Source organism: Schistocerca serialis, chromosome 2 (assembly GCF_023864345.2).
Source record: "Schistocerca serialis cubense isolate TAMUIC-IGC-003099 chromosome 2, iqSchSeri2.2, whole genome shotgun sequence".
Lineage (NCBI taxonomy): Eukaryota > Metazoa > Arthropoda > Insecta > Orthoptera > Acrididae > Schistocerca > Schistocerca serialis.
In genome coordinates, this window is record NC_064639.1 from 243,961,152 (window position 1) to 244,537,867 (window position 576,716).

The following is a 576,716-nucleotide window of genomic DNA, read 5'->3' on the forward strand; positions in this document are numbered from 1 at the left end:
GAGGCACATCTAAAATTTTTTTGCATACACTACTGGCCATTAAAATTGCTACACCACGAAGATGACGTGCTACAGACGTGAAATTTAACCGACAGGAAGAAGATGCTGTGACATGCAAATGATTAGCTTTTCAGAGCATTCACACAAGGTTGGCGCCGGTGGCGCCACCTAAAACGTGCTGACATGAAGAAAGTTTCGAACTGATTTCTCATACACAAACAGCAGTTGACCGGCGTTGCCTGCTGAAACGTTGTTGTGATGCCTCGTGTAAGGAGGAGAAACGCGTACCATCAAGTTTCCGACTTTGATAAAGGTCGGATTGTAGCCTATCGCGATTGCAGTTTATCGTATAGCGAAATTGCTGCTCGCGTTGGTTGATATCCAATGACTGTTAGCAGAATATGGAATCGGTGGATTCAGGAGGGTAATACGGAACGCCGTGCTGGATCCCAACGGCCTCGTATCAATAACAGTCGAGATGACAGGCATCTTATCCGCATGGCTGAAACGGATCGTGCAGTCACGTCTCGATCCCTGAGTCTACAGGTGAGGACGTTTGGAAGACAACAACTATCTGCACGAACAGTTCGACGGCGTTTGCAGCAGCATGGACTATCAGCTCGGAGACAATGGCTGCGGTTACACTTGTCGCTGCATCACGTACAGAAGCGCCAGCGATGGTGTACTCAACGACAAACCCTGGTGCACGAATGGCAAAACGTCATTTTTTCGGATGAATGCAGGTTCTGTTTACAGCATCATGATGGTCACATCCATGTTTGGTGACATCGCGGTGAACGCACGTTGGAATCGTGTATTCGTCATCGCCATACTGGCCTATCACCCGGCGTGATGGTATGGGGTGTCATTGGTTACACGTCTCGGTCACTTCTTGTTCGCATTGACGGCCTTTTGAATAGTGGACGTTACATTTCAGATGTGATACGACCCGTGTCTCTACCCTTCATTCAATCCCTGTGAAACCCTACATTTCAGCAGGATAGTGTGCGACCGCATGTTGCAGGTCCTGTACGGGCCTATCTGGATACAGCAAATGTTCGACTGCTGCCCTGGCCATGACATTCTCCAGATCTCCCACCAACTGAAAACGTCTGGTCAATGTTGGCCGAGCAACTGGCTCTTCACAATACGCCAGTCACTACTTTGATGAACTGTGGTATCGTGCTGAAGCTGCATGGGCAGCTGTACCTGTACACGCCATCCAAGCTCTGTTTGACTCAATGCCCAGGCGTATCAAGGCCGTTATTACTGCCAGAGGTGGTACTGATTTCTCAGTATCTATGCACCCAAATTGCGTGAAAATGTAATCACATGTCAGTTCTAGTATAATATATTTGGCCAATGAATACCCGTTTATCATCTGCATTTCTTCTTGGTGTAGCAATTTTAATGGCCAGTAGTGTATAAAATTCAGTCTGGACCTCAAAATTATAAAGTTTTACGGTATTTCAATTTCACGTAAGTGAACTATCACAATTTTACTGACCCATAAAGTTCTCTTCATATGAGTGACATACTATGCTGCAGCAGGGAAAAGGACACCAGAGGAAAAATACTCCTTCCGGAGCCACAGAATGGCATAAATGCTTCTGTTTATTAAAAGACTCTGACTGGAAATCTGTCACATTCTGCCTTATTGATCATCTTTTAAAATTTTCCTAAGATTTCTAGCTTGTCAACAGATTGGCGCTTTTTTGTGCTTTCACAGAAGGAGATAGTTGTGGTGGGAAAGCAACGGAAAAGTAATAAACACTGGGAAGTAGTAAACAGTGGTGATATAGAAAGAGCGAAGAGACACTGGCAGTGTGTGTGAGAGAGGGGACACAGTGGCAGTGTAACATAGTTGACAATGACAGAACAGTGCTAGAAAAAAGAAACAGCGCCAGTGGGAGAGAAATAAAGAGAAGGAGAAAATAGAAGTGGATAAGTGAGCGTGACAATAAGAGGCAGAATCTATGACATTGACAACGAGAAAGAGACAGATAGCGAGAAGAGACAGCAGCATTGTCTAGTAATGAATGAGATAATAACACTAAGAGGGAGACAGTGGCAGAGAAGGCGGATAATAGTAATAGAAGGGAACGAAAGAGACTGTGGCTGAGAAACAGATGACAATGACAGACAGACGCAGATTTGGGCAAGTAAGTGGTAGAGAATGAACAAATCGGAGTGGATAGATATGAGCAACTTATAGCAGCAGACTAGTAGGTGTGAGCGAGTTACAGTTTGGGAGCTTATGGGACTGAGATCTGAACTGCATGTTAAATACACCGCTAATATGTTCACATGCCAAAACTTTTGGGAAAATTTTTAAAGGTGCTGAGGAAAGTAGAACGAGGCAAGTGGTACCCCGCTTTTTAGTCATAATCTTTTAAAACATGAGCATATTAGCCTTTGTTATTCTGCAATACGAGCATTTTCCCGCTGGTATACAAATGATAAGCATTTCTGCGCAATCACAAATAGAAGTAACGCCATCTACACCGGTCAGGCAGAACATTACGACCATCGACCTCGTATCGGTGTAAGCCCATCCAGGCGATAGCAGCATCACCTGGCGAGGAATAACTCTACTCAGTAGAGTGGTTCATGTAATATGGGTGAGCGTGCTGTCCGTGAGTAGAACGGGAAAAGCACGTGATCTATCTGAGTTTGGCTGAGGGCAGATTGCGATGGCCCGGAAACTCGGCACGAGCATTTCGGAAACTTCGCGACTTGTCGAGAGCTCGAGGAGAGCTGTGGTGAGTGTCTTCAAAACGTGGCGAAACCAAGGTGAAACCACTTTCAGACGTCGTGGGATTGGGCGGACACACCTCATTACAGATGTCGGACGTAGTAGGCTGGGCAGACTAGTAAAACAGCACAGGCGGCGAACTGCGGCGGAACTAACGTCAGACTTTAATGATGGGCAGAGTACAAGTGTTTCTGAACACACAGTGCACCGAACACTACTCACAATGGGCCTCCACAGCCGACGATGCAAGGATGTGCCAATGTTAACACCACGAAATTGGCAAGTACGACTGAAGTGGGCACATGACCCTCGCCACTGTACGTTGGCGCAGTGGCAGAGCGTGGCATGGTCTGATGAGTTCCGATATCTTCATCATGCCGATGGGAGGGCGCTTATTCGTCGAGGGAAACAGTTCCTTGACAGCTGTACTGAGGGATGGAGAAAAGCTGACGGCAGCTCCATCATGCTTTGGGGATCATACACGTGGGCATCCATAGGTCCAGTGGAACTCGAGCAAGGCACCATGATGGCCAAGGAGTATCGTACACTGGTTGCAGACCACGTGCGCCCCTTCGTGACCATCATGTTTCCCGACGGCAGTGGCATTTTTCCACAAGATGATGCGCCATGTTACAAGGCCAGGAGTGAGTCGAGGAATACAGTGCTTAGTTTCCGTTGGTGTGCTGGCTCCTCAGCCCTCAGATATGAACCCAATCGAACACATCTTAGATGTGGCGTCGGATCTCATCGCCACCCTCCCAGGAATTTATGGGAGCTAGGTGACTTGTGTGTGCGAATGTGGTGTCAGCTCCCTCCAGAGAACTACCAAGGCTTCATTGCTATCCTGCCATGACGTGTCGCCACTGTTATCCGTGCCAAAGGTGAACATACCAGCTATTAGGTAGGTAGTGATGGTGTTCTGGCTGATCGGTGTATATTCTGTATAACGAAAGATTACACAGCGTGTTTCCCATTCAGATATCACATTTGAATCTTGAATATTTGTGAGAAGATCGTGTTAAGTCTCACGAAAGAAGCAGAATCGGCTACCAGCATGTGTCTGAATTCGTCAGCGGTAGCATAGTGGTCTATCGAGACTGCTCTTTACCGTTCCGCAATATTGCTGCCCGCGCTGGTTGGGACCCTACAACAATCGCACTCAGCCTCAAGCTTGATCTCAACGATCCCACACAATTACCTCCTTAGAGGACAGACTTACTATTTGCTCAACCGCACCGGACTGTACAGACACGTAACGTATCTTGAGTCAGGAAAGAGACTTGTTTGCAGCAAGGTAAGTATCCACACGGTCAGTGGGACGACTTCTTGAGCACCACGGCGGCTGCTCGAAGCTTTTTCTAGTGCGGCAGCCTAGGGAAATGCGTCGACAGTGGTGCACCCAACAGAGACACTGTTTCATCTTTTCACACGATTGCTGGTCCCGCATACGGCACCATCCTGGACGTATCCGTACTTGAAAGTCTTGTGGGGCATGAACGCTGCCAGACTGCAATTGTTACTTGGGCACAGCACCTTGGATGTTGGTATGGGGTGATTTCGATGCACGATGCGATATCGCATAGCCAGTAATTTCGTAGCCAGTAATTCTACATCTACATTTATACTCCGCAAGCCACCGAACGTTGTGTGGCGGAGGGCACTTTACGTCCCACTGTCATTACCTACGTTTCCTGTACGGGTCGCGTATGGTTCGCGGGAAGAACGCTGCCGGAAAGTCTTCGTCCGCGCTCGAATCTCTCTAATTTTACATTCGTGATCTCCTCGGGAGGTATAAGTAGGGGGAAGCAATATATTCGATACCTCATCCAGAAACGCACCCTCTAGAAACCTGGACAGCAAGCTACACCGCGATGCAGAGCGCCTCTCTTGCAGAGTCTGCCACTTGAGTTTGCTAAACATCTCCGTAACGCTTACCAAATAACCCTGTGACGAAACGCGCCGCTCTTCTTGGGATCTTCTCTATCTCCTCTGTCAACCCGACCTGGTACGGATCGCACACTAATGAGCAATACTCAAGTATAGGTCGAACGAGTGTTTTGTAAGCCACCTCCTTTGTTGATGGACTACATTTTCTAAGGACTCTCCCAATGAATCTCAACCTGGCACTCGCCTTACCAACAATTAATTTTATATGATCATTCCACTTCAAATCGTTCCGTACGCATACTCCCAGATATTTTACAGAAGTAACTGCTACCAGTGTTTGTTCCGCTATCATATAATCACACAATAAAGGATCCTTCTTTCTATGTATTCGCAATACATTACATTTTTCTATGTTAAGGGTCAGTTGCCACTCCCTGCACCAAGTGCCTATCCGCTGCAGATCTTCCTGCATTTCGCTGCAATTTTCTAATGCTGCGACTCTGTATACTACAGTATCATCCGCGAAAAGCCGCGTGGAACTTCCGACACTGTCTACTAGGTCATTTGTATATATTGTGAGAAGCAATGGTCCCATAACACTCCCCTGTGGCACGCCAGAGGTTACTTTAACGTCTGTAGACGTCTCTCCATTGAGAATAACATGCTGTGTTCTGTTTGCTAAAAACTCTTCAATCCAGCGACACAGCTGGTTTGATATTCCGCAGGCTCTTACTTTGTTTATCAGGCGACAGTGCGGAACTGTATCGAATGCCTTCCTGAAGTCAAGGAAAATGGCATCTACCTTGGAGCCTGTGTCTAATATTTTCTGGGTCTCATGAACAAATAAAGCGAGTTGGGTCTCACACGATCGCTGTTTCCGGAATCCATGCAGATCCCTACAGAGTAGATTCTGGGTTTCCAGAAATGACATGATAGTTTTCCGCATCTACTCGACGACCCTTCTTGAAGACTGGGACTACCTGTGCTCTTTTCCAATCATTTGGTACCTTCCGTTCCTCTAGAGACTTGCGGTACACGGCTGTTAGAAGGGGGGCAAGTTCTTTCGCGTACTCTGTGTAGAATCGAATTGGTATCCCGTCAGCATCCATCCATTGGGTTTCTTACGTGTCGAAGCTGGCGGCTGTACCATATCACCAACATTTCCTGTTGTTATCTTTCAACAACATAACGCAAGACTATACCCTGGCTGTGCTGTTCTAACCAATTCCGATACACTAGGCAACGTTGGAGGATTATGAGGAAATTCTTGACCCAGAAAAACTGGATGACGAAAGGAGACTGAAATCCCGTAAAGTATCAGAGATGTTATCAAACAAGTGTATACTCATATACCCTTTAGCTTTTACTAGACGGCAAAGATTATACAGAAACGGAAGTATCCCCATTTTCACGATTGAGAGTCGCTGTTTGAAGTTATGAAGGTGACGGGGATAAAACACAGGAATAAAGAAAGATATTTACAACTTGCACAGATGCCAAGCTGGAGTTGTAAAAGTCGAACTGAAGGCAGTAATTGAGAAAGGAGTGACACTGGCTTGAAGCCTATCCCCATTCTTATACAGCGTGTACACTGAGCTAGTGGTAAAGGCGTTCACTAAGAATTTTGGAACGGTGAATAAAGATCAGGGAGAAAAAAATTAAATCTTTACAGTGTTTAGATGAGATTCTAACTTTGTTAGTTGAACGGGAATGTAGAGCAAGAATAATGGAGGTTAGCTGGCTTAAATCATGATGTGCTCTGGGTATCAGATTAGGAAATTACACAGTAAGAGATTTTTATTTGGACTGTAAAAAAACTACCGACGGAAGAAGTAAAGAGAATTAGAAAATACAAGCTGATGATAGTAAGACTTCTCATAATGAGAAGTATTACAATACTGAATTTAAATCTAAATCTAAGAAGTCATTTCTTTCTAAAACTGTTTGGAGTGTAGCCTTACATAGAAGCGTAATGTGGACAATACACAGTACAAACAAGGATGAAGTAAAGGTTTGGAAATGTGGTATTACAGAGGAACGATGCAGATGGGTACACCGTATAACGAGGAGGAACTAAATCTAAAGGGGGAGAAAAGATGTATATGGCGGATCTTGACAAAAAGAACATACAGTTTCAAATGGAAGTAGGTTGCAGTAGTAACGCAGAGGTGAATACACTTGCACAGTACATTTTAACAAGGAGCGTTGCATCCAACTAGTCCTCGAGTGAAGACAACAACAAAAGTGAAATGCATAAGCCAAGTTAGGAGTCAATTGGCGAGCGTGGGTGTCGGATGAACTCACCAGCCACGTTAAGTCTCTGCAGGCTCCGAGGCGCTGCTTCGCGCTGGCGCGTCGCCTCCGGCGGTGCCCCTCAAATATCTCGGGCAGGCAACCTGCCGCGCGTAATCGTTGGGCGAACACTCGATCTTGTAGGCTGCGTGCTCCCGAGTTAAGGGCATTGCAAGTAGATGCGTTTCTAAAAGAAACTCTGCATTGCTTTTAGTTTACTCTTGGCGACGGTCTAAAAACATAAATATTTTCACACCGGAGATGCTAGCCACTTTAGCAAACGTTTTTCCACGGCGAAGCGTCTACGTGTTACATTATGTAAACACCTAAGCAGGAGTGAACATGCAGCTACAAATAAGTAAGCCCTGTAGACGGCCTGCTAAAATATAATAAGTCCAAGCGTTTGGACATTACAAACAAACTTGTACCAATATTCATACACTCACTTGTTGGCTGTTCTTCTTCTTCCCCTTCTTTGCCCTTTCTTCCCTTATCTCGGTGGTGTCGGCATTGTTGCATGAGTTTTGGCAATGTTTGTGACAGTTGGTGGCCCGATGCCCTCCCTGGCCTCACCACTCGCCCATGGATGGTATCTGTATATCTAGTCTGTCTATATGTAGAGTAAACCTCATGTTCAAGTGTGAGAACGTTCAAATTTTGCGTACCGTGTATCTGGGCCGGGACGTGTGTACCAATCAGGTAATTATCTATTTGGGTGTGGGAAACCTCCTAAAAGCCACATCTAAGCTGCCTGGCTCACCAGCCATCTTCGTTGATCTGTCAGGTGGATTCATTCCGGGGATGACTCGCCTCCCAGAATCCCGAAAATAGCACGTTAACGCGCTCTGATACGCAGATGGGTCAAATGTCATTTGTTGATTACAGCAAAATTATCCTGCAAGGTCTTTCTGAGAAAAGTTCACGTCTCAGGCAGCGTCTGTGTGCGACATACCTATGTCGTTCGTCCTGCTCGCCGTACCTCAACCCCTACACAGAAGTTTTGTAACCCCCTCTATACGTTTTGTGACACTGTAGTGAATTCAGGAACGAAGAACAGATGCGGCTCGAGAATTCAGATATTAATTTATTCTACGTCCAGTATCAAATAGTGAAAGTAATACATGAGTCTGCTTGCTTTAGTTGCAGCGTCAGTTGCTAACAGTAGATTTGAATGTTGAAATATATGCAGATCCAAAGGTTTTCAATTCAGTCAGCCATCAATACAATTATTCCGTAGATGACGAGCTCAGACCGCTATAGATGTCTGTAAATGTTATGAAAAAACAGAAAATGGGCTCTGTGCACCGATGTTTGAAGTTTAGTAGACTCGCCGCTGGAGCTCCAGAGAGGGGATGTTTAATATCATTGACAGCGACGTAAGCATTCGTGGCAGCGCCCTCATGCCACGGTGGTGGCTGTAAGAAAAGCGGCCGTGTGACCGGCGGAGCGCGTATTTTAACCGAATGGCGGCCAATACCGCAAGAAGCGGACTAGAACGTGCATAGAGGAGATTCTTCACTAGACATGGTTCTTAATCTGACAATATACCTCTGAAGTACAGCTCTGCATTGAAGAGAGCGGCCAGATGTGGGGTTACGGAAGGAGGTCTACACTTAAGTGAACTGATAAGACAAGAAATAAGGATGTTCCCCCAGAGAAACGGTGAGGAAAGGAGTATGTGGAAAACACTGAGTACAAGAAGCTACAGGGTAACAGAAGATCAGAGACAAATTTACATGCTACTAGAGGGATCTGTCGAGGGTAAGAACTGTAAGCCAAGGCAGAGACCGCAGTATATCAAACAAATAATCGTATTAAGCGCTACTCTGAAATGAAGAGGTTGGCACGGGAGAGGATGTCGTGGCGGGCCTCAATAAACCAGTCAAGAGGCTGATGGCAATATACAGGGTCTCTGTAATTAAAGTCCAGCTTCAAAACGCTGTAAAAGGAGAACCACTGCTCAGAATGACGTCAAATCTTAACAGCATATTGTAGATCCAAGAGGAAACGTCATGGGACAAAAACAAATTTTTGTGAAAATTTGGCCAGTAGATGGCGCTGTAAGCGGCAGAACATGCACACCAACAGAGGCCCTGCACAAAACTTTTCCTCAGTTTACGTCGGAGAGGCCTGTGCGCCAGTAGCCCTCGAGAAGTTCCGGCTTCGCAATCGTATGAAAAACGGCACTGGTCCGATGTCTGCTAAGGGTGTAGGGAAAATAATTACAAAATTCGAAGAGACGGGTTGTTTTGAAGTGCATTGTGGCAGAGGGAGGGAGGCAGTTGATCCGACGTCTGTCGAAGATGTTGCCAGTTGGAAGAGGGTCGAGTGGTGATATGCAAACATGTAGTGCACGAGGAGTTGCCCGAACGTTGGACATGCCTCCGAGCACGGTGCAAAAATCCCACGAAACACCATGCATTGCTATCCATACAAACTCACTCAGTGCGGATGCACACGAATTGCCTGAACTCTAATGGGACTCGGTGGATTGTCTGCCGCGAGTAATGGGTATAATGGGAGGGGCACTACGAATGTAGTGTGTGGACTATAAGTTGAGAATGTGGGTCTCACGGGGAGCGTACCGGCGTTAATCCCTGCAGTTGCACTATCCTTTGTGACCTCGGTGGCTCAGATGGATAGAGCGTCTGCCATATAAGCAGGAGACCCCGGGTTCGAGTCCCAGTCGGGGCACACATTTTCAACTGTCCCCGTTGTTGTATATCAACGCCCGTCAGCAGCTAATGGTATTGATTTGATTATAATTTCAAACTCACTCATGTTCTGGCACCATGACAAACGTTCGTTCTGGCATTACTTGCTCGCACTTAAATGGACAGTGAGTGGCCATAGATCATCTTCCGGACAGGTGAGGCCCATTTCCAAGGATATGTCAGTTCGCAGATTTGCGGAATATGGGCAACAGGTACCACTTCATTCTGTAAAGGTGTCTTTGCGGTGCGGGTACACGGCAACGTTTGTCTTACGGCAGTATTTTTTGGAGGAGATGAGTCCTGCGGGTCGTCTTACCTGTACTGGTAAACACTGTGAGACTCTTGTATGTACCAACTTCATTTCAACCCTTCAACTTCGTGGACGTGTTGGTAGGATCATTTTTACGCAAGATGCCGTTCCTCCGCACATTTCACAGTCAGTGAAGTGGCTGGTGCCGAGCCATTTCGGAAATGCTCGAATTATCAACCGACATTTCCCTACTGCCTGGTCGTCCATACCACCTGATCTTATTTCGTGAGATTTTTGGCTTTGGGGTTACCTGAAGGATGTTGTCTTCAGTGCTCAAATTACGAACGTAGCTGAATTTAAGGCACGCAATGCTCATCGTTAATGAACGTGACCCCCAAGACACTCCGATCTGTTGTAGAACATGCTGTTTCTCTATTTCAACTAATGACAGAAAACGGTGGACAGCATGTTGAACATGTCTTGGGCCAGTCTCCCAGCAGTTAGAAACCGATCTCATTCTGCTTTTTACGCTGTTTTTGGCCTCAGAACAACTGAGAACCGATGTCATTTTGCTTTTTATGCGTTGTTTTGGCTCGAGGAAAATTAAAAACCTATATAATTTTGATTTTTATGCGGTTTTTGGCCTTAGGACAATGAAAAATTGAGTCTCCCATCCGATTACGGCCTTGCCTGGACTTACCTAAATAACAGTGCGACAGCTATGGACTGTCGAACTTGCGCAACTCAAAATCACAGCCGGCGTATTGCGATTCATCTGTCATTCCAACCCCATTTACGTTAAGACGCTTCAATGCCACTGTTGGTAAAATTTTCGTTGAGTTTTGTTGTTTCATGATGTCCCCCCCCCCCCCCCCCCCCTCCTATCCTCCCGTCAATGATATCCTGTTCAAATTTGACGTCATTCTGAGCAGTGCTTCTCTTTCTACTGCGTTTTGAACGTGGAACTATAATTATGGACACAATGTTTATAGCTGTACTGATAAAGATGTTGATGAATTTGAAGTGCATGATAGCAGGGTTCTTCTCTGAAACGAGTGTGGAGGAAGTGTGGGAGAAAAGTAAAATATCAAACACAATTGAAACATAAAATTACAATGTTTATAGATTATTTTTAAATGACTACATGCTTGGTTTTTATTCGAAATTTGAATTTTAGTTGACAAGTCTATTTGCATTTAACCCCTATCTAAGGGTCAGTGACTGCCTCACTAAACAGCACTAGTCATGGTACAAGTCTACCGCTTAATTGGCAAGATACACTGTATCGAGGTCGTAAATGTGGTGTGTCTTCCTTTTGTTCTGTACACTATATTAATGCATTTCTGGTAGAAATATAATTCCGCATTTGTTCTGATAATCTGACCGATTCTGATGATGCCGGTAGCCGAAACGCTTTAGGTGTTTATTTTTAAAAAAATAAAAATACCGATCAAGACGGACAAATATATTGAAATACAAATGTGCTGTGCAGACAACAGCAGAGATTTGCATAAATTCTGTTTATTTTACCATGTAATCAATCTGTACAGTTTCGCCTACCGTTGACGCTATCCCCATCAGAGAAAAATGTGTCGTCATTACGTACCCGCGCGTTGTTAATTGTTTTCGGCACTAAGAACCCGACTTCGGAAAGATCTTCCTGGCGATGTTACACAAATAGATCACAACTCTAACTTCGAAAGAGAGCTAATGTACCATTCTCGTAGAACAACAGTAACGTCTGACTTTCCTCCGATACATGCCCTTTACCCCATTACCCATAAATGGTTTCGTTTCCCACCACAGATCACCCGTTTCCCAAACTCCGTATGTGTCCAGGTCTTAAAATACGCTACTTTATGTTAAGGTGACAGAAGTCATAGGTATCAACACACACGTATGCAAAGGGCAGTAGTAATGCGTACACAAGGTATAAAAGGGCAGTGCATTGGCGAAGCTGTCGTTTGTACTCAGGTGATTCATGTAAAAACATTTCCGACGTAATTATGGCCGCATGGCGGAATTAACAGACTTTGAACGCAGAATAGTAGTTGGAGCTAGACCCACGGGACGTTTCGTTTCGGAAATCGTTAGGGAATTCAATATTCTGAGATTCATAATGTCAAGAGTGTGCTGAGATTGCCAAACTTCAGGCATTGCCACTCGCCACAGACAGCGCAGTGGTCGACGGCCTTCACTTAACGACCGAGAGCAGCGGCGTTTACGTAGATTGTCAGCGCTAAAAGACAAGCAGAACTGCGTGAAATAACCGCAGAAATCAATATGGGGCGTACGACGAACGTATCCGTTAGAACAGTGTTGCGAAATTTGGCGTTAACTGGCTAAGGTACCAGACGACCGACTCAAGTACGTTTGCTAACAGCACGACATCGCCTGCAGCGCCACTCCTAGGCTAGTGATCATATTGGTTGGATCCTAAACCAATAGAAAACCGTGGTATGGTCACATAAGACCAAATTTCGACTGATAAGAGCTGGCAGTAGAGTTCGACTCTGGCGGAGACCACAGGAAGCAATGAACCCAAATTGTCAACAAGGCTCTGCTTAATCTGTTGGTTGTTACATAATGATATGAGCTGGGTTTACATAGAATGCCGAGCGGTCTAAGGCGCTGCAGTCATGGACTGTGCGGCTGGTCCCGGCGGAGGTTCGAGTCCTCCCTCGGGCATGGGTGTGTGTGTGTTTGACGTTAGGATAGTTTAGGTTAAGTAGTATGTAAGCTTAGGGACTGATGACCTTAGCAGTTAAGTCCCATAAGATTTCACACACATTTCAACATTTTTTTTGTAAAAAAAAAAAAAAGCCACCTTTCCTTGCTGCAACTCAATTTATTTCTCCCGGACACCTTTCACCTTTTTCTTACTCTATGGTATCATCAGTGGGATCTAGAACGATACAGTTTTGTTATTTTTAGATTATCAAACAATCACGTCGCGTTTTTTATATAAACAAGTAATAACTCACAGTTTGTTGGCCTCGGCGTTTTATTTACAAAACAAGTATTTCTGTGCTTGCTGCAGAGGATGGCCACGAAAACACACTTGTTACCTGGAGACCATTTCCACGCATTCATAGACTTCATGTTCCAGAACAGCGATGGAATGTTTATAGATGACAATGTGCCATGTCATCGGACCACAATTGTTCGCAATTGGTTTGAGCAACAATATGGACAGTTAGAGGGAATCATTTTGCCACCCACTTCGCCCGACATGAATCCCATCGAACATTTATAGGACAAATCGGGGGCCAGTTCGTGCTCAAAATCCAGCAATGGAAACAACGTGGCTGAATATTTCCGCAGAGGACTTCCAACGACTTCTTGTGTCCATCGCGTCGAGATGCTGTACTACACAGCGAAACGATATTAGGAGGTATTCCATGACTTTTGTTACATCACTGTATAAACTCTCACTTTGTCCTCTTAGTGATGATCAAATTTCCATATTTTACAATCTGTTGCTGTTATTATTTTTGTAAATCTCGTCGTCAATTTTGAAAAGGCCTCATCGCAACTGCTGTGGAGGCCGAGTTGCCACTGTAATTACGGTAGATCGAGCATCTGGATTCGTACAACGGTTTCTGGTGTAAAACACCGCTAAGACAATTTCTCACTTCCACAATTACACAACTATGCCCCAGGGTCAGGTAACAGGATAGGAGAACGAAGGTTCTACAACACTACAACAAACTAGTAAAAAAGTCACGCAAATGAGTTAAAATGTTTACTTATCAAAAATGGTTCAAATGGCTATGAGCACTATGGGACTTAACTTCTGAGGTCATCGCTCCTCTAGAACTTAGAACTACTTAAACCTAACTAACCTAAGGACACCACACACACCCATGCCCGAGGCAGGATTCGAACCTGCTATCTCGGTAGTGGTCGCGCGGTTGCAGACTGCAGCGCCTAGAACCGCTCGGCCATCCCGGCCGGCTTTTACTTATCTTTGAGTCTTGACAAATAAGAAGTCTGCTTGTAATATAACATAAAAGAAGGCTCTCAGTGGGTAAGTGGCGGACTGTAGTCGGCAGCCAAATGGTCGAGCCGAAGTCGATATCTTCATCCTCAGCGCCGCCTGTGGCGCTGGTGGAACTCGCGCAAGTGACGAGTCTCTATGGCACTGGCACCAGCTTTCATCTTTGCGCCTGTGGTGCTTTTGCTCTGGCTGTGTCTTGTTTGGACGACACAGCAGTTATCACTATTATTATTAGTGTAGTAGTTTAGTAGCAGTTGTAGCAGCGGTACTGCTTATTATATGCTTGCCAATGTTGCCATTGAGAATGGCATTTCATATATGGTTATCATCCGGCCACCTCTATTGTTAACGTCATTGTTATTATTTACAACACTAATTAATGTAGTTCTTGAATAAAACTGAGAAACCTGATGAGATTAAAGAAATTTATTTTCTTAAGAAAACAAGTGCCATCATAAATAAAAATTAAGCTTAAAATCACTCATTTTGTCCGGTCATACGGGATCTACTGTTTTCACGATCTGGCAAATTTATTTCAATTTACCTCTGTGCTCTCCTTGCCGTTTCAGTCTCCAGTTAAACTAAGGGAAGGTGTGCGCGAAGGTGTGCGCCACCTGTTTGTGGATCGTATAGACTTCGTTACGTGAGTGATCGTATTTTAGCAGTCTGTGTACAAGTATCGTTTTATCTGAAGTGGAGACTGGACACGAGCCCAATATTTCTATTGAAAACCGTCAATAACCGCCTAAAACCCAGTCTCAGACTGGCCGTGGTACCAGACGAAAGTCGTGAATCCGCCCCTCGAGTTCGCTGCGCTGCTTCCTTTTGTTTTGAATTTTTCTCCTTTGGTATTTCTGAACTGCACATAACACACCTCGTCATAATTGAATATTTGATGAAGTTGTTAGAGTATGGAAATTTTTTACCTTCGATACCGCTGTAATATTTTCCAGTTTCATCAAGCCTTCAGCTAGTCACCGTAAGAAGCTAATACAGAATTTTGCTATCTCGGTAGTAAAATAGATAAAAAAGGACGACTGGAGCAAGACGTTCTCGCAAGAACTGTACAAGGGAAAAATGGCTTTCTATAACAGGAACAGGCAGAAATATACAGGTTTATTCAAAACTTCAAGTGATTGTAAAGAAAATGTGTGAATTGAGGTCCAACTGTAGACCGATACGGCCCACACTCGCCCGAGAGAGTCCACATCGATATCAGTCACAGCTGCCCTGATACGTCCTTTGAAGTCAGCGATGTTGTGGGGAAGTGTTGTGAAAACAGTGTCTCTGATGTAACCCCAGAGGTAAAAATCATACACTGTCAGGACCGGAGGACGTGCAGGCTGCGGTGTGCGTACTGTAAGACCTTCGGTACACACACCGTCAGATTATTTGACTTGTCGCTCTAGCGAAGTAGGCGAGTGTCAGCAATATGTCTCGTGGTCTTATCGTGGCGTGTTTATCTTCTGCCGTTAGGTCAGACGATAGAAATGCCACTTGCACGCTTAGAGTAGCAGATTTATGGTGACCAACTTTAAACAGAACTTGATTAATTTTCACACACGTTTATTAAAATAATAAAAAACATAAATCTTAAGTAACTGGATTCTGGATGCTGTTTACAATTGACAATCTGAAGTTCCTTTGGTCTTGGTACGTTAATCATATTCTCACATATCTCTGATACTTGACAAAGTGTCTATTCATTTATCTTCATGGCTATGTACAGGAATATGATAATCTTATTAGGCGCAGACTGCAACTTGACTACAGACTAATGCAGACTGACGCAGACTGACTAATCGGTGATCTGTACACTCGTTATAATACCTCGCGCGTTCAGGTATCACTGCGAGAGTGTGATCCGCGAGGAGAAAAGGTTCTACGTTAGCAGCAGTCTCATTGGCTGCATTACATTTTAATACGCGGATGGGCGGAAGCAGAATTTGGTCCGTCTTTATGGCAGCGCCATCTCGTAGTGCGGAGACGGACGAGCGCTGCGCCTGCGCTGTTGTGCTTAGTGGGGCGCGCTCTAGTGGGAAAGTTGTGTACGCGCTAACTAAGCGGAACTATGTACAGAACACGGTCCATCCAGCATCTGGAGACTTCCTACCCATTCACAACTGATCCGCCGTCATAGCAGCTCGGCATCCCCGAACTCACAACCATCTTTGCGCAAGTGCAGTGCAGCACCATCCTGTTGACAAATGAAACTATCACTCTTGCATTTGTAATATGAGTTATACAAAGTTACTTCTCTGTGGGTATGGTAGCCATTTTGCTGGTGATGACTGTTACAATACAAAATTCTTGAGTTACTATTTCCATACATGAAATCATATTATACGTTAGATCACTGCAAACATTTTTATAATCACTTGAAAGTGTTCAGATCATTGTGAATACCCCGCATCTTATGTACTCATTTACTACTCTCAGCTTTGCCTGCGTGTGCATACGTCACACTTATTACACACATATTAGTCTGATTCTCTGCTGTTTTACACCATTCGAGACGCTGTCAAACACATGCGTAATATCCAGCAGTGTGGCATGATCTTAGGTTCCCAAATACATAGACAAGCTTACTGCCTCACCTGTCTCACACACTGATCAGCACAAACAAGAGAGACACTGCAGTTCACACCCTTGAAGTATTCCATGTCAAATAAATAAAGGAAATAAATACCAACAGGTCGTTTTTTCCCATTCCCATCCCCGTCCTTAGTGGCAGTAGGGGTATCTTACTCGCATTATGCTTTTATACAAAAAATGCGTCATGTATATACCCCTTTTGGTTGGAATTGCTCCAGGTGTCCCTGAGCTATGCTTTAATACCACCTCTTTTCAGTCCTGCACTCAGTCGTAGGCTTACTAGAGGAGCCTTACTATCACAGTAATTTTTTCCAGGTTGCAAATGGTACGTGTGCCCAGTTTGGCAAAAAATTCTTCACGCGTTACAGAAACGGGATGGTACAGCATTATCTATGCACCCTCCTCCCTGGTCCTGCCCGCTCCTCACACACACACACGCACACACACACACACACACACACACACACACACACACACACTCACACCGACACCTAGGGAGGGTTGTCATCAGTGAGGCAAGCTACCCAAAGATACTAATATCGGCTGTTTCTATTTTGGTACATGTCTCGCCTTCTCATCCTCACACTCACCCCTAGTTGTGGTAGGTAGGGGAGGGGAATATTATCTACACCGTATTTTTCTGCAAATAATAAAAAAATGAGTCATGCATATACAAAATTTGGTTGAAATTCCTCGAGACATTCCGTTTTCACCCCAGCCCCCACTCCTATGAAAGGCAGCTAGTTCTTACTCATAAAATGATAAAATGCTTTTTTCTAGATACTAAATTATATAAGTACCAAGTTTCGTTCAGATGGATCCAGTCGTTTAGGTGGAAATACACACAAGCACATACGCATATATAGTAGTAGTTCAGTACCTGGCGTTACCCGGGTGTGCATTTGGTACAGTCTTCAGTCACCACCTCCCCCCTCCGCCCTCTCTCTGCCTATCTCCTCCAATATCTCTCTTGCAAGGAATTACCCGATGTGTGCCATGACAGTGAGGATGAAGGGGACAGTAGGTTAACGCCATGTAGAAGTAGTTAGCATCCAAAACGCGATGGCAGGAAATAATGAGAAGTTTGCTTCGTTAACAGAGCGAGGTAGTGCAGCAGGTTCGCGTACATCGTTGACAGAATCAGCAACAAAAGAAAAGGCACGCAAATTAGATTTTTAAAACAAGCGAAGATTAAAAACAAAGTAATGTGGAGAAAATCAATAATTATTCAAACAGGCGAAAGATAAATGGTGGAAAGAGAGTGAAGAAAAAAAAGAATTTTTAAAACAGGTGGCTAATAAAATGGGGAAGGATAGTAAAGAAAATAAAGCATTTTAAAACAACCAGAAGAGGAAAGACGAAAGAGAGATATAGACGATATCAAGGGCGAAATAACGAAAATTCGGCAGATAACAACAGAATCAAAACATACGGCAACTGACGAGAAGAAAGACGCAATGATAGCTCGTACCCAAGCACAAGGAATAAGGAAGGAGGCACTAGTCGCGAAAAAGCACGTGAGACAATCACAACAAGGAGTCTGCCGAATGAAGAAGATTCTAGCTACTCTACAGGAGCATGGGAAGAAACGCAGGAACAAGTATCGCAAAATTCGGAGAGGTAAGTCAAATGGGGCAGCAGCATGAAGAAGTACTAGAATTATGGGAGAATCATTTACGAATTAATACACAGCAGAGCGACATTGTTAAAGAGATGCAAGATCGCATGGAAGTCGTTCCACGAAGAAATGGATGGAGGACAGTGATAGCAGAGAAGTAACGAGGCAAGAAGAGGATACGATAAGAACACATTCAGTTATAACGCACCTGTGCATATCACGGAATCAGCAGTGTGTCGTGCAGCCGTTGCGTACACATAGCGAGTCACGAGCCACGAGTCAGGGTCCGAACCGGTGTATTATTGTGTACAATTGCAGAAATGTGTATAATAGTTTAGAGAGGAAAATAGTGCAGGAATCTGTAGTAACCACTCCCATAATAATGCCACACACCACAGAGAAGAAATTCGTTTTCAAAAGCAAGAGAAGGAACGATCGAGAAAGACATCGGCTGCAGTCACAAACGTTTCCTGTCTGTTTAAAACTTTCAAAACTGTCGGGATAACAGCAATACTTTACGCCCAATGCCTTACACTGTGTAAATTGATAGGTCGATGCGCCATACTTAGCCATTAAGATAAAAGCTAGAATTCATCTGTGGTCATATGGAATGTTTAGTTGCAGAAAAGATGCATGCCATTGCAGATACCTGCAACGTAAAAAGAATTTAGAGCAGCTTCCCTCAACCATTATTGCTCACGAGACATCCAGAGTAGGATAAAAGAGAAGATCATGATGTGCCAAGACTTGGCGTCATCGTGATTCAGGAGCCCTGTGGAACTGTTCGAATCACTTGTCGGGAAGACCCAGCTTCTGAATGGGCTATGTAGTAACAGCGAAATTATTCCTTTCTGCTATATGAAACTGCCGTTCGGTTACCAGCAGCTACTGGCAGGACGGTGCGTAGACAATACTGAAGCGTTTAAAAGCTCTCTCTGTGAACTAGACTACGCTTACGAAACGAAAAACACACGAGAAAAAAGGAGGAACTGGGGAGGAAACTTCCGTGAACCACAAAATAGGAATAACGAGAGAAGGAATAATAGTAACTATTGGAACAAACCATCAGGAGGACGCAATTATGGGCAAACAGCAAGCAGAGGCACCACCCCCACACAGACGGAATAGCTGAAACAAGTTTGAAGGAGGAAACGGGAATGGTAGAGAGAAAATGGAGAGAATCAAGCAGGAGACGACAAGAAGTCGAAATATTGGAGGTAGGCCTTCAAAATCCAGCAGCTGAAGACGGTGATGGACGGCGAGTCAACGATTAATCAGGCGAGAGGATATGTGTTCAGATTACTTTAGGAGTACGTTGTTTAGATATAGGTTATTTTGGGCATTACACTGAAGCGCCAAAGAAACTGGTATAGGCATGCGTGTTCAAATACAGATATATGAAAACAGGCAGAATACGGTGCTACGGTCAGCAACATCTGTATATGACAACAAGTGCCTGGCACAGTTGTTACATTGGTTACTGCTGCTACAATGGCAGGTTATCAAGATTTAGGTGAGCTTCAACGTGGTGTTATTGTCGGCGCACGAGTGATAGGACGCAGCATTACACGATTGTACCATTAATAGTAGGAATCCGGTAAAACATCAAATCTCCTACATCGCTGCGGCCAGAAAAGAAACCTGCGAAAACGGGGCCAACGACGACTGAAGAGAATCGTTCAACGTGACCGACGTGCAGCCCTTCCGCAAATTGCTGCAGATTTCAATGATGGGTCATCAGCAAGTGTCAGCGTGCGAACCATTCAACGAAACATCATGGATATGGACTTTCGGAGCCGAAGGCCCTCCCGTGTACCGTTGGTGACTGCACGACACAAAGCATTAAGCCCCTCCTGGGCACGTTAACACCGTCATTCGACTGTTGATGACTGGAAACATGTTGCCTGGTAGGACGAGTCTCGTTTCAAATTGTTGGGTTGGGTTGTTTTTGAGGGAGGAGACCAGACAGTGAGGTCATCGGTCTCATCGGATGAGGGAAGGAAGAGGAAGGAAGTTGGCCGCGCCCTTTCAAAGGAACCATCCCGGCATTTGCCTGGAGCGATTTAGGGAAATCACGGAAAACCTAAATCAGGATGGCCGGACGCGGGACTGAACCGTCATCCTCTTTCAAATTGTATCTAGCGGATGGACGTGTATAGGTATGGAGACAACCTCATGAATCCATGGACCCTGCATGTCAGCAGGGCACTGTTCAAGCTGGTGGAGGCTCTGTAATGGTGTGGGGCGTGTGCAGGTGGAGTGATACGTCTAGATTCGAGTCTGACAAGTGACGCGTACGAAAGCAACCTGTCTGATCATCTGTATCCATTGATGTCCACTGTGCATTCCGACGGACTTGGGCAATTCCAGCTGGACAATGCGACACCACATCCGTCCAGAATTGCTACAGAGTGGCTCCAGGGACACTCTTCTAAGTTCAAACACTTCGCTGGCCACCAAATTCCCCAGCCATTAACATTATTGAGCATATCTGGGATGCCTTGAAACGTGCTGTTCAGAAGAGATCTCTACCCGCTCGTACTCTTACGGATTTATGGACAGCCCTGCAAGATTCATGGTGTGAATTCCCTCCAGCACATTTCAGGCAACAGTGGAGTCCATGCCACGTCGTAAATATTGCGAGTAGTAGATAAGCTAGCGTAAGATTCATTCATTATTTGATGCTCTGGAAGTCAAACTTTGAATTGTTCCCTCGAAAGTGCCTTTCTTGTATTTATAAATTGTGGCTGTAAATAGATTTTCAATAATCGATTAGTTTTGGCAAGTATGAGGTTTTAACAGAGTTGGACCTGGCACTTGACAACGCATACGCGCGGCACACAGCTGTGGAGGCGACTCGGCACTGGAGAATGAGCGGCGGACAGCTGATGCATTCCGCGTGCACACCAGCAACACTTGATGCAGCAGGGCTACGAAGCTTGTGGCCCTGCATACCTGGCCAGAGGCAGCGATGGAAAGCATGGAGAGCGAGAGTGACGGCGTGTGTCCACGCAGGATGGGACTGGTGTTGAACTTGGGAGGTAGCAGACAGCATGGCACAGGCGGGTAGCACTGCCACAATGCTTTTTCCCTGGGACCCACCACGCTGGAGGTTTTCCTGAAGGCTAAAAACTTCCTTAACAGACCGTCTATCATGACTCACGGCAGCAATGTCTCTCTGTAATTAGACCCAAAAACTTGCAGAGATTCCTTCTTGGTCACTGAGTTTCTGTGACTCATTCATTAGCTTTGGCCAGGTTGTTACCAAAGGCAGCTTTCTGCCATGATGTTACCTGCAACTGCATATACACATCTTTTGCTCCTAGCGAGAGTAGCCAACTCGTATTAGCTATAAAAACAGAACCGATCAGGACCATTGGTACATAATGTCAACTGACATCTCGGACAGCGACAACACGCCAGTTGTGTTACTCCTTACTTTCTTTCTTTTTAAACGTATTATGTTTACCATAGAACCACATCTAATTCAGTGTCAATCTTGTGTGCCACTCGGAGACAAGGAAGGCGACTACGGAAAGTACGCAATACCAAGTCGTATCAGGACAATTTAATAGGGCCGTTATGACTGTTTACACGAACTATCTTGGCTGCCAAACCATGAGGTCACTAAGACTGTCTACACAAACTATCTTGGCTGCCAAACCATCACCGTGTGCTGTCCACACGTCCATGAGAGTCTACCATTTCATCCCATGCTGCCTTCAACAGTCTGTGTCTAGCGTGGGTCGCAGTTTTCCCACACCCAGAAACAAACTGCAGAGAGGACCCCACCACTCACTGCTCACTGAGTTTTGAACAGCACGCTTATCCAGCTCATCTTAAAAGTTTCAGTGTTGTTTGCAGTGCAACAAAGAGTCATTGTGAAGCCATGCAACACTTTCAGTGTCAAGGTTACGAGTTTATAGCGTTGCCATTTTTCACCGTGCTCAAATGTTATCAAAAAGTTTTGGAACAAGCTTGTTGAAGGCTCATATGTACTGCAGGGTGTATCAAAAAGAATCAACGGGTTAAAAGAAAAATGATAAGTCTTCTATCATTTGAGATATGTGCATGAACCATATACTGTTCGTGCAAGCTGTTCGTGAAGGTGACAAACAACAACGTGTGGAGTTCTGTAATTTCGTCTTGGAAAGATGGAGGATGATAGTTTTCTTCCACACAGTGTTTACTGACCTGACAACACTCCATTTAAATGGAAAGGTGAACCGTCTTAATGTGAGAATGTGGTACGTAACAACCACATGAAGTTGTACAACGTGAGAGGACTCACCAAAATTTAGTGTGTTTTGTGCAGTTTCACAGAAAAAGGTGTATGGTCCATTTTTCTTTACCAAGAACACTGTTCCAGGAATCACATATCTCTATATGCTCGAGAACTTTCTTTTCCCACAGCTGGAGCCTGATTCAACAGGATGGGGCACCGCGACACTGGCATCTGGAAGTGTGGCAATTTTTAAATCAAAGGATTGCTGCACGATGGATCGGTTGCACTGAACCAAATGGTTCAGCCTTACAGTACTGGCTTCCAAGGCAGCGGACCTGACAATATATGATTATTTCTTGTGGATGTTTATAAAAGACTCTGTCTGTGGTACCAACAATAATGAAAGAATTGAGACATCGCATAAAAGCAGCTGTGGAAGCTGTAACTCAAGATATGCTTGCTGCAGTGTGGAAACAGTTTGAATACCACACTTAATATGCTGTGCATCTCAAGGGGGGAATACTGGACACCTATGAAAAGGTATGAAAGAAAACTATTTGAGTTTCCCGTTTAACAAAAAACAAAATTCATTATATTAGTTTCAGAAATATATACCCGTGCCAAATCGGATGATTCTTTTTGATGCACCGTGTATATTATTCTTATTGTATGTTGTAATATCTTACTCTGTTCTTAGGTTGGCACTCGACATACAGTCGTTGTCTGTTGCTTTCATATGTATCCAGCTTGAGCAGTTATCATTCATGCCACTGATTCTCATTATTATTATGAAGTTAATACGTTTCGCTTCATGTAATCTCGCATATGGTGACACATTTCTAACAAATATTTTGTTCAGGTGCGTCTTCAAATTTCATGTTTAACTTTCTGTTTAGACACCGTAATGTTCATTAATTAGTTATCAGCTTGAAGTATTATGCAGACATGTCATGCTTCACTTGTACCACCAGCTTTGCATTTTTCGTAAGTTAATGAATGTTGACGTAAGGAGATAACCCAATGTTGGACCTTAAGTCAAGTATAAGACCCGTTTCTCGGAACTGGAATAGGGGAGTTCACAGTTTTGTGGAGGTACAGAATTTCTTCAATATTTTAAAAACCGTGTTGCATATATCTCCTCTGGTCTCAGTAAATGAGTTATGTTTTATAGCTGAAAACGTTCCATTTGAATTCTAGTTATTTTAATTGTCTGTGTGACTGTGGCCTATCAACATCCAGCATGGCCTTCAGTCCCATATTCAGCGTATTTTAGATATGTATCAGTATCTGCGTATATTAGAGATGCATCAGTATGTATCGGGATCACTGAGAATGTTCCCATTTTGATTTTTGGTTCGTCTTGCCCCACGTTTGGCAAAGTTGTTACTGAGTTCAGACTGACTGACAAGCAATCAATCGCTTACACTTCAAATTTTTGCTTGATCCTTTAGACCTACCTTTCTTTAACTTCACATATTCAGTCGAATTCATAATCACACTCTTTTGTCAATGAGATTATTAGGGTTGACAGTGACTGTAATGCTGAACCCAATAACAGCTAGACGCATGCAGTTACTTGTTTTTCGTCGGACAGCCACAGCTGTGGGTTAATGGTGCCAGGCAAGCTGGCACTTTTGCATGGCAGAACCTGCTGCAGAGAACGCAGCCCGAGCCACAGGGTGTCACTGGACACAGGGCACAAAGAGGCAGAAATAGGATGCCTCGGCATATTGCCCCTGTAGCCAGTGGAAGAAAAAAATTTCTTACAACTTCTTTCGCAGAGTTGCGTAGGAATGTGAGAACGACAATCGTTCCCAGTTGAGCAAAGCACAGTCCTTTGTTTTGGTATGGGGCTTCATACAGTTTCCTCCTTCCACTAAGAGTGGGTGGTAACAGCTTGACTCTCTGAATAATTTTGCTATATGCTCCACGAGGTTTCCGGAGCGTGTAGAATAACTGTGTGTTGACTTGACCGGGATTCGTTACATCAGAAATTGCCACAGTGGATGACTTGCAGATGTACTGGTATCGGAGGAAAACCGTTTTCCTGTCTTTTAGAGGAAGGTTGTGTGGTAAGCGAAGTGATGCACAGTTGGTGCAGGAGGGTTTACAGAGTTTTCAGGTGGCGGTTTTAGTTTTCTTCGGGAAAACTCAACGCGAAGTTTTTTGTAGCCTGGCAGAGTATGTGAGAAGCAGGGGATTCAGTGGCGAACTACGGAGGCGAATGGATGAGATACAGTCGTTCTCTCCAGAAGAGATTAGGATTTTTGGACTAGTAATCTGGGCACGAAGGTGTATTCGACAGAGAGAATGTCATGGTGGTCCACAATCCGACTTGACACTGAGGCTCACTGGGCATTGCATATCGAGTTTTCTACACGCATATGGTTAATCATTAGAGAGAATACTCTTACTCTGCTGCAATCCCACAGCAACGGAGGTTTTTGTCCGACTAAAGTGCACTATAGAAGTTTGTGGCACTGGGGTGGGTTGTGATTTTAATACACTACTGGTCATTAAAATTACTACACTACGAAGATGACGTGCTACAGACGCGAATTTGAACCGACAGGAAGAAGATGCTGTGATATGCAAATGATTAGCTATTCAGAGCATTCACACAAGGTTGGCACCAGTGGCGACACCTACAACGTGCTGACATGAGGAAAGTTTCCAACCGATGTCTCGTACACAAACAGCAGTTGACCGGCGTTGCCTGGTGAAACGTTGTTGTGATGCCTCGTGTAAGGAGGAGAAATGCGTACCATCACGTTTCCTACTTTCATAAAGGTCGGATTGTAGCATATCGCGATTGCGGTTTATCATATCGCGCCATTGCTGCTCGCGTTGGTCGAGATCCAATGACTGTTAGCAGAATATGGAATCAGTGGGTTCAGGAGGATAATACGGAACGCCGTGCTGGATCCCAACGGTGTCGTATTACTAGCAGTCGAGATGACAGGCATCTTATCCACATGACTGAAACGGATCGTGCAGCCACGTCTCGATCCCTGAGTCAACAGATGAGGACGTTTGGAAGACAACAACCATCTGCACGAACAGTTCGACGACGTTTGCAGCAGCATGGACTATCACCTCGGAGACCATGGCTGCGGTTACCCTTGACGCTTCATCACAGACAGGAGCGTCTGCGATGGTGAACCTGGGTGCACGAATGGAAAACGTCATTTTTGCGGATGAATCCCGGTTCTGTTTACAGCATCATGATGGTCGCATCCGTGTTTGGCGACACCGCGGTGAACGCACATTGGAAGCGTGTATTCGTCATTGCCATACTGGCGTATCACCTGGCGTGATGGTATGGGGTGCCATTGGTTACACGTCTCGGTCACTTCTTGTTCGCATTGGCGGCACTTTGAACAGTAGACGCTACATTTCAGATGTGTTACGACCCGTGGCTCTACGCTTCATTCGATCCCGGGGAAACCCTACATTTCAGCAGGATAATGCACGACCGAACGTTGCAGGTCCTTTACGAGCATTTCTGGATGCAGCAAATGTTCGACTGCTGCCCTGGCCAGCACATTCTCCAGATCTCTCACCAATTGAAAACGTCTGGTCAATGGTGGCCGAGCAACTAGTTCGTCACAATACGCCAGTCACTACTCTTGATGAACTGTGGTATCGTGTTGAAGCTGCATGAGCCGCTATACCTGTACATGCCATCCAAGCTCTGTTTGACTCAATGCCCAGGCGTATCAAGGCCGTTATTACGGCCAGAGGTGGTTGTTCTGGGTTCTGATTTCTCAGCATCTATGCACCCAAATTGCGTGAAAATGTAATCACATGTCAGTTCTAGTATGATATATTTGTCCAATGAATACTCGTTTATCATCTGCATTTCTTCTTGGTGTAGCATTTTTAATGGCCAGTAGTGTATATTGTGAACTGACAGTCCCTGGTATCGTTGACCGCCCTCGGACATTAGACAAAAATTATTTAATTGATTCTAACTGACTGATGTTGTTATATAACCTATGGAAGATCAGTAGGGTAAAGACTAATCCTAGTTAAATAAGCATAATAGTATGATATCAAAATATTTATTACAAAAAATCAAGGTAGTTGGAAAACAGAATCTGTACAATTACAACATTGGTTTAATTCTATTAGTCAGACTACGTTTAAGATTGGCACAGCACTTATCTTCTAGGCAAAAATCGCAGTCCCCCTTTTCACGACAGGAATACTTAAATGGTTGATACTGCCTAGCCTCTCAGTTAGCAAAAACCTCGACCCTGACTGGCACTGACAATAGAGAGGTCAGAGAACAATTTAGCGCAATCGGTTCCCTATGTCTCAAGCCATGGTGCGTGTTTCACCATAAACAGTTGAGCGGAGATAACGTCTGGCGTATTTATATGTGGAAGACTGCAGTCGTTGTGGGCACGAAGTCTCATAAGCAGATATGAATTTAACTTCACAGGGGCCGTGTGGTTGCGCCTGAAAACTGCTACGTTTGAAGTTATTCAAGTACAAAGTTCGTTATGAGTCAAGACAATCTGCTTGCACGCTTCCCAGGAGCAGACATTTGACACGAGTGCGCGGTCGCATGTGAGCACTTTTGGAATGCCTTAAGCTCCATGGAGAAACACCGATTTGTTCCTCTGCTCGCAGAAAAACAATATGATTCTGCATCAAGTGGCATAATCGGCACTTTCTGAGACTAAGTTTACGAGCGATCACTCGACGCTTTGCCAGCAATCTCTCAAACAAATTAATGCTCTCCAGCAATGTGTGTCAGCTAATTACCTGCCAGAGAGCCCCACGACTCATTCTTCCTCGATGTTAACAAATCTCGGTTCACTAACGTAGATTCTAAACTCAGCCAATGACAGCCTTCGTTACAAACTGATCTCCTTCCACTCTTTCTAGACATGGAACTGCTGGCGAGTTAATACAAAATATTCTACAGACTTCTCGAACAATCTAAAGTAATGTCCGTCCTAAGAGCTTAGCAAATCACAAGGCCTCCTGCATACAGCGACAAGACAGTGCTTCACGTTCTGCGTGGTGAGACTTCTTAACCGTTGACTCCTGGGCATCCGTGTGGCGACAGGGGAGACATTCCATTGGGGCTGAAAAACTGCAGGCGAGTCTTCTTAGATGACTATCTTTAGTGCCCCCTTTCAACTTTCGCTTTCCCCCTAGACAACGGAAGGCGACGGTCGCTGGGCTTCAAATGGTTCAAATGGTTCAAATGGCTCTGATCACTATGGGACTCAACTGCTGAGTTCATTAGCCCCCTAGAACTTAGAACTAGCTAAACCTAACTAACCTAAGGACATCACAAACATCCATGCCCGAGGCAGGAATCGAACCTGCGACCGTAGCGGTCTTGCGGTTCCAGACTGCAGCGCCTTTAACCGCACGGCCACTTCGGCCGGCCACGTTCGCTGGGCTGTCCAACATGATGCCTTTGTGGCAGGCTCTAAAACTCTGCCCTTCAACCGCTGAGAGAAAACTCCCTCCTTGTCCCCGACCCACCCGTAATCCGTCGCTTCCTCGGCCCCTCTCGCTACCTAGCGAGCGCAAAAATTGATTCTGTAAAATATACAATATTATAGTTGTTAGTGTGAAGCTGTCCCAACCAGTACGATTAATACATTGATAACTCAACCTCAACCTAACCCAAATGATATAAACATGTTAATATAATCGACGAATTTATAATCACGTTAACTGATCATGTAAGGAGGCAAAATACCGCCATCTTACAAGTTTATTTCTGGGTTAATCACTGTCAGATCGTATTATCCATTTAAAGTCACAATTACAGTCGAACTGTCATCCCTTGGTCCAACTTTGTCTACTGCCAGTCATGCAACTTTACTATAGATAAGAGACAGAGTACAATAAAAGCAACGATTTAACTAATGTTTTTATGAATGAATCTGTCATGCTATTTAGTTATATTTATCATCCAAGTTCACAAAACCCCGTCATCACCTTTGGTTATTATGTTCGAGATAGTAATCTGTCATCATCAGTCTCACTACACAGGGTCATATTTTATAGTCATTTGCGTTAACATCGGTTGTGTTTAGTTTCAATAGTAGTGTCACTGAACTGGTGGATCTGTGTCTGAGTATTATTGAGATATTAACACGTCTGCCCACCAGACAGACATCTTGTAATCTGTTCTGGACCTGTTCCTGGCTTCCAGTGTTTTCACTAAAGACATCTTGTTTGTCAGCAGCAACACTTCTGTTACTCGGGTTCTTCTAACAAATTACACTGACTCTGTTATCGCAGTGCATTCGACTGTAAATACATTTCGAGAAATTTGGAAAATTTCTCGTTCAAGAATCAATGAACACCAAAAGTAACGTCCTACGTTTGCTCTCTACTTCAAAGGCAAAAGGAAAGCATTTGCTAAGCTTTCTTTTTTTTTTTTTTGTTTATTACAACTGTGTGCTTCGTGAATATTAAATATAAACTTTTGTGCTTAACAGTACACCAGTGGTAATCCACAATCACATATTAACGATTTTCTTCTCTCGTAAGTCATCACAGAAAGATATTCTTCTTGATGCGGCAGTTATATGAGGCTACGAATTTCTACTTTTGCGGTTGATATCCATTCAATTTGACAGCTGGTTACGTAGATGTCTTAAGATAAAATAATACCATTGCTTTCGTTTTCCCTACCGCCCTGTTTTCATGTTAGATCCTTAATGCACAGTTCGATTGTTCGATTAGTGACAGGATCCCGCCGACTTTGTGGCTACATTTACAGCAAATTTCATGTTATGGCAAAAAGTTCGTTGCACTTATTCAAGTTTGGCCTTCTTTACACAATCTTCTTCTTTTTTTTCCGGCCTCCATCCAGCTTTACTGTATGATTACATGATGATGGCGTCCTCTTGGGTAAAATATTCCGGAGGTAAAATAGTCCCCCATTCGGATCTCCGGGCGGGGACTACTCAGGAGGATGCCGTTATCAGGAGAAAGAAAACTGGCATTCTACGGATCGGAGCGTGGAACGTCAGATCCCTTAATCGGGCAGGTAGGTTAGAAAATTTAAAAAGGGAAATGGATAGGTTGAAGTTAGATATAGTGGGAATTAGTGAAGTTCGGTGTCAGGAGGAACAAGACTTCTGGTCAGGTGACTACAGGGTTATAAACACAAAATCAAATAGGGGTAATGCAGGAGTAGGTTTAATAATGAATAGGAAAATAGGAATGCGGGTAAGCTACTACAAACAGCATAGTGAACGCATTATTGTGGCCAAGATAGATACGAAGCCCACACCTACTACAGTAGTACAAGTTTATGTGCCAACTAGCTCTCCAGATGACGAAGAAATTGAAGAAATGTATGATCAAATAAAAGAAATTATTCAGATTGTGAAGGGAGACGAAAATTTAATAGTCATGGGTGACTGGAATTCGAGTGTAGGAAAAGGGAGAGAAGGAAACATAGTAGGTGAATATGGATTGGGGGACAGAAATGAAAGAGGAAGCCGCCTGGTAGAATTTTGCACAGAGCACAACATAATCATAACTAACACTTGGTTTAAGAATCATGAAAGAAGGTTGTATACATGGAAGAACCCTGGAGATACTAAAAGGTATCAGATAGATTATATAATGGTAAGACAGAGATTTAGGAACCAGGTTTTAAATTGTAAGACATTTCCAGGGGCAGATGTGGACTCTGACCACAATCTATTGGTTATGACCTGTAGAATAAAACTGAAGAAACTGCAAAAAGGTGGGAATTTAAGGAGATGGGACCTGGATAAACTAAAAGAACCAGAGGTTGTACAGAGATTCAGAGAGAGCATAAGGGAGCAATTGACAGGAATGGGGGAAATAAATACAGTAGAAGAAGAATGGGTAGCTTTGAGGGATGAAGTAGTGAAGGCAGCAGAGGATCAAGTAGGTATAAAGACGAGAGCTAGTAGAAATCCTTGGGTAACAGAAGAAATATTGAATTTAACTGATGAAAGGAGAAAATATAAAAATGCAGTAAGTGAAACAGGCAAAAAGGAATACAAACGTCTCAAAAATGAGATTGACAGGAAGTGCAAAATGGCTAAGCAGGAATGGCTAGAGGACAAATGTAAGGATGTAGAGGCCTATCTCACTAGGGGTAAGATAGATACCGCCTACAGGAAAATTAAAGAGACCTTTGGAGATAAGAGAACGACTTGTATGAATATCAAGAGTTCAGATGGAAACCCAGTTCTAAGCAAAGAAGGGAAAGCAGAAAGGTGGAAGGAGTATATAGAGGGTCTATACAAGGGCGATGTACTTGAGGACAATATTATGGAAATGGAAAAGGATGTAGATGAAGATGAAATTGGAGATACGATACTGCGTGAAGAGTTTGACAGAGCACTGAAAGACCTGAGTCGAAACAAGGCCCCCGGAGTAGACAATATTCCATTGGAACTACTGACGGCCGTGGGAGAGCCAGTCCTGACAAAACTCTACCATCTGGTGAGCAAGATGTATGAAACAGGCGAAATACCCTCAGACTTCAAGAAGAATATAATAATTCCAATCCCAAAGAAAGCAGGTGTTGACAGATGTGAAAATTACCGAACTATCAGCTTAATAAGTCACAGCTGCAAAATACTAACACGAATTCTTTACAGACGAATGGAAAAACTAGTAGAAGCCAACCTCGGGGAAGATCAGTTTGGATTCCGTAGAAACACTGGAACACGTGAGGCAATACTGACCTTACGACTTATCTTAGAAGAAAGATTAAGGAAAGGCAAACCTACGTTTCTAGCATTTGTAGACTTAGAGAAAGCTTTTGACAATGTTGACTGGAATACTCTCTTTCAAATTCTAAAGGTGACAGGGGTAAAATACAGGGAGCGAAAGGCTATTTACAATTTGTACAGAAACCAGATGGCAGTTATAAGAGTCGAAGGACATGAAAGGGAAGCAGTGGTTGGGAAGGGAGTAAGACAGGGTTGTAGCCTGTCCCCGATGTTGTTCAATCTGTATATTGAGCAAGCAGTAAAGGAAACAAAAGAAAAATTCGGAGTAGGTATCAAAATTCATGGAGAAGAAATAAAAACTTTGAGGTTCGCCGATGACATTGTAATTCTGTCAGAGACAGCAAAGGACTTGGAAGAGCAGTTGAATGGAATGGACAGTGTCTTGAAAGGAGGATATAAGATGAACATCAACAAAAGCAAAACAAGGATAATGGAATGTAGTCTAATTAAGTCGGGTGATGCTGAGGGAATTAGATTAGGAAATGAGGCACTTAAAGTAGTAAAGGGGTTTTGCTATTTGGGGAGTAAAATAACTGATGATGGTCGAAGTAGAGAGGATACAAAATGTAGGCTGGCAATGGCAAGGAAAGCGTTTCTGAAGAAGAGAAATTTGTTAACATCCAGTATTGATGTAAGTGTCAGGAAGTCATTTCTGAAAGTATTCGTATGGAGTGTAGCCATGTATGGAAGTGAAACATGGACGATAAATAGTTTGGACAAGAAGAGAATAGAAGCTTTCGAAATGTGGTGCTACAGAAGAATGCTGAAGATTAGATGGGTAGATCACATAACTTATGAGGAAGTATTGAATAGGATTGGGGAGAAGAGAAGTTTGTGGCACAACTTGACCAGAAGAAGGGATCGGTTGGTAGGACATGTTCTGAGGCATCAAGGGATCACCAATTTAGTATTGGAGGGCAGCGTGGAGGGTAAAAATCGTAGGGGGAGACCAAGAGATGAATACACTAAGCAGATTCAGAAGGATGTAGGTTGCAGTAGGTATTGGGAGATGAAAAAGCTTGCACAGGATAGAGTAGCATGGAGAGCTGCATCAAACCAGTCTCAGGACTGAAGACCACAACAACAACAACATCCTGTATCTTCACAGGGTCCACATGTTAATTTATGGAATTGCTTGACAATGTTAGTTGTCAACAGCGGCCGGATGCTCTTTCCTATCGCAGTATTATACAGACCTTTATAATTAAACTACATTAACCGCTAATCCACTAACTACAGCAGATTGTGATTCATGACGTGTATGGGGGTTAGAAAATTCATTGGGTTTGTGTGTGTGCTACCAAGATTTCTCCATGCCTTACTCCTTGTAAGTGTTCTTGTATCCAGTTTTGTGTACTGTATTCGCTTTTAATCTATCTCTTTCTTACTATTAATTGCTGATTCGTCCTAGTGCGTTGTATTTTTCTTTCACGTTCTTGTCTGAGATCCAGTGAACTACTGAGCCAATTTTTCGAGCTTTGGTGCCTAGAACTTAGGATATTTTTCTCGTCGTATGTCCCAAGCAGAGGGTTATCTTCGATGTTTTCGATTTGAAGAACTCTGTGACTGTTCGTTTCTTTAACAATTTTCAACAGATGAACAACTTTTTACTTGGTCTGATCAAGGTCTTCTTTTTCATGTGAATGGCAATTCCATTAGGACATATTCGTTGGCATTTATTAACTATTAAAAAAAAGTTAAGCGCGCGCTCGCGCGAGCAGACTGGCAGTTCATGTAGTTGAGCAGTCATGTCCATGCACAAAACAACCGGCAGTAAATTATGTGTTTGTTGGAAGGCTGTTCAATGTAGAGAAAAAACAACCAGCTCATTGATGTGTGTACACGTTAAGATACAACATACCCACCCATAACACTGTGTAGGTGCAGTACCTTAATATGTACACACATCAGTGTGCTGGTTACGTTTTCTCTGCATCGAACAGTCTTCTCACAAGCACGTCTGGTGATTTGCTACCTGGTGTTTGCTGCAAGGTTGTAGCTGCACCACTAAATGGACTACTCCTGTCAGTGCAGGCAAACCGTTTTGCATCCATACATCCCCGCTTCAACACCTGACCTGCTGCCCTGCAGCGCGGGATTAGCCGAGTGGTCTCAGGCGCTGCAGTCATGGACTGTGCAGCTGAGCCCGGCGGAGGTTCGAGTCCTCCCTCGGGCAGGTGTGTGTGTGTGTGTGTGTGTGTGTGTGTGTGTGTGTGTGTGTGTGTGTGTGTGTGTGTGTGTGTGTGTGTGTTTTTATCCTTAGGATAATTTAGCTTCAGTAGTGTGTAAGCTTAGGGACTGATGACCTTAGCAGTTAAGTCCCGTAAGATTTCACACACATTTGAAAAAAATGGCTCTGAGCACTATGGGACTCAACATCTTAGGTCATAAGTCCCCTAGAACTTAGAACTACTTAAACGTAACTAACCTAAGGACATCACACACACCCATGCCCGAGGCAGGATTCGAACCTGCGACCGTAGCAGACCCGCGGTTCCGGACTGCAGCGCCAGAACCGCTAGACCACCGCGGCCGGCCACACATTTGAAAATTTTGAACCTGTTGCCCAAGGAAAAATAAGCATTAATGGCTTGCTCTTACCCAATGTACTTGGATGTAGTAACCAACCTATATACTTATTTCTAATAGCTATAATTTCTAATAGCTATAATTATTATTCTGCAAATGACGCAAATACTAATATAACGTTATTCAGTACGCTGCCCTCAGTCAACATAAATATATTTACGTACGCCTGTTACACCCTGTATATTATGAACAACCTGCAGAACGCAGTAGTCCATAATATGCCACCGCCTCTCAGAACACAGAATACTTTTTAATACTGTGTGTGTGTGTGTGTGTGTGTGTGTGTGTGTGTGTTTTCTAAAAAGTGTATTCCATGTTCCTTGAGGTTGTAGTATGGTATAGATTACTGCATTCTGTAGACCATTCGTAACATCGAAGCGTTTGCAATAGAAGAGATTTGTTTCACAAGTGAAGATAAAAAAAGTGATCGTAGTTGTTAGGGTACGCATTTTGGGGCCCATGTTTACTAGACATAATTTTCTTGTTTTGGTTCATGCTTCCACATCGGAAACTTCTTTCTCGACACACTTTTTCGATCACAGCAAATCGCTCAGTAGAGCCGCCATGGTAACGAAGGTAAAATTAAAGCCTGCATTCTTAGTGCAGTTCGGTAGAGCGGTGTGTGTCTCGAACGGTGAACGGGAAAAGGCGACATACGACCGCTGTTCAGTCCTGCAATATCCCACGACGCGTCATTTCAAACTTGCACTGAGCGCGCATTGTCACTTTATGGCAAGGAAGAAAAGATATCAGCGTGTGAAGTTGCCCGTCGAATTGACGTACACCACAGTGTCCAACCGCTATCATGAGGCACAAAATATTGACGATCTTTCTTGTAGTGATTTCCCACAGCTAACACCCGCTGACGACCGCTGCTGGAAACTACACCTTGTAGGAAACACGTGGGGAATACAACTGTGCGGTACTGTTTTAGAATTAAGGGGAATCCAACTTGGGTCAGTGGCATAGCTTTCTCTTCAGCGACGCGTCTAATGCTTTATGATCATTGTAGAAGAGTGTGGTGCTTTCCCCCTTCTCCTTTCTTCAATTAATGTCCATATTGTCCGAATTACGCAAATCTGTGTGTTCACTATGTTGGTGCATAAGTTCGTAGCGTTTTTGATTTCTTACGGTTGCTATGGGTTTATTTATCGTTTGCCAATTTCATTGGTAGTTCACTGTTGCTGTTTGAGTTTACATATTGTCTTTTTGTCATGTGGAGATAGTGAGTGGAGCTGTATACGCTAGAAAATGGAATTCCGAGTGGAGAAATCGAACATTTATGACATATTCTTCTGTTTGAGTTCAATAGAGGGGTGACAGCGGGGAAGGCAGCCAGAAACATTAGTGTCGTGAATGGAGATAACTCCATTAATCCACAATGATCCTCGTCAGTGTACTCGAAAACTGGCAGATGTGATGAACTGTGATCATTCTACCATCGTGTGATATTTGCATGCAATTGTAACGTATTCCTTTCTAATGGTGGCTTCCTAAATAGGAAGTTGAAGAGAGATGAAGCAATAACTGAGTTTCAGGAATAGATCTAAGGAATGCCGGAGAGGAAGGGTGAGGTAGAAATAAGGGAATAAGGGAGTTGTCAAGTCATTTGGATGGAGTGATTGAGACAGACCATTGGACACCTGCATCGGTAAGGTCACAGCAAGTTTTCAGCTAACATCGCCTCAAAAAATCTGTGAGTTTCAGGTGCCGCAGCCTTACACAGTGTCTATCGAGCGAGGTAATTAATATGGTTTTGTTATTGATGTGTACTTGGTTTCCGAAGTTGTTCCTACCATTTTGGAACACCGTGTAGAAAAGAGAAGCTTTGTATTCTTACAATGTTGACTATACCTGTATATTTCCATATGCTAGTATCACGGGTATGTCCTCTCAAGCAAATTAGTGTGCTTTCTTAGTGGAACTCTGTAGCAATAATCACTTCCTAAGAAAACAGACTTTCAGTTTCCGAGTTCGTTGCCCTTAAATATTTTTTCGTTGGCAATAAGGATTTGCGCTTAATGAAAACAGCAGATTTTCTGCTCTATGTGAGTTTATTAAGTTTCAATACGTGAGTGATGAAGAGATATAGCGTAAAGGTTGTGGGATGCAAAATTTCATATAAGTTAAAACCAACCTCATAGGAAGTTCATCAGATTATTTATTTAATAACAAAGCTAGGGGAAAAAACATTTTGTTGAGGAAAGGCATAATATTATCAAAACAAAATGTTGCGTCAGCATAGGAAACAAAATAACATAAAATAAAATATATTTTTTTTACATTTCTTACACGACTTACAGTGACTTTGCTGACAGTCTAGAATAGTTAAAATAAAAATAAAAAGTTCATTTGGAATTTCAGAACTCAAAAGACACACAAATGTGAACAAAAAATTATCTTCTTGTAAATTAGATGATATTGTCACAAATAATTACGCTTCTTGCGTTTGGTAATTAAGAACTTCAGAATCGGAAAAGAAACAGTCTCTACTCCGTTAATATGTACACAAAAATTCAAATTAAATACTTCTCAACATAAATACTAAGATATGTACAGACACAGTACAAACATGTAAGTAGTCTCTCTCTTAGCGTCTAAATTCATAAGAAATCCACTATATTTACAAATTTTGGCAATCATGATTTTTTAAGGACGCAAATGTTTTTGACAGACAGTCATTCAATAAATAATATATCTAGGCAGTATCATTTAAATGTATAACTAAACATAATGTAAAGTGTAACTCAACACGCTTCTAGTGTTATAATCATCTTAAGCGCTAAATTATCTAGATTACAAAAAATATATATATTTATAGCATTATGTCTTGCATATGTACAGCGTTTCTACGAGAACGCTTTCATTCAGTTTTGACTAGTGTCAAGTAATACGCTTTGGGATGACTACACAAACCCTGTACAATTAAACTCAGTCATCTGTAAGGAAAATTACAATAGCTTATGGCATCGGAAGGTACACTCTTTCTTTTAAATACGAGCGTCGCAGTCGTGTTTCGTTTAATTACAGTAGATTTACAACAGCGGACGTCAGTCTTCAGGGCAGCAGCCGCCGCGGCCGGCGCGCCGCAGGTAGGAAGACGAGGGCAGGCGAGGCCCTCCCCGGCGCAACTCTTTGAAAACTATATTGTCTTTAGCGTCTCTCAAGTATTTACACAGACGTATGTACAGAACGCTTTCACTGTTTGCCCAACTGTCTCCGAGATAACTCCCCGGTGTTTGTCGGCGCGTGTTTGCCGTCCTCACAGATAACGCCGGTCCGCTACCCCTCCCAGCGAACACACACGCACGCCACACACACATACACACACACACACGGGTGAAACTCCTTCCCAGGACGATTTATGATCCCTTCGCTCGACCACCCCTGCGCCCAGAGGGGTGTGCGCGCTCTGACCAGCAGGAACAAGGAGCGGGAGGAAGCGGAAACACCTGCTACAGTGTATCGTGTAAGACAACTGTTCCTACTGTAGCTCTTCTGGGGATAAGACGCACAGGATGAGACGTAGGCGGAAACTTAAAAGAGTGGAAGGATAGAGGGATTAATGTAAGAAATGGAGACATTGAAAGATTGGTTGTGTCTGAATACTGACGATTTCTATCAAACGGCTGACTTACGCAGTTCTGGTTTACATTTGCATGAAAATGCAGCCGTGGGAAACGAAGGAGATTCTTCATTTGTTGCCTCTCTATATATTAACGGTCCCGAGTAAAAGGTATCGATCTGAGAGAAGAATTTTGGTGTTTGTAAACATATTAGTATGATTGGTAATGCCTTTATCAGCAAGTGTGTGAGCCTTTGTGTATGAAAAACTATTGAGTAGCATGGTTTGAGAGAGGAGAGAAAATGGAAACCGTAGTAACTGGGTAAATTGGGAGAAATGCTGTGAATGATGTGCCAGCATATATGAAGTACCTGAAGAGCCTCTCACCAGCGGTGTGAATTCTGAAAAAGGCTGGGCTGCGAGTTGCCCGTCCACTTGATAGTGGCTCGTCCCCTATTTCGAGTATATAGGGAAGAACTTAGTCACCAATATATTCGGCTCTAGACTATTACCTCAGATGCATGGTAAAATCATTTGAAGGCATATTCTTATAGCTCAAGGGTAAAAACTTGTGGAGCAACGCACGTAATCGAACTCCTAGACTAGATTCGAGTGCGGTGTAAGGCATTAAGAACGTTTCATTGCTTGCACAGCAGAATCTTGAAGAGTTGTGACTAGCCCGTTCGTGGTAAACGGAGCTCTTTGTGAGCACGCACTTCTTCAATGCCTACTCATTTCTCCAGGATCTAAGTCTGAACAATAGTTCAGAAGTGCCTAGAAATTGTTTTGCTACAAGCGACCAAATTGGGATGGACCGGCGCCGTTGCAGTTTCTTGTTACACAGCACTGCTATGCTCAAGAAGATACTTCGATTCTGGATTCCTGAAGAAGGGGGTAAGCAAATGGAATTCTGATATAGACTCAAAGTCTTAGAGGATTGTCATATGGAGGGAAGCTGGGCATGACGATATGTGAAATTGACACTGCAATAGGGAAAACAGTGAATGGGAAGACTCGTTTGGAGGAAGCGGTAGAGGGGCTGGTGAAGTCAGAGGGCTACCAGCGCTGAGAAGAGGGGTGGTTGACGTGTAAGAGGTGAGAGTTTTTGGTAAGCGTACACTAGTTCTTTTGTCCAGGCTCTAAAGTCGGAACAGCAGATCACAAGTGCCTAGTTGCTACAAGCAACTACGTCTGGGCCAGCGTCGTTCAGTTTCTCGTTGCACAGAAATGGCATTGTTGGGACTGTTGAGGATGCTGAAGAAGGCCTGTCGGTTCCAAATTCCTGGAAAACGGGCAATGAAAGTAAATTCTGATACAGACACATTCTTAAAGGATGATCATGTGGAGTGGAACTGGGCATGACGAAATGTGAAACTGACACTGCAGTAGGGAAAACAGTGAACGGGAAGAGACTCCTGGAGGAAACGGGAGAGGAGTTTGCGGAGTCGGAGGGCCAGCAGCACTGAGAAGAGGAATGGTTGACGTGTTGGTGGTGGTGGGGGGGGGGGGGGTGGAGGTGTCCGAAGGGGAGCCGCCTAGAGACACGTGTGGATGGTCTTGACGGTGCGGCAGAGCTTGCACTTGACCTCGCAGCACCAGTGGAAAGTGCACGCGCAGCGCTCGACGACGGTGATTTCCTGCGTGCGGTAGCCGCGCCCGCAGCACATGAGGTCACAGCCGTCGACGCCGATGGAGGTGTCGTTGCACTGGCGGCCGTGCGTGCCCTGGATGCCGAGGCGCGGGTTGCGCTCGCAGAAGCCCGGCGACGGCTCCAGGTACACCAGGTCCTTGACGCCGGGCGGCTTGTGGTCTGGGTTGTAGGGCCGCAGCTGCAGGTTGTAGCGGCTGCGCTTGCCGCCGCCCGGCGCAGCCGCGTTGCTCAGCATGACGCGCGACGCGCCGTCGAAGCGGTCCTTCAGGTTGTCGCCCACGACGCGGAAGCTGGGCAGCCGCATCCAGCACGTGCGGATCGTGCACGAGCCCGACATGCCGTGGCACTTGCACTCGCGCCGCATCTCCGACACCACGTGCTGCAGGCAAACACAAGCGACACGTTCAGAATCAGCTCTCAGCACAGTGTAATGCAAGAGATGTCATTCAGCGTGAAGCTCAGCTGTTGTCTGGTATTTGGTCAGTCAGTGGATGTCGCCTGTATTGTTTGAGAGGACAAAAAGACTACACACCATGAACTACACTACTGGCCATTAAAATTGCTACACCAAGAAGAAATGCAGATGATATACGGGTATTCATTGGACAAATAGATCATACTAGAACGCAGTTTGAGTGCATAGATACTGAGAAATCAGTACCCAGAACAACCACCTCTGGCCGTAATAACGGCCCCGATACGCCTGGGCATTGAGTCAAACAGAGCTTGGATGGCGTGTACAGGTACAGCTGCCATGCAGCTTCAACACAACACCACAGTTCATCAAGAGTAGTGACTGGCGTATTGTGACAAGCCAGTTGCTCGACCACCATCGACCAGACGTTTTCAGTTGGTGAGGGATCCGGAGAATGTGCTGACCAGGGCAGCAGTCGAACATTTTCTGTATCCAGAAAGGCCCGTACAGGACCTGCAACATGCGATCGTGCATTATCCTGCGAAATGTAGGGTTTCGCAGGGATCTAATGAAGGGTAGAACCATGGGTCGTAACACATCTGAAATGTAACGTCCACTGTACAAAGTGCCGTCACTGCAAACAAGAGGTGACCGAGACATGTAACCCATGGCACCCCATACCATCACGCCGGGTGATACGCCAGTATGGCGATGACGAATACACGCTTCCAATGTGCTTTCACCGCGATGTTGCCAAACACGGATGCGACAATCATGATGCTGTAAACAGAACCTGGATTCATCCGATAAAATGACGTTTTACCATTCGTGCACCCAGGTTCGTAGTTGAGTACACCACGGCAGGCGTTCCTGTCTGTGATGCAGCGTCAAGGGTAACAGCAGCCATGGTCTCCGAGCTGATAGTCCATGCTACTGCAAACGTCGTCGAACTGTTCGTGCAGATGGTTGTGCAGGGGGGGGGGGGGGGGGTGACCACCGGGGCCGAACTGCACAATAACCCTGGAACAGTGGTTCGGTATGTGGCGGCGGAGGGGTGAAGTGGACTGCGGTAGTCGTCGTGGGATCGTGAACCACTACGGCTGCGGCGGGGGCGGAGCCTCTCCGTCGTTTCTAGGCCCCCGACTAGCATACAGTACAATTATTAACTCGACAATGGTATAAATTCAAGGTTTCCACATGGTTTTACGTAAAGCTTGGCAAGAAATGAGAGTGACATTAACAACAGGTAGGAACTGTTAGATAAAACCGGAGTTTTGGCCTTCGCCTTTGTAATCTTATTCTGGAATTTTGCTTCAGTTGGATTAGGGAAACCACAGGAAATCTCAATCAGGATGGCGAGATGACACGTGTTCCAAATACAAGTCTAGTGGGTTAACAATTCACACTCCTAGTCACAGTGTGAGGGGCAGATCTAAGAACCAAGTTAACATTCATTCATTCTAAAAGGTGATTAGAGGTGCACGATGTTAGTTTGACAGGCACTAGCAGACAAGGGGATGTCTCACTGAACACCGGAACACACATAAACAGGAGGTGTTCAGGACGCATTGGACAACACAACTCCTATATTACGAACTAGCTACGCGGTTGCCGCTTGGGTGGCGCGCGGGTGGAGGTCATATGTGAAAGAGCGTGTGAGGCCGGTGTATGTTGTGTCCATTAGTCAGGACAGCTGCCATCAGTCAGTGGGGATGACTAATTGTGGCTGCGACACCTGACACCAGCCGTGACAAATAGGCCTACTGTAACCGTCCGTCCAGTGCCTTCTGCCCTTGTCAGCCGACAACACTGCTCCGAGGCTGCTCATTCGTTCCCTGTTAAAACCGATATGCCATGTTCTACCTTCTGAGCAACCGGTGATTGCAGCCTGCTTACAAGAGTGTCGGTTCCCAAGCGACACCGGGAACAGCGCTCTAGTCGTACGTGAAACAACATACAGTCGACTATTGCCAGGACGAACCTAGATAAATCGAATTTGGCGATGAACCAAACGTGTGAAGCCTCTCTAAGAACGCCTCGAAAATCGAGGAAATCCTTTTTTGTTTGGTACACTCGATAAATTGAAACGATTGTCGTGACATACCGCGCCAAAAACACATTCTCACAGGAGAGGACGCAACATACCTGTCGGTGATTATGTGTTTCAGGTCATTCGCCAGGTCATTTGATGCTAGTCTGGTGACTGAACGTTTCGGGTTCGACGAAAATGAGGGTAGACCCACTAACTCAAAAGAAAAAAACTAACTTTGTTTTTATGATGTTTTATGGAGAAAATACGAGCGTTGATGACACAGTTTGTCCAGCATGGAGAAATAAACGAACTGAAATTTTCTTACGAGTTCTTAGAAATGTGCAGACACTTTCCACAAGTGCGGCTGTGGTGAAGAACGACAGACAGTTGTTCGTGTCGTATCAACATGTCCCCACGTGCCTAAACGAGTCCTTTCGAAGATTTCCTAGCAGCTACGAGTGGTGTGATACGATACATAAAAAGCCTTAATATCCATTTATAGCTGTTGTCATTTGTGTTATTCTATGTTGGAGAACTGTGTTTAAATGGCGACGTGTTAGTTTTGTAACCTTCGTATACGTATGGCCATGAGATTAATAATAATAATAATAATAAATGTGTGCGTGCCTTTAATTTGAAATCCATATTTATTATCAAAATGGATATATACACTGAAGATCCAAAGAAACTTGTACACCTGCATAATGTCGTGTAGGGCCCACGCGAGCACGCACAAGTACTGCGACATGACGTCGCATGGACTCGACTAAAGTGGTGCTGGAGGAAACTGATACCAGGAAGCCTGCAGGGCTGTCCATAAATCCGTAAGAGTAAGAGGGGTTGGAGAACAGCACGTCCCAGATATGCCCAATAACGTTCACGTCTGGGGAGTTTGGTGGCCAGCGGAAGTGTTTAAACTCCAAAGAGCGTTCCTGGAGTCACTCTGTAACAATTTTGCATTTGTGAGGTGTCGCATTGTCTGGCTGGAATTGCCCAAGTCCGTCGGAATGCACAATGGACGTCAATGGATGCAGGTGATCAAACAGGACGCTTACGTACATGTCACCTGTCGGGTTCGGTGTGGGGAGGCGATAAGGTGGGTGGAGTGCTGTGGCCAGTTGTGGGGTTGTGAACCACTGAGGGCTACGGCGGGACGAAGCATCTCCGTCGTTTCTAGGTCCCCAGTTCAATACACAATACAATACACCCCCACAAAATGTTGAATGGAAACACGTTTACCGCTTATATTTCCACTGTTCTTGCAGTAAAACAGTCGCATCAAGTATGAGTTTTAATTTACTACTGTGTACGTGGCACATTTTGCAGACGGTATTCACATATACCATTGAATGTTCCAACAAAATTATATCATTGTAAGACTCATGGGGCAGGAGATACGACTTTCGGGGCAAAATTAGCTAGAGATATGTACAGATACGTGTAGAATATGTTTAATATATTTGTCATGTGCGTTCGTGGTTATATACACGGAAAGAAAGCTTATCCTTGACATCTGAAACGATTTCAACCAAATTTGGTACAGACATTGGTACGATCTGTGGCGGTAAGACCAGTCAGTCTCCTATTGGGGTGGAGGTCATAATGTGCAGAGAGAAGCGGAGGCGGCAGGAGAAGACAAAGAAGGGGAAGAAGGAGACAGACACCAATAGGGGAGGGAGGAGAAGGACAGAGAAATGGGAGAGGAGGAGATGGACTTAATAGAAGATGGGCACAAATACATATCCAGGTTAACACCGGGTTCTCAGTATTAAAATGATAAATAATGAAACTGGTCAAAAGTAAATCTTATTTTGGGTTCTGATTGTTCCTTTCAGCTTCCGTTTCTAAGTTACTGAAACCTCAGTATCAATCTTTTAACGTATGCTCGTATTTCGGCTTTTCACTGTTTCCACTTTTATCAGTAGTACTCGCGTTATCGAATTCTCAGTTATTCGAATGTTTTGCTACTTCCGTTGAACTCTGAGGTGTCTAGAGTCGACTGCACATTACGACAAATTGGCACAAAGCACGCTTCCTCGAGATAAATTGTTCCTCTGGTCTCTCAGTCGGCTGCGCTCCTTTTCAGAGTCAACAGAGAAACTGCAGCGGTGGTAGCCAATACTCGGTTCGAGTGTTGTGCTCCCATATGTGGCGCCTTCGAAGCAGCGACGAAGTATGACTGTGACTTGAGCTGGACTTGGCGGAAGGAACAGGCGTCGCGTGCGGAGCGGAGCGGCGCGGCGCGGGTGGCGGGAGAAACGCGGGAGCATCCTAGGCAGGCCGCCGTTACTATGGAAATGCCCAGCAGTTCTCAGGCCGGCCAGCGGCGTCCCGTGGGGTGGACGTGACGGCGTGGGAAGACGGGCGCTGCTTGCGGGGGCGGCGTGGGGGCGTGTCCCCAGAGAAATCCGCCGCCGCCACCCGCCGCTCGCCGCAGTGCCGCTGCGCGCACAATGCCTCCTTATGAGGGGCTGGGGCGCTCTTTCTCAGGCTTTTCTCTTACGGACAGCGAGCCGCTCCTGCTCGCTTACCAACTCGGCGCTCCTACTGTGCAACAATCTCAGTTTCTCCCAGCACTTGGTCCCTACTAATGTGAGAACTAGGACACACCCAGCTTTCTCTGGAAAAAATCTGTTAACTCACGATCAGGAGGAAATCTGCATTTCCTAATCCAGTTTCCTCGGCAACGTTTGAGATAATTCACTTACACTGCATTCTCCATATTTTACTTTCGTTGATGTTCATCTTATATATTTTTTTAAGACAATGGCTGTTCCACTCGGATATTATTCGAAGTCCTTTACTGTTCAGAGAATTGTCTCAGAATTACTACGTAATCAGCAAACTTCAAAATTTTTACTTTTTCTCCTTGAACTTTAACCACCTTTCCAAATTTTTCCTGTGTGTCCTTTAATGCGTGTTCAGTCAGCCAACTGAATGACATCGGGGATAGGCTGCAAGTTTGTCTGAATCACTGCTTCCATTCCATGTCTGTCGACTCATATAACTGCATTCTGTTACAGGCATTCAAATCAAAAACGGAGGCTTGTCAAAACGGTACCACGGAATGGCTTCACTCAAAAGTAATCACCACACGTATTAAGTCACCATGCAACAGGATGATTCCGAATGACAGTCTTCCGACAGCCCGATGAAAAACAGCAGAGCATACGGTGGAAACATCCCGCATATACCCCGCCTAAGAAATCCAAAGCTGTGCACACAAGTTCCGGTAATGTCGCGATGAGCTTCTTAGACTGCAGCGGCTCTCTGTCCGCCGATTTATTCGACCATGGAACCACAGCCAGTTAGCGACGCTATGAAGACACTTCGTAAAGTCAAAACGAATGTTTTCGGACGGAATCATCCAGTTGCACGATGACAGTCGCCCCAAAACTGTCAATCGGGGAAGGCTACGCTTCATCAGTTTGGTTGGGAAACACAGCAATGTCCTCCATACAGCCCTGAACTTTCACCTTGTGATTTTCATGACGTTGGTGACCTAAAGAAAGACATGAGAGGATGTCGGTTTCAGTCGGACGAGGAAGTAGCAGAGAGGCTGCGCCTGTGGATCCGTCAGTGGCCGACAGCGTTCTACCAAGCAGAAATTGGTTTTCTCGTTTCCCAGTGGGATAAAAGTCTTAAAGCGTATGGAGATTATTTTTAAATAGAAACGTTCCATCATCCCGTTGTGGCGAGTGCTCGAGTTTCGTTTGATGGTCCCCAATAGTTTGTATGCAAGTTACAAATAACTTGTGGTCATTGTATTTTATCCATGTTACCTTACAATGTCGAATGGCATGAAAGGGAAGCAGTGGTTTGGAAGGGAGTGAGACAGGCTTGTAGCCTCTCCCCGATGTTATTCAATCTGTATATTGAGCAAGCAGTAAAGGAAACAAAAGAAAAATTCGGAGTAGGAATTAAAACCCATGGAGAAGAAATACAAACTTTGAGGTTCGCCGATGACATTGTAATTCTGTCAGAGACAGCAAAGGACTTGGAAGAGCAGTTGAATGGAATGGACAGTGTCTTGAAAGGAGGATATAAGATGAACATCAACAAAAGCAAAACAAGGATAATGGAATGTAGTCTAATTAAGTCGGGTGATGCTGAGGGAATTAGATTAGGAAATGAGGCACTTAAAGTAGTAAAGGAGTTTTGCTATTTGGGGAGCAAAATAACTGATGATGGTCGAAGTAGAGAGGATATAAAATGTAGGCTGGCAATGGCAAGGAAAGCGTTTCTGAAGAAGAGAAATTTGTTAACATCGAGTATAGATTTAAGTGTCAGGAAGTCATTTCTGAAAGTATTCGTATGGAGTGTAGCCATGTATGGAAGTGAAACATGGACGATAAATAGTTTGGACAAGAAGAGAATAGAAGCTTTTGAAATGTGGTGCTACAGAAGAATGCTGAAGATTAGATGGGTAGATCACATAACTAATGAGGAAGTATTGAATAGAATTGGGGAGAAGAGAAGTTTGTGGCACAACTTGACCAGAAGAAGGGATCGGTTGGTAGGACATGTTCTGAGGCATCAAGGGATCACCAATTTAGTATTGGAGGGCAGCGTGGAGGGTAAAAATCGTAGAGGGAGACCAAGAGATGAATACACTAAGCAGATTCAGAAGGATGTAGTGTGCAGTAGGTACTGGGAGATGAAGAAGCTTGCACAGGATAGAGTGGCATGGTGAGCTGCATCAAACCAGTCTCTGGACTGAAGACCACAACAACAACAAAAAAATGGTTCAAATGGCTCCTAGCACTATGAGACTTAACATCTGAGGTCATCACTTCCCTAGAACTTAGAACTACTGAAACCCAACTAACCTAAGGACATCACACACATCCATGCCCGAGGCAGGATTCGAACCTGCGACCGTAGCGGTCTCGCGGTCCCAGACTGTAGCGCCTAGAACCACACGGCCACTGTGGCCGGCAACAACAACAACAGCAACCTTACAAAGAAGAAGGTGTAGGGCTTTGGTTGAAGCGAATAGGAGAAATCGAATCCAGCAGTAACTAATGGCCGACCGGAGTGGCCGTGCGGTTCTAGGCGCTACAGTCTGGAACCGCGTGACCGCTACGGTCGCAGGTTCGAATCCTTCCTCGGGCATGGATATGTGTGATGTCCTTAGGTTAGTTAGGTTTAAGTAGTTCTAAGTTCTAGGGGACTGATGACCACAGCAGTTAAGTCCCATAGTGCTCAGAACCATTTGAACCATTTAGTAACTAATGGACCTTGATGCGAGAGCGTACGTTCAGTTTATGTGATTTTGAGGTGGTTGGAGTGAAGTGGGATGCTTCAGGTTCCGCGTGGGTGGTTGCCGCAGTGCAGAGGAGCAAGCTTTCATTGACAGATGTGAACTGCGCCCAAGTCTGAAGAGGCATTACGGTCCGCTACTGGGCAGCGGATGCGAGGCCGACAACAACGGCTTAGGAGCTCGCTGCCGAAAGGGAGAATGTCGCTAGCAGATGTGTAGAGGGGACATAAAAAGAAAGAACGAAGGAAGGAAAGGAATTTCACGCGACGCGACGCGGCCGGCGGCCGGTGGGTGGGGAGAGCAGAGCCACCTGGCGGCGCCCCGCTGCGCGGACAACGCCGCCAACAATGGCCACCCAGGGGCGCATTGTTCAATTTGCCACGCGGCGCGTGACGTACGGCCGGGCCGGCGGGCCGCGGACGTCTTCATTGTGCGCGCGCCGGCCTCTTTATCCACTGTAAATAATAAAACGCGCCTCGTCGTCCGCGGGGTCACGACCTCGGCCGCACCGCTCGTCCATAACGCCGGGCGCGACGCGCTGACTCGACGGAATACGTCACCGCCGTGCTGGTGCGTGTAACACATTAATGAGTGAGCGAGCCGGCATTGTTCCGGAGCTGTCGCCCGCCCGTCCGTGCGTTCGCTCTGCACTGAAGGCCGCCGCTGTCAGCAAACGAAAGGGAAGGCGCCTCGCAGGTTATTGTTTATATCTGCCTGCGCCACAACTGACTTGTCTAGCGCGTCTTTGTTCCTCGCTGAGCCAGATTCCTATCTGCAGCGGATAGGCACTCGGTGCAGGGAGTGGCAACTGACCCTTAACATAGACAAATGTAATGTATCGCGAACATATAGAAAGGAGGATCCTTTATTGTATGATTATATGATAGTCACAGCTGCAAAATACTAACGCGAATTCTTTATAGACGAATGGAAAAACTGGTAGAAGCCGACCTCGGGGAAGATCAGTTTGGATTTCGTAGAAATGTTGGAACCCGCGAGGCAATACTGACCCTACGACTTATCTTAGAAAATAGATTAAGAAAAGGCAAACCTACGTTTGTAGCATTTGTGGACTTAGAGAAATGCTCTGAAGGTGGCAGGAGTAAAATACAGGGAGCGAAAGGCTATTTACAATTTGTACAGAAACCAGATGGCAGTTGTAAGAGTGGTATGAAAGGGAAGCAGTTGTTTGGAAGGGAGTGAGACAGGCTTGTAGCCTCTCCCCGATGTTATTCAATCTGTATATTGAACAAGCAGTAAAGGAAACAAAAGAAAAATTCGAGTAGGTATTAAAATCCATGGAGAAGAATTTAAAACTTTGAGGTTCGCCGATGTCATTGTAATTCTGTCAGAGACAGCAAAGGACTTGGAAGAGCAGGTTGAATGGAATGGACAGTGTCTTCAAAGGAGGATATAAGATGAACATCAACAAAAGCAAAACGAGGATAATGGAATGTAGTCGAATTAGAATGTAGGGAATTAGATTAGGAAATGAGACACTTAAAGTAGTAAAGGAGTTTTGCTATTTGGGGAGCAAAATAACTGATGATGGTCGAAGTAGAGAGGATATAAAATGTAGACTGGCAATGGCAAGGAAAGCGTTCCTGAAGAAGAGAAATTTGCTAACATCGAGTATAGATTTAAGTGTCAGGAAGTCATCGGCGAACCCCAAATAGTCATTTGAATGGAGTGTAGCCACGTATGGAAGTGAAACAATGACGATAAATACTTTGGACAAGAAGAGAATAGAAGCTTTCGAAATTTGGTGCTACAGAAGAATGCTGAAGATTAGATGGGTAGATCACATAACTAATGAGGAGGTATTGAATAGGATTCGGGAGAAGACGTGTTTGTGGCACAACTTGACTAGAAGAAGGGATCGATTGGTAGGACAGGTTCTGAGGCATCAATGGATCACCAATTTAGTATTGGAGGGCAGCGTGGAGGGTAAAAATCGTAGAGGGAGACCAAGAGATGAATACACTAAGCAGATTCAGAAGGATGTAGTGTGCAGTAGGTACTGGGAGATGAAGAAGCTTGCACAGGATAGAGTAGCATGGAGAGCTGCATCAAACCAGTCTCATGACTGAAGACCACAACAACAACAATATGATAGCGGAACAAACACTGGTAGCAATTACTTCTGTAAAATATCTGGGAGTATGGTTAGGAACGATTTGAAGTAGAATGATCATATAAAATTAATTGTTGGTAAGGCGGGTGCCAGGTTGAAATTCATTGAGAAAGTCCTTAGAAAATTTAGGGCATCAGCAAAGGAGGTGGCTTACAAAACACTCGTTCGACCTATACTTGAGTATTGCCCATCAGTATAGGATCCGTACCAAGTCGGGTTGACAGAGGAGATAGAGAAGATCCAAAGAAGAGCGGCGCGTTTCGTCACAGGGTTATTTGGTAAGCGTGATAGCGTTACGGAGATGTTAAGCAAACTCAAGTGGCAGACGCTGCAAGAGAGGCGCTCTGCATCTTGGTGTAGCTTGCTGTCCAGGTTTTCTAGAGGGTGCGTTTCTGGATGAGGTATCGAATATATTGCTTCCCCCTACTTATACCTCCCGAGGAGATCACGAACGTAAAATTAGAGAGATTCGAGCACGCACGGAGTCTTTCCGGCAGTCGTTCTCCCCGCGAACCATACGCGTCTGGAACAGGAAAGGGAGGTAATGACAGTGGCACGTAAAGTGCCCTCCGCCACTCACCGTTGGGTGGGTTGTGGAGTATAAATACAAATGTAGATGTAGATTCCCTCGCCGCCTCCACTCCGCCCCCCCACTCCCGCCCCTAATTTTTATCTGTGTCACTGATCTGCATGCCGATCTTTGCGTCTTTCAAAAGAGAGAGATTTGAGACTGCTCTTCGTGCATTTCTTTCTCACTCGCTATTTTGTTTCCAGTGTCCTAAAACTTCCTTTCCCCACCTTTTGTCTCTACTGACTACTACAGGAAAGTGAGTCTGCTGCAACGCCCCTGGCGTTTTATTGCTGTGCCGTGTCTCGTCTGTTTGGTGTAGTCTTTTTCGTTTAGACGTCGCCGCCAAAATTGCGTATGTTCTCAGAGCTGTCGGCTTTGCAGTTTGTCGTCTTTACGACAGGGACGGCTCTGAAGGAGAGGGGGAGGGGGAGGGGGATGAGCCGCGCCACAGCCCAGGGTGACAGGTTTTTTGGCGTAGCAAGTCTTCCATTTTAATATTGTTCCAAAAGGACGAGACAATGAAAATTATATAGAGACGAAAAAGTGTGAGAATTGGCTGTAAATACAAGTCATTCGTAAAATCTAGTGTCTTATTAGAAATTGTCTGCTGTATTGTGAAACAGATGACCAAGGAAACGCTGAGTTCCTCGCCTTGGTTGCGTATTTCAAAATAGCAAAGATAGCAACTGGCAGTGTTGGCAACTTTGTTTCTACCATGCTCCTTCACAACACTTGAAATGTACGTACGTCACCTGGGTAGACACCACAGAAGCGGGAAACTTCGAAAGAAATAAATGTAGATAAATGCCAGCATATGATGGCCAAATGTTTCCTTAAATACCTATAGGGCTACAACTGAGAAAAATACTTTGTAATAAATAGAGAAAGAGTAAGTCAGCCATGCACTGCCCATCAATGCCATAGTCATTTGAATCCAGACGTTGGGATTAAGGGGGTTTGTCACGTGGAAAGACCTATGCTATCCTCCCCTACCTCATTCTCATTTGGATTTGTCATTTCCCTTCTCCTGCTCCTCATCCTCCTCCTGACGGTCGTCTAATTTATTTATTTTTGTTTGCTTTGTAACTTTTTTTTAAGTTTCCTCTCATTCCCTTTTCTTCCTCGGTGTTGAAGCCGTAGTGAATGCATATTAATGTTTAAGATAATACGGAAACAGTAAAACCTTACTTTGGAGCTGAAGCAACTAAGATGCACGAACTGTTTATCCAGTTTCGCAGCATCACACACTTTTTGCTCTCCAACAACTTCATCTATCATATACCAGTTACTTTTCTCTGCAATAAATGAAGATGCTTTCAAAACCGCTTGTTTGGAGCCATAAATCATAGTCGTGGCATGGTGGAAATGCCTTATCAATATTCGAGCACAGACATTGTTTCTTAAGCACTACGGACGTAGGCATTACGATAATGCACTTTTTTCAACAAATACAGCATTTGTCTGTCCCTCGCTGTACTGTAACCATCCACTTCGTACAGCAGAAGCGAAGACGATAACGTCGACAATGCAGTACCCAGGTCAGCTGTGTTGGCTGCTACAGGTATCGTGCTGCACACTCCCCTTTTCTCAGGGAACGTGAAAAAGTGAACAGATTTACTTATATATTCTGTAAGTGACATAACTTAATTTTGGAGTTATTACTCATAATGTATTACACTGCAAACGTTACAATACTGCTTCACTGGCTAGTCCCTCATACCTAGCCTAACTCTGTTCTAGAAGACGTATTCACGACTTATGGAGCCATTCCTGCTTTAAAGATGAAAGAGACACTTTGAGGGACTATCCATTTTAAGCAAATACCAAAATATAGTGGAAAAATATAGGAACAAGCAATGATAACAGAGTTTATCAACACCCACAGCAGAACTGGTAGTGGAAGTTCTCGTCAAATATGGTGTAGTACATCATTTGCACTGAGAACAAAGTGCTACCCAAACATTTCAGAACATATACAATAATTTGCTCAAGAAAATATAAACTTGCAAAGTGCGAACACATCAGACAGTATCTAGGACGCAATAAATAGCATACTTTTGTAATTTATCCTTTCGGGATTGTTTTCTTGCGAAGTGCCAAATAACACCAAACTTACTTTTCTCGTCAAATAATTCTGACATTTTCATTATTGAAATAATTTTCACTAAAACACGTTTATCTATTTACGTTCTTATTTATGGACAGTGTAGGCTTTTTGTCTGTAAAACGTACACACATTTTTGGTTTCAAACATCTCGTTGATCGTGTAAGAGAAAACTAGTGTGTCACGAAAACAAACCGAACAACACTATAATGACTACGGAGACAAGAAAGCATAAAATCCATTTCTTGTGTAAAACGGATTTAAGACCGTGGTTTGTCAAATCTGTTCCGTCTACAACGTGTCTCTTCCAGTCGTAAACTGTGCAAGTCATAATACTTTGCTAGACGTTACGGTCCCATCCGCGGAAGTGCAGGTTCATTTACGGAACACAAAAAAAAAAGTGTTTAAATCGCGCCCGACCTCCCGAATTGTCGTTTTCCGCGTTTTTCCTGAAATCGGTTGATGTGAATGTCGGAATGGTTCGTTTTAAAAGGACACGAGCGATTTCGTTTCCCATCCCGCTATCACGGCTTTTCCGTCGCCAACGGCCGCGACGCCGATAGTAAAGTAAACGACAGTCCTGCACATTTGTGAAAATTGTGGGACATCATAGAAGAAAGAGACTCCCACATTTCAGAAGTTGTCAGTGGTGCCATATATTTAGTACGTTTGTTTTGCCCTCTGTGACAAGCTGTTACTGCGAATCTGCCATGTATCATTTGTTGAGTGCAACAATACAACCAGACTGCCGTGAGTGGAATTATTAACCTGCGCCAATAGCTGCAGCTGCAGTAATAGATCTGAACAGGTCGAACGCCCCGGAGAGAAAACGCGCAACTGCAGGCAATAAGTGGACCACTCTTTGCTCGCTATAGTCGAGAACGAGCAGGGAGTGAGTGCGATACGCCGATTTGTAATGCCTGTGCGTACGGCCGTTTAGTCCCCGCGTCGCCGCTGCCGTTCAGTTCTCACGAAAGCGATCTGCGGCTTATGGCCTGGTAACATCCACGTGGGACAGCGATTAAGTTTTTACGCGCAGCTGCCACCGCCCTGTGTCTACACAGCTCGCTATTAAACGTCGGCCTTGCCCTGCACCCCTCCTCCCCACGTCCCCTCCACTGGCACCCAGATCTTCTCCGTGGTAGGGGAAGATAGCACAGGGAGAGGGGAGACGGGGCGGGGGGGAGGGAGGGAGCAACAAATCACAACCCGCGCTCTTTTAAGTGTTTCCATCCACAGCCAGCCACAAGAAAGGCGCAGCGCTCAATTTGTACCGGTATTAATTTCCAAAGACGTTTTGCCCGAAACGCCAAAAGAGGAGGGCGCCACTCGGTCCTCTCTTTCGTTTTCCGTTCTTTTTTCTGCCCCCTTCCTCCGCCGCTCCCCGCCTTCCCCTTGCGCGGTCGCCATCCATTTGCCTTGACTTATGGTTGCGCCCGGCCGGACTGGCCTCGTCTGCAGGGCGGCCAATTTTGCCCACAAACATTTCACTCGGAACAAACGTAGGCAGTACAGAGGAAATCAACAGGGGTGACCACGAGAGGGGGGCGCGGTAGGGGAAGGTGGGAGAGGAAGACAGAATTCTACGAGCACAAAAACCGGCACTAAGGCCGGTGGGGCTCCCTTTTACAAGCAATTATTCAGTTCCATTTTATTGCGTCATTAAGCGAGGCTTGCGTGTACGCGGGTATGTGCGCGGCATACGTGCGGGGTTTTTGCGGCGCACAGGTTGCCCGCCCTGGCCGTTGCATCCCCCCTGAATGAGTTTTTCAGCGCCTCCGCGGGACTGCCCACCACCTTGAACTGCTATTTGCTCGCCATTGTCTGCCGCACGCTCTCGGCTAATTAAAATTCTACCTCCGGCTCGGCGGCAGCTGGGAGCAGGGAGCACGATTCCGCTCAAAAATAAAAGTTACGCCGATTAATTACTACGAAAGCCCTTCCTTTTTTTCTTTCCTTACTGTACCTTCACAAGAGAACTTTTTTTCCCTCTCTGGCGTCCCCGGCTCGTTTTCTTTGCTACCAGAGCTCAGCTTTAAGTGAAATACGACGTCGAGCTTTAATAATATCGTAATGCAGGTGTAATAACACATTTAATGAAAACGTCTACTGCCGTGGAGCATGCTGGGCCATCCTGGCAGACGTTTGCCTTCAGTAATTACGCGTTTTTGCCATCTGCGACGACAGAAACTTTCCCGCACTTAGATCGCGGGTGGCATCGCCGTCACTTCCCTCCGCATGTAATTAATTGCTAACAGCGAAAGACGTCTACTGTGCGGAACCCGCAGAGTGGGCTGGCTGTCGAAGTTTATTTGGCGGATGCAGCTATTAGTGTTCGAAGGCGCTCAGAAGCAAACGACGAAAAAATACAGTTACGGTTCTCGCCTAATTAAACCTACACGGTGAAGCTGTTTCGGTTTAGTCTCGTCGGAGTGTCTGTACAGGGAGTACTAGGTCTGTGAGATGATGCATGGAGAGGGTATTTAGCTCCTGAACTGACGAGTTACTTTCTAGCAAACGGCGTGTATATGGGACATCGACTGGATTAGTTTAAAAAGGTTACAAAACGAACCCATCTATTGAAAATGTTGTCACAGCCGACGTTCCCCAGCGAAATGTGACAGATCCTTTGCTTTTCTTGAATCTACATAAATAATTTGGATTGCAGTTTACCAGCTCTCTCAGATTGTCGTAGTTTACCTTCTAGTGAAGTCAACAAAACCAAAGCGAGCTACAAAATTACTTTGACGAGATATCTGAATGGTGCAAAAAATAGCGATTGACCCTGAACCGTAGAAGCTGTGTAGTCGTCCATGCACGTAGCTAGAAAATTCCTCTTACATGATAAATGACACAAATTTGCGTAGTGTCGATCCATTTAAACATCTAGTGATACTACCTAATAACAACTTAAGCTGAAGAAGTCACGTATAAAATGTTGTGGACAACTAAGGACAGAGATTTGATAGCAGAACGCTTAAGATCTGCATCAAATCTTCTAAATAAGCTGTTCTTCTAGAGTATTTCTGCTTATTAGGAGATACTTGCCAGAGAAGAAATGAAAGCGAAAGAAGGGCTGTACGTTTCGTGTTATCACGGTAAAAGGGAGAGAGTGTCATGGACGTGATAAACAAACTAGGGTGACGTTTATTAAAAGAAAGCAATCTCTTATTGCAGTAATTTCTTTCTTTTCTTTTTTTTTTACAAAATTTTAGTTAGCAAATTTCTCCTGCAATGGTCAAAGGTCAAAATATATGTCTCACTTGAAGGACGAATGACTATCGCGATGAAATGAAGAGGGATCAGAGCACGCAAGGAAAAGTCTTGCGTCTTCATTTTTCCCACCCGGTGCTCGATAGTGGGAAGTTAGAGATCTTGGAAGTGTTGTCTTACACCACGTGTAAAACACATACTAACGACATAGATGTCGAGTAGTTGAAATTTTTGTAAATCTGAAATCGATCTTATGTCACAAACCTTCGCAGAACGGTCGCGAATCTCTTTAACGTACAACGCCATTTTTTTTTCTTTATCTATAAGAATCCAGATCTTACTTCTCGTATGGCTCTAAACGGTACTGCAGAAAAGCAGGGTCTGAACCCCCGCTTCAAGCTTTCTGAATGAGTCTGTTTTGTTAAGGCATTTCTGGCGAACTTGGTGATAGCTACTTCAACTAGAGCCCCACCTTTGCGCGTCATTATCCTGTGTTATGCAACCACGAACCCGGGCCTGGAAAATCCGATGATGGTTCTGTATGTTCCGAGAGTCCTCTGGGAGCAGAATCAAGTGTTTCCTTAAGAAGTGGGACAGGATCACAGTCTACCAGTAAGCCGCTGGAGCTGGTCTGAAAGTGTCTTTAAATGCCCGGGAAAAGGCTTGTTCTTCTTGTTTGAGAGCAGGTAAGGGCCACACACATGAGCGTTTCTCTTGTGTAATTCCAGGTGTTCCCCCTTGAGGGGAGGGGAGGGGACACTCCTCTCTCTCTCTCTCTCTCTCTCTCTCTCTCTCTCTCTCTCTCTCTCTCTCTCTCTCTCTCACACACACACACACACACACACACAAAGCATGAGGGAGAGGGAGGGAGGGAGGGAGGGAGGGAGGGAGGGAGGGAGAGAGAGGGGGAGAGAGAGGGGAGAGAGAGGGGAGAGAGAGGGGAGAGAGAGAGACTACTCCACCGCTCCGTTTCGACGTGAAAGGCAAGACAGCGTTTCGAGTATAGTGCGACCGTCGCCGTCAGCTGTGGCGCTTTGCTGCGGGCAGGTGCCGGTGCACCTGTCTTATTATACTAGTTTTTCTTTTTTTACACTGAAAAGTGAAATAACTTGTAAAATATATATTGATAAGTTCCATTTCTAAACTGAAAGGAAATAGAAAATTTCATATTTTCGTCCTTTCAACTCAACTGAAGGATGAAGGGGAGGTGAAGGAGGAGTTGAAGGTGTGCTGTGGTTTAATTTCCTGACGGACAATCTGCTCACGTTTATCCTCATGGATAACGGAATTCAGGCAGAGCAAATATAAAAATCTTGTTACATTTAGGTTTAAAAAACTAAGAACGTGAATCAGTTAATTAGCAGTTAATTCGTAGATGTTCTTGGGGATTTGAATTGTAATTGAATTTGATGTTTGATGGAATATGTTTACGGTGCGGTTATGAATTTACTCGGAAAAGACAGGAAGAGGTTGACAGCAGAAATGATCAACTAAATGAAGAGGAAAGAAATGTGTCTAGAAAGGATGGGAGAGGCAGAGGGGGATGGGGAGGGGGAGATAGGGGGAAAGAGGGGGAGATAGGGGGAAAGTGGGGGAGAGAGGGGGCGGGGGAGAGAGGGGGCGGGGGAGAGAGGGGGCGGGGGAGAGGCAGAGGGGGATGGGGAGGGGGTGATAGGGGGAAAGTGGGGGAGAGAGGGGGAAAGTGGGGGAGAGAGGGGGCGGGGGAGAGAGGGGGCGGGGGAGAGAGGGGGCGGGAGAGAGAGAGAGAGTGAGTGTTGGTTAACTCACCGCTCGGCCCGCCTCATTGTTGTGAAGATTCATCTTCTCCCGGAGGGAGCGTCCGCGCTCGCCCGTGTCGACGAACTCGCGGGAGAACTTGAAGCCGTAGTCGATGTTGTCGGAGCAGCCGCCCCACTCCCAGTCGGCCGCCGCCTGCGCCGCGGTGCGGCCCCCGGTCGCCGCCACGCCCGCCCCCGCAGGCGCTGCCGACAGCAGCCCACCCGCTCCTGCAACAACCACAACATCGCTCACCTGACATCTCTGGACATCCGAAAACTCCTCATATCGTACTGGAATATCGTCTCCTGTGCGAGAAGTGTGTTACTGCTCTTTCATGTCACTGGCACTAGTGCGGTTTTAAGTAAAAATCACTGGAGCTATGTCATGCGTTAAAATCAGGACAGGATAGATGTAAGTCAGAATTGATGGGGGAAAAGTTCATAGTAGCATACGTATCAGACGGAAGATTTGCGTTGCAATTAGAAGAAGGCTGAAGCTTCTTATGTTGGAATATGTTGCCCGAGTACTTTGTAGCTGTCACTCAAATACAGGTGCACAGTTACACACTTAATGCCACTGCATCGGCAACCAACGTCGGCAAATATTTTTGTATATCTGTTGGGATATAGTACACCAACAAAATTTTTGTACAAATAGTGAATCATATGGATACAAAATTTGATTGAAATTGATCCAAGCGTTCCTGAATTAACTTGCTATGTCACTATCTTTTCATTTCCAGCCCTATAGGTGGTAGTTGGTTCTGACCCAACAGAAACCTTCACAGATGTGTGCAACAAGTCACCACTGTTTCATCGCCATCGCATGAGTGGTATAGGAACACATAGAAGACGAACACACAAATATTCGTTTTTTAATCGAATATAAAATATACATTGTAGAGGTTAGTGTCCAAAACCTGACTACCCCCCTAAAGTTGGCCCCATGGTTCTTAGTTGTGCATTCTCTTAAGCTACATGTAGTAGCTCAGGCTTGCACCACTCCGGCGCGGACTGCTGCTTCACTCGTTATTTATGTTTGACAGTAGGCTACATGTTTTGACAATGGAAAATTTTTTTCTGCCTTGTACTACATTTTCCGTTATGGCAGATAAGCCATTCAACATGTGTCTGTTCTTGATTAATAAGTTTCAAATGTTAGTGTTTATGACTAAACGGTTTCATTCAGATACATGGTTAACAAAATATACGCTATAGTTGCTTAAACCAGATCCCTTACTTAATGTTTCAAATCTCTCGTATTAGTACACACTTTTATTCTTTTGGAATCCTAGTGCAGTTTCGAAGAGGATAATGGCGAAGGTTGATTAAAGAAAGTGGAGTGCTTCTAAAGTGACTAAAGCTATTGAAGCAGTTCATAAAAATCAAGTGAGTTGGAAGGAGGTCAGTAAGCAGTTTAATGATCCAGAAATAACCCTTACGAGGCTGTCCAGCATGAAGTGCGGTACACCAGAGGAAGCAGCAAAAAACAAAACAGGCGGACCTACAGTTCGAGTAAAGATTTCGAGGAAGATCTTGTATAGTACTGTCTTGCTATGGAAGTTTCTGTCTTTGGGCTTACTCGTAAGGAACTGTGAATAATGGCATTACGGTTGTCAGAGGGGAATAACAGTAAATACCATTTCAAAGGCGAAATTGCTGGTGAAAATTGGGTTAACGTTCTCGTTAAATGTCACAAAACCAAACTGTCAGAATGAAAACCTACAGGAACATCGTATGGCAGAGCTATTGAATTAAGCAAAGGAATCATAGAGACATTCTTTAACTTTCTGAAAGATGCAATATTAAACCTACTTTGAAACTACAAGATGTTTCCTCTTATTTAATACCTTTGTCCAATTTTGTTTAGTGCTTTTTGCTTATTTTTAAAAGGGGTCCGATTTAATTAAGGCTTCTAAGAGTAAAACGTAAGTGGTGCATAACATTATATTAAAATTATGATACGGTTTTGAAACATGTAAGAGGTCCATGATTAAGGAATTTGTTGCTAGCGCACTCGAGCAGATGTAATTTCGATGGATTGCTCTCGCGCTGCCTGCGATATGTAAGCTATAAGTGTCTCAGAGCAGAGAGTACTGTTGGCTGCAGTAAGAGCAGTGTCAGTAGCAGCAGTATTAGTAGTAGCCATCAGTCGTGTGTGGAGTTGGCTGGGCCGGTCTTGGGGAGCGATGGCGGATCCTGAGCATTGTAGTATAAGGTAAAAGCAGCCTCGCGCGTATGTACTATTGTTGTATCAGGTCCCATGTGAAATGCTTTAAAAAGTCTCTTAATCTTTCTCATAAAAAAATTAACTTTTAACAATTATTGATCTCAATTTTAAGAATTTACTAATTTCTCCAGTCCATGGTCATTCTGATTATTGTAAAGAAAAATCAGTTGTTTCTGTTATACATGACAAATCTATCGGCCAGCATTGCACAGGGCTGTGCCAGAAAATTTTAGTTTCATATAGGAGCAGATATATACGCGTTATCCGGCGACTTTATTGAGGTAAGAATTTTCAATTTATTCAGTATGATCTTTCAGGGCCATGACGCAGCACTGCTGACGTCTAAAATTTACCAATTTAAATTCACAGTCAATTATTGAAAGGTTATAAGTGAGCCACAATTTTATTGAGAGATTACTCACATTTTATTATTGATAGGTTACGCAATTTTTTTATTGGGAGGTTACGCTGAATGTGAATGCAATATATGACTATTTTTATCTGTTGGAAGGTTACATTGAATGTGAATGAAATAAATATATTGTTTTTACTGTTGGGAGGTTACGGAATTTTTATCTGTTGGGAGGTTACAAACAATTTTCTACTGTTTTCTGTTTTTAAAAAATCAAAAGCAAAGTGGGGTGGGGGGGTGTCCGGCTTTGGGCACTTTCCTCTGTTAGCTTTTTTCCTTCGGAGACGTATTGGCGGCTCGGCTCCTTACCTGCAGCGGCGGCGGCGGCGGTGCCGGGCAGAGGGTGCTTGGCGTGGGCGTGCGCGCGGTGCGCGTAGCTGTGGTCGCACGAGCAGGCCGACACGCTGCCCTCGGAGCAGGCGCGCGCTATCGCGTGCGTCACGCCGGCGCTCGTGATGGCGTAGATGAACGCCGTCTCCCGGCAGCCTGCAACACGGCCCACACCGCGTAACGGCCTCCTCATTGTGTGCTCACAGCAAAACGTCGTTTAGCTCTAACAACTCAGCACTACTACTATGAAGCAGTGTCTATATCACGAAGGGAAAACTTCATATTCACTGTTTCGTATAATTAAGCCTGCCGTAAGCTACTCTCTACAATGTATAAACTTACGTTCAATGTCTAACACAGCACCAGTTACCAAGACTATATTCATGTAGCTTTTAAGAATGAAACCACTTTATGTTAGCGACTTCCAACAAACTTTAATACAATTTCAAACTTTTTCTAAATTTTTTTTCTGGCACGTAATGGCTTTACATGCTCTGTTCTAAATACACTACTGGCCATTAAAATTGCTACACCAAGAAGAAATGTAAATGATAAACGGCTATTCCTTGGACAAATATATTATAATAGAACTGACATGTGATTACATTTTCACGTAATTTGGGTGCATAGATCCTGAGAAATCAGTAGCCAGGACAACCACCTCTGGCCGTAATAACGGCCTTGATACGCCTGGGCATTGAGTCAAACAGAGCTTGGATGCCGTGTACAGGTACAGCTGCCCATGCAGCTTCAACACGATACCACAGTTCATCAAGAGTAGTGACTGGCGTATTGTGACGAGCCAGTTGCTCGGCCCCCATTGACCAGACGTTTTCAGTTGGTGAGAGATCTGGAGAATGTGCTGGCCAGCGCAGCAGTCGAAGATTTTCTGTATCCAGAAAGGCCCGTACCTTAAATAAAACAGCAAATTGGGAAGGTGTATTTGGTATACACGCACGTATGCGCGCGCGCACACACTATTTATATACATGTGCAGAGTGGATGTTTGTGTGTATGAGCACGATCACCTACCAGACTCCGTGATTGATGTCATCCAAATCTGGCACAGAAACAACAGACCTTTTGAGTATCAGCACTGTGGGGTTTATAAGCACCTACCTCCAGTAGGACCAAAGATATGGGCAAAAACGATATACAGAGAAGCCTTACTTGAAACGCCAGAACGGATTCAGCAATTGGTAAATAGTAACTAACATGGAGACGCGTTTAGTATACTCCCAAGCTTTTTCGTCTTTACATTGTCGAAGCCTTTCTCTAGGTCCACAAATGCTAGGAATGTATCCTCAGTTTTCTTGTATGTTCCTTACATTAGTAATCGGAATGTCAGAACTCCTTTTCCACTACTATTTCCCGTTCTGTAACCAAACTTACCTCCACCCAGTGAGCATTCACCCTTCATTTCTGTCCCTCTGTTTATTATTACTGGCAGCACGTGAAAAGCGTGATTTGGCAAACTGATGTCCCGATAGCATTCAAATTCATCAATACATACTTTTTTTGCAAATGGTGATACTAACGAAAAACGAAGAATCTTGACTACCTTTATATAAGCATTCTGTATATACGCGGAAGAATCTGAAGGTGACGATCATTTTGGTTTTCGGAAAGGTAAGGGCACGACAGAGGCCGTTCCGACGTTGCGATTGTTGATGGAAGCAAGACTTAAGAAAAATCAAAACACGTTCATAGAATTTGTCAACCTCGAGGAAGTTTTCGGCAATTTAATACGGTACAAGATGCGAAATTCTCAGAAAAATAGAGTGAGGTATAGGACAAGACAGATAATACACAATATATACAAGAACCAAGAAGGGACAATAAGTATGGAAGACCTATAACGAAGTGCTCAGAGTAAAAATGGTGTAAGGCAGGTATATATAGTTGTTCGACCGTACTGTTCAACGCTTCTACTCAGGAGCAGTGACAGAAATAAAAGAAAGCTTAAAGAGCGGGATTAAAATTCAGGGCAAAAGTATTTGCTGACATTGCCATCTTCAATGAAAGTTAGGAAGGATTGCAAGACATGTGAAATGGAATGGACAGTCTTACAGGCACACACTACAGACTAAGAGTAAACTGGAAAGGAAAACGAAAGGGTTGAGGAGTGGCAGAAAGGAGACGGCCAATAAACTTCAAAATAAGGGACCACGAAGTAGACAAAGTGGAGGAATTCTGCTACCATGGAAGCAAAATAAAACGTGTCCAATGGAGCAAGAAGAAAGGAGGACATCACAAGCAGATCAGCACTGGCAGAGAGGCCATTACTGGTTAAAACATGTCTGTTAGTATCGAACATCAGCCTTAATCTAAGAAAGAAATCTTTGGAGCACAGCAGTGTATTGGAGTGTATCGTGGACTGTGGGAAAACTGGAAAATAAGAGAATCGAAGCGACTGAATGTGGAGCTATTGAAGAACGCTGAAAATTAGGTTGACTCTTGGAGTAAAGAATGAGGTAGTTCTTGGCAGAATCTGTGAAGAAAGGAACATACGGAAAACACTGATAAGGAGACAACTTGATTCAAATGGCTCTGAGCACTATGGGACTCAACTTCTTAGGTCATAAGTCCCCTAGAACTTAGAACTACTTAAACCTAACTAACCTAAGGACATCACACACACCCATGCCCGAGGCAGGATTCGCACCTGCGACCGTAGCAGTCCCGCGGTTTCGGACTGCAGCGGCAGAACCGCACGGCCACCGCGGCCGGCAAGGAGACAACTGTTTAGGGATCAAGTGATAGTGAAAGGGTACAGTACCGCCCGACATTGAAAATAGGTACAACATTCTTCGTTATTCTTGTCATAACAACATATGTTTTGTAATAATAACTCAATTTCACTTAATACACCGAAGCCGGATACCAGTGTAGGAAAGAATGACAATTTATTTATTTAATTGATCACATGTGCACTCCCACAAAATAAATCCCTACACCAATTTGGTGAGATCTGCGAAATGAATGAATGTATGGTCGTCTGCTAACCACAGATAGTGAATGTGTAATATGTGATCATCTTTGAGGCGGGCCTTTGGTCACCTTTGGTGGAACCAAAGAGAAGAAATTTACCTGAGCTTTGAGCGCCTGAAATGTGGCTGACCAATACGGTAACATGGTGCGCCCCCACCTCGATGGAGGTGCGAGCTGACCTGAAAAACTACCATGTTTCAGCACTCTGCCGCTGGATCTAGTGCTGGTAAGACCTGTCTCAGGTGTGCTCCGTAAAGACAAAAAAATGGAGACATGGTATGCATGTGAAATACGTAAGAGTAGTTTGGAATAATAATTTCTCTATTTCAGGAACTTTTGTGGGGAGATTAAATGTCAGGCAGGTAATATTAAGGGGATCGTAGTAATCTTCGGAACTGACCAACGGTCACAATGAAACCACGTGTAGCAATAAGCTGAAATACTTCCGAGTGCTTAAGTTAAGCTGAATTACTAGCGTGTGTACTATAAGTTGGAAATATTTAAGAAATGGCGAGTGCAGGACTTGAAATTAGAGACGAGTACTTCCACGTGGTGAGTACTGTGTGAGTCTCAATCTGTGTATGAGACAAAGGATAAAGAGAAGTACTCGTCCATGGTATCAGTTGAGGACTCGCCTGTGTGATGAATATGTTCTTAATATTACTTTGCGTGTGACGCTTGATTCAAACTGTAATACTCTGAGAGAGAAGCAAGGTGAGTCAGCCGTCTATCCAGCAACGCCACTTGGCTTGCATTGCACAGGAAGACGTGCATATATCCTCCAGAGTTCATAGTAGGAAAGAAAAGTTACGAAGTGGGGCAGTGTCGTGTGAAACTGGGATGAATACTAATTGAAGTGGGAAAGCTGAAAGTGATGTGATTATAATGTTGTGACTATTCCTTGTCTTGTATTCCATGTTGCAGTGTGGTGTATGTCATGTAATTTAAGTATGTGTGGTTTGCATGGGAGAGTAGTAAGGTAGTTTCAGAGGTAGTGGGTTATGCATGTTCCTTTTGTACCGCTCGGTCTGGAGGAAAGTTTCGTGATGATGGTTGTGAGAGTCGAAGTGTGATGTATAGCAAAAGATCCACCGTCCTATCCAGAAAGTGCACTGTAGCATTAAATAATTACGAGACCATAAGATAATCACCAATGTAAAGCCATGCCCACTGGGCGGAATTTCTCATGTGTTATTGTTGTAGGTTATAGAATTTGTGTGTTTAGGTTACAGAATTTATCGCAATAAATAAGATAGTGAAAAGAGAAAGATTGGTGGCCTTTTCCTTCGAATTGTATGTTGTCATGATATCCAGAATTTATAATGTGTGCGCCATTCATAGTCAGTGCGATGGCCAAGTGTTGATAAAAGCCGTTAAATAAGAAAGAAAATGTGGTATTGCCAGTGCGTAGTGAACAGTCAGTGTTGTGTAAATTACTAGTAGTCAGATGTTCGTTTCCGTTGCGTAATATTCAAACAGGAGAATAACTTGTAACTTAATTGTGAGTACTAGAGTTCATGTTACTCGATAAATAAGAATGAGCCCACTCGCATGGCAGACCATTCATCTTGTAGGCCTGACTGCTTGATGCCACAGTATGAGCAAGGCATGTGGGTGCCTCTCAATAGCTTCCGTAATACTAGACACGTGGGTACTCAAAAACAGGACAGGACGAGTAGTACGATTGTCAAGGGTACTAACAGGAAGCACGGAGAAACGGGAGGCTTCTGCTTGGATTCTTAGACGGCAGAGTTAGTGGTGGCCTGCGGCCGCCGTCCTGAATAAAGACTTTTCGTCACTGAGACCTCTCCCCCCTCCCCCCTTTGCCTGCGCAGCTTAATGACTGCCTTTGATCATGGGCTGCATGACCAGTGGCCGGCTTACAATGGGTGCCCCTGGCCCGCGCGTAATCACCAGTCCCCAGTAGAGGCGATGAGAGTGGAGCGCAGCAGTGGCAAGTACCCAACCAGCCGTCTTGACACACAACTCGCCGCTAAACAGCAGCGCGCGCCCTCGCCCAGTGCAGAGACAATGGCCCTTTGGAGGGCCGGTCAAAGGGAAGGGGTAAGTGCAGGGTGCACTCGCGAGATTAGGCGCGCACCACTCGCCCTTCAAAGGGCCGGCGAGCGCCCACCTGAGGAGGGACAGCCGATACGGCGGAAGCGGCCCCGGCCTACAATGTGCCAGGAAACCGCAAACAAACAGACAGGGGGCGTGCCGAAACGTAATCCCGACGCAGCGGGCGCGTCCTGAAATTATAGCCACGCAATACCGCAGCGCCTCCCACTGCTAGTTGCCACGGCACCACCCCTCTCTTCTCACGAGCCTTTTCTCGATACTCGGCGATATTTGATATCGCCAATGCTTATACGGTTCCTCACGAGTGACCCGGCTCCTATGGTACGTCGGGAAACGTTCGTGCAAACGCCGCCGCTGAAGTGTTCCATTTTTCAAATAAACTTATGTGGTTCCAGTGACCTTTTCAAGTCTCAAATATCTATTATGTATATTTTCAGACTGAAGCACGGCGGAAAATTTGTACAAAGTCCAGGATTCGAACCCAGGTCCCCTGCTCATTAGGCAGATGCGTCAACAACTACGCGACCCTGGCAAGTGGCTTTGCACAAATGCACAGACTACCCCAGCACACCACCTTCTTCAATCCAGATTCCCCTCAGAGCGCAGACCATCCGGTATTCCTCCTAAATTCGAACAGCATTGCAAAGGCTTTCCAGATGTGTTGGAATAGCCCTCAGCATCGAACGAAACGGGGATTCTGCCTGAATGGCAGGCATATATGCTTTACTCGAATTGAGGCCTTTACAAATTGGTTGGTTGGTTGATTTCATTGAGGTCATCCGTCCCATCGGAATAGGGAAGGAAGTCGGCCGTTCACTTTCAAAGAGACCATCCAGGCATTTGTCTGAAATTATTTAGGGAAATCAGGATGTAGGGACGCGGGTTTGAACCATCGTCCTCCAGAATCCGAGTCCAGGGTGCTAACCACTGCGCCACCTCGGTAGGTCCTTTACAAGTCTCCTATGATTGACGAGAAAGGCATGCTGGGATAGTCTGTGCAGTTGTGCAAAGTCGTTATGCCAGAGTGGCGTTGTGGTCAGTCCATCTGCCTAGTGACCAGGAGACCCAGTTTGGAACCCTGACCTTGGTATAAATTTTCATGCATCCCTTTAGTCTGCATATATACATCACAGAAGATTGAGAACTGAAAAAGTCTCTGGAAACATATAGTGTCATTTGAATAAAGAACCAATGTCTGAGTTTGAGGTAGGATCAGTTTCTCGTTCGACGCTGAAATGTTATTCCAGTATAGTCGCAGAGGCTCTGCAATGCTCTTCGCATTTGGGGAGGAATACCAAGTGGGCTGAAGGAGTGAGTGGGAATTTGGACTGAGAGGGAGGCGTGCTAGAGTCGTTCGTATCGTTGTGCAAAGCCACCGTGCCAGTGTGCTCAGTGCATCTGCCTGGTGAGCAGGAGACCCGTGTTCGAATCTTGGCCTTGGTACAAATTTTCCTTCATCGGTCCAGTCTACATATACACATCACAGATTTTTTTATTTTTGTGTGCCCTCCAGCCCACGTTTCCTTTATTAAATATACTACTCAGCAGATCGGAAAGTAAGCTCTGAGAGCGATAATCTTCGGCTCGCCGGTTCAGTAAGGAAGTACCACGATACAAATCCAAATGCACTAGGTTCGATTCTCAGGTGGCCTCACAAAATTTGTCATTTTCTTTCTCTTTCCTATCTGTGAGTGAGGTATGAAGTCTAAAATGCCATGTCGAGAGTTTTCGGAGGGAACCGAAAAATGTAGGTTGTCCTAGTTACAACTGGATGGATAAATCAGTTTAAAGGTACGATGAAGGCCAGTGCAATGCCTAGTAAAGTACTGCTCTGTTGAAACTATGCTTCCCGCTGAAGAAGAGTTCAATTTTACATAACTGATCTTATAACATGGTGAGCTTTATTTTGCTAGCCTCCTGAGGAGCACTCATTTAGCAATTGGAGGTCAAGGAAGACTGTCTGACTTATCATGATGCACATTGTTCTGATCTTCCCCATGTACATTATAGTAAAGATGCAGGTTAGAGCCGGCCGGGGTGACCGAGCGGTTCTATGCGCTACTGTCTGGAACCGCACGACCGCTAGGGTCGCAGGTTCGAATCCTGCTTTGGACATGTGCGTGTGAGTGTGATGTCATTAGGTTAGTTAGGTTTAAGTAGTTCTAAGTTCTAGGCGACTGATGACCTCAGAAGTTAAGTCGCTCAGAGCCATTTGAACCTTTTTTTTTTTTTTTTTTTTGCAAGATAGAGGAACAGCGTCTGATCAAAAGCATCAGGACACTTATTACTGGACATTGTATTGGGAGTTTTCGCCCTTCAGCTTTATATGACTTGAATTCTACTGGAGACACTTTCAGTGAGGTATCTGAATGTCTGAAGGATTGGCAGCTCATTATTCCTCAACAGGTGAAACCAGAGAAGTAAATGATGTTGCACACTCCAGTATGGGGCGAAGTCGATGTTCTAACTCACCTAACTGGATTCATGTCTGGAGCCTGGGCAGGCCAGTCCTTTACAGAAATGTTATTGTCCACAAACCACTGCCTCGCAGATGGTGTTTATGAGAGGGTTCTTTGTCATCCAAACCAAAGTCTTCGTTTCTAAGCTGTTCTAATGTGCAAAGTCCACAATGCCCTAAAATGTGTTCATACCCTTCCGCACTTAGCGTTTTCTGGAGCATAATGTGGGAACCATACCCCAACAACGGTAAACACCCTCTACCGTAACACCTCCTACTTCGCATTCAGTATCTGCATTTTACATGGCGGCTGGTAACGTTATCAAAGCATTTGCCAAATCCAAATCCTGTCATCGGACTGCCACAGAGTATAACGTGATTCATCTTTTCAAATGAAGATATACGGAGGATGATTCAAGAAAATCCTTAAGTACAACCCTAAACGCAGGTGAGCCGTCGTGATGGAACGATGAACATAACCCGAGGTGACAAAAGCCATGGAATCCCTCGTAATACCGTATCGGAACTCTTTTTGGCCGGCGTAGTGCAGTAGCTCGATGTAGCATGGACTCGACAATTCTTTGGAAGGCCCCTGCAGAACTGCTAAGCCCTGTTGCCTCTATAGATATCCGTAACTAAATGCGAAAGTGTCCTCAGTGAAGAATTTTGTACACTAATTTTGTACAATAACTAACTTCATGACTAGGTCCCATTATTTTTCAGTTAAGACTAATGTCGGGCGTTCTGGGTGGCCAAACCCTTTCCTCGACTTATCCGGAAAGCTCTTCAAACCAATCACGAACAACTGCAACCCAGTGACATGGCGCATTCTCATGCATAAAAATTCACGCGTTGTTTAGGGAACATGAAGTCCATCAGTGGCTACAGATGGCCTCCGAACATAACCATTTCCAGTCAACGATCTGTTCAATTACACCAGAGCACCCAGCCCATTTCATGTAAACACAGACCACGCCGCTATGGAGCCACTACCTTGAACGGTGCCTTGTTGACAACTTCCGTCTACGGCTTCGTGTGGCCATTGTCACATTCTAACCCTATTAACAGCTCTTAACTGAAATCGGGACACATCTGATCAGGATGCGGTTTGCAAGTCGTCTAGCGTCCAACCGATATGGTCAGGAACCCAGCAGAGGCTCTGCAGACGATGTCGTGCTGTTAGCAAAGGCACTCGCGACGCTCTGCTGCTGCCATAGCGCCGGCCGCAGGTTCGAATCCTGCCTTGGGCATGGATGTGTGTGAGATCCTTAGGTTAGTTAGGCTTAAGTAATTCGAAGTATAGGGGCTGATGACCTCAGATGTTAGGTCCCATAGTGGTTAGAGCCATTTGAACCTTTTTTGCCATAGCTTGTAATGGTTCTTTATTTACGTGACCATTACGGCACCCCAACCCCAGTTCTCGATACCAGTAACATCGTACTACTTTTCCGCGAAGTAACAGACATATTTTTGTGACAATATTCGCATTTAGTTTTATTTATAGTGATATGGTTCTTGTGTGTATTCATTCCTGTGAGACTGTAATAATCTTTGACTTACTTGTATCCGTTTTGGCGCGAATGCAGAAGTTGTTATTTCGATTTGTAAAAGCACACTCAAGTCTTCTGTTTGGTCAAAGTGGAAATTAAATATATGAAGATTGATACAAAACTGTTTTCTTGATGATGTGACAGTTAAGAAGAGGTATATGTGAATTACAAGAAGTTTAATTAAAATGTGGATCGTGAACACCAATTCAAAAATTATTTCTACCATAGCATTGTTCTGATCTGGGATTGTTTGATCATTACGAATTTGCTGAAAAACGCATTTGTTAGGTCTCCAAATGTTGCTATAAAATACAAATCTGGATCTTCTAGCAATCAAAGTGGAATCACCCTAGAATCAACAAGATGAACCATGACAACGTCGACGAAATCTACGTGGAAATCCATTCAAGATAATTGCCAAAATTAATGACTTTTTTACAGTGACTTCTTTATTTCCATTCTGATGATACCATCCACAGTCAATAACTTTGTTGTTGCCCGATAAACTGAACATAAGCTGTGTGAGCAACATTATTAATCTGATTTCTAACCTACTTTTCTAGTGGTGGTATTGTTAGAAGCTCATTAACGCCAAATTTCATCGTTCCGTCCTAACGAATTCGGTCGTCGTGCGTCCCAGATTGATTTTTGCGGTTACTTAAAGCAGTGCTACATGTCTGTCTGCACTGACAGCTCTACGCAAACGCCGCTGCTCTCAATCAAAGTGAAAGCCGTCGGCCACTGTATTGTCCGTGGTGATAGGTAATGCCTGAAATGAGATATGCTCGTCACTTTCTTGGCACTGTGTATCTCGGAATATTTTATTCCCGACGATTTCCTATGTAGAATGATGATGTCTGGTTTGTGGGGCGCTCAACTGCGCCGCTATCAGCGCCCGTACAAATTCCCAACCTTTGCTCAGCCCAATTTCGCCACTTTCATGATGGTGATGAAATGATGAGGACAAAACGAACACCCAGTCATTTCGAGGCAGGTGAAGATCCCTGACCCGGCCGGGAATCGAACCCGGCCGATGTAGAATGTCTCATGCGTCTAGCTCCAAGCACCATTCCGCGTTCAGAGTCTGTTAACTCCCGTCGTGGGGCCGTAGTCACGTCGGAATTTTTCCACATGAATCACCAGAGTACAAAAGATAGCTCCACCAACACACTGTCCTTTTCTACCTTGTAAACGCGATAATACCTCATGTATATGTCCATATCGCTATCACATGACTTCTGTGCCCTCAGTGTATTCGTGAAGACAAAACAAGTAGATACTCAATCCCATGATTTAAGACGGCGGCGACGACATTCGAAAGGCGTTTGACAGAAAGGAACTGTCGCTGTGGTGGTTGTGTTCCCGAGTGCTTCATGCTGATACAGTGCTGAGCTCAGAGCGGACCGGCTGCAGCCGACACACGGAACACGCCACTAGCGGTTAGCAGTGGGCTCGCAGACGGTCGCAGCGGCGGAGAGATCAGCCCGTAAAGTGGCGGCGGAGTTGTGGGAGGTGCGCGCCCGCGCGTGCGCGCGCCGAGCCGTGTAACCCGAGCCGGGCCGGGCCGGCTATTAAGACGGCGAGTGTCCCTGGCGATCGGCCGGCCGCAGGTCATCGTGATGACGTAATTACCCGGGCGGGCAGGCGCAGGGGCCGCCACCATTAGCACGATATCCATAACTCAGGCCGGGCCGCGAGGGTACAGTCGCCGCCGCAGCCGATGCGCAGACGGCTTCCCAGCCGCTCAAGCGCTCGCTGGGGCCGACCTCTTTGTTAGTGCGGCGTGCTGGACACACTGGTCTTCAACGATCCACAGCAGCACCATCGTCCTTGCTTAACTTGGAGAGCACCGCATCGGTACATAGCAAGGGTGTACCGTGAGGATCAATTTTGCGGCAGTCGATATTTACTGTGTGTATAATTAATCCACGAAGATTGCGCCATTTCCACGATGTTAAATTTGTCCATGTCGTATGACTTATTTGACAGCTGCAACTGTATCGTAAGATTTTTCTGAAATAATATACAGGGTGTTACATAAAGGTACGGCCAAACTTTCAGGAAACATTCCTCACACACAAATAAAGAAAAGATGTTATGTGGACATATGTCCGGAAAAGCTTAATTTCCATGTTAGAGCTCATTTTAGTTTCGTCAGTATGTACTGTACGTCCTCGATTCACCGCCAAGTGGCTCAATTGAAGGAAGGTAATGTTGACTTCGCTGCTTGTGTTGACATGCGACTCATTGCTGTACAGCATCAAGCACATCAGTACGTAGCATCAACAGGTTAGTGTTCATCACGAATGGTTTTGCAGTCAGTGCAATGTTTACAAATGCGGAGTTGGCAGATACCCATTTGATGTATGGATTAGCACGGGGCAATAGCCGTGGCGCGGCACGTTTGTATCGAGACAGATTTCCAGAACGAAGGTGTCCCGACAGGAAGACGTTCGAAGCAATTGATCGGCGTCTTAGGGAGCACGGAACATTCCAGCCTATGACTCGCGACTGGGGAAGACCTAGAACGACGAGGATACCTGCAATGGACGAGGCAATTCTTCGTGCAGTTGACGATAACCCTAATGTCAGCGTCAGGGAAGTTGCTGCTGTACAAGGCAACGTTGAACACGTCACTGTATGGAGAGTGCTACGGGAGAACCAGTTGTTTCCGTACCATGTGCAGCGTGTGCAGGCACTATCAGCAGCTGATTGGCCTCCACGGGTACACTTCTGCGAATGGTTCATCCAACAATGTGTCAATCCTCATTTCAGTGCAAATGTTTTCTTTACGGATGAGGCTTCATTCCAACGTGGTCAAATTGTAAATTTTCACAATCAACATGTGTGGGCGTACGAGAATCCGCACGCAATTGTGCAATCACGTCATCAACACGGATTTTCTGTGAACGTTTGGGCAGGCATTGTTGGTGATGTCTTGATTGGGCCCCATGTTCTTCCACCTACGCTCAATGGAGCACGTTATCATGATTTCATACGGAATACTCTACTTGTGCTGCTAGAACATGTGCCTTTACAAGTACGACACAACATGTGGTTCATGCACGATGGAGCTCCTGCACATTTCAATCGAAGTGTTCGTACGCTTCCTAACAACAGATTCGGTGACCGATGGATTGGTAGAGGCGGACTAATTCCATGGCCTCCACGCTCTCCTGATCTGAACCCTCTTGACCTTCATTTATGGGGGCATTTGAAAGCTCTCGTCTACGCAACCCCGGTACCAAATGTAGAGACTCTTCATGCTCGTATTGTGGACGGCTGTGATACAATACGCCATTCTTGAGGGCTGCATCAGCGCATCAGGGATTCCATGCGACGGAGGGTGGATGCATGTATCCTCACTAACGGAGGACACTTTGAACATTTCCTGTAACAAAGTGTTTGAAGTCACACTGGTACGTTCTGTTGCTGTGTGTTTCCATTCCATGATTAATGTGATTTGAAGAGAAGTAATAAAATGAGCTCTGACATGGAAAGTAAGCATTTCCGGACACATGTCCACATAACATATTTTCTTTCTTCGTGTGTGAGGAATGTTTCCTGAAAGTTTGGCCGTACCTTTTTGTAACACTCTGTATACCGGGTGATCAAAAAGTCAGTATGAATTTGAAAGCTGAATAAATCACGGAATAATGTAGATAGAGAGGTACAAATTGACAAACATGCTTGGAATGATATGGGGTATTATTAGAACCAAAAAAATACAAACGTTCAAAAAATGTCCGACAGATGGCGCCTCATCTCATCAGAATAGCAATAATTAGCATAACAAAGTAAGACAAAGCTAAGATGATGTTCTTTACAGGAAACGCTCAATATGTCCACCATCATTCCTCAACAATAGCTGTAGTCGAGGAATAATGTTGTGAACAGCACTGTAAAGCATGTCCGGAGTTATGGTGAGACATTGGCGTCGGATGTTGTCTTTCAGCATTCCTAGAGATGTCGGTCGATCACGATACACTTGCGACTTCAGGTAACCCCAAAGCCAATAATCGCACAGACTGAGGTCTGGGGACCTGGGAGGCCAAGCATGACGAAAGTGGCGGCTGAGCACACGATCATCACCAAACGACGCGCGCAATAGATCTTTCACGTGTCTAGCAATACTTTTTTTTTGTTCTAATAAAATCCCATGTCATTCCCATGCATTTGTGTCAATTTTTCCCTCTCTATGTACATTATTCCGTTTTCAAATTTATACTGACTTTTTGATCACCTGGTATATTGCAATAGTTAGTTGTCATTAATTTGTTATTCGATAGATACGGGAAGATTTCAGTTAGATTACATCATGGTCAGACAGAGGTTCCGAAATCAGGTATTGGATTGTAAGGCGCACCCAGAAGCAGATATAAACTCAGATTACAATGTAGTAGTGATGAAGAGTAGGCTGAAGTTTGAGAGATTAGTTAAGATGAATCAATACCCAAACAAGTGAGATACGGAAGTACTAAGGAATCACGAGATACGCTTTTAGTTCTCTGAGGCTATAGGTACTGTGATAAAGAAAAGCTCAGAAGGTAGTTCATCTGAAGAAGAATGGACGTCCCTAAAAAGGGCAAGGACAGATGTTGGAAAGAAAAACACAGATACTCTGGTAACTGCAAAGAAACCATGGGTAACAGAAGAAGTATCTCAGTTGAGTGATGAAAGAAGGAAATAAACGTTGTGGAAAATTCAGGAATACAGAGAGTCACTTAGGAATGAAATAAATAGGAAGCCCAGAGAAGCTAGGCGGAGTGGATGCGTGAAAAATGTGAAGAAATGAAAAATGAAATGATTGTCTGAAGGACTGACTCAGCGTACAGAGAAGTAAAAATAACCTACGGTGCAAATAAAGGCAAGAGCGATAAAACTGAGAGCACAAAGGGAATTCCATAGTTAAATACAGACGCGAGAGCGGATTGGTGGAAAGTATACATTCAAGGGGAAGACTCGCGTGAAGTGAAAGAAGAAGGAACAGGTGTTGGTATAAAAGTGATAAGCGATCCAGTGTTAGAATGAAAATTTCAAGGAGCTTTGGAAGACTGAAGATAAATAAGGCAGAAAGATAGATAACATCCCACCAGAATTTCTAAAATCATTAGGGGTAGTGGCAACAAAACGGCTATTCACGTAGGTGTGTGGAACGTATGAGTCTGTCGAAATAACATTTTAGTTCCGGAAAACATCTCCCACACAATTCCGAAGACTGAAAGCGCTAACAAGTGCGAGAATTATCACCCAGTCAGTTTAACAGCTCATGCATCAAAGTTGTTTACAAAAACAATGTACAGAAGAATGGAATAGAAAATTGAGGATATGCTGGGTAACAATCATTTTGGCCTTAGGAAAGGTAACTGCACCAGAGAGGCAACTCCGACGTTGCGATTGATAATGGAAGGAAGACTAAAGAAAAATCCAGATACGTTCGTAGTATTTGTCGACCTAGAAAAACCGTTCTACAATGTCAAATGGTCCAACAAGTTCGAAATTCTGAGAAAAATAGGGGTAAGCAGTAGGAAGAGATGGGTAGTATACAACATGTACCAGACCCATGAGGGGAAAGTAAGAGTGAAAGACCAAGAACGAAGTACTCTGATTAAAAAGGGTGTAACACAGGGATGTAGTCTTTCGCAAATAAAAGGAAGGTGCAAGTATGGGATTAAAATGTGAAGTGAAAGGATATCAACGACAAGATTCGCTGATGACATTGCTACCATAAGTGAAAGTGAAGTAGAAGAACAACATCTGCTGAATGGACTCAACAGCATAATAAGTACATAATTTGGACTGACAATAAGTCGAAGGAAGACGAAAGTAATGAGAAGTAGCAGAAGTGAGAGCAGCGAGAAACTTATCAGGATTGATGGTCACGAAGTTAGGGAATTCTTCTACCTAGACAGCAAAATAACGAACGACGGATGGAGCAAGGAAGACGACAAAAGCAGACTGGCGCTGGCCGAAAGTGCGTTCTTGACCAAGAGAAGTCTACTAGTTTCAAACTTAGGCCATTAGACGAAGGAATTTCTGAAAATGTACATATGGGTCACAGTGTTGTATGGTATCGAAAAGAGGACTGTGGGAAAACCCGAACAGAAGAGAATCGAAGCGTTTTGATGTAGTGCTGCAGACGAAAGTTGAAAACTAGGTGGATTGATAAAGTAAGGAACGGGGAGGTGCTGCGCAGAATCTTAGAGGGAGACGTCAGGGAACATCTTCCATGGTGCTGGAGGGAGCTCCAAAGGGTAAAAACTGTAGAGGAAGACAGAGTTTGGAATGCATCCGGCAAATAGTTGAGGACGTAGGTTGCAAGTTTGCAAGTGGTACTTTGAGATGAAGAGGTGGCACAGGAGAGGAATGTGTGGTGCGCCGCATCAAAAGTCAGAAGACTGATGACTCAAAAAAAGTGCAGCAACTCTAGGTAGCATGGACTCAACAAGTCGTTGCAAGTCTTCTGCAGAAAAATTGAGCCATGCTGCCTCTACAAGTGCCCACAATAGCAAAGTGTTGCCAATGCAGGATTTTTACGCACTAATGACCTATTCATTACGTCTCACAACTGTTCGATGGGATTCATATCGAGCAATCAGGGTGACTCAATCATTCGCTCCTATTTTCCAGAACGTTCTTCAACCCAATTGCAAACAACTGTGGCCCAATGACACGGCGAATTGTCATCCATAAAAATTCTATCTTTGTTTGGGAACATGAAGTCCATGAATGGCAGCAAATCGTCTCCAAGTAACAGAGCATAACCATTTCCAGTCAATGATAGATTCAGCTGGACCAGAGGAGGAAGTCCACTCGATGTGAACACAGCCCTCACCATTACAGAGCCACGACCAGCTTGCATAGTGCTTAATGACAACAATGGTCCATGGATTGGTGGAGTCTGCACCACACTCGAACCTACCCTCAGTTCTTGCCATCTGAAATCGGGACTCATCTCACCAGGCCATAGTTTTCCAGTCTAGGATCAAACTGATATGGTCAAGAGAGTCGCTGCAGGCGATGTCGTGCTCTTAGAAGGGGCCTCAGTCGTCTGCTACATTGTCAGATTTCACCGCATTGTCCAAACGGAGACGTTCTACAACGATTTCTGCGATTATTTCACCTTGTGTTGCTTATCTGTTAGCACTGACAACTCTATGCAAACACCGCGGTTCTCAGTTGTAAAGTGAAGGCCGTCGGTGGGCAGTGTCTCAAATTTGATACTCTCGTCACACTCTGGAATGGAATGTTCCATGCGTCTAGCCTCAACTACAATTCCGCATCCAAAGTCGGTTACTTCCCGTCTTGCGCCGATAAGTACATCGGACACTTTTTTCACAAAGCGTTTGATACAGTTCCCCACAGTCGTTTAATGAAAAAAGTAAGCGTAATGTGCTGCGAATACATAGAAAGAAAGATCCTTTATCATTTAGCTACAATACACCAGGTCAGCAACTGGAAGAAATTAATTCCATAAATTATCTGGAAGTAGGCATTAAGAGTGATTTAAGATGGAATGACCATATAAAATTAATCGTCGGTATATCAGATGCCAGACTGAGATTCATTGGAAGAATCCTAAGGGAATGCAATCCGAAAACAAATGAAGTAGGTTACAGTACACTTGTTCGCCCACTGCTTGAATGCTGCTCACCAGTTTGAGATCCGCACCAGACAGGGTTGATAGAAGAGATAGAGAAGATCCAACGGAGAGCAGCGCGCTTCATTACAAGATCATTTAGAAATCGCGAAAGCGTTACTGAGATGATAGATGAACTCCAGTGGAAGATTGCAAGAGAGACGCTCAGTAGCTCGGTTTGGGCATTTGTTGAAGTTTCGAGAACATACCTTCACCGAGGAGTCAAGTAGTATATTGCTCCCTCCTACGTATATCTCGCGAAGAGACCATGAGGATAAAATCAGAGAGATTAGAACCCACACAGAGGCATACCGACAATCTTTCTTTCCACGAACAATACGAGACTGGAATAGAAGGGAGAACCGATAGAGCTACTCAAAGTACCCTACGCCACACACCGTCAGGCGGCTTGCGGAGTATGGATGTGGATCTGGATGTAGTTGTAGAATCACCTGAGTACAAATGAGAGCTCCGGCAATCATTGCCCTTTTTTACCTTGTGTACGCGATGCTATCGCCATCTGTAGAATGTGGCTGCTATCGCCATCTGTAGAATGTGCGTATCACTATCCCACCACTTTTGTCACCTCATTGTACATAACTGCGGTTATTTAAAGGCCTTATGCGCCTAGGAATCCGAGATACAGTACTGTAAAGTAATATAAAGGACTCAGCAGTCGACTGGTCTGTAATGACTTACTTTGAGCATGTAGTGAACTCACTTTGAAAGGCATTAAGTGGCCCTATACGACTAGACCTCGATTTACGTATCAGTGCGCGAGATTTACGGCTCGAGAATTTGTTTGGCTTACTCGAATAGCGTGTCTCGAAAATTTTATGGCGGAGCTGAGAGGCATACGCCGGTAGTATCCGTCCGAGTATTAAATGGGCCGTTACAAGCTGGATATTGTGTTCCATTGTGAAGTGCAGTGGAGAACATAAGAGGCGGCGAATTTACGCTCGCAGTAAAGAAACCGAGAGCGCCGGGCAGCACGCATTCTGCTCGCTGGCCGCAGCCGTGTCGCCGACGCCACGCATACAACTCACGCGCCGCTCTGTGGGAATGGCTTGTTCGACCGCTGACTTATGTTTGTGTATTTCCAGCCGCGAGGGGGGCAGAAAAAGTTTAGACTCTTATTATATTTGACACGTACAGCGATATTTATCGATGGGAGATCGATACGCGAAGCGGCGGAACCGGTCTGTGCGGTGCTGCGCGCCATTTCAGCCGGGCATAAAGCATCGGTCGCAGGCTATTAGCGTCCCGAGTCATAACGACGAGGCGCAGCGCGCGTCTATTGTGCTTCGTAAGACAATGCAGTTAACGGGCGGGGGAACCTGTACCCGTACCTGCTCTCCGCTGTGGGAACCTCGTTTCGACTTGTGTATGTATATTTCCGAGGGGCAGCGGCGACCGTGTGCGCTGCCGGGGCGGCAGATTTGTGGCACGAACAACCGTCTCGCATTGGTGAGTGGATCTTAATGGCAGGAGACGCGAGAAGCTGTTTTACTAAGCCCCGGCAACTCATTCTCTCGTAATTTTGACACCGTGCGAGATGGTGGGCCCCTGTAAAAACTGGCCTTCATATCCCCGTCAGCATGTCCGATTTACTTACCGAAGAAACACACGTACATTTTTATAAATATCTACATTAACCTTAACATCCGTTTGAGACTTTCATTCTTCTTCAACTACAGTAATACATCTGCCATCGTTGTTTTCATATCGATATACCGGGTGATCAAAAAGTCAGTATAAATAAAAACTTAATAAACCACGGAATAATGTAGACAGAGAGGTAAAAATTGACACACATGCTTGGAATGACATGGGGTTTTATTAGAACCAAAAAAAGAGCAAAGTATTGCTAGACGCGTGAAAGATCTCTTGCGCACGTCGTTTGGTGATGATCGTGTGCTCAGCCGCCACTTTCGTCATGCTTGGCCTCCCAGGTCCCCAGACCTCAGACCGTGCGGCTATTGACTTTGGGTTTACCTGAAGTCGCAAGTGTATCGTGATCGACCGACATCTCTAGGGATGCTGAAAGACAACATCCGACGCCAATGCCTCACCATAACTCCGGACATGCTTTACAGTGCTTTTCACAACATTATTCCTCGACTACAGCTATTGTTGAGGAATGATGGTGGACATATTGAGCATTTCCTGTAAAGAACATCATCTCTGCTTTGTCTTACTTTGTTATGCCAATTATTGCTATTCTGAACAGATGAAGTGCCATCTATCGGACATTTTTGAACTTTTGTATTTTTTTGTTCTAATAAAATCCCATGTCATTACAAGCATGTGTGTCAATTTGTACCTCTCTATCTACATTATTCCTTGATTTATTCAGTTTTCAAATTTATACTGACTTTTTGATCACCCGGTATTTTGCTCAGGTGATATCACACAACCCGTCAATATACTGATGATAACGATGCAGATCAGGTTTGCTTTAAATAAGGGTTGTAACGGTTGTGAACGTTAGTTATCTTTGAAACTGGACGTGGTGAGTAGATGTCAGTCCAGAATGCGTTCAAGGAGACAAAGTCGCCATTATCAGCATCTCCCTGAACTTGAACGAGGTCGTGTAATAAGACTACGAGAAGCTGAATGTTCCTTCTGCGATACTGCAGAAAGACTTGGCAGAATGTGGCCACTCTACATGACTGCTGGCAGCGGTGGTCTCGAGAATGTACGGTCGCAAGATGACCGCGCTGCTGAAGGTCACGTGGCACTACCGAGAGGGAAGACCATAGTGTTCGGCGTATTTCTCTGGCGCATCGTACTGCACATGCAACAGCAATTGGAGTAGAAGTTGGCAACTCAGTGACTCAACCAATTATTACAAATCGGTTACTTCAAAGGCAACTCCGAGTCAATCGCCTTGTATGCATTCCACTCATCCCAAACCACTACCATTTTGGACCTCAGTGGTGCCAAGCGATAGCTCACTGGAGGGCAGGACGGAGGTCTGTTGTTTTATCTGATAAAAGCTGGTTCTGACTCAGTGCCAGTGATGGCCGATTGTTGGCTAGGAGAAGGCCAGTTGATGACCTGCACCTAACCTGCCTCGGTTCTAGACACTCTGGACCTAGACCTTCGATTTTGTATGACAGCAGGAGCACGCTTGTGGTCACCCCACGCACCAAAAAATGGTTCAAATGGCTCTAAACACTATGGGATTTAACATCTGAGGTCATCAGTCCTCTAGACGTAGAACTACCTAAACCTAACTAACCTAAGGACATCACACACATCCATGACCGAGGCAGGATTCGAACCTGCGACCGTAGCAGCAGCGCGGTTCCGGACTGAAGCACTTATAACCGCTAGGGCACAGCGGCCGGTTTTCCACGCACACCGACTGCAAAATTGGACAACAATCTGGTGATTCGACCTGTCGCCCTATCATTCATGAACAGCATTCCAGGGAGTGTTTTCCAACCGGATAACGCTCGCCCACACACCGCTGTTGTAACTCAACATGCTGTACAGAGTGTCAACATGGTACCTTGGCCCGCTCGATCACCAGATCTGTCTCCAATCGAACATCTATGGGATATCATCGGACGACGACTCCAGCGTCACCCACAAACAGCATTAACCGTCCCTGTATTGACCGACCAAGCGCAACGGGCATGGAATTCCGTCACAAAAACTTAAATCCTGCGCCTGTACAACACAATGCATGCTTGTATTCCACGTTCTGGCGGCTAAACAGAAATTAATGTACGAGCACTTCACGTATCTCGCGCTTATATTAACGCCTCGTCTTGCAATACTAATCACTTAAATATGTTACCTAGACAAACGTATTCACGAAATTCCATTACTCTACATTAGTTATGTTTTGGTGTTGCGATTTCCTCTCCACCAGTGTTTTTATGGAATGCTGCTTAACGCAACAATTGTGTGCTAGTGAACGAATCTTCAGTTCGTTAATTTCTGCTGCTCTCGTGCTATCTTCTATTATTAACGAGCCTAGGTATGTAAACATTTTAGTACTCTCTCCCATTTATTTTTATTGAAGTCCCTATTCTCTCGGCAGCACGATCTCCCATCGTCATATACTTTGTTTTGTATATATTAACTTCCAGTCCTAAATTACGAGCTGCTCCTTCCAATGAAGCACAGTTATTCTTCAAGGCTTCGATCGTCGTCGTTGTGGTCTTCAGTCCAGGGACTGGTTTGATGCAGCTCTCCATGCTACTCTATCCTGTGCAAGCTTCATCATCTCCCAGTACCTACTGCAACCTACATCCTTCTGAATCTGTTTAGTGTGTTTATCTCTTGGTCTCCCTCTACGATTTTTACCCTACACGCTGCCTTCCAATACTAAATTGGTGATCTCTTGATGCCTCAAAATATGCCCCACCAACCGATCCCTTCTTCTAAGTCAAGTTGTGCCACAAATTTCTCTTCTCTCCAATTCTGTTCAATTCCTCCTCATTAGTTATATGATCTACCCATCTAATCTTCAGCATTATTTTGTAGGAACACATTTCGAAAGTTTCTATTCTCTTCTTGTCCAAACTATTTATCATGCACGTTTCACTTCCATACAATGCTACACTCCATACAAATACTTTCAGAAACGACGTCCTGACACTTAAATCTGTACTCGATGTTAACAAATTTCTCTTCTTCCGAAACGCTTTCCTTGCCATTGCCAGTCTACATTTTATATGCTCTCTACTTCGACCATCATCAGTTATTTTGCTCCCCAAATAGCAAAACTCCTTTACTACTTTAAGTGTCTCATTTCCTAATCTAATTCCCTCAGCATCACCCGAGTTAACTCGACTACATTCCATTACCCTCGCTTTGCTTTTGTTGATGTTCTTCTTATATCCTCCTTTCAAGACACTGTCCATTCCGTTCAACTACTCTACCAAGTCCTGTGCTGCCTCTGACAATTACAATGTCATGGGCGAGCCTCAAAGTTTCTATTTCTTCCCCATGGATTTTAATTCCTACTCCGAATTTTTGTTTTGTTTCCTTTACTGCTGGCTCAATATACAGATTGAATAACATCGGGGATAGGCTACAACCCTGTCTCACTCCCTTCCCAACCACTGCTTCCCCTTCATGCCCCTCGACTCCTGTAACTGCCATCTGTTTTCTGTACAAATTGTAAATAGTCTTTCGCTCCCCGCATTTGACCCCTGCTACCTTTAGAATTTGAAAGAGTGGATTTCAGTCAACATTGTCAAAAGCTTTCTCTAAGTCTACAAATGCTAGAAACGTAGGTTTGCCTTTCCTTAATCTATTTTCTAAGATAAGTCGTAGGGTCAGTATTGCCTCACGTGTTTCAACATTTCTACAGAGTCCGAACTGATCTTCCCCGAGGTCGGCTTCTACCGGTTTTTCCATTCGTCTGTGAAGATATTCCTTGCAGTTGTGCTGGGGCATCAGAGTATGCTACCACCTTGCCTTGGTTTTTAAATTATGTTCGTCATGACTTTGTTAGCTATGTTAAGGAAATAGCACAAAAGTCGCATCTCCCAGCCGCAGCCCTTGCGCACTTGGAACTCTCCTGACAACTCTTGTTCTATACTAACCTTGCAAACTGTTGCTTTCATGTGAGTGATAGTGCTCTGTAACTCAGCGGACTACTACTGTTTACTCACGACGACGACCAGCCGTGAATACGGTTACAGATGTTCCGGTCCGTTCACAGTTGCTACGAAGTGCCACTCGACATAGGTGCCGAGTTATTTGCGAAGGAGACGGACAAGCAATCTAGTTCGGTCGCCACTTCGGCATTTTGGAGCTTGTCGACCCGGAGGCGATGAGGGCTGTCTCGCGAAGTTGTCGCCCTCTTTCAGAGGACAGAGAGAGGCAGAGGAGCGTCCCTTGCCCCGTCCTCCTGCCGCGCTTGACACGTGCCCATTCAGCCCCTCAAGAATGTCGCCGGCCGCACAAGGAAACGTACGCGCAGCCGTGTCAGACGCGGCGATGACGCGCGGGTCAGATGGAATTATTCAGAGCCCGGCCACCGGGGCACAAAGTGAGCGAGCCGCGCCGAGTTCCGCTTTGTGCGCGTCGGTCGCCGCGGGGCGCCCAGTCGCACCCCCCTAATTTGTTGTAAGCGGCTACCGTGCGGCGCGAGGCCGCCATAAATCTGCGAGTCCCATTGTGGCAGGCGGCCAGGAATGGGATGTTCCGCGACGGGGACCCCCTGCCGGCGACAGCTATCTCCCACGGGAATCGCCCCTCGACCGCCCCCCTCCCCTCCAAACACACACACACACACACACACACACACACACACACACAACGGCGGGCAGAGGAGCGAAGGAGGTCTACTGGAAGAAAAAGGATCCCGGGAGCTGCCGCTCGTTTTCTGGTGAGGAGGCGGGGGCTTCCAGCCTCCCACGCAGCGGCGGCGGCGCCCATTGTAGCGCGCTGCGACGGTAATGCTTGCAAATCGCGCGACAACCGGAGCGGCGCCCGAGAATGGTGGTGCCGGGTGCGGGTGTGAGGCGTCGTTTGCTCGGGATGAGAGCGCCCAGCTGCCGCCGCGAACAGCGCAGCTCCCTACCTGTCATCGCCTCGCCCACGATCACATTGTGGTCTCATTCAAACATGCTGGCAGCTGGATGCAGCAGACTGCGGCAGTAATCACTCGCCTCGGGATGGCAAAAATCGACCAATTAAAACCGAGACCAGTATTTTACTTTTGAATGACCTGCATTTTTCGGTATTTGTTTGGTCTCAGGTTTCTTATTTCTTACTAATAACCGAGCATACGAATACCGAAAAATGCAGGTTATCCAAAACTAACCGGTATTTGTTTGGTCTCAGGTTTTTTTTTTAATTTAATTTTTTTATTTCTTACTAATAACCGAGCCAGGAAATGAGACACTTAAAGTAGTAAAGGAGTTTTGCTATTTGGGGAGCAAAATAACTGATGATGGTCGAAGTAGAGAGGATATAAAATGTAGACTGGCAATGGCAAGGAAAGCGTTTCTGAAGAAGAGAAGTTTGTTTACATCGAGTATAGATTGAAGTGTCAGGAAGTCGTTTCTGAAAGTGTTTGTATGGAGTGTAACCATGTATGAAAGTGAAACGTGGACGATAAATAGTTTGGACAAGAAGAGAATAGAAGCTTTCGTAATGTGCTGCTACAGAAGAATGCTGAAGATTAGATGGGTAGATCACGTAACTAATGAGGAGGTATTGAATAGAATTGGGGAGAAGAGAAGTTTGTGGCACAACTTGACAAGAAGAAGGGACCGGTTAGTAAGACATGTTCTGAGGCATCAAGGGATCACCAATTTAGCATTGGAGGACAGCGTGGAGGCTAAAAATCGTAGAGGGAGATCAGGAGATGAATACACTTAGCAGATTCAGAAGGATGTACGCTGCATTAGGTACTGGGAGATGAAGAAGCTTGCGCAGGATAGAGTAGCATGGAGAGCTGCATCAAACCAGTCTCAGGACTGAAGACCTCAACAACAACAACAACAAAAAATAATCGAGCAAAAAACCGAAATATCAGTCAACCATATCAGCAGTACAAAAATTTTTCGTTTTTTAATAAACTTTCTCAAAAAAATAAAGAGTTATTTTTATTCGTAAAACTTGCATTGGTTTGAAATACTGCGTTATTAGAGATAATTGGAATAGCAATGAGCGCTATTTCAATCAAAATGTCTATATAATGGGCAACAAACACATGGCTTAGGAATTGGTACAGCACTGCTGAGGCAATAAGGTCCTCATTGCCTTCTGTCGCAGCTGAATGTACACGTGTATGTACATTGTGCAGGACTTGTCCCCACCTGGTCTATTACGCTAGTTTCTCGCTGTCATCGCCGAACATCCGGTGTATTGCAGAACTGTGCCAACCTCAAATGGTTCAAATGGCTCTGAGCACTATGGGACTTAACATCTCAGGTCATCAGTCCCCTAGACTTAGAACTACTTAAACCTAACCAACCTAAGGACATCACATACATACATCTCAGTATGAAAATAATTTTACTAAGTGAAGTAACAATGAAGTACAGTGCTTCATTTATATTAAAAGAGGCGGCGTTAATTTCACGAAAAAATTTCTGAGAATGTACGTCTGGAGCAAAGTACTGTATGAGAGCCAATCGTGGTCTGGGGAGGGGTGGAATCGTAAAACAAGAAAACTATAGCGTTTGACATAATGTGTAGCGGAAGTAAGGTGAGAAGTTAACTGGACTAATACGAAACGAAATGAGGTGATTCTCCACAGAATAGGTTAGGAAACGAATATAGATAAAAAATGAACTGCACGTGTTGAGACGAAAGCAAATAACTTCCATCGCACTAGAAATAAACAAACCAGGCTAAAGGCTGAAGTCAAAAACTTAAAAAAAAAATTAAGAGTGCTGCACGATCTGGCACATTCTTTTATCCCAGTTCGGACAGTAGTAGTAGTAGTAGTAGTAGTAGTAGAAGCAGTAGTAGTATGGTCAAAAGAAATGGGAAAGGATTGTCTGCGACATTCCTACGTTACCGATTCAACGCTAGCTTGCAACACAATTTTACCAGACTCTGCTTTGGAGGATCGTATACAGTAGTTCAAGTGAAACAATGTTTTCTTGATTTACAACATAGTGGGGTGGCATGAGTGGATTTATTTATTTATAGTATGACGTACACATGTAAACAAAATATTGTAGGCTATAGAAGATGGGTCAGCTGTCCCTGTCAATGTCGTTATCGGTGTCGTCTCGTGCAACCTGCTATGTTACAGCTAGCCTTCAAAAAGTACGTGCAAGATTTTCATATCCTCTCGCTTGCTAATTGCAAACTGTTAGTCCTGCAGGAAAAATTTGTAGAGAGATACGTTTTCGCTAGAGGCCGTAGTTTTGAGTTATTCAAGAAAACCGTATAAAAGTGACCTTGAAACGCAACGCTATTCCCATACTCATCCCCGACCGATCAGGATTATTAGTATAGGCTACTGTTAATAGCACTCCCTTCTACCATTGGACAAAAATTTGCGACTGCATGAATTATTTTCTACATTCGACCTTTTATGGTCTTCATTCACTGCCCTTATTACGCCACCAGTTTAATCGAGCACTTCCACATTGTAAAATTGACGTTTATGTAAATTTTACCTGAAACTTTTATGAATTTTACAGCACAAAACAAACAATTACATCCCTGTATTCGTCAGGCCTTCTGACTATGGAACTACTGTGCTTTTAAGGGTTAAGTTCGGATCATTTGCCAACGTACTTAGTTTTAGCGTAACGTTTACCAAAGTCGTTTTCCTTTCGTTACCCTTACGGCCACGTTTAAATTAATAATGTTAAAGAAACAGCCGATTCTGCTGGTGGCGTAACAACGCAATCAGTAGAGACAAAAAAGGTCTAATAACGGAAACAGTTCGCGTAGTCTGAAATCTTTGTACAATGGTAGGGGGGAGTACCACGAACAACGTACCAGAAATTCTGACTGGTGGAGGGTGAGCGTGGAGAGTGGAAGTTTGAAGCTCAGTTTTGTACGTTTTCCTTGAATAATTAGGAAACCGTATCCAGAAGCGAAAACGTAACCCATTACAAAGTCTAACTACATTGGATTTCCTACAGAAAGATCCATTTCATTTTTTCAGTAGGTCTAACAGTCTGCGCGTTGCGAGCCAGAGAATATGAAAATCTCGCGCATGGTTTATGGAAGTCAGAATAACACCGAGGGTTGCATGAAAGGACATCAATAGGGGCAGCAGAACCAACTTGTACGCTGAATCTATTTCTGTGATGAAAGGCAAATAAGCGTAAAGTCAAAAATAAAATATTAAAAAAATGGTTCAAATGGCTCTGAGCACTATGGGACTTAACTGCTGTGGTCATCAGTCCCATAGAACTTAGAACTACTTAAACCTAACCAACCTAAGGACATCACACTCGTCCATGCCCGAGGCAGGATTCGAACCTGCGACCGTAGCGGTCTCGCGGTTCCAGACTGTAGCGCCTAGAACCGCTCGGCCACGCCAGCCAGCAATAAAATACAGGCGTAAGCTCTAAATTAATATCTGACTACTCAATCCACTTTGTCGCCGATGGGGATAATTTGGAGCAGGTCTATCATGTCACCTCGATATGGTCGTTTATACCATCTTTTAGCGATAAGGAAAGTTGTACTGGGATGTAGGCACCCCCTGTCAACTGTAAATCCGCACTTCAGCCACAGAGTGTTCGTTTTCTGTTGGCAATTTTACAGACATCCCGCGATAAGTCAACGCTAGGTTTATTAGCCATGTTCACATGGCTGTTAACAGTTGCTGGCACTGAATTGCTCCAGACATCTGCGCACTCACGTTGGACTCGAGTCTCATTGAGACTGCACTAGCAACGTCTTCGTAGATGGGCAGTAGAAGGTCGCTACCGATCTTCTTGCTCTCACGTACCTGCCGGCGTCATATTTCGATAAGACGGTTGTAAAGGCAGAGATTTACAGTCAGTGATCGTTCGTGTACTGGAACAGCCGTCGGCAGCCGCGTGCTACGGTGCACAGGTCACGAGCTTGCACGCTGTACGGTACTTTTAATGCCCGCAGCAGGAAGGGATTGCTGGACGCACTCCGTTTACAGATGAACTCCACTCTCCCACAAGGGTGACTAAAAATTCCTAGCGCGTGCTCTTTGATCCGTGCAGCGGAGAGTAGTTCCGCTTCAAGGAAAGTTGCAGGCAGCAACATGAGCCTCCTGGAAGCGGGACAAGGGCGAAGCTAATGGAACAAGTCCTGCGGCCATCGGTATACCATGTTTCTTTTCAGGAATACGTGATTACATCTTCCGTTATGTAATTAATAAGATTTTTTTTTCAGCTCGAGCCGGGCGTAACTCCCGTAACTCGTAGTTTAAGTACGTGATTTACTACTTCTTTTGTTATTCGAAGAAAATATTCGGTTGTTTTCAAAAAAAGCTACCAGCGATGCCCTGAGATAATGTACTGTTTAACATTCCGCGCGCACTTCTTCAAAGCAGACGACTTCACATTCAGTATCAGAGACGATGCTGTCATAGGAAAAGGAACAAGCTGTAGTTTCATTGTAGAAAGTAACCATTCGACCGCCCATTGTGGTTTTCGGGAAACTGAAGATTCTATAAATATTTTTTCCCATTAAAAACCAGTTCGCGAACCCAGAACTTCTCCTGTCGCAGGCAATGCTCTTACCACCTGAACATGTATGCAAGACTCGCGAATTGCAATCAACTGTAAGACGGGCCATGAGTCGTGCTTGGATAGTTCCCGACAGTCCGTCTATATCTCTTTCACTTGAAGAATGACCCATGACACCCGTTGCTTGTCAAATACCCGGAAGTAAACTGGAGCCGAATTTGTAACATTATTCATTCCATTATCTTGCCCACTACTGTGAGGGCGATCTGGTTAAATTTAGTCACGGAGACTTGTCCGTCTTCAGAGAAGAAGCACTAAACCTAAAGCTGATTCGTGACAAATGAAGTTTGGTTGGAACCATGGTACATACATTTATCTGCAAGCAGGTAATCATTGAGAACTGGACCAGAAGGAAGTAGCGTCTTATCACGCGGACCGCACCCCGCACGATCAGCATACCCTCCGCGAAGCATAATGCGAATGTTTCGCTTGCGGTAAATATTAGATTTTTGTAAATTTGCTTTCAGGAGAATATCCGTATAAGAATACAGAGAACATTTGTGGCTTCAGTACTGGAACCAATGGAAACTAACCGGAGGCAACTCCAATTTCTTAATCATAAATGCTTCAATGTACTTTTAGTTCTTGACGACGACATCGTGCTAGAACAAGGAGCCGGGACTTAGGCAGTCCTTTGTGTCACAATAACTTAAGGACAACAAAAATTTTAAAAAAATAAATACCGGTAAATTACTGAAACTAAGCAGATTCAATCGTAGAAGGCGCTCAAGGCAATCGAGATGCGATGTTAACCAAATTGACAAAGAAAAGCATGATCATAAATTACCTTGCTTATTTAGCTATGTGTGAACCAGAAGGTCCGTTTTTTTGAAGTCTGTCGTTTATGTTACCTTTTACTTTATTTTCACCACTACTGAGGAATTTCATGTCTATATAGTCACCGCAATGTCTGTCAAAATGGTTTTGTTTCGTTTCCAAAAATACGATTACTTGAAGGTATTTCTGTCCCAGAAGATGAGTTTAGTTCTTCAAATATTTGGCAAAGAAATTTCATCAGTTTTATCGCTCCGTGAACAAAAAAGAATTACTTCTGCAGAAGAATCTTAATTTTATTTCAGACTTTCGCCGAAGAAGGCGACTGTGGAGAGCGTAAATCGAGGATGAAGAGGTGGAACCATTACATTTCTTTAATAGACAGTAAACCAAAAAATAATACCTAGAAGTTATAGTAGTGCATACAAGTGTTTCACGCGTAATCTAAATACGTGCCGTGATATTCGCATATTTTTGCCATGAAACCAACATGAGAGTGGCACTAAACATTTAACTGTTCTTGTGCGGTGCTGGAGCTGCCAAGATGCAGTTGTTGAAGTCATTCATTTAACTGGAAACGTTAGCCATCTGAAAATGGAAATGAATGCCTGAAATCGGTTATGGCTCTGAAATAAAAATAGTTTAAAAGTAATTGTGTCTGGCTGCGTTATTCACCAACACTCATTAATAACCACGTAGTTCAGAAGATCCAGAATGAATAAAAAACATTAGAAAATAAAGTTAGTGCAGTGGGTAGAGTTCTGCGTTAAATACTAGAGTCTACGTGTAACTGCTTAGTTTCTAATTTCACACTGTGTGATATGGTTAAAAAAATAGAAAAACAGATAGCTTCGACGGCAAGGTACTTGTCTGTGAAAGACAAGGATCCGACGTTCGAGTCCTAGTCTGGCACACAGTTTTAATCTGCTCGGAATTTTCCGAACCGCCCACACTCCCACGACTTTTCATCTTTCGAGTGGAAACTGCATGGTAGTACGTTTTGAATGATCGATGTTTCTCCTATTCTGTTGCATGTGATTCACCGTGTCTAATCTACAGATCTTTAGAAACAATAAAATGGGCTAAGGTTGCGTATTTCTGAGTGAAACTCTTCCTCTTGCTCCTCCTCCTCCGGTTGCAACATCTACTCCTCCACTTCGTGATTAGGCTTCAATCTTGATTCATCTTCATAAATTATCTACCAACCCTTCCCACATCCCATCTACGTGCTGGTTATCAAGCTAATGCTAAATCATGTTTTTTCGAACCTTTATTGTGATTACCGAGCGAGGGGCGTAGCAGTCAGACGCTGGACTCGTATTGGGGATAACGGCGGTTCAGATCACGTCCGGCCATCCAGATTCGGTTTTTGCGTGGTTTCCTTAAAACGCTCAAGACAAATACTGGGTCGGTTCCTTTAGAAAGGCAAAGACAATTTCCCAACAATCCTTGCCCCATCCGAGCTTGTGATAACCTCATCGTCTAACGGAGGTAAAATGCTAATCTTGCTTCCTTGCTTCGTTGGTTCCTTCCTACCTTCTTCCTTCCTTCCTTCCTTCCTTCCTTCCTTCCTTCCTTCCTTCCTGTCTAACTGTACGCGATTGTACTAGGTGTTGCCGTATGTATTCAATCTACGATTAACTTTTTGTTGTTACAGCTTCGTCGGACAGTGTCAATTATTAACAGGTTACACAACTGGTGCATTCAGAGTGAAGCAAAAACGCAAAAAAAGAAGCCGTAAGAGTCGCGATAAAATAAGGTCTGGTAAAAATTCCTATTAAAACGTCTCTAGAATAACTGAGCGAGAACCATCTTTGTGGCAATAGATCAACAGTGTTGCTCAATGGCGCATTTGTAAGACCACGAATCGTCTTTTATAACTTTAATATTTATCTCTTTTTTCCTTTTTTCTAGGAGCGGAATGGAAAGTATCAGGTGCAGTGTCACAGTGATGAAAAATGATTTTGAAAACTCATTTCCTTCTTTCGCCGCCCATGGGATACAGGTTTTTAAACAAGGTCGTGGAGGTGACGGTGGAAGCGGTTGCGTTCCTCGACCACGATTCGCGGTCTGCGCCTACCTACGGAGATAAATTGTTGTTTATGTAACGTTTAATTTCTTAGCATCCAGATCTTAAAGTTCCCTCTCCTTCGCTAAAATACTTTTAAGCCATAAATTCCTCGGGGATTTTCTTGTTGTGTCTCCTGAGGTCATCGTAATTCCAATTTCGTGTGATACTATCGCTTTGAGTTCTTGAAATGTTGCTGTTTGCTCACGGCACAGCCGCCTGCGCTTATTTTCCCAACGGTATTAAACTAACATTCGAATGTGATTTCTCCGTGTCGTTCTTCATCCGAGCGACGCGTTCTGGCGTTTACTGCCTTGGAAGAGCTATAATGCAAAGGGCACTTAGAAGAAGGGATTATTAAAATCAGCTGTTTTCGCTGCAGAACCACTTCGTTGGAGCAGTATACTGCACTTTCACAGACAAATGGAAGTTTTACTTTCCTCTCTCACGTATTTCGGGAGAGAAAATGGGGCGAGATGACAGAGTCTGTTTTTCAGACTTAGGGTTACGATTTAACAAAGCATTTTTTAAAATTACAATGATCTGTGCACTGTGATTTCATTAATTAATCTAGTGTTCTTCTGGTCGTGTATATGAAAACTGTTAACGAGGTTTGCACGCGTGGAAAAGCCAACGGGTGTCTCTTCCGGAAGCACGCTGCATATTTATAAGAGTCTACTGTATTGACGGTTACGGTTAACTGTACGTACACAATCTTTTGAATGCGCACTTAAGTGTTTTCCTCAGATACTGTACTTTTCTTGTGTGTTTTCATGGGGTATTGGTGACTATTCAGTGCATAGGTGGTCATAGATTTCTGTTGTAAAATAATTCACTCCATTGTGTGGGATACTATGATTAAGTTGTAGATAATACGCGTTTGTTTTGTTGTGTTGTTGTACTTATATCTTCTTACTCTTCACTGCTGGATGCCATGGAATAATAACTATCAACGAAGGCAATAAATTCCACATAAAAATGCACGATCACTTTTGTAGTCTTTATTATAGCTTCATTTTAGTTCGCACGTTTAACTTAATTAATCCGTTGTTTGAAAGTAGTGGTAACTTGTTAGTTGGACAATACATAAAACTGGGATTGAATCTCAGAGAGTTTAAACAGCTACTTGGAGAACAACGAACATCTTGAGCGTGAGCACGTGAATGTCTTAGTTCTACTCAAAAATTGTAGGAGGAGGTATGCGTTGGCTTCTTCAGATATTTGAAACTGATGGACGCAGTCAGTAATGTGGACGCCAGCTGTTACGCGTGCATTATGATCCACGCTGCAACTTACATTTTTGACAGATGCAAGTCGTGGCCAGAGACAAGAGAAGCGATTAGTAGCAGATAATAATCCATTGCTTGACTGAGAACTGAACCCCGATCTGGCATTCACCTACTTAGTCACCGAGCCACTGGATAGAAAGTCAGCGAAATACTGAAAAAGATATAATCTCTTACTTTCATTCCATTCACTGGAAGAGCTTTCGACCGTGAACGGTTAAATGATACACTCAACAGTTTCAGTGATGACAACTGAAAAGGGGATAAAAAGGTGGAATGAAAACTTTTGTGGCGGATATTGCTGTCTTCGTTAGCTAATACTTTAATTACTGTGACCGTCAACCTCGGGCCCATTGCTTCTATTTCTGGTAATCTTTTGGAGACTTGCTTTTCTTTACATCTTTCCCACGGAAAAATGAAAATCTAAAAAAATAAGGGAACAAAAGAGGGTAATATAGAAGTTTTAGAACGACAAATATAAATGTTATTTCTGGATAACATGGTTGCGAATGGAAGGGAGGGACAGTTCGACTTTGCGCACTGAAAGTTACTCTTCAATTTTTCTGTGTGAGACCCGTGAAATGGAGGGCCAGTGCGGTATCCTTAGTGTGTAACGTGTTCAAAAGATCCCAGGCGTAACAGCCAGAGTTGTTGAACTAGGAAATAAAGACGGATTCACACACTTTAGCGACATGTTGATTAAAAGTTTTCACTGCTAACATTCGAAGTTATCGGTATTAAGACAATTGGCTGTGCCCGACAACATTCCTTCTTGAACGCAATCACTTCGACATGTGTTCTCTTTTTATACATAGGAACAACGGCGTCTTTCGTTTAAACGTGGTTGGAAAGCCAGGGTAATAAACGATTACGGTGCGAAAGGTAGCCACTGACAGATATAACCCACATGTCAGAACAGCGCCTTTCAGTTTGGTATAGTGACATACATCTGTGTTACCTATTAGCCGTACACCAGGGAAATGCTAATCCCGTTGCACTGAAAAAGCCGAAAGACTAAGCACATTTAGGATATAAAATACTGGACACATGAGATGTTATGATCTACTGCTACTACTGCTGTTATTATTCGCTGGGATCGATTCTGAGCACGCTAATCATTGATTCACTTAACAGTAAGCCTCGCTTCTCGTCTGCCCAAAATTCCGTCACTGTTTATAAATGAAGTGTTTAGCACTCCTCTGTTCAGGGAGCGCAGCTTCTTGTTTTTGCATGTTCGGCTAGATTTATCCCATATGTCACGATCTTTTACAGGAAAGTTCTCACTCAAAAACATCTTCGGGCTCCACCTGTAATGTACGGAGGTCGGATTTAGTGCTAGCAAACAAGAGCATTGCGGTTTTGTTTTTTCTATGTGTCACGGTCTGACCCAAAGAACGGTAGTTTTCGAATAGAGACTGATGGATGAGCACACCTACTTTATACAAATATAGTACAGAGTATGCCATTATGGAATGTCACGCATTTTATTTCTTGAAGATCACATCAGATTGATTAGCTCCACATCGGCGCACACGTTTCTGCAGCCTGATAGGAACTTTATGCATGGCTCGACCTAACATTCAGAAGAAATCCTGGAAACTATTCCCCTTCATTTCTTCGGTGGTAGCAGATCGAGTACGGTATACAGTTCTTTTCAGGTGGCCCCACAAGAGAGAGAGAGAGAGAGAGAGAGAGAGAGAGAGAAGAAAAGGACATGCTGTCGAGACAGGCGATCTTGGGGGCCGCGCAATGTCATCGCGCTTTGAAATAATACGGTTACCAAACAATCGTCGCACAGCTTCCATCGATATCAGTGCTGTTACTCCATCATGTTGAAACCAACTGTGGGTAGGAAAATGGGGCACGCGATGCGCAACAAAACTTTTCACCAAGGCAACCTCCCGAACAGACGTTGCAATGGTTGGGCACCCGTCACCATCTTCAAAAACTTAGGTGCCTGTAACGTCACTCTATGACATGCCGCACCATACAGTAACCTTGCTGTTGTACGATGGACGCTCGTGTAGCTGACGTAGATTTTTCTGAGACCGATAGCGAAAATTCCGTCTATTGACAAAGCCACTTAGGTGGAAATGAGCTCCACCAGACATCCGCAGGTTGTTAATGAAATTGTCGTGCACTTTGCTGACATGCGTTCAAAAAGGTTCAAATGGCTCTGAGCACTATGCGGCTTAACTTCTTAGGTCATCAGTCCCCTAGAACTTAGAACTACTTAAACCTAACTAACCTAAGGACATCACACACATCCATGCCCAAAGCAGGATTCGAACCTGCGACCGTAGCGGTCGCGCGGTTCCAGACTGTAGCGCCTAGAACCGCTCGGCCACCCCGGCCGGCAACATGCGTTCAGCATACTGTCTACGCATTAGCAGATCGTTACATTGGAGCTGCTGAGCGCTCTGCAATCCGCACGGACGGTATTTTAAATCAAATTTCAGTATTCGTTGAACACTGCAACTGTACAGCCGGCCATTGTGGCCGAGCGGTTCTAGGCGCTTCTTTCTGGAACCGCGCGACAGCTACGGTCGCAGGTTCGAATCCTGCCTCGGGCATATATGTATATAATGTCCTTAGGTTGGTTAGGTTTAAGTAGTTCTAAGTTCTAGGGAACTGATAACCTCAGTCCCATAGTGCTCAGAGCCATTTGAGCAACTGTACAGGCTCTGTGTGACGTCGAACAGTGCGAAGTGAGCTTCTTACTAAAGCAATTTGCACAGTCCTGATATCCTCTCCTGTACGAGCGGTTCTGGCTCTCCTCGCAATTTACTTCTTCATTGCAGAACACGTTGCTACAAAATTGCGAACCCAGATATCGGCTGTAAGCGCTGAGGAAAAACGACCATGTCGTCCGATGTTTAAATGACTCCGAAATTCGCGACGTGCGGCCTTCACACTTTCATTGTTGTAATAGGCTTTTTACTGTAAAGACATGCTGCACACCGTACCATTCCTCCATGTTTACTGTCGATTAAATGGAAAGACAGTGGCGAGTAGTATTCTGCGTATATGTCATTCGCCGCCACGTACCTCGCAGCATTGCCACAACACTTCCCAAAACTTCCCATTCTTTTGAATCACCCCGTATTACTGATAATCATTATCATCTTTAAGTTGAAACTGTAATAAGGAAGTGATCGTATACCTGCGACGGAGCGCTAGCAGTGTTGGCAGAGGACGCGTAGGGAGTGACAGCCGGCTCAGGCTGGCGTGTTGTTCAGACGCCCAGGTGCGCTTCTAACCTGCTTTCCCGCGGCCTTGTTAATATCAAACATCTGCTGCGGAATTAATCAGCCTACGTCAAATTGGCTGCTGGTAATTCCTTGAGCGTACAAGGAGAGCGCTGCTGGCGCGCCCTTGCTGTTGCCATATACTCGGAAGCGGTGTCCGGCTTGACCTCCTTCCCTCCAGAAGAAACCCACAACCCATCGGACTCCGTCCAGGATGAAACGTATATGAATTGATACACGTTAGTACTCGTTTCTCACATGGATGCTGCTACTTTCACTTTAAACTCTGTAATGACAGTCTTTAAATTGTGTATGACGAAAGCTGTGTTTCGGAAAATCTTACGTAACTGGTATTAAGTAAGTTAAAGATGTGACCTACGAAGGAACTGCAGTAAAAAGAGCACATATGGTACCATCAACCCATATTGATCGAGTAACTTATGTCAACGAATCAGCATCGTTTTAGAAAACATCGCTCGTGCGAAATTGAGCCTGCCTTTCTCTCTGTGAACTACAGGTAAAGGGCAACAGGTAGATTGGTTCAAATGGCTCTGAGCACTATGGGACTTAACTTCTGAGGTCATCAGTCACCTAGAACTTAGAACTACTTAAACCTAACTAACCTAAGGACATCACATACATCCATGCCCGAGGCAGGATTCGAACCTGCGACCGTAGCGGTCGTGCGGTTCCAGACTGTAGCGCTAGAACCGCTCGGCCACCCCGGACGGCCCGCAACAGGTAGAGTCCATACTTCTAGATTCCCGGAAAGCATTTGACCCGGTGCTCCACTGCAGGCTACTGACGAAGATAGGGTCATATGGAATAGGTTCACAGCTATGTGAGTAGCTCGAAGACTTCGTAAGTTATACAACGCATTTTGTTGTCCCCGATGGCGAGTGTTCATCAGAGACAAGGTTACCGTCGTGGGTGCCCCAGAGAAGTGTGATAGAACCGCTGCTATTCTCTATATAGATAAGCGATTTGGCGGACAGGGTGGCAGCGATCTGCGGTTGTTTGCTGATGATACCGTGGTGTGCGGTAAGGTGTGGAAGTTGACTGACTGTAGGAGGTAGGTGACTTAGTCATAATTATTATTTGGTGTGATGAATAGCAGTAACGCTACATGTAGACAAATGTAAGTTAATGCAGATCAGTAGGAAAAACAAACCCGTAATGTTAGGGTGCAGCTTTAGCAGTGTCCTGCTTTACACATTTAAGTCTTTTAATATCTGCCATAACGTTTCAAAACTATAGAAAACGGAACGGGCATGCGAGGTCTGTGGTACGGAAGGCGAATGATCGACTTTGGTTTATTAGGGGAATTTTAGGAAAGTATGGTTGATCTGTAAAGGACACCGGATATAGGATGCTGGTCCAATCTATTCTTGAATACTGCTGGAGTGTTTGGGATCCGTATCTGGTCGGATTAAAGGAAGGCATCGAAGCGATTCAGCGGCGGGCTGCTGGATTTGTTACCATTACATTCGGACGATACGGAAGTGTTACGGAGATGCTTCAGGATCTCAAACGGGAATCCCTGAAGGTGACGTTCTTTTCGAGGGGCTCTGTTGAGAAGATTTAGAGTACACGCATTTGAAGTTGACTGCCGAACGCTTCTGCTGCCGCCATCATATATTGCGCGTAAGGACCAAGAAGATATGAGAAATTAGGGCTCATAGGGAGGCATACATACAGTGGTTTTTTTACGTCGCTCTAGTTGCTAGTGTAACTGTAAAGCAAGTGACTGATAGTCTTACAGGGTACCCTCCGCCACGCACCGTACGGTATCTATGCAGATGTACGTATGTGGAATTTATTCCCTTCGTCGAATGACAATCTTACATCAGAGTGAAAACAGACCTGGGAACAACAAACATGAAAAAATTTTAACACGTTATCAGTGTTCATTCCAAGGGAAACGTTCCAGCATTTGCCATAAGTGCTTTAGAGAAACGACAGAAAAATTAGAGATGGCTGCCCAGACTGTGGTATCGTACAGAGACGGTGGCACCACACCAAAGTCGACAACGTGAATCTATATCACAGACATTAGCGAGGACGCTCTTCAGTCCGCAGCGACGTATAGGAGGGGCTCCTGCAGTCTACATCTCCCCTCTCAGCACAGAAGCGCCCTCACGCTGAGGTCAATATAGTGTCGTGTTTAAGAGGTCTGCTCAGTTCGAGACCTCAGCTACAGCAGTCGTAATCATAATCATCATCATTATCATCATATCATCATCATATAGGACCAACGTGATAGAGAATGTTTCTGATGGACTTGTTCATTTAAATGTGGAACAGTTTGTTAATCTATGCATGAAGTGATGCTTTCATGGGCAATAACAGTTGTAACTTATCAAGCAATCCTGTGGCAAAGTATTCTGTAAAGTTGAGTAAATGTTTTATTCATTTATGTAATTAAGTGAACCAATACTTCACGTGTTCTAGTCTCACCGAGCAGTCTAGGAACCCACAGTTGTGGACAGGCGGGGGTACTTTCGCCTTGTCACAACACAGACGGCGATCTGAACCGCAGTCCTCCTCCATCGAGTGTCTCATCATTTCGTCGCCTCTCCCGCTTTATAGTCCTCAGTCGCCTGTTCTAGTTACAAGCGTTAGTGAAGAGGATAGTATCCGATTACTAGATCAGTGGTGAACATCGTAAGTGCGTCACGTAGCACCTGCAAGTACTGAAAGAAGATGAAAATCAATAGAATGTTTATATAGAGTGCCGCAACAACCATCATCATATTTGCATTGACTTCCTTCAACGATAAAGCATTATTACGAGTGTAGAATATATACAACGTCGGACATCTTTCATGTTTTTACCGTGACACATGACTTTTTTTTTTTTTTTTTAGGTTAGCTGCCGTGAAATGAGGTCCTGGAACACCTGTTTATCGCCGTATTTCCCCAACAAACATTCATGGTGATGTCATTATTTTCAGCGGTCAACTCATCGCAACTGACCTACAAACAAGCGTATCACATATAGCGGTGTTTTGTCAATAAATTAAAGGCAGAGAGGCTGAAGAGAAACGGAAATTGGAGTTTTAGGATGGATGTCACGGACAGGTCACAAAACAGGTTGCGGCTGAGCTCTCAAGTCGCAGAGTTGCTACGTCTCCATTCTCCTCACAGTACCAATATTGAAGATCGTGGTACGCATCGCTTACAGCTCCGTCGTATTAGGGTCAGTGAGAGTTCAGTTGCAAGACACCTATCAGTGGCTCATTTGCATCAGTGGGTCCACAGATCTTTAGGTTTCTTGGGTTTGGCTCCAGAGAAACAGTTTCTGTGATAGTCATAGACAGGTTAATGTATCTACTTAACGGGTTTAGATCAGAGATTTTTTGCGACTCTTTCAGTAACTTAGTCAACCCCGAGGTTAAGTTGCAGTTTTCATAATAAGATAAATCTTCGTAAAGTTCTTCACGTAATTTTGTTTCGTTGTGTAACTAGTCACCTGACTCTTACAACAGAACATAGTGTTACTTAAACCTTGAGTTTGTTAGCAGACCTATTTCTTTTAAAACATAAATATGTCAGTTCCCTGTCTTCAGATTCACTGCTACTGGCAACAAATTAAAAATTTAGTAATACCTTTGCGTGCATTAAATTCTGCACTGGATTGCAAGGTTGTGTCTTATTCTTGATTAACGTCAGATACAGTTAGATTTCATATTCTCACACTCGCGGGTTTTGAAAGTATGGTAACAGAATATGCCTCTCCTAGCGTTCTTGAGAATAAGATTAGAGCGATTAGTATGCATTTTTTCTGGCCCAAAACACGAATGAAATAGAGAAGAAGATCTATAAAACTGGAATAAAGCATTCTCCACAATGCACTGTACAATAGCTTTCGAAGAACGTGCATTGTTGAGCCGAAACATTAGCATTTTGGTCCACCTCTAGAACACGATACAGCAACAACTCTGCATTGCACTGATTCGACGAGTCCTTGCCAGGTTCCCAGAGGTATGTCGCACCCGATGTCTAAACACAGTTCGTCCAAGAGTAGTGGCCAGTATGCGGCCAATAGAGCCCCATGTGTGTTCCATAACCTTCAGACCAGGCGAATCTGTTGACCAAGGTATCAGCGTGAATGCACCTCAAACCACTGTAGCACCAGTTTGGCTTGTAACATGGGCAGTTATCCCGTTGGAAGGCTCCATCGCCGTCGGGGAAGACATCAAGCATGATGGTCTCCACGTAGTCAAGTGCTCACTACATCCCTAACGATGTCACTGGGACCACTTGGGAACATGTAGAGGTCGTCTGATTTGCAGCCGAGTGGTCAAAAACAGCAGCTGAATGGTGTGTTCCGAAACATTCGTGCCTTTTCCAACATTGTGCTCTGTCGTCACATCTGTCACTGGTCGTCGCCATCCTGCTTTACAGCGCAGACAAACCTTCGGCCCCCGCGTTCTGCGAGGAGGCGTGGATTTGTAACATACTGTCGGCTGTTCAGAGCTTCACCATACTTCAGTCATTTTCTATAGACGCTCATGATAGTAGCATGTGTAACAGTTTCCCCGCTTCCGAGTTGCTCGTGCCCATGCACTGGGCCATAGTAATCTGCTTTTTGTGGAAGTCGATTATGTCTGTCAGTTACTCCCGTTGCCGCTCATACTGTCACTAGAGTATTTCCTGAGTCCTCTCCACTCCGCTAAAAAAAAAAAAAAAAAAAAAAAAAAAAAAAAAAAAAAAAGTGGCTCTGAGCACTGGTGTACTCCGCTAATACATGCGGCGCAGTCACATTAATATGACAGCCGCCTATCTTTGTTTGGACGTCAACGTGGAGTAACCACTTGCAGATGGTAGAACTAGCACATTGGAGGATATAAAGCGTATACCAGGGAGGGGGGAGGGGGGAGGGGGAGGGGGGAGGGGGGGAGGGCGGGTGAACTCTGCACTCGTTGCCGTAATGTGGAAACTCACTGATTTATCCGTTTATCTGACCTCAAAAAGGGCATCATCACTCGCTTTCGGGACACAGGTGGAATCATTTGCAAAATTGTTAAGTTCATAAATCGGTCGCATGCTGCCCCAACTGTCCGTGGCAAAATGGCGCTGTCCAAAACCGGCGCCGAGGCAACTGTGATGCACCATGGGCCATAGAAGTAGGGGGTAGGAGGCAACAAGGTTTGCCCCTGAGTGCATACCTACCCCTCATGTAGGCAACCTGCACTGATGAATTGCACTGATGTCCTTGTTGCCCCCCTACTCATAGATGAACGATGGCTGCAGGGATCTGTATGGGTGACTGCCCTGATGAATCAAGGGGGTACCAAAAGAGTCCCCTCAACGACTGTTCAGCGAGAATGGCTGGTTGTGGGCTTCTGGAGCAGGCTCCTAGTTCCTGCACCCATGGTGATTGCTGTTCACTGGTGACAGAGGCTTAAAGTTGCAGACCAATACGGCAACTGCACGTCCACTGAGTGGCATCAGGTGGCGTCCTCAAATGATGGATGGCAATTGGTGTGTACGGAGTGAAGCATATGAAAGCAAATACCCTGCAACAATCGTCAGAGGAGTCCAGACAGGACGGCATTCCCTGGGTGACTGTCATTCTCGAGGGCACAACGGTTTTTCAAGAGTATGCATATACCCGTCGGAACCACGTCTATTCCTTTATGTAGTTTCGTTTTTCTTGGCGCGATGGCATCTACAAGCAGGACAATGCAACGCGTTACACAGGTCCTAGTGTACACCAGGATGAGTTCAACGTACTCCTCTGGCCACCAAACTGCCCGCATTTAAACCCAATCGATGATGTGGGGGACCACCTTGATCGGGCAGTTTGTGCCATGGAAACCGAGAAATCAAGCGCAGATGGCCATGGCACTGAAGTCGGGATGGTTCCACATCCCTGATGGTATCTTCCAGAACCTCACTGACTGCCTTCCTGCACGTCTTGCAGCAGTCTGCACTGCAAATGAAGGTTATTCAGGCTTCTGACAAGTTAATATGACTGGTCAGTTCACTTTCCTTACAATGTCAATCACAAGCAACATAAGCAGGCGATATTCAGTGTCGCTTTGGGCAGTGGTCACATGATTTTGACACATCAGCGTACGTAGATGTAAACTGCCTGTTTTGGTTTCCATCCTACGCAACAGTACTGGTATCTACATTGTGTGATGGCTTGAGTTTACACGTTCGGAGTTGAACGACTTTATACGGAAAAGGTATAGCCGAGGAAAGCAAACTGTTGATTGTTTTGTTATTTCTACACCTGCCCGAATGAGTGCACGAGCTAACACAATGAGAGCTGTTTACCGTGGCGCGCCCAGGCCTAACAGGCAGGGGAAGTGCGTGGGCAGGCGCCTACGACCCTCGTTCGGAAATGGTGCCCCCTCGAGAGTCAATAGGCGCCGTGTCGGAGCGCGCCCGCACTCTCCGTTAAACCAACTGCTGCGGTGGTGTTGTCCGAGCGGTTAGAGGCCCTCGGCGCCAGGCATCGTTAGCACGCGGCGCCGGGGCGCCCTGCACCCAGCCACGGGTCCGCTAAGCGCCGCCCCCACCACCCACCGAGGGACAGCAGCCACTGAACCAGCCTGTTTACGACCTGCGTCCCATGTTTATTCTCCATAGTGCCCTCTCTGTTCAGACTCACACCGGCGCACCGTTACCAATCACTGCTATTAGTTCACACTCGAAATTGTCCTAAATGTACAATGAAATGACAAAAGTCATGAGATATCTCGTAATATCGTGTCGGACCTCCTTTTGCCCGGAGTAGCGCAGCAATTCTACGCGGCATGGGCTCAACAAGTCGTTAGAAGTCCCTTGCAGAAATACCGAGCTACACTACTGGCCATTAAAATTGCTACACCAAACGCGAAATTTATCGGACAGGAAGAAGATGTTGTGATGTGCAAATGATCAGCTTTTCAGAGCATTCACACAAGATTGGCGCCGGAGGCGACACCTACAACGTGCTGACATGAGGAAAGTTTCCAACCGATTTCTCTTCACAAACAGCAGTTGACCGGCGTTGCCTGGTGAAACGTTGTTGTGATGCCTCGTGTAAGGAGGAGAAATGCGTACCATCACGTTTCCGGCTTTGATAAAGGTCGGATTGTAGCCTACCACGATTGTGGTTTATCGTATCGTGGCATTGCTGCTCGCGTTGGTCGAGATCCAATGACTGTTAGCAGAATATGGAATCGGTGGGCTCAGGAGGGTAATACGGAACACCGTGCTGGATCCCAATGGCCTCGTATCACTAGCAGTCGAGATGACAGGCATCTTATCTGCATGGCTGTAACGGATCGTGCAGCCACGTCTCGATCCCTCAGTCAACAGATGGGGACGTTTGCAAGACAATAACTATCTGCACGAACAGTTCGACGACGTTTGCAGCAGCATGGACTATCAGCTCAGAGATCATGGCTGCGGTTACACTTTGCGCTACATCATAGACAGGAGCGCCTGCGATGGTGTACTCAACGACGAACCAGTGTGCACGAATGGCAAAACGTCATTTTTTCGGATGAATCCAGGTTCTGTTTACAGCATCATGATTGTCGCATCCGTGTTTGGCGACATCGCGGTGAACGCACATTGGAAGCATGTAATCGTCATCGCCATACTGGCGTATCACCCGGCGTGATGGTATGGGGTGCCATTGGTTACACGTCTCGGTCACCTCTTGTTCGCATTGACGGCACTTTGAACAATGGACGTTACATTTCAGATGTGTTCCGACCCGTGGCTCCACCCTTCATTCGATCCCCACGAAACCCTACATTTCAGCAGGATAATGCACGATCGCATTTTGGAGGTCCTGTACGGGCCTTTCTGGATACAGAAAATGTTCGACTGTTGCCCTGGAGAGCACATTCTCCAGATCTCTCATCAACCGGCTCGTCACAATACGCCAGTCACTACTCTTGATGAACTGTGGTATCGTGTTGAAGGTACATGGGCAGCTGTACCTGTACACGCCATCCAAGCTCTGTTTGACTCAATGCCCAGGCGTATCAAGGCCGTTATTACGGCCAGAGGTGGTTGTTCTGGGTACTGATTTCTCAGGATATATGCATCCAAATTGCATGAAAACGTAATCATATGTCAGTTCTAGTATAATATATTTGTCGAATGAATACCAGTTTATCATCTGCATTTCTTCTTGGTGTAGCAATTTTAATGGCAAGTAGTGTATACTGCCTCTGTAGCCGACCATAACTACAAAACTGTTGCCGGTGCAGGATTTTATGTACGAACTGACCCCCGGATTGTATCCCTCTGATGTCCGATGGGATTCATGTCGGGCGATCTGGGAGGCCAAACCATTCATTCGAATTGTCGAGAGTGTTCTTCCAACCAGTCACGAGCAATTATTGCCCGATGACATGACAAGGTTGTTTGGGAACATGAAGTCCATCAGTGGGGTGCAAATGGGCTCCAAGTAGCGGAAATTAATCATTTCCAGTCAATAATCGGTTCAGTTCGACCAGAGGACGTAGTCCATTCCATGTAAAGACAGCCCATAGTATGATGGAGCCACCAGCTGCATCCACAGTGCCTTGTTCGGTACTTGGGTCTGTGGCTTCGTGAAGACTTCACCACACACGAACCCTGCCATTAGCTCTTACCAAATGAAATCGGGATTCATCTGACCAGGTACGGCTTCCCGGTAGTTTAGGGTCCAACCAATATGGTTACGAACCCAGGAGAGGCGTTGCAGGCGATATAGCGCTGTTAGCAAAGGCACTCGGATCGCTCCTCTGCTGCCATAGCACATTAACGTCATATTTCGCCACCCTGTTCTAATGGATACGTCCGTCGTATGTGTCACATTGACTTCTGCAGTTATTTCACGCAGTGCTGCTTGTCTTTTAGCACTCACAACTCAACACAAACGTCCCTCCTCTCGGTCATTAAGTGAAGGCCGTCGGCCACTGCGTTGTCCGTGCTGAGAGGTAATAGCTGAAACTTGATATTCTCGGCACACTCTTGACATTATGGATCTCGGAATATTGAATTCCCTAACGATTTCCGAAATGGAATGTCCCATGCGTCTAGCTCCAACCGCGTTCAAAGTCCGTTAGTTCCGGTGGTGCGGCCATAATCACGCTTGAAACCTTTCCACATGGCTCATCTGGGTCAAGTAACGATTCCGCCAATGCACTCCCTTTTATACCCTGTGTACGCGATACTACCGCCATTTTTGTATATATGTGCATATCACTATTCCATGACTTACAGCGCGAGGTGCGTAAGACGTAAAAATGTCTCATTTTCTGATACCTTCGAGATAAAGAAACTTGCTTTTCGCCCCGTAATAATATAGAGAGAGCCATGCAGTGTTGCTGCCTCATTAACATCCGTACACTCATATTATTCGGGAAATCGTGAGTGATACGTAAGTTCAGTGAAAGACTTAGGTTTGTTGAATGGATTTTGCGGAACAGGAAAGAAAAAACCGTAGTAGGTGTTAGTGCAAACTTTTGGAGTTATTATCAGGTGGATGAAACAGCAGACGTCGAACGAATTCTGAGACTCTCTGCTAGGGGATCAGAATCCATACATGTTATAAAAATGGATGTACGTACGTATGTATGTATGTTTGGATGGATGAATTTATGTATGTTCCACATTTCCTCCTAAACCACTGTACCGAATCCAAACAAACATGACATACGTATCTTATTGTCGGGAAATATTCGCTGAATGGGTAACAGCCACCTACCCATCAAAGGGATAAGGTGAAAAAGTAGTGCAGCCCAGGATGAACGAATAGGCAGATTTTACTCATCCAGTATTTAAAAATGACACACAATTCTAAATCTTTGCGAAACTTTTTCTCGCATACAACCCTCACAAAATGGTGAAAGAAAAGAAGTTTAGCGGTCTCTACAGTTTCGCTGTTCTTTGAATAAATCTACTCCGTCGGGCATGACGTTTTAATTAATTTCTTCTTTACTACTAACTGTATTCGCGAAACATTTTTTCGAACACTATTCAATATGCCATCGAATGTAGCGAGAAAATTACATCGTTGTACCACACATAGTTCAGGACATAATGATGTCGTACACATTGAGCTACGTGAGAATGTTACTGCAGGGCGAAAACCGCTAAGCATATCAAGTGTGAAATAAGATAAATAAATGTGACATGTGCGCATGCAGGCAAAGGCACGTATAAAAAGCTCCTCCTAAACCCCAGCACCCATTTCAACCAGACTTTGTACGCATAATACTTACTACCTGGAAATAAATGCTATGGCGTTGTCAAGCAGCAACCTCATATTGAGGTGGGTGTGATAGCGTGGAGAGAGAAGTGGGTGGTACGAGATGGACAGTGAGAGGTAGGGAGGAGATGTGCAGATAGGGGAGGAGTGTATGGACAGATAAGGGGGAAAGGGGAAATGGATAGAAGGAGGAGAAAGAGATGAACAGAGAGGAGGAGGAGGAGGAGGAGGAGGAGGAGGAGGAGATGGACAGAGAGATTTTTTTTTGGGGGGGGGGAGGAGATTGCCAAAGAAAGGAGAGGAGATGGCTTTTGAGAGGATGGTGGATATGGACAGGAAGAGGGGAGAGAAGGAGACAGACACAGAGGAGGAGGAGGAGAAACAAGAAGAGGAACAAGAAGAGGAAGAGGAAGAAGAGGAAGAAGAGGAAGAGGAAGAGGAAGAAGAGGAAGAGGAAGAAGAGGAAGAGGAAGAAGAGGAAGAGGAAGAAGAGGAAGAGGAAGAAGAGGAAGAGGAAGAAGAGGAAGAGGAAGAAGAGGAAGAGGAAGAGGAAGAAGAGGAAGAGGAAGAAGAGGAAGAGGAGGAGTACGAGGAGGAGAAGAGCCAGACAAGGAGGACGAGGACGAGCAGGAGGAGAAAGGAAAGAAGATGGACTTATAGAAGATTGTAATAAATACATACACGGGCAACGCCGGGGGCTCAGATAGTACGATGATATACCGCATAAGAATGTGTAACATACATGCTGACAGAAGGTAAGTGGGAATTCATTGAAGGAAGATGGCGTAGTTCTCGCTAAACCCTGTTGGTTAAATTTTGAGACACTATTTGAAGATGACTCTGCGACCCTTGATGCCAGTGTCTTCTCCCACTTGTTAGTGCCACGAGAGTAAGCCAATAGGCTACATTTTAAGACGCATACCGAGGTATATAAGCTTTCGTACTTCCCTCGCTTATTGTGTGACTTTAGCAGGATAGAAAATAGCTGATTTTGGTACGTACCCTCCGCCACGCACTTTACAGTGGTTTACAGAGATTTATGTACACGTAGACCTTGAGGTAAAAATGATTTGTTCTTAAATGGAGTAGAAAACTTTTTAGTGGCAATCAAAAATTATTTAGCCGATGAGTATAGTGACCTAATGCTTGTTGATTTTGACGTTGATTCTTTTCGCAAAAAATATGAGAAAAGTTCTGAAATTAAGAAGAAAGGTGAAGAGAATGTGCTATCGTGGTGCAAACATAGCAAAGCGAGGAACGTCCATGAATTACATGAGTTCAAAAATGCGCAGGGGGGGGAGGCGGGGCGGCCGATGTGGCCGAGCGGTTCAAGGCGCTGCAGTCTGGAACTGCGCGACCGCTACGGTCGCAGGTTCGAATCCTGCCTCGGGCATGGATGTGTGTAATGTCCCTAGGTTAGTTAGGTTTAAGTAGTTCTAAGTTCTAGGGGACTGATGACCTCAGATGTTAAGTCCCATAGTACTCAAAGCCATTTTTTGGTGTTGTGAGGGGGGGGGGGGGGAGGAGGGGGAAGAGTCCGCCAAAATCTCAGCAAATATTTAAAAGGAGAGGAGAGTATTGAAAACATTACGTCAACTTTTTAATTCAGAGAATGTACGTTATTATAACGGGCAAAGGCTCAATGTAGATATAGTAGGGGTCAGTGAAGTGAAGTGGAAGGAAGACAAGGATTTCTGGTCAGATGAGTATCGGGTAATATCAACAGCAGCAGAAAATGGTATAACAGGTGTAGGATTCGTTATGAATAGGAGGGTAGGGCAGAGGGTGTGTTACTGTGAACAGTTCAGTGACCGGGTTGTTCTAATCAGAATCGACAGCAGACCAACACTGGTTCAGGTATACATGCCGACGTCGCAAGCTGAAGATGAACAGATAGAGAAAGTGTATGAGGATATTGAAAGGGTAATGCAGTATGTAAAGGGAGACGAAAATCTAATAGTCATGGGCGACTGGAATGCAGTTGTAGGGGAAGGAGTAGAAGGAAAGGTTACAGGAGAATATGGGCTTGGGACAAGGAATGAAAGAGGAGAAAGACTAATTGAGTTCTGTAACAAGTTTCGGCTAGTAATAGCGAATACCCTGTTCAAGAATCACAAGAGGAGGAGGTACACTTGGAAAAGGCCGGGAGATACGGGAAGATTTCAATTAGATTACATCATGGTCAGACAGAGATTCCGAAATCAGATATTGGATTGTAAGGCGTACCACAATATAATAGTGATGAAGAGTAGGCTGAAGTTCAAGACATTAGTCAGGAAGAATCAATACGCAAAGAAGTGGGATACGGAAGTGCTAAGGAATGACGAGATACGTTTGAAGTTCTCTAACGCTATCGATACAGCAATAAGGAATAGCGCAGTAGGCAGTACAGTTGAAGAGGAATGGATATCTCTAAAAAGGGCCATCACAGAAGTAGGGGAAAGAAAACATAGGTACAAAGAAGGTAGCTGCGAAGAAACCATGGGTAACAGAAGAAGTACTTCAATTGATTGATGAAAGGAGGAAGTACAAACATGTTCCGGGAAAATCAGGAATACAGAAATACAAGTCGCTGAGGAATGAAATAAATAGGAAGTGCAGGGAAGCTAAGACGAAATGGCTGCAGGAAAAATGTGAAGACATCGAAAAAGATATGATTGTCGGAAGGACAGACTCAGCATACAGGAAAGTCAAAACAACCTTTGGTGACATTAAAAGCAACGGTGGTAACATTAAGAGTGAAACGGGAATTCCACTGTTAAATGCAGAGGAGAGAGCAGATAGGTGGAAAGACTACATTGAAAGCCTCTATGAGGGTGAAGATTTGTCTGATGTGATAGAAGAAGAAACAGGAGTCGATTTAGAAGAGATAGGGGCTTCAGTATTAGAATCGGAATGTAAAAGAGCTTTGGACAACTTACGGTCATATAAGGCAGAAGGGATGGATAACATTCCATCAGAATTTCTAAAATCATTGGGGGAAGTGGCAACAGAACGACTATTCACTTTGGTGTGTAGAATATATGAGTCTGGCGATATACCATCTGACTTTCGGAAAAGCATCATCCACACAATTCCGAAGACGGCAAGAGCTGACAAGTGCGAGAATTATCGCACAAGCAGCTTAACAGCTCATGCATCGAAGCTACTTACAAGAATAATATACAGAAGAATGGAAAAGAAAATTGAGAATGCGCTAGGTGAAGATCAGTTTGGCTTTAGGAAAAGTAAAGGGACGAGAGAGGCAATTCTGACGTTACGGCTAATAATGCAAGCAGGGCTAAAGAAAAATCAGGACACTTTCATAGGATTTGTCGACCTGGAAAAAGCGTTCGGAAATGTAAAATGGTGCAAACTGTTCGAGATTCTGAAAAAAGTAGGGGTGAGCTATAGGGAGAGACGGGTCATATCCAATATGTACAACAACCAAGAGGCAATAATAAGAGTGGACGATCAAGAACGAAGTGCTCGTATTAAGAAGGGTTTAAGACAAGGCTGTAGCCTTTCACCCCTACTCTTCAATCTGTACATCGAGGAAGCAATGATGGAAATAAAAGAAAGGTTCAGGAGTGGAATTATACAAGGTGAAAGGGTATCAATGATACGATTCGCTGATGACATTGCTATCCTGAGAGAATGAAGAAGAATTAAATGATCTGCTGAACGGAATGAACAGTGTAATGAGTACACAGTATGGTTTGAGAGTAAACCGGAGAAAGACGAAAGTAATGAGAAGTATCCAGAATGAGATTTTCACTCTGCAGCGGAGTGTGCGCTGATATGAAACTTCCTGGCAGATTAAAACTGTGTGCCCGACCGAGACTCGAACTCGGCCCCTTTGCCTTTCGCGGGCAAGTGCTCTAACACTTGCCCGCGAAAGGCAAAGGTCCCGAGTTCGAGTCTCGGTCGGGCACACAGTTTTAATCTGCCAGGAAGTTTCATAATGAGAAGTAGTAGAAATGAGAACAGCGAGAAACTTAAATCAGGATTGATGGTCACGAAGTCAATGAAGTGAATGAATTCTGCTATCTTGGCAGTAAAATAACCAATGACGGACGGAGCAAGGAGGCCATCAAAAGCAGAATCGCTATGGCAAAAAAGGCATTTCTGGCCAAGAGAAGTCTACTAATATCAAATACCGGCCTTAATTTGAGGAAGAAATTTCTGAGGGTGTACGTCTGGAGTACAGCATTGTAAGGTAGTGAAACATGGACTGTGGGTAAACCGGAACAGAAGAGAATCGAAGCATTTGAGATGTGGTGCTATAGACGAATATTGAAAATTAGGTGGACTGATAAGGTAAGGAATGAGGAGGTTCTACGCAGAATCGGAGAGGAAAGGAATATGTGGAAAACACTGATAAGGAGAAGGGACAGGATGATAGGATATCTGCTAACACATGAGGGAATGACTTCCATGGTACTAGAGGGAGCTGTAGAGGGCAAAAACTGTAGAGGAAGACAGAGATTGGAATACGTCAAGCAAATAATTGAGGACGTAGGTTGCAAGTGCTACTCTGAGATGAAGAGGTTAGCACAGGAAAGGAATTCGTGGCGGGCCGCATCAAACCAGTCAGTAGACTGACGACCAAAAAAATAACGGGCAGCATTTCTTTTTAAATTAATCCCACGTTTATTTTACTGTGTCCATCAAACTTTGTAGCCTCTCTGAAATGAATGCTTTACACCTATGCATACGCCGAGATTCCTCGACCTGAAACATGTGACTTGCAAATGTCTGCTGCGCCGATCGAAATCACAGCGTATCACTCAGTGAGTCAGTCGTGATATTCTGAAAGCATATAAGCCGAAGTTATTCTGTTCAAAATGAATTTGTATCAATAATTTTACACTACGTACGCTAAGCATCATGGCAACGAGTCAAAAGACAAGAGCGAGCAAGAAGCTAATAATTTGTGGAATGAAGCTGAGCTTCTCCTAGTGAGCATATAAATCAAGAGATTGAAAATCTACATAATTATACGGCCTAAAGGAAGCCACAAACAATTTTGTTCTTCATCTGCAAAGGAGGTAGACGTTCAAAGGCACTTAGTGCATCTAATGCATCAGTCGACGGTTCGTTTTTCAGAGGTCCCTCAAAACGGTCAATACTATTTTCGTGTAGCCTCTTTGTCTGTCTGTCTGTCAGTGTCCATCCGACCGTCCGAATATTACTCAAGATTAGCATGCTTTAAGGTAAAGTGTTTTTAATCACTTGCCAAAAACACGGTTTAATTGGCTCTGAGCACTATGGGACTCAACTGCTTAGGTCATTAGTCCCCTAGAACTTAGAACTAGTTAAACCTAACTAACCTAAGGACATCACAAACATCCATGCCCGAGGCAGGATTCGAACCTGCGACCGTAGCGGCCTTGCGGTTCCAGACTGCAGCGCCTTTAACCGCACGGCCAATTCGGCCGGCACGGTTTAATTCTCTTTATAAATAAAACATGGTTTTATTAAAGAGTGTTAATCAATATTCGCAACAAATTTTCATTTTTATTTATTAATATCCACCAAATCACAAACGGGGGAGGGGAGTCCAATTTAAAGAACGAAACCTTCATGTAGCTGATGTATGGCCCTTGCCAGGCTCCGACGTTACATGCAGCAAGAAATTTACAGTCAAAGGCGCAACCACCTTCTCTGCACCGGAATCTTCTAAAATAGTCTAATGTCGCTGTTCATTTGATATATAACACAAAAGTATAATTGTATACCTCCATGAGATATGTAGCTGTTAAATTCTTACCGGTTTCGATAATTATCACTGATTATTCCTTAATAAACGTTATTTCACCACAAAATAAAAATGCCCTCCCTCCCCCCCCCCCCCCGTCTCTCGTGTTTTGTGTGTGTGTGTGTGTGTGTGTGTGTGTGTGTGTGTGTGTGTGTGTGTGGTTTTTCTGGGACATTGAGGCACAATGATCCTTAAGTCGTAATTTATCGTAGGCTACTATGTGTATTCTGAATCACCTTGGCACAGTTTGCATAAGATGTCATTGATCTTAGATCTTACAGAGGACATAACATTGCTAAGCGTGATGTCAGAGACTATCTCTACGACTGCTTAAGCAAAGAAACAAAGATCCTTTCAGGCTGCGGAAAACATACAGATGGTATCTCACAAAATGGTGAACACTATTGCCTCGTCTTTGAGGCATAAGTTTGGTAGATCTTATTGAAACTGTGGCAAGGTGATTTAGAATAACACGCCGTGATCTACTGCGAAGTATGACTGACAGGATCGATGTTCGTTTCCACACTCCCCCTCCCCCCCCCCCACCACACACACACACACACACACACACACACACACACACACACACACACACACACAGACAGACAGGTAGGATGGGTGGGTGGGTGGGTGGATGGGGAAGGGAGAGAAAGAGAGGGGGGTGAGATTTTCTATTCGGTGTTGTCAGCAAATTCAGAGTGATACTTCGAAACTCCTTAATGTCCCAACGTAATGCTACCTGATGCTTTCTGCACTGTGGTAACTGCACCGTTAAGAGGACAGCATCTCTCAGTATAGACTAACCGTTTTACTTCTATGCATCCACTCTTTAACAGCTGACCTGCTGCCCAGGGAATTGCTTGCTCTAGACATATGCACTTGGAGGTACTAACCGACCTAAAAACATTCTACTTTAAGTTCGCTGAATAGATGCGTTCCAGACTTACTGTCCAGTGTGCCGGGTACTGCAACTAATGGACTGTTGTGACTGCACGCATCTCTTAAGAGAAGCAGCAGCGCTAGCCCGCGACCTCGTGCATCTCGGGACGGAGCTGGTCGACCAATCGCTAAGTGTGGCGCAAGGTGGTCTAAGGCGTCACTGGCAGATATAGGGGGTAATCCCCGACACAGACGGGGGGAATCCCGGCGTGGCGCATCTGGTGCTAAGTGGCGGCACGCGCTGCCGGGTGCAGGATGAAGGGGACTAGTAGGGTAGCGATAGCAGCCCCTTCATCTCGCCGCCGCTCTCAGCGCTCCTACTATTCTCGGAGCGCCGTCTGCGGGCGGCCTCTCTTTAGCTGTGGGCCGCTTCCCAGTTACCACTAATATACCATCGCTGCTCTTCCTTCCTCGTCTCTCATGTCACAGATTAACCTTTTCCCAAGAACACTACGGACTGCCCCCTTCGTACAGGTGAGATAGAAGATACTAGTGTCACCCCCCACCCCTCCTCTCAACCACTATTTCTTTGAAGAATCTAACTCGCAAGTTTAAAACAGCTCCAAACATCTGATTACCATACAAATGAGTTAATTTGTTAAGTATTAGATATTAATCATGTAAGAGAAAATACACTACTGGCCATTAAAATTGATACTCCACGAAGATGACGTGCTAAAGACGCGAAATTTAACAGACAGGAAGAAGCGGCTGTGATTTGCAAATGATTAACTTTTCAGAGCATTCACACAAGGTTGGCGCCGGTGGCGACACCTACAACGTGCTGACATGAGGAAGGTATCCAACCGATTTCTCATACACAAACAGCAGTTGACCGGCGTTGTCTGGTGAAACGCTGTTGTGATGCCTCGTGTAAGGAGGAGAAATGCGTACCATCACGTTTCCGACTTTGATAAAGGTCGGATTGTAGCCTAAGACGATTGCGGTTTATTGCATCGCAACATTGCTGCCCGCGTTGGTCGAGATCCGATGACTGTTAGCAGAATATGGAATCGGTGGGTTCAAGAGGGTAGTATCGTACGTCGTGCTGGATCCCAACGGCCTCGTATCACTAGCAGTCGGGATAACAGGCATCTTATCCGCATGGCTGTAACGGATCGTGCAGCCACGTCTCGATCCGTCAGTCGACAGATGGGGACGTTTGCAAGACACCAACCATCTCCACGAACAGTTCGACGACGTTTGCAGCAACATGGACTATTAGCTCGGAGACCATGGCTGCGGTTACCCTTGACGCTATAAGACAGGAGCGCCTGCCATGGTGTACTCAACTACGAACCTGGGTGCACGAATGGCAAAACGTCATTTTTTCGGATGAATTCAGGTTCTGTTTACAGCATCATGATGTTCGCATCCGTGTTTGGCGACATCGCGGTGAACGCACATTTGAAGCGTGTATTCGTCATCGCCATACTGGCGTATCACCCGGCGTGATGGTATGGGGCGCCATTGGTTACACGTCTGTCAGCTCTTGTTCGCATTGACGGCACTTTCAACAGTGGACGTTACATTTCAGATGTGTTACGACCCGTGGCTCTACCCTTCATTCGATCCCTGCAAAACCCTACAGGATAACATACGACCGTATGTTGTAGGTCCTGTACGGGCCTTTGTGGATATAGAAAATGTTCGACTGCTGCCCCGGCCAGCATATTTTCTAGATCTCTCACCAATTGAAAACGTCTGGTCAATGGTGGCCGAGCAACTAGCTCGTCACAATACGCCAGTCACTACTCTTGATGACTGTGGTATCGTGTTGAAGCTGCATGGGCAGCTGTACCTGTACACGCCATCCAAGGTCTGTTTGATTCAATGCCCAGGCGTATCAAGGCCGTTATTACGGCCAGAGGTGGTTGTTTGTTCTGGGTACTGATTTCTCAGGATCTATGCACCCAAATTGCGTGAAAATGTAATCACATGTCAGTTCTAGTATAATATATTTGTCCAATGAATACCCGTTTATCATCTGCATTTCTTTTTGGTGTAGCAACTTTAATGGCCAGTGGTGTAAGTTTAGAAATGGCTTGAAGCTATGTGTGATGTTTGGTGAATTTCGCTACGAGCTCTCACTCTCATAAACTGGATGAATACGATATGGGTAATTCACTTACCATGAGGTACATTGCCTCAAGACATGCAGGGTGCTAGTGCTGTAACAGTAGATACCGTATTTACCCTCTTCAGTGTGCTGTATTTTTTTTCTCTTCTCTGTGTCCAACAGTGTTCCTGCCAACTCAATACATATTTTACAACCTGATGTTTTTTTTTTTCACAGTCGTAACTAAACCTCTAAGTCTGTCAGTACAGACTAACCGTTTGACATCCAAGCATCCACACTTCAACACCTGACCAGCTGCCTTGGGGAAAATAAGAACTAATGGCTTGCTGGTTCCACTTGTACATGTACTAACCAATCTAAAAACATTTTACTATAATTATTAATCAGTAAATGAAGTAAATACTGATGCAATGTTGTTCTGTACACTGTCCTCAGTCACTGGTAAAAATATCTGAACTTATATCCCTAACACCCAATAATCACAGTTTCTAATTATATTAGTTGTGTTACTGCGCTACAACTTTAAGATATGGTTATACCTCTTAAGAAGTAGACTATTCCAGCATTTTTAAATTCTGTCAATAATTACATACAATTTTTTGTTACCCTGATAACAATTACATAGGCAACTTGCTACTGGCAATGGACGACCATGCACTGGATTAGCCACTTAGTACAATAGATAAATTATTTTCTGTCATCCGCGCAAGTCATAGCTATCAGCACCTATCATGCTTTTTTTTTCATGGCGTGTCCATGTCCTACATACCAAGAGTTCTGACTTAAACGAGTAGTACGGCGAGTTATGTAACATCTTCCATATTGCAATAACAAGTTTAGAAGGGGCACTTGCTGATTTCAGAGGCTTTTCCAGTATAAGTAACAGCATATGCACTTATGATGTCCAACCGAGTAGACTTTTTTCCTGCCAAGGTCTGGTTAGACTAGAGGTTGCAACATCCAAGGCGGAAGACTGGGTCTATGCGGAAATGTAGCGAAAAAAGGAGACATTGTCAACGTAACTGTCTGTGTGTGTGTGTGTGTGTGTGTGTGTGTGTGTGTGTGTGTGTGTGTGTGTGTGTGTAGATAGCTGCCTAGCTCGTTGATATTCCGTTCCTCCGGTGCTTTATTTGCGACCTCTAAGTTGGTCACATAAATTCTGCACAAGTGCGAGTAAAATCGATAGGATCGTTGCGTTCGGTATCTTAATCACGCCCCATATCCGTCCCACATCAGCCACAATGGAGACGCGCCAACTCAATCACCAACAGTATTTGCTCTCCAGCCATCATCATTCCATAAAGATTTTTCCCTACTGCTAATGCCAGTCGGCGAGCCTCTCTGGAAGAAATGCCTCTTGGCATGCATGCCTCGTTCGCCGCTTCTGACACGCCACTGAGTTGGGTACACACACGGACGCCGTGGCGAGGTCATTCCCTGGAACGTGTGTACCTGTCCCTGCGGTATGCCAGTTGACGAGCGGAATGCTGGCCGCGGCGCGTCATGTCGAAAGACTCAGACATGCCGATTGCAGCCTGCACGGTGTCCAGCAATCCGGGCTGCGAAAGAACGCAGCTGACTCACAAGCGTACAGAGAGATTTGTTAGATGCTGCTGTATATGGTCAGTCGTTAAGAGACTTCATATTGTGTATATTTTTGTCCTCGAACGTTGTCCAGTGAGGTAAGGTATCCGTGTAACTGCCACCGTCGATGTGCACCTTTCTTACAATAAGCCATTCTTCATCAGAAAAATTACAGAATCACGTACGGAACACAATAAGGTCGCCATCAGTTAGGAGTAACTAGACGAGAGCTCTATATGGCCTCATGGGAGAGTCGTCGACAGATAAAGCACTGTAATACAGTAACACGTAATGTATATCTGAAACTGGCTTAACCTTTCCCGCTGAATAGCATGCAGACACATGATCTCGGGCAGTATAGTGATGGGATTGCTTGCGTTAGCGAGGGCTTAGGAGATACTGAGAAAGTTTCAAGATTAGTAAAATTATTAAAAGTAAAGGAAGGCAGAGTGATGACAAAAGTAGTTACACTCCTCAGTTAAAGGTAGATGTACTTCGTAGAAACTGACGAACAGAAAGAGTGAAAAGATTTGCGTATATGGAAGGAGATACAGAGAGATTTTAGGATACGTCTGAAGGAGTACACTGATGAATGGATTAATAGATTAAGAGAGGGAGGGGAGGGGGAAGGAAATCTTGAGGTAGATAAGAAAGGGCAGGGGAAAAAAGAGAGAGATAGTGACGTATAGTAATAGGGACGTATATAATACGAACAGCAGCAGAAAAGATGTACACCTTAACGTAGACAGAAGACGAACGAATTGTGGGAGGGGGAAATCAGCTGAGGGATGGTTACACAGACTGAGATATGGAGGACTGGCCAGAGAATAGAGAGCTTGAATGTGCAAATATGGCATGGAAGGGAAAAAAAATAAAAAAAGAAACGAGACAGAAACATATTGCGGACGACAGAAATTCGGGACAGTCTCTAACACTGACTGGACGTATTATATTTCTGATCTTCTCGAGTTACGAAACACATGCAAGCTACTTCTCTATTTGCAGTGGTCCTAGGGATACCTTCTTTCACACTATTTTTCCTCCTAGACACATATGGACTAAGCCCGAAAGAACTTTCTGTACGCATTCTACTGTTAAGTTTTTTTAACGTATCACTGACTCCTTATAGCCACCCCCTGTTCTAGGTATATCTTATCTCTGCCGTGATTTTGTTTCTTATACGGTAACCTTAGGTGTGTAAATCGTGTGTTCGAACTCCTATCCCCACAGATGGTAATGGTGTGTCACTTTTATATACTTTTAACATTGAGAGACGGTAAGTCAGTTGTATACCAGGCTTAAGCAAACCCTCTCAAGGGGACCGCGGCTACTCACTATCACCAATTTCGCGTAAATTTATGGTATGTGCAGTGCTTGGCCGCGAAAGAAGTGACAAAAGTAGGAGAATTTTTGACGCGGGTCGTATGAGGCATGTGAAATTTGTTCTAGGGTAGTTGCCAGCCAGCGGTTGGCGTAGCATAGTACAGGATGGTAACCCGAGCGCTGCGGGGTCGATTCCGCATGTGGAAACTATTTCTTCATTTTCGATTTCAATTTTTACGTTACTTAAACTGCAAATAAACCAAAATAATTCTGTGTGATCTATTTATTAATATATTTATAAAAGGCACGAAAGGAAAGTCAAAGGCAAAGTATAGGAATGTCGTCATTACTTCATCAAAAACCGGGAAGCTTATAACCACCTTATACAAAAAGTTTTTGACGGATGTGATGGAGCCCCACGTCCAGCGGGACGAATTCCTTCTTGGGGAGAAATAACAAACTCAAAATTATACTACGATATTATTCAAGCAGAAGCATCTCTGCCATCGTACAGTATTAAACTGATTCCCGTCAAATGCTCTCCGCTATTGCACCGCTGCGATGTCTTTTCATTTCGTCGGGTAAATAATTTCATTAGATAGCTACAAAACTGCTCTTATCTCATCGACATCCCGAATTTTCCTTTACCTTCCCGTTCCATACCTTTTGTGAAAATATTATATATACAATACACTGAACCTAGGTAAACTTCTCGCTTTTTTGGACCAGTCATCTGATAGTGTTTGAATGATACCTCCCCCCTTTGTCTGTAAAAACTTCTTTACTTTGCATTACTAACATGATTTAGGCCTTAAGCCATTATCAAGTATAAGAATATTGGATATGATTAGACTTTGCTGTACCCAACATCGTTGTTCCTGATAATGGCTCAAGGCCAAAATCATGATATTAATATAAAATAAAGATATTTGTACAGTCAAATGGCAGAAATATCATTCCAATACTAAACGTTATTTAGGTTTCTTTTGCAGTGTAATTAACACATAACTTAAAGATAAAATTTTCCGAATAGGGGCTCGACCCCAAGGCAATTGGATTACAGTTCTGTGCTGTTTTCACTGCTCTAACCGCTGTATGGACAGTACGCTAACAGAAATTTCACATGCCTCGGCTGATCCGTGCCAAAAATGCAACTTTTTTTTGTAATCGCTTGGCCATCTGGAGCCACCACTTCTGGTTCAAATGGTTCAAATGGCTCTGAGCACTGTGGGACTTAACATCTGTGGTCATCAGTCCCCTAGAACTTAGAACTACATAAACCTAACTAACCTAAAGACATCACACACATCCATGCCCGAGGCAGGATTCGAACCTGCGACTTTAGCAGTCGCGCGGTTCCAGACTGAAGCGCCTAGAACCGCTCGGCCACACCAGTCGGCTGTCACAACCCAGAAAAGGTCCACTACAGTAACTATTCCCCTAAGATACGCTATCCTTCTCTCTTGAATGAATTATGTCTTGAGGTTATAATTCATGTCTGAAATTTCCGATAAAAATTTCGCCTACTTGTGGTTTCCAATAAACCTGCGATTTTAGTCCACATATGCCGAATTAGATCGCGATTATGATACTTTTCATCCTCAGGATGCCACAAACACCCTTTCTAGGAATAAACTTACCAGCTTCTCGAAGTCCATACCTCGAGTGTAAGAACGTCGGTCGATTTGACCGAAGAAAACAAACGGATTTGAATTTCACCGATTTTCGTCCAAAGCCTCTACATCCGTAAATTTTTAGACAATATAGTTGTATGGAGGTAAAGGGCGATTAATTTACTTATAATCAATTATTCAAAGTGACAGTCATAATCGCATTATTTATTTTGCCGTCAACCGGTTTCAACCCGCGATGGGGTGATCTTCAGGGCAATTTACACCATTTGGTCGCTCGCTGGAGTTATCACCCTGCCTGTGCACGGTTGGTAACAAGGTAGTTACCAACCGTGCACAGGCAGGGTGATAACTCCAGCGAGCGACTAAATGGTGTAAATTGCCCTGAAGATCACCCCATCGCGAGTTGAAACCGGTTGACGGCAAAATAAATAATGCGATTGTGACTGTCATTTTGAATAATTGGTCTCTGAATCCGGGCGATGAGATCGGCTACAGTGTGGCCATAAGAGTAGAGGTGTACTAATTTGAAAAGATCGGTCGATTTCAGTTGTCGGCGGAATCCACCAATACCAGTGCCACTGTGACCGGAACATAAGAAGTAGCGAGCAAGGGCAGGCATTGGCCCCCTGGGTCAGAAGAGGCGACGGGCACCCGCCCAGTATGTGGAAGGGAGGGGGGGGGGGGAGGGAGATGGGAGGAGTACAAAGAGCAGGTAGGTAGCGCAGTAGAGAGGTCACGGTTTCACTCGTGCCAGAAGCCTAGTGAAAACTTCCCTGTGTGGCCCTCTCGACTCTGCAGCCGCGGTGTCATCGCTGTCGCAAAGCCGGGAGCAGGTGGACGTGGCGGCTCGGCGTGGCGCGACGCGGCTCTGTTGTGAAACCTGCGGCCAGGGAATGCGGCGGCGGCAAGCTGCCTTTAAAGGAGCCCCGTGGCGCTTAACCTGATTCCTCAGCACGCAGCAACGCCGCGATAAACGATGCAGCGCGCCACCGGCGGGCGGCCGTGCTGTGCTGTGCTGTGCCGGGCTGGCCGCGGCCGCGCTCTGACAGCTGACAGCTCGCCCAAACTGAATAACGTCGTCAGTGGCAACAGGTGCCGCGCAACAACCACCGCCAGCAGCGACTCCACTCCGTGTTGTTATGACGTTCTCACTGTCGTGTACTGAACCTTGTCTGCTGACAACATCATCCGTCCTCGGTGCCGTTAACAGGCCATTACCGGCACGCTCAGCGCCATGTCTAGTTCGTCGGCATCACTTACATCTGGATCTTAATTTACATACGTCCTGTAACGTTCGATATCTATCCGAAAGTACAATCTCTCGACGTGGCGAGTCAGTGCATTCTCAATTCGGAGGCCAAGACAGTTAAAATCCTCCGTCTAGCTATCCAGACGTAAGTTTCCCATCCCCTATGAATGGTACACTGTCTGGTCACATTCATGGGACTACCTGCCAGAAGCCTAAATAAAATCTTTTGCAGCGCAGACGGCTGCGAGACGGGCAGCAAGATCGGTTGAATGGTGTAACTGGCAAATGGGTAGCCGAGTATACAGACATGTCCATGTTTTAACGTTATGAAATATGTTACTGAGTGGTGGGATACTTGTGGGAAAAGCTCTCAACCACGACCGAGGGATTAAGTACCTAGCTGCTGGCTGCTTTAATCGACGTCCCGTCGAAGATGTTCGTTCTACGATGTTACTAACGCCAACTTTGGTATCAACACTGCCAGAGTCGGCAGTTGATAATAATTGGAGTGCTGACACCAAGTGCTGACACCAATGTTTTCAGATAGTCGGCATAACAAGTTATGTTGGCCACTGATGCGGCATATATATCGGGATCGTGTCAACCCCTTCAGCATCAACTACAGCCTGAAGATGGCGCATTGAAGCGTCGAAACTGGTAGCTACAAAATAAATAAAATCGTAAGGACGGCTGTATGCGTTTCATTTTCTCATCATAGAAAACCGCTGTCATCCGCTGTCGTCCAAAAGCATGGACGTACAAAAACTTACGTAGTGGTAGATTCGCGCCATTTGCCAGCGGATTTTCAAGGACGATTCTCTTGGGAGATAACTCCGTACGGAAGGCTGACGTCCCTGTCCATTCTCTCTACAGGAACCCTTCAGTCGAGTGAATACATCTTTTGGTATAAACGATTTCGCTTCTCGAACAGAACAGTTCGGCTGAAGATGTCAGCTCCATCTAGTTTTGTTTCGACAGCAGCTACTGGGCTTTCTCATATAATGTCGGCTGCTGCTGGGAACCTGTGAAAGAAACTAGAGAAAAATAAAGTTTTTTTCCCTCGTTTCCTATGCGTCTGAATAGTAATGGTGGTGGTGGTGGTGGTGGTGGTAAGTTCCTATGGGACCAAACTGCTGAGGTCATCGGTCACTAGGCTTACACACTACTCAATGTAGCTTAAAATAATTTACACTAAGGACAACACTCGAACCTCCGACGGGCGGAGCCGCGCGAACCGTGTCAAGGCGGCTGAGACCGCGTGGATATCCCGCGCTGCTCTCAATAATACAGTTGCGTTCGCTTGCCGCAAGATGACGATTTCGCAACATTGGGTAGGACGGGAGCTGGACGTTGCCTCGGCAGGTTAGTCACGAGAGCGCTCAGGTCAGAAGGCGGGGGCGACATTCGCAACACACGTCTCGCGTCGCGTTCAGTTTCCCACGTGTGAGTCAGGGAATATTCCGCGAAGGCGGCGTGGAGGGGCGCTACGAGCGGAAGGCGAGGCGTGGTGCGGACAGCGGGGACTTGCGCAAGCGGCCGCGCCAGACGACACCGTCACTCGCAGCGCGCCCTCTGCTGATGACGACCCACCAGCTGTGGCCGGAACCGCGCACAGCCCGAAGCCCGCACACTGTGACTGTCGATCAAGAGCCAGGCTTATTTGTAGTAGTATTGCAATAATACACCACTGACCATTATAATTGCTACGTCACGAAGATGACGTGCTACAGGCGCGAAATTTAACCGACAGGAAGAAGACGCTGCGATATGCAAATGATTAGCTTTTCAGACCATTCACACAAGGTTGGCGCCGACGTGCTGACATGAGGAAAGTTTCCAACAGATTTCTCATAGACAAACAGTAGTTGAACGGCGTTGCCTGGTGACACGTTGCGGTGATACCTCGTGAAAGGAGGAGAAATGCGTACCATCTCGTTTCCGACTTTGATAAAGGTCGGATTGTAGCCGATCGCGATTGCGGTTTATCGTATGGCGACATTGCTGCTCGCGTTGGTCGAGATCCAATGACTGTTAGCAGAATATGGAATCGATGGGTTGAGGAGGGTAATACGAAACGCCGTACTGGATCCCAACGGATCGTATCACTAGCAGTCGGGACAACAGGCATCTTATCCGCATGGCTGTAACGGATCGTGCAGCCACGTCTCGATCCCTCAGTCAACAGATGGGGACGTTTGCAAGACAACAACCATCTGCACGAACAGTTCGACGGCGTTTGCAGCAGAATGGACTATCAGCTCGGAGGACATGACTGGGGTTACCCTTGACGCTGCATCACAGACAGGAGACGAACCTGGGTGCACGAATGGCTAAACTTCATGTTTTCGGATGAATCCAGGTTCTGTTTACAGAATCATGATGGTCGCATCCGTGTTTGGCGACATCGCGGTGAATGCACATTGGAAGCGTGTATTCGTCATCGCCATAGTGGCGTATCACCCGGCGTGATGGTACGGGGTGCCATTTGTTACACGTCTCGGTCACCTCTTGTTAGCATTGACGGCACTTTGAATAGTGGACGTTACATTTCAGATGTGTTACGACCCGTGGCTCTACCCTTCCTTCGTTCCCTGCGAAACCCTACATTTCAGCAGGACAATGCACGACCGCATATTGCAGCCCTGTACGGGCCTTTCTAGATACAGAAAATATTCGACTGCTGCCCTGGCCAGCACATTCTCCAAATCTCTCACCAACTGAAAACGTCTGGTCAATGGTGGCCGAGCAACTGGCTCGTCACAATACGCCAGTCACTACTCTTGTTGAACTGTGATATCGTGTTGAAGCTGCATGGGCAGCTGTACCTGTACACGCCATCCAAGCTCTGTTTGACTCAATGCCCAGGCTTATCAATGCCGTTATTACGGCCAGAGGTGGTTGATCTGGGTACTGGCTTCTCAGGATCTATGCACCCAAATTGTGTGAAAATCTAATCACATGTCAGTTTTAGTATAATATATTTGTCCAATGAATACCCGTTTATCATCTGCATTTCTTCTGGTTTAGCAAGTTTAATGGTCAGTAGTGTATTTGGCTAGCTGCGGTTCCTCAGACACCGTAAAATTTTTGAAAAACAACTTTTTCCACAATTTAATGGTTAAGCCACGTCTATTAACTCCTCGTTGCTCAACTGTGCAATAACGACTTCGAAGTGCTATGCATGTGTCTGATCATCAGAATAGTTTCTGTTCACACGTACGGGTCGTTGTGTAGAATCGCCATGGCTGTGCACTATGTACCGGCTGGTTATAATTAAATCGCAACTACTCACGGAGTCCCAGTGTTGGCTGTACTTTTCATACGGCATCGAAACTTGGTAGATATGCTAATGCGTTAATGCAGAAACGAATTACGCTGGGAATTTTTAGCCACCAGCGATCAGATGCAAATCTGGCGCTGTACACGGTATGATATCCAGCTGTCATTTGACACACACGTGAATGGACAGTATGGGTGGTGGAAAGAGAGACTATGCACTGTCAGTGAAACAGTTTTATGTGGACGGCAGCAATTACAGTGCTGCATTACGGGAATATCGTCGACTGAAGGTCTGAGGAGGGCTGTATGTCATTAAATGGTTTAAAGATGATGAATATGAAACTCGAAAACATGGATGAGCGTGGTGTTTGACTTGGAAGAGGAAGGCACCTTATCCCAGTGGAGGCTATTGACAAGGTTGCTGTTGCTATAACTGTCTATGCAGCACGTGGTCCCAGATAGCGTTTGTGCATTAGCACGAGATTGTCCATCCCATGTTCAACAGTGCGGAAAGTTTTGCGGTTTATTTTACTCTGGTACCCGTACAAGAGTCAGACGGTACATCAGCTGTATGTCTTTCTTCCATTCACAGCGCCAGATTTGCACTTGGTGGCCAAGTCTTTAACTTACCTTTATTTTATTATTGTATTTTTTTCCTGCGTAAATTGGTTCCGCATTAACGCGTTAGAATATCTATCCAGTTCCTCTGCCATATGATAATTACAACCCACAATGAACCTCTGTGAGTAGCTACTCGTACAATTTAATTATGACCACCCGGTATCTACGCTGACTACAGCAGAAGTGAAGCACCCAGAAGACATAGTTGGCTGACAATGTAACTTCGTACACGTACGCACCACTGGCGGAAACGTTAATGATTAGAGTCACAGGCAGAACGACCTGCGTTAGTGTTGTTCGTGTTTAGCATTGTTACCAAGCGTGATAAGGTATATTAGGGATGGGGACAGGGACGGGACAGATCATTGACGGACTATGCATTAGTGCTTTTGCTGAACTAATAAAACCAATGCATAGTGGTTTATAGACTTAGACAAGCTGTGGTCGAGACGATGTAAGAAGCTCCCTGACAGCTCGCAGCGTTGATGCCAGCAATCAACTACGAAGCACTAACGAGTGCAGGGGAAACAGCAGCCGTTTACGTGGCTCTGACAACACTGAGGCGTTGCCATAGAGACGTTCACAAAGTCGCTTTACGCTGTTGGTTGAGGTACACCTGCTAAGCTGCCGCGCTTAGTCTACTGCAGCCCTCAGGGATCAACTTAGCCCACTGAACTATACAAGGTGTCCCGGAAATGCTGCAACGGTCTTCGAGGGGTCGCAGAGGGTGAATGGAGGAACAAATCGAGGAAATGTCATCCAACGACGCTGCAGAGCGTAAGAGTTGTAGACGCCACGCCTGCCATTAAGCCACCCCTTCGGCAGCAAAGGTGACTTTCTGCGCTGAAGGACCGTAGGCGGAACGTCTCGCTATGTTGTTTGCTCTTCAGTAATCGCGACTGATTGCCAGGATCGCCAGTGGAGAAGATGGAGTCAGCTGCTGTGTAGAAAGGGGTCGTCTCCTATGAATGTGATGCTCTGTTTCCTTGGTGAATGACCGTTTCGGACATGGGTTTCCATCTGCGTCTTACAGTATGTTTCTCTTGTAGACCGAAATGCACTGGGAATTTGAGAGTGTTCTAGGAGAATAATAAACTGTAGTTGTAAACCAGCGTCTGAAACCTTTATCCAACGAGGCAATGGAGCATCAGATTCATAAATAACAAGGCCTATCTACACAGTAGATAGCTTCATCTTCTCCACAGGCGATCATGGCAATCAGCGGCGATCACTGAATAACAAACAGCATTTCGAGACGCTCCGCCTGCGGTCCATCAGTGTAGAAAGTCACATTTGCTGCTGCAGGGGTCGCCTAGTGGCAGGTGCTGGCGCCTATGACTTCGACATTCTGTAGCGTCGTTGTATGACGTTTCTGGACTCACCTATCCTCGATTCGTTCCTCAACATACAGTATACAACCACTCAAAGTATGACGCAACAATTCTGGGGCGCCCTGTATAATGTTGACTGTGAACCGTCCGCCAGTGGGAGATATTAAGCCCTCTACTTGTTCCTAACATCCAGTTCAGTTTACTGCGTATATTTTTGCCACTTCAAATTATTCATCCAAATTTTTCTAGATGAAGCTGATGCTCCTTCATAACGAAGTCACAGTGATTGACATTCAGTCTAGTAAGCAATACTGATCTTTCTCTATGGTGTGAAAGGGTATGGGGTAAAAAATTCCGAAAATAAGAGGAAGAATATATCTGGAAATGGTAGTAATGATTCTCACTATACGTCACTGTCCTGACTTCAAATCAGAACTGTTTCGCCGTCTCTTTTCATACATAGGACACTGTTGTTAAGACACTTGTTTATTCTTCCAGCGGCTGACAACTTTTATCGCCCTAATTTCCGACATAAGAGTAAATGGTGACACAGGGCGCCAGCCACAACTTCTTCCCTTTATTCATTCATTATTCGACCACAACGACGGCAAAGAAGAACCGTTAGTCACAAACGCTCATTATACAGGGTGTACGGAAATTCCCGTTACAAACTTCTAGGACTTTTAGAGGGGAGTGAGTACATAATATTTTGAGTAAGAACTCGTGTACAGAAATGGAAAGTTTCCGTTCTACGACGGTTTCAGTACAGATGTGTAACGCATCCACGTCTACTTCCGCTCAAGCAAACTGCTTCTGCATACTTGAGCTTTCTAACAAAACGTTTTGGACCTGTTCTTGGAAATTGTGCCACTAGATGTCCGTTAGGAAATGTGGTTCCAGCATGATGGTGCACCGTCTCACTTATCGCATGTGGTTCTAAGACCTTTCAAAAGAGGTTATGGTGAAAGATGGATAGACTTAGGTGGTCCAACCGTGTGGCCGCTGCGATCGTTGGATTTAACTTCTGTGGACCACTACTCTTGAGGTCGTATGTAAAGTACAATTTACGAGACTCCTCTACAGAAACAGGAAGATCTGCTGGTACAAGGTCTGGCCGCTGCACTAGAAACTGAAGAGACACCAGGTGATAGGTGATATGGAATGTGTGTATCAGAACATGCTTTGTAGATACAACGTCTGTAACAACGTTGGTGATCGCCACATCGAGACGCTACTGTAGTGCATCAAAATGGTTCAAATGGCTCTGAGCACTATGGGACTTAACATCTATGGTCATCAGTCCCCTAGAACTTAGAACTACTTAAACCTAACTAACCTAAGGACATCACACAACACCCAGCCATCACGAGGCAGAGAAAATCCCTAACCCCGCCGGGAATCGAACCCGGGAACCCGGGCGTGGGAAGCGAGAACGCTACCGCACGACCACGAGATGCGGGCTGTAGTGCATCAGTTTTGCTCTGTACATACAATATGTTGGGCTCTTTTTTTTGTTGTGGAATAATGTAGACACGTTGTGAGTAACTTCATACTAACAATTGTGCTTAAGTGATAAATTGATGTTTTGTTTCGGACTTATCTAGTAAATGTACTGCGTCACGCCTAATTTAATTTCAGATGGAGAAGTGGATGAGAAAAATCTGTATTGAAACCGTCATAGAACGGAAAAGTTACGTTTCCGGACATGGGTTTCTATTCATAATATTATGGATTCGCTCCCCTGTACAAGTCCTAGAAGTATGTAACCGGAATTTCCGAACACCCTGTATTCATATTCTAGATACAACAACAAATTGACACACCGTTCAAAGTTGACGAGTCCTTATTATTTTCCGGTTGATTTTTGTCTCCTCTTGTTGGAACTTTGAATTCAGGCTATGCTGCGTGTGATTTCGTCTGTAGCTTGGTGCAAGGGTGCCTGTACAACATGTTGTGTGGCGGGAGGGGGGGGGGGCAGGGTAGACCTAGGGATACTGAGTTTTTTAGTATTTTGGAAGACGAATGGTGACGTGCAAATAGCTATAAAACGATCCGGTTCTGACCTTGTTAAAAACCTGTGACACCGACTTTTAATCAATTTTTTGAAATAAAAACACCAGACTAAACTGTGGGGAGCGGAGCCGCTCCCCTCCCTTGCCTCCGGTATAAGTTTCCTTTGCGTGGTGTATCATGAGGACCAGTCTCCGGAGCAACACGTCACGGGGTTTGGAACTCCCGCGAGGCCAGTTTGCTTACTCTACAATACCCTTACAACACGTCGGTCTTGCGCAAGACTTGGCAACGGGCGAACAATAAACAGGTTGCGGCTGGGACAAGTGGGGCACCCCCTGGCGTTCCAGTGTCGCCGAGTACCACACACCAGCTGCGTGGCGTGGCGCGACCCGCACCTGTTGCAGGTCGCCAGCGAGTGGCGACAATTAATACGAACCGAGGCCATTGTTCTCTTCCGTTGAGTCGGCAGTTAATCACGGCGAGCAGCCGAGGACAGCACCGAGCTGCAACTGCGGCCGAGCTCTGCACACCAGACAACACACACGCAACACTGCACTGCTTCCCTCAGCATACGACAGCGCCGTGTTTGTCTCGCAGCGGCTGGATTTAATGACCAGCCCGCCGACTGCACATGTTCCCCTTTTCTCTCCTGCGGTAAAGGATAGACTAACTGTACTATTTTCATACTGAAAAAAAAACTCTCGTTACAAGCGATGGTTGTTCTCGTTTTTGCTTTGGAAATGGGTTCACTCTTAACGGCGACAAGACAACGGGGACCGCAATCCCACTATCGGACATCCGAGAAATATTTTTCAGTTGTTTCTCATTTCATCTTCGGGTAATTGCATGCACTCTGCCATCGTAACATGTTCGGGCCGGTTTCCTGACTACATATTTGTCTAAACCTTTTCCTAGGAGCTAATTTCCAAACCGTTGTTTCAGGCGAGTAACGCGAAAGTAAAGCACTGGGCTTGCAATGTGATAAGTGGCTTGTTTCGTTAGGACAGTAAACAGTGCTAACTGAAGATCATGTTGTTCCTGCTCCACATTGTTTTTAAATGAAAGTATTGTTCACCAATGAAACCAGGTAGAAAATTTTACTCTAGTCTTTTCTTCCGACTTCAGTGGAAAAAAATTCTCTTTCGAAATAGACTTCAAAATATTTTGTACACAGTACATTTCACTTATCCAGATTGAGGGTATTCCTGGTGCTGTAACTGTAGGGCGGCCTATCCTGTTCGCAAAAGTCAGCAGGATTAACCCCGATTAATGGAAGTAAGATGTCAATTGGCTTTAAAAGTCTCGATTTACTAGCCACAATATTTTTATTTCCACTACGCAGTTCAGACATTTAAATATTTATCATCATCTGAATTCGCATAAATTAATAGGAAATGACTGACACGTGTTTGTGGTACCCTGTGGTACTGTCTACAGTGTCACAGGCTGCTTCTCGTGTCGTATTGTATCATTTACACCACCACATAAAATTGTTGAACACTGATCAAACATATAAAGGAGCTTGTGACCACTGGAGAAAGTGCCACAACGTCTCTGAAGTCTCACACGTAACTCGTTCACGTCGTATTAATTCATACAAATCCAGATGATGGAATTCTACCCTGAAAGGCCTGGTGGAAATAAAATAGAGACTGGGAACAGTAAACATTTTGTTTCAATCAGTGTTGGAAACAGTCGGTGAAGCCTAACCTAGAACGTTCACATTGAAATCTAAGACCAACGCACTAGATTTATACTAAACATTGATAAAATCCTTCCCACTCGGCATTTATTCTTATAAATCTATATTACGCTCCAATAAACTGAGGTATCTCCAACAAAATGACCTCTATGCCATTCAACATGGATATCGCGAACGTCGGACGTGCGAAATCCAACTCGCACTCTACTTACGCAACATGCTAAAAGCCTTGAATCCAGACAATCAGATGGATACAATATTTCTTGACTTTCTAAAAGCATTTAACTCAATACGACACCAAAACTACCGGCGAAGTGGCCGAGCGGTTCTAGGCGCTACAGTGTGGAACCACGCGACCGCTACGGTCGCAGGATCAAATCCTGCCTAGGGCATGGGTCTGTGCGGCATCCTTAGGTTAGTTTGGTTTAAGTAGTTCTAAGTTCTAGGGGACTGATGACCTGAGAAGTTAAGTCCCATAGTGCTCAGAGCCATTTGAACACCAACACTTGTCAATGGAAGTACAATCATCAGGGACATGAAACGAAATTTGTGAGAAATTTTTGGTAGGGCGGATACGGCAATTTTTCTTTGATGAAGGGTCACCAATCTATTCAGAAGTATCTTCAGGCGTGTCCCGGGAAAGTACACCAGTGATTCAGGCCTGCAGTAGCATCAAATATATTGCGTCCGAGGCAACGCGTAAAGGGAAACCTTTTTTTTCTGTTCCACCACTTGTTATAGGAGTCGGGCGGGAAGGGGGGGGGGGGGGAGGCTGGTACACAAAACAACTGCTGTCACAATCCTCCAAATCATCAATTAAATTGAACCGTTTTAAAGAAAAGGCACTTTGTGATTCTTGAAGTTAGTTGACACACATGAGCCTAAAGGGCATCAGTAGGGATAAATTGTATAATGAACCAAGACACTGAACTTGCAACGCAACAAACGTAATATAGTCATCAATTACGAGCGTCCGTTTTTAAGAGGCCGTTTGGTGCTCGGTGCTTTGTGCTGCATCCGGTGTGCACGGTGGAAAATTAAATCTCATTTGTCGTGTGGTTACAGTGAGAAAAGTGTAGAGCGCGTGCTTATCCTATGCTGTATCTGCTAAAACCTCAGAGGGCTCACATGATAAACGCACGTTAAAGCGTAATGGATAAAAAATACTTGACATTAAGTTAGAAAGAGACAGTTGTTAGCTCATTACAGTGAGAAGGAAGTTGTGGAGGTCATCGATTAACGGACTACGATGGTTGAAAAAGCTATGCGCAATGCGTTGGTTTTGGTTTTGTTTTGATTTACGGCGCAAAAACAACTGGGGTCATACGCGCCCAAGTCAAAATTATATAACACACAGACAGAGAACAGAGGGGAGTTAAAAAACGACTATACGTCCCAATTGACATAATAGAAGACAGCTAAGAACAAACACGTGGAAAAGGGCTAAAAAAAAGACACTATATAGAAACGGAGGTCCAAAACTAAAAATTAAATGACCTTCGTCATATTGCTTTGGCAGATAAAAAGTAAAATGCGGTAGACAGCCCGCGAGTCATTTGCTACAACGCCCGATAACTCAGACGGCAAACCCAAGCGGAATGCGTTGTGTAGTTATCTCTTCGCGATGAGATAGAAGAAAGCCGTCCAACCCGTGGGGAGGAGTTTAATCTCACTGATCTTGTGCCCGCAGACAGATGACCAGTGTTCGTACCAAAGTTGTTACGGCGTATAGTCGGTGCCGGCACTCGAGTCGGGAAGAACAGAGAAGAGAACCGACCTACCTCCAGGACGACAACGCGGCAGCAGCGACCCTACGTGAATACGACGCAAGCGCCGCGGCCGACCGGTAGCAGCCACTTCCATAGCAGCTTCAACGTTAGCCACTTCGTTAGCCGACGCAACGTAGCCTCTGTCATTAGCAATCTCTACGTAGCACAGACTTGTGTTTGTTCTCAAGAAGACGGATTATTTTGTATGACGTCCTTCTTGCGGCACATCTCTGAAAGAAACGTATTTGTACACTACTGGCGATTAAAATTGCTACACCACGAAGATGACGTGCTACACACGCGAAATTTAACCGACAGGAAGAAGATGCTGTGAAATACAAATTATTGCCATTTCAGAGCATTCACACAAGGTTGGCGCCTACAACGTGCTGACATGCGGAAACTTTCAAACCAGTTTCTCATACACAAACAGCAATTGACCGGCGTTGCCTGGTGAAACGTCGTTGTGATGCCTCGTGTAAGGAGGAGAAATGCGTACCGCCACGTTTCCGACTTTGATAAAGGTCAGATTGTAGCCTATCGCGATTGCGGTTTATCGTATCGCGACACTGCTGCCCGCGTTGGTCGAGATCCAATGACTAATAGCAGAATATGGAATCGGTGGTTTCAGGAGGGTAATACGGAACGCCGTGCTGGATCCCAACGGCCTCGTATCACTAGCAGTCGGGATAACAGGCATCTTATCCACATGGCTGTAACGGATAGTGCGGCCACGTCTCGATCCCTGAGGTAACAGATGGGGACGTTTGCAAGACAACAACCATCTGCACGAACAGTTCGACGGCGTTTGCAGCAGCATGGAATATAAGCTCGGAGACCATGGCTGCGGTTACCCTTGACGCTGCATCACAGACAGGAACGCCTGCGATGGTGTACTCAACGGCGAACCAGGGTGCACGAATGGCAAAACGTCATTTTTTCGGATGAATGCAGGTTCTGCTTACAGCATCGTGATGGTCGTATCCGTGTTTGGCGACATCGCAGTGACCGAACATTGGAAGCGTGTATTCGTCATCGCCATACTGACGTATCACCCGGCGTGGTGGTATGGGGTGCCATTGGTTACACTTCTCGGTCACCTCTTGTTCGCATTGACGGCACTTTGAACAGTGGACGTTACATTTCAGATGTGTTCCGACCCTTCATTCGATCCCCACGAAATCCTACATTTCAGCAGGATAATGCACGACCGCATGTTGGAGGTCCTGTACGGGCCTTTCTGGATATAGAAAATGTTTGACTGCTGCCCTGGCCAGCACACTCTCCAGATCTCTCACCAATTGAAAACGTCTGGTCAATGGTGGCCGAGCAACTAGCTCGTCACAATACGACAGTCGCTACTCTTGAACTGTGGTATCGTGTTGAAGCTGCATGGGCAGCTGTACCGTACACGGCATCCAAGCTCTGTTTGACTCAATGCCCAGGCGTATCAAGGCCGTTATTACGGCCACAGGTGGTTGTTCTGGGTACTGATTTCTCAGGATCTATGCACCCAAACTGCGTGAAAATGTAATCACATGTCAGTTCCAGTATAATATATTTGTCAAATGAATACCCGTTTATCATCTGCATTTCTTCTTGGTGTAGCAATTTTAATGGCCAGTTGTGTAAGAGTTTTTGATTCTTTGACTAGCGAACCGAATACGCAGGATTCCTGGACACAAAAAAAAGTGATAGGGTGTTGCTACTTATGGCAACGCTGAGATCGTCCGAGAGGCAAAACTGCTGAAGGGCTTGCGTAGTAGAGAGATGCAGATCAGCAAGAGATCCATTCCGCGACACGTTTCGGAAGTCTGTGGTCTATTCCCGGATGCTGGCGCCATCCGCGTGTTGTGTGGGGCAGGAAGGCCTTCCCGTTGACGTCCACATACTGCGCGGCCGCGGCGTGTGATGGTCGGCTGCTGGGACAGCGGCGACCGCAGCCTTGTAGGGCGGTCGCTCCCGCTATGGGCTTCCTGCTGCCCGCTGCTCCGCAAACGCGGCCCGGCTGCCAACTCACTTCCGTCTCGCCGGTCACACCACGCGAGGTGAGCCTGTGCGTCTGTCCTCACGTGTCTGTGCCAGGGGGGCGGGGGAAGATGAACGGCTGCCACCAGTCGAAATTCGTCAGGGCAAGGGTGGGCAACCGGCGCTTCACGGGCCGGAGCTTGCTCGCAATTGGTGTGAATTCGGACCGCGGAAGAAATTCGTGGTACAGGGAGCCTAGACGTTTCAGAACAGTTGCACTGTTGAAGTTGAAGGTGAAGGTAATTTATAATGTATTAGGGGCAACCAGCTGTTTTTATAGGCGTTTATTTTTCCATAATCACATTAAAAACTTTGAGGTTCGCCGATGACATTGTAATTCTGTCAGAGACAGCAAAGGACTTGGGAACAGCAGTTGAACCGAATGGACAGTGTCTTGAAAGGAGGATATAAGATGGACATCAACAAAAGCAAAACGAGGGTAATGGAATGTAGTCGAGTTAACTCGGGTGATGCTGAGGGAATTAGATTAGGAAATGAGACACTTAAAGTAGTAAAGGAGTTTTGCTATTTGGGGAGCAAAATAACTGATGATGGTGGAAGTAGAGAGGATATAAAATGTAGACTGGCAATGGCAAGGAAAGCGTTTCTGAAGAAGAGAAGTTTGTTAACATCGAGTATAGATTTAAGTCTCGGGAAGTCGTTTCTGAAAGTATTTGTATGAAGTGTAGCCATGTATGGAAGTGAAACATGGACGATAAATAATGCGGTTCAAAATGGTTCAAATGGCTCTGAGCTCTATGCGACTTAACTTCTGAGGTCATCAGTCGCCTTGAACTTAGAACTAATTGAACCTAACTAATCTAAGGACATCACATACATCCATGCCTGAGGCAGAATTCGAACCTGCGACCGTAGCGGTCGCTCGGCTCCAGACTGTAGCGCCTAGAACCGCACGGCCACTCCGACCGGCAAATAGTTTGGACAAGAAGAGAATAGAAGCTTTCAAAATGTGGTGCTTCGGGAGAATGCTGAAGAGTAGATGGGTAGGTCACATAACTAATGAGGAGGTATTGAATAGAATTGGGGAGGAGTTTGTGGCACAACTTGACTAGAAGAAGGGATCGGTTGGTAGGTCATTTTCTGAGGCATCAAGGGATCATCAATTTAGTATTGGAGGGCAGCGTGGAGGGTAAAAATCGTAGACGGAGAGCAAGAGATGAATACACTAAGCAGATTTAGGCGCGTAATGGGGCCCCTTAGGCATATGGCGGCTAAGGATGGGAAGAAATCCAGTGTGCACTCCGTGTGCATTCCGGGTGGAGTCATTCCTGATGTGGAAAGAGTCCTTCCGGATGCCATGAAGAGCACAGGGTGCAGCCAGCTGCAGGTGGTGGCACATATCGGCACTAATGACGTGTGTCGCTTTGAATCTGAGGAAATTCTCTCTGGATTACAGCGGCTATCTGATTTGGTGAAGGCTGCCGGTCTTGCTTACGAGATGAAGGCAGAGCTCACCATCTGCAGGAACAGGATGAAATAACATACTAGAACACCTGAACGTAGCACTTGTGTCACTTGCGACAATGCTTCGAAGGCTGGTGTATAAAACAACACGACGGTGCAGTCACATACCTGGCAAGAACAGCCTAGTTTGTTAATAGGCGGAAGCTGACATGTTTGCGCAGCGCTGCGCGACCATCTGAAATGGTAAGTGGCCGCGGCGGTAGTAGATGCAAGTAGTGATAAAGTGCAGCGGCCAGTCTCGCACGCGTCCTTGTCAGGTAATAATGGAGTGTGCGGCCGCATTACCCGCGGCGGACAAGTGAGTTGTCGTGACGCGCGCGGCTGCGGCTGCTGCTGCTGCTGCAGCTCTGCTCTTGACGGACGGCCGAACGGAAGGGCGTGCGACACCGCTTATTTGTTCCTGTCGCCTGGCAACGCTTTCACCGCACGCGTTCCTGCGAGTCGCGCCGCCACTCGCGTAATAACTCCGCCTTGCAAAAGCGCGCACCAGCTGCGCGGTGGGTGCGAGGACAGCGCAGTTCCGACACTGGGGTGGCGCCAGCTTCCACACCCGATACGGCGCTCACTTGCGCCATTTGTGAACCGCCGGTCGAGTGCTGTTCTGGGTGCGCATTAATCAGTTAGGCAATGCACACGGCTAGCGCCGCTCCAGAAGCGGCGCTGTAACTGTGGGGACTGGTGTAGATAAACAGCGATACTGCTTTGTCCGACACGTGTGCGCTGCACAACAGTTACAGTCCAAGTTGCTGCCATAGGTCTTGTGCAAATGTCCAGGTTCTTGCTGCTTCAACGCATATGGTAGCGTATTGCATAAACGGATTGCATTTCTGGCGTTTTCCATCATCATCATCATCATCATCATCATCATCATCATCATCATCAACAACAACAACAAGAACAACAACATCATCGCCTGATCATCATCGCCTGATCACCATCGCCTGATCGCCTGATCATCATCGCCTGATCGCCTGATCATCATCGCCTGATCGCCTGATCACCATCGCCTGATCACCATCGCCTGATCACCATCGCCTGATCACCATCGCCTGATCACCATCGCCTGATCACCATCGCCTGATCACCATCGCCTGATCACCATCGCCTGATCACCATCGCCTGATCACCATCGCCTGATCACCATCGCCTGATCACCATCGCCTGATCACCATCGCCTGATCACCATCGCCTGATCACCATCGCCTGATCACCATCGCCTGATCACCATCAGTTCCACATTCTCCATACTTTCCCATCCGTTGCAATCCTGGGATTGATTTCTTTTCGTAGTAGGCTATAACAGATACACTTTTTCATAGTTAAGTTCCATTACTTCCCTCGCACACTGTACCGCAAGTTGGCAGCTTGAGAATTACTTATGGCCCTGTTACAAGGCAACTGGTGATGCTGGAATATAACACAAATAAATGAACTATTGAACAAAACGGTTACCACTAGGATTTATCACCTAGAAAAGAGTGAAAGAAGATTCAGTGAAAAACGCCATTTTTATTGCTTTAAGAGGACATTACGCCAACGAAAGTTTCCAGCTACAAATGTCGTAAGAGATTCAAATTTTTACATGCTACTCTCCTCTGCCCCTTTCTCTAGTTTTGCCTGTTCGTCACTTTCACCAATTATTTTTGCCGTAGAACACTGTAGTCTGCGCCATTACTCACTTGTGAATTGTTTTGTCCTTTATATACTCACACTTTTAATCCTGGAGTACAAGGTAATATAAGGTTTATTTGTTCATAGCTTTTTTCTGTATTGTAATATGGTTGTGGTTTTCGTATAGATCAGTAGTTGTAAAAGCTCACATATCTTTGGAGAAAGAATCTTTGTACATTTATGAACTACGGCTGAAGTTAAGTGGACTATCTATTCACTCTTACGCGATCGCTACCGTCGCAGGTTCGAATCCTGCCTCGGGCATGGACGTGTGTGATGTCGTTTGGTTAGTTAGGTTTAAGTAGTTCTAAGTTCTAGGGGACTGATGACCTCAGATGTTAAGTCCCATAGTGCTCAGAGCCATTTGATCCATTTGAAACTTCGGTGACCCGCCGGCCTCTTGATTCACATACTGAAGCTCGCGCGCTTCCTCGTCACGTGACACGTCGCGACAGCAGAGGTTCTAGCGTAACGTTGTTTAAGACTACACTCATTTTGTATTCATTACATCTTCAGAAGTTAAAATGTAACAATGCGTCGTGAACTTGGTTCTTTACTATGCGGACACTATATTGTGGCAGTTCTAGGAGGGGAGTGTTTTGAACTAGGGTTGCGTAAGTACCGGCCGAGTTCGGGCCTGGACTACCACTGTCAACCGCAGAAAACAATTGCACTGTAGCCATACCAAATGCTTTGTGTACTCCAGTTTGCATTGCGTTGTGGATGTTTCTTTTTTCTAATTTTGAAATGAGTGTAGAGACTAATCCTGACGCATAAAGGGATCGAATCAGACTCTCACTCAAAGAAAAGGAATCAGCAATCTTTATGCCGCTATCTCAGTTCTGCTTTCGTGGAAGCACAGAACGCGGACGTAGGATGGCAGCCCTTCGAGAGGGAGGTGGTGCTTATTCTCCCACACTGCTCCTCTCCCCTCAGACAGTCGAAGTTCCTTCTTGTCCACGGTCGCGACCGACTGCCACGATATACTGTCCGTGTAACAGTTACACGCTTTACAACAGCTGTCTTAAAAGCTTTCGTTGCAAATCCAACAACGCCGTTAGTGGCGAAAAAATGGTCACGACTCGTAAATAAATGTAAACATGTGAATGTGAGATGTCAGGCATCTTGAAATGTCATTGTGTTGTTGTTGTGGTCTGCAGTCCTGAGACTGGTTTGATGCAGCTCTCCATGCTACTCTATCCTGTGCAAGCTGCTTCATCTTCCAGTACGTACTGCAGCCTACATCTACATGACTGCTCTGCAATTCCCATTTAAGTGCTTGGCAGAGGGTTCATCGAACCACAATCATACTATCTCTGTACCATTCCACTCCCGAACAGCGCGCGGGAAAAACGAACACCTAAACCTTTCTGTTCGAGCTCTGATGTCTCTTATTTTATTTTGATGATCATTCCTACCTATGTAGGTTGGGCTCAACAAAATATTTTCGCATTCGGAAGAGAAAATTGGTGACTGAAATTTCGTAAATAGATCTCGCCGCGAAGAAAAACGTCTTTGCTGTAATGACTTCCATCCCAACTCGCGTATCATTTCTGCCACATTCTCTCCACTATTACGTGATAATACAAAACGAGCTACCCTTTTTTTTGCACCCTTTCGATGTCCTTCATCAATCCCACCTGGTAAGGATCCCACACCGCGCAGCAATATTCTGACAGAGGACGAACGAGTGTAGTGTAAGCTGTATTTTTAGTGGACTTGTTGCATCTTCTAAGTGTCCTGCCAATGAAACGCAACCTTTAGCTCGCCTTCCCCACAATATTATCTATATGGTCTTTCCAACTGAAGTTGTTCGTAATTTTAACACCCAGGTACTTAGTTGAATTGACAGCCTTGAGAATTGCACTATTTATCGAGTAATCGAATTCCAACGGATTTCTTTTGGAACTCATGTGGATCACCTCACACTTTTCGTTATTTAGCGTCAACTGCCACCTGCCACACCATACAGCAATCTTTTCTAAATCGCTTTGCAACTGATACTGGTCTTCGGATGACCTTACTAGACGGTAAATTACAGCATCATCTGCGAACAACCTAAGAGAACTGCTCAGATTGTCACCCAGGTCATTTATATAGATCAGGAACAGCAGAGGTCCCAGGACGGTTCCCTGGGGAGCACCTGATATCACTTCAGTTTTACTCGATGATTTGCCGTCGATTACTACGAACTGCGACCTTCCTGACAGGAAATCACGAATCCAGTCGCACAACTGAGACGATACCCCATAGGCCCGCAGCTTGATTAGAAGTCGCTTGTGAGGAACGGTGTCAAAAGCTTTCCGGAAATCTAGAAATACGGAATCAACTTGAGATCCCCTGTCGATAGCGGCCATTACTTCGTGCGAATAAAGAGCTAGCTGCGTTGCACAAGAACGATGTTTTCTGAAACCATGCTGATTACCTATCAATAGATCGTTCCCTTCGAGGTGATTCATAATGTTTGAATACAGTATATGCTCCAAGACCCTACTGCAAACCGACGTTAATGATATAGGTTTGTAGTTAGATGGATTACTCCTACCCTTCTTAAACACTGGTGCGACCTGCGCAATTTTCCAATCTGTAGGTACAGATCTATCGGTGAGCGAGCTGTTGTTTACGATTGCTAAGTAGGGAGCTATTGTATCAGCGTAATCTGAAAGGAACCTAATCGGTATACAATCTGGACCTGAAGACTTGCTAGTATCAAGCGATTTGAGTTGCTTCGCAACCCCTACGGTATCTACTTCTAAGAAACTCATGCTAGCAGCTGTTCGTGTTTCAAATTCTGGAATATTTCATTCGTCTTCCCTGGTGAAGGAGTTTCGGAAAACTGCGTTCAATAACTCCTCTTTAGCGGCACAGTCGTCGGTAACAGTACTATCGGCATTGCGCAGCGAAGGTATTGACTGCGTCTTGCCGGCCGGTGTGGCCGTGCGGTTCTAAGCGCGTCAGTTTGGAACCGCGTGACCGCTACGGTCACAGGTACGACTCCTGCCTTGGGCATGGATGTGTGTGATGTTCTTAGGTTAGTTAGGTTTAAGTAGTTCTAAGTTCTCGGGGACTGATGACCTCAGTAGTTAAGTCCCATAGTGCTCAGAGCCATTTTTGACTGGGTCTTGCCGCTTGTGTACTTTACATACGACCAGAATTTCTTCGGATTTTCTACCAAATTTCGAGACAATGTTCGTTGTGGAACCTATTAAAGGCATCTCGCATTGAGTCCGTGCCAAATTTCGCGCGTCTGTCAAGGAAATGATAGACATAGATTTTTTAATAGGTTGGTACGAATGAGGAGATGCGGATCGATAACAGTTTCCATTACGATTTCTACTGGCTCGCACTGACAAGTGCCGGCCGTATTGGCCGAGCGGTTCTAGGCGCTATAGTCTGGAGCCGCGCGACCGCTACGGTCGCAGGTTCGAATCCTGCCTCGGGCATGGATGTGTGTCATGTCCTGAGGTTAGTTAAATTTAAGTAGTTCTAAGTTCTAGGGGACTCACGACCTCAGCAGTTAAGTCCCACAGTGCTCAGAGCCTTTTGAACCATTTGAGCATTGAAACCTCCTGGCAGATTAAAACTGTGTGCCGGGCCGAGACTCGAACTCGGGACCTATGCCTTTCGCGGGCAAGTGCTCTACCAACTGAACTACCCAAGCACGACTCACGCCCCGCCCCCACATCTCAAATTCTGCCAGTACCTCGTCTCCTACCTTCCAAACTTTACAGAAGCTCTCCTACGAACCTTTCTTTCAGGAGTGCTAGTTCTGCAAGGTTCGCAGGAGAGCTTCTGTAAAGTTTGGAAGGTAGGAGACGAGGTACTGGCAGAATTGGAGCTGTGAGGGCGGGGCGTGAGTCGTGCTTGGGTAGTTCAGTTCGTAGAGCACTTGCGTGTGTGTGTGTGTGTGTGTGTGTGTGTGTGTGTGTGTGTATGTGTTTGTACGCGCGCGCACCATTTTTTATGATACCGTATTTTGTTTCACAGCACAATCATCGCATAAAATTTGCGCCACTGCCAATAAAAACAACAGATATCTCTTGTTCAACACTAATGAAATCATAAACATATGAATAGTTGTCGGTTCGAAACCAGTTTCGGCGCTATTTGTTCTTAATAAATAGCATTGTTAAAAGTGGCTGATTGCAATAAAGTCTCAACCTTGTAAGAGCAGGATTTATTATGATAGCAGAGCTTCCATAACGCAGAATTCTCAAGAGGATATCGGGACTCCGAATAACAGGCAGTGGTCACTATGGGACACTATCTATCGAGTAACTGTGTCTTGATAGACACAGTCAGCCTTAACGCAAAGAACAGGAAAACTACATCCTGTCTGCAACTTTAGAATGAACCTTGGTGGGTGTGACACATTGCTTATTGTAGTTAGTTGTGAACAAGAGAACTAAAAAGTGAGCTGGATCAAAGTGGTACACAATGATCAAGAATAAATGGGAATACTGGAAATAGTGAACAATATCCGGCTAAATCAGACTCAAAAGGGCAAGGTTTGCTGGACATGTAGTTAGGATGAGTATGGACGAATGACGAAGACAGTGTGGGAAACAACAGGGAGGACAAGGGGAAAGACAGGAACCAAGTGGATTGTTGAACTTCGGATGTACTGGATGGAATTGGGATCAAGGTCGAAGGAAAGGAAAATTGGAGGAACAAATATACACCGACCAATATGCCGGAGATCAATGACAGAGAAGAATACAAGAAAAGATTGGAGTGTCACCAGTGGAGAAACGGACACTGAAGATCTCAGAAGAACAGCGGGAAAGAAGAAGAGAAAGAATGAAGAGGTTCTGGGAGAAGAAGAGGAAAATGCAGTCCACGAAGGGGCTACCCGTGGTCCTACAGAGGCCGTAACACAAGAAGAAGAAGAAGAGATTTAGAATTCAAATTAAAAATCATGCCGTCATAGATTTCCAGGAAAGAGTTAGCCCCAGGACAGAAACATCATCGACAGAATAGCGAAGAATTTGAGAATGAAAGAATACTGTACAAGGATGAACACCGTAAGAAACGAAGCTTATCAGATTTAACGTTGTCCTCAGGTGGCCAAAACGAAAAGAAAAAATAGATAATTGTTCATTTTTTTAGAAATTCATTGCTTTAAAAATTCACTTTTTCTATAGTTGTGACCACGTCATTTCCTTATGTTTACATTTACATTACAAGGGTCCCGTTATTTACAATATGTGTTGGGGTGGGGGCATTATACTGCAGTGTGTTGTTTTAAGGCTAACAACACTTGATTGGCCATTGCTTTCGCCACTGTCTTGCTTAGAATTTTTACAGCAAGTGGGTAAGGGTACAAGTCGCAGTTTTCCGAGACATGCAATTGCTGGGGCAGCGCACTAAAATTGGGTTCCACAAGGACGTCAGCTCATTGATTTTTATATCATTTTCGTTCTACAAGTAATACACCTGGGAATCACATTCGCCCTGCACAAGCTGAACTTATAAGGTGAAACTCAATACATGCCGGTTGTTAATCACAGTATTTATGGTCAGTATTTAAACCTGATTGTTCCAGAAATATTTCAGAGTAGTCCATTGTTGGACTTTAGAAATGTCTACCACACCAGAAATGTTACAGTGGAGCTAAATCGGCCCCACGTTAAATAACCTTGGTATAATTTACAGGGCGATAACATGTTAACAGTTTATTGTGAACATTCAGTTTAAAATTTTCGAGATGATGTAGGGTTTCCAGCTACCATCCACTACTTTAGCGGTTCCACCAGGGACTGTGCACTGCCTTCACAAAACCATTGGCGGCTGCTCGTTCACACAGACGGTGGCTCAGGGACGAATGTCGCAGGTTGTCCGCCGTCGCGCAGCTGAGCATCTCGCAACGCGGACGTGCTGTACGCCTTCTCGGAATCCGAGGTGGAACGCGCAGTCGCGTGTCTTGACCGATTTCCGTGTCCTCGAGGCGCGACACAGCTACTCGGCCGCAGATTTGCAGCCTTTTGTCCGTCGCCTTCATTTGCCTGGCTGAATGTAGGTCGCTGGGAATGCACGGAGCTGCATGACGCGTTACCAGGCAACCAGTCCTAGTCGCTCCTCTGCGGAATATCGTCTCCGCTCTTCCGGCCTTCGCGGGACGCACAAAGACGTGGTGTCCAGTCCGTCGAGGGTGCCAGCAACCCACGACATACAGTATACGGCCGATGAATATCTGACCAAAACAGAGTGTTTCACGAAGTACTGACGTAGAGGCTGTCTCTGGCGTTGGGCGGGGTGCGACAACCCTGCAGGCAAATTCCGACCACCGATTAACGCCCCGGCCCGTTCCCCGGTTGTGTGGCAGGTGGCGTATCGGCTTTAGCCGCAAGCGAGCGAGAACAGCGATGTTGGAAAGAAGACCGATAGTATCACAGTTTAGCAGCTCTCTTAGAAAGAAGTCCGACAAAATCAAGAGGAATTTGTGACACCGGCACTCGGCTCTGGTCAGTGACGTAATGGAAATGGCTGCTGTGGCTTCATTCCTTGGCGCGCATTCTGAATTGCATTTCTTTGTGGAGCTACTAGTTGAGTACCCAGCGTTGTCGGGGTATGTGTCTGTTCAAACGTTCTATTAGACAGTCTTGTCCGTCCTCCTCCTCCTGTCTAGCTTCTCCACCTCGCCACACTCTTCCCATCTCCTGTCCCTCTCTCATTTCGTCTGCTGCTTCATCCTTTCTCGGAGTCCATCTGCTCCTCCCCCTCTCTTCGTGCATCACCGCCTCCCCCTCCTACTATTCTCTTTCTCATATGTGTCCATCTCTTCATATCCCCTCTCTCTGACCACTTCCCCACCCCTTTCTCTGACCATCTCCTTCCTCCTCCCCCCCCCCCTCTTCGCTCTCCACGTCATCACTCCCCCCTCCCCAATAGGAGGATGGTGCCTCTTGCCCGCACAGTATTTCTTTCCAAATCTTTATTAATCCGTGAACCGAACTTGGATGAAATCGTTTCAAGGGTTTAGGATGAACATTTTACATGTGATTTTCCCTACGTAAGCCTATGTCAAATACACTACTGGCCATTAAAACCGCTACACCACGAAGATGACGTGCTACAGACGCGAAATTTAACCGACAGGAAGAGGATGCTGTGATATACAAATGATTAGCTTTTCCGAGTATTCGTAAAACGTTGGCGCCGGTGGCGACACCTACAATGTGCTGACATGAGGATAGTTACCAACCGATTTCTCATACACAAACAGCAGTTGACCGGCGTTGCCTGGTGAAACGTTGTTGTGATGCCTCGTGTAAGGAGGAGAAATGCATACCATCACCTTTCCGACTATGATAAAGGCCGGATTGTAGCCTATCAAAAAAATGGTTCAAATGGCTCTGAGCATTATGGGACTTAACGTCTGTGGTCATCAGTCCCCTAGAACTTAGAACTACTTAAACCTAACTAACCTAAGGACATCACACACATCCATGCCCGAGGCGGGATTCGAACCTGCCACCGTAGCAGTCGCGCGGTTCCGGACTGATGTAGCCTATCGCGATTGCGGTTTATCGTATCGCGACATTGCTGCTCGCGTTGGTCGACATCCAATGACTGTTAGCAATTGAAAATGTAATCACATGTCAGTTCTAGTATAATATATTTGTCCAATGAATACCCGTTTATCATCTGCATTTCTTGGTGGTATAGCAATTTTAATGGCTAGTAGTGTATATTTCCCATATATTTAACATATTTTATACGCTTTTGTGCACACATTTTACCTTTATCTCTAGCGAACTATCCCCTACAGTTTCATTTTCACGCAGCTCAGTGCTTATGACGTCGTGTCCGACAAACGCTGTGTCGTAAAATGAAATAATTTTGCAGGTACATCCAGTGGTATATGTTCCTACTATCTGAGAAATGTGTTATGAGGAGAGCAACAGATAAGGAAGTAATGAATTAAAATGTCATGCTTCACGCAACAGTCTTACAACTTACAAAGCGAAAGTCTAATAAGCGTTAAACTTTTTTTCCCTTCTTCATTTTGTGGGGGTTTTGGTGAGAAGAAATTTCGTAGAAGAAATTATGTGTAAAGTTTGTTGCAAGTCACTAAGTCCTCTCATTTTCAAATACTGAATGACTAAAGTAAGGGAGTCGTGGGCAACTTTGATTTTTTATCCCTACCCCCAACCCTTTAATAGATAGGTGGTTCTTACCCCAAGCGACTGTTTCCAGTGATAAGTGATATGTGTACCAAATTTCATTGAAGACGGTCCAGAGAATTAGGAGGAGATGTAGTACATTAATGCATACGTATTTACGTCCGTTTTTATAGTATATTTGGATACCCTGCCGCACATTCGTTGGTTCCGAGAGAAATGGAATGGTAATGAGAAGCAAAATACTGTCTTATCTGTTTCGGAGGAAACTGTAATATTCAGTCGAATTATCAGTGATATTGGCTTTAATATTATTATCTTTATTTTAATTGGTAATATTAATATATTTGATATTGTGAGTTATCAGCTTTATTGTTGATTTATTATTATTTCTTTTCCTTTGGCTTGGTTTGAATCGTGCTTAGTTCTATGTAATTCCTTTTTAACAGTTGCGATTTAAGGTGTTCGCCGCTGCAGCTGTAGGGCTTCTGTAAGTGCTGGGTTTCTGTTGTTTTCGACAAACAGTTAAAGTTCTTTTGTGATAATCGTTGCTGTTTACTATTGATACATATAATTGTTACTGCGTAGACCAGTGTTCACTTCAGCTGTATAGCTAAATGTATAGCTAAATGTATTTTCCAATAATAGTGAAGATTTACTCACAATAAATAAGTTTTTAGTTCGCTCTGTGTGCCGTAAATCCTGTTTTTACGATACTGGTTCAATTTTCTTTTCAAAATATGTGTCTCGTATGTATACGTTATTGATCGTAATTGCTGTAATTAGATTTGGTTTCCACGTCATAGTCGCCATGTTTACATAGTTTGTCACATGTTTACTGCGTTACTGGTCTAGGCGACAGTTAATACAATACTGACCATTAAAATTGCTACACCAAGAAGAAATGGGGATGATAAACGGATATTCATTGGACAAATATAATATACTAGAATTGACATGTGATCAAATTTTCACGCAGTTTGGGTGCATAGATCCTGAGAAATCAGTACCCAGAACAACCACCTCTGGCCGTAATAACGGCGTTGATACGCCTGGGTATTGAGTCAAACAGAGCTTGGATGGCGTGTACAGGTACAGCTGCCCTTGCAGCTTCAACACGATACCACAGTTCATCACGAGTAGTGACTGGCGTATTGTGACGAGCCAGTTGCTCGGCCACCATTGACCAGACGTTTTCAGTTGGTGAGAGATCTGGAGAATGTGCTGGCCAAGGCAGCAGTAGAACATTTTCTGTATCCAGAAAGGCCCGTACAGGACCTCCAACATGCGGTCGTGCATTATCTTGCTGAAATGTAGGGTTTCGCAGGGATCGAATGAAGGGTAGAGCCGCGGGTCGTAACACATCTAAAATGTAACGTCCACTGTTTAAAGTGCCGTCAACGCGAACAAGAGGTGACCGAGACGTGTAACCAATGGCATCCCACACCATCACGCTGGATGATACGCCAGTATGGCGATGACGAATACACGCTTCCAATGTGCGTTCACCACGATGTTGCCGAACACGGATGCGACCATCATGATGCTGTAAACAGAAACCTGGATTCATCCGAAAAAATTACGTTCTGCTATTCGTGCAACGAGGTTCGTCGTTGAGTACACCATCGCAGGCGCTCCTGTCTGTGACGCAGCGTCACGGGTAACCGCAGCCATTGTCTCCGAGCTGATAGTCCATGCTGCTGCAAACGTCGTCGAACTGTTCGTGCAAATGTTTGTTGTCTAGCAAAAGTCCCCATCTGTTGACTGAGGGATCGAGACGTGGCTGCACGATCCGTTACAGCCATAACAGATAAGATGCCTGTCATCTCGACTGCTAGTGATACGAGACCGTTGGGATTCAGCACGGCGTTCCGTATTACCCTCCTGAATCGACCGACTCCATATTCTGCTAACAGTCATTGGATCTCGACCAACGTGAGCAGCAATGTCGCGATACGATAAACCGCAATCGCGGTAGGCTACAATCCGACTTTTATCAAAGTCGGAAACGTGATGGTACGCATTTCTCCTCCTTATACGAGTCATCACAACAACGTTTCACCAGGCAACGCCGTTCAACTGCTGTTTGTGTTTGAGAAATCGCTTGGAAACTTTCCTCATGTCAGCACGTTGTAGGTGTCGCCACCGGCGCCAACCTTGTGTGAATGCTCTGAAAAGCTAATCATTTGCATATCACAGCATCTTCTTCCTGTCGGTTAAATTTCGCGTCTGTAGCACGTCATCTTCGCTGTGTAGCAATTTTAATGGCCAGCAGTGTATCTCAGTCACCACTTCTTAGCCTCGCAAAAGGAAGTCTGTTGTACGCTTTCAAAGGAACCATCCCGCCATTCGGCTTGGAAAACCTAAATCAAGATGACCGGAAGTAGATTTGAACCGCTGACCTCCCAAACGCGAGTTCAGTGTGCTGACCACTACGCTACCTCGCTCGGTGTTGTTATTACGGTTTTATCCAAGGGGTACCCTTTGATTCTACTTTTCAGTCGTGTTGTAGAGCAGTATTCGTCGTCTGCTTGCAGCAGGCGTTGTGACAACGGAGCTGCAACGCATCCCTCGCAGCTGTCCTGCAGCTGCCCTCGCGGCGCCGCTGTCCAGACATGGAAGTCGAGCTCCTGCCTCCGCGTTGTAAATCACGCCATTGCGGAATAACCCAGCCGGGCGGCGCGCAGTAATCCAGCCGCCACTCTCTCGGGCCGTCGTGAGTACTCCGGACTTCCAGACTCCCATGTTTTACGACGTGCTAAGCGAAAAACGTGAAACTCGCTTTCACTTGAAGCAAAAATTGTTACCGAAAAACAACCCGGTACTGTTTATATTGTCGACGTAACCGCACCATTTAACGTACCGGCGCAACCGTGACCTGTAAAACTCCTCTTAATAACACGTCGTAAAAAGCACTCCTAGGGATTGCGTAATATGCTCCCGCTATTCCCAAGTGTGGCCATTTTTTGTTCTGTTTTAATTTGAGAACGTTACATCCGCTCAGTGTACAGTAACTGTTTTCGGAGAGAGCTGTAGTGCCACTAATTTAACTGCTTGTGTAGTAACGGCGGGAGTAAATCCTGTGACTCCAAAGGCACTCTGATGGAACAGCAATTAGTACTTGTGCTACACCGCAGATAGTTGTCTTCAAGAGATGCAGCTCATAGAGCTGTCGCACGTTATAGGCTGAGATCTTGCCTCGTAGCGTAGTGCCTACCAAATAGACTATTGTTTGATTCATCCTGCCCCTCAACCTCCAGTAACTATCTTCTTCAGTACCATCTTTCAGCGCTAACGTTCGACTTTTTGCGACAGGAGACATGCAGAACAAACGGAACTTATAACACTAGTTTAGGAAAGTAGCCTTCTGCGGCGTTAAAAGCAAATTTAATGTTTTTGTAAAAACTAAAATTCTTCTGGACAGCCAAAATAGTCTTAGGACGTAAATTTCTTCTTGAAACCCAAATCTTGTAATTCTCTAAAACAGGGAAGTAAAACTGCTCTTAAAGAATTTTTTCCCTCCAAATACATGTTTCTTGCCTGTTAAACGTTTACAGAAACTGATGTGCTCTTGTGAATCGAAACATGCTTTGTAGACAGGAATTTGTGTTGGAAATCAAAGTATTTTGCAATACAAGACTTTCTAGGGAAATAAAGGGATTTATTCTTCTTATCAGGGTCATACAACTGCTAAGACAACATCCTACCAAAAGAAGTATCACTAAGAAACAACGTTATCTCCCGATTTCTCGAAGACGCTTGACAAGAACATCGGTACTGGAGCAGAAGTTATTACAGCTATGTACTTAGTGCGACCGTCCTAAGGGTGGGAAAAATCGGTGACCAGTTAGGTGTACATCGTTTACCTGGTGAGCTATCGCGCCAGTAGGCCGTAACTGTCCGAATACCGCACCGCTCCATCTGAAATGAACTCGCCGCTGACGGATCGTTAACTGCTGATGTTCCTACCTTGATATCTTTTGGGGTACTGGACACCTTACGCTCCCTTTAAACTCTCCAACGAGTCCTGTGGCGTCATATATATAATCCGCACAGTGACTGATCGGTTAGCAGTGAATTTTGATGTGTTTACATATATATATATATATATATATATATATATATATATATATATATATATATATATATATATATATATGTAATAGTATATACTTGTATACATATCGCATCCTGGCGAGAAACGTGACGCAAAAACGGCATCTCTAATATATGTCGCTGAAAAACTCATGTTAAGTGCCCCTACGTGCACGAAAACTGTAATGGGATATACTGCCTACAATACTTTCTTAAAATTTAACCCTAGCTTACTAAACCCTCGTAAAATTTACGATTTCAGCAGGGTATGAAACAGGTCATTTTGTACGTAATTTGGTATATAACATAACACTGGAGATTCAATAATTGTGATTAACATGCATGACCGATACCTTTTGAATTCCTTTGAATAAAATTTGAGTAGTAAACTTTACGATGGTTTGGTAACAATGTAACATTTTCCCCACCTTCAATGTTAAAGTAATCTTACAATATTTCAATGCAAGTTCTATGGTATTAATTCTCTAAGTCGATTTTTCTCACATATTTCATTATTGAATTGTTTCACTTTTCTTGTCGGGGTGCGATGTATGCATATATGCTGGTGTGTGTGTATGTTTGTGTGTATGTGGTATGGTGGGGACCCCATTTACTAACAATGTCCTTGCGGACCAAGGTGCAAACACCACCAGAAGCCCGCAAGGGGCCAATTCGGTTCCGACAGAAAGAGTGGAACCCACGAAGGGCGGGTGAGTAAGAATTGTCAAAATGGGTCTCCTGGAGCGCAATACAAGCAGCAGAGTAGAAGGAAAGAAGGGGCTGCAACTCTGGAAGGCAACTTTTTCCATGAAGACTGTCTGTACAGAGAATAACAATTACGCTCACGCACACAGACTTTCGAGAAGTTACCGAGTTTGGACGATAGCACAAGAAATCGTAACACGAGAATGAAGGACATTCTCTAAATGGTGATTAAATAATTAAATCCACAACAGTCTTCCAAGAAGCTACAGATATGATCGATAAGCTACATAACTCAATGTTAATACATACATTTAAGTTGTCATGAGCGAATGAACACAGAAATAGGGCAAATGATGGGCAGAGTGACATCACAATGACATTTCTCTGTGTCCAGTTTTCTGAATTTGGAGGTGAGATAAATAAGATTACAACCACTTTGTTGGCATTGGACGAAATGTGACCGTTTTTCGTCTGGAACTTATTCCAGATATCACTTCTCCTCCAATGAACACATTAGCAATTTTATACAAGGCATCACTTAATTTTCGTCTTCATCCTCCACAGCCTCACGAAAGACAGCTTCTTTAAAAGCCAGAAGATCCCGACAACCGGTTCGCCTTGTCAGTGCCACGTTACAACAGGAAGATCGTCCGTTCAACGAACTAAATCATGACTAGCCTTACACTCCTACAGTTTTCAGTAAGAGAGAACGAGTGGACGTATATGAAGCGACCGCAGTGCCACAGTGAACAGACGCGGTATACTAGCGGGAATAGAAGGCAAGAAGGAAGGAAGGCGGCATAACACAGTTGTAACAACGGCGCCTCGATTAGTGAAGTATGCAACCCGCAACATTAGCTTCGAACTCGCTCCGTTTCTGATCACGACCGGACGCCCGGCAGCTGGCTGGGTCCCCGCCCTTGTAGTGGGAGCCTCCAGCGCCACGTGTGTTTACTCCGGCAGGCGCGACGTCCCGGCCTCGCGCGGCCACCTGCGACGTAGCGACGCCTTCACAGTTTACCTGCGCGGTGGCTTTGATGCCCTCGTCAGCTGATCAACACGTCGCCGCCGACGGAGAATACGCGGCCGCAGCCGCGGCGCCCGTCTGGCCGGCACCCCGCCCTCCGCGGAAATCCGCTTTGTCATACCGGCCAGACAAAGATGACGCACGAAGCTGCACCACTGGCCTGTTGCTGTAGGAGCTCCGTGCACATTCCCCCAAGTAACTTCGGCCCAATAGATAGAGGACTGGTCGACTCTACCGACACCGGCCTTTGGCTTTGACTTGTGCATCGTCATGTTGTGGCATGTGTCGTTATTCGTGAGGGAACAATGAAGACACAGTGAACACATGGTGTGTCGTCGGGCGATCACTCTGTTTTTAAATAATTGAAAAGCCACGATCGCTTCAATCCTTTATTAGATGACCGGTTTCAGCACTCTGAAGGTGCCATCATCAGATCTGATGATGGCACCTTCAGATTGCTGAAACTGGTCATCTAATAAACGATTGGAGCGATCGTGGCTTTTCAATTACTTAAAAATGAAGAAACACTAGCATATTGAAACGTCCTGGCAGATTAAAACTGTGTGCCGGACTGAGACTCGAACTCGGGACCTTTGCCTTTCGCGATCAAGTACTCTACCAACTGAGCTACCCAAACACGACTCACGAGTTGAGTACTGGCGGAATTAAAGCTGTGAGGACGGGTCGTGAGCCGTGCTTGGGTAGCTCAGTTGGTTGGGCACTTGCCCGCGAAAGGCAAAGGTCCCGAGTTCGAGTCTCGGTCCGGTACACAGTTTTAATCTGCCAGGAACTTTCATATCAGCGCACACTCCGCTGCAGAGTGAAAAATCTCATTCCACTATCATATTAATTTTGCTTCCATACTATTTTTTAGAATGTAATGCAACACTTCTTTCCGGCCAATTTCTGTAGAAAAAAATTCGTAATTTGTAGTGGGACATCGTGGGATATTCCAGTTTCAGTTCCTATAGATTCATGAAGTTCGGAAACGTGCCGGTGCCATACGTAGTCTTCAAAATGGCGTATGTAGCGGAGGTATGTTCTAAACAGTGAGCTTTAACTGAGTTTTTGAGGGATACCGGAGTATCGCAGATCATACGTGCTCACAGATTGTCTACGGAGACCTGGCAGTGAACAAAAGCAGGGTGAGTTGTTGGGCGAGGAGTCTGTCATCATCGCAACAAAGTCGTGCTAACAGTTTCATTCCCAATGGAGTTGTGCTGTGCAGTGCACTATGCAACTAAAAATTATGTACGCTGAAGATTGATTTCTGGTGCCCTAGGCAGAAATATCAACCAAATGTGTATTAATCTGAAAATAATACTAGAAGTGCATGCATAGTAAACAAGTTCGTAGCGTTTTGAGTCATTTAATGGTCCTCCAAAGGAATCAAAATCAAAGTTTACTTAGTACGTTGTTTTCCATGTGATGATATGTCTTAGTAGATAGTGAAAATGATATGAAAGATATGTTTAATATTTCCTCTGACGCTTTGGATAGCGACTGACTTAAAATAAACCCCAACAAGACCTAAATAACGGTTGTAAGTAAATCGAACATACGAATAAGTGCAAACATTAAGATAGAAAATAAAATGCTGATGCAAGTAAATTACTTTTGCTACCTGGGAAGTACAATATAAGTTGACAACCGAAGTATAATTGATGCTAAAAGGAGAACTGCAGCGACTAAGCAAGCATTCTGAAATAAGAGCATATTAGTAACAGACAGCCATCTTAATACAGAAACAAAAAGTTCGTCAAAGCATTTTTTGCAGCATTTTTTAAGTTATGATTGTTACGTGAGCTCTGAAGAAGCAAGAAAATAAAGAATTACAAGCAACATAGATTTGGATATGAAGAGGAGCCACAAAAACCTCTTGGACTGAAAGGAAATCTAACAAACAAGTACTAAAAGAAATTGAAGAGACAATAACACTGGTTAACGTAACACAGAGAAGAGAAGCAACATTAATTGAATACTATTTCGGTATAACAACACCATAATAAACACTGTCAATGAAAAATCCGGAACTGCGCGACTGCTACGGTCGCAGGTTCGAATCCTGCCTCGGGCATGGATGTGTGTGATGTCCTTGGGTTAGTTACGTTTAAGTAGTTCTGATTTCTAGGGCACTGATGACCTCAGACGTTGGGTCCCGTAGTGCTCAGAGCCATTTGAACCATTTGAACATTTCTGAAAAATGCCCAGGAAGAAAAGATCAAGATGCAGGCCCAGAACATCCACACTACATAGCTTTTTCAGTAGAATTAACTACAATAACAACAAAACTTTACAGACAGCGAGGGACACAGAAGGCGTTGCCTTTAGGGGATGGCGATGAAGATTATGGAGACGATGAAGATTATCAAGATGAAGACGACGATCCATGAATCAGTAATGAAGGGTACCCATCAAAACTGCGGTCTTTTATAATGGTCTTTAAATAAATGGTGTTGAGTGAGCTCAAAAAAGCATTATGTTTTATGCCACGCCAATTTTGATTGTCAAAGAATAAAAGAAAAGCGGAAGTAGTGGAAGGAGTGGATTTCAGTCTGTTTGGGAAAGACGTCAATGGGCCGTTTGTGGCTAGTGGCCGTAACTATAATGGTGATGGTGGTTATTGTACTCTAAATAATTGCACAGGGTGTTTCAAGAAGAATATAAAGGTTTCAGGACTTTGTAGCAATTGTTCCATTCAACTTACAGTGACAAATACTACATCAAATAACAAAGCAACTCAAACAGTTTTTCTTAGAAGTGTTCAATGTGAGCACCATTCGCCACACATATAGTCAGTAGGCGAGTTCTTCCATAACCTTGATCAATGTGTCTGGAGCAATTGCTGAAACAGCTCTGTTTCTAAAGTGGGGTACATCAGCGGGTAGTGGAGGCACACACACATATGATCGTTTATGAACACCCGAAGGTAAAAATTACATCGCGTCGGTGTATGAAAATGGAGATTATGCAAAGCAAGCTCTGTCATCCGGCGCCTTTCAGTCAATCCAGCGGCCGGAAACAGCGTCGCTTAACCCAGTCGAGTGCTGACCTATGCGAGTGAGGAGGCGCCCCGTTTTGTTGCCAAAAAAATAAATAAATAAATAAGTAAATAAATAAAATAAATGTTCAATTGTGTGTGGATCTTATGGGACTTAGCTGCTAAGGTCATCAGTCCCTAAGCTTACACACTACTTAAACTAAATTATCCTGAGGAGAAACACGCACAACCATGCCCGAGGGAGGACTCGAACCTCCGCCGGGACGAGCCGCACAGTCCATGCCTGCAGCGCCTAGACCGCTCGGCTAATCCCGCGCGGCGCCTTATTGCCAAATGAAGCTCTGTGGTTCAGTTTCTTCAAATTGAGGGAAGAGCTACAGTTCTGGTGCAACAAGATAAGGTACACAGCACACAACATACTGTTGCTTCACTGACAAAGGGGGCGGGAGATGGCATCCACATTTCCACTTCGGTGAACTGACGATTCATCACTGAAGACGACACGATTCAGAAAATCTTCAAGGTCATGTACAAACATTTGGTTTGCAAAGTTGGCACGCAAATCGTAGTCTGTAGGCTGTAGAGGTGGTAACAACTGCAAACGGTACGGACGGCGTTGCACGCGTCTCCTCAAAAGGTCTCCAAAATGACGTCACTAGAACTGCCAATTGACGACTAGGCTTGGCGTTAGTGTGAAAGACTCACTGGTTCAGCACGTTATTCAGTCACCCATCCCTTTGCTCACAGGTGTAGAAACAAAACTGAGTTGCTGTTTCATTTACTGTATTATTTATAAATGTAAGTTGCATGTAGTAAATTCTAGAAAGCCTTAAATCCTGTATAATGATTTTGAAACAGCCTGTACTTTCGCCAAGAGTGTACTAAGCCAGCAGTACGTTATGGTGATTGTAGTGGTGATGATGAAACTATTACGGGGAAGAGAACCTGGGAGACGGGGGAAAATGTGCGGCATTAGCTTCTGCCGCTGCTTTTACGAGACTATTTAATGCCTGCGGCAAAGAGAAATTCGTTGAAATTACCTGGACTCGGCGATGACAGGTAGCAACGCAACAGCTTAAAGACAGGAGGAGGAGGAGAAAGGACGAGCCAAAGTGCACAACAGCCGGAACGGACGGCGGGAACAAACAGGTTCTGGTGCAGCGCGGAGGCACTCGCCGCCGGATCGGCGTGAAATACGGTCGCCAAAAAACCGCCGCGCGCGCTTCGTGCTTCCGGACCGCCCGCGACCGGCGACAGCCCATCCGTGCAGTTACGCAGATGGGCGCAGTGGAGCGTTACCGTCACAACTCGCCGCTAACTGCCCGGCGAGGCGCCGCCAGCTCAGATTCAATTTAGGAGCCAGCGACGCAGCATGATGTCACAGCTCTCTAAGGGCTTAGCTGTGCACGCTTTATTTTACGGCGTGCTTTAAGTACCGTAAGCACTACGTCTAGGTAATAACAAAATAATAAATCTACACAGAATGAAATGCAAAAATAATAGAACGTAAATTTAAGAAACGTGTGATCCATTTATGTTTTTGTGTTTTTCTGTATCTAGTCGTTAGAGGATTACACCATTTCATGTCTCTCTGTTCTGTTTAATGCTCCAGCGGCTGTGTCATACAGTATCAAAGATCATGAACTAAGTTTCACCTTCTTATTTATTATTATTATTATTATTATTACGAGAATTATATGTGTGACACCTCTCTGTCACTAAATGAAATTAGAATTTTAATTTCCTTTATTCGTTCATGCGACATGCTTCTATGGTGTTATAACCGTTAACCGGCTGCGCAACAGCACAAAATGCTTTTTTTTTCTAGGAATTTTCTGGAAAAAGCGTTGAGTACCTCTAGAATATCATATACAGGATGTACGAAATGGTTCAAATGGTTCTAAGCACTATGGGACTTGACATCTGAGGTCATCAGTCCCCTAGACTCAGAACGACTTATACCTAACTAACCTGAGGACATCACACACGTCCATGCCCGAGGCAGGATTCGAACCTGTGACCGTAGCAGCAGCGCGGTTCCGGACTGAAGCGCCTAGAACCGCTCCTTAATACGTTAGTGAAGATAAAAAATGTTGTATTTCCGACATACCTGCACTGCTATGACATACATATGTAGAAGCTTCACGACAGCGTTGTAAAGACTGAATTGTATCGTTCTGGTATTTATTACTTCAAGTTGATTGAACACATGCTTTTTGACATGAGGAATTTAGGCTGAGCTTTGATCAGTTCCTCTTGTCATAATAGTTATAAATTGCTCTTGTGACTGTTAATGTTCCACTATTAATCTTTGTTACACGTAATTTTTGTTTACCTTTTACAGCTATTTTTGTAGGCCCCAAACTTGAAAATTACATAATAAATACAGTTCTCGTTATTTGTTGATCTTTTAATAAGCTAATAGGGTCTTCTAACGCTGCACTGATCACTTGATCATATGATTTTTAATATGAAGAAACCGACTTTGTAACCATCTTTCTCAAAACATCAGACAAATGTCACACTTTTCAGAACTTGCGCTGGGAGCCCATACAGTTCCCATCCCCCTCCTCCTCCTCCCAATGCCACTTCCATATTTTTGGAGTGGTGAAGAAAGACATTCGTGGCCGTCGATTCGCTTCGAACGAAGCGCTGCACGCCTTGGTACAGTCATGGTTTCGTACACAAAACAAAATATTTTTCCATGGAGGCACTGACCGTCTCGTTTCACAGTAGGATAACTGTACTAACAGTTACGGAGATTATGTTTGAAATAATAAACAATTTACTCGTTTTTTTCCAACTGTCTCGTTTTCGTTTGACTGTCCCTTATATTATTATTATTATTATTATTATTATTATTATTATTATTTACTGTTATTAAATTGGCAATAATAATTATCCTCTTCATAATATAACGTATGTACATACATAAACCACAAGTATGCTTACAAATTGACTATATATATATAACTCCTAGTCCACTGTAAGACAGTTGCTAAAGGCCCTAATCTGGGCAGACTAAATACAACAGTAAACAAATAAATCAAATTAAACTATTTGGTTCGAAAGAGCTTTTCAAGTCTCAAATATCTATTAAGCTTATATGCAGACTGAACTGACGAACGAAAATTTGTACCGAGTTTGGGATTCGAACCCGAGTCTCCTACTCCCTAGTCAGCTGTGCTAACCACTCCGCCACCTTCGCACAGTGCAGTTGTACGAAACCACTGTGCCAGAGTCACGTAGTGGTTAGCGAATCTGCCTGGTGAACAGGAGATCCTATTTCGAATCCTAGGCTTGGTACAAATTTTCATTCGTCGGTTCAATTCGGATACATCCAAAATAAATAGACAAATTGTAAGCGATTTCCATGTTGTCCATGTGGGTTAAGACGAGGACACCAGTGGCATGTTTACCATTCAGGACACTAAAACAAAAAATGAGACGCCTAAAATAACTGCAAGTGTATGTGTACAACTTTCGAAGTCCTTAGCTCACTTCTCTGACATCAAGTCCAGAAATGGGATAAAGTCGGTACACACACCCAGCAGATGGGCAGCAAAAGTGAGCTCGGGCCTCTACTCACCCCTGTCGACGATCTTGCCGAAGAGGTTCTTGCCGCGGACGAAGTTTCGCGTGGAGCAGTTCCAGCGGCGGTTGCGGAACTGGTACTGGCACTCGAGGATGGCCTGCTTGGCGCCCTTGACGACGGCCATCAGCACGCCCTGGTTGTCCAGCACCAGCCGGCGCTGGCGCCGCCGCAGCGTCGCGTGGATGATGGGGTCCAGCGCCTTGGCGCGCCCCGGCGGCAGCGGCAGCAGGTTCGTCGGCTCCCCGATCTTGGCGATCCCCCTGCGAACGCATAAACACCCGGACTGTCAGACAGTGCACGGCGAGAACTCGATGCTGTGTGGCGAGGCGAACGACGCCAGGTTTGCTCACAGCCGAAATGCCTAGGGCGAAGTCATCAGCGCCAAACTCTAGATGTGACTTTGGCTTTCACAAAACGGTGAGGGCAAGATGGGCGCTTGTCTCTCCCTGGAATCTGGGTCACATACTCTTATTCATTATACAGAGGGGTCCTAAAAAATGTATCCACTGTTTAAAAGTCCACAACTTGCAAAGTAATTGACGGAGTTGTCTCATTTTTGGAGAAAGTTTAAAGTCCAACTTAAAGATATCACTGTAGGTGTTCGAAATGGTCACCATTAACATCCACATACAAACGATGCCGCTGAACTGCTGCACGAACTACTACTGCAATATGTTCAGTTGGATATTTGCACATGAATATTGTTGTGTACATAGTTCCGCGTAGTTAGCGCGTACACAACTTTCCCACTAGAGCGCGCCCCGCTAAAGCCCGTCTCACACGGAGCAAGATTCGCTGTAAGTTTCCGAGCTGGCTCGCGCGACGGCTACCTTGCGGGCTCCGTCGTCTGCTAGCGGGCTACCTTGCTGGGAACCTTGTAAGATTTCCAGGATAGGTCCGGTGCTATTTTTCTTGTAAGGTTCCCTGCGTGCCACCTGCGTTGGCCAATCACGAGACGTTTCGTTTGTGACGTCAGTCGCGGAAAGCTTGGGCGGGAAGCCTTTGTTGTAGTCGCTTTTCTGCTGTTGTGAGGTGCGGTAGGAAGTTCGTATAATTATTAAATAATGGCACCGCAGTGGTCCAAGGAAGCGATTAAAGCATTGGTATGCAGTTATAGGGAAGAACAGTGTCCGTACGTCATGAAAAGCGCAAACTACTATAATAAACACTTGCGTGCAGAAGCACTCGGAAGAGTTGCAAGTGACGTGTGTCTTCTTCTGTAGTGTTGGCAGAAGAGCCAACACTGTTTTTCTAGAGGAGGCCGAAATGCACGCGTTTAATTACACGCTGACTGGCGTGAGGTCTGGAACAGGACAATATCTTGAGAATTGCAAATAAAGTAAGTAGTTGATATAATACTTAACTTTAAGCCACAATTGTAGAACATCTCTCGTTACGGTACATGCTTCATAATATTAATTATCAAATGAATACGGCGCCTTGCTAGGTCGTAGCAAATGTAGCTGAAGGCTATGCTAACTATCGTCTCGGCAAATGAGAGCGTATTTGTCAGTGAACCATTGCTATGAACGTCGGCTGTACAACTGGGGCGAGTGCTAGTAAGTCTCTCTAGACCTGCCGTGTGGTGGCGCTCGGTCTGCGATCACTGACAGTGGCGACACGCGGGTCCGACGTATACTAATGGACCGCGGCCGATTTAAAGGCTACCACCTAGCAATTGTGGTGTCTGGCGGTGACACCACATCTTCGACCATATCCATACGTATAAAATTTGCAAAGGATGTACGATCTTCTATCCTATAAAATAAAGTCGTATATAACAGTCATTATTGGTATATTTATAAAGTCAAACAGTAATGAAATGGTGATACTTTTCAAACAAAAGTAGGTGTTATGCGAACTAACCTCAACTCTTTATGAAGGCATGGAGAGCACACCTTTTCCAGCGTTTCTCCTCTTAATACAGTTTTTCGTCAATTCTTTCTTTCTTCTTCTCTCATTAGCATGCATTTCTGCATCGTTTAGCACCAAAACAGCTAATAATGGCAGTTTGCTCTGAACATCTGTACCTGAAGCAGCCATCTCCGTTCGATACAACATGCAGCCGATCACAACACAACTAGCTGCCGATCTTGCACCATGGGAGAGCTTCGACATGGAAGCCGGCGAGCATGCACGCCATCTCGCAAACTTGCGGCGAACCTTACTCCGTGTGAGACAGGCTTAAGCACAACAGCGCAGGCGCAGCGCTCGTCCGTCTCCGCACTACGAGATGGCGCTCTCTTAGGGACGGACCAAATTCTGCTTCCGCCGATCCGCATATTAAAATGTAACGCAGCCAATGAGATCGCTGCTAACGTAGAACCTTTTCTCCGTGCGGATCACACTCGCGCAGTGATAACTGAACGCGCGAGGTATTATAACGAGTGTACAGACCTCTGATTAGTCAGTCTGCATTAGTCTGCATTTATCTGCACCTGTCTGTACCAGTCTACATATGTCTGTACCAGTCTATAGTCAAGTTTCAGTCTGCGCCTAGATTATCATATTCCTGTACATAGCTATGAAGAGAAATGTATAGAAACTTTGTCAAGTATCAGAGATATGTGAGAATAAGATTAACGTACCAAGACCAAAGGAACTTCAGATTGTCAATTGTAAACAGCATCCAGAATCCAGTTACTTAAGACCTATGTTTTTTTGTTATTTTAATAAATGTGTGTGAAAATTAATCAAGTTCTGTTTAAAGTTGGTCACCGTCAATCTGCTACTCTAAGCGTGCAAGTGGCATTTCTATCGTCTGACCTAACGGCAGAAGATAAACACGCCACGATAAGACCACGAGACATATTGCTGACACTCGCCTACTTCGCTAGAGTGACAAGTCAAATAATCTGATGGTGTGTGTACCGAAGGTCTTACAGTACGCGCACCACAAATATACGATGGATTCTCGAAGTTCATCCAATGTGCGTGGCTTTTGTCGATAAACGACGTCCTTTAGTGTTCCTCACAGGTTAAAGACCAGAGGAGTTAGGTCTGGGCAACGTGGTGGATACTCCACAGCACCTCTACGGTCTATCCATCTTCCTGGTAGATTTTCGTCGAGATACGCCCTAACACGATTTTGGTAGTGGACTGGGGCACCGTCTTGTTGAAAGTAAACTCTTCCGTCTCCATACAAGTCCCAGATGGCAGGTAAAATGGATGTCTGAAGCTTTTGAAGGTACACCTCACCGGTAACTGTGCCTTCAAAGAAGAATGGCCCAATCAAGCTCCGGTAAGACAACCCACACCACACATTTACTCTTGACAAATTCACGGCTTTGTCTACATGAACGTTCGGATTTTCGGCAGTCCAGTAGATGAAACTGTGGCGATTTATTGTGCTATTGAGTTTGAACTGTGCCTCATGAGACCACTTAATCATCTCTGCAAACTCTTCATCGTTGCGCACCATGTTAGAAAACCACTCGCAGTACTCCACTCTACGATCTGGGTCGTCCTCGTTCACTGCGTGTAGCAATAGTGGGATGTAGCACTTCCACTTTGCTGTCTTCAAAATTCGCCGGACACTTGAGCGACTCACTCCAGTTTCAGGGGAACACCGTCTCATAGACTCCTGTGGTGAGCGAGTGAATTGTTGTAACACACGACGGGAGTTAGCTGGACTTGTTATGGTTACAGGTCGTCCAGATCGTTGTTTGTGTACATCTTTAACACAGCCTTCGGCTTCAAATTTGTCTCGAATGCGACGAATCGTTAAACGTGTCGCCATTGCCGTTGGATCTCTTTAATGTTTTCGTACTTGAAATATCACTTCAAAACTAACTTCCTTTCATCGAATGCAAGCCTTGCGCCAGCCGTGTTTACTCGAGTTACTAGGTGTAACTGAGAACGAAACACTGACTATCTGGCGACTGTCATCTGACAAAACAAAACAACGCAATACAGCGCTTGTGTGGCGATTTCCGGAACTACAAACTATTACACTACCAAAGATGAGACAACTCCATCAATCACTTTGCCAGTTATGGACAACAGTGGATACATTTTTTTGGACCCCTCTGTATTCTTACTCTTTTGTAGAAATGACTGACTGTGATGTTACCAAACCCGAGATTTAGCATTGCTGGATGTAAGGGGAAACATTGTAGCACTGAGAAGTACTATCTGACTAAGTTTGTTTCGTTGCCAAAACTTCACGAGAAATTACAGTTTCCTTGACGCAGTTGTGGTTCTTGTTCTATTTTTCTGTCGTGGCGGATGCGGATCTTTAGAGAATATCCCACGCTTTTTCAACACTGTGCAACAAGCAGGCTCGCTTTACTAACTGTGCAGTATATTCCACATGACTGCACAGGAACGAATCAAACAGAGGAGACGCGGAGTGAATTGGTTCAGTTCTATGTTCCACCGGCCAATTTGATGGTTGTCTTGGGAAATTCTCACACTGATCTGATCTAATTGTGGCCCTGAGATACATTTTACCCCAACAGCCCTTAATGTCTCTTTCTAAACTCTTTTTCTTGAAATTTTAGAATGATAAACAGCATCAAAAAGTAGAAATTACGAAAGCAACGAAATAGATCCATTCGCATGATCAGATGTGAAGTTTTGTAAGAAATAAAAGTAGACTAAGCGTTTTTTATAGGTATATTTCCTGTCTCTCCAGTTCGAGGGTAGGGGAAGTTTTTGCTGGCTACTTTTTCAATACGATTTCTTCAATGGATCCACTGCTTCTTTCCTATTTCATTTTTTTTTTAATTTTCAGTATCAACATAATATTAAAGACATGTTTTGGAAATCTTTTACAGATTTATTTGGAACTCGATGGATTCAATAACATTAAAAATAGTTTCGCTGTGGCTAGCGAAAGATGCTTAGATCAGCTCTCTAGAAACGAGGTGAGTGGATAAATGTCGAACGTTTCAGAAACAATGATTTTTATTATATTTCCCGTCAAAATAAGTTTTTAGGGCACAACACGTTCTCGAAACCCACGAATCATCTATACAAAAAAACGGCAATTTTCCAATCTCCCCCCTCTTGCATAAATTTTATCAGAAGCACATAATCGTAACCTTAGATCGCGAGCTATCGTTTAAACACTATTGTATCACGAACTAAACCGATGTATGTGCCAGAAACAGCATTATCAGGTTGCTGACGATGAGGATATGGGATGCTGGTCCGTGATTGTTGCGGACATCAGCTATGGGACGGCCTGTGTCTGCTGCCGAATACGCTGCTCCCGTGAGGTACTCATATGCCTATGCGAAGGAGGCGGATAGCGTGGCAAACCAGTGCATGAGGCGATGCTGAGGCCAACAACAGAGCAGAAACTCCACCGGCTCATTGGCATCGCAACCTCTCGCGTGTGCCAATTGATTGCGGCAGCAGTGGACAGGTGAAGATGGAAACCGACTCCCGGTACCCAATGAACAGGTCGCAGCTCATTGGGAGGCACCTGCGCTCCAGGAAACTCTTGAAGTAAGAGAACGCAGCTCCTTATTAGTGTCTATGAGCAGGAACCGAGTGCACAGATGGATGACAGAAATTAAGAACCCGGACATCGCTCCATAAGAAGAGCCAGCACACGACAGCGAGATACCCTACCATGTGTCGCCAACGAGCTGTAATGGGGTCCTCTCTCGTCCCGGTCAGGTAGATGTTCTGCGCGAGTGTGGCGAGTTGCAACTTGTGGGCCACCTGCTGGATAAACTTCAAAAGTGCGGAATTTGGTTGGTTGATTCAGGGGATGGGACCTAACAGCGAGGTCATCGGTCGCATCGGCTTGAGGAATGAAGGGGAGGGAAGTCGGCCGTGACCTTTCAAAGGAACCATCCCGGCATTTGACTGAAGCGATTAAGGGAAATCACGAAAAATCTAAATCAGGATAGCCGAATGTGGGTTTTAACCGTCGTCCTCCCGAATGCGAGTCCAGTGTGCTAACCACTATGCCACCTTGCTCGGTTAATGCGGATGTAGATCACAGCCTCCATCCCGAGGGCGTTTCCACCTAACACTGCGCGCAAGCTATGAAGAAGTCAATTCGAATGTCATTTTGGTTTCCATCGAATAACAGTAAAAATTACTTTACTGTTCGCACATACAGAATTTCAGTTTCTGAGCAAAGTGTTCACAAACTGAAACAAAAGAATTTATACCTGATTAAAATAGGCTGCTGTTTCTACAGGTTTCTGTAGGCCGCAGTGCAGCAGTCATTCTTTTACAGTTTGTCATCTACAACCAGACAGAATTTGATATAGAAAACGGATGTTCATCAAAATTACGCCTGTACTGTTAGGCTGATGTGGTCTGCTTCATTTGACTTGTGTTTGTGTGCGTGAATGCAGTATTTTTACAGGCTTCTACATGGTCTTTGCCGTGAAACTACACTTCTAATTTAGAACGTCTCACGATTTACAAGATACGAAACAAGATTGCGAACAGCTGAATGTGTTCTTAGTGGGAGCTTACGTCTTTTTCTATGTGGCAGATTTTTTCATTTACTATTTCCATTGGGAGTTGTTGCTACATTTGAAAATTTTCGGGTCTGTATTGATGTCCGGTCGTCTGAGGTCCATATCCACAAGGTGTATCGCAGATGTAGAACAACAGCTGTTACTCTTTAATGCTCTTCTGTGTACCAATCTTTGCTTGTCTGTCTAATATAAATTGAGATGCAGTCTTGACATGTCAACCGGTAAATGCAACATGTACTGTGGTCGTCTGAGTTGGTTGTTCTATTTCGTATGTTCTCTAACCTGTGAGACGCTCGAGGACAACATACTGGGTTCTCTTACGTAAGAAGTCTTCGGGTCAGTAACTTATCTGGGAGCCTATTCCGTATGCACGTACCTTCGTTAATAGTCTGCAGTTGGGTACCGTGTCGAATGCTTTAAATGTGAACTCCGCCTGTCGCCCTTCATCGATGGTTCACAGTATATCATGTGAGAAAAAGCAAGCTGGATTTCGTGGACATGAGCTTTTTGGTCTGTTGGCAATTCATTATATTCTACATCAGAATATGCTCCAGAATTCTGCAGCAAACGCATGTTAAATATATTGGGCTGTAATTTTGTGCGTCTGTTCATTTACCCTTCTTATGTACAGGAGCCACTTGCGCTTTTTTTCCAGTTGCTCGGCACTTTGCGCTGATCGAGAGATTCGCCACAAATGCAAAATAAGTGAGGGGCCAATGACGTACACTACTCTTTGTAGAGTACTCTTTGGGATTCCATTCGGACCTGACGATTTGTTTCTTTTCTACTCATTCAGTTGTTTCTGTACGTCAGGGATGCTTACTGTTATGCCATCCATACGGGTTTCCATGCGATGGTCAAACGACGGTACGTTTGTACGATTCTCCTGCTCGAGCGGTTTCTGAAACGTGGAATTTAGAACTTCAGCCCTCCTTTTGCTGTCTTCTGTTGTCAAACCAGACCGGTCAACGAGTGACTGGATGGAAGCCTTAGGCCCGCTTAGCGATTTTACGTGGGACTATAATTTTTTTAGAACTTCTCGTAATGAATTGCCTAGACACCAGCGCACCACCACTCGTCAGCCATTACTGTTTGCAAACTCTGGAACAGATTTGAATTTGCGTGGAAGGACGTATCCGCATCTTTCATCCAGGCTCAGGTGGACTCTATGCTCAACCGGTTTGCAACCGTTGTTGTTGCCAGAGGCATTTTTTCTCACTATACACTGCACCGGTTTTGTTACATGATTTTTTATTCCCCATTGCAATACTGAATTCCAATATAAAGCTTGGAAAATATTAATTTCAAACTCTTTCAGAATACTGGGAGAATCATAAATAGTGAGGAAAATGCATTTATTGATAATCCCCTAGCCACAGCCTAGGGGATGTTTCCAGAATGAGATTTTCACTCTGCAGCGGAGTGTGCGCTGATATGAAACTTTCTGGCAGATTAAAACTGTGTGCAAGACCGAGACTCGAACTCTTGACCTTTGCCTTTCGCGGGCAAGTGCTCTACCAACTGAGTTTTAATCTGCCAGGAAGTTTCGTATCAGCGCACACTCCTCTGTAGAGCGAAAATTTCATTCTGCTGAATAATTAATTTAGAACAATTTTATCACTGATACTTTCACAGAATAAAAGGATATTATTTTGGTTGGATACTTTCAACACAATTATTACAGCCGGCACAGGACGCAGCTGCACTCTAGTTATAAAAATCTGCCCTTAACGTTTCATCTACTGGACGTTAACGTCCCATCTTTCTTCCAGTTTTCCCTCACGACGAACACTCGCTGTCGCCGCTGCGACACCGGCTGCTGCAGCGATGACAGCGACGAGTCTGAGCGTCCCACGAGTTGACAGGGTTCCGGCGAACGCCTATCAGGCATTTCTGCGAGTGTGTCGCGCGGCGCGATGGCCGTCATATTTCGAGCTGGCGAGACAAGGGAAGGCCGGGTGCCCCGCGGTGGCTCAGAGCGGCAGGAATTTCCCTGGGCCGCGCTCGCCTCGCCTTCCCTTCCGTCCCCTGCGCCCGCCGGCCGGAGGCCGCGACAAAACCGGGCCCGTGACGGCCAAATGTCGCCCTCCGGCCGTGGCTTTTTGCCGGCGCGCGCCGCGCTGTCCGTCAGCCGGTGACGGATGCGGCGCTGCCGTCGCCGGCCCCTGGCCGCCGCCGGCTTTTTGCGGAGCCCGCGGCCGTCATTACTCGCGGTCTTCCGCGGCGACACGTGTTTCGTGCGCGGCCGTCCCGCGGGCCCCAGGCGCGCCCACCTAATTGCTCATTGTGCGGCGTCGACGATGCAGCGACGGGCCGGGTCCGGCCAGTGCGCCATTTTAATTGTCTGCGGCGCCGGCGCCGTAACTCACCCCGGGCACCGCGTCGTGTAATTGGCGAAATAAGAGCGTGCCTTGGCTCGGCGCAACTGCCGGCGATCGCGAGAATGCGCTCCAACTATGCGGCAGCGACGCCACCGGCCAACTGACTCCCGTTTCGGTAAAAAGCCGATCCGGCACAGCTCCCGCTTCCAGGAATTCCGGTAGCTCCACTCGACCTAATAGCAATCCTTATACCGATATGACACTCCAGTCAAGTACCGTGAGGTAACGGCCCGACACTTTGCCTTCTACTTATGTTACTCACTCATTTACTGGCTTTGGGCTACTTGCTAGGCGTTGAAGGTCCAAAGTACGCCTAACGGCCGCCGTGCCATCCTCTGTCTTGCGGCGTCATGCGGAACTGCATGTGGTGAGCACGCCGCTCTCCCGGCCATTTTGCGCACTTTCCAGACTGTGAAGCCGCTACTGCTCATTCAAGTTGCTTCTCAGTTCGCATCATGAGCCTCATTGTACCCCGTACCAGCCCTCCCACCAGGGAAAATTCCTTCGCAGTACTGGGAATCGAACCCGGACCCTCCACATGGCAGCCATCTACGTTAATGGCTTCTCCCTCTAGTGTAGGCAAAATAGAACTGAAACTTCCTGGCAGATTAAAACTGTGTGCCAGACCGAGACTCGAACTCGGAACCTTTGCCTTTTGCGGGCAAGTGCTCTACCAACTGACCTACCCAAGCATGACTCACGCCCCGTCCTCACAGCTTTACTTCTGCCAGTATCTCGTCTGCTACCTTACAAACTTTACAGAAGCTCTCCTGCGAACTTTTTTTCTCAGGAGTGTTAGTTCTGCAAGGTTCATTCTGTCGCTCTTCACCTGATTTACTTCAGACTCTGAGGACGGTGAATTCAGCGTGAAGTTGCTATAGTCACGAACACGCATAATTTTCCTCTGTTGACCGCTCCACTGTAGCTTTGCGCGGCTTTCTCGCATGTTTCACTGAAAATGGGACAACGGACATTTATCTACAGGCGTGCAAGTTCTCCGTCTGCTTTCCGGTACACCAGCATGTGGTCAACCACCCACTCACTGTCACTCATCTTAAGGCAGCTGGAGGCCGCACCCCGTTACTGCTTTCTCAGAGCTTGAGCCGCCCTAAGCTGCCTATTGTCGCTTCCCTTCGCCGCTGCCCAGCCAGCCACCGTCACTCGAATACTTCCCTGGGATAAACTAGCCTCCAGTAAATCGACGCGCATTTCGACAAAGTTTTCATGTCGTGTTAATTACTTTGAAACCATCACCCGACATTAATTATTCCAATACGTCCATACTATACCCTCTACAAGATGCATTCTGCCTTGTCAGTCATTTTTGTTTAGCCCTACTGTTCGCTCAACGTGAGTTAGGTGATCTTTAATGACTTCATGTAAGGGGCATAGTTCTTGCCATCTTACAGTGAACTGAAGTAGGAAGAAAACCAATCTTCTGTTTTTGTATAATATTCGGAGATCAGTTCCAAGCCAGCATTACTCCGTTAAATCTCTAGGTAGGCGGTCTCTGCCCATACACGGTAATACTAATTCACTGTTCTGTTTCTACTGAAGACTAACGACTGTCTATCTCTCGGCCACTGTTTGTATCTCACTTGACGACTTGAAGACACGGAGAACGTACTGCATGAACTCCTATCAAGACACGGACTGAATTACGACTTGCAATGACAACTTCTGATAGTGTATGGTTACTTAAGCGCGTGTCTCTTTCGAGTGGCGTTGCTGGTTCAGGGGGCGTAATTCTCACGGGCAGCATGGTTGGTTTGTGCGGAGTAACGTTCCTGCTACTCATGCACGTCCACGATACTTTTGGAACCAACTACCCCAAACTCTTCTTGTGTAGTATCACAGCACACCACACCAAGTATGCAACAGCGACATGGATGCATGTAGCTGGAGACTGCACTGTACAAAACGCATGAAATGAGCAGCATGGAAGTCCAATGTCTCACACGTTGTCTGCGTTTTAGCGTAAGAGTTACGTGGCTGATAGAAAATTACTGAATGTGGCTACCTCATAAAAAAATGGTTCAAATGGCTCTGAGCACTATGGGACTTAACAGCTGTGGTCATCAGTCCCCTAGAACTTAGAACTACTTAAACCTAACTAACCTAAGGTTTGAGTTGGTTTGTTATTTGATGTATTATTTGTCACTGTAAGTTGAATGGAACAATTGCTACAAAGTCCTGAAACCTTTATATTCTTCTTGAAACACCCTGTGCAATTATTTGCAGTACAATAACCATCATCACCATCATAGTTGCGGCCACTAGCCACAAACGGTCCACTAACGTCTTCCCCAAACAGACTGAAATCCACTCCTTCCACTACTTCCGCTTTTCTTTTATTCTTCGACAATCAAAATTGGCGTGGCATAAAACATAATGCTTTTTTGAGCTCACTCAACACCATTTATTTAAAGACCATTATAAAAGACCGCAGTTTTGATGGGTACCCTTCATTACTGATTCATGGATCGTCGTCTTCATCTTGATAATCTTCATCGTCTCCATAATCTTCATCGCCATCCCCTAAAGGCTACGCCTTCTGTGTCCCTCGCTGTCTGTAAAGTTTTGTTGTTATTGTAGTTAATTCTACTGAAAAAGCTATGTAGTGTGGATGTTCTGGGCCTGCATCTTGATCTTTTCTTCCTGGGCATTTTTCAGAAATGTTCAAATGGTTCAAATGGCTCTGAGCACTACGGGACCCAACGTCTGAGGTCATCAGTGCCCTAGAACTTAGAACGACTTAAACGTAACTAACCCAAGGACATCACACACATCCATGCCCGAGGCAGGATTCGAACCTGCGACCGTAGCGACCTCATAAAAGCGATTTGACAATAAAGACATAAAACCAAGATACCAATTTGTAAATGGTATTAACTAACGAATACGTACCCCATCAGTCCAGGAAGACTCCAGCCTGGATAATTAACAAATAGAGAAAAAATAGTACGTTCGTACAATCGTATGGAACTATCGGAAAAGATCTTCTTCGAGCTGTTGTTTAGCAAGGGCGTCACATTGGCTTGAACGTCGGTTACGTCGTCAAAGGGCTCGCCCCAGGAGTGATTTTCTACACTTCCTCGTTTTTTTGTAGGTTCGCATTGATAATACGAAATCTCGCCACTCCTGATGATTCTTTCCAGAAAAGAATTGTCCACATTTTGCCTTTCAATCGAGTAAGGACAAGCGTCCACGCGTCGTTTTTGTTCGGGAGTCAGAGTGCCCTGGACAGACTTTGCAAATTTCTCTATCCTTCGTAACATTCTGGAGAATGTCTTTAACGCATAGTGAAGTCAGGTTGCTCCACTGACATCTGTGACAACAATGTCGACGCACTACGGCCACCACGTCCCCTAGTTAACGCTGTCTGCCCACAACTGACTAGTCGAAGGCACATCTACTGTTTGCAGCGGTTACTTCTATCTGCCACCCTAGTTCTTGCGTTGTGTCTCCTACACGCTAGGAATAAAGTCAGTCTCTTAACTTTATGGACTGACGGAACATTCCATAGTCTTATGCCACGTCTTATGGTAATTACATTTGTTAAGAACATTTACATATTGGTGTTTTGGTTTTACACTCGGATGACAAAAGTCATGGGATAACGAAGTTCACATTCTATATAGTTAGCGATAGTATTGCGTACGCAAGGAGGCGGGAGAAGGAGATTAGTGTTTAACGCCCTATCGATAACGAGGTCATTAGAGACAGAGCTGAAGCTCGAATTAGGGAAGGATGCGAAAGGAAAGAGCTGTGCCGTTTCGAAGAAAGAATCCCGGTATTTTCCCTTACGCGATTTAGGGAAATCACAGAAAACCTAAACCAGGATGGCCAGACGCAGGTTTGAACCGTCGTCCTCCCGAATTCGAGTCCAGTGCGTGCATGAGGTATAAAAAGGTCATGAATTGGCAGAGCTGTCATTTTTAATCAGGTGATTCATGCGAAAAGGTTTCCGATGTGATTATGGCCGCATGACGACAGTTAACAGACTTTGATCACGGAATGATAGTTGGAGCTTGACACACGGGACATTCGATTTCCGGTCTAAGGCGCTGCAGTCATGGACTGTGCGGCTGGTCCCGGCGGAGGTTCGAGTCCTCCTTCGGGCATGTGTGTATGTGTGTGTGTGTGTGTGTGTGTGTGTGTGTGTGTGTGTGTGTGTGTGTTTGTGTGTGTGTGTGTGTGTGTGTGTGTGTGTGTTTGTCCTTAGGATAATTTAGGTTAAGTAGTGTGAAAGCTTAGGGACTGATGACCTTAGCAGTTAAGTTCCATAGGATTTAACACACATTTTTGAACATTCCGTTTCGTAAATCGTTTGGGAATTCAGTATTCTGAAATCTACAATGTAAGGAGTGTGCCAACAATACGACATTTCAAGCATTACCTCTCACCACAGACAACGTGCTTTCACGTAACGACCAGGAGCATCGGCGTTTGCTTAGAGTTGTCAGTGCTAACAGCCAAGCAACAGTGCATGAAATAATCGCAGACATCAATGTGGGTCGTACGAGGTACTTATCTGTTAAAAAGTGCGGCGAAATTAGGCATTAATGGACTACGGCAACAGAAGACCGACGCGAGTGCCTTTGCTAACAGCACGACATCGCCTGTGGCGACTCTCCTGGGCTCGTGACCATGTCGGTTGGAACCTTGACGGGTGGAAAACCGTGGCCTGGTCAGACTAATACCGACCTCAGTTCGTAAGAACTGATGATACGTTTCGAATATGGTACACAACACCATGAAGCCACATACCCAAGTTGTCAACAAGGTTCTGTCCAAACTGGTGATGACTCCGTAATGGTGTGGTCTTTGTTGACATGGAATAGAGTAGGACCTCTGAGCCATCTGAACAGATCATCGACTGAAAATGGTTAGTTCTGCCATTCAACGACGGAATTCGTACGGATAACGATACGCCGTGTCACTGGGCCACAATTGTTCGCTATTGGTTTGAAGAACACATCTGAGGTCATCAGTCCCCTAGAACTTAGAACTACTTAAACATAACTAACCTATGGACACCACACACATCCATGCCCGAGGCAGGATTCGAACCTACGACCGTAGCAGTCACGCGGTTCTGGACTGAAGTGCCTAGAACCGCTCGGCCACCGCGACTGGCTACATCGAACATTCATGGGACAAAATTGAAAGGCCTTTCGTGTACATCCTGAACCTGCAACACTTTCGTAATTATGGAAGTGTACAGAGGCAACATGACTCAATATTTCGGCAAAGAACTTTCGACGACTTGTTGAGTCTATGTCACGCGGAGTTGCTGCACTGCGTCTGGCGAGAGGTGGTTGGACACATTATGAGGTATCCCACGACTTTTGTCATCTCAGTTTATATCTTTAACGTCAAGAAACTTTTTGTACGGGAGTAAATGTCGTCGGGTAAACCGTTCGCCGGGTGCAAGTCTTTCGATTTGTCGGTACTTCGACGAATTGCGCGTCAATGGGGATGAAATGATGATGATGATGATTAGGACCACACAACACTCAGTCCCTAAGCGGAGAGAATCTCCGACCCAGCTGGGAATCGAACCCGGGCCCTTAGGCTTGACATTCCGTCGCGCAGACCACTCAGATATCCGGGGCGGACTTTTCTACGGTAGTTTCAATTGAGTGTTGTATCGATGACACACCCCACACATCGATATTCGTCACAACACGCAGGAAACCCAGCGTAACACGCTCAAGAAGGGTGACAAATACGAACTCTCGGTTTGTAATTTCCACTCCCTGCTAAAGGCAGTAGGACGCAGTGTTCTCGCGTTGCATGTCGCGGGCCGAAATGCAGAAGCGGCGGCTGTCAGCGCGGTGTGGCGTGAGCAGGCGCTGAGCTCTGCCGCCGGCGTAGTGGCGAGGACGCGGCGGCGCGGCGCGCGGGCCGGCCTTGGGCCGCGGATTCCTGCAGCGGCGGACGGCAAAAACACAGACTCCGGCTCTGACTGTGACAGCGGCCGCGGCTCTCTCTCTCTCTCTCTCCCTTCTGTCCACGACGCTACGCGGCTGTCCTCTCTGGGAACTTTCACCCTCACCGTGGAAGCCGGTCACCTTCCCACCGTCATAAATCCTACTGTCTGAGTACAGTCCGAGTCGGCTGCATAGCCAAAATTGCTGTGAATCTTAGAGTTTTCTCAGAGTTTGGGACACTCCAAGTTTGCAGCCGGTTGTCGTTTTCTTTAGGTGGGCTGCTTAAGTCATTCCTAAGACGACAAACCCGCAGTTATTTGAGGGATGCCCAGATGAAATATAGTGTGTGGTAGTAAACCAGGAATGGCTGCATTCCAGAAACATCACTGAAAACTAAAACTTAATTTAATGGCCGTTTCTGACACTGTGAAGAGAGTATTCTGCTGAGACTCAAGTTTCTAGTTTACAAAAATGAGATTGATCTAAAAATTTCATCAAAAGGGGCAGCAGCCATCATGAAAGATAATGTTGTTGACCTGATGGTTCTCACACAATGGTCCTGGCAATAATGGTCCTGGCAATAATGGTCCTGGTATAATGGTCCTGGCATAATGGTGTTTGCTTGGAATGAAGCAGGATTAATATGCCATTGACACAGTGACTATAAATGGTGGTGTGGTCTTGACTAAATGGTAGCACTCTAGACAATGGCATTGACCTGACTAATTTATGACAAGGTGACAACTGATTACTGGCAAGGTGACAGCTGGTTACTGGCAAGGTGACAGCTGGTTACTGGCAAGGTGACAGCTGGTTACTGGCAAGGTGACAGCTGGTTACTGGCAAGGTGACAGCTGGTTGAAACTTCCTGGCAGATTAATACTGTATGCCGCACCGAGATTCGAACTCGGGACCTTTGCCTTTGGCAGGCAAGTGCTCTACCAACTGAGGTACCCAAGCACGACTCACGCCCCGTCCTCACAGCTTTACTTCTGCCAGTACCTCACTGTGAGGACGGGGCGTGAGTCGTGCTTGGGTAGCTCAGCTGGTAGAGCACTTGCCCGCCAAAGGCAAAGGTCCCGAGTTCGAGTCTCGCTCCGGCACAGTTTTAATCTGCCAGGAAGTTTCATATCAGCTCACACTCCACTGCAGAGTAAAATTCTCATTGATGGCTGGTTATTGGCAAGGTGACGACTAAATGACGACATGGTGATAACCAAATAATGATATGTTGATCATGTACTGACATGGTGATGAAAATTGATGATGATGATAGTGGTGGTGGTGGTGGTGGTGGTGGTGGTGGTGGTGTTGGTCTTGATATGCAAGAACAAAAATATGTTGTGTGATACATTTGTAAATTGCATTTGAAGTTCCTACTGACTCAAAGGCTGAAGACAGAATACATTCCTCGGCAGCGGTCACAGTGAACTCAATTCGGAATCGGCGCCGGCAGAAAATTATACAAGACAAGGGATGTCTCAAGTTACATTAAGCTGTCGGCGTCTCGCGTCACTTGCGGAGGACGTGCGTCCTTAATAAACCGGCGGCGGTGCGGATGGCGGGAAGAATGCGTACTCAGGGGGGCCGTAATTTGTTTAAGAGCCTGCCTGCCCGCCTGCCAGCCAGCCAGCCAGCCAGCCTAATAAACCCCCCCTTCCCCTCATCCCACCTCCTGAGCCTCTTGCGCTCCGCGCCACCACACATGACCACCTGCCCCGGGGCTCGTAAATATAATTATCAAAATTCCTCGGGCGGCCGTGCCTCATAAACGCGCTGCGCGGCCGCAATAAAACGGCTCGCGAGTTAATTTGCCACGGCAGCGGGAGTCCCCGTCCGCGCTTCTGAGCTGCGGCGACTGCTGTCGTGGCAATCGTCACGACCCTCTTCAGCTACCAACAGTCCCAACTCCATAAGAAGTATGTAAACAGCACTGTGTATAAGAAAGGAAGAGCATTTATGAATGATTTTGTTTGACAGACGATTTAAGAACTGGAGGAAAAGTAATACTTCACTAAATTAGAAATTTCTCTAGTAAATGTCTGCAGAAGAAACCATTTACTCTGAACTGGAGCAAGCCTACACAATTTTTCCTTCACAAGAAAGGATACAGATCAGTCAGCCTACTCCCCTTAAATGAAAATGTTCTTACCATGAGGTTTGATTCAACAACATGCAGCTTCAATGAACATGGTCCTGTAGGGTACGTCGTGATATTGTCTTCCTCTCGCCCACGTACTGTCTTATCCATCTAATTAAGCGTTATTTATTACACTTTAATGTTGACTCCAGTCGACGATGCAACTCGGAATTTTTTCTTCAAAAACCACGTGTGAGATTTATCTTATTCTATCACTGCTACACGCAAACCACTAGTCATACAGAAAAAAATAAAAAGGAACTTACTGTGGGAATTTTGATGTATTCGAATTTTGTGTACTGAGATACATTTTCGCTGGAGGTCACAGTTTTCGAGTTATTCACGAAAAATGGGATAACGTCACTTTTGCATATTTTTCTTGAGTAATTCTAAAACTATGCCCTCTAGCAAAACAGTATCCCAGTACAAAATTTAAGTATATTAAATTTCCTGCAAGAAGGCCCTGTTCATCTTTTCTGTAGGACCAATAGTTTGCATGTAGCAAACGAGAAAATATGGACATCTTGCATGCGGTATTTGAAGGCGTTGTGGGTTGCATAAATCACAGTGGTAGGGGCCGCTGAATCACCCTGTGCAAATCTTCACCGGAACCGAAACAAGTCACATGAGACAGAAAAATCTAGGGCTCAGTTCAAAATGTAGCCCCGAACCTGTGAATGTGTAATCTGCCTATTACCCTCTTAGCTATTGTACTGCTGAAGTACATGATATTCCCCACAGTCATTAGGAAAGCCACATAAAGAAAGCTGTAACTTAATTATGCAAAGGAAGTACTGGTTTTAGTAGAGCACAAAGGACGAGTTGTGTCTAGCAACCTTTTACTTAACACGATTCCTACAATCAGTCTCGATGAAAATCGTGTCGTAACTCAATATCAAGAGCGTATTTTTTCGTGTTTTGTCACAGTGCCATCAAACACTTCACGTCATTCTGTCACAGAAGCTTTATGCTCTTGCGTTGTCCTCTGTGAGGTAACTATAGATCTTGTCGTTAGATGTCAGTTCTGTTAAACGTTGAAGGCCTGAGAAAACGGCTTCCGTCAATTTGGAAGACGGCAATGCCCGCAGAGTACTCACGAAAGGCAATACATGGTCACCAAAAAAGTTGGAAAAAAATCCTTGTTCATGTTTAGGATAACCTCATGGACTGCCAAGCCACGGTACGGAAAACACCTCTAAACGTTCTCATTGCCACCTCCGCCTTTAATTGGCTCTGAGCACTATGGGACTTAACTACTGTGGTCATCAGTCCCCTAGAACTTAGCACTACTTAAACCTAACTAACCTAAGGACATCACACACATCCATGCCCGAGGCAGGATTCGAACCTGCGACCGTAGCAGCCGCGCGGTTCCGGATTGCGCGCCTAGAACCGCTGGACCACCGCGGCCGGCTCCGCCTTTAATTACACCCTCCTCATTCTGTGTGTTCAACGCCTTATTAGGCAGTCAGTGTACTCGATACTTCGCATCTTTTTGAAAATAGGCGAAATAGCGAGTCGTCGGACTTCATTACTGTGCAGTTTGTGTGTGGTTTGTACCACTGAAGACGTGCAACTTCATTTCACGCTACGAGCAATGGCCCTTTTCCGAGATATCTGTCTCCGTATGTCCAGTGCATGCATTTCTTTCGCAATATTTCCTAGTAAAAAGGTTGAGGCGGACATGTATTCGCTGACAGCAACAGCTTCTGTTGGGTTTAAAAACGACTGTCACTTAAAAGGCATGACAGATGTGTTCGGCCCCTGCCGATCAGGACCTTTTTACCATCTGTGTTCTTACTCCGTGTTACTTGGCTGCAAAGGGTACACCGTTGCTTGTAGACACGCTGGGCAGTCAGTGTAAGAACAGAAACAAATCTGGCAACTACATTCACCTTAAGGTCATCGACATGTCCAAACAGGACTGCTCTTTTCTGACATTGTCTTGTCTCCACGTCCGCCCATTTTACTGTGCTGATTTCATACAATCGGATGGCACATTTTCACCACTTCACTGCCGTGACTGACACTGAGGTGACAAAAGTTACGGCACAACGATATCAACATACACACATGGCGTTAGTTTCACTTACACTAAACATAAAAGGCGAGTGCACTAGCGGAGCTGTCAATTGATTCATGTGAAAAGGTTTCCGACATGATTATGGCCGTACCACGGGGATTAACAGATTTTGAATGCGGGATGGTAGTTGAAGTTAGACACATGGGACATTCCAGTTCGGAAATCGTTAGGTAATTCAATATTCCGAGATCCACACTGTCAAGAGTGTGCCAATAGTAATAATAATAATAATAAAATCAGGCATTATCTCTCACTACGGAAACGCAGTGCCCGAGCGCATTCACCTAACGCCTGCCAGTAGTGGCGTAGAGTTGTCAGTGCTAACAGACAAGCAACACTGAATGTAATAAGGGCAGAAATCAATGTGGGACGTACAACGAGCGTATTCGTTTGGGCAGTGCTGCGAAATTCGGCATTAATGGGCTAAGGCAGCAAACAACCAACGCGAATCTTCTTGCTAATAGCATTTCGCCTGTGGCGCGTTTCCTGGGCACGTGTCCGTATCGGTGGGCCTATTGATTTGAAAACCGTGGCCTGGTCAGACGTGTCCCGATTTCAGTTGGTAAGAAGTGATGATAGGGTTTGAGCGTGGTGCAGACCCCGTCGAAGTCATTGACCCAAGTTGTCAATAAGGTATTTTGCAGGCTAGTGATGGCTCCATAATGACGAGGGCTGTGTTTGTTTGTTTATGTTCGTCTACAAGGAGACCATTTGCAGCCATTCATCGCCATCATGTTCCCAAAACCGATGGAATTTTTATGGATGACAATGCGCCACGTCACCAGTCCACAGCTGTTGACAACTGGTTTGAAGAACATTCTGAACAATCCGATCGGATGACCTTACACCCAAACTGCCCGACAAGAATCCCATCAAACACTTATGCCGCCCGCGTTGGCCGAGCGGTTCTAAGCGCTTCAGTCCGGAACCGCACGACTGCTGCGGTCACAGATTCGAATCCTGCCTCGGGCATGGATGTGTGTGATGTCCTTAGGTTAGTTAGGTTTAAGTAGTTCTAAGGGACTGATGACCTCAGATGGTAAGTCCCATAGTGCTCAGACCAATTAGAACCATTTGAAGTTATCAAATACACTACTGGCCATTAAAATTGCTAGACCACGAAGATGACGTACTACAGACGCGAAATTTAACCGACAGGAAGACGATGCTGTGATATGCAAATGATTAGCTTTTCAGAGCATTCACACAAGGTTGGCGCTGGTAGCGACACCTACAACGTGCTGGCACGAGGAAAGTTTCCAACCGATTTCTCATACACAAACAGCAGTTGACCGCCGTTGCCTGGTGAAACGTTGTTGTGATGCCTCGTGTAAGGAGGAGAAATGCGTACCATCACGTTTCCGACTTTGATAAAGGTCGGATTGTACCCTACCGTGATTGCGGTTTATCGTATCGCGACATTACTGCTCACGTTGGATGAAATCCAATGATTGTTAGCAGAATCGTTGGGTTCAGGAGGGTAATACGGAACGCGGTACTGGATCCCAACGGCCTCGTATCACTAGCAGTCGAGATGACAGGAATCTTTTTCGCATGGCTGTAACGGATCGTGCAGCCACGTCTCGATCCCTGAGTCAGCAGATGGGGACGTTTGCATGACAACAACCACCTGCACGAACAGTTCGACGACGTTTGCAGCAGCATGGACTATCAGCTCTGAGAACACGGCTGCGTTTACCCTTGACGCTGCATCACAGACAGGAGCGGCTGCGATGGTGTAGTCAACGACGAACCTGGGTGCACGAATGGCAAAACGTCATTTTTTCGGATGAATCCAGGTTCTGTTTACAGCATCATGCTCGTCGCATCCGTGTTTGGCGACATCGCAGTGAACGCACATTGGAAGCGTGTATTCGTCATCGCCATACTGGCGTATCACCCGGCGTGATGGTATGGGGTGCCATTGGTTACACGTCTTGGCCACCTCTTGTTCGCATTGACGGCATTTTGATAGTGGGTGTTACATTTCAGATGTGTTACGACCCGTGGCCCTACGCTTCATTCGATCCCTGCGAAACCCTACATTTCAGCAGGGTAATGCACGACCGCATGTTGCAGGTCCTGTACGGGCCTTTCTGGATACAGAAAATGTTCGGCTGCTGCCCTGGCCAGCACATTCTCCAGATCTCTCACCAACTGAAAACGTCTGGTCAATGGTGGCCGAGCAACAGGCTCGTCACAATACGACAGTCACTACTCTTGATGAACTGTTGTATTGTGTTGAAGCTGCATGGGCAGCTGTACCTGTACACGCCATCCAACCTCTGTTTGACTCAATGCCCAGGCGTATCTAGGCCGTTATTACGGCCAGAGGTGGTTGTTCTGGGTACTGATTTCTCAGGATCTATGCACCCAAATTGCGTGAAAATGTAATCACATGTCAGTTGTAGTATAATATATTTGTCCAACGAATACTCGTTTACCATTTGCATTTCTTCTTGGTGTAGCAATTTTAATGGCCAGTAGTGTATAATCGAGAAGTCAGTTCGTGCACGAAGTTCTGCACCGGCAACTATGGACGGCTACAGAGGCATCATGGCTCAGCATTTCTGCAGCGGACTTGCAACACCTTGTTTAGTCCATGCCACGTCGAGTTGCTGCACTGCGCCGGGATAAAGGTCTGACACGATATTAAGAGGTATCCCGCGAGTTTTTTCACCTCAGTGTGTGCCAGCCGCTGATGATCATATGACCGCCTAATATCACTTTCGTGCCACATACAGCGGTCGAAAACGACCAGTGCGCGCTTTCCAGGAGGCGACATATTTTGTCCGGTGACGTCCGCCCGAGCCTCCAGACGGAACGCAGCGGTGCCGCAGCGATTCGCAAGCAGCCGCAGCGGACGCGCCACCAGCGAGGCTGTGGCCCGAACTGCTGGGCCCGGCCGGCCGATGGGCCTCCCGATTCCCTGGCGGGCGTGGAATGCGGACAATGGCGGTATATTTCAGCGCCGTAATCAGCCGGCACGCGGCAGTCGGCGCGGGAATGCGCGGCACGCCACGCCGGGCCGTCCCCATGGGAACCAGCGGCGGCGGCAGTTGCCTAGCAGCCCAGCACACGGCCTCCGGACACCCGACAGCTGGCTGCCGCTCCGGCGAGCACGCTGCGCTCCCCATCCACCTCTCTCATCAACTCTGCAGTGTCCACTCCTGTTCAACAGGTGTTTTTAACCTCAATATCTCCTTGGTTACCTAAATTTTGTTCGATGGCGTCCGTTCACATAACATCGCTTATCGGCACACAAACTTGATGTTCTACCACTATCTACATCTGTGTTTCCCGCTTACGCGAGCGGTCGCTCTAGCTGCGTTGGCTACCCGTGCACGACTCACGGCCAGATCCGAACTTCCATATATCGCTGTTCCTGCGCCGCAACCTGTACTCTTACAAATATTATATAAATTGCGGACAGAGAAGGCCATGTTAATTGGAAAATCACTGCCTGGTATCGGCGGATAAGTACGATATTGCACTGCCAGTGATGCTCAGAAAATCGATGCAATGTTATTCCCGACATGCATGCACTTTCGAAGGAACACTTCATCGTTCTTCTTAAGGGGGGGTTGGACGTCAAACGGGCCGACTTGGAGCAGGAGAGCCGTCACAGGACATTTTAATTTCCACTGTCTATACTTTTACAAATAAATTCATGAAACTTTGACAGCATTACAGGGAAGAATTCAGGATTCACATTCATTGCAGTGGAAGTTCGAAAACATAGCAAAATAATTTTTTTTACGTGTGAAATTTCATCATTTTTTCACTTACTAATGGCTGCATTTGTTACTATACGTACACTTTTCTTCATAAGTTAGAGAGATTCTTCGATGAATTTTGCACTACATACATACCATACTTACAGGTGTATGAAACTCTAGAATTTATTTAATTTATGAAAAAAACGAATGATCTGTTGTATTTTAAACTTCATGTTTAGAAAAAACACAAATTTTGTAGTTAATTACCTCTATTTTTACCACAGTTTTTAATAGATTTGGAAAATTCTAGAGTTTCATACACCTTTCAGTATGGTTTGTATGCTGCACAAAATTCATCGAACCATCTCTCTTACTTATGAAGAAAAGTGAACTTATAGCAACAAATGCTGCCATTAGTAAGTGAAAAAAAGGATGAAATTTCACATGTAGAAAAAAATTAATTATGTTTTCGAACTTCCACTGCTATGAGTGTGAATTCTGAATCCTTCCTGGTCTTGCTGACAAAGTTTTATGAATTTATTTGTAAAAGTATAGACAGTGGAAATTAAAATTTCCTGTGGTGCCTCTCCAGCTCCAAGTCGGCCCGTTTGACGTCCTACCCCCCTTAACGGCAGAAGGTTGGAATATCGTAATCTAATCTTGTCCTCGCAACCCCTACGGGAATGATACGTGGGGAATTTTGCTGCATCCCTAGAGTCGTCAATTAAAGATACCCCTCGAAACTGGGTCGGTGGGCTTCTTTGAGGTATTTTCCGTATTTCGGCAAGTATCTGGTAGGTCAGTTGCTTCAGCATTTCTGTGCCACTCTCTAGTGAATCAGACAAGCAAGCAAGCATTCGTGCTGCCCTTCTCTCTATACGTTCAGTACTTCCTGTTATTTATGTTTGGTACAGGTCCCACACACTTGAGCAATACTCTAGGATGGGTCGCATGACTGATTTGTTAACTGCCTCCTTTGTAGACACTTAACTGTCTTCTGCTCTCAAGGTCATCTCCTGACCGTAACTGACTATAAGCGTAACTTGATCTTGCAGTTATGGAGTGTAGTACTGTTGCCAACTGATGAACTGTAAAAATAATATTCCAACAGCGGTTGTTTTTATAGTTTTTTTTTATTTCCGCTACCAATTTAGACTCAATAGAGCCATCTTCAGACCCGGTAGCACGAACGACAAAAAGCAGCCATTCGTGTATGTATATAATAGCGAACCAATATTTGAGCCTAGTTCCCGTAGAAGACTTCACGAGCATTGTGTGCTTTTCACATGTGTAACAACAACTGTCAACAACAACAGTAACTGTGGTGAGTGGTTGTTATATTTGTCAAAGGCACCAATTATTCGTGAAGTCTTCTAGGAAAGTCAGGCGCAAATATTGGTTCCCTGTTATAGACGTGTACGGCCGGATGCTTTAGTAGTTTATGCTACCGAGCCAGAAGATGACTACTGGTAAGTCGAGACAGACTACCTGTGCAGCTGATCCCGGCGGAGATTCGAGTCCTCACTCGGCCATGGGTGTGTGTGTTTGTCCTTAGGATAATTTACGTTAAGTAGTGTGTAAGTTTAGGGACTGATGACCTTAGCAGTTGTCCCGTAAGATTTCACACACATTTGAACATTTTGTTTTTGTTAGACTAAATAGTAAGCTATAAGAATAGTGACATCTGGAATATTATTTTTGCAATGACTGACTATCGTTTTCTAAGAGGATATAGTACTCGGAATCACAGATAGAGAACAGTGAGCTAAGAGAAAAAGAGTAAACGTCGTCTTTGGTACTGCAGTTGTAACGTAATTGAAAATTTTGAGCTAAATAGTAAATAAATTTAACTGGATCATACGGGAAAACAAACATTTAAGCTGGTTGATTGGCTGCTTAACTTTGGGGGATAGGATCAAACAGCGAGGTCATCGGTCCTATCGGATTAGGAAGGATGTGAAAGGAAGTCGGCCGTGCCCTTTCACAGGAACCATCACGGCATCTGTCTCAAGCGATTAAAGAAAATCACAAAAAAAGTTAAGCCTAAACACGGAAAAACCGTATGTGCAGGAGGAAGGTATAGAGATTGCGGGTGGGAGCGTCAGTGACACAGTCACGTTAGTGAAAGAGAAAGCTGAGATTGCTGTGTACAGTCCATCACTATTTAGGTTCTATAATTAGAGTAATTTTGTTGCAGTGGATCAAAACCATTTATGTAATGGGAATATATGCAGTAAAAATTGAAAAACTGGGGACGTTTGGACATCTAAAAGCAGCTTCCTACAAGGACAAATTTTGTTATAGGCGTTAAGAGACAAAAATGAATAGAAATTGGCACACATTTAAAGCAGCATGATGCGAGAGGGGCAATATGTACCAGATGAAACAGAAAGTAAGTTGTTGGCATCAGTACCCGCCATGTTAACCACGATTTTAATTTGTGATCTAGATTCTGCGACGTGTAGCATCTCATTGTAAGTCGTATTGTTTCGATATAAAGTAGTCAATAAGCAACAAACAGCTGAGTTAATAGATCCAGATCGCAACAATTCTACTGTATTCAGCAATCTAGTCTTGAATGTCCGCCGGGCGGGGTAGCCGCGCGATCTGAGGCGTCTTGTCACGCTCCGTGCGGCTTCCCCACGTCAGAGGTTCGAGTCCTTCCTCGGACATGGGTGCGTGTGCGTGTGCGCGTGTGTGGTCCTTAGCGTAAGTTAGATTAAGTAGTGTGTAAGCTTAGGGACCGATGACCTCAGCAGTTTGGTCCCATAAGATCTTACCACAAATTTCCAAAAATTTCTTGAATGTTCCAGAGCATTCGAATTCGTGTAATATGTGCATTTCTAAAACTTAGAATTTAATTTCTTTTACTTCAATTTTTTCCAAATATTTCCAATTGCAATCTGTATAACTCCTAGTTCCAATTGCCTTTGGTTCGATCCACAGTTAGACATATTCACTTTATCACCTCTTTCAACTCCGGCAAATTTTGTTATTATGAAAAATTCCTTGTACCGTTTTTTCGCAGTCCATTTTGAGGTTTATGGCCCCTATAACGGATTCAACGAGTCGGATCGAACGTCAGGGAGGAAGGCAAGTGCATACCTTTTGTAATAGAAACACGCCTAGTAAAGCTTCTTGGTGGCCAAATCAACCTTCGGTTTGATGACGTCTTTACTACTAGCTCGCCATTTTACTTTAACACACAGATTGCCAGTTCATCGACGGTGATACTTCTGTAACATGAAAAGGGGTAATTATATGCCATCAACTCGCGTATGCTCTCGTAGATTAAACCTACATTATTAATTTAATACCCGTGATGTACAATATTTCACCTACGAACTATTAGTCGAAAACTGGTACCACCGTCAAGTATGTTTAACCACGAGAAGGACGTGTATTGTCAGAAAACTACTGGTAGCGCATTGCGCCGCGGGTCAGTATACCCACAGCACTAGGGGCAGAGGGGCGCCGCGGTCGCGCCACACACTGGAGAACCGCAGTCTAAGTCTTTCGGATGATTATCAGGGCAGCAAGTGTGTTTGCTCTTTTTGTCTTCTGAGTCTTTCATGGCGATATGCCTGAATAATAACTACTCCGGTTCAAGCCACAACATATCGAATTAAACTCGAGATTTAGACAGTTGTCCCGTCATTGTCAGCAGGAGTAAAACCAATAACCCGGTTGGCAAGGTTTTCTACTTATAAAGGGTGTTAAAAAAGTACGCTGTGTTTTGAGAGGTGGTAGTATGGACCAAAACAGGAAAAAATCTAGTAAACATGGGCTCTAAAATACATATAGCTATGAGCTACTGCGAAACGAGTGTCTTCTACTGCAAGTTCTTTGCTATTATGAACTACCTACTGAATGCAGTAAACAACTGAGGACTGGAATTATTATATACCTAGGGTACAGACAGCAGAAAAAAATGGTTCAAATGGTTCTGAGCACTATGGGACTCAACTTCTGTGGTCATCAGTCCCCTAGAACTTAGAACTACTTAAACCTAACTAACCTAAGAACGTCACACACATCCATGCCCGAGGCAGGATTCGAACCTGCGACCGTAGCAGTCCCGCGGTTCCGGACTGCGCGCCTAGAACCACTAGACCACCGCGGCCAGCACAGAAAGCAGAAAAAACATCTGTTATTGTAAACCTTACTCGCAGTTTTCGATAAGTGCACCGTATACATTAATTCTAATGGAAACAGGCCGTGTTGCAGAAAGTCTGTGAAACGCTTTTACACTATAGCTTTATCTCTGTACTTGTCAGTATTATAGACACCTACTATTCCACACGGAATGTGGTAGACATGATTACCCGTTTTTGTGAGGCGGATAAAAGCAACCATCGAGTCAGTGTCCTGTATGCTGAAGAAACATCCAGCATGCAGGGTACCTCTCGCGGCGACTAACAGACTGGCTCAACAGATACAACAATGGCAGATCGTTGTATATTTTGCACCTTTCGCACTTTCGTTGAGGAGGACGGAGTATTGCAATGGGTGGAAGAACATTCTGGAACTAGTGTACGCAGAACTTCTGTATATATTGCGATTAGTCATCCTATAGTCTGGGCGATCTGCACGAGCAGTTGTTATAACCATATGTGCAGCGTGTCCAAGCCCTTCGTCCACGAGAGATCTGTCAATTGTTGTTGGAAAGATGTGGTGAAGATCCACTTTTCACAGCTAAGATACTACTTACAAACGAGGCTGGTTTCATGCGAGATGGGACTGTCAATTTTCCTGACCAACGTATGTGGGCTGATGTAAATCAATACGCCAATTGCATCAGCGACAATTTTCAATCAATTTATGGGCAGAAATTGTTGGCGACAGATTAATAGGACCTTTTATATCACCAAACAGACTCATTGGTGCAAGGTATTGATCCGACCAAACGACTTGGCTGTCCTTCACCAACCAAGGCCCAGCTAATAGGTTGACGATCAAAGAAAGACTGATATTAAGAAAAATCCTAGGCTCCAAATTCGACAACAGCAATCAGAAACGAAACCCTTTACAGAAAAAACTCAGACACAATACGGAAAATAAAAATTGATTTTTCTGAAATCCTAAAAAAGAACCGAAGTAGTCTAACCAAAAAATTGACTACTTACGCAACAAAAAAAGAAAAAAAACCAAATCGAATTGACTTAAGGAAACACAGAACGACTTAATAGGCCTCCAGACTATAGAAAATATGCTCAGAGATAAAACTGAAAAAAAAAAGAAAAAGAAATCCATAGACAAGAAGTAGAGGTTTTAAGTCGAAATCAAAACGCTGAGTTCCTGCATGGCGTTGACTACGGCCCCCCTGAAGCCATGGCTTCCACATTCGTATGAAAGTCGTGGGATTTCGACCAACGTGAACAGCAATATTGTGAGATGACAAACCGCTGCCTCGGTAGGCCACGATCCGTCGGCTAAATCATACGCCCTTGATCCTTGAGCTACGTGTCGGTAGGCGTTTCTTCTTCTTAAGTGAGGCATAACCCGATCTTCTCACAAATCACCACCACCAACCCGCTATTTCGTAATGAGAAACCCAGTGCGTAATCCTCCTTTATATACAGAATATGGATGACTTTACTTCTACCTGCTTTTTTCGATTACGTTGAAATGATCCAAGCAAGTGGTGTATTTTATGCCAGTCGGACTTGCTGCGTGCCGACTTTATGGTGTTGCAATTTTAGAGGCGAGCAGTGCAACATTAACCAGTGGAACGATCGCAAGACGTTACAGAAGCGTTCGTGCCTCCGAGGGTCTGGAAAGTAGAGCAGCTGACGTTCCGTGAAGTAATGGTTCTTGACTGCTGTTAGCTTGTACGTAGGCTGCTGGTGGGATTCCTGTGTGTTGGACTGGTGTTGCGCGTGATGCGAATAGCGGCCGCAGTGGCGGAACTGCAGGCGACGAGCTTCTGCAAAAGTGGCGAGCAGCGCGCATGCGCACGCGCCGTGGCTTGGTGACCCGGCCGACCCTGTCCGCTGCTACATTCCTGCGGGTCGCGGCTCTCACTCGGTTCGACCCGACGAGTAGGGAATCCTTAGCACATGCCCAGCAACGGCACTGACGGATTTTTGTTTCCATATTTAAAAAAAATCAAAGTTGCTCATCTTTTTGGTTTATAGTCTGCTGAATCCTATGTATAAGCATCCAGAACAGTCTAATATAGAATGACCGAAAAGAAAAAATAAAAGGGGGAAAATATTTAGAAAATTTAATTCTTTCACGAAAGAAGTGGCTTACGAAACACTTGTTCTAACCACTCCTGGCTCTTGTTCATCAGTGTGAGACCCCTAACGAGTTGCAATAAAAGAAAAACAGGGAGAAAAATCCAACGAGGAGTGGCACGTTTCGTCGTTGGGTCGTCTAATCGGCGCGGGCAACACGGAGATACTCAACAAACTCCAGACACTATCAGAGAGGCGTTGTGGACGACGTGCAGGCTTCCTGCCGAAATTCAGCTGGTTTACGTCCCAGGAAGGGTAGTCGGGTCATATTACTTCCATATGCGTCTCGCGAAATAGTGACGAGGAACTCATAGAAAGTAGTCTTCAGTCAGCGTCCGCAGCTCGTGGTCTCGCGGTCGCGGGGTCCCGAGTTCGATTCCCGGCGTGGTCAGGGATTTTCACCTGCCTCGAGACGACTGGGTGTTTGTGTTGTCCTCATCATTTCATCATCAGTCATGAAAGTGGCGAGATTGGACTGAGTATAGGTTGGGAATTTGTACGGGCGCTGATAACCGCGCAGTTCAGCTCCCCACAATGCGACACATCATCTTCATTCAGAGATTTATCGAAAGTCGTGCTTCCCACGCACCTTTCGTGAATAGAATAAGAGAATCTGATTGCGGAGTATAGAAATAAATCTGAAATTAGATACTTAAAGTCGCAACACACTTAACTAACATTCAGTGTTTTAAAAAAGGTATTTTTAGTGAATGTGAGTAGTTATATAGCTTGAGCGCTCGATAGTGTCGTTGGAGGACGTTGCCAGATCTGGGTGGCTATCCAAAATTTGTTCCTCAAGATACCATCTACGAACCTTCGAAGTATACCGTTTTCATTAACATACACGCTTCGTTAGGATACACCCCACACTTGGTAATCAACAACGACCTTGTAATACTTACTTTCTGTCACTGCTGAAGCTACCTTCGCACCTGACGATGTCACCTATTTCAGAATGACGCACTGATTTCTACCAGCAAGGAAGTTCTGGTTCCAGTGGCAAAGTTGGTTTGATTTTTCAGTAGGGGGCAAGAAGAAGTGTGTCCAATGCCTTCTGAACGTAGAGGAACAAAACATCAACCTGAGATTGGTTATCTATGGGTCTCCGCATGTGATGGATGAACAAAGGTAACTGAGTTTCTCTGTTTGTTGAATCCGCGTCGATTTTGAAAATAGAACGGTGGTTCGTAACCTTGGGATACTGACTCTTCCGACAGTTAAAATGAAATTTTCCTCGGAAAAACTAAAAATGTTTGAGTAAGAGAAAATTGTAACAATAAAAATCGTGTTGGCGCTGTTTTCGTAACATTTATTAGATCAAAACTACGAATGTCATCTACTTGACATCGACTGCCGTATAAATATCTCTCTTACGAGCTTTCGATTCTTGGAAGCGGGACCTTACCTTTCGCAGGCAATGCCGCATCGCTCCTCAGTTGCCATCAGCCACGAATTGTCGGAACATTGCCCGCTCCGCTGCGTAGAGAAATATTTTTTTGTAAGTCATGAACACGCAATACATTCTCAGTTGCCGAGATTGCTAAAATCATTTATTCATATAGCTGGCCGGACCCGGCAATTCTCTGTTGCCTTCTTCGGATGCATCTTGACACGATTATATAATCTTCTCCATCAGTAAGGTAAGTGGTGCTATACAATGTATGTCCACGGTAGTATCGTGAGCTACTCTAGGAGTCGGCACGTCAGTTTTGAAATAACAGCTATGTACACACACATTATTTCGTCGATTACAACTGCTCGTGTCCGTCATCACTTAACAACCGATCAGTCAGTGCTACAGTATGTCATTACGACTATACAACTGATCAGTCAGTGCTATGAAAGGTTCAAATGTGTGAATTCTAAGGGAACCAAACTGCTGAGGTTATCGATCCCTAGACTAACACACTTCTTAAACTAACTTATGCTAAGAACAAAAAAAAAAACACACACACACACACACACACACACACACACACACACACACACACACACACACACACACACACACGCCCAAGGGAGGACTCGAACCTCCAGCATGAGGGGCCATGCAATCCGTGACACGTCAGTGCTACAATGTCACTCAGTTGTAACGTGGTAATGAATGTTAGCACTTGTAATCGGCGCAGTAATGTGTGTGTGCATAGCTGCTATTTTAAAACTGAATGCCGACTTCTGGAGTAGCTCCTGATACGAACATGGACAATGTGGTATCGATAGCTACGATGCCACAGCGTAGGTGTAAGTTCGTTAGGTTTGCACTAAGCCACCGACACCGACGACAGCGCTCTCTAGGCGGCGCTGTGCAGCTCTACGAGCGACCCTCCAGATTCAGCCCATTTGATGCCGAGCAGACGACCAAGCAGCATTGTTTCTATTTCGTAGTGAGGAACCACTACTTGTAACTTTGTAACTTGATGTACAGCTTCGCACCTACGTGCTCATCTCAGTCAAAGTTAAGTACATAGTAAAACCACTTTCAATTGCAGTACCAAGTGTTCTACCTCACCTGCTCCTCCTAGCTTCCTACATTCGGCCTACCCTTCAAGTTTCAGGAGCAGACCCACAAGCTGCCTATCCAGGCGGGATATAAAAGAAAAACATTGTATAGCACCACTTACTGTATTGATGTAGGATTGTGATCAACTAAACACAGATCTGAAGATGGCAACAGAGAATTTCCGAAACCGGTTATCTGTTTGAATAAATTATTTTACCCATCTTGGTGACTGACAATCTATTCAGTGTTCATAACAATACAGATTGCTCCCGCGCTGACAATGTCAGAAGTGTATTTTGAAACTTAAAAAAAAGGGGGGGGGTGGATGGAGAAGCTGCGCGTTAGTGGAGATTTCTGCGTATTTAATGCATGCAGCTGCAATAATGATGCATGTGCGAAATGGGCTGGTAATAAGTTGTCTCTGCACTGGCTGAGCTACACTACTGCCATTAAAACTGCTACACCAAGAAGAAATGCAGATGATATACGGGTATTCACTGGACAGATATATTATACTAGAACTGACATGTGATTACATTTTCACGCAATTTGGGTGCATAGATTCGGAGAAATCAGTACCCAGAACAACCATCTCTGGCCGTAGTAACGGTCTGGACACGCCTGGGCATTGAGTCAAACAGAGCTTGGATAGCGCGTACAGGTACAGCTGCCCATGCAGCTTCAACACTAAACCACAGTTCACCAAGAGTAGTGACTGGCGTATTGTGACGAGCCAGTTGCTCGGCCACCAGTGACCAGGCGTTTTCAATTGGTGAGAGATCTGGATAATGTGCTGTCCAGGGCAGCAGCCGAATATTTTCTGTATCCAGAAAGGTCCATGCAGGACCTGCAACATGCGGTCGTGCATTATCTTGCTGAAATGTATGGTTTCGCAGGGATCGAATGAAGGGTAGGACCACGGGTCGTAACACATCTGGAATGTAACATCCACTGATATGCCAGTATGGCGAAGACGAATACACGCTTCCAATGTGTGTTCACCGCGATGTCGCGAAACACGGATGCGACCATCATGATGCTGTAAACAGAACCTGGATTCATCCGAGAAAATGACGTTTTGCCATTCGTGCACCCAGGTTCGTCGTTGAGTACACCAGCGCAGGCGCTCCTGTCTGTGATGGAGTGACAAGGGTAACCGCAGCCACGGTCTCAGAGATGATAGTGCATGCTGCTGCAGACGTCGTAGAACTGTTCGTGCAGATGGTTGTCGTCTTGCAAACGTCGCCATCTGTTGACTCAGGGATCGAGACGTGGCTGCACGATCCGTTACAGCCATGCGGATAAGATTCCTGTCATCTCGACTGCTAGTGATACGATGCCGTTGAGATCCAGCACGGCGTTCCGTATTACCCTCCTGAATCCACCGATTCCATATTCTGCTATTAGTCATTGGATCTCGACCAACGCGAGCAGCAGTGTCGCGATACGATAAACCGCAATCGCGATAGGCTACTATCTGACCTTTATCCAAATCGAAAACGTGGCGGTACGCATTTCTCCTCCTTACACGAGGCATCACAACGATGTTTCACCAGGCAACGGCGGTCAACTGCTGTTTGTGTATGAGAAATCGGTTGGAAACTTTCCTCGTGTCAGCACGTTGTAGGTGGCGCCACCGGCGCCAACCTTGTGTCAATGCTCTGAAAAGCTAATCATTTGCATATCACACGCATCTTCTTCCTGTCGGTTAAATTTCGCGTCTGTAGCACGTCATCTTCGTGGTGTAGCAATTTTAACGGTCAGTAGTGTATTTCTCTGGTCTACGGGAATAAACGTGTGCGCTAACGCATGTGGCGAGGTCGCGTGTACTCTAATACGGCGAGCAGGAGGACTAACACACGGGATTTACGCCGCGACTCTGGAGGTGCAAGATAGGAGAGGTAGAGGCTGCCTTTGTCCGTGGCTAATTACCGCGGGACTGTGCTCGTCCCGGCCGGCCGTCGGTCCCTTGTCGGGGCCTCTGCCGGAGCGGCTAGCGCGAGCGGCGAGCGGCCGAGGCCAGGCCAGCAGTCCGCGGCGCGCGGCATTCCGCGGCTGAAGCATTGCGTCTGCCCAGATCGCTAACAAGTCCTACTCGGCCGCGGCCGGCCCCGCCGCCAGCTGACTACAATTGTATGTACGCGGCCGGCGGTAATATACGGTGCGGCCCGGCTAGCACATACACAAGCCTGATGCCAGCTCGGAAATATTGTTCTGCTCGTCGCGGGGCTTATATAAATAGCCCGCGGGCGCATTTGTCTTGCGTCGCTTCGGCCCGCTCCGGCCGCGGAGCATGCATCAGCGCGGTCGCCCGGCGTCTGCGCGCTTCTATATATTAAGACGCTGCGCGGCGGCGGCGAGCGCCGACAAGCAAGCATTCGCCTGTCATTTGCGTGCCGTATAAACCAAGTTCGACGAACCGAGTACTAAATCCGACGGCCATGTAAAGTGATTTAGCCGGACCCTCGCGGTGTACGTCTGCGCGAGACAGCACTATGAACGGTTTTGTCGTTCCGAACTCGCTGTTACGGCAACAAGAACCCAGGCCGGGTGGTGGCCTCACGAAACCTTTCCGTGTTGAACACGAAACTGTTTTAATACTTCGAGTGATCACAGCAACTGTGTTCGACAACGTACCAACATTTTTCCACTATCTCACTTCACAGTTTTAACATTATGTGCCACTAGAAGGACGCTATTTACTCATTTTGACTTATAACAAAATTATAGTGCACTGTCAGAACAGGTAGCAGATTAAAACTTTCCCTGTGTATAAAACTTCCTGGCAGATTAAAGCTGAGTGCCGGACCGAGACTCGAACTCGGGACCTTTGTCTTTCGCGGGCAAGCGCTCTACAATCTGAGCTACCCAAGCACGACACAAGCCCCGTCCTCACAGCTTTACTTCTGCCAATACCTAGTCTCCTACCTTCCAAAATTTACAGAAGCTCTCCTGCGAACCTTGCAGAACTAGCACTCCTGAAAGAAAGGATACTGCGGAGACATGGCTTACCCACAGCCTTGGGGGATGTTTCCAGAATGAGATTTTCGCCCTGCAGCGGAGTGTGCGCTGATATGAAACTTCCTGGCAGATTAAAACTGAGTGCCGGACCGAGGCTCGAACTCTGGACCTTTGCCTTTCGCGGGCAAGCGCTCTACCATCTGAGCTACCCAAGCACGACTCACGCCCTGTCCTCACAGCTGTGTATAGTTCATTAGACACGAGGCATGTCTTACGTTCTCAATGCACGGGTGACACGTCAAGGATTGCGAATCCTTTGACTTCCTTCTATAACTGTGTCGCTAACTTCCTTTCCTATTTGTTTAATGCGAAACGATTGTTCAGTCTCTCACGTCCTGGTAATCAGTGCGTTACTAATCTGTAGCATATCTTTTCATATTGTAGCACTGAATGTCAGTATAAACAATCATCGGGTATAATAACTGCGTAATCTTATTTAGTTCCAAATATACACTCCTGGAAATGGAAAAAAGAACACATTGACACCGGTGTGTCAGACCCACCATACTTGCTCCGGACACTGCGAGAGGGCTGTACAAGCAATGATCACACGCACGGCACAGCGGACACACCAGGAACCGCGGTGTTGGCCGTCGAATGGCGCTAGCTGCGCAGCATTTGTGCACCGCCGCCGTCAGTGTCAGCCAGTTTGCCGTGGCATACGGAGCTCCATCGCAGTCTTTAACACTGGTAGCATGCCGCGACAGCGTGGACGTGAACCGTATGTGCAGTTGACGGACTTTGAGCGAGGGCGTATAGTGGGCATGCGGGAGGCCGGGTGGACGTACCGCCAAATTGCTCAACACGTGGGGCGTGAGGTCTCCACAGTACATCGATGTTGTCGCCAGTGGCCGGCGGAAGGTGCACGTGCCCGTCGACCTGGGACCGGACCGCAGCGACGCACGGATGCACGCCAAGACCGTAGGATCCTACGCAGTGCCGTAGGGGACCGCACCGCCACTTCCCAGCAAATTAGGGACACTGTTGCTCCTGGGGTATCGGCGAGGACCATTCGCAACCGTCTCCATGAAGCTGGGCTACGGTCCCGCACACCGTTAGGCCGTCTTCCGCTCACGCCCCAGCATCGTGCAGCCCGCCTCCAGTGGTGTCGTGACAGGCGTGAATGGAGGGACGAATGGAGACGTGTCGTCTTCAGCGATGAGGGTCGCTTCTGCCTTGGTGCCAATGATGGTCGTATGCGTGTTTGGCGCCGTGCAGGTGAGCGCCACAATCAGGACTCCATACGACCTAGGCACACAGGGCCAACCCCCGGCATCATGGTGTGGGGAGCGATCTCCTACACTGGCCGTACACCACTGGTGATCGTCGAGGGGACACTGAATAGTGCACGGTACATCCAAACCGTCATCAAACCCATCGTTCTACCATTCCTAGACCGGCAAGGGAACTTGCTGTTCCAACAGGACAATGCACGTCCGCATGCATCCCGTGCCACCCAACGTGCTCTAGAAGGTGTAAGTCAACTACCCCGGCCAGCAAGATCTCCGGATCTGTCCCCCATTGAGCATGTTTGGGACTGGATGAAGCGTCGTCTCACGCGGTCTGCACGTCCAGCACGAACGCTGGTCCAACTGAGGCGCCAGGTGCAAATGGCATGGCAAGCCATTCCACAGGACTACATCCAGCATCTCTACGATCGTCTCCATGGGAGAATAGCAGCCTGCATTGCTGCGAAAGGTGGATATACACTGTACTAGTGCCGACATTGTGCATGCTCTGTTGCCTGTGTCTATGTGCCTGTGGTTCTGTCAGTGTGATCATGTGATGTATCTGACCCCAGGAATGTGTCAATAAAGTTTCCTCATCCTGGGACAATGAATTCACGGTGTTTTTATTTCAATTTCCAGGAGTGTATATTTTACTGAAAAAGTATCAATTGTAAAACAAGGAAACTGCTCTACGTCATTCAGAGCGCTACTGCAATGAAGAAATTTGTTACTTTTTCCTCATGAATCTGTACATTTATAATCTTATTCGACCACAGAACCGAACTTCGGGCTAATATCACCAGTCAAAATTTCTATCAAAATGTTTCCAGTTAATGCTACGGAGTAGTCCCAAGGCCAACTATGAAACAATTTTTACGAGGCTTTATCCAGTGTTTTCAATTTCCGCTTTGCAAAGAGTTATGGATGACATTACCCAACGACTCTGGAAGTTGCATCTCGTCATGAATTGAAACTAGAAGCATCTTATTTTAGACATGTTTTTTTTTTTTTAAGGTCGGGCAGCCATAGCAAAAGTTCCCTCTGGTAATTAAAATCTTTCGCACTGGTCGTTAAAATACATTTAGTAAAAAGTCACTACCGGTTTGGATCAGTAGAGATGCCACTTTTTAAAACAACTATCACCTGAAAACGCATCTCTGCTGATGCGAAACTGGTAGTGACTTTTTAATAAAAGTATTTAAATAGCCAGTGCGGAAGATTGTATTCGCCATGTGAACCTAGGAAACTACTCGTTATTCTCTCCTAGCAAATTCATCTTGACAGTGCGACTTTAGACGAGCACAAATATTTTGCCTTGTCAAGCACTGTTTTCTGTATTCGATGAAGCAAGACACCGTTACTCATTTTTATACATGTAATGAAGGAAATATTATTATACAATTAGTTCGTAATACGAGAAGGCACTACGTTTCTTTATTTGATGATTCACGTCCAGTTTACTGGCCGTAAAAAAGTATCGAAATTTTCTTACTTTAGCCGGTGCACAAAATTTGAAGGAGCATGCCCTTCAGCCAGTGGGCCTTATTTAACTATAACAGACTCTGCTATTAGAACTGAACTTTAATTGTGAGTTAATCACCGAATAAATTTACACTTAGCTGCTTTGCTTTTGTTAGCTCTATAATCCGTAAACAGTCACCTAAACAAATTCTTTTAATCAGTAAATAGGCCAACATTACCAGTGACTAAGAAATATTGCTGAAAGGGGAAAAACCCAACTATCACGCAATCTGCACATAACTGAATGCCTTGTTGCAATTAAGAGAAAACTGTAACACTTTCTTTTACCAACGTCATAAGTTTTTTCATGATAAGTTAACAAGTAGTGACAGTTTTCTCTGTGAAACAGTAAGCCTCGCATCTTTCGAAAGTTACGCTCCTCCCTCTGTTCGTTTCTAGATAGTCCCACAATTCATTTTGCCTTGTCTCATCATGTGTGTTTATCATGTTTCTCTTCTTCTGTATCCCCAAGCCTTCTATCACTTTCATTGCTGCCAGTGCACTCAGTTTAAATCTGATTGCCTGTATTTTGTCCACGTTACTATACTTTCCATAAACTAAAATAAAATGTGATTTCTAGGATTCCGGTGTAAAGAAACTCATACAATCATTTTGTTGTCCGTCTGCATGCCTGCCTGCCTGTTTGTCTAACAGACTGTTAAAAACCCTTCTTCCTCATGAACAATCAGAACATACGGCCATGTATGTCACATATTTTGATACTCGCGAACACACTCATCAAAACCTATAGTTTACTTCCCGTCGACCTAGAATCATGAAATTTGACAAGAGTAATGCTTTTTTGAAGTAAAGGAAAAAAATCCAAATGTTCTCAGTTTGTAATTCAAATGTTCAAAGGACTCTGAGCACTAAAGGACTTAACATCTGAGGTCACCAGTCCCCTAGAACTTAGAACTACTTAAACCTAACTAACATAAGGACATCACACACATCCATGCCGAGGCAGGATTCGAACCTGCGACCGTAGCAGTAGTGTGGTTCCGGACTGAAAGGCCTGGAACCGCTCGGCCACTGCGGCCTGCTCAGTTTGTAATTTATCACACGAAAAATATATTTTCTTGTCGTTTGTTAAGCAACTGTCTGTCCTGTTGAGAGCCCTTTTTCTCAGGAAAGGGTAGACGTTCATCTTGCCTCTTATCGATACATAATCAAGACTGTATGGAGCCCTCGGTGCGCCAGTCCTACTAACACTTATCCGGATTTTTTTCTTGTGTAGCTACTACCGTAGCAGATGTGTCAAGTGTTGGATCTCATGCTAAATTTGAAACTTTTCATAATATCGGTGTGCTAATGATCGTAATGTAAAATACCTGTTTTATCTAAAAGAGCGCTTGATAGCACTCGTCTTACCAGAATAAATAAATCAGTAATAAAAGTATAGCGAAGAACTGTGTTCGTTTTCTGACTGCTGGTTGATCGCCTAAAACGAGTTCTCTCACTGCGCCTGCGCGGCTCCCATCTGCAGTGGCACCGGTGTTACAGCAGTGAGTCATGAAAGTCGGGCTGGATCGATCTGAGCCAAACCACCTGCTGCTCGAATCGCAAGCTGCCCAACTACCGGTCGACCGTAAATCGATATTACATGTATCTAAGTCAGCGCGAGACACGTACGCACGCTGAGCGGACGATTTCGCTCGCCACGCAGCACGAAACATCGCACAGCGCTGATGCAGACGCATCTGCCTGCGATGTGACAAGGCGATGGCAGTTGCTGCCGTGCACAGAGCAGGCTGCACTTTATTGCGCCTCGATAAACACCTGCTCGGAGTTCCCCGCTGCCGCTGGAAACGATACGAGTTACCACGACAGCTTGTCATTATTTACTTTCGTCCCTTCGGCTGTACATTTCTAAGTAGTCACTTGCTCGAAATTTACGAGGCGCCTGCGAAGAAGCGAGGCAGTCACTTTGGACCGGCGGTGAGAGGTGGTTCTGTAGCAGGGAGGAGGGTTTTAGGGGAGCGAAAGAGAAGAGAGACTGGCGAATACATGACGATATCGTAGAAAGTCACTTGAACTCCATGTATTCTCTTTACAACAAAGGAAACCCATCTTTAAATTTAGCTCAGAACAGAGGTATCGTTTACATTTGACTAATGGATAATCAAGCCGAATGGCTGTAATGAACTCAGTCCTCGTCACGAAAGCGACTAGTCACTTCCCTGTCGTGCCGTGCCGGTCGCTTGATGTGGCTGTGGTCCTTAATGACTGACTGGCCCGACCGCCACATATTTACGTTCCCATAATCATTTGGTGGCATATGAAGATGAAGCTTTCAGCTTCGAAACCGGTCGTGGAATAAGTTAAGAAAATTACTTGCAGCTGAAGCAAATTTTGATTCTATAAAGCCGGCCGCTGCGGCCGAGCGGTTCTAGGCGCTTCAGTCCGGGACCGCGCTGCTGCTAAGGTCAAGTTTCGAATCCTGCCTCAGGCATGGATGTGTGTGCTGTCCTTAGGTTGGTTAGGTTTAAGTAGTTCTAAGTCTAGGGAACTGATTACCTCAGATGTTAAGTCCCATAGTGTTTAGAGCCAACTTGATTTTATAAACTCGTTCATTTACAAAGACTTTGTAAATTCCCCACTATGTGTTTCTGTACAAAATCGAGCCCAAATTTACCTCCCACTCTACAGAAAGTCTACAGTTTACGTATCCACAAACTGTTATCCAACTTAAACTCGTATGCCAACCTTCGACTCAACAGAACCTAATTTCAACTGAACTGTAACTGGTCTTAATACGACTTGTCTTAATATTAAAGGCGCATCTGAAGTAAAGCAGTTATCTGGCCCTAATCAAAGGGTCCATTTACCTCGCGGCTTGACAACATTGTTGCAGATTTCTCGAAAGCGCAACAGCAAACAGGCTGCCTCTAGGCTAGATTTATACTTTTAAATAAAATTTCCAAACAGTGTTCAAACTGTTGTATACCATATGGTGCGATGTGGCAATGCTTAATGATAAACCTTCTTTAAACAGTGGGATGAGGAATATAACTTTTCCTATTAAATTATATTCCAAGACAATTATTTAATAATGAAGTGTGTATTCAAAATGACAGAGTAAAACTACGCGTGATCTTCACACAAAACATTGGTCTCTACGATACTTCACTGAACAATATTTCACACATAACATTGTTCTGAACAATACCATGCTTAAAGTTAACAATGATCTAAGAAGGGTACAATGTTAACAGAGACTTTCTATCAAAACTAAACAGCTTAATCAGTTGTTATGTTAATGCATGACTCAGAGAAGTGGGGTGGTCTTTCTCTCTGAGCAAGTGAAGAAAGTTAACTAGCTGAAAATAATCATTCCAACAAACGATCTGCGCAGTGCTGCAGTCCTACCTCAGACTACTACTTTTCAAAAAGTCTGTGTCGCTGGATTTACGGGGTCGCTTGATAGACGGTTAAGAGCTCCACTGTAAAAATCGAGCAGTGTTCTGGAAGCCGATACTGAAAACTGTCGGTTCCAATGACGAAGAAAAATCTGACACTATGGTCGATCTTAGAGTCATCAGTGTACACGAAGGTGCTATCGCTAGGTAGCGTGCGAAAGTCGAGAAACTTACAGCTGTAGATCGAATCCGGAGTAGTGTCCTTGAGATCGGGTGAAGTCCAAGATCAACACGGGCCGCCGAACAAAGCCAAAGCGGTCAAGTGTTCACACCCATCGGGAATGTGGCACAGAGCGTGAAGTTAAGCTGTAGCCGAAAGCGAACTCCGAGAAGTAACATAAAAAGGGTGCACCCCAAACTAGTGGTCAAGGGAGTCGTCGGAAAAGAGGCCATAGAATTGGTAGCCGGGCATGGCAGACAAACTGCGTGGAAAATTTGCGGTAAATGTGAATGTCGTATGAGTAGGGCCTCCCGTCGGGTAGACCGTTCGCGGGGTGCCAGTCTTCCGCTTTGACGTCACTTCGGCGACTTGCACGTCGATGGGGATGAAATGATGATGATTACAACACAACACTCAGTCCCTGAGCGGAGAAAATCTCCGACCCAGCCAGGAATCGAACCCGGGCTTTTCGGATTGACATTGTCGCGCTGACCACTCAGTTACCGGGGGCGGACATTTGTGGTAAGGTCTTATGGGACCAAACTGCAGAGGTCGTCGGTCCCTAAGCCTACACACTACTTAATCTAACTTTAACTTACACTGTGGACAACACACACCTACATGCCGGGGGAGGACTCGAACCTCCGACGTGGGGAGCCGCACGGACCGTGACGAAAGCGGCGTGCATCTCGGCTGAGGAGGACCTCATGCCGGTATGAAAGTGGTAGTTTGGCAGCTTCTGCATAGAGACTCTCAACCGGGCTAATGTAAAAGGCGCCAGTGGGCAAAGGTATTCCGCGATGGTGGACTGTGTTAAGACAGCGTAAGATGGGAGGAATAAATGAACACCAATACTATAGATTTGAACGGACAAGGGATCGGTACAATCGGAGGAGCGTGGTCCGAACCGCTCCCCAGGAAGTGCCGCTTATGACACATAAGTCATTGAGGGACCGGAGACAGCGTGCGGCAGGTGAGACACGTGGGAGGACCAAGATTGTTTCCCATCACGCATGGGCCCCGGGAATTTCGTAGTTTCACAGAACGGAAGAACAACAGGCCCAAGATGTAAAGACGGTAGGAGAAACCCACTGCGCCGCCAGAAATTCATACAGACGATTTTGCCAGTGGAAAAGCGAAAGCCATTGTTGACGCTCCACGAGTAAAGACGATCGAGACATCGCTGAAGACGCCGCTCAATGAGACAACTCCATTTGGGACCTACAATAAATAGCAAAATCGTCGACGAAACAGAGTCGGAGACGCCTGGCGGGGGACAGCCCATACTAGGGTTACTGGCTATAGCAAAGAGGACGACGCTCAGGATGTTCAAGTGAGAAAACATTTACTAACTATTTGCGCAGCATGAATCTGAGACGGAACTTGGGTGCCAGCCGAGTATTTACCTAGCTAGTTGTGGAAACCCGCCTAAAAACAGTTTCGAGGCTGGCTGGCTCACCACACCTCTCAATCAGATAGCCCTTCAATTGGCATTACGAAGCTGAACGTACCCCAGTTCAGTCCTTTCTGCAAGGAAAAATCCTCTGCAATACAGTTTCTGTATATTCAGCTAACCGTTTCCGAACAACGTCACCGAATTTATTTCTAAGATCCGACTTCTGTTGTCAAGCAACTCTGTTTCACTTTCCTAAGTGCAGTAGTGGCTTCAGGGACGTGCTGCTAGCAATTCTGTAGCACATGTCGCACTACCGTTAAAACTTCGCAGTACTAATCTAGAATTGAGCTAACATTGAGAGAGTTTAAGATTTCCTTTTTTCAGCTACAAATCTGTCTTCCATTCCCCTTAAACGTATTTGTTTTACCTGTTCGTCAACTGACGACCGTTGATAGACAGGCCACACGGCATACATGCGGGTGTAACATACTTTGCTACTTTGAAATCCACTACAATTAAAATTCAGAACAATAAATAGGGCTGTTCGGACATACAAAAACGGAAAAATAAGTAAATAATCTAAGCGGACAAAACTCTGTATCATTTTGCAGGCTATTCGTATTGCGATAACGTGTCTGAGTTTCCGTCGAACTAAGAACGTACGCGGACAGCTCCTTTGAGCACGGCTGTTGTCATCTTGGAAGACTCTTCTTGAGGACGTGTAAGAAAGGCAGCACTTGGTCACCGAGAATACTGGAATAAACGTCGTGGTTCAAGTTCAAGGTACCCTGAATGGAAAGGCCCATAATAGTAACAAAAACCACCAAAACGTTACAGAACCACCAGTTGTCTCAACTACATCCTCAACACATTGCGGCTTAGACGTCCTACTGAGTTGTCGGTCCCCTCTAAGCCTTACGCTATTTGAAGAGAGACTAAATCGCGACTGAAATCACACTACATCAACCGCACTATTACTGTGCAGTTTCTGTGTGGTTTGGTCCCTGTCAGCTTTATGCGGCACCATGAAAACTGGACTTTTACGAGGTATCCGACTCCAACTGTCCACTGTACGCATCTCCCTTTGCAGTGTTCTCTCAGAATTTGGTTGGAATTGAGCTGCATTCCTTGACAGCACCAATTCCTGTCAGACTATAAACCCTTCCCACTCGCGTCTGGTCCCCATCGGCCAGGACCCTTTTAACGACCACTCTGTTTCTACGCAGAGTTGGATGGCTCCAGATGATGTACCATACAGGCCTCGATGATACAGTAACAGGTCAAACTTCGTTCGCGGCTTCTTTTTTTCGATTTGTCATGATTCCACGTTATACCAGACTGGCAAAATTGCACCGTTCCACCTCCAAGACTATGTGAGCGGTTGAGAATCGCATGACCGCTTGGTGGTAGTTCTACAGTATCTACAGCAGGGTCGGCCACGGCCTGCCACACAGCCCGTGAGCAAGATGTGCGGAATGCGTGCGTGTCGAGGCTTGGCTGCCTCACCTTTTTCCTGTCCTTCTCGGAGGTACCTGGTACAGAGCGACATTTCATTTCGTATAACGGTGTGGCTTTTTTGGTCGGCACAACTATCTTCAGTTGGCAGAATCATAGTATCAGCACTGTTTACCCTTCGCTATCTGTTTGTCGTACGAAGGACGTTCACTGGTTCAGTGGTTGTTTAAAGAAAAACGTGTAGCGATTCACCGTCAAAATCTTTAAAAATGAATGGGAACGACAGAAGAGAGTGTCGAAAATTCTCAGTATCTATTACGCAGTCGCATAATCGACAGGTACTACAAATTTGGTATGAAACAACAAGGATTTAAAGGTTTAGTTTACAATGAAAGAGCAAAAAATTGCAGTGCTTGTCAGACGGGATTCGTAATTCTGTATATCAAGAAGCACTTTGTGCTACATTTGCAGGCTTGGAGCATGTGAAGAAATTGGTGGTACGAATAGTAAAATTTCTGAAGTCGAACCATTATTCTACTGTCATTTGCTACAGTTTGCGATGGAACTTTTCGATTTAAAACCACCTATAGTTGAATTTATGAAGGAAAAAGTGACGCAGGAACTAAAATTAGATGCGGAATAGACAGTCAGACCTCGCCATTTAAAATGTACTGGGCGCGCACTGTTTGCAGTGATAACGCTGCAAGGTGAGAAACAACTCATTCCTCATTTGACAGGGAGGAATTTAAACAGAAAATCGCATTGTAAAAGGGACAAATTCTGACTAATAGAGTCCAGTTCTGTAAGATCACTGACATTAAAGAAAATGCAACGTTTGAGGTATTGATCCTGGTCTTGAAAGAATTACAACCATTTTAGAGCTGTTTTCGAGACCATTTGCAATTTCGGATGAAAGCACCCCCTGTGCACATCCAGATATAACTGACTGATATACAATGTAATTTACTTTTGATGACAAATCCTTTTGCGTTATAACTGTCGAAGACGTCTACATTGTTTTCCTCGACCACAGGCTCCACATATCCATAATGAGGTTGCGAAAGGGCTAAAATATTTCGACCAACATGTATGTGTGAAAGACCTTTTTTTGTAATGAAACTATATATGCCACGATTATGTGGCAATCTCAATGCGAAAGTCTGTTACTGTCTGCATCTGTCCCTATGTCGACAGGTTGTACCAGATAAAAATTGTCTTCAGCGTGGCAAAAATAATTAAATGATACTGAAAAATGTGACGTTTGTGATCTGTATCAGTGAGAAACATGAAATCAAGTCATGCATGTGCGACTGCATTGCCACCTAAATAGGGCTCGTTAGCAGTTACCTCCTGTCCAGAGCCAGGGAACGGCTAGTGAACTTGTTTCTTGGTCATCCCTGATCCTTTCTGAGTCATCAGCTTCTGATTGGTGTGATGTGCCCTGCTTCAAATTCCTCTCCTACCAACTTGTTCATCTCCAAGTAGCACTTGCAATCTACATTCTCAGTTATTTGCTGGATGTCTTCCTCTGCAGCTTTTACCCTCTACAGCTCCCCCTAGTACCATGAAAGGTGTTCCCCGATGTCCTAACCGATGACCTATCGTCCCGTTCCCTCTTATTAACAGTATTTTCCACATATTCCTTTCCTCTCCGATTCTTTGCAGGACCTCTTTTCTTATCTTATCAGTCCAACTAATTTTCAAAAATCTTCTGCAGCGCCACATCCCAAAGGCTTCGATTCACTACTTTTCTGGCTTTCACACAGTCCATGTCTCACTACCATACAATGTTGTGCTCCAAACGCACATTCTGAGAAATTTCTTCCTCAAATAAGGCCTGTTTGATACTAGTAGCCGCGCGGGATTAGCCGAGCGGTCTCAGACGCTGCAGTAATGGACTGTGCGGCTCGTCCCGGCGGAGGTTCGAGTCCTTCCTGGGGCATGGGTGTGTGTGTTTGTCCTTAGGATAATTTAGGTTAAGTAGTGAGTAAGCTTAGGGACTGATGACCTTAGCAGTTAAGTCCCGTAAGATTTCACACAAATTTGAACATATTTGATACTAGTAGACTTCTCTTCGTCCCATTTTCTCAGTGCTAGTCTGCTTTTTATGTTCTCTTTGCTCTCCCCGTCATCGGTTATTTTGTTGTCTAGGTAGCAGAATTCCTTAACTTCATCTACTCCGTGGCCCTGATAGATTAAAACTGTGTGCGACCACACTCGAACTCGGTACCTATGCCTTTCGTGGGCAAGTGCTCCGCCATCTAATCTAGCCAAGCACGGTTTCAAGACCCGTCCTCACAGTTTTAATTCCGCCAGTACCTCGTCTCCTACAGTCCAAACTTCCAAATTTGATTCTATAAATCCTGATGTTAAGTTTCTCGCAGTTCTCATTTCAGCTACTCCTAATTACTTGCGTCTTTCTTCGATTTATTCTCAATCTGTATGCTGTACTCACTAGACTGTTCATTAAATTCACTAGATCATGTAATTCTTCTTCATTTTTACCGAAGATGACAATGTCATCAGCGAAACATATCATTGATATCCTTTCGCCTTGAATTTTAATTCCACCCCCGAACCTTTCTTTTATTTCCATCACTGGTTCTTCGATGTAAAGACTGAACAGTAGGGGCGAAAGACTACATCCCTGATCTACATCGTTCCAAGGCTACCGGCGTGTGCTTTTAGAGGGGGTGAGTAACAAGCATTAGTAGTTGATGTTCCCATTTCTTGGTTCAAATGGCTCTGAGCACTATGGGACTTAACTTCTGAGGTCATCAGTCCCCTAGATCTTAGAACTAATTCAACCTAACTAACCTGACATCACACACATCCATGCCCGAGGCAGGATTCTAACCTGCGACCGTAGCGGTCGCGCGGTTCCAGGCTGTAGCGCCAAGAGCTGTCCGGCCTCTCCAGCCGGCTCACATTTCTTCCATCGCCGTGGAAACAGCAAGAAAGCTGTGTCAACAACAGATTAAATTACTTGCCACTCAGGCACTTTTCCGTAAGATGCGTTTGGATATCTCTGACAGTTACAAAACATTCGCGGTATCCACTTTGTGCCATCGAGTGGCGTTTCTTAGTCGCTGCTCGTGTTCCCCACCGTTAACAATTAACGACCGCGTCGGCCGCAGCGCATCGATGTTAGCGGTGGTGGTGGCTTTTTGCGTGTCCGCTCGGCCGGAGATGCGGCGCGGTCGTGCGTGGCGACGGCAGCGGACGCGCTGCCGGCCGCTGGGGTGTGTTGTGTGGCGCCGCCCGTACCGCGAAACGAGAGGTCGGCGCCGCAAGAAGCCGCCGCGATGCGCGACACATCGGTAATTAAATCATTAGCGTGGCCTGCCGGCGCTCATTCGCCAACCGCCGGCAAGAAAGGCGGCGTCGCCGACCTGCCGCGCGGACGCGCTCGGTAAACCGGACGCCCTGCGCACACAGCAATTCCAGTAGAGCCAAAAAACGAACAGATGCTCCGTGGACCGCGACACTTGTGCGCCTCCAAGTATTTCACTCGCAACTCCTCTGTGCTTGGTGACCAAAAGCCGGGAGGTAGCATCAAAGGCAGCATCCCGGTATCACATTTTCTGAAATTAATTTTATCAGTGACGGTCGGGGAGAAGCTTAAAGAAAAGCGTTAAATAATGTTGCAGACACAGTTACATCATCTAAAGAAGCACCTAAACTGGCGTGAAACAGGTCGTGGTTTCCACAAGCTTTCTACAGCCCGAGCGGAGTTTGAGGCCTTCATACAACAATGTGGGCATTTGGCTGCGACTACGAAATGAAACGAATAGATCGATCATGATAGAATGAGTGGCTCTGCAGTATTCAGAGCTTAGAAATAATAATATGAAAATAATATTGCGAGTTTTTTTTTTGTTTTCCAGCGTGGAGAAGCGTGGAACATCAATAGTTAATCATCAGTAAGTCTGAAGTTTCGGAAGGTGACTGCAGAAGACATACCAAAAACAGACTCACTTCAGTGCATAGAACATCTCTCCAAGATTTTAACTCACAGGGGTACAATTATGCAACTACACTCCTGGAAATTGAAATAAGAACACCGTGAATTCATTGTCCCAGGAAGGGGAAACTTTATTGACACATTCCTGGGGTCAGATACATCACATGATCACACTGACAGAACCACAGGCACATAGACACAGGCAACAGAGCATGCACAATGTCGGCACTAGTACAGTGTATATCCACCTTTCGCAGCAATGCAGGCTGCTATTCTCCCATGGAGACGATCGTAGAGATGCTGGATGTAGTCCTGTGGAACGGCTTGCCATGCCATTTCCACCTGGCGCCTCAGTTGGACCAGCGTTCGTGCTGGACGTGCAGACCGCGTGAGACGACGCTTCATCCAGTCCCAAACATGCTCAATGGGGGACAGATCCGGAGATCTTGCTGGCCAGGGTAGTTGACTTACATCTCCTAGAGCACGTTGGGTGGCACGGGATACATGCGGACGTGCATTGTCCTGTTGGAACAGCAAGTTCCCTTGCCGGTCTAGGAATGGTAGAACGATGGGTTCGATGACGGTTTGGATGTACCGTGCACTATTCAGTGTCCCCTCGACGATCACCAGTGGTGTACGGCCAGTGTAGGAGATCGCTCCCCACACCATGATGCCGGGTGTTGGCCCTGTGTGCCTCGGTCGTATGCAGTCCTGATTGTGGCGCTCACCTGAACGGCGCCAAACACGCATACGACCATCATTGGCACCAAGGCAGAAGCGACTCTCATCGCTGAAGACGACACGTCTCCATTCGTCCCTCCATTCACGCCTGTCGCGACACCACTGGAGGCGGGCTGCACGATGTTGGGGCGTGAGCGGAAGACGGCCTAACGGTGTGCGGGACCGTAGCCCAGCTTCATGGAGACGGTTGCGAATGGTCCTCGCCGATACCCCAGGAGCAACAGTGTCCCTAATTTGCTGGGAAGTGGCGGTGCGGTCCCCTACGGCACTGCGTAGGATCCTACGGTCTTGGCGTGCATCCGTGCGTCGCTGCGGTCCGGTCCCAGGTCGACGGGCACGTGCACCTTCCGCCGACCACTGGCGACAACATCGATGTACTGTGGAGACCTCACGCCCCACGTGTTGAGCAATTCGGCGGTACGTCCACCCGGCCTCCCGCATGCCCACTATACGCCCTCGCTCAAAGTCCGTCAACTGCACATACGGTTCACGTCCACGCTGTCGCGGCATGCTACCAGTGTTAAAGACTGCGATGGAGCTCCGTATGCCACGGCAAACTGGCTGACACTGACAGCGGCGGTGCACAAATGCTGCGCAGCTAGCGCCATTCGACGGCCAACACCGCGGTTCCTGGTGTGTCCGCTGTGCCGTGCGTGTGATCATTGCTTGTACAGCCCTCTCGCAGTGTCCGGAGCAAGTATGGTGGGTCTGACACACCGGTGTCAATGTGTTCTTTTTTCCATTTCCAGGAGTGTATATGAAAAAACAACGTAAATCAGTTACAAACTATAGCACGTGCACACACTTTATTCAACATGTAAGCGTCACTATATATGGCTCAAATGGCTCTAAGCACTATGGGACGTAACATCTGAGGTCATCAGCCCCCTAAACTTAGAACTACTTAAACCTAACTAACCTAAGGACATCACACACATCCATGCCCGAGGCAGGATTCGAACCTGCGACCGTAGCAGCAGCGCGGTTCCAGACTGAAGCGCCTAGAACCACTCGGCCACAGCGGACGGCGTCACTATAGATATTCGGATTTAGGTTATAACATGTCCAACATGCCTGCCATGGCGATGTTGTGGCATAGACGAATAGCGAAATTCTCGATGACCATCTAAACTGTCGGAACATCGATGCTGTCATTGACCTCCTGAATGGCTGTTTTCAGTTCAGCAATGGTTATTGCTGTACACCTTATCTTTAATATAGCCCCCAAAAAGGAGTCTGATGTGTTCAGATCCGGGGAATATGGTGGCCAATGGAGGATCATAAAAGTGGGCACTGGGTACCCCAGAGCCAGAATGCCGTCCACAAAGTGCTCCTCCAGGACTTCAAACGCCCACGAGGGTGCATCCGTAGCGAGTAGCACGTCTCGAGCCTCGATGACGACTTAGTGTAGCAAAAATGTGTTTCATCCGAAGAGCAGACTCGTTTCCGTTGATGACGGTCGAATCCCTATCGCCTCGTGCTCACATCAGTCGTTGGGTCAACACGTGAATACGTAGGGTGGTCTGCTGCGGAGATCCATGTTGAACAATGTACGATGAAAGGTGTGCCCGGATACACTTGCAAGTGCAGCAGCAGGGTGCTCTTCAGGCGGAGATGAGATGTCTCAGAGCATATGAGCCTCGGAATCACACGTTCTGTGAAGAGATGTGGGCGTCCAGCTATTTAGTGCCTTGTGGTAGTTTCACTGCCCGTTTACCCATTTCCGTAGTTGCACAAGAAGTAGCACGTGAACATTCGACCAGCTTCGCCATTTCCGAGATACTCGTTCACAGGCACTGCGTGATGATAATGTGCCCTTTGTCAAAGTCGCTTATCTCAATGGATTTCCCCATTTGGAGTCCATATCTTCACTAGAGTGATCCCCCGTCCATTTCTGCACCGTTTACATACTTTTGTTACAGTGTCACGTGACCGCAACGCCACCAGGCGGCGTCCAATCAGTGTAGTTCGCATCCAGTTTGATTCACCGTAGCCTACCTTGGGCTAACAGGAGAGAGGGGGAGTGTGTGTGTGTGTGTGTGTGTGTGTGTGTGTGTGTGTGAGTGAGTGAGTGAGTGAGAGAGGAGGTTGAACGAAGAGCTGCACGTTTCGTCAAGGTATCGTTTAGAAAGCCCGAGAGCATTACGGAGAGACTCAACGAATTTCATTGTGTAACCGCTCTTTAAAGAGTGTGTATTCAGAGACGAAAATTAGATTAAATTCTGTAATACGAAATGGCCCAAGAGCCAAAAAACGGTAGCTGTATTTCGAAGTAACAGTTAAAATTTTACAAAGAGTAGATATTTGAAATGAGTAACGCAAAGTAGTACAAAGGGAGTCCAAGGAAGACATAACAGAGTTGCGTTTCGTTTTGAATATAATATGCGCAGCATTGTTATCTCTTTTGAGTCTTTGTTTTCAATGGTGCATGTTCGCAGTCTCCCGTGGTAGTCTGAAGTTAGGGATTATAACCCTAATTAAATATCATTCTGATAATTGGATTAGATATTGGAGTGGTGGATAATAGATTATTTTGAGATACTGGGACAGAAAATAGTTGGACCTTATCATTCTAATATCTTTGCCGATCGTTGTGAAGGCGATTCTGCTAATAAACGAGACGTCAGGTATAGTGCCCGCGAAAAGATTAAATTTGTGCTGAACAGACGTTGAAAGAACTCGAACTTATAATTAATATCGTGTCGTGAGAATTAAGAAGCTAGACATTGTAAAGCCAGAGAGATATTTATGATTTATCAGATATTAATGGTAAAGAACAGTTTCAAGGGAAATATCTTCGGTGATACGAACGCGAAGGAATGTGGCACAGACTGACTGTTGTTATACCGAAACAATACACACTAGGAACAACTCCTTCACTGATTCGCCATTGCCACCTCTCATTAATTTAAGAAGTGTATGGTGTCAATAAAACAGAATACATACGACACTTTCTCCGTGTTTTCTAAATCCCAAAAATAAGCTCGTGCTTAGACAATTATATCTGTGAATATTCAAGGGTTATTGAAAAAAGCTGATCAATCTGTTACAAACACATAATTGGACTTAACGAAGGCATATTGACTACGAAGGTAAGTAAATCAAATTATTTGGGGAACAAAAATTAGAAAAAATAGACTGGAACCCGACTGCTATGTAATTGGTTCAAATGGCTCTGAGCACTATGGGACTTAACTGCTGTGGTCATCAGTCCCCTAGAACTTCGAACTACTTAAACCTAACTAACATAAGGACATCACACACATCCATGCCCGAGGCAGGATTCGAACCTGCGCCGTAGCGGTCGCGCGGTTCCAGACTGTAGCGCCTAGAACTGCTCGGCCACTCCGGCCGGCTGCTATGTAATTCCCGAGTAACAAATAAAATCACTGTCTTTGGATACGTCGTGGTTGAAAGTGTTTGAAATATCTTTGGAAATAGAAAACGAGATCAGTTTTCAACTGCTAGTTCACACAATTAGATTCACAACGTGATTGAAAGATGTTTTATGCCCGACCCATACGGCAGGGAATGGTTCTCTACTAGCCGGAACAATGGATATAAACTTGTGAGGTCAGCTCCGCTGCCGAAGGGGGGGGGGGGGGGGGAGGGGGGGAACGTCGAAGGAATATCAGTGCAGTTGCAACGACGGTGGGTGTGCGGGCATAATTGGCAGTTGCTACAAGACAGGCGTTGTTTATCACGAGTAGGTTTACTGTTGAAATTCACAGAGCTTACGTTCAGAGAAGTTTCGGGGAACTTTACTTCCTCCCACATGTCTCGCTGAACAACCATGACGAAAATCTATGAAATTAGAGCTCATACGGAAAGATATTGAAGTTGTTCTTCCCACGCCCCGTTCGGAAATGCAAGAGAGAAAGAGGAAAATGATAGTGGCACCAGAGGTACAGTCCGCCCCACACCGTAAGGTGCCTTGCTGACTATGGATATAGGCTTAAGATGGCAAGGTTCCCGGGTTGTAGTCCCATTCCTCACTGTTTTACTCTGCCTCGATTTACGTTGTTGCGTCAGCTTTTACAGCAAAATTTTACTGATAGGAACATAAGTTTGTACCCGTACGCTAACTTTCACCTTACTCAAGTACTTCCATGTCTGCGAAAACGTAATAAGGAAGAAAATGTTTGACTTTCAGATTGGTTTAATACGCCAATTAGTGTGCACGGAGGTGGCACGTTAGTCGGCTACTCTTACGCAAGGCGCGCCGACATTGGCTGGCGGGCAATTAGGGGCAGGTGCAGCAGCAGGTGGCGGCCTGTTAGCAGGTGTCTGCTGGGTGTGGCGGCGCCGCGGGTGGTCGCGCGATCGACGCCCGCTCCCTCGCGTCGGCTGCGGCGCCGCTGTTTGCAATTAGCTCGCGCCGTCCACGCCCTCTCCCGCCTTCTCTACCTGTTCTGCGAATCTCCTCGCACTGAAAGGGCTGCGCGCAAAAAACGCGAGACCACTGATTGGCAAGCTTATAGCTTTACGTCGTCATCTGTTGGCGAATGAAACGTGCAGGCCGAGTACCGGGACGGCCGCCAACGAATGCGCCCTAATATTCACGTGCAGTCCTCACTCCCTGCACGTCTTTGATAGTCTAAAGGTTCATGAAATCACAGATTAGTCACGTAAAGACCTCACTATGTATTGGCATCTCATTATTTACTCAAAATGGTTCAAATGGCTCTGAGCACTATGGGACTTAACTTCTGTGGTCATCAGTCCCCTAGAACTTAGAACTATTTAAACCTAACTAACCTAAGAACATCACACACATCCATGCCCGAGGCAGGATTCGAACCTGTGACCGTAGTGGTCACGCGATTCCAGACTGAAGCGCCTTTAACCGCACGGCCACACCGGCCGGACATTTACTCAATTAAAATTTTGTATCACCAATTCTCCTAATTCTCTAACATCTTTTCGCACTGATGCAGTAACATTACTCCCACAATCACTTAGTGCAGCCAAAAGGATACCATATTTAGGTAATTTATTCGTTTTAAGACAGGCGAAGTTGAAATATCGCCCGAGTCGCATTTTTGTAGGATTCTGGGCGTTTCCCTTGTATCAATTGGGGTGAATGCTCGGTTCATTCCATTACCGAGGATACAGCGAATTCACTTCCTCTTCCTTGTGCAGCTGAGATGTTTTCCGGCCCCAATAACTTTAGAAATCGTTCTTCCATATGAACATGCTCTCGAAAATTCAGTAGGTTCACTGATTTTTGTCTGCTTTCGTTAAGTTGAGGTTTTGGAATATTCGCTGTGAACTACGTTTTCACAATGCAAGAGTGGCGTTATAACATAACATGCTTCGTACAACTTAAAGTAAATAGTAAAATTGTAAGGCACATAAAAATTAGAGATGTGCAAAGCTAATTGCTACTTATTATTTGCTTTGTATGCTATAAGGCAAATTTAGAAAATGTGAAAGAACAAGGAAAGATAAAAATTGCAGAAATTTGTCTCTGCACAACAACACCTATTTGTAAACACCGAGAAGTGTGTGCCACAGGCTGCGTTTCTTTTATTGTTGGTTAAAGATTTGGCCATTTCTATTGCAGGAAGTGTACACCGGTTAAGTTTAGTTACACGTCTTTGTGACAGCCGACTTGATTTCCTCCGGTTTCTGTGGTAATGGTATGTAAGCGATTGCAAAACATTTCTTCAATAGATACTGACAATTATAATTATAGCAGCAATTTTTTTTCAAAATATTCCGTTTCTCTGTTTTAGAGTCTACCATTTCAAATTATTCTCCCTCTCCGTCTCTTGACTCAGACAAAACTGTGACTGTCCTTCCTCCGTGTACTGTCCCAGTACTGATCACTCACTAGAACATCTCACACGCGAACACCTTACAAGCAAACTTTAGCACACGAGCAACAGTTTCGCAACTGGTCTATCCGAAAACCTGAACACGTGGTTTAACGACAATGGAATCTAAGTGACGTTCGACCAGTTTTATCAGTTTGCGGCTACACATCATCAGTACCTTTTGGAACGCTTAAAATGATGCTTGTCGGTCACTGATAAAGTAGAAATGGAAGTCTTTTTGGCACGTTATTAATCACAGAGGAGAGACATCGTCTTCGTTCTTTATTCTTTTTCTCCGAATAGGTATAGCACGTACGCTCATTTGCTCCCCAGCAACAGTTTACGTATATGATAAGAAGGCGACATCTATTTACTTGATTTGATATCAAATAAAAGAATAAAAAATTATCTAAAACTGTATCATTTCTACTCAGAAGCCATGAATCAACACAGTACATTTACAGCACGAAAACAAAGCTGATGCCTACTTCTGCGGTTAGGAAGACTACGAATGTATGTCTGTTATTCTTTTATGAGACTTCTCCGATTACAACTTATGCAAGACAGGTAAATTTTTGAAAGTTTTGCTGTCCCTCAGGTAAGTCACCAGCATTACGTATAATCAATTGCCAGCGACGTGGAAGTCATAGTATACACATACTAGTGCCAGATGTCTTAATAGGTCGAGTGAAGCGGTCTGTAGCCCGCTCAATCTCTGTGACAATTCTAAAGCGAATGCCTTTAAGTGTTTCCTTCATCTCAGGACTCAAGTTGAAGTCACAAGGACCTAATACCGGGGAGTGTCACGCAGGACTTCCTAGTCCCATCTATCGAACAAATCAGTCGCAACTTGTGCCACACGCGTCCGAGCATTGTCCTGCAAAATGGTGCGCGCGTCCTGCGGAAAGTGTGGCCGCTTCTTTCTCTGCGCTGTTCATTTTTGGCACACACTCTGTGACCAGCTTAAAAGACATCATCACCCATGCACAATTTTCCAGGACAATGCTTCGGCGGATATGGTGCATGTTGTGACTGGTTTGTTCGATCGAGGAGCTGGGAGGTGCTATATCACCGACATAGACTTAATAAGCTCTTATGACTTCAGCTTGATCCCTAAGATGAAGGGATCATTTCATGGCATTCACTTCAGAACTAGCCGGCTGAAGTGGCCGTGCGGTTAAAGGCGCTGCAGTCTGGGACCGCAAGACCGCTACGGTCGAAGGTTCGAATCCTGCCTCGGGCATGGATGTTTGTGATGTCCTTAGGTTAGTTAGGTTTAACTAGTTCTAAGTTCTAGGGGACTAATGACCTCAGCAGTTGAGTCCCATAGTGATCAGAGCCATTTGAACTTCAGAACTGTTAAAGAGATTAGTTAAACAGTGGACTGCTCCATTCAAACTGTAAACACAAGTGGAGTGCTAATGGTATCCTACTACTTCCACGTCGCTGGAAACTTTTTATTCATAATGCAGGTGACTAAACGACAGCAGAACTTTGTAACGCATTTATGTTTTGTATGAACTGTAGTACTAGCCACCGTTTAAGTTCCGTCCCTCATACGTACACAGGACATAAGCTTCGTCCCCCACACTGAAAACTTTCGTATTTCCTACACTTCCCCCAGACTTGGCACTAACCACAGAAGACACAGGAGATTGAGAAGATCCAAAGAAGAGCGGCGCGTTTCGTCACAGAGTAATTTGGTAAGCGTGATAGCTTTAGGGAGATGTTGAGCAAACTAAAGCGGCAGACCGTACAAGAGAGGCGCTCTGCATCGCGGTGTAGCTTGCTGTCCAGGTTTCGAGAGGGTGCGTTTCTGGATGAGGTATCGAATATATTGCTTGCCCCTACTTATACTTCCCGAGGAGATCATGAATGTAAAATTAGAGAGATTCGAGTGCCCACGGAGGCTTTCCGGCAGTCGTTCTCCCCGCGAACCATACGCGACTGGAACAGGAAAGGGAGGTAATGACAGCGGCACGTAAATTGCCCTACGCCACACACCGTTGGGTGGCTTGCGGAGTATAAATGTAGATGTAGATGTAGAATCGTTTCATAACTGGTTAGCCCGCATCTCGTGGTCGTGCGGTAGCGTTCTCGCTTCCCACGCCCGGGTTCCCGGGTTCGATTCCCGGCGGGGTCAGGGATTTTCTCTGCCTCGTGATGGCTGGGTGTTGTGTGATGTCCTTAGGTTAGTTAGGTTTAAGTAGTTCTCAGTTCTAGGGGACTGATGACCATAGATGTTAAGTCCCATAGTGCTCAGAGCCATTTGAACCATAACTGGTTAGCAGCCAACGCACTCTGTCGTGCTTTCGTGAGGACTGCAGATTTAGGTATTCGGCTGTTTTCCTGAATCACTGCAAATGCCACGGTGGTTCTTTTGGGCAGGCACATCCAATTTCCTCACGTATCCTCCGCTAACCCGAGCTTGTGTTCATTCTGTATAGACCCAGTCGTCGACGGAACGTTAAATCCTGATCTTCCTTCCTTCCTTCCATTAAAAGGTGGCCGTAAAGAAGCTCTACGTGCTGAACGTATGGAAGCCATTCTCGATGATGCTTTAAACAGACGACTCCCCTTTCACGATGACGTATGGCTGCCCTCAGTGTAAGCAGCGCTTCCCCTGCTTTGCATGCAACAAGTGGCACCGTAGAGTGCTGACTGATGCGCGCAGTTAGACTGCGACGCCCAGCGCATCGTAAAGAATTTATTACGGCGGCCACAATGGCGGCAGAGGTGGCACGCCCCCCTACGCAGTTAGTGTCGCCGATAACGCACCGCGCAGCGCAGTGCTCAACCGCACACTTTACACAGGGACCGCCTCTAACCGCTGCAGCTGTCGTTCGCTACGCCATTTGTTCTGGCCACACCTCTGATGTGTCACCCTCCCGTCCAACAGGTGTCTTCCCCTGCTGTCTCAGGACACTGCACTGCGACACATGACTCTGCTGCCGTTCCTAGCTCTTTGCCTTGCTACAATTAGGACCATATACAGGGTGCTTCAAAAATGACCGGTATATTTGAAACGGCAATAAAAACTAAACGAGCAGCGATAGAAATACACCGTTTGTTGCAATATGCTTGGGACAACAGTACATTTTCAGGCGGACATACTTTCGAAATTACAGTAGTTACAATTTTCAACAACAGATGGCGCTGCAAGTGATGTGAAAGATATAGAAGACAACGCAGTCTGTGGGTGGGCCATTCTGTACGTCGTCTTTCTGCTGTAAGCGTGTGCTGTTCACAACGTGCAAGTGTGCTGTAGACAACATGGTTTATTCCTTAGATCAGAGGAATTTTCTGGTGTTGGAATTCCACCGCCTAGAACACAGTGTTGTTGCAACAAGATGAAGTTTTCAACGGAGGTTTAATATAACCAAAGGACCGAAAAGCGATACAATAAACGATCTGTTTGAAAAATTTCAACGGACTGGGAACGCGACGGATGAACGTGCTGGAAAGGTAGGGCGACCGCGTACGGCAACCACAGAGGGCAACGCGCAGCTAGTGCAGCAGGTGATCCAACAGCGGCCTCGGGTTTCCGTTTGCCGTGTTGCAGCTGCGGTCCAAATGACGCCAACGTCCACGTATCGTCTCATGCGCCAGAGTTTACACCTCTATCCATACAAAATTCAAACGCGGCAACCCCTCTGCGCCGCTACCATTGCTGCACGAGAGACATTCGCTAATGATATAGTGCACAGGATTGATGACGGCGATATGCATGTGCGCAGCATTTGGTTTACTGACGAAGCTTATTTTTACCTGGACGGCCTCGTCAATAAACAGAACTGGCGCATATGGGGAACAGAAAAGCCCCATGTTGCAGTCCCATCGTCCCTGCATCCTCAAAAAGTACTGGTCTGGGCCGCCATTTCTTCCAAAGGAATCATTGGCCCATTTTTCAGATCCGAAACGATTACTGCATCACGCTATCTGGACATTCTTCGTGAATTTGTGGCGGTACAAACTGCCTTAGACGACACTGCGAACACCTCGTGGTTTATGCAAGATGGTGCCCGGCCACATCGCACGGCCGACGTCTTTAATTTCCTGAATGAATATTTCGATGATCGTGTGATTGCTTTGGGCTATCCGAAACATACAGGAGGCGGCGTGGATTGGCCTCCCTATTCGCCAGACATGAACCCCTGTGACTTCTTTCTGTGGGGACACTTGAAAGACCAGGTGTACCCCCAGAATCCAGAAACAATTGAACAGCTGAAGCAGTACATCTCATCTGCATGTGAAGCCATTCCGCCAGACACGTTGTCAAAGGTTTCGGGTAATTTCATTCAGAGACTACGCCATATTATTGCTACGCATGGTGGATATGTGGAAAATATCGTACTATAGAGTTTCCCAGACCGCAGCGCCATCTGTTGTTGACAATTGTAACCACTGTAATTTCGAAAGTTTGTCCGCCTGAAAGTGTACTGTTGTCCCAAGCATATTGCAACAAACGGTGTATTTCTATCGCTGCTCGTTTAGTTTTTATCGCCGTTTCAAATATACCGGTCATTTTTGAAACACCCTGTACATTCATCATTTGTTTCCAATTTTCACGTCTCTAGCATTACACAATTATTGAAAGAAAAAAAGTACCTCCTACTTCTGCGTCGATAAGGATGAGTTGCAGTACGATTAATTATTCGATCCCAGTGACTTTGCGGAAACTTTATGTATTTAATTGGCAGAATTAGTTCTGAAGTGCTTCTGTTAGATGGCAGCACCGACTAGAGTATTTACAAGCGACAGAGGAGCTGAACCTTTGAGCAAGCGAGAAACAACCCAACCTTCATGTAGCTCCGGCGCTAATTGACTGCAAGGCGCTAATGTTCCACAAGTTTCGAGAACTGCTCTGAATTCGTGGAATCTGGGAGTCGGCCGTCACCCCTCCTGACAGGAAATGGAGTCAGTTCCGGTGGACTCAAAATCCAGAAAGATATCAGAAGTTTCAGACTTTCGGAGATAGATATTTATCATTTTACCGGGGGCGTCGTAATTACACATGGGCACCTTGACTGTAATGAGAGGCAGTTATGGCTTTCAAAGTTTCCTGTCTGCTGTTGCCATATAAAACTTTTCCTATGAGTTCAAGCACTAAATACTGTTCATTTTAACACTAAGCTGCCTGTATTTTAAATGTTAAGTAGCCTACTTATATTTACGGCTACCAGATGGCACTCTTGCTGTCATGTTCACCTGCTCGCACTTGTTAACGCGGGCGCCTCAGTCCGTTGCTACCTGTGGCTTCAAATGGTTCAAATGGCTCTGAGCACTATGGGACTCAACTGCTGTGGTCATAAGTCCCCTAGAACTTAGAACTACTTAAACCTAACTAACCTAAGGACATCACACACATCCATGCCCGAGGCAGGATTCGAACCTGCGACCGTAGCGGCCGTGCGGTTCCAGACTGTAGCGCCTTTAACCGCTCGGCCACTCCGGCCGGCCCTGTGGCTTCACACATATGAGCAGCCCATAGTGGCTCATCTTCATGCATTCTTCTTAAATAGTATTTGGTGACTAAAGCCCTTCTGGCCTATTATTTATTTTATACGTGACTTGTAAGTACTGTCTCTGTCTTGTATTGTTAGTACTTACACTTTTCTATAAAAATTTTCTTTTCCCATAAATTCATAATTATGTCACAGACCACTTTAAACATTTAAATTCTGATGAAGGCACACTTAGAAGTGTTGTAGCCTGGTTAATAAGACTAAAAACTGTAACCGAGGGCTCATTTGTTTCAACTTGTTTCCTTTTACTTCGTTCCAAAGGTATTTGTTGTGGGCTCAGTAGTATTTTTCAAACGAATTCATATTCGCTATTGACTTACATTTATTACAGTATTGACTACAGCAGTTTCGACCTCTTTGTCATTTTCATCTTGTTGCAGATGTTGAAAACACAACAGAAGTCAACATTAATAAAAAGCATGAAAATGACGTGAGTCTATATGTCTCGTGTCAACCTTCGTCAAAAATATATGGTGTATGTGACAATAGGCTCACACATATAACTGGTGTCTCTCGTAAGAGTCGTCAGGCGCATTTTGTCTGGTATTCCGACAGACATTTGCAATCTCACTTTTGCACTGTATAGCTCGAGTCAGCCCAAATAAAAAGTGCTCATCATATCTTCAATGTGGCGCCTAATGTCAATAGAAAGAGAAGATTAGTTTCCCACTGAGACAAGTAAATAAATAAAATTGGATTCTACGTGGTCATTCTATAGGGAGCTCCCAAAGTACTCTTGTTCTGTACTCGTTTTGTCGGTATGTGTTAACAGGGACAATAAAACACGGAGATTAAACAGCAAGCCAGCAGCGGCTCAGTAACTCTTCGCGGTGGCAGTCAGCGCAGGCTGAGGCAGTGCTAGAGTACTGGTTAGTCCTCGTATTCTAGTTTTCCTGTCAATACATGTCGATAAAAAAGTATCTCACTAGAGTAATCTGGGTCGGCTCTATCGAATGGTCACGCAAAATTTCGCTTTAAAAATATTTTTGTTTGTAACGGAAAACAAACTGATGCTTACCGTCGACACTGTGCATCTCATGAATGACGTGACAAGCACTATCTGTTTGGGCTGACTCCAGCCATACAGTGCAAAAACGAAATCGCAAATGTCTGCTTAAACGCCAGAGAAAATGCAAGTGACGACTCTTCGCAGAAAAACACTATTTGGTGTATGTAACAAGAGCTGTCGCGTGCCACAGAGGCTCACGACATTTTTATGCTTTATATTAATGTTAACTACTGCTGTGTTTTCATCATCTGCAACAATACAGAAATGACCAAAAGGTCGAAATTGGAGTATCAGATATTGTAATAAATGAGCAGTCAGTGGCGTATATGACATTTAAAAATCGTTCCAAACGATATTGTTATTTGATGGAAGAGGATGGGTGACCTACAGTGACCCGTCAATTCTGAGCTTACTAGACGTAAAGGAAAAAGGGAAGAATGAAGACAAAAAGACAACAGGACGGAAAAATGAAAGCAAATTAGAAACGAAGAGTCGGAAGAAGTAAGGCACGCAAAGGCAGGCAAGTTGCACAAGCTATGAGCAAAAGGCAACACACGAAGAATACAGCTTAAAGCCGACTCAACAGGGCCATCATTAGTGATACACTGGCAAATCAGGGGAAAGTAATGTGCATTACCTACTGTGGAAAGCGACACTTTTCTGAAAGTGTAGACTGCTTATGGTGCATTGTTAAAAAAAGAAAACATTCCAACTTCTGTCTGTCGAAGGGCACGAAATGAAGACCAGTTAACAGAAAGGTAAATGGTGACCGACGTTTCTCGAGCCGATTTCTCTCTTCCTCTTCGCGCACTTGAGCTGCGTAATGGCCTCGCCGTTGACAGGACGTTAAAAACCGAAACAAACAAAACGTAAATCGAGTGAGACTAGGCAGAGAAAACAGAGTCCCCACCACTGTCCGAGCACGTTTGCGCTTTCTCCTCGCGGCCCAGGCACACCTCGTGTATCGTAGCGAGATCGTCGGCCGCTTGAGCACAATCGACCGCACGCGCCCTGGCCAAATGTAAAACACGTGCTACGTACCAGCAAAGTGGCAGCTGACAGCTTTTGGAGACCCACTTTACCCCGAAGTGGACATTCTGCGAACGAATTCCCGCATAAGGTGCACCCTTACCGGCTTCCGTTTGCCTAATGTATCTTACCTCTTCTGTGGTCAACGAAATCCATCAGACCACCTGCCGAAACAAGTATCACCAACTTCCGAGTACCACTCAGCTACTTTCTACGGACAAAAATGGACTATGTAAAAAATCTTGACATGAAACTTTTAAGGATGCGTAATAGAGGCAGATATTGCTCTAGTCTACACAAATGATGTCGTAACGAAGCGAAACTGCGTGCATATTTCTGACAGTCGACTTCTCATATTTGTACAAAAATGAAATGTAAAGTAATAAAATACGAAAACTCCGCCATTGCCGGTCCCAAGCCCGGATCCTCATCTTACAAGTGATGAGGGAGGAGGAGGGGGAGGAGTAACAACCTCGTAAAAAAACCTGGGTCCATCTGGCTCCGGATGGTAGCACCCTGTGAGGGCCCCTGCCTAGGGTTACGGGTGAAAACCGGTCAACGGTCTCATAGGCGGATGAGGAATTTTTAACTCCCAACGGCTGAGAGAGCGGAGGAACCAAAAATCTATAACTGCAAGCGTCTGTACCCAGATTGGGCGGCTTGTGGGCAGCGTCTGTTCCTCATGTTAGAGGCGGCTGTTTCAAGAAAACCTTCTAACGCTATCAACGTTTGTCGTATTCCTGGTAGGTTACGCAAGTAATCTCCCCAACTTTGAAGAATTTCAACAGTTACAATCTTAACACATGATGGAAATGTCTTTCAATAACGAAACTACCCCAGGTGGCCAATCCACCGTCGGCAACGACGCAAGCAGACCCATGGATTCTGGGGAGTATGCAACACCATGCAAATCCAACAAGATTAAACCCAGAAAAATCTTCAACATAGCAACTCTCAACATAAACTCCCTTCTCGAAGTGGGAAAACTTAAGCACCTTACAGACCAGTTACACACGGAAGACATACAGATTGTGGCGCTACAAGAAACTCGCTTCACTGATGAAAACACATTTGAATCAAATTCAGAATATTTAAAGGAAAACCTGGAAAAATTGTAATGAAGAAATGCCCTCAGCTTGGCACAGCTTTTGCTGTAAACACAAAAATTCTGAACTCTGTCGAACATCATCGAGAACATCTTTCCTCACTTTCCCATGTGCAAATAAAAAATACACATTAATCAATGTTCACGCTCCCACAAATGACAAAAATAATGCTAAAAATAGGGAAGAAACAGATGAATTCTGGGAAAACCTTAAGGATCATATATCAGAAATCCCAGAAAACAATGCAAAAATACTCCTAGGAGATTTTAACGCTCAGATTGGAAAAGAAAAGAAATTCCGCGATATTGTCGGCAACTTTCCCGCACACAAACGAACCAACAAAAATGGAGAAAGGTTAATTATGCTCTGTAAGCAGTTTAAACTCAAGCTAATGTCAACACGTTTTAAACATTTTCCCAGAAAACAAAAAACCTGGGTATCTCCGATAAAGAGTATCTGAGAATTTCAAATAGATCACGTTGCCATCTCCTCCAAATGTGAAAAAGAAATATTGAACACACGTGTCCGAAAATCTCTAAACCTCGACTCCGATCACTATCTCACGAAAATAAAAACTAAACTAATCCCACAAAACAAACAGAAAAGCAGAATCGGTGAATATAAAAACAGAAATAAAATAAATTTTGATCTTACAACCCTGAGAAAATACAACCTTAAGCCCAACTCTAACCTCAAGGATTTTCAGAAAAAACCTCCAAGAATTTCAGAACAACTTGATTGAGACAACAGAAACAACCTTTCCAAAAAAGAGCAAACCGAGACACCCGTGGTGGGACAGCAACTGTAATGAAGTTCTGCATGAAAGACTTAAAGCCTGGAAAAAGTGGAACTCACATAAAACTGAAAACAACTTTGATGAATCTAAGCAAGCCAGAAAGAATGCCTCAAAAACTATTCGCAACACCAAGAGACAGTATGAAAAACAACAACTGGACTCAATCGAAGAGAATTTCAAGAAATGCAACACGGCAGCTTGGTACAAAACATTCAACCAGAAACTCCGAGGATACCAGTCCCCTTGCCTAACCTTATGAGAAATAATAAGACTCGCCACCAACAATACTGAAAACTGTGAAATCCTGGCTGAATATTTTGAGACACTCCTAAACTGCCAAACACCCATCCAGACTCTCAGTTTTACGCAACCAGAAACATTACCAACACATTCAACACCTCCGACACGAGAGGAAATCACAAACATAATCAAAAATCTCAAAAACAGGAAAGCATGTGGAGAAGACACAATTACAGCAGAAATGCTCAAGCTTGGGGGAGAAATACCAGTAGAAGCACTACACAAAGAACTTGAACAAGTATGGGAAACCAAGAAATTCCCAAGTCACTGGAAAACTGCCCTAATTCACCCTTTGTTTAAAAAAGGTGACAAAAGGGATGTTAACAACTATCGTGGAATATCGCTTCTCCCAGTCCCATACAAAATTCTGTCAAAAGCCCTGCTCAATCGTGTATCACCAATTATAGAGGGAAAACTTGGAGAATATCAAGCTGGCTTCAGACCAGGAAGATCCTGCGCCGAACAAATTTTTAACCTCAAAACAACAATGAACTATTTATCTACAAGGAGCAAGAAATATTTCATAACATTCATTGATTTCAAAAAAGCTTATGACTCAATCGATAGGGACACACTCATCAAAACACTTCGAGAATATGAAATAGATGAAACAACAATCACCATAACAAAGAAACATTAACAAATACATCAAAAGTAAAATTTCAAGGAGAAATTTCACGGCATTTCGAGGTCAAAACCGGCGTCAGACAAGAAGATGCGCTGTCCCCGGTACTCTTCAACTGTGTCCTGCATAAAGTCATAGCAGAATGGAGAAAACTCACGCAAAAACATGGAGTTGAGAAAGTCCAAATTGGAGGGAAGTGCTACAAAGCCATTGAAACCAACTGTTTTGCCTTCGCTGACGATCTCGCCTGTTTAGCTTACACACAAAAAGACACAATAAAACAAATAGAATTACTTAAAGAAACTGCTGAAAAAGCAGGCTTGCAAATTTCATTTGAAAAGACAGAAATCATTACAAATATCAAAAATCCACCAAAGAAAATAACTACGAAATACTGGAAAATACAGGTATCTAAACATTTTAAATATCTTGGTGAACTAATTCAGCCTGTGGCAAAAGGTCATCCAGTCTGCAGGGCTAGAAAACAAAAACTACAGACAGCAACTGACTACTGCAGACAAATGTATTCAAAAAAATGTATATCCAAAAACATTAAACTCAGACACTACCAGACTGTCATTAGACCGCAGATACTATATGCATCAGAAACACTGGCAAATTTTACATACGCAGAACAGATAGAAAATCGTGAAAGAAATGTGACGACAGTTCTTGGACACAGGCAAATAACAGATGATCAAGGCAAGCCTGTATACAGACTAAAAAGCAACAAAGAAGTGTATACGAAGTGCAGCAAAATTACAGACGAAATTAGAAAAAGAAGAAGCTCCTTTATGCTCACATCATGAGGATGAACCCGAATAGGCTTACAAAACAAATATTTTCGTACATCGCAAATCTAAAAAATAAAAATTTATGGTTTATCAACACAGAAAGAGATCTAAAAGAAATGGACACAGATCAGGAAACAATATTTAACAGAAACCTTTTTAGAAAAAAAACTGAATTCATTCACGGGTTTCGGTGTGAAAATTAAGAAGACTTGTGGAACTAAATGGTCTGAAGAGAGAAAAGCCGCCTTCAGCGCAAGAATGAAAGAAATGTGGACTGAGAGAAAGAAGACTTCCCAGAAGCGCAAGAAATAACTGCTTTCACGGTCTTTAACGGCCAAATTTGTATAATAATAATAATAAAATACGAAGGATTCTTAACGCTTCATTGGCGAAGTAGCAAGCAGCATGCACCTTAGCAACTCAAAGGATATAGCACAGAGAACAGTAATCAGAAACTGAACGTTACATGCCTTAGGAACGTATAAACAACAAATTCTTACGAACATAAAGATAAAAATACTCGCTGGAGAGAAATGAAATAGCTATATACTCCAGAAAATAAACAACAAGCAATGTAAAATTAGTAGTTATTAATAATTCAGGAACTATCTTAACTCCGACTAGAGAGAACTTTTTTTTTTCGTTTCACTCAAACCGCAAGCTGTGTTAATAACGGACATCTGCAAGTGAATACTAACGTGACTGTAGAGTTTTCTATAGTTCAGGAAAAATTATGAATTAGCGTAAGAACAGAGCAGTTATAGCTGTAGACTTCAAAAGAAATCGTGTTTAAGCTAAAGTAATGTGTAATAAACAAATGTAATGGGAAATTCTAAAAAATTGAAATTACAAGAAAAAATTGCTTTTCTTAAAATCTGTAAAGATAGAGTTACAGTTCAGCATAGACTTTAACCCATGGAGCTTCTCGGTATTTTCAAAGCGTGGGATACATATGACTACCAGGGATTAAAGATGCGTTGATAGATGAAATCGTTGATCCGACTGTAGAGTAAATTCGTGACTTAAGAAGTAATAGTCTGACACGTTTACACTTAGCCACAGAGGAAGTAAATGAAGTTTCCTAAACAAATGGTTCAAATGGCTCGGAGCACTATGGGACTTAACATCGGAGGTCATCAGTCCCCTAGAATTTAGAACTACTTAAACCTAACTAAGCTAAGGACATCACACACATCCATGCCCAAGGCAGGATTCGAGCCTGCGACCGTAGCGGTCGCGTGGTTCCAGGCTGAAGCGCCTAGAACCGCTCGGCCACTCAGGCCGGCAGTTCCCTAAACCCGTTGTGTCTTAAGTCGAAACTGTAGTTTCTCTAGTTTTGCCTTGTGACAGTGAGACATCAGTTTTTAGTGAGAGAATCACAGAAAACAAAGGGCTCTTCAGCAGGTACTGGAGACAAGAAGCTGTGAAATGTTACAAGAGACAGAAGAAGAAACATATATCAGACCAGAGTGAATGATGTCATTGCGGTTATAATGAAATAGAAATGGAACTTGGATGGACAAGCAACGAAATAAATAGATGGTAAGTAGAGCAAGACAAGAAAGGACTGATGATCAAACAATGAAAGACTGGTAGAAATCATAGAGGATCATGCATACTGCTAAAGACAGCAATGAATGGAAAAGTTCCAAAAGGGCCGTTATGTGGCAGCGGTGCCAAATGCCTGACGGTGGAGGAGGAGGAACAGAAGGAAGATAGATACATAGAGACAGAGGATTTAAGGTTATAACAACTACTTTAACTCCGTAGCAGATAACATGCTAGAGACTCTGAAGAACCCAGAGACATTAGTTGCTTACGTCAAATCTGAACTGTTGGACATTTCATATATGCACCACGTGATATTATGAGCATGCATGTATCCATGTGCCATGCGTTGTGGAGAATTTTCTGCATCCAAAAATTATAAGTAGAATAACTATACTTTGTTAGTCACGACAAAAATAATAGTTAAAAACATGGCAGTTTATTCTTTAATGCAATAATGTGTGAAATTTCTATAAATTATTGTCTTTTGGAGGGGACTACTTTGTGTGTTGACTGGTGCAAGCACCGCAAGTTGCTTCGCGTCTTTCTGTTAGGGTAGTGCTGGAATGCTATCATAAATGGAATAAAGTGAGGCATATCTTTGAATAGTCATTTTACTTGGTCTAATCAGCTGTATACATTTTAACAAATAATAATGCAACACAAAAACCGGCGAAGAACTGAACAGTTGCATTATCTCCTAAAGAGCCAAAAGTAAACAGTTACTTTTACGTGAAGACAGCATTATCACTTAGCAGTGTAAAGCGATCCACAGCGAACTGGGACGAAATGTAGAAGACAAGAGGTAACTAGGGAAGATGATAAGGAATATAAGAGGGGGAATGTAAGGATTGATAACAGCAGAGATGTTTGAACAGGGCACAGACGCTACAACAAAGCAAGGACGTTAGAGCAGAGTAAGGACGCTAGAGCAGTGGTAGAGAATGGGAAACATGACAAGAGAACGGCAGAAAGACCCCAGAACTGCGGAGATGATGAATAATATAAAGGAGAACAAAAATTTGTGAAGCACGTGGGTCACAGATTGAAACATTAGTCGGTCAATGGTTTGGTTGACGGAGTTAAGTGTCGAGGTTGATTACCGGAGCCAAGTGAAAGACAAGTTGGGCGACAGGACACCTGTGCGCTCCTGAGTTTACGCATACAGATGCGCGCGTTGTATAACACGAGTGTTAAGGACAAGCGGCTCGCCGGATTTGGTGTGGGAGGAGGGAGTGGGGAGGGAGGGGAGAGGCAGACAGGTGGGAGAGACCTCTCTACCTGGGTGGCGATGAGAACACATGTAGCCTGGCCGCTCCCAGCGTCGACAGCAAAAAGCCTTGTAATAGCCTACGCCGAGCATGTCGGCCGACACCGCCGTCCATATTGCTAATACTGCGAAGCCGCGGTACGTGACCCGCCGCGTGTCGCGGGAAAAACGGCAGGAAGCACGCTGGCTGGGCGCGCGCGCCGCGGGGGGCCCGCTGACCCACTCTATAAGGGGGATCCGTGCCGTACCATCTCGCCGAGGCAAACTGCGCCACGCCGCCCTGTTCGCGGAACACCGCGCCGTGTTTTGTCCTGGCCCGGAGGGAAATGTTGTCCCATCCGGCATTAATTAAATCAACATTTGAGACCGTCCATACAAATCGAGGAGAGGATGGCATATAAAAATGGCCCTGAGCACCATGCGACTTCACAGCTAAGGACATCAGTCCCCTAGAAATTAGAACTACTTAAACATAACTAACCTGCCCGAGGCAGGATTCGAACCTGCGAACGTAGCGGCCGCGCGGTTCCAGACTGAAACGCCTAGAACCGCTCGGCAACTCCGGCCGGCGAGGATGGCATAGCTACATCGTCCCGATGCCTTGCCGAGACAGTTTTACCACTTTACAGACGGTATTTAGTAGGATATATGTCCCATGGTAGGAAGCTGTCATGTCAACCAGAGCACGTAAACACTGAAAACTGATTGCTTTAGTCTTATCAATACATCTCGTTCCTTGTGCCAATTAATACATATTACTTCTATAAATATCCAAGGGCCTTGCCTCGTTGTGATACCGAAGTTGAATGACGGGGGGAGGGGGGATGGGAGGCGTACTGGCTGCTTTCCCTTCGCCTTTACGGCAAGGGGGGAGAGGGGTGATGGTGTTAAGTCCCTATCACCAGTATTTGTGCCAGTGTCCTGGATTAAATTCCGAACGTCTCTGCAGTATCTCATGAAGTGAGAACGTGACATGATTGACAGTGATTCGTCCGACAGATGGGGACGTGGTTAATGCTATTCGAGAGGAGTAGGCTATGATCTGTCACCGGGATTCATCCTCCCCTTCTCTCGTAAACATTCAAGACAGACATGACAACACTACACACAAACCCATTTCTGTCGCTACATGTACCACATATATTTAAATATAAAATCTCAACTTTCGCGAAAGAAAGTTTCGAAGAACATTAAAAACCTTTGAAATTAGGTTCCTGAAACAACCATGCCATACGACTTTTTCTTTATCACACTTTTAAAACTTAATTTTATCTATTTAATGATCATATTTACCTTTATTTTATGTTGAACAAGTTTCACAGTAGGTTCGAAAATCAATTACAATGAGACTGACACGACGTATAAGCAATAAAATGAGAAGAAAATAATAAGAAATATCAATGAAATCAAAGAACGAGTGTATTACCGGCAGATGTTTACAACGACTCGAAAAGAGGGAAGGAAGGGCTTGGACTGATTACAGTACTTATATCATCTTCAAAAAGAATTAATTCTCGTTCAGTGTGTTAAACGGAAGATCGTTTACATGTATGAGGAACAGTGGTGGACCTAATGTTGAGCCTTGTGGAACCCCACAATTAAGTTCTCTCCAGTCAAAATAATGTCTCCGGACTATATTCGTTGAATTACTAAACACAACTTTCTACATTCTTTTGGTTAGATATGACATTATCTGCTGACTGGCTATGCCACCAATCCCATTAAACTCCAGCTTATCTAGGGGTTGGGTTGTTTTGGAGGCAGGAGAGCGAACAGCGAGGTCATCGGTCTCATCGGATTAGGAAAGGATGGGGAAGGAAGTCGGCCGTGCCCTTTTCAAGGGAACCACCCCGGCAATTGCCTGAAGAGATTTAGGGAAATAACGGAAAACCTGACTCAGGATGGACGGACGCGGGATTGAACCGTCGTCCTCCTGAATGCGAGTCCAGTGAGCTAACCACAGCGCCACCTCGCCCGGTGTTTATTTAGGAAAATATTGTGGCTCACACAGTCAAATGCCTTAGACAGGTCACAGAAAATACCAACTGGTGCCATTTTATTATTTAATGCTCGTAAAACTTTGTAAATTAAAATGTAAATGGAATTCTCAATAGAACAACTCTTCTGTGGTTTTATGACTCATGTTTCAAATGGCTCTAAGCACTATGGGCCTTAACATCTGAGGTCATCAGTCCCCTAGACTTAGAACTACTTAAACCTAACTAACCTAAGGACATCACACACACCCACGCCCGAGACAAGATTCGAACCTGCGAACGTAGCAGCAGCGCGGTTCCGGACTGAAGCGCCTAGAACTGCTCGGCCACCGATTTTCTGAGGATATTATCGTAGGCTAGGTGATATAGTATTCTAGAATACATCACCTTCTCAAAAATTCTGGAAAACGATGTCAACAGTGACATAGGTCGGTAGTTACCGTAATTTTTCCCATGACCTATCTTATCGAGGCTTTTCAGTCTCTCTGAAGAAATGCCTTTTGTTAGTGATGAACTACATATATCAGATAATACCGAGCTTATTATGAGGGATGTAACGTCCCGTCGACGATGGAGTCATTAGAGACGCAACAGAAGCTCAGATTGGGCGAGGACGGGTGGAAATTGTCCGTGTCCTTCACGGTAAAACCATTGTATTAAACTGAATTAGGGAAGCTCAGCCGGAGAAGCACTGGTGATGGAAGCAGCTATGGAATTTTTGAAGAACACACCCAGTTGCGACCATAAGCGATTAGCGTATGCGAAGTAAACCATTAGTACCCACTCGGTGCCGCAGATTGTAATGCCTCACGAGTCCTCTCTCGCTACTACTCAGTTGCGTTACTACGGGATCCACACTCAACGATATCAGTGCCAGTTTGTTCAGAGGATTCCGCGAGGCAAACACAGAGCTGGGGGACTGACAGATCTACAGACTCTGTCGAGATAATCCATAAACAGCGGACACGCGCTCCCGGCGGCAGCTCGCCAGTTTGAGTGATGAGGGAGGACGGCGTCGGCCGCCGGCTGGGATGTTACTGCTGGCATAAAACCGCTATGGCGCGCTCATCTGCTGTGTGCTGTGCGTTTATGCCCCGGCCGCGGAGCTCGTAAATCACGTTAATAGCGTATCCGTTTACGAAGGAATTCGCCGAGGCGAGCGGCGGAAACGGGCGAGCGCGGCTGATCCATATGCATGGCCACCGCACACGCGATAACAGCCTCCAGGGCCCTCAGCGCGACGGCGCATTCTTTAATTGGTCAACCCGGAGGTCGCGGGAGAGGAGCGGAGTGGGGGGCGTGGGACGATGAACGTCACGGCACGGGGTGGTTTATTACTCACCCTCTTGTCCCTGGCTCGCATGATCTGCAGATCAAGTAGCAAATTTAGATGTTACTATAATTCTCATGATGCTAAATGTAATTAAATAAAATACTATTTTACCTATACACTTTATATAGGGTGTTACAAAAAGCGTTTCCGGACACATGTCCGCATAACATCTTTTCCTTATTTCTGTGTGAGGAATGTTTCCTGAAAGTTTGGCCGTACTTTTTTGTAACACCCTGTATATATATAAAACTTACTTTATAATTAATTTAAAAATATCAACTCAAAAATTCAATGTCTCTGTACTAGTGTAAAATGCATTACAGTTGCGTAAATGAATATATGATCCTTTCCAAACATAGGACATTATCGTCAAGTGTTACGATATATCATAGCATCTGTGATACTCATATGTTTGTAAGCTCTTTGTATGTATCAAAACACGTGGTGCGTGGTAGAAATCTTCTCAGTGACAAATCTGAAGTGTTTAGTGAAAACAATTTACGTCTGTTGGACGAATGTTACGGAAACAAACACTCCAAACCGACGTTTCGCATAAGTCAAATGCAACGAAAATCTGTAACGCAACCATCTGTGTGTGGTGTGTTTATAATTATGCATTATTTATATTTTAGGACAATTAATCTGTAAAAAAACACACCACATGTCATAAAGAAAGCGTGTAAACCGTCTGAGGATGAAACAACGATTCTAAACGGGTAACGGTGCCCTCTGAATAAAGGAACTGAAAGTAAATTCGTGGCTAGTTGCTGTCCTAACACCATCAACAATTGTCTTCAAACAACAGCCACGGTCTCCATCATGTCATCATATGACAAAATTGCATCCGCAGTTTTTACCCTATCAACACACCAACTCTGCACCTCACCCGATTTTGCCCTTTCCGCCAGTAACCGTATTACACAACCAGCAAGATATTACGCTCAACGACACATCAGTAAGACACATCGTAGGCAGGGAGCATAGAATCCACGGCAAAAAATTTTTTTACGTAGATGAAGCAAAGCTACACCCGTCTCTGTAATTAGTTTTTCAATAAAACGGTAAGTTTTCGCGTAAAAAAATGGAAAGCACTGTTTCGGGATTCGCGCGTGTTCTCCGCTATGCAGTCTTTCTCATCCGATTTTGAGCAAACTATTCGGTAAGGAAATATAATTTTTCCAAATTTTATAACCATAAATTTCAGCTTCATGGTGAACTTGTTTTCTTTTAATTATAACCCATAGTTATTGTGGTGTTTCGAAATAAAGTACAACACGGCGCGTATTTATGAAAGTTTGCAGTGAAAAATGTAAGCCGCGCGGGATTAGCCGAGCGTTCAAGGGCGCTGCAGTCATGGACTCTGCGGCTGGTCCCGGCGGAGGTTCGAGTCCTTCCTCGGGCATGGGTGTGTGTGTGTGTGTTTGTCCTTAGGATAATTTAGGTTAAGTAGTGTGTCAGCTTAGGGACTGATGACCTTAGCAGTTAAGTCCCACAAGATTTCACACACATTTGAACATTTTTGAAAAATATAATTGCTGGCTATTTTACGTTTGTTGGATTTTAGGACATAGGTTGCTGCGTACGAACTGTAGCTAACATATCGAAATTGTTTTTAACGGTGGAGAGGGTGATAAGACTTTCCATTCTCGAGAAAATACGCGAGATACATTCGAGATTCTCCGCAATGAGGTTGGCAGGTACGGCGCGGGTACTGCCGTCTGATTTGCGGAGCTGCCTCGTGTTCCTCTTCTTCTTACGCTGCCGATTCGAAACGACACTGGAAATGGAAGAAAAGCTTAATCATCAGCCCATGACGCTCACTGTATGTTTCGTCAGTCTTGTTTTACAATCTAACAAGTGGAGTTGGGATTTAGTTCACAGTTTTAGGTTTGTTTGCACCTTTCTCGTTTTCTCTCACTGTTCTAAGAAAGCGTGCAGACCATGCTACAAGGTTGTCCCTCTCAACCAGACACACACTGTATCTACATTTTTTTAAAACGAAGCAGACCTCTCGCTTTTTCTTCTCGACAGAACTGAATTCCATTATTTATCAACACTTTTCCGTCTGAGCCTACTCTCCGGTAACGTATGTCTGCACGACGATTATACATTTCAGTAGACCTTAAGCATACGCAGAAGCAGTAACGCACTGTGACAGTAACGTAACTATAAAATGCGGAGCCACGTGCTCAGAGCACCACCCCATTTTCTACAAATCATACGATTGCACCTCATCGCAACGTCTCATGGGTGATGGATTTTTTCGAGGGGGTGGGGTAGCATGGCCTTCCCTTTCAGGGTATTGGACTACTGCCTACGTGGACTTTTAAAGGAATAGATGTATGCCCGACCCACCTACAATATACATAAGTTACAGGAGCGTGTGACCTGCTTTATTTGCTGTATTTTTTAAATTTTCTCCTTTCATCAGTTGAACTCAATATCTCCTGTGTTATCTAAGTATTTCTGCTAGGCTTTTTTTCAACTATTTGGTCCTCTGTTGCATTCACTATTTCAGCTTTAAAGCTGCCATTCGTCTTCTGCTGTATTTCTTTCTCCTGCTCTCGTCAGTTGTTGCCCAATACTCCCTGAAACTCTCAACAACCTCAGTTGTTTCCCAATGCTCCCTGAAACTCTCAACAACCTCTGGTTCTTTCAACTTATCCAGGTTCCATCTCTCTAATTTCTCACTTTCTTGCACTTTCTTTAGATTTGATCTGTAGTCCATAACCAATAAATTGTGGTCAAATCTGTCCCTGCAGGTATCTTGCAATTTAAAATCTGGTTCCGAAATACCTGTCTTATCATGATATAACCAATCCGAAACCTTCCGGCGTCTCAAAGTCTCTTCCACGTATATAACCTTTCATGATTCTTAAACCACGTGGCCGGCCGGAGTGGCCGAGCGGTTCTAGGCGCTACAGCCTGAACCGCGCGACCGCCACGGTCACAGGTTTGAATCCTGCCTCTGGCATGGATGTGTGTGATGTCCTTAGGTTAGTTAGGTTTAAGTAGTTCTAAGTTCTAGGGGACTGATGACCTCAGATGTTAAGTCCCATAGTGCTCAGAGCCATTTGAACCCTTTTTTTTTTTAAACCACGTACTAGCGACGATTAAATTATACTCTGTGCAAAATTCTACCAGGTAGCTTCCTCTTTCATTCCTTCACCCCAGTCCGTATTCACCCAAAATTTTTCCTTCTCTTCCTTCTTCTACTATCTAATTTCAGTCCCCCGTCACAATTAAATTTTCGACTCCCCTAACCGCCTGAATAATTTCTTTTATCTCATCTAACGTAAAAGCCGAAGTCCCAAATCCGATCACGGAGCCGGGAGCTAGCTGGAGGTGGTGCCGGATAAAAGCGGCGGACTTAGAGCCAGCATTTGGTAAGGTCGAAACTATGTTTGGTTATCCCATCATTTGTCGGTCGTGCATATGGTAATGTCTTCTTTGATTATTTCGGATGATAACCTTACAATCGTCTTCAGGGTGAGTCGCTGGCAAAATTTAAACCACTTGACACAGTACTGGAGTAAAAGCGCGTGTGTCAGAGATAACACTGTCGGTAACAAGATCTAAAGTCACAAATATAACGTTACTGTTCTATAAGCAAAACAAAATGAGCACAGAATCAAAAAATCTTCAGTGATTATGAGCTATGTAGTTGGTTATTAAAATGGATGGAATTTGTTTAGTGCCCGACAGTGAAGACAGAACAATAATTCCCCTGAGAGCGCAGACATGAAATTAATTTTTTCCCTTAATTTCTTGAGCTTCTTATATGAAGTGAGTGGTTTCCATGATTTGTTGAAGCCCTCGTCTTTGTCAGCAAGGTTACCTGCTAATGCATTTCGATAGCTTCCCTATCCACAGAATCACAAAAGGATGAGACTGTAACCAGTTTGTTGATTTTCCCGTTCGGTAATCCATTACTGGAAATACAGCCTTCAGACACTTTTAAGTTTGTTGGGCTTTAGAAAGCGGGTGTGTCACTGATGTTCGATACGCCTTTTTTGTGCAGTGCCCGTTATTTGTCTTATGTACCTCTTACCGTACTGACTAGAAATTGCGTATATACCCACCCTTTCGTAAACATGGATTACGCTGGAAGTCAAAGGTTGTGTGGTGATTATTTAATTACGTGCTTCCATTTATACATCATTATAATCAGATTAATTAGAATTTGGATGAACACGTCATACGTATATATGGAGTCATGTCTTGTCCATAAGACAGTGCGAACGTTTCGTATTGTCTAATGGATGAGATACATGACTACATACATAAGTACGACGTGTTCACCCAAACCCTGGTTAATCAGACGATGATGTATAAATTGAAACTTTTAATTAAAGGAAGTAGTTACCACAACATGTAAACTCCATATATTTTTATTACGTCAATAATAGCACTGATACAATCTTCATTTATACCTCTTACGGGACTTCACGTCACACCTGTTAGCTGCCATCTTCGTCGGCGGGAGGAAGGTCACGTCCGCTTTATACTACCCCATTATTCCCGCAATTTTTGAAGAACGTAACGTAGGAAGGCGTAGACTTTAGATCTCTTTCTTCTTGCTATTCCTTTGTTTGGTCTGGCGTTTCCGCTGGCCCAGCTCTCTTAATGTGTGTTTTGTTTATCCATTTTTACTGAATCCTCTTCCAAGTGTAGAAGACTTTCTCAAAACTTTGAGCCTTGCACTAAGGCATCGTTTTGTTGTTTGTCTTCTACGATTACGCAGTGCAACAGGCTATCCAAAAGTGGTACATGAATGATTCATTAACTGACAGTCATCCGGCTGATGGAGTTTTAACCCTCCGAAATAATGGAAAATTGTTACTGACTAGAGTTTCAGTTGTTATCAAAATCTCTTAATAAAAATGACTTAATCGGAAAATATAAATGGTTTTGGAAAATGACTGAGATGACTGTAGTATCAGGCAGTTAAATTCAAGTTTAAATAAAGCGAAAGAACTTGTTTGTAACCCGGGCATTACTGTCTCGCGGTTGCAGGCCGTATTGAGACCTCCGGCTGCGCCTGCGCGCGGGCGTGTAGGCAGCCCGGCGCGCACGGTGGCGGTAGCAGCAGGCGGCAGGCAGCAGCCTGCAGTAGCCGCGGCTAGTGAGATACTGCCCGCCCGGGGTCAAGGATACGGCGCAGCCCAGCCAGGCGGCGACTGCGCTCTCACGGCCTCCCTGCCGCCAGACACCGCCGAAAACGCACGCCCTCACACGTGCCGCCGCTAAACTACAGATAAACCTAGCCCCGTTTAATCGACACTGACCTTTGAGGACGCCTACAAAATAGTGTGAGAACGTACGCCAGGGACATTTTCGAGCTCATAGTTCCACCGAGCTAGCTGCCAAGACATTGGTCCTGCATTCCGATGGACGACGTTTCAAAACGCCGTTTTCTCGGTTTTCCTGAACTTCTGAAGGTAAATGTCGGGTTGTTCACTTGAAGTGACACGGTCAATTTCCTTCAAGATCCGTCCGCAACCTGAGAGCTCTGTCTCTATTGACATTGTCGTCGACGGGAAGTAAACCCCAAATATTTGACTGTTTCGTTATTGTCGTCGTGCTTAAGGCATCAAACTGTTTGCTGGTTCCACCACTAAAATGACCACAGCGTCATCTTAAAAAGGCATCTAGACTACACTTTTTTCTGAGTAAATTGTTTTCTTCTGTTCCAAGCCACACTCTGGATAAGATCTCTTCAATTTATATCAAGTTTACGTATCTGTCGGTGATACTTAAAATATTACATAAGTATAGTCAAACAAGATGTTCAACAGGTGAGTGAACGCAAAAGGGACTAGTACGCTAAATAAAATTTTACATGATAAAAATTTAAACGACATAAATTTTTATACAAAATGTATGTGCCGGTACTTAAACAGTAAATGATAGATGATGGAACGGAACTCCAGTCGTGAAATGTCTCCTGAAATTTTGCTGTGAAATTTTTTGCAAAATGTGTCTAAGTCTATTAAATGTAGCCAGCTGCTGTGGCCGGGCGGTTCTAGGCGATTCAGTCCGGAACCGCGCAACTGCTGCGGTCGCAGGTTCGAATCCTGCCTCGGGCATGGATGTGAGTGATGTCCTTAGGTTAGTTAGGTTTAAGTAGTTCTAAGTCTAGGGGACTGATGACCTCAGATGTCAAGTCCCATAGTGCTCAGAGCAATTTGAACCATTAAATGTAAGATACAAATATGTGGCACTCGTACTTTCAACACGAGACGCTATGTTTACATGTTAGGGAAGGGAAGTGGAACAAGTGTGTGCCGGATCACTTGGCCGCACGCCCAGAATGCTATTGCGCTGATTCGACAAATAAGTTCCTCGTTAGAGGAAATATTACAATGCTCTCATCTTTGCGTACTATAATTTGCGAAAAACACTGATTGAACATATTGAATTGCTTGTGAAGTGTTAGACGTATAAATTTCCTTAGTTTAGAATCGTTTCATGTGCTAATGTATGTTTAACGTACGGCAATCAATAGATACGAAAACAGAGCACATTTCGTACTCCGTAGATGTTATTTCGGTTCCTCTATGATGCTTGTGATCTTTTATTCTACTAATATATAGTCCTAACAACAACGGTGGAATCTGATACTCAGGCAATATTGTCGAGGTTGCACGGAGAACAGCACTTTGACATACTGTACCTACTTTATGTTCCGTCAGGTTGAGACACGAAATGTTGCTTGAACGATAGATTTTACAAAGGTTTAACAATTTTTTTGTACTGAAGAGGGTGTTGTATCACTGAAAGTCACTCAGCCCTATGTACATCCTGATTAAGTACCTCGTAAATCGGCCGTGCTAATTGCTGTGGGGAGTGGACCAAATTACCGGTGGGTGCGCCATTCTAATGGCCTCAACAACAGTTCAGATATTCCCATATTCATATTTAGAAAAAATGGGTTGGCCTATGTTTCTCGACCCCTAGTGGCTATTTGTCGCCTTGAAAAGACGAATAAATATCTTCGACTATTTAAAATTTGGGTGTAAATTTTTGATATCACATAATTCTAATGATTTTATACATTTCCAATATTGATGACGCGCAGCCATTGATAAAGCAAAAAGACAGCGAAAAAGAGTTTGAGTTTGAAACGCCACACTTATTACCAAGATATTGCTTCTTATCCCTCGCCCAAGGTCGCAGCATTAAAATTTGTGTAAGAAGCAGTGAATGATGGATTATGGACTAGTACTCAAAGCCTGACAAATAATAGGTAAACTGTCCTTTTCAGAAATTTTATTCTCATTTATTCACGAAACGAAGGCACATTAATTAACCAAACAAATTTTCGTGTGAAGATGACAAGATTGCTTCATACATGTAACTTCACCCAGGAACTAACGAATAATAGATCTTCATAATGTCAAAAATGTCTATCTCCAGTCCCTAGGGACGATAAATAAGAAAACCATTTCTCAATTATTTAATTTTTATGATCGGACATGTTAGATTCTGTTTTAAGTCTGTAGAAAAGTTTAACTGAGAAAGGGGAAACAAACCACGTTAAATATTGACACTGGAGAATAAACAGATTGTCTACTTTGTTCCAGAATTCGTCTTAGAGTCCTTCCAGTGACATAGTATGAAACACACGAGGAGAAATAGTATGTAGTTGATACGACTTGGTCTGACGTTACCATAAGTTACAGGCCTACTGTGTATTTATTAGGCGTCAGGTGCATTGTTTCTAATACGTTGATGATAACGGACAAAATCATTGAGGGAACTGGAAGGAGAGGTAATTTATCGTTGTGCAGCGTGAGTAAAGATGTAAGTGTAGCGAAGACGAAACGCTTTAGTAATGCTGTCATCAGAGTATCTTGGCAGAAAGAAGAGCGGAGAAAAGCTATTTATGTAGCAGAATAGTAAGAAATCTAGTTTCGTACATAGGCTATATATCAAAATTCGTACATCTTAGGGGATGAGAAACTGCCGCATATCAACAAGAATACGTCAACGACCCCGTCTTTTCCGTAAATATATTATGAGATCGTCTTATACTCCCATTGAAAAGCATTTATTTGCACCCGTATTGCCACACAAGTAAAAATGAGTGACTAAAAACGTGAAATATGACCGTAATATGAACCTTCTTATGTAACTGAAATTTCTTGATACTTTTTGCATTCCCCCAATTTTATACTACATGGTAACTTATTTCGAACGTATGTATACTACTAGTACAGCACGGCCAAATTAATATTGAAGTTTCCAGGAGATATTCTCAAAATTCAGTTCCCCATTGTGAAACTTGTGAATTTCTTAAATTCTCGTATATTCAAACATTTTGATAAATCTCTATGAGAGGTGGCTTGCAGTGATTGATAGACACACAATTTGACGCCTTGCATCACAAATAATTAAAGCATAGAGGCATCACATAAATTTTTGTGAAACGCCGTATCACACCACAATTTGGATGGAAAAGAAATGAATCAAAATTTAATTCGCCTTTATGAAGATTATTCTTTCCAGACACTCAGTTAAAATCAAGCACGTAAAGAATTAGCTTGTTAAGAATAAATCCCTTTGACTGGTCGTTAACTGAGGGAAATGGTTATTTGCATAAAAATTGGGAAAGGTATTAACAAACAGTCACCTTCGTAATGCAAACATAAGGAAACGATTTGTGGTAAAAACAGAAATTTAAATTCCTGACAGCAGTGTAAAGTGTTTAGAAAGAACATGCAACATTTTTCTCGGTAACGCTGCAAAAACAAACGACTTTTACACAACTTTATTCGCAGCTGCATTGAAGCTGGCTGGTTCAAATGGCTCTGAGTACTATAGGACTTAACATGTGAGGTCATCAGTCCCCTAGAACTTAGAACTACTTAAACCTAACTAACCTAAGGACATCACACACATCCATGCCCGAGGCAGGATCCGAACCTGCGGCCGTAGCGGTCGCGTGGTTCCAGACTGTAGCGCCTAGAACCGCTCGGCAACCCCGGCCGGCTGAAGCTGGCTGGTTTCGAGCGGTTGTGCACTGCAGTATGATACGTGGTGGATTTTAATTCTGTGGATGTGCGCCGGATAGCAGCCTTCGCCCTCCCTGTTCTTGGCTTTTGATGAGGTGTGATGGAGGTCACGCTGGATATAAACACCATGAAACGACAACTGGCGAATACTATGCAACTTTTATGTGCCAGTTGAATGGAGAAGAGAGTTGGATTGAAGAAGGAAGTAAGAATCCTTTTTCCTCACGGGAAAGCATCTACACGGAAAGAATCTTTGACAGAAGAAAATAACAAGATTTCGAGTACCAAGAGGAGTCAGAAGAACAAGAATAACAAAAGATAGAAAAAGAGAATAATGGAGATAGCGCCCAGAGAACTAAGAAGAGTCTTTTGAGAGGGGTTTTTCCTTTTAAGCGTGGTGCTTCCACCGCACTCGGGGTCTCTCTGGAACGAATACAGGGAGAAAATGAGCGCTATATGAAATAAATCGCGGTACACGTATTAGAAACACAGTTTTATGTCAGTGAAATATGCGACCATACCACGCAAGCCACTGTACCGTGTACAGCGGAGAAATTCATTTACATCAGAATTCGTTGTCGGCAGCATGCGCTGTGAGGAAAAGCTTGTATTCCATCTCATTCCATTCCATTCCAACACTTCTCCGATTTCCCTATCGCGGTCTTGATGCGAAGTGTAAACTGCTTACTGTTTTCGGAATACTGGTCCTTGGAACCCTAAGACATTCGGGTAACAGAGACACTGCTTCCTGATAAGCAAAATTCACAGAGAATTTTTGTGACATTATCACTCTGATTATCAAATATGAAGAATCGTTGGATCGCCTTGACCGTTCTTCCCCATTATTCCCGTCTTAGAGGAACTCAATTAGAAACAAAAGTGTCACAGAGTGCGCTTGCTGAGGTATTTGCAAGCGTATTTTTCGTAAAGAGAAAGGAAAGAAGTTCAGGGTTTTACGTGTCGTCCACTTCGTCAGTAGAGGCGAAACACAACCTTGAACAGGGGAAGAATACGAAGGGAAATCGTTCGTGTTCTTTACAAACAGAACCATTCCGACATTTGCAATAAGCAATTAGGGAATTATGGAGAACTTATATTTGATAGTTTTTGTATCTGCACGTTTGTGATGGATGGTCCGCGGGTCTTCGGCCGCTCACTTATGTAATAAAGTGAAACACATACAGCCTTTGTTGTGATGTTATTTTATTATATTGCAACCAGTTTCGCTGACTCAGTACGCCATCTTCAGGCTTAACCGATGCTGAGATTGTCAATGGCCAACATCTATTTCATTAGCTTTCTTTCTCAAATGCGAGTCTAGTGTTTTGCCACTGCCTTAGCCAACTCGTCTGCTCCTTCACAATTACGCTCTAAAAATTCTTAAAGGAATTTAATCTCCCAACAATTAGCTTTTAAGTCATCTGAGGTGCTGAAGCCTATTCATTTGATTTATTGACCGATAAACGAATTAATTGTGTAGCATACTGAATATTTTATTACTAAAGATACAAACGAAAGGGGCGAGCAGAAGGTGATGAAATAAGCAAACAATCCCAACACACACAAGTCCAGGAACCAATGGCTTTCTCGATGCGACGTTCTACGATGGAGTGCATGAGCAACTGATAGTAGATTTCCAGAGGATTCAGACTGCAGACATGCACGTGAGGACAAGCGCTCCACAGCAAGTGTTCCGAGTGACCAGCAATGACGTCTCCTCATCGACGCCCGTACACGTTCCCAGACGTCTTCTGAATTTGTTGACAACCATCCACAGTGCGTTTCCAGTGCTCATTGACAATGTCGGCTGGAACGCACCAAAACTTATATATTTCTCACAACGAAAAGTCAGACTGGTTCAAGTCGGGGAACAAGCAAGGGTTTAGTATTAGCGAGCAGGAGAGATACGTTTTTTGTCAAAACACTGTTTACCAGGACTATGGTATCCGGAATGATGATAAAATGAAACGAGGGCAGCTTGTAATTTACGCCTCACTTGAGGTGTTTCAAAATAAACATCGCTTTCGATTGGCTTTGCTCTAGCATTGGCATGACTAAAACTGTGTATCCGTAACATTGCAGAAACCATTGGTTTCCGAAGCTACGTTTATTAAGAATACTTCCCTTTAATGAACGGAACTACTGTATCGCTGTGATTCGATCTTGTGCAGCTGATGTGTGGCGGGTGCAGAGTATAACTAAAAACTGCTTTTCGATGCCACATAATTCCGATGAAGGATATACAGATCTTTCGTTCGTGTTGTCCCTGTTGGCAGCAGCGGCAGTTCTGCAGTTCTTTCTAGCAATGAAGATACGTTGGAGCATTCTGAAATCTAGCTTGTTTGAACGAAACAAGCAACGTAGTCCCTGTATCTTTGTGTTAAGTCTTTCTCGCGCTTTTTTTAATCTCTGGCTCACATATACTTCGCTCGAACACAGCCTTAATTAGATCACTATTTTGATTATTGTCGACGGTGAATTTAGCAATGCCAAACTCATTACAGTTTCCAGTTTTCGACCTCTGTTTTTTATCAGCTGCATTAAGCATCTCTATATTCAAATGGCTCTGAGCACTATGGGACTTAACATCTAAGGTTATCAGTCCCCTAGAACTTACTACTTAAGCCTAACTAACCTAAGGACATGACACACATCCATGCCCGAGGCAGGATTCCAACCTGCGACCGTAGCGGTCGCGCGGTTCCAGAATGTAGCGCCTACAACCGCGCGGCCACAACAGGCCGGCTTCATTCATCTATTTGCCCCTTTCGCATTCGATAATATAGTACCACTTGATTCCCACGGAGATTGACAGTAGCTTTGATAGGTACACGGGAAGTTCTCGGAAGCCTTCTTGGAGTCAAGAATCGTGGCATCAACCGGTTTGTCTTCTGGACTAACAGAACGACAAGGAGGGAGACGTAATAAACATTCAGTTGCGCCAACGTAGGAAGTGAAGCTGTAGTCTGTTTACGGTTGCAGCGCAGTCGGGAGTGTCTCGGTTTCGCACATCGCGTTCCCGGCGTGTGACTGTACCGGACGAGGAATCTGAGCTCGTCTTCGCCGCATCAGCAGCAGCCGCGCCTGCGTGCCGCGCTACACACTGGCTCGGGGCGCTGCTTGCGCTGGGTAAACGCGCCCACGCGTCAGGCTGGGCTGGGCCGGACCGACACGCCCGCCCAGTCGACAAACAGCGCCGCCTGTCGTTTGGCCGGACTAAGCTGTTGTCGGTTGTTTGTCTCTGCGCCACAGGCCGGCCTCCACTCCGACACGGGCCGCTGCGACCGCCGCACTGCGTGACCAGATAACCGGCGCACGCCGCCTCGCGCCTTCCGGTATCCGCCACTGGTCCGGTCTCTACCGCCCACGTTGTTACTGCTGCCTTCTGACCGAAGACTGGTTTGATGCAGCTGTCCACGCTAATCATTTCTGCATAATTAATGCACCCTACATCCACTTTAACCTTCTACACTACTGGCCATTAAAATTGCTATACCCAGAAGAACTGCAGATGATAAACGGGTATACATTGGACAAATATATTATACTAGAACTGACATTTTACATTTTCACGCAATTTGGGTCCATACATCCTGAGAAATCAGCACCCAGAACAACCACCTCTGGCCGTAATAACGGCCTTGATAAGCCCAGGCATTGAGTCGAACAGAGCTTGGGTGGCGTGTACAGGTACAGCTGCCCATGCAGCTTCAACACGATACCACAGCAATGACTGGCGTATTGTAACGAGCCAGTTGCTCGGCCACGACTGACCAGACGTTTGCAATTGGTGGGAGGTCTGGAGAATGTGCTGGCCAGGGCAGCAGTCGAACATTTTCTGTATCCAGAAAGGCCCGTACAGGACCTGTAACATGCGGTCGTGCATTATCCAGCTGAAATGCAGGGTTTCGCAGGGATCGAATGGAGGGTAGAGCCACGGGTCGTAATTCATCTGAAATTTAACGTCCACTGTTCAAAGTGCCGTCAATGCGAAGAAGAGGTGACCGAGACGTGTAACCAATGGCACCCCATACCATCACGCCGGGTGATACGCCAGTATGGCGATGAGGAATACACGTTTCCAACGTGCGTTCACCGCGATGTCGCCAAACACGGATGCGACCATCATGATCCTGTAAGCAGAACCTGGATTCATCCGAAAAAATTAAGTTTTGCCATTCGTGCACCCAGGTTCGTCGTTGAGTGCACCATCGCAGGCGCTCCTGTCTGTGATGCAGCCTCAAGGGTAACCGCAGCCATGGTCTCCGAGCTGATAGTCCATGCTGCTGCAAACGTCGTCGAACTGTTCGTGCAGATGGTTGTTGTCTTGCAAACGTCCCCATCTGTTGACTCAGGGATCGAGACGTCGCTGCACGATCCGTTACAGCCATGCGGGTAAGATGCCTGTCATCTCGACTGCTAGTGATACGAGGCCGTTGGGATCCAGCACGGCGTTTCGTATTACCCTCCTGAACCCACCGATTCCATATTCTGCTAACAGTCATTGGATCTCGACCAACGCGAGCAGCAATGTAGCGATACGATAAACCGCAATCGCGATAGGCTACAATCCGACCTTTATCGAAGTCGGAACCGTGATGGTGCGCATTTCTCCTCCTTACACGAGGCATAACAACGTTTCACCAGGCAACGCCGGTCAACTGCTGTTTGTGTATGAGAAATCGGTTGGAAACTTCCCTCATGTCAGCACGTTGTAGGTGTCACCACTGGCGCCAACCTTACGTGAATGCTCTGAAAAGCTAATAATTTGCATATCACAGCATCTTCCTACTGTCGGTTCAATTTCGCGTCTGTAGCACGTCATCTACGTGGTACAGCAATTTTAATGGCCAGTAGTGTAATTCCAGTCAAGCCTTGTTCATCTTGTACAATTTCCGCTCACCTCTCCTCTCCTCCCTCACTTCATCCAGTTAGCCAACTTGCTACAACTTGATGTGTCAGGATGAACAAGAAACATTAGCAGTTGCGAATACGGGCGACCTCCAACTGTGGAATGGAACATCGAAAATTTGTGCCGGACTATGATTTATCGCTTGTCGCGAGCGGTCATCTTAACAATTTCGACTATTCGTGCACGCTCCACGGCCAGACCTAACTTCCACGTGTCCTTAGCCACATGTCATTACCCTGCACTCTTACACTTACCGTAAGACATTTAATCGTAAGTCTAGTCCTAAGGAACATCGCATACTACTTCAGCATAACAGTTCAGTTTAATGACATACGGACGACGACATATGGAAGTCCGGATCTGGTCATGAAGCTTGCACAGACAGCCGAAATGGCTAAGGCGACCGCTCCCGGTACGGCACAAATTTTCACTGTCATGAAACGTATTCGCAGTTACGAATGTGGACTACCAACAGCTATATAACAGTAATACGACAATGAAAATTTGTGCCAGAAGGGGACTTGAGCGGTCGCCTTACCATTTGGTTGTCCACGCCCTACCCACAGCAAGACCCTGACTTCCATATGCCCTCAACCATGTGTCCCTAACCTGTACTCGATTGTGCACAGGGTAGAAATTTTTACTTGAAAGTTGCTTGTCCGACGATATTGCAGTGCATGTGTTATTCCGCATTACGATGTGAAGTTCCTTCGAACACGCATCGATGCATGTCCGCAGGAACTTTGCATCATAATTCGAAACAAGACAGGCAGTGAAATATCGAATTCTCTACAGTTGAAGGTAGCCCCTATTCTCAATTGCGAATAAATTTCCTGTATTTCATAAAGCCTGTAGTCGCCGCAGTGCGTGTTCCTTCAGATACGCATGCGTGTCAGAAGGAACAAAATCAAATCAAATCTGTGTGAAATTTTATGGGACTTAACCCCTAGGGTCATCAGTCCCAAAGCTTACACACTACTTAACCTAAATTATCCTAAGGACAAACACACACACCCATGCCCAAGGGAGGACTCGAACCTCCGCCGGGACCAGCCGCACAGTCCATGACTGCAGCGCCTCAGACCGTCAGGAGGAACATTGCTTCCTATTTGTTACAAACAAAGGCACAGCAGTATCGTGTTACTGGACGTGTCCGAACGCTCTATCCCCTACATTAGTTAACTTGTGAGGTAGAGCTCTTTTCCTCTCAGATCGATTCCGTTTCTCTTAGTTATTCGATCTAGTCTTCAGTATTCTTCTGTTGTCTGACACCACGTTCCTAGAGCATTCAGTATCTTCTCGACTGTATTATTCACCGTCCGTGTTTCACTTCCACATAAATCTGCACTCTATTGAAGGAATAATACTACCCACTAATGTTACGGACAATGCAAATTAGCCATAACGCCGGGAAACGCGTAAGACGAAAACACGTAAGATAAAAAAATCGATTAATAGGAAATAATACTGCAATCCCGCCAACATGATTCGTAAATTCATATTTTCTTTCTTTTGAGACGAGAAAAACTGTTTAACACGAATAGACTTCGCTTCTCAGACGAAGAAATATACTTCTTTTCTGCAGTCACGGTATCATTCACATTTATAAGCTTTTTTATTGTTGATGTTGTTGTTGTTGTCGTCTTCAGTCCAGAGACTGGTTTGATGCAGCTCTCTAAACCTGCATGCCCTCGGGAAAAATTATTGCTGTAGTTCCCCCTTGATTTCAGCCGTTCGCAGTACCAGCACAGCAAGGCCGTTTTGGTAAGTGTTACAAGGCCAGATCAGTCAATGATCCAGACTGTTGCCCCTGCAACTACTGAAAAGATTGCTGCCCCCCTTCAGGAATCTTACGTTTCTCTGGCCCCTCAACAGATACCCCTCCGTTGTGGTTGCACCTACGGTACGGCTATCTGTATCGCTGAGGAACTAAGCCTCCCCAGCAACAGCAACAGTCCATGGTTCATGGAGGGCTTTATTTTGTTAGAATGAACAAATTAAACAATGTTTGCTATTGTTGCAATATTACCAATTGTCTTTGGGTACTGCCGTTGTCAAGACATCTGTCAGTGCTCGGGGGTGTTGAAGTCGTTTTATAGTGTGTCGACATTAGTGAATTCGGTGTCAAACTGTGTTTTTCTTTCTGTATACAAAAACTGAAAAATTTTTAGGCTCATTGCTAGAGAAATCGCAACGAAAATACGCCGAAATTTAGCTTAAGTTGAATATACGGATGCTTAATGCAGCTGATTAAAAACAGAGGTCGAAAACTGGAAACTGTAACGAGTTTGGCATTGTTAAATTCACCGTCGGCAATAACCAAAATAGTGATCTAATTACGGCTAGGTTGGAGAGAAGTATATCTGAGCCAGAGATAAAAAAAGCGCGAGAAAGGCATAACACGAAGATACAGGGACTGCGTTGCTTGTTTCGTTCAAACAAGCTAGATTTCAGAACGCTCGAACGTACCTAGTTGCTAGAAAGAACTGAAGAACTGCCGCTGCTGCCAACAGAGAAAACACGAAAAAAACATCCTTCATCGGAATTATGTTGCATCGAAAAGCAGTTTTTAGCTATACTCTGTACCCCCCCACACATCATCAGCTGTGCAAGATCGAACCACAGCGATACAGTAGTTCCGTTCGTGAAAGGGAAAAGGACGTAAAATAAAATCCTTTAATTAAAGTGCTGAGTAGCTGTTAAAAAAGCGTGTTATGTTACAGGCCACTTAACCGCTGGAAGCCAAAATAAAATAGCCTTTATCATTTAATCAGCAAGAACCTATTGAATCCTAGTGAAGGCAGACCATAATAGTGTCGGCACATGACGTCAAAACGTTCCTGATAAAAGCGGACAGCAAGATTTTTGAATTTACTTTTGGTGATCGAAGTGCAACACTGACAGCACCAGTCTCGTCCACAACAGAGACGGAACCTTTAAAAAACACGATTAGTTTCTTAAGTTTTGAAAATGTATGTGTTTATACTTTTGAATATTATATTTCTTCGAGACATCGCAAATTTAGCCATTGTTGTCCAAGTACGTCGCAGCGAACTCGACATACTCACTGTCAGTTGAACGATGGCTGTGACTTTAATACCTGATACTGTGAGTAAACAATAGTGTTCGCCACATGTTGGAAGTGGCTGCATCACAGTAACGATCAAACCTAACAACAAATGAAAACGCTGTCAGCAGATGAAATAGGCATCTGTCTTTTCTGAGTACGGCCGCCGGCTCGCATCCATCGTTTCGATCGTTGTTTCGTTTCCTCAGAAGTGGAGGACATTCGTATTTTCCAGAGAGACAAATCGTTCAACACAATTTATTGCATTTGTTCTGAAAAAGTCTGCTTCTTATTGCCACAATTCGAGTTAGGTCGGAATCAACAGGTTCCACCCGCGTTTTGCACGAAATATTTTCGTAGTGAATTCTTCAATTAAAATTTACCCTTTCTTTAGGCCTTTCATACACCTTGTAACTGCTTACCGATCAAATCAGCATTCTGCGTCTTCTCGATGGTTTCGGCTTTGGAAAGTCGTCCCTCATGTGAATTATCTCCGGCATAAGTACAGCCGAGTAGTATTGAGACATCCATTTATTGGCTGTTGGAAAGCCGACTCCTTCATTGACTAGAAGGAATTCCGGTAACTCGTTGAAAAGAAAGAGTTCTTAGATCGGTATTCCTGTTTATCCATTTCGTAGAATCACACACGACACGACCACTTTAACGAGACGTGCAAACAAAAACACTCCGCAGCTGAAGATGACGCACGACAGGTTATTACGTAACACGTAGCAAATTCAAAATATGTTTGCTACCTACGTGACAGGGGAAACTTTTAATCTTACTTCGCAAACTGACTGCAAGTAGGTTGCGTGCACATTCTCCGCCAAGTCGTTAGTTGTTCTAGTGTGACTGAAGGAATGTAAAATGGAAATTGCTAGGCACTCACGCCAGAGAATGAATTACAAATCGTCTTCATAGTAATTGCTGATCTCACAACTACAAAAAGACTAGACACAGCATTCACGAGGAAGACGTGCGAATGATATGAGAACTGTTTGAAATAAATCAGACGCAAAAAGTTTCTTGTTACTGGCCTAGAATACAATCTATAGCACTTTCTGAATTCTCCATTGGTACCTCGCGGAACGAGATAATAATAACAATAAAGAATAGCTTCTTAGACATTCTGCAACTATTGAATTTGTTCACCAACCGCTTTTTGGCTTCTTAATCGGTCGTAAGGTGACAACCGAATGTCGCGACCACAGAGTTACGTGCAATTAGCAGATATTGTTGATACAGAATTCTTACAGAGGAAATCCTCACATTTATCTCGTGTGCTTTTAAAAGTAAGCTTCAGTTATCCATATGTTAGAGAACCTACTGCAGCAGTAGAATTAACTTCATTATTGGTACTTCAAAAATGATTTCCTTCGCATTTTTTATATGAATCTTTTTTTCAAGAGCCTTGTGTCTACATGAGTAATATCTGTAGAACTCGTGTGTCATCCTACCTGTTGTGGCGACATTCACTTGTCACATAGCCGAAAACCAGTATGTGAATAAGTAATTTATACTTGCAAGGTCAATATTTTTAATCCTCAGTTTTCAGCTGGGTATATGGAAGTGTAAGCTTTTATCGCTAGTTCCTCATATTGTTCCAGCAGATGATGAACGTAATTGATTACACTTCTGTATTAATCAACATTTCGGTAGTTTAACCATTGCAGTCTTGATGCTGGACTGTATATATTATGGTTTCTCGAAACTCTAAGAATAGCTCTCTCCGTTATGTACAAAGACTATGACCAAGTTTCACCCAGTAGTCCAATCGAAGTGCATTTCTGTGACACTCCTGCTGCAGTTGACGAATTATGAGGATCCTGCTGCTACAAGCAAACCCCGTGACCCCCCCCCCCCCCCCCACTCATACCCCCCGCTCGGTCGGCTCGCTCTCTCTCTCTCTCTCTCTCTCTCTCCCTATTTCCACATATGGTACATTTAGTTGCTTAAGACCGTTTGACTGACGGTGTCTCATGGGAAAACGGCGTTTTACGTCACGTCTGCTAGGAGGCTCAACTGGTTTACACTCTGCAAGCATTCTTCTGTTAATCTTGGAACCAAGGAAAGGAACAAATAGCGTGTCAAAGCAGAGGCTGCAAGAGATTGTTGTTGTTCTTAGGTATATTGCTTAGTTTGTGGTCCAGTGGTGGAAAGACTGTTTCAAATGAACAGTAAATTAGAAAACTCTGTAGTGTATCTCTCTTATGAGTAAACAGTGCGCCGCCTGGGATTAGCCGAGCGGTCAGAGGCGCTGCAGTCATGGACTGTGCGGCTGGTCCCGGCGGAGGTTCGAGTCCTCCCTCGGACATGGGTGTGTGTGTGTGTGTGTGTGTGTGTGTGTGTGTGTTTGTCCTTATGATAATTTAGGTTAAGTAGTGTCTAAGCTTAGTAGTTAAGTCCCATAAGATTTCACACACATTTTTTTGAACTAAACAGTGCGTAGTGCAACCTTGAATACAATTCTGCGGCGTGGCTTTTCTCGATGAGCTAAGATCTGACATCTCTTAAAGGTTCGAGATTGATGTTACGATTCATTCCTTTTTCGGCCCTTCAGCGTAGTTTCTAGACCTAAAGCTTCATACATGAGCTTACTGGCTGATATTTTTATACGACTTCCGCGGTGTGTGGCGTATCTTACAATACTTCGCTTAGGTCTACGTTATGTATAACTATGCCCTTAATCCCACATATAAAGCGCCAGAAATGCCATGTCGATAGTCGCATGAGGAATCTTCGCATATTACTGGGCAGAGTCTAAACACACATTTTATCTGAAAGGTTCAGTGAAGGTATCGTAAATTCGTGAAATAGAATACAAGTGGCATCCGGATGGACGATATTCTATTCAAAGTCTCGGAACTCCTTATTCTTGCGATAAAATAAGATCAACTTTTTAAAATACGGTCTCGATGTTTAGCATCACACATTCCCCATTTGGGAATTATTATTTCTTAGGTTACAGAAATCACAGATCCCTTCAACATTTCTACTAAACGACCGTGATGATGAACCAAACCTATAGGTCGACTACTGCCGCACATCAGCAACCGGTATTGGAGTATGCTGCAAAAATTAATAAACCACATTGTCAGTACTCCGAGAAGTTTCTGCCGAACAATGTTTCTTTGTGGTTAAACACTGGTCTCACATTCGGGCTGACTAGATATCAACTCCCCATCCTGAGGAAGTATCTAGCAACCACAATGAATCCTGCACACTGCAGGGAATGAACGATGTTTAGAGGTTTCAGTATATCCGTTGCGGATGACGAACTACGACTGTGATTTAAACTGGCGTTTATCTGGCAATAAATATGCAACCAGTCGCTTTTTTACGATTTATTCAACCACGAACATGTTTTCGAGCCACTGCAGGCTTGTAACACCTCTATCTGATGATGAGCCTCCAAATGGTTCAAATGGCTCTGTGCACTATGGGACTCAACATCTGTGGTCATCACTCCCCTAGAACTTAGAACTACTTAAACCTAACTAACCTAAGGACGTCACACACATCCATGCCCGAGGTAGGATTCGAACCTGCGACCGTAGCAGTCGTGCGGTTCCGGACTGAGCGCCTTAACCGCGAGACCACCGCGGCCGGCGATGAGCCTCCAGTGGCTCGAAAACATGTTCATGGTTGAATTAGTCGTAAAAATCCGACTGGTTGCATATTTATTACCAGATGTTCAGAGACTTCGGAGCAGTTTAGAACTGCATCCGGACCAGATTTCTTATCTGGAACCTTGCCTTTTGAAGGAAATTTGAGTTATACAGGCATGACTCACGAGTTGTCCTCACAGAAGTGACTCGTGCATTGATAACTCAATGCGGTACGAGCACTTCCCACTAGAGGTTCTAGTACTGGCACGGCACACAGTTTTAATCTGCAAGATAGCTGTTTGTCATTCTTCCAGGCGGAGGTACAGAGCTGTTGGTTGGTGTTTTGGGGGCTTAGGGACTAAACAGCGACCTCGGTAGACCCTTTGTCAAGAGTCTTCCTCATCTGGCGTTAGCGACGTCAGCCAGAAATTTGATCGGACCACGTAAGTATGGAGGAATGGCGCAGTTGAAGCACTGAATAGACCAGAGTAGATGAAGGGCCTTCCAGCCTTCCCACCAGCATCCTATCCCCTGCCAGTCCGATTCATCTACATCTATATCTACATTTATACTCCGCAAGCCACCCAACGGTGTGTGGCGGAGGGCACTTTACGTGCCACTGTCATTGCCTTCCTTTCCTGTTCCAGTCGCGTATGGTTCACGGGAAGAACGACTGCCGGAAAGCCTCCGTGCGCGCTCGAATCTCTCTAATTTTACATTCGTGATCTCCTCGGGAGGTATAAGTAGGGGGAAGCAAAATATTCGATACCTCATCCAGAAACGCACCCTCTCGAAACCTGGACAGCAAGCTACACCGTGATGCAGAGCGCCTCTCTTGCAGAGTCGGCCACTTGAGTTTGCTAAACATCTCCGTAACGCTATCACGCTTACCAAATAACTCTGTGACGAAACGCGCCGCTCTTCTTTGGATCTTCTCTATCTCCTCTGTCAACCCGACCTGGTACGAATCCCACACTAATGAGCAATACTCAAGTATAGGTCGAACGAGTGTTTTGTAAGCCACCTCCTTTGTTGATGGACTACATTTTCTAAGCACTCTCCCAATGAATCTCAATCTGGCACCCGCCTTACCAACAATTAATTTTATATGGTCATTCCATTTCAAATCGTTCCGTACGCATACTCCCAGATATTTTACAGAAGTAACTGCTACCAGTGTTTGTTCCGCTATCATATAATCATACAATAAAGGATACTTCTTTCTATGTATTCGCAATACATTACATTTGTCTATGTTAAGGGTCAGTTGCAACTCCCTGCACCAAGTGCCTATCCGCTGCAGATCTTCCTGCATTTCGCTGCAATTTTCTAATGCTACAACTTCTCTGTATACTGCAGCATCATTAGTATACTACAGCATTAAGGCTGAAGACAGAGTAAAAAACCTCTCGTCGGAAGATTCATAACAGTGAAAGTGAGAAAGCCAAAACGTACTGGATGTCGGTGGTTTGGGGGTCGACTATAATGAAACGAGGTTGGAGAAACAATGAGGTCAGCAGGAGGGTGAAGCCAGGCGGCGACACAGAGGACTTCACATGCGCCGGGAACGGCGTATGGACTACCAGCCGAATAGTCGGCAAGAGCACTAGATTTCAACGTGTCGTCGATAGCGAGATTATTCGTTCCGGAGCACAAGCTTCTAGTGGAAACGGCTAAGGTGAGATAATGGCCGTGGTGTTGTTTAAGGAACCATACCGACATCCCCTACAAAATTATCTAATAAATAAGAAACTTCGTGGCAGATTAAAACTGTGGGCCGGACCGAGACTCGAACTCGGGAACTTACCCTTTCGCAGACAAGTGCTCTACCAACTGAGATACACAAGTTTCTTGGGTAGCTCAGTTGGTAGAGCACTTGCCCGCGAAAGGCAAAGGTACCGAGTTCGAGTCTCGGTCCGGCACACGGCTTTAGTCTGCCAGGAAGTTTCATACCAGCGCACACTCCGCTGCAGAGTGAAAATCTCATTCTGTTATCTAATAAGCAGCCGGAAAATCTAAATACGGTAGAGTCGAGTAGGGCTTTGAACTACGCTCTTCCCGACGTGAGACCACTGAATTAATCAGAGTGCTAACGTGACCACCCGAGACGGAGCAGTGCTTCAGTGAGATGAGAGAGTAAAGCCTCTCTAGTCATTTTTCTTCAGTAGTGTTAACATCTCTAGTTAAGTCCCATAGTGCTCAGAGCCATTTGTTTACATCTCTTCTTAGCGCCGCGTACGTAGTCAAATTTAAATTTGTTCTCTGCGGGCCTTGACTGCCTCGGCAACGAACATTCCTGTGACGTTCGATACAATAATGATGACATACCACTAGACTCAGTGACGTTGATTAAGTATCACGGCGTAATGCTTCGAAACGACGTGAAATGAGACGAGCACGTAAGTTCAGTTACATGAAAGGCGAATGCAGGCTTCGGGGAGTTCTGGCGAAGTACAGCGCACTTATACAGGAGATACGTCATAGAGAACTGCTTTGAGATCCAACCATGAGTGTTGACAGTTTTTCGGATCCCCGTCAGGCCAGATCTAAGGAACACGTCTCCACCAGGATATTTGTTACCAATAAAAAAAAAAAATGGCTCTGAGCACTATGGGACTTAATTTCTGTGGTCATCAGTCCCCTAGAACTTAGAACAACTTAAACCTAACTAACCTAAGAACATCACACACATCCGTGCCCGAGGCGGGACTCTAACCTGCGGCCGTAGCGGTCGCGCGTTTCCAGACTGTAGCGCCTAGAACCACTCGGCCACTCCGGCCGACTTGTTACCAATCGTTACGATCAGTACGGGAGAGTTATATACAAGCTCCGCGACCTCAGGTGGGATTAGTTGAAGGTGGAAGCTAGGCAAGCAGCTAGATATATATACAGAGTTAAAAGAAAGTCTTATTGTAGACCAGTGTTTTTTAACGTACTAAACGATAAACGTTTAGTTTACATATAGGATACCTATAAAGTGTGAAATCAAGGTCCGATAAGCAATGAACATATAGGTAAGAAGCCCGTGAGGAAGGAGAGGAAAAAGATTTAGCAATATTCAGTGTTTGAGGAGTGACATCAAAAAATGGTTCAAACGGCTCTGAGCACTACGGGACTTAACAGCTCGGTCACACCGGCCGGCGAGTGACGTGATAAGTATCTACACATCGATGCACCAATACGTATAAATTAAGCTTAATAGTAAGTAATTGGAGCGGTTGTTCGACATTCCCTATAATTCCAACCGACAAAACACTAGACGTTTTACCGTGTTTGCACTGCCATGGTTCAGCAGCTCTAGTACACGCACTGTTCAGACAGAATGTACACACACAAGGTTCCTTCATCAGTTTCCCGCCGGAAATTCTAGAAGCAAGCAGCCACGTCACACTCTTCTGAAACTGAAGAAGCTGTTGCATTCCATAAATATATTTAAACAATCATCATCAAATTTCAATACTGATTTTCACCAAGAATGCGTTCATGGATTCAGTGGAGGGAGTTCTCTCGAAACCACTAAGGTACAAAGTTTTCTGTTAGGTTCACTCTCTTAACCATATACCGATAAGTTTTACTTTTAGGCAGAGGCAATAATATACTTCCCTGCGATACCTACTGCTTCTTGCATAGAAAATTAAATAACAAGAATATCCGATTATTTCACTGAGTCCGCTTTATAATCGACTAGTGTTCAGCGTACTGCACTGTATGGAGAGGAAAGCTAATTAAAAATTCTTTTTGACGGAACAGTCTAAGAGAGGTAAAGTTTCTGGACACGGTGTTGAACCTGTGAGAGATTATGTGCGCGCCGACTGTCGTAATATAGTGGGATGCTGGACGAAGATCATAAAAACTGTTCAGGAATACTTTCTGACACGTTACTAAAAATAATTCCAGGGGTAGAGAGGAATGCTGTCTCCAGATAAAGTAATTGTTCGTAGCTGTGTGAAGAAATGGGGTGAAAGGCACTGAATGTGGATGTTACACCATCTCCAGTACTCGTTAGCACGCGTGCGCTGCCGTGGTCTGTGCGGGTAGGATAATTCGCGCACGCTTTGTAATAGAGCGTGAAATCACTAGAAGTTGTCTAAGAGTTAGGAAGATTTATGCGAGTTTGAAACTATCATGCGACCTCTTAATTAACCAGACAGAACCCGATAAGAAATTTAGCGACGGACATTTGGAATAAGTCACGTCATTTAGGTATTTAGGAGTAATGCTAAGAAGCGATGCTATCGGGACGAATGAGTAGTACAGAGGTAGTACGTGAGAGAATGGAAGACATTCTTTATGCGAGTTCAGGGCAAGTACAGTGCATATGTGAAGGAAATCTGAAGCATGACGCTAATGCGACCAGTTTTATAGAGCATTTCTGCAGCGTTTAGAGTTCTTATCAAGTAAGCATGGCAGCAGACATCTAACGAGACGCGCTACTAGTATCAACATAAGTGGATAAGTCAAAGAAGATGCTCGATCAACTTAAATGGGGGATTTAAGGAGGGAAGACGACCTTATTTTCACGAAACCCTTCTGGGTAAAATTAGGTAACATGCATTAGAGGGAGACTTTTCGACAGTTCTGCTACCACAGCCGTGTATCTCCCACAGAACTTATCAGGAGAACCCAAGATAGGTCAGGGCAGATTTGGAGGCATATAGACAGTAATTTACCCTTTCTCAGTACACGAAATTAATAGGACAGAAAATCACTGACATTATTTTGGTACGGAGTGCCCTCCGCCACGCGCTGTAAACTTACGAATGTAGAATATCAGAATTAGATGGATCAAAACTGAAATTTAATGAAAAATGCGAAACAGAACGCTATGTACACGTGATTAGGTATTATTTCTGTGATTTGTCTGACGTGCCCTACCAGTCGTTCTGAATAGAGTAAGGACGAATAAATAAATAAAATAGAGGCTGACGTGAAACTCTACAACAACGGACTAGGTCTGTCGCTCAATCTCCAGGAGGGTATAACCAAGGATGTCGCACAGACGGAGTATGTACAGATTAAAATCAGTATGCCTCCTGGGACGCAGTAACGTGACTTTTACGTTAGCAGCAAGCCACTTCACCGAGCACGAAAGATAACAGTAAATAATACGTCATGGACTTAATGCACGAAGGCTGCAAAGAAGAGTTAAGTCACAGACTGGAAGGGAAAGGGCGTCTCACTTTCATGTAGTTTACATATTTAACAGCATTCGGCGAAGCTTTTCCGTTATCTGCTTGCTAGAAATGCTAGACGTTGGATATGGTGTGCGTGACTAGGTGCTGCCACAAACTGAACTGGAACCCTGACCCCTGGATGTTGATGTATTTATAAATTCTTTCTCCTATTAACAATCTAATCGTAATTTTTACAAGTACTGGTTTGATCTTCTAAACTGTGGAGCTAGGATGCGACGCAAAAAAAAAAAAAAATTGTAATGAGGAAACATGGTATGTGTACAAACTGCCTAATGAAACGAAAAAGGTTTTCTCACAACACCATTCTTTCTTGATGAAGATACATTCATATGCTGTAATTATTTCAGCATTAATGGACAGAGAGATTTGTCACCTTCAATCAAAAAACAATTAGGAAGATGACACAAGCACACGGAAGACTGACAACAATATTGTGATTTCTCGCAAGTTGGAGGTCCTAGAACGACACCTGATACGAATGTAACTTATCTCACTCTGCCTGCCTCAGATTGATAAATATCTTCTACTGTCTTTTTTTTATATACTCTAGTTTCGTCAATAACAAGTCCTGTTGTGACATGGCAGATTTCCTCGTATTTCTTTAAGAATACAACGTACGCGCTCTCTCTCTCTCTCTCTCTCTCTCTCTCTCTCTTTGCATTGTAGCGACAGACTTTAGATTTAATGTTCGTGAAACTAGGAAGGCTTGCACGTATTCCACTAAACCTTTCGATCAGTTTGCTGTTTCCTGCATATCGCTCAACACAGTGGTCCGCAGAAGATTGCCTCACAACTACGTTTGCTTGTACAAGTCTCCACTTTGTCGGCATACATACTCGCGTAAGTGCATGTGGTACGCTTGCACAAGCTTGCGTAAGTGAAAATCGATCGAGCTTCAGGCAGCTTTTAAGAGTCCGACTTCTTGCGCAAAATTACCTTATAGACGGTTCCTTGCGCAAAGTGCTTTATTATTCGCCGTTGTCAATCTCTCAATTACTAGTGTCGTTACCTTTACAAAAGCTTAAACTAGTCGAATAGATGGAGTCGAAGAAACAGGTCGGTTGTTGATATATAAATCAGTTTCCTTCCAGCCGTCGGCGAAGAGGTACAACAGGTTATTGTCTTTCCTCGTAGCGGCGAACAACAACGAAATCGAACACGACGCATATCAGTCTCAGTGGGCGGAGGGGAAGTGCGAGATACACAGACGTCCGCAGCTGACACGTACGAGACACGGAGCTGTACTGGTAAGCAACGCCGCAAAGCGTTATTTTAAAGTTGCAGAAAGCCCGTTTAGCGCTAGCTCGTATGTTCGTGGCCATACAGCAAACGTTCTTGAATGAGAAAAGGAAAATTAGGGTTTATGCCTCGTCAACGACTATGTCATTAGACTGGCCACAAGATCGGATTGGGGAAATACGACTAGCAAAATCGGTCCATCCAGCTTTTGCTTTAGGTGATTTAGGGAAACCGTAGAAAACCCCACTGTGTATGGTTAGTCCGTGAGTTGAATACCGGTTCTGCCGAATGCGAGGAGTGTCTGAGCCACTGTGCAGCATTGTTCAGCTGAACTTATTTGGCCAACTGACAATATGGCATATTACTTTCCCGCAATATCCCAGTTCTGGTCGCTGAAGTAACACAGCAGTCAAATCGAGAAGGGTGATTTGAACACCGCGATCCTTAACTAGAAATATCGAAGGGCCGATAACATTCTTGGTGTCACAATCTATCGGTTTTCACTGACTTTTATCGCACAAAGATTAACCATAGTGCGATGTAGCATTTGTAGGACAAAACTGACAAATATTCGATGTGATTAATAATTCGTCGTTAATAGTCTTGTGAGAGTCTCATTGGTAACATCAGTTCACTTGTCATTGGTGACTTATTAGAGTGTAAAAGTACTGTTTATTTTACACGTCTAGTTCCACAGGACCAATTTGAGGAGCGAACCTCCAAGGTCATGGAACGTGTCAGTACATGAAATTACAACATAAAATTAATAACAGATAAAATAAAGCTTTTATGAACACCCCCCTCCCCCCCAAAAAACCAGAAAGAAACCATAAGATTATGTAAACGCAATCAACAACATAACACAGGAATCAGCTTTATTTTTCAAGTAACTCCTCGACAGAATAAGGGTGATGCATGAGGAAACTCTTCAGCTTCGATCTGAAAGCGCGTGGATTACTGCTAAGATTTTCGAATTCTTGTGGTAGCTTAATGAAAATGGCTGCACCAGCATACTGCACACCTTTTTGTACAAGAGTCAAGGAAGTGCGATCCAAATGCAAATTGGATTTCTGCACGTTGCTTAGTATTAACTGAGTTGAAGATGCTAATTCTTGGGAATAAGCTGATATAGTTAACAAGAAACGACAGTAAAGTGCGTGTATATATACTGAGAGGCCAATGTCAGAATACCCAGACTAATGCCCGAATCGCCCGTTTCCGATACAAAAATATTCTTTGAGAATGGGAAGAGTTAACCCAAAATATAATACCATACGTCATAAGCGAATGAAAATAAGCAAAGTGGACAACTTTTCGTGTCGAACTATCACTTACTTCAGATAGCGTTCGAATAGTAAAAATGGCAGCATTAACTCTGAACAAGATCTTGAACGTGGGCCTTCCACGACAGTTTACTATCTATCTGAACACCAAGAAATTTGAACCGTTCAGTTTCACTAATCATATGCCCGTTGTCAGATGTATTTTAGTGAAGACGTTCTATAAAATTTTTGACGTTGTACTTTTGTAGAAGCTACAGCGCGGTCCTAGTTTTTATAAAATGTTTGTGAAGTATCTTACACAGTGCAATATAGGCCGATCGCCTTAACCAAACATGGACCCGAAATTGGGTTTCTTGCCCGCACTAACACTGATATTTCAGCAGCGTAGAAAAGTGTCCTAAGCAAACCAGAAGCACGCCTTTGGACATGTTAAGCTGTCAGTTTCCCTTGTTCAAAATTACAAACTGTTTTGCAATATTGAGCAATCACAAACCGATTACATGAGCAATCTTGAACAACTGGAGCGCAGTTTAAGAACCATCTTAATTTGACGTTGAGAAAAAAAGGTTTTTTTTATCTTAACAGATTTCATGCTCTTCTCATACGATTCGGCGCTTAACATTAGTGCGATGAACATATAAAGTCAATAGAGACCTGAGAAATTTGTTCATTCAGTGACTGACAAATATGTTGTGATAGGAGCGCGGCAACTGGTTTAATTCGATTGTGACTGACGTGGGTCGTATGTTATGAAGAGTTTGGTTCGTAAACGCGTGCAGTCTTTTTGCTGCCGTGGTGGCTTCGTTCAACCCCAGACACTGAAGCGAAACTGGATGGCTCAACTTCCCTTTCAAATAACTGTGGATCTATTGCTGTCACCACAAAAACGTGATGCTGCTGTCAAACATTTCAAGATACTCGAAGCTATCTTGTACTTTCCTTCTGCGCAAAACAGGGATTCACATTTTCAAAATTTATTCATCGGAAAACTTTGTTTTTCAATTTAAATTGGCTCCTGAAACACTGACATTTCTTACGACCCCAATAGTAATATACACTAACAGCTTGACTGGCAATGGCAACTGTGACCTCACACCTTTCCCGTACGTGTTTTCGGGTGAAGCGCTATCAAAACTTAATTGCAACTTTTCCTGTGTTTCTCAAGCTATTAGCCTCGAGCAACGACTTTAAAACTATCTCCAGACGCAAAGCTGAGCAATCCGCTATGTGTAAAAATGCTGTAGTCCTTGACTAAGGTATTAGTAAATCACAACTGCATGGAGCAAGAGCAATGGCTGAACGACGCACCAGAGTATGAAACGGAACGATGACTTATGTCAGGTAGTGTACGTCAGTCCACGTAGGTTATTGGGATAGTGCAGATTATGAAGAAATAACCTTTACAGTTTATGCCTGAATGCTGCATTATCGTGTGGAATTCGTAACATATTGGAAAAAAGATGAAACTGCACGTGGTCAAAGGACGTCAATGCGAATGACAGGAGGTATGTTTCAGACGTGGGATTGTTACAGACATGCTGAGATATGTGACCAAGAAGTTCCATATCACAACAGAAAACTACTCACTCCCACACAGAGCCAGATGCAGACAAAGAGTCCTCTCCCCGTGTAAATAAACATAACGTGCAAAGTCATTTGAACTGTCTTATTTGCTTTTATTTTGGGCAACAGCGAAATTCATTAGTGATAAACCTGCTCCTGTGGCGTGACATACCACTAGATGTCACACTAGATATGGTAAGGTGTTCTATACGATAACTTTTCAATTCCTGACAATCTTTGTGCGTGAGAAAAGCAGGAACCTGCCGCTCTTCAAACTCCGGTGAGTGGAAAGAGGAGGAGGCAGACCACCTCCGATAGGAATCAACTTTGGGATTTTAAAACGCCGTCTCCAACGTAGCCACTATCGATGTCTCAGACGGTGCATCGTTCAGGGAAGCACTATGCTGACAAAGCTCACCTTCAGATTGATGACCGCTTTTGTTAAGTAGATGCGCTCCACACGCCTGAGCTCCCAAAATAGCAGTCAGCAGACAAAATGTTTCGGAACAGCTCGGTTGTAAACAAAGCACCTTAAGTAAACAGCAGCTGCGCGAGTCCCTAGCGCCTTACTAACGGCCCCACTCCCCCACCCACGACTACTTAATGCAGCCCTCACAAGTGCCACTTTGTTTACAAGGCCCCTCGGAAGTTTTGCCGCGCTCACGTAAAATGTTTCTGGCGCTGTTTAACTCTGCGTCCGGTATTCAAATAAGTTTTATAATACAACAGGTCTCTAAAAACGTCTTAAATTTCGAGAACGACAGCTCACGCTTGTCAGAAATTTAACGCAAATAAAACACCAACGGTTACTGAAGCAGGTGCAGTAAACAAAACCAAACATTTGCGTCTTTCTCATCAAACAATGTATAAAGACAGGTCTGATTTAGTACTTAAGACAAGCGTTGATTCATTGTGTAAATTCGATTCTTGTCGTGTATATGCCATAATATTGAGATATACACTGAAAACGTTTGCGACACTGCCACAACTCGCGAGGAAAGCGACTAATATTCGGGTCATATCATGCTGTCGACCAACTATCACCTAAGTAAGGAAAGAATTCTCCTTCAGAATTACAAATCATTTCGTCTGCTCCTGTCCGATCAGCACCCATTTCGGGTTGTCTTCTAATTTATCAGTTAGCTAGACAGATGTTATCTTTAACTGAATTCTGACAAAGCATTCTCCCAAGGAGAAAAGATACGACAATCTAAGTTCTATCGGCGCTATGATTTTTTTTCTGGCATTTAACGTGAGAAACGTTGACAAGGTTTTTTATGTGAATAAATAAAATATTGTTGCTGATCGAAAACGCATTTGAAGCCGTTCGTTCTTCTACAAAGTTGATGTTCAGGTAATTTATTCGGAAGTAGCACGTACCGTGTCCTATACAGTTCAAACTATGTTGACTCCTACTCGCCGTTTATTAGGACTATGGGAAGGATCGCAGAACAGAAGTCAACTACTTTGTTAAAACACAAAAAGAGCAGCTTCAAACGCACGAATACGTGTAAACATTGACGTTTGCGGGGTTATTATGGAAAAACATACACTCGCAATTGCCGCAACACTTATTTCAACGGAACTTTAAGAAATCTGGTTGATACTGGATCTCCCCCCCACCTGCACCTCCCCCACCGCCCTTCTGTGCCCCTGAAATCTTGGTTGTAGTGAGAGCCTGATCTTCAGCGTAGCCCGAGGTTTAGGTTAGGCGAGACTTGGGTTGTGAGGTGGCGGAGCCAAAGGATGAGAACGCAAAATAAAGATTGTGAACGCTGCCTCCTCTGCGTTCGCGCCATATTTAACGACATTCCCTTACAAAAGTTACAGGTCCGAGATGAATTCACAAAATCTGTGTTACATATAGTAAATCTCTGATGAGTATTTTCTGTGTTTATGATATACGTGAATTGCGAACTTCGCGAGTAAGAGGTACTACGTTTAACAGAAAACATAGAGGCGTTTGACATACCTTAAAAGGGTTGTACGTGGGCAAACACTGTGTAAATTTTACAAAGCTTTTCAAAAACCGTGCCACAACAGAAACAGGCAGCACTCTTATACGACATCGACACCTTGTTTACGCCCCCTAATGTGAAAAGGTAGACAGAAAAGTGCTATCTTGGCGCGAACCGGCCGTCGGTTTACGAGCGAGGCGAGGTGCCAGGGTAGTAAACAGCGCGAGGCGCGCACGTGACAGTTTGACAGGCAGGCAGCGCTGCTACGTACCACCACTTGGAGCCGCGACCGCGGCCTCCGCCTCCCTTGCGGTGTCGCTGCCGCCTCTCGGTGCCTCCCCGGTGGTTGTTGTTGTTGCTGCCGTTGGCGTGGCTGTTGTTGTGGTGCCCGCTGTTCCCGTTGCGCGGTCTCCGGTTGGCGCCTCCTCGCCGGTGTCCCCGCAGGCCTGCGGGGGCGGCAGTGGTAGCGGTGACGGTGGGTGTCGTGGGCGACGCGGGGGCGGACGGCGTCGACAGCGCGGACGTGGACTGCGCGTCGGCGGCTGCGGCGGCGGCCAGAAGGCACAGCAGCGACAGTGGCAGCGGCAGCAGCAGCAGCCGGCTCCACCTCATGGCGGCTCAGTGTTCGCATAGCCCGCCACCATTCATCTGAGCAGCTGCGCGCCCTAGGTAGCGCGCCGCCCGCCCAGGTAGGCGCAGCAGCAGCCGCCGCTACCGGCCGCTGGAGGGGGTCGAGGGGTGGGGAGGGGAGGCCGCTCCCGGCCGGCAGCTGCGGGGGCGTGGCCGGCCGCCGGCCGCTCGGCCGCCGCGTGCGCTTCCGCGCCTGCTGGGCGGGCCGGCCGCGGCCAATCGCGGCCGCCCGGCCCCCACTCCGCGCCGTCGGTTCCGCCCCTTTGACGTCGCGGTGGCAGCGGCAGCCCGGTGGACCACCGGGGGAAACATTCCGAGCGTCTGTTAAGCTGACTCTTTCCATTGTACCTTACAAGAAAAGATAAAGCGATTCGCAAACCAGCGCTGCTTTGTGATTTCGCACGTAAGCCTAATGGGAACAAAACTAAATTTGTTCCTCACAGTCGTTTTCCTAATCATTCCCGCGCCAAAAACATACAGACCAGTTTACTTAGCAACGCTACCAATTTAAATAATCCACTCCATTGGTGCTCACTACAGGTCATAATGGATTTGTTTGTAAAATAACTTTTTCCGGTACCAATCACGATTTTCTTTTTGTTTATATTTTGTCCTTCGCGTTTCAGAAATAATTTCCACATTGAAGTTGGTTTTTTGTGTGGTATGTCATTTATTCGTAATGTTTTTGACGTGTGACGAGGGTAGTTTTTCTTAACGAATAGTATTATTAAAAGTGGCTGGCTGCTGATTTCACTTTCTAAGAATGAACCTGTACCAATAATGAGCGCTGATAAAGAGATATCACGTATGTCCTGAGAGGTATCAGTTTACGGAAATTCTGAAAGAATCAACCTGTACCAATAATGAGCGCTGATGAAGAGAAATCACGAATTTCCTGAAAAGTATCAGTTTACGGCAATTCTGAAACTGTGGAAGTCTAAAGACGTTACTTTTACGATCTGTTTTCGTTATTTTTGATGAAAACCTGCAATTGTAAAAACAATAGGTTTATTCACGAAACAACTTTTTCTGCTACTAGTCACGATTCTCTTCTTTCTTACAACGTATTTTGCTATGGGGCACCACCAACGCGAGGAACTCTCCCCACAATGAAAAACCGCCGACGTGTTTTGGGAAATAATTTTTATATTCAAGTTGGTTTCTTGTGTGCTATGCCATTTATTCATGACGATTTCGAAGTGCGAGTTGCTGCATTGTTGTGTTGTCTACACTGTAATATATAACACGTGTAATTTTTAACTAATGATATGACTTTGTATACAGAATTAAGGAACGTTTTTTATATACGGGATTAAAAATTGCGTCAGTTTTTTAGGTATTAGCTACAATGAAGACAGCATAACAGTGCAGCACCTCACGCATCGAAATCGTCACGCATTAGACAGCGTAAGTTACCTGCTAAAACGCTTAGGCTGGTTTTCATTGTCTGCGAGAGTTCCTTGCAGTGGAGGTGCCGCATGGCAAAAATCGATGTAACAAAAAAGATAGTGGTGACTGGTAGCAGAAAAAGTTATTTGCTGAGAAATTTTGGATAGTGCTGACCCACAGTCGTAGAGTATTTTTTGAAAGAATAAATCGCCATTTGACTGTAAATTACTGTATTTTTCTTCTGTGCCACCTATATTTCGGCTTTTACGCCATTATGGAACACAAGTCAGCTGACCTTAACAGATGTGACGTGTTAATGGTCTAAGAACTTTTAGCATTGTACTGGACAATGGTGTAAAAGCCGAATTCAAGGTGGTACATAAGAAAAATACAGTAATATGTAGCCAAGTGGCTGTTTATTGTATTTATTTTCATAAATAGATCCATTGCGTGTACTGTCGCAGGCTCTCACTTACCATTTCTAATGGTTAAAACAAAAACAATTCGTAAATGTAACAACTGTCGACTTCCACAGTCTCAGAGTTGCCGTAAACTGACACTTTGCAGGATATTCGTGATTACTTGTCATCAAATCAGGTAAATCCTAAGGAAGTAAAAGCAGCATACTTTTGATAATATAGCCTAATTCGTTAAGAAAAACTATCGTCATTACCGGTTTGGAACCGACGGGTCCATGATCAGACGCTGGTGGCGTTACAGATTACACTGTAATGCTCTAAAAGTGTTGCCGGCTCTTATTCGTCGTAGCCAGAGGTCCTGCGGAGGTAGTGCCCTTCAGCAAACAACGATGTAAGAAAAGAGACTGCTTATTGTAACTGGGCCCGAGAATGAATTAAAACGACGTGAACGAACTTCACCAAGCAAGACTTGAGCTAGTTTTGCGTTGCTCTAGTGGAAAAGTTTGTGTGATTTTACATAACTTTTATCTGCTTTTGAAGAACATCACTGCCCGTGATGTCTTCTGCAGCACAGCCGGTATATCAATAACGTTCGTCATCTGCAATTTTATTGTTAGTGGCGCGCTTTTCCACGTTGCTAAACCCGTGAAAAGTATTTGCAAGACGCATTCCATTAGAACTTACATTACTTTCAACTCTTCCGCAGTCCGCAGGTCGCTGCTGCCTCTGGATCACCGTGTGCCGGGTTCGAGTCTCGGCCGGGTTGGGGATTATCTCTGCGCGAGGACTGGGTGTTTGTGTTGTCCTCATCATTTCATAATCGTCATCATTCGTAAAAGTGGCTATATTGGAATGCGTAGAAAATTGGAGAGTGCAAAAATTGGAATTTTGTACGGGCGCCGATGACCGCGCAGTTGAGCGCCCCACAAACCAAACATCATCATCATCATCATCATCAACTCTTCCGCCATTTTCTCTCGTAAACAGTCAGACAGTGCGCATTAGGAATTCGATATAGAACTTTCGCAACATGGAAGCTACAATTTCTAACAGCAAAATTCCACATGAAAAGCCATAATAGAGTAGCAGTTCTTCTGCTGGAGGCAGATATCGATATGAATAATAAGCGCTGTTTACTAAATTAGAGAGAAGCCATTTGGCGATGGTGAAATATCACCGAAACTTGTCTGGGTGAAAAACATAAAACTAGATATCACTCAATCACGGCCAAATTTGTAGAGCGTATTTAAAATATTACGTTGTTTATCAGTGAAATAAGAAAATAACAACAGTGAAATACAGAGATAAATGGAATAAGTTGAGATAACAAAATTGCACTCAAATAAAATATACAGATAAGTCTTCCTCAGTAATCAAATTCAATCTAAGTTTAAAACTTCAGTTCTGTGCATCTGGCATTAAAACAAGGTAACAGCACACCTTTGTCAATTCCCTTTTGAAGTACTATACTTTCTGTGTGAAACTGGACGTGTTTGAGTCTTGACACCTCGTTCCGTATAGGCGGAGTTTTTCGACACACAGTGCGAGTGAATATTATGAATCAAATACAGCGTATTGCGTAACAGCAGAATCTGCGTATGGTAACAAGAGATCAATAGAAACAACAATTACGCAAACTATTAAAGGAAAAAAATGCCTTTTGGGACAACAGTTAAACACTTGTGTGTCCGCAGCTCGTGGTCGTGCGGTAGCGTTCTCGCTTCCCGCGTCCGGTTTCCCGGGCTCGATTCCCGGCGGGGTCAGGGATTTTCTCTGCCTTGTGATGACTGGGTGTTGTGTGACGTCCTTAGGTTAGTTAGGTTTAAGTAGTTCTAAGCTCTAGGGGACTGATGATCATAGATGTTAAGTCCCATAGTGCTCAGAGCCATTTGAACCATTTAAACACTTGTGGTCAAGATATTTTGCTGCGAAATAATTCTATTAGGAGTCACAAGACACTGCAGTATAATAAAAATATAAAACTCCAGTAATCTGAGAAATGCTTGACGCTTCAATTATTTGCATTCGTGGCTGGTACCCAGGGATCGCGATTTGTTGCAGTGTATCGCAGGACCGCGACCACAGTTACGTCACACTGAAACATGCGTTCGGTTGTACTCAACTCCACACGTGTCTTGTCTTCTGATGATTTTATGTAAGATACGGCCCATATTCCCGTATGATGTGGATCAGTCATTAACTTGCGTTCGTGTAGGGCCTAAGCATGTTCCATGCTTTTGCGAATGTTTTGAAAATAGTTCAATAAAAACGGCGAATAACGTCCGCATGCCTCAGTCCCACCATTGCCAGGGGCTCACCTCGAATTTTATTTGTGATCTGGTCCCCAGTGATCTGCCTCACCAACTCAATGTCGGAGTGGTTTTGATAGCTCTATTTGCAAGCAATGATATTTTTAATGATGATATAAAGAAACAACCGTTACTACTTTCTGAAATCGCTGTAAGCCTTGGTACAAACTGACACACACACACACACACACACATACACACACACACACACACACACGCACACACCCTCCAGGTCCGTCACTGATTGCTAATCGTTCTGCAGATTTCCCGTTCTCCCGCGATCTTTTTTGTAGTTACATATCAAGCACTTATTTTGATGTCAATTAGCTGGTATCATCGCCTTCTTCTGGTCCTCTTCCCAGTTACCGCTTCTTCTGGTGCATCCTTTATGATGCAGTCTCTTTTCACTCAGCGTCCTAACCAACTTTTCGTTCTCCCTTTAATATTGTTTCCACGTTGTTCCTCATTCACCCTGTATATCACAACCTCGTTCCTTGTTTTATCTGTGCGTTTCACACTCACCCTTTTTTTCCAGATCCACGTTTCGAAAGCCTTTTAGCGTTTCTCCTCTCTCCACCGCAGTGTCTATGTTTCAGACCCATATAGGGCAACACCCTCTACATACTAAATCACTATTTTTCTTAATTGTTTGCTTAATGGACCACACAACATTTTCCTCCTACGATGTTTATTTTGCAATACTTACCCTTGTTTTTATTTCTTCATTACATACCATATTATGTTACTCGTTTTGCGTCTTAGCTACCTGAAGTTCTGCATCTACATCGATACTCCGCAAGGCACTGTACGGTGCGTGGTGGAGGGTATGCTGTACCATTACTGTCAAATCCTTTCCTGTTCAACTCGCAAACAGAGTGAGGGATAAACGACTATTTTTTTCCCTCCGCGTGAGTCCTAACTTCTCGTATCTTATCTTCGTGGTCCTTACGCGCACTGTACCTTGGCGGCAGTAGAATCGTTCGGCAGTCAGCTTCAAATGCCGGTACTCTAAATTTTCTCAATAGCGTTTCTCGAATATAATGTCGGCTTCTCACCAGGGTTTCCCATTTGAGTTCCAGAAGCACCTCCGTAAGACTTACGTGTTATTCGAACGAACTGGTGATAAATCTGGCAGCCCGCTTCTGATTTGCTTCAATCCGACCTGGTATGGATCCCAAACACTCCAGAAGTACTCAAGAATAGGTCGCACCAGCATCCTATATGCGTTTCCCTTTACAGGTGAACCACTATTTCCTAAAATTCTTCCAATAACCGCAGTCGACTATTTGCCTTCGCTACCACAGTTCTCACAAGCTCGTCCCATTTCATATCGCTTTGCAACTTTACGCCCAGATACGTAAACGACATGACTGCGTCAAGCAGAACACTACTAATGCTATATCCGAACATTACGGATTTGTTTTTTCTACTCATCCGCATTAACTTGCATTTTTCCACATTTAGAAATAGCCGCCATTCATCACACCAACTAGAAATTTTGTCTAACTCGTCTTGTATCTTCCTACAGTCACTCAACTTTGACACCTTACAGAACACCACAGCATTATCAGCAACAACGGCAGATTGATGCCCACCCGATCCGCCAAATCATCTATGTGTGTAGAGAACAACAACGGTCCTATCACACTTCCCTGGGGCACTACTGACGATATCCTTGTCCCCGATGAACACTCGCCGTCGAAGACAACGTACTGCGTTCTATTACTTAAGAAGTCTTCGAGCCACTCACATATCTGTGAACTTATTCCATACGCACGTACCTTTGTTAACAGTCTGGACTGGGGTACCGTGTCGAATACTTTTCGGAAATCTAGGTACATGGCATGTGCTGTTGCCTTTCGTCCATAGTTCGCAGGGGAAGCTGAGTTTCGCACGAGCGATACTTTCTGAAACCATGCTAATTCGTAGATATAAGCTTCTCAGTCTCATTGAAGTTATCATATTTGAACTGAGAATACGAACAAGGATTCGGCAGCAAACCGAAGTTAGGTATATTGGTCTGTAATTTTGCGGGTCCGTGTTTTTACCCTTCTTACGTGCTTGGAGTCACCTGCGCTTTTTTCCAGTCGCTTGAGACTTCGTGCTAGGCGAGAAATTCACGATAAATGTACGCTAGGCAAGGAGCTAATGCCATAGAATACTCTTTTTAAAACTGAATTGGGATTCCATCCTGACTTGGTGACTTATTTGCTTTCAAATGGTTCAAATGGCTCTGAGCACTATGGGACTCAACTGCTGAGGTCATTAGTCCCCTAGAACTTAGAACTAGTTAAACCTAACTAACCTAAGGACATCACAAACATCCATGCCCGAGGCAGGATTCGAACCTGCGACCGTAGCGGTCTTGCGGTTCCAGACTGCAGCGCCTTTAACCGCACGGCCACTTCGGCCGGCTTGCTTTCAAATCTTTCAGTTGTTTCTCTGTACCATAGACGTTTATTATTATGTCGTCCAATGGTCAAATGGCAGTATGTTTGTACGATTCTACTGAGTGAACGATTTCTTAAACGTGAAATTTAAAACTTCGGCGTTCTTTTTGCTATCTTCAACTGCATACCAGACTGGCCAACACGGGACTGAATGAAAGCCTTAGATCCAATCAGCGATATTACAAAGGACTAGAATTTTCTCGAATTGTCTCCTGGATCATTTGCTAATGTGTGACGGTGGTAGTTGTATACTTCGCGCATAGGTCTTTTCACGGACGCACGAATCTCTACAAACCTTTGTTTGCCGTCATTTGTGTGTTCTCTTTTGAGCTAAGAGTGTAACAGCCTTTGCTTCCTCAGCATCTTCTAAATTTCATTATTAAACTATGCTGGGTCTTTTCCATCCTTTACCCAATTGCTAGACACACAACTTTCTAGATCACGATTTACCACTTCAGATTTACCCTTTTATCTGTCTTGCTTGTCTTGTGAAAATAACTGTCTTAACCCTCTTCACATTTATACTCATTCCTCACTTCTCACATCTGGCTTTCAGCTCTTTTAACATAACGTTAATTGTCTTTTATTTTCGCTTAATTAATACCATATAATCAGCAAATCTTCTACATTTCATTACCTTCACTCCTAGCCTGTTGTCACAGCCTCTTTTGTTTTAAGCTAAGTCATGTACATAAGGGTTTAAACAGAGCAAGGGAAAGGAAAAAGCCTTGTCTGGCACCTCTCCCATCTTAATTCCGTCCGTCATCTCATATCGTTGCCAGAAACGATTTAAAACAGTTCCAATTTTTCAGACTATTTTCCTTAGTTATCAGGCAACTGCCGGAATTTGAATAAGTCATCAATGATTGATCGAGATGTTGCAGTGGTTAGTACAGTGGACTCGCATTCGGGACGATGGCGGTTCATATCACAGTCCGACCTCCAGATGTAGGTTTTCCATGATTTCTCTAAATAGCTTAAGTGAATGCGAGGATGTTTTCTTCGAGAGGGTACAGGCGACTTCCTTCCTCACCCTTCCCTTATCCGAGTTTGCGCTTCGTCACTAATGCATTCGTCGTCGAGAGAAGGTTAAACCCCGATTCTTTTACTTTCTTATTTGGTAGAAAAGAACTAAATTCTACAAAATCACGCCCTGCCCTTAGAAATACGGAAAAATTCTTGCAGCGTTTGGCATTAGACACATGTTGTCTGTTGTCGGTTTGTGTGCTGTATGTGGAATAAGGTTTCGTATTGGGCCACTTTCTATGGATATGAATCGATGGAATCGACCAGAATTCCCACTGCACTCTATACATGCAAGGCGGGCTAGAAGAGTTAATGACACACGCCAATTTAACACTGCAGAGTTTCACTCCCGCGGTCTCGACGTAACGCAACCTGTCTAGTGTCCGGTTAATAATGTACTAACCTTCCCTTACAATCTTTTCTTCCTTTTGCACAGTGCTGGATTTCCAGCTTGATGTCGTTTAGCCTGTTTGACTGAACTGTTATGTGTCGCTGTCTGATTACAAAGGCAACACATTCACATGAAAAAAGAAAAAAAAATCAGACAGGCTACTTACCTCTGTTCTTACTGCGGCCCTATTGTATCTTGTACAACATATTAACAGAAAAGGGGATAAGCGTTATTTGTTTGGGCTGGCTTTTTTTGTCTCTTTAATTCGTAGAATTGAAACCTTCACTGTTCTAGAACATCTAGCCGATCCACTGGGTACAAAACTTTCACACTGCATCGTCACGATGCAACAGACTTTGTTTACATAAATTGAGAGTAAGGGGGAAAGATTCCCGAAGAATTTGAAACTATACATTCCAGTTTTCTGTTTTGCAGTCCTCTTTCATTGCGCGGTTTTTCTCAAAAACTAACGAGAAAAGTGAAGTATTTCTCACACACCACAGCAGCAGGCTTTATGTAGCTAACACCACGAGCTGTATAACACGTCACTGTGTCGTCCTGAAGAAGGATACGTGTATCTGGAATAAGCCATATCAGTTTTACCAAATAGTGACTGTCAGCACCTCATTCCATCGTGTTACAGGAATACGAAGAAAAGAACGGATGAGATTACGAACTGCCTCTTTCTTACAGACACCAGATAAAGTTCGCCTGTTTTTATGTTTCCCGGATCGTCGGTAGTGGCAATGCTGTAGTAGTTGTGATTTATTGATTGTAGAATGCTGTTGGACGAGATGCAGCTGCGTACGAAAAAAATCTGTATTTGCGATCTAGCGTAACCTAGGCGATTACTGGTTCGGACGTTATGGATCATCTTCAGATACTTCCAGCTTCATTGCAGCGTAACGTGTCAATTTCGTTATGGCTGCCTGCAGAGTAAAATACATACTAATATTTCAGTACTGAGACAGCCATGCACGGCGACGAAATGGCGTGTTACAATGCGCTGAACCTGAAAATTTCTGACGATGGTCGATAACGATCGAACCGTAATCGCTTAGGCAAAATCTCAGATGGGCCTATGATAAATAGTTCTCTCTTCTGATATTTGTGTACATGACTAGTTTAGTTCAGGGTTAAGCCAACGAACTCCACATTTCCAAACATTCATACACATGAAATGGTAGAAATTATGCGCATCAGATCTTATCTTTTTAATACAATACCTCCTGCAGTATATACATAGGGTGACTCCAAAGTCTATTAACACTTGAAAACTCAAAACTTCACGGAATAATGTAGGTGAGAGACATATATCAGACCAGCTGTGTGGCTGGAATGAAGAGTTTTTAGCAAACAGAACACAGCAATGGAGATACATTTACAGACGTTAAAGTAAACTCTGGCGTGCCACAGGGGAGTGGGTTATGGGACCATTGCTTTTCACAATATATATAGATGACCTAGTAGATAGTGTCGGAAGTTCCATGCGGCTTTTCGCGGATGATGCTGTAGTATACAGAGAAGTTGTAGCATTAGAAAATGCAGGAAGATGCAGCGGATAGGCACTTGGTGCAGGGAGTGGCAACTGACCCTTAACATAGGCAAATGTAATGTATTGCGAATACACAGAAAGAAGAATCCTTTATTGTATGATTATATGATAGTGGAACAAACACTGGTAGTAGTTACTTCAGTAAATTATCTGGGAGTATGCGTACGGAACGATTTGAAGTGGAATGATCATATAAAATTAATTGTTGGTAAGGCGTATGCCAGGTTGAGATTCATTGTGAGAGTCCTTAGAAAATGTAGTCCATCAACAAAGGACCTATACTTGAGTATTGCTCATCAGTGTGGGATCCAGGAAAGATAGTTAACGACAGTGGCACGTAAAGTGCCCTCCTCCACACACCGTTGTGTGGCTTACGGAGTATAAATGTAGATGTAGATGACATGAGGTTTAATTGAGAACAAGAAAGTGCACAAAATCACTAACAGATGGCGCTTCATTTGATAGAAAAATGGTTCAAATGGCGCTGAGCACTATGGGACTTAACTTCTGAGGTCATCAGTCCCTAGGAGAACTACTTAAACCTAACTAACCTAAGGACGTCACACACATCCATTCCGAGGCAGGATTCGAACCTGCGACCGTAGCGGTCGAGCGGTTCCAGACTGTAGCGCCTAGAACCGCTCGGCCACCCGGCCGGCCATTTGATACAAAAGCAATAATTAACATAAGAATTGATTTTTTGCAAATACGATGTTCTTTATAACAAATGCTCAACATGTCGACCGTCGTCCATTTTAATAGACTACCTGTAGTCGAGGGCAATGTTGTGAGCAGCACTGTATAGCATATCAGTAGGTGTGGTGAGAAATTCCAGTCGAATGTTGTCTTAAACATCTAATGAGGTCGGTCGATCGCGGTAGATTTGTGACTTCAGGTGACCACACAACTAACAACACACGGATGGAGGTCTGGGACCTGGGAGGCCAAGCATGGCGGACGTGGTGGCTTAGCACGTGATGTGCGCGAGAGATCTTCTACATGTGTAGCAATACGGGGTGGAGCGTCAGCTTGCATGAACGTCGTACCTTCCAGCAGGTGTTTGTCAATCGGGCTAGGAATGATACGATTCTGCAAAATATCGGTGTACTCGTCACGCCGACAGTTTGTAAAGCCGCACTCCGTATTTCCTCGAAGAAAAATGTTCACACAATTGATACGGTAAATCCGTACCACACTGTGACTTTCTCGTTATACAGTGGGATTTTGACGATAGTTCTATGACTTTCGGTAGCCCAAATTCTGCAGTTGTTGGTGTTGACAGCCTATCGGAGTGCGAAATATGCTTTGTCGTTCCACAACACGTGAGAAAACCGTTTTTCGAAGCGACCACACAGCAGATGCTCTCCGCGTTACAAAATCGGTGTCTAAAAGTTCACAATGACGCTGGATTTTGAACGGATAGCATTGTAGGGTACGCCTTGGCGCTTTCCGAACTGTAGTGCGTTGGATGCCGGCCTTGTGTGCGACTTGCGAGCGCTGACTTCACCGTGGGAAATGAGCCCACTAAAGCTTCCTTTTGTTCCTGAACTGTCCGAGCAGCAGAAGCACTTGTCTGGTCGTCTAACAATCCGTGACTTCCAACTTCATAATCATTTTATTCACAGCGACACTCGTCAGAGGGTCTTCAATCATTCGACTGCATTTCTTACGGCGATAGGATCGTAAAGCTACAGAAGCGGATTCTCCATTCTGACAGAAAAGCTTCAGTAGCAGTGCCTTTTATGTTAAAATCAACATGCAGAGATTTCTGGCGCATCTGACCCCTTCTCTCACTGCAGCTAGTCCATTTTCAAATGTTAGAGGACCTTTGAATCAACCTGTATATTTACAGGGACCAAATATGTGCTCTCCGAGTCATACAGCGATTGTCGACACGATATACTCTTCCTAAACTTGCTGAAATATGTAGATGGCGATGGACTCTACAGCAGCTGTTATTCGCTGCCTTTGCTGTGTCAAGGATTGTGGCAGGAGTGGGACAGAAGTTCTGTCTTTCACATAATCTGCAAAAAGTGTCACAAGGGGTTCATTCTGGTGATCGTGATGGCCATCTGTACCACGTCATCACCAGCACCCGTACGGCCGAACCATCCTTCACGCAGATGTGTGTTTGTGTTTTCGCACAGCCTTGTGGAAGTTACGAAGTGCACCATCTTATGGCACAATGACCTTGAAGTCTTCGTGCAGTTTAGGCAGAATCCACAAAGGAAGCTTGGCAAGGTAGCAAATGCCTCTTTACGATTTTCTCCTGGTAGGAAAAGGGGGCCGCAAGTCTTCTCGCTAGACACTGCAACAGAACACATTGACCTTTGGCGGATCTCGTTCATTTTCGATGGACAATGGGAGTTTTCTGTCCTCAAAAAGGAAGACTGTGTCGATTCGCCTTATCATTAGTGCGAAACGTTGCTTCTACATTAAAAATTAACCTCATCGTCATCCATGATTGCCAGCATATCGGTGCAGAATCTCGGTGTAATGGCCTGGAGTGAGTCCCAGGACGAGCTGCAGTCTACACGGTTTCGTGCGCAAGCATTTTAACAGCATAGTGGACACAGTTGTTCTGGGACCTGAGTCCCACGACTTTTTTGAAGTGTTGATTGCTGTGCGCTTCGCTGGAATGTTGCTCGAACGCGATCAGTATTTTGCCGCAGCACTGGAGGTCTACCAGGACTTCTTATCTTTTCAAGTGCAGCACTTCCGTTCTAACTGTTTTTACCACGGAGACACTCCTGGGTGTCTCCTAACAAGTGTGTGCGAACCAGCATTGAATAGCATTTTTTGCTAATTGAAGGACACACAAGCTCTTCTGGTGTGGTGTATTTGACATTTTCTGCACTCTCCTGGGCCGGCCGCTGTGGTCGACCCATTCTAGGCGCTTCAGTCTGGAACCGTGCGACCGCTACGGTCGCAGGTCCGAATCCTGCCTCGGGCATGGATGTGTGTGATCTCCTTAGGTTAGTTAGGTTTAAGTAGTTCTAAGTTCTAGGGGACTGATGACCTCAGATGTTGAGTCCCATAGTGCTCAGAGCCATTTGAACCATTTGCATTCTCAGACGGCAGCAGCCCCTAACAAAAGAACTGCGCCCATTCGTAAAAGAAACTTCCAGAGATACTCTACTAAACATTTAAGATTTGAAGCGAATAATTTGTACCGTTTCATTTGTATGAATTTTTGAAACTGTGAAGTTATTTTGTGCTCGCTCTGCACTCAAGTTCTGCTTGTGTTGATGTCCTACAATGCAACTAATATTTCAAAGTCACCTACTTATCACATTTCTTGACGTATAGGTCTACAGTCTTGTTTTCGTTTGGGGAAATATCAAAATGTTGCTATTAATAAGAAATTATGTTCACAGCCACTACGTACATACTAGTTTAACGGATCCCTTTCTGGAAATTTGCGTTTTTGTGAAGCTTGTGTGTTCAGGTAAACTACAATGAAATAAGCACAGTTTCGTGGTGGACCTTAGACTGATGAAAATATAGCGTTAAACTATGTACAACCAAGTGGTATCAAGCTGAAAACAGACAAGAGACATCCCGCCATTACCATCATGGCCACACCTCAGATTATAGACAGAACACACAAAAATACTATTGAGATATGACGCAGGCCTCTCTTTCGTACTCAAATGAGGAAATTAGAAGCTAATTTAAAGGCAAAGGTTCAGGAAAATTGTGAATACTTCGATAATTTATAAGTTCTGAACAATTCAGATCCCTCAACACAAAAACCAGTGCGAGTGAGAGTTGTAGACTACAGTAATTAGTTCAGGGGAAGAGAGAAACAGGTGAAAGCAGCTACTGGAACCTGACACGAACAGCAAAAAAAAGTTGAGATACATATTGAAGCTCGAAATTAATAATGTATAAGCCTGCGAACTGCTTCTAGTATAATAAGTAACAGCCATGGAAAAAATCTCAGTGTAAATTTTACGTATCGATAATCATATTGCATCACTGTCAGACGCTGGACTATGTATTAAGTTACACTGAAGAGCCAAAGAAACTGGTACACCTGCCTATTATCGTGTAGGACCCCCGCGAGCACGCAAAAGTGCTCCAATACGACGTGGCATGGACTCGAATAATGTCTGAAGTAGTGCTGGAGGGAACTGACACCATGAATCCTGCAGGGATGTCCATAAATCCATAAGATAATGACGGGCGGAGATCTGTTCTGAACAGCACGTTGTACGGCATCCCATATATGATCAATGTTCATGTCTGGGGAGTTTGGTGGCCAGCAGAAGTGTTTGAACTCAGAAGAGTGTCCCTGCAGCCACTCTGTAGCAATTCTGAACGTGTAGGGTGTCCCATTGTCCTGCTGGAATCTCCCAAGTCCGGTGGAATGCACAATGGACATGAAAGAATGCAGGTACTCAGACAGGATACTTACGTACGTGTCACCTGTCAGTCGTATCTAGACATATCATGGGACCCATATCATTCCAACTGCACACGCCCCACACCGTTACAGACCTCCACCGGCTTCAACGGCCTTCTGCTGACGTGCAGCGTCGGTGGATTCTTGCGATAGTCTCTATATCCGTACACGTTCATTCGCTCGATACAATTTGAAACGAGACTCGTCCGACCAGGCAACATGTTTCCAGCCATCAACAGTCCAGGCGAAGCTTAAAGTTTGTGTCGTGCAGTCATCAAGGGCGCACCATTGTGCCTTCGGCTCCGAAAGTCCATATCGATGATGTTTCGTTGAACCGTTCGCACGCTAACACTTGTTGTTGGTCCAGCATTGAAATCTGCAGCAATTTGCGGAAGCGTTGCACTTGCGCCACGTTGAACGATTCTCTTCAGTCGTCGTTGGTCCCGTTCTTGCAGGATCTTTTTCCGGCCGCAGCGATGTCGTAGATTTGATGTTTTACCGGATTCCAGATATTCACGGTACACTCGTGAAATGGTCGTATGGGGAAATCCCCACTTCATCGCTACCTGGCAGATGCTGCCTTTGAATACGCATGCCTATACTAGTTTCTTTGGCACATTAGTGTATCTAGTTCACTTACGAACAATGCACAGGTATAAGGTATATCGGGGCGCGAGAAGATATTCAGAGACCTCTTCCCCGAGGAGCGCAGGGCAAGGGACCTCTAACTACTCAATCTATACTATCCCCTTATCTTCTTAAATATTTTTTTCTTTTATAATGTCATGGTTTTATAACAGGCTACCATTTACACAAGAAAGAGGACAAAAGCTCTTCGCGAAGCTCCAGCTCCACGTGCTGCTGCATGGGCAGCGGAGCCTGTGACCTAATCTGCGTAGCATGAGACCTGCGCGGTGCGGGCCATTGGTCCCGGCTAAGTGGACTGAGTGGAGCATTACGTCCCGCCCAAACTTAGCAGATGGCAGGTCCTAGTAATCCAAATGCAGCATCAGAAAGTAAGCTTGTTTATAGTTTCGCCATTACGTAGATTGAGATCGGACGTTTACAAAAATACTGTAACTGAAAAACTTGTTGAGCTTGATGATAGCGACAATAAAAAAAAATGGTTCAAATGGCTCTGAGCTCTATGGGACTTAACATCTGTGGTCATCAGTCCCCTAGAACTTAGAACTAGTTAAACCTAACTAACCTAAGGACATCACACACATCCATGCCCGAGGCAGGATTCGAACCTGCGACCGTAGCAGTCGTGCGGTGCCGGACTGAGCGCCTAGAACCGCTAGACCACCGCGGCCGGCCGCGACAATCAAAACTGGCAGCAACAGTAAAGATTTTCATAGCAGCTGATGGTTTCACAACACGATTTTCGACGAATATAAGCGAATATCATCGTCTAGTGCACCGTTTTTACATTATTTTGTGCCATTTTCCATTTTATTTTCACGACAGTAAGCATTATCTCCAAATTCTTCTTGTGTTCTGGTCACATGTTCACAATAACTTCTTAATCACTTAGACAAAGAGAGAATGAGAGGAAATCGCTAGAGGTGTAGATACACAACAGTGCTCGCGAAACGGCGAATAATCAAAGCATCCCATGTCCTGTTGAAGAGACATAAGAAAAGAAAAACTTTAAACATGAGGGGCGACGAAGATGTTTCCGTTTGAGGGCGTTGCTGCAGAGTACATGCAACGTAGCGTGAATCCGATGCGGATATGTAAGCACCGACGAGTAGGCAAGGGGTTCATGTAACAATCGTGTCTTTTCGACGTGCGTCGGCTAAATGCGGAAACGTGAAATACGATGACATTTTTACCAGATACATCCAAACAGGACCAACATGCTGTTATTCTTTTCTTGGCTACCGAAGGAAGAACACCAGTAGACATCCATCAGATAATGAAGAACGTGTATGGGGCAGCATGCATGCCTGTCGAACACCACCCTTGTCGACAAAGGGTGCTACTATTTTATGATAACGCAAGTCGCCGTTTTAACGCTCAAGTTACACCAACTCAGGGGGGAGGCATTCGAGCACACACTCCTATAGCCCTGATCTCTCCCCATGCGATTATCATGCCTTCGGTCCCTTACAAAAGACGTTGAAGCGTCAACAATTCATGTCGGGGGAGGATGTGCAGCAGGCAGTCCAAAAGTACTTTACCAAAAGGGTACCTTCGACCTGCTGCGTCAGTGAGGCGTTTAACTCAATGCTCACGGCGATTTTGTCTGATTGGCATGCCGATTATGGACTGTCGGTATTCGAACGGAAACTTTTGTTCGCTCCCTTACATTAAACTTCAGCCTACATCCATACGACGCAAGTAACCCTGCAGTATATGGAGGAGAGTACTCTTGCCCCCTTATCTCCCCATTTCCCATTCGCGAATAGCGCGTGGGAAGAATAATTGCCGTTTCACCTCCGCAAGAGCACCAATTTCCCTAAAACTCAAGTCATCGTCATTTCGTGAGAGAATTGCGGCAGGAAGTACACTACTGGCCGTTAAAATTGATACGCCAAGAATAAATGCAGATGATAAACGGGTATTCTTTGCACAAATATATTATACTAGAACTGACATGTGATTACATTTTCACGCAGTTTGGGTGCATAGATCCCGAGAAATCAGTATCCAGAACAACCGCCTCTGGCCGTAATAACGGCCTTGATACGCCTGGGCATTGAGTCAAACAGAGCTTGGATGGCGTGTACAGGTACAGCTGCCCATGCAGCTTCAACGCGATACCACAGTCATCAAGAGTAGTGACTGGCGTATTGTGACGAGCCAGTTGCTCGGCCACCATTGACCAGACGTTTTCAATTGGTGAGAGATCTGGAGAATGTGCTGGCCAGGGTAGCAGTCGAACATTTTCTGTATCCAGAAAGTCCCGAACACGATCTGCAACATGCGGTCGTGCATTATCCTGCTGAAATGTAGGGTTTCGCAGGGATCGAATGAAGGGTAGAGCCACTGGTCGTAACTCATCTGAAATGTAACGTCCACTGTTCGAAGTGCCGTCAATGCGAACAAGAGGTGACCGAGACGTGTAACCAATGGCACCCCATACCAGCACGCCGGGTGATGACGAACACACGCTTCCAATGTGCGTTCACCGCGATGTCGCCAAACACGGGTGCGACCATCATGATGCTGTAAACAGAACCTGGATTCATCTGAAAAAATGACGTTTTGCCATTCGTGCACCCAGGTTCGTCGTTGAGTACACCATCACTGGCAATGGCTGCACCGCAAATGGCTGCTTCATAGTCGGTGTTCGATCTAACCCAATACATCAGTTTCAGAGCCAGAAAATGTCCCATTTAATTACATCACGAATCACGTCTTGGCAACATGGATGGCACCGAAGGCATCGTCAGGATCTGCGGCAACGCCGCAACCTACACAATCAACCTTTACCAACCTTTGTGCCGCCATTTCGGGAGCTGGGCAAAGCGAAAGAAGACTGGTCCGACTATCTCCGCCAACTAGAGGCTCACTTCGCGGCAAACCACGTTCAAAGTACTGATTAACATTCTTAGTTTTTGGCCACAGAGGGGGTGATTATATACTGTCTCTGCTCTAACCTCTTCCCTACTTTTCACCCTGAAAGTGTAGTAGGCTGCGAGGAATTAGTGAAGGCCCTCGATAAATTGACGAACGATTTCACGTGTTGGCTTCCCGCTATAATTTCTTCCGATTGCGAAAACAGCAAGAACAATCGTAGCTTACAGACAATGAGTGACAGACTTGACAGGGTAACAAGACAATGCAAATTTGAGTGTGACTGCGGAAAGTATTACAACGATGCTGTGCTACTTGACTTTATCTCACAAAATGTTTCTGATTCTAGGATTAGCGAGCAGATGCTTAAGTACCCTGACCCTTCTTTGCAGCAATTTTTGCAGATTGTAGAGTATCCGGATTCATGTGATAGCGCAGGAGGCAGTTTTGAAGTAGCGCCTGTTTGCAGTGTAACACAGTACGATACAAAAGCCGCATCCTCGGCTTGTTCACGACGGCCCACATGGGCACGGTACAAACAGCAGCGTATACAGAGAGTGAAAAAAAAAATCCATAATATTCCATTTGTGTAAAGTTCTCATCCCAAACTTCCTGTTTCGTTCGGGGATATTTTGCGAATATTTTGGTCCGAACTGTTGTATCCGTCAGTGCATATCAACGTAGGAAGACGGGTGCTCAGGAGTAGCGGAGCAGCAAACTATCGCCGTTATAGATCTGGACAAGAGCAAAAATTAATCTTACACACACACACACACACACACACACACACACACACACACACACACACACACACACAATATATATATGTGGCGAGGGAGGGGGGGGGGGGGAAGTATACGACACTTAAATCGATAACATATTGTACATATTAACTGAAAACATATAGACGGCTGATATGAACAGGTCAAACATACAGTGTTAATAAATGTAACTCCATTCTATAAAATGGATACATGCTCCAATGCTGGTACCTATGCAGTTCATTAAGTGGTTAATAATTCTTTTACAGTGTCATGAAGAAATTTATCTTCCTTCTTTCTATTCTCTTTTTTTATAGTACATTATGTACAAACAGAAATAGTTGTAAATAAAATAATTCTCTATGCTCAAATATGTAGGTTTTATAGAGCATTTCAGCCATTCAGATAGCAGGCTATAGTTGTCAAGTCCAGGCCAAAGAATCTATTTATATAACTTCTGATTCTCAACAAACTGACTATTTTTATTTGTCCCTGGAGAGTTGAAGATTGGACGACTATAAGGCCGTTAGCATTTGTATTACAGTATAATGTTCCAGGACAATTTGACGAGTTACTAATCGTAGTACTGTTTTACCTCAGGACGTAAACAAAGAGGAAGATTAAGATTTATCGTCTCATCGACGATTAGGTCACTCAAGAGGAACCACAAGCTATAATTGAGGGAGAATGGGAAAGAAATTCAGCCGAGGGCGTTCGAAGGAATCTTCTCTGCATTCGCCATGAGCGGTTTATGATATCTCGGAAAACACAGGTTGTCAGGTTGGAGACTGAACAGCCACTCTCCCAAATACGAGCCCACTGTTTTGTAACTGCTTTAAGTGCTGCGTCGGCTACTGTGGCAGTCAGCACCGGCACAAACAAGGAAGGAGAAAAATTGCGATGGCCGGTGGCAGGAATCCAAAATAGTCTGTACATAACACTTGCAAATTAATGGAACACTTTATTTATAAAAAGGAAAGAAACATAACTTACCTTCCTGTTATGATGTGGCTTGATGTGCTTTACGTGCCTCCTACATGCAATTAGTTTTACACACTATTACTGCTCGCAGAACGCAGGCTAATTACCGTCTTCCTATTATTCATTACTAGTGCTCTCGAAGTGCGAGACCGAACTGGTCCGACCAGCGACCGGCGGCTGGTTAAGTCAGCGTTGACACGGGGCCGCTTAACTCTCGTCTTCCTGCAAGTGTGGCGCTGCCCGCTGTTTCCATTGGCGCGCGGGTCAGCGTCTCCTTTATGCCGTTTCGAGGCGTTGGACTGGTCGGCGCGCAGTCGATGATTAAGGACTGACTGCACATTAGGCAAGTGGTAGCACACACCACAATTGTTAGTACTGTTGTTGCGAACTGCTCTATAATCTCTTTCACGGTTACCTCACGTGTTAGGTAGGTGGTCGTTCTGAAACCGATTTCATAATTTCTTCCACAGGGATTGTGTGCAGTTACAAGAAATATTAGCACTGTACAAAGCAATAAGTAGTGAAATAGCAACGCACGTTAAATATATAGGAAGCACTTCTGCTCAATGTATCTTCCCATCAACAGAAACAAGACCGCTCCTTAAGGCTCCCAAATTCGGCGTTCATTTTTCTCGTGGATAGCTAATTGTTAAAACTATATAGATATGTGGCACATAACAGTAACACCGTGCTTGGCGGAAGAATACATGGATTTTCCAGAAAACTGTACTCATTATTTTTAATTAAATTATTTTAGAAACAAAATTGCTCCAAGTGACAAATGTCATGTGGAAGGATAGCACTACTAATTAATTTTGGCGTTGGTTAGGAGGCACTGGCAAGTTGTGCCAAACATGTGTTGGTGCTAAACTGCACAACTGCCTACTGGCCACCTGAGAGTGGATGGACGGATTGATGTCGTTTAAGGGACGAGGTATCTCAGTTCGAAAGAGTTTGGCGTGCACTAAATGAAACGGAAAGCTATGTAATGGCTCTGTAATTCTACACCTACATCTAGTCTCTGCGAATCATATTGAAATGCTTCGCAGACAGTACTTCTGACTGCACCATAGAGCTATACACTATCTGATCAAGAATATCCGGACACCAATTAATGGACATTAATATGAGGTGTGTCCATACTTTGCCTTTATGAGGGCTTGAACTCTGCTGGCGACGCTTTCAATGAGGCGTCTGAATGTCTTTGGAGGAATGGCAGCCCTTTCTTCCTCCACTGGGTTGAGGTCAGAACTTTGGGCAGGCCAAGTCATTTCATGAATGTTATTGTCCAAACACAATTACCTTCCAAAATCTGCTTTACGACAGGGTGTACTGTCGTGATGATACAAACAACCATCGTCTCCACACTACCTACTACTGTACGCAGTACACAATGCTAAGAAATGTGTCCACATCCTTCCGCGTTTAGTGTTCTATTACTCGCAGTAATGGTACCACATCCTAACCACGAGAAACACCTAGACACTGTATTAATACCTCCTCTATAGGCCTACTTCCGCTGTTGGCATTACTGTTGATACCAGGTAACGCTCTCAAGACTTTAATCGAACGCATATTCTTCCATATGATTGCCACAGGTATAACATGAGTCGTCACTCCACATCAGCTGCTTCGAGTCATCCGCTGCACAGCAGTTCGCTCCTTACACCACCACAAGCGTCAGTTAGCGCTGACTACAAAAATACACTACTGGCCATTAAAAGTGCTACATCACGAATATGACGTGCTACAGACGCGAAATTTAACCGACAGGAAGAAGATGCTCTGATATGCTAATGATTAGCTTTTCGGGGCATTCACACAAGGTTGGCGCCGGTGGCGACACCTGCAACGTGCTGACATGAGGAAAGTTTCCAACCGATTTCTCATACACAAACAGCAGTTGACCGGCGTTGCCTGGTGAAACGTTGTTTTGATGCCTCGTGGAAGCAGGAGAAATGCGTATCATCACGTTTCTGATTTTGACAAAGGTCGGATTGGAGCCTACCGCGATTGCGGTTTATCGTATCGCAATATTGCTGCTCGCGTTGGTCGAGATCCAATGACTGTTAGCAGAATATGGAATCGGTGGGTTCAGGACGGTAATACGGAACGCCCTGCTGGATCCCAACGGCCTCGTATCACTAGCAGTCGAGATGACAGACATTTATCCGCATGGCTATAACGGATCGTGCAGCCACGTCTCGATCCCTGAGTCAACAGATGGGGACGTTTGCAAGACAACAACCATCTGCACGAACAGTTCGACGACGTCTGCAGCAGCATGGACTATCAGCTCGGAGACAATGGCTGCGGTTACCCTTGACGCTGCATCACAGACAGGAGCGCCTGCGAAGGTGTACTCAACGACGAACCTGGGTGCACGAATGGCAAAACTTCATTTTTTCGGATGAATGCAGGTTCTGTTTACAGCATCATTATGGTCGCATCCGTGTTTGGCGACATCGTGGTGAACGCACGTTGGAAGCGTGTATTCCTCATCGCCATACTGGAGTATCACCCGGCGTGATGGTATGGGGTGCCACTGGTTACACGTCTCGGTCACCTCTTGTTCGCGCTGACGGCACTTTGAACAGGGGACGTTACATTTCAGATGTTTTACGACCCGTGGCTCTACCCTTCATTCGATCCCTGAGAAACCCTACATTTCAGCAGGATAATGCACGACTGTATGTTGTAGGTCCTGTACGGGACACAGAAAATGTTCGACTTGTGCCCTGTGCAGCACATTCTCCAGATCTCTCACCAATTGAAAACGTCTGGTCAATGGTGGCCGAGCCACTGGCTCGTCACAATACGCCAGGCACTATTCGTGATGAACTGTGGTATCGTGTTGAAGCTGCATGGGCAGCTGTACCTGTACTCGCCATCCAAGCTCTATTTGACTCAATGCCCAGGAGTACCAAGGCCGTTATTACGGCCAGAGGCGGTTGTTCTCGGCACTGATTTCTCAGTATCTATGCACCCAAACTGCGTGAAAATGTAATCACGTGTCAATTCTAGTATAATATATTTGTCCATTGAATACCCGTTTATCATCTGCATTTCTTCTTGGTGTAGCAATTTTAATGGCCAGTAGTGTAGAAACGGAAATTACTTTGTGGACGACCCTCGTGTTTATAGAAATCCAACGACTTCTGGTGTTGCACAATACATCTAATCACACGACACAAAATAAGAGGGCAACATTCAGTGCACTTCTGCACAGGCTGTTTAGGTTCCCGTTATCTACTAAAGCTGTCGAACATTAGTACGAAGGCGAAATAGGAATCACAATGCAGCCCAGTTTCATCCCATTCAAAAACCATCAGATCTCTTATCACAACCGAGAATACAGATTCCACTAGAAAAAAGTACTACATGATTCCGTTCTTTGGAGATATTTCTGACAATAGACGAATGACTGGCTTCAAGAAACATAAAATTGGCTTACTATATTCATAAGAACAACGGACAAAAATTTAGACACTAGGAAAGAATGCTTCGATACAGATTTAAGTTATGGGGTACGTACGGCATCTCTTGTCAGCAATACGACGCCAAATATAAAGTCCCATTGTAAAGAGCATGCGCGAATTCACTGTCAGCACTAAGTGCGTAAGTACGCGACACCGATATTAAGGAGTATACTCAGATCATACATATGGGGAATAAGAGTAACAATCTTAATATATCAGAAGAGAGCGATTTTCCGAGTCTTACAAAAATCTCCTGAGCTCACCTTGAACACCCAGACAGAAGTTTGATTGTCTCTCCAGATAGCCATTGTTATAATTTTAGACGACGTATTTTCCTTAAAGGAAAAACTTTTTAAGTTAGTAAATTCTCTACCGGTTCTCACAATGTGAAAAATAATATCCGTTTTAAATATGAGCAGTCTGCATCATACGGGATTTACCGTATCAGTTTTCTATCCATGCATCCTCCACGTTTTATATCAGTTGCTGATTTAAAATGTAATTTATTTTTATGTACGGCACGTTTCGGTGCCCAAGCCTCACATTCTAGTGGACATTTCGCTGGGTTTTCGTATACCACGGCCAATACAGTTTTCCTCGTGGCTGCTTGCGTAGGGCTCTAGCTAGTTCAGTGTTCCTCATGGCTGAGCCCCAACGTCTCCAGCTAGTGTTATGCTATGTTTTTACTGCCGCTTATGCACAAGGTCGCGCCCTTTGAAGGGCTTACTTTAGTCTCTCCGCACCAAATACTCATATTATTTTGTTTTAGGGACACCCCGTTGTATCTATTTGACAAACGCTTCTATCGGGTTTGTAATTTTATCAGTGTCGTGAAGGATGGTGAGGGGCTTCACAAAAAGCGTTACGTAACGCTAGAGAGACAATTACGTACATGCCTAATGTGCGGGTCTATTCCACTCCATGTAACAGTATTCACTAACCCTGTGTGAAAAGCAAAATGGTAAAAACTTTCCTTTCTACTCCCTGTTTAGGTCACCTGAGAACGCGCCTAATCTGGCGTAAAACCAGTTGTGGTTTTAATAAACTTTCTACAGTCAGAGCGGTGTCTACTATTTTTATACAGGGTGATCCATTGATAGTGACCGGGCCAAATATCTCACGAAATAAGCATCAAACAAACAAAATACAAAGAACGAAACTCATCTAGCTTGAAGGGGGAAACCAGATGGCGCTATGATTGGCCCGCTAGATGGCGCTGCCGTAGGTCAAACGGATATCAACTGCGTTTTTTAAATAGGAAACCCCATTTTTATTACATATTCGTGTAGTACGTAAAGAAATATAAATGTTTTTTGGATCATTTTTTGCGCTTTCTGATAGATGGCGCCGTTGTAGTCACAAACGTATAAGTACGTGGTATCACGTAACATTCCGCCAGTGCGTACGGTATTTGCTCGTGATACATTACTCGCCTTAAAATGGACCGTTTACCAATTGCGGAAAAGGTCGATATCATGTTGATGTATGGCTATTGTGATCAAAATGCCCAACGGGCGTGTGCTATATATGCTGCTCCGTATCCTGGACGACATCATCCAAGTGACCGGACCGTTCGCCGGATAGTTACGTTGTATAAGGAAACAGGAAGTGTTCAGCCACTTGTGCAACGTCAACCACGACCTGCAGCAAATGATGATGCCCAAGTAGGTGTTTTAGCTGCAGTCGTGGCTAATCCGCACATCAGTAGCAGACAAATTGCGCGAGAATCGGCAATCTCAAGAACTTCGGTGTTGAGAATGGCATCGATTGCACCCGTACCGTATTTCTATGCACCAGGAACATCAGCGACCTTGGCGGGTTAATGTATGGTGTGGCAATATGGGAGCAAGGATAATTGGCCCCCATTTTATCGATAGCAGTCTAAATGGTGCAATGTATGCTGATTTCTTAAGTAACGTTCTACTGATGTTACAAGATGTTTCACTGCATGACAGAATGGCGATGTACTTCCAACATGATGAAAGTCCAGCACATAGCTCGCGTGCGGTTGAAGCGGTACTGAATAGCATGTTTCATGACAGGTGGATTGGTCGTCGAAGCACCGTACCATGGCCCGCACGTTCACCGGATATGACGTCCCCGGATTTCTTTCTGTGGGGAAAGTTGAAGGATATTTGCTATCGTGATCCACCGACAACGCCTGACAACATACGTCAGCGCATTGTCAATGCATGTGCGAACATTACGGAAGGCGAACTACTCGCTGTTGAGAGGAATGTCGTTACACGTATTGCCAAATGCATCGAGGTTGATGGGCATCATTTTGAGCATTTATTGCATTAATGTGGTATTTACAGGTAATCACGCTGTAACGGCATGCGTTCTCAGAAATGGTAAGTTCACAAAGGAACATGTATCACATTGGAACAACCGAAATAAAAAGTTCAAACGTACCTACGTTCTGTATTTTAATTTTGAAAAACCTAGTTGTTAACAACTGTTCGTCTAAAATTGTGAGCCACATCTTTGTGACTATTACAGCGCCAACTATCACGAAGCAAAAAAATTGGTCCATCTAAAACATTCATATTTCTTAACGTACTACACGAATATGTAATAAAAAATGGGGGTTCCTATCTAAAAGAAAACGCTGTTGATATCCATTTGACCTATGGCAGCGGCATCTAGCGGGCCAACCATAGCGCCTTCTGGTTTCCCCCTTCTAGCTAGACAAGTTTCGTTCTTTGTAGTTTTTTCGTTTGACGCTTATTTCGTGAGATATTGAATGCGGGTAAGCTACTACAAACAGCATAGTGAACGCATTATTGTGGCCAAGACAGATACGAAGCCCACACCTACTACAGTAGTACAAGTTTATATGCCAACTAGCTCTGCAAATGACGAAGAAATTGAAGAAATGTATGATGAAATAAAAGAAATTATTCAGATAGTGAAGGGAGACGAAAATTTAATAGTCATGGGTGACTGGAATTCGAGTGTAGGAAAAGGGAGAGAAGGAAACGTAGTAGGTGAATATGGATTGGGGCTAAGAAATGAAAGAGGAAGCCGCCTGGTAGAATTTTGCACAGAGCACAACATAATCATAGCTAACATTTGGTTTAAGAACCATGAAAGAAGGTTGTATACATGGAAGAACCCTGGAGATACTAAAAGGTATCAGATAGATTATATAATGGTAAGACAGAGATTTAGGAACCAGGTTTTAAATTGTAAGACATTTCCAAGGGCAGATGTGGACTCTGACCACAATCTATTGGTTATGACCTGTAGATTAAAACTGAAGAAACTGCAAAAATGTGGGAATTTAAGGAGATGGGACCTGGATAAACTGAAAGAACCAGAGGTTGTACAGAGTTTCAGGGAGAGCATAAGGGAACAATTGACAGTAATGGGGGAAAGAAATACAGTAGAAGAAGAATGGGTAGCTCTGAGGGATGAAGTAGTGAAGGCAGCAGAGGATCAAGTAGGTAAAAAGAGGAGGACTAGTAGAAATCCTTGGGTAACAGAAGAAATATTGAACTTAATTGATGAAAGGAGAAAATATAAAAATGCAGTAAATGAAGCAGGCAAAAAGGAATACAAACGTCTCAAAAATGAGGTCGACAGGAAGTGCAAAATGGCTAAGCAGGGATGGCTAGCGGACAAATGTAAGGATGTAGAGACTTATCTCACTAGGGGTAAGATAGATACTGCCTACAGGAAAATTAAAGAGACCTTTGGAGATAAGAGAACGACTTGTATGAATATCAAGAGCTCAGATGGAAACCCAGTTCTAAGCAAAGAAGGGAAAGCAGAAAGGTAGAAGGAGTATATAGAGGGTCTATACAAGGGCGATGTACTTGAGGACAATATTATGGAAATGGAAGAGGATGTAGATGAAGATGAAATGGGAGATACGATACTGCGGGAAGAGTTTGACAGAGCTCTGAAAGACATGAGTCGAAACAAGGCCCCGGGAGTAGACAACATTCCATTGGAACTACTGACGGCCTTGGGAGAGGCAGTCCTGACAAAACTCTACCATTTGGTGAGCAAGATGTATGAAACAGGCGAAATACCCTCAGACTTCAAGAAGAATATAATAATTCCAATCCCAAAGAAAGCAGGTGTTGACAGATGTGAAAATTACCGAACAATCAGTTTAATAAGCCACAGCTGCAAACTACTAACACGAATTCTTTACAGACGAATGGAAAAACTAGTAGAAGCCGACCTCGGGGAAGATCAGTTTGGATTCCGTAGAAACACTGGAACACGTGAGGCAATACTGACCTTACGACGTATCTTAGAAGAAAGATTAAGGAAAGGCAAACCTACGTTTCTAGCATTTGTAGACTTAGAGAAAGCTTTTCACAATGTTCACTGGAATACTCTCTTTCAAACTCTAAAGGTGGCAGGTGCAAAATACAGGGAGCGGAAGGCTATTTACAATTTGTACAGAAACCATTTGGCAGTTATAAGAGTCGAGGGACATGAAAGGGAAGCTGTGGTTGAGAAGGGAGTGCGACAGGGTTGCAACCTATCCCCGATGTTATTCAATCTGTATATTGAGCAAGCAGTAAAGGAAACAAAAGAAAAATTCGGAGTAGGTATTAAAACCCATGGCGAAGAAATAAAAACTTTGAGGTTCGCCGATGACATTGTAATTCTGTCAGAGACAGCAAAGGACGTGGAAGAGCAGTTGAATGGAATGGACAGTGTCTTGAAAGGAGGATATAAGATGAACATCAACAATAGCAAAACGAGGATAATGGAATGTAGTCGAATTAAGTCGGGTGATGCTGAGGGAATTAGATTAGGAAATGAGACACTTAAAGTAGTAAAGGAGTTTTGCTATTTGGGGAGCAAAATAACTGATGATGGTCGAAGTAGAGAGGATATAAAATGTAGACTGGCAATGGGAAGGAAAGCGTTTATGAAGAAGAGAAATTTGTTAACATCGAGTATAGATTTAAGTGCCAGGAAGTCATTTTTGAAAGTATTTGTATGGAGTGTAGCCATGTATGGAAGTGAAACATGGACGATAAATAGTTTGGACAAGAAGAGAATAGAAGCTTTCGAAATGTGGTGCTACAGAAGAATGCTGAAGATAAGGTGGGTAGATCACGTAACTAATGAGGAAGTATTGAATAGGATTGGGGAGAAGAGAAGTTTGTGGCATAACTTGACCAGAAGAAGGGATCGGTTGGTAGGACATGTTCTGAGGCATCAAGGGATCACCAATTTAGTATTGGTGGGCAGCGTGGAGGGTAAAAATCGTAGAGGGAGACAAAGAGATGAATACACTAAGCAGATTCAGAAGGATGTAGGTTGCAGTAGGTACTGGGAGAAGAAGAGGCTTGCACAGGATAGAGTAGCATGGAGAGCTGCATCAAACCAGTCTCGGGACTGAGGACCACAACAACAACATCATTTGGCCCGGTCACGATCAATGGTCCATCCTGTATAAGAATATGGACATTTGGTTGCTGTTGCCCGCAATTCGAGATAATTTGTATAAAATGAATTAATATAACATAGCGATATGTCACAGTAACGCCACAAAGCTTAATTACATGTGAGCTCTGTAAGGTGTCATGGAAGAATGCGGGTCTCCTGTGTGGATCCTTGTTATCGATGCCACTGTAGTCGGTGTACGGCGTCAGCTGGCAGCACAGGCAGAATGTAGTGGAGGCTCATAGCGACCGGCCGGGACAGCGCCGCAGCCAATGATACGAACCCGCTGTTTCAGTCTCCACTGGCTGTCGACAATTGCGACTCCTGCACATAGGATATAGGACGGCTCTACGGCAGCCAGCAGACTACATAGCGTCATCGCATTGCCATTGGGTACCGAGTGTTGCATCTGTTGCTGCCGGGCGGTGTGGCCGAGCGGCTCTAGGCGCTTCAGTCTGGAACTGCGCGACCGCTACGGTCGCAGGTTCGAATCCTGCCTCGGGTATGGATGTGTATGATGTCCTTAGGTTTAAGTAGTTCTAAGTTCTAGGAGACTGATGACCTCAGATGTTAAGTCCCATGGTGCTCAGAGCCATTTGACCCACCGCGCGGATTAGCCGAGCGGTCTAGGGCGCTGCAGTCATGGACTGTGCGGCTGGTCCCGGCGGAGGTTCGAGTCCTCCCTCGGGCATGGGTGTGTGTGTTTGTCCTTAGGATAATTTAGGTTAAGTAGTGTGTAAGCTTAGGGACTGATGACCTTAGCAGTTAAGTCCCATAAGATTTCACACACATTTGAACATTTGAACCATCTGTTGCTGCTTACAGTAGACTACGTTTAGTTTACGGACTGTACTTCTGGTTAAATCAAAGTTGAGTGAATATACAGACAATTTTGAAGATTAATCAACTGTCCTTGTCCACATCTCTACTGGTGATAGTTTATCCGTTCCGCTGCTCCTGACCACCGTTGTTCCTAAGCTGACATCCACGGAGTGATGTAACTTCTGCCGACGAAAATTTTTGTGCTCCAAGCTTGTGCTGTCGCATATTCTCTTGCTATCACTTTCCAAATATTTGCTGTATCTGGACACCAATTTTAGTGTGATTTCCATTTCATAACGCTGGGAGTTGTCTTTGGTTGGGCTGTATCGTTGTAGTTCCCATGCTCGGTCATTTCTTCTTGACTAATTTGCATTTGGTTGCTTATTCTTGTGCTGCCTTTAGTCTGCTTGTTCAAAGAGTAGCTCCTTTTACTACCATTTACTAATGCTGTTATTACTCTTTCTTTGCTTGCCTGCATCGACTGCTAGTGATACGAGGCCGTTGGGATACAGCAGGGCGTTCCGTATTACCGTCCTGAACCCACCGATTCCATATTCCGCTAACAGTCATTGGATCTCGACCAACGCGAGCAGCAATATTGCGATACGATAAACCGCATTCGCGGTAGGCTCCAATCCAACCTTTGTCAAAATCTGAAACGTGATGATACGCATTTCTCCTGCTTACACGAGGCATCAAAACAACGTTTCACCAGGCAACACCGGTCAACTGCTGTTTGTGTATGAGAAATCGGTTGGAAACTTTCCTCATGTCAGCACGTTGTAGGTGTCGCCACCGGCGCCAACCTTGTGTGAATGCCCCGAAAAGCTAATCATTAGTATATCACAGCATCTTCTTCCTGTCGGTTAAATTTCGCGTGTGTAGCACGTCATCTTCGTGATGTAGCAATTTTAATGGCCAGTATTGTATTTCTATCCGCGGCAGCGCTACGATCGCAGTACCGAGCGTGCGCGGCAGTTACTCTGATTCAAGCGGAAGACATGTACGCCATTTTCAGATCGCTGCTGCCGACGTGTGCTTTTTAGTGCTTGTTTATAATGTCAGCCGAATTGAAAATGCCGCCACGGGTGAAATCAGGTCTGTGATTCGTTTCCTAAATGCAACGAAAGTTCAACGAAAGGAAATTCTTCTTCAAATCTGCCAGGTTTACGGACAAAAAGCTACGAGTGATTCAATGGTTAGAAGATGGGTCAGACTGTTCGATGAAGGATGTGATCAAGTGCACGATGAAGAACGAAGTGAGCGCCCGTCTGTGGTTAGTGATGAACTGGTTCACACAATGGAAGAGAAGATGAAGCACAATCGTAAGTTTACACTTAATGGCCTTGCTATGGAAGTTCCACAAATCTCACAATCTCTAATTCATTAAATTGTTGGGGGAAAAACTGAAATTTCGAAAACTTTGCTCACGTTAGGTACCCAAAATTCTTACTGAACAACACAAAAAAACAGCGGATGGGCAGTGTACTTCAGTTTTTGACACGCTACAATGAAGACGACGATGGTTTTCTTTCTCGGATAATCACGGGGTATGAAACGTGGGTATCGTACGACACCGCTGAAACAAACGGGAATCAGTGGAATGGAGGCACACTTCATCCCGAACGAAGGTTAAGCCTAAGCAAGTCTTGACACCTCGAAGTCATGTTCACCGTTTTTTGGGACAGAAAAGGCATTGTGCTGAGTTATTTCTTACCACGAGGCCAAACAATCAATGCACATGGTTACTGCGAGATCATTAAGAGATTACAATACAGAACAAGCGCCGAGGATTACTGTGAAATGGTGTTTTTTTTTTCCACGAAAATGCCCGACCTCACGTGGCGAATGTGACCAAACAACTCCTACTGGAATTTCACTGGGACACGTTTGACCGTCCTCCGTACAGCCCGGACCTCGCTCCTAGCGACTTTCATCTCCTCTTACACCTAAAGTCTGTCCTTGATGGTCAGTACTTCAACGATGATGACGAGCTCAAAGAACATGTTGCCACGTGGTTGAATACACAGGCGGCAACCTTCTATGAAGAAGGCATACAAAAACTTGTGCCACGCTATGCCAAGTGCTATGTAGAAAAGTAGTTTAACAGTTGTAGATTTTTGTACAATAATTATTTTTTCTGTATCCGTACACGTTTGTTTTATATAGCCAAACGGAACTTAGTGTGTGGACGACCCTCGTATTATATTCAACCGAGTTACCTATGGTTGAATCTTAAAACATAAGGGCAATAAAAGAGGAGAACCGGAAAGTGTACGTTTCGAATCCAGCATAATATGGAACTGAAACGTGAATCATCGGAATGAATCTGAAATGCGGTGCTATCGAAGGATGTTAAATGGACAGGTAGAGCACGAAATGAAGAGGCATTAAAAAGAATAAACGAGGAAAGGGGTCTATGGTTCAAATGGCTCTGAGCACTACGGTACTTAACAGCTGAGGTCATCAGTCCCCTAGAACTTAGAACTACTTAACTAACCTAAGGACATAACACACATCCATGTCCGAGGCAGGATTCGAACCTGCGACCGTAGCGGTCGCGCGGTTCCAGACTGAAGCGCTTAGAACCGCACGGCCACACCGGCCGGCAGGGGTCTATGGAAGAGCCTTACCAGATTGGACAGGTTAGAGGTGTGTCTACAAAGGCACCGCTAAATAGTTAGTCTGGCGGCTGGAAGGACCTGTAGTGTGCAAAATAGCAGGAGCAGATAATGATTAGAATATTCAAAACCGATTATAGAGAATCATGATGCAGAAGTTACGAAATAAAAAAAGGAGTAGTCTACCACAAGACAGGAACAATGGGGGACAGCATTTATTAGTGGTGACTTTAAAAATATGTGGATTGTGTTGTTACGGCATCGTCCTCAGGGAGACGACAGCAGCCATCTATAGGTATGCCACCGGGTGTTTTTGAAGTTAGGCGCTGCAGAAATGCTGGCCCGGCTTTCTGAGGTGCAACAGTCTACTTTATCGATGCTATGTGTAAATCAGAACTTCACGATGGGAATTGAGTTTCTGTGGCAACACACCTGGCCGGGAAATGTATACATGTGTGCCCCCTGTTCACTTGGTAGCTTCAGAGATCAGTGCAGTGTATTAGTCCGGTGCAGTCTCTGCTCCAGTGAACACTCAAATGTGTAGCTACACACCTTCATCAAACGGCTTCATCAGGTAGATGACACCGATGGTTTGAGGGCTGTCAGCATACCACAGATGGCCCCAGGCTTCAAAGTGTTGCTGCCGAGGTAAGAACTCTTATTGGGTGCCATCACCTGACACTTAAGATAGTCCTGGTTTCGAATCGGGGCGTCTGCAAACCGTTGCCAACAGCCTTGAGTCGTGGGCAGAGTATACCAGTCCAGCCGTGAGCTCGCTGTAGTGTTGAGGGGACGCCCGTCTTGTGTCAGCAAGGCCACCGTAGTCACCACCCGCTGTTCTGCTGTTTCAGCATTCCGCTGACTCAGCAGATTCCTTTGCCACCATTAGCCGCTTTCAGCACCTGGGTCACAGGTGACAGCCTACTGTATGAGCCCTGTCCAACAATAAAAACTGTTGTTAGTCAGCCAGCATTCGTGACTCTATGCTCGGCGGCACTCGACCAGTGTTTTTCTCGGGACCCTTTGGTGCGCGGTATTCAAGATGCTGTTTTTGCTCTCGCCGAGTGTGGTCGTTCAGCAACGTTTGTGTGGACCCCGGGCCACATCGGTATTCCAGGAAACGAACGTGTCGATCGGTTGGCCAAGCAGGCCACGACTTCGCCACCCCTGGAGCTCGGTCTCTTGGAAAGAGACCTCCGGTCACCCCTACATCGCAAGGTCCGCGATGTCTGGAGCTCTGAATGGTCTGTCTTGAACACGCCAAATGAGCTCCGCAGGGTCAAGTCGTTTACGGCCGTATGGAACTCATCCTTGAGGGGCACGCGTAGGGACTCAGTTGTTCTCTGCCGTCTCCGAATTGGACATACGCGGTTGGCCCACAGCTATCTCCTTCGTCGTGAGAACCCGCCAAAGTGTCGCTGAGATGCAGGTCTGACAGTGGTCCATCTTCTGATGGACTGCCCCCTTTTAGCCCCCTTGTGGCAGTCCTTTAATTTACCAGCTGCACTTCCTTTAATGCTAGGTGACGATGCCTCTACAGTTGACTCAGTTTTACGTTTTATCCGTGCAGCTGGGTTTTATCACTCACTCCAGTGTGGGCGCTCTCGCATGATTTCTCTGGCTACACCCACTCCAGGGAGTGGAGGTTGTTGTAAACTGTTTTTCTAACAAATCTTCCTTGTTCAAGCCAGATGTACCTACTATGACCAGACAAAACTCCAATCGTCCGAGCATAACTATGGGTTCTTTGATTGCTCATTGAGGTTGCACATGGGAACTGTAACTCATGAAATATTAGTTCGCTTTATTACATCAATTCATAAAACATTTACTTAACTTTGACAGACTTCTGTGCCTTGGAACACTGGATGATTTACAATTGTAACTGATTAACAGAAGCCCTTGATGGACTAACTAATAAACTGTTCTCTTGAGGTACAGTGTTTAACATTAGCTCTTCAAAAGTCGGCTATATTGGCCTCAGTGCTAAGGCACTGCAGTGCTGTAGAGGGCTCTCTGAGCACTATGGGACTTAACTTCTGACGTCATGAGTCCCCTATAACTTAGAACTACTTAAACCTAACTAACCTAAGGACACCACACACATCCATGTCCGAGGCAGAATACGAACCTGCGACCGCAGCGGTCTCGCGGTTCCAGACTGTAGCGCCTAGAACCGCACGGCCACTCCGGCCGGCTGCTGTAGGGGGAGGTGTGGCTTTCTGGAATGCCTCCCCTCTATCCCCCCCCCCCACCATACGTCGTGAATGTCTTCGGTACGGCAGCGCAATCTCTGGACAATACCACACTTACATACTCTCAGGTTTACGGCAAGATAGCAATGTTGGCGATCTTTCTCAAAATGTGGATGTAGAGGCGTAATCATGATTCTGAGAAGTTTCCAAAAGAGTGGCTCATTGCAATTATCTGGTTAGATATACGTAGTAACAGAAGCTACGACGGGGAATCTCTCTGTGATAGGTTTACCAGATTGGCGGACGATTATTTTGTGCGTACTGCCGCGAGGCGTGGAGGTAGGTCGTTTGTTGATAGTTAATTTGTCCGCTGGCGGACGGGTCGCCGGTGCATAAACACAGAGCAGGCGCGCCCATAAAAAGCATTACAGCCCGGGGAGTTGCTTCTTCCGCGCTGTTTAGCACTGGGCTAATGAAGACACAATTTATGAACTCGCCTTTTGTTAAAACCTCTCGCGCACATTAAATAGCAGTTATTTTTCACCTAAACAGGCCCGTCCAGCAGTTTATGTGCCGAAGAAACCTTTCCTTTTTTCCCCCTACTCAGATAATAACGGAACACAACGACTTTTCCCCCAGAAAGCAAAGAGGGGAAGAGGGTGGTGGCAGGACCTGCTGGACTCCAGAAAGTACGTCCTCCCCTATTCTTAATCCGCATGCTGATCACTAGACGTCATATTGATACGTACCTAAAATAAAGAAAATATGTGTGTATTTAAACACTAAAATTCCGAATATATGCAAGAAAATTCCAGAAATATGTGCACAGTAGGGTAAGTCTGCGCTAGAGTATATCATCCATGCACTTGAAAGGAACGAACCATCACACGTTTGTAATAATTACAGATTAAAACTCTTTATTAACAATTTCTAACTTTAATAGCATTATTTCCAACTTGCTAATGGCCATAATTTATTTAAATGACGTAATGTTCCCGCACCTGTGGTTGCTTATATTCCCCGCAGTGAACTTGCTCCGAAGCAATGTACACACATCAAAAAAAAAAAAAAATCTCACCCCGGTTACCAGAACTCCTGACAACCATGCATTAGCAGCGCCTATTAGGCTGAGGGAGTCCGACAGCTGGTCAGTTCCAGTCATACCACCAGGAAGGAGGTACACGGCTCGTGTTGTCTGTAGTTCAACCATGTACAGACGGTCAATACCGCACTTCGATCACGCCCGCATTGTTACTTTGTACCAGAAAGGGCTCTCAACAAGGAATGTGTCCAGGCGTCTCGGAGTGAACCAAAGAGATGTTGTTCGGACATGGATGAGATACAGAGAGACAGGAACTGTCGATGACATGCCTCGCTCAGGTTGCCCAAGGGCTACTGCTGCAGTGGATGACCGCTACCTATGGATTATGGCTCGGAGGAACCCTGACAGCAACGCCGCTATGTTGAATAATGCTTTTCGTGCAGCCACAGGACGTCGTATTACAAGTCAAACTGTACGCAAAGGCTCCATGATGCGTAACCTTACTCCCGACATCCATGGCGAGGTCCATCTTTGCAACCGCGGCAGCATGCAGCGCGGTACACATGGGCCCAATGACGTGCCGAATGGACCGCTCAGGATTGGCATCACGTTCTCGTCACCGATGAGTGTCTCATATGCCTTAAACCAGACAATCGTCGGAGACGTGTTTGGAGGCGACCTGGTCAGGTTGAACGCCTTAGACACACAGTCCAGCGAGTGCAGCAAGGTGGAGGTTCCCTGTTGTCTTCAAAGCAGTGTCAATTAAAAACGAAATTTTTGGGCATAAAAGGAAACACGCTTTTCTTTATATGCAACTAAGATATCTTTGATCACAAACTTTTTTGAAATTCTCTGTGAATCCACACCCGCCTCCATAGCAGAGGTCACTAGCATACACCTGTTCAGTGGTGCTCGAATCATCGGTAGTTGGTTCGTATCCAGGTGGTAGAAGAATCTTTCACAGACAGTATTTAACCGACATTGGGAGGAAAGCTGGTTTGATCTCCAGACTTTCTGCCAATGTGGTTGATTAAATTCCAAACCTCTCCGTAGTGTTTAACGGGCAAAAAATCTAAATTATGGTACGGCATTTCTGGGCAAAAGATCTCATCCGAGGTAGTTCGGGCGCATGGCGCAACTCTATTTGGCGCCACTTGGGCGACTGGTGCGTGTTTATGATGAAGATGTGGCAATGTGTAGGTAAACACAAACAACCAGTCCGTGAGCGAAGAGAATCTCAGACTGGCCGGGAATAGAACGCTAAACCCCGCGATCCAGAAAGTAGTGACACAGATCACTAGTGTGTTCGATGGACCGAGGACATGTGACGCTGTTCTACAGTCTGAAACCGAGCGACCGCTACGGTCGTAGGTTCGAATCCTGCGTCGGGCATGGATGTGTGTGATGTTCTTAGGTTAGTTAGGTTTAATTAGTTCTAAGTTCTACGCGACTGATGACCTCAGAAGTTAAGTCGCATAGTGCTCAGAGCCATTTGAACCATTTTGAACATGTGACGCTGTTGATGAAGATGCGTTCGTTAGAAAGGACGCTAAACTCTGTGGCCCCCTGCTGCGATTTAATATATGCCATAGTTAATATTTATATTCTTCTATCACTTATTATTTCTGATTTTGTAGATACTGAAGTTTATAAACGGTATGTTTTGTTTTTTATTTTTGGCAGGCTATTGCAAAGCTCATTAATGTTGGAAAAAGCAGTCTGTATGTTGTGTAGTAAGAAGTATCTACCTGGGTGTGAGCTTAATACTTCACTTACTTTATTGTTACTAATTAATTCTCCAATTTTCTTAGGTATCCTGTGTAAGAGTGAGAGTTGGTATCCAATTACGGCAGCAAATTTTCATTTTGCTGAGCTTCGTTGCTGGATGATATTTTACTTGACTTGCATAACACAAAACCGTATGCTACTACATTGTGTGTATGAGGGAGGCATAAAGATGCTTAAATAATGCCATCAGTTACTGTTGGTTTTCTGTATTTATCGCATGTGAGTTCTTTGTTTTATAAGAACACGACGAAATCTGAAAGCATTAGAACTCTGACACACAAACTGTCAATTCCTGAGCATCTTGCACATGTATTCGAAAGCATGAAAAATTATTTCAACTTTAAAATTCAAAATACGTTTCGTCACTTTGCAGCTAACACAGAACCAACTAGAGGCAATTTGGATTTAGGTACACTTTTCTACTGAAATTAAATGATATTTTTAGTGGTGTGGCGCATAGATAAATTAGAAGAATTAAAGTTTTCCGTGAACAACATAAAACGTTAAATTTTGAAAAATTTTATTTGAAACAGTTGTTACTAGTTTTCTCTCCTCAAGGGAAATAGGGTGCCCTGAACTTTTTTACGATCCCCAGTCCTCTTTGAGACGACCGTTGGGAGAACCGACGGTCACTCCCTGTGCTAGATGTCTTGGGACTCGATTGCAGATGATTTCGATTCAAAACTAGCGGACAAACACAGCGTTGCTTGCTATTCATTGTGCTACTTTTCTGTTGGAAAGTAGCCGAGCGGTTCTAGGCGCTTCAGTCTGGAACCGCGCGACCGCTACGGTCGCAGGCTCAAATCCTGCCTCGGGCATGGATGTGCGTGCTGTCCTTAGATTAGTTAGGTTTAAGTAGTTCTAAGTCTAGGGGATTGATGACCTAAGATGTTAAGTCCCATAGTGCTCAGAGCCATTTGAACAGCGATTGTTGCCTGACAGTAAGGGTATATGTAACAAAATGGTTCAAATGGCTCTGAGCACTATGCGACTTAACTTGTGAGGTCATCAGTCGCCTAGAACTTACAACTAATTAAGCCTACCTAACCTAAGGACATCACACACATCCATGCCCGAGGCGGGATTCGAACCTGCAACTGGAGCAGTCGCTCGGCTCCAGACTGTAGCGCCTAGAACTGCACGGTCACTCCGGCCGGCTATATGTAACAAGTTTGACTGAAATCGATCCAATGGTTTAGGAGGAGACATGTAAAACAAACCCCCCCCCCCCCACACACACACACACACAAAAAAAATACGAGGGTCATTCGATAAGTAGTGCTGCATGCTTTTTTCTCGGCCAATTTCAGTTGAAAAAAATGCAGATTTTGTTGTGAGACATCGTGGAATACTCCCGCTTCAACCCCTATAGCTCCAAAAAGTTCCGATGATTGGCGACGCTATAGATATCCTTCAAACTGGCATCCGTGATAGAGGTGCGTTGCACGCAGAGAGCTGTCATTGAGTTTCCTTTGGCGGAAAACCAGAGCATAGCAGATATTCATAGGCGCTCGCGGAATGTCTAAGGAGCCTGGCAGTGAACAAAAGCACGGTGAGTCGTTGGGTCCGGCCGGCCGGACTCAGCTGTGACTGACTGCTGCAGTGTTGGAACGTGCGGACACTTTGATTTGAGGTGGTCGACGGATCACAACCAACCGTCATGCTGCTCAAACCGGCGTCTCTATTGGTAGCGCTCACCCAGCTGGGGTACTCAAAGTTCTGTGCCCGCTACGTTCCTTGGCAGCTAACAGAAAACCATGAAGAGGATCCATCTGCGCTGTGTTGCTGATCGTGACAGCATTATAAATGCAGCAAGACGTTGGCTCCGACATCGGCCAATAGAGTGGTACCATGCGGGCATACAAGCCCTTCCAAGCCGCGCGGGATTAGCCGAGCGGTCTTAGGCGCTGCAGTCATGGACTGTGCGGCTGGTCCCGGCGCAGGTTCGAGTCCTGCCTCGGACATGGGTGTGTGTGGGTTTGTCCTTAGGATAATTTAGGTTAAGTAGTGTGTAAGCTTAGTGACTGCTGACCTTAGCACTTAACATCCATAGGATTTCACACACATTTGAACATTTTGAAGCCCTCGCACTAAGGAGGTGTAAGGCAGTTGCAGTGAAAGGGGATTTTGCTGAAAAACAGGGTTTTGTAGCCGAAAGAGTGGGAAATAATATGGGCCACTGGAATCCTGAATAAAGGCAACCTGCTTTCAGAATAGGAATGTGTTGCATTACCTATTGAACTCCCTCGTATGAATGTGTTAAACTGGTGTCGCCGGCCAGAGTCGCCGTGCGGTTCTAGGCGCTACAGTCTGGAACCGAGCGACGGCTACGGTCGCAGGTTCGAATCCTGCCTCGGGCATGGATGTGTGATGTCCTTAGGCTAGTTAGGTTTAAGTAGTTCTGAGTTCTAGGGGACTGATGACCTCAGATGTTAAGTCCGATAGTGCTCAGAGCCATTTGAACCATTAAAAAAAAATAGTGTCTGGAATCGAACACAGGACCCCGGACGTTTTGACACATTTAGGCAATCTGAGCCGCGGAATTCGCGATTGTGAAAGCAGGGGAAATTGCGTCAGCTGCTCTACAGAACGTGTAACCTTTTACGATTTTGCGTCTCACGCTTGGGCGGGGGGGGGGGGGGGGGGGGGGGGCAGCACGCTGCTGTTAGTGGGCCACGCGCTGGCTTCCTGGCTGGCTGGCGACCTTATTCCGGCCCCAGCGCGCTGACTGACCGCTGTCCGATGCGGCGCGTGGCGTGTTGCCGCGACACTGCGCAGCTCCGGCCCGCAGGGCTATATCCGGCGCGCCAACTGCCCGCCGCGGGGACCGCGACGAAGAACAGCCGGCACCCGTGTCCGGGTCGCCTCGCCCTCCAGCAGCGATGAGCCATCCGGCCAACTATACGTTACCGGGAACTCTCAGTTTGTAACCAACGCGCTTACATCGCAGCTGCTTGACGAGCAGCCTGAAAGGGCGCGCCGTGTCTGGTTAGCTTACGTCGACGTCTTGTAGAGCTCCAAATACCGGCTGCATCGGAGAAGTGTTTACAAATTTTATGAGGGCAGACATAATGTCTATAGAGAGCTGAAGCAACTGCTGGGAAAGTTATAAGCGAATATTTATTTCTGTCAGAATTGCGGTGTAACCCCTTAAGGCCGTGTGACGGGAATTCGTATCGTACCAAAGTCACACGAATGAATGGAGAGGTAATTGTTTTTGAGCACTTGTGACAGAGATTGCAGATTCTACAGGGACCTACCAACGCCTGTGGCACGTGCTACCATTTTTTGAGTGGCTCGGGTGAGCTGGAGCGACCTACTGTTCACGACACACGCGACAAGTTACCGCCATTGTTTGGAGAATTAAACAGATACTAAGGTAAGTTCAGTTCTGAAAATTATTTGCGTGTGCTGTAGATCAAAAATGGTTCAAATTGCTCTGAGCACTATGGGACTTTTCATCTGAGGTCATCAGTCCTCTAGAACTTAGAACTACTAAAACCTAACTAACCTAAGGACATCACACACATCCATGCTCGAGGCAGGATTCGAACCTGCGACTGTAGCAGTCTCGCGGTTCCGGACTGAAGCGCCTAGAACGGCTCGGCCACCGCGGCCGGCTGTGCTATAGCATCTGAGACCTATTAGTAGAATAAAAAATACGTTTCATTTGTCAGTAATATCTATTAACTGCACGACAGGTTTCGAAGCCTAAGGCTTAACTTCAGGGACCACCAGTGATCTTACGCTCTCATTTGTTTGATACGGGCGTCCCCGCCCCCCTTCCCCCTTGACTGATCGCTCCGACTGCCACACATTTAGTTTCCATAATCATTTGGTGGCACCTGAAGACGAAGGTTTAAGCTACGAAACAGGTCGTCGTATAAATAGAGGTTACTGACAACTGAAGTGTATTTTTTGTTTTATTATTATTTTAATCAGTCGCAAACGTTCGCCTGATCAAATATTTTGTATCTGTGACATCACGAAAATCACATCTTAATGTGATAAGCTAGTTCGAGATGCAAGTCAATCGCCGGCCGCTGTGACCGAGCGGTTCTAGGCGCTTCAGTCGCAGGTTCGAATCCTGCCTCGGGCATGGATGTGTGTGATGTCCTTAGGTTAGTTAGGTTTAAGTAGTTCTAAGTTCTAGGGGACTGATGACCACAGATGTTAAGTGCTATAGTGCTCAGAGCCATTTGAACCATTTTTGGAAGTCAGTCAGAAAATATTGTTAATGTAAAACATGCAGCATCAGGCACTTGTGTACCTCTGTAAGCGCATGCCTGAGATGAAACCAAGTGAAGTGAGCGCAAACATTTTCGTCGATTTGTAACAGCAAAATATTTCAGCGGCCAAGTGTGTGTTCACTATTTACGTATGTGTTGTTGTGGTCTTTAGTTCGAAGACTGGTTTGATACAGCTCTCGATGGTACTCCATCCTGTGCACTCCTCTCCAGTAACTACTGCAACTTACATCCTTCTGCATCTGTTTACTGTATTCATATCTTGGTCTCCCTCTACGATTTCCATCCCCCCTTCCCTCTCCCAAGCTTCCCTCCAGTACTGTACTGGTGATCCCTTGATGTCTCAGAACGTGTCCTACCAACCGATTCCTCCTTCTAGTCAACTTGGGCCACAAATTTATCTCCCCAGTTCTATTCAGTACGTTCTCATTAGTTACGTCCCTTACCCATCTAATCTTCAACTTCTCTAGCATCACACTTCAAAAGCCTCTATTGTCTTCTTGTCTAAACTGATTATCTTCTATGTTTCACTTCCGTGTATGGCTCCACTCCCTACAAAAGGCATTGACACATAAATTTACACTCGATGTTAACAGATTTCGCTCCTTCAGAAACGCTTTCCTTGCCATAGCCAGTCTACACTTTATACCCTCTCTACTTCGGCCATCATCATTATTTTGTTGTCCAAATAGCAAAACTTATCTACTACTTTACGTGACTCTGTACTTCAATTTCACACAAGTTTCCAAAAATTCCTCTGAACATCCGACCTCAACACATTTTTGATTGATTACATTCCGCGTTCATTGCGATATCGACATTGTGAAGACTGCTAACACTCTGAAGCTTTCACTTTCTTAGCGATCCCCCAAATTTTATGCTCCAAGTAATGCAAATAAACATTTCAAAGCTTATATATCACCTGTGGAGAGGGTGTGTCACAGTTTCAAAACTCTCCTTATTAAACAAAATGATCTACTATAATTCAAATCCAGAAGAGCAGACGCACTCTGCAAACACGGAAAATACATTACAGGAAAAAAGAGATTTGCCTTTAGTCAGCATAGAGGCAAAACTACTTCTGAAGAAGTGTCTGGGTCCAACAAAACCTGTTCCAGATGAATCAACCTGAACTGATGCAGATTGGCCTCAAGTTACAGACACAAGGCAAATATCCAAAGGACCAATTTGTAAAGGACAGACAATATTAAGGCACAGTAAGTATAACATTCACCTGTGTCGGAGAATTGCACGACTAGGCTATACTGTATTTTATATAATTATGTAAGAACTATGCGGGCATGTATTTTTAATTTTTAATGATGTAAAACTATCAATGTATTATCAAAATATTAAATAAAAATCTATTGCTAAATGTAAGATTTCTTAGTGTTCAATTTTTCAAATACCTATTGTCGCAAATAAGGGACTTACTAGTTATACCTGACAGGTATAGCATATCTTACATTTGACGTTACGTACTCTATAACACTTCGTACCTGGTGAGAATATACGACTTTTGATTTTTTTCTTTGAAGTAGAAATTTATTTGTGTTGAGGGGTCGATATACGCTATTAGTGGTTTCCGTGGATATTGGCCATATTCACATTAACAAAAACGGAATACATAGAAAGAGTCAAGGTACCTATTTCTTCATAGAAGGTGGTAGAGGTATAGCAGAAGATCAAGAAAATGGGGGAAGATCGTACAAGACGACGAACACCAACGCAAGAACATCCAGTGATTTTTGTGGATATGTATAGAATATCACACAAACAAAACACATGAAAGACTGTAGTGAAGTCCTGTAAAAGTAGTCATCAACGAGTCAGTTAAACATCATAAAAAGACCAGGAGTATATTAACTTATTAAACATTTTGCTCTGTTAATAGACACTTGTTGAGGAGTGTCGTGCATGTGTGCTTTCCTGCTCTGACACCCTTTGCATGCTCCAAGAAACATTGATGTAAGACTCTTTAGTTCTGCAACCTCTTAAAGTTGTCTGAAAGACTATTGTAGGTAGCAGCATTTAGGAGATGTGTAGAACGGAGTGTCTGTACAGGGTTCTTATTGGCTTATATGTTTCTTGACCCAATGTCATGATGTGATACTCAAATATGTAAAGGGCAATAAAGAAATTTCTACCTTAATGATCAGGATAGAAAAGTAATTCACAACTGCAGTGCTATGTTATTAAGGTGGATTAAAACAAAATGAACACTTCAGATTATGAGACAATTTATAATGGTTATTAGATTTTAGAAATTTGTGTCACATATCGTTAGATAATGTAAATTAGAATTATTTGCTCGTCAGGGAGGCAGTGACGAACTTGTGCTTAATTGGAATACTTTAGCTATGTCTATTCTAGACGTACCACACTGATGGTGCTGAATATCTAGAAAGAGATCTGTAATATTATTCTGGATTTGTGTTACACAGCTGAAATGTACTATGGGCAAACAAATTTTCTCAAAGTACTCTCCACTCGTCACCAAGCCAATGCCCCGTGTCGCAATGAGAATGACTAACAGGTAGAAAGCTGACATTGCAAATAGCAAAGCAAATCCGGAAGTTATAGTCTCACGTCACTTGAACGAGAGGTCTCCGTCGTTAACTCAGCAACACCACCTTGGAGATGATGGAGACATAATGTCAATGTGACAATACATTTTGACTTGGCAAGAGAGAATAAAAATTTCACAAGAAAACTTTCCAGCCTACTGATATGAGGGAAAGGCAACAAGCTGAAGCCCTGAAAACCATCCTTGCGAAATAGAGGGTTTGTGAAGACTGCCGAAGAGCCTGGAAAAGTGGGCCACAATCTGTTGTCGCCTGCCAGGCACAGTGTCATTGTCTCTGATGCACAGTAATGAATGATTCAGCCTTCAAATTAATTGTGTTAAGGTACACCAGCTATGAGGCCGAACCTTTGATGCACTGCTTCCCTCTGCCAAGAAGATTTCCGCAGTCTAAAGTGCTACCTGTATGGTCTGCTGTACTTGGTCACTCTGTGCTGCAGACCTCTCAGCCATTAATAAGAAGACTTGGAGACCTGTTTGTAGAGCCTACTGAGTTGAACTGATGGTGCATGGCATACTGTCAAGCTGTTGTAGTATCCAGGAGGTTCACTAATTGCTGCTGCCTCCTAGTAGTACCTGTAAGCAGTCATGGACATTCCTGGCCTCCCTTCGTGGAAGGGCTATGCTGTTGTTCATCTCCATACCCTGCAGAGCTGCTGACAGGTTACCCAAGCACAAGCCTCGAGAGATTGCAGGGCGCCGGCCGTGGTGGCCTAGCGTTTATAGGCGCTACAGTCTGGAACCGCGAGACCGCTACGGTCGCAGGTTCGAATCCTGCCTCGGGCATGGATGTGTGTGATGTCCTTAGGTTAGTTAGGTTTAAGTAGTTCTAAGTTCTAGGGGACTTATGACCTCAGAAGTTAAGTCCCATAGTGCTCAGAGCCATTTGAACCATTTGATTGCAGGGCGCTCTGACTTTTGATACAGCGTCATGCTGCTTAATGTTCATAGGAAAGGTGATCTTTATTATTTGTTTGCTATATCTGAAATGATCTGGCTCCATTCATATGATGAAATGGTTGGCAGTAGTTAGTACTCTTGCTTGTGTGCTCTAGTGAAGGGATAACAGTAGGATTTACTTGTGTTCGAAGGAAGAGGGTGCTGAGTTAATTGACAGCAGTAAAAGTGTACAGCAGCTAAGAGCCGAGGGCAGCTTCCTTCTGTGGAACCTGGTGAAAACGTTTGCTGACAGCCAAGTGCCCCGGTCTCATTGTGCAGACACTTTGGATGGTGATGGTTGGTCAGCGGCCGCACCCAGGTACGCTGACTAGAGCCAAGGAGTAGCTGCAGTTATGTGCAACACATTGTAAGATCTGATGGTTGGCAATAAAGCGGAGTATGATGAGACAGCTGAGAGTTTCTACGAATTCTGTGGGACAGGGCAGTGGCGCCCAGGTGTCCAGACTCTGTTACAAAACATATTTGTGGAGACACGAGGCTTTTAGCGAGTTTATGGCCATTATTTGGAAAGTTCGAAATGGGCGCAACAGGGGAGATAACAATCTTTTTATGGAGGACTGTGGTTCATCCAAGTCATGCTTGTAGCAACGACATGGCGTAAACGGGTGGGAAAGAGGGCCATAAGCTGAATCTTTTTCCCTATTCTCTCAATTAATTTTTGAAGTCGCTGGTTGGTCGAATCTGTGTATGCAGAGCATGGGGTGGTGAGCGGGGGGCGCTCCCAGCTTCCAATGTCGAGCTCCAGCTCCCCTGTAGGGTTTGACCTCCATACGTCCAAATTCTTCCAAAGAGCAAGCCAGTTGAGGAAAGGGGCCTTACATGGTGTATAGTGTCCATCATGCATTGAGACATTTAGCCCACCTCCTCGTTGTGGCGTTGCAGTCCCGTTCACACTCCACCTCTTGGGTGAGGACACCTTCCTGGGTACATTTTCCTCCATCCACTATGCAGTGTCGTTTTCTGTGCCAATGATGACCATGGACTTCTTTGCACCTAATATCCAGTACGGTAGCTAGTCCATTGTGGTGGGGCTGCCATGTACCCTGTTGGTTGTAGCCCCCTGACAACACAGGAATCGCTCTGCTGATGTCTGTCCCTTTATCTCCCCACTTATGCCAAGGAATAGATGCTCATCACCCTGGGGCATCAGGACTCCCAGCAATGGCCATCCTGCCAGATGGCCCTTGCTCAGGCTGGATGGCACCTATCGGGGGGGGGGGGGGGGTCAGAGTGGGTGGCATCAGGGCAGATGACGTGTGATAAGTGTAGTACATCATCTCGCTGGTGGACCTCCACTAGCAGAGCAATCGAGGTCTAACTTCAATGTAAGGAAATACGACCCAAAATCGTTCCCTCCCTGGCCACACTATGGGGGGAATTAATGGCTAAGGGTGGCAGAGAAGCTTATTCATCCCAGTATCTCGTCTGTACGAGAGTTGATGGGGAATCATTCACGTCAATGTAGCCTCAGTGTTTGGTGCAAATTTAGAGGACAAGTTTGGGGAGGTGGAGGGCTTGTCCAAAATGCACTCTGGGTCAGTCTTAATAAAAACAGTGGCCTCTCCCCAGTGACAGGCATTACTCGTCTTTGACAAGCTGGGGGATGTTTCTGTTTCCATCACACCCCATAAGATCTTAAATATGGTCCAGGGTATTAAATTCCATAGGGACCTTCTCTTACAGTCTGACATCGAGCTGCGCGCCAATTTGGGGTGGCAAGGCTTTCACTTCATCTGGCGCATCCATCGGGATCTGAGAGATAATCAGGTTGCCACCGGTGCCTTCGTCTTGGACTTTGATGGTGACACATTACCCGAGAAGGTCAAGGTGATGGTCTACCGCTGTGATGTCAAGCCATATATCCCTCCCCCTATGTGGTGCATTTAGCGCCGGAAATTTCGGTCATATGTCTTCCTGCTGTACTTCCAGCACCACCTTTCAAGATAGTGGACATCCTTCCCATCAGAATACTCCATGTGCCCCATCTCCCATCTGTGTCAAATGCGCCGGCCGGTGTGGCCGTGCGGTTAAAGGCGCTTCAGTCTGGACTCGCGTGACTGCTACGGTCGCAGGTTCGAATCCTGCCTCGGGCATGGATGTGTGTGATGTCCTTAGGTTAGTTAGGTTTAATTAGTTCTAAGTTCTAGGTGACTGATGACCTCAGAAGTTAAGTCGCATAGCGCTCGGAGCCATTTTTGTGTCAAATGTGGAGAGCACCATTCACCTTGCTTGCTGGACTGTAGGATTCTCCAGAAAGAATGGAAGATAATGGAGTACAAGACCCTGGGCCACCTGAACTACACTGAGGCTAAGTGAAAATATAAGAGGCTCCATCCTGTGCGTACGACATCAGCCTATATCAGCCTATGTGGCTGTTGCAACAACGGTTCTACCATCTCCAATTTCACCACATACAGTTGGCTCTCAGAGCTGTCAGACTCCACCTGCGCCCTTGATTGTGGGGGACACTTCACTCCCTGTTGTTCTTGCACCACCTAATTCGGGAGCAACACTCCCCAACCATCAGGGACACCAGACCCCACTTCTCAGCCAGAGAAGCGTAAGTCTTCTTTGGCTCCTCTCACTTGGAAGGGGTCCCTTGGGTGTCTCCCTTGGGTGTCTCCCTTGGGTGTCTCCCTTGGGTGTCTCCCTTGGGTGTCTCCCTTGGGTGTCTCCCTTGGGTGTCTCCCTTGGGTGTCTCCCTTGGGTGTCTCCCTTGGGTGTCTCCCTTGGGTGTCTCCCTTCCCAGGTTCTGACCAGTGGAAAAGCAGACACCTGCAAGTGGGTGACACAACCACAGGTAGCTGGTTGTAGGGCATCACGGTCCTCCCCAGTCCCTGAGACTGACTCAGTGAAGCCCTCACAGCTAGAAACACCAAAGGACAGCGAGGGAAACCAAAAAAGAAGAAAGCACCCAAGAATCCAGACCTTGAAATGGCACCCATACCACCACTCCCTACAAGCTCTGCGTCTGAGGATAAGGTGGAGTTTCTGGAGTCCGCTGAGGACCTAGATCTCACCAGAACCTCAGAAACAATGGATGTTGATCGCATAGGTACTCAGTCAGTGGCAGCAAGTAACCGTGAGGTGTAACCTGCTTCCATGAGCGCTTCATGCCTTCCCAGCCTTACAATGACATTATCCTCCATTGGAATTGCGGCGGTTTTTTCCACCACCTGGCTGAGCTACGGTAGTTGTTAAGCTTTACACCTGCTTTCTGCATTGCCATTGAGTAAACCTGGTTCCGGGCAATGGGCAATGCAAACCCCTGCCCTCTGTGGCTATAGGGAATAATACAAGAACCATAGCGAATATAATAGTGTCAGGTGGCGTTTGCATCTATGTCCTGAACTCGGTGTGTAGTGAACCTGTACCCCTTAAACTCCTCTTGAAGCTGGTTGGAGCCTGGGAAGGGAGTGACCCAATGGACTCCTTCCAGGAAATAACTGTCAACAACTTATATCTTCCTCCAGATGGTGCGGTACCCCGGAACGTCCTGGCTGCCCTGATTGATCAACTCCCTAAACGTTCGGTGCTTCTGGGAGATTTTAGTGCCCATAACCCCTTGGGGGGGGGGGGTAGTACCATGCTTACTGGCCGAGGCAGAGGTGTCGAAAATTTACTGTCCCAACTCCTCTGCCTCTTAAGTATAGGGTCAGCCACACATTTCAGTGTGGCTCATGGTAGTTACTTGGCCATTGATTTATCAATTTGCAGACCAGGACTCCTCCCATCTATCCACTGGAGAGCACATGACGACCTGTGTGGTGTTGTGACCACTTCCTCATCCTCCTGTCTCCCCACCCCCCCCCCCCACCCCCCCGCCCCCACCCGCGCCCCCGACCAGCGTCATGCCCATGGCCGCCTACCTAGATGGGCTTTAGAAAAGGCAGACTGGGAAGCCTTCACCTCTGCTGTCACCATTGAATCTCCCCCACACGGTGCCATCAATGTTGTGGTTGACCAGGTCACCACAACGGTTGTTTCTGCAGCGGAAAACGCGATCCGTAGTTCTCTACAGTGCCCACAGCGAAAGTCAGTCCCATAGTGGTCGCCGAAAGTCGCTGAGGCCATTAAAGAGCGCTGGCGAGCTCTACAGCGTCATAAGCAGTACCCTTCCCTAGAGCACCTCATAGCCTTTAAACGGCTCAATGCCCTCATTGGACAGCTTATAAAATGACGGAAACAGGAGTGTTGGGGGAGGTATGTCTCGACCATTGGGTGCCATATGTCACCTTCCCATGTCTGGACCAAGATCAGATATCTTTTTGGGTACCAGACCCCAACGGGTGTCCCTTGTGTTCACATCAATGGCGTGTTGTCTACCGATGCAAACGCAATTGCCGAGCACTTTGCTGAGCACTATGCTCGAGCCTCTGCATCAGAGAATTAACCCCCGGCCTTCGCGTTCTCAAACAGCGGATTGGAAGGGAGGCTCCTATCGTTCACTAGGCGCCACAGTGATCCCTATAACGCTCCATTTACAGAGTGGGAGCTTCTCAGCGCCCATCTATGTTGCCCCAACACAGCTCCTGTGCCAGATCTGATCCACAGCCAGATGATTAAACATCTCTCGCCTGACTACAAGTGGCACCTCGTCATCTTCAACCGGATCTGGTGCGATGGCGTCTTTTCATTGCAATGGCGTGAGAGCACCATCATTCCAATGCTCAAACCCAGTAAGAACCTGCTTGATGTGAATAGCTATAGGCCCATTAGCCTCACCAACTGCTGGCCGGAGTGGTCGAGCGGTTCTAGGCACTGCAGTTTGGAGCTGTGTGACCCCTACGGTCGCAGCTTCGAGTCCTGCCTTAGGCATGAATGTGTCTGATGTCCTTAGGTTAGTTAGGTTTAGGTAGTTCTAAGTTCTATGGGACTGATGACCTCAGAAGTTAAGTCCCATAGTGCTCAGAGCAATTTTTGGACCTCACCAACATTCTTTGTAAGCTGCTGGAATGTACGGTGTGTCGGCGGTTGAGTTGGGTCCTGGAGTCACGTAACCTCCTGGCCCCATGTCAGGGCGGCTTCCACCAGGGTCGCTCTACCACTGATAAACTGGTATCCCTCGAGTCAGCCATCCTAACAGCCTTTTCCATTTACAGAGTTGCCGTCTTTTTTTACTTACATAAAGCATATGACATGACCTGGCGACATCATACCCTTGCCACATTGTATGTGTGGGGTCTCTGGGACCCGCTGCCGATTTCTATCCAAAACTTCCTGTCGCTTCGTACTTTCAGTGTCCAAGTTGGTGCCTCCCGTCATTCCCCCGATATCCAGGAGAATGGAGTCCACCTGGGGGTATGTATTGAGTGCCTATCTCTTTTTAGTGGCCTTTGACGGTCTAGCAGCAGCTAGAGGGCCTTCCGTCTCACCATCTTTGTGTGCAGACGATTTCTGCATTTCGCACTGCTGCTCCAGTACTGGTGTCGCTGAGCGGCACCTATACTGTGTCATCGACAAGGCGCAGTCGTGGGCTCTAGCCCACAGCTTCCAGTTTTCAGCCGCAAAGTCGTGTGTCATGTGCTTCTGTCGGCGTCGTACCGTTCATCCGGACCCAGAACTTTACCTTCATTACGATCCACTCACTGTAGTGGAGACGTATCGATTCTAAGGTTTGGTTTTCGACGCTCGATTGACTTGGCTTCCTCATCCTCGTCAGCTTAAGCGGAAGTGCTGGCAGCATCTCAATACTCTCCATTCCTTGAGCAACACCAACTGGGGTGCAGCATCACTCTACGCTAGTGCAGCTCTACAGAGCCCTTGTCCAATCCCAAAATGACTATGGGAGTGTGGTTTGTTTTTCGGCAGCGCCCTCAGCATTGCATTTACTCGATCCTGTGCACCACTGCGGGGTTCAACTAGCGACAGGAGCTTTTAGAACGAGTCCAGTGACCAGCGTACTGGTGGAGGCTGGGGTCCCTCCATTGCAGATCAGACGTGCACAACTGCTCGCCAGTGACGCTGCACACATTCGTAGTTCTTCTGAGCATCCGAATTACTGTTTCCTTTATCCGCCTGCGGCAGTCCATCTCCATAATCTGCGGCCCAGGTCGGGGCTAACTATTGTGGTTCGCGTGCGGTCCCTTCTCTCCAAGCTAAAGTCCTTCCCTTTACCGCCTCTACTTGCGGTATGCCTCCATGGTGTACGCCTCGGCCGCAGCTTCGTCTGGACCTTCTGCATAGCCCTAAGGACTCCATTAACCCTGCTACTCTCCGCTGTCACTTGCTCTCCATTCTTGACGTGTTCTGGAGATCTGAAGTCGTTTACACCGATGGCTCGATGGCTGATAGTCGCGTTGACTTCGCCTACGTCCACGGCGGCCATATTGAACAGCATTCCTTACCCGATTGCTGCAGTTTATTCACTGCAGAGCTGGTGGCCATTTCTCGTGCACTTCAGTATATCCGTACATGCCCTGGGATCTTTTCTTTTATGTACTGACTCCTTGAGCAGCCTGAAAGGTATCAATCACCAGGAGTCCATCTATGCCCTGGAACGGTCCAGTCGTTCAGTGGTGTTCGTCTGGGCCGCTGGTCACGTCGGGACCCCACAGAATGAACTTGCCGACAGGCTGGCCAAACAGGCTACACAGAAACCGCTTCTGGAGACCAGCATCCCGGCAACTGGCCTGCGTTCGTTATTACGCCGCAAGGTTTTTCAGCTTTGGGAGACGGAATGGCAAAACCTCAGTACGCACAATAAACTGCGAGCCATTAAGGAGACCATGAATGTGTGGAAGTCCTCGATGAGGGTCTCTCGCAGGTACTCCGTGGTACTTTGACGGCTCCGCATTGGCCATGCATGGGCGACCCACGGCTACTTCGTCCGCCGTGAAGACCCACCTCAGTGTCGGTGCGGCGCCCGGTTGACAGTGGCCCGTATTCTTCTGCTCTGTCCTTCTTTGGCTGCCCTGCGACTTCATCTTCGGTTGCCGGACTCGTTATCATTGATTTCAGCAGACAACGCCTCATCGGCTGATTCGGTTTTACGTTTTACCCGTGAGGTTGGATTTTATCATTCTATCTGAGTTTTAGCGCATGCCCTTTGTCCCTCTGTGTCCTCCACCCTAGTGCTTTTAGGGTGGAGGTTTTAATGTGTTGCAGGGTGGCTGGCTTTTCCTTTTTATTTTCGTAGTAGGCCAGCCACTGTCATCTGCTTCCTTGTTTTACTCTTTTCTAACTGTTTCTTGTTTCTCTCTGTCGTTCTCTTGTCCTCTTTTGCTCCTATTCGTGTCTGTTGCCTTTCCTTCGTTGTTGTGGTTTTTCCCTTTTTTGCGTTCTGTGCTACCCCTATCGTATGTTCGCTTCTCACGGGTGATGCATTGTTTTATTCGGAACAAGGGACCGATTACCAAGTAGTATGGTCCCTCCCCTCCGCCCCCCCCTCTTTTAAACCAACCAACCAACTATGGAGGGAAGCTGTGGAGAACGAGAAGATGACACTCTTGTACTGGCGCTTCACTAGTAAAGAATGGCAGCTCTTTACCTAAACGGTGAGACTTGTGTCATTTGCTAGTGTGCCACTTAGAGCCTGTGCCAGTCACGATCTGAACCATCAGAGGTACTCCTCCTTGCATCAGGAACACAACGAGTTATTCTTGGGTGTACTTATTTGTTTTGAGTCTGTCATCTAAACATTTGGCACATTCCGTCACGCATAGCCATGTCACAGAGTCAAATTGGTTTGGCAGACCAGCAAACAGCTCTACCTGCACGCTGGAATCCACAGGGGTTTCAGAGGGTCATAGGGAAGTACCTGCGCTCCGGATCAGCTAAACGCGAGACCGCATACTGCATATTTCCGGGCGCGCGCCTCTAATAACTGGTTGCCGCTGTCCGTGACTGCAGTCGGCGAGCGCGTCTTGATGTGCCGCCGTCACCTGCAGAGGGGTAAAGCATTTGCTGCAATGGCGTGAGACTCCAGTGTATGCTTCTGAGCACTATGTTTGAGCCGTGGCGTTTTGCAAGTACCTCGCCTTCGCGTTCTTATCTTTGCTTGTGGCGCGTACTATGTCTTAGCTGCCTTGTCTTTGTCGGAGGAGTTAACTGGAGGCTCTTGCCAAGGACGCGGACAGTTGGTGTTCGATGTTTCCTGAGGCCGGAGAGCGCTTGTAGTGGAGCGAGAACCGACGACGTGTATGGGGCAGCTTGGTGGAGAGCCTTTCCTGCCGCCTTGTAGCTGCCTTGGGCTGCGTGCTGCTTGTTCCGGACACGGCTGTCTACGGTCGTCCCCTGCCTTATTGCCGCCTGCTGTACCCGACGCAAGCCACATCGGACGTCCAGCGAAAAGTTAAGTGAGATTGTACTTACGGCATGTGTAAGAAGGTGTTGAGGGCTGCTACCTCACTTCTGGTAACTGTAAGCGCATGGGTATTACCATGTAAGTAAAGGTGTGCCTTTGAAGAGTTCATGGTGTTTAAGACAGGTGTTAAATATTAATATATTGCCTCTTCCGGAACCTCGCTGCTGCTACGGTCGCAAATTCGAATCCTGCCTCGGGCATGGATGTGTGTGATTTCCTTAGGTTAGTTAGGTTTAAGTAGTTCTAAGTCTAGGGGACTGATGACCTCAGATGTTAAGTCCCATAGTGCTCAGAGCCATTTGAGCTTCTTCCAGCCCGTGGGAAATTAATGTTTGATGTGATACGTAATCAGCTGCAAGGCTGTAATCTGTTTATCAAATATACTGCATTCGAGTGTTTGGTAGCCTTAACGCAGTGAGCCCCAGTAAGGCTTATAATGAAATTTTCAGACTTGTGCTCGTTACGGCTTTCACTGAAGAGTGGGGCATAAGAGTTCAGGTAATTTAATTGTGTCTATGATTGGAGCGCCCCCTGGCATTGCTAGTAATTGTAAGTTTTTTTTAAGAAATCTTAATAGCAGGCAATTCTCCTGAAGGTTATTGAAAAGATTTGTACTGTTGGTTGTACCTTGCCTGTGTAGTTCATTCGTAGTGGGGCAAAGGCTGTGTACCGTTTTATTAGTGAATAATTTAACCTGTTATTTAACATCTTTTGGTGATTGTTTACATGTTCCCTGTGGACCTGTTCTGTGTGCGCGTTAAACGTTACAGCTGACTGGCCGCTGTTTTAGAGTAAGCGCTACCTTTCCACCTATTGGTACTGGGGCTATGAAATCCTGGGTAAGGGGAGGTGACTCCGGGTCGAAGCTCGAGAAATGAGTCTTGTACTAACTGCCGCCTTCTGCCTTGGCTTCTCCAAGTTAAGTCTTCGTTCTGCGTTCGAGCGACCTGGCGTCACTCCTCGCTAATTAATTCTGGTGCTATTAAATTTCCTTGGGAATTTATTATATTTTTAAACCTTGGCTTCAGAGCAAAATACAAATGTGAAAGATTGTTGCTGTGCTACTCTGAGGAAGACCGTGCGCTGACTAATTGTGTTACTGGGCCTTGGAGACGAAGTTTGAAACCTTAGTAAGCCTTAGTGGTACTGATTGACTCTTCAGTGTGAAACAAGTGCCTTTGTATTAACTTCATCCTGCTATTTATTGGGTGCATCTCTGGCAGGTTGTTATTCAGGTAAATGTTTTTGAGAACGTCAGTTCTCAGTGTCCAAAGACTAGTCAAAAATATTGTGTGTCCTAATTTAAGCCGTCAGGCGCATAATTGTCAGTGGTTTTAAAATTCTCTTGTATATGAGATAGACTTTGTTCATAAAGTGTCCCAGATTCACCAAATTCTTGTGACTTACTATTCTTATTACTTAAGGTAATCAGGATTAAGATATAGTTGTTTTAAAGGAATTTGTTGATATGGTTGTTAAATAAAACGAGTCGTAACAAAAGGGGTCCAGTCCTTCCTGTTGTTTCCCTATTCCCTAGTAGAAGAATGTTTCGCTGTTCTTTGAAACCATATTTTTCTTTATGGAATAGTAGAGTATAGATGCTTGATAGTAGCCTAGTTTTTGGGCCATACCACAGATTCATATTTATGAAGTCAGACGAAGCGATTAGTTCTGGTTAGTGTGGTGTGTTTATCCCCAGCTGATCACTTTAACCGTAGACCACGTGTTATTGAAAGTGTTTGTCAGATGAAAATGTTTTGGTGGTGTTTCTTTAGCCATCTTTTGTCATGTGATGTTAAGAATGAATAAATCAATTAGTATGCAGACCACAACTCCTTCCAGCGTTCTGATTTACATTACCTTTGCCATTTTATTTAAGGCTTGTTTGCAATCGAAAGAGCCGGAAGCTTGCACCCTTTCGCCGTCAACTGAGAGTGCTCTGATAATACACAGTCTTCATCTTGGTAAGCCCCATTTTAATGTAAATTGTATAATTTCGTAAAGGTGAATTGTTAACGATAAATAAACTAAAAATTTAATTTGTTATTTCAGTGTTATTATTTGTAAAGACCCTGATCCCGTCCCTATAAAAGTTATTGTTGCTATGGTAAGGTGGAATCAATTAAGAATAATTTTTTGTAGAACTATTTTATTTAGATGTGTACATAAAATTATTCATGTTTGGAGCATTGTCCAAATAATTGCTTTCTATATGCCTTGAATTAAGCATGAATCGTATTCAGTCCTACAGGTGCAATTACATACACAGTCATTCCTTCAGAAAACTCTGCTTCAACAAATTTTATGCTTATAGAGTTTTAAGGTGCATATTTTAGTGTTGAATGAATACAAGCATTTATACACTGTTCTGATTGATTTATATTCTCTCTATGCTCACGCAGATAGTTGATAAAATCACAGTATGCAGCTCTAATATAAGTATACCAGCGGCTCAGTCTGTCTGCCACAATCAGGAGGTCATTTAAATTCACCACATTTGAATGTTTAATGTATATGACCACACCTTCAGATTTCAACTTAAGCACTGCATCTCCATACATATCGACAACTGATATCTCACACTTTAACATGTTGATGTTAATATGAGTTTATGATGGACTGTGTTCAGTTGTCATCTGTCTCTGTGAACTCTGTCATACTGCGCAGATAGTTTTTCATGCCACCGATACGGCACTCTACTACCAAGTCGTTGGATGTTCTCTAGTTCAGTTACCACATTAAAGTCACTGTGGGGTGCTAGGCCTACTGTCACACTTTAAGATCCACTTGCAGTCAAACTGTACATACTGGCGAATAGCAGTACTCTTAGCACTTCGCTGACACTGTGGTTGCACTATAGCATAGCTGAAAGACAGCAGGTCCGATAGGTCAGGGAGACAACATCCTGTGGAGAATGAGTTGCTGCTGCTGCTGCTGCTGCTGCTGTGGTGGCTCAGGCAGGAACACTTGCATGTCCTCATATATAACAATAACAACGAAGCCCTAAGTGCAAGAACAATGTATACAGTAATTAAGATGGACAAAGTATTTTATGACACTCCTCTTCTTCCTAACTGATCGCTGATGCTGGCAGCGTTTCATACTAGTCATCTCATTACAAAGTGCAGACAGCAAAGATGACTCTCAAGTAATCGAACTGAAAAAATTAAAACTGCTCAAGCAGTGGGAGGCTGAGCTTGCACATAATTGGCCAAAATGGTAGTACTCTGGGACCCCCATGTGATTGGCTGTGTGCTCACACGTGACGCCTCCATTGGCCATGGGGTGAAGGGGGAGAGGTAGTAGGCGAGGGACTTCTGGGAAGTGGGGGAGGTGCTGGAATTTCGGGAATGTTTATGCTGACCTCAGCGAGTCATGAAATGCTGACAGTGCTGTTACACTGTGCCCATTGCCCACCTACTGGTACGACCTGTGAGAAAATGGGTAGGACATTGTGTGTCCCAGCTCCTATCACTGGAACGACTGTCGTAAATCTGATGCATTATGCGTTGCGTTGGCTGGAACAGCCGCAAGATGTGTTGCCATCCCAGTATCTTTCTAAGAAGCCTACAATCAAACCTACATTCTACAGACGAATTCTTATCATAGAAAAGGGACGAATCCCTTCAATGCATGTGTTTCAACATGTAGGATAGTTTCCAGAATGAGCGGAGTGTGCGCTGATATGAAGCTTCCTGGCAGATTAAAACTGTGTGCTGGACCGAGACTCGAACTCGGGACCTTTGCCTTTCGCGGACAAGTGCTCTACCAACTGAGCTATCCAAGCACGACTCACGCCCCCTCCTCACAGCTTTACTTCTGCCAGTATCTCGTCTCCTACCTTCCAAACTTTACAGAATCTCATTCTGGAATCATCCTCCAGGCTGTGGCTAAGCCATGTCTCCGCAATATCCTTTCTTTCAGGAGTGCTAGTTCTGCAGGGTTCGCAGGAGAGCTTCTGTAAAGTTTGGAAGGTAGGAGACAAGATACTGGCAGAAGTAAAGCTGTGAGGACGGGGCGTGAGTCGTGCTTGGGTAGCTCAGTTGGTAGAGCACTTGCCCGCGAAAAGCAAAGGTCCAGATTTCGAGTCTCGGTCCGGCACACAGTTTAAATCTGCCAAGAAGTTTCATGTACGATAGTGTCATCAGTTTGTACTGAACATAAGCGTCAAAGATTTTATCACTGCACCGGTTCTAGTTATCTTTATGTTGCCAACATTTATCGTAACCAAAAAATTGTAGCCCGTGCAGATTCACCTGTGCATCAAATACCAGGTGAATGCTTTATGACTAGAAGTAAGAATAGTTAAGAAAGAAATAGGGTAACGAATTACATATAAGTAAGGAAGAGTACACGAGATTGTGAATTTTATTGTGTTTTGAGCATGAGTTCCCTGGACTGAGATTAAGAAGATAAGATTTTAGAATTAAGAGCACAGCTGAGGAACTGTGTGATTAGGATTTGTGTAAGGAATCAGGAACATTGTACATTGTATTGTCTGTGTATGTCAAGACTGTTAGAGACACCTCCGAGAAATTCGAGAAATATCTGGTACAGCACGAAAAAAATCGAAGGTTCCGTGGCAATGCCGGAGTCAGAGCAGAATGAGTGAATACCCAGGTGGAATCCCAGCGACAAAGAACCTTCGATTATGCTGCAGCAAACACAGAAGCTATTGCGACGCCCTGAATTATCTTAGTGTTCGAGCCAGCAATTTAGCAAAATCACATCATGGCGATGGAGGGGTGTCGTTATGTTGGTGACTGCTTGAAGTGTCATAGGAAAGCTTAAGTACGATGCAAGAGTAATTATTCAGTATACTGTCATGAAGACAGGGCATCCGAAATGTGAATTTGTGAAATTCTGAAGTGACATAGGCAGCTGACCATACGAGAAAAGCAGGGTGAATCATGTAATTACCACCTCGCCACAGTGGAGCACACGAGCCCGCCCTTCATTAATACTATTCCAGTTTGGATGAGTACTATTTAGTTTGCAGCCAGCATGTAGGAAGGGGAGGCTTAAGTCGTTCGACCATCTACTTGTCTTCTCACCTTAGATCTTGTATGGAGCAGCAAGTTCTGTCAGCAGAAACTAGGACTCTCTGAGCTGCACCACTGACTGCTGCCCAAGACTGAGAGACAGTTGCGTTCATCACCATCTGCAAAGCCTTTTGGAGGCCTAAATGGCAGAGCCTGGGACCAGATCATCATCCATTGTTGTGTGGGCATGCCACTGATGCCACTCGCCTCCATTCCTGTGGCAGACTTCGATGGTGCCAATCTCTTTCTCCTGACGGGAGGCTACGACACTTCTCTGCACGGCTTCAAGTGATCCTATCAGAGCAGGTAGACAGCTCCCTTGCAGATGACGTGGTCATCGGTGCTGGCCACCTCCACCATGAAGCGTTTGGCTGCCTTGGGTAGTGCGGATGCTGATACATGCTAACTCTACGTGGCAAAGGTCTCAAGGCGACAATGTTGACGACTCTGCTGACGTCAGTGTGGTTATGGGGTGCCTCCTGGTCGTCACTTACAGGGCTGGAGCTTATGGCTTGCGCTTCGACCAATACTGGCTGCCCGTTAGTCGATCCATCGGCTACTGTATTTTGTAGACAGTTAATGTTTAAAACTGTGTAGCGATTATAAAAACACCCTCAATCGTGAGACCGACGTTTATCCTCCGAGTCAGCATGCCCATATCTCTTGGGCGATCAATCTTCGACCTCCTCACCTTTACTTGACCTCGAAACACCATAGCGTCATACACACAGGGCTGTACAAATCTGTCCTGATGAACTACTGTATGTCAGGTACTCATGCATGGTTTTGTCTTAACAAAAGTTGCAAAATTCAAATGGCTCTAAGCACTATGCGACTTAACATCTGAGGTCATCAGTCCCCTAGACTTAGAACTACTTAAACCTAACCAACCTAAGGACATCACACACATCCATGCCCGAGGCAGCATTCGAACCTGCGACCGTAGCAGAAGCACTGTTCCCGACTGAAGTGCCTAGAACCACTCGGCCACAGCGGCCGGCAACAAAAGTTGCAGGATTTCGCTCTGTGATTGAGAGCTACAGTAGACGACAGGTTAAAGTTCTATTTCTTCTGAAGAAAGGTTCGTGGCATAGCACATAGTTCAAGGAGAGCGTCTTCTCGTGTTCTGAGGTGATCATATACTTTATATATACTGTTTAACAAAAATAGAGAAGCGCCCAGAAGACTTTGTCTGATGTAAATAAAGTTTCATACTTGTACACACTAACATCAGGTATGTAAATGATTAGAGTTGCATTGTCTGTGGCTATAAGATGGTGTTAGTGATGTTAAGATTTAGTGTTATTACCAGGCTTGGTAAGGTACAGTGTGGCAATTATTGAACTGTATGAAAAAAACGAAAATTAGTTACAAACAACGGCGAACGCACAGTTTATTCAGCATGTAAATGTCACTACAGATATTCGGATTTAGGTTATGACATGTTCGATATGCCTGCCATCATTGGCGATGATGTAGCGCAGACGAATAGCAACATTCTGCATGACCCGCAGAAACGTCGGAACATCGATGCTGTCGATGACTTCCTGAATGGCTGTTTACAGCTCAGTAGTGTGTTTGAGGTTATTGCTGTCCCCTTGTTAGGTGCTAAGATCCGGAGAATATGGCGGCCAATAGAGGTCCATGCCAGTGGCCTATGGGTACCCCAGAGCCAGAATGCAGTCCCCAAAGTGCTCCTCCAGGACATCAAACACACTCCTGCTTCGCTGAGATCGAGCTCCATCTCGCATGAACCGCATCTTGTCGAAATCAGGGTCACTTTGGATAATGGGGACGCAATCATCTTCCAAAACCACCACGTACCCTTCGGTAGTTACCGCGCCGTCAAGGAATATCGAACCGATTACTCTGTGACTGGACACTGCACACCACACAGTCACCCGCTAAGGGTGAAGAGACTTCTCGATCGTGAAATGCGGATTCTCAGTCCCTCAAATGCGCCAGTTTTGGTTATTGACGAATCCATCCAAATGAAAATGGGCTTCGTCCCTAAACCAAAACATATTCACATCAAAGTCCTGTTTGTCAGTTCCGTCGACAGTAGTGGTGGCGAAACACAACCGCTGTTCCATGGCCCTGGGTCGTAATGGCTGATGAGTCTTAATTTTGTGTGGGAAGAGACGCAGGACTTCAACAACAATTTATCGCAGTGTCTCCCAACTGATTCACATGTGCTGTGCAGCTCGTCTGATCGATTTCCTGGGGCTGGCTTGAAACACAGCGCGTATCTTCTCGATGTTTTCAGGCGTTTTCATCGTTTATGAAGGACCGACATTGAGAAAACTGTCAATCACGAACACTCCCCGTTCTCTCAAACTTGCGAATCAAATTCGTCACTGTTAGCACACTCGGACCGGTTGTCTTCCGCTTAAACTTGGTCGCAAACTTCGGTTGAGTCGCAGTTGGGCTGTTACTGGTCGGGTAGTACGCCTTCACAAGCGCTATGCCCTCGGGCATGCTGTACCGTGACATTATCACGTGCAAATGGTCAACAACAAAAAGACGCGTGCGCATGCGCGTACTAATTCCCATCATGCCGTGCTGCCAGCCGTGCAGTTTGAACTTCCTAATGTAAACAGTTCAGAAGTTACGACGATTTAATTTCATATAGATCACTAATTGCCACCCTGTAAGATCGAAAGAAGGGCGGCGCGTTTCGTCACGGTCTCACTAACTCAGCGTCGGAGCATTAGAGAAGTGCTCAACAAACTCCGGAGGCTGACGCTACAAAAGAGCCGCTCACATGCCGGAAACGTTTACTGTTAAAGTTAAGAGCGCCTTTGTTCAGCGAAGAGTCGGGCAACATATTGCTCCCTCCCAGTTACATCTTAGGAAATGACCCAGTGACAAAATCATAGGAAATGGAGCTCGTATGAATTCATTTAAGAATGGATCAGGGAAGGGTAGAAATAATTATGGTACGAGGAGTGCCCTTCGCTACGTACCGTAAAGTGGCATGCGAAGTATAAATGCGTATTTAGATGCCGATGCCGATGCCATGGTGACCATGGCTAAGGGAACGTTTGCTCTCCGCTGCTTCCACTAATAATAAATGGTCTCGTTGTATAGCGAGCTTCCACTTGGATATTCGAGAAAGCAGATAATCACTGCAGCCCTAGGAGAGATTTAAGTACCTCGTAAGGAAAGCGAAAGCCGATGTTTACAAATGAGCGAACAGGTGTGCTGCCGATGTAGTGACAAGTGACGCGGTGAGTGTGAGAATTGGCGTCGCGTCCGGCTTCCCACGCGTTGCTAGGCAGCTGCGCGGCGTGTTTCATGTGCCCCGCGGACGCACACCGCACCCCCTGATTTGTGGAGCAATTAACTCGGAACGGGCCTCCATTAGCAATGTCCTGCGCCGGAATACGTGATGCCGCGCCGATGAAAGTTTTGACAAACGCCGGGGACCGCGGACCGCGTTTTGGAATCACTGGTGCGGAAATGTCGTGACTGCTCGCCTTTTAATCACGACCCGGCTATTAAATAAACTCCGTATACTGTAGCGCGGGCTATTACTCCGATAGCGTGGTGGTCAAATCTTTTTTTCTTAAGCTGCTAACGCAACGCTCGAGACCCAACACACTTAACAATATTTCATAAGTATTGCTGCGTCTCTCGTCTTACATAAGCTGTGGATTTAACATTTCAATCCCCGTTGGCGTTTGGTATTTCTTTGCTGCCTTATTCCTCAAACTATACACCAACAGCACAGCACGCTAAACTGAATTGCAACTATACAGGCTGGCCAGCAACAGTCTGTAAAGTCTGGAAGGGCGTTACAGGAAAGGCTATGCTCAGAAATAATTGTTAAGCAATAAATTTCGAGTTAATTAACATTAAAGTTAGCCAATCAGGCCATTACGTGGACAAATTCAAACCAGAGATGCTTGTCGTCAAACGTGTATTTCTTATGGTTTCCTAAAACCGAAATAGAGAGCAATGCAAAAATTGGACGCAGGACGTTAGTAAAGACCGAACCCAGATCATAGAATGAACAGTTCGTGCGCTATCATCTACGCTATGAGAACAACAGGCACTAATTTTATCTGGCAGGCCGCTTGAATTTGTCTGCGCAACTGCCTGACTGGGTTAATATTAATGCTAATTAACTCGAAAATGAAGCAACGTATCGAATTTTTTTCTGAACGATTATTTGTCAGCACAGCCTACCCTGTAACACCCTTAAAGCTTCCCCGATTGTTTCTGAGCGCCCTTTATGCAAGTGAATCCAGGATGGTGATACAAGCTTTCAGGAATGGTGGAGAAGGTATGATGTATCAGTCTGAGTTAAGAGACCCTGGACTGGAAACGACCGGGTCGAAAGTTATAAATGAAAAAAGTTATGATGCGTCTGACAGCGAAATGCTTGTATCGGTACCATTGTTGCTAAGACTGTAGGGTAGGCAACTTTCTGAGGTGTTGTATGGACCAAAAAAAGAAGAAGAATGTGTATTAACTATGGCTCTAAAATGCATACCTTAAGAGCTATGAGCACTTGTGTATCTTCGCTAGTGTGAAACACATCTCTCCTACTAAACAAGTGTTCACAGCTCTTAAGGTATGCATTTTAGAGGCCATGTTTACTAAACATGATTTTCTTGTTTTGATCCATACTACCTCTCCTGAAAGTTGTCTATCCAAAAATCCTAGCAACAACAGTGCGGGCAAATGTATGCCACTGTCAGAGATATCAGAACGATTTTCGCTCATAATTTCGATCCAGCCGTTACCTCAGTTTGATTGATTTACCCTTCTGCATCGTTCTTGAAAGTTTGTAAGATCATCACTGAATCATTGTGTATTTCGGCCTACATGCCTGCGTTCGCCATTAGCGAACAGCCACATCTAGCACCTTAATCCTCCCAATGTAAGTTCACCAGACGAAGAGTTAGTCACCCTATAGAAGAACACGTTAGTCGCGTTGAAGCACTGTAAACGGTCCAGAACTGGTCCTAGGGGGTCGTGTGACTATTCACTACTGCATTACTACTTTAAGTCCTGACAGTGAACTGGATACTGATTAACTCCGTAGGTGTTAACATGGACACACAAACAGAATCCCTGTATGTGGTCGGTAAAACTAGAGCGTCGCTTGCTGGAACACCCAGTGAGCAAGGAAGGCAAAATATGTAGAACGTATAGGACTATATGAAGCTACAAAAGCACGTTTCCAAAACTATGTCATCGTGTAACGACTCACAGGTTACTCGTCAGCATTCAGCTTCTTCTTTCTTCTAGTTGACAAAACAAACGGCTTGTCTGGAACCAGCGTACCATACAGGACCTTAGCTAGTAGTCCTGATGTCTCCAATATCCTCCAGGTCTTCCAACCAAGAATATTTGCATCAGGGAAAGCTTCAAGGCCACCATAATCTGCATGATTCCCCCATACAACAGCCAAGGTCAACCATGTACTGCCACCAAACACAGCTGAAACACCACAAGTGAACTGCGTTATCACGGATTTGTACACACGAACAATGTGCCGCAAACGGCGACGGTAATAATGTCGCCTAGGCGTTGCACAGGTACGTTAACATACCTCTGCAATGCCTATGTACGTTAACGTACCTCCACAATGCGTAGGTGACGTTTGCGGCACATTGTTCCTTTGTATAAGTCTTTGAAAGTAATAGACATTAACCTTGCTGGTCAATAAGCAGGAGCTTATTGGTGGTCCAAATGTCTTTCGTGGACTGCGAATGCAATTCATTTGTGACGTTTCAGCTGTGTTTGGAGGCAGTACATGGTTGTCCTTGGCTGTTGTATGGGGCAATCACACAGGTTATGGTGGCCTTGAAGCTTTCCCTGAAGCAAACTTACTTGGTTGGAAGACCTGGAGGATATCGGAGACGTCAGGATTACTAGCTAAGGTCCCGTATGGCACGCTGGTTCCAGATACGCCGTTTGTTTTGTCAACTAGAAGAAAGAAGAAGCTGAATGCTGACGAGCACTCTTTTATTTGGGCCAAAGTAGGCAATAACAAGCCCATTTTAATGGTGACGGTTCTTACCTGGCCGATGCCATGATCCTCAGGGACTATCACTTTGGAGAAAAAGTCTGAAGGTTAGTTTTGAAAAAAATCGTTTTGGGCATTATTTCCCGTTATTATAAAACACTAAAGCAACTAAGTTGTCGACTTGCTGCGGTCCTTTTGAGGGCAGTTAACTGCTGGATACTAGTGTATTTCTTCTCCTATATAGTGTCTATTCGGGTTATCTGATGACTATCGATGTCATGTACCTGGAATGTCATTGGACAACATGATGGGAGGTTGCTATGGGAGAGGAGGGGGGGGGGGGGGGGGGGTAGGAAATAGCGCATGGACATACTATTTTCTGTTCCACTCTTTTAAGTGGTTGGTAGGCAAACTCTCGTTGGTGATTGGTTGGCAATAGCAAATCAGCAGCTTGTACCCATGGGTTAGTGTTTTCCTGCAGCAAAGGGCTAAGACCACGCGGCCCTTCTCTGGTGGCCGCTATTTATGCTGTTAAATGCGGATCGATTAGTGCTGTTGGCTGGCGAATACATGCAGTTCTCCGGGTTAGAATCGCTGAGCCCAGGCCGTTGTTAACTTGTAGCCATCCTCCCCGTTCAACCTGTTGGAGCGTTTGAATATTTCAATAGACTCTCTTATTTTTCGCTGCAGCTTCTATGGCTGCCGAGCACGTGCGCTAGGTTATAGAAAACTGATAGAACGGCCGCATTCCTTGTAGTGTCCAGACACCGCTGACTTCTTGTTTCTGTCCCTGTCGTATGTAATGTTCATGCTCCGACAACCGGGTGCTAATACTTCTCCAGGTTTCACCAACAGAGACTCAGATGCATTCACACCTAGGTTCGCACACGCATAGTGTGTGGAGAGCACTGACGGGGTACTTAGTAGGCCTCAACAGATCTCCAGTCTTGCAGCCACTCTGCAGTATGGCTTCGATTCCCCCGCAAAGCAGAATCTTGTCTACACAGTCACAGTCCGCCGCTCACATAAGGTTGTCGAGCTGCAGGAAGAGTTTCTTTTGTACCTTTGTCAGTTTTATCGTCACCGTACCTCATAGCTCGTTGTCCCCCCTGCGGGTCCGGGGATGAGAATAGGCCCGCGGTATTCCTGCCTGTCGTAAGAGGCGACTAAAAGGAGTCCATCCCCCTCACGGGGGTAGTTCGCGCCTGCGTCCGGAGACGGACGGTTCCACGACCTATCATCGTGGTCCTTTTGGTTTTTTCACTTCTCGTTTCTTCCTTCCTTTTGTTGGTTCCTTTCTTTGCTCTTCTCCACCTCACTGTCTTCCTTACTCTTTCCCTTGCCTTCTCCTTGCCTTCTCATTGCCTTTTTCTCCTTGCCTTCTCATTGCCTTCTTCTCCTTGCCTTCTCATTGCCTTCTTCCCCTTGCTTTCTCATTGCCTTCTTCTCCTTGCCTTCTCTGGTCTCCGCCTCGGCGTTTGAGACAGTCTGTCCTCTTTCTCCCTCTCTCTCTTCTTTTTCCTCTTCTTCCTTCCTCCCTGTGCGTGCCTGAAGGCCGACCCACGCGTTCGCACGCGTAGCCGGTGACGGGGTAACGCGTAAGTCCCCGCCCTGGGTAGACATGTAAGGCACGAGCGTACCCCCTGGTAAAGGCCAGGCCCGGGGAGGGGTGATCGCCTGAGCTGATACCTTCTGACCATGCCGATTGGTCCCTCCGTCTGTTTCTCGGGAGGTGTGACCTGAGGTGTAAACATTCACCTAAGGCGGGAGTGCCCTCTGAGAGGGTCCCCACAAGGAAGGAGCGCGCCATCGAAGACGCTGGCAATCATGGGGGATTCCTCCGCAATGGATTCTACTCCATCTCTTTCGACTTCGACCCAAAAACGGAAACGTGACCAGCCAACAGTGACAAAAGTACTACCGCCTGCCCCACAGTTCCTCGTAGTTTCTCGAACTGAGGACGGAAAGGATTTTTCCTCTGTCAACCCTTTCGTTATTCAGAAGGGCGTAGATGCCATAGCCGGATCTGTCAAATCCTGTACCAGGTTGCGTAACGGCACCTTATTACTAGAAACTGAGAATGCCTTTCAGGCACAAAAACTGCTTCGGGCCACCCTCCTGTACACGTTCCCTGTCCGGGTGGAGGCCCACCGAACTTTGAATTCGTCTCGTGGTGTGGTCTATACTGGCTCCCTCGACGGATTGACTGACGAGGAGCTTCAATCATTCCTCGCTGAGCAGGGCGTGACGGCTGTCCATAGGGTCATGAAAAAGGTCAACAATGACCTTGTACCGACCCGGACAATTTTCTTGACCTTCGATAGTGTTAAGCTGCCATCGCGCATCAAGGCGGGCTACGAGGTTATTTCTGTTCGCCCCTATATCCCGACACCTACGCGCTGCTACCAGTGTCAGCGTTTCAATCACACTCGACAGTCTTGTTCCAATGCGGCTAAATGTGTCACCTGTGGCAGGGATGCCCATGAGGGTGACTGTCCACCTCCGTCTCCTCGTTGTGTGAACTGTCAGGGTGACCATGCCGCATCCTCCCGCGACTGTCCTGTCTATAAGGAAGAACGCTGTATCCAGGAAATTCGGGTCAAAGAGAAAGTGTCCACCTCGGCTGCTCGCAAGCTATTGGCTAGTAGGAAGCCCACGCTGCTCCCAGCGGGGAAATACAGTACTGTCCTCGCCTCTCCTCGGACTACCCGGGAGGTAGCAACCCAGACATGCGATCTGACCTTCAGCACCACGGTCGTCCGTTCGGCCAGTGCTAAGATCGCGCGGTCGACGTCTCCTCTTCCTCCCATCACCCCACAGACACGAGCACCTTCTTCAGCTTCTGCTAAGACGAAGACACCGAAGTCAGATGCACGGGCCTTCAAGAAGGAACCATCCCGTGCAGACTTCCTCCGTACCTCGACCTCCCAGCCTTCGACCGGTACTTCCACTACACGTCCTTCCAAAAAGGCGCATAGGAAGCACAGTTCTCCTTCCCCGCCACGGCGCATTTCTTCTCTTGCGCCACCCAGCGGCTGCCGCCCCAGGCCGTCATCCGTTTCGCCTGGCCGCACCGCTGGTCGCCGTACATCTGGCCGTTCACTGGCGGAGGAAGCTCCCCCTCCCGGCCATCCTCCCGAGATGGCCGATGACCCTATAGACCCAATGGACGATGACTGTCCGCCTACTGATAGCGGCGGCAGTGCTCGCTCGAAGCCAGGCCCTAAGCGGCCTTCGAGGTGACCACTTCTCTCATCTTTCTTTTCTTACGATGGCACTTATTCACTGGAATATTCGCAGCATTCGCTCCAACCGAGAGGACTTGAAGTTGCTGCTCCGCTTGCACCGTCCGCTTGTCGTCGCCCTCCAGGAAACGAAGCTACGCCCATGCGATCAAATTGCCTTGGCACACTACACCTCTGTGCGTTTTGACCTACCCCCTGTGGTAGGTATCCCAGCTCATGGAGGGGTTATGTTGCTGGTCCGGGATGATATTTACTACGATCCCATCACGTTGCACACCGGCCTGCAGGCAGTTGCCATCCGCATTACTCTCCCCACTTTTACGTTTTCCTTTTGTACCGTTTACACTCCATCGTCGTCTGCCGTTACCAGGGCAGATGTGATGCAACTTATTGCTCAGCTACCTGCACCATTTTTGTTAACTGGAGACTTCAATGCCCACCATCCCCTTTGGGGCTCTCCAGCATCCTGCCCGATGGGCTCCTTGTTAGCAGACCTTTTCAACCAGCTCGATCTTGTCTGCCTCAATACTGGCGCCCCTACTTTTCTTTCGGACACATCTCACACCTATTCCCATTTAGACCTCTCTATATGTACTCCCCAACTTGCACGCCGGTTTGAGTGGTATGCACTTTCTGATACATATTCGAGCGACCACTTCCCGTGTGTTATCCATCTCCTGCAGCATACCCCCTCTCCGTGCTTCTCTAATTGGACCATCTCCAAGGCAGACTGGGGGCTCTTCTCTTCCAGGGCGACCTTTCAGGATCAAACCTTTACAAGCTGCGATCGTCAGGTCGCACACCTCACGGAAGTCATTCTCGCTGCTGCTGAATATTCCATCCCTCACCCTCCTTCTTCTCCACGTCGCGTACCGGTCCCCTGGTGGACCGCAGCATGTAGAGACGCTTTACGTGCTCGTCGACGTGCTTTACGCACTTTTAAACGCCACCCTACAGTGGCGAATTGTATCAATTATAAACGATTACGTGCTCAGTGTCGTCGTATTATCAAAGAAAGCAAGAAAGCCAGCTGGGCTGCTTTCACAAGCACCTTCAACAGTTTTACTCCTTCTTCTGTTGTCTGGGGTAGCCTGCGCCGGCTATCTGGCACTAAGGTCCACTCACCAGTTTCTGGCTTGATGGTTGCGAATGACGTCCTTGTGGCCCCTGAGGCTGTCTCCAATGCCTTCGGCCGCTTTTTCGCAGAGGTTTCGAGCTCCGCTCATTACCACCCTGCCTTCCTCCCCCGCAAACAGGCAGAGGAGGCTAGGCCACCTAACTTCCGCTCCTCGAATTGTGAAAGTTATAATGCCCCATTCACCATGCGGGAACTCGAAAACGCACTTGGCCGATCACGGTCCTCTGCTCCAGGGCCAGATTCTATTCATATTCAGATGCTGAAGAACCTTTCTCCTGCGGGTAAAGGTTTTCTTCTTCTTACATACAATCGCATCTGGATTGAGGGACATGTTCCCGCATGCTGGCGCGAGTCTATTGTTGTCCCGATTCCTAAGCCGGGGAAGGACAAGCACTTGCCTTCCAGTTATCGACCTATCTCGCTTACCAGCTGTGTCTGTAAAGTGATGGAGCGAATGGTTAACTCTCGATTGGTTTGGCTGCTCGAGTCTCGACGCCTACTTACCAATGTACAATGTGGATTTCGTAGGCGCCGCTCTGCTGTTGACCATCTGGTTACCTTGTCGACCTTCATTATGAATAACTTCTTGCGGAAGCGCCCGACCGCGGCTGTGTTCTTTGATTTGGAGAAGGCTTACGACACCTGTTGGAAGGCGGGCATCCTCCGCACCATGCATACATGGGGCCTTCGCGGTCGCCTCCCTCTTTTTATTCGTTCCTTTTTAATGGATCGACAGTTCAGGGTACGTGTGGGTTCTGTCCTGTCAGACACCTTTCGCCAGGAGAATGGGGTGCCACAGGGCTCAGTTTTGAGCGTCGCTCTCTTCGCCATCGCGATCAATCCAATAATGGATTGCCTCCCAGCTGATGTATCAGGCTCCCTTTTCGTGGACGATTTTACCATCTATTGCAGCGCGCAGTGTACACGTGTCCTGGAGCGCTGTCTTCAGCGTTCTCTTGACCGTCTTTACTCCTGGAGTGTCGCCAATGGCTTCCGTTTTTCTGCCGAGAAGACGGTCTGTATTAACTTCTGGCGATACAAAGAGTTTCTCCCACCGTCCTTAAGACTCGGTCCCGTTGCTCTCCCAATCGTGGAGACAACCAAATTTTTAGGCCTTACATTTGACAGGAAACTTAGCTGGTCTCCACATGTGTCATATTTGGCCGCCCGTTGTACCCGTTCTTTAAATGTCCTCCGTGTTCTCAGTGGTCTGTCGTGGGGAGCGGATCGAACCGTCCTACTTCGTCTATATCGGTCGATCGTCCGCTCCAAGCTGGATTATGGGAGCTTCGTATACTCCTCTGCACGGCCATCCATCTTACGCCGCCTCAACTCCATACAACATCGGGGTTTACGACTTGCGATCGGAGCATTTTATACCAGTCCCGTAGAGAGTCTTCATGCTGACGCTGGCGAATTGCCACTCACCTACCGGCGCGATATACTGCTTTGTCGGTATGCCTGTCGGCTACTGTCAATGCCCGACCATCCGTCTTATCGTTCCTTTTTTGACGACTCTCTTGACCGTCAATACGGGTTGTATGTCTCTGCCCTGCTACCCCCTGGCGTTCGCTTTCGTCGCCTCCTTCAACACCTTACTTTTTCCCTCCCTGCAACCTTTCGAGTGGGCGAGAGCCGCACGCCACCTTGGCTCCAGGCTCAGGTCCGCGTTCACCTTGACCTCAGCTCGCTCCCAAAAGAGGTCACCCCCGGTTCGGTCTACCACTCCCGTTTTTTGGAACTTCGTTCGAAGTTCATCGACATGACTTTCATTTATACAGATGGCTCTAAGACCAATGACGGGGTTGGGTGTTCCTTTATTGTCGAGGCACAAAGTTTCAAATACCGGCTCCATGGCCATTGTTCGGTCTTCACAGCTGAGCTCTTTGCCCTCTACCAGGCTGTTCTTTACATCTGCCGCCACCGACATTCTGCTTATGTCATCTGCTCAGATTCCCTGAGCGCCATCCAGAGCCTCAGTGATCCGTACCCGGTTCACCCTTTCGTACACCGGATCCAACGCTCTCTTCAGCAGCTGGTGGACGTCGGTTCTCCAGTTAGCTTTATGTGGGTTCCGGGCCATGTCGGTATCCCTGGGAACGAAGCTGCAGATGCCGCGGCCAAGGCTGCGGTCCTCCAGCCTCGAACAGCTTCTTGTTGCGTCCCTTCGTCCGATTTTAGCAGGGTGATTTGTCGGCGCATCTTATCTCTGTGGCATGCCGATTGGGCTGCACTTACCGACAACAAGCTTCGGGCCTTAAAACCTCTTCCCGTGGCTTGGACGTCCTCCTCACGCCCTTCTCGGCGGGAGGAGGTCGTTTTAGCCTGGTTAAGAATTGGACACTGCCGGTTCAGCCATCGCCATCTGCTGACGGCTGCGCCGGCGCCGTTCTGCCCATGTGGGCACTTGCTGACGGTTAGACACATTTTAATGTCCTGTCCAGATCTTAACACACTGCGCCTCGATCTTAACCTGCCAAATACTTTCGATGCCATTTTAGCGGATGACCCACGAGCAGCTGCTCGTGTTCTTCGTTTTATCAATTTGACACACCTCGCTAAGGACATTTGATGATGCTGTTTTTTAATCCTATGCCTGTCAGTCTGTCTTTTATCGTGTTTTCCCTTTTAGTTGTTGTGGTCAACTTGTGCCTCGCGGTGCATTCTTAGAGTAGTCAGGGCGCTAATGACCATTGAAGTTGTGCGCCCTAAAACCACAAAAAAAAAAAAAAAAAAAAAAAATAGCTCGTTGTGTCTCTATAGTTGTATCCGTTCGCAAGGAATGTTGTCTTGAGCTCCTTCAGTTAATGTTGTTACTAGCGCGACTAGTCCAGTGAGCTCGGGCTGTCAGCGTACGCAGCACAGCGTTCTATTGTGCTGGGTGGTGGTTTGCTTCGGTTTCCTCTAGACTTTATGTCCCAGTTTGTCACTAGATGTTCTACAAACCTCCGCATCAAGAAAACGAATCGCTCGTCGTTTTCCATTTCTAGCGTCAAATGTATGCGCTTGTGTAAGCTGTTGAGGTAAGAGGAGCGGTGAACTGACACACTGTATGGCACGGATTCCCGACTTTCACCTACGGCAGCTGACAGATTCATGGAAGCTTTCCAACAGACGCTTTAAATTCCGCGCCACTGCACCCAAGCTCTGGCTGAGGTACGTGGATGACACTTTCCTCATATGGCCGCAGAACTTCGCAGATTTTATGAGTACCTCAACAACAGAGAGACACAACGGGCTGTGAGATATGGTGAATACAAAACTGACGATGCTACAAAAGAAACTCTTCCTGCAGTTCGCCTACCTTATCTGAGAACCGGACAGCAACCGTATAAGCAAGGTTCTGCGTCGCAGAGGGCTCAAACCCACGTGCCTGAGTGACCGCAATGTCCGGGATCTGTTGAGGCCAAGGAAGTATCCTGTGAACGCTCTCCACACAGCAGGCGTCTACGAACTTCGGTGTGAATGCGACTAAGTCTCTGTTGGTGAAACTGGGAGAAGCATTAAAACTCGTGTGTCGGAGCATGAACGACTGGGACAGAAACGAGAAGTCAGATGTGTCTGTGCCAGGAATTCGGCCCTTCTGTCAGCTCTCTAGAACTTCGGATGCTGCAGCGAAAAATAAGAGAGGCTACTGAAATAATGAAACGCCCGTATAGCGTGTTCAGGGAGGATGGCTATAAGCTATCAAATACCTGACTGCAAGCGATTCCAACCCGCCGCAGCGCGTGTGTTCGTTAGCCTACATAAACCGCGACCACCAGAGAATGCTCTGCCGTAGGAAAACACTGACCCATGGGTACAAGCTGCTGACTTGCTGTTGCCTACCAATCACCAACGAGAGTTTCTCTACCAATCACTTATTAGAGTAGCACAAGCAGTAGCATGCCGATACACTATTTACTACCATTCACCTGCTAGAGTAGCCCTTCCAATCAACCACCAGAGTAGCACAGGCAGTAGCCTAACATACAGCCATCCTCCTCCATAGCAATCTCTCATCATATTGTCCAGTGGCATTCCATATACTGACATGTCGTTAGCCACCACATAACAGAAATCGACAATATATAGGGGAAGATATTAGCTCAATATCTAGCAGGTAATCGCCCTGGGAAGGAGCACAGCAAGTCGGTCGAAAAGGCAGCAGCTTAGTTGCTTTAGAGTTTTAGAATGATTCTCCCCAACAATAGCTATTTTTTTATCACAAGGATCATGGAATCCCACGAACGTATATACATGTTAGTGTTTGAATTCTTTTTGTTTCACTTTATTAGCGTTTCGTGTACATGTCACGCAGCCATTACTGTTCGAAATAAAAACAAATTAATGGAAGGACATACAGAGTGCACAGTACGTGATATGTTGTGAAGAAGCTGTGGCTGTGAGCTGGTGGAGGATGGTCTGTAACAGATCGTACTAGTAGCCCGAGCCAACATCTGGTTGGTGCTGGAAGCTCTACATCGACCCAGAGCCCTCGTCTGCGAAGCATTGCGTGATAAACATTACCGACCTGTGGCCATGCTTCCTTCATGAAGAGCTGATGCGGCGGGCCGAGTGCGAGACGGACGGGCAACCTGCCTGGGGCCTACTCATAGTGGGTGACGAGAGGGTAGACGTCCGGAGAGCGAACCACGGTCTGGTCGTTTGGCTGGCCGTGACTTCGAGGCTACGAGGCCTCAGCTCGATCCCAAGCTAGTGAATGCTGCGGCTGGATCGCTTGTAGGCTGTTCTCTCAGATTAGCGGTGACCTCATGACGAAAGCCAACACTTTGCCCCCAGTTTAATTCTCGTACCACTGAAAAGATTGGTGAACTAGATATTAGTGTCAGTGGCGCTGAGAGCTGGAATCGTTAAAACTGAATGAATATTTGCGGCTGAGCTAGCTGTGACAGACGGTCACTGAAAAGGATTGTGACGAAAAATAAGGGGACAAAAACTGCAAAAGTCACTGCAGAACTGACTGTTGCTCTCGCGAACCCTTTCAGCAGGAAACCAACACAATGGTAGCTCCATAAGCTGGGAATTCTTGGACAAGGTGGACTTCCAAAATCGCTCTTCAGGAATGAAAATGAAAATGTCCGTAAGAGCAAAACGTGGGGACATAGCTATAAAATCTGGACTACGTATCAATGGAAGAAAGTCATTTGGTCCTTTGAGTCTTGTTTCACATTGTTTAAAACTTCAGGCCGAGTTTACGTCCCAAGAGTGAAACACGGCGGGAGTTCGTTGATGTTTTGGGGAGCCACATCGTGGTATTCCCTGGTTCCCATGGAAACTCTGCAAGATCTCATTACCGCCAAGGATTATGTGGCGTATTGTCCGTTCACGACCATCCCATGCCATGTATTTGTTTCTCAGTGTACATAGTGTGTTCGAAGACGACAAAAACCTGTACACACAGGTGGAATAACATAGGACTGGTTTTGTGGCATGAGAACGTATTGTCGCATCACTCTGGGTACTACATTCACCAGATCACAATATTATTGAGCTTTTGTGATTTACTTTGGAGAGAAGAACGTGATAGCTGTCCTCCTCCATAATCGTTACCTGTACTTCCCACTGTTTGTAGGAAGAATGGTTTAAGATTCCCATGAAAGTTGTAGAGGACCTGTTTGGATCCATTCCGAGAGACTGGAAGGTGTTTCGAATGCCAACGGTTTTTCTACACCGTATTAGGCATGGTACTGTGTTTTTCTCTGTTGTTTCCATATTCTATTCTGATATCAGGTTAAATTACAAACAGTTAGCGATTACTAGGTTCATATGTAGTGCATTCTTCAGTTGATTTCATCTCCTTACTTTCCTCTTACATGTAGTATAACATCAGTGGATGTGACACAGTAATCAGTAGGCTAGAGTTCACCAAAAGTCCTGCTGTCTCGCGCTGGTGAAAAAAGAGGAATTTACGAAAGTTTCTTGTTTGGGAACTTGCTGAACTGGGCGCGTGGGATAGGGAGGCAGGCGGCAGCCGTCCAGGTCACTTACTGGAGCGCTGTTACGCACCAGGTCTGAAAACGACAGGAGCTGTCGCACTACCCATATTCTTCAGACTTGCAAGAGAGCCTTTCCTTAGATACGGGGAGTGAACAATACAGAGAAAGTGAAATAAAACTAAGCCTTCAGCAGCGCTCAGCCGACTGAAGTGACACCAGAAAACTTTGGTTGGTAAACTACTTGGTCCTCAGGAACACGGCAACAGGTTCTTTTAGTACGAATGCTTGCTTTCGCGGCGATATCTGTTAGTAAAACATTCTCGGGTTTCAAGCCGCGTCAAGTGGTTTACTGCCCACGAGCTTTCGGCAGAGATCTCCTCTGCCACTGTCAAGTGGATGACTGTCGTGTGGTTGTCACTGCCGTGCTTATATAGCCGCGCCGTCGTTCGTGACGTCACTGGTGCTCGGTCCTGCACAAAATATGGTAATGTTTTGGCTGCGCGACCGCCGCGCCCGCTTCAACTCCCTCAACACCGGATCGCACGCTGCACTCAGCTGCAGTCCAGCGTCTCTATTGAAGGTGTCGTCAGAAATTCTAATCTCTATGGCCTCATTTATCACGCTATACCAGAAGCCATTAGTCCATTTATTCTGGGATAGCATGATAAACGAAGCTATATAGACCAGAATTTCTGACGACACCTTCAAGAGAGACGGTGGACTGCAGCTGAGTACAGAGTGGGGTCCGGTGTTGAGGGAGCTGAAGCGGACGCGGCGATCGCGTGGCCAAAACATTACCATATATGGTGCGGGACCGAGCATCAGTGACGTCACGAGCGACGGCGCGGCTATATAAGCACGGCAGTGACAACCACACGACAGTCATCCACTTGACAGTGGCAGAGGAGATCTCTGCCCAAAGCTCGTGGGAAGTAAACCACTTGAAGCGGCTTGAAACCCGAGAATGTTTTATTAAGGTTGTCTTAGGACAGATATATGGATTGGGGGGAAGAGATGAAAGAGGAAGCCGCCTTGTAGAATTTTGCACAGAGCATAGCTAACACTTGGTTCAAGAACCATGAAAGAAGGTTGTATACCTGGAAGAATCCTGGAGATACTAAAAGGTATCAGATAGATTTCATAATGGTAAGACAGAGATTTAGGAACCAGGTTTTAAATTGTAAGACATTTCCAGGGGCAGATGTGGATTCTGACCACAATCTATTGGTTATGAACTGCAGATTGAAACTGAAGAAACTGCAAAAAGGCAGGAATTTAAGGAGATGGGACGTGGATAAACTGAAAGAACCAGAGGTTGTACAGAGTTTCAGGGAGAGCATAAGGGAACAATTGACAGGAATGGGGGAAAGAAATACAGTAGAAGAAGAATGGGTAGCTCTGAGGGATGAAGTAGTGAAGGCAGCAGAGGATCAAGTAGGTAAAAAGACGAGGGCTAATAGAAATCCTTGGGTAACAGAAGAAATATTGAATTTAATTGATGAAAGGAGAAAATATAAAAATGCAGTAAATGAAGCAGGCAAAAAGGAATACAAACGTCTCAAACATGAGATCGACAGGAAGTGCAAAATGGCTAAGCAGGGATGGCTAGAGGACAAATGTAAGGATGTAGAGGCTTGTCTCACTAGGGGTAAGATGGATACTCCCTACAGGAAAATTAAAGAGACCTTTGGAGAGAGGAGAACCACTTGTATGAATATCAAGAGCTCAGATGGAAACCCAGTTCTAAGCAAAGAAGGGAAGGTAGAAAGGTGGAAGGAGTATATGGAGGGTTTATACAAGGGCGATGTACTTGAGGACGATATTATGGAAATGGAAGAGGATGTAGTTGAAGATGAAATGGGAGATAAGATACTGCGTGAAGAGTTTGTCAGAGCACTGAAAGACCTGAGTCGAAACAAGGCCCCCGGAGTAGACAATATTCCATTGGAACTACTGACAGCCGTGGGAGAGCCAGTCCTGACAAAACTCTACCATCTGGTGAGCAAGATGTATAAGACAGGCGAAATACTCTCAGACTTCAAGAAGAATATAATAATTCCAATCCCAAAGAAAGCAGGTGTTGACAGATGTGAAAATTACCGAACTACTGTATCAGTTTAATAAGTCACAGCTGCAAAATACTAACGCGAATTCTTTACAGACGAATGGAAAAACTGGTAGAAGCGGACCTCGGGGAAGATCAGTTTGGATTCCGTAGAAATGTTGGAACACGTGAGGCAATACTAACCTTACGACTTATCTTAGAAGAAAGATTAAGAAAAGGCAAACCTAAGTTTCTCGCATTTGTAGACTTAGAGAAAGCTTTTGACAATGTTAACTGGAATACTCTCTTTCAAATTCTGAAGGTGGCAGGGGTAAAATACAGGGAGAGAAATGCTATTTACAATTTGTACAGAAACCAGATGGCAGTTACAAGGGTCGAGGGGCATGAAAGGGAAGCAGTGGTTGGGAAAGGAGTGAGACAGGGTTGTAGCCTCTCCCTGACGTTATTCAATCTGTATATTGAGCAAGCAGTAAAGGAAACAAAAGAAAAATTCGGAGTAGGTATTAAAATCCATGGAGAAGAAATAAAAACTTTGAGGTTCACCGATGACATTGTAATTCTGTCAGAGACAGCAAAGGACTTGGAAGAGCAGTTGAACGGAATGGACAGTGTCTTGAAAGGAGGATATAAGATGAACATCAACAAAAGCAAAACGGGGATAATGGAATGTAGTCCAATTAAATCGGGTGATGCTGAGAGGATTAGATTAGGAAATGAGACACTTAAAGTAGTAAAGGAGTTTTGCTATTTAGGGAGTAAAATAACTGATGATGGTCGAAGTAGAGAGGATATAAAATGTAGACTGGCAATGGCAAGGAAATCGTTTCTGAAGAAGAGGAATTTGTTAACATCGAGTATAGATTTAAGTATCAGGAAGTCGTTTCTGAAAGTATTTGTATGGAGTGTAGCCATGTTTGGAAAAGAAACATGGACGATAACCAGTTTGGACAAGAAGAGAATAGAAGCTTTCGAAATGTGGTGCTACAGAAGAATGCTGAAGATAAGGTGGGTAGATCACGTAACTAATGAGGAAGTATTGAATAGGATTGGGGAGAAGAGAAGTTTGTGGCACAACTTGACTAGAAGAAGGGATCGGTTGGTAGGACATGTTTTAAGGCATCAAGGGATCACAAATTTAGCATTGGAGGGCAAAAATCGTAGAGGGAGACCAAGGGATCAATACACTAAGCAGATTCAGAAGGATGTAGGTTGCAGTAGTTACTGGGAGATGAAGCAGCTTGCACAGGATAGAGTAGCATGGAGAGCTGCATCAAACCAGTCTCAGGACTGAAGACCACAACAACAACAGGACAGATAAGGCATTTTCAAGAGTCTCATAAACTCTTAGGACGCTGAAGGTTACAGGTTACAGGTTTGGTTTTTGACTTGCATTCTTCTCCATGAGAGCTGGAGAGGTCAGTTTGGGCGCGCATCTGTTTCCGGCGAGAGCTCGTTCGAGTGGCTCATCTGGGCTGATATTGCTGGTGGGAATTTAATGTTGTTGTCAGTTATTTCGATAGGGAACTGCATCTCGCGTCTGCTTCGTGACTGGTTGTGGCAGCGGAAACAGCACATTGTTCCGAGCTGAGGTGGAGATCCAGTAGAGTGACTCAAGCATAATCAGCAGTGACGTCATAGAGTGCGAGGTGCCGGGGTGGAGAAGAGTTTGTACCTCTTTAATTCAGACGAATTTTGTATGAAAACGAGAAATTATGCACACAACGGCAACAGAAGAAAATTATGGTGGCCCCTGCTAGTTGGTAAAATAAGGAGTGCACACTCACAATAATTTAATAAAAATCGTAATCTACTCACAAAAAAGAGAACTTTATCATAATAAACAACAGGAAATGGGATTCTGCATATATCTACGAAATGATATGTGGATTAAATATTACAGTGAGATTATTATGCATCAGAACATAAATGCACATGATTATCGACACAAACAGTAGGTTAAAGAATAGGGTATACTGAAATATTAAGAGAATAAGAGTTGGCTCGAGAACAAGGGGCTCCTACTCTCTGTGATACAATAGATTGACGATAATGACTGGAGGTCCTAATGAATCAAATATTAGACTATATAGCAATATCGCGATTAGTAGTGAGAGCTCAAATGGGATTACATGGAGAAACAGACAAGACGGACTTGTAGAAAAGCGAGCGCGCGTGCTGCTGAGGGATTCAGTATAAAATTGATAAGGTCCTACAATGCCGGAGCAGCAAAATATTGTACCAGTACTGAAATCTGCAGCACGTCGTCGGTACCTGATGTAGGCACCGACTTCTGCTGTGCAGCAACTCTGTGTCAACCCCTGGCCGCGATGGCTGCCCAAGGATTCTAAGTTGTTGCGAAAACGAGCGACCAACTCGCAAGACTGTCCAACTCCGAGGAAGATCAGATCCCCTATTCCCTGCTCGCGCAACTCAAGATCAAAGCCAACATTGCTCTACTCTCCTCGAAAACCGCGAATCAGCATTTAGTTCTGATTCCAAAATTCCCCCACACTGTCTTAGAACACCATTCTCGCCAATAGCGACCGTTTCCTCCAATTTGGAGCAGGGCTTTATGATGCCAACTAGCCTCACTTTAAGTTGACCAATCATGCCTCTGCTATTCAGCTGAGGGCACTGAACCTGCAATTTGACCGGCTACGAAAACAACCTGCCTAGACCACCGGCCATCTGGCGCCAGACAGTCGCACCCAGCAGGGCACGGTCCACAAGTATTCTCAGAATCAAGACGACAATGCAGTCAGTCAGTGCCAGGAATCTTCGTTCCTGACGTGTCGGAACGGTAAACACACAGACTGTGGCGACACTCAGACGTCTCGCAGGTCGTTTCACCCTGCATACAATAGGCGAAACTAGACCGACGTCAGTCGTTCAGCCAGGCGCTTAAGCCTATTGTAAGAACCCCTCAGAATTCAGGGAAGTGCAGCCCCCAACCGGAAATGCCGTGTGCCGCGTCCTCCGATGCTTGCCTCGCACAAGCCAACCAGGGAAGTAAACCAACATGTATAGGAATCAAGTGAAAAGTATTTTTTTGAGCTCTCAGTACAAATACTCTCATTACAATAACCTCATTCGGTCTGTTATTACGGTTAAATGACATAGAACATTAATAAAATTGATGAAAATGAGAGGAGACATGCAAAAGAGGACATGGAAGCTCTCAAGAGTATGGTTTGTAGAGAAAAGTTGCTCGCACTCAGACATAGGAAGTTTTTGGTGAACAGTAGCTTGCCCTGATTCGAGGTACCAGTATTTCATCTTGCACTGGCTGGTCTGGTCCAACGGACTTTGCCCACCAGCTTTGATGGCTGGTGGATGCATAATGGGGTAGCAGCCTATCTGCTTACGCTGGTTACAGACGAAGTGAGGGCGCGACTTGCAGCTGCGTCGCGTCATCTGCACTCGTAATCATTGAACCAGATGGGGTGACAGCAGCTTGTAACGCGAGGTTTTGAGTCAGTAGGGTTGGGGTGGGGGGAGTAGGGCGGTTAGATTTCAGGTTAGGCAATGTGAGGATCAGATTGACAGTAATACACACGTGTTTGTGTTCTTGTATTGTTAATCACTCATCATAATAGTTAAAGGCAGGGGAATACGTGTCGTTGAGTCACGAGAGATAAAACTGTGTTTGTTTCCTAAACGATAAGCACCACGGTTTATCCTCCACTTATCCTCCACAATTTTCAGATAAATGTTAGGTGTACAGGGTGCAGCCAACTGCAGGTGGTGGCTCATGTCGATACCAGTGACGTGTGTCACTTTGGATCGGAGCAGTTTCTGCCCGGTTTCGGGCGGCTAGCGGAAATGGTAAAGACTGCCAGTCTTGCTTCCGAGATTAATGCGGAGCTCACCATTTGCAGCATCGTTGATAGAACCGACTGTGGTCCTTTGGTGCGGAGCGGAGTGGAGGGTCTGAATTGGAGGCTCAGGCGGTTCTGTGACCGTGTAGGTTGCAGATTCCTTGACTTGTGCCATCGGGTGGTGGGTTTCCGGGTTCCGCTTAATAGGAGGCTACTGCACGGTTAGCGGAGACTGTGTGGAAGGAACTGGACGGTTTTTTAGGTTAGAGGGTCTCAGGAAACCACAGATGGGGCGTCCGTCAGAGAGTGGGCAGGTAAAACACAGTAAGGTAGTTGTAGAAACGATTGGTATTGTAGTTGAAAATTGTCGTAGCTGTGTTGGGAAAGAACCAGAGCTCCAAGCCCTAATAGAAAGCACTGAAGCGCAAATAGTTGTTGGTACAGAGAGCTGGCTAAAGCCGGAAATAAGTACAGCCGAAAATTTTTCAAACGATCTAACAGATAGATTTAATACAGTTGGTAGTGGAGTATTTTTTATTGCTGTCAGAGGTAGTTTGCCTTGTAACAAAATTGAAGTAGATAGTTCATCTGAAATAGTTTGGGTAGAGGTTACACCTGACAAACGGACTAAACTATTAATTGGATCGTTTTACCTACCCCCCTCTCAGAAGACATAGTTGTTGAACAGTTAAAAGAAAACTTGAGTCTCATTTCAAATAAGTACCCCCTCATACAATTATAGTCGGTGGTGACTTCAATCTACCCTCGATATGCTGGAATAATCATACGTTTAAAGCCGGCGGCAGGTATGAAACATCATACGAAATTGTACTGAGTGCTGTCTCAGAAAATTATTTTGAACAATTATTTCATGAGCCCACTCGAAGCGTAAATGGTTGCGAAAACATACTTGGCCTTTTAGCGACAAATAACCCTGGACAAATCGTGAGTGTTGTGACGAATACAGGGATTAGCGACCACAAGGCAGTTGCTGCTAGGCTGAAAACCGTAACACCTACAACCATCAAAAAGAAACGCTAAGTATATCTATTTAAAAAAGCTGATAAAAATGCTCTTAACGCCTTTTTAAAAGACAGTCTTCACTCCTTCCGATCTGATCATGTAAGTGCAGAAAAATTGTGGAATGTTTTCAAAGAGATACTATCAACATAAATTGAGAGATATATACCACATAAATTAATAAGTCATAGTACTGATCCCTCCATGGTACTCAAAACGTGTCAGATCGTTGTTGCAGAAGCAGCGATAAAAGCTTGCCAAATTTAAAAGAACGCAAAATCCCCAAGATTGGCAAAGTTTTACAGAAGTTCGAAATATGGCGCGTACTTCAATGCGAGATACTTTTAATAATTTCCACAACGAAATTCTGTCTCGAAACCTGGGAGAAATCCCAAAGAGATTCTGGTCATACATAAACCACACCAGTGGCAAGACACAATCAATACTTTCCCTGCGCGATAACAACGGTGAAGTCACTGATGACTGTGCCACTAAAGCAGAGTTATTAAACACGGTTTTCCGAAACTCCTTCACCAAAGAAGACGAAGTAAATATTCCTGGATTCCAATCAAGAACAACTGCCAAGATAAGAAACATAGGCCGGCCGCGGTGGCCGTGCGGTTCTAGGCGCTTCTGTCCGGAACCGCGGGACTGCTACGGTCGCAGGTTCGAATCCTGCCTCGGACATGGATGTGTGTGATGTCCTTAGGTTAGTTAGGTTTAAGTAGTTCTAAGTTCTAGGGGACTGATGACCAAAGATGTGAAGTCCCATAGTGCTCAGGGCCATTTGAACCATTTTTTGAGAAACATAGAAGTAGATATACTCGGTGTAACAAAGCAGCTTAAATCACTTAATAAAAGCAAGGCCTTCGGTCCAGATTGTATACCAGTCAGATTCCTCTCAGAGTATGCTGATAAAATAGCTCCATATTTAGTAATTATATACAACCACTCGCTCACAGAAAGATACGTACCTAAAAACTGGAAAATTGCTCATGTCACACCAATACCCAAAAAGTGAAGTAGGAGTAATCGGCTGAATTACCGGCCTATATCACTAACGTCGATTTGCAGTAGTGTTTCAGAACATATACTGTATTCCAACATTATGAAGTACCTTGAAGAAAACGATTTATTGACATATAGTCAGCACGTATCAAGAAAATATCGTTCTTGTGAAACACAACCAGCTCTTTATACTCATGAAGTATTAAGTGATATCGACAGGGGATGTCAAATTGATTCCATATTTTTAGATCTCCAGAAGGCTTTCGACACCGTTCCTCACAAGCGTCTTCTAATCAAACTGCATGCCTCAGTTGTGCGACTAGATTCGTGATTTCCTGTCAGAAAGGTCACAGCTCGTAGTAATAGACGGAAAGTCATCGAGTAAAACAGAAGTAATATCCGGCGTTCCCCAAGGAAGTGCTATAGGCCCTCTACTGTTCCTGATCTGTATTAACGACATAGGAGACAATCTGAGTAGCCGTCTTAGATTGTTTGCAGATGATGGTGTCGTCATTTACCATCTTGTAAAGTCACCAGATGATCAAAACGACTTGCGAAATGATTTAGATCAGATATCTGTATGGTGCGAAAAGAGGCAATTGACCCTGAATAAAGAAAATTGCGAAGTTATTCACATGAGTACTAAAAGAAATTTCGATTACGCGATAAGTCACACAAATCTGACGGCAGTAAAATCAACTAAATTCTTACGGGTTACAATTACAAATAACCTAAATTGGAACGATCACATAGATAATATTGTGGGTAGAGCAAACCAAAGACTGCGATTCATTGGCAGAACACTTAGAAGGTACAACAGGTCTACCAAAGAGACTGCTTACAATACGCTTGTCCGCCCTGTTCTGGAGTACTGCTATGCAGTGTGGGATCCGCGTCAGGTGGGCCTGACGGATGACATCGAACAAGTACAAAGAAGGACAGCTCGTTCCGTATTATCGCGAAATAGGGGAGATAGTGTCAGAGACATGATACGTGAATTGGAGTGGCAATCATTAAAATGAAGGCGTTTTGCGTTGCGACGGGATCTTCTCATGAAATTTCAATCACCCGTTTTCTCCTCCGATTGCGAAAACATTCAGTTGGCACCCACCTACATAGGGAAAAATGATCATCAATATAAAATAAGAGAAATCAGGGCTCGCACAGAAAAGTTTAAGTGCTCGTTTTTCCCGGGTGCCGTTCGAGAGTGGAACGGTAGAGAGACAGCATGAAGGTGGTTCATTGAACCCTCTGCCAGGCACTTTATTGTGAATAGCAGAGTAATCACTTAGATGTAGATGTAGATTTATTTTTAAAGCTGTGCCATTTCTTGTGTCAGAGGGTTGAGTACAGTTATTCTATTCAAGCGTGTTCGCTGTTTGTGGCTACTATGTTTTTCTCGTGTTTCTTATAAATAAATATTTCTGGATCATTGGTTCTCGTTTAGTAGATAATGTGGCCGTTGAACTAGCTAAACCACGCCATAACGTAGTTGTCACGGTGATTTATTTAATTATACATCGATTGTCAAGTAAGGATTTTGTGGCGTTTCCTCGTGAGCGGCAGTTTTGTAGCCACAAGATTCATGGCGGCTCCTCGCAGCACTATGTCGAAAGTTTCGGGGAACGGCATGAACTGTGCTTCGTGACCCCAAGAGGGTAATCACAGTTTGAAGTGGTACAGAGCAAGCACACTACTCTCCGAACCGTTACGGTTTCCCAGACTTGGAGCAGCTACTTGTAACTCATGAACCTCCTCAGTTGACATCACGAGGGTGAGTACACCTCATTGCGGTCCTCTCATCAGGGAAAAGTCCCTGGCAGTACCGGGAACTAAACCTGGACCTTCCACATACATTCTAACCACTTCTTTGATATACTGTTCAAGGGCCTTCTTCCTCTCGTTATAGCTCATTCATTCACCGTCCTTTCTTGCTTTCTTTGGCTATCCTCCTAGCTTTAGAGAGCATTAAAAACTGTCAATTGAATAACAAGTAAACAAAATTATGTAGCTTTCTAAGAATTAAATTGTCAGCGAATTTAATGATACGTGAACGAAATCATGTATTTCTTCAACAGTTCAATTTATTTATTTGATCATTGCCAGTGGAATGGAAGTTTGGCTACATAGTCTAATTTTTGTTTTCTGTTAATATGACATGAACTAATAAGAGAAATTGAAGACATTTATTTGAATTAAATGCGTTACTCATTTGAGATTAAATTAGCAAATAAAGCAAAAGAAGTATATCACATCAGTACAATCCTCATTTCTTGGGATTTGTTGTGTAATTACCTTGCCCTCTGCTTCTGAAATAAGACGTTTAACTTATTTCCGAATGGAATTTTCACTACCAGTACCTAGTGGTGGTCGCCAGTATTTGCGCCAATGCCCTGAATTAAATTCCAAACGTCTCTGCAGTGCGTCATCAAGCGTGGCCATGTGGAACTCTTAATAGTGATCTGCCCGCTGAATGGGGAGGCTAACACCGGCGGCCTTCGAGAGGGTTAGGCTGTGTGCGGGCACCAGATTTCACCTTCTCCCTTCTCTCATCATCTCCAGTACGAGGAGGACATTACACTTCACACAGTATCCATTACAGTCACCTACACTTACCTTACACAGTTACACACACAGTACATACTCCGCGAAGGAAAGATGCCGGAGGGCGCGAAGGGTAGGGAAAACCTTAGCAGTTAGGCGGCTGATCCTGCCCTTCAGAAGATTCCAGCCGTTCATGCCATGCGACTTTACTGTTTACACCTTTTATACCTTCTAACCACATAAAAATGTATTCAAATGTATACGCACAATAACTACACTACTGGCCATTAAAATTTCTACACCACGAAGATGACTTGCTACAGACGCGAAATTTATCCGACAGCAAGATGATGCTATGATATGCAAATGATTAGCTTTTCAGAGCATTCACACATTTTTGGCGCCGGTGGCGACACCTACAACGTGCTGCCATGAGGAAAGTTTCCAACCGATTTCTCATACACAAACAGCAGTTGACTGGCGTTGCCTGGTGAAACGTTCTTGTGATGTCTCTTGTAAGGAGGAGAAGTGCGTAACATCACGTTTCCGACTTGATAAAGGTCGGGTTGTAGGCTATCGCAATTGCGGTTTATCGTATCGCGACATTTCTGCTCGCGTTGGTCGATATCCAATGACTGTTAGCAGAATATGGAATCGGTGGCTACAGAAGGGTAATATGGAACGCCGTGCTGGATCCCAACGGCCTCGTAACACTAGTAGTCTAGATGACAGGCATCTTATCCGCATGGCTGTAACGGATCGTGCAGCCACGTCTCGATCCCTGAGTCAACAGAAGGGGACGTTTGCAAGACAACAACCATCTGCACGAACAGTTCGACGACGTTTGCAGCAGCATGGACTATCAACTCGGAGACCATGGCTGCGATTACCCTTGACGCTGCATCACAGACAGGAGTGCCTGCGATGGTGTACTCAACGACGAACATGGGTGTACGAATGGCGAAACGTCATTTTTCCGGATGAATCCAAGTTCTGTTTACAGCATCATAATCGTCGCATCCGTGTTTGGCGACATCGCGATAAACGCACATTGGAACCGTGTATTCGTCATCGCCATACTGGCGTATCACCCGGCGTGATGATATGGAGTGCCACTGGTCACACGCCTCGGTCACCTTCTGTTCGCATTGACGGCACTTTGAATAGTGGACGTTACATTTCAGATGTGTTACGACCCGTGGCTCTACCATTCATTCGATCCCTGTGAAACCCTACATTTCAGCAGGATAATGCATGACCGCATGTTGCAGGTCCTGTACGGGCCTTTCTGGATACGGTAAATGTTTGACTGCTTCCCTGGCCAGCATATTCTCCAGATCTCTCACCAACTGAAAACGTCTGGTCAATGGTGGCCGAGCATCTGGCTCGTCACATTACGCGAGTAACTACTCTTGATGAACTGTGGTATCGTGTTGCAGCTGCATGGGCAGCTGTACCTGTACACGTCATCCAAGCTCTGTTCGACTCAGTGCCCAGGCGCATCAAGGCCGTTATTACGGCCAGAGGTGGTTGTTCTGGGTACTGATTTCTCAGGATCTATGCACCCAGATTGCGTGAAAATGTAATAACATGTCAGTTCTAGTATAATATATTTGTCCGTTGAATACCCGTTTATCATCTGCATTTCTTCTTGGTGTAGCAGTTTTAATGGCTAGTAGTGTATTTAGTAGTATGTTTGTTAAATACTCATCTTTCTTCGTTTTAGAAGTAACTTTCGCAGTGTAAACTGAAAAGAAAAGTTTAGCTAGGTGTTTAACATTGCTGGAGGTACTGACTGGTGTCTGAGCTCGTTCAAGGGTATTGATCTCAGAAAGGTATCGCTGAGATTGGCCAGCAGCTGTACAGTTTGCCTGCACACCAGCAGCAGCAGATGCAGATGCAGTAGCAGGACCCTCGCTCGTTTCCTGGGCGCCCAGCGCCGCGCCGCAATATATCTGACGTCTATTCCTGGGTCGCATTAGCGACCGTCACGTCTAGGCGGCGCGCGCGCTCCATCACGCGACAGATAGGCTGGCCACCCTTCCATTAGCAGCTGCCGCACCGCCGCATTCTGACGCCGAGTTATTCCCCGGCTACCTTCAAATACCCTCTGCATGATGGCAGCCTACAACCGTACCGTTTTTTGTGATACAAGCTGATTTCAATAAGGAATGCAGTACGTTTCTTCCTGAAAGTAGGTTGATTTTATTCAAGATTCCGGTACACGATATTGCTCCCCACTCTTTTCCGTGCAAAATTCTGTTTTTCAACATATTCTCCTTTCAGTGTAGCGGCCTTACGCCACCTGTCTAGGAGGACCTGTATGCCCACGAGGTACCACTCTACTGGTTGACTCCCGATCACCCACGTATTTCTTTCCGCGGAGAACATTGGACCGAACAGGTGGAAGTCGGAAGGTGTTATATCCAGGTTGTAGGGTGGATGAGGAAGAACAGTCGAACTTCTCAGTCCAAGCCCTTCCGGGTGCACAGACTAGGGTGAGGCCTTGCGCTGTCATGGGGAAAAAGTAGTTCGCTTGCATTTTTGTGGCGACAAACAAGCTCAAGTTGTTCCTTAAATTTCCTGAGGAGAGCACAATACCTTCAGTGCTTATCTTTGAACCATGAAGGAGGACATCAAACAGAATAACCCCTTCAGAGTTCCAGAACACCGCCGTCATGACTTCATCGGCTGAGGCTTTGTGCTTTTTCTTCGGAGGAGAGGTGACGTATATACCGTCCCCGGTGAAATACTAAGAAAAGACCTAAAAAACAATATTTATAAAGAAGCGACATTTAAAAATTGAGCCGGCCTAGGTGGCCGAACGGTTCTAGGCGCTACAGTCTGGAACCGCGCCACCGCTACGTTCGCAGGTTCGGATCCTGCTTCGGGCATGGATGTGTGTGACGTCCTTAGGTTAGTTAGGTTTAAGTAGTTCTAAGTTCTAGGGGACTGATGACCTCAGAGGCTAAGTCCCATAGTGCTCAGAAACATTTGAACCATTTTTTTTTAAATTGAACAATAAGTGGACACTAGCCACTCAGGCGAACATACATTTTTCTCCTGTATCCGTATTATAATAATTTCTCTGTGTAAGTTTCGAGGGCAAAATGATCTAAAGACGACAAGATACGCTCTTTTGTTAATTTTTTTAGTCGTCTTCCACTTCTTCTCGTGTCTTGGTTGCGTGTAGACGGATATCTTGCGAGTGCTGGCAAATGTAAGCATATTTGTACTAATTAAGCAGATAATATATTGATTTAATATCGTAAGTAATGGAATTTTTTTATTATATACAGATGAAAGCCACACTTAAATATTACTTTTCTACATAGTTGCCATTTAAATTAAGGCACTTATCGTAGCGATGGACGAGCTTGGAAATTCCTTCGTCGTAAAATTCGGCCGCCTGCGCCTTCAACCACGTGGTTACCTCTTCTTGAAGCTGTGCGTCGTCATCAAAACGCTGCATAGCCAACCACTTCTTCAATGCTGGGAATAAGTGGAAGTCGCTCGGTGGCAAGTCGGGACTGTACGGCGGATGAGGAAACAAGTCCCACTTAAAAGATTCGTTAACTTCACGAGTGGCATTTGCCGTGTGGGCCCGGGCGTTGTCGTGAATCAGCAAGATCTTTGAGCCCAACTTTCCCCTGCGCTTGTTTTGTATTGCTCTTCCGAGGTTGTGCAGAGTTTGGCAATACCTTTGAGAGTTTATTGTAGTGCCTCTTTCCACGAAATCTACAAAAATCGTATTTCTATCGGGTTACTGATTAACCACGTGGTTGAAGGCGCAGGCGGCCGAATTTTACGACGAAGGAATTTCCAAGCTCGTCCATCGCTACGATAAGTGCCTTAATCTAAATGGCAACTATGTAGAAAAGTAGTATTTAAGTGTGGCTTTCATCTGTATATAATAAAAAAAATTTCCAATTCTTTATTTATTTTTAATTCCAAAACGTAATGTACTTTGTGGATAGCCCTCGTAGTTAAAAAAGAGAACTTCACAAAAGCATTTAATTGTAAATCAAAACTGAATTTTGATCAAGGCCCACCACGTAAGTGGGCAACAATCACCATTACCAGTTAATTTCTGTAGTAAATAATAAATTAAATTACGACGGCCGACGGACGTGAGAGGCTTTGTACTCTTTCTTCGGAGGAGAAATGATGTGGCGCCTCTCCATGTACTGCCGCTCGAAGTGATGAACCCATGTTTCATCGCCTGTGACAATATTCCACAAAAAATTGTTACGATGAGCCTCGCAACGCGGAAGCAATCCGAAACAGATGGTCCTTCGTTGCTACTTATGGTCTTCCTCCAGGTGGCGAGGAACCCAGCATGTACACACCTCTGAGTACCTGGTGGATGAGTGTGTCAGCACCGCCAACAGAGTAGTCCAGTCGAGCAGCGAGGCGAAATTAAATGATAGTATGGCATTCATGAGTGTGAGTCCCACCTGGGGAAGCTTGGCTGCCGAGCTGCAACTCGTTTCAGTTGGATCCACAGTGGGAAACTTGCGTGTCGATGATGATGATGAAATGACGATGAGGAAAACACAACAACCAGCCTCCGAGCGGAGAAAATTTCCGACCCGACCGTGAATCGAACGTCAACCGGCTGTGTTGCAGTCACACGCGTTCCGCGTTCTCCATGCCCCTAAGGAGGCTGGAGGCGAGATGTTTGTGATTCGTCGGTCACCTCGAATGAGAGTTTTCGCACGTTCCAACACTGCAGGAGTCACAGCCGTCTGTGACCGGTTGGAAAGGTCTCAGTGACCTTGTCTCGATGATGACCAACGCCTCGCCCGACGACTCACTGTACTTATGGTCATTGCCAGATCTCCGCAGGCATTCTGCAAGCGCCTATGAATATCTGCAAAGCTCCGGGTTTCAGCCAAAGGAAACTGAATGACAGCTCTCTACTCGGAACGCAACTCCTTTACAGACACTATTCTGAAGGGTATGTACCGAGTGATCAAAAAGTCAGTATAAATTTGAAAACTGAATAAATCACTGAATAATGTAGATAAAGAGGTACAAATTGACACACATTCTTGGAATACCATGGGGTTTTATTAGAACCAAAAAAATACAAACGTTCAAAAAATGTCCGACAGATGGCACTTCATCTGATCAGAATAGCAATAATTAGCATAACAAAGTAAGACAAAGCAAAGATGATGTTCGTTACAGGAAATGCTCAATATGTCCACCACCATTCCTCAAAAATAGCAGTAGTCGAAGAATAATGTTATGAACAGCACTGTAAAGCGTGTCCGGAGTTATGGTGGCGCATTGGCGTCGGATGTTGTCTTTCAGCATCCCTAGAGATGTCGGTCGATCACGATACACTTGCGACTTCAGGTAACCCCAAAGCCAATAATCGCACGGACTGAGGTCTGGGGACCTGGGCGGCCAAGCATGACGAAAGTGGCGGCTGAGCACACGATCATTACCAAACGACGCACGCAAGAGATCTTTCACGCATCTAGCAATTTTTTTGGTTCTAATAAAACCCCATGTCATTCCAAGCATGTGTCAATTTTTACCCCCTCTATCTACATTATTCCGTGGTTTATTTTCAAATTTATACTGACTTTTTGATCACCCGATATATCGTTCCACCTATCGGACCTTCATAAAAGTGTAGGGACTGATCCGGCCGCTGTGGCTGAGCGGTTCTAGGCGCTTCAGTCCGGAACCGTGCTGCTGCTACGGACGCAGGTTCGAATCCTGCCTCGGGCATGGGTAAGGTTAGTCAGGTTTAAGTAGTTCTAAGACTAGGGTACTGATGACCTCAGATGTTAAGTCTAATAGTGTTTAGAGCCATTTGAACCATTTTGTAGGGACTGAAACGGGAATATTCCACAATGTTCCACAACAAATTGCGCATTGTTTTAATCGAAACTGGCCGAGAAAAAATGTGTTACGTTACTTATTGAACGCCCCTCATATAAGGTGCTAGAAATAATCATCTTGATGTTGAAGCTCTTTTGTCTGTGTTTGCTTTAACAATAACTTGTGGTTTTGAGTGGGGTCCGCCTTCAGCAAAACACAATTTTGTTTTTGCCCCAGACACGTTTCTCTGCAGTTGCAGCAGCATCAGTGGGATTCTTTATTGTTATGACTGTTAAATATAAGGAATGTTCTTTACTGTTTAAATACATACTAGATGAATCACCAAGTCGCATCCAACAACTCCATAATGATATGAACAAAGTCCACACAAAAATAAAATTCACCTTAGAAACAGAAAACAACAAAATGTTAAATTTCCTTGACCTCACAATATACAGACACAACAACCAACACCAATTCTCCATATTCAGAAAAGTAACCACCACCAACACAGCCATTCACAAACATTCCAATCATCCGACTACACACAAACTAGCCAGTTTCCAATATATGCTACACAGACTGAACAAAACTCTACTCAGTGAAAGCAACTATAACAACGAATTACAGAGAAATGGCTGTAGAGAATGGATATGACACAAACACTATAGATAAACTGAACCACAAAATTAAAACAAAATTAAAAAAGACACCCGACACACAAAAGCGTTCTCACCACTTACAAACACACAGAACACACAAAAGAGCACAAATGAACAAGAAACACCCACAACGACAAACAAGTGGTTCACTCTCACCTACAACAACAAAGCAGCCCTCAGAGTAGGCAACATACACAAAAAACAAGGGCTAATAATAGCCTACAGAACAGACAACTCAAACCTACTCTCTCCCTCCCTCTCCCTCCCTCCCTCTCTTTCTCTCTGAGAAACTCAAAACAACTCTCAATGACATCTTCAACTGCAACTATTCCACTGTCTAATGGTTCAAATGGCTCTGAGCACTACGGGACTCAACTGCTGTGGTCATAAGTCCCCTAGAACTTAGAACTACTTAAACCTAACTAACCGAAGGACGTCACACACATCCATGCCCGAGGCAGGATTCGAACCTGCGACCGTAGCGGTCGTGCGGTTCCAGACTGTAGCGCCTTGAACCGCTCGGCCACTCCGGCCGGCTATTCCACTGTCTGCCATCTTGTTTTCACACCTTCTACTGCTCCACTGCCCACCATCTTGTTAACACAGCTGATAGGCTGTTTTATTTATTTCACCGTATGGCTAGGGCCCCCCGTCGGGCGACCGTTCGCCGGGTGCCGGTCTTTCAATATGACGCCACTTCGGCGACCTGCAGTCGATGAGGATGATACGATGATTATGAGGACAGCACAACACCCAGTCCCTGAGCGGAGAAAATTCCCCGATCCAGCCGGTAATAGAACCCGAGCCCAGAGGATTGACAATCCGTCACGCTGACCATTCAGCTACCGGGGGCGGACGATAGTGACAGTGACAATGACACAGTGACAACTCAAAACACTCAAATTGACAATGAAGAAGATGACGAAAAAAGGAGCCGTAAGTGAAACATAATGTAAATAGGTACACACACACACACACACACACACACACACACACACACACACACATACACGACAACCTTTCACATAAATTATTAATCACAGGCATAGCCACAACAGTTTAGAAATCGTAATTTTTGCGTAAATGTTTTGCGCATATTAAGTTGTATATAGTTGCAGGTGACAAACTGTAAAGAAAAACAGATACTATAAAAACGTAATACAGCAGGAAAACCACACCATGTGGTAAGAAGGTATGAATACACAATTTTATGTGCTCCTCAGAAACCTGTAATTACGATTTAGAAACTAATACTTGTATGTATTTAAACAGTAAAGAACATTCCTTATGTTTAACAGCCATAACAATAAAAAAAACACTGATGATGCTGCAACTGCAGTGAAACATGTCTGGGACAAAAAAATTGTGTTTTGTTAAAGGCGGACCCCACTAAAAAAACACGTTATATGTGCTAGAAACTACAGCGTGAGACGTCAGGGGACACCTTTAGACTAGTCCATTACTTACATTGTACCCAAGAGATCGAGTTTAATACCTATACGTAGATCTACATCTACATACATACTTCACAAACCACCGTATGGAGCATGGCGGAGGGTACCTTGTGACTCCACCGCCAGAGCAAGGGAGGAACAGCTGTCTGTATGCCTCCTTACAAACTCTAATTTCTCATATGTTCGTGATCCTTACAAGAAATGCACGTTGGCGGCAGTAGAATCCTTATGCAGTCAGCATCAAACACCTGTACTTCAAATATTCTCAGTAGCTTTCCATGAATGTGTTGTCACCATAGGCATAAAAACTGTTTTCGGCTTTGAAGCTTCACTGAGGGCCGTATGGCCGCAGACACAATCCGTGATTAGTCGACGCTGGACCCGATCATCAACAGCGTATGGCCCACGATAGTCCATGCCGGCGGCATCAGCTTTATATGAATGCGGCCATGATCGAAAGAACAGGTACCACGCATTCCTATAAGGGATTCGCTTCGATGGGTAATGGACCCACCACATTCAGTGCGGGTGCACAGTTATGTCCGGCCTCTTGCGGGAATCCCTAAGTAGCAAGCATGAAGGACATGGACAGAAACTGCGGACAGGTGGTGCTAGGTAGGAATATGGGTCGGCCGAGAGGTCTTCCGACATAGTACGCAGTTGCGATAAGCACTGTGATCGGGTGGCGCAGTATTTAACGGAGCCGCCTAATAAACAGAAGATCCTCGATTCGTATCTCGGTCCGGCACACATTTTCTCTCGTCGCAGCTAATGCTGCTCAAAGTTTTAGGTACTCCCAGTTCATCCACGTCTACATATACAGGGTGGTCCATTGATAGTGACCGGGCCAAATATCTCACGAAATAAGCATCAAACGAAAAAATTACAAAGAACGAAACTCGCCTCGCTTGAAGAGGGAAACCAGATGGTGCTATGGTTGGTCCGCTAGATGTCGCTGCCATAGGTCAAACGGATATCAACTGCGTTTTTTTAAAACAGGAACCCCCATTTTTTATTACATATTCGTGTAGTACGTAAAGAAATATGAATGTTTTACTTGGACCACCTTTTTCGCTTTTTGATAGTAGCCGCTGCAATAATCACAAACATATAAGTACGTGGTATCACGTAACATTCCGCCAGTGCGAACGGTATTTGTTTCGTGATACATTACCCATGTTAAAATGGACCGTTTACCAATTGCGGAAAAGGTCAATATCGTGTTGATGTATGGCTATTGTGATCAAAATGCCCAACGGGCGTGTATGTATGCTGCTCGGTATCCTGGACGACATCATCCAAGTGTCCGGACCGTTCGCCGGAGAGTTACGTTATTTAAGGAAACAGGAAGGGTTCAGCCACAAGTGAAACGTGAACCACGACGTGCAACAAATGATGCCCAAGTAGGTGGTTTAGCTGTTGTCGCAGCTAATCTGCACATCAGTAGCACATAATTTGAGCGAGAATCGGGAATCTCAAAAACGTCGGAGTTGAGAATGCTACATCAACATCGACTGCACCCGTACCATATTTCTATGCACCAGGAATTGCTTGGCGACGGCTTTGAAAGTCGTGTACAGTTCTATCACTGGGCACAAGAGAGATTACGGGACGATGACAGATTTTTTGCACGCGTTCTATTTAGTGACGAACCGTCATTCACCAACAGCGGTAGTGGAACATCAGCGACCTTGGCGGGTTAATGAATGGTACGGCATTATGGGAGGAAGGATAATTGGCCCCCATATTATCGGTGGCAATCTAAATGGTGCAATGTATGCTGATTTCCCACGTAATGTTCTACCGGTGTTATTACAAGATGTTTTACTGCATGACAGAATGGCGATGTACTTCCAACATGATAGATGTCCGGCACATATTCGCGTGCGGTTGAAGCGGTATTGAATAGCATATTTCATGACAGGTGGATTGGTCGTCGAAGCACCGTACCATGGCCCATACGTTCACCGGATCTGACGTCCCCGGATTTCTTTCTGTGGGGAATGTTGAAGGATATTTGCTATCGTAATCCACCGACAACGCCTGACAACATGCGCCAGCGCATTGTCAATGCATGTGCGAACATTACGGAAGGCGAACCACTCGCTGTTGTGAGGAATGTCGTTACACGTATTGCCAAAGGCATTGAGGTTGACGGACATCATTTTGAGCATTTATTGCATTAATGTGGTATTTACCGGTCGTCAAGCTGTAACAGCATGCGTTCTCAGAAATGATAAGTTCACAAAGGTACATGTATCACAGTGGAACGACCAAAATAAAATGTTCAAACGTACCTACGTTCTGTATTTTAATTTAAAATACATACTTGTTACCAACTGTTCGTCTAAAATTATGAGCCATATGTTTCTGACTATTACAGCGCCATCTATCACAAAGCGAGAAAAGTGGTCCAACTAAAACACTCATATTTCTTTACGTGCTACACGAATATGTAATAAAAAAATGGGGGTTTCTATTTAAAAAAACGCAGTTGATATCGATTTAACCTATGGCAGCGGCATCTAGCGGGCCAACCATAGCGCCATCTGGTTTCCCCCTTCAAGCTAGACAAGTTTTGTTCTTTTTAGTTTTTTGGTTTGACGCTTATTTCGTGAGATATTTGGGCAGGTCACAATCAATGGACCACCATGTATACGTTGCCAACTACTGTGAAAAGGAAGGAAGCATAGAGTTTGCGTCCCGGCGACAACGAATGATGAGAGACGGAGCGCCAGCTAGTTTTGGTTAAGGATTGGGGGAGGGGTGATCTTTCAAAAGAGCTATCCCGGTATTTCCCTTAACAGATTTAGGGAAATCACTCCAGCGACAGCCGGCCGTTGTGGCCGTGCGGTTCTAGGCGCTACAGTGTGGAAGCGACCGACCGCTACGGTTGCAGGTTCGAATCCTGCCTCGGGCATGGATGTGTGTGATGTCCTTTGGTTAGTTAGGTTTAATTAAATCTAAGTTCTAGGCGACTGATGACCTCCGAAGTTAAGTCGCATAGTGCTCAGAGCCATTTGAACTCCAGCGACTATGCAATGCACAGCTGAGTGTACTTCCTACTAATATTTGAGGGATTTTGTTCCATTCCATTAGTGTGTTGTCCGGTGGAACATGGAGCGTCTATAGGCTATACTTCTGTACGCACCCTGCTGTCTGTCATAAAATATCACCTACGCGTAATATACGTCGATGGCAGTTGCCTGGTAGCACGGTCTTCCTTGAATACTCGTCCCTTAAATTTGCTGACCAGATTTTCGTGACATCTACGTCAGTTTTCTTCTAAGGGTTCTTTATTAATTTCCCGGAAGATCATTGCTCTACTTTCGTAGGAACTATACCTGCCCGGTAACCAAAAACTAGACACACTGGGTCTTGTATGTGAACCGAGCGAGGTAGCGCAATTGTTAGCACACCGGAGTCGCATTCGGGAGGACGACGGTTCAATCCCGCGTCCGGCGATCCAGATTTTCGTTTTCCGTGACTTCCCTAAATCGCTCCAGGCAAATGCTGAGATGGTTCCTTTGAAAGGGCACGGCCGACTTCCTTCCCTGTCCTTCCCTAATCTGATGAGACTGATGACCTCGCTGTTTGGTCTCTTCCCCCAAACAATCCAATCCAATCTTGTATGCGAATTCCATTACAGACGCACAAAACTTTCCCTGAACTCTTCGAAGTGTAAATGTACGTATTTCTTTCGCATTGCTTATTACGGATTTTACGACTTATTTCCGTTTCGAATAGTTTCTTAATGTTGCTGTTGTTGTTGTTGTTGTTGTTGTTGTTGGTGGTGGTGGTGGTGGTCTTCAGTCCGAAGACTGATTTAGTGCATTTCTCCAGGTCAGTCTATCATATACCAGCCTTTTCATCTCTGTATAACAATTGTAACCGACACCCCTTAACCTCCTTTTGTGTTCAAGTCTTGGTATCTCCAGCTGCAATGTTTACCTCACATACTTCCCTCCCTTACCACACTGACGATTCTTTGAAGCTTCGGGCTGCGTCCTATCAACCGATCCCTTCTTTTAGAGACATTATGCCATTTACTTCTTTTTCCTCATTTCGATTCAGTTCTCTAGATTACACAAGATTTGGTATGTAGGACGTCCGAAACTGATAGGCATGATAATTAATTTAGAGAAATCCGCTTCAGTTGTGTTAATAGTATTCACCTTTCAATTAATTATCCGATCAGCCCATCGAGTCTTCAGTACTATTATGTAGCATCACAATTGAGAAACTGCTATTCTCTCTTTGTCTACACTGTTTATCGTCGACGTTTCATTTCCGTACAAGGATACACTGCAGATAAATACTTCCAAAAAATGGCCTCTAAATTTAAATTTATATTCGATGTGAACAGCTTTCTCTTTTTCAGAGATACCTTTGTTGCTACTGCCTGTCTGCACTTTATGTTCTCTCTGCTTCCACAATCATCAGTTACTTTGCTTCCTAACAGCAATAGGCGTCTACTACTTTTAGTGTGTCATTCACTAATCTAATTCCCTCGCCATCGTCTGATTTAATTCGATTACACTTCATTACCAATGTTTTATTTTTGTTCATATTCACCTAACAACCTCATTTAAAATGTTCAAATTTGTGTGATATCTTATGGCACTTAACTGCTGAAGTCATCAGTCCCTACGCTTACACACTACTTATGTCGGCAGCTGAGCTCGTTACAGGCTCTTCGTTTCCTCTGACCATCCGGAAGGAGCGGATCGCTTGGCTGCTTCTTACTAGTCACATTCCTTTGTAAGTGTTCTCGTTTCTGTCCCGATGCTTACTGCTTAGCTGGCGACCGAAATACGATGAATGAGTCAGTTTATGTCACTGTATTCCAGGAGCAGGATAATGTACGTGTTCTGTTTATGAAATTATAAAAATGGTTCAAATGGCTCTGAGCACTACTTCTGACGTCATCAGTCCCCTACAACTTAGAACTACTTAAACCTAACTAACCTAAGGACATCACACAACACCCAGCCATCACGAGGCAGAGAAAATCCCTGACGCCCCTGGGAATCGAACCCAGGAACCCGGGCGTGGGGGCACACAATCTGCCAGGAAGTTTGACATTTGCGCTGTTGTTCACTATTATTAGAGAAATCCAGATACAAAGCTAATTGGAGCTAGAGACCGAACGAAGTGCAATAACTCCTACAGAGCCCAGGAGGTAAGCCGGCCGGTGTGACCGTGCAGTTCTAAGCGCGTCAGTTTGGAACCGCGTGCCCGCTACGGTCGCAGGTTCGAATCCTTCCTCGGGCATGGATGTGTGTGATGTCTTTAGGTTACTTGGGTTTAAGTAGTTCTAAGTTCTAGGGGACTGATGACCTCAGTAGTTAAGTCCCATAGTGCTCAGAGCCATTTGAACCATTTGAACCCAGGAGGTAAAATACCTCGATCAGCCCCTGATGTCCAACCACACTATTCAACACAACTGGCAATAGCTAAAGTACTGGAAATGCAGAGTGTGATTATTATCCACTAGAGTGGATAGTTTGGTATAATAGAGAGGCCAAAATAAAGGGACACTTAGCTGAATTATCAAACACCATGAAAACGTGATTGAAGTTAAGTAGTTAAAGCTGTGAGTGTGGTGCCTAAAAATTACTTGTGTAGGGCTTCTTTTTGTGAGAGAGGACTATGTACGTGAGACATGCACAAGACACAAGATGCTACAAGCTATTTGACCAGTTAATGTTGGTCCCACTAAGCAAAGCGTAACCAATTGACACCCCTGGTAAACAAGCTTTAGGTATTTGATACGGTTTTTACTTTTTGTAATGCATTTTCCAAACTGATTTTAAAACTAAAAATAGTATCCCATCAGGTTTTGAAGAACTGCTTAGCCGATGCATAGACATTCTGTGTCAAATAGTATACCTCCGGTAATCTACCAAGAACTTGTCGAATCCATGGCACACAGAATAGCTGCTCCGTTACCTTCCAAAGCTGCGCCAACATGGTGTTGAGCAGGTGGCCGAAATGTAATGGGTCGTCAACATATATGATGATGGCATCTACACCTTGCGCAGTCTCCCTCGAATACTGGTTCTCCAGATTTTCCCTATAGGGTTCTGCTAGAACAAAGTCATCTCTTTTCGAGATATTGCCATGTAACTTCCATAGACATCTCTTTTATAATGTACCTTCGTATGGGTTAAACTAACCTCCCAGTGGGAGATATTTTTAAATCTTTCGATGTTTGAGAGGAGTCCTGCTTGATGGGGACTCCAAATGCCGGAGTATTTCTTGGGAACTGCCCCCACAGGCGTCTTGCATATGATTTTCTCTGCAGGCGCACTACATCACCGTAGAAACCTTGTAACAGATTTGTCTTCCATTCGCCTTCCCTAGTACTGACTTCCTGTGTTCGTGCCATTTCATAGCGTTTTTTATGCTATTCCTAAATACTTCACCAGTGTTCTTGTTATGAGATATTATCAGATTCTTATTATTAGACGGTGAACTCAACGTCAAAGGATAGCGTCTCATATCAGTAATCAACACTTCTTGGGTCCCGCAATCGAAGGTGACCACTCACCAGTATATGAATGAAAGTCATCAGCAATAGCAGCCGTAGACTTCCGTTATAACAAGTCACCCTCGATCTGCCGACTGTCTTGTCAAAGAGAGTGAAGAGGCGGACAGAGGTTCCGGCCACCCTCTTGCCCTTGGAGTGGGAAACTGCACTTGAAAGGCAGAAGAATTAGCAATGATCAAAGGCATGCGGATGCAGAAAACAATGGAAACCACGGCATTAAAGACATATAATGTGCATTCACAGGACACGTGCCCTGTAACTGAAAAAGTGTCACGATGATCTCTCAATTGCCAAAAGATTCCGGACTAGTCCCCCGTTCGGATCCGTGGAAGAGAACTGCCAAGGGGGAGGAGACAATCAGAGAAAGAATGAATTACCAACGAAAGGGTAACGTTCTACGGGTCGGCGGATGGAATGGCAGAAGTTTGAACGTGGCAGGGAAACTAGAAAATCTGAAAAGGGAAATGCTGAGGCACAATCTAGATACAAGGGGGCTCGTGAAGTGAAATGGAAATAAGAACAGGATTTCTGGTGAGTTCGAGTATAGGGTAGTGCCAACAGCAACAGAAAATATTATAACGGGGTAGGTTTCGGTATGAACAGGAAGCTAGGGCAGAGACTGAGTTACCTGTGACTAATTGAGTGATGTGTTTGTTCTTATCCGAATTGACAGCAAACCAACATCGTCAACAGTAGTTCAGATGTACATGCTGACGACGAAGCAGAGGACGAAGAGATAGAGAACGTATATGAGGATACTGAATGGTGTGATAGAAGAAAAAAAAGAAAAAAGTAGTCGATGTGGAAGAGATACGGTATCCATTATCAACAGTCAGAATTTATAAGAGCTTTTGGACTCCTTGAGATCAATTAAGGCACGTTCAACTGGAATTTCTAAAATCATTGGGGGAAATGCAAAGAAACAACTATACACGTTAGTGTGTAGAAACCACGAAACTGGTGATACAGCCTACCATAAAACTTTCGCCGAAACATCATACACACAATTCCAAAGATGATAAGGGCAGATGAGTGCGAGAACTATCGTACTATCAGCTTAACTGCTTTTGCATCCAAATTACTGTCAAGAATAACATATGCAAGTACAAAAACAAAGACGTAACAATGTAACTGGAAGACCATGGACGAAGTGCACGTATTAAGAAGGGTCTTTCGCACGTACTGTTCATTCTATTCATAGGAGACTCAATTACGGAAATGAAAGAAAGGTCCAAGAATAGGATTAAATTTCAGGGTGAAAGGATATCAGTGATGACATTGGTACTCTCAGTGAAAGTGAACAAGAATTACAGGATCCTTTGAGTGAAATGAACACTCTAACGAGTGCAAAATATGTATTAGAAAACCCGGAAAATTATAGAAGTAATGAGAAGCAGCGGAAATGAAAATAGCGAGAAGCTTAATATCAAAAGTAATGGTCAGGAAGCAGACGAAGTTAAGGAATTCTGCTATCTCGCAAGCAAAATAACACATGGCGGACAAAACTGTGCTGATAATGTAAAGAATGAGATGGTTCACCGCAGAAACGGAGAAGAAAGGAACACACGGATAACACTGACAAGAAGAAGAGAGACGATGAGATGGCAGGTGTTACGACGTCAGGCACTAGAGGGAGCTGTAGAGGGTAAAAATTGTAGACGGAAACGAAGATTGTAATACATCCAACAAATAATTGAGGTTGTAGATTGCAAGTACTACTCTGAAATGAAGAGGGTGGCACAGTGACACAGGAAAGGAATTTGTGGCGCGCTGCATCAAACCAGTCCGAAGACTGATGACTCAAAAGAACGAAAATTATGTCTCAGATAAGGACATTATCTTGCATTTGTCCATACTGCATCAAGGAAAAATTCCGTACGTAAACAGATGGAGACATAGGATAGTCGCTGCAACGGTCGCCTGTAAAGAAGCTGTGTCCCTGCACTAGACACGTCTGCACTTCAGCCCTGTTTTCCACAGTTGTCTGAGTCCCTTGTTCGCTGTAGAGCTCTGTCTGCCGTGGACACACACCTCTCACCTCTGGTGGACGGGAACACTGGCTCCTAGCATAGAGAAGGCGGCCTCTGTCTGGGCAATCCTTTGTTGGGGCAGTGCTCCAGTTACATTACGTGTCTTGTCTCGAGCTTGACAGTCGACGCCACGTAGACAAAATAAACGCGACAGCCTGTCAGGTCCACCTGTCGCCACACACACACACACACACACACACACACACACACACACACACACACGTACGTTCCAGTCGGGCCTGCCAGACACCGAGTGAACGCCCATAGAGAAAGCTGACTGGCACTTTCATCTCACTGCTAACATTTAATTTCACACCTGTTACCTGCCGTACTGCATGACTTCCATTCTCCAGACGACCTCCAGACGAGCGGTGCTGCGCCCCACGACACGCGTTATTTAGTTGCGTTAAACCGTACTGCGGACGAGAGAGGAAAAAAAGAGAAAGCTCGTCCGAGTTTATTACCAGGTTGTTCATACAATCTTTGTTGCAGAATGTAGCGCGACCTGTAAGCGCGCGCGCCCCGCTGTTTATTATCGTCCCGATCGCAGAATTACGTCGAGCCGCGGGGCTGAGTTACGGCTCGCCTGTAAAACGGGCTCCTCCGGAAAGCGCGCGCACGCGGGGGGCTGCGCCGTCATTACCTCACGCAAATTACCCGCCTAACAACTGCACGAGTCCCCAGAACAAACAGGCGCGCATGCGATCGCGGCGGCGGCCACCGCGTCCCGAATAGGTAGTCGGACGGCGCATTGTCTTGCGCGCGCCTTACGTTTGCCAATGAGTTACTGCGGCTCGCGCGCGCTTAAGACTCTTTATGTGCCTGTGCGTGCGCCGTGCGACCGGCGCCGGGCGTTCCTCTGCCTTCTCTCGAGGGTGCGGCGCCCCTTCTTCCTTTCCAAGCTCCAACCGCACCTCCATCAGCAGCGCACCACAGCATAATTTATATGAAACCTTCCCCCTACAGATGTTGGCAGTGTGCCCACGGTACTGGTCTCACTTGTACTGAGACTGCAGCCTGCGCGCAGATCGTAGTAGGATCTAAACGCTTTCACTACCATTAGGACGTATGTGTCCTACAATAGGTTACTGAAGAATCAGTTGGAATTTTCTGCATGTTATTTCCGTACAGTATGATTCAGCTGCCTCTACCGATGGATTTATTATACAGTGTTGTCCATTGATTGTGTCAGTATGCTGTTTAGGTTTTTATGTTGGTAACGCCACGTAGCGCTCTACATGAAAATCATTGACTGTGCTGTGTGCAGTCTGTGTCTGGTTTGCATTGTTGGAATATTTGCTATTGTAGTGTTGGGCAGTTGGATGTGAACAGTGCGTAGCGTTGCGCAGTTGGAGGTGAGCCGCCAGCAGTGGTGGATGTGAGGAGAGAGACGGCAGAGTTTTGAGAGCGGAAGACCCGGACGTGTGTCCGTCAGAAAAAGGAAATTTGTGAGACCAGATGTCATGAACTTATATATATATATATATATATATATATATATATATATATATATATATATATATATATATATGATGATTTTTGGATATTATTAAGGTAAATACATTGTGTGTTCTCTATCAAAATCTTTCATTTGCTAGCTATGCCTATCAGTAGTTAGTGCCTTCAGTAGTTAGAATCTTTTATTTAGCTGGCAGTATTAGCGCTCGCTGTATTGCGGTAGTTCGAGTAACGAAGATTTTTGTGAAGTAAGTGATTCATGAAAGGTACAGGTTATTGTTAGTCAGGGCCACTCTATTGCAGGGATTATTGAACGTCAGATGGCGTTGCGCTAAAAACATTGTGTGTGAGTTTAGTGTTGATCAGAATACGTAAGGAGAGAAATATCTTGAGTACGTTCAGTTCTGCTCAGCTGTTTGAAAATCAAATAACGTAAGAGGTTTATCAGCACAGTAATTTATAAATTTATCTAAGGGGATGTTTCAATAGTGACCGGGCCAAATATCTCACGAAAAAACTACAAAGAACTAAACTCATCTAGCTTGAAGGGGGAAACCAGATGGCGCTATGGTTGGCCCGCTAGATGGCGCTGCCATAGCTCAAACGGATATCTACTGCGTTTTTTTTAAATAGGAACCCACATTTTTTATTACATATTCGTGTAGTACGTAAAGAAATATGAATGTTTTAGTTGGAACACATTTTTCGCTTTGTGATAGATGGCGCTGTAATAGTCACAAACGTATAAGTACGTGGTATCACGTAACATTCCGCCAGTGCGGACAGTATTTGCTTCGTGATACATTACCCGTGTTAAAATTGACCGTTTACCAATTGCGGAAAAGGTCGATATCGTGTTGATGTATGGCTATTGTGATCAAAGTGCCCAACGGGCGTGTGCTATGTATGCTGCTCGGTATCCTGGACGACATCATCCTAGTGTCCAGACCGTTCGCCGGAGAGTTACGTTATTTAAGGAAACAGGAAGGGTTCAGCCACATGTGAAACGTGAACCACGACGTGCAACAAATGATGATGCCCAAGTAGGTGTGTTTGCTGCTGTCGCTGCTAATCCGCACGTCAGTAGCATACAAATTGCGCGACAATCGGGAATCTCAAAAACGTCGGTGTTGAGAATGCTACATCAACATCGATTGCACCCGTGCCATATTTCTATGCACCAGGAATTGCATGGCGACGGCTTTGAACCTCGTGTACAGTTCTGCCGCTGGGCACAAGAGAAATTACGGGACGATAACAGATTTTTTGCACGGGTTCTGTTTAGCGACGAAGCATCATACACCAACAGCGGTAACGTAAACCGGCATAATATGCACTATTGGGCAACGGAAAATCCACGATGGCTGCGACAAGTGGAACATCAGCGACCTTGGCGGGTTAATGTATGGTGCGGAAATATGGGAGCAAGGATAATTGGCCCCCATTTTATCGATGGCAGTCTAAATGGTGCAATGTATGCTGATTTCGTAAGTAACGTTCTACTGATGTTACAAGATGTTTCACTGCATGAGAGAATGGCGATGTACTTCCAACATGATGGATGTCCGGCACGGCCGGCCGAAGTGGCCGTGCGGTTAAAGGCGCTGCAGACTGGAACCGCAAGACCGCTACGGGCGCAGGTTCGAATCCTGCCTCGGGCATGGATGTTTGTGATGTCCTTAGGTTAGTTAAGTTTAACTAGTTCTAAGTTCTAGGGGACTACTGACCTCAGCAGTTGAGTCCCATAGTGCTCAGAGCCATTTTTGATGTCCGGCACGTAGCTCGCGTGTGGTTGAAGCTGTATTGAATAGCATATTTCATGACAGGTGGATTGGTCGTCGAAGCACCATACCATGGCCCCCACGTTCACCGGATCTGATGTCCCCGGATTTCTTTCTGTGGGGAAAGTTGAAGCATATTTTCTATCGTGATCCACAGACAACGCCTGACAACATGCGTCAGCGCATTGTCAATGCATGTGCGAACATTACGGAGGGCGAACTACTCGCTGTTGTGAGGAATGTCGTTATACGTATTGCCAAATGAATCTAGGTTGACAGACATCATTTTGAGCATTTATTGCGTTAATGTGGTGTTTACTGGTCATCACGCTGTAACAGCATGTGTTGCCAGAAATAAGTTCACAAAGGTACGTGTATCACATTGGAACAACCGAAATAAAATGTTCAAACATACCTACGTTCTGTATTTTAATTTAAAAATCCTACCTGTTACAAACTGTTCGTCTAAAATTGTGAGCCATATGTTCGTGACTATTACAGCGCCATCTATCACAAAGCGAATAAAGTGGTGCAACTAAAACATTCATATTTCTATACGTACTACACGAATATGTAGTAAAAAATGGTGGTTCCTATTTAAAAAAGCACAGTTGATATCTGTTTGACCTATGGCAGTGCCATCTAGCCGGCCAACCATAGCGCCATCTGGTTTCCCCCTTCAAGCTAGACGAGTTTCGTTCTTTGTAGTTCTTTCGCTTGACGCTTACTTCGTGAGATATTTGACCCGGTCACGATCAGTGGCCCACCCTGTAAAACTCGCAACGCCTTCAAATATCATTTTCAGTTATCATAATTCTGAAAACCATTATCAGGCTTCCTTTCACCAGTGGTACATTAATACATAGGGTGATTCAGCCGCATCTACCAATGAGTCTTACGGAACCCGCGACACCTTCAAAAACCACATGCGAGACTTTCTTATTCTCTGATTCACTGGATGAAAACTCTTAGTCCTACAGTAAAAAGTGAATGGGATTTTTTTGTAGAAAATTTAATGTAGTTAAATTTGTTACTAGTATACATTTTCGCAAAGGGCGGCAGTTTCGAGTTATTTCAAAAATCGTACGAAACTGACCTTTAAACGGGTTTCTCATGAACAACTCGATACCTATGGCCTCCAGCACGCACTTATCTCAAAACAAAATTTAACCACGTCGCATTTCCTACAAAAAGATCCTGTTTATTTTTTTTCTGTGCGACCAATAGTTTGTATGTGGTCAATCAGAGAATATGAAAATCTCGCACGTGGTTTTTGAAGGTGTCGCCGGTTCCATAAAACCCAGCTGAATCACCATGTATATTAATGTCCCATTTAAAAGGAAGCCTGCTAATGGTTTTCACAATTCTGATAACTGAAAACTTCTCCTCATGAAATTAGTCGTGAATGCTTGGAGCATATTTCAGAACTATTTCCCACTTGAAGAGAAAATGACTGCACTGGGGAAGAAAGACGCGGTTGTCCAAATAAACAGAATTAAGGTAACTAGAACAAAGACCTAACGTACCGTGTTTCAAACTGTTTTGTCCAAAAACAGTTTCACACCATATTACAGGCATGTAGAATAAGGTACCGAAATGTAATATGTCTGAGATTCTAAACATGATCCAAGACCTTTTTTGAAAATAAAATGATCATTCATTTCATTTCCACTGGGACATACAGGCAGCACATCAAAAGCCCAGTCCGATACATATGTGCCACCCCTCCCCGTGTTAAAAATGAAACTGTGGGAATATTTCTTTCATAATATTATCTCTGACCCCAACATCAATTAAAATAACCTTCCATTGCCTTTCACCACAAAAAAAAGTTAGTGAAAAGATTAGTATCAGAAATGATGGCAGCTTTCTATAAGTTGTACTGACCTGGTATCTTCACTCCAAGCAATTTGTACCAGAACATTCATTGATGGGGAGTCTGTTTCGACCAGGAACAGTTCGTTGAAATGGACTGCTACCCTACGCGACTCGGATATCCAGGCTTAAACAGGCTATTAAGATCTCGAGGGGTATCCCTTATTTTATTATCACGACGTTGGCAATAGCCAAAATCGCGCCAGCCCCGGATCGAATCTGCCCGGTGAATTAACGACGACGGCCGGTGTGCCGGCCAGCCTGTATGTGGTTTTTAGGCAGTTTTCCACATCCTACTAGATGAATACCGCGTTGGTCCCCACGTCCCGCCTCAGTTACACCACTCGCAGACACTTGAAACACATTCACACTATTTCACGATTTACACTAGACGCAGACAGTTTGGGTCTACTAATTCCGTCACGGGGGATATGGGGTAGCGGCAGGAAGGGTATCCGGCCACCCCTTAAATTAACCATGCCAAATCCGTACTCACCCTGGCTACACTGCACACAATGCGGGATAAAGGCAGTAGCGAAAGAAAGGAAGGAAGAAAGAAAGAAAGTTGGCATTAGCCAAAATAAAGAAAATAACATTTGCCAAAAGATCGTGTATTCACAGTGACCAACTGTGTACAATAATCTACATATGTTGCCAAGAAACCTTCCATGCTCAGTGCGAAATAAATGGCTTCCGTAACAAGTAACTGGTTTGCATATTGCAGGAAGATTCGCGCCAAAACCCAGCCTCACTGCTGCCGGCTAGGCGGGCACCGCACGACGATGTACCAGTGCGGATCTGTTCTTGGGCCACTTCTCGTGACAGTCCGACAGTTCATAAAATGATTGTGGTCGTTCATGTTTCCTCTTATTTTATAAATTTATAGTCAGATTATTTTAAGAAATATGTCCTGAGCAGTGAATAAATGATAGATATTATACCCTCTTACAAATTCCTATTTGGCGGCGTCCTGTATAACTATGGGGGACATTCAACAAGTATTGCAACCTTTTTATTTTTGCACACTCTCTGGGCTACAAAATCCTATTTTTCAGCATAATTCCGTTCAATGTGACGTCCTTACGCCACTTTACTAGCAACTTCTGCATTCCGGCAGGGTATCACTCAACTGGTCGATGTCGGAGCCAACGTCTTGCTGCAGCAATAACGTCGCCTTCACCCACGTACTGCTTCCGCGGAGTGCTTCCCTCATTGGACCAAACAGATGGGTGTCGGAAGATGCTATATCCAATCAAGTTGTCGGTTGTGCAGGCGTGTATGATGCCTCGCGTTGTCATGGGGAAGGGGAAGTTCATTTTCATTTTTGTGGCGACCAAACACGCTGAAGTCCTCAATTTCATACCTGTGTGCAGCCGGACGGCGCGCGGGAGATCGGACAGGTTTGTGCGATCTTGCTGCGATAATGAGAGACGCCTCACCCAACGACTCATCGTGATTTTGTTCACTGCTAGGTCTTCGTACACATTCCGCAAGCACCTACGAATATCTGCGATGCTCTGGTGTTCCACCAAAAGAAACTCAGTGACAGCTCTCCGCTTGGAACGCACCTCCTCTACAAACGTCATTTTGATGGTTACCCATAGCGCCGCCTCCTGTCGAAACTCCATGAAACTATAGGGGCTGAAGCGGGAACATTCCACGGTGTCCTACAAAAAATTCCTCATTTTTTAAAGGAAATTTGCCGAGAAAACAATTGTTGCGATACTTGTTGAAGCCCCTCGTAATAAATAGTATTGAAGTTCGATTTTTGTGCGCTAGCCGTCTTTCAATAGCCCATGAGGTTTTAACCTACTCCGTTGGTTCAAAATCAGCTCGCCCGATACACGGGGGATTTCCACGGTCGCAAACAGCGATCAATACTTTGTTAACCCAGCTGCATGATTTCCCAGGAATTGTGTTCGCATTATGTATACTTTTTTTCTTTTCTTTGTAGGCATTTAGCCATCCTCTTCTTCTGCGGCTCTACAACTCATGATGAGACTTGGCCTTTTCAACTATCACCTTGCATTTATCCCTGTCCGTTGCTAGCATTTTCTAGTTCAAATGGCTCTAAGCACTATGGGACTTACGTTCTGAGGTCATCAGTCCCCTAGAACTTAGAACTACTTAAACCTAACTAACCCAAGGACATCACACACATCCATGCCCGAGGCAGGATTCGAACCTGCGACCGTTGCAGCAGCGCAGTTCCGGACTGTAGCGCCTAGAATCGCTCGGCCACCCCGGCCGGCACTTTTTCCAGTTCCTGTAGCCCATCTTACCAAGGTCTTCTATGAATCCGTCCTCCCATTTAGTTTTCGGTCAACCACGTTCTTTGTTCTTTTTTGGTATTTCCGTATCATTCATTCGTGCCACGTGTCCAGCCCACATCAGCCTAGATGACTCCCCAATTCTTCTAACAGGCTGGTCTCAGTAGGTGGCGTACAATTCATCGCTGTATCTCCTCCTCCATCTTTGTCTTTCGCAAATTGTGCCGATGAGTCTCCTGAGCATACTTCTCTCGAACGTATCCTGCGATTCAGCATCCTTTGCAGCCACAGCCCATGTTTCACATATGTGTGTAAGCACTGGTCTGATCAGTGTTTTATAATTGGTTAGTTTTATAATTGGTTAGTTTTGTGGTCCTGGTCAGGACGCTTGAAGATAAAAGCTTTGTTAAGGTGAAATTAGCTTTATTGGCTGCAATTAGTCTTTGCTTTAGTTCCTATGAGGTATCGATTAGGCTGGTTGCAATCGAACCCAAGTACTTGAAATGATCGCCATCACCGTAGTACTTTGTTACTCTGCATTTCTTCTTTTGAGCGAAGTACTCGTAAATTAATCGATTACGAAGTCAGTTGTAGCATTTGTGACGTAATCCATTTGGTTTCGACCACACTGGAAGTTACAAAATTGTTAAGGCTTTCGTGGCCACTTGTTGACAAACTGCCTATTGGCTTCTGTCTCGGGTTCTTCGGCCGACGTTCATCGAATGATTTTTCTGACGTTTCGCCAGCACGAGTGGCTGGCATTGTCAAAGCTTCACCCTCCATTGCCGGTGGTGAACTGGAGCCGAGCTCGCGGCCGCAGACTATATGTACCTGGCGCGCCAACGTCCGAGGGCTTCTCCGCGGTCATTTCCGGTGCGGTTCTCCTCTTGCTACCTGCGACGGTCGTTCGCTGCAGTACGGGAACCCAGGATCCGTTTACCTTAAGGCTTTCCTCTTTCTTGTTCAAGCTGTTCGCGTGTTTTTGTATTTCTACAGCTTCTCTGAGCAAGCGCGTGTGATAGTGCTTCTCTACAGCCAGAACTTCCGTGTCGGCGAATTTTATTATGTGGTCGGTCTCATTCAGTGCGTGCTCTGCCACGGCCGATTTCTCCACCTGCCCCAACCTGCAATGTCGCTTATGCTCTTTAATCCTGGTGTTAATGGATCGTCCAGTCATTCCGACATAAACCTTTCCGCATGTGCATGGTATGCGGTATATTCCCGACATTGCAAGTGGGTCTCTTTTCTCCTTCGCCGATCTAAGACACTCTTTGATCTTCCTTGTCGGTTTGAAAATCGTCTTTACGCCATGTTTGCGCAATATACGGCCGATTCTGTCCGTCACTCTGGAAATGTATGGCAGAAAGGCCTTACCCGACATTTCTTTTTATGGTCCCTTACTTCGCCGAGTGTTTGGTTCTGTTACACTTCTAATATAATTTGTAGAGTACCCATTGCTCCTCAGGACAGTTTCCAGGTGTTGCATTTCTCGTTTGAGGTGTTGCGGCTCACACATTCGTCCTGCTCTCGTTACTAATCATGCCTCTTTTCTGGCTCGGGTGGTGGTTTGACAGTTTGTGCAGGTATCGATCCGTGTGTGTCGGTTTTCGATACACGCTGTGTCCCAGGTTTTCGCCGTCCCTTGTGACCAGCACATCTAGAAATGGCAGTTTATTGTCCTTTTCTACTTCCATGGTAAATGTTATGTTGGGATGGAGGCTGTTCAAGTGTCTTAGGAAGTCACCGAGCTGTTCTTCACCATGGCTCCACACCACGAAAGTATCATCGACGTACCTGTACCACACCTTAGGTTTGCAAGTCGCCGAGTCCAGTGCCTTTGCTTCGAATTGTTCCATGAAGAAGTTGGCCACCACTGGACTGAGAGGACTACCCATGGCGACGCCTTCCAGCTGTTCGTAGAAATCGCCATTCCACGTGAAATAGCTCGTGGTGAGACATGCATGGAAGAGCTTTCTGATGTCCTGCGGGAAAATGGAACCGATGTGCTCCAGAGCGTCACTGAGTGGCACTTTCGTAAATAACGAAACATCAGAGCTGACCAGGATGTCGTTTGGTGCAAGTCTCAGTTTCTTCAGCTTCTCAATGAAATGTCCTGAGTCCTTAATGTATGTGTCGGTCTTCCCCACGTGTGGCTGGAGCAGAGAGGCCAAGTGTTTTGCCAGTTTATATGTCGGTGAGCCAGGAGCGCCAACGATCGGTCTCAGTGGAACGTTGTTCTTATGGATCTTGGGTAATCCATACAGCCGAGGTGGTAGGGCTTCTGTGTTGCGCAGGTTTCTCTGTATGTCCGCCGGCAGAGAAGACGCCTTGATTAATCGATTCGTATTCCGTGTGATACGCTGCGTCGGATCTGCGCTTAGTTTTCGGTACGTACACTGGAAGTTAACAAATTTTTTTTCTCGTCTTCCATTTGCAGAACTTGCGTTCAGAAGAAGGTGCAGTCACTAATTTTGCCATAAATATCCACAAAGCTAAACTCTCTGGTGAAAAGTATCCGGACTCCTATTGTGAAGATCCAATGCATCGACTGCACACCGACCAGCGCAGCGCCATGAAATGGCCTCAAGAAGACGGTGACTCTCTCGCCAATGGAAAGAGTGGGCAGCGGCGCACTTTCAGGAAGACACAGTTCAGCGCCGCCCGTCAACGTTGACGTAACCACCCGTCCATCGCTGGTAGGGGCGGTTCGGTCGCAAACCTCGAGAGCATCACTATTGAGTAATAGGAAAACGATACTTAGCTCTGCGGGTAGTAATAGAGTGTAAAAGTAATTGAATGTAGGAGCCCGGGAAGCACGTCATGCCACCTAATAACGAGAAGTTACGTTCCTTTTTAGAAATAAAGTGTTCTATTAACCTGCAAGTGTTCTCTACAGATCATTTTGGGTTCCCGCCACCGGCTGTTCTGTCGTAACACATACTTAGATGATTAATCTCGAAATCTAGGTGGTACTTATCAAAAACAGAGTTAATTCTACAGCCGTATATTAATTAACTTCAAATAGCTACCTTCTGAACTGGGTGGTGATAACTCTGTGCACTTAGACATAAATCAGTGTGTGTCAGCTTACGGTATAAAGAGTTGCCGCGCCACCAAACTGATTTTCGTTCATCCTAGACATTCAATAATTATAGATTTTCTTTTGTATCTGTGTTGACAGTGAACCAGATGTTCTGGTGAATGCTGTTCATGTGATCGATGATCTGCTCCAGCTGTCCCACACAGACGGGGTTTCCGCTGAGCAAGCGGCTAAATCTAAAAGGAAATATCGACAACTTGATATTACATTTTATGGAGAAAAAGGTGCACTTGGAAGATGTCAGCTCCGGCAGTCGATTCCGCCCGAAAACGTGACCATAATTCTGACGCAGTTATGAACTTCTGGACATACAGCTTATGAGCTTTCGCGCCCACAATTTGTTTGTCCCTCGCTTCGCCCTACTACAGCCGCCTAATGCCTAACGTACTGTACAGTGGAGTGACAACCAAAGCCCTCTTATTCAGGTGAGGAAAGAGGACGGGGGGGTGGACACATCTGTGCAACGTGTTTTGAAATCTTATTGCAGAACATACGTTATTCTACACGAAAAACAGGTAATATGTGTACACAGTCCGTCAGCGTCATGCACGTTTACGTTCAGTATTATTCAAACCATGTTCTCGTATTGATATTCTGCAGCAATATATACGCTTCAAACTCAAAATGAATAAAACTAAGCTACTGAAAAATTATTACGAAACTAGCTTAGCGCCCGCTGCTTTGCTCTCGTAGACTGTACGAACTGCAGACATTATTTATGTTTTTATTTAATCGAATTTTTATGTTGTCCGCAAATTGCACCACCTTCTATGCTTTTAACGCTAATTAAAGCCATACAAGAATGATCTTTTCTGAATGTACATGTGATCTAAAAGTCATTCTGGTAGTCCAAAATTTTTGTTAATCGTGCCTTTTGCTGTGCAGATATTTCCATAGCAACATTCATCCCCTAACAAATATTTCTTTATATATAAAGGAGAAGTGAACTACCAATTATCAGAAATTCAGCTTTAAAATCTTTTTAATGTAACGAAATACACACACCAAAAAAACTTTTGCATCTCCCCGGTTACCAGAACGCCTGAAGATAGGCGTTGACTGTGAATATTCTATTACACAGTCCCTTTGACTATTCAGAGTCGTCACTAAAGCCACCCAAAGATGTAAACAGCCATGAGCAGCGCCTATTAGACGGAGGGGTCCGACAGCTGCTCAGTTCGTCATTCCACCAGAAAAGAGGTACACGTCTCGTGTTGTCTGTAGTTCAACCATGCCTAGAAGATCAATACCATGGTTCGATTGCGTCCGTATTGTTACTTTGTATCAGAAAGGGCTCTCAACAAGGGATGTGTCCAGGCGTCTTGGAGTGAACCAAAGCGATGTTTTTCGGACATGGGGGAGATACAGAGAGACAGGAACAGTCGATGATATGCCTCACTCAGGTCGCCAAAGAGCTACTTCTCCAGTGGATGACCGCTACCTATGGATTATGGCTCGGAGGAACCCCGAAAGCAATGCCACCATGTTGAACAATGCTTTTCGTGCAGCCACAGGACGTCGTCTTACGACGCAAACTGTGCGCCATAGGCTGCATAATGTTCAACTCCACTCCAAATAGCCCTGGCGAGGTCCATCCTTGCAACCACGGCATCATGCAACGCGGTACACATGGGCGCAACAACATGCCGAAGGGACAGCTCAGGATTGGCATCACGCATCACATTTTCCTTACCGATGAGTGTCGCATACGTATTCAACCAGACAATCATCTTAGACGTGTTTGGAGGCAACCAGGTTAGGCTGAACGCCTTAGACACACTGTCCAGTGAGTTCAGCAAGGTGGAGGTTCCCTGCTGCTTTGGGGTGGCATTATGTGGGGCCGACGTACGCCGCTGGTGGTCATCGAAAGCGCCGTAACGGCTGTACGATACGTGAATGCCATCCTCCTACCAATAGTGCACCCATATCGGCAGCATAGTGGCGAGGCATTCGTCTTCATGGACGACAATTCGCGCCCCCATCGTGCATATCTCGTGAGTGACTTCCTTCAGGTTAACAACATCGCTCGACTAGAGCGGCCAGGATGTTCTCCAGACATGAACCCTATCGAACATGCCTGGGATAGATGAAAAGGGCTGTTTATGGACGACGTGACCCACCGACCACTCTGAGGGATCTACGCCGAATCGCCGTTGAGGAGTGGGATAATTTGGACCAACAGTGCCTTGATGAACTTGTAGATAGTATGCCACGAAGAACACGGGCATTCTTCAATGCAAGAGGACGTGCTACTGGGTATTAGAGGTACCGGTGTGTACAGCAATATGGACCACCACCTCTGAAGGTCTCGCTGTATGGTGGTACAACATGTAATGTGTGGTTTTCATGAGCAATAAAAAGAGCGGAAATGGTGTTTATGTTGATCTCTCTTGCAGTTTTCTGTACAGCTTCCGGAACTCTCTGAACCGAGGTGATGCAAAACTTCTTTTGATGTGTGTATTTTCTTGAAAGTTTTCATTCACTATTGCAGTCCCTTAGGGGTTGAATATCCGAAAACACTGAAACACGATTTTTTTTATTTCTAACCGAGAAGTCAAATACCAATTGTCACAGATAAAGCCTTAAGAATCCTTGAGTATTTCTTTGGTAATTATTTATTTTCAACAAAACTTTCACCCACTGTTTTAACCCCTTAGTAGTTGAATTTATAAAAATGCTGGAACACGTATCTTTTATATCCTGACTGGTAAACTTCGTAGTTATAGGTTCAAAATTTCCTTAACAGCAAAATACCTTCAAAAAGCCTTTCATTCTCTCTTTCACTCCCTTAAGAGTGGAATTTCGGACAATCCCTTCTTAAACGATGCCTACACTATAAGATCCACACACTTTCCAACTTCATGTTTCTATCCTTAGCGGTTTGGACTGGTCGATGATGAGTCAGTGAATCAGTCTGACCCTATTTCACACCCTTAGGAGTTGAAATTTCAAAAACAGTTAACATGTTTTTTTTCATCTCGAACGGAGAAGTCAAACAGCAATTTTCAGATATTTAGTTTTAAAAATTCTTTCGCTCCGAAATATTTTCATAAAACGTTTCACCTCTTAGGGGTTGAATTTTAAAAAAAAGTGAAAAACTTATTTCTTTTGTTTTCAACCGAGTTGCCAAATTTAAATGTTCATAGATTTATCTTTAAAAATGCTTTCATAAAATATGTTCATAAATATCTCATCCCCTATTTCACTCTCTTAGGATTGGAATTTCGAAAAATATCTTCTTAAACGACGCCTCCAGTATAAGGTTCACACCTTCTCCAAGTTTTTTCTGTCCTTATCGGTTTTTGCTGAGCGACGATGAATCAGTCAGGACATTTCCTTTTATATACAGATGAAATTAATGATTTTCGATTTACAATTAAGTCGTACTAATCACATTGAAGAACAGCGTATCTCCTGAAAATGTACTTCAGTTTAACAGCTTCAGCTTCAAAATCCACAGAAGATAGCGCACAACAGCGATGTTAAAATTAAACGGCTTTACTCTACTTCTTTGATGACCCACTAATTCATTTAATTTATTTACACTGCATTGGTAAATGGCAACATAAAAATGTTCAAAGCAAAGAGATCTCTAGCACCAGCTATATGTTACAAAATAAACAGAGTATGCTATAAATGCCAGAATAGTATTTCATAAACCTCGCAATCTTCCCGCAATATATTACTTCGCGCTCAGGGATGAAGCCGCTGCAGAGGGGAGGAGCGAGTGACAACCGGTGCGCGTCCATGTTTAAAATCTGTACGTTCAGAAAGACGTAATTACTTACTACCAGGATAGGGCACAAATTTTCACGTGAGATTGATTACTGAAGCTAATACTTTACAAGTGTGCTTTTTCCTCCTTAAAATATAAGATTAAGTTCATTATGTTTACTTGTTAGTAGTGTCTGGAAGCGAGCTCTCGATTCTGAGAACATACAGAATATGCACTGAACTGTGTACATTCTTACGAAGTCGCTGGCATCACCGGTAAAAACATGGGTACATTCTCTACGAGTATGAGGAGGATGAGTGGCGTACACCGATTAACTCGAAGCTGTCAGTGGCCTATATGAATGAATATTTTAAAAAATGAAAGTAAATTCGTAGGGCATGATTGACCGAAAGTAGTGCAAGAGGGATGTTCCGCCGCGCGTTGACAAGTTCTTTCAATTAAACACCTTGAAAGGTCTCTGTTGGATTCCTATCATGTTAATTTCTTAAATCTGTTGTTATGTACGGCATAAATTCCTCTTCTAAATTTACTGTGGTGTTTCTGACTATCTGGGAGGAGACCGAGCAGTGAAACGTGTTACTTTTACATATAAACAAGAACGATCTGTCACACTACCACACTTTAAAACACAGTTCATATGTAATTCATGTCACACAGTCTCATACGGAACCTACATCCGCTTTCTTTTATGTACTGTAGATGATGAGATACTGTCATCCCCCTTCCCTTCTGTGTGAGAGGATGAATGAGCAAATGTATTTCTAGTTGCATGCTTGATGGTAGCAGACAAGCCTGTCTGCTAGAGAACAGTAGGACCAGTCAGCTTTCTAAAAGCAGAGAGGTTTCTATTCTTAGTATTGTCCTGTCCGTCCCTTGTCATGTAGGTATAGGAAGCTGCCTCTCTGGTCACTGCCGTTTGTATCCGTTAAGCACACTCGGTAGGAGCCCAGGTCAGTCTCTACACGGCGAGCGTCTGAGGTGGTAAGATCTCCGGCTAAGCGCATGTCTGCTAAGTCTGTAGGACAATGGATTTCTTAAGTTCAGCCTAACTGAAAATTTAATCACCTTTATTTCAGGTTTAGCTCTAAAATATCTAATGTTATCTTAAATTGCAACGCAGTGTAATTCGAGTGTGAAGTTCAGAATATCTTCCGCTAGTTGCTTTGTCACTACTTTGTGAGAAAAGTGGAACCACGTATTGATCAGTAACTCTAAGATCATCAGTCTTAAATGCGAATGTGTGTGAGATTATAACATCTCGTCTTGACAATATTTTTCAATATAGCAACTTTTCTTTATGTTCAACCCACGTGGGGTGTACTTTGTGAGACCAGTACCACGTGCTTATACAGTTGTTTGACCCATCAGGTTAATAGTAAGACGATAGTAACCAGCTCGAGGTTTTTCTTCTGTAAATTGCGTTTCGATGTAATTTAATAATCAAAATTATTGTAGAGTTACACTCTTCGTGTAAACCAAGTTGACCACGTGAAGCGTGTGGTGTAATCATCAAAGTAGCCCTCAGCTATTCTTTTCGGGAAGATTTCACAGAGAGTTAGTATGAATTTAGTACACCAGTGTGTGGTAATTTCATGACAGACAGGATAGCGCTTCGAACATAACGCTTTTGGGTGAAAATTGAATCTGTTGGTTGTGGTTAATTTCCTGATGGATATGTTTCAACGTTCTTCGTGTGTTATTTTATAAATGCAGTGTTGTATGTAGTCTCCCAATCTTGGCTCCCTATTTCATGTGTTCCGTAAGATTACAAACTCACATTTTCACAATCCTAAATAAGGCACCAGTTTAGTTATGAATCAAGTTTGATATGCTGAAATTTTAACGGAACAATGATCAATGTTAAAATAAATGCCCAAATATAAACCGATTTATTTCTTTTTATTTAAATTGTCTTTATATATAATCACCAGTTATCGTAAGATGAATACTGAAAGATTGTAATTAATGTTAGTCTGGTTGGGAATTTGGTAAGCTAGACTGGATACCTGGTGAAACGGTTGCGCAGTAATGCAAGGTTAACTTCCTCACATAGCTCACAGCTTTTAACCCACTTTTATGGTCTTGAATATCAGTCCCGCTTTCACCTCAAATTAATGCAACAAAATTACAACCTCTTCGGTGACTTTCGCGGCCTTAACCTAATTCATAATCCTATTGGAGAAAGAGGAGTTACAGCTGAACGTGAGATTCGAACAATGTGAACTTCCTGGCATATTTACGCGTCACTGAGAGGTGAAAGCTAGCGTAAAGGCAAACCGTGATTCGCTCCCGGTCTCGCACTTTAATACTACATCACCAAGCCCGGCTTGGTTACCACGAGAGACACTTCCCGACGAGGAGGGTGAAGGACATCACCGAAAGCTCCAGAAACCTCCATGTTTTAACCAGGTTTGACGCGACAAATACAGCGAAAATGTTTCATACAAGAATGTCGTTGCGAGAAACTTCGATCTCGAATCTTATTTGTTTGCCGGTGCGAACACGGTGTCCTCCAGTGCGGGATCTCTGAGCCTCAGGATGACGCTCTTTGCGGGTGGAAGTTGGTCCCTGACCCTTGATTGTGTTCCAGAAACGGGACGGAGAGCGAGGGGGACGCGAGGCACTTAACGCCAGAAGTCCTCCGGGCAGGTGTGGGCGTGGGCACGTGCGGCCCACGTGGAGCGCCTGGTGTCTGGCGCCACGTGCATCCCCCAGCCCCAGCGGCCCGGCCGAGAGGCTTTTAGCTGCTGCCGTGTCGTCGCGCTTGTCCGATCCGTTGCATCTGGAGCGCTAAGAGACCCGCCGTGCGGCTGATAAAGTGTTCCGGCACACCTGCCTGGCCCACCCTCACGCTGGCGCCACGGTACGGTGGCAGTGTCTCACTCGGAACAACAAACAGTACACCATGACCGGTCGCATTTTAAGGCACAAATTTTGTACAACACGTTTCGATGTTTAATACGAGGGCTATTCACGAATTAACCCCCAATTGGGTCTTTAAAAAAGATAAAAAAGGAAAAAGTTCTTAAATATGTACAATAACAAAATTGTTGCATCACCTCGATATGTCGCGCAGCTTTGTTGCTGTTGCGAGTGTTCCTATCCAATCGGAAAGTCACGCTCGACGTTTGTAAACATGAAAACGATTACCATGAATGCTATCTACGGGTACAACGAAGCACTCGAATGGACTGCGGTACTTCATTTGAAAGTAATGCACCAGTATAAGGCATTAGAGACTTCTGAAACAGTGGAGCTAACATCCATCTACTCACGTAGAACAGTCGCGACCAGTGAAACACATTAGTTAGTTTCACATCATTATGTTATGCGCAGAAGCATCATCAGCTACTCAAACTGCTAGGCGTATACACAGGAGTCAAACTGTTGCGATGTGGTCATGGAATCGGTTTTACCTGAAGGTGGTGTGGAGAACCTACACAGCACAAGCCATCCATGTTCGACATGGGCACAGCTTAATCTGTATATATGACATTTTAGGCAAAGGAACCGTGGGCTCAGAGTTCCCGAACTGAACTCACAGCTCAAAGAGGCCACAGGAAGTCGTGCATCGCATCAAACATTCATGAGACGACTTCATGATGCAGATATCAATTCCCGACGAACCTGGCGAGCACCATGTGGCACACAGCACTACGGGCTCTGTTAAAGATGAGCAATAAATCATGCATAATCCAAGCCCTAGGACTGACGTCGGGTGTTGTTTACGTACGATACTTGGACCAGTTTGTACCCTGAATGGCAGAGAATGTTTTAGGAACAACCTGATATTATCGAACTCCTAGAACACTGCATCCCACATATGCAGCAAGTTGGTGGTGGGGTGATGTTCTGGGATACCATTACATAGGATCAGCGTACACCTCTCGAGGCTGTTGAGGGGATGCTCATCCTGCTAGTCTAATGAAAACTTTCCTTCAGTATGCTAGGTTCACTAGAATGGAGTGGCCTGCCTGTTTTTCGGGCACGATGACATTCAAACATGTGTGGAATCTATTAAAAGGATCTGACTTTGGACGTCGACGGTCACTACATACTCTGCGCGATTTAAACAAGATCGCCGTTGATGAGTTGGACAATTTGGGCTATGGCTTGGTGATCTCATGGTATGCCATGACGGATTCAAGTCTGCATCTGATCAAGGGGACTTTCCAACAAGCTTTCGCGTTGATCAGGGTGATGTGAAAATATCACCAAGGGAAACAGATGATTTTGTCGCTACACAAATGCTTGTCTTTTTTTCTTTTCTTATTTATTTATTTAGTGATCTGCACATATAGCAAATGAATATATATCAGGCCTCAGAGACAACTTTTTTCTGTTCATGAACGAAATAAAATAGTATGTAAAACTTTTGTTGCTACATAAATAATCTGCATTTACATATTAACATCACTTCTCAACATAGTCGCCACCCAATACCAGACACTTGTCACACTGTGAGCCAGACGTTGGCAGCATCCACGAACTCAACGTTGGTCCAGAAGTGTTGATGACCCAGTCTGGCTTTCATGTTGGGGAAGAGATGAAAGTAGCTTGGTGCCAAGTCCAGACTATAGGGAGATTGATGATAAGTCTCCGAGCCAAAACGTGTGTGCTTCTCCTTCTTGCAATTCGTAGTATACAGTAGCGCATTTTCTTAAAGGAAAATGATGACTTCGGCAGTAATCTAACGCCGTTTTTCTTATTTTTTAGTCAGAGTCCTGTAAGAGTTTCACAATATATCCATGATTTCGCAGTATTCTCACGCATTGCTCTCACGAAATTTGTTGTCAAAATTCATTTGCGATCCCAAAAAACTGTAACCATCATTCTGCAGTTTGACAGCATCCACTTCAAATATTTCGGCTTATGAGGAAAATGTGTATGTATTGCTTGGACCGCTCTTTAGTTTCACGGTTTGCATACCATACCCCTGTCTCGTCCCCAGTCACGATTCTGTTCAGAGATTCCTCCCCCTCTTCGTAGCAGCGTTGAAGGAATGTCAAAGACGAACCCTTTCGTTCAGATTTTCGGTTGGACATTTTGAAAACACCGTGTACAAAACTTACGATAAACTAATCTCTCTGTGACTAAGCTAAAGGTTATCCTGTTATCCTTGAAAAGTGAGGCACAACTTCAAGAAGTTCCGATATTGTGAACCGACGTCTACCATACAGTATTTCTTCATGATGTTGCACAAGTTCATCAGTTTCCTCTGAATGTCTTCATCGACCACTTTCATCACACACATTTGCGCGACCAGCCTTGGATTTTCTGCATCACTCCCACACAACACCAAAGTTCACAACCCCATCCATATCAGACTGCTGACTATGAAACTACTGTGCTTGTAACGGTTAAGTTTTGATTGAACTGTCAACGTAATCAGTTTTAGAGTAACATTTAACAAAGTCATTTATCTTTCATTATTCTCACGGGCAGTTTAAGTTAATAAGAAGCTGACTGTGCTGGTGGCGTGATAAAGCGATCAACAGAGACCAAGAAAGATCTGATATTGAGAATAGCTGGTTAGGTCGGTAATTTTTGTCCATTGGTAGGAGGGAGTGCCACGAACAACATACTAGAAAGCCTGCCTGGTGAGAGTTGAGTGTGCGGGTGGACGTGCTTTTGAAGGTCATTTTTGTACGTTTCTCTTGAATTAGACGAAAATCATAATCTCCAGTGGAAACGTATACCAGCACAAAATTTAACTACATTAAATTTCCTACAAAAGGTCCTTTTCATTTTTTTTTGTAGGACTAATTGTTTTGAATAGTGAGAAAGAGAATATGGCCAGCCATAACATCGCGGGTTGCATAAAACTAGCAGCATGGGCAGCTGAACCACTATACAAGGAAATTGGTGGTACAATTGATAAGACGACGCCATGCTTTTTAAAAGTAATTTTTACTGCGCTGAAGCAAGGGCGATTTTAAACGTTTCTATGATATATTATCACCATATAAGTATAGTTCTATGCTATGCAAGAGCACAAAATAAACTTGAACCACTCCGCATAACAATTATCAATTTTCTGTCAAACTGGAAAAAAAATAGGTACCGACAATCGTAATTTTATTTAGCTACGAGTTTCGGTACCTCACTGGCACCGTCTTCAGGCCACTATAAACGTAGTAGTAGTAGTAGTAGTAAGTCATCTAATCGTCTGTGCTATGATAGGGATTACTACCTCCAACTGGTTTCCGCAGACTACTTCTCGGTAGAGATGGACCTTCATAGCTGTAACTGCAGTTGTCGTTAGAAGTGTGAAGGTTCCCGTCTACCGAGAAGGAGTCCACAGAAACCATTTGGACATACTGGTCCCTATATTAGCACAAACGATCAGATGACTATCTGGGTACGTGTAAAGGGACCTGAAAATTTGCCAATGAGGCACCGAAACTGATAGCTAACGAAATGCATTAAATAAAATTTTGGCTGACGGTACCTATTTTCTTCAAGTCGCCGACCAGCTGCAGTCCCATTCCATTTGCACAAGATGGAGTTACAAAATTCTGTCTACCTGGTCACGTACAACATCTAGATAGAACCTAATAGGCTACCATTCTATACAGCGTGCGACAATCCCATGCACATAGTTTACTAGATATGTTAGCGGTACAATTTGAAGGGTGGTTCAGTTTATAAGATAACATTGTACTTTATAATTTATTTCTGAATGTGGCACTGAGTTCCCTAAATAACTCCAAGTCAATTTTACCCTCATGTTTATTTCTTTGTATGACCACCCAATGCTGATTTCACTTAACCTAGGTATATATGTACACTCATATTAACTTTTACTATTTTCCCATCAGAATATTGATTCTTGATTATTCAAGTCATGCTGTAAGTAATCTTCAGGCCTAATGTCGTACTTGCACTGTTCAGTACCTACAAACAGAAGACGGTTATTTTAAATTTTATTTAAGAGTGTTCCTACTTCATCACAGTTAAAAAATTTCTTCACCCCAGTTAAAAAATTTGAAAACCTCTTCTCATTAGTTTTGGTGAAATTATCAGTTTTCACGACTCCTTTATCTTTTCTCAACTATTTACTCTCTTAGTGTAGGCAAATCTAATGGAAGAAATAGCATTGTGGCGCATATTCTTCAACGAACTGAAATGCATTCCTTGTTTCTTAAGCGCTGCCAGCATGAAATACATTGTGACAGAGTCAAACAGTTTCTCATAGTCTATAAAGACGGCACAAAGTGATACAGGTAACCGTTGCTGCTTCCTACAGCTCCGTTGTCATGCTGTAAATGGCCCATTATGTTATCCTCACTTCTGCAGCCATCTTGTTCTTTTCCCTAGATTAACTTTTTTACAAACATCTTTCATTGATCTCCAGCGGCTTGTGAACAAACTAGACCAGACCACAAAATCGCACAACCAATAAATTCGTTCAAAATTAAAAAGCGATGATTTTTCACGGAAATTAATATCCTTTCTCTTCTTCTTCGAAATTGTCGCTTTGACCTAGGAGAGAATGTGCGTTTTCTACGTTCCTCCGACCATTTCCTGGCTTCCGTGCCCTTTCTTCTTTTCTCAGGATCATCGCTTCCGTCTCCGTTCTGATAACATCCTTCCGTCTTGTTTGTGTCCTTGCCAGGCCCCTACTGCCTCCCAGGGATTCTGAGAATGCTATTCCCGGTAGTCTTTCCTTTTCAATTTTAATTAAGTGTCCTGCTCACATCAATCTCCTTTTCTGCGTCTTTCGGACAATATTAGCTTGTGAGTATAGGTTTTCCAGTTCCTGGTTTTTTAATATTCTCCATTCCTGTGATTGGGTGTCGTTTTTGGAGCCAAATACTTTCTTTAGTACCTCTCTCTCGAAGAATAGCAGATTTTGTTCATCTTTTTCCTTCATGTAAATGTTTCAGTGTCATATAGAGCTACCGGGAGAATTACACTCTGGTACAGTCTTATGTTAAAACTTCTCGAAACAGCTTTAGTGAACAGCACGTCAGGTAAACAAAAATATGCTCAGTTTACCGCTGCGGTTCGTACCTTAATTCCAGTTTCCACTCTATTCTGATAGTTAAAAATGCTTCCCAAATATTTTAATGTGTCTATACTTCTAAATCTACTTCATCAACTGTCAGTGGTCGATCGAGGTGGCGCAGTGGTTAGCACACTGGACTCGCATTCGGGAGGACGACGGTTTAAACCTGCGTCCGGCCATCCTGATTTAGGTTCTCCGTGATTACCCTAAATCGCTTGAGGCCAATGCCGGGATGGTACCTCTCAAAGGGCACGGTCGACCTCCTTACCTAACCTGACAGGACCTACGACCTCGCTGTTTGGTCCCCTTCCCCAAATCAACCAACCAACCAACCAACCAACCATCAATGGTGTATCATCACCGGGTGCTTTTCTCACGACAGTATACTCTGTTTTCTCCTCATTAATTTGTAAACCTTTTTTCCTTGCAATATTTCTATAAGAACTTGTCACGTGCTGCAAGTCCTCTTTGCTACCACTTATTAGAACAATATCAGCCGTATACGCAAGCCGATTTATTGTTTTGTTACGCAGTTTAATTCCAGCTTGGTTTACTTTTTGGTGTTCCATCTTTTCTCAAATTAAATTAAAAAGTGTTTCAGATAACGCATCTCATTATCTAAGACCAGTTCTGATTTCAATATGCTCTCACATTTTAGAAGTTAACTTTACTCTGCAATAACTTTATTCTACACAGATCTGTATCAGACGTATTAACTTTTGCGGAAACTGAAGCTCTTTCAAGACATTAGCAATTGTGTCCCTCTATAGACTGTCGTAAGCCTTTTTGAAGTCAACAAAAATCATGTGAATATCAACGTCAGTTCCCAACCTCTCTCGGCTTCCTGTCTGAGTGTAAAAAGTTAGTCTATAGTTAATCTGTTCCTTCTGAAATCAGGTTGATAGTTCACTATAATTCCTTCTACAAATGGGACCATTCCCTTTAGTAAACACTGAGGCAGAATTTTTTAGCTTACGTTATAGAGTGCAAGTCCTCTATAATTATGACATATCTGGGGGGCCATTTTCCAGTCGTTCGGCAATCTTTAATATTCCCAAACATTCTTTAACAGTTTCGTAATTATTTTAACTAGTACCGGTCATACTTTCTTTATTAACTCTCCTGCAATTTGATCCTCACCACAGCCTTTTTGTCTTTAAGGTATTTAATTATTTATCTTATTTCTTCTTCTTTGGGGGTTTCTAGTTTGCTATCTATGGTGTCACGTTTCTCACATGGAAGGCACTCAGCGGGGTTATTGCAGCCCAGTAGTTCTGCAAAGTACCCCGCCAATCGCCGTTTACTTCAGTACCGTCTCATTAGAGCGAATAGTTTCGTGATTTCTTGTCAGAAAAGATACGGTTCGTAGTAGTTGGCGGAAAGTCATCGAGTCAAAAAAAAGTATTATTTGGCCCTCTGCTGTTACTGATCTAAATTAACGATTTAGCAGACATCCAAACGGCCCACTGAGATTGTTTTCAGATGATGCTGTCATTTACCGTCTTGTAAAGTCTTCAGGTGAAAAAACTATTGCAAAGAAGTGATCTAAATGAGTACTAAAAGGAATCTGCCGAATTTCGGTTACACGATAAAGCACACAAATCTATCGTTTGTTAACCGCGCGAAGTGGCTGCGCGGTTAGAGGCGCCAAGTCACGGATTGCGCGGCCCCTCCCGCGGGAGGTTAGTGTTCTCCCTAGGTCATGGGTGTGTGTGTTGTTCTTAGCATACGTTAGTTTAAGTACTGTGTAAGTCTAGGGCCGATGACCTCAGAAGTTTGGTCCCTTAGGAATTCACACACATTTGAACATTTTTTGAAAGTTTGTCAATTCAGCTAAATGCTTAAGGATAACAGTTCTGAATAAATTAAGTTGGAACTATGACATAGATAATTTGTCGGGAAAGAACACTTAGAAAATGCATCACATCTATAAAAGAGACTCCTTAAATTACACTTGTCTGTCCCCTGCTACGGTATTACCGTGCAGTATGGGCTCCGCATCAGTTAAGATTGATGGATGACACTGAATACGTTCAGAGAAGGGCAGGTCGTTTTGTATTATCGCGAAATATGGTCGAGAGTGTCACGGTTTTGATACTCGAAATGGGATGGCAATCATTAAGACAAAGGTGTTTCTTGTCGCGGCAAGATCTTCCCTTGAAAATTCAACCAACTTTCTTCTCAGAGTGTGAATATATATTTTTGGCTGCCACCGACATAGGAAGAAATGATCATAATAATAAAATGAGAAAAACCAATGCTTGCACGGAAAGATTTAAGTGCTCGCTTTTCCGGTGCTCTGTTAGAGAGTGGAACGGTAGAGAAATAGCTTCAAAGCGGTTCGAGTAACTCTCCGACAGGCGCTTATCGATGAACTGCAGAGTTGTCACGTAGCCGTACATATAGATTCGTGTGTCTTTATAAATGTTTCTTTTATCTTATATTTCTGTGTTACTTTCTTCACTTTTTCGTAGATTTGCCTTATCTTGTGATGGATACTGTCCTCTTTGTCTTCTTCTACAAGTTCCTTGCAATGTTTCCGTTTCTCCAGCCTTAGCATTTTGCTGTTTCCTTTGTTATTCTGATACACCTTTAACTGCTGATCTTTCAGACTTCCTAACCACTTCTTCCCAGCCAATCTTCTCTTCAGCTTTTTTCTAGAATTCTTGACTGAACCACACCTTATCTGAACTATTTCGTTTGCCTACAATGTCGGAAGCTACCCTGTTTACTATTTTCTTAATTTGAGACCACTCTGCTATCTTATCCTTACGTTTACTTAGGTTTTCTGCTACTGTTGACTCCTATTTTCTTTTAATAGTTGTCTCTTTTAATCCGTTTGAATCCTGATAGTCTGCTTAGCTATTCTACGCACTTCCTTAAATTTAATATTCATCTTACGTCTCACCTGGAAGTGATCAGCGTCACAATAAGTGTATCTTCGATGCTATTTGCATACCGTGTCTGGTTACGTACATGGTCTAAATGATTTTTGGTTTGGCCATCCGGTGACATCCATGTCCCTTTATGGATGTTTTTATGTTGAAATCTTTATGTTGAAATCATGTACCTATGATGCAGATATTAATGTCAGTTGCGAAACTGATCAAATGGATGCTATTGTCACTGCTCTCTTGATGCACACTTGCTCAAATTAGTATTCTATCCGGTCAAAAGCAGAATCCGTGAAAATCCTGTCGAACAAATGCCACATTTTTGCTACTACGAATTTCGCGTAACATACTGTAAGGACATATTTTGATGTAGAAATAAAGAGACAATTCGAACGAATATGTGAACCTGAAATTGTTGAAGCTTTCTTGACCACTCGTTGATGTAGTTGCTCTTAGATTTTGTGACGGGATCTTCGGCCGACGTTCGTTTAGTGATTTTTCTAACGTTTTACCCGGGCGCGTGGCTAGGCATTGTCAAAAACTCACCCCCCCCCCCCCCCCCCCCCCATAGCAGTTAGCTTAGTGTCCACCACCAGCAATGGATAGTGAATCTTTGGCAATGCCAGCCACTCGTCCCGGCAAAATGGCAGATAACTCATTAAAGAAAGTTGCTAGAAAATCCCAGAGACGAAAGCCGACAGGCAATACGTACAGGGGTTGGACAACAATATAGGAACACCACGAGAATTCTAGACTTAAACATAAATGGAGATGCTAGAGAAGCTTGCAGGTTGCACTGTTGCATTTCATCAGAAACGGCACCTGCGCGATGTGCTCACCCTACATCTACAGCAATACTCCGTAAGCCACCTGAAGGTGTGTGGCGAAGTGTACTTCTGGTATCACTAACTGATTACCTCTACCCGTCCCACTCGTGAATGGCACGTGGGAAGAATGACTGCCGGTAAGTCCCTGTATTAGTATCAGTTTCTCGAATTTTTTAACCATCGTCATTTCGCGAGAGGAAGAAATATGTTGTTCAATTCTTCGTGGGAAGTACTGTCTGGAGATTTCAACAGCAAACTTCTGTAATCAACAAATCCTCTTTTGGAGCGTTTGCGAGTGGAGTTTGTTGAGCATCACTGTAACTCTTTCATGCCGACTAGACGATCTCTTGACGATAAACGCTGCTCTTCGTTGGACCTTCTCTGTCTATTCCATCAGTCCTATCTGATAAGGACCCCAGATTGAGGAACAATACTCAAGAATCGTTCGAACAGGGTCCTTGTAAATCACTTGTTTTGTGGGTGAGTTACATTTTCTTAGGATTCGACCTATGAATATGAAGCTGGCGTCCGCTTTTACTGCTGTTTTTTGTATGGTCGTTCCACTCAGGATCGCACTGGATAGTTACCCCTAGATATTTTACAGTATATACTGTTTCCAGGAATATGTCATCAGTCAACTGGCAGGGCATGCACCATTCATCAATCTTCTGTAGGTCATTTTGCAGTTGGAGACTGTCTTCTGGCGCTAGTACTTTCTTACAGACGACCGCATCACTTGCGAACAGTCTTAAGGACTTGGTCACTCCAAAATTACTTTTACATCTGTAGATTTTGTTCCGTTAAGAGCGACTCGTTAAATTCTGTCTCCAAGAAAGTCCTGAATCCAGTCGGAAATATGCTCCGACACTCTATAATCCCTTTTTCCCCAGTAGTCGACAGTGCGGACGCTGTCAAATGCCCTCTTGAAGTCAATAAACACAACAGTAACCTGATTGCCGTTGTCTGCAGCGCTTTGGATCTCATACGGGAACAGAGCGAGCTTATTTTTGCAAGGTCTCTGTTTGCCGAATCCATGTTGATTTTTATAGAGGTGATTTTCGTTCCCGAAAAACGCCATAATTCTTGAGCACAAAACATGTTCCATAATTCTACCGTGAAATGACGTCAACGATACTGGCCTATATAGTGTGCATCTGTCCTATGACCCTTCTTGAAAACGCGAATGATCTACGCTTTTTTCCAGTCGCTAGGCACCCATCGTTGCTCCAACGATCTGCGATGAACTGCTGCTAGAAAGGGAGCAAGCTCGTTCTCATAATCTATGGAGAATCTTACAAGTATCTCCTCTGGTCCTGATGGCTTTCCACTAATAAGCGACTGTTGTTGCCTTTCTGTTCCGCGTTCGTTTATACCAATATCATTAATTTCCACATTCGTACAATGATTGAAAGGACGGATTGTATTACGATTTTCCGCTGTGAAACAATTTCGGATGACGTAATTGATTACGTCGGCCTACTCTCTGTTACTTTCCGTTCTGTGCCTGTATGGTCACTGAGTCACTGAATAGATGATTTCGGCCCGGTCACTGATTTTACGTAAGACAAAAATCTCTTAGGGTTTCATGTCACATCGGCTGACAAAATTTTACTTTCAAAGTAATTGGACGCTTCTGTCATTGATGCACCTTGCAAGTATCAGTCGTGGTGATGGCTGGTTCAAATGGCTCTGAGCACTATGGGACTTAACATCAATGGTCATCAGTCCCCTAGAACTTAGAACTACTTAAACCTAACTAACCTAAGGACATCACACAACACCCAGCCATCACGAGGCAGAGAAAATCCCTGACCCCGCCGGGAATCGAACCCGGGAACCCGGGCGTGGGAAGCGAGAACGCTACCGCACGACCACGAGATGCGGGCAGTCGTGGTGAGGTCAGAGTCCTGTGTAGTTGTGAGTGCATTATGTCGGAGGTGGAATAAGTGACTTCGAACGCGGGCAAATTGTCGGTGCTCGTATGCTGGGTGCTTGGTAGACGTGATGTACATGTGCAGGCGTTTACAATTTCAGAAAATTCGGTGAGTTATTCAGGAGAAATACCTTCACAAACAGAGCAAGTCAGTAACGCGTTGGTCCACCTCTGACCCTTGTGCAACCTGTTGTTCGGCTTGGCATTGATTGACAGAGTCGTTGCATGTCGTCCTGAGGGATACCGTGACAAATTCTGTCCAATTGGCCCAATTGGCGCGTTAGATCGTCAAAATCCGTAGCTGATTGGAAGGCCATACGCATAATGCTCCAAACGTTTGGGAGACATCCGGCAGCATTGCTGGCCAAGGTATGATCTCGCCTTATACGGGTGGGCATTATCTCGCTGAATTGTAAATCCATGATGGCTTGCCATGGAGAGCAACAAAATGAGGCGTAGATTATCGTCAAAGTGCCACTGTGCTGTGAGAGTGCCGTAGATGGCAACCAAAGAGGTCCTACTATGAAATGAAATGGAACCCCAGACCACCACTCCTGGTAAATGGAAATGAGCCTTCGGCGTCATTGGCCGGGAGGCCCCTTGCGGGGCAGGTCCGGCCGCCTCGGTGCATGTCTTATTACATTCGACGCCACACTGGGCGACCTGCGCGCAGGATGAGGATGAAATGATGATGAAGACAACACAACACCCAGTCCCTAAGCGGAGAAAGTCTCCGACCCAGCCGGGAATAAAACTCAGGCCCGTAGGGCGGCAATCAGTCACGCTGACCACTCAGCTATCGAGGGGAGGACATCACTCCTGGTTGTCAGGTTGAACTGTAGTACAACGTACTTCAGTGGTAAGTACCGCTTCGACATAACAACCGATTACCAGCGAAGACGTGTTCGGTGAAGCCCCCGGACGGTGGTGTGATAATACCAGTCTGGCTGTCGGACCGCTGTGCGGCCCGACAACCAGGAACGATGGTCGGGGTTGCCATTTCTTTTCATAGCAAGAGTCCTTTGGTTGTCATTCGTGGTACCCTTACAGCATAGCGGTATGTCGACGACATTCTAACTCCCGTTTTGATGCCCTTCATGGAAACCCATCCTGGGATTACACTGCAGCAAGACAATACGCGCCAGTACAAGGCCAGAGTTGCTCCAGCTTGTCTTCCTGCTTGTCAAACTCTACCTTGGTCAGCAAGATCGCCAGATCTCTCCCCAACTGAGAACGTGTGGAGCATTACGGGGGGGGGGGGGGGGGGGGGGGCTCCAACCAGCGCGGATTTTTCACGATCTAACGTACCAATTGGACAGAATTTGGCACGATATAGCTGAGGACATGCAACGACTCTGTGAATTAATGCCAAGCCGAATAATTGCTTGTATAAGGACCAGAGGTGGATCAACGTGTAATTGATTTGTTCAGTTTGTGAAACCCTTTCTCTTGAATAAATCATTTGACTTTTCTGAAACTGTAGTCATTTGTTTGTCTGTACATCTACATCATTCCACATCACTCCTACCGAGTTGCCGGCTGGGTTGGCCGAGCGGTTCTAGGCGCTACAGTCTGGAACCGCGCGACCACTACAGTCGCACATTCGAATCCTGCCTCGGGCATCGATGTGTGTGATGTCCTTAGGTTAGTTAGGTTTAAGTAGTTCTAAGTTCTAGGGGACTGATGACCTCAGAAGTTAAGTCCCATAGTGCTCACAGCCATTTGAACCAGCCTACCGAGTTCTCTCCCATTCAGATAATTCCTTCTAGGTACATAGCTTCATCTTTTTTTTTTTCTTGGAGTGTATAACTCACCCAACAAATAGCTGAGTACGTCGGGTGCTGCTCTTAGATGAAGAAGTTGTTACAAGAGTTGCATCCACCAGGAAAGACAGCTTTAGGAATGGATCCAACCAACAATAGAGGACTTTGAAAGCTACTGCTGCTAATTAACTGCCAACGGCCTTGCCACAATGGTAACACCGGTTCCCGTCAGATCACCGAAGTTAAGCGCTGTCGGGCTGGGCTAGCACTTGGATGGGTGATCATCGGTCTGCGGAGCGCTATTGGCAAGTGGGGTGCACTCAGCCCTTGCCAGGAAAACTGAGGAGCTACTTGATTGAGAAGTAGCGGCTCTGGTCTCGAAAACTCACATACAGCCGGGAGAGCGGTGCGCTGACCGCATGCCCCTCCATATACGCATCCAGTGATGCCTGTGGGCTGAGGATGACACGGCGGTCGGTCGGTTCCGTTGGGCCTTCATGGCCTGCTCGGGGAGTTTAGTTTTAGTTTTAGCTACTAATTAACTAATTGATGAAAAATTTGGACAAGAGATAAAGTCGTGGCGTGCAGCATTAGTCCAGTCACAAAATCGAAGACCCATACCTTGCTCCTTCCTTGAGTACATCAGTCCGGTTGACATATTGACATAACAGAGACTCCGCTGGCATGTCAGTCCGGGCAGCGAGGCGATCAGGCAGGAGCATAACAGGACCCTGGCGGAGTTTGCACCTGAGTCCCGCAGGCGTGCTATTTGTAGTGTGGACAGGCCGACAAAGGCGCAGGTAGCGGGGCCTCCTAACGGCGCCCACCCTAATCGCCTTAGCGCCCCGGACTGCAGCTGCACACCGCCCTAAATTGTTTTTGCCGATCTGTGAAGGGCCACCTCGGCGTGACGTACCACCCACGAGCTGAGGTGTGCCACCTACTGTGCCGCCGTGTCACAGATTGAAAAGAACGCCAGTGGCCGCAATCTCCAGAACTATTTTTACAGTTTTACACAGCAAATACGCGTTAGTCCTCACAAAACAGCGAAAACAGGAACGAGCCACTGATAATTCTGCCTCTTGATAAGACTAAATGGTGCCATTATGTGTTTAGAAACACCAGGTTCATCGTCAGAGGGCTGTTCACGTTTAAAATAAAAAAGAGGATCGGTCAAATGTTTCTTGAAGCGAGTTGTCTAAAAATAAGAAATGGAAATGCCGTGTGGCTAGGGCCTCCCGTCGGGTAGACCGTTCGCCTGGTGCAAGTCTTTCGAGTTGACGCCACTGCGGCGACTTGCGTGTCGATGGAGATGAAATGATGATGATAAGGACAACACAACACCCAGTCCCTGAGCGGAGTAAATCTCCGACCCAGCCGGGAATCGAATCCGGGCCGTTAGGCATGACATTCCGTCGCGCTGACCACTCAGCTACCAGGGGCAGACTATAAATAAGAAATAAGAAAGGATTAGAAACATACACTGACGAAAAAAATCTCAACGCCACAAAATAATTAATGTAAGGTAACAAAATTTGTCTGGGTAACATACCAGGTGATCAAAAAGTCAGTATAAATTTGAAAACTTAATAAACCACGGGATAATGTAGATAGAGGGGTAAAAATTGACACACATGCTTGGAATGACATGGGGTTTTATTAGAACCACCCCATATTGCTAGACGCATGAAAGATCTCATGCGCGTGTCGTTTGGTGATGATCGTGTGCTCAGCCGCCACTTTCGTCATGTTTCGCCTCCCAGGTCCCCAGACCTCAGTCCGTGCGATTATTGGCTTTGGGGTTACCTGAAGTCGCAAGTGTATCGTGATCGACCGACATCTCCAGGGATGCTGAAAGACAACATCTGACGCCAATGCCTCACCATAACTCCAGACATGCTTAACAGTGCTGTTCACAACATTATTCCTCGGCTACAGCTATTGCTGAGGAATGATGGTGGACATATTGAGCATTTCCTGTAAAGAACATCATCTTTGCTTTACCTTACTTTGTTATGCTAATTATTGCTATTCTGATCAGATGAAGTGCCATCTGTCGGACATTTTTTGAACGTTTGTATTTTTTTGGTTCTAATAAAACCCCATGTCATTCCAAGCGTGTGCGTCAATTTCTACCTCTCTATCTACATTACTCCGTGATTTATTCAGTTTTCAAATATATACTGACTTTTTGATCACCCGGTATTTAAGTGATTAACATTGCAAGATCACAGGTTAATATAAGCTCGAGATAAGCCTTTGAAAAGGTGAAATTCTGGTAGAAAACTAACGAGTGTAACCGCCATAATCTTGAATGCAAGCATGCAAACGTGCATGCATTGTATTGTGCACGTGCCGGATGTCTGTCTGTGGGCTGGAGCTCCATGCCTGTTACGTTATCCTGTTCGAAAACAGCCCCTAGAGTGCTGTTAATGAATGACAGCGCAACAGGTCGAATCACCAGACAGACGTGCAAATTTACAGTCTGCGTCGAATAGCCATGAGAGTACTCCTCCTGTCATACGAAATCGTACCCAGGACCATAACTGCAGGTGTAGGCTCAGTGTGTCTACGTCGTAGACAGGTTGGTTGCAGGTGCTCGCATGGACTCCTTAACTAACACACGGTCGTCACTGGCACCGAGGCAAAACCAGCTTTCATCATAAAACCCAACAGACATCCACTCTGCCCTCCAGTGAGCTCCCGCTTGACACCAATGAAGTCGTAAGTGGCGAAGGTTTTGGGCCCGTAGAATGCACGTTACAGGACGTCTGGCTCGGAGCTGTCCTTGAAGTAATCGGTTTGTGACAGTTCGTTGTGTCACGGTGGTGCCAACTGCTGCTCAGATTGCTGTCGCAGATGCAGTAGGGTGCTCCAGAGCCATACGCCGAACACGGCGGTCTTCCCTCTCGGCAGTGCCACGTGGCTCTCCGGAGCCAGTTCTTCTTGTGACAGAACATTCTCGTGACCATCGCTGCCAGCAGTCATGTACAGTGGCTACGTTCCTGCCAAGTCTTTCTGCAGTATCGCAGAAGGAACATCCAAATTCTCGTAGGACTATTACAAGACCTAGTTCAAACTCAGTGAGGTGCTGATAATGGCCTCTTTCTCGCCTTGAAGGCAGTCTTGACTAATATGAACTTACAACGTCCAGTTTCAAACTTACCTAACACTGACGACTGTCACAGATCGTTTTTAAAGCAATTACATTCTCTTAGTGGCTCCACTAGCACTACTCTTATCCGACTGGCACAAAATTTCAATAGACATGATCTTCAGACGTAGAAACACGCCTACTAGCTTTTGTTTATGTCGTACGACTCATTCTTGGTACTGCGTTTCCTTTCCGGCAGTGTATTTTACGGACACCTTTTACTGAACACGATTTCGGGCATCATTCAAGTGTGCTAAAACGATTCTCTATTATGTTTTATTTCTTACTTTGAGACAAATGATATCACAATCCGCCCGACTTTTTTTAAAAAAAAGTTTTGTTAGGAAAGCATATCCTTAGTGGCACTTCATTTGTTTTCCTATCGTCTTCTGTTCCTGAAGTATCCTAAATTTAGTGCTTTATTAGAAGGAAGCCGTTTTAAAATCAAATACCACGTCAATGAACCTTTTTTTATATACACAAAATAGGTATGGCTTGAAGGGATGAACTTTTTGGCACCTCCTAGGACCTTCTGTCACAAACTCTGTCGATCAGCTTTTAGTGTTTAGTACAGCTCATGAGTGGGTGGGTAGCAATACGAAAAGAAAAGAAGAGTCCCAATGACCTTCGGAATTTTTGCCAAAATATATAGTGTTTCCAAAAAACTTCGACTGCTACTAGAAGTATTTATTACGGTCACAATTATTGAAACATCCCCATAGAAAAATTAATGAATTACTGTGCTGATAAAGCTCTTACATTATTTGATTTTCAAACAGCTGAGCAGAACTGAACGTACTCAGACATTTCGCTCTTTACCTATTCTGATCAACACTAAGCTGACACACAATATTTTTTTTTAGCGCAACGCAATCTGATTTTCAACAATCCCTACAAAAGAATGGCCGTGACTAACATTAACCTATACCTTTCACAAATCACTTACCTCACAAAAATATTCGTTACTCGATCTACTGCAATACAGCGAGCACCACTACTGCCAGCTAAATAAAAGATTCAAACTATTGAAGGCACTAACTACTGATAGGCACAGTTAGCAAATGAAAGAGTTTGATAGAGAACAAACAATGTATTTACCTTAATAGTGTTCAAAAGTCATAATATATAGATAGCAGTTCATGACATTCATTCTTACAAATGTACTGTCTCGGATGGACACACGTCCAAATCATCCGCTCTCAAAAATCAGCCATCTCACTTCCCCACATCCACCACTGCTGGCGGCTCACCTCCAACTGCGCAACACTACGTGCTGTTCACAGCCAGCTGCCCAACACTACAATTGCAGACAACAATGCAAACTGGCCACAGACTGCACACAGCACAGCCAGTGATTTTCATACAGTGCACTACGTGGCGTTACCAATATAAAAACCTAAACAGCCTACTTACATAGCCCCCCATGCTCCCCACAAAAATTTTTACAAATTGTTTTGGGCACTGGCCAATACATATGTGTTAAAAAATTTTCACAATTACGATAACAAAGAAATCAAATGCACACACTTACTGATACAATGTTGGTCAAAAGCTAAAATTAACTGACAGTCCATAAAGACAGTCCTGATCATTCATCACAGTAAAATTGCAGTGTTCTTTTTTTTTTTTTTTTTTTTGTCAATGTCTGAGCAGTAAAAGAAAATGCACACGGAAGTAGTGTATTTCCATGCAGTCCTTCCAACGGAAAGACAGTGCTGACTCTTGACATGCAGACAGGTAATGGGCCACAACAGACCAAACCCACAGCAGAGTCAATCGAAGTTTTGAAGAATATTGGTAGGTAGGTCGTCACAGAGTAGACCCACTATAGTCCTGGTAGAGATTATGGTATTGGTGGGCCACCAGAGGTGCAGACCCACTGCAGTCCTTGTAGAAATAATGGTATTGGTGGGCCATCAAAGACGCAGACCCACTGTAGTCCTTGTAGAGACAGCCAGCAGCCATCTGTTGCGACTGTGCAGGTGCACAATCGCCATCGAAGAGTCTTGCGGAGAATATAGCAAGTCCATAAACCACCACTTGTGCACTCACAAAGTTTTTGGAATTGTCTTTAGAACCAGAAATGCTGTTAATCAGTCCCTTGCTGAATTATTAACACACGTGCAAATACTAACAGTCCCAATTTGTCACATATTGTGTATATACTATGACCAACAGGAATGTGTTCAGTGAAATGGATGCTTACAAGTTACTTAATCTGATGAACTGGTGTCCATTACAATTATAAATTTACAACATAAGAATACGATTACAAAGGTACAAAATACATCATTAAAGAACATAACAGTACAGATAACATTTGTAGTAACACAGGCTTTACAAAAGAATAGGAATAAACATATACATCAATGTTACAGGAATTATGACATAAGCAAATATATAAAATAATGAGAATAGTTTTCGAAACATTAAGCAGAATTAATAATGTCTAAACATCTTTACAAAGTAAATAACATATTATTAATGCAAGTTATATTTGAGGATAACAGTATTCCTCATCATAGTGAATGTAGCTTAGTACTAGAAAAATTCTACAACATAAATCTTATTCGCTAAACTCATAAAGACAGGAAAAACACAAATACACAAGAGTACACAAACACACAGCAGAATAACACAGCAGGAAAGGACAAGGTTTGTTTTCAGTGTAACATTTGGTACTGTACTGCAGTCCAACCCAAAACTTCATTCCATAGATCTTTCCTCTTATTTCAACATTTGTTTCCACCAAAAAAATCCTATCCAAGCATGCTTTCTGTATTTATATGCTCACATATTTCTTACCTCATTATTTATTTTCCATTATCTCAGTAGTCTGGTCCCTTTAATCCCCCAACCAACCAACCAACCATTATCTCACCTCATCATTTATTTCCAAGAAAATCCTACCTAAACCTGTTGTCCCTAAACCCTACATTTTTGCTCATATTCTCTTTCAAAATACTTTTTTGGCCAAACCATTTTCTTATAGCTTCTCAATGCATTTCTTCCAATTCATCACAACTCGTTCTCTTATATAGCCTACCCCATCTTAAGCTAACTTAAATCTACTGAGCTCAGACGTATGTACTAAGGGACGAGGCAATGCAGCAACACACAACAAATTAACACAAACAGGAATGACAAAAAAATGCAAATTGGCAAAGCAGGCAGCAGTATATCTAAATTAGCAGAGCAAATGCAACATTATCACTAATATGAGCCAATGTGCAGCAAAAAGAAAAATAAATCAGTAGTAAAACTGGCTTAACAGAGTAATACTAAGTTAAATTTAATAGCACTATGCCTGGCAAGCAGCAGCAGCAAATGCAATAACTTATACCTAAGCATGACAAAGCTCAAGCAGAAAAAATATCACAGTAAAAATGGCCATGTTTAATACCTATATCACATCTTAACACTAGAGTGATGCATCACGAGAACTTACTCTGGCAGACAAGTTACCGAATCGTAAAAAAATTATTTATGCAATTCTTGTGAAGGGAAATATCTATTTATGTTTCCTCGTTTTCTTGGAAGTATATCATAAAGTTATTCTTTGCTGGGTCTGTAGACAGAAAATAGTGATATTAGTACATCTATTAAATTTTATTTTAACCAATGCTACAGTGCAACTAGAAACTAGATATTAAAGAAAATGAGCAAATAAATACATAAAGCAAGGGGTGAAACGTCATTCACTAGCCATATGGCATTTCATAAGGCAGTAAAAAATCTCTCAATTAGAAAGACAATAGCTGTGAAATGTTTCTCATCGTTTCATTAATCATTTCAGTAAATATCAGAAAGTGTCGCATTTGCGATGCTTTCTACAAAGTAATGTCAATATTGAGGTTAATGGTCTCCCCTTTTTTCACCTAATGGTTCTTTCTCCAGGCGACTGGCACACTTGGGCGCCACCTGGGTCACTTAGCTTCCTTACCTAAATATTTACGACAGCAGTTTCCCCTACAGTGACAGTCTCATATAATAATTTTCACAGGTCAAAAATTTGCGTTACGAATGTGTAGAAACAAAATCCTATAAATATAACAGTGTCCAAAAATTTTCGCCGGCATTGTGATACATTCACGCATGTACATACATTTCATAACTCTTAAAGTAAGATTCTTGGTTTCCAACAACATTTTTCATAAACCAGAGTCCCTAACCACTACTCATTATTCCTTACTTTATTACACATATACATATTCGTCGACACTTCTTCAATATTTCATCATAACAGATACGTAGTATAATCTAATTCCTCATATAGCATCAGCTTATCTATGTAAGGGTTTGACAGATACTGATTCTTGTGCAACATGTCTTCAAAATATTTCACAAGACTGGAAAATTCAGATTGTTCAAAATGTTTCATCATTATGATGTTATGTTTTACTCGGTCTTGTGTGGCTTGAGACCAATATGTTGAGATGAAGGCATGATAAAATTCTCTTTCACTGTGGCAATCGTGAATGACCAATCGCATTTTTACAGCTGGTTCATTCTCTAAGTAGCCACACATAAATTCTAATCTGTGCTCTAATGACCAGTTGGGAGGAAAACAATGGGAGAATTGATGAAGCCACGCTTGTGGATGAATGTCGTTGCCGGAATTCTTAAATGTTTTGAATTTACGTGTAGTAATGAACAGCTTATAGTCAAAATCATCGTGTTGGCGAGTCGCATATCGGTCATTGTTACGTCGTGTACGCGGTTCCATCTCAAAATTCGGTGCACCTTGCCATATTTCTTTCATAATTTCCGAAATGCCCTGTGTTATTATTTTGTGGCTTTTCCGTATTTCTAAGTCCCTCTTCCTGTGTTGGAGCACGAGTGTCCTCTGAAATACGTAATTCTTGTATTACTTGTGCCAACTGATCTTGTACTTCCCGGATTTCTCTTTGGTGTTGTGTATTAACTTGATTCTGATTTTGTTTGAATTTCCTAATTTATTTGTACTCTTCTGTGTCATTAAAGACTACTGGTCTTGCATCATTCAGATTATCATCTACCTTCGTAGATAAATTATTTAGCTGATCCGAAAGTTCGACTACTTTCTCTGATAATGAACTAATCTCCTCCACGTGTCTTTCTGAACCAATTTTCAGAGTATCTACTGTGTCCTTTAAGTTTTCCTGAGTTTTTGCAAGTAGGCTGCAGTCTGGAACCGGAAGACCGCTACGGTCGCAGGTTCGAATCCTGCCCTGGGCATGGATGTTTGTGATGTCCTTAGGTTAGTTAGGTTTAACTAGTTCTAAGTTCTAGGGGACTAATGACCTCAGCAGTTGAGTCCCATATTGCTCAGAGCCAGCCATTTTGCAAGTAGCGTAACCGAATCGGTAGATGCAACTGAGTCAATTTTAGCCCGCAAGGTCTCATGATTTTCATGAACAATAATTTGCAGTTCTTTTATGGCTGCTTCGTGATTCTGTAATGCATTTTCATGCCGCGAAGAAATAGGATGAAAATGCTCACAAATTTGTGTTTTTACGTCATTATAGACTTTTTGACATTTCGATTCAATGTTATGTAACTCAGCAGTTAAATCTTCACGTGTTTGTTCAAGCGTGGTGTCTAACTTTTGAAGATTTTGTTCCATTATGTCTAACTTCCGAAGATTTTGTTTCATTGTATCTAACTTTTGAAGCTTTTGCTGTGTTTGTCTATGATTTTGTTCCATTGTGTCTAACTGTTGTTGTGTTTGTCTCCGATTTTGTTTCATTTGTTGCATTAATTGCAATAATAATGTATTAATGTCTGGAATCTGCTCCTCTATGCTTTTCGGCTGTGCATCTGCACCGGCAACATTCACATTTTGACAAGCAGAAAATGTGTTCTGACTTATTTGAGAAAACGGTGAGGACCCAAAACCTGAATCTACAGTACTTGCGAGATTGTGTCCTGTCATTTCGGATTCCTGAGGCGAGCTGTTGCCGACCGATTGATAGATAATGCTTCCCTGTTCACTAACTGTTTCACTGTCTACACCATTATTTGCAGCCCGCTCCATTTCCCTATGCACAATTACCAAATTACCACTTTGAACTTTAGTTAATTCATTACACGGTGGCGCTAACACACTGCTTTCGTCTTCACTATCATTTCTCAGTTTACTTTGTAGCCTAGTATTACGTTTTTCACACGCCATTATTGTCACAATATTTCACACGATAACACAGAAAATCACAATTTGAAGAGCAAAATAAGAGAACACATTAACATAGCATTGAAAATAATATCTCGTTAATTGCAAGCGCAGCTGCGAAATACTTGGTGCAAATCTACATGCATGCCACAACTGTTTTGCTGTACAACAATGAAAAACTACAACTAGAAAGGAAATTCTCTCTACAATTACGCGCTAGCAATAAACACTATCTTCACTAATTACACAAACTACAAGAAAAAATCAGAAGATTCCAGTGAGGTATCCTCGGCTAAGGGTCGACATATGAAACGTCCCCTTACGAAAATTAATGAATTACTGTGCTGATAAATCTCTTACATTATTTGATTTTCAAACAGCTGAGCAAAATTGAACATACTCACACATTTCGCTCTTTACCTATTCTGATCAACACTAAACTGACACACAATATATTTTTTTTAGCGCAACGCAATCTGACTTACAATAATCCCTACAAAAGAATGGCCGTGACTAACATTAACCTATACCTTTCACAAATCACTTACCTCACAAAAATATTCGTTACTCGAACTACTGCAATACAGCGAGCGCCACTACTGCCAGCTAAATAAAAGATTCCAACTATTGAAGGCACTAACTACTGATAGGCATAGTTAGCAAATGAAAGAGTTTGATAGAGAACAAACAATGTATTTACCTTAATAGTGTTCAAAAGTCATAATATATATATATATATATATATATAGCAGTTCATGACATCCATTCTTACAAATGTACTGTCTCGGATGGACACACGTCGAGTCCATCCGCTCTCAAAAATCAGCCATCTCACTTCCCGACATCCACCACTGCAGGCGGCTCACCTCCAACTGCGCAACGCTACGCGCTGTTCACAGCCAGCTGCCCAACACTACAATGGCAGACAACAATGCAAACTAGCCACAGACTGCTCACAGCACAGCCAGTGATTTTCATACAGAGCGCTACGTGGCGTTACCAATATAAAAACGTAAACAGCCTAGTTACATAGCCCCCCATGCTCCCCACAAAAATTTTTACAAATTGTTTTGGGCACTGGCCAATACATATGTGTTAAAAAATTTTCACAATTACGATAACAAAGAAATCAAATGCACACACTTATTGGTACAATGTTGGTCAACAGCTAAAATTTTCTGACAGTCTATAAAAACAGTCCTGATCATTCATCACAGTAAAATTGCAGTGTTCTTTTTTTTTTTTTTTTTGTCAATGTCTGAGCAGTAAAAGAAAATGCACACGGAAGTAGTGTATTTCCATGCAGTCTTGAACAAGTAGTGTTGTCCTTCCAACGGAAAGACAGTGCTGACTCTTGACATGCAGACAGGTAATGGGCCACAACAGAGCAAACCCACAGCAGAGTCAGTCGAAGTTTTGAAGAATATTGGTAGGTAGGTCATCACAGAGTAGACCCACTGTAGTCCTGATAGAGATTATGGTATTGGTGGGCCACCAGAGGTGCACACCCACTGCAGTCCTTGTAGAAATAATGGTATTGGTGGGCCATTACATTATGAATGTAACGCCATCCCCAAGTAACAACTGTCAAAGCATAAATTACGAGATAATCAATTCCACTTTTAGGGATATATTTTGGTCCCAAAAATTCATCTCTGGGCGTGCACCGCGTGTGACGTTAGCGCTCTAACAACGTGCTAAGTACTACTAACCAACGATCATATCCGTAATGCCAGAGTACATTTTTCCCTAAATTCTATCGTCACATGTAACGTTATCTACTTAAAAACTTTGAATTGCTTTAAAACTATTGTAATTCTAAAAGAGAGGAGAGATATATTTCTTTGCGTATTACAAGACATGTATTCTGTTTGCCGGCCGGTGTGACCGATCGGTTCTAGGCGCTACAGTCTGGAACCATGCTACCGCTTTTGTCACAGGTTCGAATCCGTCCTCGGGCATGGATGTGTGTGATGTCCTTAGGTTAGTTAGGTTTAAGCAGTTCTAACGTCTAGGGGACTGATGACCTCAGATGTTAAGTTCCATAGTGCTCAGAGCCATTTGAACCATTCTTTTGTATTCTGTTTAACTAATAGTACTAATCACATATCGCATTCGGGAGGACGACGGTTCAATCCCGTCTCCGGCCATCCTGATTTAGGTTTTCCGTGATTTCCCTAAATCGTTTCAGGCGAATGCCCAGATGGTTCCTTTGAAAGGGCACGGCCGATTTCCTTCCCAATCCTTCCCTAACCCGAGCTTGCGCTCCGTCTCTAATGACCTCGTTGTCGACGGGACGTTAAACACTAACCACCACCACCACCACCACCACCACCACTAATCACATACGCTGCTTCAATCGTTCGCATGTCTTCCAGCATGTTGCTGTCTGCTTCTTGTTTATAACATCACGTCTCAATAACGTAGTGCTGGAAACTATCAACATCAAATACAGACGAGTCGTCATTAAATATTATATGGCAGTGAGACACAGAGGTTCAGTTCGAGAACCATTCAACAACTGAGGTTGGCCTGACAGGAATCATAATGAATTGGAAGATGTAATGGTGACAGTATCGAAAATGATATGGTAGTTGGTGGGACGTGTAGCCAGGCGCATGGACGGTAGTCTGAGAATGCAGTTCTTTGCTGGGTTCCAAGAGAGAAAGTGTGGTCGAGACAACAGTATAATAGAATTTTGGCGGATAACATTAGAAAATTTGCGCTAAATGGTTGCTTATGGCTGGAGACTGAAGCCCATGGAAAAAGCTAGAGATGTCAAATGACTGCTGCTGCTACTGATGGAAACGATGATGGTGGTGACGTGTGTGGCGTATGGAGTAAGGTACATAATGTGCCAGTATCACCCTATCCATTCCTGTTCCACCCTTGAGTAGTATTCAGGAACAGTACTGTATTTTCATATTTATTTATTTACGGTGCAAGATCACTGCGGTAAGGTTGAGCCTTTCTCCACACCTCAACACCCTCATTATCACGCATGACAACGGCCTTTTGGGTGCTCCTGACGTCCGGTACAGAAATCACATATGTCTGTCACACCTGCTATAAGATGTGACAGTGAAAAGTGGGTGTTATATCGTACTGTGCTTTTCTTGTCGTCCTGTGAACCGAGACAAACTTCTCTTCTAGCGGCGCGTCACTACAGTTTTCAATCCCACTGAAACACTTCCAAGTGACATTCAGAAGCGTTTTTAGAGCGCTGCCGAACTCATAGTCATATACTCGGCAATCAGATCCCCACAATGTGTACATAGTAGGAATGATCGTCTCATTTGTCTTGGTACTTGAAATTCTTCAACAAGTCATTCTCTGTGACTCAGTAATTTGCTACTTGGCCCGTCAATACCTCGAGCCAGTAATCAGTCACAATGTAATCGCTTTCAGTACAGTAGGTTCAGTACAACGGCCCACACTGCTGTGGACACTGAGAGCAGCAGCCGATATACGCACACATGAACTCAAGCAGTACATAAGAAATACTTGTAAGTACATGCCTTCCAAATATTACTATATGACTATCATGTCATCTTCAGCTCTTAAAATCTTTTTTTGTAAAACTTGTTCGTTTTTACGCTAACCACACATATTTTACAACAAAAGATTCTAAGACCTGAAGACTACAGCATAGTCTGTTGAAACTGGCTGCCTTAAATAAAAAAAATTTGCATGCCTTATTTGAGCAGTTGAATCGCCCTTCAGTTCTCAGAATGATAAAATACAGTCTCTGTGATAACCCTGATTACATGCAAGAATTAACACCGTAAGTTTTGTGACATTTACTGCCTCTAATGTTTGCATTATGAAACTTTAACTGTGGTGTGCAAATTGTTCGAGACCATTTCAACTTACGTATAGTACTTTAATTTTGTTATTATTGGTATTTACGTTACATTGTCTGCATTGAGATAGAGCACACATTTTGTGATCCAGTCTATTACAGTGCTCAGTTATTTTTGTCTAACCTGTTATAGTTCTTGCTCTCGCTTTTCTTCCTTTCTTTAAGCCTAAAGACTGAACTGGCTATTCGAATTCAGACTCATTATAGATTCAGGGTATCTGGTAATGGTGGGAGAGAATTTCAGATTCAGGCACTTGTTGTGCAACCAGTGAAAACCTCCCAAAAAGTTTACTTAAAATCAGGAGGCTTAACTTCAGTATTAGTTCAAACGGAAGGAAGCTTGGCAACGGTAAGCAAGGGCTGCGATAGCGTCTCCTGTATGTGGCCTCTTTGGGTAAATATATGGACTAGACGAGACCGGGGGGGGGGGGGGGGGGGGCATCGTTCCTTTAAAAAATTCTTTTACTTTTTTACTTTAAACTGCACACTTTATTAAATGGTGTATGGCGTAAGGTTTCATCAAGGTTAAGTCTCTATTTTCGAGTTGGCGGTTAGCATAGGACTTAATAGCCCAGCTTAAATGGCAGCTTGTGAAATGAGGACCAATGATATTTAAAATCATGATTGTCACACATCTTCGGCAGTTCTTTCGGATTACGTCGCTGTTTGTTGGAACGTTACAGCATTGCGTAAACAGCTACCGGTGAAATGAGCAGCGATGATTTTTACAGTCATTATTATCACACACTCTTCCTGTTATTTCGAGATGTGGAACGATTTCCTTGGTCTAGGTCATGTTGAGACCCAGTAGTACAGCTTAAATTGCGTACGATAACGACTGTGTCTTACTTATAGAGGTTCTTTTGGATTATATCTCAGTTTCTAGGCGGTGGTTGGTTTAAGACTTGTTGGTACAATTCATATAAAACTATACACTCTGCTCGGTATAATTTTCTACAGAGATACGTTTCAGTCTCCCGCATGACGACGATTGCCGAATGCAGTTATCCCACTGGTTCAGACATCATACGTAATCAGTCAACGTCAGCTGTTGCTGTCATCCCGTGTATCGTATATTTTCTTTGACAATCAGGTTAGCGTACGTTTCTGTCTTCCTGTGTATCACATATTTTTCTTTAAAAATCATTTTAGTGTAAAGAGTTCGGCGTTTTATGGCTACAGATAACAGATACACAGTTTTGGGTGACGTACATGTGTGTAATATACGTCCACTTCTCTTGACTGGTTTCGGACATTCAGCAAAAGCTGTACCGACATGGGACAGGGAAGCATTTGAATTTATTACATGGACCTGTGATTGGGATAGATGTGTGGGCCTGTAGCGCGTGCCTGCAGAGCAGGATCGTATATTCGCTAAACATAGCCTGCAGGAGCCTATACCTTGGGCCTGCAGCACGAGAACGTATATTTGACCATTATTGCCTACTGATTTTGCAGTCGATTTGGACAAGTAATGCACCTTTTACACAAATGACTGCGAGAATAACAGCACTATTTAATATTTGTACTGCGTTACTAAGAGAATGGCTACCAAAATCAGTTGAATTTCAATTTTTTTGTCGCACATATAGTACCTCTTGCGGAAAATACATAAACTGTATGGGACTTGTTAAGGCATTATTTCGTAAAAGAACAACGGACTTGTACCACCCAGGCACACAGGAGGAAGAGCTTTTATACTTCTAGACACTGCAGAACATCGAGAAATATTTCAACTGACAAGGCTTGGCGCTCTAGTCGTCAAACATGAGAATATGAGAGCTTCACGTACACTCAGTGTTACAGCTGCAAGGGATTTAACCATGTAGCACGTCATTGCACTACGCCGCCTCTTTGCGTCCAGTTTAGCGGACCACAGGACTCTTTTTTTGAGGAGAGCCAACTGCAAGTTACAGAGGATGCCAGAAGCACAAGGAGGCCAGCAGAATATAGCGATGACTAGTGTCAGCGTAGGATAAGGTGATGTTGAGCAGTGACCACTTTTCGCCCAAACAGCTGGACGAGTTCACTCGTCCGTTCGGAGGGCGAGGCTGGCATTGTGTGCCACCTTTCGGCCGGTCGGTGATGCACGCCCTGCACTCTTACATAGCCGATTTTACAGGAACTATTCGGTAAAAAAAATTTCATTTTTGCATTACATACAGCTTCACATGCCAGGCTCATGATTATGCGCCGATCAGTTCGTTGACGGTCATAGTTATTTTGATACTTACGTGGAAGTTAGATGCTGCACGAAATTCGAAAAAGTTAGCAATTAAAAACAGGAGTCGCTGTGATTTTGCGTTTGGTGGATATTACGTAACATGTTGCTACGTATATTATTTAGGTAAGACACTGAATTTTTCGTTAGACTTGGGCGACGTCTCTCTCTGTCACCAATCTCGAAAAATTGAGCTGATGTAGCGCACTCATTTGCGACCGCACCGCGCCAGCGATAAAGTCAGAGTGAAATATCTAAAACATTTCTCTTGTTTCATAAACAGTTTGAGATATTGAAATGAGATTTCGACAAATGGCAACATGTAAAGAGTATTTCGCCATACTTTTATCGTGCAAAATTTCGTTATCTACCGTGTTATTCCACTAACTACAGAACTTTTCGATGAAAGAATGTAATTTTTAGGAGCCGTCGATAGTAGGTGAAACAAGAACAACGTGAGTGAAGACATCCCACGTTTATTTTTGTACCAAAGATATATTTTTTCATAAGCTATTGACCTTACTTTTCCTCAGTCTCACACTTAATAAACCGCTGTTTCAGAATTCTCTCGTGATTGCAGCTGCACAAAATGTTAGTGAGTTGATACTGTGTAAAATCCGCTGTGTTTTGACAAAAGAAGCAGATTTTTACATGGCAACAAGAGAAATGTGTATCTTCTGCTCAAAATTTGCCGCTCATGATGCTTTTCTGAGGGTTACCAATCGTTAACACGCCAAGCGAAAATAAAACTTCTGCATTTTCAGCGGACTTGGTTTTAGATTCCAACCAAAGTACAGATATCTTTCTGAATTGGTCACCATGAAAGTATGGGTTTAGAGGGGCTCCATTTAATATTAACAAAAAATGTGAGCGTAGCTTGAGTTTAGAACGATACTTTCCCTCCAATGTCTGCTGGTAACCCCTACCGCTACTGCTCACCCAAGGCAGGCGTGCCCTGCCGACTGAGCATCTATCGGCCACGGTATTCTGCGCGGTCTCTACCAGCCACGCACCGAAAAATAAACTGTAATATATCGGAACGACGTGGCGTCTGGAGGCAATCCAAATCTAGGAGGATCATTCTTGATGGAACGACTAACGGCCGGGATTCAGTGTGGTCTAGCGGCAACAGGCATCATCACTGGAGTCAGATGCCCGGCCCACACTGCCAGAACGGAATTTCCATATCTACTGATACATCAGCAGCAACAACTAAGCCACCTCTGGATCGATAACAACCGACAGCAGTTACAGCAGGTAGTTCGATTAGAACTTAAGGATATCACCAAGCTACTCACGAACCTGACAACATCACAACGGCAATTGGTCACGCCAGTAAAATGCTAGCCAGTCTAGGCGCATTTTTTTTTTCGGAATCTGTGTCTACTTCTGAAGTGGTGGTCAACTTGTGACCTTAGAACACAGCTTAAATTTATTTTACACATTCCACTCTATATCGCGTACTTTCATATTGAACAGCCAAAACCTCTTGACAACTGCCACCATAAGACTGAATGCCACGTGGTGGTGTTGCGCTCATGGGATGCCGTAACAAGACATATTGAGGAACCATTCAAGACGTTGTAGGCAGTAAATGAGGAAGTCAACTGATTCAAGCTACTTTGATGAAAAAGCAGATTGTTTCCATCTCGGAAATGGCGTAGCTTATTGCCTATTCGAGCACTGCTGTGCGTAAAGGTTGCTGAAGGACGATGGAACCACGAGCAGGCGACAAAGTGTTGGACGTCCGAACCTCATCACAGAGCGTGGATGCCGAAGTCTTACTCACTCTGTGAAGCAGAATAGGTGGCGATCTGTGGCAGATTTGAAAACAGAGTTTAACTCCAGTGGAGGTACAAGTGTTTCGGGGCACATCATTCGGCGCACATTTTTGGATATGAGGCTCCACAGCAGACGATTGCTACGTATTCCTATGTCGACCCAACAATTACGACTGCAGTGGGCACGAGCTCATCGAGATTTGACCGTGGGTCAATGGAAACATGTCGCCTCGTCGGATGAATCGCGCTTCTCAATAGATCGATGTTCGTGTCTCGATATGCCTTCATTCAGGCAAACGGCTGTTCTACACATTTACCACGCCACAGTCGTAGGCTGGTGGGGACAGTTTTCTGTTGTGGGGGACATTCACTTGGCTTACATGAGACCTGTGGTAGCAATTGAGGGCAGTATAGCTGTGGACTACATGAACTTCATGTAAGATGTCCTTTCGACGGTGATGGCATCTGCTAGCAGGATAACTTTCCGTGTGACGAGCCCAGAATCGTGCTACAGTAGTTTGAGGAGCATTGATTACCTGGCCACAAAATTCGCCTGATCTACACCCGATGTAACACATATGGAACGCTACCCGGCGTTAGCCCTGCATCCAAAAATCGCTAGTCCTTAATATGCGAGGGGTGTGAATTATGCATAGACATCGGGTGCCACACATATTCGGAAACGTACATTTACACACCAGGATAGTATCCCTGGCAGACACTAAAAATTCGTCCCAGTCCTACCTTGGCAGCTCCAGGAAGCCGAAATGCCTGTGTCAATGACTAGTAGACTGCTAACTAGGGGGAAATGCTGAGCGAGTTGCGGCAGCACGGTGGAATGGGAATGACCAAGTGGTCAAGTCCAAATGCTCAAGTCTGCAAGCTAAACCTAATGCCATGATAGAAGCCGAGAGATACCGTCATACTAGTGTAAAGCAGAGTTTCGTAAGGAAGGCTAGGCACAATGCAACAATAACTGTTCAGGTGCCGAGGCAGGAGTAAAGATCCTGTGAAAGATGAAGCTGTGGAAGGTTGAAGTCACTAGGAGAGCTGACAGCGAGGGAAAACCAGACCACATGATGTCGTAGCCATCCCACCGCCAAAGAGCGCACGGGAAGCGCCAACACAAATACCCCACCCTTCTTAACAAATATTGATAGCTGAGTGCTGATTGCTGATTGGCTAGTCCTTTTGGTCAGTTGCAGCTATCTAGAGAGAGGGGAGGCAATGGAAATCGACCCTCGGCACGGCTAGCTGTCTTACATCGTCTATGTAACCACAACACTGATGCGTAGAGGCCGCCATCACCGTGCAGGCCTGAGGCTTGACGTGCGTGACCTGGACGCTTTCCGTCATCTACATTCGAGAGAGTGGGCACAGAGGCTGCTCAGCCCATTCCTGTGATAGACACCAATACTGCCGGCCCCCGTCTCCTAAACGGGGGCTGAGATCTGCCCACTGCGTGCCAGCGAGTACTTCAATTGGATATAGAGTAGGATTCCTGTGCGCAAATCTTGAAGGTCAACGAGCACTTTGGGGATCCTAACGTATGGAGGCTGCCAGAGACCCCGTGTCGAAGGCCGCCCCGTTACGTGGCAACCGCCACCTGACGCTTTGCTGGGCTGGCTGTAGACAATCCTGTATTACTGCCTAATAAATGTGTTACTGTCTATGATTTATTCTTGGCGCTCTCGAGCATAACTAGGTCCTCATCACCGCATCCCGGCCCGATCTCTCCTGACGACTGTAGGGCTCAAGGGACCGGACTCCTACAGTACCAAGGCCTCGTCGACTACATGTCACGCAGAATCGCTGCTGAATTATATTGTGTAACAGCCAGTGTCAAGAAGTACTGTAGAACGCGATTCACAAAACTAATACACAACCCAACACCTACGTATGTTTCATATTCATAATTTATCTCTTGGGCATTTGCAATAACTTTCAATTTTTAATATATTTTCCCCAGGTTTATTCGAGGAATTACCTTTCATTTAAGTCTACAATCTAGTAACTGTGTAAATAGCCCGTTTATATGTTTGTGTGTTGACAGCGCTATAGACTCCATTAATATCACTGACAGCGCTCTGAGCCCTCGCTAAGAGACTCTGTGACTGGACTGACTTGCAGCAAGGAGTTAATAGTTAGCAGTGTTGGAGGTGAGAAGTGTTAGCGCGAGCGTACGGTTTGGACGTGTGTCCTTCATGGAGATACAGTATTGGTTTGACATGGATTGCAAAATTATGATTGATGTTTGGGAAATGGAGTTATTGATGATTACATAATTTTTGGAACTGGATGTCACATGAATAAGGTAAAATCTGCTAAATACATTGTTTGCTCCGCAACAGAATCTTTCCTTTGCTAACCACATGTCTATTAGTAGTTAGAGCCTACAGTAGTTAGAATATTTTATTTAGCTGTCTGTAGCTGATGCTTGCTGTTATTCCTGTAGTTCGTGTAATGAAGATTTTCTGTGAGGTAAGTGAATTATGAAATGTATGGATTATTGTTAGGGTTTCTTCTAATTCAGGGCCATTCTTTTGTGTTAGTTATTTGCAGTCAGATTTCGTTTCACTTGAATATTGTTGGCAATAAATGAATAGGATAAGTTTGAGTTGTATTTGTCAGGGAAAATTCTGTAGGTCAGTGTTGAAATGACAAAAGCAACTAAAGTTGCTGTATGTTCAGTTTCACCCAGCAGTTTTAGAAGCTTCAGCTGCATTCAGCAGTTTCAGGATTAAACGTAGAAGTTTCACCTACTCAGTTATTTCAGTTTCAGAAATAAATTTACAACTTTCACCTGTCAACCCTTAGCCGAGGATACTTCACTGGAATCTTCTGATTTTCTTGTAGTTTGAATAATTAGTGCATGATTAGAAATTAGTTATTGGTTCAAATGGCTCTGAGCACTATGGGACTTAACATCTGTGGTCATCAGTCCCCTAGAACTTAGAACTACTTAAACCTAACTAACCTAAGGACATCACATACATCCATGCCCGAGGCAGGATTCGAACCTGCGACCGTAGCAGTCGCGCGGTTCCGGACTGCGCGCCTAGAACCGCTAGACCACCGCGGCCGGCGAAATTAGTTATTGCTTACTGCTAGTGCGTAGTTATATATATATATATATATGGAATTTCCTTTGTAATTGTAGCTTCTAATTATTATACTATATTGTAATTTGCAAAGCTGTCGTGGCATGCACGTGGATTTGCACTAAGTATCTCTCAGTCGCTTTTGCAGATAATTAGATATTGATTATTTTCAGTGTTATTTTAGTGTATCTTCCTATTATAGCTTTTCAATTTGCTTTTGTGTGTTGTCATAAGAAATATTGTGATAATCATGGCGTGTGAAAAGCTTAATACTAGGCTGCAAAGCAAATTGAGAAATGATAGTGAAGACTAGCGTTGCGGGTTAGCACCACCTTGTAATGAATTGACAGATGTCCAAGATAACAATTTGGTAACTGTGCGTAGGGACATGGATCAGGCAGTAAATAACGGGGAAGAAATGGAAACAATCCGTGAACGGAGAACTATTGTCGATCAATCGATCGGTAACAGTTCGCCTCAGGAATGCAGAATAACAGAACGAAATCTTGCAAATACCGTAGATTCAGGTTTTGCGTCATTACACTTTTCTCAACTAAGTCAAGATACACTCTCTGCTTTTCAGAATAGGATTATTGCCCATGCAAACGCACTGACGAAAAACACAATGGGACATGTTTCAATCACTAATGCATTGTTATTGCTATTTATTCAAAATGAGAAACAAATACAGCAACAAATGGAACAGCCGACCGGGGTGGCCGAGCGGTTCTAGGCGCTACAGTCTGGAACCACGCGACCGCTACGGTCGCAGGTTCGAATCCTGCCTCGGGCATGGATGTGTGTGATGTCTTTAGGTTAGTTAGGTTTAAGTAGTTCTAAGTTCTAGGGGACTGATGACCTCAGAAGTCAAGTCCCATAGTGCTCAGAGCCAATTTTTGAACAAATGGAACAAATTCAGAAACAAATAAACCAGAAGCTTCAAACGTTAGATACAGTGGAACGATATCAGGAACGAATACTGCAACAGCTCCAAAAATTTAACACAGTTGAACAACCACTTGAATAAACATGTGAAGATTTAACAGCAGAGACACCAGAAATCGAATCGAAATATCAAAAAGTTTCTGAAGATGTAAAAACACAAATTTGTGAGCATTTTTAGCCTATCTTTTCGTGACATGAAGACACATTACAGAATTATGAAGCAGCCATAAAAAAACTGCAAATCATTTTGGATGAAAATCACTACCCCTTTGCAGGTTAAAACTGACTCTGTTGCATCTACTGATACGGCCACGCAACTTGTAAAAAATCAGGAAAACCTTAAGGAAACAGTAGATACGATTATGACACGAAAGTCACATGGCAATAATACGTGGTGTTTTGGAGATCTTGGAAGGACTCGGCAAGGTGCACCTAACTTTGGGATGGAACCGCCAACATGATGTAGGAATGACCGATTTGCGACTCGGCGTCATGATGACTTTGACTATAAGCTCTTCATCACAACGCGTAAATGTAAATCATTCAAGAATTGTGGTAATAACATACATCCACAGGCTTGGCTTCATCAATTTTCTTTCTGTTTTCCTCCTAATTGGTCATTAGAGCACAAAAAAATTTAACAAAAGTTTATACCACATTTCTCATGTAAAACCGTTTATTGAGAAATAATTTGCTGTCGGAGTTAGTCGCTGCCATAAAATTTTTCATTTCTGTAGCGGCACCACCGTTTAAGATGGGAAAAGCACACAACTTACAGCCAGGTGCGAACCTGTTGACAGTAAGTTATGCTGCCAGTGGTTGCGACGTAGAATGGAGGCCACAGGGCCGTAGACCCGCTGAAAAGAGTAAAGGCAGCAGCGTGCATGGCACAAGTTACAGGCAGAAGGGGCCCACTGGCCCAACCCAGGTGTTATGAGTACGTGACTCGGAACAGTGCGTTAGCAAAACAGGGCGCACAGACGCTTATAAATAGGCGCCAGTACACTAACAAGGCATTCGAGTGTGACAGCTCTCCTGGACAGCGGGGCGTGTTACACCACGCAGCAGCAGATGGGGTGCCAGCGTTCCAGTCCACGGTAGGTCGCTGGTTCGATCCTATGAGTCCAACGCGGAGTCCACAGCGAGCCACTGGCGGACCACGCCAGGGCTCGCTACTGCAAGCAGTCTTGTTGGCTCCGATCACACGCCAGAAGCATCCCGAGGTAAGGGCCGCAGATTCAGACGCTGGATCACGGGCACTTGTCGCCATGATCATAGCCACGCCGGCGAGAAAGCACGCCGCCGGCCACCTTGCAGCTCCCAGCAGGCAGGGCTGAGGCGGCAGGGGCGAAGACCACTCAGTCGACTGTCGGCGCATCCTGACGTCGTCAGAACTCCGCGGCCGACACTCAGCAGGGTGTTGCATAGGTTGCTGAGGCAGCCATTCCACACCAAGCCGTTTCGCAGACAGCCAAGTGGTGTCCTCAGCATTCCGGGACCTGGTGGCGCAGACCAAGAGAAACGATGTACACTGTAGCTGGAAATAATAAATCACTTGAGGAAACTCAGACGAGTTTTAATATAGCACATCGTGTCAGCCGATCCTCATCCAACATACCTCTACACTTCTAATTATTATTCTGCGTTGTCACATTTAGCATGTAGCGATGTTTTGAAGTCAACTATCCAGTCTAGAACCCGTGAAACATATTATGACAGCAATTTCACGAGTTCACTTTTATAGGGAACAGACGACATTGTCTCATTGTGTGTACATTTTTGCTTGCTAGTTCCATGATTATGTCACAACTATAAGGTTCACATTCTTGGAAAATATACTGCGAATGAGGTTTTACTACAACATTTTGGTTTACTTGAAAAGACATTTTTATTTAAAATACTTCCTGGGGGGATCACAGATGAAACAGTGTTTGGTTTTTTTGACAGCTACACGATTGTACTACGACGCTACTATGTGTGACACAATTTTCATTACTGCTTTTACGCTGTATCTGTTTTATGTCTGCACAGTTTTCTACGTTCTTCTGAAAAGTAAAACAAGTTGTGGTAATGACATTTCTGGCATGGCTAGAATGAGACAGCTTTTTTCGTAACACAACAGTACATTACGGTACAGTACTTTCAAGGTCATGGTAGTGAATGTAATAGCTATGTCATTTATACGCATAGCATTTTACTTTTGTATATGACACGGTAAGTACATTGATTTTTGGAGAACTTTGCTTATGATCGACGATAACTAAGGCACTTGGCACATTTTTACCTTTAAGCAATGACAGAAATTTTCTTATAGCAAGAAGCATAGTTTAGCTCTACATGACACGAATTTGAGTGATTACTTTTTGTACTTGGAACATTTTTAGAAATATTTTTGAACTACAATGAGATAGAGAAGGTTTTTGGTGATACATTTCATTCCGCAGTTTCAGTCTGTAACATCTGAGGTATAATTACATTATCCTTCATGGGGGTACACCTACTTTGTGTACCATGTGTGAGGCAAGCACAAGAAGCCCTAGCTAATATGGTATTTGCTTATCCAGTTTTACACATCGGTACCATATTTCTCTAACACAGAATTACACATCTATCTGATCGTTTAATAGAGAGAAATAGATATTTTACTACGTCAGTGATACGTGTCTATGGAATTACACAGTTTGATTACCTTGAATTTATGAAATTGTACTTTGTCTGCATTTTGTGGATTGTTCACATATATTTCCGGAAACATTGTGGTACAGCGAGAGCTTTGAGTTACGTATTTTGTATGGTGGTATGATTTTTTAAGTACATTTGAGGTAGATGACACTATTGAAACGAGCAGAAAGCATTTTTGTAGATGTTTTGAGATTATAGAAGGAAGCTATAACGATTTTGAGACTTGACTGATGTGTTATGATTATATTACAATGACGATTTGTATTATGATGTTGAGATAAGTTTGATTAATAAGGCGATTCTATATGAGAAATGTGATTATGCTATGTGTCTATGTGTCTATTATGATGAAATACTGAAGTATCGACGAATATGTGTATGTGTAATAAGGTGATGAATAATGAGTAGGGGTTAGGGACCCGGGTTTGCGGAAAATAATGTTGGAAACCAAGAATTGTACTTTAAGAGTTACGAAAAGTGAATAATATATATATATGAATGTAAGTACCAGAATGCTGAAGGAAATTTTTGGACGCAGTTATTGATGAGATTTCGTTTCTACACACTTCTACTGTAATTTTTCAACCTGTGAAATTTTTTATTTGTATGAAACTGTCATTGTAGCTCAAACTGATGTTGTAAACGTCTCGGTAAAGAGAGTATGTGACCTTAATGTAATACTCTGCAGCGATGAGCTGCGCATTAGCTGCCTGGAAAAACCCATTTTTGTGTTGCCTGTCGACTTTAATGGTGTCGGGTTAGCCGCTTTTAAACTTACTGCACCCTCACAAACGCTCGCACAGCTGTAGAAGAAGTGGCCATTGATATTTCTTTGCAGAATGCACCACAAACACGACATTACTTGGAAACATAGGATTACTTTCCGGAGTTGGTACTTTGTGCTGCTTACTGAAATGCTTATGAATTGATGAGAAATATTCTTACATCTGCACACCTGATTGTGTCTTTGTATGAGCGTTGAGAGAATTTTTACTGACTTATGAAATGTCACATGGCTATTTAACAATGTTTATATGCTTTACTTTGTATATATTTGCCTATTTCATTTGATATCTGGTTTCTAGCTGCGCTACAGCATTGGTTTTATGAAATAAAATTCAATACATATGCTAATGTGAACACTTTCTGTCAACAGATCCATTAAATAATAATTTCATGATGCACATTCTTAAAAAAGAGCACTTCAAAAGGAAAGAACAATTGGAAGAAGAAGAGGCTAGTAACAGGAACTTCATACATAATTTTCTTTTCTATGATTTTCCAATTTTTTTGTGGAATAAGTTGTTGTTGTGCACCATGTTAGTGTTACGATGCGACATATAATCACTGCATTTCACATGGGAGTTTCGATGATCACAGATACACATATGCTATTGTAAGTTTACACGTATATTTCCCTTATCTGCATTGCTGTCTTTACTATAGTATTTTTTCTGCTTGTGTTTTGTCATGTTTAGGTATAAATTATTGCATCTGCTGCTCCTATTTGTCAGGCAATATCCTACTGAGTTTTACTTTGTATTGCGGTGATAAGCCAGTTTTACCACTGATTTATTTTTCTTGTTTGCTGCATATTGTCTTTTATTAGTTGCAATGTTGCATTTTCTTTGCTAATTTAGATATGCTGTTGCTTGCTTTGCCAATTTGCATTTTTGTCATTGTTGTTTGTGTTGATTGTTTTGTGCTGCTGCATTGCCTTGTTCTCTAGTTTATCTATCTGAGCTCAGTAGATTTATGTTAGCTTAAGAATGGGTATGCTATATAAGAAAAGGAGTTGGAAAGAAATGCATTGAGAAGCTATAAGGAATAGTTCTGGTAAAAGAGTATTGTATAGTGAGGAAGAATGATTTTGAAAGAAGAAATTAACAGATATGAGTAGGGTATAGTGACGACAGGTTTAGGTAGAACTTGGAAACCCATTCAAAAAAATGGCTCTGAGCACTATGGGACTTAACTTCTAAGGTCACTATAACTTAGAACTACTTAAACCTAACTATCCTAAGGACATCACACACATCCATGCCCGAGGCAGGATTCGAACCTGCGACCGCAGCGGTCGCGCGGTTCCAGACTGAAACGCCTAGAACCGCTCGGCCACACCGGCCAGCGAAACCCATTCAGGGAATATTCGTTCACATTTTTGTTGAACGCAGTTGGTTTTTACCATCCTGTATTAAAACATTTCCTTTTATCAATAGTGCAATTTATAAACAATGTTTTGTGCGTAGAATAAAATTTCCAGTGGTAAACTTAACTGCTTTTTCGACGCTATTTTACCAGCTAACTAAAAATAGGAAAGCCTTGAACCCCTTCAACTAAATTTAGTTAGTATTAAGATTCTTTTACAGGGAGTGCAGTGGAGCTGACGCTGAAATCATTAAGTGTTTGGTTATATCATCGCTAGTCTCACTGAACTCTACATGTCATGTGTGGTCTGACGTCTCCTTACCAGCAACAGGTCCCGGGTTCAAACTAGTCAATTCCCTAAAAAACACGCTCAGAGCGTCACTGCGCGAAAGTGCTAGGGAGACACGATATAGAGTCGCAGAAACCACGCAGAATGTTAGAAGTGTAATCATCAAAGTAGCCCTCAGCTATTCTTTTCGGGAAGATCTCATAGAGAGTTAGTATGAATTTAGTATACCAGTGTGTGGTAATTTCATGACTGACAGGATTGCTCTACGAACGTAACTTCTTTGGGTGAAAATTGAATCGGTTGGTTGTGGTTAATTTCCTCTTGCATATGCTTCAACGTTCTTCGTGTGTTATTTTATGAATTCAGTGTTGTATGCAGTCTCCCAATCTTGGCTCCATATTTGATGTGTTCCGTAAGATTACAAACTCACATTTTCACAATGCTAAATAACGCACCAGTTTAGTTATAAATCAAGTTTAATATGCTGAAATTTTAACGGAACAATGATCAATGTTAAAATAAATGTCCAAATATAAACTGATTTATTTCTTTTTATTTAAATTGTCTTTATATATATATATATATATATATATATATATATATATATATATATATATCAGCGGTTATCGGAAGATGACTACTAAAAGATTATAATTAATGTTAGTCTGGTTCGGAATTTGGTAAGCTAGACTGGATACCTGATGAAATAGTTGCTCAGTAATGCAAGGTTAACTTCTCCAGATAGCTCACAGCTTTTAACCCGCTTTTGTTGTCTTGAATATCAGCACCGCTTTCAGAACAAATTAATGCATCAGCATTACAATATAATTTCGCAGAGCATTAGGAACGTGTCTCTTGTCTAATATCATACTCATATTTTGTCAAGCACCTACGAAAATTCAGTTACCATTACAAAGTGCTCTCCAGCTGAACACTGCTGTACTCCTACAACATGACTGTCTGATATGTTGCGCAAAGTGACCGAGAAAAAATCACAGGTCTGTTGCTAGTTGCAGAATTCTTGTACTAGTGGCAAGGGCGGTTTTGGGCAAGTTATGGAGTCTGCTTGTTGATCAGGTAAAAGTTGTGGAGTCCCAGCGAGGCGAGACCAACACCGTCCGTCCTGTGCGAAACACCTGTACTAGTGTGCGCCGGTCCTCCCGCATCGGCAGTGCTCCTCCATTGCTGTCCGCCAGTGCCTCGCGCCTCGGTAATGATGCTGTCCATCCCGAGACCCGTAATGAGGACGCCTGTGAGCGTATTTCCCGAGGTGTCCGCCCGCCATGCTCGGATTACAAATTACCGCTGCCCGCCCGCCTCGATAGGCCGACGTGTCGGCGAGGCGTCCGAACAGTCGCAATTAGGGGTGGCCTGCCGCCCTCGTAAATAATGCCGCCTCTGGGGGTGGGGGCGGGGGGAGCCGGACTGGGTGGGCCCAGCATCCCAGCCTTCCCCCCCCCCCCCCCCTCAAAAAAAACTCTCACATAACGACGGCCTCTTTTAATCAGTGCTCTATTTACAGCCGCCCCTGTTTTTCTCTGTTTAAGCTCTTCGGGCGACAGTTATACTTGCCTGCCAGCCACTAATCACCGCAGTTAAATAGAAGCTCATTTGCGCAAACACCGTGAAGCCATAGAAGGGCCCTCCCCTCGACGGACGTCGGCTGCCTTCGCCACCAACGAAGTGGCGGAAATTGCTAGCTGGGCCGTGCCGTCTTCAGCTGTGGGCGGTCCCCGGCGCACATCAGACAGCCCGGCCTGAACACAGCTTTTCTCGTGTGCGAATGCTGGCCCCCCCGCCGGGACGCTGGACTGATGATAAACGTCCTTCTGAGGCAAGAAAATTACTACCCTCCATCCACGCGCGTTCTTTCGCACTTTGGACTGCACCTCGAAAGGAGCTGTTTCACTTGTGCCGACTATGTTGCATATGGGCGAGGACATGGAAAACTACCACCTTCCTCTCTCCCGAAAGTGAGGCAACAACTGTTTCATTTTTGTCAGTATAGCTGAGACTGGTTGGGTGGACGCGATCTCCACAAGTCATAAAAGGTTGAGGGGGGGGGGGGGGGGGGGCACTAATCCGCCTACAGGAATTCCCAAACTTGCCCTTCAGGTAGAAGAATATGTATATACAGAGCGTTTCACAGTTCCTATTACAGGCTTCTAGTGGAGGCAGAAGGGCCTGAGTGTAAATGGTTGCGAAAACACACTTGAGCTCGTATAAACAAATAGGGAGCATCTTGACACATACAGGGATTTGTGACAGCAAAGCTGTTGTAGCGAGACTGAGTATCATAACATCCAGATCCACCAAAAACAAATGCGAAGTCCATCTATATAAAAACATATAAAAATTCGCTTGACGCCATTCTTAGAGACAGTCTCCACTCCTATAGATCTGATTATGTAAGAGTAGACCTAGACAAGATGTAGTTTAAATTCAAAGAAATATTATCCGCGGCAACTGAGAGATACGAGTATATGTCAAATAAATTAATAAACAATGGCACTGATCCCCCATACTACACAGAACTGGTAGAACACAGTTACAGAAGCAACGAGCAAAGCATACCAAATTTTTTAAAAAATTGCAAAATCACCAGATTGACGAAGTTTTGTAGAAGCTCGAAATTTGGCGCGAACTTCAATGCGAGATGCTTTTAATAACTTCCACAACGAAACTCTGTCTCGAAATCTCACAGGAAACCCAAAGACATTCTGGTCATATGTAAACCACACCGCCGGCAAGACACAATCGACACCTTCGCTACACGATAACAACGATGATGTCACTGATGATAGTGCCACTAAAGCAGAGTTACTAAACACGATTTTCCGAAACTCCTTCATCAAAGAAGACGACGTAAATTTTCCAGAATTCGAATCAAGAACAACTGCCAACATCGGTAACTTAGAAGTAGTAATCTTCGGTGAAGCGAAGCAGTTTAAATCTGTTAATAAAGGCAAGGCCTCCAGTCCAGATTGTATACCGGTCAGGTTCCTTTCAGAGTATGCAGATACAATAACTACGTACTTAGCAATCCTATACAAACGTTCGCTCGTCGAAAGATCCATACCTAGAGACTGGGAAGTTGCACAAGTGAGACCTGTACCCAAGAAAGGAAATAGAAGTAATCCGCTGAATTACCGACCCATATCACTGACGTCCATTTGCAACAGGACGCTGGAACAAATATCGTGCTCGAACATTATGAATTGCCTCGAAGAAAACGATTTATTGACAAATAGCACGGATTCAGAAAATATCGTTCTCGCGAAACACTACTAGGTCTTTATTCTCACGAATTAATAAGTGCTACTGACAGGAGATGTCAAATTGATTCCACATTGCTCGATTTCCAGAAGGCTTTTGACACCGTTCCTCACAAGAGACTTCTTATCAAATTGCGTCCCTATGGAGTGTCGGCTCAGTTGTGCGACTGGGTTTCTGAGTTCCTGTGCGAAAAGTCATTGTTCGTAGTAACTGACGGGAAGTCCTCAAGTCAGGTAGAACTAATATCTGGCGTTCCCCAGAAACTATTACAGGAGCGCTGCTGTTTCCGACCTACATAAACGACATAGGGGACAATCTGAACAGACCTCTTAGATTGTTTGCAGATGATGCTGCCATTTACAGTCCTGTAAAGTCACCAGATGATCAAAAGCAGTTTCAAAACGATTTAGACAAGATATCTATATTGTGCGAAAGGTAGCAATTGATTCTAAATAATGAGAAGTGTGAAGACATCCACATGAGTGCTAAAATAGATCCGCTAAATTTCAGTTAGACGATAAATCACACAAATCTATAAGTTGTAAATTCAACTAAATAGTTTCGCGAATAACTTAAACTGGAACTTCTCATAGATAACGTTGCGATTTATTGGCAGAACATGAAGAAAATGCAGCATATCTACTGAAACACCACCACTGTCCGGCCTCTTCTGGAGTATTGCTGTGCATTGTAGGATTCGAATCAGATGGGACTAACGGAGGACATCGAAAAAGTTCAAAAAAAGGGCGGCTTGTTTTGCGTTATCGCGAAACAGGGGAGAGAGGGCCACGGATATGATACACGAACCGGGGTGGCAATCATTAAAACAAAGGCGTTTCAAAAGTTCAAGTGTGTGTGAATTCCTAAGGGATCAAACTGCTTAGCTCATCGGTCCCTAGACTTACACACTACTTATGCTAAGAACAACACACACACACCCATGCCCGAGGGAGGACTCGAACCTTCGGCGGGAGGGGCCGCGCAGTCCGTGACATGACGCCTCAAACCTCGCGGCCACTCCGTGCGGCAAAGGCGTTTCAATCACTAGCTTTCTCATCTGATTGCGGAAATATTCTGTTGGCTTCCACCTACATAGGGAGAAATGATCATTACGATAAAATAAATCAGAGCTGGCACAGAAAGAAATAAGTGCTCGTTCTTCATGCGCGCCTTTCCAGAGCGGAACGGTAGAGAAATAGCTTCAAGGTGGATCGATAAACCCTCTGCCAGGCATTCAACTGTGAATTGCAGTGTAATCATGTAGATGTTGAAGATTGAGGGGCGATCAAGGGAAAACTGATCACCCGCCACAACGAGACCACAGAATGGTTGCATTCAAAAGTAATCACCATACGCGGCAAGAAATTTATCCCTACTGAGACACAAGACAATCAATTCTTGTTTCGTAGAATTTTTTTTTTTTTTTTAGCATTGGGCTGTACAGAAGACGTTGCAGTGTTTCCCAACAAAATCGCTGAATCGTAGCTTTCGTCCGGTTGGCGGCGTCGGGATCTGGGTTATCGTGCAACAGGATGATTTCGTTGACAGCATTCTGACATCCCGAGGACAAACGGTGAAGCCAACAGTGGAAAAATTCCACTTCGTCCCCGCAGAGAAATCCAAAGGTCTTCCCATTAGTTGCGGTAAGATCATGATGACCTCCTCCTTCGATTGCAGAGGTCCTCTGTTCGTCGACTTCCTCGATCGTGGAACGACAATCAGTGCGCAACTCAATGAAGACGCTTTTGATAAACTGCTACGTGTCATAAAGCAAAACGTCATGGAGCCCTGTCAGACGGATTCATCCCGTTGTCCGATAACGCCTGCCCTCAATCTGTTAATCGCTTCAGCGATTTAGTTGGAAAACATTGCAGTATCCTCCGTGGAGCTAGGATCTTTCACCGTGTGATTTTCAGATCTTTGGCAACCTGAAGAAAGTCATATGTGGAGATCCGTTTTAGGAAGACGAGCAAGTAGGAGAGTGGGTGCGGTTGTGGATCATTAGTGACCGACCGCGTTGTACGAAACAGGAACTGATCTTCTCGTTTCCCAGTGATATCATGTCTTAAGTGGCGGGTGTTCGCTTTTCATTTGACTGTCCCTTAGAGATAAAGTTCTGATAAGGAACCCAGCTCCGGAAATGCCCTCGTAGCTCCGAAAATACGACTTGCTCGTTGTCGTACCAGTAGTTGGAGGAAAATGGTACATCGTGTCTTAATTACAACAGGGATTTACGGCGGTTCCAAATTCTCAGTTTGTGAGCGTACCGTGAAGCGGGAGATTTGACAATGATCCAATCTTCAAACTTATTTCCTTCTGATACATTTTCGGTCATGGGTTCCCGATCAAAACTTTGTACACTACGTCCCTTCTACAACCGCTACAAGCCATTAGCAGGACTCGTGAAACACTCTGTACATTGGATATATGGAAACTACGCCCAGATAAATTTTCATCCTACAAAAAATGTGTGAAATTTGCACCAAGCTTACGTGGAAACTACCTGCTTACTAAGTCACAGCCTGCCTGCAGGCGCAGAGTCGTCCACCGGAAACGCCCGTGTGCCAGCAGCGAGGCGCTCTGCCGCCCTGTCCGAGACGCGTCGTCGACGCCATGCAAATGGTCAGCAAAGTAAACAACACATCTGCTGTCAGAATAGTCGACGTAACATTTTACGATCTTGCTGAGACTTGATTTATGGACATAAGGCAAGTCGCAATTCTTTGCCTAACGTTTCGTCTTCCGCTGCTGGGGACTTCATCAGAGGCTATAACGACCCAGAAATATGTTAGAGACTCAAAACAAGTTCCGTAAGAAAAGACGATATCCACTATGAGTATGCGAACCCAAGTGTGGTACAGAAAGGGGTCCACTTCAGTGACTGTAATATTTTTAATGACCTCCTTTCACAAATTAAGTGTTGAAAGAAGTCTATTGAGAGTTTGTTATTTGCGTTTCTGGAATTTGTACACACTCTGGATGTCTCAGACACTAAGCGACAATTTTAAATTGCTTGTTATTTGCAGGCAGTCTTTGGTCAGAGTAGCTGTGTCGTTCGAAGACGTGCTTATTTTGTTATCGCTGCTTGGCACGAGGAGCGCGGGAGTTTTGTCGTTAGAGGAGTAGTTAGACAGACACCGAGCAGAGAACTGTACAAAATTTATGATTGCTTCCAACAGAAAATAAAATAAACCATAATCTCTTCTGCCTGTAAAAATTTTAACGTTACAGTTCCTGTTCGAGTTATCTCCGATGTCTTCATCAGTACACCACCTAAGAGCCCTCGGTCCTTGTACCTGTCGGATAAGTTGCGGTATTCATAAACTGTGGGGGGTAGGGGGGGAGTGGGTTAGTGGGCCTAGGCGCAGTTTGTAGGACACCGCTTATATTTGGAGAGACGAATTCTCTAACGATTTGCAGAAAGCGAAATGCGTGCAAGGCTTTTCATTCTCGTTCTATTTGTTGAAATCGGCTTGAATTAACATTTCCTCTTTGTAACTTGAGACGAGTGCAAGCAGACTCTTACCTGCATTGAAATAGTGTTCGTTCTGGTTCCTTATCAAAAACTGACAGGAAAACCAAAGAAGGCAATTATTCGGCGTTCTATTGAAACGCGTTTACCTATTTAGGTACAGTGTAGGATTCTGCTATGTAAAACGTTAATATCTTTTTACTTCCACATATTTCGTCTTTCTTGCAGAACACTAGTACAAAAAATATAAAGACCTCATACGACCTTTATAATACGTCACGAAACCAAAGTAAACGAGACAATAATAAGACACGAAAGCACAAAATTCATTTCTATAACAGAAGTGAGCTCGGCCAGAATAGGTTAACTTCCGATGTTATCAGACGGCGACACACATACACACACACACACACACACACACACACACACACACACACACACACACACACACACACACACACCTGTTTCTGCGCCACGCTGTGTGTGCAGCATACTCGGCAATTTAGAACTCTACTCTTTGCACAGTCTATAGATCGCTGACGTCATAGACACACTCTCGACGTGCTTGGCTGCTGATTTACACTCAGGTGGCAAATGCGCACGCACTTCGAATTGTCGATTTTGAGCAGAAAGTCGCTCGCGTGAAACGGGCTTAATAGGCAGTCAAGCTCCTTCGTGTGTTCTGGTAGATGTTGACGAAGCTTTAGGCCCATTCTGAGTGGCAGGCCCACACAGAAGTTTGGCAGGCAATCGTCAAGCTGGAATGCCGGCAAATTAGGCCAAATGTTGTTTGATCTGAGAAGCAGGGACTAGCTGTTCCTGGACGACTCTGTCTGCCTCCGTCCGGCTTAAGAGGACGAACAAAGCCCCAAAGAAACCGGTGCAGTCCGCCTGGATTTAAAGGCGGCGCCTCGCAGGTCCCCTCGTTTCTGTGGAGAACACACACACACACACACACACACACACACACACACACACACACACACACACACTCACACACACACACTGTGCAGACGACACACTGCAGCCCTGGCATAGGAGTGGAGACCAACAAACATCAATTCACATCTACAGACAGTACGAGGATCACTCCAAAAGAAATGCACACCATTTTTCTTAAAATCCATCTTTTATTCTACATGTTTGAAAGTTTTACAGTGTGTAGATACATCCATTACGAATAATATTTTCATTTCTCCACATAATTTCCATCCCTCTCAACTGCCTTACGTCATCTTGGAATCGGTACCTGTATACCTGCATAGTAAAATTCTGGACCAACCTGTTGGAGCCACTGTTTGGCAAGCGTGCGCAAGGGAGCCATCATCTTCAAACCTTGTTCCATGAAGAGAGTCTTTCAGTTTCCCAAAGAGATGATAGTCACATGGAGCCAGCTCAGGAGTGTAAGGCGGGTGTTTCAGTGTTGTCCATCCGAGTTTTGTGATCGCTTCCATGGTTTTTTGACTGACATGTGGCCGTGTATTGTCGTGCAACAACAAAACATCCTGTTTTTGCCGATGTGGTCGAACACGACTCAGTCGAGTTTGAAGTTTCTTCAGTGTCGTCACATATGCATCAGAATTTATGATGGTTCCACTTGGCATGACGTCCACAAGCAAGAGTTCTTCGGAATAGAAAAACACTGTAGCCATAACTTTTCCAGCACTAGGTGCGGTTTTGAATTTTTTTTTTTTTTCCTTGGGTGAATTTGCATGATGGCACTCCATTGATTGCCTCTTCGTCTCTGGTGAAAAATTATGGATTCATGTTTCATCACCTGTCACAATTCTTCCAAGAAATTCATCTCCATCATTCCCGTACTGTTCCAAAAGTTCGCTGCATACCGTTTTTCTTGTTTCTTTGCGAGCCACTGTCAACATCCTGGGAACCCACCTGACACAAACCTTTTTAAACGTCAACACTTTCAGTATTCTGCAAACACTTCCTTCCCCTATCCCAACGTAGCGTGACAATTCGTTCACTGTGATGCGTCTGTCAGTAGACACCACTTCGTTAACTCTCTGCATATTGTCTGGAGTGTGTGCAGTACGAGGCCTGCTGCTGCGAGGACAATCCTCAATATTGCCGTGCCTGCTTTCATAACGTAATCTGCCTGCCCACCGACTAACTGTACTGCGATCGACATCAGCATCTCCATACACCTTTTTCAACCTCTTGTGAATGTTTCCCACTGTCTCGTTTTCGCCGGCCGCGGTGGCTGAGCGGTTCGAGGCGCTTAAATCAGGAACCGCGCGACTGCTACGGTCGCACGTTCGAATCCTGCCTCGGGCATGGATGTCTGTGATATCCTTAGGTATAAGTAGTTCTACGTCTAGGGGACTGATGTCCTCAGATATTAAGTCCCATAGTGTTCAGAGCCATTTGAACCATTTTTATCGATTTCACAGCACAGGATTTTATGACAGCACGTTGCTTCTGACGAACGTCAAGTGTAGCAGCCACCTTGAAGATGTGCTGTGACGGCGCCACTCACGGGAACAGGTTGAACTAAGTTTGCAAACAAGCGGGAAGTATTTATCTACACACTGTAAAACTTTCACACATGCAGAATGAAAACTGTATTGTTACAAAAATAGTGTGCATTTCTTTTGGAGTGACCCTCGTACATACCGGAGCATCTTCGAGGTGTGGCTGAAGAAATGGTGATGTAAAGCAAATAAGTGCGAGGCGTTCCTGTTCACGCACTGACCCCGGCAACTGCACAAACACAAAAATTGCAGATAGATTACGCTAGACTCACCACCAATTAGTTTTCACGAAGGTTAAATACCTCGTTGTCTGGCTGGGTCGGAAGCATATTGGTGGACCACTTACAATACTTGGCAAACAGAACGCACACGAGGTTCAACACCCAACAGGCAAAGCTCGCTGAAAAGGAGGCTGACATGGTTATGACTTCCAGTTAGAGTACCTAAAAGCTGTAATGCTGATTTAATCTTCTAGATTTTTGTCACCAAGGCAACAATCAACAGAAAAATATAAAAGCTGAAAGTCGTCGCCATTCATCGTGCACAGTGACAGTGTCAACAGACAAAAAGAAAAATAACACTAATAAATATACTGGATGAGTAGTATATACTAATATTGCGAGAGCAAAGTCAGCGATTCCACATTTGTGGCTCAGCTAGAGGCCAGAGTGTCTTGTAAGTCACAGTCGAGTAAAATAATAAAGAAAAGGAATCTCTCTTTCATTTTTGTTTTCGTGTGACTTTGACCAGCTGCACAAAAAGAAAATTTTGCCGAAGAAATGTTTTATTGCAGTTGAATCTATCCTCTACCGCCAGTATGCAATGTGGAAATGTGATTTATTCTTATACTTGCTTGATAATGAAGTCGAATGACGTCACTTCCACAAGAAGGAAAACTGTGCATTGCAACAACATAACAGCTTGCCTTCTGCCGGTCTTTCACTGCATCCCGTCGTCTCATTTTCCGCTAGAACTACCGTTCTCTCCCGCAACGCCCACAAGTGTGTCCATTGGCCGGCGCCAATCACGTAGCAGTAATAAAAAAAGCCTACATATCAGATTCTACTCTCTTTTGGGGTACCATACCTTACCACCACAAGAAAATCTAAAAAAAAATTGATATAATAAATGTGAGCAAACTATACTGGCCCCTAACGAGGTCTGTTTACAGATTGCTGATGGTGTATACAGGTCCAGTCTGTAGATACGCAGTGTCAACACAATGTGCCGGTCACGCAAGGAGAGGTGGTACGAATAGTAAACAACGCTCTATGCCTGTTTTCGGTTGGCTGATGTCATTTGTTGGTTTGTGTTGCTTGTTTGCGCAAAATTCCCTTGTGGCATCTGAATATGATTTTGTGGTGGCGGTTGCTGTGTTTGCCACTGTCTCACATAATACTGGTTGTTGTTCTGGTTAAAGTGCAGTGTAGGTGTTCCACTTCTTGTGTAATCTGTGTTGTTGTTTCTTTGCCAGTGTTTCTGTTTGGTTTTGTGTCCGTTGTTGTTTCCGTTATTCCTTCTTGAATTAAAACTGTCGTTTCTTCGTTTTTTGTATGGGTTATCTCCCTGTGTATAGTTACAGTTGTTTTTTGTATGCAGCTGTGAGTTTTGGTGATTGTTTTGGATGTTTACTGTGTGTTGCGAATTTTGCTGCGTGTTTGGTAATGTAGCAATGTAGACATGTTGATTCCTACTGCGTGAGTTGTGTGTTGGTTCTTGTTCTTCATACAGTAAATCAACAGCATCTAACTTTTCCAAAAAATATTCAGGATCGTCGTCCGGTAAGTACAGTAATTTCTCTTTAATATTAAATGGACGTCTTGCTTTAAGTGATCGGATCACATCTTTTGGTTTCACTGGTTCATTAAGGAAGTGTACCATGTTTAGGTACTTCTCGAAATATCGGCGCAGATTGCCGTTTGTAGGATTGAAGTGTTCGGGTTCAGTGACTTGTTTGCGGATACGTTCCTGCACAGTGGGTGACCAAAACTTATTCAAGAAGGCGCGTTCGAACTGCTCGTATGTTACACATCTGTCGCTTTCATGGTAAGCCCAGACAGCAGCGTCTCCTTGAATGTAATCCACAACATGTGCAATGCGTTTGTGGTCACTCCACGAACGTGGGAATGCGTTCCTAAAAGCTTTTAAGAAGATGACAGGGTGTACAGTGTTTGTGCCTGGTATAAAAGGTTGGAATTTACGGTGCTTCAATAGAGTTTCTTCTTCTTTGTTACGTGTTCGTCTGTCTCTTTCCGTGTAATCATTGAATTCTTCCCTGTGTGTACATGGTTCTTCATCAAAATGATAATTGTATTGTATTTCAGGTGATGGGTATCTGTTGCTATGCGTGTCAGTGTGTTGTGTATTTGAGTGTTGAAATTCGTGTGTGTACATGTGTTAATTTCCGAATCGAGGTATTCTTCTGTGTGTGTTAAAATGTGTAGTGGGTGTATTATACTGTTTTGCTTGGCATTGAGTTGTGTTTGTTTGCATATCGTCATCGATTACTTGTCTGTTGTTCATGTATTCCACTACAGAATTGTGCGCAATACGTGGCAATTTGTTTTGTATACATTCTTCAAAAATTTGGTCTTTGTGTGCTGTCCATTCTTTAAATTGTGAATTAATGCGAGAGAAATGGGGTTCAGCCTCTCTCTCTATTGTTGTGTGAATCTGTTTGTGAATGTCAGCTACGTTTGTTTGTATTGTATTCACCTTTAAATTAATTTCATCACATGCGTGCGTGTTTGATTCTAATTTGCAATTAATAGTTTCACAGGTTTTTTGTCAACTCATGGATGTGATTGGCATTGTCGTTTTGTCGTAACTCTAAATTTTCAAATTTTTCCGTAATATCGGACCTGTTTGGAAAGACATGTATTAATTTCATCTACCTTTTGAGTCAGTGTGGCAAATTCTGATTTTATCTCATTCCGGAAAGCTGCATTGTCTGTCATTAATTTTGTGAATTTTTCGTCATTATCTTGCTTAATATTGGATATGCCTTCCAAAATTGAATTCAGTATAGCGGCAAAATTTTGATTGCAAAATGAGCTTGCCCCTGCCGCGTCATTAGACGTGACGAGGTCTCTCAGGTTTGGTTCTGAATTGCTCCTTTCGGCGTTTGTGTGTACGTGTAGCGGGTTATTTTGATGTGTTTGCATGTCTGTATTAATTACTGTGTGGGAATCTGTCTGTGCATCCATGTTTGCATTACTTGATTGTTGTTCCATTGTGTACTGGTATCGAGTTTTTACCATATCGTGAATAAATTGCGTGCAAGAAAAAAAAATTCTTTAAACGCGTAGTGTGAAAATGTACTGCCTATGTGTGTGTTTAAATGACTGAGAATGATTGAGAGATGACTTTAAAGATCGAAAGTAGCATACGTGTTAATAGTGACTAGCCATGTTGCTTGAATCTTGTACAATGTCGGCAATATTGTGCAGTCTAACTTGCGTAATGTTGGATCGGAATGCAATCGTCTGAATAATGAGGTTTCACGTAATTTGAAAAAAATTACTGAATGGAAACTGAATGTTGAATTTAATCCTGAGAAAAATAATGTTGAATGAAAAATGTGCTTGGAATCAATTGTGGATGAGCGAGTGCTGCGTCTTACCGTACATGTCGTCTTGATGCGAATATTGCATTTCCAGTCCAAATTGTCTGCAGATTTTATTCGTTTTCTTCAATATTCTCGCCACATAGGTTGTTGCCGCTCAGGATGTACAAGAAAAAGAAGAATTAGTTGTAGTACAGATACAAAAATGAGTCCGGGCACACAGTCACCAGTTTAACAAATAAAAGTAAAATAATAATAATATATAATAATAATAATAATTTGTAATAGTAATAATAATTATTGTAATTTTTTTAGTTGGATAAGTAAGTGAGAGATTAAAATTTAGGCCGTGAATTTATCGAGATTCGCTCGTCCGAAGATGTACGGAACGTTATATATTTTTTGTAGACAAAGTCTGATATATGACCTCAGCTACAATCGTGAGAATGGAGTGACTAAAACTACTAAAACAGAGAAAACCATACGATTAAATAAAACATATATTCATTTTAACACACATTACGGTATAAATGACACGTAAAATTCTAGATAAATAATGGCAGATCATTCACAAATGAGAGCGACATATTAATTCTGCGCCTCTTTTCTGCTAATAAATATCAATATGGCTAACTGTGGAGCCACACAAAATATTAAGTCCTTCTAGGACAACGAATGACAAGAGTGAACTAATACCTACTGGCTGTGACAAGAGAGCGGTGTTAATTCCTTTATTTTTCATTCTATTGTCTTAAAAAATCGATACATATAATCTAATTTCGGTAAATTAATTATCGTCTGTGCTCGAGTGCAAATGATTCCTTAAACACTGCTCAGTTGGAGACGCCCAGGTTCATTATACTTGCGTTACAGACCAGTAGAAGAGGGAATGCAGTGAGTCATTCGATCAAATTTGACAATTGTAGCTTAACTAATGCCAGGGTCTACCTGGACTCTGAATTCTACCAGTATGATAATTTACACTTGCAGTGGAATGAACGCATATACATTCTACAATATATAATGTTTGTGAGGGTCAGTGCTTCATACTACGAAGAGGAACGACGCCTATTTAGCCTATGGAAGTTCAAAATGCTGGCGCCAGTCATCGTAATACACTACTCAAAATAGAATGAGATAATTAAATTTCGGGCGATAGATGTATGAATTGACTTTGAATCTTGGCCAAATTTCCCAGAACACACTGCAGCGTAAGCTCCAGTTCTACAACACCACGTGATTAACTACTGTCTGATCACAGGTGTTATGCAATGAGCCGTATGAATGAGCAGGTACTGAGCTGTGCCCAGAGCCTTTCACAATGGCATTTCAATCTGTCAACATGTTGCATTCATAGCATACACAGAAGATGGCGGTATAATGGAAACATTCTCAGCTGCCTCGCTGAGGTCCATCAAGGATGTGAAGTTTGCTAAAACATGGACGAATGCAAAGTGGTTAACACGTTTCTACTATGGAATTCACTACAATAATGCTGGTATACCTTTCAAAGGTATGGTGACGTTGCTGAAATTATTCGCCCACATGGATAGCATCGTCTATGTTAAGGGAAAGGAGAAGATCACATAGATGTGTCGAATCTTCAAGTTTGCTGCTATTCAGACCTATAGTTCTGCAGGTGTCGTGCTCTCCATCAACTCAAGGCGAAGAAGACGATGTGTGAAAATAGTATTTCTGTGTCTGTTTATGGAAATATAAAATTATTTTTTTGTATGAAAAATAAATGACTTTTTACTTCACAATCTGCGTATGATTTCCCTTCACTCTATTCTAACTTTCAGTTTTACCCAGATATTATCTCTGTGGTTTTCTTCAAGTACTGGTGACATAATTTAGACACGTTTGCTATATGTCTTCAGAAGCAGACACAATCAGATGCCAAAAGCTCCCATTCACTGAATGATAGGCACAATCCCATGCGCTCATTCTATATATTTTGTTATCTTTCATGTTAAACTTCATCTTCGTGTTCAATACTGACTACAAGAACCTCTTTTATTTATGTGTGTGTATATACAATAAGGACAGGTTTTTGTGAATAAAAACAACGAAGATGTATGGTAAACAATTTTTTCATTTATTCAATTCTCACAGATACAGTTTGAGTCTTGAGATACAGTTTAGTTCTTGAGGTACAACTTGGTTGTAATATTCAATGCAGAGATACTTTTCGTTACACAATGATAAAAAAATTCCCTGTCTGAAATATTTACAATTTTAGATATATAAATCTGTATTAAAATCTAATTTGGAAATACTTTTATTCCTACATTACAACTAAATTCCACTGCCCCAGTAGTAGCAGTTAAAAAGCAGACTTGTATGGCTAGTGGTAGGTGAAACTTAAAAAACTATTTACCTAACGTACATGGTAAGTACATATATTTCTGTTATACCTTTGTTTTTCGTTTCTGCGGGATCCTGCCCACTTGAGTTTTTATAGGGTATCTAGGAAGCTGTTTTCTCGGATAGCTAGACAACGTACAAGTAAATCATATTAACTGAGTTTATTTCAGTAACTGAACTGACAATACTTAACTTTGATTTACAAGGATGTGTTGTAAGGAGTTGGCGACATGCAAATAATGAGTGTCCTTCAATAGATACCATTTCCAAGCAAGCTAATCTCACCGGTTCATAAGTCACAGCTCTACTGGTGCGGCTCGCCTGGTGTTCCCTGTAGAGCGGCCGCGGCTAGGTGGTGCGTCGCTTTTATTCTCTTCGTTAGATGGCTCTCCAGTCGTGGTGACGTCCTAGTCAGCATACTACTGGCTGACGTCCTCTCACAGCCCTCTCTTCTGTATCGCTGATCTTCGTGCCGAGGCTTGATGTTACACCGGAACACTCCCCCCCCCCCCCCCCCCCCCCCCAAGCGAAACACTGTCGTCGTGTAGAGAGCGCGACAACGGCGGGGGAGGCTAGAGTGTTGGCTCAGTGCTTGACCGGAAGCTGTGGCTGCAGGGGACGTCATGCTTCCTGTCGTTCCCCGCTATCCGGCCTTCGCTCTGGAGGAAACGTGCCCCGGTAAACGACCAGAAGGGTACACGTCCACCTCCTGATGCCATGAACCGGGTGAAGAAGGCGGAAACTGCTGCGGTGTGGGCGGCGCCAGCTCCATCGGTAGGACGGGTGGAGGAGGGGAAGCCGAAGGCTCCGTCTCCATGGGGTCGTCCCGCGGTGTCTTGATGACGGCTGCTGTGGTCGCGCTGTTCTCGGGATCCGTGAATCTGGGGGAAGAGACACTGAAAGATCACCGTGCACATGACAGTGGCGATGTTGAATTTGATGTCGACGCTGCAAGCTATCTGCACCTGTAATAAGTTACATGCAAGTGCCAAGTCGACGGACGATCACGCTCGTGCCCACCATCTGCTGCCGCCAAAAACCCTGTAAAAGACAGTATCGTGCGGTGCGGAGCGATACTTGCGGCCTTCGTTCGGCGCCAGATGCTGAGGGAGTGGAGCAGGTGGAGCAGGGTCCGATTGCGGCGTCCGTGAAGCAATTCCGCCTGCGGTAGTCCATGACGCGGGTGCGAACGATATGAGGCGAGAAACAGTTGCAATGCTTGATCCCTGGTGTGCGCGGAGAGAAATTTGGCCTTCTGCTGCTTGAAGGTTCTGACGAAACGTGCCGTTTCGCTGTTTGACTGTGGATGGAACGGTGCACTAGTTAGATGCTGTATGCCATTGCGTTCACAGAATGTTTCAGATTCATTTGACGTGAACTGAAGTCCCTTGTCTGACACTATTACTTCAAGTAAACCTTCGAGGCAAAAAATACAGAATTGTGCTACGTGGCGTTGTCGAGTTCATTGGCACAGCAAGAGGAAACTTGCTATACGAGTTAATCACAATCAACCATCTAGTGTTCCAAATAGGTCCCACAAAGTCTGTGTGCACACATTGCCACGGTGCTTGCGACTTAGGCCAAGCAGACAATTTTTATGGGAGAGAGGACTGATTTTCCCCACATACGTGACACTGTTACGTGATCTGTTTTATTTGGGTGTTGACGAACTGTTTCGTATGAACGATCCCCCAGTGTAATTGGTGAAGTAACTGCAACACTTCTTTTTGCAAAACTTTAGGGATGAACACACGTGACAGTCCACTGTCATTTTGAACAGGAATCACACCTTTCTGAACAGCGAGCCTATGCCGACGTACAAGGTATCGGCGCATTAGAGAGTTGTTTATGCTATGCATTGAGCGAGGCTAAGATGTGCGAATGTATGTTAGCAGAATACTCATATCTGAAACAACTTCCTTGGCCAGTGCAGTTTTGTTATAGTTCAGCGGCAAAGATTGAAGAAATTCAGAAACCTGATCATCGACGTGACGAGAAGATGCAGCAGAAGCTTCAAAGTCTGTTTCAGGGCAAATCGGAAGACGCGAAAGTGCGTCCGCATTACCACGTTTAGCTGTCGGAGGATACACAATCTCGTACTGGTACTGCGGCAACAACTAAACCCATCTTTTCAATTTTTGGGCAGTTCGTACAGGAACCGGTTTCGTCGCATGAAACTAGGACTGAAAAAGCTTGTGACCCGTATGAAAGGTCTCTGTTGGATTCCTTTCATGTTTAATTTCTTAAATCTGTTGTCATTTACGGCATAAATTCCTCTTCTAAATTTACTGTGGCGTTTCTGACTATCTGGGAGGAGACTGAATAGTGGAACGTGTTACTTTTACACATAAACAAGAACGATCTGTCACACTACTACACTTTAAAACGCAGTTTATATGTAATTCATGTCACACAGTCTCATACGGAACTTACATCCGCTTTCTTTTATATACTGTATATGATAAGATACTGTCATACCCCTTCCCTTCTGTGTGAAAGAATGAATGAGCAAATGTATTTCTAGTTGCATGCTGGATGGTAACAGACAAGCCTGTCTGCTAGAGAACAGTAGGACCAACGTCGGAACAGGTAGCTACGCTTTCTAAAAGCAGAGAGGTTTCTATGCTTAGCATGGTCCTGTCCGTCCGCTGTCATGTTGGTATAGGAAGCTGCCCCTCTGGCCACTTCCGTTTGTATTTGTGAGCCACCCTCAGGAAGCACGCTCGGTAGGAGCGCAGGTCAGTCTGTCCGTGGCGAGCGTCTGAAGTGGTAAGATCTCCGGCTAAGCGCGTGTCTGCTAAGTCCGTAGGACAATGGATTTATTAAGTTCAGCCTAACTGAAAATTTAATCACGCTTATTTCAGGTTTAGCTCTAAAATATCTAATGTTATCTTAAATTGCAGCGCAGTGTAATTCTCGTGTGAAGTTCAGAATATATTCCGGTAGTTGCTTTGTCACTACTTTGCGAGTAAAGTGGAACCACGTGTTGATCAGTAACTCTAACTAAGATCATCAATCTTAAATGCGAATGTGCGTGAGATTATAACGTCTCGTCTTGACAATAATTTTCAATATAGCAACTTTTCTTTATGTTCAACCCACGTGGGGTGTAATTTGTGAGACCACTACCACGTGCTTATATAATTATTTGACCCATCAGGTTAATAGTAAGACGTTAGTAACCAGTTCGAGGTTTTTCTTTTGTAAATTGCTTTTCGATCTAATTTATTTTAATTATCAAAATTATTGTGGAGTTACACGTTTTGTGTAAACCAAGTTGATCACGTGAAGCATGTGGTGTAATCATCAAAGTAGCCCTCAGCCATTCTTTTTGGGAAGATTTCACAGGGAGTTAGTATGAATTTAGTATACCAGTGTGTGGTAATTACACGACAGACAGGATTGTGCTACGAATGTAACTTCTTTGGGTGAAAATTGAATCGGTTGGTTGTGGTTAATATTCTCTTGCATATGTTTCAACGTTCTTAGTGTGTTGTTTTACGAATGCAGTGTTGTATGCAGTCTCCCAATCTTGGCTCCATATTTGATGTGTTCCGTAAGATTACAATCTCACATTTTCACAATCCTAAATAAGGCACCAGTTTATTTATGAATCAAATTTAATAGGCTGAAATTTCAATGATCAATGTTAAAATAGATTTCCAAATAGAAACTGATTTATTTCTTTTTATTTAAGTTCTCTTTTTTTATAGATATATCACCGGTTATCGTATGCCTATTAAAAGATTATAATTCATGTTAGTCTGGTTGGGAATTTGGTAAGCTAAACTGGATACCTGGTGAAACAGTTGCTCAGTAATGGAAGATTAACTTCCCCAGACAGCTCACAGCTTTTAACCCGCTTTTTTTGGCTATCAGTACCGCTTTCATAGCAAATTAAAGTAACAACGTTACACAACTCAGTCTCCTCCCAGGTAGTCAGAAACGCCACAGTAAATTTAGAAGAGGAATTTATGCCGTAAATGACAACAGATTTAAGAAATTAAACATGAAAGGAATCCAACAGAGACCTTTCACCCGTTACCAAGTAGAATTTTCCGCCATATAAGTAGCGGTGGAATTTGGTGGTGACACCATACACAATAGCCGAAGCCTCTTATAACATCCACGATATATATATATATATATATATATATATATATATATATATATATATACACACAATGTGACGAGTGGAATATGAACGTGTGGAAAATTATGTAACTCTACAATATTCATTCAATTATGTAATTATTTCTTAAAAACATGATAATTATGTAAAACTGAGACAATATTTGTCTCACATTCTTTGTTAATCTATGTCATTCTTTTGTCTTGTACTCTTTTGTCGTCTTCTTCTGATGTACGTCGCCGATACAAGACGCGAATCGATTTGAGGTCTGTTGAATGAGAAACATTTAACGTAAAATTATTGTAGTTTTATATTCATTTGCTGGTAAAAAACAAATAGAGCCAACTGCGTTAAAACCATTTATGATTAATTATTGAAAAATCACTTCCTCTTTTAATTATAATTTTGTATTAATTGTTTCATCATAGCTGCAAGAAGCGCAGCTATTGTTAGTTGCGATTATGTAGCAACTTCGTCTGTACTTCTGGTCGAAATATCAAGGGTTTGTGTTAAACTAATTTGCAAAACAGTATTAATAATTTTTTTTGGTGGCATCAATTTAAATGATTAATTATTTATTGAGCAAAGGAAAATCTTAAATAAAAAAGAAATCCTCTATATTTTGTTGGCCACCATCTTAACTTTTATCTCAGCGGCAGATTTAAATTACTTGAAACTGCAAACAATATACCGATGTGTAAGAAATAAATGTGCACTGGTGGTACTGAACTATATTTATATTAAAAAAAATTAATCGAATCAGACTGCATCTTCTAAGAACAGTGCTAATGGTATTTATTGTTGACAAGATTTCATTGCTGATGTATGAGGCCAAAATTAAACTACGCAACGAATCACGGAGAAAAACATTTCTGGTAGCATACGCCAGTGTTGTGTGCGGGTGGTATTCTGTGGTTCCTTTTCATGATCAATTTGCTAAGAATAATTAAATCCATCGAAGTTAAAAATTATAAAAGCTCTGATGTACTATCTGTAATTTTAGTGATATGAACACAAATTACAGTCAACATTATTACACTACGTCAGGTGGAATTCTTGTGCAATTTGAACAAAATAATTATCCGGGAGAAGTTATAGTATGAATATTGCATTATACACGTGTATAATATTGTCAGTATCATTTACAAAATCAAATCAATGCAACTGCTAAATATCAGAGTGAATTGAAACCGCAGAATACCATAGAGTATCATATCATCCATATTCATTGCATTTGTCCATGTTGATGATACGAAAAACCACCACACTCTTTCTCTATTTGGAAATAGTTACACTGACCTTTGGACAGCACTTTTGATGCGAAAGCAATAGGGGTATCTTTATCATCAATTCTGTGCGAAAGCACTGCATCGATTCCATAAGAGGAAGCATCACCTTGCAATACAGCTTGTTTGTCAGGATCAAAGTGAACTAAGCATCGATCACTGAACGAAGCATCGATCACTGAGCAATGCATCTTTAAGTTTTTGAAAAGCTGCTTGCCACTCATCTGTCCAAACAGAGGGGACATTTTTGCGATGCAAGTGATGCAGAGGAGCTGCGATTTGTGCAGCATTCGCTATGAACCAAATACAATAGTTCATTTTTCCTAAAACTGACTGCAATTCAGTGACAATGCGGGGAACTGGCAAATCTCGTATGGCTAACAAATGCGATTGCAGAGGATGTACACCTTGACTGTTTATGACAGGGCCAAGATATTGCAACTCAGGTTTAAAAAAATCACCCTTGTCCAGTCTACAAGTTAGTCCTGCATCAGATAACACACAATAGAAAGAACGTAAATTTGAAATATGTTCTTCAGGTGTACGACGATATCGTGCAAATAGTTTGAAAAGTTTGGCACTTGCGCAATCAGCTGTTCCAAATACCGTTGGAAAATGGGCCGAAGGACTGCCAAAAGACAAACACAAATATTTAAACAAACCCAAATTAGTATTTACTACACAAACTTTTTGAGATTTCTCATCGAGTGGTATTTGAAGATACGCGTCGCGCAAATCAATTTTTATAAAGTAGCTCCAACGTCTAATCTGTCCATGAGCACCTCTGGGCGTGGCAATGGATAAGTATCAATCACAGTTTGTGGGTTGACTGTAGACTTATTTAAAGTCAACACAGAGGTGAATGCGACCTGAAGATTTGGGGAGCAAAACCAGTGGACTTGCCCATTGACTAGCTTGTATAGGCGCAATAGCTCTACCATCTTGGAATTCTTGAAGTTCAGCAGCGACTTTGTCCCGTAATCCAATGGGAACAGTTCTGGCCCGGCAAAATTTCGGTTGAGCATTGTCTTTCAGAGTAGTATGTGCGACAAAATTGTTCGCCTTGCCTAAACCTACAGAAAAGAGTTCTGGGAATTATTTTAGCAAGCTAGTTACACTGTCTTGTGCATGGATTGCAGAAACTGAAAACAAATTGTCCTGGATGTTAAAGGCACACAAATCAAGACCAAATATGTTCGCACAATTGCATGATTGTAGCACCATAAAAGTCACTGTTTGCATATGCGAGCGATACATGGCAGCCAAAGTACATTTTCTGAGAACGGGAATGTCTTGTCCATTATAAGCCGTTAATTTCGTGCTAGTTTTAGACAGTCCATATGTGTAACGATTTAGTAGTGTGACAGTGGGACCCATGTCCAACCGAAATTTCACACATTTCCTACAAAGAAGAAAATGAACAAAAAGTTTGTTTGACTGGCGTATCACTGAAGAAACTACACACTTGCCATTTCTGCTAATGCCTGTTGCAGACTTTGAATATACTGCATTTACAACATGGGCCTTGTGGCTAGATTTTTGTGAGTGGGCCACATTCTTATGAAACTTCCTGGCAGATTAAAACTGTGCGCCGAACTCGGGATCTTTGCCTTCGGCGGGCGGGTGTTCTACCTTCTGAGCTACTCAAGCACGACTCACGCCCCGTCCTCACAGCTTCTTATGTTTGTTCCGTTGCAAACATACGGATTGTACATGTCCTTTTCTATCATAAGCGTATCACTGAGCTTGTCTTGAATAACACCAAGGGCAAGACTTAATTCTATTCGCCTGTGTAGCAGCCTGTGTAGTTTCGTGGCGTGGAACGTTTTCTCGGCTTGGCGAGCGCAAGCTGCAGCTGAATGGGTCGGTCGCAAACAAGGGGCACAACCCGACAGATTGCTGACTGCTGAAATTCATCGGCTGGCTGGGCACCTGAATCGTACTGATCCAGTGTTTGCACTACCTGCTGAAATGATGGATCGGACTGTTTCAAAATCTGTTCTCTGAGTTTGACATCAGGTACACTGTACACAATCGCATCACGCAACGTGACATCTGAATCTAACGCAACGCAAGCACATTTGAATTTGCATTTCCTCTTCATACCCTGTTAATCTGATACTCATTCGCAATAAGTTTGTTCTGATCGTTTTTTACAATTAAAGAACTGATACCTATCTGCTACTACATTCACTTGTTGGTGATAATAGTTAGTTGGCGAATCTACAACCTGTTCATAAGCAAGTTCACTCAGAGTGGCACTAGGAAACAACTTCTGAGTTCATAATGAGATTTTCGCTCTGCAGCGGAGTGTACGCTGATATGAAACATCCTGGCAAATTAAAACTGTGTGCCGGACCGAGACTCGAAGTCGGGACCTTTGCCTCTCGCGGACAAGTGCTCTACCAACTGAGCTACCCAAGCACGACTGACGCCCCGTCCTCACAGCTTTACTTCTGCCAGTACCTCGTCTCCTACCTTCCAAACTTAACAGAAGCTCTCCTGCGAACCTTGCAGAACTAGCACTCCTGAAAGAAAGGCACTTGCACGCGAAAGGCAAAGGTCCCGAGTTCGAGTCTCGGTCCGGCACACAGTTTTAATCTGCCAGGAAATTTCAACATCCTAGTTAATCGTAACACTGCACTTCCTACCATGGACAATAGATAAGAAAGTTTCACAGTACTTGGTGCGTTGTGGACGAGTATGCGGGCTTCCAATTCAATTGTTGCAACAACTCGAGCCATTCCTCTTCTTGTTCATGAAACAGGCGAAAAGGGAGTATAGCAGTAGCTGTTGCTGTAGGTGGTGCTTATTACGTCGAGCGTGCAGCGTTGGCAGTACCTGCTGTACCGTGTTGAGCAGGTTAGAGATTTGCAGCTGTGGCGGCTGAGCAGGGGACGGGACAGAAAAAATGGCTCTGAGCACTAAGGGACTTAACATCTGTGGTCATCAGTCCCCTAGAACTTAGAACTACTTAAACCTAACTAACCTAAGGACATCACACACATCCATGCCCGAGGCAGGATTCGAACCTGCGACCGTAGCGGTCAGCGCCTAGAACCGCACGGCCACACCGGCCGGCTGGGCGGGACAGGTGGGGTGGGTATTTTGGAAGAGACAAATGCAACAAACAGACAAGGCAAGCAAGAAAAATAAGTTCAAAAGCAAAGGAAATTTCCAAAACGCCTACCTGAAAACACTGATTAGTAAAAGAGACTGTTAAATTAAGTAAACGCCCCTGCAAAATAAAGACAAGAGGGAATTAAGGCGCCAGCAAACAAAAGAAAATTCCATGCCCGCCAGGCACTGTGTTCGTCTTACAAGTAGTCGCCAGTGAGGGGTCCTGCTCACTCATGTCTATAGGGTGCCCAGGAACATGTTTTCTCAGATAGCTAGATAATTACAAGCTAATCATATTAATAGAGTTTATTACGGTAATTGAACTGACAATACTTAACTTTGATTTACAGCCGGCCAATGTGGCCGAGCGGTTCTAGGTGCTTCAGTCTGGAACCGCGCGACCGCTACGGTCGCAGGTTCGAATCCTGCCTCGGGCATGGCTGTGTGTGATGTCCTTAGGTTAGTTAGGTTTAAGTAGTTCTAAGTTCTAGGGGACTGATGACCTCAGATGTTAAGTCCCATAGTGCTCAGAGCCATTTGATTTACAAGGACGTTTCGCAAGCAATTGGCGATATGCAAACAAAAAAAATGGCTCTGGGCACTATGGGACTTAACATCAATGGTCATCAGTCCCCTAGAACTTAGAACTACTTAAACCTAACTAACCTAAGGACATCACACAACATAAAGTCATCTCGAGGCAGAGAAAATCCCTGACCCCGCCGGGAATCGAACCCGGGAAGCCGGGCGTGGGAAGCGAGATATGCAAACAATCAGTGTCCATCAATAGATAAAATTTGCATGCAAGCTAATCACACAAGTTCGTAAGCCTCGGCTCTTCTAGTGTGGCTCTTCTAGTGCTGTGCCGGCTGCGGTGGTCTCGCGGTTCTAGGCGCGCAGTCCGGAACCGCGCGACTGCTACGGTCGCAGGTTCGAATCCTGCCTCGGGCATGGATGTGTGTGATGTCCTTAGGTTAGTTAGGTTTAAGTAGTTCTAAGTTCTAGGGGACTGATGACCGCAGCATAGTGCTCAGAGCCATTTGAACCATCTAGTGCTGTCTGCTAGTGCGGCCATGGCTAGGCGGCGTGTCGCTCTTATTCTCTTTGTGCAGATTCCGCTCCAGTTCTGTTGACGTCCTAGTCAGCATGCTATTGGCTGACATCGAGTCACACGCTCTCGGTTATATCGTTCTTAATTTTCGCGCCGGCGTTTGTCGTTGGGCTGGAACAGTCGATGCAAATGGTGCACCAGTATTTTACAAGTACAATTCTTGTCGACGAACATGCTATGCAGATACTTTTTTTACAAGGTATATGCAGCGAAGAACCAAAGCACCTGGTACACCTGCATAATATCGTGTACGACCCTCTGCAGAAGCGCCGCAACACGATGTGGCATGGGCTTCACTAGTGTGTGAAGTAGTGCTGGAGACGCGGCTGTGGAGATCTCTTCTGAACAGCTCGTTACAAGGCATGCCAGATATGCTCAATAATATTCATGACTGGAGAAAAAAAATGGTTCAAATGGCTCTGAGCACTATGAGACTTAACTTCTGAGGTCATCAGTCCCCTAGAACTTAGAACTACTTCAACCTAACTAACCTAAGGACATCACACACACCCATGCCCGAGGCAGGATTCGAACCTGAGACCGTAGCAGTGAGCGGTTCCAAACTGTAGCGCCCAGAACTGCTCGGCCACTGCGGCCGGCTTCGGCTATTGTAAAATGCACAAGTTGTGTAACTTGAAAACTAACAAATTTCAAGGAAACACGATAGAAAGGCGAGATGAGGTAGTGAGTAAACAAGAAGACACAGGGAAAACAGCAGCACAACTGGGCAACTGGTGCTGCACTAGGAGCAGTAGGTACCGCAAGAGGGGGGGGGGGGTGTCCGGACACACATCAGGTCCTCCGCCACGGGAAAGGTCTTACTTACGCCTGTGCTCTGTGGGTACATCAGTAGAGCCAGGGGAGGCTTGTGCTGGCTCTTTCACAAGGTAGAGGACATGGGCTGAGGCGCAGGGGGTCCACGAGCCATGATTAGAGGAGATTTCCTAGCAGGCTATGTTGCCAATGTGGCAGGGGCCAGAGGCAGAACTTTTCTACAGATGCTTTCGCCGACGTGCAACGATCCACGCCTGGGCGCTTGCAGGTATTCTCATGATGTTCCCTGTAGAACTTCCTGAAAAACCAGTATCTGTTAGCCGTGTGAAAATATTTCGCCTCTGCAGCTGAAATTAGACAACACTGCAGAACAACACTTTATTGCAGAGATAGCCTGTTTTTGAGGGGTGGGGGGGAGGTCATATTTATTAGAGATTCCCAATACCTGCCCACCAAACGGGACATTTTGTACCGTTTTCATAAACTCGTGTGGTTCGGCTTTTACAAGGAAATTCGTTCAGAGCTCGCAGTCACTGCCTCTGAATTGGCAGTGGCTATTACTGACATAAGTTAGCTGGTGTTTATGAATTTGTTACCACTGTGCGTGTTGGGCGGCCCAGTTGTAAGAAGTGACATACTGACCTGGTTTTGCTCTGGTACTCGTTGGTGCTTGCTTGTATTAATCTTACATGGTATTCTGGATCACAGTGGTGGACAAGGAGTGTGATGTATTGTATTTCAAGATGTACTTTGTAATGGTTAGGAGTTAGGTCTTATAAGTTAATTTATACATGTATCTACCGGTTTGCCTTGGGGTTTGAGAATGTAAGTGAAGCTCTTCATGGTAAGAATCCAATGGGGTGTTAATTTACGCTATTTTATTGAAATGCTGATCAGTCAATAATTAAATCACTAAAGACTGAGGACTCTCACGGTTATGATGGAGTGTCTAGCAGAATATTAAAGTACTGTGCTGCACATGTTAGCCCTGTATTTAGCTATATTTGTAATTTTTCCTTTTGGAATGGTCAGTTTCCTGAGCGATTAAAGTACTCAGTAGTAAAGCCGCTTTATAAAAACGGAGAAATTGATAATGTAGATAATTTTAGACCTATTTCTATGCCATCAGTATTTGCAAAAGTTATTGAAAAGGTTATGTATGTAAGGATAATTGATCATTTTATATCACACGATTTGCTATCAAATGTAGAGTTCGGCTTTAGAAGTCGTTTAACAACTGAAAATGCTATATTCTTTTTTCTCTGTGAGGTACTTGGTGGGATAAACAAAAGTTTTCGAACGCTTGGCATTTTTTTTTTTTTATTTAACTAAGACATTTGATTGTGTTGATCACAAAATATTGCTCCAGAAGTTGGACCATTACGGAATATGGGGAGTAGCTCACAATTGGTTCACCTCTTACTTTAGCAACAGGCAGCAAATGTTGATAACGGCTGTGATGTGGGGTCTGAGTGGAGTCCTGTCAAATGAGGGGTGCCCCAGGTATCAGTATTGGGGCTGCTCCTGTTCCTTATTTATATAAATGATATGCCCTGTAGTATTACAGGTAACTCTAAAATTTTTCTGTTTGCTGATGACACTACCTTGGTTGTAAAGGATGTTATGTGCAACATTGGCTCGGTTTCAAATAGTGCAGTACATGACTAACGCTAAATCATTGTAAGACTCAGTTTTTACAGTTTCAAACACACAGTTCAACAAAACCAGACGTTTTAATTTTACAGAATGGACATATGATTAGTGAAACTGAACAGTTCAAATTTCTAGGTGTTCAGGTAGATAGTCAGCTGTCGCGGAAAGCCCACGTTCAGGATCTTGTTCGAAGACTTAATACTGCCATTTTTACTATTCCAACGGTATCAGAAGTGAGTGATCGTTCGACACGAAAATTAGTCTACTTTGCTTATTTTCATTCGCTATTGTCGTATGGTATTATATTTTGGGGTAACTCTTCTCATTCTAAAGGGATATTTTTAGCTCAGAAACTGGCGGTTCGGGCAATAAGTGGTGTTAGTTCACGAACCTCTTGTCGACCTCTGTTCACTAGTCTGGGTATTTTGACATTGGCCTCTCAATACGTATATTCCTTATTGCCGTTTCTTGTTACAAATATTAGTTTATTCTCAAGAATAAGCCGCTTTCACTCGGTTAATATTCGGCAGAAATCAAACCTTTTGGATCGGACTTCCTTAACTCTTGTGCAAAAAGGTGTGCAGTATACTGCTGCATCCATTTTCAATAAGCTGCCACTCGAATTCAAAAATCTTAGCAGTAATCCACGCGCTTTCAAATCAATACTTAAGAGTTTCCTCATGGGTCACTCCTTCTATTCTGTCGAGGAGTTCCTTGAAAAATTAAGCTGGTTTTTATTGTATTGTCGATAGCGTTTACTTAAATTTATGGACTGACGTTTTTAAGGTTCATGAACATTTATTTTTATCTGTTACTACGTTTGAGTTGTAATTTCATGTACTGACACGTTCCATGACCTTGGAGATTTGCTCCTCAATTTGGTCCTAGGGAACTAGACGAGCAAATAAAATAAAATAAATGAGCCCTGATATGAATGAGTTATTTTTAAGGCATATTCACTTGTACACAGGGTGATCCAAAAGTAGCTGCACACAATTCGTAGGTGTAGCGCATGCATCAAAATAAGAGTAAAATGTTAAATAAAGTTTTGCCACAAATTTCTTTATTTAGGGATCACAGGTGCAACAGAAAATTATTTCTCCTCAGGAAGCAGCGACAAGAAGGGACTAGAAATTCTACATAACTACTTGCTGGACGTTTACCCCAGAACGTGTTCAAAGTGATGTCCATGCAAGCGAAGACAGTGACGTGCTCGGCTCCTTTCTGTTCTTGGAATGTTGCAGGCTTTGTTCATTTCACTCTGTACAGTTGCACAGCTTTATTTCATTCCCTGCTGTAGAAGTCCAGGGGTTAGGATCCGGAGATCTGGCGGGACAAGCAACTGGTCCTGTCCGAACTGTCCACTTCCCGACTGAAATCAATCGATATTTAGGCGAACACGACAAGCCAACTTCTTGTACTGACCCATGATGTAAAGTCTACCGCAAATGACATTATGCATCTTAACTTGATCCATACATTACACCCAACATTTCTCTCTCTCTTTCTATCCAAGTCTTTCCTATCATGTCTTTGTATCTTCTTAAAATATGAATATTTTTTCTGATTTTACCTTTCAATTTCTAATATACTTTTAATATGTTATTACTTCCATGGTAATTGCTAAAAGCAGTGATTTGTGTTTGTAATACGGAATACTTTCTGTAATCTACAAGAAAAACAGTAAAATGAACGAACTGTTATAAAATGTAGGGAAACAGGTTTCTAAATGGGTAATAAATCAAATTCAGATTCAATTATTGCTAGTGATGCGCATTGCTTGTGGTTCTACGCTCGAGAAACTCGACGAGCAGTGGATTCCTGCAATCGAAGAAGCTCTTCATGACCTCACTGGAACTTGTGTGAACAGCTTTGGATTTATTTGGAGGGGAAGATGTGGTAAGCTTCAAGTGCTGGGTTTGCCGTTTTCCCTCGGGTTTTCGGAATGCCGTTGGGTGGAATCTTTCTGTTGCGCGTCAACCGTCCCCCCCCCCCCCCCCCCCCCCCACACACACACACACATATACTGCCATTTGGACGAAGGCTACTCTTCAGTGATTCGGCGAAAAATTGCAACATTCTCTGTGCAGACAATATCTTTCACCAAGTGATTTTCACATTTTTGCTGACCTTACGAAAGACATACGCGGACGTCAGTTTAAGTCGGAGGAGGAAGTGTAGGGGTCGGCGCGGTTGTGGGTCAACCAGCGCCAGACTGTTCTCCGAAACAGGAACTGCTCGTCTCGTCCACTAATAGGATAAGTGTGTAACGCGTGTGGTGATTACCCTTGAATAGAACCATTTCATGGTCCTGTTATGGCGGGTGTCCGCTTTACATTTGACTGCCCCTCATACAATAGGGTTACAACGATAGAAGACCTGCAGAAGATCGACGTTTGATTGTGGGGACAGCCAGTTGGCCATGAACGTAAATAAGTGTAAAGTATTGCACATAAACAAGCAAAGAATTCCACTACTGTTCGATTATACTGTTGGCGACAAATCGCTGGAAACAGGGAAACAGCAAAATGGTTCAAATGGCTCTGAGCACTATGAGGCTTAACATCTGAGGTCATCAGTCCCCTAGAACTTAGAACTACTTAAACCTAACTAACCTAAAGACATCACACACATCCATGCCCGAGGCAGGATTCGAGCCTGCGACCGTAGCGGTCGCGCGGTTCCAGACTGAAGCGCCTAGAACCGCTCGGCCACAATGGCCGGCGGAAACAGTAAAACTACAGTAACATATCTAGGAGCATCCATACGAAGTCCTAAAAGGGGCGATAACATAAAACTAATAGTACGAAAAGGAGTATCCAGGCTGTTATTTCCTGCCGCGCGGGATTAGCAGAGCAGTCTTGGGCGCTGCTGTCATGGACTGTGCGGCTGGTCCCGGCGGAGGTTCGAGTCCTCCCTCGGGCATGGATGTGTGTGTGTCTGTCCTTAGGATAATTTAGGTTAAGTAGTGTGTAAGCTTAGGGACTGATGACCTTAGCAGTTAAGTCCCATAAGATTTCACACACATTTTGTTTTTTGTTATTTCCTACCCATCCACGAAAGAAGTTGATTATAAATCACTCGTTCGATCGGCCAGTGTGGGACCCTTACCTATCTGGAATAATGGTTGAGGCAGAGATGAAGACCGGCGCATTTCACTTAGTCAGTGCAAGATCGTTACGGAGATGCTCAACAAAATCCATTAGTGTACGCTACAATAGAGGTGGTGCGCATCACTGAAAGCTTTGCTGCCGTAATTTCGAGAGTTTAGTTTCTAATAACTGGCGGACATATATATTTCCACCTCCTACACCTGGTCACGACGAGTGAATCAGGGAGATTACCAACAATAATTCTTCCCAAGTGTCATTCGTCACTGGAACAGGAAAGTGGGGAAAAGAAAGTGGTAGCAGAAATATACTCCGCCACACACCTCAAGGCCTTACATGAGACGAAGCAGTTGACGTTATAGATATGAGTGGTGTCGATTCTGTCAGATATGACCAACAGAGTAGACACCACTTACATCTATAATTCTATGGGCGCGACGGCTGTTTGATGAAAAAGTTGCAGTGCGGGTGCACAACGAACTTCAGAACTCCTATGTGAATCAGAAATCTGCGAGTAGGGGGCTAATGGACGGAGGTCGCAACGGTACCATGTACGAGAGGGGAGGAATTTGGGTCTGACGGAAAGCTTGTCCAGATAGCTGTGTCGGTTAAGGCAACCATTCTGGAGAAGCGAAGTATCCGGGCTTGAATCCTGGTCCTGCACAAATTTTCACCTCTCGCCGTTGCATTGTCGCAATTCCCTGTGACGCTGGACATCATTATTTGCCTATTTCGCATCCCGTTTCCTTTCCGTTCCTTTCACCCGAACTATTCACGCCCCTTAGTTGACTTGGTCGCATACGGGAAACCCAGCCGTATGAGAAAAAGCGACTGCGTCACTTGAGACGTGACGGTTAATATTATTTGCAACTGCAGCTGTCAGGTGTGTCTCTCTAGCTAACTACATTGTTTCTTTACGAAAATGGACATACATAGCATTGCTACATTGTATAGTACTGTATGGATCTGGGGACCTAGAAACGACGGAGAGGCTTCGTCCCCGCGTTAGCCCGCAGTGTTACACAACCCCACAACAGGCTACAGCAGTCCACTCACCCCACCGCCACTCCACGCCGAACCCAGTGTTATTGTGCGGTTCGACCCCCAGTGGCCCCTCCTCCGCCCCCCCCCCCCCCCCCCACCCTCGGGGAACATCACACACCAGACGAGTGTGGTTCAAATGGCTCTGAGCACTATGGGACTTAACTTCTAAGGTCATCAGTCCCCTAGAACTTAGAACTACGTAAACCTAATTAACCTAAGGACATCACACACATCCATGCCCGAGGCAGGATTCGAACCTGCGACTGTAGCGGTCACGCGGTTCCAGACTGTCGCGCCTAGAAGCGCACGGCCACCCCGGCCGGCCCAGACGAGTGTGACCCCAATGTTTGCATGGTAGAGTATTTATGGTGTACGCGTACCTGGATAAAGTGTTTGCGCAGCAATCACCGACATAGTGTACCTGAGGCGGAATAAGGGGAACCAGCCCGCATTCGCCGAGGCAGATGTAAAACCTCCTTAAAAACCATCCACAGACTGGCCAGCACACCGGACCTCGACTCTAATCCGCCGGGCGGATTCATGCCGGGGACCGGCATTCCTTCCCTCCCGGAAAGCAGTGCGTTAGGCCGCAAGGCATTGCTACATTAGATCTATTAAAATGTACATTTCCCCCAGTGTCCACATGACAGTCGTATTGCTCTGTCTGTAGTACGTATAAATTAAACAATTCAGTATCCATGAACGTGTTACGCAGTCCTTATGCAATGAGTAAGGACATCAGCTTATAAAAGTTAACACAATGGAATAAACTCACTCGTAAGAGAGACTGTATTTTAATTTGCAATATGCGAAGGAGCTACACAGTACTTCATACTCGTAGCTCGGCACCACTACTTACTACGCTACTCTGAAATTGGGTAGCAGATGACCTTGTTTTACATCTTACGACATCCTGAAAGCTTTACTCGCCAATATTTCATTAACCTGTATTTAATTGTAAGTACTCCAACAGAGAAAAATCTTATACATGCCGTTACCTTAAAAGACATACTTTCGTGAGAAACTAGTTATACGCTAATGCCCATTAAAATTGCTACACCACGAAGATGACGTTCTACAGATGCGAAATTTAACCGACAGGAAGAAGATGCTGTGATATGCAAATGATTAGCTTTTCAGAGCATTCACAGAAGGTTGGTGCCGGTGGCGACACCTACAACGTGCTGACATGAGGAAAGTTTCCATACACAAACAGCAGTTGACCGGCGTTGCCTGGTGAAACGTTGTTGTGATGCCTCGTGTAAGGAGGACAAATGCGTACCATCACGTTTCCGACTTTGATAGAGGTCGGATTGTAGCCTAACGCGATTGCGGTTTATCTTATCGCGACATTGCTGCTCGCGTTGGTCGAGATCCAATGACTGTTAGCAGAATATGGAATCGCTGGGTTCAGGAGGGTAATAAGAAACACCGTGCTGGATCCCAACGACCTCATATCACTAGCAGTCGAGATGACAGGCATCTTATCCGAATGGCTGTAACGGATCGTGCAGCCACGTCTCGATCCCTGAGTCAACAGATGGGGACGTTTGCAAGACAATAACTATCTGCACGAACAGTTCGACGACGTTTGCAGCAGCATGGACTATCAGCTCGGAGACCATGGCTGCGGTTACCCTTGACGCTGCGTCACAGACAGGAGCGCCTGCGATGGTGTACTCAACGACGAACCTAGGTGCACGAATGGCAAAACGTCATTTTTTCGGATGAATCTAGGTTCTGTTTACAGCATCGTGATGGTCGCATCCGTGTTTGGCGACATCGCGGTGAACGCACATTGGAAGCGTGTATTCGTCATCGCCATACTTGCGATCACCCGGCGTGATCGTATGAGGTGCCATTGGTTACACGTCTCAGTCACCTCTTGTTCGCATTGATGGCACTTTGAACAGTGGACGTTACATTTCAGATGTGTTACGACCCGTGGCTCTACCATTCATTCAGTCCCTGCGAAACCCTAAATTTCAGCAGGATAATGCACGACCGCATGTTGCAGGTCCTGTACGGGCCTTTCTGGATACAGAAAATGTTCGACTGCTGCCCTGGCCAGCACATCCTCCAGATCTCTCACCAAATGAAAACGTCCGGTCAATGGTGGGCGAGCAACTGGCTCGTCACAGTACGCCAGTGACTACTCTTGATGAACTGTGGTATCGTGCTGAAGCTGCATAGGCAGCTGTACCTGTACAGCTCTGTTTGAATCAATGCCCAGGCGTATCAAGGCCGTTATTATGGCCAGAGGTGGTTGGGTACTGATTTCTCGGCATCTATGCACCCAAACTGCGTGAAAATGTAATCACATGTCAGTAGTAGTATAATATATTTGTCCAATGAATACCCATTTATCATCTGCATTTCTTCTTGGTGTAGCAATTTTAATGGCCAGTAGTGTAATACGAAAATAACTGAATCTGAAACTCTGGAACCAGCAATATAACGTTTCCCACCATTTTATTACAACATGGCGTACCAATGACGAACTTGCAACTTACGTCCTCAATTATTTGCTGAATGTATTTCAGTCTCTGTCTTCCTCTACAGTTTTTATCTTCTACAGCTCCCTCAAGTACAATGGAAGGTCTTCCCTGGTGTCTTAACAGATGTCCTACCATCCTACCCCTTCTCCCTCTCAGTGTTTTCCACGTATTGCTTCCCTCGCCGGTCCTCGGTGGACGTCCTCATTCCTTACCTTATCAGTCCACTTAATCCTATACGTTCTTCTGCACCACCACATCTCAAATGCTTCGATTGTCTTCTCTTCCGGTTTTCCCACAGTACATGTCTCACTACTAGACTATACAATGCTGTGGTCCAAACGTATATTCTCAGAAATTTCTTCCGCAAATTGAGACTCGTGTTTGATACTGGTAGACTGGCCAGGAATGTCCTCCGTAACTGCGCTATTCTGCTTTTCATATCCTCCTTACTTCATCGATCATGGCTTACTTTTCTATCTAGGTAGCAGAATCCCTTAATTTGATCTACTTCGTGATCACCAATTGCAATGTTAAGTTTCTCGCTGTTCTCATTTCTGCTCCTTCTGACTACTACCGTCTTTCTTCGATTTATTCTCAATCCGTATTCTGTATCATTAGACTGTTCTTTCCATTCAACATATCCTGTAATTCTTTTTCACTTTCACTGAGGATAGCAATTTTATCAACGCATCTTACATTGAAATCCTTTGCCCTTGAATTCAGTCCTACTCTTGAACCTTTCTTTTATTTCCGTCATTGCTTCTTCGATGTGTAGACTAAACATTAGGGGCGAGAGACTGCATCCCTGCCTTACACACATTTTAATCTGAGCACTTCGTTCTTGGTCTTCTTGGTTCATGTACACATAGTGTGTTACCAATCTTTCCCTTCATCTTACCACTATTTTTATGACAGTCGAATTTCTTGCACCGTTAAATGATCAATCGATTTTTCTTTAGTCTTGCTTAGATTATCAACCGCAACGTAAGTTGTAATGTAAAACCCTCCAAAATTGGCTTCATTTGTGGCGTCTCCCAAGTTCTGCTTGAGATATAGAGACCTTTCTTGCCTTTTATTGGCTCAATGTTTCGTACTATGTAGCCGAAATATCGTAGAACTTATATTTTACGCGAGCAGCAATACATCCGCAGGGTGAAATAAGAGGAAGGGGGTCACGAGATTCGTGTAGCTTCTCGTCAAGGTCCCCTAACTTGACCCATGTGAGGAGGGTGTAATTTGCCCTGCAGAGTATGCAAGTAGATGGACGAGGGACGTTCAGTGAGTGACGCAACCATTTTTTTTTCTGAAAGTAGCTTGGTTTTACTCAGGATTCCAATGCACCATAATATTCCTCACTGTTCTGCCTAGAAAACACTATTTTTCAATATAATTTCAGTTCAATGCGACGGCCTTAAACCGCCTAATGTGAGGGCCTCTGTGCCCACACGATGCGAGTCCACGGGTCGACGTTGCTGCATGAAGAACCTCCCGATCATCCACGTACTGCTTCCAGTAGATTGCGTCCTACATTGGGCCAAACAGATGGAAGTAGGATGGTGCGAGATCCGTGCTGTAGGATGGATGAGGAAGAATATTCCAAGGAAGTTTCGTGGCGAGTGCGTCAACATGACCAACAGAGACGTCCAGTTGAGCCGCGAGGTGTTTGAGTCCGATCCGTCGATCACCTCCGGTGAGAGTGTCCGCACGTTCCAACACTGCCCGCCGGTACGAAGGAGATCGTACAGGTTTGCACGACCTTCTTGCTCCATACTTAACAATCACATACAACCGTTCGCTCGACGAAAGATCCGTACCCAAAAACTGGAAAGTTGCACAGGTCACACCAATATTCAAGAAAGGTAGTAGCAGTAATCGACTAAATTACAGGCCCATATCGTTAACGTCGATATGCAGCAGGATTTTAGAACATATATTGTGTTCGAACATTATGAATTACCTCGAAGGAAACGGTCTGTTAACACACAGCCAACATGGGTTTAGAAAACATCGTTCCTGTGAAACACAACTAGCTCTTTATTCACATGAAGTGCTGAGTGCTATTGACAAGGGATTTCAGATCGATTCCGTATTCTTGGATTTCCGGAAGGCTTTTGACACTGTACCACACAAGCGGCTCGTAGTGAAATTGCGTGCTTATGGAATATCGTCTCAGTTATGTGACTGGATTTGGGATTTCCTGTCAGAGTTCACAGTGCGTAGTAATTGACGAAAAGTTATCGAGTAAAACAGAAGTGATTTCAGGCGTTCCCCAAGGTAGTGCTATAGGCCCCTTGCTGTTCCTTATCCATATAAACGATTTGAGAGACAATCTGAGCAGCCGTCTTCGGTTGTTTGCAGATGACGCTGTCGTTTATCGACTAATAAAGTCAAAAAATTGGCTCTGAGCACTATGGGACTTAACATCTGTGGTCATCAGTCCCCTAGAACTTAGAACTACTTAAACCTAACTAACCTAAGGACATCACACACATCCATGCCCGAGGCAGGATTCGAACCTGCGACCGTAGCAGTAGCGCGGTTCCGGACTGAGCGCCTTAATAATAAAGTCATGAGAAGATCAAAACAAATTGCAAAACAATTTAGAAAAAAATATCTGAATGGTGCGAAAAGCGGCAGTTGACCCTAAATAACGAAAAGTGTGAGGTCATCCACATGAGTGCTAAAAGCAACTCGTTAAACTTCGGTTGCACGATAAATCAGTCTAATCTAAAAGCCGTAAATTCAACTAAATACCTAGGTATTACAGTTACGAACAACTTAAATTGGACAGAACACATAGAAAATGTTGTGGGGAAGGCTAACCGATGGCTGCGTTTTATTGGCAGGACACTTAGAAAATGTAACAGACCTACTAAGAAGACTGCGTACACTACGCTTGTCCGTCCTCTTTTAGAATACTGCTGCGCAGTGTGGTATCCTTACCAGATAGCACTGACGGAGTACATCGAAAAGTTCAAAGAAAGGCAGCACGTTTTGTATTATCGTAAAATAGGAGAGAGATTGTTACTGAAATGACACGGGATTTGTTGTGGACATCATTAAAACATAATCGTTTTTCGTTGAGACGGAATCTTCTCACGAAATTTCGATCACCAATTTTCTCCTTCGAATGCGAAAATATTTTTGTCGCCAACCTACTTAGGGAGAAACGATCATTATAATGAAAAAAGGGAATGAGCTCGTACGGAAATATATAGGTGTTCGTTTTTTCCGCGCTCTAGGAGATTGGAATAATAGAGAAGTATTGTGAAGGTGGTTAGATGAATCCTCTGCCAGGCACTTAAATATGTTTTGCAGATTATCCATGTAGATGTAGACGTAGAACACGTTTTGTATTATCTCGAAATATGGGAGAGAGTGTCACAGAAATGATGCAGGATTAGGACTGGAAATCATTAAAAGAAAGGCGTTTTTCCTTGCGACGGAGTCTTCTCACGAAATTGCAATCACAAACTTTCTCCTCCGAATGCGAAAATATTTTGTTGACACCGACTCACCTAGGGAGAAACGATCACCACGATAAAATAAGGGAAATGAGAGCTCGTACGGAAAGATATAGGTGTCCATTATGTCCGCGCGCTATACGAGATTGGAATAATAGAGAATTGTGAAGGTGGTTCGATGAGCTCTCTGCCAGGCACATAAATGTATTTTGCAGAGTATCCACTTAGATGTAGGTGAGAGACGCTTCGCCCAACGACTCACCGTGCTGTCGTTCACTGCCTGGTCTCCGTAGACATGCCGCAAGCACCTAAGGATATCTTCGATGCTCTGCTTGGAACGCACCTCCGTAATAGACGCAATTTTGAAGGCTAAGAATAACGCCACCAACCACGCAACTTTATGAAACTATAGGGGCTGAAGCGGGAATATTCCACGATGTCCCATAAAAATTCCTCAATTTTTCAACCGAAACTGGCCTAGAAAAAACGTGTTGCATTACTTATTGAATGCTCCTCGTAGATGTAGAGACGCCTGTGAGCAGAGAGACGGAGAGAGAGGCGTGCTCTCCGCGCTGCGCGGTGCGGGGCATTAATCAGCGTCAGCGCGCGCAGGTATTCATAACGGCATATTGCCGGCGCGGCGGAGCGCTTTATTAACGCCGCCTGCCGTCCCCGTGTGTGGTCCGCGCAGCCCCGGGCGCGGCCGCCACGTTTCTGTCAAAATAAAAATGTCCCTCACACGTGTTTATTAGCACCGGCGGCGCCCATTGTCTCGGCTCGGGCCGCCCCATCACGCCCGTCCCTCCCTGCGCAGCTGTCCGTCTCCGACACGCACTCACGCGGAAGAAAGGTGAGGCCAGGCCGCCGCCCGCCGTCCGGCCGTAGCCCTGACGGCATAACTGCGGCGCACTTGGCACCTCCGGTAAGCAGCCGGGTGCCCATTGTTGGTTATGGTAATGGCGAGCGCCGACGCGCCACGCCTTCGGCAGGGAGCCACTGCCGGCTGCGCCGACAGAGTAAGTCCGAGCCTCTGCCGGCGCAACAGGTGGACAAGGCAGAGTAGCGTCGTGAAGGCGCTAATTTCAATTTCCGTATTATCTTTCCTCGCAGTTAGCATTCGGCGTACACATCACACAACAAGCACTTCATTACACGGGGTGTCACGTCTATCTCGATCACCCTACATAAATTTTTGTTCAGAAGCAAACCAAAAGAACGGACCAAGCACACGTTGCTTAACTACCGGAGAGACAGTAACTACCATGATTGCCTTTCTTGGAACGTCATTCATTGCGAAGACGTTTTGTTCTCAACAAATGGTTCAAGTGGCTCTGAGCACTATGGCACTCAACATCTGTCATCAGTCCCCTATACTTAGAACTACTTAAACCTAAACTAACCTAAGTACAACACACACATCCATGCCCGAGGCAGGATTCGAAGCTGCGACCTATCTGTCGCACGGTTCCAGGCTGAAGTGCCTAGAACCGTTCGGACACACCGGCCGGCCTTCTTTTCTACATGTACATCTACATCCATATTCCGCAAGCCACCTGACGGTGTGTGGCGGAGGGTACCTTGAGTACCTCTATCGGTTCTCCCTTCTGTTCCAGTCTCGGATTGTTCGTGGGCTCTAATCTCTCTGATTTTATCCTCATAGTCTCTTCGCGAGATATACGTAGGAGGGAGCAATATACTGCTTGACTCCTCGGTGAAGGTATGTTCTCGAAACTTCAACAAAAGCCCGTACCGAGCTACTGAGCGTCTCTCCTGCACAGTCTTCCACTGGAGTTTATCTATCATCTCCGTAACGCTTTCGCGATTACTAAATGATCCTATAACGAAGCGCGCTGCTCTCCGTTGGACCTTCTCTATCTCTTCTACCAACGCTATCTGGTACGGATCCCACACTGCTGAGCAGTATTCAAGCAGTGGGCGAACAAGCTTACTGTAACCTACTTTCTTTGTTTTCGGATTGCATTTCCTTAGGATTCTTCCAATGAATCTCAGTGTGGCATCTGCTTTATATGATCATTCGATTTTAAATCACTCCTAAAGCGTACTCCCAGATAATTTATGGAATTAACTGATTCCAGTTGCCGACCTGCCATATTGTAGCTAAATGGTAAGGGATCTTTCTTTCTATGTATTCGTAGCACATTACACGTGCCTACATCGAGATTCAATTGCCATTCCCTGCACCACGCGTCAATTCGCTGCAGATCCTCCTGCATTTCAGTACAATTTTCCATTGTTACAACCTTTCGATATACCACAGCATCATCCGCAAATAGCCTCAGTGAACTTCCGATGTCATCCACAACGTCACTTATGTATATTGTGAATAGCAACGGTCCTACGACACTCCCCTGCTGCACACCTGAAATCACTCTTACTTCGGAAGACTTCTCTCCATTGAGAATGACATGCTGCGTTCTGTTATCTAGGAACTCTTCAGTCCAGTCACACAATTGTTCTGATAGTCCATATGCTCTTACTTTGTTCATTAAACGACTGTGGGGAACAGTATCGAACGCCTTGTGGAAGTCAAGAAACACGGCATCTACCTGTGAACCCGTGTCTACGACCCTCTGAGTCTCGTGGACGAATAGCGCGAGATGGGTTTCACACGATCGTCTTTTTCGAAACCCATGCTGATTCCTACAGGGTAGATTCCTAGTCTTCAGAAAAATCCGTATACTCGAACATAATATGTGTTCCAAAATTCTACAACCGGTCGACGTTAGAGATATAGGTCTTTTCAACAGCGTCCTATATTTTCTAGTCGGTAACCCACTTCCTCTTCTCAAGACCTGTTCAAAACGTAACACAGTATACCATCCTTGTAAACATGATGTTATTGAAAACGTAACATGCGATGGCTGTTCAACGAAGACGGAGGCAGATTTTTTTTCACGGATGTTAATTACTCCATTTCAATATTTACTTTATCTTTCTAAAGTGCTTCCCTCCCACCCGAATTCACTTTTTATTGCGTTTCTGCCAGTCCTCGAAGACATTGTGTAGGCCATTCTTTGTCTGGTCCTTGAGAAGCTCCTCACTTTTCTTGACCACTGATTCGCAGTTCTCAAATCGAATGCCTTAAAGCTTTGCCTTTGGTGATGGTATTAAAAGAAACCTCACAGGATGCAAGATCGGGACTATAGCGTATGACTTGATTTGAGACGTGAGGCCGCTCATTGTCATGATGAAGTCGCCACCATGTCAGGGAAAGTTTTGGTCTTTTCCTTGCAACATGGTTCCTCACTTTAGCTAATACTGACGTGTAGTACACTGCTGTAACAGTAGTGTGAGGGAGAACTGCATGCTGGTAAATCATTCCATGGCAAAAAATGTGAGCACCCATACTTTCCCTGCAGATGGAACAACTGGCTCGTTTTCCTTCAGGACTTCAGGATCATAACGATGCGACCACGACTCAACACCGGTGATAATCGATACCAGAAACGCATCCCCTCCATCAACAACGAGACGCAACACCTCACGGATTGTCTTAATTCGCACAGCATTTTGTTAGGGAGTCAAAACACTTGGCACCCGACGGGTACAAACAAGGGTCATACGGAGATGATCGTGCATAACTGTAAAGACACTGCCATATGAAATTCTTATCCCTCCATAGAAGTTACGAAATGTTATCCGCCGATTGTCATGGATAATCACAACAGCTATGTTGATTTTCATATCAGTCACAGCAGAAGCAGAAACACCGGGCCCATCTTGCATAGACAGGCAAGACAGCCTTCTCTGAAGTCCTTCAGCCACCTGAACACTGTTGCACGAGATTGTGCATCTTCACCGTACGCATGCCGCAGCTTTTTGCAAGTTTCAGTGGCTGTATGGTTTAAGCGAACACAGAACTGTATTGTACCGTGCTGCTCCTCTCGCGTCACCTCCATTGTTTGCCGGCCGGTGTGGCCGAGCGGTTCTGGGCGCTTCAGTCTGGAACAGCGCGACCGCTACGGTCGCAGGTTCGAGTTCTACCTCGGGCATGGATATGTGTGATGTCCTTAGGTTAGTTAGGTTTAGGTAGTTCTAAGTTCTAGGGGATTGATGACCTCAGATGTTAAATCCCGTAGTGCTCAGAGCCATTTGAACCATTTGAACCACAATTGTTTGTTACGCGAAATGCAAAGAGTTTCTATAATATGGAGCATTACTAGCAACCTACCGATACGAGAGTGCTTCCGCTTACGGACATCATACTTAAAAACTCTCTCTTTTCAAATATTCGTGGTACTATCACGGAAGCTACGGGAAAAAAAATCAGTTTCACTCTCTGCCGCACAAGCCACGTAAAACTGATTTGCAGACCATCAGGTACCAGTGAGAACGTTAAGTCGCCCACTTGCTAGAACTGTAGTAAACAAATGGAAACGCTAGGAGAAGCACACCAGTTTTCAGTCAACCGTGTTGAGTTGAAGGTTTGCATGAGTAGAATCAAGTCGTGCCTTTAGTATGGACATCATACGGCTTGAAAGTACTATACTACACGCATCTTTAAGGATATATCACTCTTACGTCAACTACTGTTCCTTTAACTTCCATTCTCCATAAATGAATAACATTTCTACTTTCTCTTCGTTGGTGTAAAGTGTACATACACTCACTACAGCAGAGTTAGTCCCTTTTATGTTATGAATGGCACTTTGTTATGTCTTTGAAATATTTTTGGAGGAACGAGGTGGATTACCGAATAAAAAATTCAAGGTGGTATTCAAAAAAAGGCGTACTCCTTTTCATATGTTAGAAATGAACGGACTTACAAAACAGACACATTGCTACTCATATCTTCGTAATGGACAAAGATGCGTTTGCAATCATGCTGGTCAGTGTCCCCTTGTAGCTAGACAACATTTTCTTGATACATTTTTTTTTAGATTTTGGTTCTGGACTAAAAGCTATTTGCGTTGATCGAGGTAAATGGAACACTCTGTAGATCTATCAATCTATATCCAGATCCTGCTCCAGCTACTGCCGGGTCTGGGTGATGACGAGTCCTCTTCCTTCGGCTTGGTACACCCACCAACTCCACTTGCTCCCAGGTCACACCTCTCCTTTCCATAGATATTCTCCCTCCCATTTTCCACCATGTTCTTGGCCGCCCTCTAGGTCTTTTTCCATCCATCTTCTTTCCCGGCGGAGGTTCGCGTCCTCCCTCGGGCATGGGTGTGTGTGTTTGTCCTTAGGATAATTCAGGTTAAGTAGTGTGTAAGCTTAGGTACTGATGGCCTTAGCAGTTAATTCCCATAAGATTTCACACACATTTGAACATTTTTTAGTTCTTTCATAATTTTGGGGAATATCTGCCCATGCATCCTCTTAACATGACCATACCATCTTAATCTCTTTTTTTCAGTTTCTTGTCTCGTACTTTCTTGTTTAAGGTCTTTTCCAATCTCTGCATTCCTTACTCTGTCCATTCTTGATTTTCCCTTAACTGCTCTGAGAAATTTCATTTCACCTGGTTGTAGTCTGCTCCAGTCCCTTTCTGTCATTGTCCATGTTTCTCCACCATAGGTGACAATAGGGAAGTTCAAATGGTTCAAATGGCTCTGAGCGCTATGGGACTTAACATCTATGGTCATCAGTCCCCTAGAACTTAGAACTACTTAAACCTAACTAACCTAAGGACATCACACAACACCCAGTCATCACGAGGCAGAGAAAATCCCTGACCCCGCCGGGAATCGAACCCGGGAACCCGGGCGTGGGAAACGAGAACACTACCGCACGACCACGAGCTGCGGACAATAAGGAAGTAATAATTCTTATACATAAGGAGTTTTGCTTTTTCTGAAAGTTCCTTATTCCAAATCATGTGTTTTATTGTTTGGTAGAAATTGCCTCCTTTCTGTAATCTCATATTAATTTCGTTGGTTATTCTTCCATTCCAAGACATTTCACTCCCTAAATAAGTGAATCTTTCTACCTCTTTGAGGGGTTCTCCATTGAAGGTAATATTTCCATTGCTCCCCTTCTCTCTTCCAAATACCATTACTTCACTCTTATCTCTGTAGATATCTAACGATAATAATAATAAGAAAACATTCGTGGTCGATAGTACATCTAATGCAACTGTCATTTGGCCTATTCTGTTCCTTCCGCGAATGGTGCATTGTACGAACGCCTGACGGTAAACTTTCCTATAGCCTCCATTAATGCTGATTTACTCGTCGTAGGCACTTTGCGTGACATATGTGAGACGAAGTAACAAGTTTCCTGACTGTTCCTCGAACTTCGCTTTCAGAGTGTCAACAGTAAACTCCTTCGTGACGGCCAACTGTGAACACATTTGCATACGCTTCCGAGTTCTTCTTGCCATATTTTTGAGCATGTCTGGTGTTACTGTGCCTAATACATTATCTACAGCATTGCACAGCTCTTCTTTTGTAGCGTAAGGACGTGCAGATTAACGCACCTTAATGACAACCCATGGCGAGTTGTCAGCTCAGGAGTACTTGGCGGCTGTTTCAAGAGAGCTGGTGTTGCTGCTAACCAAGACCTGTCCACCGTCCTGGAAAGTGTTCGCTGAGGAACTCGCACACTGTAAGAGCGTTGTGAGGAGGCACTCCGTCTTGCTGCAACCATGTACTTACGTTCTATTGACACCCGTTTAGTGAAGGTCGTGTATTAACCATGTTTTTGACAAGTGTAAATAATTTGCCCCATTCACAGTCCCTTCAAAAAAGTACGGTCCAAGGAGGTATTGTGATGTCATCGCTGCCCGCATCATTACGTGAGACGGATTCCTTTCTAATTTGACTACGTATTGAGGATTCTATATGGCCCAGACAACAATATTCCTACCACCAGAGCTGCGTTAAACTGCGCATTCATCTGAAAGTATAACCTTGGCACCGTTCTCTACACTTGGAGATGATGTTTGGTTTGTGGGGCGCTCAACTGTTCAGTTATCAGCGCCCGTACAAATTCCCAACCTTTTCTTAAAGTCCAATCTCGCCACTTTCATGAATGATGATGAAATGATGAGGACAACACAAACACCCAGTCATTTCGAGGCAGGTGAAAATCCCTGACCCCGCCGGGAATCGAAACCGGGACCCCGTGATCGGGAAGCGAGAACGCGACCGCGAGACCACGATCTGCGGACTCTACACTTGGAAATTGAACCAAAGAAGCGCGGCATACTAAAATGAGCTCATTCCGGTCTGTATCCTATAAGTCTTTACGAACGTTGATCGAAAAGGTCTGACCTTAAAGGCTTCTTTTCAGGTGGTCTCCTATTGTTTTACTCAGTGTACCGAATTCCGAAGCACGTTTACGTGTCGACTTCACAGGAGATTTCAATCGGAGTAGAGACTCCGGCACATATTTCTTCTCGTGTTTTCTTTCTTCCTCTCCACAGCCAGTCTTTAACTCTGCCACAAGCAAAGTCACGTCTTTCGCAATCCAAAAGTGTTCCCTTTCGAGGTGGAGCCTTATTAAATCTTTCTTGGTATGCTCCCATATTCTGTCTCATTGTCTGCCCTGTGTGTTGTCGTTCGTGCACTCAACCACTTGTCACCAAGCACTCCTCAACAGAACTGCCATGACTACGAAGTAAGCCTCCCCGACTGCTACTGCGAAAACATGTAAACATGAATTCCAACAATCGATTCCAACAACAAATAAGAAGTAACATAGCTACCACCCTACACAATAACATTTGATACTAAACAGAGGTTACAGAAGTACGGGGACATCTCACCCATCATGTACTTCAATCCTCATCCTCTTGAGAGAGGTGAAGTAAGAGAAATGTGCGTTGCTCTTATAAAGTTATGTGATGAATTTTGGAAATTGCGGATAAAAATACACCAAAAATAACGATTTAGGCTAAAATCAGAAAGCGTGGAAACTTACCACTGAAATTGGAAGGAAGGATCACTGACATGATGTGGAAAGCTACACTTCACTATAGCATATTTCTTCAGTCTCAAGGTATGCTTCAAAGAAATTTTAGAGATACGGTACAGTGATAATTAATCAAAGACATAGCTTCTCATCCAGTCCCAGGCTCAGTTTCATATATGAAGGACAGTTACAGTACTGTTATACTGAGAGGCCTTGAAAATTAATAAAACTGCTTTGGCAAGAGAGAAATTCCTGCTCTTTAGCTTGGACCTCTTGTGCTTAGATCTACAGAAGGATATTTCCTTTTTTCCATTAGATCTGTTCTTACTATTGAGCTTTGTCGTACGGTAAGGCTGCTTTGCACATAATTAACAACGTGTTTATTGTATGTTCAGTGCAGTCACTTATTTTTCGAGTTGATTTAAGTTGAAGGAATTCATACATACCTGAAAACAATTCTTGTCACTTTTTCGTGTTTTTCAGACATAACAGACAGAACAACTGGACAGGATGTTTCACACACTCCAGTGCTGCTTAATTAGTATATTCTTAGCATCTCCGTTAGTTTTCCCATGCTTTCTAATTTTCTTCTCCTTCTTTACAGTATCACAGAAAATCTATTTATCTAATACGTATGAAAACGCTCCATGAAATTCTAATACTATCAGGAATTAAATTACTTGGAGCGAAAGGATTTCTAAAAATCATACAGAAACCAGACAGCAGTTATGAGAGTCGAGGAACATGATGGAGCAGTAGTAACTGAAAAGAGATTATATAGGATTCCACCCTGTCCCCATGCTATTCGATTTATATGCGTACCAAGCAGCAAAAGGAACGAAGAAGAAGCTAGGAACGGGATAGGGGTGGGGAAGTATCAAGTTTGCCAAAGACACTGTACTTCTGTCAGTGACAGAAAAGAACTTAGAGATTCAACGGAAGGGAATGAACAGTATCTTGAAAAGAGATCACAGCCTGAACGTCGATAAAAGTAGAACAATAGTACTGGAATTTAACTGAATTAAATCAGGCTATTCTGGGAGCAATTAGATCAGTAACGAAGGACAACAGGCAAATTCTAGATTTCCAGGAAGTGTTTGACACGGTGCACCATTGCGTGCTTCTAGATAAAGTAAGAGCATATGGAATAGCTTCACGAATATATGAGTGGCTCGAAGATGTCTTAAGCAACAGAATCCAGTATGCTGTCCCCAGCGATGAGTGTTCATCAGAGACAAGGGTATCATAAGGAGTGCTTCAGAGACTTGTGATTAGGCCCGCTATTATTATGTACATAAACGATTTGGCCGACAGGTGGGCATCAGTCTGCCGTTGTTTGCTGACGATGCTGCGGGGTACAGCAAGGTGTTGAAGTTGAGTGACTGTATGAAGGTACAAGATGACTTAGACAAAATTTATAGTTGGTGTGATGAATGGCAGCTAGGATGAATAGAAAAAGAAACCGTAACGTTCGGATACAGCATACTGCTTGACACAGTCACGTTGTTTGGGCGTAACGTTGCAAAGCGATATGGAATAGAATGAGCATGTGAGATTGTGATAGGGAAGGTGTATGGTCGACTTCGGCCTGTTGGGAGAATTCTACGAAAGTGTGGTTCATCTGTAAAGGAGATCACGTATAGGACCCCTGTGCGACCTGTTCTTGAGTACTGCTTGAGTGTTTGGGATCCTTACCAGGTCGGATTAAGGGAAGACGTGGAAGAAATCTAGAGGCGGGCCGCTAGACTTATCATTGGTGGGTTCGAACAACACCCACGTATTACGGAAATGCTTCGGAAACTCAAATGTGACTACTTGGAAGGAAGGCGACATTCTTTTCGGAGAACGCTGTTCAGAAAATTTAGAGAAACGGCATTTGAAGCTGACTGCAAAACGATTCTGTTGCCTTCAACAGTCATTGCGTAAGGACCACGAAGATAAGATGCGAGAAATTAGGGCTCATATGGAGACATATAGACAGTCGTTTTCCCCTCGTTCTGTTTGCGAATGGAATAGGAAAGGAAATGACTATCTGTGGTACAAGGTAACCTCCGGCACGAGCCGTAAGGTGGATTTCGGAGTATCGATGTGGCAGTAGATGTAGATGTAAAAATGAGACAATAAAAGTAGTAAATGAGTTTTGTTGTATGCCTTGCAAAATAACTGATAGCCGAAGTAAAAAATATTCGAAACGCTGACTGACAACGGCAATGTTGACATTTTTGGGTTCAGGTAGATGCAATTTGCAGGTTTTTTTTTTTTTTTTTTAGAGAGAGAGAGAGAGATGAGGAGAGTTTCACAGGACAGACTAATGTGAAGGTCTGCATCAAAACAGCGTTCGTAGTGAAGTCTACAACAAGATTTCATGACAGGAACACACATTTCTGAACCTCAGTTCGCTCAGGAACAATGAAAATGGAATAAGAATATTATTTTTTTGATGAGCCCAGAGAGCCGTAAATGAATCGTGTAACGCAATAAAACACAAATACTTGTGACCGAAGGACTGACCTATTATGTTTTATATTCACTAATTTCATATGATGTGGTATTTTGACATTATCTTCTAATTATACAATGGCTCCCAATATTTAGAGATTAAGCAACACGTTGAAATGGCACTATAGCTTGAGAGACCGTGTTCGTGTACAAGTTCTCCGCGGGAGCATACACTCCATTATACATGCATTTCTCAACCATTTCAAACATCCACGTCGCTTCTGTAGGTTGTTGTATTGTCACAGGGGGGGGGGGGGGGGGGGGGGGGGTAACAAGAATATTAGCGGCAAGTGTCAAATTTTAGTTTGCACAAAACAGGTTTCTGATCGAGAAATCACTCGTATGAAAAAAATATGTAGAGGAAATCACAGGATCATGTTATCAGGTCTCTAATGAGTAACTTGTGGAGTTGATTGGAGAAGGTTCCGTCGTGGAGGCTAGTCCTTATCGTGGAAGTTAGATACCTCATGAGGGAAGCAGGCTCCAGATTTTAGTACTGATGGCCTCCGTTGTTGCTCTGGTCTTCAATCCGAAGACTGCTTTGGTGCAACTGTGCACGCTTCCCTGTCTTGTGCAAGCCTGTTCACTTCTGTATACCTGCTGCAACCTACATGTAGCTTCCTGTATTCAGCCCCTGGCCTCAGTCTACAGTTTTTACCCCCAATATGAAAGTGAAGATTCCTGGTTGCCTCTAGATGTGTCCTATCTGCCGATCCCTTCTTTTCGTCAAGTTGTCTACGAATTTGTTTCTTACCCAGATCGATCCTATATCTTTTCGTTAGTCATTCGATTTACGAATTTATGTCTGAACATTTTTTGTAGCAACACATTTCAAAAGCTTCTGTTCCCTACATGTCTGAACTATTTATCGTCCCCATTTTCTTCCGTGCAAAGCTACACTACAAGCAGACGCCTTCAGAAAAAAGGTTCCTAGTACTTTAATTTATATTCGTTGCCACCAAAGTCTCACTTTGTGAATCGATTTTCTTTCTTTTGCCATTCTAAATTTATATCCTCCCAACTTCCGCCATCTCAGATATTTTGCTGCCCAAATAGCAAAATTCATCTATTACTTTATCTTATTTTCTAATCGCATTCTGTATCTATCACCTGATTTAATTCGACTTCATTCAGTCAACCATGTTTTACTCTTGTTGACGTTCAGCTTACAACATCTCTTCAAAACAGTACCTATTTCGTTCAGCTACTCCTCCAAGTCCTCTATATCGTCGTATTTCTTCTCACTCTTCTTCCAAGTGATACACGCCCTCACAACATGTTCAAGAATGTTGTCGGATGCATTGAAACCGGAGATGAGCTGAGCGCCATTTGTGAGCAGGTCCATGTGCTCGTTTTGTTCGATGCCTCGCTGTGATGGAAGCCAGAATTCTCCGAAGTACCACACAGCCTCAGCGTTTGATAAAACAAAAAAGAGGTTGAAATTTTAATTACCCTGCTATGTTACGCAGGAGCCAATCACATTACAGAGCACAGTACGCTTGTAGTTGTGAATGCAAATGAAGGAGTTACGTCTTATTGACTCTCAGCACGAAACAGGTGCCCTTTAAAACAAAAAAATTCTGTTCTGTGTTATTTCTAGGTTTTCCTAGATAGAAAGGGCAATTGAAATCGATAGTTGGGGTGAACGACGGAACGACAGTTAGAAATGCCTAAATATTGCAGAACTTAATGTAGTGAACTTCTTAGTTCATCTTAATAGTTGGTACTCGGATAAGAAACAGCACGACGGCAGAATTCTGATCCAATCTCCCTTTCGGCAGTAGTTTTTGGTGCGCTATGTTAATTTTCTTAATTTTCACAAAAACATGAAAATAACAGAACGAACAATTTACGGTTCTTAGTTACATTTTTTTCAGCCCTCAACAGAGCACCGCGTGTAGTTTCTTCCTCAATTTATACCCCATCCAACGGACTTGCAGTTAGTAACCGACACCAACCTACGAGCTGGGAGCTGAGTTTCGTTTAAGATAAGACTGATAAAGATTGGCTATAATTTAATTTCCTTCTTGGTATTTCCTCACATCCGTGATGCAGTCTGCATGCGATGGACAATGTGTGTTGGTTAAAGTCGAGCACTTTCGTGAGATAGTTGGCGCTTAATTCAAGCGCCCACCACTTCGTACGTTTCAGCGTTTCCGTGACACTCACCTATGAATCAATCAAATCTATGGCCATTAATTCATGCTGCCCCGTTTTGCTTGCGTTCAGTATCCACTGCAATCGATCTCCTTCGTAGACTCATCGCATTTTCCCAGTATCCTACCAAAGAACCGGAGTCTGTCATCTTCCTTACTTGCAACTGAGTCTGTGTGATCATTCCAGTTGACATGTCCACGAAAGTTACACCCAGGTAGAATAACTCCATTTTTGAATCACCGAGATAGTCATAGCATACTACTAGAGAAAAACGATGAACAGTAAAGGAAATGACTAGAGAAACTCATTAAAATATATATCAGCAGTAACAGAAATGATTAACACGGTCATCAGTAATTTGCATATAAGATGCAGCGCCCGCGGCTAACTGACAGCTTTCCATGAAGTGGGACCGGGGCTGTTTCTCAGCTAACTAACGCAGCTTGACATGGTACCACGGTACTTCAGCTTTTTATGTTTGACCGTGCCTTATTCTGGCATGTCTTAGTATATTTTGTACTTCTGAAGAAGGCTAGATTGCTCTAGCTGAAACCTGGGTTAAGACCAGTAACTTTTCGCAACTGAGGCGGATCCTTGACGTATCAATTTATTTCTTTGGAGAATATTTGCAAGGCCTGTTTCCCCAATTGAAGGCAATCTGAGGCCATTTGTGAGCCGATACGAGAAGTGCGGGCGACAATTTCACTACAGGGTAACTACAAACCCTGACGAAATCAGCGACGAAGAGAATTTTTGAGGTAATTAGGAAGAATGGAGCTTGGGTAAAGTATTAACAAAGCAATAACACGACTGGACAATTAGTCAATTTCCATCCGGGAAAGCAAACGTCTTATTTTGTTACTCGAGTTATGAAAGAAATTATGTAATAATGTTATGATAGTTTAGGCCTTATATGTATCCACTACAAATAAATTCGATACATGTATTGGACTGTATACAGGTACTGCACTACAACTATCGTAGAAACCCTGCCCTTATACCGATTTCTTCTACTGTATGACTAGAGGACAAATGTGAGGATGTAGAGGCTTATCTCACTAGGGGTAAGATAGATACTGCCTACAGGAAAATTAAAGAGACCTTTGGAGAAAAGAGAGCCATTTGTATGAATATCAAGAGCTCAGACGGAAACCCAGTTCTAAGCAAAGAAGGGAAAGCAGGAAGGTGGAAGGAGTATATAGAGGGTCTATACAAGGGCGATGTACTTGAGGACAATATTATGGAAATGGAAGAGGATGTAGATGAATATGAAATGGGAGATAGGATACTACGTGAAGAGTTTGACAGAGAACTGAAAGACCTGAGTCGAAACAAGGCCCCGGGAGTAGACAACATCCCATTAGAACTACTGACAGCCTTGGGAGAGCCAGTCTTGACAAAACTCTACCATCTGGTGAGCAAGATGTATGAGACAGGCGAAATACCCTTAGACCTCAAGAAGAATATAATAATTCCAATCCCAAAAAAAGCAGATGTTGAGAGACGTGAAAATTACCGACCTAATACTAACGCGAATTCTTTAAAGACAAATTGAAAAACTAGTAGAAGCCGACTTCGGGGAAGATCAGTTTGGATTCCCTAGAAATATTGGAACACGTGAGGCAATAATGACTCTACGACTTACCTTAGAAGCTGGATTAATAAAAGGCAAACCTACTATTCTAGCATTTGTAGACTTAGAGAAAGCTTTTGACAATGTTGACTGGAATACTCTTTCAAATTCTAAAGGTAGCAGGAGTAAAATACAGGGAGCGAAAGACTATTTACAGTTTGTACAGAAATCAGATGGCAGTTATAAGAGTAGAGGGGCATGAAAGGGAAGCAGTGGTTGGGAAGGGAGTGAGACAGGGTTTTAGCCTCTCCCCGATGTTATTCAATCTGTATATTGAACAAGCAGTAAAGGAAACAAAAGAAAAATTCGGAGCAGGTATTAAAATCCATGGAGAAGAAATAAAAACTTTGAGGTTTGCCGATGACATTGTAATTCTATCAGAGACAGCAAAGGACTTGGAAGAGCAGTTGAACGGAATGGACAGTGTCTTGAAAGGAGGATATAAGATGAACATCAACAAAAGCAAAACGAGGATAATGGAATGTAGTCAAATTAAATCTGGTGATGCTGAGGGAATTAGATTAGGAAATGAGACACTTAAAGTAGTAAAGGAGTTTTGCTATTTAGGGAGTAAAATAACTGATGATGGTCGAAGTAGAGAGGATATAAAATGTAGACTGGCAATGGCGAGGAAATCGTTTCTGAAGAAGAGAAATTTGTTAACATCTAGTATAGATTTAAGTGTCAGGAAGTCGTTTCTGAAAGTATTTGTATGGAGTGTAGCCATGTATGGAAGTGAAACATGGACGATAAATAGTTTGGACAAGAAGAGAATAGAAGCTTTCGAAATGTGGTGCTACAGATGAATGCTGAAGATTGTATGAGTAGATCACATAACTAATGAGGACGTATTGATTAGAATTGGGGACAAGAGAAGTTTGTGGCACAACTTGACAAGAAGAAGGGATCGGTTGGTAGGACATGTTCTGAGGCATGAAGGAATCACAAATTTAGCATTGGAGGGCAACGTGAAGGGTAAAAATCGTAGAGGGACACCAAGAGATGAATACACTAAGCAGATTCAGAAGGATGTAGGTTGCAGTAAGTACTGGGAGATGAAGAAGCTTGCACAGGATAGAGTAGCATGGAGAGCTGCATCAAACCAGTCTCAGGACTGAAGACCACAACAACATATAGAGCAACAAACAGAGCTCAACAGGGATTCAAAAGCAGTTTTCAAATGACATTTCGTTGTCCTTCATCAGCACTTTTATGACTGCTTTTGATGATCCCAAATGATTTGCATGAGATTTCTTTTCGTTGACGTTTCTCTGTGCTCTTGAGCTAAAATCTCTACAGTTACATTTACGTCTGCACGACTTATTTCACCCGACACCATCTCGAGTACTGTGTCGATAGAAAAAGAGATCGCGCTCGTGTAAGCACTTACTGTCCATCGAAGGCGGCAGTGGGTTAACGCATGGGCAACTTTTCGTTGTCTGTGGAAACGTGGCTTAAGTCTCCCGCTCTGGGACCGCGCGGTGAGTCAGTTTGGTCTACCCGAAACTGTTTGCGACGGAAATATGATCCTATTGTGTCGGCTCAGCAGGTGTCAGCGCTTCGGACAGGGACAGACTTCAAGACTGCCGACAATGCCCCGTTTCCTGTGGGCACAGGAAAGGCACCCAGCGGCAGTAAAACCATTTAGGCGCCAGGTAACCGCCCGCTAAGGTGCGAATTGCTCGGAACCCGCGACTCGCGTTCGGACAGGTGTATTTATGGCCGGGGCGGCCACAAAGCCGCGAAGATACAGCAGAGATAAGGCACGCCTCGCGCGATCTCTACTGTTGCGGACGCGTTTGGCGGCACAATAAACGGCCATCTGGGGACCGGGGTCCACCCCAGAGCCGGAAGTACTTAATTCCGGCACCAAGCGACGGACAGGCCAGGATTTTTTCGCCCCGCGTAGTGCCACCACAGTCAGTCTGAGTTTTTCTGCTGCTCACAACAGTAACTCTCCGAGCCGGAGACTCCATGCCATTAAGGGCAGTACAAATACGTTACACAGAATCTTTTGGGAAGCCTGTCGGTGGGAAACAGAACAAGAAGCGAAAGAGAAATATGGGGTCATATACCAGGGGTTTCAAGTCCAGAGCCTGCACCTTGTCTGTGCAAACTCTACATCTTCAGCAACACTCCGCAAGCCACCTTACCTACGCTGTGTGGAGGAACCACTATCATATCCACCCTTCAGTGTTCCATTCACGAATGGCTCACGGGAAGAAAGATCGTCGGTAAAAAATATAGGATGTAGCGTCCGCCTGTTATGCAAAACACTGATTCAGTCAGTATCATCAATCAAGCACTGAAACAAACAGGAAACACACCAGATACATACACTGATGGAACACGTGAGTCATTTCAAAAGTCCTTCACACTGCACACGCGCGATCTTTTAAGTGGCGTGATCAAGTTCAAATTCATGTCAGTTGCTAGCGAGACCTTAGTCGTGGCCGGCCGCTGTGACCGAGCGGTTCTAAGCGCTTCAGTCCGCAACCGCGCTGCTGCTACGGTCGCAGGTTCGAATCCCGCCTCGGGCATGGATGTGTGTGATGTCCTTAGCTTAGTTAGATTTAAGTAGTTCTGAGTCTAGGGGACTGACGACCTCAGATGTTAAGGCTCATAGTTCTTAGAGCCATTTGAACCTTAGGCGTGACGGTGATAGGATAAGGTCGCCATCAATGGGCCCGTCAACTTCAGCCTCGAATTGAAGGAAATTCAGTGTTTCTGATGTGAAACTGAATTCTTCATGTAACCTACATTAATGTGTATAGCAGTTCCTGAAAAACATTGAAGCCTTCTGCAAAAAACGCTGACTTATTTCCGTGACGTCCATTCATGGCTACACGTTTCCACCAATGGAGCAACTAAATTCCACGAATGCAACATTAGACGTATAATCGTGATTAAACACCTCTTATTCGAGTACACAGCGGCTGAGTGGATTTGAATATGGTCACACAGTATAATTAAGAAAATGAAAGGATGGTTAAGTGGAAATTAATTTTAATGTGAGCGATGAATGTTGATACTGAACATAAAAAGAATTAAATTAGACCAATACTGAACTGCAGTACAAATTGAAACTGACATTATTACAAAATTAAGTGAAATTTAGAGTATTTTATAAAATAACTGCAATTTGTATATAACTGTGGACAAACTATGAGGCAGTTCAAACTCTTCTCCATAACACAGAGATACAGTCGATCTATAATTGAAACAAAATTATAAATATCTTTTAGTATAGTTCCCAGCTCCAGCGCAGTTTTCATGCACTCGCTTCCTACGTGTCATGCACTGAATCATTTCGTCCACTGCCCGAATTTAACATAGTTCACAAAACGAACGATTGGTGTTGGTACTTTTAACGTGTTTCGTTTGACTCACAATAGGCACCTTTCCCATTAGGTTAGCGGGAGTTTTAGCGCTACTTCCTAATTGATCCTTACGTGGAAAAATTTTCAGTATTAAAGCTTTTTGTGTGCCTTTTCTTCACTTGGCCTTCAGTGACGTGTCACCTTTGGGAATAGGAGAAAGAATACTTGAACTTAAGTATGCAACTGCTAAGTGCGAAATAAATTTGGTTTTTGTTCCAATATATTTAAAGATTGCGTGTGATAGCTGTTGTAATACTAAATATACTGGGGCACAGTTTTAACTCAACTTGCTAGAATAATTTTAACGTGCTAGAATAATTTAATATCATTTGTCAAATATTTAGTTGAAGTTATTGTTTACAATATGCAATACTTGTAGTTTAAATTATATTCATGTGCTATTAAAGAAACGGGAATGGCATCTTGACCGCATTACTTGCCAGTAAAATAAATAAACCCTAACTGTTTGTACACATGATACCCCTAAGTAATTTTGCGGTGTTTCTATGAATCGACCATTGGTGCATTAATGGGAATTCGCAGTGGTTCAGTGGTGGAAACATCATCGTCTGTTGTGCTCGCCATTAGACAGGAAGTTGCAGCGAATAATTCAAATCTAAATATATCAATGAGAAGTACATAACATTCACGCCAAGTGGACCTGGAATAATCGATGCTATCACCATACACAATTGAATTTGAACCCGACGCTACATCAAATAACACAATTATCCTCATGCATTTAAGTCAGTCTTCATTCAACCTACAACTCCCAAAATAAGAGTGCGGCACGTTTCGTAAGTGGTAAGCCTGTTCAGCGTGGCTAGATGACAGCAGCTATATACCAAACAAAAATATAGCGGTGGTCCATCCATGGAACCGGACCATTGATGGCACTTTAACCCTATATGTGTTTGTTGGTTCGCGTGGCTGTGTCGTGAGTAATTCAGTTTTAAAATGGAAGCTGAAACCGAATATGGTCGCATTACACGTAATGACTAGCGTTCCTACAACAAAATCGAAGCCGCACGTGGAAAGAACCCAGCGGAAATTTTCACGTTTTGAGAGAATGTGTGGGAATAGCGTAGTGGATAGTAGCACAATATGGCAGTGCCCTGTTCGTTTCAGTGAAGGTCGGGTAAGCACTGAGGACAATCCAAGAAGTGGAAGACCATAAACTGCAACAGACTTCACCTCTCAGGTTATTGTCAGTAACATTTTGAGAGAGGATCGGCGAAAAACAAGTGAAGAAATTGCATATGAAGCCCGAATGTCTGTCACTTCAATTTACAGAATCGTAACTGAAGAGTTAAAGATGAGAACAGTTGCTGCCAAATGGGCTCCGCATAATCTGGGTGAATATCAGTATTCGGGCCACAAAAGACTCGCTGAACAATCGCTTCAACGTTATTGAACGGAAGGATAACAGTTTTTGAAAAGTGTTCTCACACCTGACGAAACCTGCACACGAGAATTTGAGCTAAGAACTCAAGTTTCATTCATCACAATGGAAAAGTATCAAGTTTCCACGCTCGAAAAAGATTCCACTACCAACACTCAAAGGTTAAACTGATGATGATTTTTGCGTATGACATGAATGGAGTGATAACTTCAAACGGAGTGCCCCACGGGACGTCTGTAACAGGCGCGTACTAAAAGCTGTTTCTGCTAAATATTCTGCCCCCGAAAATTCATCGAAGAAGGTGTGGCATGCTTGCAGCTGGTGTTCTCATTCTGTACGATAATGCAAGATCGCATATTGTCCTACCACTGAGAGAAACTATCCACAAATATGATGTGAAATACTTCCCCACCCACCATATAATCCTGATATGAGCCATCCAGACTTCGATTTGCTTCCGAAATTGAAGGAACAACTCCGTGGGTAACGTTTCGATACGACTGACGAAGCTTCCATTGAAGCACCCGAGTAATCAGACAGTTCAACAAGAAAGGTACCCTATCCGAAATACAGAAGTTTCCAAAACGTTGGAAAGCCGTCACAAGCAAAACTGGAGATCATATTGAAAGCCTGTAAAAGAATTTTGTAATATAAAATATTTCATTCAGTTCTATCATATAGCGTGCAGAACTTTTGAAATGATTGTCATAGCAATCACGCTCAGGACCATAGCAGCACAATATTATTTTGTGTTCAATAACGACTTTTGTTCCCAACATGAAGGACTGTCAATGGGATCACCGATTACTGGCCTTCTAACCAACATGTTCATCAAATGCTTAGGGAACGAGAAACTCAGGCGCATAATGAAACAAAAAATAACTATGCTCTATATTGCTAATGTTATGTCGATGACTTAACTATGCGTGAGTGACGAACCACATACACACATACAGCAGCTACGCAGGGAAATAAACAAACAACACACTAAATTTTCTGGATCACATTATACAAAAACTAAACGGCACCCACGACTTGACAAAATTCAGGAAGCCGACAAGCACGAGAACCACCATTCACACTCTATCGAACCACCCGTTGGCACACAAAGAAGCAAACTTCAGAATAATTCTCCATACATTAAACTCATAACTAAACAGAACTGCACATAGGAACTAAACACAATAAAACAAATAGCATTGGAAAATGGTTATGCTACCCATATGATAGAGAAACTAAAACAAAATATATATAAACGGGGAGGGAAAGAACAGGCCACATACACATAAGGCCTTGCACGATACAGAAGAACATAATTCACAGAGCAACAGCAAACACACAAAAGTAAATGACTCATACTCAACTACAATAACAAAATTGTTCAAAAACAGACAACATTTTAAAGAAACAGATACTTCAAATAGGGTATAGGATAGACAACAGAACAATGAAAAAGTTCAGAACACAGGAAGCACCCACAAACAAATTTCACAGATCAGGCATGTATGGACTCATGTGTAATGACTGCAAGCCTGTATTCATAAAACAAAAATTCAGAAACTTTAACACAAGACATTTAGAAAACCTCAGAGCTCTAAAAACGAACAGCTTTCACAGAACGTTGGCTGACCACCTGATAGTCCACAACCGCCGCCCAACTTCAAAAGAAACAGATTTGTGAATACTAAAATCCAGCCACTTGCTACATCATAAATAACAGTAGAAGAAAACTTCCACATACAAAAGACAATAGTAGAAGGAAAATAGGTAATATATGAGTATAGGCTACTACACTCTGAAAAGGCAAACTATTTAACACATTAAAGGAACTTTACGAAAAAGACAACACAAAAAACTAAAAAGCACATGCATACACACATACATACACAGAGAGAGAGAGATTGGTTCAAATGGCTCTGAGCACTATGGGACTTAACAGCTATGGTTATCAGTCCCCTAGAACTTAGAACTACTCAAACCTAACTAATCTAAGGACATCACACAACAACCAGTCATCACGAGGCAGAGAAAATCCCTAACCCCGCCGGGAATCGAACCCGGGAACCCGGGCGCGGGAAGCAAGAACGCTACCGCACGACCACGAGCTGCGGGGGGGGGGGGGGGGAGGGGGAGAGAGAGAGAGAGAGAGAGAGAGAGAGAGAGAGAGAGAGAGAAAAAAAAATCTGGCGCCATATTCACTTGACAACAACTGAACGTTGAGTGGCGCCATATTCACTTGACAACAACTGAACGTTGAGTGGGAGGGGACAAACAATAACAACGTTTACACTGTGTTTTGAGGAAGAGACAAGTGTTCGTTATAAACAAAATACTGCAACTGTGTGTGGTTCTCAGAAGCTCATGGGAATGCAAAAGATAAAGGATTTGCTAAAGCAAGACGTAAATGATACCAAGTACATGCGCGAAACCTCTTGACACAACAAAATTACTCATAAATATAAGGTGAAGTGTTAATTCGCCAACAAAATTCACATTACCATCCTGTGGTTGCAGATGACAAGCTACCGGCACAGAATAATATACAAATGGTACTGCATAGCCATATAACGCAAAATTAAGGTACTGACAAAAACAAACAAAAAGAGTCTGTAGGCACAATTTATGTACAGTAGTTGTAACTTAAAATATGTTCATATTTCACAGATTTAAGTAAAGAAAACCCACTTATGATGGCACCAAGGTGCTGAAACATGTTTGGATCACAGGAAAAAGCAATGTTTTCCGTAACATTCAGATATTGTATCCAATAACTTTAACTACAAACACAGAAAACACAATAACAGCAAGTCCAAGTGATGAAACTGTCGGTAAGGCACTGTACGCCCTCTACTTCTTCCGCTTTCCACATCGTTAAGGTGCGGCATAATGTTTACACACACTCGTTCAAAGTTTTAGCAGCCGTTTAACATAGTTAAATGTGTACGCCATCTGTGCATTCAGGATATCTAAGAGATATTCCAGTCCGGCCCATGTCTGACCTAGCATGTTGTGATTAACTCGCGCAGTTGCTCCTCAGACGCGAGTTCGCAGCTCCTGCAGATCCCGCACTGAGGACTGGTAGACAGCATCTTTCACAAATCCCCAAAGAAAAAAAAACTAATGAAATTATAACTCAGTATTAAGAAAATAGTCTTAATCGATATTTTTTATTTATTTAGTGTCGACCGGTTTCAGCCTATCGCAGGAGCCATCTTGAGGGGGAACAAATGGTCGACTGCTGGTGGTGCCACGTCTACCGAGGTGTCTCTTGCCACTGTTTTCTTAATACTGAGTTAATTTATAGCAATCGCTGTTTCTCCACAACCATGTTGTCCAAACACCTAACGAAATTATGTCTGGAGACCTGGGTGGACAGGAAATTGGTCCTCCTCTGCCAATCCAGGTACCTGGAAACCTTCCCAATGATCGAGACCCCTTGAGGAGGGGCACCATCCTGCACTTCTTCGACTTGTTATCCAGATAAAAAAATCGAGATTACTGACGCCTGTGCAAAGAAAAACGATTCCATCATACGATCTTGAAGCAGACCGCACAACACGTTTACCTTTGGACTTTCACGCACAATTTACGTGTTATATTGGGGGTTCTCAGAGCTATGGATCCTCAAATGGTGTCGGATTACGTTCTCGGATACGTGAAACCAAGCTCAGTTCCTGAACACCACCGTTTTCACACAGTCTAGATCATCGTCAGTGCGGCTCAAAATCTCAATTGCAAATGCTTTGCACTTTGGCCTGTCATAAGGTTGAGGCGCATGCAGCAACTACACATTGTTGGATGAAGCTTCAGTCTCTTGTGCAATACCCTATGCACAGTGATTGGTGGTGGCCGCGACTGTCGAGACTCTTGACGGGTTGATTTGGTTGGGCTCCGGATAAATACCTGTTGCACATGTTCACTTGTGCTCTTCATGACACTTGTGGATTTCTTGAGCCTCGAGTACCACTGTTTGAAGGTGATATGCTTCAGTAACGTGTTCGGTAGTTCCTCTGGAGCTAGGTGTCAACTTTTGCTTCTGTCACTCATTCCACACATTCTGCCATATGCTAGAGAGTGGTCATTTTCGTCCATAACTAATTTGCAATACAAGAAACGAAAAAAACCTTAAGATGTGTGTGAACATTATGCCACAAACCACACCTTTTTAAATATCCCTGTTTCTGAAATACTCGTGATTAAATTTGTAAGGATTATTTTGAAATACACTTTCTAATGTCACCCGCATCTTCTTGGAGTGCACGTTCTCGAAATTTTCGCGATGCGCAACGCCTCTTTTGTAGTATTTCGAACTGAGGTCTGTTCAAATGTTCGTGAAATCTTATGGGACTTAACTGCTAAGGTCATGAGTCCCTAAGCTTACACACTATTTACCCTATTTTATCCTAAGGACAAACACACACACCAATTCCCGAGGGAGGGCTCGAACCTTCGCCGGGACCAGCCGCACAGTCAATGACTGCATCGCCTCAGACCGCTCGACTAATCCCGCGCGGCTGAGGTCTGTTGAACATCTTCGTAACGCTGTCGCACAGAGTAAATTACACCGCGACGGAAAGCGCCGCTCTTCGTTGCATTTTCTCTCTGTCTTGTACTAATCCTACTTGGTAATGGCCCGAGACACATGAATAATTCCCAAGTATCGTTTTTAAGGCACAAAGGAATTACAGACTTTGGCTGTGAGTCGGACATTGATTCAAATCAATGGCGAAAGTTGAAAATTTAAGCCAGACTGGCATTCGAACCTTGGCGTATTGCTTAGTAACCAGATGCTCTGATCACTTTTTTTTTTATATTATCAACTTGACTTGGTATTTTCATGAACATTTGGATCACTGTAGTAAAAATCATCAGATAATGTGAACTGCAAATTGAAAAAAACAAGTAATAGTAACAAAACAAGAGAAAAAAATTCCTGCTCACTGAAGATATCGCTGGCCACCCTAGCCTTAATTATATGCATTTGTGTGGTGTCTGCCCTCATTGTGGATGCACACCAGGCTCGAACTTTTAAGGTATTGACGAAATGCCACTAGTAATGAGGATGATTATCAAGGAGCCCTATATCAGTAGTGTGTGGATAAGTTGAGAAGTTGGGTCTGAAGGCGTGCTATGGCAGTTCGTGCAGTTGCGATGACTACTGTGTCCGGTTGGCCTAGTGGTTCGGGATTTAACAGCCTTCAGTTGGTCTTCGCGTACCGGAGTAGTAGGTTGTCCTAGTTCCTCCCCTTACCTATAGGACAGCGTGTCTTACGTCTTTTCCGTTTAGTGTCGTGTAAGCTCTATGGCACGTATCATTGCTGTTTGTCGCCTAGTGTCTCGTGTTTGTGCAGCCCTTCCTGACACGGCGTTTTCTCGTACCGTGATGCCCAACATGGTTCGCATGTCGTTCCACATAGAGGTACTGTCAGCTTCAGTTTTGTAAATCCTCGCGACAAGTGCTGCACAGCTCTTTAGAGATACGCGGCTGGCTGCCGGACAAGATAACGTTACTACAGATCAAGTCCAAACTGCGTACTTCGTTTCGAAACTATACGTTTTTTGTTAAATTTCTTGACCAGCTTAAAGCGGACAGAATATTATTACGTCACGGTATTCAGGTCCCCTTTACCAGCCGTTCTGATGGTTCCACTAACATTGTTCTTTTGGTGAATGCAGTAGTAGTGTATTCAAATAGCTGGGTTTTTAATCTCCCACCCAAGGTAGACGGCAGTTTTTTGGTGTCCATCCTGCTTCCTTATGGAGATTTACGACATATTCGAAGCGAACGCTGTTCTGTTCAGCACCGCCTTACAGGTCTATAGTGGCGTTCGGTCGGTAGAAATGGTGATTAAAAAAGTATATGGTTACTGGGTTCATATTTCTCATACCGACCAGGAAGTAACTTGCTTTATTTGTAGTTAAAGTGACCGCCTCAGTACCAATTGTGGTGGTATTAAAACCCCCTTACGTAGAACGTAAAAAATTTATTTTAGGGGAGGTTCCCCCACAGGATTCTGCAGCTGAGCCAACGCTGGTTACTGAGGATGAAAGAGGACTTTTGAGAGGTAATGCTCGTGGGTTCCCCCGTTGCCCACAAGTAGGGACATTAACGCCGTCGCTCCCGCGGTGCCGGTCTCGGTTATTCCAAACAGGCTTCATGGAAAACAAGACGATGATGTAGTTGAGGACGCTATTCCTCTGGCTCATCCTTCAGATAGCCATCCATTGAAGGATCGTCGTCTGAGTTTGTGAATGATGAAGCTATGGATGCTTCTACACCAGATCAAATGGTTACTGATAAGTCATTTGCTGATTCTCCTATCAACCGGGCTGCCTCGTTGTCGCCGTCTGTTAAGGAATCTGTTTCAGGACCCGACGTGTCTCTCCCGGCTTTTTCGGATGCCTCTCCAATTGTCTCAGCTTCCCAGACTGCTTCTGTGCCTTCTGTCGCTGCCTCCACGTCACAGCCTCTTGGTGAGCGTAACTCAACTGACACCCAAGAGCAGGAGGACCTCTTTGTTACCAAAAAATCCCCATATGCGAGCCCTGTCCACTGACGTGTTGATCGCGGAGCTCTCTCCGTCTGAGATGGATTTTCGGCATGACAGATTCACACAACTGCGCGAGGTAGCGGCAGATCCGAGGGGCTGCAGTAAACAACGTATTCAACCTGAGAGAGTCGCATCACGGGAGAAGAAATAAATAGATGGAAGATGGAGAAGATTTTCGCACTTCTTCTCCATACGTTTCGTCCACTGATTCTGCCTTGGATGCCGGTACATAACTCCGTTCGTTGATGGTGTTGTAATTTTATAGTTTTTGTTCCCGTTCAGTTGTCTATGTAAGCATATACTTGGTTTCAAATGGCTCTGAGCACTATGGGACTTAACATCTGAGGTTATCAGTCCCCTAGAACTTAACTAACCAAAGGACATCACGCACATCCATGCCCGAGGCAGGATTCGAACCTGCGACCGTAGCGGTCACGCGGTTCCAGACTGTAGCGCCTAGAACCGCATGGCCACACCGGCCGGCTCTTCCACAAGGCATTTGACCCTGTCAGTCACAGTTTTTTCCTGAAGTGTATTGACCGCTTTGAGTTTTGTTCACAACGCAAGCCAGGTCATAACCGGTCTTTTCACTGGCGTCAATACCTCACAGTTATGGTCATGTTACCCTCTGGATTTCGATCCGAAGGGGTTTACCCCATGGAAACCCCTTACCCATGTCACTCTTTGTTTTGTTCTTAGAACCCTGGCTTCGGCTTATTGCCATCCAAGTACGTGGCTTGACTATACTGGCAGAACGATTCTCAGACCGCACTTAAGCCGATGATGTCACAGTTTTAGAACGAAATGTCGATGACATTACAAGACTCGAGGTTACCTTGGCTTCCTTTTGTCGCCTTGCTGGTGCATGCTCGTTCCTACCTTTTCGGGGCTTTAACCAAGTGGTAATTCCTAGGGCGACCGTGGTCGATCGCCAAGTCATTAGGAATCATAGTAGATAGCAACCCGACCAAACTGGTGGAATTTAACTAGCGAGAGGTTACGACTCGTGTTCAGGTACTGATTCTTGAACATAAACGCCGGTCCCTTAGCCTGCTTCATCAAGTGCGAGTCTTAGGCACCTATATTTTCAGTAGAATGTACCACATTGCACAGATATTCTTGTTTCCCGTGATGAAACTCCGCAGACTCAAACAGCTATGTGGTCGACTCTTGTGGCGTTCGGATTCAGTATGAAGTGACGGCCACACTCCGCTAACTCGGAGGACCGGGTCTTCCCGATATGAAAGAAAAGGCCTCCACCCTGTTTGCACTACGCAATGTCTTAACATGTACACAGACGCCGTATCCTATTAAATCTCGTTTATTTTCCAGTTTCCAACTGGTCTGCTTGACTCCTGTCGGTGATGTTGGCTGAATTAATCCTAAATTCCGAAATATACGCGAATATTTTATAACTGTCAGTTTCTTAGGTGCTGATATCTCTTCAGAGTTCCACCTCACTACTGATAACTTATTATCCCGTTGAGGTCAACCTTGCCTCTCCCCTGTTGAAATACCTTTCCTGTCAACAGCCTGGAAAAGCGTCTGGTGTCCGTCTTCCTGTATTACTAATGGAGACCGTTTCGTCGTGATACAAGGTCATTCATCGTTTGATACTAACTGTCCATCGTCTTTTCCGCCTAGGACTTCACCCGACTGATCAATGTGACGAATGTCGTCAAACTGATACTTAACTTCACAGGCTGGTCTCTTGTGGACGGGATCATTGGCTCTGGATCTGTCGACAGTTGGGTTTTCTTTCCCGAGGGCGTGAATTCGCTCTTTCGGATGAATTTCTTATTCATCCGGGCGTATCCTTTTTTTCCTCAGACGAAAATGAATACGATCGTCTGGCTCCTGGTCCACCTCCTTGTTGAAGGAGGGAAGACCCTGATCCCTGTATCTTTCACCAGTATCTGGAGAAAACGAATTGGAAGTGGCTCACTTTTTGCAAATATGTCTTTTCTTGTTTTTAATCGAGAGGCTGTTGCTTAAGTTCCCCTTTGGTCTTTGATTCCTCCCTGTTTCTGGTGCCCAGTCACGCGAAGCCTTGTTTTGTTCACTTTGCTTCTTTATACACATAAAAAATCAAAAATATAGAAAATTAAATCAATAAAATTTTAAAAAAGGGGCAGCAGATCGTGAACTAGTTTCCTGGTTACTCACAATTTTTTCTCTTATTTTGTAACTAATAATTGTTTGCTTTCTCAATTTGCAGCTCATATTACATAATGATTTTGATTATGGCCGTCTGATTGTTCATGAAACTACCAGGTCACTCCCATAAAAGTGCTCAGAGCATCTGGCTAGTAAGCAGTTGACTCAGGTTCGAACCCCGGTCCGCCACAAATTTTCATCTTTCCCCATCAGTCTCCACTCGCAGCCAGTGTCTGTAATTCATTCGTGTCTTAATTCATAGTGGCTGCGGGATCAAAATGCCGTCTGTTCTTCCAGACATGTCTGCAAGAACAGACACCTCATACATAGAGAAGTGTTTTGTAAGCCACTTCGTTCGTGCATACATTATATTTCCTTATGATTCTCCCAGTGAATCTCAGCCTGGTCTCTGCTTTTCCTATTATAATTTTATGTGATCATTCCATTACACGACGCCCCGGGAGGTTATTGTACAAATTTTGTGGATGACATTGTTTCCAGCGATGAATCGCCTCTAGCGTAATTGAACAGTAACGGACATCTTCAGTTACGCGCAGTGCGTCATATTTATTTACGCTCTGATCTAATTACTACACTCCTGGAAATTGAAATAAGAACACCGTGAATTCATTGTCCCAGGAAGGGGAAACTTTATTGACACATTCCTGGGGTCAGATACATCACATGATCACACTGACAGAACCACAGGCACATAGACACAGGCAACAGAGCATGCACAATATCGGCACTAGTACAATGTATATCCACCTTTCGCAGCAATGCAGGCTGCTATTCTCCCATGGAGACGATCGTAGAGATGCTGGATGTAGTCCTGTGGAACGGCTTGCCATGCCATTTCCACCTGGCGCCTCAGTTGGACCAGCGTTCGTGCTGGACGTGCAGACCGCATGAGACGACGCTTCATCCAGTCCCAAACATGCTCAATGGGGGACAGATCCGGAGATCTTGCTGGCCAGGGTAGTTGACTTACACCTTCTAGAGCACGTTGGGTGTCACGGGATACATGCGGACGTGCATTGTCCTGTTGGAACAGCAAGTTCCCTTGCCGGTCTAGGAATGGTAGAACGATGGGTTCGATGACGGTTTGGATGTACCGTGCACTATTCAGTGTCCCCTCGACGATCACCAGTGGTGTACGGCCAGTGTAGGAGATCGCTCCCCACACCATGATGCCGGGTGTTGGCCCTGTGTGCCTCGGTCGTATGCAGTCCTGATTGTGGCGCTCACCTGCACGGCTCCAAACACGCATACGACCATCATTGGCACCAAGGCAGAAGCGACTCTCATCGCTGAAGACGACACGTCTCCATTCGTCCCTCCATTCACGCCTGTCGCGACACCACTGGAGGCGGGCTGCACGATGTTGGGGCGTGAGCGGAAGACGGCCTAACGGTGTGCGGGACCGTAGCCCAGCTTCATGGAGACGGTTGCGAATGGTCCTCGCCGATACCCCAGGAGCAACAGTGTCCCTAATTTGCTGGGAAGTGGCGGTGCGGTCCCCTACGGCACTGCGTAGGATCCTACGGTCTTGGCGTGCATCCGTGCGTCGCCGCGGTCCGGTCCCAGGTCGACGGGCACGTGCACCTTCCGCCGACCACTGGCGACAACATCGATGTACTGTGGAGACCTCACGCCCCACGTGTTGAGCAATTCGGCGGTACGTCCACCCGGCCTCCTGCATGCCCACTATACGCCCTCGCTCAAAGTCCGTCAACTGCACATGCGGTTCACGTCCACGCTGTCGCGGCATGCTAGCAGTGTTAAAGACTGCGATGGAGCTCCGTATGCCACGGCAAACTGGCTGACACTGACGGCGGCGGTGCACAAATGCTGCGCAGCTAGCGCCATTCGACGGCCAACAGCGCGGTTCCTGGTGTGTCCGCTGTGCCGTGGGTGTGATCATTGCTTGTACAGCCCTCTCGCAGTGCCCGGAGCAAGTATGGTGGGTCTGACACACCTGTGTCAATGTGTTCTTTTTTCCATTTCCAGGAGTGTAGTACTTGCACCAACGATCGATCCAGTCGCTCAGTCTGTACCATTACCTCCTTTCTGCGTAACTGTTGTGATGTTGAATTTAGTTACTCCGTATAAGTCAGTGCAGATTGCTACGTACGGTTTGAAATACGCTCGCTAATACAGTCGAACCTTCAGCGATGATAGTGTAACGTAGCAGTTTAAAATCTGAAAATCGTTTTTGGAACGCCACGTATATTTTTAGCGCTTGTGAATGCTTCTTAAATATACGTAGGGTGACTTAATCTCAACACGCAAGCAAAAAGTTGTTTATCATTAATGGAAATATTACTCTCTCTTTCGATGAATGACAACGTAACGTAACCTGCAACTAACCCAGCGATAATATAGAGCATGCAATGATTTCTTTTCTCAGCAAATTAATTTAATGTTACACAGAAAGAAAGAATGGTAAAACACCTACTTATTTTAAAATAATTGCAAAGAATTTTTGTAACTTTATCTCTTTAAGAATTGAGTTAACTTTCAAGCCTTTGAATTAACTGAAAATATTTTAAACCAGAGGTGACGCCTCAGCTAAGCCTTTCGGTGTTAAATCTCTGAATAAGTAACCAAAGATATTAACTAACTTTAACATTGAAAACAGACTGTAAAAATTCATAAAAGCACTTAGAGTTATTTTCCTAAATATTTTTAATATACGTAATGGCGGACTCAGCACCAAAGAAACAGTCGAAGACAGATGTGCATTCGACAGCAATGAGCAATATTATTATTATTATTATTATTATTATTATTATTATTGTTACCTTAAAATACATTTCACTTGGAGGGAGAGGTATTTTTGAAAGGAAACATCAGATACTTTCAATTAACAATATATTGTAACCTTAAAGTATAGACAGCGAGTTAGACATACATGGACCCACAGGCGAGAAAGAACAAACAGGCGTAAAACATAGAACAAACAGGGGCGAGCAACATTGCTCTTGTGTATAAATATTTCACTTGGAGTTCCATGCTTTCATGAAACGTATTGAAATATAGCATTCTTTCTCTAATATTAACGAAAAATATTTACAAAAAAATGGCTCTGAGCACTATGGGACTCAACTGCTGAGGTCATTAGTCCCCTAGAACTTAGAACTAGTTAAACCTAACTAACCTAAGGACATCACAAACATCCATGCCCGAGGCAGGATTCGAACCTGCGACCGTAGCGGTCTTGCGGTTCCAGACTGCAGCGCCTTTAACCGCACGGCCACTTCGGCCGGCAAAATATTTACAATATTTATCACAAAATATTACTTGACTCGACAAAATGACTTACAATATTACAGATATTACTTTCTTATTCTCCATTACCTTCATATCGTTTGAATAAATCGTGTCATACATTAGACAGGCTTCCAGGCGACGCCACAAGTCTTCAGCCATGGCAACCGCCTCGTAGACAATAGCATCGTGCACGAACAGCCTCAAGGAGCCTCAAACGTTGTTCACTACGTTATTTACGTACACTGTGAACACTATCGGCCTTAGAAACTCCCTTGGGGTACTACTGAAATTACCTATACATTTGCTTATGTTGTTCCCTTAGCAACGAAGTGTTGAGTCTTATCTATAAGGACGTCATTAGTCCATTCAGAAATCTTGTAGAATACTCGCTAAGCTCACAATCCGTCTGCTCATATCATTTCTCGGCGGGTAGAACGTGGTGTGCGGGCTGTAAACGTGATGATACGTGCGTTCATTCTCATTAGTGTTTCTAATTTTTGCGTGCACAGTGAATTCCAAAATCAAAAAATGGCTGATTCGCGCCAGTGCTGTAGAGAGTTCATTTCTGATTTTATTGAAATATAATGGGTAAGGAGCACGGAATATAGCAGTCTGGTAGAATGGGCAGCCGCTCGTGATTCCTAAACAGAGAAAGTGAGTGCGGTTGACTCTGCGGTAAACGACGAAGCGATAATTTAAAAAATGTATACGATGTGTGTTCAAAACTTGTCGGGAATTTTCGCTTTGGAAGTAATTTTATTTATTCGTGTACATTAATGTTATTTCCTTCAAAGCAGCCCGTATTAGATATTAAACAATTATGCCAGCGCTTCTTCTAATCCCCGAAACACTTATGGAACTCGGTCGTCCTTATAGCACTTAACTTTTTCAGCGATGCGCTTTTAATTTCATCGAAGCTTGTAAAACGACGGCTCTTTATTTTTGGAAACAGTAAAAAGTCACGTACAGTACTGTTTTTCGCCAAAAATTGACGAACAAGCAGCGAAGTGTGAGCAGGTGCGTTTGTCAGAAATTTTTGCGGTCACACTTTTCATACCGGAACACCCTAAAAGATGTCATGGCATGAGCCCATTGAGCCAGTTGATATGCCAGCATCATTAGCAACTTCTTCGCTTAGAATCTTTTTTTTCGGGGGGCGGGGGTTGGAATCGTTCATAAACATTTCTTTTTTACTTTATCCACGTTTTCATCTGTTGCTTATCTGCTGGGGCATTTTGGCAGAAATTTTGCTGTCACACGTTACTTACCGAAAACACTCTAAAAGATTTCATGACATGAAAATGTTCAGCGGTTTCATCGCCATCTTGGAAACGCTTATACCAATCGTACAGCCGTATTTTACTCATGGCAGACTCACCAAAAGCAGTATTCAACATTTATAAAACTATGTTACTTTTATTCAGTTTTTATAGCAAAATTCTCTCATTCATTTTTAAAACAAATCAATAATCGCCGCCCGCAGCTCGTGGTCGTGCGGTAGCGTTCTCGCTTCCCGCGCCCGGGTTCGATTCCCGGCGGCGTCAGGGATTTTCTCTGCCTCGTGATGTCTGGGTGTTGTGTGATGTCCTTAGGTTAGTTAGGTTTAAGTAGTTCTAAGTTCTAGGGGACTGATGGCCATAGATGTTAAGTCCCATAGTGCTCAGAGCCATTTGAACCAATAACCGCCACTCGTAAGCAAACACATGCAATCTTCTTGACAACTGATGACAGACTAAGCATCTAATATGGTTACCAATGTACAGACACGTTTCAAACATGTTTAACACACAACAATGAAAAATTGCACGAATTGAACTTACAACATCCACGAAATAGCGAAATTCCCATAATTTTCAAACTTACCACGTAGGGGTTCACAGGGTGATTAAGTGATGATGTTACAAACTTTCATGGATGACGGAGAAGAGAATGTCAATACGAAGTAAGGGACACTGGTCCGGAAACGAATGAATCGAAATGTATCAGCGAAAATCTACTGAAGTTCAGCCTTAGCCTGGAGCAGTGCTCAAACTAAGGGTCCCGTCTTCCGAACCCTGATCATAACGTACAGAATTCCCGCTAAATACTCCCTAGTACCTTCAGATAATACCCTTTGGACGTAATGCCAATGGCGCCAGAGAGACCGCAAATCCTAAGCCTGCGCTATAGTAATACTGAATTCCATTTACATACACAAGTTTCACAAGCTGCTACACTTACAACATTGTTCAAAATGGCGTCCAACAGCCTCAGTTCAGGCACGGCATCGTAGCAGGAACTAAGCCGTTCTACCATCTCCCCCGTGTAGTTTGAATGGCGTCGGAGGCAGAGTGAATTCTTGTCTTGTCTTCCTTCGGTCTCGACAGGCGTCTCGTACACAAGGCTTTTCACTCGGTCTACGAGAAGAAATCAAGAGGTGTGAGATCAGGTGAACGTGCTGTCACGAAACAGAACCTCCTCTGCCTATCCAAGTTTCAGGGAATGTGTAATCCAGATGTTCAAATGGTTCAAATGGCTCTGAGCACTATGGGACTCAATTGCTGTGGTAATCAGTCCCCTAGAACTTAGAACTACTTAAACCTAACTAACCTAAGGACATCACACACATCCATGCCCGAGGCAGGATTCGAACCTGCGACCGTAGCACCAGATGTTCACAAACCCTCAGTTCCATCATGTTGAAACAACATCCGTTGACTCACAGCAAGTGCTCGTCGATCAACACCGACACCCACACCGACCAATACACTATTATTGCACTAATAATCCTAGCAACAACAGGACCAATACATGTTTTCCACTGCTCTATCAGAAAGGTTTTCACTTATAACTTTGGACTTGGTCGTTTCGAACCAGTGTCCCTTATCTCTTATTCACATATTTACCCTTCTCCACCCTCCCTGAAAGTCTTTTGCATCATCACGGAATCACCCCGTGTATATCATTTTTGACTGCCTTTCTCAAAGACTTAAGCAGAGTAACGTAATCTGTTCAATCTGAGGAACTTTACCTTCCTTGATGAAATCCTTCTGCAGAACGGAATATAAGCCCAGTCGTAGATAAATCACGTATTAGTCTTCGCTTCGCTGTTAGGATATTGGGAAATATTACGTCTAAAAAGAAGACTTGATTACAAAACGTCATAACCTATTTTCAGTTTTGCTTCCATGAGGAAGGAGGTGTGCCCAGCGACTGTATTTATTTCAAAAGGTAAAGCGTACAGCAGTCAGTCAGAAATAATGTTTATTGCATGTCCTCTTTTTGGTCACTGTGCGGACATTTCGAGTGCTAAAAGACATATAATGAACCAGTCACAATAAAGTAACGCGCATGCCCTATTTTATGTACAGGTGTATAAACTTCAAATGTGAGTGAGTAATAAAATATATAAAATTAAATGCGAGATAAAACATGAAACCGCATACGAGTATATGCACATATTTCCAACTGAGCTATTCATGGCAAACGTTGAGTTCACACTGAGCCTGTAGTTTACAGTTACGACATAGCTGGCTTCAGTGTACGTCATTCCAATCTATATCGCTCTCTTTACATGTGTGATTCGTTGACAAAAACATTAACTTTATTCTACAGCTCGTATGTTTTATCGTGCATGAAGCAGAAAACGTGATAGTCTTTACAATCACCTTGTTTGTTTTATATACATAAGTACAACTACAATCACCTTATTTGTTTTCTATATGTAAGTGTGTACAATCACCTTACATGTTTTATGTACATAAAAAATGGTTCAAATGGCTCTGAGCACTATGGGACTTAACATCTGAGGTCATCAGTCCCCTAGAACTTAGAACTACTTAAACTTAACTAATCTAAGGACATCACACACATCCATGCCCGAGGCAGGATTCGAACCTGCGACCGTAGTGGTCGCGCGGTTCCAGACTGAAGCGCCTAGAACAGCTCGGCCACATCGGCCGGCTATGTACATAAGTTTTTAGAAAGTTTAAAATAACAAATAAAACGATAAAACAAACGAAATGTACAACAAAGATAATACTTTTGTATACACATCACATGTGTAAAAAGAGTGCTGTAAATTGGTATGACGTACAGTGAAGCCAGCTTTGTTTAACTACAAATTGCAGCCTCAGTGCGAACTCAAACCGTTACAAGAGTAGTCCATTTGGGAATATGTTTTAACCTGAATTTACTTTTTTTTAATGACTGACTCATATTTAAAGTTTATACAACTCTATATATAATAAAGCGTGCACGATACCTTGTTGTAAGGTTCATTATATGTCTTTTAGTACTGAAAATGGCCACACAGTGAACAAAATCTGGATGTGCAATAAACATTATTTCCGTCTGATTGCTGTTCCCTTTACTACTTGACCCTACAATACTACTCAAGTATGTGGGCCGCATACCAAATACGAGTAACACGGAACGTTAAACCCACACAAAGAAAGGCAACACGAACAATCACATGTTTCCTTGGCTGATGGGAGAACGTCATGGGAATGCTAAGCAAACGTAACTTGAAGACGGACGCCAAATACCCTTCGAAAACATTTCAAGAACCGACGTCTAGGAATATACTACAACCGTTTACGTGTTGCTCCCGCAAGTACCTCGAAGGCAACATCAATTACAGCTGGCAGAGAGGCATTTACGCAATCATTCTTCCCACATTCCTTGCACGAATGAAACGGGAGAAAATTGTAATACATGCTACAATAGGAAGTACCCTCTGCTATGCACCTCACAGTGGAATGCAGAGTATAGATGCAGTTATGAAACCTACTACTTCTCTTCTCCCTCTTCTAAACTACCGCCTTCGGATTTCCTACACTTCCTGAAAACGTGACACCAACCACCCAATCGCTACGTCCCTAATTGCTATCCTTCGTCCTTCGTCACGCTTATACCAGCACATTTTTCAACCCTACAAATACGCGTTTTCTGCAACATATCCCTACGAAAACTTAACCAACGTGTATCCTCTTCCCCGTGATTTCCATCTGACACACCTTCCAAAATACACATTGATAGTAACCCTCTCCTTCCGTTCATTTCTCCAGACTGTAGCGCCTAGAACCGCACGGCCACTCCGGCCGGCTGCTACAGTTCAGTGACATTATTGTTTTTTTGTTACATTAGGTTTAATGAGGGAATTCTCCACCAAAGTGTACATCGCTATGGCTCTTATGTTCTCGACAAGAAATTATATATCTTGCTGTTTGATCTTGGAATGTATCTGACAGGAGAGTTAACGTTCATTCTCATCAGCCATCTTACTCCATTTTATGTATGACAGCGACGCTATGTAGGCCCACATAAACTTAACGTGGAGCCTGTTGCCACTTAAAACAAGTTATCACTTTTTAACTTGAATATTTAATTATATTCCGTGTTATTTCGCACAGTTTTGAATATGCTCACGTCTGTCGTGTGAAAAATGTAAGTATAAGGAAGTGTTCTGCTCCACAGTTATAAGACATTACTATGTAATCAGATCTTTAATTTCTCCTTTGTTTCGTTCACTGTTTGTTCAATGTACGGATAGAATAACAAGAGTGATAGGCTACAATATCTCTTTTTGCAAATATTGGTTCCCTTCCGATTCATGTATCTGGAGTTGTTATGGTCTTCCATCCTTCGTGATTTATTGACCCAAGAATAATGAAAGAAGACCGTTTGGACAGATGAGACCTGGCGATACCGGAAATTTCAGGTGGGTTATTTAATGGTAAGATACACATTTAGAAATCATATTTTAATCTACAAATCATTTAGAGAAGCAGATGGGGCTCTGACCATAATTTATTAACTATGGAATTCAGTTTAAAGCCAAATAAATTGCAGAAAGCTAGGCAATTCAGGAGATGACTCCTGATAAGCTAAAGCAACCAGCGTTCGTCTAGAGTTTCAGACGGAGAATTTAGCAAACATTGATTTGAAATTACACACCATTGGTTACTGATCTGAAAGTGCTCAGTTCAAGATGCCCTACTGTCTAGTTTAGATCCTAAAGAGTTTGAAAACTCTGTATATTAATTTCTGTACGTCACCAACGTTCATTTTACTTTCAAAATTACGTTTATATACTTGATGCAGTGTAACATGGTACACCAGGAACCTGTGGGTGAGTGACTCTATGCTGGTGGGTGGAGGTAGAGTTGAAGTAGGCAGCCAGTCTGTTGACAAAACTCTTTACTAACAATCATACATGGACAAAGAGCAATGATCTGCAGCAAGCAGTGGGCGACGACAGACCTGAGCACACCGGCAAGGAACGTCGGCAGCTTGAGACAGGGCAGTTGGGCAGCAACGAGATGGTCAGTAGCCACCGATAGGCGGATATGCACAGTGGAACTGATGAACACGAAACGCAGGCTTTGGGTGGCGTCTGTCTCCCACGGTATAAAACTTTATGGAACTCACAGCGTGGCCCAGACCATGAGATGGCGGCTGAGTGCTGGCTGCCCGTTCTCAGGTAGCCAGATGGCGGTGATCACTTCACAGCATGGACAGGTGTTCCTGGTTGCGTTATAAGTACAGCAACGGCTGGCTCAGCTGTACTGATAACGGTGGGCTGGACCCCAGCGCTGAATTAGAGGAACAGATTGTGTCCCTGTTTTACCTGGAAATATCTGGAACAGAGGCTAATGACTGGAGACAGACTTTCGTCGTGTGGTAGTAGACAGCATTGAAGTGGCTGCTTCTGCTGAAGTTGTTGTGTAGGCAGAACAGGCTGCAGACAGTGGCTGCGACCTAATTACGATTCTGAGCTGTGTTAAATGTCGCTACAGTTCTCTGCTGCTACAGCACATTTAAATTAACATTTCAGTATTTAAAATGTTTAGTTCAAGTCTTAGATATTACTGCGTAGAGAGTCGGATGTTGATAAAAGTTTGAGATAATATCTCGAGTAATAATTTTAAATTATCGTTAGACGGTTTTTTATGTTCAAAAGTAAATATTGGACTTCTTTAAACAGAAATCTACGTAAGGGTGTGATGTAAATTTCGAACGGTCATTGTTCCCCATGCAGGCGATGCCTGCACTTGATGTACATGCTAATTACTGGTGTGTGAGAGACGGCAGAGGGCGTGAGAGAAGAGCTGAACGATATGTATAGTGTTCTGCAAAGAGGTTATGAAAGAAAATAATAAAACAAAGATAGCAGAATTAACTTAGGCAATGGTCAGGGAATTAGACTAAGATATGAGACGCTAAGTACATAGAAAGTCTTTTCTATTTGGGCTCCTAAACAGCTGACGATGGCCAAAGTAAAATGTAGACTGCAAATAGCAAGAAAGGCATTTACAAAGAAGGGAAATTTGCTAACATCAAATATAAATTTAATTGTTAGGAAGTCTTACCTGAATGTGTTTGGAGTCTATCCATTTATAGATGTGGAACGTCAACGATAAACATTTTGTTAGATACTTAGATCAAGTAACTAATGAAGAAGTACTCCAAAGAACAGGGGAGGGAAGGCACAGCTTGACTAAATGGAGGGATAGGTCGATAGGACACTTCGTGATACAGCAAGGATTGTTATTTGGTTATGGAAGGAAGTAAGAGGGATAAAAAATGCAGAGTGAGGCGAAGTCTTAACTACAGTAAACACGGTCAAGTGAGTGTGGACTGCAGTAGTTGTGTTGAGAAGACTACACTTGCACAGGTTAGACTAGCGGCCGGCCGCGGTGGCCGAGCGGTTCTAGGCGCTTCAGTATGGAATCACGCGGCTGCTACGGTCGCAGGTTTGAATCCTGCCTCGGGCATGGACCTGTGTGATGTCCTTAAGTTAGTTATGTTTACGTAGTTCTAAGTCTAGGGAACTGATGACCTCAGATGTTAAGTCCCATAGTGCTTGGAGCCATTTTTTTTAGACTAGCGTCGAGACCTGCATTAAAACATTCTTTGGACACACGATCACGGCAACAACGCATACCGAGTACGACCTTGCTTCCAGTTATTATAGAAAACTTACCATCTTATGATAAAGTTTTGTTCGAACAGCCTGGTGCTGAAGTTTAGTGGTTCATCTGTCACAGGAACAAAACCAGCTCATATTTATATTAAAAATGAAGAAATTCCTCCACCCCTTATTTAAGGTGTCGATTTTATTTTTCCACACGGAGCACGTTCGTATCTCGCCACTGGTTTCTAGTATCAGCCGCACGCAGTTGATGTCAACAAGTGTATGGGCCTGAAGATGACCTTGTTGCAAGGTTGAAACTAGTTGCCAAAATAAAATCGACATCTTAAACACAGCTGGAGAAATGTCTTAATTTTTAATATAAATTTATACCAGCTGACGTCCCGCTGTCCTCCATTTCAACTATGGGTGTAAGAAGAAAGCTAACATTTTGTCATTCACAAGTGTGGCTTTCAGACAAAGTGTTAATTACTAAAAAGTGTACCTTAAATTCTCACGTAGCTGTTTTGAATTCACACTAGACTGTCTTCAGTTAAATTAACGAATGCTGTAACAGTATGATTAATAAGCCAACTAACAGCGTGTTGCTGAAAGGTGAATGGCCTCATTGTTTTTCATATGTGTTGTTTTACGAATATTAAAAACATACGTAGTACTTTTCCACTTTCTCTAACGCTACTTCTTAGTACTGTTTAATAATCAATCATTCAGACAACTTCGTTCAGTGCTTTGAATTATTCAATATTATTGCGTATTTGTTAATGTTCAAATGTGTGTGAAATCTTATGGGACTTAACTGCCAAGGTCGTCGCTCCCTAAGCTTACACACTACTTAACCTAAATTATCCTAAGGACAAACACACACACCCATGCCCGAGGGAGGACTCTTACCTCCGCCGGGACCAGCCGCACAGTCCATGACTGCCGCGCCTTAGATCGCTCCGCTAATCCCACGCGGCCGTATTTGTTAATATGTTTAATTACTTACACCTTGTGTGTATGTGTGTGTGTGTGTGTGTGTGTGTGTGTGTGTGTGTGTGTGTGAGTGAGTGAGTGAGAGAGAGAGAGAGAGAGAGAGAGAGAGAGAGATTGTGTGTGTATGTGTGTGTGTTCCGAAGCAGGTGTGTATAGAACAATACTGTCATGTCCCCGCGCTCCCCTTCCACGCAGTACAGCCATTCTGAACTGTCGATTACTATTTATTTCGTTACTTGGAACTGCTGTGTCAGTTCACCACTTCATATTGGCGAAGTACCGCTACCCATTCTATACCTTTCACAACGGTTCGGCTCAAGTGTACCACACTAGTCACCGTGCGACAATACGTGTGTACAACGTAGGCGATAGTTACCAGTTATAACACACTCGCAAGACCCAGTGCCTATATGAATGAAATCCATTTGTCAATAAACAAGATTATTTGCGTGAGTAGGACTAAAAAATAATGTAATTAAGCACAAAGGAATTACAGACATTAGCTGCAAGTGGACATTGATGTAAATCAGTGGGGAAAGTTGAAAATTGGGGCCAGACTGGGAATCGAACCCATGTCTCCTGCTTACTAGGAAGATACCCTGATCACTAAGCCATGCGGCAACAGTGGTCATCGCACTACCCTACCACACCCCCCGTCATATCCAAATTCTCAACTTATCCCACTCTAAGTATTTAGCGCCCATTGTCCATTACCCTCATTATTCGCGGAACTTCACCGGTTCCCGTAATTTCGAGCCTGGTGTGCCTCACTGGTCATCTTCGCCTTAATTGTATGTATCTGGTGTCCGTTCTGGATTCATTAATGTTAACACTAATCTTGCATACATGTCTTGTAAACTGACTAGTTTCACATCATTTCGATTAAAGAATCGTTCAAATGATCTATGAAACACGTAGCTAATTAACTAACTAACCAATTTATTTTCTCCAGTTGTTTATGTTGTTGTTTTCAGACTGGAGACTGGTTTGAACAGTTCTCTACGATGCTCTATTCTGTACAAATATCTTCATCTTTCCATTATTATAGCAACCAACATCTGTTTGAACACGTTTGCTGCATCAGAATTCTGACCCCCGCTACAATTTTTACTTCCACCTTCATTACCACGTTGATGATTCTTTGATTCCTAGAAGGTGTTCCATCAACTTACCCCTTCTTTTAGTCAGATTTTCTCATACATTTATTTTTCCCAATTTCTATTCAGTACATCTCCTTACTGGATTTACCCCCTCTCATTTTAAACATTATTCGGTAGTGTACCATTTCGAGAGCTTCTGTTGTTCTTTAAACTGTTTATCGCCCAGCTTTCATTTCTGTACGCGAATGCACTTCGAATGCCTTCAGAAAAGGTTTCTTCCATATTTTTACCACCAGGATACCAAAAGTCAGCTGCTACTTCTGACACCTCATTTTGTTATCTAATTGTCTTAGCACTTTAATTCTACTATATTAGCCAGGCTTTACCTTGTTTATGTTCATCTTATAACTTCTTTTAGACAAACTGTTACTTTCATTTATCTGCTCACTACTTTGGTTCGATCTGCCATGGATGTCTTTCCTGTGCCAAACATCTTTATCTAAGAATAGTACATACACTCACCCAACAGTACTGGGACAAGGGCGACATCAGCACAATTTGAAATTACTGGTTGCCTATATTCAGGGGCAAGCATACATTCAAGGACAAACCTATCTTTCCCTTTGTTTGACAGATATTTAACTTATTGCTCTGCTAAGAGGATTATCACCCCCTGGAGATAATCCTTGCTTTTGATTGACAGGTCCTTAACCTATTATCCTCCCATCCATCCCCCTCCCTCTCCTCTTCATCCCCCCACCCTCAACCTTCTGGGAACTCCCCTTGTTGATACAAGCACACTTTTGATGTCAATTGGATTGACTAGTAAATTAAATCCATCAACTAATTAACCCCCTCTGGCAAACCCTCAACCCTCCCTCTCCCCTCCTCCACCGGGAAATTGGCGAGAAAAAGACTCACTTTATTGCCCATGCAGAGAGAAATCGATAGCACTGTATCGAACACTGTTTAAACAATTTAGACAATTTGTGGAATATTGTTTATTTAAGCAATATATGGGATACAAGGTGATGTATGGAATATTTAAACAACTGCATTGAAACTCGTACTTACACTGTCACAGAGCGCTTAAACATATCTGAAAAACTTTCTTGTGTCTCGCAATGTACGATGACAGGCTGGAGTCCGGACACACCGGAGCTGTTTTGAAAATGCCAGCGGTCTCGCCGTACTGCTGTCGGCAGTCTGCTGCCTTTTCAAGTGGTCTGTCTGCATGAACCAACCTGTCGGATACCAGCTCACTCGAGAGACGCCTTCCTTCCAAAGCAAATACCTGATTGGGAATCGATTCTGAAACACTGCTGAAGTTAATAAATAATTTCTAGTCATATGATCGTGATGTAGTGAGTATAAGGTGGACATGGTAGCTATTTCACACACACACACACACACACACACACACACACACAAATTGACATTATCACAAAAGCACTAGCAGACCAACTCAAAATACAGTTAAAAAAATAGGATGGTTGCACACAAATAGAGACAGACACAGAGAGAGAGAAAGCTATAGTTTGCTTTGCAGATGACATAGGAACTACATGGGATATTTCATTATGCCATGGACTCCAAAGTGCCCCAGCATTCCTGGTGCACTTCCTTGTGGTGCATTTCAAGACCTGCTTCAGGAGTTATTATATCTGATGCGGAATAGAACATCTTGAAGATGCCACACATCTCTGTTGTTTCAGGAGATGTGCCTCGGCAAATATTAATTTAATTGTTAATTTAGCATTTAAACAATATGCTTTATACAGTTTGAAACTACTTGAAATAAAAAAAGATCGGCACTGCACAGTAGTTTGAGTGGATAAACAACAGTTTTATGTTTTTGACAAGAAATTTCATTAAATAATCCAAATCTATTACCATTTGACATCACAATTGGAAGCGGTGATGTATAAAAATGATCGTTGGAATTTCAAATTCGACGTGAATTTATACCGTCATGCTTATAGAGTTCTCACCACTACAGATCTGCTAAGAGTATTTTCTTTTTTAAAGCACTACAGAATTACGAAGTTGACTGGTTTTCTCTGTTACACCAGATCGAAGAAGGAGAGAGGGAAGAGGCTACCACATGGTGGGATAGTAGCAACAACAACAACCTATGAAAGATAGTCCACTGCTATCTATTGAGAAGCACTTAACACGACACACACTTAAACCGCGATCCAATCCATAGTAGTAAGTTGTCTTGGCTGGATGTCAGAGATCGCTATTAATCGGGAATTTCGCGTCGCCACTATGTTTTTAAAGCACTACAGAATTTCTAAATTGAGTCTTTCCACTACATTCGGAAGAAGGAAAGGTGTATTGTATAACTATACCTCTACTAACAGTTAATTAATTAAAATATTATCATGTCGCGCACTCAGAGTATGATCTTTTTATTGCGCAACTAAAAGGTCTTTAATGTGGCAGGTATTGCTACATCAATTGATTACAGTCACTGAAGAAAATTAACAATACTATCCCTTATCTTGTATTTGCAATCCAACGACGATCTCGCTCTGGCTTTGGCTCGTAATTAGAAATGTTGTCTCTAGGTAGCGTGACTGTCCCTGTTGGTACGAAAGGCACTCGGATGTTAACTACGCCGACTTGAAGAACTTACGAAGACAACCTTTCAGGATTAATTTGATGATCTAAGTTTTTCATTGCAATGTGCTTCGTACTTTTTTAAACAATGGTCACTTGAAAATAATTCTTCACACTCACTTTTCACAGAAATTCACATTTATTAAACTCTTTATACTTTCGCGTGTTCAAAACATTATTTCATCATACGATTTCGTTGTCGTTACTGCACTTAATAAGACTCACAACATTTTTCGTTGTCCACAACTCAGACTCGTCTTTTCATTTCCAACACAAAGTCAAGACCGCTCATATTCAACACAAAAACCTGACTACTCTGTACGCTTCGGCGCCAAAAAGTCACAAACCAGCCTCAAAGATAACAATAAGTACAAAGATATTCACACTAGATATTATATCGATTTCAACATCTCAAAATATCGACGTACCAACACATAAAAATGAAACCAAATTTGAATAGAGTGAAAAATATGAGACATTACGTAGAAAAATATTCATTAATCTACGGTATCGAAAAATTGGGTTGGCGTGTGGCTAATAAACAACCATTACAACTGCAAGATAAGGTAGAAACAACAGCAAATACAACTGTAAGGCTGAGTCCACTGCAATGTATTGAGATGCAGTAAACATGACACACTTAAACCATGATCCAGTCCATAACAGTAGCTGCCACGGCTAGATGTTGGAGATCACTGAAACACTCGCACATCTCGCCCGTCATGCCCCGATGTCCACATGAAGCGTGCAACCGGCACCAACGCTCAGGGTTTGGTGAAAACGACCACCGTGGCCGCAGCCACAGTTGTGGATACGTGTGTATGACAGAGTGCACGCCCCGGCCATGGACAGCATCCGGGGATGATTGGAGTGGTAGGAATTCGGTTGTTATCAATACATGTAGCACAAACACACGTCCATATTGAGTCACACAACGCACACTGCTACTTCTGTCGCGCTCACCCAGCACGTAGGTCGCTTTGCCAGCCCTCGCTGCTATGACAAGACCAGACAGGTTAGCGCATTCATTGTACGTGTCACAGGTTGAACTAATCTTCCGGTCGCTGAAGCCTCGTGACCGCCCTTGCAGCCAGCCATGGTGCACTGCGAAACACGCAGCTGCATTACCTCAACATAGACCCACCAGTTTAAAAAGTCTACTTTACCCAATCCGTGGCAGCGATGTTGTTGACCATACACCTTGAATTTTCCACATCAAACGCAGATTTTTTCTTTTTACACGAGTTGCTTTCGAAGACAGAAGAAATCGAGGCATACACTCGTTCTCATTTCACTGAAGTATCGTTATGTGTTGTTAAAATTCTGTAACGGTATGACATAGGCTACATTTACTCTAACAGGGGAACCTCCCCATCGCACCCCACTCAGATTTAGTTATAAGTTGGCACAGTGGATAGGCCTTGAAAAACTGAACACAGATCAATCGAAAAAACAGGAAGAAGTTGTGTGGAACTATGAAAAAAACAAGCAAAATATACAAACTGAGTAGTCCATGTGCAAGATAGGCAACATCAAGGATAATGTCAACCCAGGAGCGCCGTGGTCCCGTGGTTAGCGTGAGTAGCTGCGGAACGAGAGATCCTTGGTTCAAGTCTTCCCTCGAATGAAAAGTTTACTTTCTTTATTTTTCCAAAGTTATGATCTGTCCGTTCGTTCATTGACGTCTCTGTTCACTGTAATAAGTTGAGTGTCTGTGTTTTGCGACCGCACCGCAAAACCGTGCGATTAGTAGACGAAAGGACGGGTGTTCGATGTTTGTTTAGGTGTAGCGTCCCCATACTACGGCGCTGTTACCTCGCATCGGACGGACGGACGGACAGATAGTAATTGTCTGAAAACAAAAAATTAAACTTTTCACTCGAAAGAAGACTTGAATCAAGGACCTCTCATTCCACAGCTGCTCACGCTAGCCACGGGACCACTGCGCTCCTGAGCTCACATTATCCTTGATGTTGCCTATCTTGCGCATGTACTACTCAGTTTGTATATTTTGCTTATTTTTTTCATAGTTCCACACTACTTCTTCCTGTTTTCTCGATTGATCTGTGTTCAGTTTTTCAAGGCCTATCCACTGTGCCAACTTATAACTAAATCTGAGGGGGGTCCGATGGCGAGGTTCCCTTGTAAGTATTTTGTCATCAGGTAGGAAAAAATCTTTTCTTATCTGGTACATCATATATCACATTTCCTCTATGTATTTCCTCATCTGGTTGCGTCATGCATCACAGGAATAGAATATTAAACTCATTTTGGCTCATGACAGAGTGCAAAAATCTACATCACAGAACACTTCCTCACTTTCGAACTCCCTTAAAGTAGCCAAATGCCTCAGCACATATGAATTCCCTTAAGGTAACATCATAGAGAAGAATGAGATTTTCACTCTGCAGCGGAGTGTGCGCTGATATGAAACTTCCTGGCAGATTAAAACTGTGTGCCCGACCGAGACTCGAACTCGGGACCTTTGCCTTTCGCGGGCAAGTGCTCTACCAACTGAGCTACCGAAGCACGACTCACGCCCGGTACTCACAGCTTTACTTCTGCCAGTACCTCGTCTCCTACCTTCCATACTTTACAGAAGCTCTCCTGCGAACCTTGCAGAACTAGCACTCCTGAAAGAAAGGATACTGTGGAGACATGGCTTAGCCACAGCCTGGGGGATATTTCCAGAATGAGATTTTCACTCTGCAGCGGAGTGTGCGCTGATATGAAACTTCCTGGCAGATTAAAACTGTGTGCCCGACCGAGACTCGAACTCGGGACCTTTGCCTTTCGCGGGCAAGTGCTCTACCAACTGAGCTACCGAAGCACGACTCACGCCCGGTACTCACAGCTTTACTTCTGCCAGTACCTCGTCTCCTACCTTCCATACTTTACAGAAGCTCTCCTGCGAACCTTGCAGAACTAGCACTCCTGAAAGAAAGGATACTGTGGAGACATGGCTTAGCCACAGCCTGGGGGATATTTCCAGAATGAGATTTTCACTCTGCAGCGGAGTGTGCGCTGATATGAAACTTCCTGGCAGATTAAAACTGTGTGCCCGACCGAGACTCGAACTCGGGACCTTTGCCTTTCGCGGGCAAGTGCTCTACCAACTGAGCTACCGAAGCACGACTCACGCCCGGTACTCACAGCTTTACTTCTGCCAGTACCTCGTCTCCTACCTTCCATACTTTACAGAAGCTCTCCTGCGAACCTTGCAGAACTAGCACTCCTGAAAGAAAGGATACTGTGGAGACATGGCTTAGCCACAGCCTGGGGGATATTTCCAGAATGAGATTTTCACTCTGCAGCGGAGTGTGCGCTGATATGAAACTTCCTGGCAGATTAAAACTGTGTGCCCGACCGAGACTCGAACTCGGGACCTTTGCCTTTCGCGGGCAAGTGCTCTACCAACTGAGCTACCGAAGCACGACTCACGCCCGGTACCGGGCGTGAGTCGTGTTTCGGTAGCTCAGTTGGTAGAGCACTTGCCCGCGAAAGGCAAAGGTCCCGAGTTCGAGTCTCGGTCGGGCACACAGTTTTAATCTGCCAGGAAGTTTCATATCATAGAGAAGATCTAAATATCAGTGTTACACTATGAATCACTTTATCAGTTCGGTTTGCATCTGATTTTATTATGATGGTTGTCTCTCCCTGTACAGGTGAGAGATTCAAATACCACTAAAGGACAGCGTCGCAATGAAAAAGACGCCTGTTTACTACTCCTAATCAAGAATCACATCTGCTGTAGCCTAGCCATTGCTTCCACCTGCCAGGCAGCACATCATGGATATTAAATTGATCATGAGGGTTAATTTTCATGACGATTAATTTTTTCCAGCAATCGGAATACTCTCATTAGGTAGCTCAAATGTGTGTATATGGAAGGAAGACAATGTTCTGTTCGAGGGAAGGTTTTGAGAACGGAGATTTGAAGCTGACCACACAAGGATTCTACCACTGGCAACATACATTACCTGTAAGGACCGTGCTATTAAAACCACAATCACATAGACCATGTTACTGTCACCCTGCATAAAAAACGGTCTTGGTTCTATGGGCATCCGCAAGGGTTGCTGACAGTGTTATGCTTTCTGGTGGAAATGCTGTCTGTGATTTGGAATCAAGCCTATCCATCCAACCACATACATGCATTGGATACAACGGAGATGTATTCTAATGATTACAGCCACTGGTGGATCATATTTGTGACATGCTCATATCTCAAAACGAGTCACCTTCTTTCGAACCTATCTGGCACATCAAAACGCTAGTGTAGATCTGTAGACAGTCCCTCTGCATCTTGCAACTCTTCCTTAGTCTCTACCCTGCACCCCTGCAGCTTTCTACATGTGATCGTTCCAATTTAAGTCGGAATTGAGCAGAAGTCGAAAAGCACTATATCCACCACCTTCTTCAACCCATGGAGAAACAGGGTGAGCTTAGTTAATGCAACAGGAACATGTTTCGACCATTCGGTGGAAATGGGAAAATGTTATCTTAGCTCTGCCAACCGTTTACAGTTTGAGGACAGCGCCAAACAAAGCTTTCTCGTGCAAAACAAGGTAGTAGAAAAGACGGTACGGATAACTGTGGTGGTACTTCTTATAGGGAAAAATAGGGATACAATACTCTATATGGGGACTGGAAGAAGGATGAGTATTTTGCTACTGCAGTGCGATATATATCCAAACTACATACAGGTACTGCAGTTCGAAGGAGATCTGCATCCCTCAGGGTGCATTCATGTCTCTCATCCAAACATTCTATCTGTTACTGTCATCTTACACCATCCAACAGAGATAAGTTATGAACTAAAAGACCTCTGCTAATGTCATCCAATACAGAACTTGATAAGATTTTACTGTGTACCTCTATTCCGATGGGGCAACGGCTTTGCCACAGTGGATACACCGGTTCCCGTGAGATCATCGAAGTTAAACGCTGTCGGGCGTGGCTGGCACTTGGATGGATGACCATCCAGCCGCCATGCGCTGTTGCCATTTTTCGGGGTGCACTCAGCCTCGTGATGCCAATTGAGGAGCTACTCTACCGAATAGTAGCGGCTCCTGTCAAAGAAAACCATCATAACAACTGGGAGAGCGGTGTGCTGACCACACGCCTCTCCTATCCGCATCCTCAACTTGATGACACGGCGGTCGGATGGTCCCGATGGGCCACTTGTGGCCTGAAGACGGAGTGCTGTGCTTTCTATTCAGATAAATCGAAAACAAATTGCGTCTGCGTTCTGGCATCGAATATATGTAGTGATCTGGCGTCAAGCATATGTGGCGATCCTATTAAGTATACAGGTATTGGTTAATTTGGGTAGGTGGCCAATGGTCAATATAGTTTCCACAGACTACTGTAAAGTTTCGTCACCTGTACTGGAGGAGGGCCGTATCCCACAGACTATCAGTCGCAAGGGAGAGTCTCTGTTGTTGCTTGATACACTGTTTCTTCTGCTGTAACACATCCAAGCAGTGTACAACTACAGCTAAATACACCGCCATCATTTTGTTTTTTCACCATTACTTCGAGGTCTGTATCAGGTGCTAAACCAACGTTACCATGTTTCGATCCATTGGCTCTGACAGAAAACTGGACATTGCACGGTGTAAATCAAGCTGCTGCTGCTTCCGCAATACACAGCATGATTGACATAAAGGACAAGGGCGTGTTTCTTATTGAAAGAAAGAAGGTGGAAGACCTTGTGACAGGTGGAAACTGGAAGAGTTTTGCGTCAGTGTGGGAAGTCTCCAAACAGCCATCTGAGGGTGATTGATAACCTCTACAAGGTGTACAACTTTGCTTCCACCGTTTGTCGATAGGTGGCGACAACGGTAAGTAGCCGTCGAAAGAAACAGATCGCAGACGTCAGGCAGTTAGCTTGGACTTCGGTCAACATAACCTCATCCAAACATTAGTAGATTTGTGTCTGCATCATAAAGTTGTTCTTGATTGAAAATGTCAGTTTACGGGCCTAACTCTCGTCATTTGCGGGAGGTGTTACTGTTTTGTTTCAATATGAAGAAAACAGTGGCTGAGTCTCATCGAATGCTCTCAGGTATGTATGGTAAGAACGCTATTAGTGGATAAGGTGTCGTGAATGGTTTCAACGCTTCAAAATCGGTGATTTTGACGTCGTAGACCGGCATAGTGGTGGAAGAGAGAATGTTTTTGAAGATGCAGAATTGAAGACATTGCTGAGTGAAGACTCACATCAAACTCAAGAAGAACTGGCACTATTAGTGGGATCAATTAATTACCACCACTACCACTGGGAAATCCCCAGCCCTCCCCTTCCCATCCTGAAACTGGAAGGGGAAAAGACTCAGTTGATTGTCCATTTGAAAGGAAATCGATTGCGGTGTATGGAATACTGTGTAAAAGATTTAGATAATGCGTAGAATATTGTTTATTTAAACAATTTATGGGATACAAGGCGATGTGTGGGATATTTAAACAACTGAAATGCTTTTTCATTCTACTCGTGCAAGGAAGCATATATGTTGCAGATCCCTTAAACATACCTGAAAAACTTACTTTATCATGCCACGCACACAGGCTGTCCAAAGTTGGACTCACCAGAGGGGTTTTGGAAACAGTAGAGGACTCACCGCACTGCACTCGGCTGTCGCCTGCCGTTTCAAGTGGTCTGTATGTGTGAACCATCCTGTCAGATACCAGTGCTTGTGAGAGACACCTTCCTTCCAAGGCAAATACCTGATTGGGAATCGATCCTGAAACACTGCTGAAGTTAATAAATAATTAATTTCCCGTAACATGATCGTAATATAGGAAATATACGGCAGACAAGGGGCTAATTCACACACAGACAGGCAGTGTCATAAAACTAATAGCAGACTGACTCGAAATACACCTAAAAAAAAAAAAAGGTAGTTGCATTCAAAGAGAGAGTGAGAGTTGTAGTATGCTTTGCAGATGACATAGGAACTAGCAGGGATATTTCATTCTGCCATGGGCTCCATCACGCCCCAGCCTTCCTAGTGCACTTCCTTGTGGTGCATTTCATGAACTGCTTCAGGAGTTATTAAATTTGATTCTAGGTGAAAGGATATCACTGATACGATTTAATGATAACATTGCTATCCTGAGTGAAAGTGAAGAAGAATTACTTGGTCTACCAAATGGAATAAGCAATGTAATGAGTACAGAATACGGACTGAGAGTAAATCGAGGAAAGACGAAAATAATGTGACGTGGCAGAAATGAGAAGAGCGAGAAACTTGACATCAGGATTGATGGTCGCGAAGTAGATGAAATTAAGGAATCCTGCTACCTAGGCAATGAAATAACCAATGACGGATGGAGCAAGGGGGACATCAAAAGCAGTCTAGCACTGGCAAAAGGGGCGTTCCTCGGCGAGAGAAGTCTACTCGTATCAAACATTGCTCTTAATTTGAGGAAGAAATTTCTGAGAATATACGTCTGGAGTACAGCATTGTATGGAGTGAAATATGAACTGTGGGAAAACTGGAACAGAAGAGAATCGAAGCATTTGAGATGTGGTGCCACAGGTGGATGTTGAAAATTAGGTGGACTGATAAGGTAAGGAATGAGGAGGTTCTGCACAGAAGCTGAGAGAAAAGGAATATGTGGAAAACACTGATAAGGAAAAGGGACAGGATGATAGGACATCTGTTAAGACATGAGGGAATGACTTTCGCGGTACTAGAGGGAGCTGCAGAGAGCAAAAATTGTAGAGCAAGACAGAGATTGGAGTACATTCAGCAAATAATTGAGGACGTAGGTTGCAAGTGCTACTCTGAGATGAAGAGGTGGGAACAGGAGAAAAATTCGTGGCGGGCCGCATCAAACCAGTCGGAAGACTGATGGCCCAGAAAAAAAGTGCACCTGATTTTCAACATCCTTCTATAACACCAGATCTGAATCACTCTGATTCTCTTCTGTTTCGGATTTCCTGTAGACCAAGATTCACTCCCATTCAACAGTGAGCTCGAAAAGTACAGTCTCAAAAAATTCTTTCTCAAATTAAAGCTGAGTTTTTATACTACTTGACTTCTTTTGATTGTGAATGCCCCTTCCCCTGTCCTAGTCTGCTTTTTATCTTATCCTTACTTCGTCCATCACGCCTTGTTTTCTTTCCAAGATAGTGGAATTCCATCAATTCGTCTACTTTGTAGCCATAATTCTGATATTAAGTTTATCAGCATCTCATTTCTGCTACTCCTAATTATGTTCGTCTTTATTCGATTTGCTACCAATCTAACGAATGTGCTCATTAGACTGCTAGTTTCATTCAAGAGGTCCTGCAACTCTTCTTTACTTTCACCGTGAATAGGAATGTCGCCAGTGAATGGGACAGGAGAAATAAGGGTGGAGGGGCGGTGATGTGGATGATAGGATATCAGAAGTATTTTATTTATTTATCCGGATCTGATTAGGGCATCAGGATCTCTCTTATATCGGACCAGGGATTCACAGATACGGTACATTTTTACATCAAAATTACCTAAAAAAATACAGCTTTAATGTGACAAATACTGTTAAATCGATTTGAGTGTCTTTAGTGGCAATGTGAGCAAATAATACTTACTATGAACTAATAAAGTTAATACTGCCAGTATGTGTACTACTGCAGCTGCCACTAATAGTGATAATAATAATTATTATTCATATTATAGTACTGACAATGACAATAATAATAACATTAATGATAATGGCAGACATACAAAATAGATGTTTTCCGATTTCGGGAGATCTGGGTAAAGAAAATTTAAGGAGATTGCGCTAGCTAAAATTTCCTCGCAACTGAGGAAAATCTGATTGAAAGAAGGATGTAAAAGGGTACTGAGTGTGTACAGAGACAATAGTAATCATTATTGTTGAATTAATAGATATGTTATTAACTGTTTTCTGAAGCCGGAGGTGTTATTGAGTTCACTAACATAATGGGTAAGGTTATTCCAGAGTCAGGTTCCGTATACTGAGAAGGTCTTCGAAAAAGTGGCTGAACATTGGAGTGGGACAGAAAAGATTTTACTCTGATGGGAATGGGTGTTTCGCCTTGTTAGTTACTTAGCTAGTTGGTTTCATGTTCCATGGATAATTTTGCGTGATAGATCGTAATTATGTGGAATGAGTCATATTACCTTCACACTGCAAATTAATTTATACATTCTGAACAACTCTAATTTTCTTTTTTCAAAAAGACACAAGATCGTTAACGATGGGGAGGGACATGAGGGACAGTGTTCGTTGATAAGACAGTAGAGAAGACATAGTGTATGGAAACCAATGCACTTTCTGCATGCAGCCCGTACAGTTGTATGATAGTGAAATATGATCAAGGAGTCGAACGAACATCTCAGATATAACGAACACAAGCATCCATAACTACACTCATTAAGGATGATTGCAGAAGTTGGTGCCACACAACGTGGCACTACACAAAACTGGTGCTAATAGCATATGCACATAGGGAACACACACGACAAAGATCTTTAAGTCCACGGTATTGGTGATAAGTTGAAAAAACCGTCCCGAAACACATGTACTACAAAATGCCACTGTTTCCTGCGCATGTACCCCGACATCAGTATGGGATATGATCACCATGCACAGGTACACGGGCCGCACAACGGGTTGGCATACTCTCGATCACATGGTCGAGCAGCTGCTGGGTTAAGGCCTCCCATTCTTGTACCAGTGCCTGTCGGAACTCCTGAAGTGTCCTAGGGGGTTGAAGTAGTGCAGCGATACGTCGACCGAGAGAATCCCAGCCGTGCTTGTTGGGGTCTAGGTGTGGAGAACAGGCAGGCCATTCCATTCGCCTGATATCTTCCGTTTCAAGGTACTCCTCCACGATGGCAGCTCGGTAGGGCCGTGCGTTTTCATCCATCAGGAGGAAGGTGGGACCCACTGCACCCCTGAAAAGTCGGACATACTGGTGCAAAATGACGTCCCGATACACCTGACCTGTTACAGTTCCTCTGTCAAAGACATGCAGGGGTGTACGTGCACCAATCATAATCCCACCACACACCATCAAACCACGACCTCCACACAGGTCCCTTTCGAGGGGCTGGTACCTGGTTGCTGGTTCACGCTAGATGAAAACCCAGCGAGAATCACTGTGAAGACTATACCTGGACTCGACCGTGAACATAACCTGGGACCACTGTGCCAAGGACTATGTTCTGTATTCTTGACACCATACTTTACGGGCGCTCCTGTGACCAGGGGTCATTGGAATGCACCTTGCAGGTCTCCGGACGAATAAACCATGTCTTTTCAGTCGTCTGTAGACTGTGTGTCTGGAGAAAACTGTTCCAGTGGCTGCGGTAAGGTCCAGGGCAAGGCTACCTGCAGTGCTCCGTGGCCGTCTGCGGGCACTGGTGGTGAGATATTGGTCTTCTTGTCGTGTTGTACTCTGTGGACGTCCCGTACTGTAGCGCCTGGACATGTTTCCTGTCTGCTGGAATCGTTGCCATAATCTTGAGATCACACTTTGTGGCAAACGGAGGGCCCGTGCTACCACCTGCTGTGTTTGACCAGCGTCCAGTCGCCCTAGTACTCTACCCCTCACAACGTCATCAATATGTGTTCTTTGAGCCATTTTCGTTACACAGTCACCATTAGCAGGTCTGAAAACGTCTGTTCACTTAATCGCTGCACCGTACTCTGACATGCACCAACACACTTGTGCGTATATGGACTGCTGCCAGCGCCACCGTGCGACGACCGCAGGTCAAATGCACCGTATGGTCATACCCTGAGGTGATTTAAACCCGCAAACCGCCCACCAGAGCGTTGTTTCACCATGTATCAGCATTATCCTTAATTTACGAGCATGAGTGTAGTTCCAGGTGCTGTGAGCTTTCCTGTGAAAGGCCTTGCATTATGACATCACTGCATCTAGTTACTTTTTCAGGTCAAGATGGAAGAGCATTTTGTATTTTTTTAGGCTGTCGAGAAATGCTGAAGCCTTCTTGCACATTGCTGATACATGCTCTGCTATTATTATTCGCAGACACTTTGCTGAAGGAATCAAGCACCGAGAAGTGTCTTGCGAAGTACGGATGTAGACGCAGATGACCCGCATTGACACTCTCAGTTATTTTGCTGCAGACAGCCTCTGCAACGCCAGGAATCATTTGCGAACTGTGGAATCACGTATTGATATCACCTCGGGGCGTCACAGCAACTGAACTGCAAGTTTCTGTTTGACGCCGATAGCGGGATCTGGCGGACCCAATGTCGCGCACCCACTGAGCCACCCCTCCAGCTGCTGCGTACTATGAGTGCCCTTTGCCACCACAACATAGGACGGCAGGCGGCAGCCACTCGTCCACTTGCACTTGGTGCCTCATCGCTACAACACGATCGTACAGCGAGTCGCATCTTATTTGCTGTTGTGTGACCTCGACTCTAACTCTTGCTGCTCTTTTGTGCACGCTTGGAGAAATACAAGTTAAGTAAATCTTCTGTCTGCTGTGTTAACTCGTCCACTATTCACGTCTGCTGCTTTTCAGCTTTCCTACGACAACAGTTGGCGCACCACTCTGTAGCCCACCTATCCTTACCGTCGTGTACGAAGTCGTATACAACAGAACCAGGCCGGGTAGGTCGGTTCCCGGACGCGGGTCGCGGTTACTGCTATCGAGTCCGCCTGGGGGCTGCCGCCGACGCCGACGCCACACAGCAGGTGCCGGCAGTGCAGACGGCCTCCGTGGAGCCCAGCAGTCTGGCGGCTCCGTCTACGCAGCTGCGCCGGCAGCAGCATCCAGTGATGGGAGGGTAATTACGGCCGATAAACGGGTCGGCCGCCCATTAGTCGCCCGCCCTGACTATTAATAAGCCGCTGCCGAAGCCCCGCGGGGAACTCCCGATCGCAGAGCTGGCACCCTCTGGGCAGTGTGCGCTCCGGCCGCTGCGGCTGCCTCTCACAGCTGTCCAAGAGTCATACAGTAGGCCCAAATACTCACTAGTAGGAGGTAAAGGAGTCGATAGGCGTATGGATTATGTATTGCTGAGACCGTGATTCCGAAATGATACCACTTCCACCCTACGTCCCCTTTGGATGTATTCGAGTCTCTGACTTCTCCTATAATTTCTGCCCCCTACAGTTCCCTCTTGTACAATTGAGATTATCACCCGGTGCCTCAACACATGTCCTATCGCCCTGTCCCTCTACTTTTCTTCTTTTACATGTTCCTCTCTCCGCCTATCCTTTGGAGAAACTTGTCATTCCTTATCAGTCCTACACGCTCCAGTTAATCTGACCACCGCCTACGCTCGACGTCAGCGTGAAATAACCACTCAAAGACGCCAGGTAGCAGCACCAGCATTGAAAAGTACATAAATCCTGTTGAGGATGTAAGATGTTTATATTTCTATTGTCAAACCACAATTTATGAAAAATGTTTATATTTTATTGAAGGATTAAGTAGGAATAATTTATATTTGTCATTTTGGAAATAATTTTGGTAGCAGGGAATGTCTGCACCAAAGTATTGTTGGCGGGAGAGACCGCACATTGATATAATTTTTAAAAGGGCGGGAGAGACTGCGTATGGATACATTTCAAGAAAAGAGCGGGAAAGACCGCGCGTTGATACATTTTGTAATGGTAGCAGGGGTTGTCTGCACCTGAAACCATTGTTGGCGGGAGAGACCGCACTTTAGTGTTCGTAGGAAGTCAGTAGTAAGCGAGATGTGAAGCGAGTCAGTAGCAGGTCGGAAGCGAGAGGTTGAGAGGAGCGGTGTGCCTGCCAGCCACCAGCTATGATTAGCAAGATGTACAGAGACATTAGCTAACTATTATCATAAGAGAAACTAATATTATTGAATTATTTGTTTATTTATTTATTTATTGAGAAACTCAAGACCACTGAAGGTATGACAAACTGCCTATTGGCTTCTGTCTCGGGTTCTTCGGCCGACGTTGATCTAATGATTTTTCTGACGTTTCGCCAGCACGAGTGGCTGGCATTGTCAAAGCTTCACCCTCCATTGCCGGTGGTGAACTGGAGGCGAGCTCGCGGCCGCAGACTATATGTACCTGGCGCGCCAACGTCCGAGGACTTCTCCGCGGTCATTTCCGGTGCGGCTCTCCTCTTGCTACCTGCGACGGTCGTTCGCTGCAGTACGGGAAGCCAGGATCCGTGTACTGCAGCGAACGACCGTCGCAGGTAGCAAGAGGAGAACCGCACCAGAAATGACCGCGGAGAAGCCCTCGGACGTTGGCGCGCCAGGTACATATAGTCTGCGGCCGCGAGCTCGGCTCCAGTTCACCACCGGCAATGGAGGGTGAAGCTTTGACAATGCCAGCCACTCGTGCTGGCGAAACGTCAGAAAAATCATTAGATGAACGTCGGCTGAAGAACCCGAGACAGAAGCCAATAGGCAGTTTGTCAACAAGTGCCACGAAAGCCTCAACAATTTTGTACTGAAGGTATGTTTGCGCAATGCTAGTTGTAAGATTATTGTGAAAAGTAAGGCCCATTTGAACGTTTGTTAAATCATTTCATTACCAACAGTAAATATTTGAAGAATCGTTTTCAGAATATAATTAATTTTTACCAGAAGTATTGCATTACTCATTATAATCGATCCCAAAAACCATCAACGTAAAACTTTGCAATATTTTATTGTTGTCAAGAAAAAGTGTAATTATGAATTACGTAACTTCAGTCAAATTAATTAAAGAATAACGTCAGCTTTGACATTAAAGAAAAACGTAAGCTTTGGTAACAAATACAGCCAGTTATTATGACAGCCCACCAGCAGTAATAGAGTATAGTAAACCAGAGTAAGTATATTCATGTCGCAGTTCGATGTAGCAGTCAGATGGCGGTCTAGTAACAGTAAAAAAGGTAAGGAACAGTTTTGGGTTATTGCAGGAAACGGCTGAGGACCACGACGACGACACATTCTATGTTTCGTCGAAATAATCAGCAAATCACTTTTAAAGCAGCATTTAAATTTTTATGCGAAGATTGCACTTATTATTATTGAGGAAGAGAATTAATTTCAAAGGGAAGATTTCGTTTGTTATTATTAAGCAAGAGATAGAAATCCTTCGGGAAGGTTTCATAGGTTATTGTAGAAGGGAAGGTTGCGTAACAAAAGAGATATAGAGGAGACGGGAAGGTTTCAAGGAGACATAGAAAACAGTGTAGCGTTGACGTAGTGCGGAAACCGAGTTACCCAATGTTAAGCAGGGAATGAAAATTCCCTTTCGGGACCCAATGTTCAGCAGGGAATGAAAATTCGCTTTCGGGTCAAGAGTGGAAGCATTTCTGAAACGGCAATGATTGTATACTATTCACGTACTGCAGTGGTTAAAGTATACCATGCCTGGAAAATTGGCAGTATTTAGAACCGGCGTCGAGGCAACAGTGATGTAACAAGGATCATATATCATAGGGGTGAACGGTGGCTGCAGCAGAGTGTATGGTGAATAGACGTGCAGCTGTGGAGCAAGTGACCGCCCAGATAAACCAAGGGTTACCAGCAGTGTGTCCTCAGTGACCATTCAGCAAACGTAGTTGCATATGAGTCCTCAGCAGGCAACTGATTCATGCACCCCCGCTGATTATTGTTCCTCAGCGACGAAGGCTATACTTTGCACGCCAGTGCCGCAACTGGACCTCTACTGAATGGAGAAGGTGGCCTTTTCAGGTGACAGATGGCCGTTGTCTTGTACGGAGCGTGAAACGTCTGGAAGAGAACACTTTCCAACAATTGTCGGAAGTGTCCAAGCCGATGGAGGGAGCGTTATGGTCTGGGGAATATTTATGTGGCATTCCCTTAGTGATCTCGTCTTTCTCGAAAGCACAATCAACTCAAATATTCATCTGTCCTTGGGGGCCATGTCCACATGTATATGAAGTTTGTTTTTTATCAGCACAGTGACATCTATCAGCAGGACAATGCAACCTGTCACACAGATTACAGTGAACGTGCATGGTTCGAAGAGCATCACTGTACTCCCAGGGCCATCACGCTTCTCAGATCTCAACCCAATTGAGAATCTGTGGGACCACCGCGATCGGTCTGTTTGCCCCATCAATAGTCAACCGAGAAACCTGGCGCATTTGGGCAAGGCAATGGAAACGGTGTGGCTCACCAAATCGCTATTGGTATCTTCCAGTACTTCATTAACTCTCTTTCTGCACGCCTTGCAGCGTTCCGTGTTGCAAAATATGTTTTTTCAGCGTTTTGACCGGTGGTCACATGGAGCGTGTATCAGTGAACTTCAATATGCAGTGTGTCTACCCTTCACCTTTATCAGACTTGAACTGTGCTTCGAATACTTTCAGTGATGTGTCTGAGTGTCTGTGATTCTCCGTCAAAAGCCGAAACCAGAGAAGATTTTGATGTTGGACGCTGGGATCTCCAACGAAGTCTACGTTCCAACTCATCCCTCCCAAAGGCGTTCCACTTGGTTACGGTCGGGACTCTGGGCAGGTCAGCCCAGTACAGGAACGTTAGTGCCCAGAAACTACTTCCTCACACCTGCAACTTTATGGCAGGGTGCATTTTCATGCTAATACAAACAGTCGTCTCTGAACAGCTCCTTTACTGTACTAAGTTCACAGTGTTGTAAAATGTGTTCGTATACTTTCGTATTTAGCATTTTCTTCAGCACAATAAGTGAACTACATACTAAGCATGAAAAATAACTTCGTGCCGTAACAACACCTCCTACGTATTCCACTGTAGGCATTGTTCATGATAGCAGCCTGTATCCTTATACCGGATTGACACACTCAGACAACTTTAGCAGTCAAATATATGTACATAGATGGCAGTGGAGCAACTAAGATAAAAAGAATTTCTTTCTTTTATTCCAATCAATGATCACAAACGGAATGTCATCAGAGAATCGTTTTAGGTTCATAATTATCGTATACAAATCTGTGTTCATCTGATCCGTACCTGCCTATGCCACGTTTCGGTGATCACACCAACAGAGATGGCAGATTACCTACTTCAGTCTAATGTTTTTTTTGTGGCGGCGTTCGTAGCGACAAACAATTCGCTGTAGAAACGGCTTACGAAGTCACCGCCACACTTTTAATAGCGGGCCGACCGGTCCGTTGGAACAGTGAACAGAAAGGTGAAAAACCCAAACACTCTGATGAAATAAAAGTCGGTACTTATCTTTATTAACGAAGATACAGAAACACAGTAGTGAACTCCGTGTCTACAGAAATCTGTCTAGTTCGAGTCGGAGCGGCTAGGTCAGCGTCGGCTGACGACAAACAACAACTCTGCTGCGATGAACACACAACTGACTAGCAAGTACACCATTCGGTGGCGAGTATACAACTGAGCGGCGAATACAGAACTTTCCTAGAGCTCGCGACTCCAGCGCTTAAGAAACCAGAAGCCAGCGGTGGCGCGCGCAGACTTGCGGCGATTTCCTGTCTCGCTGGTGCTGCTTATGCGGACGGCGTCCGGACTTTGATGCTGCCAACCTTTTGGCAGCGGGCTCGGGTGGCATTACTGGCTAGGATATAACACTCCTCCCCCCAAATCGCCGCACCGTCGTTGAATAATGACGTGGCGAGCGTCGACGGCGGGGGAGGGGTCTGGCCGCAGGCGTAGCAGAAGAGACCGGGGCGGAGACTGTTGTCGGTGGCAGTCCCCGGTCCGCACCCCAGCATTGGCTGCGCGGGGCCTCGGGAAACACCGACTGAAAACCGAGGTCAGGGTGCACGCCTGTGACCACGGGCGCAGCTTCTGGTACTGGACGCGACGGGGCGTCGGGACCCACGAAGAGAGGCAGCGTCTCCTGACGCTGCTTCGACGGCTGCTGAGTGGGCGCCGAACAAGGCGCTGCGGTGTCAGACTCCTTGGGGGTGCCCAAGGAAAGCGGCTGCAAGACAGGCTCCACAGCCACCGCTTGGGAAGGCGGCCTGGCTGAGGGGTCGACGTACATCAGCTCCGAAGGCGGTGGCGACTGAAGAGGGACCGCAGGCGCCGGAGCGACCACCTGGGGCGCTCCCGGATGAAGCTGCGCGGGAGGCATCAACGGGACGGGCTGTCGGCGTGGTAGCGGCGACGGCTGCTGCTGCTGCTGCCCTGGGGGCGGCAGGGAAGTCGGAAGGCGCGGCTGGAACCCGCCGCGGACCAAATCTGTGGACAAAGAACGAGCGGCAGAATCCAGGCGGCCAGCGCGGCGCAACTGGTTCTGATGCCTCCTGTGCACCCCAGTAGCACCTTGAACAGTACAAAAACCGCGACCCTGGACACTTATCACGGTACCACGTTCCCAACGACGGCGACCGTGATAAACTCTGAAAAAAACGGCGTCGTTGCGCTGAAAACGCGTGCGATGCTCAGAAGCGGCGGGTCGATCCGGGGGGTGCAACAACCGTAGTAGGGTGCGATGACGACGGCCGTGGAGAAGCTCCGCAGGCGAAGGGCCGTCGCGTGGCGTGGTCCGGTACGACGACAGGAACGTGATGAGGGCCTGCTGACGAGAGTGCGTAGCACGAAGGCGGTCCATATGATCCTTGAATGTGCGTACAAAACGTTCCGCTGCACCATTCGATTGAGGGTGGAACGGCGGAGTAAGAACATGGCGAATGCCATTGGCAGAACCAAAACTTTCAAATTCAGCAGAGGTAAATTGTGGACCATTGTCAGACACTAAAACTTCTGGAAGACCCTCAATACAAAAAATTGAAGTCAACGCCTGTATAGTTTGTGCAGACGTTGTAGACTGCATGGGCACAACAAACGGAAAATTACTAAATGCATCTATCACGATGAGCCAACGAGAATTCCAATATGGACCAGCGAAATCAATATGTACTTGCTGCCAGGGACCGGCAGGGCGTGCCCACTCAAAATACCGTTGAGGCGGAGCAGCTTGGTGTTCGGCACACGTCGAACAATCTGTAGACATCTGCGTAATCTGCTTATCAATGCCGATCCATGTACAATGACGGCGGGCAAGCTGCTTGGTGCGGACCACTCCCCAATGACCTTGATGCAACAAGTCGAGGACCTTGGATTGGAGCACTTGGGGAACCACTACACGAAGCTGGTCATTCTCGGTGCGTAACAGCAAAACTCCGTGCGAAACAGACAACAGATGACGTTGCGGATAATAGCGACGAACCACAGGATCCGATATGTCCTTTGCCTTGGACGGCCAACCACGTTGAACAAACGTAATAGTAAACTCAGATGAGGATCCGTAGCTGTCTCACGTGCCACCTGACGATAATCAATCGGAAAATCCCGGAGGGATTGACGCTCATCGGTGTCAATCTGATGGCAAGAGTCGTCAGAGGAATCGAAGACATCATCCGCAGCAATCGGCAATCTAGAAAGCGCGTCAGCGTTTGCATGCTGAGCTGTAGGGCGATACAGTATCTCATACTGGTATTGTGATAACAAAAGAGCCCAACGTTGTAGTCTCTGAGCTGTCCGCTGAGGAACTGGTTTAGACGGATGAAACAGTGACGTCAGGGGCTTGTGATCTGTTACGAAAGAGAATGGTCTACCATAGAGGTAGTGATGGAATTTTGTGACATCGAACACAATAGCCAACGCTTCCTTGTCCAATTGGCTATAATTACACTGAGCTTTGTTTAGCAATTTAGATGCGAACGCAATAGGACGTTCGGTGTTACCGACTCGGTGAGACAACACAGCACCGAGGCCGAAAGAAGAGGCATCACAAGCTAACACCAGAGGCTTGTTAGGGTCGTAATGGACCAGACAACGATCATTCAATAAAGCCTCTTTAAGCTGCTGAAAGGCTGATTGGCAATCAGCTGACCACACAAACGGAACATTCTTACGGCGGAGACGATGCAACGGTGCAGCAATCTGTGATGCATTAGGTATAAACCTAATATAATATGTCAATTTGCCAAGAACTGCTTGCAATTCATGCAGATTGCGAGGGGCGGGCAAATCACGAATAGCTGCTAAATGTGACTGGGAGGGATGAATGCCTTGAGCATTAATAACATGTCCCAGATACTCCATCTCCGTAAGGAAAAATGAACATTTATCGATGTTGCAACGTAGGCCTGCCTGAGACAACACTGTAAACAAACACTCCAAATTACGGAAATGTTCAGCAGGCGTCCGACCGGACACAACAATATCGTCTAAATAGTTGCAACACGATGGCACATTAGCCAGAAGTTGTGACAAAAACGCTGAAAAACAGCTGGAGCTGACGCACAACCAAAAGGCAAACGCAGAAAACGGAACAACCCCAACGACGTGTTTATGACAAAATACTGTTGTGATTGCTCGTCGAGGGGCAATTGCAAATATGCTTCACGGAGATCAATTTTGGAAAAGAAACGAGCTTCCCCTAACTTATCCATCAGCTCGTCCGGTCTAGGCAAAGGAAAAGAATCAATGACAGTCTGAGGATTAACTGTCGACTTAAAATCAGCACACAAACGTAACTTGCCAGACGGTTTCTTTATAATAACTAAGGGAGAAGCCCACTGGCTCGCTGAAACGGGTTGAATAACACCGTTGTTTTGCCAACGACGAAGTTCATCTGCTACAGGTGCCCGGAGGGCGTGAGGCACTGGACGAGCACGAAAAAATCGAGGCTGAGCATTATCTTTTAACGTAATATGAGCGGCAAAGTTCGCAGCACAACCTAGTTCGTCTTTAAATATGTCACTGTATTGTTTACACAAATCGGTTATGCTGTCTTGAGGAACAACAACAGAATTAATTTGCAACACATTGTCTTGGATAGACAGGCCAAACAAGTCAAAACAGTCTAATCCGAAAATGTTTACACTGTCTGTAGCGCGGAGCACTGTGAATGAAACTGTTTTTGTATTGCCACGGAATGTGGCTGGCACGCTACATACACCTAACACAGGAATTTGTTCTCCACTATAAGTAGCCAAAGAATGTTTTGCCGCTGAAAGTTTAGGGCGGCCGATAGCCGCATACGTATCACTATTTATGAGAGTCACAGACCCACCAGTGTCTAATTGAAAATTGAAGGTCTTATCCTGGATGCTTAGCTTCACAAATAGTTTATTACTCTGTCTCTGGATCGGTGCAGTGGAGGCGGAAGACACAAAATCAGCGCGTTTAGCTCGTGTTCGCTGCTTACGACAACTCGTGGGTTGGGCGGGTGGAACAACAACTCCCGCTTCACTTGCAGTCTGTACATTACTTTTTACAGCGTTGGAATTACGCTTGGGTCGCATAGCAGAGGGCTGGGTGGGTGGCTTATTGCGAACAAGTTTATTACCCACACGAACCGTGGAAGAGTCTTTAAACGCGACCTTCTGGGCGGGCTGGCTTTGAAGAACATGAATATCCATGGGCTGGGCAGCACTAGAATTGTTCTTGCGTTTACGCAAACAAACAGTCTGGATGTGTCCTTTCCTTTGACAAAAGTGACAAACCGCGTTTCTTAACGGGCAACGTTCACGAGGATGAGCAAGAACACACTTAGGGCAAGACTTAACTCTATCATTTTGCACACGCGGCTGACGAATGTGTTTAACATGACGCGGCCGGCTAGTGTTTACAGTCTGACTCTGCCGGTGGGGCCGCGGGCGTGACATAACTTGCTTAGCACAGGCAATTTGAGAAATACATGGCTGATCTAACTCACACTCAGCATAGTCAAAAGTATCTTGGGCTTCAATGATGTTCATCACAGTCTCTAATGACGGGTCAGGCAACTTCAAGATAGCAGCACGAATACGAGAATCTGCAATGTTTTGAGTAATAGCGTCTCGTAACATGACATCACTGTAGGAAGCTCCACACACACAATTAAATCGGCACTGACGGGTGAGGCCCCGTAAATCTGTTAACCACTGTTTATTAGATTGATGTGGCAGTTTCTTTAATCTGAAGAAATTGAATCGGGCTGCTGCCACATGAACTCGCGACTCGAAATACTCAGCAAGCTTGTTAACAACAACGTCATAGTCTAAAGCTTCTGGCTCGGATTCCGGGAACAACTTACAAAGTAGTCGATAGATTTCCACGCCTGCAGTGGAAATTAAATAAAGCTGCCGCTCAGTACCTGTGATTTTGTAGACTGTCATGTGCGCCTGCAACTGCGCGAAATATTCTCGCCATTCTTCTCTTGATGCATCAAAAGCACGGAAAGGTGGTGCTGCCTGTGCTTGTTCCTTTTGGTTGGTGGATTAGCCGCTTGTTTGGCGATTGCTTCCACCAGACTTTGTATTTGCTGACTCTGTAACAAGATCAACTGTTGTAATTCGGCAGACATAGTGAACACAAATTAAACCAGCCCCCAAAATTTTATCTCTATAATTAGTATAACAAGAACAAGTTGAACCAGCCCTGCACACGAGTTCGGAAGTCCTCGTCGCCAGTTCTGTGGCGGCGTTCGTAGCGACAAACAATTCGCTGTAGAAACGGCTTACGAAGTCACCGCCACACTTTTAATAGCGGGCCGACCGGTCCGCTGGAACAGTGAACAGAAAGGTGAAAAACCCAAACACTCTGATGAAATAAAAGTCGGTACTTATCTTTATTAACGAAGATACAGAAACACAGTAGTGAACTCCGTGTCTACAGAAATCTGTCTAGTTCGAGTCGGAGCGGCTAGGTCAGCGTCGGCTGACGACAAACAACAACTCTGCTGCGATGAACAAACAACTGACTAGCAAGTACACAATTCGGTGGCGAGTATACAACTGAGCGGCGAATACAGAACTTTCCTAGCGCTCGCGACTCCAGCGCTTAAGAAACCAGAAGCCAGCGGTGGCGCGCGCAGACTTGCGGCGATTTCCTGTCTCGCTGGCGCTGCTTATGCGGACGGCGTCCGGACTTTGATGCTGCCAACCTTTTGGCAGCGGGCTCGGGTGGCATTACTGGCTAGGATATAACAGTTTTATTCTTTTGGCTTCTATTTATTACTTACATTTTTGATATAATTTTGTTAGTTGCTATATGTTGATACATGACTATATTATTACTGTTATTCTAAGTTATTGTTGTGTACCACTTCGCACACAGTGGTAAGGAGAGGCGGACTACAGAGTGGTGCAGCAACTGTCGTCATGGAAATCTGGGCATGCAAAGAAATAATTATCGAACAAGTTAACACAATAAGCAGAAGATTTACCTACCTTGTGTTTCTCCAAGGCTTATGAAGACTCATTACAAATAATGCATTAGAGTCCAGCAATCTCGATGTCTACAAGGATGAGCATCCTAGCTCTGCAGCATGAGCTATGGTGTCGAAGTAAAGAGGCTCCAAGCGTGAGTGGTCTAAGAGGCTGCCACTGGCATCCTATATTTCGGCAGCAGAGGCTGCTCATAGTACAGAGCCGCTAAACTGTGGCTCAGAGGACGTGTACCATTGCGTATGCCAGGTCACGCACCAGCGCTATCGGCATCAGACGGAAACTTACCATTCCGTTACCAACCTTGATACACCGAGTGTTGGCATCAGTACGGGGTACCACAGTTACCATCAAAGTTTTTCAGCAAGATATTTTGTCACCCCCCCCCCCCCACAAATATCTTTTCCAAATTATTTTTAAAAAATTATTTCGGTTTACCTGTTTTAACGTACTACATTTTATCACAACTTGTAACATATTTTCTTCCAAAGTAATTTTTTACCTAATTGTACTGTTTTTACATAACTTTTCATACAAATTTGTCAAATATGCATACAGTAGCGACATCTGACGAGTTTACATCCCAAGCATGTTTTTTGTTTCGCAACTGCACACTAGTCTGCTGTGAACAGCAATATCGGTCACTTTATGACTCTCCTGCCCCTGTGATCAGGTTCGAACAATATTATCACACCTATTCGATATCTTTTGACGATATCACTTTGGTTTATCATATTAGGGTAATATAAGGCTTCATTTATTTTAATTAAATATGTTTCAATCTCATGTTTCCTGTATTCATGAAACTAGTATCTTTCATTATTTTATAATTTATGATTACAAACAGTAGCTTGCCCATATCTGGTTTTCCTTCTCCCTGCCAGATCCAGAGATTGTCATTATGGACCAAAATCGATAATCGGATGAGTGTTTTTGTTTGATCATTGACTGGAATTAAAGAAAGATGTTCTGCGCTCCCTGGATAACTATCTTCATTAGCACAAGTTTGTACAAACCACCCCCGCCCCCTTGCCTGCCCCCAGGTGACCGCCCACCATTTTTTGTTTACTCCTGACCCGCCGCCCCTCTCTCCACCCATGCTCATTATTTTGCGACATTTGAATGCGCCAATAAAGCGAAACAGCAATGTACGTGTTTTCTATTATTTGCCGAATATTTTAGGCTAGAGCAGTTTTATTTTTAGAACTCTCTGAGAATCTGTTTCCACAAGAAGCCCCCAAGCATCCAATTCTAAACTCCAGATCAACCAACTTGTCTAAACATGGACGATATTAGGAAAATGCAGTAAGCCTTTGACTAATTTGGAATAATTAAGTAGAAAGTAAAGGTTTCGAAAAATCTTTTTTTGTATTAGAAATAATTCAAAAGCCAAGATCGCTTAAATTCTGTTTACTGGATAACCGGTTTCAACACACTAAAGGTGCCAACATCGGATCTGAATGTTTGAGTCAAACCATAGAACACACAGTCAAAAGTCACACTGCTTGGAAGAGTAACGCGATTCCTTTTACATTGATTAATTAACGATCAACGGAAATTCCAAGCAAACACAACAACAGCATATAGAAAAGTCAAATTTACTTTCCGAAGAATTAAAAGCCAAAGCGTCAACATTAAGAACGTAACTGGAAGGCCACTGTCAAAGTCAGCGGAGAGGCAGGTTGAGAAAGACTTCCCAGGGGGCTGCACGTAAGACCTCCTCGGTTAGTCTGACAAACAGTTCCACGTGCTGTCTGTGGCTGACAGGCAGCCGCGCGGAGTGGCCGCGCGGTTTGAGGCGCAATGTCAGAGATTGCGCGGCCCCTCCCGCCGGAGGTTCGAGTCCTCCCTCGGGCATGCGTGTGTGTGTTGTTCATAGCATAAGTTGGTTTGAGTGGTGTGTAAGTCTAGCGACCGATGACCTCAGCAGTTTGATCCCTTAGGAATTCACACACTTTTGAACATTTGATTGTCTCTCAGCCGGGTGTAATCGCCAGTCCTGTTTCAGAGGAAACCTCTCAGCCTGCAAGATCCGAGTAGTCACAGAGGGTGTGGTAATTGGTAGCTGGGAGCTCCAATGTTAGGCGCGTTATGGCGCCCCTTAGGGACATGGCTGCCAAGAAGGAGAAGAAACTCAATGTGAACTCCGTGTGCATACCGGGTGGAGTCATTCCAGACGTGGAACGGGTCCTTCCGGATGCCATGAAGAGCACAGAGTGCAGCCAACTGCACGTGTGGCTCACGTTGGTACCAATGATGTGTGTCGCTTTGGATCGGAGGAGATTCTCTCTGGTTTCGAGCGGCTAACAGAAGTGGTAAGGGCTGCCAGTCTTGCTTACGAGATGAAAGAAGTGCTCACCATTTGCAGCACAGTCGACAGGACCGATTGCGGACCTCTGGTGAAGGGCCGGATGGAGGGTCTGTATCAGAGGCTCAGACAGTTCTGCGACCGTCTAGGAGCGTGGAAACTGCCGAGGTGCATTGCATTAAGGGCCACGAGTCAGCGCCCGCTATTGTGGTGAATGTGGGTCAAAATAACAAACAAAAGTGGACTGTGAAGCCAGTGTAGTTGAGAACAGCAGTGAAGTGTACCGCACAGTGCTAATCGTGTAGCCAGCGTGGCGATGTCACCACACAGGGACAAGTCTCTTGCTATAGGTGACGTGACTAGGTGCCGGATTTTGCTCAAAGTGCACCAGAGGCATATGAAAACATTGAACACCCAGAACATTATGACCACCGACAAACTATCGATATAACACCGGTCCAGGCGAGAGCAGCGTCACCTGGCAGGGAATGACTGCTAGTCACACGCATGCACAGTGCATGCAGTATCATTGAGCATGCGGATCATGTGTGTAATTTGGAAGGTGCGATCTATCTAGGTTTGACCGAAGACAGATTGCGATGGCCCAGAGGCTCGGCTCGAACATTTAGGAGACTGCACGACTTGTCGGGTGTTCGAGTGGTGCTGTGGTGAGTGTCTTCAGCGCGTGTAAAACCAAGGTGAAACCACATCCAGACGTCGTGGGATTGGGCGGCTTCCCATCACTACACACATGAGGCGAGCTGTGGTGGAACTATTAATGCCGGGCGAGTGCAAGTGTGGCCGGCCGGAGTGGCCGTGCGGTTCTAGGCGCTTCAGGCTGGAGCCGAGCGATCGCTACGGTCGCAGGTTCGAATCCTGCCTCGGGCATGGATGTGTGTGATGTCCTTAGGTTAGTTAGGTTTAATTAGTTCTAAGTTCTAGGCGACTGATGACCTCAGAAGTTAAGTCGCATAGTGCTCAGAGCCTTTTGAACCATTTTTCTTAGTACAAGTGTGTCTGAAGACTCAGTGCACCGAACACTTCTAATGATAAGCCTCCACAGTCGATGACCCATGCATGTGCCAATGTTAACATCGCAGCACCGGCAACTACGACTGAAATTGTCACGTGATCATCGGCATTGAACGTTGGCGCAGGGGCAGAGCGTTGTACGGTCTGATGAATCCCAATACCTTCTTCATCATGGCGATGGGAGGCGCCAATCCGTCGTCTTCCAGGGGAACAGCCCCTTGACACCTGTACAGCGAGGCGGGTACAAGCTGGTGGCGGCTCCATTGTGCTCTGGGGAACATTAACGTGGGCATACATGGGTCCAGTGGAGCTCGTGCAAGGCACCATGATGGTCAAGTTGTACCACACGTTGGTTGCAGTCCACATATACTCCTTCACTACGATTATATTTGCCGAAGGCTGTGTTATTTCCAAGAGGATAATGAGCCATGTCACAAAGCAAGGAGTGCGATGTAGTGGTTCGATGAACAGACTGGCGACATCGAATTGATTTTCTTGTTCCCCAGTCCAACCTCACCACATCTGAACCCGATCGAACAAATCTGTGATGTAATTGAACGTAGCGTCAGAGCTCATCGCCCCCCCCCCCCCCTTACCCGCGATTTACGTGCAAATGTGGTGCCAACTCCCGCCAGTGACCGACCAAGGTTTGACTGCTTCCATTCCACGATGAGTCACTGCTGTTGCTCGTGCCACAGGTGGACGTACCGGCTATTAGGTAGGTGGTCATAATGTCCTGGCTGATCGGTATAAATCTGAATTTCGAAGCAGGGTGTCGGTCACTTCGTATTGCTGGAAGCTAGCAAAAGCACTACGACACCAGAACTATGCCAGACAGTGAGAAAACTGGACATTGCCAGCAACAATCACGGTTTCGAGACTGAGTTGCACCTGCCACCAAGTCCTTCGTGGGACGCTGCCACAGCCCCACTGACTTGCTGTCTGCGCCTGCTGCCTCCGAAGATGAGTTTCTAGTGGGACTTGGCGCCACAGTGCTAATCGTACTCCAACTCCTGCCAGAGGGCGGCGAGTTGTACCCCATGCACAGCCGGTTTAACGTACCGTCACAGTGACGCTATCGGAGAGGGATTGTGCGAACTCAGTGACGCCGAGGAAAGTAACGTGCCACAGTCGTCGATCCATGGCCTCTAAAGGCTGTCGATCTTCCATGGGCCTTCCGTCAGTAACGCAGAGCGCCGACACAGCAGCCAGGGCGGAAACTACCTCCCGCTCAGCAGCACCAGCCATGGACGCCAGAGAGAGGTATGGTCGCCTCACTACGTCGTGTACTGAAGTCAATAAAAGTCATTCTTAAGTGTCAAATGTACTTCCACTGGAGGACTTGGACCCCAGCACCCACACTGGACGTTACGTACTGGTTAATCACAGCAGATTCTTTAAGAAGATGGCGGTTGCTAGGATTCTTATGAATTTTTCATGGACGGAAGTCACAGGGCCCACAGCAACTGGCTGACGAGAATCCGGTGCTGAATGTACCAGCAAAATTTCTAGAGGGGAGTTTGTGATGGCTTCGACTTAGACTTGTTTCAGTAAACAAAAACACCCTGAAAAAGGTCGCTTTCAATAGGGACCGAAACGTCGGTAGTTTTATGTATTTTGACAATGCGATCACAAACCCAGAAAAATTTTACTGAGTGTGACAATGGCCGCGCAAGCCTACGTTTATAGTGTACAATATGCCAATTGCCAAGACTACAGAAGGAGAACAGACACGTTAACGACTGGACGAGTAGTTCATAACTTTCTGAAAAAAAATTAGCAAGAGGGAGATTTAAACGCAGATCTCCATCTTTGCAGTCCAACACCATGGTTAGAGAACCACGACCGCGTGGTTCTTGCAGGTTTGCTCGATGTCGCATATAATGCATGTCTTGAACTTGGAGGGTTCATTGTTTCTGTTTTCCTTCTTTTTCTTACAGTTCAGTATAACTTCTTTCTATTTTCATGTTTGAGCTACGTTCAGTTTTTGGCAGGCTCTCCATTGGGCCCATTTTACCACTAAATCTGAGGGACGGGGGACGGGGGGGGGGGGGTTATGATGAGAAGTTTCCCTTCATAGATTTCCAGAGTAGGAACACTGGGTCTGCATCTGTGCACCCAGCGGACAACATTTTGGCTGGTGGTCGTTATGAGAGTCTGTCTCCGTGCTGGGGACACACTTGTAACTTCCAGTCACCACTGTAGCCATTCTATGGGCCTTAATTTTTGAACGATCGTAAGCATGTACACCTTTTGTAACACGATGTGACGAGATAGATGGAAAGTTATTTGTTTCTAGTTAGGCTGAATTAATTCACGTAGTCAGCTGGTTGAACTCAACACGCTCTTAGGCAAGCGTACTGGTGCTCATATGTACTTTTCTGGATCTTTCCTTTAATTAGTTAACTTATTCAGCAATCAATGGAGGTTTGGGTGGACATAGCGAATTGTACGACGTCATTAGAATTTCCTTTCCAGGCCCCGTACCTGCACAAGGTATTATTGTGTATATTCAATAACCCATTATAAACATTCTGCATTTAACAATTACTCATATTACACATTCAGTGTTTGGAATCAAATCCATGTGTTTTAGCACTAAACAGGAGTTTATTGTGACCTGTAGTTCGACTGTTTGATGAAACATTTCCTCATTATTTCTATGTGAGCTACGGTACCAATATTTCATGTTTAATCGGGCCACCCTTGTTCGAGCTCAGATTTTCAATAATATGGCTTTGTCCTATCCAAGGACTAAATGCAATGTCGCGTCCGGTCGTAGTTAAGTGGTACCAACAGCCTGACCAAGGGTGCAGAGAAATGGTGACGCTGGTCGGGAGGTCTAGACCTTGCACCACGCGGTTTCCATCACTTCGCCAAAGTCAAAGAACACATAGGGGAAAGAGATTTCCCAATTACGGGGACGTTCACACAGCGCTTCTCGAATAGCTCCATTCCTCTACCGTCGAGGAATTGAACACATGGTGGAACATTCCGACCGCCGACCGCGGTGGCCGTGCGGTTCTGGCGCTGCAGTCCGGAACCGCGGGACTGCTACGGTCGCAGGTTCGAATCCTGCCTCGGGCATGGGTGTGTGTGATGTCCTTAGGTTAGTTAGGTTTACGTAGTTCTAAGTTCTAGGGGACTTATGACCTAAGATGTTGAGTCCCATAGTGCTCAGAGCCATTTGAACCATTTGAACCATTCCGACCGTTATTTGCAGATACTTAGTGATTACACAGAAAAATAGTATCGTGTATCTGTGTCACTCTGAACTGTAGTGCAGCGTTCACTAAAAGTTAGTTGGTCTCCCATAGTAATGTAACTTTTTGAAGTCCCCTCGCAAATGGTCGCCACAACAACAGCCACGGTAGTCGGTCGTTCCTCATGAAGGTGATTAAGAATTTCGTCGAAAGCTCAAAATTTTACCCAGCATCGATGAGACCAGTAAACCGAGAATGTCATAATCAACAAAGACATGCAGTTATTTAATATTGTACTATTTGGCTACATACCCGATGTCACCAGAGCACATCTGTACGGTGGTGCTCAACTCGCTGATATGCAGTTGCAGTCGTGCAGTTGGAGGAACTGTCAGCGTGAGGGTGCTATTCTGTTATTCTGCGCAACGGATTAATCTGAGATGTACCCTTTACCCTGTGGCTCCTGCAAGATGCAATTTCCACCCCCACACTACTACAGAAGTCAGACATACGCTCCTAACGTTCTAAAGAGAAATGCCTGAAAAACTTCCAGCAATAAATACCTTCTGGAGTCGTCTGCTGTAAGGAAATGACACAAAATTTCACAAAATTTCTTACATAACTAGTGGGATACTTGGGTACTAGAATAGTGCTGGTTAGTGTAAGAAAAACATGAAACTAACGAAAATTATTATTTTTTTGCAAAAAATCTGAGAAATCACAATGGCACTTTTAGTTATGAACTGAACAAGTTATTTCCGGGTTCTTTTCGGAAAGTGAAGTTACCTCTTAAGGATAGGATTCGTTCATGAAATTTATATACAAAGATTAAGATTGTTATTGACTTGGCAGAATGCCTGAGAGCCGTGCCTACTCAACTTCATTAATTATCCGTTATAATGTTGCTAGGTATGGTCGAGGCTGTTGCGTGTAAAATGCAGTGAAGTGTACTGTTGTGGAGGAAATATGGGGCTCACAAGAGCTGTAGCGCACAATACCGTAAGCTGCGATGACAGCTGTCTGCGCCACTCACTGCTGACAAATAAGATAACTCTCGTTCTATCTGGATTGACCTTCGCCAATCAAACTCTAGGGAGAAGTCAAGGACTCCTATTCGCCCCTAGTCTAACTATTGGCATGGTACACCGGTCAGATAACCAGTCCACCAAGATGCCACTCAAAAATTCGCTCGCAGGCATTTAACTATAACTCTCTCCGTTCACACCGCACAATAATTGTGGCGGCCAACACAGTGAACAATGCTTAATTGCAAGGACTCAATATAGAGTCGCACTCCGATTTGCTCTCGACAGAGGTGCTCTCCCAGTGAAGTACTGATGAGAGACTTGTTCCTCGCTCTTTGGGTACACATACGAGCGCACACGCTCTCGTTACGTGTTCTCGCTCCAAGAGCGATAATGGAACGGCCCCTCTGCACGCCAGACGTGAAGGAGTATATCTTTCGGTCTCTTCCATTGCTCCTTCAGCTCAAGGCGTCAGGAATATCGTCTGCCAATCAGCATTGCTCGTCTAAAACGGAAGAATGACATTTCGTTTAAGACGACCAATCCAGAAATCTGTTGCATCGGCGATTGGCGTTTGCTGTCTCCCTGTGAAAACCTCTGAAACTGCGTGCTATGTTTGTAAAGAATGCATAGGATGGGCGCTCCCACACAATGTAGCGGCATTTGCTTTTAAGCCGAACATGCGGTCGTTCACCCTTTCACTCAGGCAAACTTTGTCTGCTCTACGGGCGATCACCGGCCAACGTAGATACGTTGACTCGTCCTCTGAAGGGATCAGCCTCCTGTGGCATGCGGTTTGCCTCTCCCAAACTAAAAGCTTTTGTGGCCGTCGTGTCTTGAATGTGTGTGTGTTCCTCACTCTTTGGGTACACATACGAGCGCACACGCTCTCGTTACATGTTCTCGTTCCAAGAGAGCGCGGTGCGCATTTGCGATTTACTTGTTATTTGCATATTGTTTACATCAATTCATATAACATTGACCTTGTCTTATCGAGTTTGGGTTCGAATGAAGCGTCTTGATGTGCGGAATATGATTGTTAAGGCGGAATATGTAAGCAATGAAGGTCAGGAGACAACGACATCTTACAGAACTATTCAACTCAAGCTAGAACTGCTGATGGTGACCTGTCTTTCCAAAGGGCGTGTCAGGCACGGTAGATGCTCCTTGATGCTATCTGGTACGAGTAAGCTGTGCGCTGGCACTTGGTTTAATCCTCTCCCTTCTTTGTTTATGATACAACACAATCATAGCACTACAATCTTTACACAACCGTTACAGTTATTTACACTCAAGACATAGAATTTATACTCATGTCACACACACTGCGAGAAAGGAGCCCTTTTCCCACTATGCGGTTTAATGCAACCCTTCGGGATGTCCCAGATAAAAATACCGTGCGACTATTTCTTCGCTTGTTTAATAATAACACAGAACAGAGTGTAAAATCGTATTTCTTGTTCCAATTTTAAAAACATGTTTTCTTACTACGCACTGCACTTCTCCACGCCATTCCAGAGCCAGCACTGAGCATCCTTTCTTCCTCACACTACTTTCCCCAAAACAAATAATAGTAAACACCACTGTCACATAAGAAATGCAATCTCAACTTGTAATCCCCGACACAGCATAGCCCGTGCTATGATAAGTGAGCTGGATTCACCTTATGAGAAAGGATTTTCGTATAGATATCGACCGCGTGTACCTGAATGGTGGCAAATCAGACTTACATCCACTCTGTAATAACAGTGATTCGTCAAGTAAGTTCGAAATACAATTACACGTCAGGATGGATCAAAAGCAACCCAGAAGATGCTACCAATTTGATAATAATACGGTCGCCATCCTAATTAGGCATTAACTGAGTTTCTTCCCTGTACAAGTTGGTATATATTCATGCAAAACAACAAGTTGTAACACTGCATAATATAGTAGAATTTTAGAACCAGAAAATCTATTGAACTGATAGTTTCACGTTCTGAACTAATGTGGAAAACCATGAATACATAACACTACACTATAATGTATACTACAAAACTTTATACTGTCTATTAATCTGATGAAAATCGGGCATAGGTTACCCTAGAAATTGCACTTTCGTGCCGCACACAAAATGTCAATTTTCATAAAGATAAAACACATAAATTTTGACTTTTATATTGACTTAAACTTTTGCTGGTCAAGCCAATTTAGAACACTTCAGAATTCAAGTGAATAAAAGGGGAGGGGGCCTGAAACTGTTATGATCGCTGTATTAAAAAAAAAATGATTACTGAATTTATTATTCGTTCAAGATTTCCAGTACATAAGTTACTACTCTTTTCATCTTATTTACTGCTCATTTAAATGCCTTTAAATCTGTCTCGAAATAATAAACTTCATTACTATATCAATACTAAAGTTATCTTTGAACTTCGTTAGACCTTCGTTATTCATTTACTGGTTCATTAACAAAACATTTCTTTAAACACCATTCTAATATAGCTAGTTCAGCAAATAATTATTATTAACAAATATTTTAATTTTCATTTCGGGACACTCGGATTGCACAACATTTGGAAAGGACCCTGTATAGGTTAGTTGTGAGGATAATTAAATAATGGGATAGTTCTGGTAAAATTTAGGTTATTATTACACCAAACAAACACAGTCCACTCTCTGATCCACACGAATACAGTACTAAAAGTTTCAACCTGCTAGTATCGATGCGGCGGTTGGCGGGCGGCGAGATGGCGAGGCACGGAGCACACATACAACCACAGCTATGGCTCTTGATGTATCGGCACTTTAATTCTTTTTACCGTCGCAATACTTTTGATTTACTGCCTATGGAATTTTTCCATGCGGTGTGGGCGTTGGAACAGCATACCCGAGGCTCAGTGAAGCTATGTCTCCCAGGAGAGCCTCCTCGCTTCAGAAGGTGTTGCTCAAACCAATGCCAAACTCCAACAACTACTGAGCCCGTTGTGCCGTGCAGTGCCCGCGCGCATTTTCCCGCGCTCGCCTGCCATCCACCTGTCACCGCTCCCTTACAGACAGGGTATTCACCCGAGATTTTGCATTCTACATATCCTAACACATTTCCTAGATAAGGACCAGACGCACAGTTACAATTTTAAACATCTTACAACAGTTTCAACATTTGTTACATTTCAATTCTATTACAATATTACTTGACATTTGACATCAACATTAATATTCACATTGAAACTTATTTACAGATTTCTTAACACAATGGCGCGAAACAAAAAAAAAATTGAAATCAGAACATCAATTACACAAGTTTATCGAAAAATCAGATCGAAAAAATTACGTATGTGTACAATCTTACAGAGTCGTTGTTGTTACAAAGTTATCCCTCCACTATTGAAATCATACTTCTCTGTAGGTGCTCTTCAACTGTTGCATCAGACAGTCATACTTTTAAGAGTACTGATACGTATCACTCCACCTACTACATTCACGTCCAAAGTTCACCGTACTGAATAAGACTTATCGTACATTGGGGAATTACTAGTCTTTGGTCTCCAGTCTATATCGAACAGCTGCACAGCAGGAAATATTGGAAGAGACATTTTATATCGCTACTCCGCAAGTAATAGCGCTCTTAAGATCGATTGTGCGGTTTTTTCATCGCCCTGTGTTTTGGTGATCTCTTGCATGAAATGAAATTTGCATAGAAATCACATTTTTTTTTATTAGCGCACATCCGGAACGTCTACAGATAATCTCAGTTTAAAAATTGAATATCGGTAGACATACGATGATGTGAAGGAAACTTATAAAAATATGCAAGGACTGTTTTATTGCGATGATACCCGAAAGAGAAAGATGATGGAGAATGAAAGGAGCTGTCTAATTTATATGCAAAGCTGTCCGCCTATTAGGACGTGAGATGTTTACCAGCACTGTGTTTGTTGACGAGGCTTGTCAGGAAGGGTGCTCGAAAAAATGTAATTACGGAGAAAAATTTCCCCCGGTAACCCCAGTCGTCGGCTCTGTTGGTACGGACGATACCCGATACCCTGCGCGTCTTTCCTTTTAGCTACGTAAATGGTGGGTCGCCCGTTGCAGTGTAATTTGGCACTGACGTTAGGAGATTGGAATGTGTTTCACTTATTTATTTAAATTTACGTAAGACTTCAGTTAAATTTGGATTGGACGGTACGAGTCCTGCAAACATTTTAATTTTGCTTGTAATTGCCTGATTTGTATGAGACCTGGCATAATAAATACGTTAACTTGTACAGACACACTGGCCCAAAACACTATGATCAACGTCCACTGCGAGACTAAATGCCGTCTGTGTCATTGTGGGCACGTGGCTTGGTAAAGAAGTATATAAGCTTCGTAGAGACGAATGGGAAATTATTCTAGAGAAAACAGCGGACTCAGGTGGGAAAATCCACTGGCATAAGCGACTGTGACAAAGGGCAGTTTTTTAAATAAAATTTCAGCTCAGTTGCACTTCTCATTTTTTCTTAAAAACACGACCGATTTCAGGCCCCAAAGCCTTTATCCAGTAATGTGTATATAGTGTTGACAGTAAACTGGAACCGAATTAGTAATATGGAGAAGAATGTAGTATCGAAAAATAACATGGAATGGAATTAGTCAAAAAGGTTCAAATGGCTCTGAGCACTATAGGACTTAACATCTGAGGTCATCAGTGCTCTAGAACTTTGAACTACTTAAACCTAACTAACCTAACGACATCACGCACAGCCTTGCCCGAGGCAGGGTTCGAACCTGCGACCACAGCGGTCGCGCGGTTCCAGACTGACGCGCCTAGAACCGCTCGGCCACACCGGCCGGCAGGAATAAGTCACATGGAGAAGAATATAATAATAGAAATCATCAACAGCAATCGTAATAAGGCTTTGTTGAAAAACTACTCATTTTCTTACTTTGTAAGAGCAGCATAATAAAATGAATATTGTTGTATAAACTCGTTTAATATTATAGCAACAAATATTGATAGCATTAACTATTACTGACAAACAACTCCTCAACGAAGATCCTAATAACATCATTATAACATAAATAATGCATATACTCGTCTAACATTTAAGAACTCGATGTATGTGTGTATACCACGTCGTACTAACCTACTTGTGATGATCTCTGCTATGAGATATTATAAATAATGATTAAACTGTCTCAGTCAGTTACCATTTTTTAACAGCGTAACGTTTGGGGTTTATGGCCTTCGTTGTTCTTGACTGACTTACATCCTGAACGAACACAGAAAGACTGATGAGACTTGTCAGAAGGTGCCAATTAAATAGGGGATGGGCAAGTTAAAGGGAGTGCCTGGAGAGAGCAGGGAGGTAAGCAGGATGAAGCAAGTAATGATAAGAACATAGATATTATTTGAAAGATTAAAATAGACACATAAATATCTACAGGTGACGCTCAGAGAACCTAAGGTGAACGATGAGTCGAACTTCGAAATCAACAACGGCAAGTAAGTGGAAACAGCAAAGCAAGTTTCATAAACGAACAGTGACATTTTTTATGCAGGGTTATATATCAAACACATTCTGAAAAGCATCCAGAAAATATGACGTTTGTTGACATTGTCAACGTCGGAGGCAAGAGGTCTGTCGTAGTCTTTGCATTAAGGATTGAAAATTCCTGAAGTCAAGAGCGCAAGTTTCTTTTTTTTTTTATTTTGATTACTAGTTTGAGCTACACAGGAGCCATCTTCAGATCTTAAAAACATTCTTGATTAGTGTAACTGCCGTAACGGCTCAACATATCGTTAATATCTATACATAACGTATAGATAAAATGACTTTACACCATTCGTGAACAGTCAAGTAGAACGAAGGCCATAAAACTGGGACCTTACGCCGTTAAAACTTGATAACTGACTGACACAGTTTAATCAGTATTTGTATTATCTCATAACAGATATCATCATAAGCACGTTAGTACAGCGTGGTACATGCAGTTGACGACCATTACAACCATCAAAAAACACAACATTTGAAATACACTTTGCGTCAGTTACTAAGTTTTAGCAGTATAATGATCTGAATCGTGTGTAGCTGAAACTAGCAAATCAAAATAAAAGTTTATTTGCTATCTTGACGTCCAGGATTTTAAATCATGAATACACAAAAACATTCAGAGAATAAATGGTTTTTGAGCTTTTTCTCTTCACTAAAAAGTCCCCTTTTTATTTGGCGTACATGGTTTTACGTTGGAATTTGGTCTTCAGCCAACAACAATGTTATTTAAAAAGTCTTCTTACTTTGCAAGTTACATAGACAGCGGTGTTTTTAAGTAGAACTGGTCCAGACATAACTGGAAGATGTCCCATTACGCTCTTCCGACTATCGTCTTTTAGATGATTTCCAGCTACTAATTTTTGTTTAGCACTATATAGGCCACTTAGACTTCTACTGCTAATGTGATGCTTGTTTGTTTGTTAACAAAATTACCGTGTAGCAAGTTATGTTTCAATAAATCAACGAATTAACGTCCAACGGACCAGTCATTTTCTAACAATGGAACCTCAAGCTCAAAATAATTATTTTTAAACAGCCTTTGTTCGCCAGATTTATTTGTATTTTATTTTATTACTACTTTTTATCGACCACGTCCATATTCAGATCTAAATTCTTATCCAGGAAATATGAAAAATGTCGGAACTGGTAGAGTACAAACTGCAATCTTGTGATACTTGTTTTCAAATGTTCGGTTTCTGACATGAGTGACGTTACAGAAGTCTATTTGGTACTTATATTTGTCATATACGACAAAATTTCTATCACACGTCATCAAATTGCTGTTCGAAGGGTGGAGAATCTATTAAACGCGATAGCTTGCTCCATCACAGGCGTAATAAAGCAGTCACAATATAATAGCAACTTTTTTCTCCCGGTCTATAACGATACGTATGTATCTCTTAAGTAACCCTGACACACGAGAAAATAGTTTCCTTGCTGATCACGCCACGCAGCTTATCACATTTAATAGCAAAGGTATAAGATGTGGTGCTAAAAGTAACGAGAAAAATATCTTACGTCACGTGATTACGCCTTGAAGAGCCAGATTGATGTCAGGTTTGATTCACTAAGTATTACAAGGTTAACTTTCATAATATGCATAGAATGACGCGCCCTGAATAAACAACGACTACAAAGTACTCAGAGTAATAGGTTTCTCTACAGTTGACTGACAGGCTATCATAAAACAGTCTGTTGTGAAGCATAGCTTCTCTACTTCCACAGCTTGATTGACGTCGTTGACCGATTATGGACGAAGCTGATCAAGGAGAGCGAGCGTGAAAGAACCCGGACCCGGAAAAAGTATCGCTTAGGTGCACTGTTAGTGAGACTATAAGACAGGGTGCCCTGTATTCTTACAGCAGACAGTACTCCTCAAACTTTGAAAAAAAAAAAAAAAACTCCCATAAACATATCTGCGGAAGCAAATGCTTGTCGAGATGTGTTGGTTGCCTTCTTATTGACATTCATTGCTCGTTCCTTATTCGCTGTGTGGATGGAAGCAAATACTCGAGCGTTCGTTGAAGCAAGACATCAGTTCCGCCTCATTATCATTATGTCGGTGGGACTTCTGGGTGACACTCATAGCATCAATCACTGTAATGGACACATTAAGAATTACTGTTAATACAAATTTCGCTTCACAAATTACGAGTGCAATTGGAAAACATTCCTCTTGCAAAAAGATACCGTGTGACTATCAAAACAGAATGGACCGAATGCCAACAATTATTTGTTTCCAAACATTTGTTTTGTTTTGGCGAGTACTATCCCCTGTAAGAATATAAGGCACTTCTTTTTTTTTTCTTTTTAAGCACCATGTGTGCATATCTTAAAGACCAGCGTCCGATTACCATGTGGTAGTGATACACCAGACCTTTATCCACTTCTAATAATGCCTGTTCCTTAAGGATAACAAAGTGAGCTCTGTTAGCAAGCAAGTCTTCAATCTAGTCACAATTCGAAGCGATTATATGGGCAGTGCCACTTCGCTATGCTGTATGCCAGACAAGGCTGTTATGAACAGAATGTTCGGATGGTTCTTTCAAGGTGCCTATGGCCGATTCTTTCTCATATCCACGGACAATTTCCCTGAAGACATGATGGGAGAGTGTCATCCTTTTTTCGTTGCTACATTTTTTTTTTCTGTCGAGTCTTCGTTGCTTGACAGTGTCAGCTCATGCATTTATTAAAATTCTACCTTACCCTGTGCATTTCTACGGAGAAATAAATGGGCTTAACCTCGTATTAGAAAAAAATAAGGGGAATATTTTAACAGCTCAAAGTAAGGTTGCAAGTTTTCTTCGCAAATTCGAGTTTTGCCTACGCAGGGCTCGGGTTGATGTTTCTATGATCACGGAAGCGACGTATATCCTTGAGGCAGGCATTAGAAAATGATCGCTCACAGAAGAAAGAAATCAGCATTAATCATCAATATTAAATTCCATCGCAGTACCTAGAACCAATAAGTAAATGCATGGGGCATAAGACGGTTTTAAGTAATGTTGATACTTTGTGAATTTCACGCCGCCATAGCACATCCTCTTGTCCTCTGTGTAATAACACAATGGTAACTGATGTTGGTAAATCAGAAACAGTAGCAAAATAGTTTTTTATTGTGTTCCACAGCTTTCACAAATCTTAGAAATGATTTTTCGAACACGTGAAGCTGCTGTATAATTATTTTTAGTTGTATGACCGTCAGTGCCAAAATAAAATATTTATAGATAGTATCTCGTTATGCCTCTACCTTTTCATATGAGAGTAACACAACACATACATGACGCTTTTATCCACGTAACAATAACCTCGTTCAAAATGCTGTTGGTGATGCCAACGTGGACATCGTCAAGGACGATCTACTATTGTTCACATCTTCAGAAATAACTAAAAAACGTGTAGAATTTGAGACTGACACGCCACTTCTTTATAGACTCGAGATCAGCCTATGACAGTATTGACAGAAGGGTAGTCGTACATGACAGTGAAAGAGAGATTCCTGAAAAATGATGAACTTAGTGAAAGCTGCTGTCGGAACCATCTGGAGTTAAATTAAGACACATAATACAGCAGGAGTGACAAGTAGATTCATTATCCTTTTTCTCTGTTTGATGTAGCCTTCGAAAAAGTTATAAGAGACGCTGGCTTCAGTACAGGGGGGGGGGGGGGGGGGATTATCTTGTACAAAGTAGTTCAGGAGATGCCATATAACTGTGAGTATACCGAGAGCGACGAAAGAAGCCTTTACAAGCCTTGAAAGAGCTGCTAGAAAGATGAACATAGTGATAAATGAACGGAAAACTAAGTATACGCCCGTAACTAAGAAAGATTATCCTAATGAACACCCATTCACAGAAGTTATTGATATACGTTTCATTTTGTGCGTAGTTTCACTTGCCTTGGATCAGAAGTAAACTGTAAGAACAAAGTCAGTTCTGAAATCTGAAAACGAAAATTGTGTGTAGTTTTACTTCCCTTTGATCAAAAAAAGTAAACTAAAAGAACAATGTCAGTTCTGAAATCTGGAAACAAAAATTTCCCGCCAACAAGGGCTACCACAGCGCTAAAAAAACATCTGACATCTAACTTCCTTTTCAGGAAAACTAAAGTTTAGTGACGTTGGTGCTAATATTCGTATACTGTGTTGAACGATGGACAGTAACGAAATTTGATGAGAAGCCACCTGGCATATTTGCAAGAAAGAGTTTGGAAACATTATTGGAACATTGGAAGAAAATGGTGTGTGGAGCAGAATTTTTAACTGTGAATAAATTACTCCATATAATGAACCAGACATTTTCAATTGTATTATGATTAAAAGGCTGGTGTAGGCATGACATGTACTGAGAATTAATGAGAGAATGATTATAAAACTCACAACGCGTTTTTTCTTTCTTTAGAAAGAAATGGAGCCCTCGACGGCCTCACTTGCATAGTGATCATCTCAGATACACGTAGTTCTGTTGGTACCTCTGCGAAAGGGTCAGTATTTCTACCGAGAAGTGACAGGATGATGGACTATGATATGCGTACGTCTGGGTGCGAACACCCATTATTACGATCCCACCTTGGAAACAGTAGACAGAAAGCGGTTGAAGAAGAGCGGCTTTAGGGCAGAAGAAAACAAATTCCACGACAAGCGTCATGGGAAAAAAACCTCGGCCATAGTCTGAGGTGGTAGCAGGGCTAGAGGTGGATCTACGCTGACAGCAGCTATAGTTCATTCATGGGTCTAAGATATCTTAGCAGCGGGTAATATACTATCGTTGCTGGGCATAAACGATGCCTCGCGGGCCAGCTTCAGCGTTTGTGTAACTGTAACATGCCAGCGTCGTCATCAGAGAGGTTGAAGTCGATATTATGATGTGCGGATTTCAAAAATGGTTCAAATGGCTCTGAGCACTATGGGACTCAACTGCTGTGGTCATAAGTCCCCTAGAACTTAGAACTACTTAAACCTAACTAACCTAAGGACATCACACACATCCATGCCCGAGGCAGGATTCGAACCTGCGACCGTAGCGGTCGTGCGGTTCCAGACTGTAGCGCCTTTAACCGCTCGGCCACTCTGGCCGGCTGTGCGGATTTCATTTGCGTTTGTGCAAGTGCGGCTTCCCTGTCGTCGTCGTTTTGTGGGATGTGCGAGCGCAGTTAGCAGTGCCAGACAGATTAGCTGTGATGATTTAGAATGAAGAGGTTGTTTGAGTGTTTCAAATTCCTGTACAGTCGTGCAGCGAGTTCCTTGAGTACCTCCACGCGAGTAGTGAGATGGAATTCGGTGTGCGTGCCAGCGGTGCGTGGGTACGTGGAGCATTGTTCATCATTCGTAGAAGTTCGTTCTGCATAACCTGCAGGCGGTGCAGCTGTATTGGAGCTGCATAAATTCCAGACTGGAGCTATGTATGCCGTCATTGGTCTACTAAGAGACAGTTACATGGACCTCGACACCCTCAGCGTACTTTGTCTGTTAAGCGGTCGGCACAAGGACTGTGCTTTCGAACATCAAAGTCCACCGTACGGAGTTCAATGTGCTGCTGAATGCTCAAAAATGATGTGACTTATGCATACGGTAGGTGTGCCTCGGTGTGGTATACGCGATCGCTACGTGTTCCAGCGGCAGTCGTCGGCCGTATCTGGCTCGCACATCACACTGATTACGAACACGACGTGCATGAAATTCCTACGTTAGCTCTATTAAAATACACATTGCCTCCCCTGTTCATCTGTTTGTCACGTTATTCTGCCTGTAGTATACATAAAGAGAAACTTCAGTATCCATGAACATGTTGTAAGGCAAAAAGGAAAGTACAGAAGCATGTCAATACGAACATTAGCTTATAAAAGTTCCATTACAAATAGTCGATAGGAGATCTCACCTACTAACCATCCAACAGAAAGCCCACAACAGACTAAAGCTACTAACAGGATGAACATGGGTACTACATCACTCCACTGTCCTTCACACATACAAATCCCTGATCCGCCCCATCCTTTACCATGCAAATACTACAGGTATATACGCTCCACTCAAGTTCTGTGAACTCTTTCAGGTCCTCGCACGCGATGCTTTCCCCCTCGCTTTGCACATCCTCTCACCTTCCCTTGCAAGGATCCTTTACCAAATTACTATCCGTAACCTCAAACAGTCCTGCTGTGTCTTCTCTCCTTTCCAGTCCTAGTGTGGTGGCGCGCCTCTACTTGCACATTTCACCAACCCTCCAGCTCCATCCACTCCGCGTCCTCTCTCAAAGAGATTTTAACTATGTCCCTCTCCCGGACCGCGAACTCCGCCTCTGCTTATACCCATCCTACCAACTCTGTATTCAACCCATCCTATCCACACTCCCCCTCCCCCCCTCCCTCCAAGAGCACCCACATCATCCTCTCCCCATACCACACCTTCTCACTTTCCCTTTGCCCTTCCCTGTCACTTCCACCCCTTTTCCTCTAAAATGTGCAGATCCTAATACCAGCTACGCCTCTCTCCTTGTCCTCCACAGCCACCCCTGTCTCGTCAACTATTTTAATATACCATTCCAAGCCAATAGCACATTCAGGGTCCATCAAAAACGTACTGTTCTTTGTACAATTTGTTATAACTAAACGTCATTTAATAATAGATCGAGGAATGAAGCTTTAAGGAGATGGTAAGATGCAAAGTATTATCGTTTACCGTTCACAGTCCGTATAGCGCAATGAGTAGGGAGGTAGAAGTGGGAATGTCAAGGCTGATGTGTTGCTGGTTCTCGTCTCACTGGATCCACACGTTTTTTACTAACCTTCGCGTTTTCTAAGAGGTTCTAATATTTTCATTTTGGTTTGATATTCATTATTATTCAATTATATTCAATTATATTCGATGTCATGTAAATATAAGCGAATTTCTTGGATTGGCTTTATGTAAAAGACACCTCATCAGCACCACTCTCCTGTCTCCCTCCACACACATATTTCTTTTCATCAACAATGTATCATCCCGGGGCAGGTCTTTTTCAGTTTTATTGAAAGTGTACAGTGCTCCGTTTTTAATGGTTAGTGTCTCTTCTGTCATGTTCAACATTTTTCAAGTGTCTTTTCAAGTGTTAAATGTTCTTCAAATGTTTTTGACAGGGTACAATGTAAAGTGCTCCGTTTTTAACGATCAGTGTCTCGTCTCTCATGTTCATTGTTTTTCAAGTGTTTCTTTTTCAACTGATAAGAGATAGTCGAGTATTTTTCAAGTGTTTTTGACTGTGCTGTCTGTCTAAATTACTTATCATTGTTTTAAACAGTTCGTGAAGACAGCATTTTTTACTTACATTCTCTGATTAACATCACCTTTCAAAGGCCAGCCGGGGTTGCCGAGCTGTTCTAGGCGCTACAGTCTGAAACCGTGCAACCGCTACGGTCGCAGGTTCGAATCCTGCCTCGGGAATGGATGTGTGTGCTGTCCTTAGGTTAGTTAGGTTTAAGTAGTTCTAAGTTCTAGGGGACTTATGAGCACAGATGTTGAGTCCCATAGTGCTCAGAGCCATTTGAACCATTTGCACCTTTCAAAGTAATTTTAAATTCGTGGTAGGTATGTCTCTTTGCTTTTTGTTTTAGCTTCAAGTTAGAGACTAATGTCCATTGGTTGAAGAGCGGGTTCACTGAACAAGTGGATAAAACAACAATAAAGAAATCAAGTGCGATACAAATCTGCAATTGTTCTCGACATAAAATAAAAATTATTTCATCGTTCTCACCTATTAGTAAAACCCTAACGTCCTTCCTCTTCATTAGAAGAATGTTGAAACAAGACAGTGCAAAATATCTTACTGCAAGTAGTGCAAGCTGTCCTTCAGGTAAAGCCAATCGGAAAAACTCGCTCCTCAGAAGGAGCGCACTTATATTTACGTGACATCGAACATAATAGAATATAATTCTAAGAAACCAAAAGGAAAATATTAGAACGTCTTAGAAAACGTGAAGGTTTGTAAAAAATATGTGGATCCAGTGACACGAGAACGACCAACACATCACCGATGACATTCCCACCTCTACATTCCTACTCATTGCGCTATTCCGGCTGTGTATGGTATACAATCATACTTTATGTCTTACCATTTTTTAAATCTTTATTCGGCGATGTATTATTAAATGACATTTAGTTTTAACAAACTGGACAAAGATCAATACCTTTTTGATGGACCCTCGATGTGCTATTGGCTCGAAACGGTATATTTTCACAATACGCAACTTAAAATAATTCTTTAACCACCAATATGACATTTCGCGTCATCTTATTACAACTCGTGCAATTAATGACGAGTTTTCGAGAGATTGTCAATTTGTTGATGTTTAGGAACAGCACATATAAATATAAAATCCACCAAGTATGGGCTTCATCTGAAAACCAATATGGTGTTTTCCGAATGTAGGCCGGCCGCGGTGGTCTCGCGGTTCTATGCGCGCAGTCCGGAACCGCGCGACTGCTACGATCGCAGGTTCGAATCCTGCCTCGGGCATGGATGTGTGTGATGTCCTTCGGTTAGTTAGGTTTAAGTAATTCTAGGTTCTAGGGGACTGATGACCACAGCTGTTAAGTCCCATAGTGCTCAGAGCCATTTTTTTCCCGAATGTAGTGAAAAGAGATGGGGTCCTGTGACGTAGGTGGCGTTCTTTCATCTCATTGGCCTACTTTTAGACACATGCGGAGAATATCTGACATGGTAGATATTGTTCTGCACGTTTGGAAAGACTCCGCAGCATGGTTTTTCCACGTCCCGACGTCATAAACTCGGCACGCTCAATGTTGACGTTAGAATGCACAGTCCGTGTGCCGATGGCTTTAACCACTGGACAGAGTTGCCTGAGTTTCGCGTTTGCTGTGTTGGTAACATACAGTATGTGATCCCATAAGTCAGTCTCCGATCCACCCCCACACCGAGGCACCTCACTTTCTCAAGGAATAGTTTTACTACAGCACGCTATTTCTCCACATAAGGCTCGACAGCTCTGAGGATATTCAGCACAGTGACTGAAGGAACCAACAGGGTTGGAGACAAAGCTCAGACTGGAGCAAAGTGTCTGAGCTAATATAGGGAAAGTTGTTTCGGAATTTGAGAAATCTGATATTAAATAAGAAGGAAGGAAATAATCACCTACAGAAGGCCAAGGCTCACAAGGGTGCTTGCGCCACTGAGGACGATGATGATGTTTATTGAGGTCGTGTACAATGAGGTGACAAAAAATCTTGGGATAGCGGTATGCACGTATACATATGGCGCTAGTGTCGCGTCCACAAGGTTTAAAAGGACAGTGCATTGGCGGAACTATCGAGTGTATCCAGATGATTCATGTGAAAAGGTTTCCGACATTATTATGGCCGCACGGCGATAATTACTAGACTTTGAACGCAGAATGATAGTTGGAGCTAGAAGCACGGGACATTCCATTTCGAAAATAGTTAGGGAATTCAGAATTCCATGATACACAGAGTCAACGGCGTGCCGAGAATACCATATTTCAGTCATTACCTCTCGCCACGCATAAGGCAATGGCCGACGGCCATCATTTAACAACTCAGAGTAGCGGCGTTTGTGTAAAGTTGTCAATGCTAACAGACAAGCAACGCTGTCTCAAATAACCGCAGAAATCAATGCGGGACGTACGACGAACTCATCCCTAACGACAGTGCGGCAGAATTTAGCGTTAACGTGCTATGGCAGCAGACAGTCGACCGAATGCCTTTGCTAACAGGGGGACATGGCCTGCAGCGCCTCTCATGGTCTCGTGACTGTATCGGTTGGACCCTAGACGACTGGAGAACCATGGGCTGGTCTCGATTTCAGTTGGTAAGAGCTGATGCTAGGATTCGAGTATGACGCAGACACCATGGCGCAATGGACCCAAGTTGTCAACGAGGCACTGTGCATGCTGATGTTGGCTTCTTGTTTCCAAACAACGATCGAATTTCTATGTCACCGTTCCACAATGAGATTGGTTTGCAAACTGTTCTGGAGCAAATGATTTGGCCACCCAGATCGCCCGACATGAACACCATCCAACATTTATGGGACATAAGCGAGAGGTCAGTTCGTGCACAAAAACTGCACTGGCACACCTTTGCAGTCATGGACGGCTACAGAGACGGTATTGCCCAATTTTTCTGCAAGAAGATTCCAACAGCTTGTTCAGTCCAGCCACGTCGAGCTGCTGCCGGGAAAAAGGAGGTCCGACACGATATTAGGAGATATCGCATGACGTTTGTAAGCTCAGTGAAATTGGCTTTTTTTCTGGCTAGTTTGATACGATCCGGCACGAATTCCTTTCCTGTGCCAACCTCTTCATCTCAGAGCAGCATTTGCAACCTATCTCCTCAATTATCTGCTAGATGTAGTCCAGTCTCTGTCTTCCTCTACACGTTTTGCCCCCAACAGCTCCCTCTAAGCTCACGGAAGTCATTCACTGATGTCTTAATAGATGTCCTATCATTCTGTCCCTTCTTCTTGTCAGTGTTTTCCATGTATACCTTTCCTCTCCGCTTCTGCTCAGAACCTCCTCGTTTCTTATGAATTCACCTAATTTTCAACATTCGTCTGTAGCACCACGCCTAAAATGCTTCGATTCTCTTCTGTTCCGACTTTCCCACCGTCCGTGTTTCACTACCATACAATACTGTATTCCAAACGTACATTCTCAGAAATATCTTCCCCAAATTAAGCCTATGTTAGATACTAGTAGACTTCCCTTGGCCAGGAATGCCCTTCTTACCATTGCTAGTCTGCTTTTGACGTCTTTCTTTCTCCGACCGTAATTGGTTGTTTTGCTGCCTAGGTAGCAGGATTCCCTAACTTCATCGACTACGTGACCACCAATCCTGATGCTAAGATTCTCGCCGTTCTCATTTCTGCTACTTCTCATTACTTCCGTCTTTCTTCGATTTACTCTCAGTCCATATTCTGTACGCATTAGACTGTTCATTTCATTCATAAAATCACGTAATTCTTCTTCGCTTCACTCAGAATAGCAATGTCGCCAACGAATCTTACCGTTGATATCCTTTCGCCTTGAAATTTAACTCCACTCCTGGACCTTTCATTTATTTCCATCATTTCTTCGATTGGATTGATTTGGGGGGGAGGAGACCAAACAGCAAGGTCATTAGTCTCGTCGGACTAGGGAAGGAAGTCCTCTGCAATGTTAGGTCCAAATATTTAATCGACGTGACTGTGTCAAGCGCTCTACTACTAATGGAGTATTCAAACACAGTAACTTTAAATTTCAGAGCGAAACCCATGGGAACTGAAAGCTTCTTAATGCTAGTTCCATGTTCCCGATGACACCCCCCTCCCCCCACCCGCTTGTCCCCCCCCCCCCCCCGAATTATCAATAGTCTTTGGTTTAGAGATGAATGAAAACAACTTGAAGGTCAAAAATCGACTTACGAAATAGGTAGTGCACTGAGAAAGCAAGGTCGGCCGGTGTGGCCGAGCGGTTCTGGGCGCTTCGGTTTGGACCCGCGTGACCGGTACGGTCGCAGGTTCGAATCCTGCCTCGGGTAATGGATGTGTGTGCTGTCCTTAGTTTGGTTAGGTTTAAGTAGTTCTAAGTTCTAGGGGACTGATGACCACAGATGTTAAGTCCCATAGTGCTCAGAGCCATTTGAACCATTTTTTTGACAAAGCAAGTTTAACATTTAATGATGCCTGGGGCCGCATACGTGCCAGCGAGCGCTGTGATTGGTCGACAAAGCTCGATCCACGCATGCGTAAAAGGTTTCAGCTCATCTAGCGCCGTGAGCCGGCGCACAAATGACCGCCGTATTGTTGCGAAACAGTCGATTAGAGAAGCCGCATTCTCCGGCACTAAACTGTATATAAGTTCTCACTTAGGAACCGCAAAGGCTGCTTGGGAATACGACCTGGAGTAAAAGTACACATATTTTTCACACGAAAAAAAAATTGTAATGAATTTTATTTTCACATTTTTATTCAATGATTTTACTCATTATTTTACACGATTTGGTGAAGGGTGGCCGCGGACCCCCTACAAAGAGCCGGCGGACCCCTAAGGGGTCCGCGGACCACACGTTGGGAAACCCTGCATTACGGGATTCTTTTTCCTATTCATCTGCATTAATTTACATTTATCTATATTTAGAGTTGTCACCTGGGACGTCAGGATTGCCTCTTCAGTGCCTTTACCTTTCCTATAGTTGGTTTACAAAACTTTATTACTGCCGAGTAAGGATGAGAAAGAAAGGCTTGCGGATAGCGTATCGTCCCTTGGGATGCGGGCAACATTCGACTCGCCCGCTCTGAGCTGTGCGCCCGCCGAAGCGGCCGCGTTGCGGAGTGACAGGGCACGGGTTCGGGACGGACGCGCGGCGACCCAGCTGGTCAGTGGGTCCCGGGCTGTGAGAGCGCGCGCCCAGTTCCCACGCCCAAAGTCGTCCGCGCTGTCATTTCTCACTGTCGCCGGAAACAAAGGAGCGGCGCGCGCTTCCGCCGTCGTGACGGGCGTGGCCGGACCCGGCACCGGCCAGGCTCCTCTTCCCCCACCCCCTCGCTGGAGAGCGCAGCTGATTAATAGGCGCGCCCTATCTGATGCTGCCGATCCGCGCCGCCAGCGGCCGCACTAATTAATTGGCAGCCGCCAGCCGCGGCCGCCATTGTCCGACTCACGAGCCGAGAGACACCTGTTGCCGGGGACCCGCGCTCGCATACCGGCGCGGAGTCTCCGAGCTCGCCGGATCACACGCGTGGCCCGATGGCACGGCCCGTTCCGTCCCACTTGTCCGACTGAGCAGTCTCTGTTGAACACAGCGGCCGTAATGGTTCACGTTGCGTACATAGTTCCGCGTAATCAGCGCGTACACAACTTTCCCACTAGAGCGCGCCCCACTAAGCACAACAGCGCAGGCGCAGCGCTCGTCCGTCTCCGCACTACGAGATGGCGCGATCATAGAGACGGACCAAATTCTGCTTCCGCCGATCCGCGTATTAATATGTCATGCAGCCAATGAGATTGCTGCTAACGTAGAACCTTTTCTCCTCGCGGATCACACTCGCGCAGTGATACCTGAACGCTCGAGATATTATAACGAGTGTATAGACCTCCGATTAATCAGTCTGCATTAGTCTGTAGTCAAATTCCAGTCTGCGCCTAATAAGATTATCATATTCCTGTACATAGCCATGAAGATAAATGAATAGACACTTTGTCAAGTATCAGATATATGTGAGAATAAGATTAACGTACCAAGACCAAAGGAACTTCAGATTGTCAGTTGTAAATAGCATCCAGAATCAAGTTAAGTAATTTTATGTTGTTATTATTTTAATAAACATGTGTGAAAATTAATTAATCAAGTTCTGTTTAAAGTTGGTCACCGTCAATCTGCTACTCTAAGCGTGCAAGTGGCATTTCTATCGTCTGACCTAACGGTAGAAGATAAACACGCCACAATAAGACCACGAGACATATTGCTGACACTCGCCTACTTCGTTAGAGCGACAAGTCAAATAATCTGATGGTGTGTGTACCGAAGGTCTCACAGTACGCACCCCACAGTTAACGTGGCTCGAACAGAAGGATCATACTAGGCGTGTTCAGATACCAACTGTGCTAGAATTTTATATCTTTTACAAAAAGTCGCTATAGACCACGAGATCTTGTTCACTCTATTTTTGCTGACGGCCAAGTGTTACTAGCTGGAGATGAAGAAGATGCAAATTACATGCTCCCCAAATTAAAAGAAGAATATGAAAAATGGGGTCTTGTCATAAACGTATCTAAAACAGAATATCTGAAAGTGGGAGAAAATACTGTTAACGACTTACAGCTCGGTTCTGATACTGTTAAAGGGTGTCATAATTTTAAGTACTTGGGAGTGACACTGTCGTCCAATGGTGGAAATATGGATGCTGTAAACAATAAAATAGGATAGGGCAAGCGAGCCATAAAACAACTAAATGGTATTCTCTGGAACAAAAACATAACGCGCAGAACAAAACATACCATCTACCATACAATTATTGAAAGTATCACAACATATGGTGCAGAGTTGTGGGAATTAACTCAGAGGCAGAAAGATCGCCTGCTGGCTGTCGAGATGGATTCCTGGAGACGAAGTTGTGGATACTCCAGACTTGACCATATTACGTAGAAACGATAGGATCAGAGAGGTTATGAATGTCAAAAGCACAATCCTAGACTACATAGCAAGGAAGCGCCTACTGTGGTATGGTCACTTACAGCGTATGCCAGTCACAAGATGGCCAAAACGGGTATGGCAATGGACTCCACATCAAAGAAGAAAGCGCGGTAGACCTACGAGATGCTAGAAAGACGACGTCAACGAAGCAATGGCGGCGAGAGGTCTTAATGAAGGAGACTGAAATGACCGTGAACGAAGGAGATTGGGATGTGAGAGGCGGCGACAGCCGTAGAAACCTCGTTCATATATATATATATATATATATATATATATATATATATATATATATAGAGAGAGAGAGAGAGAGAGAAAGTGTATTTGAAAAAATTACGGTATATTGTTGAGAAACTTGTTGACAATTATTCTACATAATCGCCATCCCTTTCAGTTCATGTCGAGCACCGTGTCACAAGTTTCTTTATTTCTTCCTCAAAGAACTCTCCCACCAGCTCCTTCACCCACTTCAGAACCTCTTTCTGCAGCTGCTCTTTGGTTGAAAATTTAGTTCCACTCTTGAGTGCCTTTAGAGTGGTGAAGGGGGCCAAGTCGGAGGAATACCGGAGGTGGTTCAAGTTATCCCATCCAAATGAGTCCAAGAGCGCCTTGGAGGCTAAGGCTGTTGAGAACGGACATTGTCGAGCAACAAGCACATTTCTCTCGTCACGATTCCCCTATTTTTGTTCTTAATGCTTCTTTTGAGTTTTTTAGGGTCCCACAATATCGTTGTGCATTTCTGTCTCTCCCTGAGACAGAAATTCAATAAAATGGTGCCTTTCCGCTCCCAAAACAACGAGGCCATCAGTTTTTTCCCGAAACTGTGGTTTTGAATTACTTGGCAGGTGGAGAATAGTCACTGTGGCGACTGTCTTTTTGCCTCAGCGTGTAATGAGCCACCCACGTTTCATCTCCTGTCACATAGGTATCAGAAAAGCCTCACCTTCCAAATCAAGTCGCTCAAAAAACTCGCGGGTGCTACTGACCTGATTTTTCTTGTGTTGTTCTGTCAGCTGATTTGGGACACATTTTGGGAACCATCTTGTGCACAGTTTCCAGTAACCCCGCGTTTCTGTGTCACTATAAGAGAGTTGTGGAGAGCTGTGGAAACATCGCATAAAACACATCCACCGTATATCGGCGGTCTTCACAAACAGTTTCCTCGATTTTTTGCACCAACTTATCAGTCAAAATCGAAGCTCTTCCACTTCTCTGCTCCTCATGAACATTTATACCGACTGCACTAAACACCACCTAAACGCACTCGTCCTGTTCACAACACCACTGCCATAAAAGTTTCTGCAGGTGTTATTCCTTCCACAATCAGGAAGTGCGCCACAGCACTTGGCGGGATTTCTCAACCGAAATCTTTCACGCAACTGGACACTACAACGTGAATTTACGTTCTACCGTGTTCATGTGAGGATCGCTCTAGTCACGGAGTCTCCCTACACCAATCAGTGATGTCAACCCTCGAAAAACAAAAACCCACGGCCCGTTATGGTCACAGTACACTAGCTATCTGAACATGCCTAATATTTTCACAGTTATGGCGTTATGCTTGGTTTGATGCGGCCCATCACGAATTCCTCACCTGCACAACCTCTTCATCTCAGAGTAACAGTTTCACCCTACGTCCTCAATTATTTGCTGGATGTATTCCAATCGCTTTCTTCCCCAACATATTTTACCCTTCAAATGGCTCTGAGCACTATGCGACTTAACATCTGACTCATCAATCCCCTGGAACTTAAAACTACTTAAAACTAATTAACCTAAGGACATCACACACATCGATGCCCGAAGCAGGATTCTAACCTGCGACCGTAGTGGTCGCGCGGTTCCAGACTGCAGCGCCTAGAACATCTCGGCACACCGGCCGGCGGTTTTATCCTCTACAGTTCCCTCTATTACCATGGAGGATACTGCTTCATGCCTTAACATATGTTCTATTATCCCGTTCATTCTTCTTGTCAATGTTCTCCGTATGTTCCTTCCCTCATCGATTCTGGTGGTAACCTCCTCATACCTTACCTTGTCAGTCAATCTAATTTTCAACATTTTTCTGTTGCAACACAGTCCTCTTCTTTTCCGGTATTCCTGCTATCCATGAATCACTACCATAGAGCAATGTGCTCCAAATGCACATTCTCAGAAATTTCTTCCTCAAATTAAGACCTATGTTTGATACCGACAGCAGTCTCTTGGTCCGGAATGCCCTCCTCACTTGTGCTAGACTGCTTCTTATGTCCTCCTTGCTTCTTCAGTCGTCCGAGGTAGCGGAATCCCGTAACTTCGTCTTGTTTGTGATCACCAATTTTTATATTCAGTTAATCGCTATTCTCACAATCTTCCTTCTCATTCCTTTTGTCTTTTTCTGGTTACTCTCAATCCATATTCTGTGTTTATTACATTATCCATTCCGTTCAACATATCTTGTAATTCTTCTTCACGGGTGATAGCAACGTCATCAGCGAAGCTTGTCATTGGTGTCCTTTCACCCCAGAATGTACATCCCATTCTTGAACCTTTCTTTTAATTCCGTCATTGAACGGTAGAGGCGAAAACCTACATCGCTGTCCTATTTATGTATCTTGCTTTTTCTTCAGTCTTGCTTCCATTATTAAGCGCAACGTCAGAACTGCCTCTCTTGTTCCTTTGTCTTTCGTTCTTGGTCTACCATTCTTATTGTCCCTTCTTGGTTCTTGTACATACAGTACATCATTCATATTTCCTTGTACCTTACTTTTATTTTTCACAGAATTTCGAAGCTATTGTACCGTTTCACATTGTCGAACGCTTTTTCTAGATCGACAAACCCTATGAATGTATCTTGCTTTCTTTTCAGTCTTGCTACCATTATCAAGCGCAACGTCAGGACTGCCTCTCTTGTTCCTTTGTCTTTTCTAAGGCCAGATTTATCCCCATCTAAGAGTTGCTCAATTTTCTTTTCCATTCTTCCGTATATTATTCTTGTCAGCAGCCTGGATGCATGAGATGTTAAGCTGCTTGTGCGATAGTTTTTGCAGTTGTCTGCTCTTGCTATCTTCGGAATGATATTTTCAAGAAAGTCTGATTATACGTTGCATGATACTTGCTTTCCGCACCCTCGGCAGGCCTCCTCAATTTTATAAATGGCACCTGTACTATAGAAGACGCCGGCGGCCATTTGCAGCAACAAGCATCAATACTCAAATTAAAGTTTTATTCGGTGGTTTTGATCAAGTTAGAATTAGAATATTATTATAATGAAGTTCTAATACCACCTTCCAGAGTTTATTAAATGAAATATGCCCATGAGTGGGACATAGACAGGTGATTAACTGAAATACGCATACCAAATATTCTGTGAAATGATAAGGGAATATGGTGTGGCTGGGAGAAGTCACTGTAACATATTTATATAATAACACAATCACATTTATTCAATAAACATTACCATCTCAAATATTCCCTCTCACTTATCACGGAATGCTGGCGTGATACAAATAGTATCATATCTAAGTAAACTTAGTTAAACATCCGGCTAACATGTGCCGTGAATCGACAATGACTACCGCCTGCCCATTTCTATCATCATTTAGCCACACACACACACACACACACACACACACACACACACACACACACACACACACACACACTTTCACTCTATTCATTTTATCTAACACATAAAAGAGGAAGGTTCCCATACACCAAGTGGGACAACATTGGGAGAGAGCACATGGTTCCAACTGTAACTTAAATTCGGACAAGTCCCGTCTTCACGTTTAACTAACTCCGCGAGTTTTACTGGATATTATGAAGGAACAATTAAATCACACGCGTGAATTTACGTAGAAAATCCACCTCGATCACGAAATGTGATTACGTCGAGCTGAAGCTTCTCACCAAGAAATGCACGGGGTCTGCGGACCACGTGTTACCAATCTCTCCACAATCAGGATTCAATAAACACATTTAAATAAAATACACTTTGCATATATACTTCACACTCACAGTGAAATGCAAATTGAGCAATTCTGAGTGTTACTCGGCAATGAGCGCCTGTTCACTCCCAAGTGCAGTGAACACAATTCCCATGAAATTACTTGGCAAAAGAAATCATCTCCCTATCTCTCCTAACCGAGATGATTCTAGGAAATACCATAGTGGCTTTCCTCAGCAGGGAAGCTGCTTCCCAGTTCAAAGTGAACATGGAATTCTAAATCTTCGCTAACTATCGGAGCGATAGAGCAGAGCGTGCTTACTCACCCAGGTCTTCCCAGCAACAACCCCGATACGGTCTCCCTCGTCCGGGTCCACCCATCGTGGCCGCAGGGACTCAGAGATACCGCACACGGTTATTTGCCAACCTAACGAGCGCTAATGACGCGCGTGGAGCTTATGCCTCTCTGGTCCAGTGCAATCGCGCTCTACTAGATTCGGGGTTGGCTACACTTCCACTATGCCTATAGCACACCCACAGCCGACATCTCACGCATACTTCATCATACGTTCGCATTCACACCTTGCAGACAATTACCATATCTAATATTAAAATGATCGTCTATATTTAAATAACCCTATCTTACTAATTATCATCAGACTCTTCCTTGAGTGGCGGAAGGGCACTCAGGTGTCTTTAGTTGTCCTACGATTTTAGAAACTCCAATGAAATAGCCCTTCTGCTTTATTTGATCTCAAAGCCTCCCGTGCTCTTTTGTGTAGCGTCAGCCCTGGCGACGTTTTTTATGTATCGATGTTATTATTAATTGGTGTGTTATGTTCTCCCAATAGACTATTCACAGTAAGGGCGCGATAAGTTTTCCGCCCTCCCCCCCTTCTAGCCCAGGTATCGATTGTTAAAAGTCGGCACCATTTTCAAAACTTCGCCCCAACTATTCTCTACTTCGGGCTGCTGTCAACCTCAGCGACCACGAAGCTGTGCCACTGTAATTGCCTGAAGAATTGTTGTCGTATTTTCTGTGAGCGACGGTCAGTAATAGATAAATGACGTAATTATACTAATATTTGAATGCATTATGCTTTATGTGAGACGATCAAAGTCTTTTACTACATGTTTTGAATGGCATGTTTCTTCTACTCGTTGCCTTCTACATCTACATACATCTTGTACCACAATAAAAAAATGATTCTGAGCACTATAGGACTTAACATCTGAGGTCATCAGTCCCCTAGAAATTAGAACTACTTAAATCTAATTAACCTAAGGACATCACACACATCCACGCCCAAGGCAGGGTTCGAACCTGCGACCGTAGCAGTAGCGCGGTTCCGGACTGAAGCGCCTAGAACCGCTCGGCCACCGCGGCCGGCTGTACCACAACAACTTTAATTTAATTTCATATTCCTTGATACAAATACCTAACGGCCTTGCTGCAGTGGTGACACCGGTTCCCATAAGATCACCGAAGTTAAGCGCTGTCGTGCTTGTCTAGCAGCTGGATGGGTTACTTCAGGTTTTGCCGAGTGTTGTTCGCAAGCGGGCTACTTGACTAGAAGTAGCTGCTACGGTCACGAAAACTGACAACGGTCTGGGAAGCGATGTGCTGACCACATGTCCCTCCCCTATCTGCATCCTGTGACGCCTGAGGCCTGAGGATGACACGACGGCCGATCGGTACCGTTGGGCTTTCGAGGCCTATTCGGACGGTGTTCGTTTGTTCTGTTTGCTGAAAAAATGTGACCGATCTCCATAATTCTCATTCACGAATAGATGCAACTTTTGTTTGAAATTTGTGCTATAGCATGTCATCAGTACGAGTCGCACACGCATGACCGTCAGATGGCAGTATTCGAAGTCACTCAATAAATCTTTCCCTCTCTCACACACTCTAGCCACGCCAAATTCGTATTACCCCTATATCTACACAGACTTTCCGCCACCGTACGGTGTATAGCGAGGGGGAACCCTGAACCACATCCAGCCCTTCTTTCCCGATCCACACCCAAATAGAGAAATGGAAAAAGACTGTCTATATGCTTCCGGAAGAGACATAATTTTTCGTATCCTACATTCTTGTTTCTTACGCGAAATGTATGTAGGCGGCAGTTGAATCGTTCTGCAGTCAGCGTCAAATGCCTGTTCTCTAAATTATCTCAGTAGTATTCCTCGAGCCGGCTGCTGTGGCCGAGCGGTTCTAGGCGCTGCTACGGTCGCAGGTTCGAATCCTGCCTCGGGTATGGATGTGTGTGATGTCCTTAGGTTAGTTAGTTTTAAATGGTTCTAACAAGGGAACCTCCCCATCGCACCCCCCTCAGATTTAGTTATAAGTTGGCACAGTGGATAGGCCTTGAAAATCTGAACACAGATCAATCGAGAAAACAGGAAGAAGTTGTGTGGAACTATAAAAAAATAAGTAAAATATACAAACTGAGTAGTGCACGCGAAGATAGGCAACATCATGAACATTTCGAGATAAGGAGCGCCGTGGTCCTGTGGTTAGCGTGAGCAGCTGCGGAACGAGAGGTCATTGGTTCAAGTCTCCCCTCAAGCGAAAAGTTTTTCTTTATTTTAGCAAAGTTATGATCCATCCATTCGTTCATTGACTCTCTGTTCACTGTAATAAGTTTAGTGTCCGTGTTTTGCGGCCGCACCGCAAAACCGTGCGATTAGTAGACGAAAGGACGTGCCTCTCCAACGGGAACCGAAAACTTTTGATCGCAAGGTCATAGGTCAACCGATTCCTCCACAGGAAAACACGTCTGATATATTCTATACGACACTGGTGACGGCATGTGCGTCATATGACAGGAATATGTTGTCGACCCACCTAATTTGTACACTTGGCGAATGGGTAAAAAGATTCTTCTACCTTGCCCGATTTAGGTTTTCTTGTGGATGTGATAATTACTCCCAAAAAAGTGATGAAAACATAAGAGTTTGTCACATAAACTGCAACAAATAAATCCAAAAGTCTCACACTCACACACTTTTCCCTGTGCTCTGTCAAAAAATATGTTTTTTACGTTTTCAAATTTTTCCGTGTGTAGACCGTCAAATCCTGCATATGTCCAAGCAGATCTGGTACTGGAATTTTGGAGAGCGAAGTTGATTATGTGTGAGTGCCTGAACTTTGATAATTGTCTGAAAATAGGAAATTAAACTTTTTGCTCGAAGGAAAACTTGAACTAGGGACCTCTCGTTCCGCAGCTGCTCACGCTAACCACGGGACCACGGCGCCCCTTTTCTCGGAATGTCCATGATGTTGCCTATCTTCGCGAGCACTACTCAGTTAGTATATTTTGCTTATTTTTTCATAGTTCCACACAACTTCTTCCTGTTTTCTCAATTGATCTGTGTTCAGTTTTTCAAGGCCTATCCACTGTGCCAACTTATAACTAAATCTGAGGGGGGTGCGGTGGGGAGGTTCCCTTGTAAGTTCTAGGGGACTGATGACCTCAGAAGTTAAGTCCCTTAGTGCTCAGAGCCATTTGAAGCATTTAGTGTTCCTCGAAAAGAACATCGTCTTCCCTCCAGAGATTCAGCTCCCGAAGCATTTTAACACTTGCCTGCTGTTCGAATGAACCGGCAACAATACCAGCAGTCCACCTCAGAACTGCTTCAATAACTTTCTTTAATCCAACCTGGTGCAGATCCCAAAGACTCGAACATAACTCAAGAATAAGTCGCAAAGGCGTCCAGTAAGCGTCTCCTTTGCAAAGGAATCATACTTTGCCAAAGTTCTCCCAATAAACCGGTGTCAACCATTCGCCTTCCCTACCACAATCCTCACATACTCGCTCCATCTGATATTGCTTTGCAACGTTACTCCCACATGTTTAAACGACGTGGTTGTGTCAAGCAAGACACTACTAATGCTGTATCCGAACATCACAGTTTGATTTTCCTACTCATCTGCATTACGTTGCTTTTTTTCTACATGTAGAGCTGCCTGCCATTCATCATACGAACGAGACATTTTGTCAAAGTCATCTTGCGTCCTCCTACAGTCACGCAACTTCGACACCTTCCCGTAGACCACTGCGTCGTCAGAAAACTACCGCAGATTGCTGCACACTCTGCCTGAAAGAGCATTTATGTACATAGAAAATAACAGTGGTCCTATCACAGTTCCTTGTAGCACTCCTGACAATATCCTTGCCTCTAATGAAAATTCACCGCCGAGGACAACATGTTGTTGTTGTTGTTGTTGTTGTTGTTGTTGTCTTCAGTCCAGAGACTCGTTTGATGCTGCTCTCTATGCTACTCTATCCTGTGCAAACCTCTTCATCTCCCAGTATCTACTGCAACCTACATCCTTCTGAATCTGCTTAGTGTATTCATCTCTTGGTCTCCCTCTACGATTTCTACCCTCCACTTTGCCTTCCAATACCAAATTGGTGATCACTTGAAGCCTCAGAACATGTCCTACCAACCGATCCCTTCTTCTAGTCAAAGTGTGCCACAAATTTCTCTTCCCGCTAGTTCTATTCAATACCTCCTCATTAATTATGTGATCTACCCATCTAATCTTCAGCATTCTTCTGTAGCACAACACTTCGAAAGCTTCTATTCTCTTATTGTCCGCCCGCATCTCGTGGTCGTGCGGTAGCGTTCTCGCTTCCCACGCCCGGGTTCCCGGGTTCGATTCCCGGCGGGGTCAGGGATTTTCTCTGCCTCGTGATGGCTGGGTGTTGTGTGCTGTCCTTAGGTTAGTTAGGTTTAAGTAGTTCTAAGTTCTAGGGGACTGATGACCATAGATGTTAAGTCCCATAGTGCTCAGAGCCATTTGAACCATCTTGTTGTCCAAACTATTTATCGTCCACGTTTCACTTCCATACAAGGCCACACTCCATACAAATACTTTCAGAAACGACTTCCTGACACTTAACTCTATACTCGATGTTAACAAATTTTCTTCTTCAAAAACGCTTTCCTTGCCATTGCCAGTCTACGTTTCATATCCTCTCTACTTCGACCATCATCAGTTATTTTGCTCCCCAAATAGCAAAATTCATTTATTACTTTAAGTGTCTCATTTCCTAATCTAACACCCTCAGCATCACCCTATTTAATTCGACTACATTCCATTATCCTAGTTTTGCTTTTGTTGATGTTCATCTTATATCCTCCTTTTAAGACACTGTCCATTCCGTTCAACTGCTCTTCCAGGTCCTTTGCTGTCTCTGACAGAATTACAATGTAATCGACGAACCTTAAAGTTTTTATTTCTTCTCCATGGATTTTAATTCCTACTCCGAATTTTTCTTTTGTTTCCTTTACTGCTTGCTCAATATACAGAGGACAACATACTGGGTTCTATTACTAAAGAAATCTTCGAGCCACTCACACATCTGGGATTGTATTCCATGTGCTCGTATCTTCGTTAACAGCCTGCAGTGGAGCACTGTGTCAAATTCTTTCCAGAAATTCAGTTTATGGAAGCTTCCTATTGCCTTCCATCCACAGTTCGCAGTACATCATATGTGGAAAGGGCAATGTAGGTACCGCATGAGTGGTGCTTTGTAAAACTGGGCTGATCCTTGGACGTAAGTATTTCGTTTTCTAGAAAATTTATTATATTCTGAGTGTATTTTCAAGAATTCTGTAGAAAACAGATATTAAGGATATTGGTCAGTAATTTTGCAGGTCTGTTCTCTTGCTCTTCCTATATAGAGGTGTCACCTGTGCTTTTTTCCAGTCGCTTGCGACTTTGCACTGGACGAGAGATCTGTGATAAATACAAGCTAAGCGAAGTGCCAGTATCGTAGAGTACTCTTTGTAAAAACGAACGGGGATGTCATACGCACCAGGCGACATATTTGATTTTAACTTGCTCAGGTTTTTCTCTACGCCGCGGATGCTTATTACTATGTCCTCCATATGCGACTCTTTGCGGTGGTCAAACAACCGTATGTTGGTCGACTACTCTGCGCCAAAGATTTCTTAAAATCTAAATGTAAAACTTCTGGCTCTCTTTTTGCTGTGTCCTGCTGCCAGACCAAACTGGTCGCTAGTAACTGGATGGAAGCCTTGCATAGGCCCAGAATTTTCTCGCGTTCTATGCCAGATCTTTTGCTAAGGTTTGACTGTGATAGTTGTGCAACAGCCATCGCTTCCTCGGATTTTTCCAAATGCTTTTCCGTCTGTCCGTGAGAAAAGAGACCAAATTTATTTTACTTACGGCCGAATTCACAAATGTCAATTGATATTAAGTAAATCTTAAAATATTACTGACCCTGTATGTTTTTCGTTTGTTACTGAGCAAGAAAACTACACTCTTAAGAAATTCTTGATGTTAGTTGACGTTTCTGGATTGGACTTTTAAGTCTCAGATGCATATTACTATAAAAAACGATTCAGACCCACGGGCCGCACGAATACGTGATCGTGCTGGTATGTATCCCGGCGAACACAGTTCCACAACCATTGGTGCAGGGCATCAAGTGAAATTTGTGACTGGGCTGAGCATTTATTAGTAGGGAGGACGCAGCACATTGTTTTGGTTGAACCATCGACAGATGTGGAGGTAACTTCAGGCGTGCCACAAGAAAGAGTCTTGGGACTCTTGCTGTTAAAGTTGTGTATTCGTGTATTTGCGAAAGTTATAAAGTATTTAGTGGCCAAGGAACAATAAACTGTTCGTTCCAAGTGAAATATCAAGCGTGAACTACATTATTAAGTGATATAATCAATGATAATTAACCAACGACTGTTCAGCAGGAACAATTTAATCTGAATATCAAAATACCTAATTCATTAATTGAAAAGAGAACTTTTGAATATTTTTTTTTAACATTACGGCGTAGGTTCACCCAGACGTGATCAAAGGGTATCTCTGGATCTCGCTTCATACAGGTTCAACAACTCCATAGCAACGAGCCAACAACGTACGAGAAGACTGATAATTACAATGTTGCCTCGCAATTGGTGGTGTGTACGATGCTGATGAGATAAGATTTACCAACTACTGCATATCCGGGCAATGAATCATTCAATCTTAAATCAGAAGAAGCATCCATCGTACGAGTTCGCATTTCTGTCTCCCGTTCACCAACGGGGACCTACGTCATCGCGCATCGTGTCTCAACTCCACTGCGAGAGCTGTGGCAGTAGCAGCTCTACGGCGTCGACAATATCAGCACGCGGTTGGAGTACGGGGACGCCATAGTAGGTATAACAGGTAGCATAATTTACTTCACTGCTATAATACTAGGGAAAAGCAATATGTCCACAAAAAACTAGTGTGACATCCTCGAATGTTGAACAAGTGGTTGGTACCAGCATGAAATAGGACTAACGGGAAATACTGAACATATACAAAGGAAGGCCGGACGAATGGTCACATGTGTTTTTGACTCATTGGAGAGTTCGCAAATACGCCGAAGAAACTGAACTAGGAGACACTTGAAGAGAGACGCAAAGTATCTGGAGAAAGCCTACTTACAACGTTTCTAGTACCAGCTTTAAATTACGAATTTTGTAGCATACTAGCACACCCCTACGTATCACTGCCGTAAGGATCGCGAGTACAAGATTAGATCAATTATAGCACGTTCAGTGATGTTCAAACGGTCATTCTTCCCGCGCTCTGTATTGAATGGAATGTGCATAAGGTCTAGTAACTGTCCAATGAGGAGTATCCTATATCGTCTACTTCAGGGTGGTTTGAAGAGTGTGTATATAGATGCAGGCAACGGAAGCAAAACTTAAGAAAAATCAAGACTCTCTCCAAGGAATTGGCGACATGAAAAACCTTTCAGCTACCCAAATTGGTGAAAAATCTTCGAAATTCTCAGGAGATAGATGTAAGCTTAACGGGAACACAGGGAGTGGACAAAAATATGGAAACACCAAAAACACAACACATTAAGATGCCTAATACTGTTGGAGACCTGTTGACATTCTAAACAACTTTCGGGAGTCCCGAAATGGGTAAATACAGTTCGTGTACGGTATTCAATGGAACCTTATACCACCGTACATGGAAAGTAGTGGCAAGTGCAGGTAAAGACGCGTTAACCAGCTCGTACCGTGTGCCGTCTGCGCTGTGTCTCGTGACTCTGGAGATGTCATCGTGCACATCAACCGTTAGCTGCCTCGTCCCGTGCGTCGACGGCCTCGGCTGACGCTCTACCGCCATTCTATGATACTTTCTGCGCCTCGAGAACGTCTGTTAGCAGAGTCACAGACAATCGGCTGTGCTTACAAGTATTGTGTCAGACAAAAGTACTACACGTGTCTTCAAACTGTTGCGCCCTTGCGCGCGAGGAAAAGGTTTGTCGACGGTCGAGCGTGACCGTAGTACAAGCGCCGCTGACGAGGCATTCTTGTGCACGATTTGGAGACGGAGCGTGACTTCCGGTGCACTGTGGGGAGGCTTTGGCAGGTAGCAGGTATATAGCGCGGGCCGCTCCTTCCTGCTACCTGGCGCCTGCCAGAGGAACCGCCCCCGCACGCCCTCGTTGCCAAGGACGCCGCCACCCTCAACACCGGACACCTCCAAGCCCTGCAGTCCCAGGCGGAAGAGGGCTCTGCGGCAGGAGCGGACTGTAAACTGTCTCTGCCGCCGGCCTTTTAACACCTACTGTCGGACGGAGAACACCTCCATACCCTTCCAGCAGCTATTTTTTTAAAAAAAAAAAAAGGGGGGGGGGAAGAGATATAATCAGTCTTCTGACTGGTTTGATGCAACCCACCACGAATTCCTCTCACCTTAGAGTAGCATTTACAGCCAACGTCGTCACTTACTTGATGCATATATTCCAGTGTGTTTTCCCATACGGTTCATGCCCTTAAAGGTTCCCTCTGCTACCGCGGAAATTCCTGAAATCTTATCAGGTATCTTAACATTCCTTCTATTAGTCAGTCATCAGTATTTTGAGTTGGTTCACTTAGATAAGTTTTTTTTATTCTCTACAAAAATATTAATTTAATATATAAACTAGTAAAATATTAGCTTAAAAATTGGCCAGCTGCGAGTAGGTCTCGCGCACTAACAGTTCCATACAAACTTAGATGTATACACTATATGATCAGAAGTATCCGGACACCTGACTGAAAATGACTTACAAGTTCGTGGTGCCCTCCATCGGTAATGTTGGAATTTAGTATGGTATTGGTCCACACTTAGTCTTGGCGACAGCTTCCACTCTTGCAGGCATACGTTCAATTAGGTGCTGGAAGGCTTCTTGGGGAATGGCAGCCCATTCTTCACGGAGCGTTGCACTGAGGAGAGGTATCGATGTCGGTCTGTGAGGCCTTGTACAAAGTTGGTGTTCCAAAACATCCCATGGGTGTTGTGTAGGATTTAGGTCAGGACTCTGTGCAGGCCTGCCCATTACATGGATGTTATTGCCGTGTAACCACTCCGTCACAGGCCGTACATTATGAACAGGTGCTCAATCGTGCTGTAAGATGCAGTCGCCATCCCCGAATTGCTCTTAAACAGTGGGAAGCACTGTGCCGCCGGCCGAAGTGGCCGTGCGGTTAAAGGCGCTGCAGTCTGGAACCGCAAGACCGCTACGGTCACAGGTTCGAATCCTGCCTCGGGCATGGATGTTTGTGATGTCCTTAGGTTAGTTAGGTTTAACTAGTTCTAAGTTCTAGGGGACTAATGACCTCAGCAGTTGAGTCCCATAGTGCTCAGAGCCATTTGAACCAAGCACTGCCAGGCCAATGCTGTGATAATGCCACGCAAAACAACAAGGGGTGCAAGCCCCCTCCCTGAAAAACACGACCAAACCATAACACCAAAGCCTCCGAATTTTACTGTTGGCACTACACTGAGAGATGTTCACCGGGCATTCGCCATATCCACACCCTGCCATTGGATCGCCACATTGTGTACCGTTATTCGTCACTCCACACAACGTTTTTCCACTGTGTCAATTGTCCAATGTTTACGCTCCTTGCTCCAAGCGAGGCGTCGTTTGGCATTTACCGACGTGATGTGTGGCTTATGAGCAGCCGCTCGACCATGAAATCAAAGTTTTCTCACCTCCCGCCTAAATGTCATAGTACTTGCAGGGGATCCTTATGCGGTTTGGAATTCCTGTGTGAGAGTCTGGATAGATGTCCGCCTATTACACATTACGACCCTCTCCAACTGTCCGCGGTGGCTGTCGGTCAACAGACGCGGTCGGCCTGTACACGTTTGTGCTGTACGTGTCCCTTGACGTTTCCACTTCACTATCACATCTAAACAGTGGAACTAGTGATGTTTAGGAGTGTGGAAATCTAGCGTACAAACGTATGACCCAAGTGACTCCCAATTTCCTGACCACGTTCGAAGTCCGTGAGTTCCGCGGAGCGGCCATTCTGCTCTGTCTAATGACTACTGAGGTCGCTGATATGAAGTACCTCAGATGGCAGCACAATGCACGAATATGAAAATCGTATGTTTTTCTTTTGGGGGGGGGGGGGCGGATGCGTTTGATCACCTAGTGTACATAAACAGTCCATCCACTCCGGAAGTCGAGGATCTCGATGATTCTTGTCTGTTGTTTATATTGATACTGGCAAGATATTGGTCCCAGGGATTCCAATACTTTCAAGAATGTCCTAATTTCAAGTTTAAAGTTGGATAACAAATGACAAAAACATGTTTTTTTTCGTGTGTAATTGTATATTAACAATTTTCAGATTTGTTCCTTTACTTGTGCTGTGAAACCTTTTTTTCTTGCCAAATTTGGTGATTCTACGTCAACGGGGAGGACCCTATAAGTTTCGATGACTGAGTTTGCGAGTACCGAATTATGTGACATAAATGGCCATATATTTTGAGTCCATTGACTTAGAAGCTAATGTTTATTATGCCGCCAAAGAACTATAGTCCATAGTAGGCGATATAAATTTCAACTTAATACGTCCACCAGTTCCCGAGAAAAATGGGTCTTACCAGACGGACGGACGGACAGATTGTCAAAAACATTTTTTTTCCTGTGATATAATTATAAATTAATAATTTTCGGATTTTCTCCTTTGGTTTTTCTGTATAAAACTTGCTCCTTGCCAAATTCCGTGATTCTAGACCACTGGGAAGTGCCCTATACGTTTTGATGATTGAGTTTACTAGTATCAAAATTTGTGACGCAAATGGCCGTATCATTTGATTGTGTTAACTTAGAAACTAATGTTTATTGCACTGTCAGTGGCCAAAGACCTTAGTTTGTGACATACATTTCAACTTGATACGTCTATCCTTTCCTGAGAGAAAGGGTTTTGAACAGTCGGACATACAGTCGACAACAAAGAAACGCTGTAAGTGTTCCGTTTACTACTGGAGTACGGGACCCAAAAAATTGTTGTCGAGTGACGATAAAAGGGTGGCAAGGTGGCGGGTGGCGGGGAGGAGGGTGGGGGAAGGGGGGGAATCCTTTTATTTATGATTTTTGCTAAAACTTTTCCACGTAACTGCCAAAGAATTTCCAAGCCACCAACCAGCTTCCTGTTCTGTATAATGCAGAACCTGTAGAACTCACAACAATGCTCCAGAAGCCAAGGAATCCACAATCATGGAATCCATAATCCGCTGCTGTCATGGAGAAAGAAGGAAATTTTATAACTGTACCAGTTAGAGCTTGCTATGTATCCATTTCTGGCTGACGTGATTCTAACAGCGCCAGGGCTATTGCAGTTAACATTTATATCTGAAACGAATGTTGTGAAGTTTAAATCTGCGAGGCAAAGTGCACTTAACATTACTTCAAGAATTATATTTTATTTTACCTCCGCCATTACCAGTTTCAAGCCAGGAGCCTCATCTCGCAAATGATGAGGAAGGAGGAGCGGGTGGAGTGTGACCCTCGGTATGGAACCAGGGTTGGCAACCTTTCATAGGTCCTCAAGACCTCAGTGACACCTGCAGTCGAGAAGGTGGACTTTGGTACGGCGTCACTGGCAGAAGAGGCAAACATGCAGCGTCTGCACCCCAGAGGAGGGGTTACAAAAGCATCTTACACTAAATGAAACAAGACACCGTATCAGTTTTGTGCCCTAAAACCATAACGAAAAAATAAAAAAATAACACAAAATAGTGTCTTGTTTCTCCACTAGGCAGTGCCACAAGTTCCTCCAAAAAGCGTAACACAACACACACACAAATGTCATACTAACTGATGTAAAGCCACCCGATGATGGAGGTTTAAACCTTTGAAACGCGTCGTGGAAATAAATAAAACGGTGACTGGTAACAGTAAACTTTAATGCCAATAACAGTCACGGTAAAGCCTAACCTAAAATGTTAGCATCTGACACCTTGGTAGGGGCGGTCTAATTTGAACAGTGGAAGCCAACAGGAAACCACCACTGTCATCTTTCCAAGATAGACTCATGGTTTTACTCAGTCTTTAATTAAGCCCTTGAATCTGACCTCTGGGGTGACAGTCTAAACCATTCTTGCGAATCGTTAAAAGGATAGCAACCTGGAATGTGCGAGGCCTCTATCAAACAGGAAAGGTTGCTATCGTGGAGAGATAAATGGATCTTTATGAGGTAGACACACTTAACGAGGCACACGTGGGAACGATTGAGAGATTCCTGGTTAGTCTCTCTCATTACCTTATGTCACATTTACTGCATCTCTTGACTAATTCCGTCAGTTTGAGAAAGTAAACAACGCGAGGAAGGAAGGGCTTGTTGTTTATTTGATTATATTGTAAAAGGAGAAAGCCAGATTCATTTTCCCTTAGTGCTCCTTGTAACCATATCACGTGTTATATGTGAACTTTTGTGATACTTTGCATAGCGTAGACTTCTTGCTCACACGCCGTAGCGTCTGCCAAGCTCTGGTTTGATAGAGAAATAATCTTTAACGACTAGCTCTCTTGAGCGAATTTGAGAATGAATAATAGAACGACTATGGAATAATCCCAATCTCATTTCCGTCTCTGCGCTCAAATTATTTGTTGGCTTTCCAGTTTACTGTCTTAGACGCCTTGAATCAGAATTAGGCTTGATGGAAACCAATAGTGTGATGTTAGTGTTTATTTCGTATTCTGTTTAAGGAAATAAGATTGCAGTTAAATTGAATATTGTCCCCACCTCTCGATTTCAATTAGCAACTTGTAACCCATCTATTGCATTTGCAGGCTACTGGGTCAATAATAAGAAACAATAGTAGTGATCAGTTTCAGCTAATGAAAATCCATTGTGTCATTGCTCTTAAAGCTACCCCATTTATTTCAGTCTCATAAATCGTTATCCGTTGCATTAAGAAATTATGAATTACATGCTGATGAGTAAATGCAGTTCGGGATGCTTAATTAACTTATTCGAAGGAGCCAGTGCTTGTTACATGCTTACCCGATAATAATTTTTAGAAACAAAAGCACGGAGCGTTATAAAATCTGTACGCTCAACCCCATTCACGTATTCATGGCCAGATAACATCTTACCCAAACGACAGCACTATTTCACACAACCTTGCTTTTAATAACCTCTGTGCCAGTAACGACGGATAACATTCAGGGTATGGCCACTTCGTGTCTCTGGCAGAAAATACGGTGTACTTATCTGGAAGTTAGCATACGAGTAGAAATGGCGTCGCTATAGTGATTCCTAATAGCACCTGTAATGCTGTCAAGGCTTTTAAGCTCCTTTGTGATAGAATAATCTCCATTAAAATGGAGGCTTTTTGGTTTACGCTCCCATTGCAGCTTCATCACACACAGAAATCGAAGAATTTTATGAGCTGCTGGAATATACCATCCATTTAGGTGAACGCAATGTTGGCATTCTTCGGTCCCGGATTGTAAGACTTATGGCAGTGACCATATCTGTGGAAATGCGGATAAAACTGAAATTGATCGAGAAGGCTAGAATAAGGCATTAATATCTAATGACCTCGATATCGACAGGACGTTAAACCCTTCCTTCCTTAGAATAAGACAGGTTCGTATTACAGGAAAAAATAGACCCTAAAAATTTATAGAAAAGATAAGACCCATCCTCCAGCAAGTAACGTAAGAAGGACTGGCCCCAAACTCGTGGGACAAAATGAAGGAAATAATCCGTTCGTCTCTTTCTCTGCAGGTTACTAAGATCTGTCAAGAGAAGCGTCTCCGGATTCCGAACACTACTCTACCACTGATCGAAGGCAGGAGCATTGAAGAGATGTGGCATACAAACTGCTCAATATGAAGGAGAATGCTAAGGACTTTGCTGCAGAATATAGCACAGATGCCGAACGGGTAAGACACAGCTTCTCACCAATATTAGCAATGAAACAGACCAGCGTCAAAAGCTAAATCAAACGCATAACCTCTTCACAAAGATAAACCGAGAGTTCAAACCGCCTACGTAAGTGCTAGATGAAGCAAATGACAATCTTATCAGTGACAAGAGAGAAATAACAGTATGGCCGAAACAACACTGCAAAATCATGTATTGCAAAGGAAATAACATCTAGGAAGAGAGCATTTTCATGAAATCATAAAGGGGAACCTGATATGCTATTTAATAAAATGGAGAATTCCATGAAGCATTTCAAAAACAAAAAAGGCCCCAGGTCAGAGAATTTCGGACTGTGATGGCAAAGAAGGCATACGTGCTCTACATTTAGTACACAATATAGGGTGCAAAACTGGTGAATGACCTACAGACTGGGTTACATCTGTTCTAATTCCTCTTCACAAAAAAGAACAGTTAGGGACTGCTCCAGTTATCGGATTATAGCATTTATATCGCATGCAAGCAAAGTTATACTGTACATAACGAAACAACGCCTAAAGAAATTCCTGCAGTCTCAGATTTCTGCAGAACAAGCAGATATTGTGACATGTAAAGATACTCGAGAGGCAGTCAAGAATTTATGACAGATAACTGAAAAAGTCATGATTTCTGCGTCCCTGCGTTAATTTGTTTTCAAGATTACAGAAAGGCCCTTGATTGCATCATGTGTACAAGTCGTGGCATGTGATCAACGAGTTTGGGGTTTCAAAACACCAAGTTTACTAGCATTACTATCAGGTCCTTATAATCCTCATACTGTAACCCTGTAACCCTAAAGGTGGTTGGTGAATGCTCGGAGTTTTTCGGTGTGGCAAATGGAGTCAGACAAGGTTGTTTACTGTCACGTTAGCTCTATAACACTTGTGAAGAGTATGTCACCAGGGACGCACTGGATCACTGCTGTATCTGTTAAACGAATGTTGGAAGAGCAAGAATATTCCAAAAGACTGGAAGATAGGTAGAGTGATATCATTTTTCAAAAAATGAAACATATGTACAGAGGAATAAGTTCACCAAACTCAGCATACAAGATATATGCAAAGATTTTAAACACAAGACTTAAAACGTAGCGGAAGTAGTACTGCATGGGGAACAAATGGATTTTAGCAAAGGACGCTCTACCATAGATGCAGTTTTTATTTTATAACAGACAATACAAAAACGCAGAGAATATAATAAAGAAACACACATTGCTCATCTCGATTTTAGAAAAACTTTTGACAATCTCAATAGTCCAAAACTTTGGAAGATAATGACAAATGGCGGATATCCGAACATCTAATAGATACGATACAAAGTTTGCATCAGAACACGACTATCACTCCAGAGCTCAACGCAAAAATGATTAATGAGATACCAGCTAACGAAGGAGTGCGACAATGCTGCTGTATGTCCCCAACTTTGTTCACCATGTACGTACATGAAATAACGCATACATGGGAAGCAGAATATCAAAAAGTTATATATATATCCAGACAGGAAGACTTTTAAATAACTTACTACGTGCTGACGATGCAGTGATCCTTGCAGATAAAGAAGAGGACCTTCGGAAAGGAATTTACACACTGAAAAAATAACTGCGAAATTTGACATGAGATCTCAAAAAAAATGGCTCTGAGCACTATGGGACTCAACATCTTAGGTCATAAGTCCCCTAGAACTTAGAACTACTTAAATCTAACTAACCTAAGGACATCACACAGACCCATGCCCGAGGCAGGATTCGAACCTGCGACCGTAGCAGTCCTGCGGTTCCGGACTGTAGCGCCAGAACCGCTAGACCACCGCGGCCGGCATGAGATCTCAATAGAAAAAAAATTAGACAATGCCTTCATGGAGAAAGAACATATTCGAGTCAAAGTAGTGGAAGATGAAGAGATTTTAGAGCAAGTAAACCATTTCAGTTACGTAGGATGTGAGATGATATACGGCTACAGTAAATACATAGAAATTAAGCTAAGTAAATTTAGCTGAGCATGTGGAACAATTAACAGAAACTTTAAAAACAAAACTAGAAAAGATTATTCTACAAAAGAGTTACTGTCTTCACACTGTTCTGTGGAAGCAAGATCTAGATGATTGGCAAAAAGCAAGGAAGCCGTAGTCAGGCACAAGAAATGAAATTCGTGAGACGAGTTAAAGGTTGCACAATAGAAGACAGACTAAGGAATCAAGATATTAGAGAAGAACTAAAAACTTTAGTCTAAATAATAAAATTCTAAAGTATAGGAGAAAATGGGACGGACGGCTAAAAAGAATAGAGAGTGACAGATCCCCCTCAAAGGTTAGAAGTTGTAAGGGTCAAGGAAGAAGAAATAGAGGAAGACCCTGGCAACGACGGGTACCGTAACGGGCAATTTCGCCTAGTACCTGAAGAGAAGAAGAAGATTTTATAGTAGCTGTTGTTTCTGTGGCACGGTGTAAAGCTCGCTGCTGTTTGTCGGTGTCGGTCAGGACCCAGTTACTGTTCCCACAGATAGTCGGCAAAGGAATCTATGAGAGACACGAACGTACCGTGGCTTACCAGCAACTAGTGCGGCCTGCCCCAGCGCTCTCGAATATGGACATGAACTTAAGCTGGTGGTAACAGCACATCGCGGATGGTGGGTGTCATGAAGGTGAATGCCCAGGAACCAAATCAGTAATACAGCGCTTATCGAGGGAGACGGTACAGTGTACAGGCAGGCAGGCGGTATTCAGGTCCCTTGAGAGGCACCCACGTGCCTTGCTCATACTGTGGCATCAAGCAGTCAGGCCTGCAAGATGAGTGGTCTGCCAAGCGAGTGGATTTATTCTTATTTATCGAGTAACATCAGTAACTGATTATGAGCACTAGTACTCACAATTAAGCTACAAATTATTCTCCTGTTTGAATATTACGCAACGGAAGCGGATAACGCAAACTGACTATTAGTAATTTGCACAACTCTGATTGTTCACTACGCACTGGCAATACCACATTTTCTTTCTTACCCAACGGCTTTGATCAACACGTGGCCATCGTTATGAATATGAATGGCGCACACGTTATAAATTCTGGATATCATGACAACACACTATTCGAAGAACAAGGCCACCAATCTTTTTCTTTTCACTACCTTTTTTATTCCGATAAATTCTATTATGGTTCAAAGATAACCTAAACACACCATTACATTTTATACAACAGTTACACATGAGAAACTCCAACCAGTGGGCATGGCTTCACATTGGTGATTCTCTATCTTATGGTCTCGTAATTATCTAGCGCTGCAGTGCACTTTCTGGATAGGATGGTGGATCTTTTGCTGTATCTCACACTTCGCCTCTCACACCCATCATCACGAAAATTTCCTGCAGATCGAGGGGTACAAAAAGGAACATGCATAACCCACTGCCTCTGAACCTATCTTGCTACTCTCCCATGCAAACCACACATACTTAAATTACACGAAATACATCACACTGGCAACATACGATACATCACAAAGAATGGTCACAACGTTAGAATCACTTCACTTTCAGCTTTCCCACTTCAATTAGTATTCATCCCAGTTTCACACGACGCTGCCCCACTTCGTAACTTTCCTTTCCTACTACGAACGTCTTCCTGTGCAATGCAAGCCAAGTGGCGTTGCTGGATAGACGGCTGACTCTCCTTGCTTCCCTCTCAGAGTATTAGAGTTTGAATCAAGCGTCACACGGAAACATAGCACGCAAAGTAATACTAAGATCATATTCGTCACACACGCGAGTCCTCAACTGATACCTTGGAGGAGCACTTCTCTTTATCCTTTTTCTCACACAGTACTCATCACGTGGAAGTGTTCGTCTCTAATTTCAGGTCCTGCACATGCCATTTCTTAAATATTTCCAACTTATAGTACACACTCCTTTCTTAAATATTTCCAACTTATAGTACACACGCCAGTAATTCAGCTTAACTTTAGCACTCGGAAGTATTTCAACTTAGTACTAGCACTCGCAAGTATTTCAACTTATTGCTACACGTGGTTTCATTGTGACCGTTGGTCACTTCTGAAGATTACTACGATCCCCTTAATATTACCTGCCTGACATTTTAATTATTCCAAACTACTCTTAAGTATTTCACATGCATACCATTGTCTCCACTCTTTTGTCTTTACGGAGCACACCTAAGACAGGTTTTACCAACACAAGATCCAGCGCCAGAGAGTTGAAACATGGCCGTTCTTCAGGTCATCTCGCACCTCCGCCGAGGTGGGGGAGCATCATGCTACCATATTGGCCAGCCACATTTCAGGTGCTCAAAGCTCAGGTAAATATCATCTCTTTGGTTCCACCAAAGGTGACCAAAGAACCGTCTCAAAGATGATCATATATTGCACATTCACTATCTGCGGTTAGCAGAAGACCATACATTCATTCATTTCACAGATCTCACCAAACTGGATGTAGGGATTTATTTTTTGGGAGTGCACATGTGATCAATTAAATAAATAAATTGTCATTCTTTCCTACACTGGTATCCAGCTTCGATGTATTAAGTGAAATTGAGCTATTATTACAAAAAATATGTTGTTTTGACAAGAATGACGAAGAATGTTGTACCTATTTTCAATGTCTGGTGGTATTGTACCCTTTCACCCTCACCCAATAGGTTGAAAGCGTTTTCAGTTACTCGGTACGGCCATCCACCAGAAGAAGGATCAGGCTTGTCCACACCTTTTAATCAGTCAACATCGTGATCAGACAACTCTGGCAGCCTGTAACGGATAAGTTCCACTGCAGCTTGTTGACCTTAGCTTCCGAGACAAAGTCTTCTCTCCCCAGCAGGCAGTACATTACGATTCGCCAACCAAGTTATCGTGTAACTAGCGAGACTGTCGTTCCATGAGATGCATATATTGTGACGAGGGTGTTTGAGCTGGGCGTACCGTCGTTGCGGCCAGGGATGCAGACATTTTCCCTCATTATCTGGAGGTGTCAACGGACTTGGCTCCACGGTGGCGTCTCAACTATTGTCAGTTACCTTTGCCTTCACGCTTTCCGTCAGTGCAAGGATGCCGTGGAGCACAACGTGAGCCCACTTCTGGACAGCAGTTTCAGTGGCTTGGAGTTTCAGTGGGCTTGGAGGCTGAGTGGGCGAGATGGTGACACTACAGATGCAGGAGACAGCTCTGGGGCTGTCACAGGCCATAAGGTGCCAACGAAACAGCGTTGTCTGAAAACATACTCGTATTTACTGTTCGTTATTTTACAGTAGTGATTGTCTTTCACGGCACGGCGGAAGGCACATTGAAGAACAGATTTGACTGTCACAAGAAGCGTGGACGTAGTGCTACGTTGGCTGTGGCCATGTTGTTGATTAGGATCCAACAGCGATTTCCTGCAGGTAGCCAGATCAGAATTCTGTAGGCACAAGCCTACCGTGGTTCACCAGCAGCTAGTAGAGCCTGCCCCGGTACTCTCGAACAAGGCGGGCGCTTAAGCAGGTACCGAAAGTGTGGGTTGGACTGCGGACATACAACCAAGGAGGAGGCTACTATGCACAGCCAGACAGGAGGTACTCACGTTGCGGTCACCTGGTACAGCCCTTCACCAGGAGAAGATTCACTCTTCCGCATCTTCCGTTAGTCAAGCCGGCCGCTGTGGACGAGCGGTTCTAGGCGCTTCAGTCCGGAACCGCGTTGCTGCTACGGTCGCAGGTTCACATCCTGCCTCGGGCATGGATGTGTGTGATGTCCTTAGGTTAGTTATGTTTAAGTAGTTCTAAGTCTAGGGGACTGATGACCTCAGATATTTAGTCCCATAGTGCTTAGAGCCATTTGAACCGTTAGTGAAGGTGGTGATCAAACAGCAGTGGCAGCTTGCGCAGAGGTTATGTACCACTACAGCCTCTGGCCGCGATCTCAGGGGCTAAGTTTTCTCTCGACAGCAGGCAGCACATCATGATTCGCCATCCTAGTTATTCCGTAACTGACGCCATTCCGTCGGATCAGAGACGTGGACAAAAGGTCCAGACAATGACACTGAAGCTTCTGGCTGTATTAAAGCGGGATGTAATATCATCGCAGCTGGCGTTGCGGTCATTTGCCCTCATTATTTGTAGATGTCAGCGGATTTGTCCACATCGTGCTGTCTCATTTAGTGTCATTCCCTGTAAGCGTCACACGTTCTGTCAGTGGTAAGAAGCCGTGGAGTGGCTACCTCGGATGTCAAATGTTACAGCTCTGTATGGCAAAGCTAACATATTGAAGCATTGGGTGCTGTCATATTGCTATGTTTGCTCTTTTTGATTACGGCTTGGTTCGGTGGGGAAATGTATTGTGAGCGGCGCCCTGCCAGCTGCAAAGTTGACACTCTTTGTGGGCCCCAGATACTGACTGTAAGACACACTATCAGCAGGATCTGATTCCTTACCGTCTTTGACAAGTAATAGTTTTAAAAATTTATATGGGCACTCGGCTAGATTTGTTGTGCAACATATGAATCATCGAAGTTTCATCGAGCTATATCACTTGTCATGCCACGTGGTGCGAAATTCACTTTCGTCCTTAAATTCTGCTCACTAGTGTAGGAACGGCTCGAGGAGAAATTCAAGGCTGTAGAAACATGAATGACTTTAGGAAAAATAAAGAAACCTTTAGAGAGGAGACAAGCATCAGTGTGAATAGTAAGAGTTCAGATGGAAAGCTTATACTAAGCAAGAAGGGAAGGGTAAGAGTGGGAAAACACATAAACAAGGATTATGTTGGTTGATTGATTTATTTTGGAGAGGGGACAAAACTGCGAGGTCATCGGTCCCATCGGATTAGGGAAGAATGGGGAAGGAAGCCTGCCGTGCCCTTTCAAAGGAACCGTCCCGGAATTAGTCTGAAGCGATTTAGGGAAATCACAGAAAAGCTAAATCAGGATAGTCGAAAGCGGGTTTGAACCGTTGTCCTTCCGAATGTGAGTCCGGTGAGCTAACCACAGCGCCACCTCGCTCGAAGTTTAGTATCATGGAAGTATCAAGGTTAGTATTACAAAAATGGATGACGATGAGATGAGGGAAGCATTACTGTGAGAAGAATTTGATAGAGCACTGAAAGACGTTAGTCAAAACAAGTCCCATGGTGTAGACGACATTCCCTCAGGAATTATTTAGATCCTTGGGAGACCCAGCCATGACAGAACTGTACTATCGGGTGTTCATAGTATATGAGATAGGTGACATACTCTCAGACTTCGATAAGAATGTAAATAATACCATAATTACAACTCAAAAGAAAGCACGTGCTCAAGGGTGCGAATATTACGGGACCATCAGTTTCATAAGTAATGGTTGCAAAATACTGTCTCAGTTTCGTACAGAAGAATCGAAAGACTGGTAGAATTCAATTCCAAGGAAAATCCGTTTGTTTTGAGTAAATATAGGAACGCACGAGGCAATATTAAGCCTATGAATTATCGTTTTAGGTGGAATGCAAGGGGAAATACACGTTTTTGCTTTTTACAGAAAGGTCGTAAACGCGGAAAATCAGATATGTTGATGTATGCGGGACAAGAAGGTACGATTACATCTCAGCACATACATGACAAAAATATTCGAAAAAAATCGTAGATACAACCGGACAGAAATTTAACTTTACGAAACTTGTGCTCCAAATAATTATTTCTTGCCCAACATTAAGAGAATGATGAAAATATTTTAATACTGTAAGATATCTATAATATTATACAGCACTTTTATTATGTGCATCCAGAAAAATTGTATTACAGGACACATAATTACGTGTGGCTCAATGGACGGGTGCAAGTCTTCCAACTCGACGCCACTTCGGCGACTTGTGTGTCGCCAGCTTATCCCTCTTATCCGACTGGCGAACTGGGACCTGTAGTTTAAGATGGAATCCGAGCGACATGTCGTTCCTGGCAACGGTTCACATCGATAAGAGATAAAGGTTAGATTAAAGGCAGATTGAAATTTTCTTTGGTCCGACTTCTCTGTTTCGAGGCATGTGCCTTACAGGTAGACTACCAGGCAAAACACCATGGATCACTGAAGATGGATCATTAATTCCAGGAACTGAAAGGCTTATGACATAAAAAAACTGACACTGACGGACCACGTTTCCAGAATGATAATGATAGAGAAGCTGCCAGAAGCTGGTTGTGCTGCGAACCCAACCTATAGCTCCACAGGTGCTCCTTGGGTGTGCAGATTAGGTTTAATACGAATCTATCACACCAGATCATGTAAAATGATAGATTACTCCCATGAAGTTCACCTGCTTAGCTGGATGGTAACGTGCTTGCCTCCCATGTAAGCGGGCCCGGCTTCGATTCCCGGCCGGGTTGGAGATTTTCTCCGCTCGGGGACTGGGTGTTGTGTTGTCCTCATCATCATTTCATCCTGATCACCGGCGCGCAAGTCGCCCAATGTGGCGTCGAATGAAGTAAGACTTGCACTTGGGGCAATACTTTCCCGAATGCTGCCTCCCGGCCAACGATACCTTACGCTCACTCCCACGAAGTGAGTAGGATACTTGAAATCAACTGCGGTACACACAGGAGATGCCATAATATGACTCCCTGAACTAATATTGCCCCTCTCCTATTGCTTGTGGTTGGAAGACCTTACATTACTATTTATGAAATCAAAGAGTTTGATCTTGTAACCGAGGCATTTATGCGGAAAACGTAGGAACTAAACAAAATACATTAAATGTGAGGTTAACAAGAGTTTCAACAGATTAAAAAAAGATAAAATGAATACTTACTTGGGTCTCCACGTGCATGATGATGGACAATTATGGTTGAAGTCCTGCCCAGACACATAAAGGTCACAAACTGGGAATTCAAACTGTGATACAAAAATTTATAAGAATACAAAAAAAGCTCTATGAATCAGGACACAGTGAACAAAAGATTAAGAAATAATGAAAGGATTGGAAACATGGTCACAAGTCATGTGCACTCCTGTGAATCAACATAACATCGAATGCAGCAGGGGTCGTTATCTGAATGTAGAAAAAGTTCTCCTTGAAAAAGAAAATCGCCGGCTGCGGTGGTCTCGCGGTTCTAGGCGCGCAGTCCGGAACCGTGCGACTGCTACGGTCGCAGGTTCGAATCCTGCCTCGGGCATGGATGTGTGTGATGTCCTTAGGTTAGTTAGGTTTAAGTAGTTCTAAGTTCTAGGGGACTTATGACCACAGCAGTTGAGTCCCATAGTGCTCAGAGCCATTTGAAAAAGAAAATCAAAGTGAAGATCACATGGTTATAAGTGCTGAAGTGCGTAGAGTATATGATGAACTCCCTGTTGCGACTTCCGAAGCAGCATTATAGTCACAAGAGAGGCTAAACCAGAGGCTGAGACGACTCTGCGACGGTATAGGATGCGAATTTCTCGGCCTCCGCTATCGGGTGCAGAATTGCAGGGGTCCCCTTAATAGGTCAGGGGCGCACTACACGAAGGAAGCGGCTATTAGGGTAGCGGAGTACGTGTGTCGTGCACATAGGGCTTTTTTTTTTCGGTTAGAGAACCCCTCCCTTGGGACCAAAGACCATTTTCCTCATAAATCAACCACAGTGACGTCAGAGAATCTTCGTCCTCGGAGATCAGAAATAGAAAAGATTGTATGTATGTTGTATGTTAACCGAGGACCTAGAAACGACGGAGAGGCTCCGTCCCCGCCGCAGCCGCAGTGGTCCACAACCCTACGACGACTGCTGCAGTCTACTTCACCCCTCCGCCGCCCCACACCGAACCCAGGGTTATTGTGCGGTTCGCCCCCCCCCCCACCCCCCACCCCCCAGGGAACGTCTCACACCAGACGAGTGTAACCCCTACGTTTGCGTGGTAATGGAGGTGCACGGATACGTGGAGAAATTGTTTGCGCAGCAATCGCCGACATAGTGTAGCTGAGGCGGAATAAGGGGAACCAGCCCGCATTCGTCGGGGCAGATGGAAAACCGCGTAAAAACCATCCACAGACTGGCCGGCTCACCCGACCTTGACACAAGTCCGCTGAGCGGATTCGTGTCGGGGACCAGGCGTTGAAAAGATTAATATGATTTTAATAAACTGCAGGATCATCCAAGGAAAGGTCCCGGAATTAGTATCGCTTACATAAGGTTATAATGCACAGATAGTAATGGGAACAGAAAATTGGTTGAAACCAGACGTCAATGACAACGAAATCCTAAGTTCAGATTGGAATAATCATCGTAAGGATAGGTTAGTCGCCAGTGGTGACGGCGTGTTTATTGCAGTAAAAAATTCGATAAAATCTAGTGAGGTTGTCACGGATTCCGAATGTGTTCAAATGTTCAAATGTGCGTGAAATCTTATGGGACTTAACTGCCAAGGTCATCAGTTCCTAAGCTTGCACACTACTTAACCTAAATTAACCTAAGGACAAACACACACACCCATGACCCAGGGAGGACTCGAACCTCCGCCGGGACCAGCCACACAGTCCATGACTGCAGCACCCTAGACCGCTCGGTTAATCCCGCGCGGTTTCCGAATGTGAATTAATCTGGGTGAAACTGAGCATCAAAGAACGGTCGAAAATGGAGATCGGATGATTGTATAGACCACTTGGGCCAGGATCAGTAGTTGTAGAGCGCTTCCGACAGAACTTGCAGAATATCATTAATAATTTTCTTGATCATGCCGTTGTAATAGGGGGTGACTTCAACTTGCAAGGTGTAGATTGGGAGTGTTACGCCATCAAAATTGGTGCCAGACACAGGGTTCGTGTGGCATTGTTCTGGATGTCTTGTCCGAAAATTACTTTCAGCAGATAGTTAGGGTAACGTCTTAGACCTCCTGGCAACAAACAGACCTGAACTTAACGAATCAGTTAACATAGTGGAACGTATCAGTGATCATAAAGCTGTGACAACATCTATGACGACGGGTCCTACAAGGAAGCCGGCCGTTGTGGCCGAGTGGTTCTAGGCACTTCAGTCTGGTACCGCGCGACCGCTTCGGTTGCAGGTTCGAATCCTGCCTCGGGCATGGATGTGTGTGATGTCCTTAGGTTAGTTAGGTTTCAATAGTTCTAAGTTCTAGGGGACTGATGACGTCAGATGTTAAGTCCCATAGTGCTCAGAGCCATATGAACCATTTGAACCTACAAGGAATCTTAAGAAAGGTAGAAAGATATACTTGCTCTGCAAGGGTGGCAGGATACAAATTTTAGAATATCTCAGCAGTCTGCATCAAATGTTCAAATGGTTCAAATGGCTCTGAGCACTATGGGACTTAACATCTGTGGTCATCAGTCCCTTAGAACTACTTAAACCTAACTAACCTAAGGACATCACACACATCCATGCCCGAGGCAGGATTCGAACCTGCGACCGGAGCAGTCCCGCGATTCCGGACTGAGCGCCTGAACCGCTAGACCACCGCGGCCGGCTATCAAATGTTCGGTGATGAGGACGAAGATGTGGATAACAAATGGAAAAAATTC

General features: G+C 44.5%; 2 protein-coding genes and 2 non-coding genes across 4 annotated transcripts; 1 reads left to right on the forward strand and 3 right to left on the reverse strand.

Annotated features, from left to right (window-relative positions):
• Positions 1-9,554: 9,554 nt before the first annotated feature.
• Positions 9,555-9,628, forward strand: Trnai-uau (transfer RNA isoleucine (anticodon UAU)). Its single transcript has one exon. It is a non-coding gene; the product is annotated as a tRNA-Ile (tRNA).
• Positions 9,629-38,778: 29,150 nt separating this feature from the next.
• Positions 38,779-259,827, reverse strand: LOC126456988 (protein Wnt-1-like). The gene is made up of 5 exons (XM_050092951.1): positions 259,477-259,827; positions 155,854-156,119; positions 59,381-59,541; positions 56,424-56,567; positions 38,779-39,282 (listed from the first exon to the last, which is right to left on the reverse strand). Exons 1-5 carry the CDS (start codon positions 259,815-259,817, stop codon positions 38,788-38,790), a joined length of 1,407 nt encoding a protein of 468 aa, XP_049948908.1. The 5' UTR covers positions 259,818-259,827; the 3' UTR covers positions 38,779-38,787.
• A 56,396-nt stretch (positions 259,828-316,223) lies between these two features.
• On the reverse strand, positions 316,224-316,298 carry Trnas-cga (transfer RNA serine (anticodon CGA)). Its single transcript has one exon. It is a non-coding gene; the product is annotated as a tRNA-Ser (tRNA).
• A 193,227-nt stretch (positions 316,299-509,525) lies between these two features.
• On the reverse strand, positions 509,526-518,061 carry LOC126455876 (proline-rich protein HaeIII subfamily 1-like). The gene is made up of 3 exons (XM_050091636.1): positions 517,848-518,061; positions 514,492-514,870; positions 509,526-509,673 (listed from the first exon to the last, which is right to left on the reverse strand). Exons 1-3 carry the CDS (start codon positions 518,059-518,061, stop codon positions 509,526-509,528), a joined length of 741 nt encoding a protein of 246 aa, XP_049947593.1.
• Between the last annotated feature and the right edge of the window lie 58,655 nt (positions 518,062-576,716).

Bases quoted from the DNA above. Each gene is read 5' to 3' on its own strand.
- LOC126456988 (XM_050092951.1), bottom strand. From the start codon at position 259,817: ATGAGGTGGAGCCGGCTGCTGCTGCTGCCGCTGCCACTGTCGCTGCTG. The intron at 156,120-259,476 runs GTACGTAGCAGC...ATGCGTTCGCAG, and splicing joins GGTCGCGGCTCCAAGTGGTG to GGGGATCGCCAAGATCGGGG. The intron at 59,542-155,853 runs GTGAGTAGAGGC...GCCGTGTTGCAG, and splicing joins CGGCAAGATCGTCGACAGGG to GCTGCCGGGAGACGGCGTTC.
- LOC126455876 (XM_050091636.1), bottom strand. From the start codon at position 518,061: ATGGATATTCATGTTCTTCAAAGCCAGCCCGCCCAGAAGGTCGCGTTT. The intron at 514,871-517,847 runs GTAAGCAGCGAA...CTTTGTCCACAG, and splicing joins CGCCCAACCCACGAGTTGTC to ATTTGGTCCGCGGCGGGTTC. The intron at 509,674-514,491 runs GTCGCGTCCAGT...ACTCTTGGACAG, and splicing joins TTCGTGGGTCCCGACGCCCC to CTGTGAGAGGCAGCCGCAGC.